Source organism: Panthera onca, chromosome C1 (assembly GCF_046562875.1).
Source record: "Panthera onca isolate mPanOnc1 chromosome C1, mPanOnc1 haplotype 2, whole genome shotgun sequence".
Lineage (NCBI taxonomy): Eukaryota > Metazoa > Chordata > Mammalia > Carnivora > Felidae > Panthera > Panthera onca.
In genome coordinates this window covers 34,494,934-34,979,366 of record NC_138346.1, presented here as the reverse complement: position 1 = coordinate 34,979,366, position 484,433 = coordinate 34,494,934, and the positions used below count along the sequence as shown (strand labels likewise).

The 484,433-nt window shown below is 38.4% G+C and overlaps 8 protein-coding genes, 1 long non-coding RNA gene and 2 pseudogenes across 42 annotated transcripts; 7 read left to right on the top strand and 4 right to left on the bottom strand.

Annotated features, from left to right (window-relative positions):
* Window positions 1-6,033: 6,033 nt before the first annotated feature.
* Window positions 6,034-96,976, bottom strand: HYCC2 (hyccin PI4KA lipid kinase complex subunit 2). Of its 8 annotated transcripts, XM_078451028.1 has the most exons (15): window positions 96,634-96,650; window positions 95,830-95,863; window positions 75,240-75,278; window positions 66,107-66,206; window positions 52,831-52,914; window positions 51,533-51,634; window positions 46,922-47,101; window positions 43,683-43,763; window positions 41,661-41,776; window positions 31,723-31,818; window positions 27,389-27,505; window positions 22,756-22,843; window positions 18,837-18,996; window positions 17,917-18,084; window positions 6,034-13,718 (listed from the first exon to the last, which is right to left on the bottom strand). In XM_078451028.1, exons 5-15 carry the CDS (start codon window positions 52,879-52,881, stop codon window positions 13,117-13,119), a joined length of 1,761 nt encoding a protein of 586 aa, XP_078307154.1. In that variant the 5' UTR covers window positions 52,882-52,914; window positions 66,107-66,206; window positions 75,240-75,278; window positions 95,830-95,863; window positions 96,634-96,650; the 3' UTR covers window positions 6,034-13,116. The 8 variants fall into 8 exon arrangements, with proteins under 8 accessions (XP_078307154.1, XP_078307153.1, XP_060478888.1 ...); XM_078451027.1 differs by lacking the exons at window positions 75,240-75,278; window positions 96,634-96,650 and adding an exon at window positions 96,868-96,976; XM_060622905.2 differs by lacking the exon at window positions 75,240-75,278 and having other exon boundaries at window positions 96,634-96,709.
* Window positions 52,967-53,492, top strand: LOC132671048 (small ribosomal subunit protein eS27-like pseudogene; annotated as a pseudogene).
* NDUFB3 (NADH:ubiquinone oxidoreductase subunit B3) lies at window positions 96,885-105,566 on the top strand. Of its 3 annotated transcripts, none has more exons than XM_060622920.2 (3): window positions 96,885-96,999; window positions 103,233-103,374; window positions 105,278-105,566. In XM_060622920.2, the coding sequence occupies exons 1-3, from the start codon at window positions 96,978-96,980 to the stop codon at window positions 105,432-105,434; spliced, it is 321 nt and encodes a 106-aa protein (XP_060478903.1). In that variant the 5' UTR covers window positions 96,885-96,977; the 3' UTR covers window positions 105,435-105,566. The 3 variants fall into 3 exon arrangements, with proteins under 3 accessions (XP_060478903.1, XP_060478905.1, XP_060478904.1); XM_060622922.1 differs by having other exon boundaries at window positions 96,997-97,086; XM_060622921.2 differs by lacking the exon at window positions 96,885-96,999 and adding an exon at window positions 97,093-97,249.
* Window positions 105,567-114,218: 8,652 nt separating this feature from the next.
* Window positions 114,219-206,625, top strand: CFLAR (CASP8 and FADD like apoptosis regulator). Of its 13 annotated transcripts, none has more exons than XM_060622924.3 (11): window positions 114,219-114,326; window positions 114,529-114,662; window positions 164,807-165,220; window positions 167,467-167,572; window positions 169,248-169,383; window positions 170,226-170,311; window positions 174,838-174,895; window positions 178,109-178,158; window positions 178,892-178,970; window positions 192,628-193,138; window positions 195,381-198,009. In XM_060622924.3, exons 3-11 carry the CDS (start codon window positions 164,859-164,861, stop codon window positions 195,517-195,519), a joined length of 1,527 nt encoding a protein of 508 aa, XP_060478907.1. In that variant the 5' UTR covers window positions 114,219-114,326; window positions 114,529-114,662; window positions 164,807-164,858; the 3' UTR covers window positions 195,520-198,009. The 13 variants fall into 13 exon arrangements, 12 of the variants coding, with proteins under 12 accessions (XP_060478907.1, XP_060478916.1, XP_060478917.1 ...); XR_009607246.3 differs by lacking the exons at window positions 114,219-114,326; window positions 114,529-114,662 and adding exons at window positions 146,584-146,732; window positions 206,514-206,625 and having other exon boundaries at window positions 195,381-195,584; XM_060622923.3 differs by lacking the exons at window positions 114,219-114,326; window positions 114,529-114,662 and adding an exon at window positions 146,584-146,732.
* An 18,046-nt stretch (window positions 206,626-224,671) lies between these two features.
* Window positions 224,672-256,955, top strand: CASP10 (caspase 10). Its single transcript, XM_060622937.3, has 8 exons — window positions 224,672-224,726; window positions 226,168-226,521; window positions 228,321-228,414; window positions 233,968-234,103; window positions 237,606-237,715; window positions 247,132-247,240; window positions 248,632-249,130; window positions 252,278-256,955. The coding sequence occupies exons 2-8, from the start codon at window positions 226,175-226,177 to the stop codon at window positions 252,429-252,431; spliced, it is 1,449 nt and encodes a 482-aa protein (XP_060478920.1). The 5' UTR covers window positions 224,672-224,726; window positions 226,168-226,174; the 3' UTR covers window positions 252,432-256,955.
* CASP8 (caspase 8) lies at window positions 252,439-331,562 on the top strand. 5 transcript variants are annotated; one of them, XM_078451022.2, is made up of 10 exons: window positions 301,462-301,605; window positions 303,123-303,195; window positions 311,687-312,025; window positions 316,458-316,563; window positions 317,374-317,512; window positions 317,621-317,665; window positions 318,063-318,127; window positions 319,861-320,002; window positions 323,808-324,309; window positions 325,441-331,562. In XM_078451022.2, exons 3-10 carry the CDS (start codon window positions 311,721-311,723, stop codon window positions 325,574-325,576), a joined length of 1,440 nt encoding a protein of 479 aa, XP_078307148.1. In that variant the 5' UTR covers window positions 301,462-301,605; window positions 303,123-303,195; window positions 311,687-311,720; the 3' UTR covers window positions 325,577-331,562. The 5 variants fall into 5 exon arrangements, with proteins under 5 accessions (XP_078307151.1, XP_078307148.1, XP_078307147.1 ...); XM_078451021.2 differs by having other exon boundaries at window positions 303,123-303,242; XM_078451025.2 differs by lacking the exons at window positions 301,462-301,605; window positions 303,123-303,195 and adding an exon at window positions 252,439-252,520.
* LOC132671762 (small ribosomal subunit protein eS27-like pseudogene) lies at window positions 284,629-284,984 on the bottom strand (annotated as a pseudogene).
* FLACC1 (flagellum associated containing coiled-coil domains 1) lies at window positions 327,173-369,828 on the bottom strand. 3 transcript variants are annotated; one of them, XM_060622941.3, is made up of 16 exons: window positions 369,067-369,828; window positions 364,718-364,852; window positions 361,324-361,462; window positions 360,471-360,545; window positions 348,910-348,958; window positions 347,267-347,400; window positions 345,940-346,033; window positions 344,199-344,260; window positions 342,585-342,682; window positions 341,228-341,280; window positions 339,484-339,583; window positions 337,605-337,708; window positions 334,666-334,728; window positions 331,452-331,541; window positions 331,211-331,320; window positions 327,173-329,263 (listed from the first exon to the last, which is right to left on the bottom strand). In XM_060622941.3, exons 3-16 carry the CDS (start codon window positions 361,434-361,436, stop codon window positions 329,146-329,148), a joined length of 1,263 nt encoding a protein of 420 aa, XP_060478924.2. In that variant the 5' UTR covers window positions 361,437-361,462; window positions 364,718-364,852; window positions 369,067-369,828; the 3' UTR covers window positions 327,173-329,145. The 3 variants fall into 3 exon arrangements, with proteins under 3 accessions (XP_060478924.2, XP_060478923.2, XP_060478926.2); XM_060622940.3 differs by lacking the exon at window positions 364,718-364,852 and having other exon boundaries at window positions 369,067-369,598; XM_060622943.3 differs by lacking the exons at window positions 345,940-346,033; window positions 347,267-347,400; window positions 364,718-364,852 and having other exon boundaries at window positions 369,067-369,590.
* LOC132671764 (uncharacterized) lies at window positions 347,344-358,186 on the top strand. The gene is made up of 3 exons (XR_009607247.3): window positions 347,344-347,419; window positions 350,141-350,375; window positions 356,185-358,186. It is a non-coding gene; the product is annotated as an uncharacterized LOC132671764 (long non-coding RNA).
* Window positions 369,829-381,844: 12,016 nt separating the features above from the next.
* On the bottom strand, window positions 381,845-446,948 carry TRAK2 (trafficking kinesin protein 2). 6 transcript variants are annotated; one of them, XM_060622946.3, is made up of 18 exons: window positions 446,726-446,948; window positions 445,590-445,702; window positions 421,843-422,002; window positions 417,974-418,263; window positions 413,335-413,529; window positions 405,838-405,914; window positions 403,985-404,101; window positions 402,751-402,960; window positions 401,801-401,879; window positions 400,203-400,333; window positions 399,448-399,522; window positions 398,524-398,661; window positions 395,921-396,000; window positions 395,174-395,377; window positions 392,959-393,260; window positions 391,357-391,605; window positions 389,362-389,467; window positions 381,845-385,847 (listed from the first exon to the last, which is right to left on the bottom strand). In XM_060622946.3, exons 4-18 carry the CDS (start codon window positions 418,062-418,064, stop codon window positions 385,169-385,171), a joined length of 2,733 nt encoding a protein of 910 aa, XP_060478929.3. In that variant the 5' UTR covers window positions 418,065-418,263; window positions 421,843-422,002; window positions 445,590-445,702; window positions 446,726-446,948; the 3' UTR covers window positions 381,845-385,168. The 6 variants fall into 6 exon arrangements, with proteins under 6 accessions (XP_060478929.3, XP_060478927.3, XP_060478928.3 ...); XM_060622944.3 differs by lacking the exon at window positions 421,843-422,002; XM_060622945.3 differs by lacking the exons at window positions 421,843-422,002; window positions 445,590-445,702.
* Window positions 446,949-447,154: 206 nt separating this feature from the next.
* On the top strand, window positions 447,155-482,243 carry STRADB (STE20 related adaptor beta). Of its 2 annotated transcripts, none has more exons than XM_078451017.2 (12): window positions 447,155-447,349; window positions 450,364-450,461; window positions 454,779-454,859; window positions 470,497-470,596; window positions 474,444-474,565; window positions 476,893-477,001; window positions 478,034-478,157; window positions 479,341-479,512; window positions 479,809-479,913; window positions 480,060-480,304; window positions 480,921-480,963; window positions 481,439-482,243. In XM_078451017.2, exons 2-12 carry the CDS (start codon window positions 450,450-450,452, stop codon window positions 481,571-481,573), a joined length of 1,248 nt encoding a protein of 415 aa, XP_078307143.1. In that variant the 5' UTR covers window positions 447,155-447,349; window positions 450,364-450,449; the 3' UTR covers window positions 481,574-482,243. The 2 variants fall into 2 exon arrangements, with proteins under 2 accessions (XP_078307143.1, XP_078307144.1); XM_078451018.2 differs by lacking the exon at window positions 447,155-447,349 and adding an exon at window positions 448,319-448,819.
* Window positions 482,244-484,433: the final 2,190 nt, after the last annotated feature.

Sequence of the window (484,433 nt, the reverse complement as noted above, 5' to 3'; positions counted from 1 at the left end):
AAAAACACTACAGAATACCCTGCATACTAGATAACGATATACTATTGAGACAAACACGATCTCTGCTGTCACAGTAAATACTATAGGAGAAGATAATGAAGGGACAATGAGAAAAATGCTACCATATGAGAAGTTAAATGTTTATTGAATCACGTGGCGGAAGTATCTAAAGGACAGAAGTCCGGAACAATTTCCTTGGAGGAAGAGATGTTTAGACTGAGGGTTAAGTAGTTTTAGGCCAGGGAAAGAGGAGGGGCAAAATTTTCCAGCTAGAAAGCCCAAGTCAATATAGCAGGTACCTAAAGGGTAAGAGGCAAGCACCAAAGTTGGGTTTGTTGTTTTGCGCGCTAGTTTGGCTCTTGGTACACTAGTCAGAGTTGTACTGAAAGATCACTGGATAAGGAGTAAGAGTGGGAGCAGAAAGAAGGGATGGAGTCATACCTTTTGGAAGCTGTTTAAGAAATCCATGTGAGAAAGAAATGATGGTAGCCTGGATACCTTAATATTCCATTTTGGTCGGCAAAGTTTAAGAAAACAAAGGATAAAGGCAATTTTCTCTATATTGGAAATTATATGGGGAAGGGTGAGTAGGGAGAAGAGAAAAGAACATAGCTGACAATTAATGAAATGATTGAAAAATTCATAAAAATATGAGGAATACTAAGTAGACATTCAATGTTCTAATATGTTCTTTATGTTTCTATGATGTAAACTCTCTTCCATCTCTTCTTCAAATCTACACTAAAGTCTAGACTCAGAGGCCTTGGTTTGAGTGGTGGGTTTTGATTGTTTTTGTGGTGTATTTGTGGAAAAGAGGGAAGGAGCTGAGTGTCCTTCATTTCTCTCAGTCTTTTTCTTTGAATAGTTCAGTTTGTTCAGTTAACTTTGAGCACCTACCTATACCAGGGACACAGTGCCCAGATATGTCCCTTACCATTAAGGAACTTAAGATTCTTATTGGGTAGAAAGAATCAGGTAATTTCAATGCAATAATGTGTAAGTGCAAGGATAGAATTTGCTGAGAACTACCAGGACAACTACCACTTAGCTTAGGTAAACAGAGGAAAAGTAGCAGAGGAAAGGCCTATCCAACTACAGATGATAGAGAATCAGGATGGAAAAGGGATTTCAGGAGGAGCGTATGCTATTAAAAAATGGGTGTGGTAGGGGCGTTTAGGTAGTGCAGTCGGTTAAGCGTCTGACTCTTGGTTTCAACTCAGGTCATGATCTCACAGTTTGTGAGTTCGAGCCCCACACTGGGGTCTGCACTGACAGCACAAAGCCTGCTTGGGATTCTCTCTCCCTCTCTCTCTGCCCTTCCCCCACTCGCACTGTCTCTCTCTCAAAAATAAACTTAAAAAAATGGGTGTCGTAGTACAAAGCAGTTTGGTGTTAAACCTTAAGTAAAAGTATGAATGATAGGAGATGGAGTGGGAGAAATCTCAGGCTAAAGAACAGAATTTATCCTCTATGATGGAACCATTGAATAACTGTAACCAGGGGACTGATAGGTGTTTTTTATTAATCACTAATGAAGTTAAATTTGAGAGGGGCAGGGGACTAGTTAAGAGGTTATCAAAGCAGTCTAGATATGAAGATGAACACAGAAGTTTGAACTGTAGTAGTAAAACTGGAAAGGAAAGAATGAATTTGAAAAAAAAAAAAAAAAAGGCAAAGTCAGCAGGATTTGGAAACTGGATATAGAAGTGAGGGAGAAGGAAGACATAATTCCCAGGTTTCTGGCATTGTTGCCTGGGTATTAGTTCCCAGTGTGCTGTGCAAGATTACAGGTAAGAGGGAAAGAGTTTAGCTTGAGGCATCTTGACTGTGAAACTACTTTGAAAGACGGATATCCAATTATCCTGCAAACAGGGGATATAAGAGTTTGAAAATCGGTCAAGAGATCAAGAGAGAGATCTAGGGGTCATCAGTGTATAGATTAGAGCCAAAGGGAGAAAAAAAGAATTGCCTTAGGATGCTGAGTAAAATAAATGAAGTGAGATACCTCATCTGAGACAGGCAGCATGGTGATGAGGATAGCTGTAGATAGAATTGTTCTTTGAAGTGGTGGCCTCCATTTGAAGAAGAGTTGAGGCTCCTGAGAAAGTGGTACTTCAAAGTGATGAAGCTTTGGAACATAAATTGAAGGGCATGAAAAAGTGGGCAGGCCCAAGAAGTACAAGAACCTCAAAGTGTCAGGGGCTTAAGGTTAGGGCCAATGAAATTGTATTCATGCCTATAGCGTCCAGTGGTCTGAGTAAAGGAAGAGGAAAGGCAGAGTGTCGCATTGATGAGTCTACACACACACACACACACACACACACACACACACACACAGTGGATTAATCTCTTAAATTGGCATTTACTGTTTTATATATTTCTCTAGGAAAAAAAAATCTTGAGTCAGTGGTTCTGGGTGAAAGAAGGAAAGCTTAGCTATGAATGCCAAAGATTGTTATAGGATTAAAGAGAGTTTTCAATGTTAATTGCACATGAGAATTACCTGGGAAGCTGTTAAAATTACTAATGCTAGATCCCAATCCCAGAGAGTCTGAATGTGGCCTGGTAATCAAAATTTAAGAAAAATTTTCCCCAGATGATTTTAACATGCAGCTGGTGTTGAGAACCACTGAGTTAGGGAGTATGAAAATTTTTATCATATGAAATGATCTAGATGCTATGCATTAAACACACACTTTCTAAGGGTATAATAGGACTAGAGTGTCAGTGACAGATGCCTCAGCACATAATTTCTACCCAGTTTTTAAATTATTTTTAACGTTTATTTTTGAGAGACAGAGACAGAGCGTGAGTGGGGTGGGACAGAGAGAGAGGTAGACACGGAATCTGAAGCAGGCTCCAGGCTCTGAGCTGTCAGCACAGAGCCTGATGCAGGGCTCAAACCCACAAACCATGAGATCATGACCTCAGCTGAAGTTGGACACTTAACTGACTGAGCCACTTACTCAACTTTAAAAAAAATTTTTTTAAACGTTTATTTATTATTGAGAGACAGAGAGAGGCAAAGCGTGAGCATGGGACGGACAGAGAGGAGGAGACACAGAATCTGAAGCAGGCTCCAGGCTCCGAGCGGTCAGCACAGAGCCCGATGCGGGGCTCAAACTCACAAACTGAGAGATCATGACATGAGCCAAGTCGGATGCTCAACTGACTGAGCCACCCAGGCGCCTCTCAAGACTTTTTTTTTTTTTTTTTAAGATATCAGTTTGATTTCAGTCCTGCTCAGGAGAAAGTCATTACTTCTATCTGAACATCTAGGAATAAAAAAATTCTCACTAGGAATACAGTAGTGAGATCCTATTTTGTCTCCAGGATTTTTTTAATTTTTAAAAATTAAAAAAAAATTTTTTTTAATGTTTATTTTTGAGAGAGAGCATGAGGAGGGAAGGGGCGGGGCAGAGAGAGAGGGAGACCCAGAATCTGAAGCAGGCTCCAGGCTCTGAGTTGGCAACACAAAGCCCAACCTGGGGCTTGAACCCACAAACCATGAAATCATGACCTGGGCCCAAGTGGGATGCTCAACCAACTGAGCCACCCAAGCACCCCTATCTCCAAGATTTTTTTACACCAGGGATGATAAAACCCTCATAAAGCACAAATTAGTAATGAAAGATTTGGCAGATTAATCCTTAAAAAATATGCACATAATTATTCAGACTCTGGGAAATGAGTTTTAGAAGTTTTACAGTGTACATAACATAGAGTTTTATAATGTGCATAAAGCCATTATTTATAAGTTTTTTATAAGTATCTATAGAATTTAAAATTCTGATTATTTTCTTTGAGGAAATGGGGATATTTCCCACTGAGTGTTGATTGGAGAGAATAAAAAATATTTTTGAAAAAAAAATTTTTTGAATTGTGTTTAAATTATACAATGACTCAGATTTTAAGTTTGTATTGGTCAGCATAACCTGGCCAGAAAAAAATGTTTTCATTCCTATGCATTAAACATTGTTCCCTAAGTGCCAAAAGTGACTGGTCCTTCAAATGAGTTTTAGAAGCAGTCAGTCCCACCCGTTTCTGATATAACATCTTGAGGAAAACCAGAGTTGTTATTACGGATTATATTGATCCTATTTGGATGAGGACCCAGGGGCCAGATTTAGAGCTTTAGAAACTCTAAACATAAAACTTTATTTGTACCCTTTCTGATGGTGTTTAAAACATTAAATCCTAAAATAATTGTAAGTCAGCCCAAAAAAGTTCTAATTTCTTCCTAAGCTACCTGGCAGGTTTTTTTGTTGTTGTTGTTTTGTTTTGTTTTTTTTTTGCAGGGGAGGGATGAGGATAAAAACAGATAAAATATTTCTTAAGTTTTTTGAGAGCTTCCTCTGCTTCCTTATACTCTAAGTCAGCTTTTCTCAACTTAGGCCCCTCACACAAACCACACAAAGACTATTTTCTCCTCTCTAGAATGGTACACAATTATGGATGGTACATAATTGGAACCACACATAGGAGAGAATTTATAATTATGTATGCCTAGGGTTTTAGGGCTTGATTCTTTCCTGGACTTAGTTTGCCTATTAGTAATCTAGCTCTACTAAGATCCAATCTCCCCCTCGCCTCCCCCCCCCCCCCCCCGCTTAGGGGTCTTGACTTTGTGGGGGATAGGACAAGTATACTAATAACTGAGAATAATCAATACTGTATGAAGCAGCATCTTATGTTAAGTGCACAAGTCCATGAGCCTGAGTGTCTAGTTCAATTCCAGCTGTACCACTTACTAGCTCTGTGACCTTGGACAGATGAACGTTCCTTTTCTTACAAAAGGAGAATAACAGTACTTATCAGACACTGTTGTATTATTGAATTTTTAAAGTTGTTAAAGTCGTTAGAATGGTGCTTGGGATGTCCTAGAGCCCAATGAATGTTGTTATTGTTTAATTCACGTGGGAAGGATCTCTGGAATGTAAATTATTGTGATGTGGACCACAGTTGTATATGTATTAGGGCAGTGTTGCTGCTATCTTGTTAATATTCACTATTTTATTACAGTAACTTAGTTTTTCCCTTTGTATTTTCTCTGTATTTTCTAAAGTTTTCAACATGAGCAAATATGACATTTTTAATAAAAGGAAAAAATTGAAACTGTCAAACTGGTGAATCTCACCCACCCTAACTACTGCAGATGCAGAATCAAGGCAAAAACAACAAACCAGACTTTGTGAGTTGCCTTAAACCATTCTCTTCTGAAACTGATCATCTATATCAGCAAATTTGAATTAAGGCATAATAAAGTATTTTTAAAAAGTATTTTATATTGCTTGGATCTGAAGTAAAAGAATAAAGCCTTGGTCCATAAGCAAGGAACAGTAGCTATGAGGAAAGAGGGGGTTGGAAAAAAAGGTCCAAGACTTTTCTAGAAAATGCATATATAAAAAAAGGAAAAGAGGGCCTGGAGCTCAGCTCTTCATTCAACCCATGTTCCAAGAGAAGGCTAAAGTGTATCTTTAGAAAACACAATGTGGGAAAGACCAAAAAGTTGAGTGACTAGAAAACTAATTACTGGTAAGTGTACAGGGAAACAGGCACTTTCATACCTTGCTGAAGAGAATGTAAATGACTGTAGTAATGCTGGATCTTCTTTATAAGGACCTTAGGAGAAAATTTTCAGTTTTTTCATCTCAGTTCTAGAAACAATTGTGCTTTACCTAAGAAACTGATTTGTCTTATCTTAAGGATCTCTAAAATTCATATAATTAATCTCTCTTTACATTGGCTGTTTTAAAGTTCAGATAGATAAATTTGTATCTCAACAATAACATAAATATACGGCATGTATTTTATGTATTAAGTTCATTCCTGCCTTCATGTTATTTATTTTATGGTGCTGTATGTAACTTTACTTATTGCTTTAGTTTTATAAACTGCCTTAATAGTGTGTCATATAAATAAAAAGTTCAGACATACATGAATAAAATGGCATGCTTTGAAAAAAATACAATGAAGGACCATTTTAGGGTATAAAATTTAGGTAAGATATAAAATTAACTCAGGGGAATCCAGTCAAAAGCCAAATAAAGCTGTATTTTTATACTGTACAAAAGAAAATTTACAGTCTTAATGTAACTAGATACATCTAGGGGAAAATTACACATCTCTCAAGAAACACAATATTTAACATCTTAGATATGTTTCTGCATTGCAGACTGATAATGAATTTTATACATCTTTATTTACAATAACTTAAAATATTTTTTCATCTCTGGCAGATATTTACAAGGTCAACAGTGACTATGTTTCACATTTCAACAATCAACAGCATTAACCAATTCAGTAAGACAGTTAAGATAATGGCTTACATGCACCAATAAATGATTTTAAATGTGCGTTTTTTTTCTTCAGCTCTAAAAAATGAAAGTTTTCACTAGTCCTAGGTTGAAAGGACATCAGTCAATAGAAATCATATTTTCTTCATGCCTATCCTATTTAAATTTTCACCGGCACGAGTCTCTGAATACTTGGGAAATTTATACCAAGCTGTAGGTTGATGCTGGTTTAAAAAAAAACAAGAAGAGCTGATCTATACATTCCATATCATTTTATGAAGCAAACATGTGGGATATCTCCTGTTTACTTGTCCATTGTGACAGAGACCAGACTATATATTACTAGAATAAAACTCTTGAGAAATTGTAGCTCAGGAGAGCTCAGGAGACAAAACAGTGCGAAAATAATTTTTGCACCATAAAAACGGTTTATCTTAACCAGTTAAAATGAATGTAAAGTCAGCATAATTTTTAGAATGAGAATCAAAAAGATTCACTGGAAAGCAGTTAAGCTTATTACAAATATTTACTTATCCATTTTTTTCATAGACTTTAATAACCTGTATACCCAACGTGGGGCTTGAACTTACAACCTTGAGATCAAGAGTCACATGCTCGACTGAGCCAACCAGGCACCCCACAAATATTTTAAAACAATACATGGAGCATTGAACTTATCTCTCAATTCATTGTGGATGATAAAGCTTAAAAAAAAAATCCAAAACCTACATTAGGAATTATTGGAAAGCCAATCTTCTGTTTCCAAGATAGCCTACCAATACGTTACTTTTAAACTACCACCTGATATGAAAAAAAAACACATATATAGGATCTGTTTGCAACATTAGTTAATATATAATTACATTTTGTGTCCCGCCCCCCCGAAAATCATTACTTAATAGTTTAAATCCATTAGTTCTTATTGGTCCATGCATTTAAAAAATGAGTATTTTAGCTTTTATTAATGATGTTTTCTGCAAAGAAAAAAAAAAAAAACACCCAGAGTGATCATGTACATAAATTATGTAAAAACATACCATTTTGGCCAGTATCATACTTACTGGAAATAACTGCCATTACCCATTTTAAAAGATGCATTTCCATAACTCCCCCCTCAATTTTATTTTTAAAAAGCCATCATATCATACAATATACCAATTTTAGGAATTTCAATACTGATGAGCAGAATCCTTAAATTTAAGGAGACATGAAAATGTGCCATAATGAATAATATTTGGACTTCTTAACTGGTACTTTTGCTGGAAGTGTAAAACGTTGACATAAGAAAGCCTGAAATGGAATCTTGTAGGTACTGTATACCTATGTTGCAGATCAAAGAATCATTTAGTATTTATTTCCCCCAGGGCTAGAGAGTAATCCTTTATGTTAAAGGGGCCTCATTCCTTAACAGTTAGGTACTTTAAAAAAATTATATTTGGTTGATACATTTTCTTTGGTAAATTTTGTAATCAATGAAGAATTTCCTCTGATACAATTAACACTGAGCTGTTGACACATAAATACAGCAAACCAGTTTGATACCAATTCTGCAGTTGGGGATGGATGGTCCAATTAAGTTCCTTTCTCTTTGAAAATAAAAGAATTTCCTTATTGAGCCTACCTCCAGATACACAAAGACTCATATATACTGTAAGCTATACTTAATTCTGATTTTTGTAAAATCTATATTGAGCCTAGTATCATAAAATCAGTCATCTGAATGTGCCTTAATTTGTAAACATTTTCTCAAAATCCAAAGTAAAACATAGAACCTACATTTCTGTACTGTGCTGCCAGTTATTTCACATCAATTCCAGCTTTCGGCTAACTTCTATTCTGAACTGTTTGCTCTCGTGTATATTACTCATGTGACTAATAGTTAAGAGTACAAAAATACTGAAGCAATTGAAGTTACCAAAAGTTTATGATTGTGTGGTCAGGTTTAGAAGGAATGTGTCTATGGAATAGGGAAAGGCTGGGTGATGAGGACTCCTCTAATTCTAATGGCAGGATCACCATACAAATTTCTGGCAATGCCAAAAACCTAATATAATTTAAGTGCACATTGGTTGACTTTATGAATATTATTTCCTATGTATATTCAGTGCCAATATGATATACCCATTAGGTACACAATGCAGGTAATACTAAAATTTATGCCTTATATTATCAACATGACCACCCTGGAAATGGAAAATTGTACCAATCTGGTGACTCATGATTTATTAGCACTGTTTACAATTTCACACTGCATTCTATCTTATAATCTGGCAAATATTCTAATTTTTGAGAATTTAAGTTTTCAATCATTTCTAGTTGGTTTTCAAATAACTTGTTTCTAGAAAGCACTTTAAAAAAATTAAAGTATTACAAATAAGTGTCTCAACCGACTTAGTGGTTTGAAACATGACAATAATCATTCAACTTGAAAGGTAAAAAGTCTTATATTCAGACTGTTTAACATAGCCATAGTATAGAAAAGTTGCTCTAAAATTCTTACAGATTTTTTGACCACTGGCATGACCTATTAAACATTTTTAACCTGAAAAACAAATACATAACTGAAATACTGATTTAAAAAAAACCAAAAACTTAGTTTGTAATCCAAGATTAGAAATGGAGAGCTCTTCCTTGCCAGTGTTTATATAAATAGCATACTACCCCCTAAAGACAGATACTAGTTTTTTAAATTTATAAATGAACATGCAGAGAATTAAATGAGACAACTGATTGTTATTAACTAAAGTATTCAAAAATGGACCCATACAAACCTCACAAAGTGAGGTAGCAGAAACACCCCACTTCATTAAAATATTCACAAAAATAGTGCAAACAAAAAAATCTGAAAAGTTATTCTCAGTATTCCAGTGTCTAATAAATAGTTTAATTTAAAGCTACTAAGTGGAATTTGAGAATATACATTGGAAATATTGAGCTTATATAGCTGAGACTACTGCATTTAAGACATTTTATATGGTATATACATTTTAAATGACATTATGGTCACCATTCCATTATGGAATCATAAACTTCACACTATAAACCTTTTTCAATTACATAAGGAAATATTGCTTGTATCTATTCTAAAGCACATGTAAGGTTCTATTTTCTCAACATTAGAAATTAATGGAATGAAATTTATTTAATCTTTTCTTTGCAATACTCCATTGTGCAATACAATTAATTTGCCACGTAGGTGACTGTGAAAGCTGGCTGGCTGATTCAAAAGTTATTTTAAAATAGCTAGAAACACTGATCAAAGCCATTTCTTTGGGTTTATTTTTGCATTTAAATAAATCCCCAGAAATATAATCAACTATAAAATGGCAGCATACAACTGGCATGGGGCAGAAAATAGTAAGGCATAAATTAGAATTAAAAAAATGTATCTATCCTTACATCTGTGGTATAGATACCTACATTTCCAACACTTCCCATCTAGGTTTATTACTCTGCATATTTTCTGGATTTCATACTTTTCTTAATGTGCTACATTCACTAACTACTAGACCAGAAATATAAAGAAACTGCAAAAATGGAGACAGTTACATACCACGTTTACCATAGTAGGAGTACAGGGAGGCAGTGGGTGTTAATATGCATTTGATGGGAGACAGGAGTTATATTCTGGCTCTGCTTCTTAGTTATGTGAACTTAATCATGTCACAACCGTTTTGAGTCTCAGTTTCCTGAGGATGATATTTGGGGAGCTGGGCTACTAGCTAGATATTTCTAGGGTCTCGTCTAGCACAAAAATTCTGACTATAATAAACAGGCACAGAAGAGTAACTGGGAGCATAAGAGTGGTGGTAGGGGTCAGTACTTCAAACTATAACCATTTTCCCCCTTCCAGCTTCTCTAACCTGACACAGATGGCATCAATCAGATTGTTTTATTATAGAAAACAAGTATTTTCTCTGTAATGAGCTTTTCCATAGAGAGAAGGACTTTTTCTTATGAAAGGTAAGAAGTATAAAACAACAGGCTGTTAAATAATAAAGTATGCATATTGCTGGTATATATTTGTAACAGCTGTTGTATATCTGAAAACTATTTTGAATTAAATGCCAATAAATAATGCAAATGAATATAAAAAATCTCTTAGAAAATTTGACTTATGGTTTATTAAAACTCATTCCATTTTATTATATCTTGCACAGGAAATCTGTTCTAAGACCCTGAATGCACAGTTTGAACTAAATGAAATGTTTCTTCATTAAAGCCAAATCACATAACTTAAAAGAATGGAAAAAATGTTACAGGGTCATGAAACATTAATGGGTATATATACATACAAAATACGCATGTATATACATACAGATAAATGAATTCTTAGAAGTTGAAAGTTTTTCAAAACCAACTTTTCAAGTATAAGATTTTTAACAAAATAAAAGCGAGATTTATATGTATTACAGCTTTTGCTGTAATTTGGTATTGTTTTGTGTGTGTGTGTGTGTGTGTGTGTGTGTGTGTGTGTGCGCGCGCCCGCGCGCGCACATGCGCTTTAACCAAACCATGCTAGATTTAGATGCCAACATCTGTACAACTTGTTGAAATCAAAACAACCCATCAGCCTCCTAAATCAACCGCTGATGGCCAAGATCTTACCCCTTGGTAAGAGCAATGCTCTTTTCCTTTCATACCTGAAACTTTGCTTTCCTCAGTATGTTACAGATCTTTACACCTCATTTTTTTTGGCTGCTTTCAAACTCACTTATCTGACATCCCTTAAATTAAAAAAGAGGGACATCTAAAATATGTCTTTGTGATACACACACACACACACACACACTCACTCACACACACATCAATACATTTCTATTTATAAACTTTTAACTTTATCCCAGACTTTGGCAATGTTGTAGTAGTAGTATTGGTTGTGTTAGTTCAGTTCAGGTTCTAGGTTTCCATTTTCATATGAGCTGAAAAATGTTACAGACCACCAAATTCAAACAAGCATCTCATCGTTCTTATAAAGATTCTAACAAAGTCCCCTATAAAACAAAACAAACCCTCTTAAAATAAGAAGAGGAGAGGGGAGATTTTCAGATGTGGAAAAAAACAAGAGGCATTTTTCCGATTATTTTATCAAAATCTACTGTAATTTTAATTGGTAGAGATAAAAATTTAAACTTTGTTAATTAAATACTTGCTTTCTATAAATTCAGTATATTTTTCTTTCACAATAAAATAAAAATGTCTAAATGTATAAAGCACTAATAGCTCTGATGTATTTTGTGGAAGGATAATGTATATCAGTTCAAGTCACAATACACTGATTTTTAAAAAGCCAATATATTCTCTTCTTTTTCAATCAAGCATTAGAGCCTGAGACCGAAAAGAACTTATACTGAAATCTTACCCAACCAAATCAGAACTAAAAAAAATTTTTTTTCACTAATAATGTTTTTTGTAGCCTCTTAGCACAATTACCAAAATGATACTTACATACATTCAACATCTAGCTTACTGGCATGATTTCCAAGTTTTATAAAAATGAGAAACTTTTGCAGATATATGATCAGAAGGTACACAAATTGCATTACACTAAACACAAAGGCAGTGTGGTCCTTGTCGGAGAAATCAAGTCAGTACCCCCTGGTAGAAATGTTCTATAAAAATGTGTCACGTTGAAGCATCAGTGTTTTCAGCCAATTATCTATCCCTGATGTATTTCCTTAAAGTATATGATCTATCAGGACTTCAGGTTTCTTAATCCAAAATATCTGACTGAATTTAGGTACATCTAGAAAGCAGCTGAAAGGGCTTCTCCAATAGTCTGACATCACAGAAAGCAAGTTGAGAAATCCCTCTCTTTACCTGAAGACGTACTTGTTCTACTTCAGTCATCATCAGCTCACAAAGGAAAAGAAAAAAACCTATCAAAACTTCCCCTCGCACACACAGTCCCACACGAGCTAAACAAAAACCACCCCCTCCCCCTCCCCCAACAAACCCCAGCACCAAAGTGTCAATCATTCCTGGGAAATAGAACATGCCCCTTGGATTCTCTGATTTCTTAGTTGTTCAAACTTTAAGGACAGAAATGACCTATGTCCTTGTGGGGAGGAGGGAAGACATGTTAATAATGACTATAGAGCCATTGAGAAAGTGCATTATCAATTAAACAAACAATTTTGAGCCCTGCCCTCCAAAGGAGGGGGCCCTAACTTGATTTAAATGCCTCAGTAACTGAACATTGTGTCCTGGAGATAAAGGAGATGGGGGGAAAAAGAGCCACCCACATTTTAATGAAAAAGTGCAGCAGTCTACCACCTTTCCCCATGCTTCTCAAGAAAATGATTGCACAGACTCAGAGAAGTCCAAAGTCATAGCAGAATCTCTGAGGCACTCCTGGTTAAAAGAGAAAAAAATATGATCCAGTAATCTCCACAGTTCTATAAATTATGAGAACAAACCCGTTTTGTTTTTTTAAACAAAAGCCAAAGAATCAATTCATAGGGATCATATACACCATTTCCTCTAACGTATCCTCAGTCTCACAGTGCTGAAATGGGACCGATCAGCCTACGATGGATTGCACATCACCCACAGAGAAAGGAAGGTATGGAAGATGCATACATTTTATACTGCTTCACAAACACATTTACAAGGAATAAGGTGAAGAGAAGATAATAGGAAGGAGGAAAAAAGAAAACCTTATTGCTGTTTCCATACAAAATACAGTATGAAGATACCTAAACTAAATCAAATCTGATTACGATGACCAATTTTTTCACAATGTGGGATGAAGTGTCTTCATGTACAATGAAATGTTCAGTTTAAAAGGTAAGCAAAAAGATGAGAGAGGATGTCAGAACTACACCTGGGATATTAGCTGCATATTGAAACTTGGGGATCGAGACTGCTTGGTTAAGGGAGCTCCTGGGCTAAGGAGCTCTTTACCTTCTCCAGCTTGACCTAGCCGGTCTTCCTGTAGACTGATAGTTGAGTATCGATTAACATTGTTAGCTGCTAGATTAGTAACTCCCTCAGTGCCAACCCCAATGCTGGTACTTGCTTGACTGCCATTTACATAGTCAAATGATTTACTTGAGGAAGCACTGGCTGTCCGGATTAGACTTAAACTATTGGCTTTTGGCACCACCTGGCCAGCAGGCAGGCTCAGGTGTTTCTTCATCGGTGTCAGCTCGATTGAATCTACACTAAGATCAGTTGGTTGCTGTACATACTGCCTGCGAATGACTGAATCTCGAGGGCTCTCACTGGATTTGATGACAGAAGCTGTTTCTTTATCCTTAGCTGAACGCCCAGCTGCTACTTTCCTTAAGCTTCCCCTCTGAGAAGAGGAGGATGGTTTGGTCCCAAATGGCTGACTGCTGAGGGAGGCCCCTGATGAAAAGCCTTCATCTGCATCATTTAGGTTTACCGACTCTTCTCCTCCATTTACACCCTCAGCACCTAAAAAACAAATCAGACAGACTCAGCAATAGCTAAGTTAAAAAAGAAGGAATTGTGAATAAAAACTCAACTGACCTTATCTCTTGGGTAATGTTTGCTATAGGTTGGCAATGACCCTGTTATCAAATCAACACTTACCCTAAATAATTTAGGGGAAGAAATCTTAATCTGCACAGAATTCTAATATGCTATCCATTGTGTTTATTCAGTTTGAATTAGTCCAGCTTTTGTAAGACTATCCACAAACAAACTTAGTATCTCAGTATTTAGGCATATAAAACAACTTCAGGTGAAATACATTTTGTTACTAATCTTTATAATACACCCTTGTCAATTTGAGGTGATGATATCTATCTGGTTTAAAAAAATCAAAAGGTTTTCCTCATATCTTCCTTAACCCACCATAAAACAGACCATTCAAGAGTCACCCTTCTAATTTCAGTCACCCAGAATAATGTCAAACTCATTATTCCTACAGGCAAACCCTTTTTAAAAAGGGCAGTAAGATTTTACATTTACTCAACAGCTAAGTGCTTCTACATGGCTTTAAAGCTTTTAACATGGAACTAGTAGATTTTCTAACTCTAAAAAACTGTATATTGTTTCCAGTAACATCGTAATTATATTTTGTCTTATGGGCATATCTACTCACTGGTTTCCATATTTTCTTGACAAATTAATGTGAAGGAAATATTTGATTATCAGTAACTAGCAGAGATAGCTATAAGGATTTTTACTTTCTATAGTATGTACATCTGTAATAATTTAGATTTTTAGTCTTGAGATGTATTATTGTTATAATCATAAGATAATGTGTATCCCATTATGTTTCGTGCAGAAACTGCAGTTAACAAAAGAATCCTTACCTTGGGATTTTGTTAGAAGGGAAGAAGCGTATCTAATGTATTTAATTTGGGTTTTCCAGAAAGCCCAATTCTCTTACTGAAAGTATGATCAACAATCTCTTAACGGATAGCAGTTTGCTACATCATTACATATGTTTGCCAGACTGCAAGAAAGGTTTAATCTGAATCCACATATAGATATAAATATTACAGTTAAGGTATTAGGAAAAAATTCTAAACAAATATTACTTTGAGATATAGGTTATCTAAGTAAAATACACATAAAATATTTAAACACAATCTTTATTTAACATAGTACCTGGAAAAATAAAAAATAGTTTCTTAAATATATTTTCTTATATGGATTAGTTATTTCCTTCCTTCAAAAGAAGAACAAAATAGACTATCCTTAAAGCAGAAGGCATGTTGTTATTATATCCAGCAGTTTAATAATTAACCATCATGCAAAGCCATATGAAAATGCAGCTGACACCACTTCTCTCAACCCCTTCTTCAAAAGAGTATATAACGTACCTCAAAATGAAACTTTATATTATATTCACATGGTATCATATTAACAATTTACTTACAGTTAGTATAAAGAAATCCAAAATACCCAAGAAAAGGTATTTACTGGTTCACAATTGATATCAGTAACATAAAACTGTAGTGAACAAAAATGTATCATCAGATATATATCTATTTATACTGAGGAAAGGAGACTGAGAGACTTAGTGGTAGCATCTAAATTTTGCCTCATGCAGATCTGATGCCCAAGCAATATGGCCATAAAAGAGATGATGATAACATAAAAGCCAGCATGCAAGAGAATCTACAGATATTGCATATACCAAGAAATGCTGTTCCAATACAATTGAATACTAATATACTTTAATTATAGGCATTGTCCTCAGTTTAGTAAGAATTTTAAATCCAACTTTAATTTTTTATTAATGTTTACTTGTTTTTGAGAGAGATAGAGCACAAGCAGGGCAGGGGCAGAGAGAGGGGGACAGAGGATCCAAAGTGGGCTGTGCGCTGACAGCAGAGAGCTCAATGTGGGAATGGAACTCACAAACTGTGAGATCATGACCTAAGCCAAAGTTGGATGCTGAACCGACTAAGCCACCCAGGCGCCCCTAAATCCAACTTTAAAAGTCACAAATAAAATGTTACTTGACAATCAGGGTAAGGGAAGGCGATGGGTTTATAGTCTCCCTTCAATTTCAATACATAACAAATATAATTTTAATTGTAAAATGATTTAAAACCATCATACTAGAAAATTCTTTTAAAAGGCCAAATATTGATGTTAATACAAAAGCTCCAGCAGACTTCAGAATTACCAACACTTTACATAGGTTTTAGTAATTTCCTTCCTTCTATTTAAAAAACCTCAAGGAATAAAAAGGCAGTTATGTCTCACAACTTTTTTTCCTTTCTATTTTTTTCCCTGGATGATGATATAACTCTACTCATGATCTGCAGGGAAGATAACCAAAAAGGATCTTTAATGAAATTTTCCATTCATGTCTGCCTTTTCTTATAAATTTAGCTCCTTCCGAAATTGATGTAAAGATATAATTAATCTAGATTAAAAGGCAAAATAATTTTTGAGAAATTTCAAACACATTGAAGGAACTTATTCCTCTTTCCTTGTGGCAATACCCCACTCTCACAAACTGAAATTTTACCAGTGATAGTAAATATTAAAAGAGGCCATTTTAAAAGAACTACTATTTCGGTTCCTTTTTCAAAGTATATGACTTTTCATGAACTGGAAGAAATGTTCCAACCTAATCCCACACTCTCTAGAATTTCATCAAGCATTAATTAACATAGTACTACATTTAGCACAAATAATCAACATTCTAAGAATGGTAGTATATATATCAAGTGGCTCATTTAGTCATCAGGAATGTTGAGAAACAGGCTGTTGTTCAATTTAGGCCTACTATGGGTTCAACATCAATTCATATACTTATTTTTATGCCTTTTTGACTATCTCAGGGATAACAAAGAGATACAGAGAAACTGAAAAGGGAAGGCTGCATCTTTCACAGGATCTCTGTGAAACAGCACCAACTTTTTGGGGTCCTTAGATCATGCACATGCAACACTGTTAAATGAAGTCAGGTCAATGTGGGCAAATGGGCAAGGGAACAGAGGACAGATTTAAATTCTTACTGAGCATGCTCAAACGCTAATGCACCAAAGAGCAAGAGACTTCCCTAAGGTGGAAGGTAACTGCTCCATATATGTTTGGTCTTAAGTAAAAATATATAACTTATTTTAAAACTATTTGCTATATTTTATTAATTAGTGTTAAGGTTCCAGAGTAGCAACACATTAAATAATGAAAAACTTAGGCTACAGTTCCCTCTTTCACAAAGCCAACTCCTATGAGCATCACATGACGGCAAATAAATAGTTTCCTATTGGAGAAAAGTGTTCTTTTACAGATGGTGGTGGTGGTGGTGGTGGTGGTGGTGGTGGTGGTGGTGGTGGGTGGTGGTGGGTGGTGGTGATGGTGGTGGTGGTGGTGGTGGTGGTGGTGGTGGTGGTGGTGGTGGTGGTGATTTGGGGGTAAAAATAAATTCTCATTTTGAGATACCGACATTGTGGAAACAAGATCTACCAGGACACCTGAACTCTAAATAACACATTTCAATTCTGTTTGGAAGCTATGTAAGACAACCGTCAATATTTACAATAAATGATAAAATGCAGTGTCCACCAGGATAGCACATTTATAGAGGAAAGAGGCCAGTAGTTTACTAGTTAGACCCAGGTGACTTGACCCACAGACTGTAAAAAGTGATCAATACTGGTTTACTCTATCAAAGAGATAAGAAATTCTTGTTAACTGACCAACCTGGACTTAGAGATAAATAGGCCAGCTCCACTTTAGTCCAATTTCCCAAAGATAATGTATGAATGTTTTAAAACTCTCTTCATATATTAAGGAATAAATTATTATATATAAGAAATCAATTCATATTGTCATGTCCATTGGGTGCATTTTTCCTTTCCCAATGTTAGAATAAACATGCTCAGTAATAAAAAAATCCCAAGCATTTTGGAGATAGGCCTCTGCCTTGTTAGTAGCCATGCCAAGCTGTTCTTTGATTACACAGAATGCAGATTCCAGGCCAGCACAAATGGTAACTAAAGATTGTACCTGACCTGGTGCTAGGCATATGGGGAGGTGTGCTTTGCAAGGAGGAGCTAATACACCCTGGGATAGTGGAAACACACACTAGAATGGAAAGATGTTCTGCTTGGGGATAGAGAGCCAGGATCCTTCTCCAGCAACTGCCTCACTGACTTCTGCCTCCTCATCTCTGTCCTACCCTCTGTTGTGGCTGCTGCTGAGTTGGGCTCCGGTGAGCCGTGCTCAGGGGTCCTGCGCACCAGCACCTCCCCCTCTTGCACACGTTTGATCCCTAGGTCAGTGGAGCCGTGTTGGACCGGGGAGCCAGGAATACTCGAGTCAGCCTCGTTTGAGAAGTCAAAGCCATCTGGGATTCAACATATAAAATTTTAGTGCTTTTGTGCTGTTCTATTCTTTTCTGAGCATTTTGCCCCAGGCAGATAAGAGAATGTATATATGGATATGATAAAAACACAAACGCTATTTATATAGTTACATGTGTGTGCACAGCATGCACACACATAAGGAGGCAGATGAACAATATGAGGTTTGCAAATGAATAGGACAGGAAAATAGGGATCATTAAAATGGCAATTAATATCTCTTAGGCAAGACAGCTGGACCATTTAAGTACCATATGCCTATGAAATACTGCTGGATTCAGCACTTACAAAACAAGGAAAAGCAAAGATAAAAATCTAAAATACAATAACCAACTCTCTATAGATAGCTTGTATTTCACCATTGGTTTGGTCAGTTACACAATTTTCTCCCACAATGCTCATACATGCACCTTTTTTCCCATTATAACAGGTTTAAAGAAACTTCTTTCCAATTGTTATTACTAGTTCAAAAATAAGACAAAAATTAACTTGATCTTATTTTCTGTTTTAATGTTCATAGAGCAGTCTAATAACATCTTTCTACATTATAAAAAATATATATCTATATCAAAATAAATTCAGGGACTTAAACTGCGTTTCCAGCGCTATACTAAAAAATAAAACAATTTTACTTTAATTATATACAGTACTATAATATCATGTGTTAACCTAGTCTATAAAAACAGTGATAAATTTGCTAGAATCCATGAATGGGCTACAGGAATTTTCTACTCACCTTCTCTTCTCCATCTATGACGACGGATTGAAGCTGTTGTAATCGCAGTCCGAGAAATCCTCGGCACTGTTGGAGTGACTTCCACTTTAAGTACTTTCTGGCCTTCTTGTGAAGAATCAGGAGCATCAAATGGTAATGAGTTTTTCATGGCATTGGCAACCTAAAATGATAATATAAAGCCTATGTATATTTACACTCAATATATAATTTATGATTATTTTTTACTTCATGTTTCCATAATTTTATTATGTTTCCATAATTTTTTAAAATTTATTTTATTTAGGGGTGCCTGGGTGGCTCAGTCGGTTGAGTGTTCAACTTTGACTCAGGTCATGATCTCACAGTTCGTGAGTTCGAGCCCCACATCGGACTCTGTGCTGACAGCTCAGAGCCTGGAGCCTGCTTCAGATTCTGTGTCCTCTTCTCTCTCCGCCCCACCCCTGCTTGTGCTCTGTCTCTCTCTGTCTTTCAAAAATTAATAAAATTTATTTTATTTAAAAAATGTTTTTAAGTAGGCTCCATGCCCAGCGTGGAGCTCAATGCAGGGCTTGAACTCAATAACCCTGAGATTAAGACATTAGCTGAGATCTAGAGTTGGAAACTTAACCAACTGAGCCACACAGGCACCCCTCTATAATTTTTTGAGTATGTATTTTAAACTGGTACTATAAAATATAAAAGTACAATATGTCAAAAGAGTTTGTACCTCCATTGTTCTGTATTGTTTTAGGGAAGCTTTTAAAATGAGAATTTATTTTTAAAAATGTGAGTCATACACTCCACAGACTCCTTAAAGTTGTTCACTTGCAAAGAGAAAAGGCATTCCAAAGAAAGAAAATTGTTTAACATTTGAACCCTGATAAAGAAAATTTAGAGTAGGTTTTTGATTATTCAGATGATAAATAACATGAAAAATTTAATCTCTGATAAAAAAAATTAGCCTTTTCTCCACTCTGTTTCCATAAGGAGAAATTTTGCCTAAACATGGCTGGCATTTTGTTTCACCACTGTGTGTGTGTGTGTGTGTGTGTGTGTGTGTGTGTGTGTGAGAGAGAGAGAGAGAGAGAGAGAGAGAGACAGACAGACAGAGAGAGAGAGAGAGACAGAGAGACAGAGAGAGACAGAGAGGGATAGGGACAAAGGAGCGAAAGCAAGTGCAAGCAAGAGGAGGGGCAGAGAGAGAGGAGACAGAGAATGACAGCGCGGAGCCTGACACACGTGGCTTGAACCCACGAACCACTGTAACATCATGCCCTGAGCCAAAATCAAGAGTCAGGTGATTAACCAAATGAGCCCCCAGGCTGCCCCAACTGGTGCATGTTTCTTAACTGGGAAGTACTAATTTAGCAAAGATCTTGAGCTAGAAAATTGTTTTTCTCCCTTCCTCTATACTTGGAAAGGACAAGTAAAATGCAGTCTCCTGGACAAGTGTGCCAGTTCTGCCAATTCAAACTTCTCCAGGAGGCTATTCCAACATCCAGACTGAGGGGTGGGGAGTTAAGTCTTTAAATTTAGCTTTTATCAGGAATAAAGATGAGGCTTGTTTCTCTGCCAACTATTTTACCTATCATCTGGCTCTAAATTTTAATAGAGAAAAGGAGTGCTGTTTGTTGGGTCCCTCAAAGGTCCCCCACAACAAAGGATTGCTCTAAGATTAGAGATTACTAATCTCTTTACTTATATTGCCTTGGAAATGCCACCTCTACTTAATTTATAAGACTGCTACAAGGAGAAAAGTATGAATTTAAAGAGTATCACAAATGCAGGGTATTATTATTATGAAGTAATTATTTTATCTTCTTATCCATTTATTTTAATGTGACCCTTAGGATAAAATTAGGCATGTTGACCTGAGAGAAAAAAAAGAAATTCAAATAGTAAATAATTATTATAAATGCTACCTCAATAAATTTATATTTGTATTAAGATATTAAAAAATGGTACAAAGAAAACAGCTTTAGAAATTGTGCTCTTGGGGCACCTGGGTGGCTCAGTCGGTTAAGCGTCCGACTTTGGTTTAGGTCATGATCTGTGAGTCAATCCCCGCGTCAGGCTCTGTGCTGACAGCTCAGAGCCTGGAGCCAGTTTCAGATTCTGTGTTTCCCTCTCTCTCTGACCCTACCCCGCTCGTGCTCTGTCTCTCTTGCTCTCAAAAATAAATAAAACATAAAAAAAAATTTTTAATTGTGCTCTTAAAGTGTTACAAGTAAAAAACCACAAATAATACTTTTTAAAAAAATTTTTTTAACATTTATTTTATTTTTGAGAGACAGAGAGAGAGCATGAGCATGGGAGAAGCAGAGAGAGAGGAAGATACAGAATCCCAAGCAGGCTTCAGGCCCTGAGCTGTCAGCACAGACGCAGGGCTCAAACTCATGAACCACAAGACGATGACCTGAGCCAAAGTCGGACGCTTAACTGACTGAGCCACCAAGGCGCCTCCACAAGTAATATTCTTAAAATACCAACATAATACTACAAAAAGCCCAGAAAACACAGAAATTTGCAAAGAAAAACCATCCACAGTTGAATCACCTGATGACCATTAGATCTGTATGTTGCCTCTGTCCTGTCTAGATTTAAAAAATAGTTGTACACTGCTTGACTGACCACTTACACAAGCTAGCATTTTCTTTAGCATAAATCTTTGAATATAAAATTTTTTTTTCAGTGTTTATTTTTGAGAGAGGGGAAACAGCACGAGCAGGGGAGGGGCAGAGAGAGAGGGAGACAGAAAATCCCAAGCAGGCTCTGTGCTATCAGTGCAAAGCCCGATGCTGGGCTCGAACCTATGAAATGTGAGATCAAGACCTGAGCCAAAGTCGGATGCTCAACCGACTGAGCCACCCAGGTGCCCCTTGCATATATAAAAACTTAATCATACTCTGCTGTGAAACATCTTTTTTAATTAAGAATTTTTTAAGTTTATTTAATTTGAAAGAGAGAGCAAGCATGCACACACATGTACATGTACAAGCAGGGAGTGGCAGAGAGACAGAGAACCCCAAGCAGCCTCCGCATTTTCAGCACAGAGTCCAAAGCAGGGCTCGATCTCACAACCATGAGATCATGACCTGAGCCGAAATCAAGAATCAGACGCTTATTAACCGACTGAGCCACCCAGGTGTCCCAAAACATTTATTGTTTTGATTCCTCTGAGATTAAAAATAACACTAATGTTTGGATATTATACATTTTATAATACATTAAAAAAATTCAAAGTAGTTCTGGGATGTTTTGCTAGATATGAGGTAGTGGGTTAAAGAAAACACACATGACTGAACTACTTCTATAAAGGGAGGTTCGGAATTGCGTTATACTGCTACTGGTAAAGGAAAGAATGCCTTCCTTACTCCACTACTACATGTTCGCATTTGCTTTTTGATCGACCATTTACCTTTTGGAAATATATTTATTTTGTGGGAGAGTATGAAATCTTTTTATAGAGAACAAAATACTAATTGGCTTTCTTGTCATGCTTGTTGAGAATCTTTTTCTCAGTTTGTACAATACATATTAACTTTGTTTTTAAAAAACTGGTGGTTTAGAATTTAGATGCTTATGTGGTCAAAAACTAAAACAAAACCCAACCTATTTTGAGTGACTTGTCCCATCTCTTAAGCTTAGAAAATCCTTCCAATTCTAGAAATTTTAGTATTTCTAACCTTTTCCTCTTTCTTTTCTTAAAGGATTTCAAAACATTTGATTCTTAATTTATCTGAACTTTATTTTGATATGTGGTAGAAGAGGATCCAAATAAATTTTGTTTTCTCTACAAAAGTTAACCAAATGTTACAGAATAAACCTTTTCCCCTCTATGATTTAGATTGCCTCATATCTTATATAGTGAATATCTTTATTCACTAGTGCCCCTTTCAGGCATAGGTATGTTTAATAAAAAGTAAATATAATAACTTACCAATAGTGGTTGAGAAAAAAGTTCTAGCTGAGCTCTATAAATGATGTCATCAAGGACTTCTTGGCCAAGGTCCCACTGCCCATTATACCTGTGGAGAAGCAGATTGTTTACTATCTTTAGCAAATATCTCTAATCTTCAACAACATTTTTATTGTTCCAAGTCCTACTATTGTGGTTCTAAAACAAGTTTTCACATTAACATTTGTATCATCTCATTTCCAAACTGTCTTACTTTTGGTTACAAGTACAAAATGAAGATTTTTGAAATCCAATGTTTATCTACTAATGTTTAAAATAGTTTACAGATGTCTTTTCACATAATTGGCTTTTATCATGTGTTGATATTTAGGGTAATCTACTGAAATGCATTTATGAAAACTTAGGTTATGAACTATGTAGATAGACATAGTTTTCCAGAAAGAAAGCCTGACCTACTTCCAGACTCTAATTTAATGACTAGTTATATTTTGGCTATTTAAAAAGTAATAAAAGGACTACTATGAACAATTATACACCAACAAACTGGACAACCTAGAAGAAGGATAAATTCCTAAAAACACACAGACTACAAGGACTGAATCACGAAGAAACAGAAAATTTGAACAGACCAATTACTGGTAAGGAAATCGAAGCACTAATCAAAACCCTGCTAACAAACAGAAGTCCAGGACCAGGTGGCTTCACAGGTGAATTCTACCAAACATTTAAAGAAACATTAATACCAATTCTTCTCAAACTCTTCTGAACAACAGGAGAGAATACTTCCATATTCATTTTAGAAGGCCAGCATCACTCTGATACCAAAACCAGACAAGAACACTACCTGAAAAGAAAATTACAGGCCAATATCCCTGATGAACATAGATGAACAAAAAAATTCTCAACAAAATATTAGCAAACCAAATTCAACAATATATTAAAAGGATCATATATCATGATCAAGTGGGATTCATCCCTTGGTGCAAATATGGCTCAAAATCTGCAATTCAATCAATATGATATACCATATTAACAAAATGAAGGATAAAAATCATATGATCATTTCAATAGGTGCAAAAAAAACCCATTTGACAAAATTCAACATCCATTCATGATAAAAACTCAACAACGTGAGTGTACAGGGGACACACCTTGACAATAACAAAAGGCATATATGACAAGCCTACAGCTAACATCATACTCAATGGTGAAAAACTCAAAGCTTTTTCTCTAAGATCAGGAACAAGACAAGGATCCTACTCTTGCCACTTTTATTCAACATAGTACTAGAAATTCTAGCCATAGCAATTGGGCAAGAAAAAGAAATTAAAGGATCCAAAATCAGAAAAGAGTAAAACTGTCTCTATTTGCAGATAACATGGTATTTATAGAAAACTCTAACAATGTCACTAAAAACATTATTAGAATAAGTAAATTCAATAAAGTTGTAGGATACAAAAATCAGTATTTAAAATCTGTTGCACTTATATTCACTAATAATGGACTATCAGAACGTGAAATTGAGAAAAAATTCCATTTATAATTGCATTAAAATAGTACCTAGGAATAAATTTAACAAGAAAATTAAAGACCTATATACTGTACACTTAAATTTTTATATAAGACACAGATGAAATAGAAACACACAAATGGAAAGATATTGTATGCTCATGGATTAGAAGAATATTGTTAAAATGTCCATACAATCCAAAGCAATCTACAGATTCAGGGTAATCCCCATCAAAACTTCAATGATATTTTTCACAGAAATAGAAATAATCCTAAAATTTGTATGGAAACACAAAAAGACCCCGAATAGCCAAAACAATCTTGAAAAAAAAAAAGACCACAGCTGGAGGCATCACACTTCCTGATTTCTTTTTTTTTTTTTTCTGTTTATCTTTTTTATTTTTATTTATTTTTTTCCCAATATATGAAATTTATTGTCAAATTGGTTTTCATACAATACCCAGTGCTCATCCCAAAAGGTGCCCTCAATACCCATCCCCCACCCTCCCCTCCCTCCCACCCCCCATCAACCCTCAGTTTTTAACAGTCTCTTATGCTTTGGCTCTCTCCCACTCTAACCTCTTTTTTTTTTTTTTTTTCCTTCCCCTCCCCCATGGGTTTCTGTTAAGTTTCTCAGGATCCACATAAGAGTGAAACCATATGGTATCTGTCTTTCTCTGTATGGCTTATTTCACTTAGCATCACACTCTCCAGTTCCATCCACGTTGCTACAAAAGGCCATATTTCATTCTTTCTCATTGCCACGTAGTATTCCATTGTGTATATAAACCACAATTTCTTTACCCATTCATCAGTTGATGGACATTTAGGCTCTTTCCATAATTTGGCTATTGTTGAGAGTGCTGCTATAAACATTGGGGTACAAGTGCCCCTATGCATCAGTACTCCTGTATCCCTTGGGTAAATTCCTAGCAGTGCTATTGCTGGGTCATAGGGTAGGTCTATTTTTAATTTTCTGAGGAACCTCCACACTGTTTTCCAGAGTGGCTGCACCAGTTTGCATTCCCACCAACAGTGCAAGAGGGTTCCCGTTTCTCCACATCCTCTCCAGCATCTATAGTCTGCTGATTTGTTCATTTTGCCCACTCTGACTGGCGTGAGGTGATATCTGAGTGTGGTTTTGATTTGTATTTCCCTGATGAGGAGCGACGTTGAGCATCTTTTCATGTGCCTGTTGGCCATCCGGATGTCTTCTTTAGAGAAATGTCTATTCATGTTTTCTGCCCATTTCTTCACTGGGTTATTTGTTTTTCGGGTGTGGAGTTTGGTGAGCTCTTTATAGATTTTGGATACTAGCCCTTTGTCCGATATGTCATTTGCAAATATCTTTTCCCATTCCGTTGGTTGCCTTTTAGTTTTGTTGGTTGTTTCCTTTGCTACACACTTCCTGATTTCTAACTAGACTGCAAAACTACAGTAATTAAAACAGTGTGGGTACTGGCATATATAACATACATAGATCAATGGAAACAGAAGAGAGCCACGAAATAAACTCGGGCATGTGTTGTCAATTAATTTATAACAAAGAGCCAAGATTATACAACAGGGAAAGGAAAGTCTCTTCAATAAATGGTGTTGGCAAAACTGGGCAATGACATGCAAAACAATGAAACTGGACCCCCATCTTACATCAACACAAAAATCAAATCAAAATGGATTAAAACCTAAATGTGAGACCTGAAACCATAAAAACTCCTAGAAGAAAACATAGGCAGCAATTTCTTTGACATCTGCCTTGGCAACATTTTTTTTTTATTTATATATGTCCTCATAGGCAAGGGAGACAAAAGCAAAAATAAACTATTGAAACTACACCAAAATAAAAAGCTTTTGCAAAGGAAACCACCAAGAAAATGAAAAGGCAATCTACTAAATGGGAAAAGGTATTTGCAATGATATATCCAATAATGGGTTAATATCCAAAATATATAAAGAACTTAACAATTCACCATTAAAAAAAACAAATAATCTGGTTAAAAAATGGGCAGAGGAAGCAGTCAGTTAAGCATCTGACTTCAGCTCCGGTCATGATCTTGCAGTCTGTGAGTTCAAGCCCCATGTCGGGCTCTGTGCTGACAGCTAAGTGCCTGGAACCTGCCTGCTTTGGATTCTTTGTCTCCCTCTCTCTCCACCCACCCCCCATTCATGCTTTGTCCCTCCCTCTATGAAAAATGAATAAACCTTAAAAAAAAAAATTTTTTTTTAAATGGGCAGAGGACCTGAATAGATATTTTTCCAAAGAACACATACAGATGGCCAACAGGTACATGAAAAGTACTTAACATCACCAATCATCAGGGAAATGCAAACCAAAACCATTAGATATCACCTTGTACCTGCAAGAATGGCTATTACCAAAAAGACAATATTGAAGTAAGTGTTGCCAAGGATGTGGAGAGAGGAAATCCTGTGCATTATTGATAAAATGTAAACTGGTGCAGCAACAGTATGGCAATCAGTATGGAGGTTCATCAAAAAATTAAAAATAAAACTACCATATGATCTAGCAATTCCACTTCTGGTACATATCTAAAGGAAACAAAATCACTGAACTCGAAAAGACATCTCCACTCCCATTCACTGCAGCATTATTTACAAAAGCAAGACATGGAAACAATCTAGTGTTCACTGACAGATGAGTGGGTAAAGAAAATAGAAAATATGGTGTACACACACTCACACATGGGGTGGGGGCAACAAATATTATTCAACCATAAAAAAGCAAAAAAATCCTGCTATTTGCAACAACATGGACAGATCTTGAGGGCAAATCTGTAACTAGGTGTAGTGACGGATGTTAACTAAACTTACTGAGGTAATCATTTCACAATATAAAATATATTGAATCATTGGGTTGTGCATCTAAAATTAATAAAATCTTATATTTAAATTGCATCTCAATTAAAAATTGTCTTTGATCATTATTATTAATCATTGTTATTTAAATAACAAGTGTACAATTCATTTTTAAAAAGTACTATAAGGAATTCATATTAGAAAGAGAAGATAATGGGTCCTTCATGGAATAAGAGTCAGTGTTGTGCAACTGATAAGGACAAAAGAGAAATATTAAGCTTCCAAACATTAGGAACAATTCACTGAGTTTTATAGTCTATCTACTTACATGGCATAATAAACCCCTGTGAGGAGTTGCACCATGAATTCGGGATCCAATACTATTCGACCACAGAGTTCTTTCCAGTGTTTTTCATGTTGCCGTGGAAACCCACTCACACAAACCCTAGGAAAAGATGGAATTTGCCATGTATGATTGATTTCCTGATTCATTAAACATTTTTCCTTCCATAAATTCACTTATTCAATTATTCATCCCTCTTGTATTTACTGAGTACCTGCTATGTGCCAGTCACTGTCCTGGGCCTAGGCATACAGTTATGAATAGACAAAAAGACAAAAATAAAATCTTTACCCTCATGAAGCATACATTCTAGAGAACCTTCTCAATAAAAGCAACAAGTTTTCTCAAATAGCTAACTATCTCTGTCGTCCTTCTCCTTCTTTACAAAACAAATGTATAATTCTTACATGTCCCAAATTGTATCAGGATGAATTAGTGGGAGATACAGAAATTTCAAAACAAATTAAGGGACATTTCAAAATACTGATGTTTGTGAGGGCTTTTTATTTTCTTTTATTTTTACGTAGTCTCTACACCCAACATGGGGCTAGAACTCACAACCCTGAGATCAAGAGTCACACACTGTACCCACTAAGTCAGCCAGGTGCTCTATGAGGCCATTTTTTAATTAAAGTGCCATAAATAAGCTTCTGTCTTCATCTCATTAAGAAATGCTTCCAGAAAAGTTATGCTGAATAATTATCAAAGTTGTAATGTACTTGTATTATTTTAATCAATTAGTTTGTTAGAATAATTGTAATGGTGAGTCCAGAAGAAATTTTTCAGTATTTAGTGCATTACAGTCTCGGGAAATTTTTTTTAAATCTCAATTTACACATATATTTTTGTAGCAGAGATATACAATTAAGAGATCAATTAAAGACTTGTAAGCATAGGGATGCCTGGCTGGCTCAGCTGGTGGAGCATGTGACTCTTGATCTTAAGTGTTCTGAGTTCAAACCCCATGCTGGGTGTGGAGCCTGCTTGAAAAAAAAAAAGTACAAAACAAAACCTACAATGGTTAAATTAAAAACAAAAAGACTTGTAAACATAGTATGGCATTATATTAGTATAAAATTATGTGGGCAAAGTAGTAGGGAAGATCAATTTCAAGGAGGAAAAGAAATAATATTAGATTATTAAAAGCTTGTTCATCTATTCCTCAAATGGATTATGGTGGGTATTTACATTATAAACATTTAAAATACTGACCTAACAATTATTTGGTTTATTTTGTGAATATGTACATGCCAGAAATCATACCATTTGCAACTATTTAAGATAAAATGAAAAATTTTAATGTTAACTTAAGACGTGTGACAGCTACACAGGGTGTCAAAATTTTTTAGGGGATATATGAACAAAAGTGTGAGGACCACTAAATTCTGCCATCATTTTTGCTCTTAAGAAACTCTGTTAATAAAGTGCCACAAAAATTACAGATTTGGCAGAATTGTTTTCATGAATCAATGACAGTCGCTTATAAATATTTTAAAAAATGTTTTTTTAATGTTTATTTATTTTTGAGAGAGAGAGAGACAGAGAGACAGAGCATGAGTGGGGGAGAGGAAGACAGAGAGGGAGACACAGGATCCAAAGCAGGCTCCAGGCTCTGAGCTGTCAGCACAGAGCCCGACGTGAGGCTCCAGCCCACAAACCACAAAATCATGACCAGAGCCAAAGTCAGATGCTTAACCAACTGAGCCACATAGGCACCCCTATAAATAAATTTATCTGTAGATAGGCAATAAGTACTTAAACAGTATACTCTCTTGATAACAGTATCTAGGTTAGAGACAAGAATTTTGTTAGTCATTAATCATATTACAGGCAACTGAAAATAATACAGCTATTTTAAGAGAATCTATAAAATCAAACTTGTAGCTAATTAGATTGACTTTTCCCCAATTAGCAAAACAATTTTGTTGTAAATAGGACCACACTCTCTTCCCACTAACACAACAGTATGAACTTGAGCAAAACATTTGGGAGTGGACAGTCTCTTGTAGGGCCATGAATCCCTGTATGATCCCTCCCTTCCTGGTATTCACACCCTATATATCACCTACTATTGAGTGTGGGTGGGATCTGTGATTTGCTTCCAACCAATAGGATATGGCAAAGGTGATGGGATTTCTGTGACTACATGTACGTGATTATTTTATATAACAAGGCTGCAGTGCAGGTCTCGCTGGAGTCTCTCTCCGCTTTGAAGAAGCAAGCTACCGTTTTGTAGGCTGCCTATGTAGAGAAGACTACGTGGCAAAGAACTAGGCTGGCCTTTAGCAGTCAGCCAACAAGAAGCTGAAGCCCTCAGTCCTACAACTATAAGAACAGAATTCTGCCAATAAAAGTGTACAATACCTCAGTTGAGCCTCAGATAAAACTGTAACTTCCAGTGACATATTAAACACAGCTTCCTAAGACCCTAAGCAGAGGACCCAGCTAATGCATGCCTAGACTCCTGACTTACAGAAACTGTGAAATAATAAATGTGTGCTATTTTAGCTGTTACGTTCATAGTACATGGCAATTTGTTACGAGGCAATAGAAAACTAATAGAGTAAAACCTTGGATTGCGAGTAACATGTTCTGCAAGTGTTCCACAAGACAAGCAAACATTTCTAATAAAATCTTAACTTGATAAATGAGTGATGTCTTGCAATACGAGTAGTATGTGATACCAGATGTCACATGATCACAACTGAGCCAAGGGTTCTTCTCTCTCTCTTGCTGTGGAATCGTGGGCAGGTGACTGTCTTGATGCTCAGATGCTTGGTCTCAGGCTGCAGTGTTTGGCAGAAATTAGTGATTTTTCAGAACGCTGGAAGGTGCCCACAACTGGCACTAGTGTGTTTTTTGTCACTTCAAAACACCTGTGGACAGTCCTTTGCTTTTCCACACAAGAGTAAGCTTACGAATGCTTTGCTTCCTTCTAGGTCAGGCCGTCTACAGATATAGACCCTCTCCTCTGCTGCCCTATTGCCAGTTACATTAAATACAGTATATGACAAGAGTTTATTAATACTGTACTATAGTCAACATGTATACAACACAACATGTATACAATGGGCCCCATGCAGAAAAAGATTCCACTGAGTCAATAGACAGCAGCGATTCCATTAGTGATAGTGAAAGTCATCCTCTCCTCTCTCGTCTCACGCACACCAGCCACAAAGGTTTTCAAAGGTAAGTGCAGGTTAATTTACTTTTCTTTATATTTTGTATTTTCTTTATTATTTTGTATTATATTACAGTACTGTAATCACTTTTATCTGAATATTTTTGGGTTGTGGAATGAATCATCTGAGTTTTCATTATTTCTCATGGGGAAATTTGCTTTGATATGCAAGTGCTTTGGATTATAAGCATGTTTCTGGAATGAATTATGCTCCCAAACCAAGGTTTTACTGTACAGCATTTAACCTTTTTCAGGGGACTCAGTTTCCTCAAGTAAAAATCAGTTGGACAGAGACATACCTGGGTGGCTCAGTTGGCTGAGTGTCTGACTTCAGCTCAGGTCATGATCTCACGGTTTGTGGGTTCAGGCCCCACATGAGGCTCTGTGCTGACAGCTCAGAGCCTGGAGGCTACCTTGGATTCTGCGTCTCCCTCCCCTATTCTCTGCCCTACCCTATTCTCTGCCCCTCCCCTATTCACGTTCTCTCAAAAATAAATAAACATTTTTTAAAAATTTAAAAAATCAGTTGGATAGAATGAACTCAGAGTTCTTTTTATAACTGAAATTCTGTGACTCAAAAGGTACTCTGACTCCAAACTAACTTATATTAAATTTTTTTTCTATACTGGACATTTAAATTTCAGCTCAGCTGAACTCAAATTATTAGAAATTCTGAATTAGTGAAGACTGGAACACACAAATACGAATGAGACATATAAATGATTAATGCTATTGCTAATTTTATTCAAAGCACAGTTATTGTGAAATATATAAATGAAAAACTTCACATTCCTTCAGACTTTCTCCACATATAGGACTATTTATTCAAAGCTCTCAAAGGGATTTATAAAACTGGGCATCCAGGCAGTGATTAGGTGTATTACTAAGCCAAACTAAATTTAAGACATCTTGGCTTGACTTGATGTTCAGCTAGAAACTACTTCTTTAATGCTAAAATACTTTTAAGAAGTCATGATACGTGAGGGATGATAAGAATTCCTACAGGAATGTAAGCTCCTTGAGTTTTGTTTACTGCTATATTACCAAAAATTAGAACAGCACCTATTACAGAAAATGCGCTCAATAAATATTTGTCAAATAAATGAATATGAAGGCTAATGATAATTATTCTTCTCACCTGGAGCCCATCCGACAAAGAGACTGGTAAGATGAAGCAGGCATATACACAATAGCAGAATTATAACACAACATGAGAAAACTCAGGACTTCAAACCTAGAAAAAATAAACAAAGGAAAAGGATTACAAACAATTATTTCTACCAGAGACTACAGTAAGTCATTTCTTTGGTGGGTGTATATAACAAGAATGTGTTAATATTGACCGTCATGATTTTTCAATCAGATTGCTGTGATATCCTCTTCAATGATTTCCCTGTTTTCATCTTCCTTATTAATTGCTACCATCTATATTTTCCTCCTCCAAAAATAAGCCATCATGCTTAAACAGATGACTCCCCTATTACATTAACCCACTGTTCCTATTGACTGCATGATAAAATCCAAACCAATCATGACTTAAAAGGCCTTTAAAATCCACCCTTAAAACCTCTCTCTCCAACCTTACTTCCCTCCACTGCTTACCTCATATACCACACTACATCAATGTTCTTACCACTCCATGAATACATCATAACTTTTTGTAACTCCTTGCTTTTATAGAGGCTACTCTTTCTTACTAGAACATACTTTTTCACTTGGGTAATTACTGCTTAAGTTTCAAATGTTGGTTCATATTTTTACCTTAGATATAAAGCCATTCTTAATTCTCCCAGCTAAAGGAAACAGTTCCCTTTGTTTTGTAGCTCTAATACAGCACAGTGAATCTTAATTGCTGGTGTTTACCTACGTAGTACCTATTTACTAATAAGCAACTTTAGTTTACTCATTTAGTTTATCATTCCTAGGTCTAGCATCCAACATTGTCTAATATGTTATAATTGCTCAAAAACGTTTATTTTAAATTTATAAAAAATTTTATTGAATGAATAAATATTTCTTAATTTTTAAAGTCTCTAAGAAAGTGGCTCCTTAATCTGGATGCACACTACTGTTATTTAAGGACATTCTGGAATGATATATTCTGGTGCCTCAACCCAGACTGACCCAATTAGAATCTATGAGGGCATGGTCCAAGAAAGTTGTACTTCTAAAAAGCTTCTTATAGGTGGTAAAGAGTATGTAAAAACTCTTTGTACTATTTTTGAGACATTTTCTGTAAAAAAAAAAAAAAAAAAAAAAGTGAAATTATTTCAAAAGAAAAAGTTAAAAACTGAGTTGAAAGTCTGACTTGGAAGCAGTCTTATCTTCAGATTCCTTCTCCATCTCAATACTGTTAGGTTTATTGAAGACTTACTTTTTTAAAGGATTACAGAAAATTCTATGTGGGCGCCACATGGGTGGTTCAGTGGGTTAAGCATCTCACTCTTGATTTCAGCTCAAGTCATGACCTCACGGGTGGGATTGAGCCCTGCATCGGGCTCTATGCTGACAGTGCAGAGCCTGCTTGGGATTCTCTTTCTCCCTCTCTCTCTCTCAAAATAAATAAATAAACTTAAAAAAAAAAAAAAGAAAAGAAAAGAAAAAAAGAAGAGAAGGAAGGAAAAGAAAGAAAGAAAGAAAGAAAGAAAGAAAGAAAGAAAGAAAGAAAAAGAAATTTCTACCTGGGAACCACCAAGCAATTAATAATTGTGGTTTGGAGTGGGCATTGGAGTGGGGCAGATACCATACTGAAAAAAGGAAAATAAAATATTTCATACTGGATACTGAAACCTCAAGTTCTCCTTCCTTCCTTGGTCACTAGAATGCTAGCAACCAGCCCTCTAGTGAAGAGACTGAAAGAGTTTCTCTAGGGAATTAGACCATTCTAAGAGGAAAGACATAGAGGTATATAGACTTGGGAAGTTATCCAACTAAATGGCTCAGTGAAGTTCACAGTCAACTAGCCCTATTCACAAAGTCAGAGCTGCTCATTTTTTATTTCCTTTCCTTAGTCTTCCATAGTATAAGGAGTGGGGAGGATTACCAGACATCTGAAGAACTCCACTAACATGAAATGAAATCAAAATAAAGAAATACAAAAAGGATAGGGGCATAATTTGGAGGAAACATAGAATATACAAGGAGAAAAAAAAAAAACTTTGAATAAATACATTATCATTAATATTCCCCCAAATTAAGAGAAGATGTTGTTTCTAGGAAAAATTAAGGATCTCTTTAAAAAGACTACTTAGAAAACTAACTGCAGAAATTAAGAACTCAAGAAAAAGACTGGTGGATGAAGTTGAGGAAATATCACAGAAAGTAAAGCTAAAGGAAAAAGATATGGCAGATGGCAGGGAAAAGAGGACCATTCCAATAGTTCCAACATCCAAATAATAAAACCACCATTAGAAAGTAAAAGACCAAATAAATAAAAGAAAAACAATAAAAGGCCAGAAAAAATGGAGAAGCCAAACTAATTAACAAAAATAATTCAAGAAAATTTTCCAGTCTAAATAAAGGACATGAGTTTCCAAATCAAAAAGGTCCACCCAGTGCTCAGCACAATGGAGGGAATAAACCTACACCAAGAAATATCATAGTGGAATTTCAGAATACTAGGAAAAAAGAATGAGGATATAGGTACAGTAAACAGATCCACAAAGGAAAAAGACAAAGGGAATTCCCAGAATTAGGGTGAAGGGAGGAAAAAAGTCTCTTCCAACAAATGGTGTTGGGAAAACTGGACAAACATGCAAAAGAATGAACCTGAACCACTTTCTTACATCATACACAAAAATAAACTCAAAATGGATGAAAGACCTAAATGGGCATAGGAAACCATCAAAATCCTAGAGGAGAACACAGGCAGCAACCTCTTTGACCTCGGCCACAGCAACTTCTTACTAGATACGTCGCCAAAGGCAACGGAAACAAAAGCAAACATACACTATTGAGAATTCAACAAGATAAAAAGTTTCTGCCCAGCAGAGGAAACAATCAATAAAACTAAAAGGCAACCTTCGCAATGGAAAAGATATTTTCAAATGACATATCTGATAAAGGGTTAGTATGTAAAATCAATAAAGAACTTATCAAATTCAACACCCAAAAAACAAATAATCCACTGAAGAAATGAATAGACAGAGTTTATGAATAGACACTTTTCCAAAGACATCCATCCAGATGGCTAACAGATACGTGAAAAGATGCTCAATATCACTCATCATCAAGGGAAATAGAAATCAAAATCACAACAAGGTATCAACTCACACCTGTCAGAAGGGCTAAAATTAACAACACAAGAAACAACAGGTGTTGGTGAGGATGCAGAGTAAGGGAACCCTCTTGCACTGTTGGTGGGAATGCAAACTTGCGCAGCCACTCAGGAGAACAGTATAAGGGTTCCTCAAAAAACTAAAAACAGAACTACCCTGTGATCCAGCAATTGCACTATTAGGTATTTACCCAAACGATACAAAAATGCAGATTCAAAGGGGTACATGCACCCTCATGTTTATAGCAACATTATCAACAATAGTCCAACTATGGAGAAAGCCTAAATGTCCACTGACTAATGAATGGCTAAGAAGATGTGGTATACATATATATAATTGAATATTAACTCAGCCATCAAAAAGAATGGAATTTTGCCATTTGCAACCATGTGGATGGAGCTAAGCAAAATAAGTAAATCAGAGAAAGAAAAATACCATATGATTTCACTCCTATACGGAATCTAAGAAATAAAACAGATAAACACATGGGAAGGGGAGGGGGAGAGAGAAGAGAGGAAAACAAACCACAAGAGACTCTTTTTTTTTTTTTAATATTTATTTTTGAGAGAGACAGAGACAGGATGCAAGTGGGTTAGGGGCAGAGAGAGAGGGAGACACAGAATCTGAAGCAGGCTCCAGGCTCCGAGCTGTCAGCACAGAACCTGACGCGGGGCTCCAACTCATGAGCTGTGAGATCATGACCTGAGCCGAAGTTGGATGCTCAACCAACTGAGCCACCCAGACGCCCCCACAAGAGATTCTTGGTGACAAAGAACAAACTGAGGGTTGATGGAGGGAGGTGGGTGGGAGATGGGCTAGATGGGTGATGGGTATTAAAAAGGGAACTTGTGATGAGCAGTGTTATATGTAAGTGATGAATCACTGAATTCTACTCCAGAAATCAATATTGTACTGTATGTTAACTAAAATTAAAAAAAAAAAAAAAAAAAGAGTGAAGGGAGATCCCAAGATAATAAATGTATACCAGGCAGAGAGGGCAACACAGCCCAGATTAAAGTAAGTGAAAGGCTCCAGGAACCCCTTTCGTAGGAAAATGAAATTGGGAGAATAATTGATATGAATGAAAATTTAAAAGGAGATTTAGACAACTGATAGAGAATTTATAGGAGCTGAATTATAAAGCAGATAATAAAGAAAAAAAGGACAATTATGAACTCCAAGTAAAACAAAAAGGTACACAGGAAAGGAAAAGTAATTAATTACAAACCTCAGTCATACAAAGCAAGGAAGCTTAAAATGAACCGTGGTCACTGATAATAATAAATTTGAAAAATGAGTTCCCCACAGTTAAACAGAACTATATCAAGAGGACAGGAGGAAGAGAGAGAAAATGAGCTAAATCTTTATCTTTCATAGAGATAGTTGTTAGATAATATCCCAAACTCAAAAACTAAGAAGCAGCAAGTTACTTAAAGAGTAAATATTAAGAAAGTCAGTTAAAAGCAAGATTTCTCAAGCTTTGCACCACTGGCATTTTGGGCTAGATAAGCGTTTGTTGTGGGAGGCTGGCCCAAGCATCACAGGATAGTTGAGCAGCAACATCTACACATCAGATGCCTACAGCAGCCCTCCCTCCTACCTAGCTGTGACAATCAAACAAATATCCAGGTATTACCGTATGTTTGCTGGGAGGCAGAAATGCTCTGGTTGAGAACCACTGGTTAAAAGTTGTTATAATACCTCGGAAAGGAGAAGTGGAAGAGGGGGTAGGGAGGAACTGGAGACTGTAGTTTTTCTTCATAAACTGTATAGAGTGAATGCATGTTTAAATATGAAAAAAATACGTATCTGCATGTGTATATGTGAGTATTCTTGATATAGTAGACTGTACAAAAACTAAATAACAAAAAACTAAAACTACAGCAAAAAACAAAGAAACAGTAGCACAAGTGAGATAACAGATTTCATAACCACTTCAATGGCTACACTTCAAGAGATGGATGCTTGCTTGTGGGAATGTAAAATGGTACACTTACTCTAGAAAACATCATGAGAGTTTCTTAAAAAGTTAAGCATTAAATTATCATATGACCTAACCATCTGCTCTTAGGTATATACCCAAAAGAAATGAAAATGTATGTTCATATAAAAACTTATAAACAAATGTTCATAGCAGTATTATTCAGAAATAGCCCCAAAGTGGAAATAACCCAAATGTCCATCAACTGATGAATGGATAAATAAAATGTATATCTAAATGATGGAAAATTATGCAGTTACACAAAGGAAGGTAGTACTAAATACACAATACCACATAAATGAATCTTAAAAACATGCTACAAAGTCAGACACAAAAGGCCACATATTGCATAATTCCATTTACACTAAATGTCTAGAATAGACAGAAATCTACAGATAGAAAAGTAAGTTTTGTGGTGGCCAGGGAATGGAGGGAAGGAAAGAGGAATTTCTTTTTGGTGTGATAAAAATGTCCTGGAATTATTAATTTATTTCTTTTTAAATATTTTATTATTTATTTTTGAGAGAGAGACAAAGCATGAGCAGGGGAGGGGCAGAGAGAGAGGGAGACACAGAATCCAAAGCAGGCTCCAGGCTCTGAGGTATCAGCACAGAGCCTGACGTGGGGCTCGAACTCACAAACTGTGAGATAATGACCTAAGCCGAAGTCGGATGCCCAACAGACTGAGCCACCCAGGTGCCCCAAAATGTCCTGGAATTAAACAGTGTTAGCAGTTGCACAATCTTGTAAATGTACTAAAAATCAATGAATTGTACACTTTAAAGGGGGTGAATTTAATGTATATGAAGTATACCTCAATTAAAAATAATGTAAAAATTAATAATTAACTGAAAATGTGCAAGGTGTAAAACAGTGCAGTTTTCTCAATATTTAAAAAACTCTTTCAAATCACTAGGGGAAAAAATATCCAGTTCAATATGAAAAATGGAGACAGGACATGAATAGGCATTTCATAAGTCAGGAAAAATAATTGATGAATATATTAAAAGTGTTTACGCCCAGTCATAATTAAGGGAATGACAAATAAAACAATGTAACATCAATTTTTAATGATCAATTGGCAAAGATTAAAAATTTTTTAAATGCCCACTATTGGGGGTCAGTATGAGGAAATAGGCCTTCTCAAACTACTGGTAGGATATTGCTGGTGTAGTTGTTCAGGGGGAGGGTAATTTGGAAATACCTACTCAAAGTGAAAAAGGAGACAATCTTTAGCTTAGCAATTTCACCACTAGGAATTTATCTTACAGATAACTTTGGTGCTCCTATGCACCAAATATATATATATATATACAAAAACAAAACAAAACTAGGTTCCCTGCAATATTGTTTACAGTAGCAAAAAAGTAAAACAACCTAAATTTTAGTCAATGTAAGACTGGCTAAAAAACTGACAGGGTATGTACATATGTGTGTATGTATGTATGTGTGTGTGTGTGTGTATGTATATATGTATGTGTATATATATATGTGTGTGTGTATATATATATATATATGAATGTATATACATATATATATATATAATGAAATACTAAGTAGTCATTAAAAAAGAATATGGAGATCTCTATATGCTGTTATAGAAGTCTAAGATTTATTCCCCCCTGCCCCCAACCTTTTTTTAAAGTAGGCTCCATGCACAGCACGGAGCCCAATTCAGGGCTTGAACTCACGACCCTGAGATCAAGACCTGAGCTGAGATCAAGAGTTGAACACTTAACCGACTTAGCTACCCAGGCACCCCTAAGATTTATTCTTATGGAAAAAAGTTGCAGAACAATATGTATAATGGAGCCCAGTGTGTATGGGCCTGCATGTGTTTAAAGTTGAATATATGCTTTTGCATGCATTAAAATATTCTGAAAGGACACACAACAAAATGACTAACATTTTAACTACTGAGGGTAGAAATGGAGGTAAGAGGGAAGAGGACACATACTACTCTCTTTGTATTCCCATTTATTCTCATCTATTTATATTCTCTTCTATTTAAAATTTACCACAAGTATATAATGTTATACTTTTAAAAATTAGAGTTAGAAAACAAAAAAGGAACCAGGTAACCAGATGATTTTAATGCAAATCAATCTGCAGACTACACTATGAACCACTCTTTTAATGTAAATTTAATATTGTGAAATTATTTAAGTAAACCAATATAACTAGAAAAAAAAAATTAAGCTGTTACTTTAAGTTGGGATAAAGCCTTCCCCAAGTGTTATACAGCACTCTGCTGGCTAATAAAGGATGATCACTAAAGCTGAATTCCAAAACAATGTGTTAGGATGCAAGGAAAGCCAACGCATTTTCTATCATATATGTAATATTGGAAAGACCCAAAGGAAGAACCAGAATTCCAGACTGAAGCACCAATCAGAGGTAAATGACTGTGGAAATTTGTCTAATTTTACATTCCTTCCATAACTCAAATGTTATAACCAACAAGAGTACTATTTTACTAGAAACATAAAATATTATACAACAAATGACAGTATGACTAACATTCACTATGTGCCAGGCACATGTGGTAAGCATGACAGGCACTATGCCAAGCATCAGCTCACTTATTCCTCACAACAATCATGTATGTTAATATGAGGTTAAGGATGTGGAAAGCAGTGGGTAGGATAATGTTGGTAAGACTACATACTTCTTCAGAACATGGTGGTATAACTATACTTCTTTTTTCCCCACATTACTTCAACTTTTCTTTTTCTACCTAAAGCATTGGTCTAGGAGCAGGGCTGCAAGTGCAGGTGCCAGAAGCAGAGGATTTCTAAGCAAGAAACTATAACTGTATCTTCAAAATTCCCAAGAGCCTGATGGGGTGGGTTGTGCCATCATCTCATCTGGCAAAACTGGGCTGACACTGAGTACAGATGTATCACCTAGTGTCAAGAGCCCACTAGGTCTGTACCTAGGTACATCTACCTATAGGGATGGGAGTGGACTGAGGGGAGGCACACGCTAGGCTAATATTGCTGCCAGCAATCTGGACCAGCACAGTGGCCAAACTTAACATCCCTTCTAAAGTAGAAAAGTTTGGGTACAAATGGAGACAGGTCAGAGTGTTTAGTTGAGATAAAGGAATTAATAAATGGATTATGCAATGAGAGAAATTCAATATTACACTGCCACCATGAGAGGTTAAAAGCAAGAGACGACACTGTCTCTTGGTACATCAGATTCTTGAAACGGTGAAACCATATGTTGGTGAGACCACTCCTGATTTTAGAACCTGATAAAGTCAAACAGAAGCCTGCAAATCTAAGTGGCATTGTTCTGGGAGACATCTTGGTAATATATGAGGATGAACTGCAGTAATAGTTAACTAAGACTCTAGTAATATGCCAGTATCTCTGCCTCTTACTTTTCAGGTCACACCTACTGTCATTCTGTGATATGGTGTAACACTGGCATGGTTGGTAAGGTTATAATACTAATATTGATGTATTGGTAAATTGAGTTAAAGCCTCTTTAGGATGAATGTAAAAAATGACTGGCCTGAGGGAAAAACTGGACTTAGCTAATCATCAACTAATTTCTATGATCAATATTTCTGCTCAAGTTTATCATAAGGTACAAATAGCAGCAGATAGAGTAGAGCAGGATAGAAAATATTCAAACTGGTACAAAAATATGAGTATGTATGTAGTGGCTTTACAGAATAAATCAGTTGTTTCTTCAAATCTATCCCTAATTTATACTGGCTTCTCAAATGTTGGGCTTATTCATAATGATCGCATTGCTATGTGTCTGTCCTATAAATGTGTCTGTCATATTTATGCCCAGATAAACATGATTGTTTTTGTTTAAAAGACTTGGCCGATGGCCAAGGCATAGTCTGTATAGTAAAGAATTTGGCCTTGCCCAAAGAAGTCTAGCCTCCCCGCTAGGAAGCAACCTATGTCATACCTGACAGGAGTGTTTTTGTTTAAGGTGGGGACTGGCCACACTAGAAACAACAACCACCATGTGATTTAGGGTGGGGCTTTGGGTCACACAGCCTCAACCAACCTTGAGGCGGAGATCAACCATGTGAGCAAATAAATCTAATGAGTCATATCTACAATAATGGAGCCCAGTGAAAAGTCTGGACATTGAACTTGACTCTATCCTGTCACACATTGATGCTGGGAGAGGAGGAATGCATCCTTTTTTTTTTTTCTTTTTAGGAGGAAGCATCTTGACTCCATGGATGAGGACAATAGAAACTTTGCATTTGGAACCCTCCTGATTCTATTTTATGCATCTTTCCCTTTGGCTGATTTTCATCTGTTTCCTTTTCTTGTAATAAACCTTAACTGTGAATAAAACAGCTTTCATTCAGTGAGCTCTGAGTCCTTCTAGTGAGTTATCAAACCTAAGAGAGGTTATGGGAACCCTCCCAAACTTGCAGTTAGTGTCAGAAGTAAGGGAAGTCTTGGGGACTATGCATTCAGTTTGCCTAACTTCAGGAAGGTAGGTACTCTATTAACCCATTCTGCATTGAAGAAAGCAAGGTATAGAGAATAAATAGACTGCGTGAGAGGGAGACCTTTTAACATATAGTGCTAGAACACAAACCTTGGTTTGGCTGACTTTATGCCCACACTTTTAGTTTTTATTTTGCTTTACACAAGATGACTACACACAGTACCATGCATTAGATGGATAGGTATTTCACTACTATAATGTATTTCACTAGTATGACATTTTAAACCTTTTGCTTCTTCTCTCACCAAACTTGAACCAAAGTAATTAGAGTTAACTATTAAGCATAAATTAATAATTATTACTATCTACAGTTTTGACCATTACCGGTTTTGTGCAGTGAATGTTTCCCTCTGAGGATGAAGATCACTATAAACAACCCTGATGAGATCATGCTGACACAATGCCCCTTCTGTCAAAGCCATGGATCCAATTGTTGAGGGCTACAAAAATAAGGTAAAGTATGAGACTGTGTCTTTAAAATGAAGTAAAAATCTGTATCATATAAGGACATTTAGCTTTGTTTTAGCAGAAGGCAGTTTAAGACCATTTCTCTTATTTAAAACCTTTTGCATTTTTCAATTGCATACATTCTACAGCTCTTTTTGGAAATTATATATAATACATAAAACTAAAAATATACTGCTTTGTTTTTGGAAGATTATGGAATGAATCTACATTTAGAACACAGAATAAGAAAAGTTGCCAGAGGGGTGCCTGGAGCTCAGTCAGTTAAGTGCCTGACTCTGCTCATGCTCGCCCTCTCGCTCGCTCTCTCTCTCCCAAAAGAAAAAAAAAAGTTGCTGGAAAGACTAAAGGTTATAAAAACATCAATTTTATTTTTAAAATTAAAAAAATTTTTTTTCAGATTCATCAATTTTAATTTATTTGTATTCCAGAACACAAAGCAGGCTTGAGACTTCACTGTACATTTAAATTCTGCAGTTTGTCTAATTTCAGGTAGGTAGATACTTTCACTAATCCCATTCTACAATGAAGAAAACAAGGTGCATGGGTTAAATAGGTGATGAGGATCAAGGAGTACACTTGTCATGATGAGCACTAGATGAAGTAATGGAATTGTTGAAATCACTATAGTGTATACCTGAAACTAATATAACACTATATGTTAACTGTAATTAAAATAAAAACTTAAAGGTACAGAGAGTTATAAACAATATTTAAGACTATAATCAAATGTCTCTTTACTAGTGACACGATTGATTAGATGTTCCTAAAGTTAGAAGCATCCATTCATAAATGTTTCACTATCCTCTATTTTATTTTGTAACATGATACACAGAACTTAATTAAAATCTAATTAAGATTATATTCTCAGAAATATTTTATGCTAAAACAAGTCTTGGCTAAATAAGAGGCATTCTATTTCCAATACACAATGAAGTCCCACGGGAATTAATTAAGAAAATAAATAGCAGCATGGAGTTGTGAAACAAGAGGATACTGTTTACTGATAAGAAAATGGAAAATAATTTTTGGACTACTGGTAAAGTTTCTTTAAGTGCTTTCCTTATAACTTTATACACCAAAGGCCACTATAGACCTGAAGCTTGATTCATAGAATATATCCTTAAATAAAGCAGGCAGAAGGATTTCAGCTTAACAGCAGCCTTCTACCTATTATGATTATCAGGGTTCTCACATTGTTCAAATAAATATAAGCAAAACTCAAAAGTGTGCTGTTAATGAATAGACACAGTGCATCAGTTATAGACTCCTTTAAATGGAAATAATTGGTATTAATATCCTTTTAAGTAGACAGTTTCCTAAAAAATAATAAAAAAATCAATCTAACACAGATTTCTAATGAATATGGAAGACTTCAAAAAATTAAAGAATATTTTTAAAAATTCATAAAAGACTAATAAAAAAGTGAAAATGATAGTGGTATAAGAATGAAAAAGAAATAAATAAGAACTAGAGGAAATTTTCCATTAATTACTTTCTGCCTCTCTTGATAACAGCATAGCTTTACACCACTAACAGGCACCTACTGTTAAGAAGTAAATCAATAAAGATGTGTTAGTGTTTATCTCTGGTGAAAAATTGACTTTGATCTCTTATTCAATATAATTTTTTATAAAAATTTTTTTCATGTTTATTTTGAGAGGAAGAGAAAGTGTGAGCGGGAGAGGGGCAGAGAGGAGAGAGAGAATCCCCAGCAGGCTCTGTGCAGTGCAGAGCCTAACGAGGGGCTCTATCTCACAGACCATGAGATCATGATCTGAGCAAAAATCAAGAGTTGGACACTTAACTGACTGAGCCATCCAGGCACCCCATCTTACTCAGAGTAATTTTAAATAATTCTACCTTTCCAATCTTACTTACCTCATGGTATATTGAAGGCTTGGATAAGGAAGGGATAGTAAAAGACAGAACTTTATTGTTTCCATCTTTATCAGCAATTTCCTATAGTTAAAAAATACATACAAAGATAAATAATCACAGGGCTATAAGAAAAAAATTCTTAATTTACCAATATATCATTGACAACTGAGGAAGAGTTTTAGAAATAGCAATATACAAAAAATATTACTATCCTAGTGTATCTTTTCTAACCTATTAGCAAATTACACAGTTTAGTAGTTGAGTTACCCTCTGAGAGATATGCAGCACAATACTGCAACTAAATCAAATGCAATGTGACAGCAAAGACATAAAGCAGGCACACAAATCATCTTTCATGTTAAATTTACAGATAGGACAGGGAGATTATAAGCAATTAGATCTGAGTCAAACAGATTATATGTTTTAGCCAAGAAATACTTATTAAATAAGAAAAAACACATTATTCTAACACAGAATGAATCCTGACTAAAAAAACCTGTTACAATTATTCAGCAAAAGACTAATGACCCAATTTAAGCTACATATTAACATAATGAATATTAGTCCAAGTGATTAAAAATAGATTCATATTTAAGTAATTTTTACTGAATTGCAAGAAAATTGTTTTCTTTTAAAAGCACTTTATCTTTCAATGAAAAGGACAATGGTGTCCTTCATTTCTAGTCTCTGGTACCTCTGGTGGTCTACAGGTATCAACAAAAATCTGCCTATAGACACTAGCATATAGAGGGGTGAAATGCTCCTCCATTACCACTCCTTTCCTCTACTGCCTCATTTGGTCTATGTTTCTTTTACATATCAATTAATTTTAATTAATTAATTTTACATATTAATCCACATTAATATATTCATAATTAGCATAAAATCCAGAGAGAGAAGGCTGCCCCCTTAGTAGACCTAGAAGAAAGGTCGGAGACAGACTGAGAGTTACACAGCACAAATGGAAGAAACAACAACAATAACTATCATCAACAAAACAAAAACCCAAAAGAACTTCTCTGTAGGGCTCATTTCTGAGTTTAATATGTCACAGGAGAGTACCAATTATATGTGAACATTGGCCTTACCTCTAATTTTGGCAGGAAAATGGGTTTAAAAATTCCTTGGAGAGATCATTTAACTATTTTGTAGTCAAACTAGTTATTACCACATTCAGGCCAGTATGCCTCAGAGAAAGTCTACGGTAAGACGGATGGACCTAATTTAAGTTAGGCAATACGAGTTTAATTTTTATTCCTAAATTTCAAATTAAGCCAAATAACTTTTATTTATATTTGTGTGTTCTTGAAGAAGGATGTTCTACAGTTTGTTTAAGCTGAGGGCAATATAAAACTCCCTCTGAGGCTATGTGAAACAAGAGAGAAGTTCTCGAGAGGGAAAGTGAAAAAAAGAAAATAAATATATAAAAGAAACCCTAGGTGGTAAGAAAAATTGAGAGCCACAGAGAAGAAAGAACACAGACAGTAAATGAATTAGAAGAAGACAGAAGCATGGGTTACATTCTGATATATAACTGACCATTTACTTTGTAAGTACACTATTTTTAAGATGCTAAAAGATAATTAAACCATAGCACCAATAAGCACTGTTAAGAACTTGTCAGCATCCTGCTTAAAAATACTTTGCTTCATTTGTCCCACTACTGAATTTTATTACGTTAAAAAAATGAGTAAAAAGATAGCTTAATTTTCAACATAATTGAAAATACCAAATTCAATTATTTTTTTTTAATTTTTTTTTAACGTTTATTTATTTTTGAGACAGAGAGAGACAAAGCATGAGCGGGGGAGGGGCAGAGAGAGAGGGAGACACAGAATCGGAAGCAGGCTCCAGGCTCTGAGCCATCAGCCCTGAGCCCGACGCGGGGCTCGAACTCACGGACCACGAGATCGTGACCTGAGCTGAAGTCGGATGCTCAACCGACTGAGCCACCCAGGCGCCCCACCAAATTCAATTATTAAATCAACATACATCTACTAAGTGCCTGTGCTAAGTACTAGAGGAGAGAGTAATATATGAAACAAATTTCCTGCTTTAAAAGAAAAAACAATCAGGCAAGTTGGCAAATTAGAGAATTTTATACCTAGACCAGCTTTTCATATAAAAAAACCTCTCCCTTAATACTACTTGATACTGCTACTACTATTAATGACATTTATTAAACACTTCAGGTAGTATGTGGATTCTCCTAATTGTTTTTTTGTTTTTAAGATTTTATTTTTAAGCAATCTCTAAACCCAATGTGGGGCTCAAACTCACAACCCCAAGATCAAGAGTTGTATGCTCTACCAACTGAAACAGCCAGGCACGCCTCTCCTAATTGTTTTTAATCCTGTTAACAATGTTTTATTTTTGTTTTACAGATGAAGCAACTGAAGTCAAGATATTAAGTAACCTGACCAAATTTAAAACAGCAAACAAATGGCAGGGCCTAGTTTTAAATAAAATACAAATGATTCCAAAGGCCATACTCCTTTCTTCAGATATATGTTCCAGGGATAGAAATGTTTTCTAATGATCTTTTAAGGGATAATACTTTGAGGGTTGAACATTGGTATAGAAAAATATTTATTTACAGTGAAACTCAATGTTTTGTGAGGTACTTTACCCTTGTTGGGATGACCACTGGGTGTTATATGTAAGTGATGAATCACTAAAGCCTACTCCTGATATCATTATTACACTATATATTAACTAACTTGGATTTAAATTTGAAAAATTAATATGGAAAAAAAAATTTATTATGTGGAGTGCTTGTTTACAATGAATACTAAATACAAAGGATATCTTCAAAGAGCAGGAATTTCAATACCAAAGTCCTAACTGGACACTGTGGGGAAAAAAACCCCAGAATAATGTTTAAGATACTTAAGAATTTCTTAGAAGAATTTCTAACAATACAGTGTCAAGTATATATTTTATCAAATGATTATTCAAAATAAATTTCAAAAATTTTAAATGGAGCACATTCATAAACATTGGTCAAATAAAGTAATTTAAAGATAAGTCACAAAATATTAACAATGCTATCAATTATAATATTTTCACCTATTTTATAAAATGCATTATTGGCAATTACTTATTAAGCCTCTCATAAATTCAAATAAATTACTCAGTAGACCTTTCAATTTATTTTTTTAATAAATATTCTTTAAGTATTACTTCAGAAAATTTTTACAAAATACTTAAAGTTTCCCAAACTATCTTTTTCAACTTACCAAATTGTAAATTCCTAACAGAAGTGCTTCAATGCAACCATTACTCTGTCTGTCTCGGCTAACTGTAAGCCGTAAATAAACCCACATTAATTCCGGCAAGAACTGCAGTGTGAACCTCTTAAGTCGAACTTCAGAGCTACGATAGAGCTCAAACAGCTGGTGGCAGACAGGCTCCAGAAGCTAAAAGGAAAATAAAGTACATTAGCTATTTCTATTCATTTGCTGTAACTGTGTTTTTTTTAAAGCACATATACTTGTGTAATATTTAAAAAATAAATTTTCAGTATTAATTTTTGCATATTTTGAATCAATGTGTCCCAAACCTTAATCTCTACTTATGCACAGAGACTATATATTAAACTGACCAATTTACTAACTATAAGTATTTTGTGCCCATATAATATCAACTTATTTTTCAATACACTGATCCGTTAAATTTGTTAGATAATTATTTAACCAATGTACTACATTTATATTAAGTTTCCTTTTCTATTATTATCAGCCCTTACTATCCTCCACTTTAAAAAGTTTCTATTGAAAGAAAATAACTTCAAATGCTCTTGTTGGAAATAAACTTTAAATCTCAACTTAGATTATGATTTAAATAAAATTATATACTACTCAGTAGACAAAGGGATTTTGCAATATATAATAATTGGATATCCAAAATGTTAGCTAATATTTTACATACATACAAGTAAAACAAATGAATTACTTTTATGTTTTAAGACTGACCTAAATTCTACTAATTATATTTAAAGATTTTGAAAATATAGGAATAGCTTTTTTAGTGTTAAATTTTTCATATGATATCACACAATAGGACTTATGAAGATCTTTTTCACCTTGAAAACTAAAGAAAATGAGCAGGTTAAATAAATCTCTCCCTTTTTCCTAATCATGTACTGCCAATCTAAAACGGTTTTGTTCAAATAACTATAGACTACACAAAACTGGGTATGATTTTAAAATGCAAATAACACATTGACAAGAAACTATAAAAAATGTCTAAATTAAAATTTAATACTAGCTTTAAAATGAATCATTCAGTATTTATATGCTACCTTCTTTTCTGAATGATTAAATAATGCATATACATTTGGAAATCTGTTTGAATGAAGTTATATAGGTCTGTAATAACCTAACCGTCTAGAATAAGTCACTACTTTCAAGATTGCAAATCAAAAATCAACAAACCCAATGTTAACTGTACAGTTAATATATTTAGATGAGCTAAGCTTAGCTCTTAGGGAATGACTTTAAAGCTAAAAAAGTTCACACACATGTACACCCTCGTGTCTAGTAACTACTAGGCCCATTATGTGAAATCACTGTCATAATATTTACAATCTTCAAAAAATTTCAATTCTCCCCTTAAACAGAAGTCTAGACTAGTCAGACAATTTGCTCAAAGTCACAGAAGTTAGTGGTGGAGGAAGACACTTAAAATTCAGGTCTTCGAACACCAAGTTGATGCTTCCACTATCCCACATTTCTTATACTAGAATGAAGGTTGAGAGTAGGAGGTGAGGATTATTTAACTACAAATAGTATATTCCGTGTAGTGTCAATAATGAAGTAATAAATTTCTGAAAATAGTCAACTGCTGGTATCTTTTTAAAGTACTGACAAAAAAGCTCTTTTGGGGAATTAAAGATTGCTGCTCTCATAAGTGTATTTATTAAAAATATATATCTATGTTTTAAATCTATTTTTCTCTTTAGTCAAAGACTCCAGAATTGCTGTCTCTCAATTTTATTTGCCATGGTACAATTATGATTCGTTTCTGTTATAAAGACCTTAACTTCCCTTCCTCAGTAGCAAGAACCACAATGGCATGTAAAAGACTACATTTTAACTAAGCATAGCAAAGAAATACAGAGTTGTCAAAATTTTTACTCTGCTTTTTTTAAAAATGGGGAGGAGGAGGAGTTTGGTCAGAAATCAATGATGAAGGAATGAGGAGGGATAACTGCAGGAGCAATCTTTGAGGTGGCCAGAGAAGATGTGATCCAGGCCTAAGTACAAGAGACACTTTGATACCACCTGAGACACTTCATCCACTGAACAGCAGAAAAGGCAAAAGAATGTAGGTGGAAAAGCTGGTAGAGTGGTAGATAGGAAGGGGAAAATATGAGAGTTCCCAATTATCTTCTTCTTTTTTAAGGACACAGAAAGCAAGCTGGAGATGAGGAAAAGGAGGGTAAGAGTATGAGGAAAGAGAAGGTGTAAAATGCAGTGGGACAGTGTACCAAGAAAGTAAAGCAAGAATGCAAGGCAGTATTATGTGACCTTGAGCCTTTTAGTCCTGCATTTAAAGTGGAGAAAGTCAACAAAACTGTGTTCTGCAAGTATGTTCTGCTGCTCAGGTACAGGCCTGAAGAAGATGGATGGCTGGATTTTTTCCAGTGTTGAGATTTTCCCCCAAAGAAAAAGAACTAATGAATGGAATGAGAAGCAAAGGAGCTAAGAATGTTTGCAAGGAAATGACCTATGAAAATTTAGCTGGGTAAAGAGAGAAGTGAGCCATGTGAAGGAAGAAGGAAAGGGAATCAAATCATGAAAAAGTGATAGGGTTAACATAACGATTAGATGGAGGTCTTCCTGAAGGGGAAGAACTGCAAGAGTGACTAGAGGATCTGGAACAAAGGCAATGAGGAAAATTAAGCAATATGTTTGGTGTGGAAACCTCTAGAACAAAGGAAATGAGGAAAATTAAGCAATAAGTTTGGTGTAGAGAATAAAATTTCAGCTGCAGTACAGGTTGGCCATGATATGTAATACTAAACTAGGAAATACACTTTCTTAAGAACTTTTAAGGTCTTTAAAGCAAAACTGTAAGATCACCATAAGCTTCAATTAATATTATATGTGGCATGTGACGATTTTCTGAAATAATTTCCTGTTAACTAAGTAAAACAGTTACGTTTCAGAATACAATAAAATCAGGACTAAAAGGGGCCTCCTTCTATAACTGAAATCCAGAATTAGTTTGAGATTCTATAGAGCTCTACATTCTGCTTTTCTGAAATATGACCACATGGTTAGAACCTTATAACCTGACAGGAGAAAAGATGGAAAGACAGCTCTCCTCTGGCAACTGGTTGATTATAATGACTACTGTTGAGCTTTTATCTCTCAAGCTGTAATTTTCCAATTCTACCCATGATAAGGTCTCATACATTATTATGAAGTATTACAATATAAAGTAATGTGAATAAGTTTTTTTAATGTCAGAGCTTCTAAAGTATAAAAAAGGAAACCAATCCTTTTTATATACTTGTGAGTGTTAATGAAAATGATAGCATTTTAGAATCTCATTTTGTGTTTCACTATTCTTCTAATCAATATTTACTAAGTGTTCATTATGTACATGATAATATAGTAGATTCTAGGGAAGTAACAAATACAGACTATATGACCACTGCTCATGAAGAGCTTACAATGTAAAGAGAAAGCATAAAACAAATTTTAATAAGCAAAGCTTAAATGTTAAGACAGTGCAAAACAAGGGGTAGGAAATAACACACATTCATTATTCAAACAGAATTTTGAAAACTCCTAACCAAAAAGGATATGAATATATATACATTACTACACCTAAAGTTATAAAACATAAATACACAGCAAGAGAAAAAGAAGCAAATGAATCCTGCAATTGCTGCTATAAATAGCAACAGATGCAAGCCTAACTGAGAGCCAATCCAAGTTTAGGAGATAGTAAAGAAAGAGGTCAATAAAGCAAGCTTTTAGTGGTAGGACAAAAATTAAGATGCACTTTAAATTAAGCTGCTGGTTAGGAGATGATTACCTGAACTTCTTCAAACTCACTCCAGTACACAGCAGAGGCACTCTTGGAGGCTGTATCTGGGAAGATAAGAAGCTACTTTCCTGTGTGTTCCTTTCATTTTCATTTTAAAGCATACATGAATCCAGTGGTGATAAAACTATATGTCATACTATTGTGTTAATGGAAAGATAATGTGTGTATTTTGCATAAATTAACATATAGATTCAACAGCTGAATTTTGTTTTCCTTCTTCTATCACAAAGCTGAATAACAGGAAACTCTTACTCTAAGTTTACTGATCTTAACTATTTAGGCTAAATAGTGCTTTCTCCAATCATTTTCAAGCTAAATTTACTAGCAGCATCATTTCATGTTACCAGTTTGAGTTCACTGATCAGAGTAATACATACACTTCCACACTGTCAATAAAATAACAGCAAACATACTTAAAATTAAAAAAAGCTGAATCAGTGTAAGGCTAACATTTGGATTCTAGAAAAGGAAACATCCCAAACAGAAACAGAGAAAAGTTTCAAATAAATAAGTAATCTATTGAGATGATGGTCACTCAGATCAAGACTCAAAACATACAGTCCTCAACAGGAACAAATCTGTCAAAACATTTAAAAATATAAAGAGGGAAGGGAAAGGGAAAGGGAAAGCCAAAGCAACTATCAGAATGAAAAACAGTAGAAAGTTTTCCAGTTCCATAAGAAGGATTTTAAAAAAGAGGAGGGAAAACTACAAAACTTACATATGTGTTTCAGTACACATATTTCACTTTACTATGTTGAAATTATTTTTCTTATAAGCTTTCCTACCTCATTATTCGAATCTTGAATAACTTTATAGAGGGCTGGGACCAGTGTTTTTTTCCGGTGTAAAGTTGCTGCATAATTGGTGATCTGAGTGTCAGGTAACGCCTAAAAGAAACATCAAAGGAAATCAAAAGCAAACTTAATATTTGGGAAGTCAGGAAATATATTTTACCTCAGTTTCTCTTGAAAAGATTTATGATAGAGTCAATTAAGAAAAGTAAAGATAATTAATACAAGAAATATCATTAGAGTTAATAAGACAAATTGTTAGGATGTTATAGTGTACAGTTCTTCTAACTAGTCAACCATGAAAAATTATTAGAAATCACATGTACCAAGATTTGCTGAAAAGGGTCACTTTAAACTAACCTACTCTAGGGGTGCTTGGGTGGCTCAGTCAGTTAAGCATCCGACTTCAGCTCAGATCATGATCTCACAGTCTGGGAGTTCGAGCCCCACGTCGGGCTCTGTGCTGACAGCTCAGAGACTGAAGCCTGCTTTGGATTCTGTGTCTCCTTCTCTCTCTGCCCCTCCCCTACTCATGCTCTGTCTCTCTCTGTCTCAAAAATAAATAAAAACACTAAAACAACAACAACAACAATAAAAAAACTAACCTAGTCTAAAAAAAAAATAAGTATAGAATACACACACACACACACACACACACACACACACACACACATAATAAGTTTTATTTATTTTGGGGGAGGGAAAGAGGGCAGGGAGAGGGGGAGAGAGAATCCCGAGCAGGCTCTGCGCCCTCAGTGCAGAGCCTGATGTGGGGCTCAAACTCACAAACTGTGAGATCATGACCTGAGCTGAAATAAAGAGTTGGATGCTTAACCGACTGAACCACACAGGCGCCCCTAGAATATATTTTTATTCTTGCGTTTTATACTTATGAAACATTTATTTCTATTAGTGTTCAGAAGTTATATAGTTTTAAATAAAATCAATGAATGATTTTTAATTACAGGAAATAAAAATATAAGACACAAATCCTATGTCTGTGCCTTATTAAAGCTTGGAAGCTTCCCCTTTTTTATTAAATATATTTAAAAATGGATATATCCCCTCATCAATCCTAACAACTATTTTTATTTTTCCATATTACCTTCTAGCCATTATTCACCTTAGTGCCTTTTTAAAGAGTTACAATTACAGAAACACATTATTTCATATTTTGCCATTTCCACTTCATATCATAACATTTGTTTCGGTTTCTCCAGAGCACATATTCACTGTTTGAATTATGGACATATAGAATCATATGATACATTCCTATCACCAATCCAATTTACCTTGAATTCTGATAACCATTCTTCCACAACACCACGTTCAGATCCCAGCATCTTCTTCTAACTTCTAGTCCTTTTTTTTTATCTCTGAAAGAAAAAAAGCACCAAACTTGAAGATGGCATCATGTACTTAAAGAAACTACCAAAGGTAAAGGATGTGCACCTTTCACTAACAGAAAAACTAACCTTGTATATATTTTAGATAAGAAGGCTTACTTCTAGACTAGAGCTCAATTAAAACAAAACTTATTTTTAAGAAATAAATTCTATTTTCAGGGATATATTTGAAACTTCTTTTCCTAATACTTTTATATTTTCCCCAAGAAATATATTTCAAAGTGGCAAAAACAAGTTTATACTTTCTCACAAGAACATGCCCCTTGTGAAGGACCTCCTCCACCTGTCCTGGAAGAGAAGAGGAAGTACAAGAAGAAACACCTGGTGCAGAGCCCCAACTCCTACTTCATGGACGTGAAGTGCCCAGGATGCTACAAAATCAACACCATCTTTAGCCATGCACAAATGGTTGTTTTGTGTGTTGGCTGTTCCACTGTCCTCTGCCAGCCTACAGGAGGAAAAGCAAGGCTTATAGAAGGATGCTCCTTCAGACAGAAGCCCTTAAAGCACCCAGACTCAAGATGAGTAAGAAACTATTCCAATAAACAGATTTGGGATAAAACAAAACCAAAACCAAAAAACAAGTTTACTGAGTAAAATCAAACTGCACATTACCCAAGACAAATGAATAGTCTATGCTTAGAGCTTCTGCCAAATATACAATTGGAATTAAGTTACATTTCATACAACAAACCATGTGACAGATTATAAATGACAAATATAGAAAAGCTAGAAATCAAGGGTCATATATTCAGCACACTGATTATAAATGTTTATACAAATAAGGGCTTTAAAGAAGGTAGATTTATATTTTTTCTATAATGGAAAAATATCCAAGTAGAAAAAGCAAGTTGTACAATTATGTGAACTATAATTCCATTAAAAAACTAAATAAAATGTGAAAAAAGCCTGGACGAATATATCCACTAAACTTTTAAGTGTTTACCTCTGAGGTAAGGAATACTGAGGATATTCTAATTATGTGTAACTCTTGAGTTACAGAAAAAAATTAAAACAGCCTATATTATTTTTAAAGTGAGAAAGACAATGAAAAGGTCTTGGATTTTAATTTAATTTAAAGGCTCAAAAAGTAAGAGCTAGGGGCACCTCGGTGGCTTAGTAGGTTAAGCGTCCAACTTCGGGAGAGGTCATGATCTCACAGTTTGTTAGTTCAAGCCCTGCATAGGGCTCTTTGCTGTCTGCCCAGAGCCTGCTTTGGATCTTCTGTCTCTGCCTCTCTGCCCCTTCCCTGCTCACACTCTGTCTCTCTTTCAAAAATAAATAAGCACTGAAAAAAAGAAAAAAGTTAAGAACTGGAAAAAATAAAGAACTTCTCTGAGGGGAGAATAATGTCTTCAAAGCAACTGAAATAAGTTTCTTTTTTTTTTTTTTAACGTTTATTTATTTTTGAGACAGAGAGAGACAAAGCATGAACGGGAGAGGGTCAGAGAGAGGGAGACACAGAATCTGAAACAGGCTCCAGGCTCTGAGCTGTCAGCACAGAGCCCGACGCGGGGCTCGAACTCACGGACCGCGAGATCATGACCTGAGCCGAAGTTGGCCGCTTAACCGACTGAGCCACCCAGGCGCCCCTGAAATAAGTTTCTTTATTAAAAGATAGTATTTCCTAAAAGTGTGTCAAATTTCACACTAAATTTGTCCCTGTAAAAAGGAATCAGATTTTCTAATTCTCCCCCTTCAATTCCAAAAGGACTTTTTAATGTCTCTCTATAATGCACTATATCAAGTACGATGTAAGGAAGGAGTATGAAGAGGAGTAAGACATTCCCCTTATTTTCAAATAGCAAATGCTGTTAAGATAGACTGATGAATTTAGTCAAATAAATTTCTAGAGAAAAAAGATAGTAGGAAAACCTAACAGATTAAAAAAATCAATAACCAACATATGAATCTTTCTTGGACTCCGATTCAAACAATTAAAAAGTGTATGATACAACTGGAGAAAGCAGAACACGACTGGTTATTTGATGATATAAAATTAAGGAATTATCATAGGTTATTTTTATATTTGATAACTATTATAGTTAGGTTGGGTTTTTTTTGTTTTTTGTTTTAATACTGCTTGTTTCTTAAAGTTACATACTGAAATATTTACTGGTGAAATGTGTCAGAGACTTGCTTTAAAATAATCAGGGCAGGGGCACCTGGGTGGCTCAGTCAGTTGATTGCCCAACTCTTGATTTCAGCTCAGTCATGGTCCCAGGGTCGTGGGATTGAGCGCCACATCAGGCTCGGTGCTGAGTATGGAGTCCACTTGGGATCTTTCTCTCTCCCTCTGCCCCTCTCCCCCTGCTTGCGCTAGCACTCTCTCTCTCTCTCTCTCAAAAATAAAAATAAATAAATAAATAGTCAATCAATCAATCAATCAGGACAGGAGCAGGAGCAGTCAAAGAAGGAAAACTAATTAGGTATAGATGAAATATGACTGGCTATGAATTAATAACCATTCAAGCTGAATAACTGGTATATATGTTTTATTACACTAATGTCATTACTTTATTATAAGTTTGAAATGTTCCATAATAAAATTTCAGAAAAAAAGGATTAATAAACACTACATAAAAAGATAAACACAATACCCATACATACACAATTCTGCAAATAATTTCTGGGAGTTCAGATCAACTAAAGCTCATTAATAGACATGGACACTCAAGTTACAAACTCTTGCTGAAGAAATAAGACTCTTAAAACATAACTTCACAGGGGAGCCTGGGTGGCTCAGTCGGCTAAGCATCCGACTCTTGGTTTCAGCTCAGGTCATGATCGCCAGTCTGTGAGCTTGAGCCTCACAGTGGGATCTGTGCTGCTTGGAACTCTTGGTCTCTCGCTCTCTGTCCGTCCCCCATTTTTGCTGCCCCCCCTCCTCGCTTGCTCTTTCTCAAAATAAATAAAAATTACACTATCAACAATAGCCAAAGTATGGAAAGAGCCCAAATGTCCATCGATGGATGAATGGATAAAGAAGATGTGGTGTATATATATAATGGAGTATTACTCGACAATCAAAAAGAATGAAATCTTGCCATTTGCAACTACATGGATGGAACTGGAGGGTATTTTGCTAAGTGAAATTAGTCAGAGAAAGACAAAAATCATACGACTTCACTCATATGAGGACTTTAAGAGACAAAACAGATGAACATAAAGGAAGGGGAACAAAATAATATAAAAACAGGGAGGGGGACAAAACCGAAGAGACTCATAAATATGGAAAACAAAATGAGGGTTACTGGAGGGGTTGTAGGAGAGGGATGGGCTAAATGGGTAAGGGGCACTAAGGAATCTACTCCTGAAATCATCATTGCACTATAAGCTAATTTGGATGTAAATTAAAAAAAATAAAAAACTAAAATAAATGAGGTCTAAAATAATTAATTTAAAAAAAAACCTTCATAAAATATAGCACAGCCATACATCCAAATGACAATGGCCTTCAAAGAAGTAATTTTGTGAGGTTCCCACATTTATTATGATGATTGTTCAAATCAATGTCAGAATTCCCTTTTTTCCTTTTAAACAACAGTTAAATGGTACTACCTTTTGAAACCTCGTTCTTCACCTAAAAATGGATTCCATGACAGGGCTATGATTAATGTACCTCTGACTCTACATAAATTATACCTCAATAAAAAATGTTTATGAACAATTGTCTAAATACCCTAAGGTAGTTGCCTCTGAAAGCTGCTCAGAACTCCAGGAGACGACTTTAAAGCAAAGGCAGGATTTAGTCAGAAATTCATTGATCCATTCCATAAGTATTTCTTAAACACAAATGACAGCCATTATGCTAGGAGCTGGTAAGACAATGATAAAACCAGATGGAAAGTCACTATAATGAAGCATTTATCTAGTACAGAAAACTAAATGCATTTTTGCAAAGAGATGAAGAATAAGAAGTCATGACACACAAAAGCATAATAAAAGGAACCTAACATTGATGAGGGAATCAAAGAAGACTTCTCTAAGGCAACAGTTAAGGTGAGATAACAAAGATCAGTAGAATTAAAGAATTAGGAAAAGAGCATTCTCGAAAGAGGGAACAGCCTATATAATGGCCCTGTGGCAAGAAGAAAACACAGGAAATCTGAAAGAAGATCCAAGTGACCAAAAAGCAAGGGACAAACGTTGAGGGTGTAGAAAGGTAGGCATGGCCCAGATGGTATAAATAGGAATTTACAGTCTGCCTTAAGCGTAGAAAGTGACTAAGGATTTTAGGCAGATGTATTATAAGATTCAAGGTTTGAAAAGCTCACCTGGCTACAATGCAGAGAGAGGACTGTATCCTTTTCACATCTAGCTACAAATTTCCCAATAGTATGAAGACTAAAGAAATTTCAGTCTTGCCACAGCATTTGCTCTGAGAATTCCTACCAAGTCTCTGGAAACTAAAATACCTGAACAGCTACTGAGAATAAAAATGTTTTGGGGGAGCCTGGGTGGCTCAGTCAGTTGAGTGACCAACTTCAGCTCAGGCCATGATCTCATGGTTTGTGAGTTCGAGCCCCACGTCGGGCTCTGTGCTGACAGGTCAGAGCCTGGAGCCTGCTTCTGATTCTGTGTCTCCCTCTCTCTCTGCCCCTCCCCCACTCATGCTCTGTCTCTCTCTGTCTCAGAAATAAATAAACATTAAAAAAAAATTTTAAAGAAATGTTTTTGACTTACAAAGTACCTGAAAAATAAGTAAGCTAGGTTACATTTTTTTTTTTTTTTTTAAATAGGCTTCACGCCCAGCCTGGAGCCCAACACAGGGCTTGAGCTCACAATCCTGAAATCAAGACCTGAACTGAGATTAAGTCAGACGCTTAACCAACTGAGCCACCCAGGTGGCCCAGGTTACATTTTTATTAAGCTTCAAATAAAGTATATTAAAACAAAACCTACATTAGTTTCTTAGGAAATAATTTAAGTATAAATTCTAACATCTTCATCTCCCTTTAGTATTTCCTTTCCTCAAGTCTCTTATGAAGATATAAACAAAAGGGGCTGCTTTGTTAATATAATTTATAGCATCTTCTTCCTACCACTTTATCATTTCTAATGAGCTCAATGGAGCACAAGATTAAGAAGAAAAACAGAATTTTACATCCTCTTTGAAGAGTACTCCAGAAAAGAAGGTAAATACTTCTGATATATTTATTACCACGTAAGGAAGAAAAGCATAATTTCATTGTAGTGGTGACACCAAGGACTGATTTCCAATAAACAAATTGTAACTTAAAAAAACTCCTGTATCTCTATTGCCGGATTCCAACTGATTTTAATTTTTTATTTCCTGGAAAATTAAAAAGCGATTTCTGCCCTGCATATCAACTGCTATCTTTATAATTTTACAAATATATTTAGCTACAAATATGAATTAATGGTTGATAGTCAATTATTAAATAATGTTCAAATATTATAAATAGTATATGTATGTAAAAAAAAAAAAAAAAAAAAGGAAATCCCAACTATCCCACCCATGAAGATTAAACAGAGTCAACCATCTGGTATTTATTTTTCTTTCAAATATATATTTATGTATATGCATGTTTATATATAAGTGCATGTATATAGTTTATAGTCACATGTTCATCAGATGTAGTTTTCTACAATATGCTTTTTTCAGTTGCTAAAAATACAGAAGACCTATAGATCTCATTCTTTTTAACAGCCATAGAGCAATTAAGCCCAAAACTTACCATTTAATAGTTTACTGATAAACACATAGGTTGTTTTCAATTTTCCTATATTACAAAAAAAAAAAAAAAATGCTGCAATGAACATCTTCATACTTATTTATGTATTTTCTGTTCTTTTCTGTAGTATCACTTGTAAAAACTGGATTTGAAATTTTAAGGTCACAGGATATAAATATTATTGATAGTATATCCAAATATAAACTCTCAAAACCATACTCCATCTTTTTTTTTTAATGTTTATTTTTGAGAAAGAGAGAGAAAGAGACAGGGCTCAAGGAGGAGAAGGGCAGAGAGAGGGAGATACAGAATCCAAAGCAGGTTCCAGGCTCTGAGCTGTCAGAGCAGAGCCCAATGCAGGGCTCGAACTCACATATTGTGAGATCATGACCTGAGCCAAAGTCAGACGTTTAACCAACTGAACCACCCAGGTGCCCCCAATCATGTATTTTTAAAGCACATGACTGTCACATGTACAGAATAATTTCTCCCTACTCTACTTATAAAGCTAATACCTCAGCATGAAAATATCTAAATAAATCTAAATATAAAGGCTTTAACTGTCCTGCATTTATTAATATGATATACATGACTTTTAAAACTAAGATAATAAAAATTAGTATCAACATTCATACCTATTGCCAAAACATTAAAGATTTTATACACAAAATGCTGTGATGTATAAGATACCACGATATATGTTATTATATTTTAAAAATTGCTCTGCTTGTTTAGTTAAGTGTGAATCTTCTAAAATTAGAAATGACATTTATAGTTTAAACAATCTGGAAGTTACTTTAGAATGTGATATGAGATTAAGATCTAACAAATGTTTTTCTCCTGACAGCTCTAAATTGTTCTAATATATTTTATGTCCAGTTTTTCCTCAGTTACTTGAAATGCTATTTTTGTCACATACAAAAAGTCTTACATACATTTGGAACTATTTCTGAGCTACTTTCCCATTAATTTTGCACCAGGACTATAATGTTTTAATTACTGTAGCTTAGTAAAAAATATTCCAAGTCCCTTCTTGTATAGAGATTCTTTTTCCTAAAAATGTGTTTATTATTGCCTGCTTCCTTCTTCCACAGGAATATTAGAATTATATTGATAAGTTTCTTTCCTACACTCCATTCTCATAGGAGTTTACAAATTAATTCCAAATCACATCTCCACAACATTGAGTTAACCCATACAGAAGCATGGCATTGCTCTTTATTAAAAATCCTCTTCTATACATCTTAATATAAATTTTATTTTTTCTTCATGTAGGTCAACACATTTCCAATTAAGTTGATTCCTGTATGGTTTATATTATCTTGTGACGCTGGTTCTTTTTCATTATTATTTTTTTAAGTTTATTTATTTAGAGAGAGCTAGGGATGGGCAGAGAGAGAGAGAGAGAGAGAGAGAGAGAGAGAGAATCCCAAGCAGTCTCTGCAATGTCAGCGCAGAACCCAATGCAGGGCTCAATCCTAAAAACCATGAGATTGCGATCTGCACCGAAATCAAGACTTGGATCCTTGACTGACTGAGTCACCCAGCAGCCCCTTCACTGTGTTTTCTAACTAGCTATTGTTACACAAAAATAAACTTTAAAAAGTCAAAATGAGCAACTTAAAAAAATTTTTTTTAATGTTTATTCATTTTTGAGAGGCAGAGAGAGACACGGCATGAGCCGGGAAGGGGCAGAGAGAGAGGGAGACACAGAATCTGAAGCAGCCTCCAGGCTCTGAGTTGTCAACACAGATCCTGATATGGGGCTCAAAACCACGAACCTTGAGATCATAACCTGAGCTGAAGTCAGACACTCAACCGACTGACCACTCAGGTGCCCCCAAAATGAAGAAGTTTTTAACATAAATATTTAAAATATAAAAATGGTTTAAATCCAGGTTTTATGTTTTAGGAAAAATTTATAAACTAGTAAGTTATGTTTTTGCTAACTACAAGGGATTAGAAGATTTTTTAAATGTATGCTACTGCTTTATAGAAAAGGGCAAGGACAAGCAACTAAAATTAATATTTTTTTCCAATTCTCTACAAAGAACATCAACTGCTTTTAAAATAAAAAAGAAACCCAAATATTATTTTCAAAAAAATCCCACAAATCTTTTTATCTGTATATATTGCATCAGAATCCCTATTTGATATAGAGCCTGGAATACTTATTTTAAAAAGCTCCCCAAGTAATCCTTCAGAAAAAAAAAGAGAAAGTCTCACATTCAGGTTAAATTCATTATTTTAAATTCCTATCTAATCTCTTCTATAACAACAAATTTGTTTATCAAATCACTTTAGTTTCTACCAATACTATTTTTTTTTTCTACCAATACTATTTTTAAAATGACTGCAAGGTAATACTTTTTTTCTTTAACATTTTTTTTTTCTTAGTGTTTATTTATTTTTGAGACAGAGAGAGACAGAGCATGAATGGGGGAGGGGCAGAGAGCGAGGGAGACATAGAATAAGAAGCAGGCTCCAGGCTCTGAGCTGTCAGCACAGAACCCGACATGGGGCTTGAACTCACGAACCCGCAAAATCATGACCTGAGCCAAAGTCGGACGCCTAACCCATTGAGCCACCCAAGAGTCCACGTAATACTTTTAAATACAGAAATACAGTGGTGTTAATAATTAAAACCAAAAACCACCACATTTCTTCAACTCTACAATACTACTAATTTTAAGACTGTAATTTGTTCAGTAACAAATTTAAGTAGAAAATAAGAAACAAACCTTTATTAAAATGAAAAAATGTTTAACTAAAGGACAAAAACATAAGCTTATCCATATAATCACATATGACTTTTTAAATTATCCTTTATGCTGGGGTGCCTGGGTGGCTCAGTCGGTTGAGCATCTGACTTCGGCTCAGGTCATGATCTCTTAGTTGATGAGTTCGAGCCCTGCATCAGGCTCTGTGCTGACAGCTCAGAGTCTGGACCCGGCTTCAGATTCTGTGTCTCCCTCTCTCTCTGCCCCTCCCCTGCTCATTCTCTGTCTCAAAAATAAATAAACATTAAAAAAAAATTTTAATTATGCTTTATGCTTCTGGACATCTTTGTTCTACTAGCCATAAGGCACACTCTCCCAGCCCTCTCTTTATGTCTGGATTAGACTCAGTTCAAATGTCACTTCCTCAGAGAAGCTCCCTCTACTTAAATTGGCTCCCCAAGTTCCTCTTCCTTCCATCCCCTATCATTCTGTCCGTTTCCTTCATAGCAGTTAGCAAAATCATAATTATCTTATTTGTTTACTTATTATTGTCTGTCTTTCCCACTAGAATCCGTACTTCACAGAGACGTGTGAGGCACATAACAGGTACTCAAACATCTATTGATTTAGTTACTTATCTCATGAACTCAATTATTTAGCACCTGCAGTAATGACAGTTTTATTTTTGGCCATAATAAAACCTGAGATTTCTGCCTGCTTTTTCCATGTGATTAAGCTTAATAATTTTATTTTTCCAAATTAAATATGGTTGGAAGTTGATAGCTTCTTTAAAAAGCACCCAGAAACGTTTGACAGGTAGATATTCTCCCAAATGCATCAAACAGGAATATCAACCTTGTCCAGGTTTGAAATTAGAGACCGAGGGATCTGGCAAATTTTCTCTGAATTAATTGGCACATGTCAGGCAATCTTCGGCTGAGACCATTATTCATTGCAAAGCTATATTATACTGTGATATTTTATAGACATTTTAAGCAACAATTTACAGATGGAAACTCAATTAAAAACGTAACACAAAAATAACAAACATTAAAAAAATTTTTAATAAAAAAATTTAACTCAATATGGTGCTACTAGTATTAATTGAAATGATAAATGAATAAATGAATTCACAAAGCCAAATTCTCAAAATACCAAATAAGGATGACTGTTGCTATTTCACAATTTACTTGCCTGGTAGCTGAAGTTTATTCAGTCAAGACACATCCTGATTTCAAAAATGTTAAAATGTAAAGAAAATTATCTTAAAAGTAAGGAAAAAGTAGGGGCGCCTGGGTGGCTCAGTCAAATGTCTGACTTCGGCTCAGGTCATGATCTCGCGGTTCATGGGTTCAAGCCCCGCTTTGGGCTCTGTGCTGACAGCATAGAGCCTGGGGCCTGCTTTAGATTCTGTGTCTCCCTCTCTCTCTCTGCCCCTTCCCCGCTCATGCTCTTTCTCTCTCTTTCTCAAAAATAAGTAAACATTAAAACAAATTTAAAAAAAAAAAAAAGAAAAAGTAAATTACTAGTGAGCCTATCAAGTATGAACATTGTATCAGTTGTTTTCTATAATTTATCTGATTAATAAAGCAGTAGAATCTAGTGGGTTAGAGCAGCAAATCAACTTTTTGCCTCAGAACCCCCTTTCACTCCTACATTTAAAAAGTTTATTAACTCATTTAAAAAAATAAGCCCATTACATGTTAACACAGTGGGGTTTTTTTGACATGTTTTAAAGTGAAATTTTATTTTTCCCGAACAAAAGCAAATTTGGTGAGAAGAGTAGTATTTGTTGTTTTACTTTTTTTTTTTTTTTTTTGCAAATCTCATAATTACTTCTGCATTCAATCTGTTGCTGAAAAACTTCACTGTGTATTCATCAGAGAATGACAATGAAGGCAGCAAATACTGTCTTAGTATTAATATAAAAAACAATTTTGACCTCACAAACCCACTTAAGGGATTACCAGGACCCACTCTGAGCATGGACTCTGGAGCCAGATTGTCTAAGTTTAAGGGTACTCACTTGCTACAGTTACCCCCTTACTAGCTATACTTAAACCCTCTGTGCCTCATTTCTCTGGTTTCAAAAAGAAGGATAACAGCAGCACAGTACTTATTTCATATAATTATTGTGTACTTAGAACAGTTCTTATCAGGGCACCTGGTGGCTTGATCTCATGGTTCATGAGTTTGAGCTCCACTTTGGGCTCTGCACTAACAGTGTGGAGCCTGCTTGGGATTTCCTCTCTCTCCCCTCTCTTATCCCCTCCTTCACTTGCTCTCTATCTCTCAGAATAAATAAAGATAAACTTAAAAAAAAAAAGAATAATTCTTATCACAAGTAAACACTATAAATGTTTGCTACAAGTATTATATACTTAATTTTCCTGACACTATATATGGTACTATAAAATAATCTCTGTTATTCCCAATAGATAAGAAAATTAATGTGTAAATTAGGTCAAATGACCCACACAAGGTAACACAGTTGAACTGGTAAAACTAGGATTTTAACTTAATGCCTATTCCAAAACCTACGGTTGAAAAATGTACCTTGTCCCCTTTCTTGTAGCTCATACTACTCCCCACAGCTTTCTATGTCCTGGCCATACTCTTAAGTTTTTCTATAACTTCATGCACCCCTTCACCCCAGGGATTCTTTCCAGACTAGAATGCTGTCTTACTACTGCTATACAAATAGCTGCCTTCTTCCAATCCTGTTAGTCTCAGCAAGCCTTTCTTGACCACTTCATCTAAATAGCATCCCTTTCTCCCTACTCTACTACTTTCCATTCCAACAAATATGGTTCATTTCCTTCCTAGAGCTTTGGATTTTATACCTGGCTTCTTAGATCTTATTATCGATCTTCCCTATAAGATTATTAAGTTATATGAAAACGGTCCCTTTCTGTTTTGGTCACATTTGGGTATTCACTATATACTCAAAGCTAACAAACATACTATGGTATCTGGACTTAATGGTAGGTACTTATGTGTATTTGTTGAATCAATGAACCACACTGCTTATATGACCTTGGACAAATCAATTAAATCTTTTGGGCTTTAGTTTTACTTACTATATCTAAAATCCTAAAAATATTCAAGTACCTTCATTTGAAAAACAGAATAGTGCTGGTTACAGAGAAATTTTGTAATATGGATTTCCTAACTATTCTCAGTACCTTAGTATCTGGAGGTAGCTGTGAACGTAGTTATAAATGTACTAAAAGTTTCCCTTTTATTTAACCAGACAATGTATAATTCTGTAGATTTTTTTCCACTGTATATTATACCCATTCCATTATCTGGTATATAGAAAGCATATTTAAAAGCAAAAATCAAGGGATGCCTGCCTGGCTCAGTAGGTAGAGCAGGAGACTCTTGATCTCGAGACCATGAGTTCAAGCCCCACGTGGGGTCTAGAGATTACTTAAAAAAAATTAAAGTCTTAAAAGCAAAAATCAAGCTGATATTCCAGCATGCAGCTCAATTTGGGCCCATACTGCCTTACTTTCAGACTATCTAACAAAGTAAAAAGACATCACAGGAAACAATTATCTTTTTGATGGCCATGGTAATGGCAACCTTTATTAGCAAGCCCTGAATACAACATAATGAACAAAATAAGAAACTGCTGGAACATGATCTGAAGGTCAATAACTACTTGCCAGGAAGCAAACTCACTATACTGATCCAAGTACAATAAGCTTTCCATGGCCTACACAGGCAGAAATTGTGTCTTAGCTGACAGCATATCTTTTTTGGAAATTGTCAATTTATAAAGAATCAGATTATAAGAGGCAGTACAGCCTAATGGTTAGAGTATGGGGGTCTGGTTCTAGACTGCCTGAGTTCAAATTCCAGTTCCATGACCTACCAGCTATGCATCTGTGGAAAAATTACTCCAAATTAATTTATGGCCTCAAATTCCTCATTTATAAATGGGAGATAATGTAAGTACCTATGTCAAAGTTTTTTTTTGTTTTTTTAAGATTAAATAAGTTAACACATCAGTGAGAAAAACTAATTATGGTAACTGCTCTCTGGGGTTTACTGGATAAACAAAGCTATACAATTATCAGGGAAACATATGAAATCATAAAAAATGGTTTTTGCTACTGCAAATTTTCAAACTAGGCCAACAACTATAACAATATTTCAAGGTATAAATCTGAAATTTGAGTACTCAAGATGTGCATTTATTGTAAATATCAACTTCTCTAAAAAAAACCCTAAAGCTGCACCATTCAATATAGTAGCCACTAGCTACATATAGCTATTTAAAATAAAATAAAATAAAATAAAATAAAATAAAACAAAATAAAATTTAAAGACTCAATTCCTTAGTTGCACTAGCTACATTTCAAGTGCTCAGTAGCTACATGCAGCCATACTGGAGAACACAGATAAAGAACACAGACATCATCACAGAAATTCTATTGGACAGCACTGATCTCAATGTAGTTACATAATACAATTATGATGAGTAAATTCAATTATTCAGTAACTGTAAAGATTTAGGCAACAAGAAGGTTAAAAGACACAACTACTAAAAATTATTAAAAAGTATTTCAAAAGTAAAACTCAAAGGCAGTAATTAAGATGTGATTATTTCAAGTCTCTTAGGTAAAATTGCTAAATAAATAGAAGCTACCCACCAAAGATGACCAAAAATTCCAACATGTCTAATTGTATGGAAAAATTCTTTAACTTTTAAGAACTTAAATTTCATAATTTTACCTCTGTTTTAAGATCAGTTTTCTAAAGGAGGAGGTGGCATAGGAATGCGGCAGAATTCAAGTGTGGAATTCATTTGTTGAGACTTCAATATTTTCCAGCTCTATAAAAATAAAAATTAAAAAACTGAAATATTAAGATAATATTCTCATGAAATAAAAAACAATTTTGATAAAACATTTATAATACAATTTATCTATTTTTAAAAATAATTAGGGATTAAAAAGCTTTCTATAATGACCAGCATACACTTGTATACCATCATTAAACCAAATTTAAAAAATAGCAGGGGCGCCTGAGTGTCTCAGTCGGTTAAGCACCCGACTTCGGCTCAGGTCATGATCTCGCGGTCCGTGAGTTCGAGCCCCGTGTCGGGCTCTGTGCTGACAGCTCAGAGCCTGGAGCCTGTTTTGGATTCTGTGTCTCCCTCTCTCTGACCCTCCCCCATTCATGCTCTGTCTCTCTCTGTCTCCAAAATAAATAAACGTTAAAAAAAAATTTTTTTTTTTTAAATAGCAGATTTAGAGAAATGAAGTTTGAATTTTAGTTTCAAATTTCCCATTAATTACCTGTAAGACCTTGAGGAGCTGACTTAAATATTAGGGAGTTTCACTTGAATAATCTACAAAATTCAGTCCTTTTCAGTCAAAAATTCCATTAATCCAACTTTTGGAACACATTACAGTGATATCTCTCTCTCTCTCTCTCTCTCTCTCTCTCACACACACACACACACACACACACACACACACACAATCATTAAAATTTCAATATGCAGTGTAACATCAACCTTAAATAATAAGTATCAATGGCTATATCATCATTTTGGATGAGTTTCACAGAACCGAAAATTTTATCATTTTTAAAAAGAACACAGGAAATGCTATTACTTGAACTTTTGGTACAAAAACATATTAAAAATTATTTTGATCAGTGAGAAAACTTTTCAAATTGCTAAAAGTATACTTTCCTCTGAAAGTAGAAGCTATTTTTAAGTAGCTGCTGACCACATTATACTCTACCACTTTGATTCAAAATCGTATCACAACTTTAAAATCTAAAACACCAAAAAAACTTAACATTTTAAAATATGTTCATTAACAAAATATGATTTAAAAAATACAAATAAGAGCACAATAAAATTCTCTTGGAGTAAAGTTATATGATCATTGCAAAGTCTCTGATGTTTCTCAAACTAAAGATGTGTCAGAGCCTCCCAATCCAACCATAGCAGCTGACTTTTTATCTCTTATGTATTGACTATCATGTAAGATTTTCATTTCATGAGTTCTGCAGTGGGTGAAAAACCTTGAAGAGGACTAAGAGAAAACCTCTGGAAAGATACGCAAGAAATGGTCATACTTTGGGAAGGGTCATTTGATGTCAAGGAAACTCTTTGTACCTTGGGAATTTTGAGCCACCAAGACAATTGCCAGATTTTGAAGCAGTATAAGCAGGCTGACTTGAGAGCTATACTGGGAATCTCTGTAGAGATGACTCTCCAACAATCTTTCAGGGTTAAGGATACAGGTACTCACTAGGTTCTCAATTTAAGGGGCAAAAACAAACAAACAAACAAACAAACAAACAAACAAACCAACAAGGCGACGGATAGGAAACCTGAGGTTTATTAAACTTTAGCACAGCTTTAGAACAATTCAACTCCTGGGTGCCTGGGTGGCTTGGTCGGTTGAGTGTCTGACTTCGGCTCGTCGGCTCTGTGCTGACAGCTCAGAGCCTGGAGCCTGTTTCAGATTCTGTGTCTCCCTCTCTCTCTGCCCCTCCCCTGTTGATGCTCTGTCTCTCTCTGTCTCAAAAATAAATAAACGTTAAAAAAAAAAATTTAGAACAATTCAACTCTGATAGGTAAATTGAAGTAATAAGCCCTTCAGCCACTTGAGCAACAGAAAAAAAAAAAAGGGTGGGGGACCCTGTCAGGGAGGTAACAGTTTGAAGCCTCTATGGTTCTTTCATATACAAGGTCTAGCACACAATCAAAAATTACTAAATATACTAAGTGACAAAAACATGACCAATAATTAAGAGAAAACTAGATCCACAGATGATCCAACAATAAAGTTCACACACAAGGACAACTATTTAAAATAATTGTGGGGGTGCCTGGGTGGCTTAGTCAGTTGAGCATCTGGCTCTTGGTTTTGGCTCAGGTCATGATCTCCTGGTTCATGGATTCAGGCTCATGTTGGGCTCCATGATGACAGTACAGAGTCTGCTTGGGATTCTCTCTCTCTCTCTGCCCCTTCCCCTCTCGCGCGTGCTCTCTCTCTCTCTCAAAATAAATAAACTTAAAAAAGGTAGTGTTATAGCAAAATACTATTAAAGAATAAAATAATTCTGAATAAGGTACTAGAGCAAAAAATCGACAAAACTGATGAGGTGGAAAATTTCACCAATGAATTAGGATATAAAAAAAATGTAAATTCTAAAACTGAAAAATACAATATATATGAAATTAATAACTCAATATATTAGTTTTATAGTAAACTGGACACAGCAGACCATAGGATTAGAAGGTAAGTCAGTAAAAAATACCAAACTATAACATGAGAAAGAAAGTAGGAAAGAAGAAAGAAGACTAGAAGAGAGGGGAAAAGTTGGAGGAAAGGCTTAAGATAAATGGAAGATATGCTCAAAATGTCAATATACATACAATCAAGGTTCCAGACAAGAGCAGAAACAGATATAAGCAATATTCAAAGAATAACAGTTTTACAAAACTGATGAAAGAAATCAATTCAGGGATTCAAGACACTTTGCCAACTCCAAGCAGAATATACTCAAAGAACACCATACCCAGGAAATCATCATCAAACTATAAAAGGAATGAGTGAAAAAAGAAAAAATTCATATAAAAAGCATAGAAAAAAATTCAGCTAACCTTCAAAGAAACAGTAAGATTGACAGCAAATTTCTCAACAGAAACAAAAGAAACCAGTATATAACAGAATGATAGTTAAAAGGACAAAAGAAAATAACTGCCAATCTAGAATATAGTAAATATCCTTTACATAACCAGCAAAAATATCCTTTAAAAATTAAGGTAGAGGCACCTAGGTGGCTCAGTCAGTTAAAGCATCCGACTTTGGCTCAGGTCATGATCTCGCAGTTTCATGAGTTCAAGCCCCCTGACTGGCCTCTGTGCTGACAGTATGGAACTTGCTTGGGATTCTCTGTCTTCCTCTCTCTCTGCTCCTCCCCCACTCATGCTGTCTCTGTCTCTCTCAAAATAAATATATAAACTTAAAAAAAAAATCAAGCATGATGCTTGTTTTAAAAACTAAGGTGGAGGAGGAACACCTGGGTGGTCAGTTGGGTTAAGCATTCGAGTCTTGGTTTCAGCTCAGATCATGAGCTCTCGGTTCATGTGTTCGATGGAGCCCCATGTTGGGTTCTGGGCTGACAATTCAGAGCCTGCTTGGGGTTTTTTTTGTCCCTTTCCCTCTCTCTCTGCCTGCCCCTCCCCGGTACACACGCACATGCACATGGACTCTCTCTCAAAATAAACAAACATTAAAAAAAAAAAAAAAACTTTAAAGTATTAAGGTGGAGGAGAGGACTCTGGGAAGATGATAGAGTTAAGAGCACCAGGAGTCTAACAGCATCTAGACAACAATCATACCTGCAGAATCTGCTTTGGAACTCTGAAGTCTACTGAATGCTTAAAACTTCCATGGAAAGACCTGTGGTTTTTATTTTAATTGTGATTAATTTTGGTCAATTTCAGCTCTCAGCACAGCAATAGCTACCCATCCCCCACCCTGAGCCACATAGCAAGGAGCAAAGCACATGTTTCTATAGCAGCTTGCAGGAGCCAGGATGGGAAAATAGGACTCTGTCCAACAAATATCAAATATTTGTGCTCTGATTGCTGACTGCTGCTTCTGAACATGGAGGTACAGAAAAAGAGCTGGGCAACCATTGTTGTCCCATCTCCCTTCATTGTTGTAAGCCTCACTCCTCCCACTAAAGTGACTTCCAGGGGACTTAATTGCCTGTTCCCATATTCCAACCCCACCTCCATTTTTCTCTTTTTCCCCTTTTGGGAGCCAGACATTGGAGACCAAGACAAAAACAACTGCATATGAAGGGAAAAATAGAAAGTGATCATGCATGCCCAGAATGTGCACAGAAAAGACATTAAGTTTACATCTTAGGCTGACCCTTGGCACGGAGATAGCTTATAACAAACAACAAAATAAAAACAAAAACAAGGTGGGAGGGACAAAAAAGGATGGAAAACCCTAAGGAAGGACAAAAATCTGATTTCCAGAGTTTCACATTGTTATATTAAGATGTCTAGCATTCAACAACAACAACAAAAACCACATAAGGTATGTGAAGAAACAGGGAAGAGTAGCCCATTCAAAGAAAAACTGTTCCTGAAGAAGACCTGATGGCAGATATATTAGACAAAGGCTTTAAAACAACTGTCTTAAAGGTATTTAAGGAACTAAGGAATATGTGGAGAAAGTTAAGAAAATGAGATATGAATAAAATGGAAATATAAAGAGACAGAAAAACTAAAACAAAACCAAAAAAAATTCTGCAGCTGAAAAATACAATAACCGAAACGAAAATTTCACTTCTGGGATACACAGGCACATGTGAGTAGGCAGAAGAAAGAAAGTAAACCTCAAGATAGGACAATGAAAATTATCCTGTCTGAAAAACACAAAAAGACTGAAGAAAATAAACAGAGGTCAAAGGGACCTATCTACCAACAAGTAGATCAAGATATGCATTGTGTAAGTCCTATAAGGAGAAGAGAGGGAAAGAGGTAGAGAAAATATTTATGTATGTATGTATGTATGTATGTATGTATTCATTCATTCATTGTTTAAAAAAACTTTTAATTTGAGAGAGAGAGAACAGGAACAAGGGAGAGGAGAGAGGAGGGAGAGAGAGATGGAGGGGGAGAGGAGAGGATAGGGAGAGGAGGGGGGCGGGGAGAGAATCTTAAGCAGGACCAATGTGGGGCTCAATCCCATGACCCTGGGATTGTGACCTCAGCCAAAATCAAGAGTTAGATGCTCAACTGACTGAGCCACCCAGGCACCCCAGTAAAGAAAATATTTAAAGAAATAATGGCTGAAAACATCCCAAATTTGATGAAAGACATGAATATAAACATCCAGGAAGTCCAGTGAACTCCAAGTAAGAGGAACTCAAAGAGACCCACACTGAGACACATTATAATCAAGCTGTTGAAAGACAAAGAGGATCTTGAAAACAGTAAGACAGAAGTGAGCTCAGATACAAAGGAACCCTCAATAAGACTATAAGCAGATTTCTCATAAGAAATTTTAAAGCCCAGAAGCAGTGGGCTGATATATTCTAACTGCTAAAAGAAAAAAAACTGGCAACCAAGAATCCTACATCTGACAAAACTATTCTTCAAAAGTGAGACAAGAAATAAGACATTCCCAGATTAAAAAAAAAAAAAAAAAAAAAAAAAAGCTAAGGGAGAGTTCACTACCACTAGACATGTCTTACAAGAGATGCTCAAGGGAATCCTACAAAATGAAATAAAAAGACACTAGACAATAAACTCAAAGCTGTGTGAAGGAATAAAAATCTCAGCAAAGGCAAATACATGGGCCATTGTAAGTTAATATTATTGTAACAATGATTTATAACCATTTTCTAAAAATGTTTATTTACTTATTTTTGAGAGAGACAGAGACAGAGACAGAGACAGAGATAGAGGGAGACACAGAATCCAAAACAGGCTCCAGGCTCTGAGCTGTCAGTACAGAGCCGATGTGGGGCTCGAACTCACAAACTGTGAGATCATGACCTGAGCTGAAGTTGGATGTTTAACCAACTGAGACATGCAGGTGTCCCTATAACCATTTTTTTACACGATTTAGGAGACTAATACATTAAAAAGAACTAACTATTGGTCTAAAAGCTAGTATTATTGTAACCGGCATATAGTCCACATTTTGTTTTCTACATAACTTAAACTAATACATTTATTTATTTGCAAACACTTCTTAATTTGTAAAAGATGTTTAGGAGGAAAGCTGCATCTGCTCAAGGTACGGGTTTTACATGACTATTTTGTTTAGGTCCCATGCACTTAAGAGGCACTGAGGTTAATTTAATTATGACTGTCCCATGCTGAGTATCATAAAAAGGCTGTCACGACTGCACAGTGAGGTAATGTATAGTTACCAACCTTGACATTTATTTTGCTGTCAACTGGATCAAGACAAATGCTTTTAAAAGCATTATTTATGTTTTGGAGCATACAATGTACAAAGATGCAATCAACAACTGAAAGGGGTGGGAAGGGATCTGTAAAGAAGTAGAGATTTATTATGTTATTGAAGTTAAATTAGTGCAAATTCAAATTACAGTGTTATAACTTTAGGATATTAAATTCAATCTCCACAGTAACCACATATACACACAAAAACAGCTATAGAATATACACAAAAGGAAATGAGAAATAAATTTAAACATTTCACTAAAACAATCAACTAAATGCAAAAGCAATGCAGAAATATGGAACAAAAAAAGATAAAATATGTAGAAAACAAATAGCAAAACTACAGAATTGTTTATCAGTAATTACTATAAATGTGAATGGATTAAACTCTTCAAAAGAGTTTGGCAAAACAGATAAAAAGACATGATCCAAATATATGCTATCTATAAGAGACTCACTTGAAATCCAAAGACACAGAGACTAAAAGAATGGAAAAAGATAGTCCATGCAAATGGTAACTTAAAAGAGATTAAAGATGGCTATACTAATATCTGAAAAATAAACTTTAATTCAAAAAAGAGACAAAGGACATTATATGTAATAAAAGGTTCAATACAGCAAGAAGACGTAACAATTATAAACATTTATGCACCTAATGACAGACCATCAAAATATCTGAAGCAAAACTGACAGAACTGAAGGGAGAAACAGTTTTATAACATTTGGAGACTTCAATACCCCATCACAATAATGGATAGAACAAGCAGACAAAAGGAAATTAGAGAAACAGAGGATGTAAACAGCACAATAATCCAACCAGATCTAACACACATATACAGAACACTCTACCCAACAAAAGCTGATATAGTCTTCAAGTACAACTGGGCCACTTTCCAACATAGATCATATGTTAGGACACAAATTAAATATCAACAGATATCACACATAGTGTCTTCTGGGATCATAACAGGAGTAAGTCAGAAGTGAACAGAAGAAAAATGGGAATATCCATAAAATTGTAAAAATTAAACAAAAGATTTTACAATAACCAAAAGGCCAAAGAAGAAATCACAAAATAAATTACAAAATACTTAAGAGACAAAGGAAAGTAAACACATAATATACCAAAACTTATGAGATGTAGCAATAGTGATGCTAAGGAGGAAATTTAGAATTATAAATGCTTATATTAAAAAACAAAAAAAGCTCTCAAATCAAAACAACCTAACTTTACAACTTAAAGAACTAGAAAAGGGGGCACCTGAGTAGCTCAGTAGGTTGAGCATCAGACATAAGATTGAGCCCGTTGAGCTTATACCACGGAGCCTTGCTTAGGACTTTCCCCCTCTCTCTCTGCTCCTCCCCCACACGTGCATGCGTGCAAGTTCGGGCTCCCTCTGTCTCCAATAAATAAGAAAACTTAAAAAAAGAAAGAAAGAAACTAGAAAAAGGAGGAAAAAATAAGCCCAAAGCTAGCAGAAGGATGAAAATAACAAAAATTGGGGTGCATGGGTGGCTCAGTTGGTTAAGCGTCTGACTTCAGGTCAGGTCAGGATTTCACAGTTTGTGGATTCGAGCCCTGTGTCAGGCTCTGTGCTGACAGCTTAGACCCTGGAGCCTGCTTTGGATTCTCTCTCTCTCTCTCTCTCTCTCTCTCTCTCTCTCTTTCACTCTCTCTCTCTCTCTCTCTCTCTCAAAAATGAATAAACATTTTAAAAAATTAACATCTTAAATAAATAAATAAAAATCCATTGATGATAGAAGTCTGAGTTTACTTAAAAAAAAGAAAATAAAGATTAACAGAGATAAATGAAATAAAGAACAGAAAAACAATAGAGAAAAGCAATAAAACCAAAAGTTGGTCCTTTGAAAAGATTAAGAAAATTGACAAGGTTTAGTGAGATGGACTAAGAAAAAAAGAGAGAACACAAAATACTAAAATTGGAAATGAAAAGGGGAAGATTACTACTGATTCTATAGAAATAAAAAGAGTTATAGGAGAATTCTATGAAATATTGTACACCAACAAATTGGAGAACCAAATTTCTGGGAATAAAAAAACTACCAGGTCTAAATCATGAGAAACAGAAAATATGAATAGATCTATAACTAGTAAAGTGATTTAATCAGCAGTTAAATATCTTCTGATAAAGAAAAGCCCTGGACCTGATGGCTTCACTGATGAATTCCACCAAACATTTAAAGAACTAATACCAATCCTCCCAAACTTCTGAAAAAACAGAAGCGGGAATACTTCATAATTCATTCTATGAGGCCAATATTACCCTGATACCAAAGCCAGACAAAGACACAACAAAACAAGAGATCCGTAGATCTTTTATAAACATCAATGCAAAAATCCTCAACAAAATACTTGCAAACAGAATTCAGCAGCATATTAAAAGGATTATATACTATAACCAAGTAGAACTTTTTTCCTGGAATGCAAGGATGAGTCAAACATAAAAAAATGTAATATGCCCAATTACTAGAATGAAGGGAAAATGCCACATGATAATCTCAATTCATGCAAGAAAATCATTAACAAAATTCAACACCTTTTTCAATAAAAAATGTAAAAAAAAAAAAATAGAAACTATCCTAACATAATCAAGGCCGTACATGAAAATCCCAGAAAACATCATACACAAGGTTGAAAGACTGAAAGTTTTTTCTCTAAGATCAGGAACAAGGCAAAGATGTCTGTTTTCACCACTTTTATTCAACATAGTACTGGAAGTTCTAGCCAGGGTAAATATACAAGAAAAAGAAATAAGAGGCATCCAAATTGGAAAGGAAAAAGCAAAAACCATGTTTGTATATATAATGTATAAAACCCTAAAGACTCCACCAAAAGAACTATAAACATATCTAAAAGTAGCAGAATCAAAGTTAACTCACAAATATCAGTTGCATTTCTGTACACTAAGAATGGACAATCTGAAAAGGAAAAATTCTATTTACTAAAAAATTCTATTACAATAGTATCCAGAGGAATAAAATACTTATAAATTAACTTAACCAATGAGGCTAAAGACTTGTACAATGAAAGCTACAAGACATTGGTTAAAGAAACTAAAAACATAAATAAAGGAAAACTCATCCCATGGTCATGGAAGGCTTAATATTGTTAAGACGTCAATACCGTTGACTCCTGAGCTACATGGATTTGAAATGCACAGGTCTACTTCCATACAGATTTTGTGGATAAATACTGTAAAATGTATTTTCTATTCCTTGTTTTCTCAAAATTTTCTTTTCTCTAGCTTACTTTACTATAATACAGTATATAATACCTATAATGTACAAAATCTATGTTAATCAACTATATTATTGGTAAGGCTCCTGGTCAACAGGAGACTATTAGCAAAGTTTTGGGGAATTCACAAGTTATACACAAATTTTTGAATGTGCAGGGTGTCAGTGCCCCAACTCCAAATTGTCAATTGTATATCTATATCTGTCTGTATCTATATCTATATCATATCTATATCTATATCCATATCCATATGTGTATCTATACCTATCTATCTATCTACCTCATGTTCTTTATCCATGCATCCATTGACAAGTAGGTTGTTTCCATATCTTGGTATTATAAATAAAGTTGTAATGAACATGGGGGTGCAGGTATCTTTTTAGGTTCTTGTTGTGTTTTCTTTGGATAAGTACCCAGAAGTAGAATTGTTGGATCATATGGTAGTTCAATTTTTTTATTTTTTGAGGAAACTCCATACCTGTTTCCATAGTGGTTGTGCCAATTTACATTCCCACCAACAGTGCAGAGAGTTCCCTTTTCTCCAAATCCTTGCCAACACTTGTTACTTCTTATCTTTCTGATAACAGCCAAACAGGTGTGAGAATACCTCACTGTAGTTTTGATTTGCATTGCCCTGATAACTAGTGAAGGTGGGCATCTTTGCATGTACCCACTGGCTGTCTGTAAGTAAGTCTTCTTTGGGAAAATGTCTATTCAGATCCTCTGCCCCAAAAGACAGTCTTTTAAATAAAAGATGCTAGGTCAACTGGATATCACATCACTATGGAAAATAATGTACCATGATCTCTAAACTTACACAATTCACAAAATTACGTCCCAAGTAGAACACAGATCTAAATGTATACGAAGTATACGAAACAAAACAAACAAACAAAAAACCATAGCAAACCATCTTTGTGTCTTTGAAGCAGCCAAACTAGCAATTAAAAAAGGCACTATAACAACAATGAAAAATACATTAATTGTACTGTATTAAATCTGTCATGAAAAGACAGAATGAGTGACAAGTCAAGCCAAAGGCTAGAAAAAGATATCAGCAATACATATGCCCAATACCTAGGGACAGGTCTATGACTGTTTGGGGGTAAGGGTTGGGGCAAGAAAACTGTGAGTTCCTAAACAAAAGGCAAGCCTAAGACTGAGGTTAGACTAGGATGAGAGACAATATACTTACCCTCAGTCATGATCCTCGTAATGAGGGAAAAAAGAAAAGTGAAGAGAGAAAGGCTATTTCTAGAGAAGACAGTGATAGGAACTTAATTTACTCTCTTGCCTGACATAATCAAAAGGTGGGGAGGATTATAAACATCATTTTTCAAGGCACTGGGCACACATAATGAAGAACAATGAAGTTGTCCATTTTCCTTCCTTGGAAGAGTTTCCAGGCTGCATTGTAAGGAAGGAAAAAGCCAGGTGGAACCTGGCTGACTTCCTGAGTTAAGGAAGTAGAGCTGAGAGTCCAGGCTGATCAAGGTATTAGAGTTTGTAGGATAGAGTAAGGAAAGAGCAGCACAGAGAAAGAACTCTAGCTATCTGTAGAAGGTTCTCTTCTCGTAGTCAGATGAGAATTGATCGGCACATAAGTGTGTGAGCCAGGAAAAGGGAAGAAGTCAGGGAAAGAAACGCCTAAAGAATTAGAAGTAGCAATGCCCAGAATTCATGCAGAGCCAGCAATAGAACCTACTCTCACCAACCAGGTTGAAAATCAGGTAAAGTACATGAGAGTCCTTTGTAAATAATGGAGAATAATTAGCTTTTTACTGAACAAAGCTCTAGTAGTGCTTAATAAATCTTATTATCAAAACCTGGAAGAATCACTGTTTGCCAATACTTATAGCAATACAAAAATATCCAGAACACCCCAAGGTAAAACTCACAGTCTCAAACATCCAATAAAAAAAAACTACCAAGAATGCAAAGAATCAGAAAAACGAGATCCAAAATGAAGAGAAAAACTGATCAAAACTCACCCAAAATTAAGTAATGTTACAATAAGCAAAAACTTTAAAACAATAAATATTCAAACCATTAAGTAGAGTCATAGATTTTTTTTAAAAGGCCTAACTCAAAGTTCTAAAAATAAAAGCCATAACAAGGTAAAAATTACACTGAATAGGGAAAAATGGCACAGTAGACATTGCAGAAAAAAAAAAATTAGTGAACTTGAAGACACAGCAACAGAAACTAGTCAAAATGAAACAGAGAGAAAAGAGAATTAAAGCACTAGTGAGCTGTGGGACAATTTTCAAGCAGCCTACAATACTTGTAACTGGATTCCCCAAAGGAGAAAAGAGAGAAGAAAAGGGATTAAAAAAACTTATTTTTGAAAGGAGCAATGATGAAAAAATTTTCTAAATTTTTCTAAATTGGATAAAAACTATTAACCTACAGTTCCAAGAAGTTCAATGAAACCCAAGACAAGACATATGAAGAAAACCACACCAAAGCACATTATAATTAAATTGCTCAAAACTAGTGATAAAGAGAACATCTTAAAACAACTGAAGGGGGGAAAGAGACACATGCACAGAGACTCAAAGATAAGCATGACAGAAAAGATGCAAGACAGAAGACAATGAAGCATTATCTTTAAAATACCAAAAGAAAAAAAAAATCTGTCAACCAAGAATTCTATAAACCAAAAATATCTCTCAAAAACAAAGGCAAAAAAAAAAAAACTTTTTCAGTCTTATAAAAGCACTATGCCCTTTGCACTAAGAAATGCACTATGAAAAGCACTATGCCTAAGCACTAAGAAATGCCCTTTGAAGAGAAGGAAAGAAAACCAGATAGAAATAGGGATTTATACAAAGGATTGAAGAATATCATAAATGGCAATTACAAAGATAAATACGTGATTGTTTTCTCATTAATTTCTTATTGTTATTTTCTACAGATATTAAGAAAAAATAAAAGAATCCTTATAAACTTTATGCCAATACACTGAACAACTTAGTTGACATGGACAAATTTCTTGCAAGAAACATATCACCAAAACTCACTGAAGAAAGAGATAATATGAATACTCCTGTATCCATTTTAAAAATAGAATTTGCAGTTAAAAAAATCTCCCTATCACCCAAATGTGAAAGACCAGCGCCCTCTGTGTTACAGGTGGATGGGCATGGCTGAAAGTTGAGGGGGAAGTATGAATACTGAAGAAAACCCTCTAAGAACTAAGTCCACACCTTAACACAAACCAATACCAACATACCATCAGAAAACTTTGAAGCACTGAAGGTAATGACGGTAGCAACAGACCCAAACCCAGCTCAACTCCTGAGCAGGTTGACTAAACCTACCCACACACACTAATGACCATATAGAAAAGTGCTCATTTTGGGGCCATAAATACAAGTTAACTGTCTCTACTATTCTACACAAAGTATCTGGAATTCAAGAAAAAATTTCAAGACACAAAAACAACCACTTATATTCAAGATAGAAAGCAATCAACAGGACCAGGCTAAGAAATAACCCACAGTTTAGAACTACCAGACAGGCACTCCAGCATGACTAGAATATATTAAGGGGTCTATTAAAAAGTTGGACAATATGCATGAGTAGATAGGTAATTACAATAGAGTAATGGGAACTGTAAGAAAAAATCAAATGGAAATGGTAGGGGGAGAAAAAACCAACAACAATGATTCAAAGATAAAGAATTCCTTTTCCAGGCTTATCAGGAGATTCCAATACAGTTTAGGAAGGAATTAATAAACTTAAAAATAAGTCCAAAAAATTATTAAACATGAAACACAAAAAGAAATAACAGTAAAGAAAAATTTACAGGTCATCCAAGAACTGTGGGACAGTATCAAATTGCCTAACATAGTTTTATTTGAAGTCCCAGAAAGAGAAAAGAGAGAATAGGATAAAAGAAACATGAGGGAATATGGCTGGGAATTTTCTAAAATACAATGAAAAACATCAAACCACAGATCCAAGAAGCTCAGAGAATCCTAAGCAGGATGAATATCCTCCCATCAAAACAAATGGTTTTGATATTCACCACCTAGATACATTATAATAAAACTTCTAAAAACTAAAGATGAGGGGTTGTGAGAGAATCAATGTGGTGTTTGCAAGGGAGAGGATTTCAATCCATTTCCACACATCTTAATCCTTAAGCCAAAATACGAAAGTTTTTAGAAGTTCCTGGAGAACTATACTGGAGAGTACTTTTTGGAAAGGTTACTGAAATGCCATGTGTCTCATCCTTCCCCAAGGAGTAGATACCAATAGTATTACCTCTTGAACCCATGTCCAAAAAGAAGGAACTTCAGGGCTATTACTCAGAGATCTTGACGTATATGACCAGCAGCTTGAAGAATACGTTAGACTGGTGTGATTCACATTTAAGAAACCTAAAGGGCAAGAGATGGGCTAGCTAATGACTCCAGGATGTCAGAGTGAAAAAGGCTTATTGATATGTTGGAATGAGCACTTCGATACTGTGTCAGTGAAGATCATGCAAATGCTCACTATGGATCAGAGATGCATCACATGGAAGAGAGAGAGAACACTGTCAGAGACACTGACCACAGAAAGAAGCTGGAGGTTCCTTTGAATACACAGGAGCCAAGAAAAGAGTAAGCAAGCATCAACTGAAGAAGAGATATATTTGCTTCCCACAAGGAAGCTACAGGACAGAGAACTCTAGCAATCAGGAAGAATTTCTGAATTATCAACAAAATTACTTATATAAGAAGTGTGGATCCTGCTTGGGATTCTCTCTCCCTCTCTCTCTGCCTCTCCCCCCTCTCAAAATAAACAAACATTTAAAAAAAATGGAAAAGCCATGTGGAAAAAAAGCAGTAAATAGAACTATCCTTGAGGAAGCTCAAATGTTAGACTTACTAAACAAAAACTTTAAATCACTTCTTTCAAATACGTTCAAAGACAAAAGAACCACATGTAAAGAACTAAATGAGAATAAGAGAATGATATCTCTCAAATTAGAGAATATAGAGATAAGTTTTTGAAGTACCAGAAATTTGGAGTTGAAAAGTATAATAGCTGAAATAAATAACCCTCGAGAGAGGCACATCATATTTGAGCTTGCAGAAGGAAGAATCAGTAAACTTGAAGATAAATCAATTGGGATTATCTAGTTTGAGGAACATAATGAAAAAAGAATGGAGAAAAACGAACAGAGTCTTAGACTTGTGGGATAGCATTAAACATATCAACATGAGCACAAGGGGACCCAAATGGAGGAGAAAGAAAGGCGAAAATAGTATTTAAAGAATTAATGGCCCACGATTTCCCAAATTTAATGAAGAGCATTATCTACACATCCAAGAATCTCAACAAACTCCAGCTTGGATGAACTCAAGAATATTCATACCTAGACACACAATAAATGGCTGAAAACCATTTAAGTATGTGATGTGTAACTTGAATGCATCGTTGAAGATCTTAAAAAAAATTTTTTTTTAATCTTTATTTTTGAGAGACAGAGACAGAGTGCAAGCGGGGGAGTAACAGAGAGAGGAGACACAGGATCTGAAGCAGGCTCCAGGCTCTGAGCCGTCAGCACAGAGCCTGACGCAGGGCTGGAACTCATGATCCGTGAGTTCACGACCTGAGCCAAAGTCGGACGCTCAACTGACTGAGCCACCCAGGTGCCCCACCCCCATTTTTAAAAATGTTTATTTATTTTTGAGAGAGAGATAGAGCACAAGCAGGGGCAGAGAGAGAGGGAGACACAGAATCTGAAGCAGGCTTTAGGCTCTGAGCTGTCAGCACAGAGCCCGACGCATGGCTCAAACCCACAAACTGAGATCATGACCTGAGTCGAAGTCGGATGCTTAACTGACTGAGCCACCCAGGTGCCCCAATGATTTTTTAGATTATATCTTACTGAATGGCTCCAGGAAACAACTTCAAATTTCATGAAAAGAGATGTTTTTCTTGAGATTAATTAAATGAGATCTGGTCTCAAAAATGAGAGGCAAAAGTGCACAGAATATAGCAGAGAAAGAATATGAAAACTGAAATTGATAACTATATTCTGGGGGTTATTTGGGCAAAGCATTATCAAGATAACGTACAGGTAACTACTCTATTCACCTCAAACCTCTTTCCCAGGCTCATTACTTTTCCACTCCCAGAAAACGGCAAGTAACTTATTCCAAAGGAGAATGAACAAATCATTAAATCCTTCAGAAAAATACAGTTTGATGTAATTTCATCACCTAGGAATTTTCCCTGTTTTTCTATTGACTTCTCAACTATAGCAGCTTGGGAATATGTCCCTTTTTAATTAATAGAGAAAATTTTAAACATATGCATAAGTAGGGAAATTAGCATAATGAACCCCCAGGTAGCCATTATTGAGCTTCAATAATTATGAAGTCATGGCCAATCTTTTTTCATTACACTCCCCCAGTGTCTCCTCCACTTATTTTGAAGCAAATTCAGGCTATCATTTTAACTGTAAATATTTTAGTATATATTGCTAAAAGATAAGAGCTTTTTAAAACACATAACCACAATATCATAACATCTAAGAAATTTTAAATTCCTAAATGTAATCAAATATCCGGTTGGTATTCAAATTTACAATTATGTCAATTTTTTGAAACACTGAATCAGTATCCAAATGAAGTTTACATACCAGGATTGGATAATGTGTCTCTTAAATCTCTTTTAAGCTATAGGGGTGTGTGTATCTTGTAATTTATCTGTTGAAGAAACAGTTATTTATCATCTTCCACATGCCTGGATTTTGCTGATTGTACCCTAATAATATAATATATTCCTCTATCTTCTGTAGTTCTTATAAAATTGTGGTTGGATATAGCAGTTTGGCCAGAGTAGATTCATTTTTGCTGGGGGAAGACTGTTGATGCTGTGTTCTCTTGCCTAAAGGTTCATAATGTCTGATTGTCATGTTCTGTGATGTTAGCAGCTGTTGGTGATTAACGCTTAGGGATCTTTAGGGGTTACCCAATGGTTATAATTACCTAATCCTATTATTCTTTCTTCATTTAATTAGAATATTTCTATAAAGAGAAACTTCTCTTTATCTAGTATTTGGTTACTTTGTAGTAGCATTTTTCTAAGATAAGATAAATGCTTAACTTTTTTCCCTTTAGTTACCAGTTTCCAAAATGAGTTGGTTAACTAGCATCATCTACTGGTAGCTAATTAGTTTTGCTTTAAATATCATTATAAACTCATGGGCTCAATATACTGGATATGTTTCAACCCACAATAGTTATTATTCTAATACTCAAATTGTTCCATCTTTGCCCTGTGGAAGCTTTTTCATGCTTGGCTCCTGTGAACACATCAGTTAACTCAGCAAGCCTGGGTTGGTCAAACACTGCACATTCTCAAGAAGGGCCGGTTTTTGTGGCCACTGGCTAGATTATTACTTTCCTAGGGCTGCCATAACAAATTACCACAAACTACATGGCTTAAAACAGTAGAAATTTATTGTCTCCCAATCCTGATGGAGGCCAGAAATGTAAAACCAAGATGTGGCAGGGCCATACTTCCTCTGAAATGGGGAGAATCTTTTCTTGCCTTTTCAGGTTCTGGAGTTGCCAGCAATCCTTGGTTTTTCTTGGCTTGTAGATATAGCACTCCAACCACTGCCTCTGTTGTCACATGGCTATCTTCTTACTGTGTCTGTGTCTCTTTTCTTATAAGGACACCAGTCATACTAGATTAAAGGTCAACCCTCCTTCAGTATTACTTCATCTTAACTGATTACATTTGCAATGACCCTATTTCCAAATAAGGTCAAATACTGAGGTAATGGGGGTTAGGACTTCAACATAACTTTTTGATCGATAGGACTCAACCTGTAACAGCTGGCTCCTGGAAAATGAACTCTTGAAATGCACTGATTAAAAAAATAAAAAGTTCTGGGGTGCCTGGGTGGCTCAGTCGGTTGAGTGTCTGACTTTGGCTCAGGCCATGATCTCATGGTTTGTGAGTTCAAGCCCCACGTCGGGCTCTGTGCTGACAGCATAGAGCCTGGAGCCTGCTTTGAATTCTGTGTCTCCCTCTCTCACTGCTCCTCCCCCGCTCATGCTCTCTCTCTCTCTCTCCTTCAAAAATAAAAAAAAAATTAAAAAAAGTTCTGATAAAAGTGTTTTGCATGCTTGGAGTTTTGAATCCAACTGTACTGGTTTGTCTAGGTAGTTTGTACAAACAAACGTGATTATGGTAAAATCAACTTTCCTTTAGGAGATCTGAAACTTCAGTAACTATAGCCTGTATGATTGACCCCCCAATAAAAACCCTGAACATCTAGGCTCAAGATATCTTCCCTAGTAGATAACATGCTGCACATGTTGTCACAACTCATTACTGGATGGATTAGCACATCCTGTTCAACTCCAATGGGAGGACTCTTGCAAGCTTGCACCTGGTATCCTCCAGATTTCACCTTATGTGCCTTTTGTTTTGCTGATTTTTATCACTGAACTGTAATAAAGTATAACTGAATAGAATGACTTGTGAGTCATTCTAACAAATCATGAAATTTGGGAGTGGTCATAGGAACCCCAACACTGCTCCAAAGCCCTTTTGACATAAACCTAGTAAATGATGATAGTCTTCTAACTTCCTAAAGGGACAAGAAGTTCCAGGGTGATCAAACATTTCTCCAAGGAATCCTGGCTCCTTTCAATGGGAAATAATAACTCAAAGACTGTATTCTGTATGCTAAAGATGGGCATACCTTGGGGTACCTGGGTGGCTCACTTGGTTAAGCATCTGACTTTGGCTCAGGTCATGATCTCATGGTTTGTGGGTTCGAGCCCTGCATCAAGCTCTGCGCTGACAGCTCACAGCCTGGATCCTACTTCAGATTCTGTGTCTCCCTCTCTCTCTGCCCCTTCTGCACTCATTCTCTCTCTCTCAAAAATAAATAAAACATTACAAAAAAATTTAAGGATGGGCATACCTTAAATACAACTTATTCCAGGAAATTACACTGAATTTTAGAATAAACTTTCAAATGCCAAATAAATGTTTAAAGTAGTTGGTATTTAAAGACTCAAGGAAGGCAGAAGTATCTGGATTTGATGACATTCTTACCTCTAAACAATTCTCTTCCTTACCTAGTTAACTGACAAAGTTCAGGAAAAGCTCTTCTGAAGGCAAAAAATATTTGAGTTAATCATTTTAAACTATAATCCAGAACTACAATCAGTAAAAAGCAAAAACAGAAAATTGGATAAAGGGGAATAGAGCAGGGGCAGGCATCTAAGTGCCTAAATATTTCTTCCTTTCTAATCATGACCAATATTCCTTTTTGAATAGTACTAGAAAACAGATGTACTGTTTCTAATTTTAATTACAATTAAAGGTATACAAAGGAGGTTATCCTTAAAATTTTTTTAATGTTTATTTGTTTATTTTGAGACAGATGGAGAATGTAAGCAGGGGAGGGGCAGAGAGAGGGAGAGAGAATCCCAAGCAGCCTCCCCAGTGTCAGTGCAGAGGCTGACATGGGGCTCAAAACCATGAACCTTGATATCATGACCTGAGCCAAAACCAAGAGTCGGACACTTAACTGACTGAGCCACCCAGGCACCCCACTTATCTTTACAATATATATTTAAAAATCAAGAAAACAGCTAGTCCTATCTGTCACTCTTCTTTTCTTTATAGTATTATGCTTTTTGTTTTTTTAATAAACTCCTTCCCTATGCTAAAGTTAAAAACATAGCCAATCTATATTTTCTCCATAAGGATTTTGTATTACCAGTATTATTTTTTTTAGCTCATACTTATATAGAATTCATTATATGCCAGGCACTATTCTAAGCATTTTTATTTTAAGATTTTGTTTTATATCTTATTTTAAGAGAAAGAGAGGGGGAGAGGGGCAGAGGGAGAGAGAGAGAGAGAGAGAGAAAGAGAGAAAGAGAGAGAGAGAGAGAGAGAGAGAGAAAGAAAGAGAGAGAGAGAGAGAGAGAGAGAGAGAATCTCAAGCAGGCTCCATGGTCGGCACAGAGCCTGATGCAGGGCACGACCCCACAACCCTGGGATCATGACCTGAGCTGAAACCAAGAGTAGACTGAGCCACCCAGATGCGCCCAAATTTTATTTTTAAGTAATTTCTACACCCAACATGAGGCTCAAACTCACAACCCCAAGATCAAGAGTCACATGCCCTGCCAACTGAACCAGTTAGGCATCCCTTAAGCATTTAAAAAAATTCATCTACTATTTATAAAAACCCTATGTGGTCAGTGCTGTTCTTATCACCATCTCATAGATGAAGAAGCAGTCACTGACAGGTTACATCACTTGGTCACAAGGTCACATGGCTAGTAAGTGGTAAAGCCATGTCTCATCAATCTAGACTACAAGAACTTTGAACACCTCACCAACCCACAGGATTTCACTTGTTCATTACACTGAGAACATCGTGCTTATTTTACCTGGTAAGATACCTTGCAAAAATACAGGCATGCCAGAGAGTGGAAGAATCACACAAAAATTTAGGAACCTGAGACCTTGATGAAGTCCCTAGAGGTGTAGTACTAGAGTATGCCAAGATATTCTCTTCAAAATGAAGGACAGGCTGCCATGGATCAGCCCACCACCACCACTTAGAAAGAAACATGGTCCTATATGGACCTCTTTAAAGTCTGGAAACAAAATAAACCATATTTTAAAGTGCTGTTTTGCCCCATTTCCTGAATAGCCCATAAAGCTGCCAGTTTTAAATGGGGTCCAGGACAGAAAAGGCAGTGTAGCAGGCCAGTGTGGCAGTGCAAGATACTTTGTTATTTGGATAGTAAGATCTAGCAAACTCAGTGGCATTTGAAGTATCGGTGGTGGATGATAAAGCAGCTGTATAAAGTTACCAGTAGGCTTTGATAAGATAATCACACTACAACTAGAGCCCCACACAGAGCAGGGTTTTTCAACCTCAGCACAATTAGCACGTTGGTCACTCCTAATGCTGCAAGGAGCTGTCTTGTACATGGTAGGATGTTTAGCAGTATCCCTGGCCTCTCCCCACTAGATACCAGTAGCACTCCCCTCCAAATTATGATAAACAAAATGTCTTCAAACATTGCCAAATATCCCCTAGGAAGCAATACTGCCCCGGGTTGAGAATCACTGCTTTAGAATAAAGCTATGTCCTCTGCTGTAGATGATTATGCTACTTTTGAGAAACAGCTCCTTGCTTGGTTTTTGGGTCCTGCTTAAAGAATGACCATGGGGCACAAGTGACCATGTGACCTGATCTACCCTTAAGAACTGGGTGTTCTAACCCACCAGTTGAATGTACTAGTAGCAATCCATCATTGAGTGGAAGTGATACTGTATCAGACAGCTATTCCTAACCTTCAGTGCACAAGATGATAGTTCTCTACCTTATTTAAGTCAAATGTGACCTCATGACTTGCTTTGAACAACAAGCAGAAATGACTCCTCTGGAAGCATTTAATTGCCAATATGCACTCTCCAACGTGTTCTTCCCTTGCCACTATGATTACAGAGCAGAAATAAATATAAAGATGCAATGGTGATCTATCATATAGATAATAGCTGACCTATAGTCACCCAGGCTCGCAGAATTTTACATGAGAATAAACAAATCTTTTTTTTTTTTTTAAATTTCAAGCCATTATTTGAAGACTGGTTATTACCACTACATAAGAAGCTGATCCTGACTTTAAAAAAAAAAAGAAAGAAAAAAAAAAAAAAAGAAACTGATCCTATGACTACAAAAGGTTATATATACGATGAGGTTAGCACAGGCCCCCAAAGCACAAATAAGCCTTAAAAACAAATGGCTCAAACACCCATGGCATACACTTCACTAAATCTATGAACCTGCAGAGTTCCCTATGATAAAAAAAGAAAGAAGTCAGGCCTGGTTTAAACATGGTTCCATATGACATTGGCATTACCCCTAACAGAGGTGGCCTTGAAACATAGCAGAAAAGGGAAATCCTCCCAGGAGGCAGATATACAAGTAGTTGTATCACAAGGTGGTTGTTCCCTATGCCTGAAGAGAGAGATGACCAGAGGTACATATCTAAGGTTTGGCTACATGGGCTCTGTCATCAGTACTTGCTCAATATGCTCATGAACAAAATGGCCTTGTCAGCAGGAATAGAAATTACCTTGGCTCAACACAGATGCCCCTCACCAATGTTCACCTGCAACTCCATGACATGCCAGGCTACCTTACACTTCCATGTATTTACTGGCTACCCTCCTCCTCTCTTGAATGCCTTTCAACTACCCTCTAGCATAACCACCTTACTCTTTCAAGACTCAGATCAGCAGTCACTTCCTCTTTATTCTTTTTTTTTAATTCCTAATGTTTATTTATTTTTGAGAGAGAGTGAGAATGAGTGGGGGAAGCGGCAGAGAGAGAGGGAGACACAGAATCAGAAACAGGCTCCAGGCTCTGAGCCGTCAGCACAGACAGAGCCTAATGTGGGCCTGAACTCACGAACCCGTGAGATTATGACCTGAGCCAACTGCTCAACCGACTGAGCCACTAAGGCGCCCCAGTCACTTCTTTAAAGTCCTTCTTAGCATACAACCCTGTATCCATTCAGAGCCCCTTCTTTCCCCCTCACTCACAAATCCTCAATCTAGAGTCCACAGACTGCCAGGAATCTGTAAACAAAACTCATAAACTTTGACAGGAAAAGAATTATATCATTCTTTTTATTAATCTCTACCTAACTTTTATCATTTCATTTGATTATAAATGTAGGCAAAACAAAAACAAAACAAAAAAAATCCATAGTATTTCCTGTGTCTTGGTCACCAACAGATATCACAGGTAGTTTCATATCAAATTACAGTTATTGCAGACATCAAAATATCATTTATACTCATCATTACTTCATGCCATGTTTTTCTGGTTAAAGAGCTTCTGCTCTACACTGGGGGGAAAAAAGCTATTTGCAACAACAGTCTCTCTTCTTAAAAGCACACAAAACATCAAGAGTGATTCTTTTAGGACCTCTTTCTCTAGCCTTTAGGGAAGGGAAACGGCCTTCAATCCTTCTTCTTAGGAAGCAGAGAACAACTGATTTCTTCCCATTAATATTGCTCTTTGAAAGGAGTCATCTCTCCCTCTCCATCTTAAGGCTCTTGGAAATTGATATGGTACATAGAATGACGGTGGTAACTAGTCCTAATAGCACACAGTACTTAATACTTTCCATTCCCAGAAACCTGTATACAAGTTTATTAGTCCTATTATTAAACTCTTGGCTTCTCTAGGACAGGGAACATTCCTCAGCTGTGTTTGTATTTCCAGTTCTAACAAGGCCAGAGCACAGTTAGTACTTAATTCACGTCTAGTGGATGGATGACTTGACAGCAACAAATGGGCAGTCAGCAGCAGAATCAGCAGAGAAGACAGGAAGCAAATATGGCAGAGACTATTAGTTCCCACCCAATATAGATGCCTACCCCTATCCCCATTGATTTGGTCTACATGTTCAGCTAAAAGCCATTTCAGAACCTCACTTACAGCCAAATGACTAAGTTCTGGTAAATGAGATCAGAAGAAATAGTGTGTGGGTAATTCTAGAAAGATTTCTTTCTTTTTTTTTTTTTCAATATTTATTTTGGGGAGAGAAAGCATGAGTGGGGGGGGAGGCAGAGACAGAGGGAGAGAGAGAATCTGAAGCAGGCTCCATGCTGTCAGCACAGAGCCCAATGTGACCTGAGCCAAAGTCGGATGCTCAACTGACTGAGCCACTCAGATACCCCTAGAAAGATTTCTTAGAAGATGAGAAGTGTGCCCCCTTTGTTCTCCGCCTTTCTTTCTTCAAGTTTCTGATTTTTTTCCACAAGACAAAGAGATGAACTACTATCCCGTTTAAGCAATGGTTATTTCTTGTTTCTAGCAGCCAAACACAATTGCTTACTGATAAGGTAAAAAAGAGACTCCAAGCAACAAATCTGTGATCTAAGATGCCAACAGCCATCTTAGCTATGCTTCAATTTAATGATGATAAAACATAAAATATTTCCACTGAAATAGGCGGTAGAGTAGGAAGGAAGACTAAACAAAGAGCCTGTAGTCTGCAAAGGTACAGCACTATTATAGTTCAGCTGGAGGGGTGTTTATAGTAGTGTGATACAGTGACAAGATTTCATAATACTGTACTATAACTTCTTGCCAACATTTGGAAGTTATGTTCTAGAACAGTACTGTGGCTTATAAAACTGTGACTGGCAAGACCAAATTATATGAAAATAAGAAGTTAGAAAAAATAAACATTTTGATGAAAGATGTTAAATCAGCTGTTTAAAAGCTGTTTGAATAGGGGTGCCTGGGTGGCTCAGTCAGTTAAGCATCCGACTTTGGCTCAGGTCATGATCTCACAGTTGGTGAATTCAAGCCCCACATCATGCTCTCTGCTGTCAGTGCGGAGCCTGCTTTGGATCCTATCTCCCTCCTCTGTCTGCCCCCCCTCTGTTGGTTTTCTCCTTCTCTCACTCTCTCAAAATAAACAAACTTTAAAAGACAATAATAAGGGGCGCCTGGGTGGCTCAGTCGGTTAAGCATCTGACTTCGGCTCAGGTCATGATCTCACGGTCCGTGAGTTCGAGCCCCGCATTGGGCTGTGTGCTGACAGCTCAGAGCCTGGAGCCTCTTTCAGATTCTGTGTCTCCCTCTCTCTCTGACCCTCCCCTGTTCATGCTCTGTCTCTCTCTGTCTCAAAAATAAATAAACATTAAAAAAAATTTTTTTTTAATTAAAAAAAAAGACAATAATAAAAGCTGTTCGTATAAAAAAAAATATCAGTGACCTTTCTACAGATTAACCTCCTTCAAGTTCCCAAGCAATGCTGTTGTTGTAAGCAATAAGGTTGATTTCCTCACATATTATGCAAACTATTCTATTTCACAAAGATTTTGAACCTGCCTTACCTGGATTGCCATTTAACATCTTTTGTACTTGTATTTTTATTTTTACTTGTTAAGTCTCAGCAAAATTTTTCACAGTTCTTAGCAAATATATCATTTTGGGGGAGTGTTTTTTATCCTTACATTAAGAAAATGGAAAATAATCTGATCTCTCTGTAGATTACTGTTAATAGACTGAATATGTCTCCCCAAAATTCATATAATGAAATAATAACCCCTAATGTAACAGTATCAGAAGGTGGGGCCTTTGGGAAGTGATTAAGTCATGAAGGTAGAGCCCTCATAAGTGGGATAAATACACTTATACAAGAGAGCCCAGACAGCTCTCTCCCACTTTTGCCATGTGATAACACAATAAGAGGACAGCCATTTCTGAACCAGGAAGTGTGCTGTCAGTAGAAACACAACTTGCTGGTACATTGACCTTGTACTTCCCAGCTTCCAGAATTGGGAGAAATAAATGTTTGTTGTTTAGGCCACCTAGTTTATGGTATTTGGTTATAGCAGCTCAAACTGACTGTGACAGAGGTCTTCTTCTATTTCTCCATTCCCCTGAATTTAGGCTAGCCTGGTGAGTTGCTTTTGGAAGGAACATTATGAAAGTTGTGAGGCCTAAGCCCCAAAGAGGGCTTGCAGCCCTGCAGCTTCCACCTTCACTTTTTTAGAATGCTGCCCTGAAAATGCCATGTAAGGATGCCAGACTAGCCTACTAGAGAATGAGAAGCCATACTGAGAAGACTGAAGGACTTTAATGGACAGCCAGCACCAAGTGCAAACATGCGAGTGAGGACACCTTGGACCTTCCAACTTAGTCAATTCTTCAGGCAGTTTCAACTACATGAGAGTCCAGTGAAACCAACAGAGGTACTGCTCAGTAAACCTACAGAATGATGAAAAATTATCAATCTCTTTGCCCTCAGTCATTAGGTTTTGGCATAGTGTGTTAGGCACCAATATAAAAACAAAACTTTAAAGTAACAATACTTAAAATAGTACCTTAAAGATGAGAAAAATCACTCAAGATTTTTGTTTTTATCTTTAATTCACCGATTGTAGTATTCTGAAGGTCATGCTGACTCCAATGCTTCATTCCACTATGATTTAAAAAAAATAAAATTATGGTGCCTGGACGGCTCAGTCTGTTAAGCATCCAACTTCGGCTCAGGTCATGATCTTGTGGTTCACAAGTTCGAGCCCCACGTCAGACTATGCTGACAGCTCAGAGCCTGAAGCCTGCTTCAGATTCTGTCTCCCCCTCTCTCTCTGCCCCTCCCCCGCTCATGCTCGATCTCTCAAAAATAAATAAACATTAAAAAAAATGAAATTAATGTATGAAAGTGCAACAGGGAACCATTAAAGGACTATGCATGTGGTAAGTAATATGTGATAGGCACTTCAGAAAGAGTACTCTGGTTGCACTGTAGAATGGACTGGAGCGAGAAAAGACTGAAGCCAGGGTGACCCATAAGACTGTTGGAATAGTCCTAGTGAAAGAGGTGAGAGGCCTGAACTATCATTACTGCTGCTGCTACTACTATTATATTTATTGTGTATTTATGATGCACCAAGTACTGTAATAAGAAACTTACTTATATTTTCTCATTTAATCTTTGTAATTACCCTTCAAAATTTTTTTATTTTGAAATAGACTCACAGGAAGTTCCCAAAATATGTGCCAGGAGGTCCCAGGTACCCTTGGTCTACTTTCCCCCAATGGTAACATCTTGCATAACTATGATAAAATATCAAGACCAGGAAATTCACATTGGTACAGTCTACAGAGGTTATTCAGGTTATCACCAGTTATATAAGCACTCATTTGTGTGTGTATAGTTTTGTACAATTTTATAACATATGTATATTTGTGTAACGACTGCCACAATCAAGATACAGAACTGTTCTATCAAGAGGCTCCCCTCTCCCTGGTTCCTAACCCCTGGTAATGATTAATCTGCCCTTCATCACTACAATTTTGTTATTTAAAGAACATTATATACATGGAATCATACAGTATGTAACCTTTTGAGAGTGGCTTTTTTCACTTGAGAGTCTTCCAGGATGTTGTATGTATCAGTAGCTCGTTCTTTTTTATTGCTCGCTCTAGTGGTCCATGGTATAAATGTGCCAGTTTGTGTAACCATTCACTTGTTGAAGAACATTTGAATTGTTTCCAGTTTGGAGCTATTTGTAATAAAGTTGCTATGAACATTTATGTACAGGTTTTGTATGAATATAAGTTTCAATTTCTCTGGAATAAATGCCTAAGAATGCAATTGGACAGTTGTACAACTCTGTTTTTAAACAAAGAAATTGAGGCTACAAATGTAGATCTCAAATTCTAATCTAGATAGTACACCTCTAAGTCCTAACACTTCATACTTTTTTTAAAGGTTATAGAAATTGAGAGAAGTAAATGGGATTTAAAAAGTAATAAGAAGGTAGAGTCTACAGAACCTAACATTATTGACATGAGGGGTATATGAATAAAAAGTGTCAAAGATAATACAAGGTTCCAGCTTTACCACATAGATGATAAAAGAATAAAACATGAATTCACTTTTAGACATACTTTATTTGAGGGACCTGCAGGTCATTCTCATCTAGAATGCAATTAGGTTTATAGGATAGGAACCAGAAATCAAGAAAAAGCTCTGGATTAAGGACTCAGATTTAAGAATCATCACATTTAGATGCTAACTGAGCAAACAAAATCAAAAGAACAAGGTACAGAATGACAAGAGATCTGACCACAGAACTCTGAACAGAAACATTCACTCCTAGTGTTTTTCCACAAACAATAAAGCAGTAGGTACTATGATAGACTGCAAATTCATATTAACTTTAGATTTTACAATTATCAAGTAGAAAGAACCACAGTATACTCTCCACTCCCATTTTCATTTAGACAGAAGTAACTACAAAAGGAATACATTCTGATTAAAAAGCTTTATTACTACTGTTTAATACCATAATGGTAGATAAATGTCATTTTGCATTTGTCCAATGTACAATACCAAGACTGAACCCTAATGTAAGGTATGGACTTTGGTCCAATTCTAGTTTGGTTCTAAAACTAGATAGCTTTCAGAGACATTAAAAGAACAAGACATGACTAAATATCTGTGCAAATCAGCACAGGTCTGAATCGTGGAAGAAATTAGCTTGGTTTATGGAAAGCAGCTAACTGCCAAGTAAAAACTAATCCAAATCAAAACATTCAACACAATTTTTATTTCTGGAAATTTTAGCTCCTGGCTAGAAAATCTACCCCAAATATGACATTAAATGGTGAAATTTTATTGAGCTATAAAAATATTGGTTGATTTGGCAGCCCTTTCTTTTCAAGTGAAAACTACTATTGCTATTTTACACAAGTATGAGAGCCGTGAATTAGATGAATAATTCTAAAGTGGAAGCCAGTGATGAACCATATCATCTAGGAGGGTCTTTTTTTCTTCAAAATATATCTACCTCCCTTCATATTCCCCCTATTTGAAGCGAAGTGGAGGTGATATAATGGATATGTGCGTATGATTTTTTTTTTTTTTTAGCTCCTAGATTATTCTGATACATATGTAACTCGCCACCTTCATGGAGAATTTCTGAATTAGGTCCAACTCCATTTTTAAACACTGTATCAACAGCAGGCAAAGGACCAGAGCTACAAAGAGAAAAGAGCTCAGTAGAAGGCTCAGCAGGTAAGGGCTGTACTCACGCCAGTTGTAAGCCACCTTCAGAGCTTTCTATGCCTGCTCCCTCCAGAATTCATTATGTTACATTTCAGACAATGACAAATACTCCGGTCATCATCCTGAGAAAGCACATAGTCTACTAGCAGGATAAAAATATAAAAAGAAGCTATTTTAAACATGAGAAAAACTAAGAAGCCACAAAAAATGAAAGACAGAAATTCTTCCGTTCTTGCATTAAAAGAACAACAACAAAGTACTTTTTTGTGTGCAGCTAGTAACTTGTTTGGAGACTTTCTGTCCACATTTTATTATTTTAGTGTTTTATTATGTAGCATTGGTTTTTCTATTATAAAGCTCAGTCAAGCTGAAAATCTTAATCATTATAGAACTTAATAAAACACTATTAAATGCCAGAACTGTGAATTAAAAACATTCAAACAAACCCAAATCCATATTGCATATCAAGATGGCTTAACAGTTGGGTTAAAAAAGCTTTGAAGGTCTATTTTAGAGCAAAAAATGTTATTTCTTTACACCCAGTGTTTCAAATTCCTTATAAACAGCTCCAATACTGAAATGTGTCAGAAAACTGGGCTTCTAATGATGTGGAAATAATAAGCCAATTATTATTATATTCTAATTCTGACTAGTGTTTTTTAAATCACTTGGTAATTTCCTACCCAATGTTCAACTCTGTTGCATTCTACAATGACACCTACTGGCCATTCAACATCAGCCATTAGTTCTCTAAGACAGCTCTAGCAGGCTGGTTACATAAGAAGAAGAAACACATACATACACACAAAAACACACAGACACGCACACCATCCTGCAAAAAAGCAGAGATTTGTTCACAGGTACTCACACTACAGAAATGCACCCAAAATAGAAGCAGAAGTATTCTTTATGACTGAGATAGAATTACTCTTGCAAAAAGGTAAAAAGACAATGAGTGAAACACCAAGTATCCAAATTTTTATCTGAAGGACTGATAAATATCTCAGTACTCTAAACATTTCAGAACAAACTCCAATGATCCACCTCTCTTTACCAAATGATATTCAGAGAAAAAAAGCAAGTCTTTTAATTTAGGTTCTGGGATATACTAATATAAATTATCATTAATACAAAAAGGAAAATTATACACTTGCTCATACTACATTAGTCTTTATCTTCTCAACTATAGGCTACATTTCAATCAGCTTAAATTTTAGCAATTTATAATGCTTCTTTTAAAACACCTCTCCAGTGGGCTATAAAATCAAATTTTATAGCAAAATGTAGCTCGACCTTTGGTAACACCTACGGAATGGAATTCCTATTTTATTCTACATTCCACTGTGCAAACAATTATAAAAACTCAAAAAATGTTAATTTACAGTTAATTATGTCTGTAAATACATTTTACTTCACTAGGAAAGGTTCAAAGAGCATACTTATTAAACCTAAGAAACAATTCATAACTAGTTCATCAGACTTAAAAAGCAAATTACTTAAAAGATGACTTCCCCGCCCTACCTCCTTCAAACCACCACCTTATTTTCATAGTCCCTAACATTCACAATTCGGGGGGGGGGGGCGGAAATCTAGCAACTAATTTTCTAGTCATTTTCCAACTCGCACTTACCTCCTACTATAGATTTTTGCGGCTCTCCACTTTCCTGAAGATTAAAAAAAAAAAAAAGTATTTGTAATCAACCTTGACCCTCAAAACAAATAAATTCATGAACTATACAAACACGAACCTAGTCCGCTCGTCTCAAACTAACATTATCTCTCAATCCAAATCCGTATTTGGGATAAGCTCTTCCTGATTACTCTATCCTTCATGCTTCTTCACCTACAGAGACTGCCAAGGTAGAAACCACTCAAACCAACGAAAAAAACTATTCTGACACATCAATAGGTTGCAAGACCTCTTCCAAGAGCGACAACCTAGTTATTTGGGTAAATGATAGCCAACGATTACATAATGTATAGCTATAAACAGTTTGAAGGATCTGACCGCCAGTAAATGTTTCTTCTCCACACACCCTTCCCACCCCGGGAAATGGCCATAAGAAGCAATTCCTAGGATTTCTCTCAGGTGCCTGCAATGCCGCGTCCTTTTCTCTCTTGGAGCTTCATGCAAGAAAGTGGTCCAGCCCTCATGATATCGTCTTGCTTCTGCCTCTCTCCTCTCTCTGCCAGCGCCACCGCAGCCCCCCACGCCCTAGGCCCCCTTGTCGCCCCGCAAGGTTCAGCCTCCACCCGCCTCAGCTGCCTTCTCCTCACGACCCTCCCAAGCTACCTTGTCTACGCGAGGTTCCGGAACCACCAACACTCCAGCTGCCCCCTCCCCAGACCCCCCTCGTCAGTTCCTGCAGCCGAGAGAAGAAAAACCGTCCTGACCTGGCACTCTGCGTCCCCCAAAGACAGCGCCGCCGCCTACCTGTCACCCCGCTGCCTCCGGCTTCTTACCGCCACCGCCTCCCGCAGCAGCCTGCCAACTGCAGCGCAACAACCAGCCTTCCCATTGGGTGAATCCGCGCTCAACAACTGCCTCACTTATTGGCTGGAGTATGTCTGCGGTCCTCCCCTCTGTGCAGTGTCTAAGGATTCCGGTCTCCAAGCAAGGAAAACATCACTCTTTCCCTGCCATTCTGTCCTCTACAATTACTCTTACCTCAGTCAGACCACTGATGCACAGGTGTGCGGAAAAAAATGTCGGCTTCCAGCATTCTCCATGTACCCTCCACTGAGTCCAGGAATCCGTGACCCAGTGCGGAACGTTAAATGGCCTCTCTGCTTTCCTGCGGTAAGTCACTCAGGCGACAATTTCCGTTTCCGCTTGGCTCCGGCTGGAGGGTTAATTGAGTGTCGTGAGAGGTCAGATTGCTGTCAGGTAAATTAGAGTTGGTGGGAGACTTCTTGATCAGGAATAAGAGTGAGACTGTATTCTGGGGATTGTACAAAAGGGAGAGACTAAACGGGGAAAGAGCCTGAGAGTATGTACCTCGAGGGAAGAAGATCGAAGAACTAGCAAGAGAGAACAATGAAGTCCTGGGGTAATTAGGGGTAGTTTGTAGAAGAAAGTGGTGAGAGTTACTGTGCTTATACTTTTTTCCTCCTTTCCCACCCGCAAACCCCCGCCGCATGTTTTCTGGTTTACCTTTGAACTGAATAAAATCAGAACAGCCTCAAATCTAGAAATTGTAAAATAAGAATAATTGGAATATCTGCCTCACAACAAGCATGTATGGTTTTAGGCAAGGCTTTTTTTCTGGTGTGAATGTTTATGCAGAAAGCAGTGTACGAAAATCACATTCAGTTTTATAGAGTGGTTACTATTTTTAAATTACACATAAGTAGGCGCAGGGACTGGAGAGGACACTAAAAGTTCACTTGTCTTTTATTTTCTAATGTTCTTATTCACAAGTTTAAAAATGAGGGGTAGTTGGGATATGTACTTGAAAGTCGTTGGAAAACCATAAAATTACATGTACTGTAAGTGGCATTATCCTCATTTTTTAAATTGTTTTTTAAGCTTTCGTTTTTTAATGTTTATTTATTTTAGAGAGAGCATGAGTGGAGTAGGGGCAGAGAGAGAGAGAAAGAGTAGGAGACACAGAATCCGAAGCAGGTTCCAGGCTGTGAGCTGTCAGCACAGAGCCCGATGGGGGTCTCAAACTCAGGAGCTGTGAGATCATGACCTGAGCTGAATGAAGCTGGATGCTCAACCAACTGAGCCACCCAGGCGCCCCTATTATCCTCTTATTTCATAGTCAGGGAAAATATGCCAGGCCAGGTTAGTGGAGGTTGGTCACCAAATTACAGGTTCACTCCAAACACAAGAAGATAGCTTTTTTAAAATTTCATGATCACATGTTCTTTCTTTGTAGCACTAATGACCTTGCTGGATTTTTTTGTCTGAACGGTTCTGAAACTGAAATAATTATCCGTTGTTGAGTCCTTGGCATAATTTGTTATTTTATCTAATTTTAGTTTTTATTGTGAAGTTTACATAACAGAAGGGTGTATAAAACATAAATACATTTAAATAATTATAATTAAGCAAACCCTGTGTAACCACCCTTCAGGTTAGAAAATAAAGCATTGCCAATAACTTAGAACTTGCATTTTCAGCAGAGGTGATTGCCCTTCAAGGAGGTGAAAGTTTGTTCTTGGAGGAGAGGTGAAAAAAAATCTTAAAGACAAAACAAATAACAAAGACTACAATGGTTTGTGGCCCTCCAAAGAGCCATGGTATGTAAGCAGATATACAGTATATCTGTGGTATTAAAATTTCATTGGAGGGGGAGGAATGAAAACATCATAAGGGAAAAAAAATATCCAAAAATGCTCCTTTGGGGTGCAAGAATTAAAAACTAGATTGAAAAACACTGCCTTAGAAGCTCCCTGTCTGAGCTTCTATGATTCTATCTCCTTCACCAAGATGTACTACTGTCCTGACTTGTCATAAACATTCACTTTTTTTACTTTACTTTTTTTTTTTTTACTTTAATTTTTCCATCTATGATGCATTTCTAAAAAATGAATTGTTTGGCTTTTCAATTTATATAAATGGGATCAAAGTGTATTTATCTTTTTTTTTACTCTCCCTTCTTTATTTGTGAGATTTGTTCATACTTTTGCATGTAGTTTTTCATTAGGTATTCTGTAATGTGTCTATTCCATAATTCATTAATGTGGGATGTTAGGGTCATTTACAGTTTGGGGCTAGCCACATAAACAATGTGGCTAAAAAGATTTTTATAAAATACATATATTGTTAAAAATATATGTATATTTCTATTGTTACATATAAAAAAACATGAGTTTTTTTAATAACAGTGCTATCCAAATATAAGGCAAGAGCTCATATAATTTACAGTTTTCTAGTAACCATATTAAAAAGGTAAAAAGAAACAATTAATTATATATTTTATCTAACCCAGTATATTCAAATATTATTTTAGGATGTAATCAGTATTAAAAGTTATTAATGAAATATTTTACATTTTCTTTATACCATCTCAAAACCAATGTATTTTACACTTGCAGAATATTTTTGTTTTGTAAGTTTTCATAAATATAAACACTTGATCCAGTGTTTATATTTTGTAAAGTTTACAGTTGAAAAAACAGATTTGTTCACCTGAATTGTTCCAAACACACTTTAAAAATTTTTCAGTAACTGTGGCATCTGGGTTGCTCTGTTGGTTGAGCCATCGGCTTTGGCTCAGATCATGATCTCACGGTGCATGCATTTGAGCCCTGCATCAGGCCTGCTGCTGTCAGCACAGAACCTGCTTCGGATTGTCTGTCCCCCCCCTTCTCTGCCCCTTCCCCCTTGCACACTTTCTCTCAAAAATAAATAAACCTTAAAAACAAATTTTGTAGGGCACCTGGGTAGCTCCGGCAGTTAAGTATGTGTCTGACTTGAGCTCAGATCATGATCTTGTGGTTTGTGGGTTCGAGCCCTGTGTTGGGTTCTGTGCTGACAGCTCAGAGCTTGGAGCCTGCTTCAGATTCTGTCTCTCTCTCTCTCTCTCTCTCTCTCTCTCTGCCCCGCTCATTCTCCTCTCTCTCTCTCAAAAATAGTAAGTAAACATAAAAAAAAATTTCCAATAACTGACTTGAGGATCCGATTTTAAATTTAAATTAAAATGACATAAAAATTCTAGCCACACTTTAAGTCCTAGTGGCTATGATACTGAATAGTACAGGTCTAGACCTTAAGGTATTCAGATGCTCAACATTTCTAGGTCAGGCCAGTTTTTCACAATGGTTGTGCTAAGTCACATTTTTACCACCTGGGTACGAAAGTGGAAAGCACATCACAATGTGTTTTCCTCAAATCTCACAATCTTGCAAGGTAGGTTTTATGCTCATGTTATATGAGGAAACAAGTTCAGAGAGATTAAATGATAGGCCCAGGAGTTTATAGCTATTAATGGTGCATCCAGGACTTGATGTCAGATCTATATAGCACTAAAGTCTGCACTTAAGTAGAATTCTGAACTTCCTTCAAGTGATCAGGATATCATTGTTTGATTTATGACTATTGGAAGTGGAAATAATTTTTTTTCCTGTGTTTGTATTCTTTTTTTTAATTATATTTTTTATTTTTTTTAATTTACATCCAAATTAGTTAGCATATAGTGAAACAATGATTTCAGGAGTAGATTCCTTGGTGCCCCTTACCCATTTAGCCCATCCCCCCTCCCACACCCCTCCAGCAACCCTCAGTTTGTTCTCCATATTTATGAGTCTTTTCTGTTTTGTCCCCCTCCCTGTTTTTATATTATTTTTGTTTCCTTTCCCGTATGTTCATCTGTTTTGTCTCTTAAAGTCCTCATATGAGTGAAGTCATTTCTTTCTCTGACTAATTTCACTTAGCATAATACCCTCCAGTTCCATCCACATAGCTGCAAATGGCAAGATTTCATTCTTTCTGATTATCGAGTAATACTCCATTGTATGAATATAAGTGGAAATAATTTTTAAAAGAAAACAAAAGTTTCCCTAGAAATTGTGTTCAACTTTTTGAAAAGTCATTGAAATATTCGATTTAGTAAGGGACTCTTTCTGAAATATTTTAATGAGGTAAAAGAGAAAACATATTGAATTTATTAAAAGAAATTAGGAGAAATGAGTGTATGTATACTTTCATGTTTTCTTTCAAAGATTTATCTCCCACATTACTTAGTATTTTGAACATAGTAATATTGTAACTTTGAAATAGCCTTCATGCATGGTAATGCTTCCATTTTCATTTTCCCAGGTCAAGCTATTTTATCAAAAAATGTTGTTTTGTGTTCTTTTCCAAGTATATCGATGGTCAATTAGAGTTAATATTCTAGAATTGATACTTGCCAAAATGAGGGTTTGTCTTGTAATCTCTTTAAAGATTTTTGAATGAAACATTAAACAAAAAAAGTTTTTTAAAACATGGTTTGAAGAAGCCAAGACATCATTCTAATTAAATACTTCTAAAATTATTTCTTTTATAATAATGTATTGAATCTCAAAAGTTAGCCTGAAATCTGAAACTGTAATTTTTTTCCCTTTATATTATTGAATCCACCAAATAATAATAATAAGGAAATAATGGATCAGATGTTTTCACTTGAAATTGTGAATGTTGTTCTAGCTTGTGTTTGGTAGCTTGGTTTTTATTCTTTTTTAAGTGTAAAAATCATCAAAATAATGTTTTGTGATTATCTTAATATGTCTAAATATAAAGGGTTGGTTAATTTGTCAGAATTACTATGTATAATTCCCACCCTCCCCCATATTCTGAGAACTATTGTTTAATGGTATGAGCATTTCACATAATGTGTCTTTAGTATACACTATGTAATAATTACCTCTGTCTTCTAAAATGCAGTGTAAGAGCCCTGCCTTATTATTGGGCCTGTTCATAGTTATAAATGCAGAAATAATGGTAGTGATTATTTGGTTTGGTTTTATTTCTGGAGAGTGGTGATTATAGAATTGCTACTGGTAACCTTAAAGAAAAGGGGGTATTAATTCATACCCCCTTAATTTGAAATTCATAACAATTTAACTGGGGACTGACCTGAAGTTTATTTTTACATTATCTATAACAATAACACTAGTGGGTGGGGCTCCTGCCTGGCTCAGTCAGTAGAGCATGTGACTCTTGATCTGGGGGTGTCAAGCCCCACCTTGAGTGTAGAGATTATAAATAAATAAACAAACAAAAAACACTAGTAAATTTGGTCTTTATTATAACCATTACAGGCATATTTTATTTAAGGAGCCTTTGGAGTCCTAAGGTCTCCATTGATCTAATTCAGTAGTCAGCGAACCAAAGCCTGCTGGGCAAATCCAGCCCATTGCCTGTTTGTGTACTGCCCGTGAGCTAAGACTGGTTTTTACAGATGAACGTTTGGAATGAATTTGATAACTAAGGAACACTAACTTTATGCCCCAGTTAAGCAAAATACTATCCCTAAAAAAAGGGAATTTAATTTTTTTCATCAGACCTGTTTTACAAAAAATTGTACTCAGTTATTCTTATATTTTGAAAAAAAAATTTTCTCTCATTATGTAACTACTTACAAAACACCCTTTTTAAAAAATGTTTATTTATTTATTGTTTGAGAGAGAGAGAGAGAGCAAGCCAGGGAGGAGCAAAGAGAGACAGGGAGAGAGAAATTCTAAGCAGACTCTGCACTGAAGGTGGGGCTCCAGCTCACAAACAGATCATGACTTGAGCTGAAACCAAGATTCAGACGCTTAACTGACTGAGCCACCCAGGCGCCCCACCTACAAAATATCCTTGATTTTACCTTTTGTTTCACAAAGGCCAAGATATTTACTATCTGGCTCTTTACAGAAAAAGTGCATATGATCTTAAATACTTAAACACAGTAACACTGCATTTTAAAAGAATCATCTAAACAAAGCAGGTAACAAAACAGTATGTACAACATTGTCGCTATGCATATTTACACATTATAAAAGGACTAGAAAGAAGGAACAGTATTATTGCTTGGAAGTTAGGGGCAAGGGCTGTGAAACCAAACTGCAAGGTTCAAAACCAGTTGGACCATTTACGACTTTTGTTACCTTCAGAAAGTTGCCTTATTGGAGCTTCGTTGTCTCCATCTGTAAAATGGTGACAGTTACTGGAATTTAAGTTCAAAGAGTTGTTTTAGGAGTAATGGAGTTAATACATGTTAAAGCACTTTGGTGCTCCTGGCAGAGAGCACAATAAATGTTTGCTGTTCTTAAAATGAAAGGAACAAAAGTAAATGGGTATCTCTGAATGGTGGGAATATTGACTTTTTCTTTTTAAAATTTGTACATGTGTATTTCCTAAGTGAACGTAAACTAGTTATGTAATAAGATGCTGTTTGTAAAACCTATTAACTCAGAATTTTCAAATATTTATTTGACTCTTCTTTTAAAATATTAACAAATGTTTAGGTATTTTATATCTACAATCTGCATAGTAAACTTGGGTGCTTGATATCTACCATCTGCATATTTCTCTTTTATGTTAATCTTATTGTTTAGACATGGCCCATGGACATGGACATGAACATGGTCATGGTAAACTAAAACTTCCAGATTATAAACAATGGAAGATAGAAGGGACACCATTAGAAACTGTCCAGGAGAAGCTGGCTGCACGAGGGCTAAGGGATCCATGGGGCCGGTAAGAATAATTAAATAATTCAGATAGAATTTATTCTAGAGGATCAGTATCTAAGTTCCTTTTCTTTCTTTTTTTTTAATTGTTTTAGCTATTCTAGGTTCTTTGTATTTACATTTAAATTTTAAAACGAGCTTTTCAGTTTCTACTAAGGCTGCTTGAATTTTAATTGAGATCACATTAACTCATAGCTCAATTAGGGATAATTGATGTCTTAACAAGTTGAATCACTATATAGTATACCTGAAACTAATACTACACTGTCTGTTAACTAACTGGAATTTAAATAAAAACTAAAAAAAAGAAACTTGGTGTCTTAACACTATTGAGTCTTGTAGTCTATGGACAGTTTAGATTCTGTTTAATTTTCTCAGCAGTGTTTTATTTTATATACAAGTCTTATGTAGATTTTGTTAATTTTATCTTGAATTCCATATTTTTCTGCTATTGTAAATGGTATTGTTAAACATAAATTTTCAATTTTCTTTGCTAATATGTGGAAACACAATTGAGTTTTATAGATTGACTTTGTATCTTGTTACTTTGCTAAATTCACATTTTTCTTCTAACAGATTTTTTTTACAGATTTCTTAGAATTTACTTAATGATCCTTTTGTCTAAAATCAGTGTTACTTCCTCCTTTTCAATTTGTAAACTTTTTATTTCTTGTATTATTACTCTGGCTAACACTGCTAGTATAATGTTGAATAAAAGTGGTGTAAGCAGACATCCTTGCCTTGTTGCTAATTGGGGGAAAGCATTCAGTCTTTCACCACTAAATATATTAGTTGGAGGGTGGTCATAGATGCCCTTCATCAAGTTGTGGAGTTCTCTTTAGTGGTAAATGCTTTTTCTGCAGCTACTGAGATGCTCACATTGTTTTTTTGTTCTGTTAATATGATGAATTACTCTTATTGATTTTAAAATCTCAAACCAAATCTTGCATTCCTGAACTATAAACCTTTCATCATGATGTTAGTATCCTTTCATATATTACTGGATTCAGTTTTCCAAAATTCTGTGGAGAATATTTGCATCTATGTTCATGATGGATATTATTCTATAGTTTTCTTCTGATATCTTTGTCTGGTTTTGGTATCTGAATTAGATGTGATTAGCTGTCATGTATTCTAGTAAGTCAGATTTTTTAGAGTTTAAGTGTATTTTGTTTTTTATAACATGATTTTTTCCACTTACTCATCCCTATCTGTGAGAGACTTTTTTTCACTAGAGGTCTTTGACTTCTGTTTACTTCTCTGTTCAGGATACTCTGAAGAATGATTGCCAGGGCAGGAAGTCAGTCTTCTAAAGCTCAGTCTGCTATGACAGGGAAAAGCTGTGAGCCTCTGGAATAGTAATAATAATGTTGAGTGTTACATACCCTCTGTGCCAGAATATATCATACTTTACCCTGTTTAATCTTTATAATAACACTATAAGGTAGATAGTAATCATCATTGAGTAAAAGTGGAAGCGAGCCCTGACAGGTTAAGTAACTTGTGCAGCCTAAGAGGCTGTGAAGAATCTAAGTGGCAGAGCAAAGTTTAATACCCAAGTTTCTAACTTCTCTTTATATGATGCTGTAATGACTGTTGTGGGCAAAGCCACACAGCTGACCGGTAATGAATAGGCTGAAGTGAGTCTTACATTTGGGAATTCTATAAAATCCTGATTATTAATGGCTGTGAAGTGTGAAATCATCAAGTCTTTTTTCTTCTGTTTTATATGTGAAACGTGGGCATATAGACCTAATTATCTTATGTCACAAAAGACTCCTATTGTGATCCACTTAGATTATCTTATATAGGGTTGCATTTAAGTCTGTTAGATGAAAATTAAGTCTGTTTTACTCAGTGAATGTACATAAGTTATGTGTGATTATAATTTTCCCTTTTTTTTCCTCTAGCAATGAAGCTTGGAGATACATGGGTGGCTTTGCAAACAATGTTTCCTTTGTTGGTGCATTATTAAAAGGATTCAAATGGGGATTTGCTGCATTTGTGGTAGCTGTAGGGGCTGAATATTACCTGGAGTCCCAGAAAAAAGAGAAGAAGCATCATTGAAGATAATACCTGAAAGTATCTTAAAGGCTTCTTAACTCTCCTATAAAAATAAGATTTCTTCAATGTACCCTACTCATCTGTGTGTTTTTCCCTAAAAATACTATTAAGATTTAATAAAGTATGAATACATTTGCTGGTCTTTTTTGTCATTAAAAAAAAAAATGTCTTGCGGCATGTGGGTGGCTCAGTTGGTAGAGCATGGGACTCTAGATCTTGGGGTCATGGGTTCAAGCCCCACATTTGGTGTAGAGATTATTTAAAGTCTCAAGCCATATCAGATTTGGTTTGAAATATGTGGGGGATTGAGTACCAGCAGTTGTGCATTCTGCACAATCAGAACACTAGCATATATCTGACCAAATGGATATGTTTTAACAGGTTTTGTTTTCTGTTTTTTCAGGTTTTTTTAGTCGTTATAATGTTTGCCATCTAACTACTTTTAAGTGTGCAGTCTGTAGTACTAAATACATTCAAAATGTGTAACCATAACCACCATCCATCCCCATAACTTTTCGTCTTTTAAAATGAAAGTCTACACCTATTAAATAAGTCCCCATTTCCCCATCTCCCAACTATTGGTAACCACTGTTCCACTTTCTGTCTCTATAATTTTGACTACTCAAAAGTACCTCCTAAATGGAACCATAAAGTATTTGTCCCTTTGTAACTGGCTTATTTCACTTAGCATAATGTCCTCAAGTTTCATCCATATTGTAGCATGGGTCAGAATTTCCTTTCTTATTAAATCTGAATAGTATTCTATTGTATGTGTATGCTAAATTTTGCTTATCCATTCAACCATTGATGGACACATGGTTTGCTTCTACATTTTATCTATTGTGAATAATGCTACTATGAACATGAGTGCACTCCAGTATGTTTTTAGATGGGAATTGGCCTTGCTGTTTTTACCATCCTCCGCAGGTGGTATAGATTATACTATAAAACAATTTACAGCCCAGTTCTGGTTGACATATCCATGTACTGTGTTCATTTTTCTTTATTGTGATGTTATCTACTCTTGCCTTAGTTCTCATTATCCTCATGATGTGAAAAGTTTGACATTTTTCCCCTGTATTTCTAACAATAAACCACATTTTTCCTACATTGAATTTTTAAATTTTAATTAAATTTCTAAGTAAAGTTGAGACTTAAAACTGAGCTTGTTGAAGAGAGGTAATATTTTTTCTTGAATAACAAAGTTAATATAAAACTCCAGGATATTTTTTTTCCTTTGTTAATTTCTTCTTTATAAACCTAAACTTGAGAAATCAGTAAATACATGAGGTAAGAATTCCCAATAAGCTGATAGTAGTAAATGGAATGTGGTTAAATGAAATAATAAAAAAAGACTGCAAAAGATAAGGAAAGTGTTTAAAAAGGAACAAAGAACAAGAGGAAAAATAAAAATAGCAAGATGGTAGATTTAAACTTAATCATATGAATAATTACATTAAATGTAAGTGGTCTAAAATTGAAACTCTAAAACTTTCCAATTAAAACACAGGTTGTTAGGGGCACCTGACTGCCTCAGTTGGTGGAGCATATGACTCTTGATCTTGGGGGTGTGAGTTTGAGCCCCACATTGGGTGTAGAGATTAAAATGGGTACCCTCTGTCTCGCTCTCGCTCTCTCTCAAAAATAAATAAACATAAAAAGACAAAACTATCAAAGCTCACTTAAGAAGTAGGTAACCTGGGGTGCCTGGCTTGCTCAATCAATATAGTGTGTGACTCTTGATCTCAGGGTCATAAGTTCAAGCCCCACGTTGGGTGTAGAACTTACTTTAAAAAAAAAAAAAAAAAAGTAGATACCCTGAATAGCTATGAGTAAACTCATTTGCTGGGTTAGGTGCAGAAAAGATGGAAAGTGCAGTGCTTGACACATTTATGATAGAGAAAAACAATAATTTTTTTCTCCTATTTTTGAGTTTTTCTTATCTATCACAATTTTTTCTGGAAGCAAGGAGTGAAGTTTTCCTTACATTCTATTACTTTGAAAACTATTGCTTTAATTCCTTGGGAGCTGCAAAGCACACAAATCACTGTCATCTTAGCTACTGCCATTGCTTGGACTAGAACCAGTTAAATGTGATACTCATTCTTAAAATGTATGATCAAAGGACAATTGGAAATAATGTTAATTAAGTATTAGCCTCATAAATAAGCACTGTAGATGATTATATGTAAAAGTATTATTAGCCCCATTTTGTATGTAAGGCAAGTCCATAGTAAAGTAACAAAGCCTATGATGGCACAGCTAGTAAGTTCCAGAGTTAAATTTTCAACCCAGGTCTGACTCCATAGTAACCACTATATTACATTAGCTATCATGTTGGTATGTGATAAGTACTATAAGATGCCATAGAATTATTCTTTTGGATCTTTTCTCAGAACTATCTAATTATGCTTGAAGTAAACTGTAAGGATTTTTAAAAATCTAAATTATGGCATGTAATATTTAATGAAAAACAACAAATAGTGAATATAGTAATTTTTCTGTATTCCTGTACTTTGTTTTGCTTTTAAAGTTTATTTAATTTAGAGAGCTAGAGAGAGAACACACACGTGCACATGGGGCAGAGAGATAGGGAGACAGAGAATCCCAGGCAGACTCTGTGCTGTCAGACTGTCAGCATGGAGCCTGACACGGGGGCTCAACGTGAGACTCAAGTTGGGGCTCATGGTTGGGAACCATGAGATCATGACGTGAGTTGAAATCAAGGGTCAGATGCTCAACTGACAGAGCCACCCAGGTGCCCCTGTATCCCTGTACTTTGAAGGAAACTCTATTTTGATACACCTAATGAAAGAGGTTCACACATTTTTAAAAAAGTAACATGAGAGAGCACTTCAGGGGACAAGGTGGTATAGAGAATATATGTAAAGACAAAAACATGGAAAGAATAGGAACTTAACCGTGTGAGTGGTTAATATGATAGAAGAAAAAATTCGAAGAAAATGAAAAAGGAAAAGAAGGGTTTGCAGGATATTGGCATGATGGAAGCAGTAGAAACAAGCAGAACTTAGTGTTCAATATATATTTACAGCCATGGGGTGTATTTACAGTCATCCACTTGCTGCTTCCATCAAATGTAGATTTTAATGATACTGTGGAAATGAAGATGCTATGTATTGGGTTTTAAAGGAAATGCAGTCTGATATTAATGTAAATTTGTTTAACTTCATAGAGAGAGGACATTGGCAAGGCCTGCTTAATTAGGAGCTAGAGAGAAGTATTCCGGTAAAAATAATTTCAGTGCTATCCTTGATTCTTCTCCTTTTCTTCCCTATTTCTGATATTTACCATTTTTCTTTTAAAAAGTTGGTTATCAGATTATAGATTCATTTTCTAACATGATGGTCCCCCAAATGGAATATACATAACTCAGGGAATGTGCAAGACCATCTACTGGGGAGAGAAGAGAAAACATTTAAGCTTACATACGTATTTTTTTCTTTTTTTTTTTTTTAAAGGTATATGCAGCTTTATGTTTATTGCAGCATCATTTAAGCTTACATATATTTTTTTCATATTTAATAAAAATGAATTCAATTTTACTAATGTTTATTGTACAGATTGACAGTGGGATTTCCTCTCATTTTGTGGATTCCAAGTGGAATCCAATGTTCCATTGTTCCAAGCTAACATGCAGTGTAGACACTGTGCCCTTGGTTTCAGGAGTAGATTCCCATGATTCATCACTTACATACAATACCCAGCGCTCATCCAACAAGTGCCCTCCTCAATGCCCATCACCCATTTTCTCCTCCTCCCTCACCCCCCCTTTCAACCCTCAGGTTGTTCTCTGTATTTAACAGTCTCTTATGATTTGCTTCCTTCTCTGTTTGAAACTATTTTCCCCCTTCTCTTCCCCTATGGTCTGTTAAGTCTCTCAAATTCCACATATGAGTGAAAACATATGATATCTGTCTTCCTCTGACTGACTTATTTCACTTAGCTTAATTCTCTCCAGTTCTATCCATGTTGCTGCAAATGGCAAGATTTCATTCTTATTCATCGCCAAGTAGTATTCCATTGTATATACATACCACATCTTTATCCATTCATCAGTTGCTGGACATTAGGACTTTTCCCATAATTTGGTAATTGTTGATAGCGCTGCTATAAACACTGAGGTACATGTGCCCCTATGAATCAGCATTCCTGTATCCTTTGGATAAATTCCTAGTAGTGCTATTGCTGGGTCATAGGGTAATTCTATTTTTAATTTTTTTGAGGAACCTCTACACTGTTTCTGCACCAGTTTGCATTCTCACCAACAGTGCAAGAGGGTTCTTGTTTCTTCACATCCTCACCAACATCTGTTGTTGCTACTCTAGCTGGTGTGAGGTGGTATCTCAATGTGGTTTTGATTTGTATTTCCCTGATGATGACTGATCTTTTCATGTGTCTGTTGGCCATCGGGATGTCTTCTTTGGAAAAGTGTCTATCCATGTCTTCTGCCCATTTCTTCACTGGATTATTTGTTTTTTGGGTGTTGACTTTGATATTTTCTGTATAGATTTTGGATACTAACGCTTTATCTGATATGTCATTTGCAAATTCTTCTCTCATTCCATTGGTTACCTTTTAGTTTTGTTGATTGTTTCCTTTTCTGTGCAGAAGCTTTTTATCTTGATGAGGTCCCAATAGTTCATTTTTGCTTTTATTTTCCCTGCCTTTGTAGATGTGTTGAGTAAGAAGTTGCTGCAGCTGAGGTCAAAGAGGTTGTTGCCTATTTTCTACTCTAGGGTTTTGATGGTTTCCTGTCTCATATTTAGGTCTTTCATCTATTTTGAGTTTATTTTTGTGTATGGTGTAAGAAGGTGGTCCAGTTTCATTCTTCTTTACGTTGCTGTCTAGTTCTCCCAGCACCACTTGCTAAAGAGACTGGTTTTTTTCCGTTGGATACTCTTTCCTGCTTTGTCAAAGATTAGTTGGCCATACATTTGTGGGTCCATTTCTGGATTCTCTATTCTATTCCATCAGTCTGTGTATCTGTTGTTGTGCCAATACCACACTGCCTTGATGATTATAGTTTCATAGTAGAGGTTAAAGTCCAGGATTGTGATGCCTTCTGCCTTGTTTTTCTTTTTCAACATTACTTTGGCTATTCAGGGTCTTTAGTGGCTCCATACAAATTTTAGGATTGTTTGTTCCAGCTCTGAGAAGAATGCCAGTGCAATTTTGATTAGGATTGCATTGAATATTTAGATTGCATTGGGTAGTATTGACATTTTAACAATATTTGTTCTTCCAATCCATGAGCATGGAATGTTTTTTTCCATTTCTTTTTGTCTTCGTCAATTCCTTTCATAAGTCAGGATAGAAGGAACATACTGCAACGTCATAAAAGCCGTGTATGAAAGGCCCACAGCTAATATCATCCTCACTGGGGAAAAACTGAGAGCTTTTCCCCTGAGATCAGGAACATGACAGGGATGTCCACTCTCACCATTGTTTTTTTTTAATTTTTTTTTTTTAACGTTTATTTATTTTTGAGACAGAGAGAGAGCATGAACGGGGGAGGAGCAGAGAAAGAGGGAGACACAGAATCGGAAGCAGGCTCCAGGCTCTGGGCCATCAGCCCAGAGCCCGACGCGGGGCTCGAACTCACGGACCACGAGATTGTGACCTGAGCTGAAGTCAGACGCTTAACCAACTGAGCCACCCAGGCGCCCCTCTCACCATTGTTTTTAACATAGTGTTGGAAGTCCTAGCCTCAGCAATCACAAAACAAAATGAAATAAAAGGAATCCAAATTGGCAAAGAAGCAGTCGAACTTACACTTTTTGCAGATGACATACATGATAGTCTACATGGAAAACCTGAGAGACTCCACCAAAAAGCTGCTAGAACTGATATATGAATTCAGCAAAGTCACAGGATATAAAATCAGTGTATAGAAATCGGTTGCATTTCTATACACCAATAATGAAGCAATAGAAAGAGAAATCAAGAAAACGATCCCATTTACAATTGCACCAAGAACCATAAAATACCTAGGAACAAACCTCACCAAAGATGTAAAAGATCTGTATGCTGAAAAGTAAATAAGCTGTCTTAAAGGGGAAGTGGGAGTTCTACCCTTCAAAGCAGACAATAAAGGAACTTTTCAGCAAATTGTTACAGACTGTACTTTGTATGTGCTTGGCTTGTGGAATTTGTTATCAATTAATTAGTTTTAACTAAACTAATCTTCAAGAAGTAGCTAAGTGGCTTAGAAAGATTTTCACAAAGACATTGCTGATTGAAGCTAATACCAATAATGCAAAAACAAGCAAACAAAAAGAAAATAACAGAGCTATGAACCCTGTCAGCATCATTACTAGGTGAATACAATGATCTAGTCATGAAAAAAGTCAACCAAAAAAAAAAAAAATCAAGAAGACCAAAATATGAACTTGGACCCACTATCAGTACAATGAACCCTGCCCTAAGAGCACATTGATCTGAAAAAGAGAGAGACAGAGAGAGAGAGAGAGAGAGAGAGAGAGAGAGAGAAGGAGGCAAACCATAAAAGACTCTTAACTCTAGAGAACAAAATGAGGGTTGCTGGAGGGGACGTGAGTGGGGAGTGGGCTAATATTACACTATATGTTAACTAAGTAAAATTTAAATAAAAACTTGAAACATAAAAAAAAGGAAAACAGAGTACATTGATCTGCTATATTAACTCATGATAGCATGTAGTCATCATGATAAGCAAATATTTTGAAATATGTTTAATCTTTGTCTTACCTTTAACTTCCATGTTTGTGTATTTTTTTAATATTTATGATATTTTTGACAGAGAGAGAGAAAGCGTGCTTGAGAGTGAGTAGGAGAGGGGCATAGAAGGGGGGGGAAAGAGAATCTGAAGCAGGTTCTGCTCTGATGGCAGGGAGCCTGACATGGGGATCCAACTCATGAACCATGAGATCACTACCTGAGTCTGACACCCAACTGAACCACACAGGCACCCCTGTTTGTGTATGTTGAATGCACATAGATGATAATATTTACATATTACATATAAAATGCTAAGACAAAGATTGGAATTTAATGTGATTTCTCCTCATAAGAGTGTTGTTATTAAAAAATAGCATTCAGGGGCTCCTGGGTGGTTCAGTAGGTTGAGCATCTGACTTTGGCTGAGGTCATGATTTTATGGTTCATGGGGTTGAGCCTCTGTGCTGACAGCTCAGAGTGTGGAGCCTGCTTTGGATTCTGTGTCTCCTTCTGCTCCTCCCCCAATCATGCTCTGTCTCTTTATCTCTCAGAAAATAAACAATAAGGAAAATTGTTTTAATAGCATTCAAAAAACTCACTAAAATTTTTAAAGCATTTTTTTCAATTTATAGTTTATAACATAAAACCCAGGTAGTATACAACAAAAATTAAATGTTATTCATGGTACCTGTCATTCAGTTGGCAACAGGAGTTTCAAAATTTGATATAATCCTTGTGGGTCCTCAAAATCCCCAAAGTTGCCAGGTATTCAAATTCAAATGCTATGCTAATAAGAGTGGAATCCTCAGTGAGTTCTGGTTTACCTCCAACAACAATTTGTGAGGTAGTGGGGAGAGGGTTTGGAAATTTGTTTGTGTTTTGGGTTTTTTGGCTTCAAAAAGATTTTTGTGAAAAAAAATAAATAATTAAAAAAAAAGATTTTTGTGGGATGCTTGGGTGGCTCAGGTAGTTAAGTGTATGACTCTTGGTTTTGGCTCAGGTCATGATCTCCCGGTTCATGGGTTCCAGCCCCGCATGGGGATTGGATTCTCTCTCTTCCTCTCTCTCTACCCCTCCCCTCTCTGCTCTCTCTCTCTCAAAATTTATAGATAAACATAAAAACAATTTTTTGTTGTTTTAGGTTGGAAAATCAGCTTCAGAAACTAAAAGACTAGAACACCTAATGGAAATTGCATTTACTTGCCAATGACTCTATCAGAAAGGATCTACTTCAAAGAGAAGTTTTACCTTAATTTTATATATTATGTTATATATAAAAGTACATATTAATATTTTGTTATGTTGTATTATATTATTAAATATTATAAATATTATACATATAATAAACTATATTCAAAATGCAAACTCAGATAAAGATTAAATTGGTAAATGCGATATATTGTCTTAGATTGAATTATCTTTCATACACATAATTTAAAACATAGCTTTATAGCTATTTTTTAAAAAGACAAAAACCCTTGTCTTAAGTCTGTGTATTTTTCTGTTTAATTTCACATGCAAAAAAAAAAAAAAAAATGAAGTAACTTTTGAAATGTGGCCTCAAATTACAAAACTGAAAAGAATTTTGGTCATTGCTAAAGTCTTATGTTTCTGGGAATCTATTACAAAATAAGAACACTATGTACACTTAAAAAGTAAATCAGAAAAAAAAAAAAGTAAATCAGGTTTTGTGCCATTTGGAAAAGTCATACATTTTCATTCTGTGTTTTAAAGCTAAAAGAGTACTTTTTTTTTTTTTTTTAAAGAAACTCTATCCCCAACATAGGGTTCCAACAACCCTAAGATCAAGAGTTCATGCTCTACCGACTGAGCCAGCCAGGCACTCTAAGAATTAGTTTTAATAATGTTCCAAACAATGCTCTTCAAAGCAAGTTATAGTTAAAAAGAAATATTTTGTCTGGAGGCTTGTAGTGCCTGGCTGGCTAAGAATTAAGAGAGGAATGTTTGCAGCCTGGGAAACGGCTGGTTGAGAAGCAGCAAAGCAGACCAGGAAAACCGGGTCTCCTTTGAAATGTCAAGGCTGAAAACAGCCAGACCTTGCTTGTGGATCAGCATGTTTTCTTTCCCACTCTGTAAATGCTTAATCTAAAATAGTAAAACAATTCCCTTCCTCTGACTATACACTGCCCCCTCACGTTCGGCTCGGCTCACCAGCCTGTAAGTCACTACCCTGATTGTACTTATCGCCCGATAATTTGTGATTATGCTTTGCTCCTGCTTTGAAACTACACGTTCCTTTCCCCTGCACCCTTTAAGAAGTACTAATAAGATTGTCAATAAAAACCGGAGACTGAGCTTTGCTTGGGACCATGGCCACTAGAACGATTGGTCTCCTCATTTTCTCCTTTCACGGATTCAGGAGTCTGGAGTAATGTCATTCGTCGCCCCAGGGTTTACTGGTCAAATCCAGCATTTGGTGACCCCGACCAGGTTCGTGGCAGCGACGATTTGACGGCGGAACCCTTGAAGAAGGCAAACTGAAACTACTGCGCAGTAAGTCATCCAAGCGTGCTTAGGTTATCTGATTTCCAGGGCATTGTTGGGGCTTGGGTTTCTTAAGATGGAACAGAACTCTGCTGAACAAAAACATTACATCAAAGTTCTCTGACAGCTGTTAAAAGCTAGCAGAGCAACGGTTACTGAGGCTCAACTTCAGAGCCTTTTAAAAAGTGTTACTGAAAACAATCCTTGGTTTCCTGATAGAGGAACTCTAGACCTTGAAGTAAGGGAGAGAGTTGGTAAAAATTTTAAAAGATGTCATGAACAAGGTAATCTTCCCTTTACGATGTGGGGAGTAATTAGAGCAGCCTTAGTCCCTTTACATACTGAACAATCTACTGATCCTACAATTGCTTTCTCTAAGGAAGCTCCTCCTAAAGTTCCTATGGACGGGGACAATCTCCCACCTCCTCCTATTTGATTGGGAGCCATACCGCACCCCACCACCCCCACCCTTGTCCACTACTAACAATGCAAACATTCCTTTCTTAAATCTTAACTAGCCAGGCTTTATGAGCCTCCACAATTTTGCTTTTGGATTTTTACCAATTAGAGTATTTGTAAATTAATTAAATCTCATTATAAATAAAGCATTTAGTACCATATGTTCCACCTATGCTAATTTTAATTACTCAGTTCCCAAACTGAATTTGGAAATAATAAGAGCATTAAACCTACATTTTCCTGCTGAGTTGGTAATAAGCCAAACATCCTTCTAAATTTAGTTATTTAAAATGTTAACTAATAGAATTTAAATTAAAATTTAGGGGAAAAATTAAATTAGTCAGACATTTTTACCTTATTGTAAAAGAGCAAAGAGATTGGAAAAAAATTTGCACTATACATGTTTTAAAAACTTTTATATTTGTTTTATTTATTTAAGTAATCTCTATACCCACCGTGGGGCTTGAACTCACAACTCAGAGATCAAGTGTACACATCTCCAACTGAGCTAGCTAGGTGCCCCTGCATTATACATTTAAATGAATACAACAATTAAGTGAATGTTGTGTGGTTATAGCTATTCTTGTGCTGTATGTATGATATATTTTATTTCATTTATTCTCTTGCTACAAAATTTCCATGGGAAATACTGACTATTCAGGAACATAGTACTGAAGGCCAACTTTGTGGTTCATAATAACCATAGCAATAACTGTCCTAAAAATAAAGAATGCCTGTGTCAGTGCAGGTGGCATCATTTTACTGAGAAAGAATCAGGTTCACAGGTGGTGGTAGCATCTGGACCTGGGAATCCCATGTCATAGTAACATAATACTAAAGCATGAGGGTTTAACACAGATATACAGTCTTAGAATTATATCTTATATGCAGACCAGACTTTCTAATGAAACATATAATTAAAACTGAAACTGTATCTGTAGATGCTAGATAAGTTCTAACAAGGAAACATGTCACAATTCATATATTTACAATACAGGGATTAAACTCAAGGTATTAATTCCTTAATTCATTATCTGTAAATGCTTCCTTATATTTGATTTGGGTTAATCAGCAATTATAAGTCTAATCTATCAATTTCTACATTTATAAGAAAATGAATGAAATCTTTTATAGCCTAAACCCTGTACATACTTTTATTATAGCACTTATAATGCATCATAATTATTCATTTCCATGTCCGACTCCCTTATTAAACTATGGCCTCCTTGAAGACAGGGACTATACCTATGTGATAGGTGTTTAGGAAGTGTCTGTTGAATGAATAAACTCATTAGATGTCTAAAAATATAAGTGAGGTGACAGAAATGATTTGTCACAGATAAACACTTCATTTATGAATCTATAAATGTTTAGGGAATGAAGAATTGGGGAGACTCCTATATTTTCCAATGTCTAAGAGGCTTCCAGGATTCCAACTGCCTATCAGAAAACTGACCTTATTTACAAAAAAGTTGTGACGGTGACCTGGGCATGTATTCTGGGATTGGATGGCCCTTCCCCAAACCCATGGCAAGGATATTAGAACTGAGTTAGGCCTAAGCTTTTTGACACATGCTGTATAACCTTTTCTTATTTGTTGAGTTGGTGATACAAATACCATCAGAGGTTGTGACCAATTTCTGCTGAATGCAACCAATTATTCTATGGCCATTGCACACAATAAACATTACTCCTTCAACACATTGGTCATTTGTTTTGTTTTGTCAAAATTACAAGGAAAAGAACTCCTGAGTGCAAATAATGGGGCATTCTTGCCCAACCTTTCTCCAAGATCCAAGTCAAGGAGGTCCATGGAGTTGCAACACCAAAAGAGGCAGACATTTCAGTTTCTTTTCTTTGTATTCTATTCATTCACTTAAATATTTAGTGAATTATTTAATTACTTAAGTACACACGCGCACACACACACACACACACACACACCACATCTTCTTTAACCATTTACCTGCTAATGGACACTTAGTTTGTTTCCACATCTTGGCTATTGTAAATAACGCTGCAATGAACATGGGGGTGCAGATATCTTTTCAAGTTGTGTTTTCATTTTCTTTGGATAAATACAAGGAGAATTGCTGGATTATATGGTAGTTCTACTTGTAGTTTTTTGAGGAAATCTCCATACTGTTTTCCATAGTGGCTGCACCAATTTATATTCCCACCAACAGTGTAAATGGGTTCCCTTTTCTCCACACCTCACCAACACTTATTACCTTTAGTCTTTTTGATAATAGTCTGACAGATATGAGGTGACATATCATTGTGGTTTTTATTTGCATTTCCCTGATGATTTAGCAATGTTGGGCATCTTTTCATGTACCTATATGTTTTCTTTAAAAAATGTCTATTTGGGGCGCCTGGGTGGCTCAGTCGGTTAAGCGTCCGACTTCGGCTCAGGTCACGATCTCGTAGTCCGTGAGTTCGAGCCCCGCGTCGGGCTCTGTGCTGACTGCTCAGAGCCTGGAGCCTGTTTCAGATTCTGTTTCCCTCTCTCTCTGAGCCTCCCCCGTTCATGCTCTGTCTCTGTCTCAAAAATAAATAAACGTTAAAAAAAAAATTTTTTTTTAAATGTCTATTCATCAATTTTGCTTTTTAAATGAAGAGTATAAATTCTCATTGAAACTTCTTTTTTTTTTGATGGAAAGAGAGAGAGAGAGAGAGAGAGAGTAAGCTGGGGAGGGGCAGTGTGAGAGGGAGAGAGAGAGAATCGTAAGCAGGCTCCACACCCAGCACAGAGCCCCACACGGCGCTTGGTCTTAACGATCATGAGATCATGACCTGAGTTGAAATCAAGAGTCAGGACACTTAGGGGCACCTGGGTGGCTCAGTAAATTGAGCATCTGACTTCAGCTCAAGTCATAATCTTGTGGTTCATGGGTTCGAACCCCACATGGGGCTTTGTACTGACAGCTCAGAGCTTGCAGCCCACTTCAGATTCTGTGTCACCCTCTCTCTCTGCCCCTCCCCCACTTGCGCTCTGTCTCTCTCTCAAAAATAAACATTAAAAAAATTAAAAAAAAATTAGTCGGGACATTTAACCAAATGAGCCATCCAGGCACCCATTTAAACTTCTTATACATAGTTTTATCTATTCGCTAAGCCACAAATCACATAGGTTTAGCTGCAGTGCCATAAGAGTTCCAAAGCTCACCATCTAGCAACTTGTTGCAGCCCCAGGCTATAGTCTATATTCTCTGATTTCCCACATTCCTTTTCACTCCTTGTCTTACTGGAACCAAATGTCTACCAAAATAAAAATAAAGTTGTGTTCCAGAACTTCTTTTATCTTAGCCTTCTTTGGGACTACTAAAGCTGCACTACCCATTCTGGTTTATTTTAGGGTTATACATATAAGCCACATATGACTCTATATACATACTTAAGCATTGTTTATATAGCAGAAGCATGACCAAGTGTTTTTAACAAAGAGCAATATGATCAGAAATCCATGTATCTAGGTTAATTTTTTAATGACAGCTATTAAAGCAAACAATCCAACAAAAATTAGTTTTTGCAGTAATACAGAAGATGTCCAAAAATACTTTATTGAACTTTATTTATATAAAGCATCTTATAGAGTTAGCATTTGTGTCAATAGCACTAGTAATTATTGCTTAATTTTGATTGAGGCAGTAAGAATATGAACTATTTCTCATAAAGCATAGTTGATGTGAAGGCACATTTCAATTAAGGCTCCAGATTTAATAACAAATATGATTGAAATTCTCAGCTTTCAACTTGATAAAACTTTCATAATACCCAGATAGATGCCAACATTACCTAGAGTTTGGCCACATAGTCAGAAAGTTTAAATTATATTTGGAAAAATTAAAAAGAATTTTTTAATGTTTATTTATTTTTGAGAGAGAGAGAGGGCATGTGTGAACAAGGAAGGGGCAGAGAGAAAGGGAGACAGAGAATCCAAAGCAGGCTCCATGCTGTCAGCACAGAGCCCGATGTGGGGCTTGAACTTATGAACCGTGAGATCATGACCTGAGCCAAAACTGAGAGTTGGGCGCATAACCAACTGAGCCACCCAGGTGCCCCAGAAATTTTTTTCAATTGAGATATAATTGATATACAACATCATATTTATTTTAAGTGTATAATATAATTATTTAATATATGTATATATTGCAAAATGATTACCAGAAAAATTTTGTTAACATCCATTACCTTACACAGTTTTTTTTCTTGTGATGAGAAATTTTAAGATATGTTTTTTCAAATTTCCTGGAAAATTTTCATTTTCCTGATAGGAATGGTGGTTAGCCTATCTGGTCCTGAGGGGCAGAGGACATTTACCAAATCAGGTCTGGAAGAGTGTTGAAAGCCAAAGCCAAAAAATCCTGTCCAAATGAATTGTGCAAGTTAAAAGGATGTGAGCATAGATTAAAATTCAAGGGGACCACCAATCCAGGCAGGCAAAGAAAATAAATGGAAGAATTCTGAGCAGTAAAATGGAAGCTGTCTAGATGAAAGCTGGTGACAGCTGGTATTATCTGAGGCTGGATCTCACATTTTAGGGCCGATCTGATTCATTTAAGGTCTAGAATGGAGGAGACACTAAATTTCATATTCTGGCAATGTTCTAGAAATATTATGTCGTTAGCTCAGTCAGGTCCTGTCCTAAGGGAAAGTTATGGGACAAATTGACAGGTTAGTCATATCCACAGGCATCTCACTGGTTGTAAGAAATTTATCATGTTATTTTGTGTAGTTTTATCATATTTCTTGTAGTTGGGATTCATTGATTCTATTAATTGATGGCTGTCCTCATTATGGGTTGTATTTTCCTGGTTCTTTGCATTTTTGTAATTTTTAAATTAAATGTCAGGCATTGTGAACTTTACCTTGTTGGGTGCTAGATATTTTTGTATTCTTATAAGTAAATTTGAGCTTTGTCCTGAGATGCAAATTATTTATAAATAGTTGAATCTTTTTCAGTCTTGCTCTTAAGTTATATGAATCTAGAGTAGCTTTGAGTGTAGGGCTGATTTTCCTCCACTACTCAGTGATCCATGAATTATAAGATTTTCCACTGTCTGGTGCAAACTTGAATCATTCTTGGCCCTGGATGAACTTTGAGAATTGTTTCCTCTGCTTCTTTTGGGTAGTTTCCCCCCACACTTGGATGGTTTCTTCCCTCATGCACACTGATTAATAGTTAGCTGGATATTTAAGGGGGACCCCGTGAAGATCCTTAGAGCTGTCTCTCTGTTCATTACTCTCACCTCTGATACTATGCTCTGCAAACTCTAGCCACTTAGCCTCCTAGGACTGTGTCTCCTCAATTTAAGGAGATGACTAGGTGTTACCTGAGTTCTCTGTCCCTGTGCCACAACCTGGAAAATCTTTCCAGGCAGGAATCTAGGAGAATCATAGGGCTCACCTCTCTCAAAGATCACTGTCCTGCACTGTTTGATGTTCAATGTCTGAAAACTGTTGTTTCATATATTTTGTTGATCTGGTTTTTAAGTTGTTTCACACAAGGGGGTACTGTAGGCCTTGTTACTACATCTTGCCAAAGAAGAATTTATAAAGTGAACAGAACCACCAGTGGTTGTTATGAACTGCATCTGAACTTCTCCCCATCTTAAGATTTACAAGATATTATATTTGCAAAGAATAAGGCAGTCTCAGAAACATTATTCATCCATTCAACAAACATTTGAACACTATGATAGAGATGGCTAACAGTCTACCAAAATTCACTGTCTTTCCATATTATAGACTTGTCCTTGGGAAGTGGCTGCCAGCTCAGGGACAAGGGTTTTCCAGACACCCCTACCCTCTACCCATACACATACACATATTGCTTCTCAGTATGGCCATATGTTTAGTTTTCACTAATGGAATGTATGTGAAAATGAGATGTGTCATTTCTATGACAGGATTTTAAGAAGCAGGTATGCCTTCTTCACACTCTTTCCCCTTCTGCTGACTGAATGCTGAGGATAACAAATCCCTTGGGAATGATGAAGCCAAAACATGAAGCGTTTCATTCCCTGAAATCACTGTTAGCTGCCTGCCAGGAATACCTGCATTGTTTAGGTAGGTGATGACAAAAGAAATTTCTATTATATTAAACTACTACTATTTTTGGGCTACTTTGTTAACACAGTGAGTGTTACCCAGCTAATACAGGGACCTACTATGAGCCAAGCACTGTACTAAGTGCTGGATGTACAGTGAGAAACAAGAGTCTTGGTCCCTGGTTCATGGATCTTAAAGGTTAGTCACAAAGGATGATAATAAATAAGAAAAGAAATAAATATATACAGTGACACCCTGCAAAACACCTCACTGGTTCCTGTCTTCCCAGTAGAATGTATCTTGCTTTTTAATATCCAAACTTCAGAAGAATATATTTTTCCCTTGATACGGTGTTTTGTGACTAATGTTTGTGTAGGAAATGTTTATATTTATATTCTCCCCCAAACTCAATACAACATTTTAAAACAAAATGATGTGTATGAAATATCTTGTATTGCATTCCAAATACAATTGGTAGAATATCAGAATCTCATACAGATATTTTCCCAACTTTTAATTTTCAAATATTTCAAGTCTGAAAAACAGAAAAGTTTAAAGAATACACACACGTGCACATGCGCGCGTGCGCGCGCACACACACACACACACACACACACACACACACTTCATCTAGAGTCCCCAGTGGTAACATTAGCCACATTTGTTATTTCTGTCTTTCTAAACCTTCAGACACATGGGCGTCTGTGCACACACACACACTTTGCTAACCCATTTGAAAGTAACTTGCAGGCACAATACTTTATCCCTAAATTCTTCAGTATTTATCTCCTATGAACAAGAACATTTTCCTACATGATTGTAATACCACCATCACACCCAAGAAATTTAATGGAAATATATTATATCATCTAATATACAGCCTATGTTAAAATCCCTCCATTTATTTGTCTGTAGCTGATTATTACTAACTTATTTATTATCTCTATATCTCCACAATAATTCTTCTGCCTCCTGTCCCCCAATATTTATAAATCCTCTCCAAAACTAAACCAATCCTAACTTGATCCACAGACTCAGTGCAATTTCAAGCAAAATCCCAGCAAATTACTTTATGGATATTGACAAGCTGATTCTAAAGTTCATATGGAGAGGCAAAAGACCCAGAATAGCCAACATAATATTGAAGAAGAACAGAGTTGGGGGACTGATGTTATGACTCCAAGACTTACTATAAAGCCACAGTAATCAATATAATATGGTATTGGCAATAGACAAATAGATCAGCATAACAGAATGGAGGGCACAGAAATAGACCCTCATAAATATAGTCAACTGATTTTTGACAAAGGACCAAGCATAATGCAATAGAGCAAAGACAGTCTCTTCAACAGATGGTGCTGGAACAATTGGACATACATATGCAAAAAAAATTTAATCTAAACACAGATTTTACACCGTTCACAAAATTAACTCAAGATGGACCAGGGACTTAAATTTAAAATGCAAAATTATAAAACTCCTAGAAGATAACATCAGATAAAACCTAAGCACACCTGGGTTTGGCAATCATTTTTAGATATGAGACCACAGGCACAATTTATGAAATAAATAAATGATAAGATGAACTTCATTTAAATGAAAAGTTTCTGCTCTGTGACAGACAATATCAAGAGAGAAGTCACAGACTGTGAGAAAATATTTGCAAAGATATATCTGATAAAGGACTGTTATATACAAAATAGAAAAAGAGGGACGACTGGGTGGCTCATTCAGTTAAGTGTCTGATTTAGGCTCAGGTCATGATCTTGCCATTCCCAGTTTGAGCCCCATGTCAGGCTCTGAGCTATCAGCACAGGAGTCTGCTTCAGATTCTGTGTGTGTGTCTCTCTCTGCCCCTCTCCTGCTCATTCTCTGTCTCTCTGTCTCTCTCTCTCAAAAATGAATAAATGTTAAAAAAATTTTAAAAATTCAAAATATAAAAAGAAATCTTAAAACTCAATAAGAAAACAATCTCATTTAAAAATGGGTGTGGTCCTGAGAGGGGTGGGGCCAAGATGGCAGAGCAGCATGGAAGTTCTCAGTTTCCCTCCTTCCTGAAATGCAGCTAGATTGGTACCAAACCATTGTGCACACCTAGGAAATTGATCTGAGGATTAACACAATAATCTACATAACCTGAGCTGCAGAACTCAGCAGGTACATGGTGTGAAGAAGTGAGCTGGGGGAGAGAGAAGCTGTGGAGGGTAGGGAGCTGTTTTTGCAGAGAGAGGACAGAGAAAGGGGGAAGAATGCAGCACAATGGGAGAATACAGGGAAAGCACTCCCCCTGAAAGTAGCTGGAGGTAAAGAGAAAAAGGGGAAACCCTTACAAGGGACTGAACAAGAAATCTGCTCCCCAAAAACATTGACAGGGAGAAAGGAGAGGGTTTCAATACCATTAAGATTCTATAAACATGGGAGTGCAGAGTTAGAAATTCCAGAGCTCACTACCTGGCAGTGCTCCGGTGGGGAGGAAGGGAGAATCCCCAGGAGCAGGCAGTGAGGACCGACGGGTCTGTAGATCACACGGGGAGAAGTTGTTTCCCTGACTGGAGGGCATTTGGTAGAGGCCATACAGCTTCCCCACAAACAAAGGTCCCAGCGGACATGGGGAACAGCCCATGTCTCAGGACCCCAGAGAACAGCCATGTTTGTTGGTATTGGAACAAAGATGCCAGAGTGAGGTGAAACCTGGTGCCATCTGTGTGTTGTGAATTGCCATAATCTCTGAACCTCTGCCACTACACAATTGCATGAACATTCTCTGGGGCAAGCCAGCACCTGGCCATTGCTCAACAAGACCCTGCCTCAGAGGGTTGGACTGGATCCAAGCCACAGGGTTCTCAGAAGTGAGGGGTTTGGAAACACAGCCCCATCTGAGATAAAATTCAGGATGGAGGTGCTGCCTGACAGGTGGACATGGACAGTGAAGAAGTAGGGAGTAGATGGAAGCCTGAGACAAAGGAGAGGTGCATGATTGCAGGCCGGTGAGAGCACAGAGTTCCTGTGACAGAAATAGGAAGCTGGGTGATGCCATTTTCAGCTATCCCACTCAGGTGCATAAACATGCACGCTCACCACACTGATCCACTCCAGTAAGCTAAGCAATGCCACCCAGTGGAGAATAGAGCTGTTACACAAAGCCCCACCCAAATGCACCTTCCAAGTGCATGCTGTAGAGGACGACCACAAGTCTCTCCTGTACAGAGTATAGAGTGCTTCATAGTTTCAGTTATAGGGAAAACAGGATGTAACTCAGTTTTCAGTCTGTTTTCAGTCTGTTTGCTGGTTCATCTATTTGTCATTTTGCTTTGTTTTGTTTTGTTTGCTTTTGTTTACATTGTTTTGTTTTTCTCTTTTTCTCTTTTCTTTTCCTTTTCTTGGATACAGAAAGAGAAAAATTTATTTTTATTTTCCTGTAAAAATTTTTAAAAAATTCTTTTTACTATATTTTTTATTTTGTGTAAAATTTTAAAATTCTTTTTCAGTTTCTTCATTTCATTTTATTCTATTGTATACATTTTTTAAAGTCTTTTTTAAATTTTTAAACTTTTTCTCACTTTTTTCCTTTTTTTTTCTTTCCCTTTTTTCTCTATCCTATTAAGCTTCCTTCAACAACCAGACCAAAACACACCTAGGATCTAGTTTTCTTTATTTGATTTTTTATGTTGTTTTAGGCTTTACTTTTTTTAATGTTTGTTTATTTTTGAGAGAGAGAGAGAGAGACAGAGTGCAAACAGGAGGGGCAGAGAGAGAGGAAGACACAGAATCTGAAGCAGGGCTGCTTTGGTGGTCACAAACTCCTTTAGGTTTTGTTTATCTGGGAAACTCTTTATCTCTCCTTCTGTTTTGAATGACAGCCTTGCTGGATAAAGAATTCTTGGCTGCATATTTTTCCAATTCAGCTCATTGAATATATTCTGCCACTCCTTTTTCTGTGCACAGATAATGATGCGAGGCTTGAACCCACAAACTGTGAGATCATGACTTGAGCCAAAGTCAGATGATTAACTGACTGAGCCATCCAGGTGCCCCTATTTTATTTTATTATTTTATTTTATTTTATTTTATTTTATTTTATTTTATTTTATTTTATTTTATTATTTTTTTATTAGTTATTTTTCTTCCTCCAAAATGACAAAATGAAGGAATTCACCCCAAAAGAAAGAACAGGAAGAATTGACAGCCAGGGGCTTAATCAACGCAGATATAAGCAAGATGTCTGAAATAAAATTTAGAATCACGATAATAAGAATGCTAGATGGGGTTGAAAAAAGCATAGAGTACCTTTCTATGGAGATAAAAGAAGTAAAATCGGGTCAGGATGAAATTAAAAGCGCTATAACCAAGATGCAATCTTGAATGGATGCAACAGGGGCAATGATGGACGAAGCAGAGCAGTGAATCAGTGATATAGAAGACAAAATTATGGAGAATAATGAAGCAGAAAAAAGAGGGAAACTAAGGAGAAAGAGCATGATACAAGAATTAGAGAAGAACTCAGTGACTTATTAGAAAGGAATAACATCCGAATTATAGGAGTCCTGGAAGATAAAGAGAGAGGAAAAGGGGTAGAAGATTTTATGAGCAAGTAATAGCAGAAAACTTTCCTAATCTGGGGAAAAACAGACATCAAAATCCAAGTAGCACAGAGAACTCCCATTAGATTCAACAGAAACTGACACTCAACAAGGCATATCGTAGTCAAATTCATCAAATACACAGACAAGGAAAGAATTATGAAAGCAGCAAGGGAAAAGAGTCCTTAACCTATAGGGGAAGAGAGATCAGGTTTGCAGTAGACCTATCCACAGAAACTAGGCAGGCCAGAAAGGAGTGGCAGGATATATTCAATGTGCTGAATCAGAAAAAATATGCAGCCAAGAATTCTTTATCCAGCAAGGCTGTCATTCAAAATAGAAGGAGAGTTAAAGAGTTTCCCAGAAAAACAAAAACTAAAGGAGTTCATGACCACTAAACCAGCCTGGCAAGAAATTTTAAGGGGGACTCTCTCAGGGGAGAAAAGATGAAACAAAATAAAATAGACCAGAAGCAAACAAGACTAGAAAGGACTAGAGAACACCACCAGAAACTCCAACACTACAGGCAACACAATGACACGAAATTCATATCTTTCAGTGCTCTCTCTAAATGTCAATGGACTAAACCCTCCAATCAAAACACATAGGGTAACAGAATGGATAAGAAAACAAACATTTATCTGCTGTTTACAAGAGACCCATTTAGGACCTAAAGTCACCTTCAGATTGAAAATAAGGGGATGGAGAACCATCTATCATGCTAATGGTCACCAAAAGAAAGCTGGAGTAGCCATACTCATATCAGACAAACTAGATTTTAAAGTAAAGACTGTAATAAGAGATGAAGAAGGGCATTACATCATAATAATGGGTCTATACACCAAGAAGACCTAACAGTGGTAAACATTTATGCCCCCAGTGTGAAACACTCAAATATATAAATCGATTAATCACAAACAGAAAGAAACTCATTGATAATAATGCCATGATAGTAGAGGACTTCAACAACCCACTTATAGCTATGGACAGATCATCTAAGCAGAAAATCAATAGGGAAACAATGGCTTTGAAATGACACACTGGACTGGATGGACTTAACAGCTATATTCAGAACATTTCATCTGAAAGCAGCAGAATACACATTCTTCTCGAGTGCACATAGAACATTCTCCAGAATAGATCACATACTGGGACACAAATCAGCCCTCAACAAGTACAAAAAGATTGAGATCATACCACACATATTTTCAGACCATAAGGCTATGAAACTCAAAATCAACCACAAGAAAAATTTGGAAAGACCATGAATACTTGGAGATTAAAGAACATCTTACTAAGAATGAATGGGTTAACCAAGAAATTGAAGAGGAAATTAAAAAATACATGGAAGTCAATAAAAATGATAACACCACAGCCCCAAAACTCTGGTATGCAACAAAGGCAGTCATAAGAGGAAAGTATACAGCAATCAGGCCTTCCTAAAGAAGGAAGAAAGGTCTCAGATACACAACCTATCCTGACACCTTAAAGAGCTGGGAGGTAAAAAACAGCAAATAAAGCCCCAAACCAGCAGACGATGGGAAATAATAAAGATTAGAGCAGAAATCAATGATATAAAAAAAAAAAACAACAAAAAAACCAAAAACCAAAACACAATAGAACAGATCAATGAAACCAGGAGATGGTTCTTTGAAAGAATTAACAAAATTGATAACCCCCTAGCCAGACTGATCAAAAAGAAAAAGGAAAGGACCCAAATAAATAAAATCAAGAACGAAAGAGGAGAGATCACAACCAACACAGCAGAAATAAAAACAGTAATAAGAGAATATTATGAGCAGTTATATACCAATAAATTGGGCAACCTGGAGGAAATGAACAAATTCCTAGAAACATATAAACTACTAAAACTGAAACAGAAAAAAATAGGAAACTTGAACAGACCCATAACCAGTAAAGAAATTGAATTAGTAATAAAAAAAATCTCCCCAAAAACAAGAGTACAGGGCCGGATGGCTTTCCAGGGGAATTCTACCAGAAATTTAAAGAAGAGTTAACACCTAATCTTTTGAAGTAGTTCCATAAAATATAAATAGAAGGAAAACTTCCAAACTCATTCTACAAGGCCAGCATTACCTTGTTCCAAAGCCAGACAGAGACCCTCATAAAAAGGAGAACTACAGACCAATTTCCCTGATGAATATGGATGCAAACATTCTCAACTAGAAAACTGGATCCAACAATACATTAAATGAATTATTCACCATGATCAAGTGGGATTTATACCTGGGATGCAGAGCTGGTTCAATATCCGCAAATGTGATACATCACATTAATAAAAGAATAAGAATCACATGATCCTCTCAATAGATTCAGAGAAAGCATTTGACAAAATACAGCATCCTTCCTTGATAAAAACCCTCAAGAAAGTAGGGATAGAAAGACCATACCCCAAGATCATAAAAGCCACATACAAAGGACCCACCGGTAATATCCTCAATGGGGAAAAACTGAGAGCTTTCCCCTAAGGTCAGGATCACAACAAGGATGTCCACTCTTACCACTGTTACTTAATGTAGTATTGGAAATCTTAGCCTCAGCAATCAGAAAACACAAAGAAATAATAGGCATCCAAATCAGCAAGGAGGAAGTCAAACTTTCAGTCTTTGCAGATGACATGATACTCTATGTAGAAAACCCATGAAATTCCACCAAAAAACTGCTAGATACATGAATCCATGATACATGGATTCCACAAAGTTGCAGGATATAAAAATCAATGCACAGAAATCAGTTGCATTTCTATTCACCAATGATGAAGTGGCAGAAAGAGAAATCAAAGAATCAATCACATTTACAATTGCACCAAAATACCTAGGAATAAACCTAACCAAAGACATGAAAAATCTATACACTGAAAATTATAGAAAGAAATTGAATAAGACACAAAAAAATGGGAAAATGTTCCATGTCCATGGATTGGAAGAGCAAATATTATTAAAATTTCGATACTACTCAAAGCAATCTACATATTCAAAGCAATCCCTATCAAAATAACACCAACATTATTCACAGAGCTAGAACAAACAATCCTAAAATTTCTATGGAACCAGAAAAGACCCCGAATAGGCAAAGCAATCCTGAAGAAGGAAACCAAGCCTGGAGGCATCACAATACCAGACTTCAAGATCTATTACAAAGCTGTAGTCATCAAGACAGTATGGGACTGGCACAAAAACAGACACACAGATCAATGGAACAGAAAAGAAAGCCCAGAGATGGACTCACAAATGTATAGCCAACTAATCTTTGACAAAGCAGGAAAGAATATCCAATGGAATAAAGACAGTCTCTTCAGCAAGTGGTGCTGGGAGAACTGGACAGCGACATGCAGAAGAATGAACCATACACAAAAATAAACTCAAAATGGATGAAAGACCTCAATGTAAGACAGGAAGCCATCAGAATCCTTGAGGAAAAAGCAGGCAAAAACCTCTTTGATCTTGGCTGCAGCAATTTCTTACTCAACATGTCTCTGGAGGCAAGGGAAACAAAAGCAAAAATGAACTATTGGGACCTCATCAAGATAAAATATTCTGGGGGCGCCTGGGTGGCGCAGTCGGTTAAGCATCCAACTTCAGCCAGGTCACGATCTCGCGGTCCGTGAGTTCGAGCCCCGCGTCAGGCTCTGGGCTGATGGCTCGGAGTCTGGAGCCTGTTTCCGATTCTGTGTCTCCCTCTCTCTCTGCCCCTCCCCCGTTCATGCTCTGTCTCTCTCTGTCCCAAAAATAAATAAAAAACGTTGAAAAAAAAAATTAAAAAAAAAAAGATAAAATATTCTGCATGGTGAAGGAAATAATCAGCAAAACTAAAAGGCAACCAACAGAATGGGAGAAGATATTTGCAAATGATATATCAGATAAAGAGTTAGTATCCAAAATCTATAAAGAACTTAACAAACTCAACACCCAAAAATCAAATAATCCAGTGAAGAAATGGGCAGAAGACATGAATAGACACTTTTCCAAAGAAGACATCCAGATAGCTAACAGACATGTAGAAAAATGCTCAACATCTCTCATCATTAGGGAAAAACAAATCAAAACCATAATGAGATACCACTTCACACCTGTCAGAATGGCTAAAATAACAACTCAGGCAACAATAGATGTTGGCGAGGATGCAGAGAAAGAGGAACCCTTTTGCACTGCTGGTGAGAATGCAAACTGCTGCAGCCACTCTGGAAAAAAATGTGGAGGTTCCTCAAAAACTTAAAAATAGAACTACACCATGACCCAGCAATTGCACTACTAGGTATTTATCCAGAGGATACCGGTGTGTTTTGAAAGGGCACATGGACCCCAATGTTTATAGCAGTGTTATTGACAATAGCCAAGGTATGGAAAGAGCCCAAATGTCCATCAACTGATGAATGGATAAAGAATGGAATATTACTTGGTGATCAAGAATGAAATCTTGGCATTTGCAATAACGTGGATGGAACTAGAGTGTATTATGTTAAGTGAAATTAGTCAGAGAAAGACAAATATCAAATGACTTCACTCATAGGTGGAATTTAAAATACAAAACTGATGTACATAAGGGAAGGGAAGTAAAAATAATATAAAAACAGGGAGGGAGACAAAACATAAGAGACTCTTAAATACAGAGAACTAAACTGAGGGTTGCTGGAGATGTTTTGGGTGGGGGGATGGGCTAAATGGGGAAGAGGCATGAAGGAGGACCCTTGCTGGGATGAGCACTGGGTGTTATATGTAGGTGATGAATCACTGGATTCTACTCCTTAAATCATTATTGCACTACATGCTAACTGAGTTGGATGTAATTATAAAAAACTAAATTTTAAAAAAATGGGCCAAAGACCTTCATGGACATCTCACCGAAGAAGACATACAGATGGCAAATAAGTATATGAAAAGATGTTCCACAACATATGTCATCAGGGAAATGCAAATTAAAATAACAATGAGATATCACTACACTCTCTTTACACCAAATGTTGGCAAGGATGTGGAGCAACAGAAACTCTCATACATTGCTGATGGGAATACAAAATATCAGCACTTTGGGAAAAGTTTGGTAGTTTCTTGTTGGAGAACAAGAAGCTGGAGGCACCATAAGAATGTCCTGAAGGAAAGGGACAGAGCAGCAAGAAACTGAAAGCAGTTTCATTCCCAGGATGGAAGGCTGCCCAGACTGCTCGTTCTCTCCAGAAGGACATCATACAGGTGCTAGGCCTGGGGATAAGAATGTTTTTTTCTGGTGCCAGATGTACTCATGACCCAGTATGGAATACACTGCAGGTGCATGACTTGTCAAAATGCCATATACTATGTTGTATGTGCTTGCTGTCATCAGACAGTTTGCAAAAATAAAAGAGGATTGAGCCAGGGGACCGATGGCTTCGGCTCCTGGAGAGTCTTAGCCCCCTGCTTTCTAATTCTCTCGTCACTGCACCTTTAGGACCTGTCTCTCTATAGTTTCTTATAAAACCAAGCATACTCTTGCCATACAATCCATAAATCCTTCTTCTTGGTATTTACTCAAAGGAGTTGAAAATTTACATCCACATGAAAACCTGCACATAGATGTCTAAACAGCTTTATTCATAATTGCTAAAACTTGGAAGCAACAAAGTGTTCTTCAGTAGACATATGGGTAAATAAACTGTGGTCATGAAAAGACATGGAGGAACCTTAAATGCATATTACTAAATTAAGGAACCCCATCTGAAAAGGCTACATATGATTCCAACTCTCTGACATTCTAGAAAAGACAAAACTATAGAGACAATAAAATGATCAGTAGTAGCAGTATCTCTATATGGAGTGGGAGTGAGGGGCATTCTATTCTCAATATAGCTACTTCTAGTTAACACTAGTCAACAGGTCTCTCTGATAGGGCTCTAGAGTTGGACTCCCTGCTTTTGAACCCAAGCTCTTCCAATTATTACCTACATGACTTTAACCTCTGGTTACTTAATTATTCTGCCTCTATAACCCTCAGTTTTTTTCAGTAATAAAATGAGGATAATGGTTCTGCAGAGAATAACATGAATTGATCTGTATAAACAGCATATTAATATTCCCATGATAAAATAGTAGCTACCATGTACTGCATGCCTATTTTCAAATGGTAGCTCCCCTTGTCAAAATATCTTTGCAGGCTCTAGGAGGGGATATGTGCGTGATAGCTTCTCCACTGGAGTCTGCCCTGAGCCATGGGGAAACAGCCCTATTTCTAAATTCAGTGTTACGTACTAAAGCAGTATGTACTCTTCAATGTCTGACTTCTTGCCATTAGCACAATGATTTCTTTCCTAACATTTTATTTTTAATGTTCAGTCAAAAAGAAAGGAAAACCAGAGTGTCTGAACATTTGCTTTGTGTTGCAAAAGGGCTCCTTGCTGTGGGGCAACAGCATGGAAATAGGTCATCTCAAGTAAGGAACAGCAGCAGTATGACTCGGAAATGCCACATCTGTGTCAGCGTCTCCCTCCAGGCCTGGGACATCACTGAACCAGTTGGTGGCATTAGGCTCTGATTATTTTTCTCTCCTCTGACTTTGACTCTCTCTGTCATACTCTGTACTCAACACATTTCCTTTAGTGCTTCATGAAGGCAGATGACAGATAGAACTCTAACAGACCATAAGAGAAATCAGATGGACAAGGAAACTAAAGAAATACAGTAGAGGGATGTGTGATCACTAAAACAAAAGATAATTGAATCCTGGCTGACAAAAAGAAGGGGGTCAAGGACAGAGTCAATATTTAAGGGGCAAACAAAGCAAAGGAACTCTATCTATAAAGAGACTGAGATGGAATGACCAGAAATGTGGGAGGTTCATCTGGAGAGAGTGGGCTCCTTTAAGCAAAGGAAGAAAGGGTTTCAATAAGTGGGGAAGGGGGCAGGTCAAATATGTCCAACTAAGATGAGGTATGCCTGTTGGATTAGGAAACTTCAACAATCTTTTCCCTCTCCACTTTGGAAGCTCTGGCAGCCAGGCCTTTCCTTTGCAGGTGAGAGGTTAAAAAATTCCTCTTGCTAAATCTGAACAATCTAAAGGAAAAATATGAAAATACTGACAATGGAAGTTCCCCAAGGAAATAGCACAACCAGATTATCCAGTGAGATGATCAGAATGGATTAGACCCATTTAGAAGCTCAGAGCTTCCCATCCACTTTTGTTTGCTTGTTTGTTTTACTTATTTATTTTTAAAATTTTATTATTTATTTTTATTAAAGTGTTTTATTTATTTTTGAGAGACAGAGAGAGTAAAAGCAGGAGTGGGGGAAGGGCAGAAAGAGGGGGAGACACAGAATCCAAAGTAGGCCCCAGGCTCTGAGCTGTCAGCACAGAGCCCAACACAGGGCTTGAACCAAGGAACTGTGAAATCATGATCTGAGTCGAAGTTGGAAGCTTAACCGAATGAGCCACCGAAGTGCCCCAAAAGTTTATTTACTTTTGAGAGAGAGCATACAAGTGTGCGTGCACACATACACACACATGGAAGGGGCAGAGAGAGAGGGGGGGGGAAAGAGAGAATCCCAAGCAGGCTCAGCACTATCCATGCACAGCCCAACAAGGGGCTCGATCTCAGGAACCATGATACCATGACCTGAGCTGAAATCAAGAGTCAGTTACTTAAATGACTGAGCCACCCAGGTGCCCCTGCCTGTTTGTTTTAAAATCAACTTTATCAACGTGTAGTTTACATAAATAAATACATTTATTTAAGGTGTACAGTTTAATGACTTTTGACAAATATATACTCCCATGTAACTACCATCCAATCAGTGTACAGAATATTTCCATCACCCCAGGATTTTTCTTATCCCCCTTTATAATCAACACTTTCAGGCAAACACTGATTTACTTTCTGTCACTAGAGATTTGTTTTTTTCTGTTCTAGAATGTCATATAAATAGTATATATATACTATATAGTACTTTATGTACTGTAAAAGAAATCATACTTGTACGTTTTGTGTGTCTGGATTCTTTCACTCAGCACAATATTTTCTTCCCAAACCTTTCGTTTAAAAAATGTTCAATCATTTTACAGTAAACACCCATATACCTACTACTAGATTATACTACAATTGACTCTTGAACAATGCGGGGGATTAGAGGTACCAATCACCCATGCAGTCAGAAATCTGCATAAATTTTGACTCATCAAAAACTTAACTACTAATAGTTAAGTTTTTGACTCATCAAAAACTTAACTACCGTTGACCAGAAGCCTTACCAATAACATAAACTGTTGATTTCTTTCAATAAAGTAAGCTAAAGAAAATGTTATGAAGAAAATCATAGGGAAAAGAAAATACATTTATAGTAGTATGCTAAAAAAACCTGCATATGTGAACCTTCACAGTTCAAAGGTCAAATGTTTTAGGTTCTACTATACTTGTTTTAACACATTCTTTTGTTCATTTTTTAATCCATCTTATTTTTTGATGTATTTTAATTTTTAATTTTTTTATTTTTTCAGTATATGAAATTTATTGTCAAATTGGTTTCCATACAACACCCAGTGCTCATCCCAAAAGGTGCCCTCCTCAATACCCATCACCCACCCTCCCCTCCCTCCCACCCCCCATCAACCCTCAGTTTGTTCTCAGTTTTTAACAGTCTCTTATGCTTTGGCTCTCTCCCACTCTAACCTCTTTTTTTTTTTTTTCCTTCCCCTCCCCCATGGGTTTCTGTTAAGTTTCTCAGGATCCATATAAGAGTGGAAACATATGGTATCTGTCTTTCTCTGTATGGCTTATTTCACTTAGCATCACACTCTCCAGTTCCATCCACGTTGCTACAAAGGGCCATATTTCGTTCTTTCTCATTGCCACGTAGTACTCCATTGTGTATATAAACCACAATTTCTTTATCCATTCATCAGTTGATGGACATTTAGGCTCTTTCCAAAATTTGGCTATTGTTGAGAGTGCTGCTATAAACATTGGGTTACAAGTGCCCCTATGCATCAGTACTCCTGTATCCCTTGGGTAAATTCCTAGCAGCGCTATTGCTGGGTCATAGGGTAGGTCTACTTTTAATTTTCTGAGGAACCTCCACACTGTTTTCCAGAGTGGCTGCACCAGTTTGCATTCCCACCAACAGTGCAAGAGGGTTCCCGTTTCTCCACATCCTCTCCATCATCTATAGTCTCCTGATTTCTTCATTTTGGCCACTCTGACTGGCGTGAGGTGATATCTGAGTGTGGTTTTGATTTGTATTTCCCTGATAAGGAGCGACGTTGAACATCTTTTCATGTGCCTGTTGGCCATCCGGATGTCTTCTTTAGAGAAGTGTCTATTCATGTTTTCTGCCCATTTATTCACTGGGTTATTTGTTTTTCGGGTGTGGAGTTTGGTGAGCTCTTTATAGATTTTGGATACTAGCCCTTTGTCTGATATGTCATTTGCAAATATCTTTTCCCATTCCATTGGTTGCCTTTTAGTTTTGTTTGTTGTTTCCTTTGCTGTGCAGAAGCTTTTTATCTTCATAAGGTCCCAGTAATTCATTTTTGCTTTTAATTCCCTTGCCTTTGGGGATGTGTTGAGTAAGAGATTGCTACGGCTGAGGTCAGAGAGGTCTTTTCCTGCTTTCTCCTCTAGGGTTTTGATGGTTTCCTGTCTCACATTCAGGTCCTTTATCCATTTTGAGTTTATTTTTGTGAATGGTGTCAGAAAGTGGTCTTTCTGACAGGTTTCAACCTTCTGCATGTTGCTGTCCAGTTCTCCCAGCACCATTTGTTAAAGAGACTCTCTTTTTTCCATTGAATGTTCTTTCCTGATTTGTCAAAGATGAGTTGGCCATATGTTTGTGGGTCTAGTTCTGGGGTTTCTATTCTATTCCATTGGTCTATGTGTCTGTTTTTGTGCCAATACCATGCTGTCTTGATGATTACAGCTTTGTAGTAGAGGCTAAAGTCTGGGATTGTGATGCCTCCTGCTTTGGTCTTCTTCAAAATTACTTTGGCTATTCGGGGCCTTTTGTGTTTCCATATGAATTTTAGAATTGCTTGTTCTAGCTTCGAGAAGAATGCTGGTGCAATTTTGATTGGGATTGCATTGAATGTGTAGATAGCTTTGGGTAGTATTGACATTTTGACAATATTTATTCTTCCAATCCATGAGCAGGGAATGTCTTTCCATTTCTTTATATCTTCTTCAATTACCTGCATAAGCTTTCTATAGTTTTCAGCATACAGATCTTTTACATCTTTGGTTAGATTTATTCCTAGGTATTTTATGCTTCTTGGTGCAATTGTGAATGGGATCAGTTTCTTTATTTGTCTTTCTGTTGCTTCATTGTTAGTGTATAAGAATGCAACTGATTTCTGTACATTGATTTTGTATCCTGCAACTTTGCTAAATTCATGTATCAGTTCTAGCAGACTTTTTGTGGAGTCTATCGGATTTTCCATGTATAATATCATGTCATCTGCAAAAAGCGAAAGCTTGACTTCATCTTTACCAATTTGGATGCCTTTGATTTCCTTTTGTTGTCTGATGGCTGACACTAGAACTTCCAACACTATGTTAAACAACAGCGGTGAGAGTGGGCATCCCTGTCGTGTTCCTGATCTCAGGGGAAAAGCTCTCAATTTTTCCCCATTGAGGATGATGTTAGCTGTGGGCTTTTCATAAATGGCCTTTATGATGTTTAAGTATGTTCCTTCTATCCCGACTTGCTCAAGGGTTTTTATTAAGAAAGGGTGCTGGATTTTGTCAAAGGCCTTTTCTGCATCGATTGACAGGATCCTATGGTTCTTATCTTTTCTTTTATTAATGTGATGTATCACGTTGATTGATTTGCGAATGTTGAACCAGCCCTGCATCCCAGGAATGAATCCCACTTGATCACGGTGAATAATTCTTTTTATATGCTGTTGAATTCGATTTGCTAGTGTCTTATTGAGAATTTTTGCATCCATATTCATCAGGGATATTGGCCTGTAGTTCTCTTTTTTTACTGGGTCTCTGTCTGGTTTAGGAATCAAAGTAATGCTGGCTTCATAGAATGAGTCTGGAAGTTTTCCTTCCCTTTCTATTTCTTGGAATAGCTTGAGAAGGATAGGTATTATCTCTGCTTTAAACGTCTGGTAGAACTCCCCTGGGAAGCCATCTGGTCCTGGACTCTTATTGGTAGGGAGATTTTTGATAACCGATTCAATTTATTCGCTGGTTATGGGTCTGTTCAAGCTTTCTATTTCCTCCTGATTGAGTTTTGGAAGAGTGTGGGTGTTTAGGAATTTGTCCATTTCTTCCAGGTTGTCCAATTTGTTGGCATATAATTTTTCATAGTATTCCCTGATAATTGTTTGTATCTCCGAGGGATTGGTTGTAATAATTCCATTTTCATTCATGATTTTATCTATTTGGGTCATCTCCCTTTTCTTTTTGAGAAGCCTGGCTAGAGGTTTGTCAACTTTGTTTATTTTTTCAAAAAACCAGCTCTTGGTTTCGTTGATCTGCTCTACAGTTTTTTTAGATTCTATATTGTTTATTTCTGCTCTGACCTTTATTTCTCTTCTTCTGCTGGGTTTGGGGTGTCTTTGCTGTTCTGCTTCTATTTCCTTTAGGTGTGCTGTTAGATTTTGTATTTGGGATTTTTCTTGTTTCTTGAGATAGGCCTGGATTGCAATGTATTTTCCTCTCAGGACTGCCTTCGCTGTGTCCCAAAGCATTTGGATTGTTGTATTTTCATTTTCGTTTGTTTCCATATATTTTTTAATTTCTTCTCTAATTGCCTGGTTGACCCACTCATTCGTTAGTAGGGTGTTCTTTAACCTCCATGCTTTTGGAGGTTTTCCAGACTTTTTCCTGTGGTTGATTTCAAGCTTCATGGCATTGTGGTCTGAAAGTATGCATGGTATAATTTCAATTCTTGTATACTTATGAAGGGCTGTTTTGTGACCCAGTATATGATCTGTCTTGGAGAATGTTCCATGTGCACTCGAGAAGAAAGTATATTCTGAAGCTTTGGGATGCAGAGTTCTAAATATTATCTGTCAAGTCCATCTGATCCAATGTGTCATTCAGGGCCCTTGTTTCTTTATTGACCGTGTGTCTAGATGATCTATCCATTTCTGTAAGTGGAGTGTTAAATTCCCTTGCAATGACCACATTCTTATCAATAAGGTTGCTTATGTTTTGAGTAATTGTTTTATATATCTGGGGGCTCTGGTATTCGGCGCATAGACATTTATAATTGTTAGCTCTTCCTGATGGATAGACCCTGTGATTATTATATAATGCCCTTCTTCATCTCTTGTTACAGCCTTTAATTTAAAGTCTACTTTGTCTGATATAAGTATGGCTACTCCAGCTTTCTTTTGGCTTCCAGTAGCATAAATAGTTCTCCATCCCCTCACTCTCAATCTAAAGGTGTCCTCAGGTCTAAAATGAGTCTCTTGTAGACAGCAAATAGATGGGTCTTGTTTTTTTATCCATTCTGATACCCTATGTCTTTTGGTTGGCGCATTTAATCCATTTACATTCAGTGTTATTATAGAAAGATACAGGTTTAGAGTAATTGTGATGTCTGTATGTTTTATGCTTGTAGCGATGTCTCTGGTACTTTGTCTCACAGGATCCCCCTTAGGATCTCTTGTAGGGCTGGTTTAGTGGTGACAAATTCCTTCAGTTTTTGTTTGTTTGGGAAGACCTTTATCTCTCCTTCTATTCTAAATGACAGACTTGCTGGATAAAGGATTCTCGGCTGCATATTTTTTCTGTTCAATACATTGAAGATCTCGTGCCAATCCTTTCTGGCCTGCCAAGTTTCAAAAGAGAGATCAGTCACGAGTCTTATAGGTCTCCCTTTATATGTTAGGGCACGTTTATCCCTTGCTGCTTTCAGAATTTTCTCTTTATCCTTGTATTTTGCCAGTTTGACTATGATATGTCGTGCAGAAGATCGATTCAAGTTACGTCTGAAGGGAGTTCTCTCTGCCTCTTGGATTTCAATGCCTTTTTCCTTCCCCAGTTCAGGGAAGTTCTCAGCTATGGTTTCTTCAAGTACACCTTCAGCACCTTTCCCTCTCTCTTCCTCCTCTGGGATACCAATTATGCGTATATTATTTCTTTTTAGCGTGTCACTTAGTTCTCTAATTTTCCCCTCATACTCCTGGATTTTTTTATCTCTCTTTTTCTCAGCTTCCTCTTTTTCCATAACTTTATCTTCTAGTTCACCTATTCTCTCCTCTGCCTCTTCAATCTGAGCCGTCGGTTCCATTTTGTTTTGCATTTCATTTAAAGCGTTTTTCAGCTCCTCCTGACTGTTCCTTAGTCCCTTGATCTCTGTAGCAAGAGATTCTCTGCTGTCCTCTATACTGTTTTCAAGCCCAGCGATTAATTTTATGACTATTATTCTAAATTCACTTTCTGTTATATTATTTAAATCCTTTTTGATCAGTTCATTAGCTGTTGTTATTTCCTGGAGATTCTTCTGAGGGGAATTCTTCCGTTTGGTCATTTTGGATAGTCCCTGGAGTGGTGAGGACCTACAGGGCACTTCCCCTGTGCTGTGGCATATAACTGGAGTTGGTGGGCGGAGCTGCAGTCAGACCTGATGTCTGCCCCCAGCCCACTGCTGGGGCCACAGTCAGACTGGTGTGTGCCTTCTCTTCCCCTCTCCTAGGGGCGGGATTCACTGTGGGGTGGCGTGGCCTGTCTGGGCTACTTACACACTGCCAGGCTTGTGGAGCTGGGGATCTGGCGTATTAACTGGGGTGGGTAGGCAAGGTGCACGGGGGCAGGAGGGGCAGGCTTAGCTCGCTTCTCCTTAGGTGATCCACTTCAGGAGGGGCCCTGTGGCAGCGGGAGGGAGTGAGACCCGCTGCTGGAGGGGTGGCTCCGCAGAAGCACCACGTTGGGTGTTTGCACGGAGCAAGCAAGTTCCCTGGCAGGAACTGGTTCCCTTTGGGATTTTGGCTGGGGGATGGGCGGGGGAGATGGCGCTGGCGAGCGCCTTTGTTCCCCGCCAAACTGAGCTCTGTCATCCCGGGGCTCAGCAACTCTCCCTCCCTTTGTCCTCCAGCCTTCCCGCTTTTCTAGCAGAGCTGTTAACTTATGACCTCCCAGATGCTAAGCAAGTCCCGCTTGCTGTCTGAACACACTTCGACCGACCCCTCCGCTTTTGCGAGCCAGACTTGGGGTCTCTGCTTGGCCGGCGGGCAGCCCCTCCGCCCCGGCTCCCTCCCGCCAGTCCGTGGAGCGCGCACTGCCTCTCCGCCCTTCCTACCCTCTTCCGTGGGCCTCTTGTCTGCGCTTGGCTCCAGAGACTCTGTTCTGCTAGTTTCTGGTGGTTTTCTGGGTTAGTTACGCAGGTGTAGGTGGAGTCTAAGTGATCAGCAGGATGCGCGGTGAGCCCAGCGTCCTCCTAAGCCGCCATCTTCCCCTCACGGACTTGTTTTTGATGTATTTTAAAGACATCAGTACGTTTCCCCTAAATAATTTAGCTTGCATATCAGGCATAATTATCCATGTTGTTGCATGAATCTTTGGCTTATTTCTTTTTACTGCTGAGTAGTATTTCCATTGCATGGATATACTGCCATGGTTTATCCATTTGTCTATTGATGGAATTTTAAGTTGTTCCCAATTTGGGGTTATTATAAGTAAAGCTGTTGTGAATGTTCATATACAAGTCTTTGTACAGATACATGCTTTTATTTATCTTGAATAAGTACTTAAGAGTACTTTTGTGAGGTCATATGATAAGTATACTTTACAATAAGTAGCCAAACTGTTTTCCAAGTGGTACCATTTTACATTTCTGCTAGCATTAAAGTTGAAGTTGTTCCATATTCTCGCTGATACTTTGTATTGTCAGTTCTTTTGATTTTAGCCATTCCAGTAGGCTTTTAATTTGCATTTCCCTAATAATTATTGGTATCAAGTATCATTTCATGTACTTATTGGCAATTGTTTTGTAAAGTGTCTATTCAAATCTTTGGCGTATTTTTTTAAATTTTTTTTATTAAAAAAATTTTTTTTAAACATTTTATTTATTTTTGAGACAGTGAGAGACAGAGCATGAACAGGGGAGGGTCAGAGAGAGGGAGACACAGAATCTGAAAACAGGCTCCAGGCTCTGAGCTGTCAGCACAGAGCCCGATGTGGGGCTCAAACTCACGGACCGAGAGATCATGACCTGAGCCGAAGTCGGCTGCTTAACCGACTGAGCCACCCAGGCGCCCCTCTTTGGCGTATTTTTAAAATGGGTTATTTGTTTTGTTATTATTGTTCATATATTCAAGTTTTATGTCCATTGTGAGACATGTATTGGAAATATTTTCCCCTGGTCTATGGTTTTTCCATACTTTTATTTTCAATCTATTTGTATCTTTGTATTTTAAAAAATTTTTATTTATTTTGAGAGAAAGAGAGAGTGAACAGGGGAGGGGAAGAGAGAGAGAGACAAAGAATCTCAAGCAGGAACTGCACTGTCAGCAGGGAGCCCGATGCAGGGCTCAATCCCACCAACCACGAGACAGTTATAGCTTGAGCATAGATTTTTTTCAATACAGTCTAACAAGCTTTCCTTTTGATTAGGTTATTTGAGCCTTTCCATTACATATATATATGTATATATATGTATACATATACATACATATTGTGTGTATTTACATACATATGCATACACATTACATATGTATATGTGTATGTATATATATATATATATATATATATATATATATATATATAATTGTTTATTTTCAGAGAGAGAGAGAAAGAGAGTGTGAGCAGGAGAAGGACAGAGAGGGAGAGAGAGAATCCCAAGTGGGCTCTGCACTGTCAGCGCAGAGCCCAACGAGGGGCTCAAACTCATAAACCTGCATCAAAATCAAGAATCGGATGCTTAACCCATTGAACCACCTAGGTGCCCCCTTTTCCATTTAATATTATTATTTACACAGTTGGATTTGCATGTGCCATTTTACTTTTACTTTTTGTTTTCTATATGTCTCATGCCTTTTCTGTCCCTTTATATCTCTTTTACTGCTTCCTTTTGCATTAAGCGTATATTTTTTAATGTAGTATCTTAATTTCTTTAATGATTTTTCAACATATTTTTTAAAGTTATTTTTTAGTGATTTCTCTATGGTTTACCATTTACATCTTAACTTACCAGAGGCAGCTGGGATTTATACTAGCTAGTTCCAATGAAATATAGAAATCTTGCTCCTACATAGCTCTATTCCCTCTTTCCTCCCTTTGTGGTATTTTGTTATATATCACATCAATTAATGTTATACATTCAAAAATACATTGGTACAATTATTACTTTACCATCTGTAGTCATTTCCTTACCCCAGTATAGCTTTGCTCCTACCCACCTCCTTTGTGCTATTATTGGCAAATATATTTCACATATATTAATTTCTCTGTTATAGGCACGATGATCCATTACATTACTTTACACAATTGCTTTTTAAACCAATTAAGAGGAAGAGAAGAAATTTTAATTTATACTATTTTCTATATTTTCATTTTTTTGTTTTTAATTGAATTATAGTTGACATACAATATTTGTTTCAGGTGTACAACATAATGAGTTGACAATTACATTATGAAATGCTCACCATAAGTATATTTACCTTTTGTCACCATACAAAGTTATTGCAATAATTTTCCTTATGCTGTACTTAGTCCAGACTTATTTCTTTTATAACTGGAAGTTTGTACTCCTTAATCCTCTTCCCTTATTTTTCCTATCAACCCACCCACTCCCCTCCTCTGGCAGTCACCAGTTTGTTTTCTGTATTTATGAGTCTGTTTCTATTTTTTTGTTTGCTCATTTGTTATGTGTGTTAGTGTTTTAGATTCCACATATAAGTGAAATCAAATCATTTGTCTTTGTCTGACTTATTTCAGCATAATACCCTCTAGATCCATCTATGTTGTCACAAATGTTAAGATTTCATTCTTTTTTTTATGACTAATATTCTATTGTGTGTATATATATATATATATATATATATGTATACATATATGTATAAACATCTTTTTCCATTCATATATTGGTGGACACTTAAGTTGACTATTGTAAATAATGCTGCAGTAAATATAGGGGTGCATATATTTTCTTGAATTAGTGTTTTCATTTTCTTTAATACCCAGTAGTGGAATTACTGGATATTATGGTATTTCTATTTTTAATTTCTGAGGAACCTCCATACTGTTTTTATTTATACTGCCTTTTTATAATTTTGTAACTACTTTTTTTGGTGCTCTTTGTTTTTTGTGTGTGAGTATTTGAATTACTGTCTGGAGTTATTTGCTTTTAGCCTAAAGAACTTCCTTTAGTAATTCTTGAAAGGCAGGTGTGCTAGCACAATTTTTTTGTTTTTGTTTGAGTATTTCACCTTATTTCCCCAATCTTATTTTCATAAGGTTGTTTTGCTGGATATAGGATTCTTAGTTGAGAGTTTTTTTTCTTTCAGCACTTTGAATATGTTTTCTCATTGCCTTTAGCCTTTATTTAGTTTTTGGTGAGAAGTCAACTATTAACCTTACTGGTATATACTTGTAAGCAAGAGTTGTTATTCCTTTGTTGCTTTCAGGGTTTATTCCTTGTCTTTGACTTTCAGCATTGTTACTGTAATATATCTGCTTGTAGAGCTCTTTGCATTTATCTTATTTGGAATTTTTGGAGCTTCCTGGATGTGTAGGTTACAGTTTTTGAATACATTTGGGAAGCTTTTAGCTCTTATTTCTTTGTATATTTTTTCTGCTTCTTTTCATTCTCTTCTTCTGGTATTCCCATTATGCATGCGTTTGGTGTGCTCCATGGTGTTGCTCATTTCTCTGAGGCTCTCTTCATTTCTCTCTGTTCTTTGGCTTGTATAATCTCCATTTCTTAGTTAGCTTATTCTTTCTTCTGCCAGTTCAAATCTACTGTTGAGCCCATAATAAAGTTATTTCCACTCCAGAGTTTCTATTTGGTTCATTTCTATAATTTCTGAGTTATGTCCCTGCTCTAGGGGCTGAATATCTCTTTATTGGTATTCTTTCTTTGATATGACATTATCATACTGATGAAGGAGTGTGGGCCAAGCTGAGGGCAAAATACAGGCTAACAGCACGCTTCTTTCCCACCCACCCCTCCCCACCCCAGGTGGGATATGTGTGACATAATATGTAATATGTGGCTTAATGATGTGTGATATGTGGCTTATGGCCCCCTGATATATATCTGAAGGGTCTCATGACTGAGGTTTTATTAAATGGTAATAAATGGTTGCCTAGCAACATTTAGCCCCTCTAGCAAGGTCCTGGAAACCTTGCTCCCAAAATACCTTAGAGACTTACTCTATCCCTGACCCCCTCCCAACCTGAGGGTATATAATGAGTTACCCATCATGACCCCTGTGCCGCTCTTCTGCCCACGGGTCCTGTTCCCATGCTTTAATAAAATCACGTTTTTGCACCAAAAATGTCTTCAAGAATTCTTTCTTGGCCATTGGCTCCGGACCACTGCATGCATCACCCCCAAACTTCATCAGTACCTTTCTTCTTTGATCCTGCTTTTCTTTAGCTCTGGGAAAATATTTATAATGGCTACTTTGAATTTTTTTCTGATAAATCTGACATCAAGTTGCTCTCACAGGCAGTTTTTATTGCCTATTTTTCCAGTGTATGAGTCATACCTTCCTGTTTCCTTGCATACTTCCTTGTTTTTTCTTTGGAAACTGGGCATTTATTACAAGTACCAACTCTGGGTGCTTATTTTTCCTCCCTCGTCCTCCTCACTTTGTTATTATTATTTGCTTGTTTATTTGTTTAGTGACTGGCTGGATTATTTTAGTAAAGTTTACTCCCCCCCTCTTAAATTTCTGATGTTTTTATCCTAGTATTATGGTAATTTGGCTACAGCTCTCTTTGTCTTATTTCCTGACCACACCCAGCTGTTAAACTTCAACAGTTCACTGCCTGATTGCTCTATTATTTTCAATGCTGTCCTGAGACATAAATTTCTCTATAAATGGATCCAATCAACTTCTGGGTCCTTTGAAGCAATATTTTATGAGGTCAGTGTTATTATCTGTTCTCACCCAAGGAGGGCTTCCCTCAACTGTCTTTATCTTTGGTTCTCTCTGGCAAACTAGCCAATTTACAATTTAGCCCATATCTTGAATCTCCTCACAATTGCCTAACACTAAAACCCCCAGGTTTTTGAGAGCACAGCTTGGCTTACATTTCTCCATGTTTTTGGCACATGAAATCACTTCCTTTGGGAAGAGATTTAAGCTATGTGTTTCATGGACTGCCCCCCCCCCCCCCCCCTTCAATTAGAAAGCCAGGGCTTTGGGGAAGAGGAAGAACAGTGGCAAACTGAGTCACATCTCTGCTCTTAGGGGCTGAACTCTAGGTAGAGGAGGGGGTAGTAGCCCGAGGTCCTCTGGCTTATCTCTCTGGTCCCAACTACCACTTCTGAGGTGAGGGTGATTAGGTCCCTAGTATTCGCAGCACTCCAGCCCAAGGTAGATCCTCTATTCCATGAGTGGACTGGATGGGAGAAAAGATCCTCCATCTCTCAACCACACCTACCCAGGATTTAGCTTTAGCGTCAGGTACTATGGCCTGGTGAGAATTGCTGACATTCTGCTCCACCCCCTGGAATTATGGGGAGAGGAGAACCTGTGTTCTTGATTGCAGCAGAGTGGGGTCTCTGCTGAGTAGAGAGGGTGAAGCGGTCCTGGTTGAAATACTACAGATTCTCACTCGCCTTTCTTATCACATTTTCATGGATTTTCTTGAATAGATATTTTTTTCATTTGCTGTTTTTCTCTTAGGACTATTTCCAAGGGTTTAAGTGATTATTTGTTGTTCGCTTGTTTTAAAATAATTTTCATCAGTATCACTGGGGAGTGGGTCATCTGAGCTCCTCATGCTATCAGGCCAGTAGTTAATCTCTTGGTGCTGTTATTCTTGCAACTTTCCTATAAGCTTAAATTGATTTCAAGAAAAGTTAAGAAATAAAAAAAAGACACAGAAGAAAGTGGTTTTGAGGAATAAACATTAAAATATAAAGTGCTTTTGCACTTGCGATTATTCATTCCCGTGCATTGGTATCCAAACACTAGCAGTGTTTGCTTGCTCTTAATGACAACTAGAACTACCTTAAACAAACACCCTGGGTTCATAGCATATCCAGATATTGAGGAAGAAGACAATTTTACTTTACCTTTCAACGTTCTTTTGTCTGGTCTAAGAATTAAATTGGCATATGACAGATTAACAGACTACAAAATTTAATTACCTACCTATCAGGCAGTCAGGCAAGTGAGGCTTCTGTGTCATTCAGAGATAAGGAGAAGGGAGGGGTCAGGGGCCTGGGACCTCAAAGGGAAGGAAGACAATTCACAGGAAGATGAAAGAGAGTAAATGTTCGGTAAACAAATGTTTGCTGGGCCAGACGGAAACAATGGGACAGAGAGAGGAATTTTAACAGACTTTGCTAAATTCTTCCCTGTCTAAAACACCTAGTTCATATTATACTATAGTTAACTATGTTGATAGGTCCCTTCCTAGAGCACATCCAAATTCGTCTACACAGTTAGAGGGAGGGTCAAAGGTTCTTTCCGAGTTTGTTTCTTGAAAATAATCACCAGAACAATCCACATGCCAAAGACACATTTTGGGGTGATATATTTTTTTCTCCCCTGCTCAGTAATAGAGGGTAGTAACAGCTGGTTGACTGTGGCACAGGAGTGTTTTAATTCAAAAGGACTCAGGGACTGGTGAGTGGGGGGGCAGAGGGGGGTCTCTGGGTTTAACACAGTGAACGTCAGGCCATCAAGCTTTCTTAGCGGCTTTTCCTGGGTGAGCAAGGCCAATGGAGGCGTGACTGGGCAGGAAGGCGCCACGTCCGCTTCCAGGCTTAGGCTTTCAGTTTCCTTTCTCCATCTTGCCTACGATTTTCTGCGTCAGTGTCAGCGAAGCCTGACAGGGCAGCCTAAGAAGAGCCCCGCGGTGTGCAGGACGGTAAGTGCCCAGGGCTTGCTCTCCCCGCTCCCCACCCTCCCCAGGTCCAAGACTCGAGGCTGGTGGGGGCAGCGGGGGGCCTCCCCAGCCGCCCCTCCCGCCCCTCCCGCCCCTAGCAGCTACTCGCGGACTAGCTCTTCCCGGAACTGGTCTGGGGCGGGAGAAGCCAGGCAGGGGTTACGGGAAGAGGGGGCCTTCTGGCAGGTGACTCAGTCCTGTGGGGTCCTTACCTCCCGTTGGACTGGCAGGCGCCCTCCCGGGGCGGCTGGGGGCGGTGGCAGGGGGCGGTGGCAGCGGGACAAACCGCCTAACAAACCCGCTCCCTCGCCCTCCCCCACCCCACTTCTCAGCAGGGCCGCGGGTGGCTGCCAGGGTCCCGGGTGCTGTCCCGAGAGCCCCTACCTCCAGCCCACGTAACCCTTGCCTAACACTGAAGCTCCAGAGGACGAGTAAACGTTGCTTAAAATTGAGAGTTGCTCAATTCCTGGGGTAAACTGTTCAAAAGACTTGGCTTTTTTTCTTTCGAAAAGTTGATGAGAAAGAAGACTTTTCCTGCAGCAGTATGTATGTGTCTCCGCCGGAGTAGCTGGTCTGGCAGGAATTTTTACTTTCTCCCCATAGCCTGGTGAAGTAGGTCAGGACTGTTGTTTTTCACAGCAGTGCAATATGTATTTTGGCAAATTGCAAGGAAACTTTGCGAAAGTTTGGAATGATTGGTAAGATTTTGGTAAAGCCTTAGCTTAAACTTGTTCTCCGCTCCCCGCCTCCCCCCAAAGAACTGGGAGACGTTGAGTTCAAGATGTTATTTCTTGACTGTGTCCTGATTGGGACAGAAGGACATGTTCTTTCTAAACATTAACAGTGGAATGCAATAGAACAGAGGCCACTGAAGTACGTTTTTGGTTCAAGGGAACAGGAAATGAGTAAGGGCGTAGGTTAGTAAGGACGCTAAATTGCCTCGAATTATTTTCATTTGTTGACACTTGAAATTTTTTACGCAATGAGACTGTAGTGCCAATAGAGAGAATATGTCAAGCATTTGGACACCGACAGACCTGGGTAATCTAAAATTTAAACTGGGCTCTGGTGGGCTTGACCTACTTTAGTTAAGATATTTCAGATAAGAGGAACAGAATTTTTGGTATTTTCCCTCTGGTGGTGCCCCTAAATAATCTTACGATAAAGTTCATTAGGAAAAAACTTGGCTTAACTCCAAAATTAAAAAGAAAAGACTCAAATTTGGAAAGGAATTTTGAATGTTTGCCATACAGAAGTTTTCCCTTTTCATGTTACCTTGTGTTTTACTTACAGCTTCTGGGATGAAGGTCCTGATTAAAATGGCCTTTTCTAACGACTTTATGTTTTAGATTTCTGTTTGTTACTGACCTTGGTACTTCTCTTTAACACTATATTACTTACTAGCTTGCACCTGCTTTAAGAAGGAGACTGAATCCGCCTGCAGGTGTGAAGTGCACCTTGCCCTCCTGGAAATGGGCGTGGGTGGGTGGGAGTGTAGTAAAGGGCAGTTTTTTCAGGGTAGCAGGGGGCCTAGCGCAAATTGAAACGGAAGCAGATTTCGTCTCTGGGGCGCCCGCGAGTCAGACCTTCACTCTCAGTGGGGAGGTGGGGCGTAGCCGCAGCACCCACCCACTGGGTCTCCCCCAGCAGCACGTTAATTCCCCGGAGCGCCACGTGGGCCCTTTGCTTACACAACGGAGAGTTTCGGGACAGCAGCGCATGTGCTCTCGTGGAGTTTCTTAGGTGTGGGGGGCTGAGGGTTCTCGAGCCTTAAGTCTCTTGTGGGCGGCCTGGAAGAGGCGCACAGGGGCTCAGCTGGAAGAGGCTCGCGGAAAGCCCAATGGGGAGTGCACCTGTTGATGCGTGCAACGCTCTCCTCCAGTTCCCGGAGTACTCCCGACGCGGTTTCCCCTAACGGCAGGTCCCGCACTGGTGGGTCCCCTTCCCGCCTGAGATCCAGCGGGAAGAGCCGGCCTACCCGGGCGTGAGTAGAATTAAGAATCCTGTCCGTCTCTCCTCTCTCGACCTGCGCCCCCTTGCGGGAGTCGCCCTGGGCTCCGGGGCTGTAACTGTCCCGGATCCTGGCAGAAAAGGATTGAGCCCCTCTTGGCCCTTCCGGCCGGTTCTGGAGCCTCCTGGGGATTCATCTTACAGCAGTAGAAGTCACGAGGCGTGTCACTTTTTTAAATCTGAGGAATGGACTCCGTTTGGTTATTTCTTCTTTTGTAGGGCCGCAAAAGTTAATTAAAGTCGTGTTTTTGGACTCAACTGACTCCTTTCCTTTGATTCAGTGTAATCCTACAAACATTTATTGAGCTCCTATGGGCCAGGCTGAGTTCTGGGTGCTGGGGACATAGAGACGGAACTGAACTTGGTTCCTTCCCCCAGAAGCTCTCAGAGTGGTTGGGGGAGACGGAGCAGTTATCCACACGGGTAACTTGGGCTTAAGGGGCCTGGAGGGGGGCCACTGACAGGGGAGGAATGGGAGGAAGATGGTGGGGCCAGTTGGAGAAGTAATGACAGGTAACAGAGGGCAACATGTACTCAACGCTCATTCCTGTTTTCCGTATTATGCATCATTGAGGTAAGAAACACTATTTCTCCTTTATGTTCAGCTTCTGTCACCTCCTCTCCCAAGACTTCATAACCCACCCACGAATGTTCCCTTCCTCTACATTTTCATACACTCTGTGGCTGTCTTTACACTTACCATGAATTGCACTTAACACTCTGTATCCTAATACTTTTCTTTAAAAACTTTTCAGTTAAGTTGTATTATAATTTTCTGTGTTAAAATTCATGCAGAGTAAATAGAGAAAGCTCTCAGGAGTCTGTTCCCTAAGATAACCAAAGGTTGCAGTTTAGTGTCTTTTTCAGACATTTACACACTCAAATACAGCCTTTTAAGTGTTTTTAAATATATAATTTTTTGCTCTTTTGTTTTCTTATTTTGTATGATGCTGTTCAACTGCATTTCAGAACTGTTTTTTTTTTTTTTCTTTTCTATTAACATCTCTATTTTTCTCAGATGTAATTTCACTCTCCTCTGGCATCAGTGTTTCTAATGATTTTTTCCCCCCTGATGACCACCTTTCTTGTTTCTGAGAATATGTGTATCCACAATTTACATTTAATTCATCTGCTTGCTCATATGCCCCCAGTGTTTTTTCTCCCTCAATTCTGGGTTTAGAGAAGTAATTTCTTCTTTGACTCCATGTACATTTGAATGAATGAATGATGAATATGTATATATTTTAATATTTTCTTTCCAGATAAAACTGCTTTTTTCTCTGATGGTCTCTGCTTTTTGCCATATTGTCTTTATTTGGCCATTTAAGTTTTTGTGCAAAACAAACAGCTTTCTCATTGTTTTTTTCTTATTCTATATATTGGGTTGTCATCTTTGGTGATTCAGTACTTGTGAAAGATGTGATATAATGTTCATGTATATATTCAAGATGGTTTGTGTCTTCTACATGGAACCTTTCTACTGGAGAAATTAACCCATTTTATTTACATTAATATCTATATGCTTCAGTTTTTCAATATAATTGAAAAATCCTCTTGTAGTTCCGTGCTCCAAGGTTTAAAATGTTCCCCAGGGTAATGGTTTCCTTTTATCATCTGATAAGCTTCCTTATCTACTTGTCAAGTTCTTGAGTTGTTGTTTTTGTTTTTTTTTTTTTAAACTTCTTTCAGATCTTCACTTTAGCTTACTATATTTTGTTTGTTTGGTTTTGGTTTTGGACTTGAAACTTTCAAAAAGTATAGTTTTTAAAATCAGTGATATTTGTTTTAAAGAATAAACACATGAAAATCTTGCGTGGATACTATCTGGTGAATGAATCAAATTCCTTGCAAGAATTGAATAAAATAAATAATAAGTTAATTATTCCCTACATTCAGCATTTACTGAGCACCTGCATTTACTGAGTCTATCTTTTTCACCTGGGTTGTCAACAGGAATGCCACGGAAAGTAGAAAGAGGAACCAGGTAGGAAATAAGAAGCTGGAAACAGGTACCAGAGATAATGATGGGGCTGAAGCAAATGAGGAATTTTAGTTTTCTTCTTCACTTTTCTTCATTTTCCAGATTTTCCTATAGCATCCAAGTAGTGCTTTTTATAATTAAAAGAAAGAATCCTATAAAAATAAGTTTAAGAGCTTTGTATCTCCTGTATTATGCACAACTTGTGATTTTGAACACGACTGTTTCCTGATGGGCTAACCTTGTCCCTTTAGCTACTAAGAATCTGTTGTATAAACTGAGAAAATATACCTATTAGGTTGAATTTGTTTAAGTTTATTTATTTATTTTGAGACAGAGAGTGCAAGCAAGGGAGGAGCAGAGAGAGGGAGCGAAAGAGAGAATCCCAATGTGGGGCTGAAGCTCCCAAACCATAAGATGGGTTCTTGGAGCGCCTAGGTGGCTCAGTTGGTTAAGCATCTGACTTCAGCTCAGGTCAGGATCTCATGGTGTGTGAGTTCGAGCCCTGCATCGGAGTCTGTGCTGACAGCTCGGAGCCTGGAACCTTCTTTGGATTTTCTGTCTCTCTGTCTCTCTCTCTCTTTCTCTCTGCCCCTCCCCAGTTTGTGTGCTCTCTCTCTCTCTCTCTCAAAAATACATAAATTAAAAAAAAAAAAAGATTTGGACTCTCGACCAACTGAGGCACCCCAGGCACCCCTAGGTTGAATTTTTAATTCAAGCTAGTCTTGTATAGATGGGCCTCAGAGAATATTTGCTAAACATTTTATTTTACTGTAGCATAACTGATACCTTGGTTGTTTCTTGACCCCCTTTTGAGTCCTTTGATGAAAACCTTGAGAAGAGGGAATGTGTATCTTCCTGATAGCAGTTGTATGGTGATAAAGAAGACACCAAACAGCCATATGATAGTGTGAGGCATTTACTACATTCATCAATTTACTCTGAGGCTTCAATTTCCTCAACAACAGCAACAGCAACAAAAACCAACAGGCAAAACTGAGTTTAAGCAGGATTCCAAATTTTAATGATTCAGCAAAGTCTGAGTTCAGAGACCAGATCTTAGTTCCAAGTAGTGCAAAGAAGGGCTGTGACCTAGCCTTAATTCTTTGTACGTATCTGAGCCATACAAGGTATTAGTAATTTTTTAAAAGTTTATTTATTTTGAGAGAGACAGAGACAGTGTAAGTGGGGGAGGGGCAGAGAGAGAGAGGAGAGAGAGAGAGAATCCCAAGCAGGCTCCGTGCTGTCAGTGCAGAGCCCAACGTGGGGCCCCAACCCATGAAGCCATGAGACCAAGAGTTGGACACTTAGCTGACTGAGGCACCCAGGTGCCCCAAAGTATTAGTAATTTTGTTGATGTCCTATTTGAGGAAAGAATTCTTTAAATTTAGGCATCTTTGAGTCCATCCTTTGAGAATTATACCACACACAGAGGACCTGCCTAGAGACTTGGCAAAAATGAAAATCCTGACACATAAATCTTAGGGTTTTAGAAATTGTGATAAATGCAAAAGGTAAAATTTTAGCTAAAGGTACAGGGAGATGTACCTTTTGTTAACACATCTTGGCTAGAGATGTTGTATTCCGCCTGTTTAAGGTGAGGTCCTGCCAGGTCCTAGGAAGCCCTGCATAGGGGCTCACCCAGCCTCTTACAAATCACACTTAAGCCACTGTTACTTAACCAATAGCATTGTTACCCCTTATATTTGCAAAAGCTACCTTTCACAATCTGTTTCCTGGATCTAACAGCCAGGTTCCAAGTATGATATCTGCTCCAACACCAGCTCCCATCTTGCTTCATTGTACATTGTGAAAGGATGAGTAAGCTTTACACATGTTCAGGCCTGCTGGAGCTGTGTAATGATGACCAGTCTGTTTTTGGCAGGCCTGGCCAGGGCTCACCACAGCCTAATGAAGGTGAATGAGAACCTACCAATCCTCAAGGACCTCACCACATATGACAGGTACCCAACTAGAATAAGATAAATGCCAGACGAAAGTAAAAACAGTGCTACGATGGGGCGCCTGGGTGGCTCAGTCGGTTAAGCGCCTGACTTCGGTTCAGGTCATGATCTCACAGTTAGTGAGTTCTGGCCCTGCGTCAGGCTCTGTGCTGACCGCTCAGAGCCTGGAGCCTGCTTTGGATTCTGTGTCTCCTTCCCTCCCTGTTCCTCTCCTGCTTGTGCTCTCTCTCTCAAAAATAAAGACTATAAATAAATAAATAAATAATAAATAAATAAATAAAACAGTGCTACTAAGCAGCAGGAGATGACTTGATTTGGGGATCAAGACAAGCTTATGGAAGTGAAGTCTTGAAAGGTGGGGTAGAATTTCAACAGGTAGAGACTGGGAAGAGGGGAGGAGCTTTCCAAATGGAGGCAAATGCTTGAGCAAAGAGGTTGGGACAGAAAAGCACTGGCCAGAGAACATGGAGATATCTATTTGCAGTGAGTTTAATTACAGGTTGGGCAGAACTCTTAGGTATTCTTGGGGAGATACTCTTAGGTGCTTGGGCTATGTAGGAGAAGTTTGCCCTTGTGGAAATTTAACTTTGGTTAAGATGGAGTGGGCCATTGCAGTAAAAGGATTTGCTTTTATTGCCCCTGGTGATTCTGTTTATGTTTTTGTGTCTGATTAGATGATTTATAATCTCCTTCTATCTAGATCCTTTCTTATTCTGTGGTTCTTTAATTCTCTCATTTTCTGCAGCTTCTATGCAACTGTTATAAAACAGGGAGGTGATTGGTGGTAATGTTATGTTGGCGTTTGTGGGAGCTTCCCTGAGAGTCATGGGCCTGAACTTCATTAAAGAACTTCATAAAAATATCTTCTAGGGGAGCACCTGGCTGGCTCAGTCTGTCGAATATGCAACTTTTGATCTTAGGATTGTGGGTTCAAGCCCCATGTTGGGTGTGGAGCCTACTTAAAAAAAGAAAAAAAAGTTTTTAACATGAAATTTATTGTCAGATTGGTTTCCATACAACACCCAGTGCTCACACCAATAGGTGCCCTCCTCAATGCCCATGACCCACCCTCCTCTCCCTCCCACCCCCCATCAACCCTCAGTTTATTCTCAGTTTTTAAGAGTCTCTTATGGTTTGGCTCTCTCCCTTTCTAAGAAAAAATGTTTTAAAAAAATCTTCTAATTTTATGTCTTTTTATAATTGAGATTATCTATTGTTTGTGGGAAATTTGCTATAATTGAAGCACATGGCTTGTGAAGCCAAATCATGTTTTAATATATAATTTTAGCTACTAATGCATAATAGTGGTCAGTAACATCTCAACTTGGAGTGTTTATGGCTCAGCTTCAGTATATGGTCATCTAGACTATGTTTGAGTATGTATCTGTAGCATTCCAGAAATCAGGAACCACATAATGATCTGTTATTTATAGACCTCATTTTAAATATCTCTGTGGGGGGGGGGGAGGTTGTGCAAAATGGCATTTCATGTGCTCTCTGAGGTTTAAAATGCCTCAGGTGGAGGAGGAAAGAGGGTTCATTATATTAGCTGCTTGAATTGTTACACAAACTTCCCACCTCTACAGATTCTGTACACAAACGGGAGGAAGGGGGGTTCTGTTAGGTTCTAGAACTCCCATTAGATGGCTACTTCTCTTTTGCCCAGGATCATGTAACCCCTTCTCCTTGATCCTTTCAGAATCCTCTGGGTGACTCTCTCGGGGACTTTATGTTCATATCTCAGTGGGGATTTCCAGACACATGAAAGTTCCAGCTTTGCATGCTGCTTTCTGCAGCTGGCAAAGCTGGCTTTTCTCCATCACTGTTCAGTTTTGTGGTGTTTCAGGGAAATTACATTTGCTTTCATACTGTGACCATGTTTGTTTGTTTGTTTTCATGCCATGCTATGACCTTGCTTCAGATACAGAAGCACTACAAAGAATGGAATATTCAGTATGTCTTTGGACAGGTCGAGGTATAATGGGAACCAGTTATGCTGGTGGCTGTGCTGCTGATTACAGAGAATGTTTTGTGCTTTAGATACCAGATAGTTTGGAGGCAAAACTGACATCCTGTGAGAAAGATTGAGAAGCCTGACTTAAGTTAACCACACTTTACTGTCGCCTATTGGGACTAATGCTGGATACCAAGGAGGTATGTTCATAGTACTGTGATAATACAAAAAAGTTACTGGCTAAGTCTGTGTGTGCTTTTCCCAGGAAAGCTTTACACAGTAGGAGATGCTTCAGCTGGCCCTGAAAACTGAGAAGGGTTTTGTTTTGTTTTGTTTTTGCTAGACATGTAAGTAGAAGAGGTAGTCCAAGCAAAGGCATAGAGGCATGGGAAAGAACTCTGTGTTGAAGTTAGGTTGAAGCCAAATGTGCAAAGTCTGTGTTAATAAGAGATGAAGGCAGATGCTGGACTACAAGGAGCCTTGAATGCAAAGAAAATTGGAACCTGCAATGGGAGATGAGGAATCATTGGAAGGTTTAAAACAGGAAAATGACTTAGTTCAAGCATGAATGTTATAAAGTTCATTCTGAAAGGAGATCAATTTGGAGGGGTTGAGACCATAGGCAGGGAGAACAGAAAGACCAGGGGAAAAGTCTGGGTGAGAGATAGTTGCTAAAAGATAGTTGCTAGGAGAAGTTGCTGAAAGAGGGTACTGAGGAGTCAGAGAAGGTTAGGGAGGTATTGCATAAGCTATAGTGGTCTGAGGTGAGCCAAAGAAGACTTTCCAGGAGGGATTAATCGGCAGCATCAGACGGAGTAGTGTGCCCAGGTAAAAGAGGGCTTCCAAGTGACTTTGGATGTAGCTACTAGGACGTCACCAAGTTCCCTGCTTAATGGGAAGTAGACCACTGTCAGCAGGACTGGAATACTAGAGTGAGCCAAGTAAGACACTTACTTCAGGCACAACGTTTAAGAGGGTGCTCACAAACTCAGCAATCAAGATAAATAATCTTGAGGTGCCTGTGTGGCTCAGTCAGTTAAGCGTCCGACTTCAGCTCAGGTCATGATCTCACGGTCTGTGAGTTCAAGCCCCGCACCGGGCTCTGTGCTGACAGCTCAGAGCCTGGAGCCTCTTTCGGATTCTGTGTCTCCCTCTCTCTCTGACCCTCCCCCGTTCATGCTCTGTCTCTCTCTGTCTCAAAAATAAATAAATGTTAAAAAAATTAAAAAAAAGATAAATCTTGAAGTGTAATATTTTGAAAAAAATTGACATTAATGCAAAAAAGTCACAATGAACAAAATATCAGAATTTAAAATAGAGACAGCGTCAGTATTACTGATTTTTCTTTTGCCTCAGGTTCCAGTATGGCTTGGCACAGAGTGTCATTATGTAAGGGATATGGTGGGAGGGAGGATGCAGATAAGGGGCATACTAAGGAGTGAATTGAAGTTGTGGGAGTTGAAGCACTGAGTGCAGACTCTTCCTTCATAAGGTTCCATTAATGTGAAGGGAAATAAAGTGAAAGGGTGGTTGGCCTTGGGATCTCAGGCTTAAGGTCTTTTTTGTTTTATTTCTTTTTTTAATATTGGAGAGACTTGAACATGTTTATAAGCTGGAGGTAGAGAGAGGTTGATGAAAGAGTGTTTGTAGGGGCTCACAGAGACAGAGGGCATGGGGGGTACGGGGTGGATGGCCCTGGCAAGGTGAAGGGCAGCAGGTGATGGCCCCACAATGGGAAGGTGGAAGGTTGTGGAAACTTATTCCTGATAAATGGCAAGGTCAACTGATGAGGGATGGCACTAGTAGGTGGTGAAAGTTAGAGCTGTTAGGCAGCTGTGGAGATGGAGCTGACCAAGGTCCTGTAAAAGTAGTTGCTGAGTGACAGTAAGGACCAGGTCAGGTTGAAAGCCACAAGGGTTTGGTGTGATCTTTCCCTCTCTCCTTGGCATGACTTGCTACTCTAAATGTATGAGTGGAGGAGGCTTACCATCCAAAGATGGGATGCTGGGGTGGCCAACTATCCTGGTTTTCCCAGGACTGAGGAGTTTCCTGATGATACAGACAGGACTTTTAGTGCTAAAACTGGAAAGTTCTGGCAAATCAGGACGAGTCATATACCGAAGAGCTGGTGGTCAGGAGGCAAAAGGGCAAGATAATTGCAGGTATTGGTCAGAGAGAGTTAGCATGTGCTCTAGGATCAGTCCAGGGAGAAAAGGAAGTGAGGCCATTACCTGGTAGCAACTTGTGAAGACTCCAGTTATTCACTGATTCATTCAGCAAATACTAATTGAGTGCCTACTATGAGTCAGGCACTGGGGTCCTTGCCCAGGATTTAACCACAAAGAAGATAAAAATGTCCTCATATATTATCCTTCTGTGGTGGCTAAGGTCAGTTGGTGCTCAGGACCCATTCCCATCTCTGCCTAGAGGATGGAACATTACAAACTGCATTTCCTAGACTCCTTTACAACTGGGATGTAAACTAAGTTCTTCCAACTAGGTGCATTCAGGCAAGATTTGTAAACAGAAGCGAGGTAAAGCCTAACAGCTGGCTGCTCTTGTTAGTTTCTCTGTTGGCAAGCATGGTGGTGGTGAGGTAGGGATTTGGGCAGCAGCAGTTACCATGTCTACTCACCAGATTTAGAGGTGTTGGAAGCAGGTGGTGTGGTCGGCTGCTTTCTGATTTCTGGGTCACTCCCATGCAGGTGAGCCCAGCACTCCCAGGGACAGCCTCCTGATTCCCCACTGCCCTGGCTGAACCAAGATCTTTCTGGGTATAGAGGAGGTTTTTTCAGAAGCCCAGGCGAGAGCCATTTCCTCCAGCCCTTACGACAGTTTTGGAAGCACCTGTATTACATGTATTTCTACTGAAAATACCTGGAGTGTTTTTTGTTTCTAGAACCTGATACCACCCCTTCTATTAGTCAGTGTTGTGGATTTTAACTCTGGTGACATCAGCTTTGTTTAGTTTTTTTAAATGGCAACGGTCCCATGACCTCCATGTGAGAAATGAAACTGGAACCGCTCTTGTTGCTTTGGTTGTGAAGATTGGGGACAGTTTGAAGCACTGTGGAGACTTTGTGTAGGTGTGGAAAAGAAGAATTAAACTAGAATTTGCCAGTAAAGGGAGAAAAAGAAAAGGGGGATTTCTTACAAATTTTAGAAAACATACCCAGATGCCAGTTTTGTCTGGCTAGAGAAGGTGAACTGCTTAAAACAGTAGCGTGAAACCAAACTGACAGAATATTAACCGATCAGGAGGACTGGGTATTTGAAAACAAGAAAGAAAAAGAGTTGGATTTGGATCCCCCCTTTGTCTCTCAGCAGCTGCAAGTGAACATCTAAGGAGGTGAGTGGAGTGCTGAGCTAGGCAGCTCAGGCAGTGGTAGTTGCGGTGGGGGTGGGGGGGGCTGGCAAGTGGTGAGCACTGTCCTTACATGGAACTTTAAAGAACTCATTCGAACTGCCACCCACTCCCAACCCCCTCTTCTCCATCTTTGAACCATGCTAAATAAAATCTGACCTGTTCTTTTGGAGGATAACTTTGGGATGCCTCCAGGCTTTCTTGTTCTAATATTTATCTATATATACACCACGGAAGCTCTAAAAGCATTTTGAATGCTGTGAGTTGGTTTCTATACAGTATGCTTTGCTTCTCCCTTTCCTCCTCCCCTACACCTGTATTTTCTTTATACAGTGCTTGTGAACTAGTAAAGGCTGGGTGTGGAAGAGAAAAAACTAATTTTTTACTTTGAAAATGTGTAGGGTTTCCCTTTGGCTTATTATAGTTTTCTAATTTTGTTGTACTGTGGTCAGAGAATGTGGTTTGAGGCACATTTATTTTGATATCTGTATACCTATTTCTCTGCTTATAAAGTAAAACGTTACAAATTCAGTCATTTCCCCTGTACATTTTTAGCTAGTCACATTCTGTTCATCCTGTAATGGAAACTACTTTTCTGAATTCAGTATTTATTATTACTATGTATGTTTTAATATTTTCACTACACACACACACATACACACATTGCTAAACAATATATGGTATTATTTTTAACAGTTAGGATCTTAATGTGAATTAATCATATGGTATGTATGCTTTAGCAACTTGCTTTTTGCTTCAGCAAAAATATTTGTTGTGTTGTTTTGTGTTTTGTTTGTGAGATTCATGTAGTTCTGGTTCATTCCTTTTCCAGGCTGTATAGTGTGTATACCTGTCTGAGAGTTTTTAAGGGATATTTACTTAGAAATTAAATTTTCATGTCATAGAGTAATGTATATTTTTTATCTTTACCAAATATTGTCAAATTGTTCTTCAAAGTGGCTGTACTAATTTGTGATTCTTCTAGTAATGTTGGCAATTTTATATTTCTGTGACAATTGGTAACAGATACTAGCATTTAACTGATGGGAAGTAATATCTCATTGTAGCTTAAATTTGCATTTTGCTGACCACTATTATGGCTCAAGCATCTTCTCATATGGTTAGTGGCTATTTGGTTTTTTCTTCTGGGAAGTGCCTATTGCCTATTTTCCCTTTGGGTTGCTTGTCTTATACTTATTGATTTGCAGGATTTCTTTCTTTCTTTCTTTCTTTTTTAATTTTTTTTTCTTTTTTAAAATTTACATCCAAATTAGTTAGCATATAGTGAAACAATGATTTCAGGAGTAGATTCCTTAATGCCCCTTACCCATTTAGCCCATCCTCCCTCCCTCTTTCTTTCTTTTCTTTCTTTCTTTCTTTCTTTCTTTCTTTCTTTCTTTCTCAAAGATTTTAATTTTAAGTAATCTCTGTACCCATTGTGGGGCTTGAACCAACAACCCCGAGATCAAGAGCCACATGCTCTACTACTGACTGAGGCAGCTAAGTGCCCCTGTGGAAATGCTTTCTATATTCTGGATACTAATTCTTTGTTAATTAAATATGATGCATTTGCCTTCTCTGTGCTTTATCATTTTTTAATCTTTTTCATTTTTAAAAGGATGTGTACTTTTTATGTCTTATAAAATCCTTTTGTAATCAGAGGTTATAGATTTTCATTTAGAATTTTATATCCAGGACTTGAGTACATGTGGAATTGACTTGTAAATGATATGAGGACAGGATCTCAATTTCCCCCTATATGTATTGAATAACCAGTTATCCCAGCCCCATTTCTGGATATGAATGTCCTTTCTCTATTGATTTTCAGGACCACCTCAGTCATCTGTGTATGGATTGATTTCTGAGTCCTCACCTGTGTATTGGTTGCTTTAGTATATATCCCCTGTACCATATTACATTTGTATAAAACCTTGATATCTGGTAAGGCAACTTCTAACTGGTTGTTCTTAAAACTTATATTGGCTATTTTTAGACTTTCTCCTCCTTAACATACATTTAAAATCAGCTTGCCACAGTCCATGGAAATTTTTTTAAAAATTTTATTTGACTTATATTGTATTTATAAATTCGTTTGAGTGTCTATGATAGCCAGTTTTTTTTCAATTATCTAATGTAGAGTTTCTCAATCTTAGCACTATTGGTATTTGCGGTTGGATAATTCCTTTTTGTGGGGAATGTACATCCGGGGATGTTGAGCAGCATCCCTGGCCTCTGTTTTCTACAGCCAGTAGCACCACCTGGTAATGATGACGAAAATGTCTCAAGACATTGTCAAATGTCCCCCGAGGGACAAAATTGCCACTGATTCAGAACCATTCATTTAGCCTATTATACTGCAGAAAATTTCCTCATTTTTTGGGAATTATTTTCATACTTATTTAAATTCTTTCAGATGTAGGTTCTTCAGATGTGAATTTTATTTGTGTTGTCTACTGTCATGGTGATTTTTATTTTTGTACATGGTAATTTTTAAGCATGAACTTGCCTCTAGCATAATGGATGTCTCATATGCCCTGGGTTGTGAAGGTAGCTTTATGGGATGGTTTTGAGTTTGCCTCTGAAGATCTTATAGGCTTCCTTAGTCTGAGAGAACTTTTTATGTTAATTTCTTGGTTTGGGCTTAAAAGAAACCCCAACAAAGTAGTGATTATCTGGACCCTAGCCCTAGGTCTCCCTTCCATGCTCCCCTTTCTCAAGTGCCTGTCACCTTTAGCTACACTTAACTGCCTGTTAACTGTTAAGTGTTTAGCTACACTTAACCCTAACATATACACACTGGCATTTTGCTGAGTGTTGGCTTGACTCAGCATGAGATCTGTAGTTTTCCTTTTGATATTTTTTCTGAATATGCCAGATGCTACCACTGAGTAATTTGGATTTTGCTGCCAAACTTTACCTCCATTAGTACAGAGGGAAGACAGCATGCCAGTTCGCTTGCTGGGTGTGTGTGACTGGCAGAAAACAGTCCTGGTATAATGGTTGGATGGAACAAACTGAGCAGATAATATTTTTAAAAGCGATTATCTAATTTTGTTAACAATTTACAAAATTATTACATCATTGATAACTATGAACTCCAAAAGTTGGCTACTGTTTTTAAAAACAGGGAATTGTAATACAAATCAAAACCACACTCAGATATCACCTCACGCCAGTCAGAGTGGCCAAAATGAACAAATCAGGAGACTACAGATGCTGGAGAGGATGTGGAGAAACGGGAACCCTCTTGCACTGTTGGTGGGAATGCAAACTGGTGCAGCCACTCTGGAAAACAGTGTGGAGGTTCCTCAGAAAATTAAAAGTAGACCTACCCTATGACCCAGCAATAGCGCTGCTAGGAATTGACCCAAGGGATACAGGAGTACTGATGCATAGGGGCACTTGTACCCCAATGTTTATAGCAGCACTCTCAACAATAGCCAAATTTTGGAAAGAGCCTAAATGTCCATCAACTGATGAATGGATAAAGAAATTGTGGTTTATATACACAATGGAGTACTACGTGGCAATGAGAAAGAATGAAATATGGCCCTTTGAGGCAACGTGGATGGAACTGGAGAGTGTGATGCTAAGTGAAATAAGCCATACAGAGAAAGACAGATACCATATGTTTTCACTCTTATGTGGATCCTGAGAAACTTAACAGAAACCCATGGGGGAGGGGAAGGAAAAAAAAAAAAAAAAAGAGGTTAGAGTGGGAGAGAGCCAAAGCATAAGAGACTCTTAAAAACTGAGAACAAACTGAGGGTTGGTGGGGGGTGGGAGGGAGGGGAGGGTGGGTGATGGGTATTGAGGAGGGCACCTTTTGGGATGAGCACTGGGTGTTGTATGGAAACCAATTTGACAATAAATTTCATATATTGAAAAAAAATAAAAATAAAATAAAAATAAAAACAGGGAATTGTACATTTGATTTCTAGAGTTCTCTTTGGCTTTTTTTTTTTTTTCCAGATATGTCTTGTGAATTTGGATAACATCTCATTTGTTCCTCTTGTGTTTAATGACCTCATCCTTATTTTATATTTTCTAGTGTGTACGAATATTTTATAGGTTAAAATATAACAACTACTAACAAAATTGTGACTTTTAGTCAATAGAAAAAGAAGTACTTGACTACCTTTCATGGAAACTAGAAGTTATGTTAAAGTATTGTTAGCCCCTGAATAAAGTATAGATTTAGGGTCTCTGAAACACATAAAATTGTTATTAAGCTTTCAGATTAAAAAAAGTAAAGTAGGGGTGCCTGGATAGCTCAGTTGGTTAAGCATCTGACTCTTGATTTTGGCTTACGTCATGATTCCAGGGTTGTGCAATCTAGCCTTGTGTTGGGCTCTGCAATGAGCATGGAGCCTGCTTTGGATTCTCTCTCTTTCCCTCCTTCTGTACCTCTCCCCCACTCTCTCTCTCTCTCTCTAAAAAAATTTTAAAAAAAGTCTGAGGGGCGCCTGGGTGGCTCAGTCGGTTAAGCGTCCGACTTCAGCTCAGGTCACAATCTCGCGGTCCATGAGTTCAAGCCCTGCATCGGGCTCTGTGCTGACTGCTCAGAGCCTGGAGCCTGTTTCAGATTCTGTGTCTCCCTCTCTCTCTGGCCCTCCCCCGTTCGTGCTCTGTCTCTCTTTGTCTCAAAAATAAGTGAACGTTAAAAAAAAAAGTCTGAGTGCCAGCTTTTCCACTTTCATTGAGCAATCGTTTAGTAAATTCTATTTCCTCAGTCATTCACAATGGCTAGATTTAAGTGAAGTTTTGATGAATGAGTATGAGATTGGCATAGACATAAGAATACCTATTAGCAAGTATGCATTAAGTAAAATGTCTATTTTTATTAAGAACTCACCTGTTTAGCCTGGTTGTGGGAAGCCCAGTGTGAAAGATATAAATGGTCTACTTTAAAACAAAATATTTTAGATTTTTGAAAAATAAAACGAAAATTAAAGTAAATTTGATTTTGTTACTTTCAGACACTAAAGAACTTATCAATATTTTCATTGATGGGGGACTCTGGATCTCTAGGAAAGTTATGCTTACTCTAAGAAGGTATTTTGTCTTTGACAGCAAGAACAAAAAAATGTCCCATATATCATTTTTTGCTTTGACTGCCAGAAAACTCAGGGACGAATTCACAGTCTACTAAAAACTGTTTAGGCCTTTCTGGTCTGCATATTTGCTTTGTATTCTCTATCCTTCCACCCCAGCTCAACTTTCTAAACTAATATTTTTTAACCTAATTCCCCCTGCCTTGTTCTCATATAAAATATTTCTTGTACTTAGTGTTGTTATTATAAGATGCTTTAAATCTATTATGGACTGAAATTGTACATAAATAAATAAAATACCTTCAGTGTTATTTTCACTAAATATAGCTCGATAAATAACATAAAAATGCAAGTGGGGCACCTGGGTGGGTCACTCAGTTGAGCATCCTACTCTTGATTTCAGCTCAGGTCATGATCCCAGGGTCGTGGGTTTAAGCCTCATGTGGGGCTGTGTGCTGAACATGGAGCCTGCTTAAGGTTCTTTCTCTCTCTCTCTCTCTCTCTCTCACTCTCTCTCTCCCTCCCCCTCCCTCTCCCTCCCTCCCTCCCTCCCTCCCCCCTTTCCCCTTCTCCCCCTCCCTCTCCTTCTGCCACTCTCTCCCACTTGCACTATCTGTCTCTCTCCTAAAGAAAAAAGAAAAAAGAAAAAGAAAAAAATATAAATATACTTGTACACAAATACATAGTAATAGTTAGCAACTTATAGTTGGGTTGTATTTCCAATTATTTTTTTAATGTTCTCTGATAGAAATAGACAAGATACTCTTTCAGAACACAAGAGTTTATTTAACATAAAATATAGCTGTGAAACTTTAGAATAGACAGTGACTGCCATTTGCACCTTAGACTTTGAAAGAGAATAGGTTGAGTTTCAATGGAAAAAAATTAAGAAGTCATCCATGGCATGACCTCCCGTTGCTCCCACCCAAGTCCAGCCCTGGGACCAAGATTTTTCTCCAGATTTTCTGTTCTACTTCCTTCCTTCCACTGATACCGTCAGGAACTCTTGTGACAATTGCTGACCTGAGTAATGTGTTGAGAGTAAGGGGCCTCTGGCACTTCCATGGGCTCAGGGTCTGAAGCAGTGATCAAAGCTTGACAAGGCCTTTGTTCAGATAAAGTGGGAGGTCCTATGAGTATTCATGATGAAGTTGTGAAAATGACCTGAGACTTTGGGAGGATGCCAGGGAGGGTTTCTACTTATAGGTGTAAATGAGGGATTTTATAGTAGGAGACAACTGGGAAAAATGGGTGGAGTAGTTCTGACACCCTGCCAAAGGTCTCTTATCAAGACCCATGTTTGTTTAAACTTACCTGGTTGGGGTCACTGAAAGTGGGAGTTAACCCTGTGACACCAGTTTTTCCGGTCCAGTTAGCTTCTTCATCATTGGGCTTTTTCTTCTTCCTCCCACCAAGGTTATTCATATGCCATTTCGTCATTTATGATTTTCTTCTTACTGTATTTTACATTCTTACAAATTCTGATAAGGCCTGTGGGATTTTTGGGAGATAATTTGTTTCTGGTTTCATTTCCTTTAAAATGTAGGTTACCTTCTTTGTGTGTCTTGATTTTTCAATCAGTTGCTTTGTCTACTGAAGATCACTTTCTATAGGGTTAACAATACAAGTTTAATCTTCTAAGTTAGACCAAGAAAGGAAGAACCTATACCATGAATGTTAGGCATAAGTTATTTTGATAAGAGGATTTAAAAAGATTCCCTTTTAATCACAGAACTCCTCCATTGGAAAGGGGATTTTGAAAGAAATGAAGAAAACCATCAGAAATGATGTCAGCAGCCTCATGGCCTTTTGTTGACTGGAGTGGAGTTTTATTATTGCATTTCCTTGGAAAGACACTGCGCAGGATGTCTGCTGAAGTCATCTATCAGGTTGAAGAGGCACTTGATGAAGACGAGAAGGAAACGATTCTTTTTTTGTGCCGGGACATTGCTGCAGATGTTGTTCCCCTTAATGTCAGGGACCTTCTGGATATTTTAAGTGAGAGAGGAAAGCTGTCTGCCATGGGCTTGGCTGAGCTACTGTACAGAGTGAGGCGGTTTGACTTGCTCAAGCGGATTTTGAAGATGGACAAAAGGGCGGTGGAGACGCACCTGCTCAGGCACCCTCAGCTTGTTTCAGACTATAGGTAATTCATTATCTATTCCCAAGGCTGGACCTGGTGGGAGGGAGTGAGGTGGTCTGGACTTATGAACAATAGACATGAAGACAGTAAAAAAAAGCAAACACATTACTTTCTGTGCCCACAGATTCGACTGCCTTATGATGTTACTTCATTCCTTTGAAGTCTTTGAATTCTTAGAACATGTTCACTTAAAGTAACTGGGTAGAAGATCATAAAGAAAGTGGAAGGGCTGGGTAGTATGTGTTTGCCGAATGGATAGAATGAGAGAGATAAGAACAACTAAGAACTAGTAATTCTTGCCATCCTCTATCTGTGGGATCTGTTGTGGTCTGTGATGTCAGACTGGCAAATTCCGGTACTGAGAAAGGAAATAACAAGTCTGACAGTGATTTTCCTGACCTTTGTAGAACTCTGTGTTCCCTCCTGAGTCCCCACTGGTCTTTCCCCTGCTAAGGAGCTTATGAAGTGGACTCCCTTTCTGTGAGTTTCTTTGGGGTCCTTGCCCCTAGAGGCTTGGTAGGGCAGGGGTGCTGAATGAACATTTCATCAATTAAACAGCCATAGGCCCCCTCCAGTTCAGAGAGGGATGGTCACTGGAGTCCCCTTTAGTTGAGACCATCTGAGTTTTTCCTTCCTCCTGTTAACAAACTACTCTCTTGGAGACTGAGAGGAGCACACAAACCATAAGAAAGGCTGCATTTCTGCAGAAAGGAAGATAACTTGTGACCTTAAATTAATGGTTCCTTTTTCTTCAGACCACCAGCCTTTAAGTTATATCAATGGTGTATATTTGGAGAATATGTGTATTATTGAGAACTGTATTAAAGAGAGTTGAAAGCAGCTCTGCCCTTGAAAAGTGTCAGAGACCTGAGGTCTGGAGGCCTGTTTCAAGTCCCAGAAATACCAGTTATAGGCCACCTAGGCTGAGCCAGCCACTAACACCAGTTGGGACTTTGTTTTCTTACTTGTAAAGCTAAAAATAATAATACCTGATTTCCCAAGTTTGTTGGTGAAGATCAATTATGATAATTTAGTATGTGAAGTACTTTTAAAACTGTGAATCCCTCTACAATCGCAAGAGTTTATTATTGGGGTGCCTGAGTGGCTCAGTTGGTTAAGCATCCAACTCTTAGTCTTAGCTCAGGTCTTGATCTCAGGGTCATAAGTTCAAGCCCCATGATGGCTTCCATGCTGGGCATGGAGCCTACTTAAAAACAAACACACAAACAAGTGAAAGAGTTTATTTTTATTGTTGTTGTTCTTGATCATCTTCTACCTCTTCAACCATCATAAAATGTCAATATGTTCTTAAAACTTTTTCAGAGGTGCTGGGTTTCAGTGAATAAGTTGGGGCACTCTCTATTTCCTGTCTCCTTGCTAATGTGAATGTAGGTAGTTCCAGAGGGTGGAAAGGGTGGGTAGAGGGAGGGGATGCTAAATTCACTGATTCATCTGTTCAGTGGGCTTTTTATGGGGGGGCGGTCTATATATGCTAGGTGTATAGTAAGCATTAGAACAAAATGAAAGAAGCATCTTCTGTCCTCAAGAATTTGAGAGCCTAATTGGGAAAACAGCCCTCTAAAGCAGAGATGACAATGTCAAGGCAATAATGCCAACCACAGGGTGTCCTGAGAGCCCAGGTAAACTGTGATGGTGGCTCCAACTGGAGCAGAGGTGACTGAGTCAGGTGAGGCTTTGTAGACAAAAATATCTATGGTCATAATCCCCAGGATCTAGATGCCTTTTACCCTTTGAGTTTAGGAGTGGGCCACGATATCCCAGGTATAAGCTTGCTTTAGAAGCTTGTGATTCAAAGTGTAGGCCCTGGATCTGCAGCATCCTCATCACCTGGAGGCTTGTAAGATGGGGAAGACAGGATGACTTCAAATTCTATTTCTATCTTTCATCTTAGTCATATATGTTCTTCGCTTATTTCATCATAACATCTGGGGGAACTAGGGGATTCTTTAGGGAAGTTTTTATTCTCTGAGTTGTTTGTAGATCAGTTAGTTGGAAAGAGAGGTACTATCTCTTATTGAAAGTAGGAGAAAGGATGAATTTCCTTTTTGAATTCCCTTAAGATCTCTTCCTAGGGTGGTCTAGGCTTTCTGTTTTATGGGGGTGCACATCCAAATGGGGGCCTGAATTAGTCTTTTAAGCAATTATTGGCATAGCAGAAGCATAGGCTTTTGGTGTTTTCATTAGGATTAGTATCTGAATTTACTTAAAAAAATCTTGTTTGGTTGCAGGGTGTTGATGACAGAGATTGGTGAAGATTTGGACAAATCTGATGTGTCCTCATTAATTTTCCTCATGAGGGATCATATGGGCCGAAGCAAGGTAGCCAAGGATAAGGTGAGTATTCTTTTTCTTGGTTCATGTTTCCAAGGGCATATCAGAAGGAGAGGGTTGCTCTGTAGTGTGTGGGAAGAGGGAAGTGGGCACTTGAATATGGAGACCCAAGCTGGGAGTGAAGGTAGGAAGTGAGAAAAGTAAATCTTTTTACTTCAAATTCACTTTCATCTTGCTCTCCCATGGCCATCTATTTTCCCTCAACTAGCTTGAGATCAGTGTGGAGTCATTAGGCTGCATGTGGAGGTTGGGAGGGAGAAGGTACTTATGACTTGTGTATCCAGGGAATGGCAAAATTAGAGATTTGGGATTGGAAACTAGGTAGGAAACAAGATCTCAGGGATATTGGAATTGCTGGAAAAGTATTTAAATTGTCTGACCTTATGTGGTACTGCTGGCCTAAGGACGGGCCAGGAAAAACTCCGGTCTCTAGAATATGAAAATATGTTCTTAAAGGACCTGTCTTTAAGGACTCTGGTAAATTGTTGCTTGAGAATTTTCTCATGTTCCATAATAATTGTAGTTTTGTTTCTGAAATCTATAAATATAGGGTGACTGTATGCCCCCACCATCAAATGCGTCAAATGGGAAGGAAAAGGAAAAAATAGAACTTCTTTTTGGTATCCTCAAGTCAACTTATTGCCAATCACTTATATCAATTTCATGATGATTATTATTAAAAATAAATAAATATAGCACCTCAGTAACTAAATGTTAGAGGAAATAAAACCCAAAGCAATGCCTATTTCTGAAATATAGTTCTTTCATAATCTCTGTGGTCTAGGGCAAGTAAGTAGCAATATACCCTAACTTTTTAATTTTGCCTCATACTCCCAGAGTCAGAATGAGTTGGAATGTCTAGCAGTGATTAAGATATTTTAGAAATTTCTGGGGTGCCTGGGTGGCACAGTCAGTAAAGCGTCCGACTTTGGCTCAGGTCATGATCTCATGCTTGTGGGATCTCACTGGGTTCTGTGCTGACAGCTCAGAGCCTGGAGCCTGCTTCAGATTCTGTGTCTCCCTTTCTCTCTGCTCCTCCCCCACTAGCTCTCAGTCTGTCTCTCTAAAAAATAAATAAACATTGAAAAAATTTTACATATTTTAGGAACTTCAAAACTGCATCATGGGGATTTTTCTTTCCCCCAGCTATCTTCTCTCTTCCCTTTTTAGGAAAGCCATTAGAGTTTTTCAGTATAATACCAGAGTAGCCTTTTGGAACAGAATGAACTCAGGCAGATTTTATTTTTAGGCCTGCTCTCCCACAGTACTTTTTTGTTGTTGTTGTTTTTGTTAAGTAGGCTCCATGCCCAATGTGGAGCTTGATCCCATAACCCTGAGATCAAGAGTTGTGTGCTTTACTGACTGAGCCAGCCAGGTGCCTCATCTCACAGTACTTCTTGATGACGTAAAATGACTCACGTGTCCCCAACCTAGGTACAGGTTGTCCGCCAAAAGACTTACCACCACCTCTTTCTCTGTAAAATCCAGGAGTGTAATTTGCTTCTGGCCCTGGAGGGACTATGAAACAGAGAGGTCTGGTTTAAGATCACTGCAGATCATGGAATGGGTTCTTCTTCTCACATTTGCTTGCTGTTACAAATCACACAGCTTGGGGTTTGCATTTAGGGCTTAACAGTTCACCTTACTGAAATTTGTTTCTTCTTGGTGGCTCTCTTAGAGTTTCCTAGATCTTGTGATTGAATTGGAGAAGCTAAATCTGATTGCTCCAGATCGATTGGATTTATTAGAAAAATGCTTAAAGAACATCCACAGAATAGACCTGAAGACAAAAGTCCAGAAATACAAGCAGTCTGGTAAGTAGAATTTTGGCCTCTCAGTGGCCCAAGGAAAGTACCCTGGGCATACTAGGTTTGATTGGTAAAGATTCATTTGTTGGATGGGTGGAGGGAACAGAACCTGAGTGTCCACAGCCCCCACTAGCCTGTGGCTCGAGGTCACATCCCCTCTAACTTTCATATCTCAGATCTGCTGACTTTATCACCCACACCCATGATCACAGAGTCTCAGCTCTCTGCAAAATGCTGCTGAGAAGTTCCTAACATCCTGGCCTTCATGAAATAGTCTGCACCCCCATTTTCTGCATAGGTTGGCAGCACAGTGGACACTCAGAGCTTTTGAGGATATGCCAGGCCCTGCTGCACTGCTCCAATGTTTGGCCTGACCACTATCCAATTCTGGGTCTCATCCTGTCACTGGGATCCCATAACTGCCCTGCATGTGTCCTGAGTTTCCAAAACCCCATGGAAAAGGGTGCATTTGCCCCCTTCTTAAAGGTGACCAGTCTCACATTGGCCTTCTTCCTCATGCCACCCTCCCCCATTGTCTTTTAGATTCAGGCTCAGCATGGACTCTGTTGCTCTGTTAGCAGTCCACTGCCACCATAGAGTTACAGCCTAATGGGGATAGCTGAGACCCAATGATCTACAGGTCACCCCATGACCAACAAAAAAATCAAGGATGGGTGTAGCATTTTTAGCACATTCTTAATGATAGTGGGAGATATTTTGACCTTAGTAGGGTGGTTAGAAAGTTTAGGATATTTTGAAAGATGATTGACCCTGAACTGAGCCATTGTTGAATATGCATTTGATAGTAACTTATAAATCTTAACTCCATACCTCTCTCCTGCTTATAGCTCAAGGAGGTGAAACAAGTTATATAAGTGCACTCCAGGCATCTCTCCCAAATTTGAGTCTTAAGGATCCTTCATATAACTTAAGGGTGAGTCTGGAGCACATGTATGGAATTCCAGCATGAAACAGTTTCAGAACTTTGATAAAAATACAGACATTTGCACAGCATGGACTTCATTTAATATCTGAAAAAATGTGATAGTCATGTGCATTTGTTTTTGAAATATGTGTAACTTCTTATGGTCACAAAATTGGCATGTGTTCATTGAGATAATTTGGAAAATATAGAGAAATATAAAAGAAGAGCAATAAATCACTTCTATCCTACCATCTAAAGGTATGTTGGCAAATTTCCTTCTAGTCTTTTTTCTATGCATGTTTGTGTATCTACATATCCAATTGAACATTTTTTTTCATAGTTAATTTGTTCTTTAGAAAATTTAGGTGTTTTTGTTTTTGTTTTTGTTTTTGTTTTGAGAGAAAGAGTGCACATACATGGGGTAGGGGCAGAGAGAGAGGGAGACAGAAAATCCCAAGCAGGCTCCTTGCTGTCACTGCAGAGCTGGATGCAGGACTTGATCTCACAAACTGTGAGATCATGACCTGAGCCGAAATCAAGAATTGGACACTTCGCTGACTGAGCCACCCAGGCGTCCCTAGAAGATTTAGCTTTTTAAATATAAATAGATAGTGCATCCTCATGGACAAAAATTTCAAAATATACTAAAAGAATTTTTTAAAGTATGTTTTCTCTTACTCCACTTCCTTTCCCCAGAGGCAGCTGTTGTTAACCATTTTTTTCTATACACATTCAGAGACAGTCTATATACATACCATATCTCATTTTTGGTTTTTCCTTTCTGTGCAAATGGTAGAACACTATGCCCATTGAGCTGAGAATTCTTGGAAATTGTTCCATATGAATCATATGTGACAACCTCTATTTTGTCATTGCTTTTAATGGGTGCATATGGTTCTACTTTCTGGAACTTTAATATCTGAAAAAATGTGATAGTCATGTGGATTTGTTTTTGAAATATGTGTAACTTCTTATGGTCACAAAATTGGCATGTGTTCATTGAGATAATTTGGAAAATATAGAGAAATATAAAAGAAGAGCAATAAATCACTTCTATCCTACGATTAATCCTGGGTGTATTACAATGTGTATAGCCCTTTCTTGTGTGTATTTAGATTGTTTCCAGTCTTTTTTTTTAATACAGTGATTCAAAATAAATATACTTGTATTTACCTCTCTGTGCATTTGCTTGTTATTGGGCGTATTTAATGATTTCAACAAAAGTGTTTTTGTTATTGAGTGATATTATTGAGTAATTGAGTTGTGACCCTAAATATCACATAGTCACTTCTGGTTGTTGTTTTAGTAAATGGTGCAAGGTATTATCAGAATTCTTCTTGGCTAATTTTTTATCTTGAAGAGTTAATCCTAGTATATGTGGAATTTGTAGTCAGGCCTCAGGCCACAGTGCAATTTCATGATTAAATTATAAACACTTTAAAAGCATCTGAAGAAAACATTAACTACCCTGTAATATAGTTTCATGAAAAATGTGAGATGTGAGGATATCTCTGAGCAATAGAATTTCAGAGCTAAAATGGGTATTAAGGATTATACTGTTCACCCCCCCTCATTGAACAAATAAGGAAATTTAGGCCTAAAGTGCATTAAGTGATTGCCCACCTCTACCTATCACCAGAACTGGGCCCAGTCCATGTTCCTTCCTCTGTGACATGGCATATTTAATAAACTATATACCAGTCATGACATAGCTTAAATATATCTGTCACTTTTTTTCAAGAATAAAATATACTTTCTTTTGTCCTTCTGAATCTCTATGATACCAAATTATGAAACCAAATTGATTTAGGATTCACATCCAGGTTTTCTGAGTATTCTCTGCTATTGTATATCTAATATAAATTATACTGTCACTCTTAGTTAAAACCTTGCCATATTTTTACTATTGTCTTTCTATTTTGTTGATGAGAATAACTGTATTTAGTGTATATGTAAATAGACATTTGATTTTCTGTCATTTAATTTTCTGTATATCTGTGACCCTGATCATTCATTTAGTAAACAGACCCTGTGGCATATGGATTCAGCATATTTCTCATAAAATTAGGAGGTGAATACCTGGATGTTAACTCATACAAGAGTGCAAAGTGCTTTAAAAATCATAGTGACACTAAATGACACATGATACCAACATTTTATAGAATAAAAAAGTTGTGTCACTCTGCAATATGATGCTTTTTAAATCCAGCTTTGTTTTGATGTTGTATCTCCTTAATAGCTATGTAAATGTGAATGCACATCCATGTGGGGTTCCAAATTCTATGTAGTATTGTAGTATTATCAGCTTCTGGCTAAGTCTCTTATTATTAGTGATAAAAGCAACTTACATGTTTTTCTTTAATTTAGACACACAGACTTAGCTACAGACACAGCTTAATGAATAGTATACTTCTCTCTTTTGGCTAGGATAGCTTCAGAGGAGAACTGTCATTTGAAAGCTGAACCTATCAGATGGTTGGGAGTATGTGGTATATGTACCTTACAAAGGACCTGTCATCTGAGAAGAGAAAGGGTCGGTTCAATCTTTCATTCTCTGATTAATTTCATTCTAGCCCTCAGAATTGGTAGTTGATTTTTTTTTTTTTTTGGTAGCTGACTTTTAAGAACCAAGCCCATATGTGACTTCTGTGTAGCTAAGCATTATAGAAACACAGTAACTAGACATTTATTAAGCTCTTCCATAAGCTAGCACTGTGCTAAATGCTTGTGTACATTTAGTCTTCACAAAAATGTATAAGGTGGCTATTGCTATTATCCTCATTTGAAGATAAAGAAACAGACATAGAGGTAAAATAACTTGCTCAAGCTTACATAGCTAGTAAGTGACAGAATCAGGATTCATAGCCAGGTTTGTCTGGGCTAGAACTCCCACTATTTTTTTTTTTTTTTTTTTTTTTTTTTTTTTTGAGTATCGTTGCCACAAAATGTTACATTAGTTTCAGGTATACAGCATAGTGATTTGACAAGTTTATACATTATGTTATGTTGTTATGTTTACCACAAGTGTAGCTATCTTCTGTCACCATACAAGCTAATATCATTGATTATATTTCTTAGGCTGTGACTTATTCACTCCATAACTGGAAGCCGTCACCCATTTGGCCCATCCTCCCACCCCTCTCTCCTCTGGCAACCATCAGTTTGTCCTATTTATAGGTCTGATTCTGCTTTTTGTTTGTTTATTCATATTTTTAAAATTTTTTAATTTATTTTTATTTTAGAGAGAGAGTGTGAGCGGGGGAGAGGAGCAGAGGGAGAGAGAGAAAGAGACTCTTAAGCAGGCTCCACACTGAGTGCAGAGCCTGATGTGGGGCTTGATTCCATGATTCTGGGATCATGACCTGAGCTGAAATCAAGAGTTGGATGCTCAATTGACTGAGCCACCCAGGTGTCCCCATATATATATTTTTTAAGATTCCACATATGAGTGGTATTTGTCTTTCTCAGTCTGACTTACTCCACTTAGCATGATACCTTCTACGTCAATCCATGTTGTTACAAATGGCACAATCTCATCCTTTTTTGTGCCTGTGTAATATTCCATTTTATACATATACCGTATCTTTTTTATCCATATCTGTTCTTTATCAATACATACTTAGGTTGCTTCTATATCTTGGCTTTTTAAAATAATGCTGTAGTAAACATAGGGGTACATATATCTTTTTGAATTAATATTTTCGTATTCTTTGGGTAAATACCCAGTAGTGGAACTACCAGAATATGTAGTATTTCTATTTTTCATTTTTTGAGGAACCTCCTCCATACTGTTTTCCACAGTGGCTGAACAAATATACATTCCCACCAAGAGTGCATGAGGGTTCCTTTTTCTCCACATCCTCACCAGTACTTTAGAACTCTCATTCTTTCTTTCTTTCTTTTTTTTTTTTTAAGTTTTTAAAACTTATTTTTGACAGAGAGAGTGAGTGTGAGCTGGGGAGGGGCAGAGAGAGAGGGAGATACAGAATCTGAAGCAGGCTCCAGGCTCTGAGCTGTCAGCACAGAGCCCGACGCGGGGCTCGAGCTCACAAACTGTGAGATTCATGACCTGGGCTGAAGTTGGATGCTTAACCGACTGAGCCCCCCAGGCACCCCTAGAACTCTCATCCTTAACCATAACGTACATTGCCTCTGTGTTAAAAGATCAGGTAGAATGTCAATCTGATGTTCCAACAGCTTGTTCTAACTTGCAGCTATTATAGCAACTCTACAATACCGTAACATCTGACTTCATTGAGCTGTTTTGGAATATTCTAATAAGCTAATTTAGCATATTTACATGTTCATTGTATTTTTACTTTTTAAAAAGAAGAGTTGCCTTGTTCTTTGGCTATAGAAATGGGACTTACGGAGTTAACCGCTCTTGCTATTCTCCTTTAGATAATTTAACTGTGAATGTGATACTTTAATTTTTTTCCTGGGTAAGAATTCTCTTGAGATATTTAAAGAGGTGTGATATAAAGTGCCTCTGAAAAAACTAACAGGGGGTATGACCTTATTCTTTATATTTGAAGCTCCAGAATGGGAGAAGTAATGAACAAAGACTCAATGTGGGACAACCTGATACTCAGAGTAAGGCCAATTTTTCTTTCTTTCTTTTTTTGTAATGTTTATTCACTTTTGAGAGCGAGGGAGAGCGGGTATGTGAGCAGGGGAGGGTGAGAGAGAGACACACACAGAATCCGAAGCAGGCTCCAGGCTCTGAGCTGTCAGCACAGAGCCTGATGCTGGGCTGAAACCCCCAAGCCGTGAGATCATGACCTGAGCTGAAGTCGGATGCTTAACTGACTGAGCCACCCAGGTGCCCCTACATTCATTCTTTATAAATGCTTGATAATTCAAGTACAAATCATTGCATTTTTGGAGTTTCCCATTTCCTTTATCTACCTATTCTGATTAAGTTCTCAAAATAAATAGCAGTTAAGTTCTTAAAATGTAGTCATTGGCATTTCTAATTATGTAATGAATTAGCTTATTTGAACTTAAATACCTCTTACTCAGTTTCATCATCTTGGCGATGTTTTTAAGAAGTTTCAGGTTTTATACCTGAAATGGAACTATGATCAGGCTATGTGAAACATTAATCTAGCCATGATAATAAATTGAGTTAAATTGAATATCTAGCAGCAGGAAGAAGAAAGGTTACTAGGATCTTGTTTTATAGCTTATTTAATACATCTAGATACTCTACAGATGACATCTCTATACTCCTAAAAAGAAGGAAAAAATACAATTAAAAACTAGGCATTTCAACCCATACGATTTCTCTCTTCTCTCTTAAAACATCAGCACTTGATCCTATAACATCATTTAAAAAATGAATTTCTTTTGCTTGTCTTGAGTCCTCCTTCAAGTGAAGGCTGAGACTTGGTCTCACACTGCATTGTAGATGATTGTGTTTCAGAACTCAAGGAGGCAGGGGATTGATAGGCAGGTAAGGAGGGCTCAGTCTTCCCTGAGGGGCTTGGAGTTTGTCCTGGGTGCAGTGCTGAGAGCCGATGGAAGCCTTCTTTATGTGGCAGGCCCCTTGCCAAAATCTTAGACTCAGCCTACATGCTGTCTGCCTGCACCTAGAAACTGAGAAGGATTTCTCCCAGATTAGCCAGATGGCATAGCTCATGCCTGTCATTCCTCACCTAGTATTCTGCTCTCCAGCAAAAGCTATTGAGAAGTGAATTTATTCCTGAAGTGACAGCATGTTTCTCAAAACATTGACGAGGTGGTGAGAATTTGCATTTTGAAAGCTGTTTAAAAGGAAAATAGGAGAGCTGGCAGATTTGGATAGGAATGAAGAACAATCAGTCTTCTTTCCACAGCACACCCTGACGGCAGGTTTATCCTTCACTGTAGTTATACAGGAGAGATAAGTGAGGCACCTAACACCTCTGGTGATTCTTAGGAGAGCTAGGTACCTGCTTTCACCTGGATGCTTTATTTGCTAATAAAAGGAAAAGTCTTCATATTAATTTTGACTTCCAAATAGATTTCAATTGGATGATGATGATGATCACTGTAATTTATTAAGCTCTTATTAAATGCCTTAATCTGAGATAAGCATATTAAAATAAGTTATTTTGTGTTTTTTATTCTGTTAATCCATGATTGCTTAAATGCAAAATGATAAAGAGAAATTTCCTTTTAATCCCAAGTATCAGATAACCACTGTTAATATTTGATTTATATACCGCTGGACTGTTATTTTTAAGCATATCTATGTGTAAGCATATGCACACAAATACATATATTTAAGTATGTTGGATTAATAATATTCATGTTGTAAAATAATCCATTTCACTTACTATGTCTTATGTATCTTTTCATGTCAAATACAAAAATATCTTTCTTATCCTTTTTAACATGTATAGTATCCATTATATGTATCATGATTAATTTAGCCAGTTTCATTTTTAAGTATTTTTCTAGTTTGAGGCCATTATAAAATTTTTTTTTTACTGTTTATTTATTTTTGGAAGGAAGAGAGAGAGACAGAGTGTGAGTAGGAGAGGGGCAGAGAGAGAGGGAGACACAGAATCTGAAGCAGGCTCCAGGCTCTGAGCTGTCAGCACAAAGCCCAACACAGGGCTCGAACTCATGAACTGCAAGATCATGACCTGAGCTGAAGTCAGATGCTTAACCAACTAAGCCACCCAGGTGCCCCAGTTTGAGGTCATTATAAACAGTTATGCAGTACATATTTTTGCATACTTGCTCTATTATTTCCTTAGGATAAACTTCTAGAAGCAAAATGTTGTTTTAAAGGATATCACCAGTTGTTCTTTAAAAAGATTGTTTTCTTTTTAAGATTTTATTTTGTTTTAAGTATTCTCTACACCTGACGTGGGGCTTGAACTTACAACCCTGAGATCAAGAGTCACACACTCCACTGACTGAGCCAACCAGATGCCCCTTAAAACACTGTTTCAACTTACACACTTGAAAGGCCTCATTTCCCTCAAACCTTAAAAATACTGGCATTTTCTTTGCTTGTCTTTGACATTCTCATTTTTGCAACAATCTTCTAAGGTAGATGTTGGTTTGTTCACCTTAGGGATTTAAAACCAAAACAAAAGAGCCTGAGACTTCAGCAGTAAACTTGCCTAAGATCACAGAACTCATCAGTGATGGTGCTAGGGTTTGAGCTAGCCCTTTACGGCTTCAAAACTGGTGGTTTCTCCACCTCTCTGGGCTAATAAAGTCATTTTTACCTAATGATATTGACTTTAGGCTCATCTACATTTGCTAGCCTCACTGTCCTTATCTTGCAACTGCCATTTTATTTTATGATCTCTCAATATCACTGGACTAAGAAAACATGGCCATCTGTTGTACAAGTGGCTAATACAAGTACATTTTCCCTTCTCTGCAGTCTCTAAGGCTCTCCCCCTCTAGGCCTTATCCACCTTGTCCACATGGAAAAAAGCTATTGATATTGCTAGGTGGTGAGGTTATTGGATTCTCCCTATCAGTTTAAAAATTCATCAGTCACCTGGTCCTCACCTGGAGAAAGACAAGGGAGAGCCTTTTTTCCCCCTTTGCTATTTAAGCAGTTTTTCTATATAACCCCTGCCTGGCATGCAGACTTGTGTTTTCTTATCAGTTAGGTTCTTCAGTGTGAGGCTGAAACCTTGGGGCCAAGTAGAGCTGAGGAAAGAGGACACAGTAAGGGGAAGAAAATAGGGGAAGAGGACAGCTGAGATATAAAGAAACCCAGTCAGCATGGGAGTGTGCTTAGTTCTCCTTCAGCTTTGTAAATGGTTTCTCTCTCTCACCCCCCCACCCCCCCAGGAGAATCAGTGAAGACATCCATTCAGGAATCAGGAACATCTCTACCTCAGGTATGGAATAAATGATCTAATTTGGTATTGTATTGTTTGCACAGTATCTGTGGGGAACACTGGCTTCTTTAAAATATCTATTAAGAATTCTCTGTGACAAGAATAGGATGCTGACAGTGTGAGAGTGCCTTTTTCTTGAGAGATCTCCTAAGGGGGAACCTTGGATAGAGCAAAGAAGTTGTTGTGGAAGTGGATTGCGTTAGTGAACTTTGGAATGCAGGAAAATTCCAAAGTAGCACTTCTCTTCCCAGCTGAGTGATTGGTGAATATATAAGTAAGCAATGACACTGAACCTTGACTTGCTCTGGCTTTTTTTTTTTTTTTTAAAGGCTGAAACCTTTTCACCATAAGGAGGCAATAGAAAGCTTCCTTTTTTACTGGTTTGGAAAGATATCACTTGTGTAACCTTAGGTTACTGTGGAAACAGATCCATCCTTTCAGCTTTAAATTGTCTTTATCCTGTGGCTCTAAGACGTGTGTAAAGGGACTGTGATTTTCATTAAAATTAAATAAAAACTGAAACAGCTCGTCTTAAACATATTACCCAAATAGAGGAAAAATATGAAATTAATGGGAAATGTCAGCTGTGGTGACTTCAGGCTGTATCTATTGAATGGCTCACCTGGCAACAGGAAGTTTGAGGAAATCCAAAAGAAAATATGGTTTATGGGTGGGACCTATAGGAAGCAGAGCAATGTCTAGCGTTTTCAACAATTGCTGTTTTCCTTTCCAGCACATACAAGAGAGATATAGGATGCAGAGCAAGCCCCTGGGAATCTGCCTGATAATTGACTGCATTGGCAATGATACAGGTAGGTATGCATGCTGCAGATTAACTGATACCCCACAGTGAGGTCATGGCCCAGAAAAGCTGTATTCATCAGTGATCATCACAAGCTGTTATAACAAACCACTGCCAAAATCTGTGGTTTCACATAGCAAGGGAAACTTTCTCACTCATGGCACAGCCTAGTATGAATTGGGCTGGAGCCAGCTTTGTTCCATGTGTCATTCAGTGGCTTCATCATCTGAAGCCTTGGGGTTTTCCACAGGATCCTCTGTATCTGGCTGGTGGATTGTGGGAAATCAAATAGCTATGTTCTGGTTAAGGAGATTATAGGGAATGCATTATACTACTTTCTGGCCCTGCTGAAAACAGCTGACCAGTATCTAATTAATGCATGTTTAGGGATTGGGTCCTGCCTGTGCTTGTGAATTCCTTAGACCATGTTATCTATGGAATATCTTATCTTGTTCTCCACCCTGCTTTCAGCATCTGCTCTTTTGTAGTCTTAGGAGCACCTTGTTTTTTTGCATGCTTTCTATATGTTCTCACTGGCAGTAGCCGCTGACATATTGCACAATGTTTTCCCTATAATGTAGGCCCAATAAATACAGGAACTTGAGAGCAGCTCGGGGAAACTTCTCTTAGCCTCCCTTTCACCTGTCTTGACTTGTGGCGTCTTGAGTAATCCTTTCTGCCGTCCTTGGCTTTGCTGGACAAAACTGAAAGCTGAACCCACAATTGGTGACCCCGATGTGATGAGCTGAACCCACAACTGGGGACCCTGACATGATCCCACAGTGGATGAATGAAATTCATGGACGATCTCACAAGAGATTTTAGGGGCCAGTCCTGAGAAAGTGAAATGCATCATTTCCGTCCACATTCCATTGGTCAAATGCACTCATGTGGCCCCACTTAACTGCAGTGGATAAGGAACTCAGTCTGGCTGCATGCCAGGAGGAAACTGGAAGGAGACCTGGGGAGCACAGAGCATTGTCTCTGGCACAAAGGTGTAATTGGTGAAAGTTGGTGAGCTTCAGTCTGGCTTTTTCATGCTGGGTGCTGTGGCAGAGAGGAGGCTGGGGATCCAGAGTGGGGTTTAAAATGGAAGGCTTGCTGGCTTCAGTGTTAGCAGATACCCCATCATTTCATATAGATAGACTATGAAAGCTCTTCTGGGGGACACTAAAAATGTCATAATGTGTGTTCACTTAGAGGCAGTGTGTCACTTGATTCTGGCACCCGGTACTTTGGTTGTTGGCCTGAGTCTGTACTACTTGTGTGTTCCTTGTTGTTCAATCTGAATTGATTCTCTTGCTCAATTGTTGCTGGATGTCTTACTCAAACTGAATCAATCACTGGTGATGCATCAAAGAATGTAAGAAGAATCTCATTGCGAAACAATGTGCTTAATTATTTACCTCTTCCTTAGTTGATCATTACATTCCCACAGTTTTCCTGCTTTTCAAAATTCTTAGAATGAGTCAGATCTGTCTTTCAGGCTCACTTAAATGTTACCAGGGTGAGTTTTACAGAAAGAGACTCTAAGAGAAGGTCAAATAATCAAATATTAGGTTGAATTTCCCAGAATTTTAAGATACCATCTCATTTTCTCATGTTCTATTTTTGGTTTAATGTGAGAAATACCATCTCCTCAGCTATAGATGCGTGTCCTTTCCTTTTTAGCCACTAGTATCCATATAAGAATGAGAAAATATTTTCTCAATGAGTAACTTCCTGCTTTAAGAGTAATCATCTTCTACTTTCTATTATAGTCAGTTCTGTTTCATTCATTGGCAGAACGTGCCCAGCTGCACGATGTATGTTTGTTGTATGAAGATAATCATAAAGCTATCACCTGCTATGAATTTGTGGCTAAAACCCAGTGTATATTTGCTTCCCTTGCTGAGTTATGGGCCTCTTGTGGGCAGGGACTGAATGTATATTTATGTTTTCCTGCGTTATAGGAGCATGGTCAGAGTTGGGCCCTGGAATATGACTGCATGGGTTTGAATCATGGCTCTGCCATGTCCTAAATTATAACCTTGGGCAATTTTCCTAGACTCTCCATGCCTCAGTTTCCCTTCTATAAAATGGATTAATAACAGGACTTCTCTCTTGGGGAAGTTGGGAGAAGTGAGTGAGTTCATACTTGTCAAGAGCTTAGAGCAGTGCCTGGCACCCTGTGAGCATATACAAAATGCTAGCTAACCTTATTTTTTCATTTTGTTTGTTTCATTTTTGTTGCAAACCACTAAGCTAGAACTTTCTGTGGCTTTGTACATGGAGTCTAAGCCCAGACAAATGAGGAAACAGAGGACTGGGGGTCTGACACCTGCACTGGGGCTCAGGGACGAGTGGGGCAGGTTCCCATAGGCTGGGGCTAACTGGAATGGAGGGGAAATACCCAGGTGGGCAGTCCACTCCCACTAGTTATCAGTATGAATGGGCTTGACAGAGACAGAGAGTCTGAGTACAAAGGTTGGGGCCAGGGAGGGTAGGGGGTGGCAAGACTATAGGAGAGAAAGATGGGAGTGAGGATAGCATTGGAGGTGGCTCCTGGGACAGTATCTCTGGCCTGAGGCATGTGCAGGTATTGACATAGGTGTGTTTGAACATTTGCTCCCTTGACTCAAGCTCTCCCTGCTTCTGGGGACAAAGCAAATAACTGATCTTGAGGCTACTAATACAAGCCCCTGGTGGCCGGGTGGCCAGTTGATAGTTAAGAAACAGGGCACTTTTACTCCCATTGTGTGGTGGCTTTTATCATCCGAAGGGTCCTGAATCCATTTATATGCCAGCACCAGCAGAGACTCAGAATAGCAGGAGAGTATCAATTGACTTGAAGTGGAAGGCAGTCTCCTCTCTCACACCCTCTCTCTAGGGCTCCAGCTCCTCATTTTCCAATTCTCTCCTGGCACTTGTTCACTGAGGCCTGTAGGCCTGAAATCCTGCTTCAGTTGACAGTAATCCTAAATCCACGCAGCACACTTCATTTCTTCACCTCCATCTTGACAGCATGGGAGGGGGGTGCTTCATCTGGAGAGATTAGGTGGGGTTTCCTTTGTCTCTTGCCTAGTTAACTTAATCATTTGGTTAATGTTGATTATTTGGGAAGAGTGCAGGAGTCTGGGAATAGACATTATTGCCAATTGAAACAAGGGCTCTGAGAGAAACTAACAGTGATACTGTGAGACTAACAGGGGTGGTGATGATGAGAGTGTAAAGTTTATTAAAAATCTGCTCTGTGCCAGGTATTTTGCTAATTCTCACTCAATCTTCATAAATAATACTGTAAGATGGGTACTATTATCCCCATTTTCAAGGTGAGCAAACAGAACACAGTGAACTGCCTTCCTTAACTCCCTAGTAAATGATAGAGCTGACATTTGAAAGCTTTACTCCAAAGCCTCTGATTTTAGCTACTTTGTTATAATGTAAGTTTCGTGAGGGTGGGGAGCTTGTCCATCTCTTTTGCTATGTGTCTGATATCTGGAACAGTGCCTGGCACATAGGAGCTCAATAAATATTTGTTGGCTAGATGAATGGAGGAATAAGGTCTGTTAGCTTCTGTGTTTCTAAAACCATTCCTTTGTAGCTGTAGAATTTAGTAGACTCTGCCCTGTCTTCCGAAAAAAAAAAAAAAAATCAGACTTTTATCCAAAGAGTATGCATGTCTTCTAAACATCTATAGGTTTATTTTTCCTTTATCCCATAAATGTTTATTGAGCACTTTGTGCAAAACACCATGCTTGGCCCTGCGTGAGACAAAGATGGAGTCCGGTGTTAGATCGGTCAGTCCAGTGTCAACATTGTTTAACAAGGATAAAGTTATTTTTTGGTGGCTTGTCCTTGAGAAGGAACCTGATAGAGGTCAATTATCTCTTCTTGAAGAGAAAGCTAGGCCTCTGCTAGGTCCTGATTCTCAGTGCCCTGATGTAGCACCAGAATTCTGATCTTGTTGGGAATGGAGAGTTGAATGTCTCAAAATGCAGACGGATGGATCTGAGCTTTGACTTAAAGCTCTGGCTGGCTTTTAGGCTCCTGAATGGAAGGTGGTGTTTGCAGATTTTAAGAGGAAGGGTTTATTCCTCTGTCTTCTCCTTTGCTCTCTCTGAAAATCTTTATAAATCTTGTGTAAGTAAACTTCCTCTTCAAACAGAGCAACAGGAGTCATGAAAGCCAGACGTTAATAGTGGAAACGCTTTGTAGGTGGTGTTGATTTGAGCTTTGCTGTCCTTGGGGTTGCCCAGTCCCCTTACCCCCTTTGCCCTCAATGGAATGAGTAACAACTCAGATCAGTAGCATTTTCCTGTACTAACAAATGTAGGAACATCTCAGCAAGGGGAAGTGGAGCAGTCACTGTGACCTCTGCTTCTGAGCTATGAAGGCAAGTGGTAAATGGCAGTGGAGACGGCTCAGAGGGAGCAGCCACCACATGCTGCCTGCCAGCTTGAGTGCCAAGGAAGTGGGGCTTCCCCTCCTTGCTATCATGGGATTAATATATTATTAAAGATAGCCTCCTCCTAGAGGCAAGAGACCAGGAAGTCTGTGGTGGCGTCCTTTTTCTTCTGGACATTCTTACCTCTGAGAGCAGAGGTAAGCAGACCTTCATTTGGAAACCTAGTATCACAAATAAAATTCCCCTTTAAACCTAGGATATAAATAAGAATTATAGGTCCACAATCCCTTATTGGAGACCTTTGTATTTCAGGATTTGGAAGATCCAAGAGTTTAGAAAGATGACAAAGTATAGATGCTGTAATTCATAGAACACTCCAGGGGGGTCCAGGGAAGTACCCCATAATTGTATACGTTAGTATTTCTACAGCAAAATGAATGGATATTCACACTAAGGGGAATAAAGACTCTCAATAGCCTCTCATCAGTTCGGGAAAGGTTTTGCCACAAAATGAATCAGGGAAAAGAACTGAAGGTTTTCAGAGCTTTTGGGGCTTTGGCATTGTGGATAAGGAGTTGCAAATACGTGGAAGAGTAGAGTACTTTGAGGCTGCCTGAGGTACCACAGAAGCTTCTTTGACATGCAATACACAGGCTTATTATTGATATTGTTTTCTGCTACGAAAAGCTAGTCCAGAAGGAATTACTAGTAATCATTTGTACTTAAAAAGAAGACATTTAACAAGTAGTTTATAATTTTGAGTGAATATAGATTGTCCAGCGAAACCCCTTGATTGGTCTATGGAAACAAATGGAAAGTCAGATTTATCCAAGGCTGCCTCTGCCACTCACTTCCTCACTCACTCACTCATTCTGTCTTTGTTCGTCATCATCCCCTATCTGGGGGACCTCCTATTTCACTTGTTCTTCCAGCTTAAATTGTACTTTTACCACAATCTCATCTCCAGGTGTCTCAGACTGCACCGACAGTCCCTTCTCTGACCGTGTGTTTTACCTAAAATCCCACTGTACATGTGACATGTCAACCATTGTTTTGTGCATATTTATAAGCTTTGCTTCCCCAACTAGATTATAGGCTTCTTGAAGAACAGGTGCTTCATCTGTATTTCACAATGTATTTCTGCCACATAGGCAAGAGGAACTGTGTAAAACATGACTTTTGGGGTCAAAAGAATTTGAGAAATGGTGAATAATTTGTTCCTCCTTTGGGGATTTGCATATTGGCCTTAAAGTCTCTGAGCAGTCCTCCTGTAAAGAAACTTATTTAAGTCTTAACCAATGTTGCATCTCACATTTGTAGTTGATCTCAGAACTCCCCTTCTCACTAAGAATAGCCTGCCCAACTTGTATTCCATTTGTGAGTAATTAGAACTGGGCTGGGATGCCTGGGTGGCTCAGTCGGTTAAGAGTCCGACTTCGGCTCAGGTCATGAACTCGCGGTTTGTGAGTTCAAGCCCCACATCAGGCTCTGTGCTGACAGCTCGGAGCCTGGAGCCTGCTTCGGATTCTGTGTCTCCCTCTCTCTCTGCCCCTCCCCTGCTCATGCTCTGTCTCTCTCTGTCTCTCAAAAATAAATAAATGTTAAAAAGAAATTAAGAAAAGAAAGAACTGGGCTTATTCAAGGTGCTCACTACATAATGGTAAATAGACTGATGAAGGAAGTGCTCCCTCTTTCTTAGTTATTCCATACGTTTATTTAATGGACTTCTTTTCATAGGTTGTGTCAAGATTAATGTGAACTCATTTTGTTTTATATATTTTTAATATTTTGTCTTATAGTATATATTTTTAAGATTTTATTTTTAAGTAATCTCTACACCCCAGATGGGGCTTAAATTCATGGCCCTAGATTAAGAGTTGCATGTGCTACCAACTGAACCAGCCAGGTGCCCAATGTGAACTCGTTTTTGATGAAAACAAATTATAAATGAATGGGGTCATGACTTTCGACTGTATTTCATTTTTTGAATTTTATCTCAATAGCCCCCAAACATGTGAGTGGTGCTGACCCCTACCCTTGTCTGCTCACCATTTGGGGCAGTTGATTTCTCAAGAACAGTGGAAGTGTTACAGATACAGGGTTGGGTCAGTACTGGGGTTTCCAGGGTGGGTGGAAGGAGAAGTGGGACTTCTGCCGTCACTAAGGTTGTATTTCCCAAACTCAGCACCCAAGTTTTTCTTCCCCTATTTGAGGGACATGACAAGGCAGCTACTGTGAAAAATGGGACTAACCCAGTAGGTGGAGGAGCCAGAACTTAAACTCACATCTTGTGATTCCAAGACTGCTTCCTCTTTCCCTGTTCCCATGCAGCTGCCTGCTCACTGCTATGTGACAGCCACTGCTCTAGCCAGAGCCTACAGGGAGCTCAGAAAAAGGAAAGAGATCTAAGGCACGGGACAGCCCTTGCTCTGTCCCTGACCCCTGCACACCAGCATGGAAAAAGAGACTATGGCTTTCTTTCTTTCTTTTTTTTTTTTTTTATTATGACATTTATTGTCAAATTGGTTTCCTTATAACACCCAGTGCTCATCCCAACAGGTGCCCTCCTCTATACCCATCACCCACTTTCCCCTCCCTCCCACCCCCCATCAACCCTCAGTTTATTCTCAGTTTTTAAGAGTCTCTTATGGTTTGGCTCTCTCCGTCTCTAACTTTTTTTTTTTTTTCCTTCCCCTCCCCCATGGTCTTCTGTTAAGTCTCTCAGGATCCATCTATATAAGAGTGAAAACATATGGTATCTGTCTTTCTCTGTATGGCTTATTTCACTTAGCATCACACTCTCCAGTTCCATCCATGTCGCTACAAAAGGCCATATTTCATTCTTTCTCATTGCCACATAGTATTCCATTGTGTATATAAACCACAATTTCTTTATCCATTCATCAGTTGATGAACATTTAGGCTCTTTCCATCATTTGGCTATTGTTGAAAGTGCTGCTATAAACATTGGAGTACAAGTGCCCCTATGCATCAGGACTCCTGTATCCCTTGGGTAAATTCCTAGCAGTGTTATTGGTGGGTCATAGGGTAGATCTATTTTAAATTTTTTGAGGAACCTCCACACTGTTTTCCAGAGCAGCTGCACCAGTTTGCATTCCCACCAACAGTGCAAGAGGGTTCCCGTTTCTCCACATCCTCTCCAGCATCTATGAGACTATGGCTTTCTTTCAAGGACTTTGATAAGGGGGGAAATCTTTACAGTGAAGATTGGGTTTTGAGGGAAGTGAGTCAGTCTAAGTAAACAAGAGCTTTGAGTCTGGTTTTCCCTGTTTGCTTCTGCCCCCTGGAGGAAAGAATACTCCATGACCTGTGAGTCCTCAATAGACGACTGGAATAAAACAGTAGTCATGGAACTGGGTTCCTAGTCTGGATTCTCACATTGTTCAGTCCTGTGTTCCAACCTGAGCGCAGTACTGGGTATGGAAAGCTTGCCTACATCTGCTGAGGTGAAGGCCAGGGGGCAGTGCTGGTGGACTTTTTCTACCACAGTGAGATCCTGTGGGGATGAGTGAGCTATTTCATAGGTTATCGGCAACCTGTGTATCATGTTCTTCATTTCCACCACAATATTTATTTATCATAGGGTTTTAAGGAGATTAGCACCTCCCTTATATCTCTCCATTATAGTTTTGTTTTTTTTACCCTTATCTGTGGGCCAGACATACAAGTACATAGCCTAACTACATCTTTAATTAATGGTTATTATGATTTCCTGACTTACCTGGTGAATTATTTATCAAATAATGTATTATTATCAAATAATAATCACTCCAAATTTAGTGGCTTAAAACAACAATATTCATTTATTTATATATCTCTCACAGTTTTTGTGGAGCAGGAGTTTAGGGGTAGCTTAGCTGGGTTGCTCGGGCCCAGAGTCTCTTGGTAGATGGTGGTCAGATTTCAGCTGGGGTCATCCCAAGGCTTGATTGGGATTGGAGAATCCTCTCAGGTGGCTCCCTCATGTGGCTGGGAAGTTGGTGCAGCCCTTATTTCTTCATGTGGGCTTCTGCACGGAACTGCTTGAGTGTTCTAATGACAGGTTAGTTGGCTTCCTCCAGAGTGAGCTGTTCAAAAGAGGGAAAGAGCCAGGTAGAAATTGCATTTTTTTATGATCTAGGTTTGGAAGTCATATAGTATCCCTTCAGCCACAGTCATTAGAAATAAGTTACCAAGTGTGGCCCACATTCAAGGGGAGGGTAATTACACTCTTTTTAAGGAAGGAGTGTCAAAAAATTTGTGGACACATTTAAAACTGCCATATCTGGTAGATGTGGGGCCACAATTAAACCCAGCTCTCCTGAGTGGAAAGTTCCACTAGACCCAATGTGAACATATCCAGGTACTGCCCACAGGCTGGGTGAATTACACTCAGAGCACCCAAGCCAGCTTTTATTTGCCCGGTGGCTAGTTATTCCAGTTTTTTGTTTACTCAAGGTTTCTTTTCCTACCTTTCTCTCCCTATTTCCTGCTGAGAAGCCAGAAGACAAAATGTGATAGCTAACTTTCACTTTTGTAGTTTATTAGTGTTGGTAAAATTTGCAGGGCAAGAAGGTTGAAACTATTGGTTGAAGCTGTGAGTCTCTGAATTATTTGTGACTATTCAGACTTCATATTGTTCCCATTTAGTGTAGAGAGTTGAGAATTTGTGGAGAACTGTTATGTGGTGATTTCAGGGGAATGACTTACATCCCCTTTCTGTGATGCCTACACTGGTATGAGATGGGGGCTTTTTGTTCCTTGGTAGAAGTTTTATCTGTTCTAATTACTGTTATGTTGTTTGGTTTGGGGTGAATGCAGTGGTAGACTTCTGGAAGACCACACCCCAGGGGACGAAGAGAGGTGGGTACACAGTCATGAGACATGGAAAGAAATCCCAAAAAGTTGGCTAAGAGTAAAGGTAACTATCTGAATTGGGAGACGTCTGTTTAGCTTAGGGCAGAACAGTTTTTCTGCTCTGCAGATGAACTAAGAAGTGGAGGCATCCTTCAGACAAGGAACAGAAACTTAATGGGTGGCTCAAAAGGATGTGGCATTTCTTAATGAGGAAGAGAAAGATGTCTCTCTTCGCTGTTAGAAAGATATAAAAAATCAAGAGACTGTATTTATTTTTCTGATGAGGGCAAACTGAGCAGATGGGAAAGAAATGGACTGGGGATGATTTCTACAGTTCCAAGGCTATGGAAACTTCAAAAAGATGGATAAAATATATATATATTTTAAAGGTAATAGGAACTCATTTCTCTTGAGCACCAGGAGCTTTATATGTATTACCTCATTTAATCCTCATAGCATGCTCACAGGATAGGTATCATCACTTCCATTTAAAGCTAAGGAGACCCACTTCTTTAAGGTCATGCTACCATCATGTGGTAAGGTCAGTGTTAGAAGGCAGCCTTGTCTGACATAAAGTCTGACTTTTCCACTGCCTTACACTGCTTCTTCAGGCAAAGTCAATCCAGGATTCCCGGAAACTGGGAGAAGAATCTTTTCTTTTTTAATATGAAATTTATTGTCAAATTGGTTTCCATACAATACTCAGTGCTCATCCCAACAGGTGCCCACCTCACTACCCATCCCCACTTTCCGCTCCCTACCACCCCCCATCAACCCTCAGTTTATTCTCAGTTTTTAAGAGTCTCTTATGGTTTGGCTCCCTCCCTCTCTAACTTTTTTTTCCTTCCCCTCCCCCATGGTCTTCTGTTAAGTCTCTCAGGATCCATCTATATAAGAGTGAAAACATATGGTATCTGTCTTTCTCTGTATGGCTTATTTCGCTTAGCATCACACTCTCCAGTTCCATCCATGTTACTACAAAAGGCCATATTTCATTCTTTCTCATTGCCACATAGTATTCCATTGTGTATATAAACCACAATTTCTTTGTCCATTTCAGTTGATGAACATTTAGGCTCTTTCCATCATTTGGCTATTGTTGAAAGTGCTGCTATAAACATTGGAGTACAAGTGCCCCTATGCATCAGGACTCCTGTATCCCTTGGGTAAATTCCTAGCAGTGTTATTGGTGGGTCATAGGGTAGATCTATTTTAAATTTTTTGAGGAACCTCCACACTGTTTTCCAGAGCAGCTGCACCAGTTTGCATTCCCACCAACAATGCAAGAGGGTTCCCGTTTCTCCACATCCTCTCCAGCATCTATAGTCTCCTGATTTGTTCATTTTAGCCACTCTGACTGACATGAGGTGGTATCTGAGTGTGGTTTTGATTTGTATTTCCCTTATGAGGAGCGACGTTGAGCATCTTTTCATGTGCCTGTTGGCCATCTGGATGTCTTCTTTAGAGAAGTGTCTATTCATGTTTTGTGCCCAATTCTTCACTGGATTATTTGTTTTTGGGGTGTGGAGTTTGGTGAGTTCTTTATAGGTTTTGGATACTAGCCCTTTGTCCGATATGTCATTTGCAAATATCTTTTCCCATTCTGTTGGTTGCCTTTTAGTTTTGTTGATTGTTTCCTTTGCAGTGCAGAAACTTTTTATCTTGATGAGGTCCCAATAGTTCATTTTTGCTTTTAATTCCCTTGCCTTTGGAGATGTGTCAAGTAAGAAATTGCTGCGGCTGAGGTCAGAGAGGTCTTTTCCTGCTTTCTCCTCTAGGGTTTTGATGGTTTCCTGTCTCACATTCAGATCCTTTATCCATTTTGAGTTTATTTTTGTGAATGGTGTGAGAAAGTGGTCTAGTTTCAACCTTCTGCATGTTGCTGTCCAGTTCTCCCAGCACCATTTGTTAAAGAGACTGTCTTTTTTCCATTGGATGTTCTTTCCTGCTTTGTTAAAGATTAGTTGGACATACTTTTGTGGGTCCAATTCTGGAGTCTCTATTCTATTCCATTGGTCTTCGTGTCTGTTTTTGTGCCAATACCATGCTGTCTTAATGATTATAGCTTTGTAGTAGAGGCTAAAGTCTGGGATTGTGATGCCTCCTGCTTTGGTCTTCTTCTTCAAAATTACTTTGGCTATTCAGGGCCTTTTGTGGTTCCATACAAATTTTAGGAGCGCTTGTTCTAGCTTCAAGAAAAATGTTGGTACAATTTTGATTGGGATTGCATTGAATGTGTAGATTGCTTTGGGTAGAATTGACATTTTAACAATATTTATTCTTCCAATCCATGAGGATGGAATGTTTTTCCATTTCTTTGTATCTTCTTCAATTTCCTTCATAAGCTTTCTATAGTTTTCAGCATACAGGTCTTTTACATCTTTGGTTAGATTTATTCCTAGGTATTTTATGCTTCTTGGTGCAATTGTGAATGGGATCAGTTTCTTTATTTGTCTTTCTGTTGCTTCATTATTAGTGTATAAGAATGTAATTGATTTCTGTACATTGATTTTGTATCCTGCGACTTTGCTGAATTCATGTATCAGTTCTAGCAGACTTTTTGTGGAGTCTGTCGGGTTTTCCATGTACAGTATTATGTCATCTGCAAAAAGTGAAAGCTTGACTTCATCTTTGCCAATTTTGATGCCTTTGATTTCCTTTTGTTGTCTGATTGCTGATGCTAGAACTTTCAACACGATAGTAAACAACAGCGGTGAGAGAGGACATCCCTGTCATGTTCCTGATCTCAGGGGGAAAGCTCTCAGTTTTTCCCCATTGAAGATGATATTAGCTGTGGGCTTTTCATAAATGGCTTTTATGCTGTTTAAGTATGTTCCTTCTATCCCGACTTTCTTCAGGGTTTTTATTTAGAAAGGATGCTGAATTTTGTCAAATGCTTTTTCTGTGTCGATTGACAGGATCACATGGTTCTTATCTTTTTCTTATTAATGTGATGTATCATGTTGATTGATTTGCGAATGTTGAACCAGCCCTGCAGCCCAGGAATGAATCCCACTTGATCATGGTGAATAATTCTTTTTATATGCTGTTGAATTCGATTTGCTAGTATCTTGTTGAGAATTTTTGCATCCATAGTCATCAGGTATATTGGCCTGTAGTTCTCTTTTTTTACTGGGTCTCTGTATGGTTTAGGAATCAAAGTAATGCTGGCTTCATAGAATGAGTCTGGAAGTTTTCCTTCCCTTTCTATTTTTTGGAACAGCTTGAGAAGGATAGGTATTATCTCTGCTTTAAATGTCTGGTAGAATTCCCCTGGGAAGCCATCTGGTCCTGGACTCTTATTTTTTGGGAGATTTTTGATAACTGATTCAATTTCTTCACTGGTTATGGGTCTGTTCAAGTTTTCTATTTCTTCCTGTTTGAGTTTTGGAAGTGTGTGGTTGCTTAGGAATTTGTCCATTTCTTCCAGCTTGTCCAGTTTGTTGGTATATAATTTTTAAATAATATTCCCTGATAATTGCTTGTATTTCTGAGGGATTGGTTGTAATAATTCCATTTTCATTCATTATTTTGTCTATTTGGGTCATCTCCCTTTTCTTTTTGAGAAGCCTGGCTAGAGGTTTATCAATTTTGTTTATTTTTAAAAAAAAACCAGCTCTTTGTTTCATTGATCTGCTCTACAGTTTTTTTTTAGAATCTATATTGTTTATTTCTGCTCTGATCTTTATTATTTCTCTTCTTCTGCTGGGTTTGGGGTGTCTTTGCTGTTCTGCTTCTATTTCCTTTAGGTGTGCTGTTAGATTTTGTATTTGGGATTCTTCTTGTTTCTTGAGATTGGGAGAAGAATCTTTGAGGGCACTGAAGGGAATCTTGGCTAAGGACTCCCACTGCTCAGTTAGAGGTTACACTGGGAGGCAGGTCTAAGAGGAACTGGGGAGTCTGGAAATGGTCACAACTTAGATGTAGTTGTGGGCCTCTGTATCAGCCCACAGCCCACGGGAAGGTGGGAACTCGTGTCTCGTGCCATCATTTTTGATCTAGATTTGGGTCTGTGCTCTGCAAATGCATCCATTCCTACACACTTGGGTGTTATTTTAAGAAAGAGCCTTTTGAAAAATCCCCAACTTTGTTTTGAAGAGAAAAAGTTTTGTACCCCGCCTTGGTTGCATCAGACTAGAAGTGGGCCCAGTCTGTGCCTGTGACCAGATGTGATAGTAGCTTCAGGCAGGGGACAGATCATAATAGGGGACAGATTGTAAGTGAGAATCGGGGACATGAATGTCACGTGTTTCAGGTTGATTCTCTCCTGACCCATGCTCAGGTCCTTCACAACCTCAAAATATGGCTTAAGAGCAGAAATGGAGAAGTAGCGGAGATCAGACTGTGCTTAGGACTGCTACCCAGTACCTCTTAAACTTTTCTAACCTTAGTGTTGTTTTCCATGTGTGTTTATTTTATCCAGAGTTTCTTCGGGACACTTTTACTTCCTTGGGCTATGAAGTCCAGTATTTTTTGTACCTGCGTGTGGACAGTATAATCCAGATTCTTCGCCAAGTTGCCTGCATGCCCCAACACCAAGACTATGACAGCTTTGTGTGTGTCCTGGTGAGCCGAGGTGGCTCCCACAGCGTGTTTGGCGTGGATCAGACACAGCCAGGGTTCCCTTTGGATCAGATCAGGAGGATGTTCATGGGAGATGCATGCCCTTCTCTCTTAGGGAAGCCAAAGCTCTTTTTTATTCAGAACTATGTGGTGTCAGAGGGCCAACTGGACAGCAGCAGCTTCCTGGAGGTGGATGGGCCAGCAGTGAACAATGTGGAGTCCAAGGCCAGGCAGCCTGTGCCCTGTACCATCCACCGAGAAGCTGACTTCCTCTGGAGCCTGTGCACAGCAGACGTTTCCCTGTTGGAACGGTCCTCCAGCTCACCATCGTTGTACCTGAAGTGCCTTTCCCAGAAACTGTGGCAAGAAAGGTGAGCCACTCAGGCCATGGCCCATGCCCAGACCACTTGTTTGTTTTCTTGCTGCCAAGATGGAGAGGTGGAGATTACCATTGTGCCATATTTGATGCCCTTCTCTTCAGGGAGAAAAGGATTTTTCATTCCTTGTTGGGGTTGCCTTGGGAAGGATTCACATTTTATGACCTGCCTTTGTGCTTCAGGAGGTCACTTGTTAGTCAGCTTGTAGTTTGGATATTGTTCTTCAAAATAAATAAATTTTTAATTTTTTTTAAATTACAAAAGCAGTACATACTCCTTATTTAAAAAAAAAAACAATGAAATATAAATGCTTAAAGCAGAACATAACCAATAGTTATAATCCTGCTTATTAAAACCAATCTCTGTTAGCCAAATCTTGGTGTATTGTCTTCCAGATCTTTTTCAATACCCACACAATCGTATATAAATATGTTTTTTAAACCAAAATGAAATCGCTATCTGCTATTACTTTGTAACCTGCTTCTACTTGGTGTAACACTATATCACATACAGTTTTACATGTCACTAGTTACATTTCTAAGCATCATTTTAAACTTTAAAAAAATATTTATTTTTGAGAGAGAGACAGAGAGAGAGAGAGAGAGAGAGAGAGAGCACGAGCAGGGGAGGGACAGAGAGAGAGGGAGACGCAGAATCTGAAGCAGGTTCCAGGCTCTGAGCTGTCAGAACAGAGCCCGACACAGGGCTTGAAGTCACAAACCATGAGATCATGACCTGAGCCGAAGTCAGACACTTAACTGAGTCACCCAGGTGCCCCTGTAAGCATCATTTTAATGTCTGTGGAACCATCTACAATATGATTATGGCATAAGTTACTTGACCAATTTTCAGGCGTTGGAAGGTGTTTCGCTTTCATAAAAAAAAGTTTTCGATATCTTTGTAGTTCAGTGTTTGTGCTTATATTTACTGTTTTCTTGAGGAAAATACCCAGAAGAAGAATTACTATGTCCAATAACATTTATTTATTTATTTATTTATTTATTAAAAAAAATTTTTTTTAACGTTTATTTATTTTTGAGACAGAGAGAGACAGAGCATGAACGGGGGAGGGTCAGAGAGAGGGAGACACAGAATCTGAAACAGGCTCCAGGCTCTGAGCTGTCAGCACAGAGCCCGACGCGGGGCTTGAACTCACGGACCACGAGATCATGACCTGAGCCGAAGTCGGCCGCTTAACCTACTGAGCCACCCAGGCGCCCCTATTTATTTATTTTTAACGTTTATTTATTTTTGAGACAGAGAGAGATAGAGCATGAACAGGGGAGGGTCAGAGAGAGAGGGAGACACAGAATCTGAAACAGGCTCCAGGCTCTGAGCTGTCAGCACAGAGCCCGACGTGGGGCTCGAACCCACGAACTGTGAGATTGTGACCTGAGCTGAAGTCGGACGCTTAGCCAACTGAGCCACCCAGGCACCCCAACAACATGCATTTTTAAAGGTTTGGATGCATTTTATCAGATTGTCATCTCGGACAGTTAAACCTGCTTTGCATGAGAGCGCCCATGTCCCCGAGCTCTGCCCGACACTGCATTTTTTTTTATTTCCCCATTTTGACAGTTTGATAGGTGAAAAATGGTACCTGACTCTTCAGGTTTGCAAGTCTTTGTTACACAGACGTTTCTGATGTTTATTGGCAAGAATACTTTTCTAAGGGAGACCTTGGTGATCTGGTTTTCATTTAAGCTGAATGAAGCCCCACTATACTTCCATGTAAGATTAACAGTCCTTTTTCAGCTGTTCCCTCCTTACAGTTTAGAATCATGTTCCTGAGCCATGTGTGAAATGCATTCTGTTGTATCTCTGGGGACCTCAGGAATACATCTCATCGCCTGTGACTCCCCAGCCCCCTCAGTAGTGGCTCAGCAGCAAGGAGTAGGCGGTAGTAGGGATGACTCAGCCTTCCAAGGTAGACACTTCATGGACCAGCAGTATCCATGGTCTTTTACATCTGTCCTCCATTTGCATAGATGGTCCAGCTAGGTTATCATCTGACTGGAGTGTCCCCAGAATATGACTCGGTTGCCTCTTGGGTGAGGGTCATTGGGCCAGAGTGTTGCAGGCTGGTCTGGATCACTCACTAAGCAGCTTGTAGAGCATTTAGAAAGGAACAATTTCAAGCACTTTCACATCTGTTGCCTCATTTCACCCAAATGACAATCTGTCTCCTCTTTGATATTTGCATGGCATTAATTTTTGCCTTTCTCATTCCCTCCAGAAGACGCCCACTCTTGGAACTCCACATTGAACTCAACAGCAGTGTGTATGATTGGAACAGCAAAGTGTGTGCTAAGGAGAGGTACTACGTCTGGCTGCAGCACACTCTGAGAAAGAAACTCATCCTCTCTTGCAAATGAAAAGCCAAAAGACTTTCTTAGCTCTGCAGTCTCCATCACTAGCCCCAAGTAGTTTTCAAGCAAATGTATGTGTCACGTGGGTAAGATGGGGTCCTGTTATGGCAGAAATGACCGTCTGTGAGGAATGTTATCAGGAAGGGGTGTTTGAGCTAAAGCTTCTGGGTTGAAGGTTTTGGCCTCTGTTGCTGAAAGCTTGTCAAAACAGTGTTAGAAAGGAAATAGCTTTGAAACTTTATTATTATTTTTTTTAATGTTTATTTATATTTGAGAGAGAGAGAGAGAGACAGTGTGTGAATGGGGGAGGGGTACAGAGAAACAGAGACAGAATCTGAAGCAGGCTCTAGGCTCTGAGCTGTCACCACAGAGCCTGATGCAGTGCTCGAACTCACACGCCGTGAGAGAGATCATGACCTGAGCTGAAGTTGAATGCTTAACCAACTGAGCCACCCAGGCACCCTGGCTTTGAAACTTTAAAAAGCAAGTACTGGTTGAATTGGGTGACTCATGATTGTGTTGCCTTCCCTCGTGCAATCAAGTAAACCGGAGCCATGGAGATAAGGTTGCAGTAACACAGTTAATTAGCCTGTGTGTATCCATGCTCCAAGAAGAAAAGTAAAATAAAAAACCAAAACAATGAGGGACACCTGGATGGCTCAATTGGTTGAGCATCCAACTCTTGATTTTGGCCCAGGTCATGATCCAGGGTTGTGGGATCAAGCCCTGCAACACGCGCTGAGCGTGGAGCCTTCTTAAGATTCTCTCTTTCTAAAAAAAAAAATAAATTAATTAAAAAAAAAAAAAAGATTCTCTCTTTCTGACGGGCGCCTTGTTGGCTCAGTCGGTTAAGTATCCGACTTCTGCTCAGGTCATGGTCTCACTGTTCATGGGTTTGAGCCCTGTGTCAGGCTCTGTGCTAACAGTTCAGAGCCTGGAGCCTCCTTCAGATTCTGTGTCTCCCTCTTTCTCTGCCCATCCCACGTTCATGCTCTGTCTCTCAAAAATGAATAAATGTTAAAAAAAAAAAAAAGATTCTCTCTTTCTGAGTATCCAATGGAAAAAAGACAGTGTCTTTAGCAAACGGTGCTGGGAGAACTGGACAGCAATATGCAGAAGAATGAAGATGGACCACTTTCTTACACCATACACAAAAATAAATTCAAAATGGATGAAAGACCTAAATGTGACGCAGGAAACCATCAAAATTCTAGAGGAGAAAACAGCCAACAACCTCTATGACCTCGGCCCCAGCAACTTCTTACACAACACGTCTCTGAAGGCAAGGGAAATAAAGGCAAAAATGAACAATTGGGACCTCATCATGATAAAAAGCTTCTACACAGCAAAGGAAACAACAAAACTAAAAGGCAGCCAATGGAATGGGAGAAGATATTTGCAAATGACATATCAGAGAAAGGGCTAGTATCCAAAATATAAAAAGAACTTAACAAACTCAGCACCCAAAAAACAAATATTCCAGTGAAGAAATGGGCAGAAGACATGAATAGATATTTTTCCAAAGAAGACATCCAGATGTCTAACAGATACATGAAGAGATGCTCAAAATCACTCATCATCAGGGAAATACAAATCAAAACCACATTGAGATACCATCTCACACAGGTCAGAGTGGCTAAAATTAGTATCAACAGATGTTGGCGAGGATGTAGAGAAAGGGGAGCCCTCTTGTACTGTCGGTGGGAATGCAAACTGGTGCAGCCACTCTGGAAAACAGTGTGGAGTTTCCTCAAAAAATTAAAAATAGAATTACCCTACGACCCAACAATAGTACTACTAGGAATTTATCCAAAGGATACGGGAGTGCTGTTTCATAGGGACACATGTACCCCAATGTTTATAGCAACAGTATCAACAATAGCCAAATTATGGAAAGAGCCCAAATGTCCCTCAACTGATGAATGGATAAGGAAGATGTGGATGGATGGATATATGGATAATGGAATTATGTGTAATGGAATACTACTTGGTGATGAAAAAAATGAAATCTTGCCATTTGCAGCAGCATGGAGGAAACTGGAGGGTATTATGCTAAGTGAAATAAGTCAGTCAGAGAAAGTCAGATATGTGATTTCACTCATATGTGGAATTTGAGAAACTTAACAGAAGACCATAGGGGAAGGGAAGGAAAAATAAGTTACAAACAGAGAGGGGTGCAAACCATAAGAGACTCTTAAATACAGAGAACAAACTGAAAGTTGAAGGGGGTAGGAAGTTGAGAGGGCAGGGAAAATGGGAGATGGGCATTGAGGACAGATCTTGTTGGGATGAGCACTGGCTGTTGTATGTTCTTACATTAGATTAGGAATCTAATCTTGAATACACTGTATGTTAGCTAACTTGACAATAAATTATTAAAATAAAAAAATTAAAATAAAATAATTCTCCAAAAAAAAAAAGATTCTCTCTTTCTCTCCCTCTCCCCTCTCTCCTGCTTATGTACTCTCTCTCTCTCTCTCTCTCTCACTCTCTTTCTCTCTGTCAAACAAAAACAAAAACAATGAAACGTAACAAACACTTACAATCTTACCTACCACATACAACCACAGTTAATTTGCAAATTTATTTTCTGTGTACAAGATTCGGATGTTAAGTCAGGGGGACTGTCTTTCTCTGTTCAGGCTACTATGACAAAGTGCCAGAGACTGGGTGGCTTAAAGAAACACTTATTTCTTGCAGTTCTAGAGACTGGGAAGTCCAAGATCAAGGTGCTGACACATCTGGTGTCTGGTGAGAACCTGCTTCTGTGTCTGCTAATGACCATCTTCTCATGGTGCCCTCACATGTCAAAGAGCAGAGACAGGAAGCAAACTGTCTGTGATAGCTCTGCCTTCATGACCTAGTCACCCCAAACACCCTGCCTCCTAATATCATCACACTGAGGCTTAGGGTTTCAAGCTATGAATTTGGTGAGGGACACAAACATTCAGACAATAGCAGTGACTTTATAATTTGAGATTACTTGTCTGTCTAGAACTCAAGTGACACTTTACAGCAAATAATTTTCTCTCGCAGATTTGATGACATGACCTAAAAAGAGATCATTATTTAAAAATATCATTTAAGGGGTGCCTGGGTGGCTTAGTCAGTTAAGTGTTTGACTTCGGCTCAGGTCATGATTTTGCGGTTCATGAGTTTGAGCCCCACCTTGGGCTCTGTGCTGACAGCTCACAGCCTGGAGTCTGCTTCAGATTCTGTGTCTCCCTCTCTCTCTGCCCTTCCCCTATGCATTCTCTCTCTCTCTCTCTCTCAAAAATAAACATTAAAAAATTTAAAATATTTAAAGTATTTATTTATTTATTTATTTTTAAGTTTATTTATTCTGAGAGAGAGAGAGAGAGAGAGAGAGAGAGAGAGAGAGAGAGAGCGAGAGAGCGCAAAAGCTGGGGAGGGTAAGAGAGAGAGGGAGACAAAGAGAATCCCAAGCAGGTTCCACACTGTCAGAGAGGGAGCCCACACAGGGCTCGAACTCATGAAATGTGAGATCATGACCTGAGCTGAAATCAAGAGTCAGATGCTTAACCAACTGAGCTACACAGGCACCCCTCATTTAAAATTAAAAAAATATATATATTTATTTTTATATTTTTTGACTTGGTTTTAAATGGTGTGTATTTCTTATGTGCATATTTGTGTGTGTTTTGCTGTGACCAATCAGCAAGACTGAAAAGCATGAAAGGAGTATTCAGACCATTCATAAGCAGTTATTTTTGCTTTTTGTTTTAATGAGTGTGGGACACCTGAGGATATTTTTGAATGTAACATTGTTGAGGGGCACCTGCAAGAATAATGTATATGCCTGTCCTCATGAACCAGAACCTTGTGTTAATTATTACAGAAAGAAACCGGGAGAGATCTTAGAGACCTGACAGCTTTGGCATCCTTTTCTGTTCCATCCAGACCAGGTCATAAGCATTTTCCATTTATTCTGTTTCTTATCTTATGCTGGAATAGCACATGTTTTTTACCTTTTTTTCCTCTTTACTTTTGAGGTGGGATCATCCCCACTCTTGCAAGTAACTTGCCTCAAAATACCATGTATAGGATCTTTGGCTCACAAAAAAATTGCAGACCAAACCCAGAAACAAAGTATTTATTTATATTGCTTTTTAGTTTTATGCATTTTTGTATATTATTAAGATAACTTGCATTTGCAATAACAGAGATGGACTTTGAATACATTAGGCAAGCGAAATAAATCAGACACAAAAAGAAAAATACTGTATAATTTTACATATGTGTGGAATCTTGAAAACAAAAAACAAACAAAGGACTCATAGAAAAAGACATCACACTTGTGGTTACCAGAGGTAACCACAGAGGTTGGGGGAGAGGGAATTGGAAGAAGGTAGTCAAAAGGTACAAACTTCCAGCTATGAGATAAGTAAGTACTAGGGATGTAATGTACAACAGTGGCTAATACTGCTGTACGATATACGGGACAGTTGTTAAGAAATTAAATCCCAAGAGTCCTCATCACGAAGAAAAAAATTTTCCTTTGTCCTTTCCTTTCTTTTCTTTTTATTGCATCTATATAAGAAGATGGATGTTAGTTAAATTGATCATGGTAATCATTTCATAGTATATGTAAATCAAACCATCACACTGTATGCCTTAAAATTTAGACAGTGATGTATGTTAATTATTTCTCAATAAAACTAGAAAAAACATTTGAAAAGGACAATAAATCTAAATGAATTTAAAAGGTAACCTATAAATGAAAACTTGATACATTTAATGAATTAAATTTCTGTATATAAATATGATGGTAAACTTAAGCATTCATTCAACTGAAACCACAAGTCTAATACATTAGATTTTCTTAAATGTTTTAAACACACTAAAAAATAGACAATTTACAATGATTACAAAATGGATCAGTACATTCGGTTACAAAAGTATGTGTATGATGTACTTAGGCTTATTTCTTCATTGTGTTTACATTCCTTTTTTTTTTTTTTTTTTACCTTTCAAATTTTCTAAGATTATGGCAAAAATGGATAGTCTATGATTCAGGACTTGAAGTTTAAGATTTAGTGTGCCATTCAGGGTGTTTTACCTGAGTCTGTCATCCAATTGGATTAGCTGTTTTTATAGTTAGACTTTATTCATTGGTTGAGATTTACCAATTGCTGGAATTATTGACTTTGGCATCAGATATGTTTTGATTTTTTGTAACCTCGTTTCTTCGATGTATTCTTGTTATAGTCTAATTTCTATTTCTATTTTAAAATAAAAAGTAGTAATATGATATCTTGTATTCTATTGAGGACTGAATTTTGAAAATCTTTCACATTAACGTGAACCTTCTTGATTAACTATTTTATCATTCAAAATGATAGTAAGTAACGGATGCAAGATGCAAGTAATGGAAGACGTAACTCACAACAAAAATACCAGTTTTGTTTGTTTGTTTGTTTATGCTTGTTAAGCATAGGGTCCAGAGGTAGGGGTATAGATGCTGGCTTGGTTAAGTCACTGATCGAATGATGTCATCAAGGATTTGGTGCTTTCTATCTTTCCGCTCTGTACTTTCTTTGTTTTGGCTTTTATTTTCAGAATTGTCATCTAATGACTACAAGATGGCCACAGGTCCAAGTATCACACCCAAATGACAGAAAGGAAAACACCTCTTCTTTGTGTTCCTTCTTAAGATCAAAGGAAAATTTCCCTAGAAGCCTTCCTCCCCAAGTGTTTCTTTTCCGTATTTCTCATTGGCTAGAATTGAATGACATGCCCATTCTTAAACCAGCATTTGGCAGAGGGAATAGGATCACCATGGTTGGTTTATACCAGCCCAGCTTCAGTCTCCTGGGCTGGAGAGGGGTTCAGCTCCTCTGAGGCACATGGTGTCCAAAATTAAAAAGTGGGGCATGGAATGACCCTGTGGATAGCCAACCATAATGCATACCAAAAGAATGAGAACATCCATTTTATGATCAAAAAAACTGAGGCACACAGCTTTTAAGTGACTTGTTCCCAAATCTCAGGAAAAAAAAAAATCAGTGATAGTGCTAGATCTAGAATGTCGACCATCAGCCTATCATCTAGTGTTCTTTAGAAATTAAACAAACATTGGAAATGTGTAGCATCATTTCAGAGAAGGCATCATACTCCTCTCTGCTGTTTATGAGAGTCATTATTTTACCTTTCCAGCCTCTATCCTCTCCCCACAGATAGGTGGCATGGCCACATATCTCCCCTTATCCCACCTTCCTGGCATGGTGAAAATATAGAGCTTGGCAAATCAGCATCTTTTCTTTCCTTCTCTTTCCCTTCCCTCTTTTTAAACAATACTTAATTAAATTATACTCTGTTGTCTGTTTACTTTTATCACTTTTCTTTTCTTTCTTTCTTTTTTTTTTGTATTACGTTATTCTTAATATAACCAATCCCTAGGCTCCAAAGAGAAGAGTGTTAAGTGTTTGCTTAGGTGTTTTGCTCACTGGCAAGTAGTTTGGGGTGGAGTAAAGAGGGATTATGATTTCAGGCCTAGGCTGACGAAATGGGAGGAATAATGCCTTGCCTTCCCTTGTTTACTTAAATGAAAGAGCTTTTATGAGCATACCCATTGGGGGAGCTTGTCTTTCCCCTCCCAGACAAACCCTTTATAGGTACATACAGGGCAGATCCAGCCATGGGAAATATTCAGTCATCAGGGAGGATGTCTAGTCATGGGGGAGGGGAGATGTCCAGCCATGACTTTCAATGCCCAGCCCAGTCATGGGGGATAGAATACACAATCATAGATGGAAATTTCCAGCTGTTGGTAATTGCTAGGATGTTCTGACATGGATGGAGATGTCTAGCCACGGGGATATATCTATATGTTGGCAGAATGTCTAGCCATTGGTGGGGATGTCTAGCTATGGATGGAAACATTCAGCCATAATTAGGATGTTCAGTCATGGATGGGGTGTCCAGTAATGGAAAGAAGTCCAACCATGGGTTGATGCATAGCTATGACTGGAGATTCCAGCCATGAATAAAGGTGTCTGTCAGAAGCTCAGCTAAGCTGGAAATAGTTGAGCTGACAGGTGTCAGTGTAGATTTCCTGGCTGTCACCTTGAAGCCCTTAGGGGAAGAGGAAGACAGGAGAGTGCTTGGGGCCACTTGAGCCTGATACGGCGCCCTCCCAATAAAGGAGATTTTGTAACTGCTTTGGTGATGCCATGTGAACATTACTATTATCATTATACCACCCTGTGGGGAAGTTATTTTGGAAATATTGAACCAAACCTTGTAAAGTTTGTAGGATTTTGAGGTGGAGAGGAGAATATGCTGTAGGTGAGGAGACAACGCAAGTGAAGAGACAGGGGAAATGCAAGACATGTTTTAGAAAATTTGAGTGTAACTTTTACCTGGCATAGAGAGAATGTGAGCAATGGTGAGTGGTAAGCTAGGAGGTGCCTATTGTTAGAGCGTGGAGAGCCTTCAAGGCCCTCATCTTGGTCCACTAGTTTCCATGGAAGTTATTTTTCTCACTTGAATAGTAGAGTCTATGACTTCTCCTTTGATACTTTTTCATATGAGTATTTGATTACTAGATGCATTTCTTATTCTTTTTGAGTATGGTTTTTAGTGAAATATTTTAGACATGCTAAAAGAGAGTTATATTAGATAACAATATAATGAATACCCATGGTACCTACCACCTAGCTTAAATAAAATGTTCTAAAATATATGTGAAGATTCTTAAGATATTACTTTAAGTAATAATCCTAAATATAAAAGAGATAAATGCAATAAAATGTTTCAAACCTTATAATAGCCCCAAACTGAGAATTAGCCAAGTGTTCAGTAATAAGGGTATGCTTATGATGATAGGTCCACTGGTTGATACTTTATGTAACCATTAAAATTATCTTTGTAAATAATAAGAGCTTACATCAAACTGTTATTATCTCTTTTTAAAAGAATTTTTTAAATGTTTATTAATTTTTGAGAGAGAGAGAGAGAGACAGAGTGCAAGCAGGGGGAGAGGCAGAGAAAGAGGGAGACACAGAATCTGAAGCAGGCTTCAGGCTCTGAGCTGTCAGCATAGAGCTGACTTGGGGCTCAAAACCACAAACCGTGAGATCATGATCTGAGCCGAAGTCGGACACTTAACCGCCTGAGCCACCAAGGCGCCCCTATTATTAGCTCTTTACACAAATAGATAATTACACAAATAGATAAACACAAATAAACGAATTATCTCATTTAATCCTCAAAACAGCTGTATGAGGTAGGTATTATTGTTCTCATTATTTTTTCTTCCCATCCTATAGATAAGGAAAATGAGCAAAGTGATGTTAAGTAGCTTATCCGTGATCACCCCATACTAGGATATAAACTCAAGCCATGAAGAGAGCTACTTTGGGGCCCAAATGCTTAACCAGTTCACAATATGGCTTTGACAGAATATCATAATGAGAAAAATGCTCATATATTCATGTTACCCGGAAAAGAGTACAAAATAGTATGTTTATGTTAACTATGCTTAAAATAAAACAGAAAATACCTCCCATAGGAAAACAAAGGGCCAGAAAGAAATAGTTACAAAGTGGCGTATGGATGACAGAACTGTGGCTGATATTATCTCTTCTTTCTGTTTTCCAAATTCTCATCTCCATCTGTCTATATATTTGAGAATATTGACTTTGCCCTAGAGCCTAGGTGGTTCCTTTCAACTTTCAAGTAGTTGATTCTTCATCACTAACAAAACTACCCTCTCTTCTTACTTTTATCCTTATTTCTCTGTCTCATCTCTAGCCCCTCTTTTCAGAAGCAGAACTCCTGGTCTCAGGGCTGCTTTTCTGAGCCATTGGTTAGGAAGACTGACTAGTAAACCCCTAGTTGACCAATACTTCTATCCCTGTTGTTTCTCCCAACCTTAACCCTGTTCTATGCCATTCCCCAACCTCTTCAATCCTCTTCCATGAATAGGCCATAGTGGGAGTCACTTGACACCTTTATCTGCAGTGTTTGATATGAGAATCTCTTCTTCTCCTCTGAGATTTTAGAAGCAAGTTTTCAGGATTAAGGATGTTATTTATACCATCAAGAGGTCAGAATTTGAGGTCAGCCTTGTCAATTTGGCTGTGGACAGACCCCGCTTGCTGTCCTCATATATTCATTTTCTTTTTCCCTCGTAATAGAAGCCTTGATTTGGAACTGGGCACAAAGCCTCACAGAATATAGTCTACTTGTCCAAGCTTCAATTTGTAGCTAGATGTGGTCATGTGTTTAGGTCCTGGCCAATAAGATGTTAGCATCAGAATCATTTGGCAGTTGCTGAGAACTTCCCTTAAAAGACAGTTGTTTTTTCAGTATGATACTGGCACAAATCAATGAAACAGAATAAAGGGCCCAGAAATAAACCTATGATTATATGGTCAATTAGTTTAAGACAAAGGAGGTGAGACTATGCAAAGGGAAAAAGACAATTTCCTCTACAGATAGTATTGGGAAAACCGGACAGCTACATGCAAAAGAATGAAACTGAACTACTTTACCATACACAAAAACAAAGTTAAAGTGGATTAAGGACCTAAATGTGAGACCTGAAACTATAAAAATCCTTGAAGAGAAAACAGGCAGTAATTTCTCTGACATCAGCTGTAGCAACATTTTTCTAGACATGCCTTCTGAGACAAGGGAAACAAAAGCAAAAATAAACTATTGGGACTACATCAAAACAAAAAGCTTCTGCACAGTGAAGGAAACAATTAACAAAACTAAAAGGCTACCTGAAGAATGGGAGAAGATATTTGCAAATAACATATCCAATAAATGGTTAGTATCCAAAATATATAAAGAACTTACACAACTCAACAGCTAAACACAATCTGATTAAAAATGAGCTGACATTTCTCCAAAGATGACATACAGAGGGCCAACAGATATATGAAAAGATGCTCAACATCACGGATCATCAGGGAAATGCAAATCAAAACCACAATGAGATATCACCTCATACCTATCAGAATGGCTGAAATAAAAAAGAGAAGAAATAACAAATGTTGAAGAGGATGTAGAGAAAAAGGAACCTTTTCTGTTCCTTCATTCCCATCATGTACTGTTGATGGGAATGCAAACTGGTGCAGCTGCTGTGGAAAACAGTATGGAGGTTCTTCAAAAAATTAAAAATAGAATTATCATATGATCTAGTAATTCCACTACTAGGTATTTACCTAAAGATTACAAGAACACTAATTCAAAAAGATATATGCACCCCCATGTTCATTGCAGCATTATTTACAATAGCTAAATTACGGAAGCAATCCAAGTGTTGAGTGACAAATGAATGGATAAAGAAGATGTGGTATATAAACAATGGAATATTTATTACTCATTCATAAAGAGAATGAAATATTGCCATTTGCAACAGCATAGATTGATTTAGAGAGTATAATGCTAAATGAAATAAGTCAGAGAAAGACAAATACCATCTGATTTCACTCATATGTGGAATTTAAGAAACAAAACAAACCAAGAAAAAAAAGAGACAACTCAAAAAACAGACTCTTTAAAAACTTTTTTAAAACGTTTATTTATTTTTGAGAGACAGAGAGAGACAGAGAAAAAGGGAGACACAGAATCCAAAGCAGGCTCCAGGCTCTGAGCTGTCAGCACAGAGTCCGACACAGGGCTTGAACTCAGAAACTGCGAGATCACGACCTGAGCTGAAGTCAGACGCTTAACTGACTGAGCCACCCAGGCACCCCCCGCCCCCCCAAAACAGACTCTTAAATATAGAAAACAAACTGATGGTTACCAGTGGGGAGGGAAGTGAGGGGAAGGGTGAAATAGGTGAAGGGAATTAAGAGTATACTTATGATGAACACTGAGTAATATATAGAATTACTGAATCACTATATTGTACGCCTGAAACCAATGTAACTCTGTATGTTAACTATATTGGAATTAGAAATTTAAGAAAGGCAGTTATTTTTTGCCCTTCACCTTTTTATCCCTTCTTCCATCTTGCTGACTAGGATGTGGATGTGATGGCTGGAGCCTTAACTTCCATATGGAACTATGAGGATAATGGCCACACTATAGGGACAGCTGAGTGGTGAGCAGAAAGGAGCCTTCTTGGATGAGGACAGAATCACTATACCAGCTGTAGACTACCTACCTCTGGACTTTCATGTGAGAGAAAAAATGTGGGGTTTATATTTATATTTTTTAAACCTAACACAGTCCAACTGATGCATTATCATTTGATTAAAATGTTTAGGATATTATAAGTTTAAAAGAAAAATTTATCTGGATGATTATTTTAATTTTCTAATTATTTTTTAATGTTTATTTATTTTTGAGAAAGAGAGTGTGGGTGGGGAGGGGGCAGAAAAAGAGAGGGGCAGGGGATCCAAAGCAGGCTCCGTGCTGACAGAAGAGAGCCTGATGTAGGGCTCGAACTCATGAACCGTGAGATCATGACCTGAGCCGAAGTTGGACGCTTAACTGACTGAGCCACCCAGGAGTCCCTCTAATTATTGTTTAAAAATATATGTGCACTTAAAATATGAGCTACCTACATGTTTAACACCCAGCTTGGTTGCTTCCAAGTTTTGGCATTGTGAATAAAGGTGCTATAAACATTTTTATGCTGATTTTTGTGTGGACATAAATGTTCAACTCATTTGGGTAAATACCTAGGAGAACAATTGTTGAAGTGTATGGTAAGCCTATGTTCAACTTTGGAAGAAATGTAAGACTGTATTTCAAGTGGCTATATATACCATTTTGCAGAGTTCCTGTATCTCCACATTCTTGCCAGTATTTGGTGGCATTAATGTTTTGGATTTTAGCCATTTTAATAGATGTATAATGATAACACGTATTAATTTATGATTACCTAATGGCACGATGGTGAGTACCTTTTTATATCCTTATTTAAAATATGTATATCTTCTTTGTTGAGATGTCTGTTCAAATCTTTTGCCCATTTTTTATTAAAAAATTTTTTTAATGTTTATTTTTGAGACAGAGAGAGAGGCAGAGACAGAGCATGAGCGGGGGAGGGGCAGAGAGAGAGGGAGACACAGAATCCGAAGCAGGCTCCAGGCTCTGAGCTGTCAGCACAGAACCTGATGTGGGGCTCGAACTCACTATCTGTGAGATCGTGACCTGAGCCAAAGTCAGACACTCAACTGACTGAGCCACCCAGGTGCCCCTCTTTTGCCTATTTTTAAAAGTTTTTATTTATTTTGAGAGAGAGAGAGAGCTAGAGAGTATGTGTGGGGTAGGGGCAGAGAGAGAGGGAGAAAGAGAATCCCAGGCAGGTTCCACACTGTCAGTGCACACAGCCTGATGTGGGGCTCAAACACCTGAACCATGAGATCATGACCTGAGCCCAAGTCAGATGCTTAACTGATGTACAGAGGCACCCCTCTTTTGCCCATTTTTAAACTGAGTTGTTTGGTTTTTTTACTGGTCAGTTTTAAGAGTTTTTTGTATATTTCGGATAGAAGTCCTTTATCAGATATGTTTTACAAATATTTTCTCTCAGTCTGTGGTAGAAGTTTTTAATTTTAATGCAGTTCAATTAATCCATTCCCCCCACCCCGCCCGGATTGTGCTTTTGTGCTCTAAGAAATCATCAGTAAACTCAAGATCACCTAAATATTCTCCTCTGTTATTAGCCAGAAGTTGTAGTTTTGCATTTTATATTTAAGTTTATGATCATTTTGAGTTACTTTTTGTGAAAGGTACAAGGTCTGTGTCTATATTCTTTTTTTCTGTATGTCCAGTTGTTCTGGCACTATTTGTTGCATTCCATTGATTTTTCTGTCTGTTCTTTTACTAATATGACACTGTTTTGATCCTTAAGCTTTATATTGAGTCTCGCAATACCTAACGTTGGTAGCATACTGGGAGTTTTAAATAAATGCAGTTGTATTATTTGTTTCATTTTATGCAAAGCACATATTGTAACTTCAAAAAATTAACTAAAATGGGGCGCCTGGGTCGCTGAGTCGGTTAAGTATCCAACTTCGGCTCAGGTCATGATCTCACGGTTCATGAGTTCAAGCCCTGCATTGGGCTCTGTGCTGACATCTTCGAACCTGAGGCCTGCTTCAGATTCTGTCTCTCTTTCTCTTTCTCTTTCTCTCTTTCTGCCCCTCCCCTGCTCGTGCGCTCTCTCTCTCTCTCTCAAAAGTAAATAAACATTAAAAAAATGAAAATGAAAATAAAATAAAAATTATGTATTGTAAAAGGTCCAGTTTCTTTAATACATAAACACATTTGATGCATTTATTTTAAACATAAATGGCATAATTGTTTTTAATAAATGTTTTTATTTATTTCTGAAAGAGAGAGAGAACGAGCAGGGTAGAGGCAGAGAGAGAGGGAGCCACAGGATCCGAAGCAGGCTCCAGACTCTGCACTGTCAGCACAGAATCTGACGTGGGGCTTGAACTCAGAAACTGCAATATCATGACCTGAGCTGAAGTTGGACGCTTAACCCACCGAGCTACCAGGCACCCCCATAAATGGCATAATATTTAACACTGTTCTTTCTTTTCATTCAAGCAGTCATGTCTATATATGTTTTGTATCATATTTAAGTTATTCACTATTTTATTTTTCACTATTTAAATGATGATACAAGAAACATCTTTTCTTCCTTATTTGGTAAGGACTTCCTGCCCAAAACCTGGGATTTGCATCCTCTTCTTAGTGCTTCCTTTGGCATAGGTCAGTCTTCTGTCAAGACTGAATGTTATTTCTTTTTTTTTTTAATTTATTTTTTATTTATTTATTTTTTAATATATGAAATTTACTGTCAAATTGGTTTCCATACAACACCCAGTGCTCATCCCAAAAGGTGCCCTCCTCAATACCCACCCCCCACCCTCCCCTCCCTCCCACCCCCCATCAACTCAGTTTGTTCTCAGTTTTTAACAGTCTCTTATGCTTTGGCTCTCTCCCACTCTAACCTCTTTTTTTTTTTTTTCCCTTCCCCTCCCCCATGGGTTTCTGTTACGTTTCTCAGGATCCACATAAGAGTGAAACCATATGGTATCTGTCTTTCTCTGTATGGCTTATTTCACTTAGCATCACACTCTCCAGTTCCATCCACGACTGAACGTTATTTCAACTGTCTTGTATCATTAATCTCTCTTTCTGTCTTTGAACCTTTGGTCTAAAAACAAGTTCTGACTCCTCCATCAAATAAAGCCTGTCTCCCTTAAAAAAAATGTTTATTCGTTTATTTTGAGTGAGAAAAAGAGAGATAGAGAGCAAGCAAGGGAGGGGCAGAAAGAGAGAATCCCAAGCAGGCTCCTCACTGTCAGTTTGGAGCCCAACTCCAGGCTCAATCCCACAAACTGTGAAATCATGACCTGAGCCAAAATCAAGAGTTGGACCCTTAACTAACTGAGCCACCCCAGCGCCCCATGCCCCTCTCTTTCAAGCTACTGTCTTAGGTATGTTTTAGACTATACCCTCTCCTCTTCTACCCATTTACTCCATACTTCCCTGATATCTGGATTTCACCTTAATCATTCTGCCACATCTATAAGATCCAAGAGCAACATTGAGCTTACTTACCAAACTTGTAGTCCTTAGATTCTATGGGGTCATTGTCCCCTTCCTACTTCCCCACTGTATTTCACCCTAGAAGTTCTGTCAAGCACAGACTTCTGACCAAGTCTTCTTTGTATCTTTCTCCTCCAGATCCATAAATGTGGATATTCACAAGGATCACTCCTTTGTTTCTCTTTTTATATGTTCTCTTTTAACAATCTTGTAACTTCAGTTACTACTCCTGTGCTGCTAACAAGTTGGATATTTCTAGTGCAGACTCTTCAAGTTCAAATCTTGCCCTGCAGCTTCCTGGCCAGTGTTTCCACTTCATTTCCTTTTCGCGCCTCAAACTCAATATATTCCAAATATTAAAAACAAAAACAAAAACACCTCCATTCCAAATCTGCTTTTCTGCCTGTGTCTTCAATTTCAGTTAACAGCACCTCCAGAATATCATTTTCACTCTGACCCACCCTCTCCTATGTTTCTTCATCCAGCTAGTTTCCAAATTAGTTGGTTCTGTACCTATAATGCCTTTTCCATCTATCTCTATTATTACATTTCTTCTGCCTCCATCATTTCTCCACTGAACTATGATCATAGCTTTCTCACTGATCCTGCCACCACCCTCTTAATTCTATGATAACTTTATACATAGAACCTGAAGAATCTCCCTAATTGCAGCTCTGTCACTTTCCTTAGAAACCTTTAAGATTCTCTATTGTTTACACCGTAAGGGTGTGGCTGGAGAGTGGGGAGCAGGGAAGGCTGCTGTTGTAAGTCCTAGAGTCTAAAGACCCAGAAAACCAAGAGTATTTTAATGTCCAAAGGTAGAAGAAGTTGACCATCCTAGTTCAAAAAGAGAGAAAATTTGCCCCTCCTCCTTTTTATTGGACCAATCCTTAATGGATTGGAGGTTGCCCACCCACATTGATGAGGGCAGATTTTCTTTACTCAGTCTACAGATTTAAATACTAACCCTTCCAGAAACATCCTTACAGACATACCCAGAAATAATGTTTAATGGCTATCTAGGCATCCTTTAACTGTCAAATTGACACCATACAATTAACAATCACAAGGTAGTTTGTGACATATGATTGTGACATATTCCAGACATCCCTTTCTTTTTTCATTGAGATATAATTCACATTTTATAAAATTCATCCTTTTGAACTATACAAGTCACTGGTTTTTAGTATATTCATAGTTGTGCACATGCACAATCTAATTTCAAAACATTTTCATCTACCTTAAAAGAATTTGCATACCTGGTAGCCATCATTTCCTATTTTCCCCTTCACTCCAGCCCCTGAGCAAACACTAATCCACTTTATATTTCTACATATTTGTCCATTCTGGATATTTCCTATGAACAAATCATTCAGTATGTTTCCTTTTGTATATGACTTATTCTACGTAGCGTGTTTTCAAGGTTCATCCACATTGAAGAATACATTAGTACTTCATTTCATTTAATGGCTAAATAATATTCCATTGAATTGACAGAGCACATTTTGTTTATCTATTCATCAACTGATGGAAATTTGGATTGTTTCCATGTTTTTGGCCTTTATGAATGATGCTGCAATGAGTATTCATGTGTAAGTTTTTGTGTGGATTCATGCTTTTAGTTCTCTTGGGTATATACATGGGAATGGACTTACTGGATCATATAGTAAGTATATGTTCAACTTTTTGAGGACTGCTAAACTGTTTTAGTAAAGTGGCTGCACCACTTTACATTCCCACCAGCAATGTCCCAATTTCTCCACATCCTTGCCAACACTTGTTATTGTCTATTTTTCCTTCCTTCCTTCCTTCCTTCCTTCCTTCCTTCCTTCCTTCCTCTCCTTCTCTTTCTTTTTTTATTCCTTTTTTCTTTCTTTCTTTCTTTCTTTCTTTCTTTCTTTCTTCTCTTTCTCTTTATTATATATGAAGTGATACCTCATTGTAGTTTTGATTACATTGCCTAATAACTAATTCTGTTGAAGATCTTTTCATGTGCATATTGGCCATTTGTATATGTTCTCTGTAGAAACATCTATTCATATCCTTTCTCATTTTTTTAAAATTTTATTTTTTATTTTTTAAAGTTTACATCCAAATGAGTTAGCATATAGTGAAACAGTGATTTCAGGAGTAGATTCCTTAATGCCCCTTACCCATTTAGCCCATCCCCCTCCCACAACCCCTCCAGAAACCCTCAGTTTGTTCTCCATATTTATGAGTCTCTTGTGTTTTGTCCCCCTCTCTGTATTTATATTATTTTTGTTTCCCTTCCCTTATGTTCATCTGTTTTGTCTCTTAAAGTCCTCATATGAGTGAAGTCATATGATTTTTGTCTTTCTCTGACTGACTTCACTTAGCATAATACTCTCCAGTTCCATCCACATAGTTGCAAATGGCAAGATTTCATTCTTTTTGATTGCCAAGTAATACTCCATTGTGTGTGTGTGTGTGTGTGTGTGTGTGTGTGTGTGTGTGTATATATATATATATATATATACCACTTCTTCTTTATCTATTCATCTGTCGATGGACATTTGGGCTCTTTCCATACTTTGGCTATTGTCCATAGCGCTGCTATAAACATGGGAGCGTATATATCCTTTCAACACAGCACACCTGTATCCCATGGATAAATGCCTAGTAGTGCAATTGCTGGTTCGTAGGGTAGTTCTATTATTAGTTTTTTGAGGAACCTCCATACTGTTTTCCAGAGTGGCTGCACAAGCTTGCATTGCCACCAACAATGCAAAAGAGATCCTCTTTGTCCACATCCTCGCCAACATCTGTTATTGCCTGAGTTGTTCATGTTAGTCATTCTGACAGGTGTAAGGTGGTATATCTCATTGTGGTTTTGATTTGTATTTCCCTGAGGAGGAGTGATGTTGAGCATTTTTTCATGTGTCGGTTGGCCATCTGGATGTCTTCCTTGGAGAAGTGTCTATTCATGCCTTTTGCCCATTTCTTCACTGGATTATTTGTTTTTTGGGTGTTGAGTTTGATAAGTTCTTTGTAGATTTTGGATACTAACCCTTTATCTGATATATCATTTGCAAATATCTTCTCCTATTCTGTCCGTTGCCTTTTAGTTTTGCTGATTATTTCCTTCGCTGTGTAAAAGCTTTTTATTTTGATGAGGTCCCAATAGTTCATTTTTGCTTTGGTTTCCCTTGCCTCTGGAGATGTATTGAGTAAGAAGTTGCTACGGCCACGGTCAAAGAGGTTTTTGCTTGCTTTCTCCTCGAGGATTTTGATGGCTTCCTGTCTTACATTGAGGTCTTTCATCCATTTTGAGTTTATTTTTGTGTATGGTGTAAGAAAGTGGTCCAGGTTCATTCTTCTGCATGTCGCTGTCCAGTTTTCCCAGCACCACTTGCTGAAGAGACTCTCTTTATTCCATTGGATATTCTTTCCTGTTTTGTCAAAGATTAGTTGGCCATACTTTTGTGGGTCCATTTCTGGGTTCTCTATTCTGTTCCATTGACCTGAGTGTCTGTTCTTGTGCCAGTATCATACTGTCTTGATGATTATAACTTTGTAGTATAGCTTGAAGTCTGGGATTGTGATGCCTCCTGCTTTGGTTTTCTTTTTCAAGATCGCTTTGGCTATTCAGGGTCTTTTCTGGTTCCATACAAATTTTAGGATTATTTGTTCTAGCTCTGTGAAGAATGCTGATGTTACTTTGATAGGGATCGCATTGAATATGTAGATTGCTTTGGGTAGTATCGACATTTTAACAATATTTGTTCTTCCTATCCAGGAACGTAGAATCTTTTTCCATTTCTTTGTGTCTTCTTCAATTTCTTTCATCAGCTTTCTATAGTTTTCAGTGTATAGATTTTTCACCTCTGTGGTTAGATTTATTCCTAGGTATTTTATGGTTTTTGGTGCAACTGTAAACGGGATCAATTCCTTGATTTCTCTTTCTGTTGCTTCATTGTTGGTGTATAGGAATGCAACCGATTTCTGTGCATTGATTTTATATCCTGCCACTTTGCTGAATTCATGGATCAGTTCTAGCAGTTTTTTGGTGGAATCTTTTGGATTTTCCACATAGAGTATCATGCCATCTGCAAAGAGTGAAAGTTTGACCTCCTCCTGGCTGATCTGGATGCCTTTTATTTCTTTGTGTTGTCTGATTGCAGAGGCTAAGACTTCTAATACTTTGTTGAATAACAGTGGTGAGAGTGGACATCCCTGTCTTGTTCCTGACCTTAGGGGAAAAGCTCTCAGTTTTTCCCCATTGAAGATGATATTAGCGTTGGGTCGTTCATATATGGCTTTTATCATCTCGAAGTATGCTCCTTCTATCCCTACTTTCTTGAAGGTTTTTATCAAGAAAGGATGCTGTATTTTGTCAAATGTTTTCTCTGCATCTATTGAGAGGATCATATGGTTCTTGTCCTTTCTCTTATTGATGTGATGAATCACATTAATTGTTTTGTGGATATTGAACCAGCCTTGCATCCCAGGTATAAATCCCACTTGATCATGGTGAATAATTTTTTTTAAGGTATTGTTGGATCCAGTTGACTAATATCTTGTTGAGGATTTTTGTATCCGTGTTCATCAGGGAAATTGGTCTATAGTTCTCCTTTTTAGTGGGGTCTCTGGTTTTGGAATCAAGGTAATGCTGGCTTCATAGAAAGAGTTTGGAAGTTTCCCTTCCGTTTCTATTTTTTGGAATAGTTTCAAGAGAATAGGTGTTAACTCTTTCTTAAATGTTTGATAGAGTTCTTCTGGGAAGCCATCTGGCCCTGGACTCTTGTTTTTGGGGGAGATTTTTGATTACTAATTCGATTTCCTTACTGGTTATGGGTCTGTTCAAATTTTCCATTTCTTCCTGTTTCAGTTTTGGTAGTGTATGTGTTTCTGGGAATTTGTTGATATCTTCCAGATTGCCCATTTTATTGGCATATAATTGCTCATAATATTCTCTTATTATTGTTTTTATTTCTGCTGTGTTGGTTGTGATCTTTCCTCTTTCATTCTTGGTTTTATTTTCGGGTCCTTTCCTTTTTCTTCTTGATCAAACTGGCTAGTGGTTTATCAATTTTGTTAATTCTTTCAAAGAACCAGCTTCTGGTTTCATTGATCTGTTCTACTGTTTTTTGTTTTTTGTTTTTTGTTTTTTTTTTTTTTTTGGTTTCGATAGCATTAATTTCTGCTCTAATCTTTATTATTTCCTGTCTTCTTCTGGTTTTGGGTTTTATTTGCTGTTCTTTTCCCAACTCATTAAAGCATAAGGTTAGGTTGTGTATCTGAGATCTTTCTTCCTTCTTTAGGAAGGCCTGGATTGCTATATACTTTCCTCTTATGACTGCCTTTGCTGTGTCCCAGAGGTTTTGGGTTGTGGTGCTATCATTTTCATTGACTTCCATATACTTTTTAACTTCCTCTTTAACTGCTTGTTTAGCCCATTCATTCTTTAGTAGGATGTTCTTCAGTCTCCAAGTATTTGTTACCTTTCCAAATTTTTTCTTGTGGTTGATTTTGAGTTTCATAGCATTGTGGTCTGAAAATATGCATGGTATGATGTCGATCTTTTTGTACTTACTTAGGGCTGATTTGTGTCCCAGTATATGGTCTATTCTGGAGAATGTTCCATGTGCACTGGAGAAGAATGTATACTCTGCTGCTTTAGGATGAAATGTTCTGAATATATCTGTTAAGTCCATCTGGTCCAATCTGTCATTCAAAGCCCTTGTTTCCTTGTTGATTTTTTGATTAGATGATCTGTTCTTTGCTGTGAGTGGGGTGTTGAAGTCTCCTACTATTATGGTAACTTGATGAGTTTCTTTATGTTTATGATTAATTGATTTATATATTTGGGTGTTTTCACATTTGGCACATAAATGTTTACAATTGTTAGGTCTTCTTGGTCTATAGACCCCTTGATTATGATGTAATACCCTTCTGCATCTCTTGATACAGTCTTTATTTAACGTCTAAATTGTCTGATATAAGTATGGCTACTCCAGCTTTCTTTTGTTGACCATTAGCGTGATAGATGGTTCTCTATCCCCTTATTTTCAATCTGAAAGTGTCTTTAGCTCTAAAGTGAGTCTCTTGTAAACAACATATAGATGGATCCTGTTTTCTTATCCATTCTGTTACTCTGTCTTTTGATTGGAGCATTGAGTCCATTGACGTTTAGAGTGACACTGAAAGATATGAATTTATTGCCATTATGTTGCTTGTAGAGTTGGAGTTTCTGGTGGTGTTCTCTTGTCCTTTCTAATCTTGTTGCTTTTGCTATTTATTTATTTATTTATTTATTTATTCATTCATCTTTTCTCCCCTCAGAGAATCCTCCTTAAAATTTCTTGCAGGGCTGGTTTAGCGGTCACAAACTCCTTTAATTTCTGTTTGTCTGGGGAACTTTTTACCTCTCCTTCTAGTTTTAATGATAGCCTTGCTGGATAAAGAATTCTTGGCTGCATATTTTTCTGATTCAGCACATTGAATATATCCTGCCACTCCTTTCTGGCCTGCCAAGTTTCTGTGGATAGGTCTGCTGCAAACTGATCTGTCTTCCCTTGTAGTTAAGGACTTTTTTCCTTTGCTGCTTTCATGATTCTCTCCTTGCCTGAGTATTTTGGGAATTTGACTATGATATGCCTTGTTGATGGTTGGTTTTTATTGAATCTAGTGGGAGTCCTCTGTGCTTCCTGGATTTCGATGTCTGTGTCTTTCCCCAGGTTAGGGAAGTTTTCCACTATGATTTGCTCACATAACCCTTTTACCCCCATTTCTCTGTCTTCCTCTTCTAGGATCCCTATGATTCTGATGTTGTTCCTTTTTTAATGAGTCACTGGTTTCTCAAATTCTTAAATCGTGCTCTTTTGCCTTAATCTCCCTCTTTTTTTATGCTTCGTTATGCTCTATAAGTTTGTCCTCTATATGGCTGATTCTCTGTTCTGCCTCGTCCATCCTTGCTGCCGCTGCATCCATCCATGATTGCAGCTCAGTTATAGCATTTTTAATTTCATTCTGGCTATTTTTTACTTGTTTTATCTCTGCAGAAAGGGATTCTAATCTATTTTTGACTCCAGCTAGTATTGTTATTATCATGATTCTGAATTCTGGTTCAGACATCCTGCTTGTATCTGTGTTGGTTAAATCCCTGGCTGTCATTTCTTCATGCTCTTTCTTTTGGGGTGACTTCTTTTGTTTCGTCATTTTGAAGGGAGAAAAGGAATTAATGAGGTAGAAAAATTGAAATTAAAAAAATTAAAATTAAAAAAATATTAAAATTAAAACTTAAAACACACACACACACACAAATAGAATAGACGATTCTAGATCCTAGGCATGTTTTGGTCTGGATGTTGAAAGTGGTTTGACAGATTAGAGAAAAAAAGGGGGGGAGAAAAAAAAAGGAAATCGTTTGAGAATTTGAAAAAATGAGTACATTGAAGTAGACTAAAATGAGATGATGGGGGTAAAATAGAATTTGAAAAAATATACACAAAAGGAAAGAATATAGTAGAAAAAAATTTAAAGAAAAATATTTTTAATAAAAATTAAAAGTAAATATGAATTTTTTCATTTTCTGTATTTAAGAAAAAAGAAAAGAAATGAAAAAGAGAAAAAAGAGAAAAAAGAAAAAGAGAAAAAGAGAAAAAGAGAAAAGAAAAAAAAGAAATCATTTGAAAATTTGAAAAAGTGAATACACTGTAGTAGAATAAAATAAAATGATGGGAGTAAGATAGAATTTGAACGAATTTACATAAAAGCAAAAAACATAGTATACAAAATTAAATAAATATATTTTTAAAAGAAATTGAATGTAAAAATGAAGTTTTTCTCTTTCTGCATTCAAGAAAATGAAAAGAAATGAGAAAGAGAAAAAAGAGAAAGAAAAAAAGGAAATTGTTTGAAAATTTGAAAAGGTGAGTACACTGAAGTAGACCAATATAAAATGATGGAAGTAAAGTAGAATTTGAAAAAAATTACACAAAAGTAAAAAATATAGTAATAAAAATTGAAGACAGACATTTTTAATAAAAATTGAAAATAAAAATGAATTTTTTCTCTTTCTGTATTCAAGAAAAAGAGAAGAATTGTAAAAGAAGAAAATGAAAAAGAAAAAAAAGATTAAAAAAGAAAAAAAATTGAATAGATGAACCTGCTAACAGATTGAAGTAGGACTGAAATTGCCTCATTTTCCCCTACAGGTCAGTCTATGTAGCTCTTTATAGTCCATAAATTAAGCCGGGCGGTGAGGCTTGTGTTCTTGAAGAGCAATGTTGGCCCAGTTGGGTGGGGCTCAGTGTAACAGCTCTGCTCTCCACTAGATGGTGCTGCTAGCCTACTGGGGTGGATTGTTGCGGTGCTCGTAGGTGCGTATGCACATTTGCGGGAGCAGTGAAAATGGTGCCACCCAGCTACCCAGTCTGTTCTCCTGGATCAGCAATTGCACACCGGTCCTCTGTCTTTAGCTCTCGTCCACTCCCGCTTTTTCACTCTCTGTGACCAGGCCTGAGGCAGTACTGCTCTCCCAAGTTTTGTGTCAGATGTGGCTGTTTTCCCCGGCCCCTTACTTCCGAAGGACTGTGGCTTTGACCCGTTCCGCCCCTCTGTGGGAGGGTCTCACCGAGCAATGGCTGAATGAGCAATGGCCAAATGTTGGCTGCACCCAGGAACGCCTGCTGGGCCATGCTGTTGCCGGTGCTCTGAGACTGTGGCCAGGTGCCAGCCTGCCCCCAAAAAAGTTCGTGAGACAGTGTAGCAGCAGCATTTCAGGGATTATGGAAAATCACAACACAATCTGGTACCAGGCTTCACCCTCAACGACCTTGTCCCAGCACCAGCAAATGTGGCTGCCTTCCAGGGTCTGCTGGGACCAGGTGGCTTCAATAGTCTCTACCAAATGCCCCCCAGCAGTGGAACTGCTTTTCCCTGTGTGGCCTGAGAACCTCCCAGACCCCACTCTGTTCCTGGGGATTCGCCCTTCCCACCAGAGCATCGTCAGGTATCAAGCTGCAGAGTTGCAGCCTTTGCGCTCCCCTTGTTTACAGTCTTAATGGAATTTAAACCCTCTCCTTTCTCCTTTCTCCCTTTTTAGTTTAGTCCTGTGGCTGTTTCCAGTTTTCCACTTTCTCTCCAGCTACTTTTGGGGAGGGGTGCTTTTCCCATATGCTCCCCCCCTCCCCAGTCTCCATCCTCCCTCTGCCTGCAAAAGGGGTTCCCTACCTTTAGTGGCTTCTTGCTCCCCAAGTTCAGCTCTCTGTGCCACGTACCCGCTGAATTCTGTGGTTCAGGTTGTGCAGATTGTTGTGTTAATCCTCCAATCAGTTTTCTAGGTGTGTAGGATGGTTTAGTGTTGGTCTGGCTGTATTTCATGGACGCAAGACACACAAAAAGCTTCCACGCTGTTCCGCCATCTTGGCTCCTCCAAATCCTTTCCCATTTTTAATTGATTATCTTTTTACTGTTCTGGTATAAGTATTGCTTATATATTCTGGATACTAGTCTCTTATCAGATAGAAGATTTGCAAATAGTTTCTTCCATTCTGGGGATTGTCTTTTCACTTTCTAAATAGGGTCTCTTCTAGTACAAAATTTGTATATTTTGATGATGTCTAATTGATGTATTTTTTCTTTTGTTGCTTAAAAGTTTTGGCATTATATGTCCAAAACTATTGCCATTAGGCAAGGTCATGAAGAGTTACTCTTATATTTTCTTGTAAGAGTTTTATGATTTTAGTTCTTACATTTAGGTCTCTGACCCATTTTGAGTTATCTTTTGATTCTTTTTTTTTTAGCAGCATTAAAAATATTTTACTCTTTTAACCACATCCACCTAGTTCCCTAGCGAATCCAATGTTAACCTGTTAAAATCTTTTAGTAAACATCATTATCTTGTGGAACTTTGAGGTTTTTGTCACCTCAGAATTACTGAGCTTCTTGTCCCAAGCTCACTTAATTTTTTTTTGAGGGGGAGGGGCAGAGAGAGACTCTCAAGGAGGCTCCATGATAAATGCTGAGCCTGATGCAGGGCTCTATCCCACGGCCCTGCGATCATGACCTGACCTGAAATCAAGAGTCAGATGCTCAACTGACTGAGCCACCCAGGCACCGCCCCCCTGCCCCCAGCTCACTTAAAAGTAAGATGGACTGGGGTAGGGTGAATTTAAAGATTAGCTTACTAATTCTACATTTGGGTTCATCCAAAGAAAATAATTTTAAAATGTTTTAAATAATTTAATTTAATTTATTTTAAATAATAAAAAATGTGCCAAGATTTGTCTGTAAGTATCTTCTTTTTTTAATGTTAATTAATTTATTTTTTGGGGGGGAGAGGCAGAGAAGGGAGAGACAGAGTCTCAAGCAGGGTCCACACTGTGAACGCAGAGCCTGACACGGGGCTCCATTGCATGGAACTGCAAGATCCTGACCTGAGCGGAGCTCAAGAGTCTGATGCTTAACGGACTGAGTCACCCAGGCACCCCTCTATAAGTATCTTCTATGCAGCATTGTTCACAATAGCAAAAACTTGGAAACAAATTGGATGTCTGATAATTAGAAATTGGTTAAATACATATGGAACATCCACGGAAGGGAATATCATGTAGCCACTATACATCATGTTTTCAAAGATTATGTAATGATATGGGAAAAAATGTGTGTTATTAAGTGAAAAAAGAAAATTATACAGCATAATTAAATTTTTGGTAAATAATATACACATAAAAATGTGAAAGAATATATACTAAAATTTTAAGGTAGTTATAGACTACAAGTTACTGCATGTTTCTCCATTTTCCAGCTTTTCTACATTAAATACTGGAAGTTAACCTCTCTTTTTTAATTACCACTTTTGTAATAAGAAAAGGGACATATTAATACAGGTCAGTCTGTAATATAGTGAATCCAAAATGGGCCACATTTTACTTGTCTCCTGCCAGTTCACTAGTTAGAGATCTCTGCTGGGATCCTTGCCAGAGAAAGTCTTCTACTTTGGTACTTGGCTTCACCATGCTCCCATGAATAAAATTGTTTCTGGCAAGGTCTGGAGTGTGTGGATAAGGTGTGGAGGTCCTGGAAGTTTGGGATGGGATGGCTAATCAAAATAACCTGCTACCTCAGAACCAGGGTTGAAGTGCAAATTTTAGGGCACAGAGCTCTTCTCCAGTTCATACACCTACCTTCCCCATCACCTGTGTCCATTTTTTAGTTCAGGAGTCTTTACACTTATAAAGTTTCCTTTTATAAATTTTGAGGGTGGAAAACCTGGACCAAAGCCTGGTTGTAAAGAAAAACCTTCTATTGCCACCACCAGCCACTCTCAAGGCAGAACTAAAAAGAAATAATCCAGTATTTCCTCTTTGTCACCAGGGTAGTAGCAGACTCCCATCGCTATAAAAGGCTATGTAGGTTTTGACTAGCTCTTCATGTAGACCCAGCTGACTGCAACCAATCAGGAAAGATGCTGTAAGAAATGTTTATTCTTTCCACTACTATCAACTTGCCATCAGCACGCCCTCAGTAACTGTGTTCCAAATTGGAAGAAGTATGAAATATTCAATACAAATGACATGGCACACGGTCTTACCTCTGTAAACTTGGTTTGAGTGTAAACTTTGGTTGAGTACTAGGATAAAAGTTTAAGTTTTACTTCATTTGTCTCTATTCTACTTCTACTTTCCAGGCTTAGCTCAATACCTCCTCCTCCAAGGCATCTTCATCAGGATCCATCCTTTGTTCCTTGGGGCTTTTGTGGCATTTAGGTGAAGCCCCGTGGCAGCGTCACCATGCCCTGCCCAATGTTTACAGACATTATGTCACATGGAGTTACAGGCGGCAGTAGCCTTGGGATCAACAGCTTTGGGATGATAGCAAGATACTTAGCATCTCTGAACTTTGATTTCATCATCTACTGAATGGACTAATAATCTTGACTTTATACAGTTAATCAGAAAAGAAGAGGTGAAGAAATGGTAGTAGTCATAATTATTTGAAGGCAGACATTGCATTGTATTCACTTTCTTCCTAACTGTGCCCAGTTCAGTGCTTTGCACTTAGGAAGAGGTTACTAAATATTTGATATTGTTGAACAAAAGTTGAAACGGCTTATGTACTTTATTGTGTCATACACAATCATTTCCTCAAGCCACATTCAGGTTTTTCACACTTGCTTCCAGTTTTCACACTTGCAGAGCAATTTAATCTCTCTTTCCCCCTCCCTCCTTCTCCCCTCTCTTTTCTTTCCTTCCTTCCTTCTTTTCTTACATCCTTCCTTCCTTCCTTCCTTCCTTCCTTCCTTCCTCTAGACTTCAAGTTATAGGCTTATTTTATTTTTTTTAAGTTTATTTATTTATTTTGAGGGGGGGAGAGGCAGAGAGAGGGAGAGCAAGAGAATCCCAAAAAGCTCCACACTGCCAGTGTGGAGCCAACTCGGGGTTCCAAACCACAAACCGTGAGATCATGACCTGAGCCAAAACCAAGAGTCTGCCACTTAACCGACTGAACTACCCAGGCACCCCTCAAGTTGTAAGCTTTTTAAAAATTGAACTACAGGGGTGCCTGGGTGGCTCAGTCGGTTGAGCGCCGACTTCGGCTCAGGTCACGATCTCGCGGTCCGTGAGTTTGAGCCCCGCATGGGGCCCCTGTGCTGACAGCTCAGAGCCTGGAGCCTGTTTCAATTCTGTGTCTCCCTCTCTCTGACCCTCCCCCATTCATGCTCTGTCTCTCTCTGTCTCAAAAATAAATAAAAACATTAAAAAAAATTTTTAAAAATTGAACTACAATTGACATAGAATATCCTGTTAGTTTCAAGTATACCTAATAGTGATTCTATATTTTTATACATTATGAAATGATCCCCATGTTAAGTATAGTTACCATCTGTCACCACACAGAGTGGTTACAAAATTACTGACTATATTTCCTATGCTCTATGTTACATTCCCATCACTTACTTATTTTATAATTGAAAGTTTCTACCTCTTAATCTCCTTCACGTATTTTGGTTGCCCCCCAAACCTCACTCTAGTAACCAACAGTTTCCTGTATCTATGAGTCTGTTACTGTTTTGTTTGTTTGTTCATTTGTTTTGTTTTTTAGATTCTGCATGTAAGTAAAATCACATGGTATTTGTCTTTCTCTGATTGGCTTCTTTCACTTAGCATAATACACTCGAGGTCTATCCACGTTGCAAATGGCAAGATTTCATTCATTTTTATAGTTGAGTAATAGGGCTCGTCTTTCTTAAACACAGAAATTCTCTGGATGACGCCAAGGATATGAGAATGGCACTTTAATATATTTGTTAATAAAGCATCATAAATCTTACTTCTTTTTCAGAGATAAAATACTTTTCTAAGATTCTGTGCTTCTTCCCAGAGCTCTGCACGTTTGAATTAGTTGAATTATAGTATAGTGAATTAGAGTCAGGTTTGCTGGTTTAAATTATGGCTTTCCCACTAGTTCACTGTGTCAAATTACTTAACCTTTCTGTGTCTTAGTTTTCGCACCTTAAAAGAGCGTTCATACTAGTAGTATTTATCTTAGAGACTTGAGATGATTGAATGAAAAATAGTACCTGGCACATGGTAGTTGCCATATAAGTATTAGGTATTGTTTTTATTCTTAGAAATAATGTCTCCAAAGTCTCTTTCCTGCTGCATTGAATGTGCTATGAGGCCAAAGATTTCATCGACTTTGTCTGCTGTTAATTGAGTTCCCTGAAAATACCTCCAAATGGGCTTATAGTCTAGCTCTCCCTCTTTTTTTGTCTTAATAATGTTTTTATTTGCACATGCAATTTTTTGAGAAAGAGTTAATATGGCTGACCACCCTTTCTTGAGCTTTTTGGGTTTTATTTTAAAGGTTAAATGAGTTTGGGGGAGGAGATGGTGAGGAAAATATTCCTCCTTCCTTCCTTCTTTCCTTCCTTTTCTTTCTTTCTTTCTTTCTTTCTTTCTTTCTTTCTTTCTCCTTCCATCCTTCCCTCCTTCCTCTCTCCTCCTCCTTCCCTGCTTCCTCTTTCTCTCTCTTTTCTTTTTTACCTTTCTTTCTTTCTTTCTTTCTTTCTTTCTTTCTTTCTCCTTCCATCCTTCCCTCCTTCCTCTCTCCTCCTCCTTCCCTGCTTCCTCTTTCTCTCTCTTTTCTTTTTTACTTTTCTTTCTTTCTTTCTTTCTTTCTTTCTTTCTTTCTTTCTTTCTTTCTTTTTCTGTTTCCCTCCTTCTCTCATCTCCTCTCCTTCTCTCCTTTTCCAATTCTCTCTCTTTCTTTTTTGATTCTCCAATCTTAGTGATCCAAGGGAAAGGCTAAAAACACTTAGTGCCTTCCAAGAATTCATTTGCAGCAGTCTTTGGTTTAACCTGGGAAAATCCCTAGCTGTCCGGCAGGAAAGTTGTAACTCTTGCCTTTAGGAGGCGCTGTTTGTCAGAGTTATCCTAAACCTGGAAAAGGGAGGGGGAGAGGCCGTCAAGGGAGCTATGACGTGAGCAGGAAGTTAATTATCAAGTTACCCGAACCGGGACATCCAGTTTTCACTTGCATAGGCAGAAAGTCTTGAGTTCTCTTCCCGCGCAAATGGGAGCTTCCCTGGAACGTGGATTACACAGAGAATTTTAATTTCTTAAAAACTTGTTTTCAGGCAATTTCCCCCGGAACCATTTACCTCCAGAGGACAAGCGGAATTTGATCTGAAGGTATGTGATTAGCACCTTTCCCCTGCTGAGGTCTTACACGCTAGCCTTGTTCCTTCCTTCAGTTTTAGAAACTTGCAAAAGCTCTCGTTGTCAGCAATGGCACTGTTTCTGCCGGGATTTATTAGCCATGCCAGGGAAAATGAAGGTTTAAAAAGTCCCAGGAAAGCTCCAACACAGACTTTTACTGGCAGAAATATGCTAGTCCACAAATGGAGACAAAGCCTGTTAGACTCACTAAAGTTATAGATTGGAATCTTCGGGAAACTGCAAGGCAAACGTATGCTACCTTGGAATAGGAAGACATCTCCAAAAAGCCATTCATTTGGTTTCTGGTATCACAGGCTGCTTCCAGAAGGAAAGACCCCATGGATGATCACATTAAAAATAACATTTTCTATTTTCTTGCTCTCTCTTTCTAAAAATAAGCTCTATGCCCAATGTGGGGTTTGTTCTCACAGCCCTTAGATGAAGAGTTGCATGCTCTTCTGACTGAGCCAGACAGGCACCTCTCTGTTTTCTTTTTCTAACAACAAAAGTAATGTGTGTTTGTTGCAGAAAATCTGAGAAACTCAGAGAGGAGCCTGGAAGAAAAGTTATTTGTAATTATACCACCTAGGTATAACCATTTTTTGTTATCGATATTGTGTTTTGTTATGTTCTTCCTTTAGAAAGTGGTTTCTTGTTTCTAAATAGCTCAGTTTCGAAAAGAGAGTATATACCTTGAGGTCTTATAGTACGAATTATATTACACTGAAAAATTTTATCACTTCATTGCTCCTTTGATTCGAATGGAATTTGGTATAGAAAATACCATATGAACTTTATGAACTAATCCGGTAGAAATATTGATTTAGATTATTTGTGACTTCCTTCACTGATCTGAGCAACTCTTGTTTAAAACCACCCTTTGGAGTCTAGGATTATGGCTTCTCTTTTTTGTGAGATACAAACCTGTCCCATTATGGTTAGCAGTGTTACCTCATCCTTAAATTGGTAGACACTTATGAAATATAAAACCCGAGACTGCTTTATTTCTAAAATGAAAGGCATAAATCTGAGCACTATTTCTGCCATTTGGTGGAAGTGAATTAAGAGCTCTAACAGGGAGAAATTGTGCTTTGTCATTCTCCCTTTTGACTAGCGCCCACCAGGGGCATTTTGATTTGGGAGAAAGAAAAGTAGGTTGAGTTCCAAAAAGAGCTCCTTCCAGACCTCCAGAAGGGTTAACATAGAAGTGCTGTGGTTGAAGGTTGGTTTTTTTTGTTTTTTGTTTTTTGGGTTTTTTTTTTTTGCCTATTGGTTTTTGAAATAATTTCACAGGAATTTTTATTTTTCAGCACTTCCAGGAAATTCTAATGCCTGACATGGAGGAGGCTGGGGAAGTGGGGTTCTGTGGATCCTTTTTCTCTTATGTGCTGCCCCACCTCTCTGTCTCTTTCAGGCTGGCCATGACATCTCAAGGTCAAAGTTTGAGGTTCCGTTCAGATGATAATTGTCAAGTGAACTTCCGTGAGAAGCTTCTGATTATTGATTCAAACCTGGAGGCCCAAGATGTGGAGGGCTTGAAGTTTCTCTGCCGAGACTGGATCTCCCACAAGAAGCTGGAGAAGTCCAGCTCAGCCTCGGATATTTTTGGTCATCTGTTGGCAGGGGAGCTGCTGAGTGAGGAAGACCCCTTCTTCCTAGCAGAACTCCTCTATATACTCAAACAGAATTCGCTGCTGCGGTACCTCCGCCAAAGCAGAGAGCAAGTGGAGAGTTTGCTGCCCACCCGAAGGAGGGTCTCTCTGTTCAGGTGAGGAGGGGTCTGTGATCAAGACAGGGGGGTTTTTCCATCTAGCTAGTGTTCATTCGGGCCACTGGGCTTTGAAAGGAGGTTGGGATTAAGATCTTTTTCTTATCTACCTCCTTGGATGCTTCCAAACCAGGAGATCTCTCAGCTTCCAGCACTAATGAGATGAAAAGTTGGGAGGTCAGCAAAGCTCTGGGCCTGGTAGTGGCTTCCCTTGGTTTGCTTCTCACCGCCAAATGAAGCCTGCCTCAGCATAGCAGGGCCCGCGCTTTCCTTTTACCCTCTGTACTCCCAGACAGCCCTTCCTCCTGTGAGTCATTGCGGGGATTTGAAAGGAGATAATGCATGCGTGGGGCCGAGTAAGCAAAATGAAAAGGGGGATGTGTCTCTGAGGTAGGGAAGGACACCATTTATGCCATGTCCGGTTTTAAATGTTCATACCCTTTTGTATGAAACCCAGAAGGGTAAAATATAGACGTTTTACACAAGGGGTGAAATATAGGGATTAGGTCTATAATGGGTCAGACCTTAGATAACACTATTTTTTTTATTTAATTAAATTTTTTAATTGAGATATAATTGACCTATAACATTGTAATAGTTTTAGGTGTACCACATAATGATGGGATATATTTATATATTGTGAAATGATCACCACAGTAAGTTTGACATCCATCACCACACATAGTTACAAAGTTTTTTTGCTTGTGGTGAGAACTTTTAGAATCTTCTTTTTTAGCAACTTTTAAATATGTAACACAGTACAGTGACCCTTGAACAATGTGGGGGTTAAGGTGCTGATCCCCACACAGCCAAAAATCCAGCAAAACTTTTGAGTCCCCTCCAATTTCACTACTACTGTTGACCAGAAACCCCATAGATAACATAAACAGTTAACACATATTGTGTATGTCACATGTATTATATATTGCATTCTTAAAATAGAATAAGCTAGAGTAAAGGAAATGTTATTAAGAAAATCATAAGGAAGAGTAAATACATCTATAGTACTGTACTGTATTTATCCAAGTTCAAGTGGACCCATGCAGTTAAAACCTGTGTTGTTCAAGGGTCACCTGTGTTGTTTAACTGTAGTCACCATGTTGTACAATACATCACCAGGACTTAGTCAATACGGTTTTTAATTGTCCACTGACGTATCTACATTAGAGAACTTCCCAAGGAAGAGTTGAAGTGTTATTTTATGGCTGGGGTGACTAGAATCCTTCAGGTCTCCCTCCTTGAAGTGGCTCCCAGAATCTGAGCTATACTTGAGTCAGTGAGGGAATTCTGGAAGTCATTATTTCCACTCCGCTGGTTAAGATCTCTGGCATACAGAGGTGTTAGTGTGTGAATGGAATGTTCAGCTTTTCTGGTGGTCAGTTACATGACTCTCCAGAAGCTGGGATAGTTTCCTTTTTTTTCAACAGTGGACTTTCTATAGAATGGTATCAAGTCCTCTCTGACGAGGGCCTATAAAGTAAGCCTGAATTCCTAGAATGCGGTCAGGAGATGGGAAGGCATGCCAACATTGAGTTTTACATCTTCCTAGTGGGATGGAAAGTAGCACTGGACTTGGAATCAGAAGGACTGCCTCTACTGCTTATTATGTTATCTTTATGTAATAGGCCACTTAAAGCTTAGAGTTTTAGTTTTGAATCTATACACTGGGATTTGAAATTATCTGCTCACAGGGTGTGATCATTCAAATGAGAGAAAATGTATATAAAAAAGCACTCAATTTACTGTGCTGTCCTTTGCAAGTGTGAGGCTTTACTTGTCTCTCTGGATGTATGTCTTAGAAACCTGCTGTACGAACTGTCAGAGGGAATCGGCTCAGAGAACTTAAAGGACATGGTCTTCCTTATGAGGGAATCGATTCCCAAAATCCAGATGGTAAGTGGGTCATAAAGAGTGGGGTATTTGTGAGCACTGCCTTTTAAAAAAAATGTTTATTTATTTTTGAGAGAGAGAGAGAGAGATTGTGAATAGGAGAAGGTCAGAGAGAGAGAGAGGAAGACTGAGAATCCCAAGCAGGTTCCATGCTGTCAGCACAGAGCCTGAGTTGGGGATTGAACTCAACAAACTTTGAGATCATGGCCTGAGCCAAAATCAAAAGTCAGACGCTTTCCTGACAGACCCATCCATGTGCCCCTGTGAGCACTGCCTTAATCAGTGTTGGGAATATGCTGGAAAGGGTCTTCAAGAAGGGTTTATATTTGTAGGAGATGATACCATACAGTGCTTAGGAACATTGACTTTGGTGTTGGATGGGCCTGGATTCTAGTCCTGGTTCTGTGACTAATGCCTCGATGTGGGGCAAGTGATTGAACCTTTCTGAGTCTCCATTTTCTCATGTGTCATATTGTAGACAATTACACTACTTCCTTCCAGGACTGTTGGGAGAATTGGATGAAATAATGTGGGTAAAACTTTAGGGGCCTGTATTTGGCACATAGTAATCAGGTAGTAAATTGTTAACTTCTATTGGCACCCACTGTGTTTTACCATATAGAAATGTGTCGGGCACAGTAAGGAAATGAGGAGGTGGGTGGGTGGGGTAGGTCAAATGAGGACTATGTAAGGAATTCATTAAATATATTTCCTGGTGTTAGACCTGTAGACCCGAACAGGTTCATTTTGTTTAGGCTACAGTTTTTTAAGATCTTTTTTTTCCCTCTTTCATACCCCTCAGGGATTTTACCCTCTGTGTCTTTTGATTAGTCACTTATGGAGGCTTCCTCCTGTCTTCTAAAAGTTGGGTGTGGGTTCCTTGGAGTTGGTGACCAAGTCTTACTCATTGTTATAGCTCCGGAACCTTGTAGAATCTGTTACAAAATGGTGCTCTGAATGAAAGCATGAATGAATGGGATGATACAATCTTTCCCTTCTCTTTCTGAGAAAATGGCCTGGACCCTTGCTTTTATGTGATTTTATGATGAATGACTGGAGAGATTAGCAGGACGAACTAAGCCACCCTAATGGGGTTGTGCAAAGATACACTAATAACATTCTTATACTTGTTGCCCCTTGTCACAATCTACTAATTTTTTCCCTTAGATACTCTCTGGAAGTTCTGATATCTTTCTTTCTTTCTTTTTTTTTTTTTTTTTACACTTTTTTCTTTTATCTTTTTATTCTTAAAAAAAACCCCAACAAAACACAAGTGTAGAAAAATGAATAAAATACACATACAGACTAAAGAATTGTTATAAGGCTAATCCTCTTGAAACCACTACCCAGGTCAAGAATTTGAATTTTGCCAGCTGTTCTAGAAACCCCTCCACTTGTCCCATTCCAATCACAGCCCCTTACTTACCACCCGCTAGAAGAAACCACTGTTTTGGCTTTTATGGTAACAATGTTCTTATGTGTCTTTACGACTTTATCATTTACCTGTGCATCCCTAGATGTCAAGTTTAGTCTTGGCCAGTTTATTTCTTTTGAGTGTCTTTTAATCTGTAGGTTAAACCATCTTCCCCCCAATCCCTTTCTTTTTCTTAAAATGTGTCTGTTGAAGAACCCCAGGACACCTGGCCAGTAGAATTTCCCTCAGTCTGAGTTTTGCTGATTGCGTGTGCTTGGTACAGTTCAATGTGCTCCTCTTTCCCCTGTGTTTCCTGCAAATCGGCAGCTGGATTCAGAGTGTGAATGTCTCCACATTGATTTCCTGTAGTTTGAAAGTGCTCCAGATTATTCTGATAATATTTTCTCCTAGCTTGGAACATCCTCTTGTGATTTCTCTAGTGTCTGGGTTTATAAATAAAATGAACCCACTCTCTGTGGTTACACTTCTCTCTGCGTCATGGACAGAAGTCCATACTCCCCACAGCAGGATGAGGGATGAGGAGATGGGCAGGAATCCCTGATATGCTCCACACCAAGCCGTGATTTTCTACTAGGAAAAACTGGGGGATGTATTTCTTCCTGTACTTCCTCATGGGTCTTAGACCTTAGCTTGCAGCCATCTGTGGTTGGTTGCCAGAAGTATTCCAAACATTTTGCCCCCTGCTAAATTAGCTTTTAAGTCATTTAAGGCCCATGGTCAGGCAGCCAAATGATTTTATGCTTTTCTCATTCAGTACAGGAGTAAAGGGAGAAATCACTGTATTTCGCTGTGGCATAGAACTATGGAAATACCCGGTCAGATTCAGGAAAAGCACACTTCCTTCTTGGGTTCCAAATGATCTCAGCTTTATTTCGAAGGAGATCTATTTTGTCATGTGAGAATTGTGGGTGAGTTATATACCTGAGATAATCCAGGTTGATCTCAACTGGACTTTGAGATCAGGCTAGCCTTCTGAAGTATGTAAAGGACAGTCTCTAAGCAGCTAGATGAGTTTCTATATGGGGGCTTAATAAGACTCCATTATCTGCAGTTGCAATTGCAAAGACTTTTGTTACTGAAATAAATTATTTAGCAGCTGGGTGGGGAGGGCCTGAACTTCCCTCAGTCAAAAAGGAAATGTTCTAAATTCACACAGTCTCTCCAGAGTTAGAGAAATGACCTTTGTAGGGTGTTCTAGGGCTCCTTTTTGATAACTTTCTACAGGTTCATAGCAGAATAGCTGTCTTTACACATGCTGAAAGACTCAAACAACAGTCCGGAAATCCGTTCTCAGAGTAGCAATCAACTTAGGACGTTGGATGTAAAGGAAACCACACCCAAATCTACTAGCTTAGCAAAGGAGCACAACAAAAGAGGTTTCAGACACTTCCTGCTAGTATTAACCAGAGTGGTGTTCTTAAAGTACAGACTCCATTTAAATTGCGTGGTGTGTGTGTGTGTGTGTGTGTGCGCGTATAGAAGGTGTCATTTACCAAACATCCAATGAACTTTCCACGAAGTTATAATGAATTTCTATCATTGCTTCTGGAATCGTGTCTTAGTCCCTTTTCTTCACCCTTAGTAGGATGCTGTCAAAAATGGGGTTTCGGGGTGCCTGTGTGGCTCAGTCGGTTAAGCATCCAACTTCAGCTTGGGTCATGATCTCACAGTTCATGAGTTTAAGTCCACATTGGGCTCCAAACTGATGTTGCGGAGCCTGCATGGGATTCCCTCTCCCTCTCTCTCTGCCCCTTCTGTGCTCTCTCTCTCTTAAAAAGAGGTAAACTTAAAAAAAAAGAAAGTTTAAAAAAATGGGGTTTCTGTTTTGAGGTTCAGAGAGAGCTCATCTGCCTGTGACCTACCACAGACCCTTGTGTGGTAGATTCCCTCTGACCCCTTTGCCCAGCTGATCAGCTCTGGATGAATCTTCCTGCACATGCTCCTCTCTCCTGCTTTATTCCTGGGCCAAGCTATTGGTGTGCTAGGGCTGCACGTGGGGGCACACACACTTCTTTTATTTATTTATTTGTTTTTGAGAGAGAGGGTGCAAGTGAGCAAGGGGCAGAGAGGGAGAGAGAGATAATCCCAAGCAGGCTCCACACTGTCAGTGCAGAGCCTGGTATAGGGCTCGAACTCATGAACTGTGAGATTATGACCTGAACTGAAATCAAGAGTCAGATGCTTAACTGACTGAGCCACCCAGGAGCCCTGTCTCTGGAATGTCTTAAAAAATTATAATCTCTCTTTGATCAGATGAGAACAGAAATCAAGTAATCAATTCTGTTCTTTTCCTTGGTTGTTGACATCTTGAGTGCCTTATTTGAAAACACACACACACATACACACACACTCAGTAACCCTTCCTCATCCTTCTGTTATTGCTCTTTCTCCCTCCCTCCCTCTACTGCCAAGCTTCTTTAAAGAATAGTTTGTATGCGCTCTTTCTCCACTAAGTCAACTCTGGGTCACATATCAATGCATTTCAATATGACTTCAACTTCATCACTCCAATGAAACTGCTCGTACTGAAGCCAACATGAACCTCCTCATAACCAGATTTGTAGTTTCACATCACTTTTCCCATGTGGTTTTCTTTGCCTGGAATGTCCTTTTCCACGCTGGCAGTGAAGACATAGTCATCCTTCAAGAATCCCCTCCCAGTGGTGCCTGGGTGGCTCAGTCATTTAAGCATCTGACTTTGGCTCAGGTCCTGATCTCACAGTTTGTGAGTTTGAGCCCCGCATTGGGCTCTGAGCTGAGAGCTCAGTGCCTGGAGCCTGCTTCAGATTCTGTGTCTCCCCTTCTCTCTGCCCCTTCCCTGCTCATGCTCTATCTCTCTCTCTCAAAAATAAACATAAAAAAAAATAAATGAAAAAAAAGAGTTCTCTCCCATGTGCAGCTTTTGTGAAGCCTGCTATGTGGAATAGACGAATGATGAATAAATGAGTGATACCACCATTTTAAGTCATCTTTTTCACCCATTCCCAATTGATCTGCACAACTCACCAAATTCTATTTCAGAACTGTTTCTCAGGTCCAGTACCTCTTGCCAATATTTTCTCTCTAATCCACTTCCTTCTCCAACCTATTTCAAAACTTCTGCTAAAAATAAATGTATTCATGTTACTGTCCTCCTTAAAAACTACTTCTGCCACTCCTTGACGCGTGGGACACTTGGCCCAAACTCCTCATATACTGTATGTTCCTGCGTGGTCTGATACCAGCCCGCAGTTCTAGCCATGATCTAGCTCTCGCTCAGTGTTTGCACTCAAGCTTCCTTCTCAGTGTTCCTGAACACACTGTCCCTTTTTAACCGTTCAACTGTTCCATATATCTGGAGACTTCTCCCAGTTCCCACTCTGCTGATGCTTCATGTATGCAGTGGGATAGTGTCCAGAGGTTCCTTTCTAAGCAGCTATTCTTTTCTGTGGGTTCTAATGTAATTTTGTCCCTGTATATTTTTTCATAACCAGCTTAATACATTGAGAAGCCTTATTTACTGAAAAGAATATGATACCTTCCACCCCACATGTATTTCAATATTAAAATAATACTAGCTGATTTGTGTTTTTTTCCCAGCAGTATTTAAGAAATTTTTTTTTTCTTTTCAAATACCAAATATTTGCCTCTTGTTTCTTTGGTGCTTCTGTTTTGCTGCTGCCCTAATCTAATTATATCATTTACAGCTGTAAGTGACAGGCAGTCTAGTTCAATGGTTAGTTAATAAGAGAGACTTTGACATCAGACTGCCAGGTACAGATACCAGCTCTGCCACTTATTGGCTCTGTGACCTTGGACAAGTGATTGAACCTCAGTTATTTCATCTTTAAAATGTGGATTATAATAGGATCTAGCCTCATTGGCTTGTTTTTGAGGTTAATGTACAGCAAGCACTGCCTGGTATGTAGTGAGTTACATATATTTGGTATTTGGTATTAATATAGATTGTATATTTTACTTGGTAATCCACCTTCCCCCATACGATTGAACCCCTCAGGGGCAAACACTCTGCCTTATTCATCATTGCAAAATCTAGTTACTAGAGGCCATGCAGGTAATGTTTAAAGAATGAATGGATCCTCAGAGGGCAAGTAAATGTGACTCCATTGATTCTCTTGCAGACCTCTCTAAGTTTCCTGGCATATCTGGAGAAACAAGCTCTAATAGATGAAGATAATCTGATGTTACTGGAGGATCTCTGCAGAAAAGTTGTACCTAACCTTATGAGAAAGATAGAAAAATATAAGAGAGAGAAAGGTAACTAGCTTACTTACACTTGCTTCTTTGCACAAGACCATGGGAATTCTTAAACTAACTGGTCATTAATGATGTTTACTCATCACTCTGATGATATTGTCTTAGAAAAGCCAGAACTCTCTCCCCATCTGCTCATTTAAGACATATTTATTGAATGCGAACTCTGTACTAGGCAGAGTTTTAGAAGTTGGAGACACAGTAGTGTATACAGCAAAGCTTCTGCTGTCTTGGATCTTATATTCTAATGAAGAAAAGGTTTAGGTAAATGTCTTTTTCTCATTCATCCGTGGGGCGAGAGTAGAGAAAATAATTTTGAATGAAATAACAAAAAAGAAGGAGGCAGAATAGCATAAGGATGAAGAATGAGGTCTATGGAGTCAGATTGCCAGGACTCCACTTATTAATGATTCAGTGGTTCTTTTATTAGCCTTTCTGTGTTTCACTTTCCCCATCTGTAAACTGGGGATAATAATACTATCTACCTCATGAGTGTTTTGAGAACTGAATGAAGTAATTCCTGTAAAATGCATGTCTGGCATAGCGTAAAACATGTTGCTATGAATATGTTTGTCAGAAAGTCATGAAAACGTTCATATTCTCAGAAATTACTAACAGAGAAGAATTTTATTTCCTTGTTTTTTTCTTTAATCCTGTCTTGTAAAGGTTGTATTGCTGTCGTATTATATGGAGGTAATAGCACAGCGTGGAAGTCAAAGCTGGTTGGTAAATATTTGTGTTTTTCCAGGTCTGTTTCTCCAGTGTTAAACAAGAGCTGAAATAAAAATGCATGAGTAGCTTTAATGCCACACCCATATTTTAGTTCAGTGAGTTAATCTGGTGTGCAAATGTCTTTGGTTGAAAACGAAACTAGCTAAAAGGAAACTTCTAAGAATTCTGTAAATACGCAATGAGTTGAGAGACAAAATATACTGTTGTTAAATTGATAAAATCTCAAACAATAATAAGGCAATGAATAAATGTATAATTTAAGTAAAAGTTATGAAAAATAAAAATGATTCTTCTAACCAAAGTTATCAAGTGAGAAATAAAAAGCAGAGAGTTGATATAAAAAATACATTTGGAATCATTACTGAATTCTGAATGCAGAGATTTTTTTAAAATTACATTGCCATTTTCCTGTAGCTAGTACCCCACACAAAATGAGCAGGGTAGGTGGTCAAATTATTTTGGATATTTGAACTCTGGAGAAAGCACTCTAGTGTTTATGTAGTAAATGCCTCAGTGAATCTTGAACCCTGAGCTTTATATCAGAAGAAGAATTCTAATTTTGACTTTTCTTTTCTACAACCTACCTGCTGTGTGATCTCTTTTGGGTGTCAAAATAAAAAAAAAAGTTTTCCTCTACTATTATCACACCAACACTTCTGGAACACTTCTGACCTAGATGGGTAGGATTTTTTTATACCAACCAATTCTCTAATTCTCTGTAGACACCAACTTGGTGTCCTATGATTTAATTCAATTCTGACACTAACCAGAGTTAGTACACACCTTAACTAAATTAGGCTAAAGGCTCAGTGCCCTAAGACTGCCCCCTATTTCTGATGCCAGTCACAAGTTAGCGAGTCCCCAGAATACTCACGGCTTGTATCCAACTTGGCTACAAACTGATGGTTCCCATGAGCCCCTCCTCAGGTTCAGTAATTGGCTAGAAAAGCTCACAGAACTCAGGAAAACAGTTTACTAGATTACTTATATATTATAAAAATATTTGACTCAGGAACAGCCAAGTGTAGGAGGAAACGGATAGGGCAAGGTATGGGGGAAGGGAGATAAAGCTTCCAGGCCCTCTCCAGGCAACTCACTCTCTTAGCATCTCCACGTATTTGCCAACCTGGAAGCTCTCCAAGCTCCTTCAGTTAGAGATTTTTATGGAGGCTTCATATGTAGGCATGGTTGATTGAATCATTGGCCGTTATGATTTATTCAACCTCTAGGCCTTCTCCCTTTCTCAGAGGTCTGAGTGTGGGGTTGAAAGTTCTAACCCTTTGACTACTGGCAAGTAGCCCCCCTCTAGAGGCTGTCCAGGAGCCCCCAATCACCAGTCATCTTATTAGCATCTTATAGCAAAAGATGCTTAGCACTTCAGAGATTCCAAGGGTTTTAGGAGCTGCGTGCCAGGAAAAGGAGGGCAGAGACCAAATACATATTTATTATTATATCATAAATATCAATTAATATTTCAGTGTTGACTTTCTGTAGCCCTAAGAGTTTGGGCTTAATTCTGCCATTTAGGATTAAGGACTAAAGGACTGAAAAAATAGTAGGTATGCAGATTTTAGACTTTTCTGTAAATGAATGTGATCCAAAGGCAAAGTCCACTTTTTAAAAATGTTTATTCATTTTTTGAGAGAGAGAGAGAGAGAGAGAGAGAGCGTGAGTGGGGGAGGGGCAGAGAGAGAGAGAGGGAGAAACAGAATCTGAAGCAGGCTTCATCCTCTGAGCTGTCAGCACAGAGCCCAATGCAGGGCTTGAACTCATGAACACGAGATCATGACCTGGCCAAAATCGGACATTGAACTGACTGAGCTACCCAGACGCCCACGTCAAAGTCCATTGTATCTGATTAGAACACAAGCTCTATTTAAGGACTGCCTGGATACTTTTCTAAGTTTTCTTGAGTCTTGGTGTTTGCTTTAGTATTTTAAATTTCTTATTAAAAGTAATGTATCATAATTATAATAAAATTAAATAAAAATTCAAATAATGACAATAGAGTTTATCGACTGCTGGCCAGTCCCCAGACCTAATCACTGGAGTATATTTTTGTAGCCTTTCTTCTATATGGAGACAGTTTGTGAGTGTGTGTGTGTGTGTGTGTGTGTGTAGATAGATAAATACATATATATTTAAATAAAATCATGCTAATCATATATAACTTTCTTTATTCCCACCTAATATAGCTGATATTTTCCTATGAACATAATACAGACATAGCTCATTCTTAGTAATGGTTCCATAGAAATAACTTTATATACATAACATGTTTATTATTAAAAAAACCCCATATTTATTTAATTACCACTTTTGAGTGTTTTTTCTTGATTTTTTTCTTTTCCTCCCTTCCTTTTTTTCTTCTTTATCTTTTTTACTATGGTCTTAGTTCTGCTTTTATTTTTTGAGGTAATGCCTTTGTTATCTCTTGGCCATTATCTGACACATTAAGTACCATACATTCTGAAATAGTATTTAGTACAGTATATGGTAATTTTAAGGAACTAGTAACATTATAAAAAGAATAAAAACACAAACATAATAAGAAATGAAATATAATAATACAAGGAATGAAAATACAATGATAAAGAAAAACAATTTATAAATTCACATTTTTTTTCCTAGGTATATATGTAGGCCTCTTTAAGTAAATGGCACTACAAATCTACAGGTCCCTATAAAATAATATCTTGTGATGATTGGTTACCTTGGATTACTACTAGTCAGAAGATGATTTTTGTTTTACTGTCTGTGATTCTATTTCCAGCCTCCCAGGTAGTGACACCTCCTGTTGACCAGGAAACTGAGTCATTGCATAAAGGAGAGGAAGAACTATTTTCTCGTTCAGATGTTAACCAATTCTTTGGAGCCTTACAGGTAGGTTCAATGATGTGTTGGCAAATGTTTAATGACCAGCTCTACTCTCCACCCTCAATTCCCTATTCCAAAAAGAAAGAACAAAAAAGAGAGAGAGGAGAGAGACTCTGATTTGTAGTGTTTGGGGTAAGTGTTCCCATTATGGCTGATTTCAGGTTATTGCAGAATTTCTGAAAATCTGACAAATGGCTCTCACTAGCTGGTTTGAGTTGACTCCAGTACACCACTGGATTGCTTTGAAATGGATTGTTTTATCTGTGCAATTTGATCAAGGCCAGCTTCCTGAATGTACAGCCTGTGCAGTCCCACATTGCCCATGCTTTTCTAATGCTCAGCTGTCACTGTTTTAAAATTCTTAATAATGAGAGCTCCTGGGTGGCTCAGTCATTTGAGCATCTGACTCTTGATTCCAGCTCAGGTCATGATCCCAGAGTCTTGGGATAGAAGCCCCATATCGGGCTCCTTGCTGAGCGTGGAGCCTGCTTGGGATTCTCTCTCTCTCTCTCTCTCTCTCTCTCTCTCCTTCTCTCTTTGCCCCTCACGTCTGCTCTCTCTTTCCATAAAATAAAAAAAAAATTTAAACAGTTCTTTATGTATGAACAAAGGGCCTCACATTTTATCTTGCATGGAGCCCTACAAATTATGTAGCCTGTCCTTTCCAGAGAACAAGAACTGGGTTCCTTTAGTGCCCAGCAATAGAAGGGTGGATAGAGGGAAAACATTGGGAAATTTGCAATCTGTTTCATTTTCTTTTTTTTTCCTTTTTTCTCCTCCTCCTCCTCTTTCTCCTCCTCCCCTTCCTCCCTCCCCTCCTCCTCCTCCTCCTCCTTCTTCTTCTTTTTCTTCTTCTTCTTCTTCTTCGTGCTGAAACCTAGGAGCAGTGTATTTCTTATGACATGATCATGATCCTTGGAAGACACATATGACATTCTTCCCTGGAATTAATGTTTCTTACCAGCTGACTTGGGCAGTTTTATTTTGCTAACATCTATCAGTATCAATGCAGTTATCTTGGCCTTGGAACTTTTTTTAATTGTGATAAAAGACAACATAAAATTTACTATCTTCATCATTTTTAAGTGTACAGTTCAGTTCTGTTAAGTACATTTATATTGTTGTATAACCAATCTCCAGAACTCTTTTTATCTTGCAAAACTCAAACTCAATATCTATTAAACAGTAACTCCCCATTCCTCCCTCCCACCAGCCCCTGGCAAACACCATTCTACTTTCTATCTTTGTGAATTTGACTACTCTAGGTACCTCATATAAGTGGATTCATATAGTATTTGTTTTTTGTGACTGGCTTATTTCACTTTATATAATGTCCTCAAGGTTCAACCATGTCAGAATTTTCTTCCTTTTGAAAGCTGAATAATATTTCATTGTGTGTATGTACCATATTTTGTTTATCCATTCATAAATGAATGCACATATGTTTGATGGACATATGGATTGCGTCCACCTTTTGGCTATTGTGAATTAATACTGCTATGAACATGGGTATACAAATATCTCTTTGAAATCATGGTTTCAGTTCCTGTATTTACCCAGAAGATCATGCTTTCAGTTCTGGGTATTTACCCAGAAGGGGAAATGCTGGATCATATGGTAATTCTGTATTTCATTTATTGAGGAACCTTCCTACTGTTTTCCATGACAGCTGTATCATTTTTCATTTCCACCAATAAAGCATAAGGGTTCCAATTTTTCCACAACCTTGCTAACACTTTTTATTTTCTCGTTTTTTGATAGTAGTCATCCTAATGGGTATGAGGTGGTATCTCATTGTAGTTTTGATTTTCATTTCCCTAATGATTACTGATGTTGAGCATCTTTACATGTGCTTGTTAGCGATTTGTGTTATCCTTCTTGGAGAAATGTCTATTCAAGTCCTTTTGCCCATTTTTTAATTGGATTGTTTGTGGAAGTTTTATTTTTTATTCTTAAAAATTCATTCATAGCTTCTTTACTACTTTCATGGTTTCATATTTTTACAGTTACAATTTTTTATTTTTAAATTTGGAAATAATTTCAATCTTATGGAAAAGTTGACAGAATGCGAGTAATACTAAGAACACTGTGTACTATTTTACCAGATTCACTTACCTGTTGTTGACTTTTACACCATTTGTGTTAGCCTTTGCTTTCTTTCTCTGTCTTTATCTACCTACCTATTTACCTATATATCATCTATCTATTTAAACACACATAATTTTTTTCCAAACTTTTTGAGAGTAGCTTGCACACATCATGACTCTTTACCCCTGAATATTTACTATGTATTTCCTAAGAATAAGGATATTCTTTTAAAACTATAGTACAGTTATTGATGCCAGTAAAGTTTACTTAATACAATACTTTCACCAAATTGAAGTTCCACATTTCAGTTTTTTCTGTTGATCAAATAATATCCTTTACAGTTTTTTCCCCCTCCAACACATAATTTATCTGGGATCATTATTGTATTTAGGTGTCATGTGTCTGTAGTCTCCCTTAATCTTGAACAACTTTTCTTTATGACATTGACATTTTTGAAGAATATTGTCACCCTCACTACCACCTTTTATTAAAAAAATAGAATTGTCCTCATTTTTGGTGTGCGTTGTATTGCCTGTGATTTGTTTCAAGCTTAAATATTCTGGCAGGAATATTACCTAAATGATGTACTCTTCTCAGGGCATCACACCTGGAAGCAGTGGTGTCCGTCTGCTCCCTATTTGTGATGGTAATTTTGATTGTTTGGTCAAGGTGTTGTCTGATTTCTTCACTATACAGTTAATTTTGTATAGTTACTATTTCTCCCCTGCAACTAGTAAGCAAGTGGTAGAGAGACATTTTGAGACTTTACAAATATCCCACTCTGCATCAAGAATTTCCCCTAGATTTAGTATCCATTAATGATCCTAGTGTGATTCAATTTTTATTATGTTGGTTGAAAAGCAATGATTTTCAAACTCCAGTATTTTCTCTACCTTTATAAGTCAGCACTCAGCATTCTGCTATATGCGAGAGCCCTCTTTTCTTCTCTAAAAGTTTTTTTGCCCGCTAAACTTAATCCTTCTCTGCACCTACTTTTTCAACTAATTTTGTGTGTGCTCAGATACTTCTGTGCATGTAGAAAATACACACACACACACACACACACACACACACACACACACGACTTTGCTCTTTGCCTCTTAGAAATTCAGTAGTTTCTAAGGGGAGTAGCTCAGCCTTGGCATGTAGAGCGCTGCTATTTTGCTGACCTCAGAGGATTCTGGCTATGGCCAGATAAAGATGGGAGGAGTTGTCGTGGTGCTGAGAGTATAGGAGGCTTTGGGAGGGAGCACCTCATATTACATGCCTTCTCCTAGACTTTCAGGGTCAGAAGGTGTCTTAAAAGTTACTTATGCAAGAAACCATCAGAATCCTAGAGGAGAACACAGGCAGCAACCTCTCTGGCCTTGGCTGTAGCAACTTCTTACTAGACATGTCTCCAGAGGCAAGGAAAACAGAAGCAAAAGTGAACTCTTTGGCTTCGTCAAGATAAAATGCTTCTGTACAGTGAAGGAAACAATCAACAGAACTGAAAGGCAACCTATGGAATGGGAGAAGATATTTGCAAAAGACATATTGGATAAGTTCTATGAAGAACTTATAAAACTCAGTACCCCAAAAATAAATAATCCAGTTAAGAAATGAACAGAAGACGTTAACAGACATTTCTCCAAAGAAGACAAGCAAATGGCTAACAGACACAAGAAAAGATGCTAACATCACTGATCATCAGGGAAATACAAATCAAAACCATGATGAGATACCACTTCACACTTACCAGAATGGCTAAAATGAACAACTCAGGAAACAATAGTTGTTGGCAAAGATGCAAAGAAAGGGGAACCCTCTTACACTGTTGGTGGGAATGCGAACGGGTGCAGCAATTCTGGAAAACAGTATGGAGGTTCCTCAAAGTTAAAAATAGAATTATCTTACAACCCAGCAATTGCACTACTGGGTATTTATCTGGAGAACACAAAAATACTGATTCAAAGGGGTACCTGCACCCCAATATTTATAGCACCACTATCAGCAATAGCCAAACTATGGCAAGAACCCATATGTTCATCAACTGATGAATTTCTAAAGAAGATGTGATACACACATACCAAAAAGAATGAAATCTTGCCATTTGCAATGATGTGGATGGAGCTAGAGTATATTATGCTAAGGGAAATAAGTCAGAGAAGGAAAAATACTCTATGATTTCACTTATGTTTGGAGTTTAAGAAATAAAAAAACAGATGAACATAGGGGAGGGGAAGGAAAAATAAGATAAAAACAGAGAGGGAGGCAAACCATAAGAGACTCTTAAATACAGAGAACAAACTGAGGACTACTGGAGGGGGTGGGTAGGGGGATGGGCTAAATGGGTGATGGGGATTAAGGAGAGCACTTGTTGTAATGAGCACTGGGGGTTAGATGTAGTGATGAATCACTAAATTCTACTCCTGAAACTAATACTACACTATATGCTAACAAACTTGAATTTAAATAAAATCTTGGAAGAAAAAATAAAAAAATAAAATAAAGTTTGAGTATTTGGGATGTTAAAAAAAAGTTATCTAGGCAATCCTGGCCCTGGATAAAATGAAAGTTGGTAAATCATATCATGTTTCATTAGCACCTTAGAGGTTTTCTTACATAAAAGAGCACTACCAACCATTGCATTTAATGAGAAGAAACTGTATTTCAAGTAACACCCCTAATTATTTAAATTGATTTACATTAAAAACCAAATCAATATATTTGAATGTGGAATATGATTTCTTAATGCTTTTCTGTTATCTTAATGCTTTCTGTTATTCTGCATTTTCTCTTCATGCTCTTCTGTTGAAGAGATGTAATATCAGCTTCTTTTTAAGGACTTATTGGACCCTTATTATTTGAAAACAGTGGAAAGAAGACTGAGCATGTCCAGGCAGTGGGTCAGTTATCTATTCGTTCATTCATTCCTTCCTTCCTTCATTCATTCATTCCTCTCTGACACAGAGTTTGGGAGGGTGTCAACAGAAGATGCAGCATTTTCAGAGAAAGAGCAGGCTGACGTTAAAGCTTATTTCTAGTCCCTGTTCTGGCTGATTTTATCAGCACAAGGAAGGAGACAAATTAAGGAAACCTGGGTCCTGGGGATGCTGGGCAGAGCCTGCTGCTGTATCTGTGTTGCCCTTAATTCCAGAAAATTCACTCAACTGCTTTCAAAACCAGCTGGATAAACCCAGAAAACAGCCTGCTTGGTCCTTGGATGTCGCTGAGAGAAATTAGCATTTTGCAGGAAGGAAAATACGGCTTGCAAAAAGAAAGGCCGGAAGTGTTTTAGAGAGTGAAACTAAAGTTCTTTTTTTCATTTGTTCATCAAAGTTGGGAAATTCTGGTATTGTGCAGCCTGGGAGTGAGGCTGTGTGGCTTTGGTCTGGCTTGAAGATAAGTCCCTCTCTTGCAGCCGGAAGCTTGGTGGGCTCCAGCAGGGAGGCACCTCCAGGAACTTGGGGATGACTTGCCGGTCACCTCAAACAGGTCTGGTGCTGCGCCCCATGTGGCCAAGTGGCAGTGTTAACCCCTCCCCAGAACCCCTTTGAGACTTTCTGCTGCAGGCTGAGGGCAAGGGGTTTGGGAGTGGAGTGAATGTGGTAGAGCATGCACAAAAGGTGAGGACCCTAGGCTATGTTTCAGTCTTACATTTAATAATATAAAATGTTTCTGTAGGCCCAAAGTAAAAACTGTCAAGAGAGTATACTCAGAGGAGGCTCCATTGCATTCTTGCCCCTCTTCCCTTTCCTCCGTAGATTACCTTTTTTTATTAGTTTATTTTCTATTTATCCTGTTGTTACTTTTGAAAAAAACCCAGCCATCTGTCCCCTTTATTATAAATGAGGTGCCCCATTAAAATACTGTTTTTCGCTTGACTTCCTTCATGTAACGGGATCTCCTGTACAGAAATTATCTTCTGCATCCTGCTCCACAGCTCTTTCGCCCACTTCCTAGTGGTGGACATTAGAGTTATTTCTGGTCTTTCGTTATTTCAAATAATGCTGCAATGAATAAATATCTTTGTGCATATGTCATATTGTATTTTTGCCACTGTGTCTTTGTGAGCCTCCTCCTCTGAAAGGAGAGAGATGATTCTCTTTTTTGTCACTTGCTGCTGAACTTGCTGGGGATTAAGTGTCTGTTCTTTGCATCAAGTCCAGCTTTTTGACCCTCATCCTAACTGTGTGGATTTCCTGCATTTCATTCATTTCCTGTTTCCTCAACAGAGGGTTTCTGGGCAAGATCAGCCCATGAGGAATTATGGTAGATGTTTCTAATACACTTTATATAACTTGGATCAGTATGGCAGGAATAGAAACATATGACAGTTACCAAGCAATTTGAGATGTTTTGAGGGAGAAAGGTAACAAATTAGTGGAGAATTCATTTCTTATCTCATTTCAGGCATGGATTCTACCAGGCTTTTCTGTGGGAGAATGGAGAGAAATGGGTGGTTTGTACTCTGAAACCCTTGCACCACAGCATCTGGGGAATGCTGGCATCTGCTCTCCCTCTACCCTTCAGAATTAGATCACCCTCTGTAAGGAGGGAAGGAACACTTGGTAGGGCTGAAACCCACAGGCCAGCATGACAGAGCAGAATGTTGACTCTGGGAACATCTGGTGTAGTGTGGCTCCAGATACTGCTTGTATTTTTCAGAGTGAGAGATGACAGAGGGAGGGACTTGGCAATGATGTATTTAGTGCCTTGGATCTTTGCCCCAAAATCATAACCTTAGGAAAATATTACAGAATCTGCTACAGAGCTAAACGGCTTATGAACACGCTTTTGGTGTAGTCTCCCTGTGATATGTAAAGTTTATCAGAAGCGATTCCTTTTTTTTTTTTTTTTTTCTGGAAATTTAAACTTCAGAGTCCAAACACTTCACATTCCCAGGAATCTCTGCTTTCTGCCTAAGCAGGAAAGTGCGTGATACAATGTTGATTAGAGTTACCATTACTGAGCACTTGTTATGTGCCAGGCAGGCACTGTCCTAAGAGCTTTCTAGGGCTTATCTCATTGAATCCTCCAATCCAGAGGTAGGTACTGCTGTTATTCTCACTTAATGACAAGGAAGTGGAGACTCAATGAATGGATATAGTACTTCCTAAATGGACCCACTAGTGAAGCTGGGATCTGAACCCAGGAGTCTGACTCCAGAGCTCACCCTCTGAAGACCTGGCTCTAACACAGTGTGGCTTCAGGCGCTCAGGCGATTGCTTCATTTCTTTGAAAAATAAGGGAGTTTCTTTCAGTTTTGCAATTCTGTGGTTTGGAAGTTTGAACATGGCTTTCTTGCAGTATTACCTTCTCCCAAGGTGAGGAGGAATTTATAGGTGCTGTGTACAGCTGAAGTTTGGCCCCTTTTGGCTGTGTTCTATGGTCTGGGGATGCTGGATTCTCTAACACAGTGTGGCTTCAGGCGCTCAGGCGATTGCTTCATTTCTTTGAAAAATAAGGGAGTTTCTTTCAGTTTTGCAATTCTGTGGTTTGGAAGTTTGAACATGGCTTTCTTGCAGTATTACCTTCTCCCAAGGTGAGGAGGAATTTATAGGTGCTGTGTACAGCTGAAGTTTGGCCCCTTTTGGCTGTGTTCTATGGTCTGGGGATGCTGGATTCACTCAGCCTGAGCTGTGCACCCAGGAGTGACCCTTAACTATAGTTAATAACTAACTCAAGCCTTAGAGACAAGGGCAGAGCTTGCTGGATTCTACTGAAAACTTGCTGGATGTGGGAGAAGAAAAGTTTCAAGTTTCATTTTCCTGTATTGCTACGTGACAACGCATCACTGGCTTCATCTGTGGTGGATTCATATTTAGAGGAACCAAGAAATTTGCAGGAACACTTCAGAGGAATGCGATCTTTAGCCGATGCCAAAGACATGGCTAAATGAATTCTGGGCTGTGGTCTGATTTTTGCCCTACCCAGACTGGGTTCTCTGGGCTTTCTGTTTTTCCCCCTCCTCTTCCTGGTGTCCGTCCAGCCTGTCTATATCCAGTAACAGATAGATACTGTCTCAACCCAGCCAAGCTTTCTGCCAGAAATACTTTAGCTGATTCACGTGATCTTGACTCTTAACCCATCCTCTGTAAGGAAATCTAAATGTTTGGGGAAAGATATTTGAAGAATCTGAGAACTTCTCTTTCAAGGCGACAGAGAAACCCTGGTCTCCATAGAGATCTTGGGAGCATCTGTTGAGACTTTAACTTCTGAAACCAGCACAAAGGTCTTCTCCAGCTAGGGTCCATCCCTTAATGACTTTGAGGGCTCAGAGATGTTTGTTTCTGTCATTGTTCTTGTTTCTGTCTCTGTGATTATCCCACCTTTTTCTGAAACAATCAGAAGTGTGTTCACCTTTGCCTATGGAGGCAATGCTGTTGCCATTACAGCCACACACAGCCTTTGAATTATTTCCAGGTAGGGGAGTTTCTTTTCTATTGACTGAAGCCACTTCTTTTCTGCTTGGATCAAAGATATGCCATGTTTTTAGGAGATCACTTCAGCCACACACAGGTCCCACTGGAGCCAACTCAGCTCACTTGTAATTACATGCTAAACAGGTTGTAAACACAATAACCTTCAGAAATAATGGCACGTATTTTAAAATTCTCACTGTGATCTCTACAAAAGAGACTTTTCTGTTTTCAGGGGAGTCAGATCACTCCAGAATCTTACCATCTGAAAAAGAAATAAACATTTGATATCTTTATTGTCTTGTTAGATCCTTACTTATGCTTCCTTCACTTTGCTAATCCAAAAGGGAAGATGTGGGGTGCCTGGGTGGCTCAGTCAATTGAGAGTCTGACTCTTGATTTTGGCTCAGGTCATGATCCCAGGGTTGTGACATCGAGCCCTGCGTTGGGTTCTGTGCTGAGCGTGGAGCCCACTTGAGATTCTCTCTCTTTCTTTCTCTCTCTCTCTCTCCCTCCCTCCTTCTGCCCCTCTACCTGGCTTATGAGATTCTCTGTCTTTCTCTCTCTTCCTCCCTCCCTCTGCCCCTCTACCTGGCTTGTGCTAGCTCTCTCTCTCTAAAAAAACACAGAAACAAAAAAGAAAACAGAAAGGAAGATGCTTTTGCATAAGCTCTTGATTTGCTGAAGTTAAATTACATATTCTGTTATTTAACACTGCTAATTGACATTCTGCAGTCAAACCAAATGAAGTCTGAATTTTAATCAATACCTGGCATTTCACCTTGGACTTAATTGAGTAATTCTAGACCAGGACCATAGCCTTGAGAACTCTCAGCCTTTGGTACTGATAAATGAAGTGATTGGTTAGAAACATTAAACCCTTAAAATGAGGATTCCCTAATAAGTCATTCTATTTCTTCTTCTTTCAAGGAAGCAGCTGTGTACAGAATGGATCGGAAGCACAGAGGCCACTGTGTTGTTGTTAATAACCACAGCTTTACCTCACTCTCAGATCGACCAGGGACTCATAGAGATGCTGGTAAGAAAGTCTGAATAGTCTATAAGATGCAAGTTGGGGATCTTAAAATCATTTTTTTTTTTAGTTTTCATATTTTCTTTCTGTAATTTTTTATCTTCCATTTATTTTATTTTTTTTAGTGTTTATTTATTTTTGAGACAGATAGAGACAGAGCATGAACGGGGGAGGGGCAGAGAGAGAGGGAGACACAGAATCGGAAGCAGGCTCCAGGCTCTGAGCCATCAGCCCAGAGCCCGATGCAGGGCTCAAACTCACGGACCGCAAGACTGTGACCTGAGCTGAAGTCGGATGCTTAACCAACTGAGCCACCCAGGTGCCCCTATCTTCCATTTAAATGTAAGGATGATATGGGGCACCTGGATGACTCAGTTGGTTAAGCATCTGACTACAGCTCAGGTCATGATCTCAGGGTTTGTGGGTTGGAGTCCTGTATCTGGCTCTGTGCTGACAGCTCAGAGCCTGGAGCCTTCCTGGATTCTGTGTCTCCCTCTCTCGCTGCCACTCCCCCACTCATGCTCTGTCTCTCTATCCCTCTCTCTCTCTGTCTCAAAAATAAATAAACATTAAAAAAATTTAAATGTAAGGATAATATAAATGTTCTAAGCCTCTTGTATATCCCAGGTGTCTTAGCCTACCTGGGCTGCTGTAATGAAATACTATAAACTAGATGGCTTATAAATGACACACATTTATTTCTAACAGTTCTGGAGGCTGGGAAGTCCAAGATCAAGGCTCTGACATTTTGATGCCTGGTGAAAGCCCGCTTCCTAGGTGGCAGTCTTTGTGCTGTGTCCTCACATGGCAGAAGAACTTTCTGGAGTCTCTTTTTTTTTCTGGGGTCTCTTTATGGGCTCTCCCCTCATGACCTAATCACCTCCCAAAGGCCCCACTTCCTCATACCCTCACCTCGGGGGTTAGGATTTCAACATATGAATTTTAGGGGGACACAAACATGAAGACCATAGCACTTGGGGTATTACCAATCTGCTGAAAGAGCAAAAGGAGTCCCTGACCATGTACAGCTCTGTGGGTTGGGGGAAAGTATGGTGCATCAGCAACAAAAAAACTGGGTTTGAGCTGTGGCTCCACCACAAACTAGTTTGTGACTGTGGGTGAGTCCTGGGCCTTGGCTTCCTCATCTGTTAAGTAGGATGAAACTGTGGCCTCTGCTGACTCTCAGGACCATTGTGATAGTGCTGTGGGTACTATAAGAAGGTAGGTAAATAATAAAATTTTATTGTTATGAAAGTAAAATAAAAACCCAAGCTTCAGGCTACTTGCTGTGCAAGTTTTATAACTATTAACATTGTTCCACCCCTTAATTTTGTTTCATTTTACTCTATCTCATTTTATTATTTCCCCTTTCTTTCCTTTTTTTTTTTTTTTAACAGAGTGCTTGGAGCGTGTGTTTCAGTGGCTGGGGTTCAGCGTACATATATATAATAATGTGACCAAAGGACGTCTAGATGAGGTTCTGAAGGAATATAAGAGTCATCCAGGCCATGCTGATGGAGATTGCTTTGTGTTCTGTGTTCTGACCCATGGGAAATTTGGAGCTGTCTACTCCTCAGATGAGGCCCTTGTTCCCATTCGGGAGATCATGTCTCATTTCACAGCCCAGCAGTGCCCTGGCCTGGCTCATAAACCCAAACTCTTTTTTATCCAGGCCTGTCAGGGTGAAGAGATACAACCTTCTGTATCCATTGAAGCAGATGCTATAAATTCCGAGCATTCACCTCCTACTCCTTCCCTTCTGGCCAGTGTTCCCAGTGATGCAGATTTCCTTCTTGGCCTGGCCACTGTCCCTGGCTATGTATCCTTTCGGCATGTAGAGGAAGGCAGCTGGTATATTCAGTCTCTGTATAATAATCTGAAGAACTTGGTCCCAAGGTGAGATGTTTGAGTTGTACTATATACCTACCGGTTTGTCCATCCATCTATCTACCTACCTGTTCGTCTGTCTCTTCACATACCCATCTGTGCATCTGTCTGTCCATCCATCCATCAGTCTACTCATCCATCTGTCCCATCTATCTATCCATCCATTCATCCGTCATCCATCTACCCATTCATCCAAACATCTGTCCATCCATCCAAACATTTATCCATCCAATAAACCTATGTTGAGCGCTAGCATATAACTGGAAAGGAAGATACAGAATTGAAAAAAAACAAAACAGTCCCTGCCTTCGAGTTGCTCACAGTCTAGAGAGATAGAAAGAATAGATGGGGGAAGAGCATTCCCTGTGGCAAATACACATTATACAGCATAGGTGTTATGGAAACACATAGAACTAGTACCTCACCCAGATTTGAAGGATCAGGGAAAGCTTCTAGAGATGACAAATAGATGTTAGGTAAATAATTGAGATGAAAGAAATGCTGGGCAGAAGGAAACAGTATAAATAAAGGTAAGAGGACCTTTTATTTGTTCCTTCATTTATTTATCAGTCACTCATGTTTACTGAGTGCCTATGTATTGCCTTTGGCATTATACGTTTGATCTCCTGCCACTGCTCTGACAACTTTCCATCTGTATCTACCACGTGCTCCTTACCTGGTACCCTGGAAATGGGTCTTCATTGCAGTTCTGCCCTGTACCCCATTCTATGTTCTTTATAGCTCTGGGCAGCTTCAGCTATACCCTGGAGGCCGCTTGACCTCCATGAAAATGTCTCCAAAGTTGCCATCTCTGGTCCATTAATCTCTGAGTTTTTGGAGAGCAGAGTTATTTCATTCAACTTTATGTCCTTAGCACTTGACACAGTAGCTGATATATTGTTGAGCTTGATAAATATTTGCTGGACCAATGAGTGACTGAGTGAATCTCATTCTTAGGGTCGGTCCAATACATTTCTTGCAGCCTACCAGACATCCCACCTCCTTGTTGCCCTTGGAGCTCATATTCAGTATGCATAGTCCTCAGTTCATCTTCCAGCCCTTTCTATCTGTCTTCTTCTCCTGAATTCACATTTTAAGGAATGGTCAAAGTGTTCTGGGAATTCGAAACTAGGAATTCAGGATTGGAACCTTGAGTCAACCTTAGCTTTTCCATCTTCTTCATTAATCCCTCCATCCCCACCATAGCCATCAAAAACCAATGTCCTATGACTTTGAGGACAAGGCAGATTTATCAAGGACTTACTGTGTGCGTACTGTCCTGGGTACCGAGCTAGGGGCTAAGGGTAAGTTATGAACAAGGGAGACAGAATGTCTTCTCCATGGAGCTTATAGACCAGTGGGTAAGTGAAGGTAAGAAGGTAAATATTTAAATTAATAAGATAATTTCAGGAAGTGATACCTGCTGTGAAGAAAGCAAACAAGATATTATAGAGAATGGGGCAGGGAGCTACCTGAGAAGGCTTCTTGGTAGAGGTGATATTTCAAGTGAGACTGAGTGGTGATGAGTCAACCACAGGATGATCCAGAGGCAGAGAGAACAGCTGGTGTGAGACAGGGTGTAAGAACTAAGAACCAGGCAGGGCCTGCTGTCCCTTGAACATAGCAATGATGATGAGGATAAGTAGTGGCAATATTAATAATAATAAAAATGATGGTCAGTGGAATATTATAGCCAGTTTTCTATGTGCTTTACACAAATTTACTTCATTTACTTCTCATGGCAGTCCCTAAAATGGGTATTCTTATGGTCCTTATTTTAGAGCTGAGAAAACAGAGGCATATTTAGTGTGAAATAAGTGACCGTGCCTAAGACCACACGGGTCCACGAGTGATGGAACCATGCTTCAAACCTGAGTTCTATTTCCAGAGCCTTGCTTTTTTTTTTCCCCCAGTGGTATGAATTGCCCATCCTTGGAACATTTTGGTAAATGTTAAATATCCTGCAAGCCCAGGCTCACAAGCTACCTCCTGTATGGAATCCAGGAAGTGCTCTTTTTCGTCTGAACTTGCAGTGGAACTTTGTCCACTTTTCATATAGTATTGATCACATTCTGCCTTATAGTATGCATTTTGTGTATATACCATATTTGGTACATGCTTCATGTCTGCATTTGAAGTGCCTAGAAATTTGTGTCATGTTTATCTTTGTATCCTCCTCAAACCAAGAATAGAGAGGGCATTATTAATAGTAGGGTCCCTTGGGGCACCTGGGTGGCTCAATCGGTTAAGCGTCCAACTCTTGACTTCAGCTCAGGTCATGATCTCATGGTTTGTGGGTTTGGGCCCTGTGTCAGGGTTTCTGTGCTGAGAGGGCAGAGCCTGCTTGGGATTCTCTCTTTCTATTCCTAACTTGTGCACATGTGCACTCTCTCTCAAACTTAAAAAAAAATAGTAGAGTCCTTCTCTATCTTTATCACCTACCTATCTATTCTATCTATCTATATCTATCTATCTATCTATCTATCTATCTATCTATCTATCATCTATCTATCATCTGTCTGTGTGTCTGTCTATATCTATCCACCAGCTTGGAGGAGAAACATGGAAAAATAATTATGTGCAACCTTCCTTTGTGGACCAACGACCTTAAAATGTAAGTTGTGGAGCACCCGTCTGGCTCAGTCAGAAAAGTGTGACACTCTTAATCTCAGGGTCAGGTTCAAGCCCCATGTTGGGTGTAGATTGCTTAAAAGAAAAAAGAGGGCCACCTGGCTGGCTCAATCGGTTAAGCATCCGACTCTTGGTTTTGGCTCAGGTCATGATCTCATGGTTTGTGGGTATGAGCCCTACACCAGGCTCCACATTCTCAGCACAGGGTCTGCTTCGGATTCTGTCTCTCAATTTCTTTCCCACCACACCCTCCCCAAGATAAATAATAAACTAAAAAAAGTTAAAATGCAAGATGTGTCTATTATAGTGTTCTCAAACATTAAATGTAATATTGAAAACTTTTTTATAATTTAGCATTTCTTTTTTTAATTTCAAAATAAGAATTTCTTTATATTTGACAGGATTCCAGTTAGAATTTTGCCCTGTTAGACTAGGAAGAAGCCACATGTTTTAGGGTTTCTTTGTATGACCTGGTATGTGATTTCTGTCTCCTGATTGAAAATATTTTTTCTTATCTGCCTGCAGACATGAAGATATTTTATCCATCCTCACTGCTGTCAACAATGATGTGAGTCAACAAGCAAACAAAGAAGGAACAAAGAGACAGATGCCCCAACCTGCTTATACACTACGGAAAAAACTAGTATTCCCTGTGCCACAGGAAAAACTTTTATTGTAGTAGAGAGTTCTCAATGACTCTTTGACTTGAAAGGAACCTTTGGTCATCTCTTCCAATCTCCCACCCACCATAGGAATCATTGATAGATGGTGAGCCTGTCATTCCAATAATAGGAAATGCCCTATTTTCTGATTCAACAAATTCTTTAAAAAAAACCTTTTTTTTTTTGACAAGTCTAATTGTTAGAACACTTTCTTTATTGAAGCCTTGGGTTGTAGTCTTGGCATTAGTTTTGTGCCCTGAGAAAAAGCAATTGGCCTTGGTTTGTGTATCTGTGAGGTAAAAGGTAGTACCAGATACATTTTAAGATTCCTTTGAGCTCTAAAGAACCACTATTCTTAACCTCAACTGAGCTTTGATTTCCTCTCTGTATGACCACCCCTTGTGAACATTCTGTGTCCCTTCTGCGTGGCCTTGTTTTGGACATTGGATAATGATGAGATCCCACATGGTTCATTGACCCTTTCTCTGCTCTCCACTTCCTAAGGCTTCTCATCTCCACATCTGCTGGGGTGAAATTTTTGTCTATATGATGCCCATTTCCAGCTTTAGTATAACGAAGGTGTTCCCACAGGAACTCTTTATCTTGGGTTGGGAACAGGTTTGGCTCTAGGAAGATGATAGTTCAGTATGAAGAGAGACAACTCAGCCACTCTGGGACCAGAGTGAGGTTACAGCCTGAGGTTAAATTCTGTGTCGATCAGAACTTTTCAGGTGCTGATGACAGAACACCCACATCACACCAACCAAAGCAAAGAAAGGAATTTATTGCCTCATTCATCTGAAAACACACAATTGGGTAGTGCTGGCTTCAGGTGAAGCTTGAATCAGGACTCAGTCTGCACTATAGCGTCTCTCTCTTGGCCAGAGCTTCTTTTGGTGGCTGCACTGTGCTGACTAAAGCCAACAGCCCCTGCCTTGTCTCCAACATGCTCTGTTTCTCTGGCCCAAAGAATTGAGGAGAGAGACAGCCTTAGGGATGAAGCTATTCACAGAAGTTGTTGTTCTCTCCTTAGAGAGTTGTCTGGCTGTGCCTTGGTCGGGGGTGTGGTTCTGTATGGAAGCCTTGCTACTTTTTACATTAAGGTTTTGAATATCTTTATGTATGTAAACTTTTTTTTTCAATTTCAAGAGGAATTTTTCTTTTTTATTTTCTAAGGGAGGGAGATTGAAAGTCCTGTACCTAAGGCCTCTATTTATTGATGAAGAGGTTGAGGCCCAAGGAGGCAGAGTGATTTGCTACAGTCCCCCAGCCAGTTATTGTTTACAGGGTTTTATTTCCCACTTGAGTGAACTGGAATGTCATGGGACATAACAGGGCTTTTTAGGAACATTTCCTTGGATATGTAGACACCCATGAAAGATATCCAGGAATGAAGAAGAATAACTCTCAGTGATGCCTGATTTTGTAATTATTAATGTGTAAGTCCAATGATCTTCCAGAACCTTTGTATATACAAGTCAAAGCGAACAGCTGGTGATTACAGTCCTTCCCCAGTTGAATATACACAGCTTTTGGCCACTTCATAGTCCTTCTCTGCAAGTGAAAGATGGTGTGGTACAAAGCAAAGAGCAAAGAATCTGGAGATAGAAGCCTTTGGTTTCTGTTTTGCCTTGTGACTTTCTGGCTCTGAGACACTAAGTCAAGCTAGTTTTCGAGCCTTATCTATAAAGTAGAGAAAAATTACCTATTTAAGATAAGGATAGGTTAATATATAAATCCATTTAAATCTAGTTGTTGTGAGGTATATACAAGACCTTTACGAAGCAGATACCTCTGGCAGTCACCTAACGGAAATAGAGTTTGAGTTCTTTTGTGTCTAATTCCAGCTGAATTTTAGCCACAAATCAATACTAATACCCACCGATGTCCTCTTAGGGAAATGTTGGTTTTCCCCTGACTGATTCACAATGTCCCCGGCAGCAGCAGGCTAGCTCTTGGCTCTGAATCCAGCTGGACAAAACACTGCTAATGAACTCTCCTTCCTCAGCAACATTTGGGGTTTTATGTATAAGTCCTGGTCCTGTGGTCTATTTTGTATTTTTGTTTTGCTGGAACTTAGTGGTTGTGCAAGGTTAAGTTCTAGGATCAGGAAACTTTCCCATGAATTTTCTTTTCAGAGTTCTCCAGCAGGCACTTTAGGGGTCACTAGACATTTATGACTATAAGTCACACGCCTATGCAGACAGTAGGAGTACAATCATCCTTCAGTCATTTCTCCTAAATGGAGCATCTACACACTTTTCCCTTGTCTGTGTGTGTGTGTGTGTGTGTGTGTGTGTGTGTGCGCCCACGTGTGTGATAATTTAGAGTGGAGCACAGCAAGTGATTTGGTCACAGCTGTTCAGCAGAGACTACCGCCATTGTCTGTGCAGACATTTATGAAAGAAATGTGCAGACCCAGTGAGGTTTCTGTATATTTTGCCTAGTTTTGCTCAACCTACAAGAGCTGTAGTTAGATTTTTTTCTTTGTTTTCTATTTTTTTCTCAAAAGTTGGGCTTATACCAAACAAAATGAAGGACGTGGAAAATTTTAATAGAATATTATACAAATGTTAGTTATTTAATAATGATACTCTTGGAGTTGATTATTATTACAGATATTAGTCACCACAGCATCCTACTGGCCTCTGCTACAAGGTCTCACCATGGCAGTGGGCAGTTGTGATATCACCAGGGTTTCCCTTAGCCAGTGCTCAGGTAATTCAAACATACAAGCAGCTGGTACAATATGGTTACTGACCAATCAAAACACATTGACCAGTATGTATAACACTATGGTGAATGCTGCTGAATAGCAGCCCCTTATCAATCAATGATCAAGTCTCCACTGAGGTAGACCAAATTAGAAGTTTACTTCATTTTGTAGATAACTTTTGTGCCATATTTGATTCACAAAATCTTCTAGGTCAGATACTTTATGAGTGATTTAGTGAAGTTGTTCTCAACCTTGGAATTCTTGGGTCCTTAGATGTTTGTGGAGTTATTCTCAGGGTCTATGAGTTCTCCACCTTCACTTTGAAATGTTGTAATTCCTTTTTGGTGATAATCTTAAAAATTAATAGAGATGCATCCTGGCTCTTCTGCATAATCATATTTGAGCAACTTTTGTGCTCACATCCTGGTGCCCATAGAAAGTGATGAACTTTGCATTGAGCTTTTTAATGTAGCATGGATTGGGGTCCATGGCCAGAGGTCCTCAGATTTACTGTCAGGCACCAGTGGTTAATCTATTTGAAACCTGCTCCAGTTCATCCTCTTAAGCCATGATAGACTCCTAGACCATCATCCCTCAACCACTGCTTAACTCTCAACAGAGAGAACTCACACTACACACAAAGCCATGGACTGGGGAGCTTGGAAGGACCCTAGAGAACCCATGGTCCAGCCTTCAGGGTGTAAAAAGGCTTACTAAAGTCTTACAGCTGTTAGTGGAACATTTGCAATCCTGTGTATTTCCTGATTTGCAATCTTGCTGCCTGGTTTTACTTTTGGACAGCTTTCATTGTTCTTTTCCCTGTGGTGACTTGAATCTACCTGCTTAGAACATACTTAAATCCATTGCCTCTCATTCTAAACTCTGGAGCCATACCAAAGACATGTAACTCTCTTCTGGTGAAGTACATGTTTCATGTGACAAGTTATTTAGCTTTCTTTCTGGTAGGATCTGGCTCTCCTCAGAAGTCTGCAGGGGCACCTGGGTGACTCAGTCGGTTGAGCGTCTGACTCTTGATTTCAACTCAGGTCATGATCCCAGGGTTGTGGAATCCAGCCCCTCATTGGGCTCTGCACTGAGCGTGGAGCCTACTTGAGATTCTCTCTGTCTCTGTCTCTGTCTCTGTCTCTCTCTCTCCCCCTTTCCCCTGCTCGCATTAAAATTAAAAAGGGAAAAAAAAAGTCTGCAGTTTGCTTTTAAGGATGTGAATATCACATTTGTATCTTTGAACAGTAGCTGAATTCCTAAAAATAGAAAGCTCTTAAAAAAGTACTAGGGGAAATTCTTTGTTTAAAGAAAGACTGATTTGCTAATACAAAGAAGCATTTTATAACATAACTTTAGCATATATGAATTTTTAAAAGAGGATTTTTCTATTAAAATTTTTAAATTGTATTAATTTTTACTTTTTAAATCTATTTTTGAATAGGTATTATCTTTACATTGTTCAACGATAAGAAAATACAAAGAGGTATTCAAGATAAGTGTTGCCTGCATTTCTGTCCACTAAATGCCCAGTCCTCCCACCTTTGCATCCCAGAGATAATTTCAGGATTTCTTAATGCAAATGCAAATATAGCAAGTACAAATATATATGTATTTTAAAGTAGGCTTTTTTTGAAACAGAGTACGTACACTGTGAAACTCATATCTGTCATTTGGTCTCATTTTAAATGATTCTGTTAGATGCTTGGAAGTACTGGTACAACTCTAGAACGGGAATAACTTTATGAGCTTTGTGGACTGGGTACTTGTACATAGTAGTAATTGACTCACCAATAAAATAAAGGGATTTTTTTCCTTTTTATCTTTGTGTAATATCTTTGATTTTACCTGATAGCTTTTTTTCTGCTTATATAGTAATATACGCACATTGTGGAATATTTGGGAAATAGAATAACACACAAAGAAAAAGAGTTAATTCATTTATAATTCCATTTTGGCATTCACTTTCCCATTTTTTCACTCTGCATTTGCCCCTGAGCTTCCCAACCACCTTTACATCAGCTTAACCACAATATCCTCCTAGTCATGCATCCAGTAAACTCTGTCTTTGCCAATATTTCCACCCAAGTCTCAATTGCAAACACTTCTCTCTATGACAGCCACCTCCTACCATTCCATCTCATTTTCTCTAGGCCCCTGCCTCCCAACAGTCTGCAGTGCCACTGGGGCCTCTGGTTAGTCCATTGACCCTATCTGCCATCTTTCCAATGCCAACACCACCCTTGACTTCTTCCCTCCTTCTTTACCTAGCTGGAGTCCACATGTCATCATTGAACTCACTCTCTTGCACCCACCCTCGATACCCTTGCCTTTCCCTTGGTCCTAATCACAGGGCAGAATCTAAACTGTGGTTAATCACACATGCCTGCTTACTGCAGGTTTGTACTAGAATTCCTGGTTGTGGTGGTTTGGCTCAGTCGGTTAAGCATCTTGGTTTCAGCTCCAATCATAATCTCACAGTTTGTGGGTTTGAACCCTGCATCAGGCTCTGTGCTAGCAGTGTGGAGCCTGCTTGGGATTTCTCCCTTTCTCTCTGCCCCTCTCCTGCTCTCTCTCTCTGTCTCTCTCATATTAAATATATAAAAGCTTAATACACACACACACACACACACACACACACACACACACACAATGTTGCAGACTTGTCTCATTCAAAACCAATGACCACAAACCTCAAGCAGGCTTTTAGTGATTCTCAGGAATCCTGTAACATTTCCCTCGTTATGTCACCCTTTGCTTTCTCAGCCGGTGTTACACCTTCTTTTGTCTTTTCAGACCTCTATCATCCTCCATTCTCCTCACTTTCATTTGATAGTCTCACTTCACTAAGGGAGGTAATCAGAAAAGATTTCCACCATCCACCACCGAGTCCCCTGGTCCACCTGCACCCTAACCCTATTGGCTGCTTTCTCTCCTGTCAACAATGGGTGCACCTTCCTGTCTGTGCTTCTCCCAAGAGTCAGTGCCTCCTCTTGGGCAGGGATTAGCTCATCCTGCTCACTCGAGGACACCACTCTCATAGCCCTTCCTCCCTCTCCTGCTTGATTAACTGTCCCCTCTCTCCCAGATCATTCCCCTGAGCACAAAAACATGCTGTAATTTCTCTTCCTTCCAAAACAGAACTGAAACACCTAAATGTGGATCTTCTGTCACGTGCTCAGAATCAGACCCTGAGTGTATGCAAGTGATTTGTTCAGGAATCGCTCTCCAGAGAATCCTGCTGGGGGTGGGAGGTGGGACAGAGAAGGGGAGAAGGCAGGCCAGGCCACACATTTTATCTCAGTGTGGCCAGGACGGAGCACTTTAAAGTGAAAATTATGCCTCAGAGTTCCCCACCCAACGGGAAGCAAGAGAACTGGTTTTGCATCCTCCCTTAATCCTTAGTCCCTCCATCCTCTGCTAAGAGCTGCCCCTGGTGGGAGAACTTAAACATCCAAGCACTTCCTGTGGTCTGAGGGCATAGTCTCCTCACACAAGGTGTGAGTCTTTAGAAGCAAAAACCCCTACAATCTGGCAAGCCAGCTAAACTGGCTGGAAGGTGGGGATGGGGGGTGGTGGTAGGCAGAGGGGGATTAAAATGATTCAGAAAAGACCTACCTTCACCCCTCTCCCATCCTAAGCCTGATCCAACATTTGCAGGGCCCAGGCAACAGTAAATCTAAGACCCGTAACCCATACGTAGAAATGTAAATACCGACAAACTGTTCTATTCTCCTGTTGCTGAGGATTTATCATTTTTATGGTGTGCAGGGTGTCTGCCTCTGGCACAGCCTGTGCCTTTCTCTCCCCATTCCTAGCTCCTTCTAGCTTACCTGAAGCCCTAATGTATGCAAAGCAACATGAAAAATGTCACATACAGTCGGATCAGTGTACCTTTAAGCTCAGGGTTTTGTGAAAGAATTTTCTGTGATCTCAAGCTAAAAGGTTGGAGCTGTATCTTAGATAACCCACTTTTTTATTTACTACCTCCCTGTAAATCTATTATTTGTAAATTTGTCTAAGCAGAAACTCCCTTTCTCCTCTTAACAATTTAAAATAAACATCAAAAACAACACTGAAAGGGGCGCCTGGTGGCTCGGTAGGTTAAGCGTCCAACTTCAGCTCAGGTCATGATCTCACAGTCCGTGAGTTCAAGCCCCACATCGCGCTCTGTGCTGGCAGCTCAGAGCCTGGAGCCTGCTTCCGATTCTGTGTCTCCCTCTCTCTCTGCCCCTCCCCTGCTCATGCTCTGTCTCTCTCTGTCTCAAAAATAAATAAAAACATTAAAAAAATAAAAAAAACAATATTGAAAAACTAAAATATTAGCCACAAACTGGGAAATGTTATGTGCCACATATACAACTGATGAGGGATATATAAATATATATAAATGTATATAAAATATATATTCTACAATTCTATAAAATAATTAAACAGTCCAGTTAGATGGGCAAAATATATGAAATGAAAAAGGAAAAGAAAAAAACCCCTATCTGTAGCAAGTATGGGTGAGGATATGGAGCAAAGGGAATTCTATTAACACTGCTTAGAGAAATGTAAATGGACACAATCACTTTAGAGAACACTTTGACAATATCTGTAAACGTTGAATATGTCCATACACTGTGAGCGAGCATTTCCATTTCTGGGTCTAGGCCCCAAAAGAAATCTTGCACATGCACCAGGAGACGTGGAGGAGAACTTTCAGAGCATTATTGCTTGTAAGAAGGGGGAAAAAAAAGGTCAGAAACAAATATGGCAATTTCGATTGGTTCAGTCATATATGCTACAACACCATGCTTTCCGGAACAGGGTAATGGTGAATGGGAACATTGTGAATGTACTAAATGCCACAGAACTATTCACTTTATTTTTTATTTTTTTTCTTGTTTCTCGTTTTTATTTTTTTAAATATAACTTATTGTCAAATTGGCTAACACTTTAAATTGTTAAGATGGTAAATGAAATTAAAAGTCTATTAAAAAAGAAAGAAATGTTGAGCAAATAAGTGAATATATGCAATATGGTGTAATTTATGCAATGTTAAAAACCCAAGGTGCCTCTGGATGGCTCAGTCGGTTGAGTTTCTGACTCTTGATTTCAACTCAGGTCTTGATCCCAGGGTCATGGGATCAAGCCATGTGTTGGGCTCTGCACTGACCATGGAGCCTACTTGGGATTCTCTCTCCCTCTGCCTCTGCCCCTCCCTTACTTATGGATTCTCTCTCTCTCTCACGCTCTCTGTCTCAAGAAAACAAAAACAAAAAACAAATACCACCCACATAACAGTTCTGTATGTTGCTTGTGCACTCATTTCCATGTTGTACAAATATAACAATCTACATGGGGTGATCAACAAATTTTAGAATGGAGGTTACCTGGGGTGGGGCTGGGATTTGGAGAAAGAGGGAGGAATGATGCAGGGGTTCATTCTGCCATCCAGTTGGATGCTGGATCTGTGGGTATTCTCTTTTTTCTAAAATCTTTTTGCATGTCAATGCTGATTAATGTAATTTGGTCACCAGACAGGGTGATTTCTCAGCCTGCTGCACTGTGAATATTGGCCAGGTAAGGTACACAGGATGGTTTTGCCCTCTTGGTTGGGGAAGACTAAGTTTCTTAGTCTGTACCTGTCAGTATTTTTGGTGGTGGTGATTTCTGTGGTGGTGATATAACCAGTGTTGCCAAGACAGGGAGAAGGGGCAATGACTCACTTTTTATTGCCCTGAGCCATTGTTCTGTGTTTCTAGTCTGGAACAGGAAGCAAGCCTGAAGACGAGAGCCCTCTTGTGATGCCTCTGAGCTCCCCAAACCTGTTCTCATAAATCAGGTTCAAATGCAGACTCAACTTTCCTCATCTGTGACCACCACTTGCACACCACTGCTGCTGACAGTTTTCCATTCCCAGAATGCACAATCAGAAGCCCCGTACTGCATCTGATCATCCTACATTTCAGCTTATTTTGCCACTTGCAAGCATCCTCGCCCCTCTACTCATGTCGTCTTGGATCTCCAGCTCTCGCCACCCTGCAAGGAGACAGTGAGCCAGTTTTGGCTAGATGCTTCTTGCTATGGCCAAATTAGCAACGTTAGCCTTTGGTTCTAGTCACTTGCTGATGCCGAAAATGATGACTCTGTGAGAGTGACAGAGAGGTGTTACTGTGCCCATTTTATGGATCAGAAAATCAAGGCTCAGAGAAGCTAAATAATAAACAAGGTCATACTGCTAGAAATTGGGAAGAACCAGACTTGAACTCTATCTGGCTGACCTCCAAGTACAGGGACATGTCCTTCCTGTCTTTACCATGCTGCTCTTGTGAAAATATTTTCTAAGAGACAGAGGGCAGGCTTATACAGAGCAGTTAGCACCCCATCTTGGGTCTTGGAGATGGGAACCTGGCCTCTCTGCTGGAGGTATCAACCTGAAATATCAAGGAGAAGACAATTTTATCAACAGTTTCAGCCCTGTAAGAAATGGGCTTGGCCTAAGTTAAATATTGTGATAAAATATTAAAACAGGAAGTTCTATTACTTATAAGAAAGATGGTTCATTCTGCCAGTAATCGAAACCACTGCTGTTTGTGGAAGTTTGGCAAGTCCAACTTCCTCAGGTCCCTGAAACTGAACCCTTAGGTCTGGGACCTCTATATGTGACAAATCTACTCAGCCAGGCTTCCCCCTTTTTGCTCTGTGTTCACTAGGAGGTTATAATTTCTAGGAAGGACAATGAAGCAAATTCAGTGGCAGGCAGAGAATACATGGGGGCCTGAACAGACAGATCTTAACAACTTCCTTTCCTAGGTTTGCCTTTGCTCAGACACCTCACAGGGCAGTGATTGATAGTCTTTTCCAGAGTCTTGCTCCTCTATCCACCCACCAGCTGCGTTATCTCCTAGAGCAAGACTTAAACCCAGCTGCTTTCCAGCACCATCCTTCCATTTTCGAGCCATGGGGTTTAGAATTCTGAACTCATCACTCTTACCTCTTATTGCTCACACTTTTGTTTCATGTGTCTATGTGTCTATCTCATTTCATCTTTTAAAAATTCCTTTATTTATTTGGGAATATAATATAAGCAGCTGGTAAAACATTTAAACAGTACAGAAGGAGACATAGGGAAAAGTAAATTTCACACTGATCCCCACCCCCAAGTCCCCAGTTCTTCCACAGAGATAATTATTGTTTCTTCTTTTTGTTATTTATTTAAGTCATCTCTACACCCAACGTGGGTCTTGAGCTCACGACCCCAAGACCAAGAGTTGTATGCTCTTTCTACTGAGCCAGCCAGGTGCCCCCAGAGGTAATTATTGTTTCCAATATTTTGAATATCCCTTCAGAGATATGTTATTCTTATATAAACATATATATATATCTGTGTCTTTCTCTGATTTTCCCCTTCCCAAATGCTGGCAGACCATTCTGCACTTGGGTTTTTTAATTGAACATATCTCAGAGCTTATCCTGTATCAGAACATCTAGGTCTCCCTGATCTTCTTTATGGCTGCCAATATTCCATTATATGCATGTGTCACCAGTGATCCAACTAGCCCCCCACTGATGGGCATTTAGGGATTGCAGGGTTCATATGGGTAGAAACCAGATCTTACCCATCCTTTGTTTCCTTTGTTTCAATCTAAAACAGTGCTCTGCCAGAATTGTTTAGAAATTAAAAGACAAATACAAACCACAAACACATTCGTTCATGAAAATTGGGGAAAGGCTCTTATTTATTCTCAGCTCTGAGCTTTATATATGCTGCTTTGCTGAAGTAAGAATGTGCTAGTTCTCATGCAGCTTTCTCATCAGCCACAGGTACTCAGCTCTACCAGGTATCAAGTGGTTAGAAAACTTATGGATGCAAAAATGTCCCTGCCTTCTAGGAAATTATAATCTGGTTGGAGACAGAAGAAAGGTGTTTGTTGGCAAAAACAAAATAATCAAGAAAGGATGGATAAATTTTAAAAATGGTGTTAGGACAATTGGTTCTCTATCTGCAAGAAATTAAAGTTAGATTCCTATCTCAGACCATGCACACATACACAAAAACTCCAAAAATATAAATGTTAAAACAAAACTATAAAGGCATTAAAAGAAATATAGGAAATGAACGACCAGAGAAAGTCTCCCTAAGCAACACGTAGAAGCCAGAAGTCACAAAGAAAAAGCCAGGTGCATTTGTCCACATAAAAATGTAAATTTTCTGTGTAATTGAAGACACAAAAAATGCATTAAAAGACAGGCAATGACGTTTGGGAAGATGAAAAGATGCCCATTATATCTTGTTAACTAAACAGAAAGTAAGCTGTAAACCATATATATATACTTATATAAATTGATATATTCAGTCAGAGTGCAGTCAGAGGTGGAAACCACACCTGTCCTTCAAAATGGAAAATTTAATAGGAAGAATTATTCACTAGTAAAAGAAAATTACTGAAAGTAAAATGCCTTTAGGGCTGAGGGAGGTACCCATGGAAGGAAGAGATTTGGAAGACTCCTCCCCACCCCACAAATGTTGGTACCAGTTGAAGAAGCTGTGACTGTGCCCACTGAAGGTAGAGAAGTTCACGGGAGTGTCATAGGCTCACCTGCAGTCTGCAAGTGGAGGCTGGTGAGCAGGAGGCTTCCTGTGGGCATGCTGACAAAGTTCCTGGAGTGTGAGCACCACTAGGTCTCCTGCAAGCTGCTGGCAGCCTGCCGTAGAAGCAGGAAGAAAAGCCCGCTGAACTAGGAAGAGAAGCCCTTCCTCTGCTTGGCCTTGTGCTGTCTCTCCAGTGTCCTCTAGGATCAAAACCTAAAATTGTGCCAGCTGGTGGAGGAGCCATTTTCATAGGATGTAGCTACAGTGTCATCAAGCAGGCAGTAGGAGAGTGGATTTGGTGCTCAGAGGCAGTACATGGATTGATACAAGATGGCATATATGATATATGTGCACATTCACACTTATTACGTGTTTACTCAGTACACCAGGAGGTGTTGTAATTCTTTTACATGTATTAACTCATTTGATTTTCACACTGAGTCTCCAACTCTTCAAAAGAGTTATTAATATCTGTATTCTATGAATGAGGAAATCGAAGCACGCAGCTCTTAAGTAACTTGCCCAAGGTCACACAACTAGTAAGTGGCAGAGCAAGAATCATAATGGCTTTATAAGCATAAAAATAGACGGAAAGAATCAAAATAACAGTGTTACCTCTCAAGACAGGATTAAAGAGGTCATGGAAGTGGATTTTATTTATTTATTTAATTTTTTTTTAACGTTTATTTATTTTTGAGACAGAGAGAGACAGAGCATGAACAGGTGAGGAGCAAAGAGAGAGGGAGACACAGAATCTGAAACAGGCTCCAGACTCTGAGCTGTCAGCACAGAGCCCGACACGGGGCTCGAACTCACGGACCGTGAGATCATGACATGAGCTGAAGTCGGACGCTTAACCGACCAAGCCACCCAGGCGCCCCTATTTATTTATTTTTAACAGTGCTTCAATAAATACAGTAATAAACTGTTTTTTATTTCGTTTTTGTATATGCGGGAGGGCTCCTTTGGGGAGGGGGTTATTTTCCAAAGAAACTGAAATAACTGAAAAATGACAACTGTCTGTGCCAGGCGGTAAGAATCAAGTGTTCCATGGGCACCAGGTGAGAACTCTCAGCAGGAGGAAGTCATATCTGGAGGGTGTGTCAGGGGCCTGAGGGAAGGTTTAGAAGAGGGTGAGTCACACAGTCCCTGAGGTTGGTTTCTGGCTCACGTTGTGTCAGGTCTGATCAGTGGCTGGTTACCTACCCTGAGCCGCCTGCCCTCCTCTGTCTCAACAGCTTCCAAGAAAAGGTGGCTAGTGGCTGCCTGAGGGATGCAGGTGGGGGAGGGGGAATTAGCACGTGGGCAGCACCTTCTCTCTGTGAGATAACACATGCAAGCACCACAGATACTGCTTTGTTCAGCCCTCCAAAGCACCCTCATCAAGCAAGTCATTATTATTGCCATTTCCCATACGGAAAACCAAGGCTGAGTGAAGCAAAGGAAGGTATCTGGATCTCAGCAAGAGGAGGAGCTAGGGTTTGAATCCAGATCTGTCCGATTCCAAAGTCCAAGCTCAGCCTACCACACCCATCTGCTTTCCAGATGGTGAAAGATTAGGTCACTTTCCCTAAAGGCCTACTTCAGGAACGCTTAACCAACTGAGCCACCCAGGCGCCCCTTGTGGCTCATCAGCAACTTTAGATCCTTCCCTGAGATAAAGGGGTGCAGGTCAAAGTGTCAGTAGAGGGAGAGCTGAGCGGGGGTGCTGACACTGGTTTTCAACTCATGGTCATCTCTCCTTCCTTTTAGGAGTGGCCCCTGGGCTACATCTATTTTCAGACTGTGAGGCTGGGTCTGGACAGCCTAAGCATAGTTGGCACTTGAATTTTGGGAACACTGAGGTGAGCCTGGAATTTCCAAGATGGGCACAAGAGAAGTGATGAGCACTGGTGCCCAATGGGCTGGCTTTAAGTTTTTTTGTTTTTTGTTTGTTTTTATTTATTTTTGAGACAGAGAGTGACAGAGCATGAATGGGGGAGGGTCAGAGAGAGGGAGACACAGAATCTGAAACAGGCTCCAGGCTCTGAGCTCTCAGCACAGAGCCCAACGCGGGGCTCGAACTCACGGACAGCGAGATCGTGACCTGAGCCTAAGTCAGCTGCTCAACCGACTGAGCCACCCAGGCGCCCCCCAATGGGCTGGCTTTAAAAGTGTGTCAGTTGGGACCTACCCACCCTCTCTTTCATTATTAGTCCACTATTTTTACCTGCAGTCTGGGTATGCATGGAGGCAGCAGTATAGATACCTGTGCTAACGAGCTAATGCAATGTTCCCTTATAGCATGGGGCCCACTGGCAATACTGGGCAGTGCATGGTCATTATGCACTAAACAACAGAGGATCATATAGTGAAAAGTTATTCTCTTTATACTTCTCTAACATCAGGGCAAAAAATCCACTGTCAACGCTAATATATCTTTAATACATCTCAAAACATGCTAACTTCCCGTTTTGACAAAAGAGACATCTTCTTTAGTCATTCATCAGTTGATGGATATTTGGGCTTTTCCCATAGTTTGGCTATTGTTGATAATGCTACTATAAACACTGGGGTCCAGGTACCCCTTCAAATCTGTATTTTTGTATCCTTTAGGTAAATACCTAGTAGTGCAATTGCTGGATTATAGGGTAGTTCCATTTTTAACTTTTTGAGGAACCTTCATACTGTTCTCCAGAGTGGCTGCACCAGTTTGCATTCCCACCAACAGTGCAAGAGGGTTTCCCTTTCTTGGCATCCTCGCCAACACCTGTTGTTTCTTGTGCTGTTAACTTTAGCCATTTTGACAGAATGAGGTGGATCTCATCATGGTTTGATTTGTATTTTCATAATAATAAGTGATGTTGAGAATCTTTTCATGTGTCTGTTAGCCATCTGGATGTCTTCTTTGGAAAAATGACTATTCATGTCTTCTGTCCATTTCTTCAGTGGATTATTTGTATTTTGGGTGTTGAGTTTAAGTTCTTTATGGATTTTAGATACTAACCCTTTATCGGATATGTCATTTGAGAATAGCTTCTCCCATTGCGAAGGTTGCCTTTAAGTTGTGTTATTTCCTTCACTGTGCAGAAGCTTATTATCTTGAAGTCCCAACCATTCATGTTTGCTTTTGTTTCCTTTGCCTCCAGAGACATGTCTAGTAAGAAGTTGCTATGGCTGAGGTCAAAGAGGTTGCTCCCTGTGTTCTCCTCTAGAATTTTGATGGTTTCCTGTCTCACATTTAGGTCCTTCATCCAGTTTGAACTTATTTTTGTGTATGGTGTAAGAAAGTGGTTCAGTTTCATTCTTCTGCATGTTGCTGTCCAATTTTCCCACCACCATTTGTTGAAGAGACTCTTTTTTCCATTGGATATTCTTTCCTGCTTTGTCAAAGATTATTTGGCCATATAGTTGTGGGTCCATTTCTGGGTTCTCTATTCTGTTCCATTGATCTATGTATCTGTTTTTGTGCCAGTATCATACTGTGTTGATGACTACAGCTTTGTAATATAGCCTAATGTCCAGAATTGTGAAGCCTCCAGCCTTGCTATTCTTTTTCAAGATTGCTTTGGCTATTCAGGGTCTTTTCTGGTGCCATACACATTTTAGTATTGTTTGTTCTAGCTCTGAAAAATGTTGGTGGTAATTTGATTGGGATTGCCTTAAATGTGTAGATTGCTTTGGGTAGTATAGACATTTAACAATGTTTGTTCTTCCAATCCATGAGCATAGAATGCTTATCCATTTCTTTGTGTCCTCTTTAATTTCTTTCATAGGGGTTGTATAGTTTTCAGAGTATATAGATCTTTTACTTCCTTGATTAGGTTTATTCCTGAGTATCTTATGGTTTTTGATGCAATTGTAAATGGGATTGATTCATTGATTTCTCTTTCTACTGCTTCGTTATTGGTATATAGAAATGCAATAGATTTTTGTATTTTGATTTTATGTCCTGTGACTTTGCTGAATTTATGTATTAGTTTTGGTGGAGTCTTTCAGGTTTTCTTTTTCTTTTTCTTTTTCTTTCCTTTCCTTTTCTTTTCTTTTTTCCTTTTTCTTTTTCTTTTTTTTCTTTTTTTTTTTTTGAGGGAAGAGGGTGTAAGTGTGCAAAGGGCAGACACAGAGTGGGAGAGAGAGAGAGAATCCCGTGAGGGGCGAAGAAAGAGGGAGGGAGGGAGAGAGACAGAGAGAGAGAGAGAGAGAGAGAAGTGGGGCTCACCCAAAGGTGGGCTTGTGCTCACCCAAAGCAAGGCTCATGCTCACTCTTTCGAGTTTTCTACATAGAGTATCATGTTGTCTGCAAATAGTGAAAGTTTGACTTCTTCCTTTCTGATTTCAATGCCTTTTATTTTTTCTTGTTGTCTAATTAGTGAGGCTAAGACTTCGAGTACTATGTTAAATAATAATGATGAGAATGGACATCCTTGTCTTCTTCCTGACTGTAGGGGAAAGGCTATTAGTTTTTCCCCATTAAGGATGATATTAGCTGTGGATCTTATGTATATGGCCTTTATGATGTTGAGGTATGTTCCCTCTATCCCTACTTTGTTGAGGGTTTATATCAAGAATGGAGGCTGTATTTTGTCAAATGCTTTTTCTGCCTCTATTGAGAGGATCACATGGTTTCTATCCTTTCTTTTCTTTTTTTTAATTTAAATTTATTTTTTATTTTTTAAAATTTACATCCAAATTAGTATATAGTGAAGCAATGATTTCAGTAGATTCCTTAATGCCCCTTACCCATTTAGCCCATCCCCCTCCCACAACCCCTCCAGAAACCCTCAGTTTGTTCTCCATATTTATGAGTCTCTTGTGTTTTGTCCCCCTCTCTGTATTTATATTATTTTTGTTTCCCTTCCCTTATGTTCATCTGTTTTGTCTCTTAAAGTCCTCATATGAGTGAAGTCATATGATTTTTGTCTTTCTCTGACTGACTAATTTCACTTAGCATAATACCCTCCAGTTCCATCCATGTGGTTGCAAATGGCAAGATTTCATTCTTTTTGATTGCTGGGCAATACTCCATTGTATATATACACCACTTCTTCTTTATCCATTCATCCGTCGATGGACATTTGGGCTCTTTCCATACTTTGGCTATTGTAGATAGTGCTGCTATAAACATGGGGATGCATGTGTCCCTTTGAAACAACACACCTGTATCCCTTGGATAAATGCCTAGTAGTGCAATTCCTGGGTTGCAAGGTAGTTCTATTTTCAGTTTTTTGAGGAACCTTCATACTGTTTTCCAGACTGGCTACAGCAGCTTGAATTCCCACCAACAATGCAAAAGAGATCCTTTTTCTCTGCACCCTTGCCAACATCTGTTGTTGCCTGAGCTGTTAATGTTAGCCATTCTGACAGGTGTAAGGTGGTATCTCATTGTGGTTTTGATTTGTATTTCCCTGACGAGGAGTGATGTTGAGCATTTTTTCATGTGTCAGTTGGCCATCTGGATGTCTTCTTTGGAGAAGTGTCTATTCATGTCTTTTGCCCATTTCTTCACTGGATTATTTATTTTTTGGGTGTTGAGTTTGATAAGTTCTTTGTAGATTTTGGATACTAACCCTTTATCTGATATGTCATTTGCAAATATCTTCTCCCATTCTGTTGGTTGCCTTTTAGTTTTGCTGACTGTTTCCTTCTCTGTGCAGAAGATTTTTATTTTGATGAGGTGCCAGTAGTTCATTTTTGCTTTGGTTTCCCTTCTCTCTGGAGACGTGTTGAGTAAGAAATTGCTACAGGCAAGATCAAAGAGGTTTTTACCTGCTTTCTCTTCGAGGATTTTGATGGCTTCCTGTCTTACATTGAGGTCTTTCATCCATTTTGAGTTTATTTTTGTGTATGGTGTAAGAAAGTGGTCCAGGTTCATTCTTCTGCATGTCGCTGTCCAGTTTTCCCAGCACCACTTGCTGAAGAGACTCTCTTTATTCCATTGGATATTCTTTCCTGTTTTGTCAAAGATTAGTTGGCCATACGTTTGTGGGTCCATTTCTGGGTTCTCTATTCTGTTCCATTGACCTGAGTGTCTGTTCTTGTGCCAGTATCATACTGTCTTGATGATTATAACTTTGTAGTATAGCTTGAAGTCTGGGATTGTGATGCCTCCTGCTTTGGTTTTCTTTTTCAAGATCGCTTTGGCTATTCAGGGTCTTTTCTGGTTCCATACAAATTTTAGGATTATTTGTTCTAGCTCTGTGAAGAATGCTGGTGTTACTTTGATAGGGATCGCATTGAATATGTAGATTGCTTTGGGTAGTATCGACATTTTAACAATATTTGTTCTTCCTATCCAGGAACGTAGAATCTTTTTCCATTTCTTTGTGTCTTCTTCAATTTCTTTCATCAGCTTTCTATAGTTTTCAGTGTATAGATTTTTCACCTCTGTGGTTAGATTTATTCCTAGGTATTTTATGGTTTTTGGTGCAACTGTAAACGGGATCAATTCCTTGATTTCTCTTTCTGTCGCTTCATTGTTGATGTATAGGAATGCAACCGATTTCTGTGCATTGATTTTATATCCTGCCACTTTGCTGAATTCATGGATCAGTTCTAGCAGTTTTTTGGTGGAATCTTTTGGATTTTCCATATAGAGTATCATGCCATCTGCAAAGAGTGAAAGTTTGACCTCCTCCTGGCTGATTTGGATGCCTTTTATTTCTTTGTGTTGTCTGATTGCAGAGGCTAAGACTTCCAATACTATGTTGAATAACAGTGGCGAGAGTGGACATCCCTGTCTTGTTCCTGACCTTAGGGGGAAAGCTCTCAGTTTTTCCCCATTGAGGATGATATTAGCGTTGGGTCATTCATATATGGCTTTCATCATCTCGAGGTATGCTCCTTTTATCCCTACTTTCTTGAGGGTTTTTTATCAAGAAACGATGCTGTATTTTGTCAAATGCCTTCTCTGCATCTATTGAAAGGATCATATGGTTCTTGTCCTTTCTTTTATTAATGTGATGAATCATGTTAATTGTTTTACAGATACTGAACCAGCCCTGCATCCCAGGTATAAATCCTACTTGGTCGTGGTGAATAATTTTTTTAATATATTGTTGATCTGGTTGGCTAATATCTTGTTGAGGATTTTTGTGTCCATGTTCATCAGGGAAATTGGTCTATAGTTCTCCTTTTTAGTGGGGTCTCTGTCTAGTTTTGGAATCAAGGTAATGCTGGCTTCATAGAAAGAGTTTGGAAGTTTTCCTTCCATTTCTATTTTTTGGAATAGTTTCAAGAGAATAGGTGTTCACTATTCCTTAAATATTTGATAGAATTCCCCTGGGAAGCCATCTGGCCCTGGACTCTTGTTTTTTGGCATATTTTTGATTACTAATTCAATTTCCTTACTGGTTATGGGTCTGTTCAAATTTTCCCATTTCTTCCTGTTTCAGTTTTGGTAGTGTATGTGTTTCTGGTAATTTGTCGATATCTTCCAGATTGCCCATTTTATTGGCATATAATTGCTCATAATATTCTCTTATTATTGTTTTTATTTCTGTTGTGTTGGTTGTGATTTCTTCTCTTTCATTCTTGATCTTACTTATTTGGGTCCTTTCCTTTTTCTTCTTGATCAAACTGGCTAGTGGTTTATCAATTTTGTTAATTCTTTCAAAGAATCAGCTTCTGGTTTCATTGATTTGTTCTACTGTTTTTTTGGTTTCGATAGCATTGATTTGTGCTCTAATCTTTATTATTTCCTGTCTTCTTCTTGTTTTGGGTTTTATTTGCTGTTCTTTTCCCAGCTCATTAAGGCATACGGTTAGGTTGTGTATCTGAGATCTTTCTTCCTTCTTTAGGAAGGCCTGGATTGCTATATACTTTCCTCTTATGATCGCCTTTGCGGTGTCCCAGAGGTTTTGGGTTGTGGTGCTATCATTTTCATTGACTTCCATATACTTTTTAATTTCCCCTTTAACTGCTTGTTTAGCCCATTCATTCTTTAGTAGGATGTTCTTCAGTCTCCAAGTATTTGTTACCTTTCCAAAATTTTTCTTGTGGTTGATTTTGAGTTTCATAGCGTTGTGGTCTGAAAATATGCACGGTATGATCTTGATCTTTTTGTACTTACTTAGGGCTGATTTGTGTCCCAGTATATGGTCTATTCTGGAGAACGTTCCATGTGCACTGGAGAAGAATGTATACTCTGCTGCTTTAGGATGAAATGTTCTGAATATATCTGTTAAGTCCATCCGGTCTGATGTGTCATTCAAAGCCCTTGTTTTCTTGTTGATTTTTTGATTAGATGATCTGTCCATTGCTGTGAGTGGGGTGTTGAAGTCTCTTACTATTATGGTATTACTATGGATAAGTTTCTTTATGTTTGTGATTAATTGATTTATATATTTGGGTGTTTTCACATTTGGCACATAAATGTTTACAATTGTTAGGTCTTCTTGGTGGATAGACCCTTTAATTATGATATAATACCCTTCTGCATCTCTTGATACAGTCTTTATTTTAAAGTCTAGATTTGAAGTCTGATACAAGTATGGCTACTCCGGCTTTCTTTGTTGACCATTAGCATGATAGATGGTTCTCCATCCCCTTAATTTCCATCTGAAGGTGTCTTTAGGTCTAATGTGGGTCTCTTGTAAACAGCGTATAGATGGATCTTGTTTTCTTATCCATTCTGTTACCCAATGTCTTTTGATTGGAGCATTGAGTCCATTGACATTTAGAGTGACTACTAAAAGATAGGAATTTATTGCCATTATGTTGCTTGTAGAGTTGGAGTTTCTGGTGGTGTTCTCTGGTCCTTTCTAATCTTTGTTGCTTTTGCTATTTATTTATTTATTTATTTATTATCTTTTCTCCCCTCAGAGAATCCCCCTTAAAATTTCTTGCAGGGCTGGTTTAGTAATCACAAAGTCCTTTAATTTTGTTTGTCTGGGAAACTTTTCATCTTTCCTTCTAGTTTGAATGATAGCCTTACTGGATAAAGAATTCTTGGCTGCATATTTTTTCTTATTCAGCACATTGAATATATCCTGCCACTCTTTTCTGGCCTGCCAAGTTTCTGTGGATAGGTCTGCTGCAAACCTGATCTGTCTTCCCTTGTAGTTAAGGACTTTTTTCCTTTGCTGCTTTCATGATTCTCTCCTTACCTGAGTGTTTTGGGAATTTGACTATGATATGCCTTGTTGATGGTTGGTGTTTGTTGAATCCCATTGGGGTCCTCTGTGCTTCCTGGATTTTGATGTCTGTGTCTTTCCCCAGGTTAGGGAAGTTTTCCACTATGATTTGCTCACATAACCCTTTTGCCCCTATTTCTCTGCCTTCCTCTTCTGGGACCCCTATGATTATGATGTTGTTGCCTTTTTAATGAGTCACTGATTTCTCTAATTTTTAAATCGTGCTCTTTTGCCTTAATCCCCCTCTTTTTTTATGCTTTGTTATTCTCCATAAATTTGTCCTCTATATCACTGATTCTCTGTTCTGCCTCATCCATCCTTGCTGCCACGGCATCCATTTGAGATTGCAGCTCAGTTATAGCATTTTTTATTTCATCCCGACTAGCTTTTACTTCTTTTATCTGCGCAGAAAGGGATTCTAATCTATTTTCGACTCCAGCTAGTATTCTTATTATCTTGATTCTAAATTCTGGTTCAGACATTTTGATTGTATCTGTTTTGGTTAAGTCCCTGGCTGTTGTTTCTTCTGCTCTTTCTTTTGGGGTAAATTCCTTTGTTTCATCATTTTGAAGGGAGAAAAGGAATTAATGAGGTAAAAAAATTACAATTAAAAATATTAAAATTTAAAAATTAAATACACACACACAGACACACACACAAAATCGAATAAATGATGCTAGATCTTAGGTGTCTTTTGGTCTGGGTGTTGAAAGGGGCTTGATAGATTAGAGAAAAAAGTGTAAAGAAGAAAACAAGGAAATATTTTGAAAATTTGATAAAATGAATACACTGAAGTACACTAAAATGAAATTATGAAAGTAAAAAAGAATTTGAAAAAACTTACACAAAATTAAAAAATATAGTACAAAAAATTAAAGAAAAAATTTTTAATAAGGATTCAAAATAAAAATGAATTTTTTCTCTTTCTGTTCACGAAAAAGAAAAGAAATAAAAAAGAAAAAATGAAAAAGGAAACAGAAAGAAAGAAAATTGAATAGATGGACCGGTGAACATACTGAAATATGACTGAAATTACTTTGTTTTCCCCTAGAAGTCAAACTATGAAGCGCTTTATAGTCCATAAACTAAGCAGGCGGAGAGACTTGTGTTCCTGAAGAGCGAGGTTGGCCCAATTGGGCAGGGCTTAGTGTAACGGCTCTGTTCTCCACTAGATGGCGCTGCTTGGCTTACTGGGTGGATTGTTGTGGCGCTTGTAGGTCCATACGCGCATGCGCAGGAGCAGTGAAAATGGCATCACCCAGGTATGGAGTCTCTAGTATCAGAACTCTGTTCTCCCTGATCAGCAATCATGCACCTGTCCTTTGTCTTCAGCTTCTGTCCACTCCCCGCTTTTACACAGTCCGTGACCAAGTCCCAGGCAGCACCTCCATCCTGAGTTTTGTCTCAGATATGGCTGTTTTTCCTGACCCCTTACCTCTGAGGGACTGTGGCTTTGACCTGTTCTGCCCCTCTGCAGGAGGGTCTCACAGAGCAATGGCTGGGTGCCGGCTGCACCCAGGAATGTTTGTGGGACCACGTTGCTGCCAATGCCCAGAGACTGCCGCTGGGTGCCAGCCTGTCCCAGAAAAAGTTCGGGAGACAGTGTAGCAGCAGCGTTTCAGGGATTATGGAAAATTACAACCCACATCTGGCACCAGGCTTCACCCTTAATGACCTTGTTCCAGCACCAGCAAATATGGTTGTTCTCCCAGGTCCACTGGGGCCTTGCTTTTGGGGGACCCACACAGACTTTACCAAGTATCCTCCTAGCAGGGGAACCGCCTCTCCCCGTGTGGCCTGAAGAACTCTGGACTCCACTCTGCTCCTGGGGATCACCCTTCCCACCAGAGCACCACCAGGTATTGAGCTGTGGAGTTTCAGTCTCTGCCTTCTCACTGTTTATAGTCTTTATGGAATTTAAACCATCTCCTTTCTCCCTTTTTAGTTCAGTCCCTGCAGCTGTTTCCACTTTTCCACTTTCTCTCCAGCTGCTTTTGCGGTGGGAGGGGGGGGGAGCTTTTCCCATATTCCACCCCCCCCCGCCCCCGTCTCCATCCTCTCTCTGCATGCAAAAGCGGCTCCCTGCCCTCCGTGGCTGCTCTGTTCCCCAGTTCACCTCTCCGCACTGTATACCTGCTGAATTCTGTGGTTCAGGTTGTGCAGATTGTTGTGTTAATCCTCAGATCACTTTTCTAGGTGTGCAGGATGGTTTAGTGTTGGTCTGGCTGTATTTCATGGACGTGAGATGCACAAAAAACTTCTATGCTGTTCTGCCATCTTGGCTCCTTCCCCCTCAGCTAGTATCTTTATAATTGTAGTTTTAAATTCTAGTTCAGACATCTTATTTATGTATTTAAAATTTTTTTTTAAATGTTTATTCATTTTTGGGAGAGAGAAAAAGAGTGCAAGTGAGGGAGGGGCAGAGAGAGAGGGAGACACAGAATCCAAAGCAGGCTCCAGGCTCTGAGCTGTCACCATAGACAGCTCAAATTGACAGAACCACGAGATCACGACTTGAGCTGACGTGGGACATTTAACCAACTGAGCCACCCAGGCACTCCTTACTTATGAATGTATTGATTAAAGCTCTGGCCATACTTCATTCTGTTCTTTCTTTTGGGGTGAATTCCTCCATCTTGTCATTTGTCAAGAGAAAGAAAAAAAAAGGAAGCTAGGCCCTAGGTGTGTTTTTGTCTGCTTGTTAAAAGAAACTAGATCAAATATATATAATTTAAAAAATATTAAAAATAAATAAATTTTTAAAAATTGCTTTTTCTGCATCCCAAGAGGGAAAAAAAGAAACACAAAAGAAGCTACATCCTATTTACCCTAGAGCTGAAGCTGTGTAGCACTCTATGATCAATAGAGTTGGTGTGTGCAAGAGGTTTGTGGTGGTCTTCTGGAGGTGAGGTCTGCTGTGCTGATTCTTGGGTGGACTTGCCCTAATGGAGATGAACCTGTAGGGTGCATGGGGGTGGGCAGAGCTTGGTGTAAGTGGCTCCAGCTTCCACTTGGTGGCACTGTTTTGCTCACAAAGTCTGTCAGTGCTGATGAGCGTGGTGAAAATTGTGTTGTCCTGCTCTCTCCTCCTGGAGTAGGGAGCTTGCACCTGCAACTCTTCAGGAAGCCCAGGCAGAAGAGCATATAATCACCTCTCTTGTGTCCCCAGCATCTGCCAGATCCCTGCCTTCACCCTTCTGCATCTCAGTTCTGTCTGCCAAGTTGCACAGTACTCCTGTGTTTTGTCTCAGGCATGTGACTAGGTTTCAAAAGTCCAAATTTTAGAGATTTGCGCAACACAGAGCCGAGCAGATCCTCTGGGGGAGCGACTTGCTGTACTGTGGCTGGTTTTGGCTTGTCCCAGAAATTGGTTGTGTGACTGCACAGAGCTTTAGAGTTTATGGTAAAGCACTGCAGAATGCTGGCACCAAGGCTCGCTGCCCCCAGCCAACATCCCCATTCCTATGTTAGTGACTGAGGCAGCTCATTGGTGCCCACTGGGTCTTTTGCTCCCAGAGAGGCCATTTTACATCTCCCAAATGCAGCCCAAGCAGGGAAACTGCTTCTCCCGGTACAACCTAGGGGATCCTCAGACCATGCTGCCTGATCCTGGGTCTCCCTCAGCTCTTCTTCCCCAATGGAGCATTGCTAAGACCACCAGGTGTAACTCTGGTGATGGTGCAGACCTCCAAAACTTCAGGGTTTGTACTCCGCTGTTCATAAAAACTTGCAGTATCCAACCCTTCTCCTTCTCCCAGTCAGTGGTTTTGGGGAAGAGTTTTTCTTGTGCAATTCCCTGTATGCACTTTCACTCTTTCTCTCTCTCTCTTTCCCTCTTGCTCCTCTCTCTGTGATTAGGGCTCCCTCCACATTGCAGTATCCACTGCTCTTCTCTCCCCCAAATCAACTCTCCACATCTCCTACCTTCCACAATGTGGCAGTTTTTTCACCTCTAGTTGTGCATTGTCCTCATATTGATTTCTTGAGTGTTCAAAATGATTTGATATTTATCTGTGTTTGAAGGATGAGGTAAACCTAGGGTCTCTGTATTCCTCTGCCATCTTAATTCTTCTCCATGTTGGTTTTTTTTTTAAATGTAAAGTTTTCTTTTCTTTACTTTTTTCTTTCTTTTCCTTTCCTTTCCTTTCCTTTCCTTTCCTTGTCTTCTTTCTTTCTTTCTTTCTTAAGTGGGCTTCACCCCCAATGTGGCTCTTGAAGTCATGACCCTGAGATCGAGAGTCACGTGCTCTACCGACTGAGCCAGTCAGGTGTCCCTAAAAGTAAACTTTTCATTGAAATATTACATAAATACTGAAGATGCACAAGAGTCATAAATGTATAGTTTAAATCATTTTGATTTTTAAGCGTATTTTTTTTCACTTTCTTTTCTTCTCCAAATCTAGAGTTCACTTTTTCCACCAAGTACATTGTTCCCTGTTTTAGTTTGGGGACAAATTAATATCAGAGACTGAGATTATCTTTGCCAATAGTTTATTTAACACAGGTTCACTATGGGAATTTCACAAGCCAATAATAGCATACAGGATAATATCTCTTAATAAGCCAATAAAGAAATAACATACTCCAAATTAATGATGGTTTAGTCACATTATTGCTTCAGGCAAGGGAGATGAAAGGGAGAGACTTCAAATGTAGTTGAGGTGTACCTTTATTCAAGTTGGTACTAGGGAGGGACAGAGTAGCCAACTGAAAGCTGACATCTACCTGCCATGGCAAAGGTAAAAGTCCCTATTGGTAGAACATGTTCCTAGGGAACATTGGCATTGGTATTGGTGGATAAGATCACTGCTTGGTTTTCACCACTGCTGGTAAGAGTTGCCTTTATTGCAGCAGGAACTAATGCCCCAAGGTCTTTGAAGCACTTTTTATTTATTTATTTATTTATTTATTTATTTATATTTTTTATTTTTTTATTATATGAAATTTATTGTCAAATTAGTTTCCATACAACACCCAGTGAAGCACTTTTTAGATTAGCAGAATCACCTTGCCCAGAATGAACCATCTCAGTCCTCACAAACTCTCAGTATTTAAAGTTTAAATGTCCTCTTGCCATAGTTGCTTCCTCAAATGTTTTAGTCCCCAGAAACACTCCTCAGGAGCTGAGTTACTGAGTGCTCAGTACCACAGATAAGATAAGATAAGGATATCCTGATACAGCTTACTTCAGTTTTATTTTTTTTGTCTTTGCCATAAATAAATGGATTTGAAATCATATCAAACCAATCCACAACATCCCCTAAGAAAGTATGCTAGTTGGTAAAGTCTTTAGCTTATTCGTGCATCAGTGGGTGGTTCTGTCATCTGGCTTCATCCTGGCTTAGAAAGACAGAAGTTAGAGTTGAAAATAATACTCTTTGGTTCTGTGCCAAAGCCACCTGTGGGCCAGCTCTTTTTGATGATGAAGCAACAGCGTTAGATGTCAAGCATGACAAGAGTTAAAAGGTTAGCCTGGGAACAATGGAAAGAGGCATTTTGCATTTTCATTGAACAACTTTGGGAGCAGCCTGTGGGGTCCTGAATAAACATGTAAGAAGAACTTGGACAATAAAGATCTAGGCTGGAGTTGTCAGAGCTGGCTTCCTGGAGGAAGTGGATAGTGTTGTCTGGATTCACACTTTATTTTTCTTTTCTTTTCTTTTTCTTTTTCTTTTCTTTTCTAAGATGTTATTTAAATTCTAGTTAACATACAAGTGCAATATTGGTTTCAGGGGTAGAATTCAGTGATTCATCACTTACGTGCAACACCTAGTGCTCATCATAGCAAGTGCCTTCCTTAATGCCTATCACCCATCCTGCCCATCCTCCACCCACCTCTCTCCATCAATTCTGTTTGTTCTCTATCTTTAAGAGTGTCTTATGGTTTGTTTCACCTCTCTTTCTTTTTCCCCCTCCCATATGTTCAACTGTTTTGTTTCTTAAATTCCACATATGAGTGAAATCATACGGTGTTTGTCTTTTTCTGCTTGACTTATTTCACTTAGCATAATACACTCCAGCTCCATCCACATCATTGCAAATAGCAAGATTTCATGCTTTTTTATGGCTGAGTAATATTTCAGTGTGTGTGTGTGTATCACATCTTTTTTGAGAGAGAGAGAGAGGGAGAATGGGAGAGAGGCAGAGGGAGAGAGAGAGAGACAGGGAGAGAGAGAAAGAGAAAGACAATCCCAAGCAGGCCTTACACCCAGCGTGGAGTCTGACATGGGGCTTGATCCCATGACCATAAGATCATGACCCGAGCTGAAATCAAGAGTTGGACACTCAACTGATTGAGCCACCCAGATGCCCCCATATCTTCTTTTTCCATTCATCGGTTGATGGACATTTGGGCTCTCTCCAAAGTCTGGCTATTGATAATGCTGCTATGAACATTGGGATGCATGTACTCTTTTGTGGATTCACACTTTGGAGTATCGGATGGAGAGTGTTCCAAGATGGGACAACAAATAACAGGGGGGCAAAAATGAGAAAGGAGGGTGGAATAGCATGATATTATCAAGGACCCAATGCTGAGCTGGACTTGAGATACTGTAAAAAAGAGCCTTGAGAGGGCTTGTGGTGTCTTTTGGGAAAAGCAGAGAACTTGTTCTGTTTGAAAAAGGCCCCTTGAATGTGTGGACTATCACTTAAGTATCCAAAGGTTATTTATGAGGTAATTTCAGGGAATAGTCACTCCCATTCCCACACAGGGGCACTTGAACTTTTATTCTCTTTTCTCTTCTGAAATGCATTTCTCCTCAACTATTAGGTGTCTTCATCTAATTTCTTTATTTTGTTGCCTGATTTGCTTTTCACTTTTTGGTTAATAACACACCTTTTTTAGGAGTTCATAGATTCCCATCAGCTTACTTTTCTATGATGTTTCCTCCTTGAATCTCTGGTATCTTGGGCTGATTGTGCTTTGGTCTTATTTGCTTTCCCTTAGTGATCAGATGTTTCTGTTTTCCTTCCATCCTGGCTTGGCAATTTTCACCCTTTTTAAGCAAGAGAATCCTCCCAGTTCAAATGTCACCAGTAATGGGCAGTGGCAGTCATTGCCCCATTGTCTGTGAGCTTACTCTTATGAAGCTCCCACTGCAGCAAGAATTGTGAAGCTTTTGACATTTCCCTGGTGGCTTCAGATAGAATCTGGTACAGCATTTGCCTATTGATAATTGAACCCAAACACATGAAACTGGGCTTTCTTCTGCTTTTCTTTCCAATACCAGCTAGCCCCTACTCTCAGAGCAGTGGGGAGACTTTTGATCCCTTTTAGTCTATTTACTTGTCTCTCTTGCCTTCCTGAGAAGTGAGTCTATAAATTTTTGCATAGATATTCCTGAGGTCCCCATATTACTGAAGCCAGGTCTGTTTCTAGCATGTGGGAGGTAAGGCTTAGACCTGCAATGTTTCATAAGCCAAACAGACCCATTCCCACTATATAAAGAATTCATATACCTAACAAAGCCAATACTTCACATTCATTTAATAAGGGACAAAATAGATGAACAGTCAATTTATATAAAAGAAAATTTCTGTTGTTGAAGCAATTACAGGATATAGAAAAAGAAATTTTTTCCAACTCATTTTGCAAGGCTCAATTAGCCCTAAATCTACAACCACCATGTAAGCAACTTTTTAGGAAACTTAGATAAGAAAATCCTATAATCAACACCAAAATTTTTTTCCTTGATAATTTAATACCCCTTCCTGATTAAAAAAATACTAGGGAGCTTAAGTTGAAAAGAAGAATCTCTAACTTGATAAAAATAATTGTCAGATCCAGATGGCCAACAGACACATGAAAAGATGCTCAACATCATTCATCATCAGGGAAATGCAAAAGAAAATGACAATGAGATATCACCCCACACCTGTCAGAATGGCTAAAATAAAAAACACAAGAAATAACAAGTGTTGGTGAAGATGTGGGAAATAAAGAACCCTCTTGCACTATTGCTGGGAATGCAAACTGGTACAGCCAATTTGGAAAACAGTATGGAAGTTCCTCAAAAAGTTAAAAATAGAACTACCTTATGATCCAGTAATTGTACTACTGGGTGTTTATCCAAAAGATACAAAAACATTAATTCAAAGGGATACATGCATCTCAATGTTTATAGCAACATTATTTACAATAGCTAAATTATGGAAGGAGCCCAAGTGTCCATTGATTGATTAGTGGCTAAAGAAGATGTGGCATATATATATATATATATACACAATAGACTATTAGTCAGCCATCAAAAAGAATGAAATATTGCCATTTGCAATGACATGGATAGAGCTAGAGAGTATTATGCTAAACAAAATAAGAGAAAGACAAATACCATATGATTTCACTCATATGTGGAATTTAAGAAACAAAAAAAAATGAGCAAAGGAAAAAAGAGAGAGAGAGAGACAAACCAAGAAACAGATTCATAACTATAGAGAACAAACTGATGGTTACCAGAGGGGAGGGAGGTGAGTGGATGGGTTAAATAGGAGATGGGGATTAAGGAATGTACTTGTCATGATGAGCACTGGGTGATGTATGGAATTGTTGAATCAGCATATTGTATAACTGAAACTAACATAACACTGTCAACTATACTGGCATTAACATTAAAAAAAATAACTGTCAGAAACCTAAGTAAAAAATCATACTAGGAAAACTTTGTAGGCATTCTCATTAAACTCAAGAACATGATAAAGTTTTCCACACTGTTCTGGAGGACCTTGACAATTTAATGATCTAGACAACTTAACAAGTTAATTTAGCATGTATATCCAGTGTAGGGAGGGCAGCTTACCTGTGCTCTTGAAGAGGAAAAGCCTTTGTAATTGCATATGGCCAGGCCTGAAAGATCACACATAGGATTTTGGCCTCAACTCTATCTTTTGATTTTTTACAGCCCAAGGAATAAACATATACTATCCCATCATGGGCCTGAATGAGTCAGATTTTGAGGGACTGTGTTAAGAACCAGGTAATTAGTCTGAGGTCAGAATCAATACCACTCAAAGGAGGATGATTGCACTTGCCTAGAGGATTAAATGTAATCATGAACCTCGATCATTGCCAAGCTAGGAAAAGATGTCCCATATTCCATTTGGGCTTACTGTAGAGATCCTGGAGATTTTTTTTCCTAAGGCTGGTGATGGATTGTTCTATTCTGCCAGTCTCATTGATCCAGGTACAACACAAAGTGCCAGCAGTTGCACAGATCTCATCTTGGCTGGCTATAAGGAGTCAAGGGCTATGTAGTTATCCAACACTACTTGGGCCAAGGAACTGAGACTGATCTGTTGTGCTTTGAAAGCTGAAGTAGTGCTGTTGATGACCTCAGGTGGTACCTGACCCTTTCTGATTGAAGGACTCTGACAGTAGAAATAATCACCTGGAGTTGGTAATGCCTCCTGGTAAATCTCCTGAGTAACCAGAGTCTGCCTGGTTTTGGAGTTCCCATCCTAGTTGGTGTAGTATGATATGTCTAGCCTGGGTTGGGGGGAGGCTGTTTTGACTATTTATAAGTTTCTTATTATGAAATGCATGCTTCATTGCTAGGAGGAAGGCAGATGAAGGCCTGATATTCACTAAAGAAATAACATTCCAAAGGGGTGCACAAAGTGCTGTGAGTGGGCAGAGTCCTTGAATGGAATTGAAAATTCTGTGTAAGTTGGGGCAAGTGTAGGGGAGAAGGCCTTCACTACTGAGGTCAAAAATAGTCCCAGTGGTGGATCCCAGGTCTCTTTGCCAAGATGTTCCTAATGTCCCATTTCTGACAAGTTGACACCTAGGGAGGCATTTTGAGCTTTCAGTGTCAGATTCAATCGCAGCAATACTTTGGGTTCAGAGTAATATGGTAGGAGTACCTGACGTAACAGAAAGGTCCATATTTAGAGAAATGTCCATTTGTAGTATTTAGCAGCATAGCAGTCAGATGCTTATCTATGTGGTCAGGTGGTGGGTGACACATCCAGCAATTTGTCAAATGTAGGGCAGGGAAAACTTCCTGGGATGAGCGTGGCAATAAATTTGGTGATGTGGAAGTCACACAAGCTACTCTGTGGCAGAGGAGAGAGGTTAGATTTTCATCTCTCACTTCTGCATAACCAAGCTCATAGGTCCAAAGGGGCTCACATCCTATCAGTTGGAGGGACTTCTCACTGACTATGAAGCAGGCAGTCTGTTCTGTACCATGAGCAAAGATGACACCATTTACCCATCCCCCAAATGAATCCCAAATCTTCTGGTTTGGATCCTCTTGTGACTCAACAAAAATTTCTATTCTATATACAATACTCATCCCATGGGGCTACTGGGGGCAAAGTGGCAGGGCCAACTTAAGGAAAATGTTGGGTTAAAAATGATAGGTTAATGGCGATTCTCTTCAAAGACCTTGTAGACAAAGACCCATGCTTTGTACCCTGGAGGGTAAATGAAGAAGGGGCTACTGACTCCCACTCCTTGTTTAATTTCTTGTATAACTGAAACTAACCAAATTCCCATCTATGTGAGTCTTCAGAAAGGGGTTGAAGGGAATAGAAGGACCTTGCACTGTTCCTCACAGAGACCAAAAGTGTAAAATTAGAGGAAAGGGCTAAACAGTCTGATCAAACATATGGTGCAAATAACAAGTGCCCTTTTAGGAAATTGCTGCCCTGAGGCCCAGACTTCTCCCCTGCTCACCCCTCACCATAGTACAGCCTGGGGTTATCTTACCCCCTCCTACCAGCTGCTTAAGCCTGTCCTTTAATTGTCCATTAAAATGCTCAATCAGCCCTGTCACTTGGAGATGATATGGGGGCATGGAAGCTCCATTATATGCCACATGATATGTGGCTTTGGGCTGTTATTAGATTCAGTGTGCTCAGGAAACCTGAGGAAGAAATAAATGTGGGCTTGTAGGTCCTGGATAGTGTGGCTTGAGTCAATGGAATACATGGGAATGTCTAGGCCAAATCCAGAGAGTATCAACTGCAGTCAGGATCCAGCAAAACCCTCTGGATGAGATGAGAGGTTCAATATGATTTACCTGCAACATCTGACCCATTGGCTCAGGAATGTGTCTCTGGGCAGGGTTTTTTGCCTTGTCTGTGATATGGCAGTCAGGACAGCTTTTCTATGCAGTTTCAAAGTCTTCTGAAGACAGTCCATGTGTGTAGTCTTAGTCTAGTGTGAATTCCCATGGGCCACCCTCTCATGGATCCAGAATCCACAACATCTGCTTGTTCTGAGGTAAAGGACATTTTAGTGTCTGTGTTTAGTTGACAAGCATGGTTTGCCCATGCTTGGTTTATGTTTCTCCTTGTCGGGTTAGGAGGTGCTCTGGTGAACATCTATGTGGGTAACAAAAAGCATATTAAGAGCAAATTGATCTTTATCCAAATGTTTTGTTTCTACAATGGGGCTTATTTTATATACTAGTTTGAGGCTTGCCAGTGGCCTGAACAAATAGCCAGGCTGTTAGCACAGCCCATAAATCAATGAAATATAGTAGGACTCTTTCACCGAAGAGGACTAGAGAGCCATCCATACTGCATGAGGCTCTTCCCATTGTGCTGAACATTCCTTCTGCACTTGCAAAGGGACAAAGCCTTTCAGGTTGGAAGTCAGGTGCACTGTCTTCTAGCCAGAGAGAAGCTAACTGTAAAGGACCATCAGTGAACTAAGTCCATGCAGTTCTGAGAGGTTGGTTTTTTTTTTCCCCATAATTAAAACTTTATTGAAAAGCTGACACCAAAATAGGAGATGACTATTGTATACCTTACAAAATTAAACGTAATTACATTATCTTGGTAGATTAACTGGAGTTATTGAACTGATAAGGCTTTCTGCAATATAACACAAATTCAAGAGGTTGTGTGATCATTAGTGTTGCTTTCTTCTAAATGAACACCCTTCTGTGAGTCTGGCCTTTCCTTCCATTGGTTGGCACAACACTGTTGAACAGCCTACACAAAGAACCACCATCTGAGCATGGCTTAAAACCATGGTAATCTTGTAGCAACCTGGGCATTTTACATCCATAAAATAGGAATTTGAGCTTTGAACTAGCTGTTTCTTTTTATATTTTTTCTTTTCCTCTTCCAAGGACGGGTGGAGTAAATCTCTAGCCAAAGTCATGTTGATCCTTTCGCCACCCCAGCCAGTGCCGATCTCTAAGGCGACACCCCTCCTGAGAGGTCTTTATATCTGGGCCAGTGGCTCCTCTACCAATATGCCTGGTGGGCAGAGGGGGATTCTTGAGACCATTTTATGTAGTTGTGAGGCCCCAAGTGGCCCCAAGTGGTTTTGTCCACACATGTACATACAATTTCTACTTTACTATGGATGATCCTGAGCCACCCATACCCAGCAGTTTGAGACCTCTGCTCAGACTCACAACATGATTTGGATTTCTGGTCTTAAGATTATTTCACAGATATGGATCATATACTTAGTATCCACCAATATCCAACAATAGGCCAACAATTATCTCTTGAAGGGTGTGTAATTTTTGGCCAAATCCAGGAGCTCATGGGTCCAAAAGCCCAACAAGAGCTTATGACTTGTAGCAGTGTCCTTTTGCTATAGGCTCCAATTCACAAGTGGGGAGGTTGCTGAGATCTGTAACTCAAATGGAATATGTGGTTCTGTGTGGCCCAGATTACACCTGAGAATTTCAGTGGGGTATTAGGACTTTGTATTTATCTGAGTTAATAGCCTAACTGTGTTGCCCCATGAAGGTCAACAGGATGTTCAGTCCTTGCTGTGTGGTGTCCTTGTTTGGGCCCACCAGGAAGAGGCATTAAGAAAGCCTCCAGGTGCAGGGCTTTTTCCAAATCATGGCCTACCAGTTGATGGTAGATAGCTGGGGAGTTTAGGTGGCCTTGTGCAATGACATTAAAGATATGTTGTAACTCATTTCACATGAAGGAAAAATAATCCTGATAATCAGATGGAAGGATGCTGAAAAAGGCATTTGCAATGTCAACTGTCACAAACTAAATTCCCTCAGCCTAGTCAGTAGCCTCTGTAGCAGTCACAATGTCAGGTATCATCAGTGTAAGGGCAGTGCTATGGCATTGAGTCACCTATAATCAATGGTAAGTTTCCAGGCATCCCAAGTTTTACACAAAGACAGAGTATTGAATGAAGAGTCTCACAGAGCACTTTGGCTTCCTTAAGCTCAGGCAGCCAATATTGTTTTGGGGAGACAAGAGCACTGAGTGCTGGTAGTTGGGCAGATTCATGGTCTTCTACATGCCCCAGTAAGATAGATGGCTCTAACAGTAGCAGTTCCTATCCGGATAGAGGGTGAAGATGATTGGGGATACACAGAGACAATACATCAATACCATTAATGTATTTAGTAGTGAAGGTGTAACAATGGAGGTTGGTATGGGATCAAAAGGACCATCCATAGTTGGGCTTGGACCGAGGTCCTGATGGTAGTGGCTTCAGTTCCAAATCCAGAGCACATTGTCTGTTTGGTGGTCAAATTGGTGTCAGGGGTTGGGAGACCATAGTCACCAGTGCATCAGTATCTAAAAGACCCCTGAAGTGAAATTCTTGCCCATTTTCTCATCAAACTAACCTTGCATATGGCCTCTAGTAACCCCTGAGGACAGAAAGACTTCATCTAAGCCCTAATCTTGTTTACTTTTGAAAATGGAGAGGTTTGGGTAAAAGCTTCTGGGACTCTATGATTCATCTAGGTCATCAGGAGGGATAGAATAGTCTGTATTTGTCATAGATTGGTCAGCATGAGATCCTCGTGGTCTGTCAAGCCCCGTATGGCTTGCTGCCTGCTCATAAGTTCCTTGGTGCCTATCCATCAATTTCTTCTTTTGAGACCTACTTATTGAGTAACCCAACTCAGAGATCTCTTAGGGAAGACCCTCACCTGATTGTCCAGATCATTTTTGCCTTTCTTTCTGTTGATCAAGTTGTGCTATTTTGGTAGTAGTTGCTTTTTCCATGCCTGAGAATTTGTCAGTTATGATCTGAATTGTGTCTCAGATCAATTCACCTGACCTCATGAGGAGGTTTAATTGGGTTTGGAAGCCAGCAGGAGAGGCACTAACAAACCCAGAATTCTGAGTATGGTTAACAGTGTTGTCATCTGCTATTCAAAATTCCTCATTGTACATCCAGGGAACCATCAGGATAGGAACCACTGCTTGGGTTTGGAGTGAGGCATGGGCCTCCAGCTGCCACAGCAGCTGCCACAGATGTTGGGCAGGGATCTCCTCTGACACTGCCACTATGGCAAATAAGCTGTCACTGCTGGTGTGTGAATTGGGCTATGTCCCTGCTAGTTTTCTGGTTGGTTGCTCCTTTCTCAGACCTTTGGCCAAACAGAGCAGGTTTTTCTTTTTGCTGTTGTTGTTTCTCTTTATTTTGTTCTATATAAAAAATGTTCACTGATGGTTCTATATTTGTAGCCCTGTCCAGTTCTCAGTCGGGCATATATGGGAGATAAAAGAAAACTTACGGGACAAAGCACAGAGTGTCCTTCTTCAAACCTTGAGACCTCTCCCTAGTCTGCTACTTTTTTTGTACCTCTGAGAGTCATTGTGTAATTGCTGAATTATCCTCAGGGTATTTGGCTACACTTAGAGGGGGAAGAGCAGGGAAGAGTGAATCTATGCAATTGTGTCTCAGAACTCAAAGTTCCTCCTCATTTTAACCAAGAAAAAGTTCAAACTGAATCACATTACAAGGGCTAGGATTTTTTTCTGTGTCCATCTCTGCTTTATACCAGAACAGTATCTGGTTTATAATAAAACCTTCTTCCCCCACATAATAACAAATAATATATATATATATATATATATATATATATATATATATATTTCCCCCACCCAATGAATGAATGTTTTAACTGGAACCTTGGAAGAAAAATAAGACACTGAATGAAAAAAAAAGCATATTGTCACATACTCATTAAATATTTGGACTGCAGGTATTTTATTTTATTTTAGAGAGAGAGAGAGAGAGAGAGTGCACGAGGGGGGGGGCAAGAGAGAGAGAGAGAGAGAGAGAGAGAGAATTAAACAGGCTCCATGCTCTGTGAGAGCCCGACACAGGGCTCGATCCTACAATCCTGGGATCATGACCTGAGCTGAAGTCAGGTGTCAGACACTCAACCTTCTGAGCCACCCAGGTGCCCCTGGACTGAAAGTATTCATAATGATTGCCTAGTCTAACTCCCTAACTCCCTTATTTGGGAATGTAGACATTGGACTGAGAACTGAATTGTGCAACACAGACTCAAGATGGGGTACCTCACTTTCTGGCCTGTGCTCTCTCCACTTTGCATCATGGCCTATTCTGCTGCCATGGCATAGAAAAAAGTGTGTCTCATTTACTTCTTGGGTCCTCACTTTCTTCACATTGATTTGCTGGGTCTGCTCTGGTTGTGGAAATTTCGGAGGATGTGTTCATAGGGTATGCTAGCCAAATGTTCTTTATTTGACTTTCATTATATTTTTGGAGGAGTTTCTTGGCAAGAACACATCCCAGAAAGAAACACCTGCATTTGCCCTCTGGTAAGGTTTATTTAGGATTGTAAGAAGGAACTGATTTATTCTAGAATTTCCTAGGCTGTTAGCCCCTGGGACATCCAGAAGATACTTTTCCTTGAACTGAATATGTATAAATTACACATTGCTCTTGATATCAACTGAGAATCCAGTTGAGTTCTTGTAGTTTTCAGGTTGAAGGTCCTTCCTTCTGGCTCTGTCCTTTGCCCTCAGCTCCACTTTCCCCCAGGGGTTGCTGGATTTCTCAGAATTCCCTTGCACAATAAATTAATGAATAACTGCCTCAATTTTTAAGGTCTAGATACCCTACTTTCTTAGTCATGGTAATTACTTTTCTCTTTTTTCCCACTATTTAAATAATTAACAAGATAAAGACAAATATCCAGAACAATGGGTTCAATTAATTTGTTAGAGTGGCTCACAGAACTTAGGGAAACACCTATTTATGTTTACCAGTTTATTAAAGAATATGATAAAGAATACATATGAACAGCCAGATGAAGAGATATATAGGGTGAGGTCTGGGAGGGTCCCAAGCACAAGAGCTTCTGTCTCCATGACATTGGGATGCATCACCCTCCTGGTGTGGATGTGTTTGCCAGCCTGGAAGTTCCCAGAACCCCACTACTGGGATTTTATGGAGTCTTCCTCATGGCATGATCAATTGTTAACTCCATTTCCAGCCCCTCTCCCCTTTCTGGAGGATGGGCGAGGGGGTGAGACTAAAAACTCCAAGCTTCTAATCATGGCTTGGTCTTTCTGGGGATAAGCCCCCACCCAGCAGCCCACCCAGAGTCACCTCATCAGAACAAAAGATGCTCCTAGTGTTCATAGCACTTAGGGATCTCTAAGGTTTTAGGACCTCTGTGCCAGGAACCGGGCAGAGACCAACATATATGTTTTCTAGTACCTCACAGATGGGGACATGGCTGACTGAGGTGGCTGTGACAATGATCACAAGTGGCAACATTATCAGTTTAGGTTTTCAGCTTGAGTGAATCTGTCCGTTAATAGTCACCTCAAGGAAAGATGCAAATTTTCCCTCAGAAGATCATTTGAAGGTTTTTCACTTTAGAGCTATGGCATCAAATGGGGCTGGGCTGCAGAGGAGATGCCAGCCTGTTTTCTGGTGACTGCCCTGTGTGTAACACCCCTTCCTGTTATCAACGCATCTTGGAGATTGCTCCACATCCTAACATTTCTTCCCCTGTTCGCTGGCCTGCCTTCATGCTGCTGAGCAGACGCTCTTAATTCTTTTTTTTTTTTAAGTGTGTTTATTTATTTACTTATTTAGTGCAAGTGGAGGAGGGGAAGAGAGAGAGGGAGAGAGAATCCCAGGCAGGCTCTGCACTGGCAGTTCAGGGCCCAATGCAAGGGTCGAACTCACGAACCATGAGACCATGACCCACACTGAAGTCAGACTCTTAACTGACTGAGCCACCCAGGTGCCCCTGGAAGCTCTTAATTCTAAAACATCCCAGCCTATCAGGTTTTGCCTCGTGGTCAGTACTTTTAGGTCCTATAAGAGCCTTCGTTTACTTCAGTATCAGGAAGATATTCTCTTAGGGTTTCTTATAAAAGCTTTATTGCTTTCCCTTTCATATTTAGATTTATGATCCATGTGGGTGTGAGTTTTCTGTAGGTAAGAGATAAAGGCTCATTTTATTTTTATACAGCTGGATCTAGTTGATCTGTCATTATTTAATATAAAGATTATCCTTTTTTCAATTTACTGCAGTGTCATCTTTATCCATTAATTAGGGATCATAAATCTGTGAGAACTTTTTTTTTTTAAGTAATAGACTTTTTTTTTAAGGAACAGTTTTAGGTTTATAGAAAAATTGAGCAGAAAGTACAGAGTGTCTATATATCTCCCCCCAGCCTTTCTCTCTCCACACACTTTGCTCTATTACTAACATCTTGTATTAGTGTGGTACATTTGTTTACAAATGATGAACCAATATTGACATATTAATTTTTTTTGATTGTTTAAATTTATTTTTAATGTTTATTTCTGAGAAAGAGAGAGAGAAAGAGCATGAGTGGGGGAGCAGCAGAGAGAGAGGGAGACACAGAATCCAAAGCAGGCTCCAGGCTCTGAGCTAGAGAGTCAGATGCAGGGTTGGAACTCAGAACTGTGAGACCATGACCTGAGCTGAAGTTGGATGCTTAACTGACTGAGTCACCCAGGTGCCCCTATTATTATTATTAACTAATGTCCATACTTTACATTAGGATTTAGTCTTTGCAGTTATTGTGCACTTCTATTGGTTTTGTCAAATACAAAATGTCATGCATCCACTATCACAGTATCATATAGAATAGTTTCACTGCCATAAAAATCCCCTGTGCTCCACCTACTACTCATCCTCCTTTCCTCAAGTTCTGGCAAACACTGATCTTTTTACACCACCCCACCACCCCACCACCCCAAAAACTAGTGTTTATTTTACTGATTGGCCTGAACTCACTGGCCTACCGATAGGAACTGCCTTTATTTTTCTTGTATCACTTTATTTATTTATTTATTTAGAGAGCATGTGAGTGGGGGGAGGGATAGAGAGGGAGAGACAGAATCCCAAGCAGGCCCTGTGCTGCCTGTGCAGAACCCAATGTGGGGCTTGAACCCACGAACTGTGAGATCATGACCTGAGTCAAAGTCAAGAGCTGGATGCTTAACCGACTGAACCACCCAGGCACCCCAATTTATTTATTTATTTTTAATTGAAGTATAGTTGACACACAATGTTACCATCTTCTCTTCTACCATTACTTTCAGTGATGGTATGAGACATCTGTGACAACCCTTACTAAACATTGGGCAGATCCCACAGTTTTTGGTTCTCTTTTGGTTAGAAGAAAGATATTATTTAATAATTATGACCCATTTGCACCTCCTAAAAATTTAGTTCAGATATTCTAAAATTTCCATCTCAACAGAAGTCAAAGGATCTCCATTACCTTTAGCTCAAGGGTGAGTCCTGGCTAGGGGACCTTCAGTAGGGGAAGGGACTTTTTTCTTTGTCATTTCAGTCTCCACCCACTCCATAGTTTCTGGCACCCCCAGAGTGGTGCAGGGGGACAAGGGAAAGAGGCAAAAGTCATTCTACTTAACTGTAGATCTCTCTTGGCAGTTGATATCTACTGTCATAACAGGTATCCAGGTTCTGACACATCACACACAGATGTGTGGGGGAATTCCAACTTTCCACAGTTACAGTGGAGTTTTTGAGTTAATACAGAATCCTGCTCATCACAATCAAGCTCCTAGCCATAGGGATGGTCTCCACAATATCAAGGATCTGGCAACCAGTTATTCTGGGTGGGATCCAACCAGAGATTTTGAGCCAGGCAACTTTTGTCCAATAAGAAAATCCTGAATTGTACCTTATTTCCTTCCTAGCTTCCCTCTGCTGAATAGTGGTAACATCAATAATTTTCTTACCTTCTTCATGTTCCAAGTCAGATGCAGGCAGCACTCTACATGTTCCTACTGCTCCCAAATACCAGGGATTGCAAGTGAGACTCTTTCAAGAACTTCCTAAAGCATTCCACTTCAGTGGGCTTACTGTAATGGTCCTCTGAGCGTCTGTGGTTCATCAAGCCTTCTGTTAGGAAGTACAGTGCAAGTCTTATCTTCTTTCAAGCACCCTGATCAATTTAAGTATCTAATAAAAAATTGAACTTTGCCCCAAAAGAGGGCTGACTTTTGCCTTTGGCCTCTGGGAGGTAATCTCTGTGACTTGGAATGTCCTTTTCTTCCCTGGGGGAGTTGGACTATGCCAGAAAGTTTAAAGATGTGATTTTTGGTGGGGGCTTTGGGTATCAGCTCAATCTCCCAGAAGGACTAGAGAGGCAGGCAGGCTGATCGCCACAGATCCCCAGTAAAGACTCTGGACACCAAGGCTCAGATTAACTTCCCTCAATGGCAGTATCCAGTGCATATTGTCACATTTCATCTCAGAGAGGAGTTAATGTTCTCCATGACTCCATGGGGAGGAGACAACTAAAAAGTCAGCTTTTGGAATCCTTCTGGACTCTGCCCCATCTGTCTCTTCCCTTGGCTAATTTTAATCTGTATCCTTTATAAGATACACACAATCACAACCATGTAATAATACCACAACCATGAATATAACAGCTTTCAATGATCAAACCTGAGGGCATTTTGGGGAACCCCCCTAAAGGTACAATTGCATCAGAAGTGAGGGTGGTTTGTGGACAGTTCCCTAACTCTGTTGTGGTCCCCCCACTCCCCACACCACCAAGCCATTGACTCCACTTTCTGTGGATACTGATTGGATGTTCCATAAATTTAACTCAATTCTGACACTACTTACCTGAAGATAGGGTCAGATCCCACAGGTTAAGGGCTCAGTTCCACAAGACTGCTCCTCCCACCTTCTACTTCAGTTGCCAATAGCAAGTTCAAGTTGTTACCTGTACTTCTGACTGACTGGTTATAAACTGGAGGTTCTCACAATCCCTTCTTTAGGTCCAACTGACTTGTTAGAGGAGCTTACAAAACTCAGAGAAACATTTTACTTACTAGATTGCCAGTTTATTACAGAGGATATTAAAGGAAATAAATGAACACCAAATGAAGAGATACACAAGGTGAGGTCCAGAAGGATCTTAAACACCAGGACTTCTGTGTCCATGGAATTTAGGGCCTGACATATGGATGCATCTTCACTAACCTGGCAGTTCTTCAAACCCCTTCTTTTTCGGGTTTTTATGGAAGCTCCATTATATAGGTATGAATGATTAGATTATTGGCCTTTGGTGATTGATTCAAAATTCAACCTCTCCCTCCTCCCCAGAGGTCAAGAGGTGGGACTCCAACTCCAACTCTGCATTCATGGTTGGTTCCCCTGTCAACCAGCTCCCCCATTCTTAGGGGATTTCCAAAAGTCATCTCATTAACTAAACTCAGTTGTGGTTGAAAGGGGTTTGTTATGAATAACAAGACATCCATTTCACCATTATGGCTCTGAAGCAATTTCAGAACAAATGAAAAAAGACCAAATATTATAACAAAAGAAGCTCTAATAATTGTTATCAGAACTTCCAAATGTTTTGGGTGCTGTGAGCCAGGAAGAGTGAATGAAGACCATACTATATATTTATTATAAATCATAACATCATACTAACTTTACACTAAGTATTTTTCCCCATCTCCCTCCTTACTAGGACACTGTTGACAAATGCAAGTCCTTTCTCTCCCACTGGACCCCCTCTTACCCATGCTTCAGTTGTCCTTTGTTAACCTTAAAAACAAAACTGTTATTTTACCAGCAAAAGATGGGTTTATTCAAGAATAGAGAAGTGCAATCCAGAAAAAGCAAGCTATAACAAAACCATAGGCAAGTCTGCAGAACAAAGGAGAGAAACACTCTTTTATGGAGGAAAGGGGGAAGTTGGGAGGGTCTTTATAAACAAAGAGCCTATTGCAGTAAATTGGGAGTTAGGAGTACAGTGGCTTCTCATTGGTTGAATTGTGACAGTCTCTCATTGACTGGGCTGTTGCTGGGGAAGGAGGAAATCCTTCCTTTCTCCTGCTGTGGTGGTAAAGTAATATCCATGTACAAGATCTTTCTCTACTTGTTGGATTTGCAATTAACAATGTGTAGTAGGGGGTGAGAGCTCTCCCAACCTGCTGACTCCATTCTTTTTTTTTTTTAAGATTCCTAAGTTTCATGAGATTAAAAAAAATTTTTTTTTAACATTTATTCATTTTTTTGAGAAATAGAGCATGAGCAGGGGAGGGGCAGAGAAAGGGGGAGACACAGAATCTGAAGCAGGCTCCAGGCTCTGAGCTGTCAGCACAGAACCGAACTTGGGGCTTGAACCCATGAACCATGAGATCATGAACTGAGCCAAAGCTGAACGCTTAACCTACTGATCCACCCAGGTGCCCCCTGACTCCATTCAGAATGAGGTTCCCTTTTGTTAATTTTCACACCTTCTGCTCTGATTCTCTCTCAAGGAACTTCATCTTCTGCTCCTGTAGACTATGCAGAATGGGATTGAAAATGTCAGAAAAGCAGTGTGGCTGTTTTAAGGGTAACTGCAATTTGTTTTAATAAGGTATGGTAAGACATGCAGATATGGAAATGACTGTCTTGAGGAGAGAGTTTATATTCATGGATCCCAAGAGGAGTGGCACACTATTTGGGTCCACATGGAAAAGCACCAGCTTGGTCAGGAGGCAGAGGGAGTGAGGGGGAAATGCAGGCATATTGTGATTTCTTAGACAAGGAGTGGGTGAGATAGGGTAATCAGGCTTAGGATGAATTTGTTTCCATAATTTCAGTGAGCCCTGGGATATAAGGGGCTGTCCCTAGTCATTTGGTACCTGGCCTAGAGTATTAGGGCAGGGGAATAGTGGCCTGGAGTAAGAGATCTCATAAAAGAGGTGGTTGGGGATATGGACTCCAGATTAATTGATTTGCATATGAAAGACTTGCTCACAGGCAGCTCGTTTGCTCTCTCTAGGAATTAACTAGCTCTGGGAGTGGCAGTCTTTCCAGGATAAGCAAGGCTTCAAAATGTCAAAGCATCAAAAGTACAAAATAAAAGACATGACTAATATGTTGTCTTTTCTTATTACTATGAGGATGTGTTTAGCATATCCTCTATTATTTGGAGATACAACTGTCCTGACTTGTGGATATTTTGCTGAAAGTCTGAACTATCAGGAAAATTTCATTTACTGCCCTTGCACAAAGAAAGAGGAAACAACAGGCCTGGCCATGATACTTTGCATCTCCTCTGATCTGTCCTTGGGGTCTTTCTTGACACTGTAGAGAAGGAAAAACTTTTCCCCTTTACCCCCCTACCTTCTCTGAGTACTTGAAAACTAGACCAATAAAAGACAGATGAAAAAGAGGAAAAACAGTTTATTAATGCATCAGAGCACACCAAGTGGGAGAAATCTCTGTGATGGGTAACTCAAAAAGGTTAAAACTTGGCCTTTTATAGCATCTCAGCACAGAATATTATGTACAGAAGTGATAAGACAAAGGCGAAGGCTTTTAGGCTTCTAAGAGCAGCAAACTGGGAAGGTAACTCTATGGAGAAAACTAAGTTGGTGCCAACTTTCCTTCTTTTTCTTGGTCATAAAAATTCCCTGGGAGAGGGGATTGTGGCCGTCTTCATTTCTCAAAAGTTTCTACTTTTAATCAGATAAGGGATGCTCCAGAAGGCTTCTTTATTCATCTGTTGATTCTCATTTGTCTCTAACGCAAAATAATCCTTACGCCAAACGGGCATATTTTGGGGGGGCGTGTTCTGATCTCCTATATGTTGTGTCAGATGAGAAGTGACTCATTTTCTCAGAAACCAGAAGTTTGTAAAACACTATGGTAAATTACAAAAGAATTAATTTTATAACCTAGCTTCTATGTCTACTCATGACATTTTCTTTTTATTTTCTAACACAGTGAACTGTCACTGGGTGTTTAGCCAATGTTTGTTTAATAATGAGTGAATATGAATGTTACCAACACCTCTAATATGTTATGTAGAATGAATATTATCAGGACTCTTTCATTTAATCTCCTTCTGAATACCTTTAGAGAAAAGAAAAAGTCTAAAAGAAAAAATAACATGCCAAACCCTAGTGGCAGAAGACCCATTTCTAAAATCTAGCCCTTTTGCTCACAAACTGCCACTGATTGTGAGTGAATCAAACAGCCACAGCTCCCAGGGTCAGCCTCAGGGTCAACACGGCATTTTTACTCTTCAGCATTGTTGTTCTAAGAAGCCAAAATGGGCTTCAGAGTTCTTAAGAACTCTGACTTAAATGCATTGTCCCAAGCGGTATTAAACTTTAGCCTAGATGCATAGAGTGGTAATAGAGGATTGAGGTGGTTCATAAAGTACTGATGTGAAGAGAGCTACAAGATGGGTTTAGGTGAAAAAATTGTAGAACACATAAACGTTTATACAAATACGCAAATCATTTGTGCACAAATTAAAGTTAAGGTAAATATATGTTTACTTTTGGTTTTGTATAGAATATCCCAAGAAAGATAAATAAGAACTACATTAACCCTCCTAACACAGCAGTGAGTTATCATTCTGGTTGAATGTCTGTTGAGAGCAGGATTTGGTAGGAACAGACTATGGACTCTGAGCCTGAGACAATACCTCTGGGGGAAGAAAGAGTGTCCTGTGTGGGGGAAGATACCAAACACACACTTTGCCTTCTTGACAGTCTCACCTGGGGCTTGCCTATGCCTGCACAATAGCTGTCCTACTGAGGATGTGTATATTTTTATTATTTTTACTAATAGTTTTGAGGGAAAAAAAATCATTGCCCATTTAGAAAAAATGAATGCTTTGCAGTTGTTACTATTACAGATGTTCTTGAAATCCTTCTATATTGGGAACAAATAAAATGAATGTCCTTTGTGGAAAGTGAGAAATGACTTCTTTTAAAATAGAGAAAATATATATTTTGGAGAACAATTCACCCATCTATTTTAAGAAGCAGTCGCTAGGGCTGTATGTAGATGCAGGAGCTGTGTAGGCCCAGCTCAGTCACTGCATCTTTCTGAGAGCTTCAGTTTCCTAAATGTTTTTGTAACACCTGCTTTGCCTGCCTTGGACCAAAAAATGTGGTTACCGACAAGGATCAAATGAGATAAAGTAAGAAAAATGCCTTAAATTAAAGAAATTTAAATTTAAATTTAAGGAAACTGCATTGTGCCTAAAGAATATATTGTTATGTCATTAAAAGTGGCTCTTGGATTGTGGTGATGGTTGTACAGCTATGTGAATGTACTTAATGCCACTGAACTGTACACTTAAAAATGGTTAGGATGGGGGGCGCCTGGGTGGCTCAGTCAGTTAAGCGTCCGACTTTGGCTCAGGTCATGATCTCGCGGTCTGTGAGTTCGAGCCCCGCGTCGGGCTCTGTGCTGACAGCTCGGAGCCTGGAGCCTGTTTCAGATTCTGTGTCTCCCTCTCTCTGACCCTCCCCTGTTCATGCTCTGTCTCTCTCTGTCTCAAAAATAAATAAACGTTAAAAAAATTAAAAAAAAATGGTTAGGGTGGTAAATTTTATGTTACACATATTTTACCATAATAATTTTTTAAAAATTTTTTAATGTTTATTTTTGAGACAGAGGGAGACAGAGCATGAGTGGGGGAGGGGCAGAGAGAGAGGGAGACACAGAATCTGAAACAGGCTCCAGGATCTGAGCTGTCAACACAGAGCCTGATGCGGGGCTTGAACCCACAAACCGCGAGATCGTGACCTGAGCCGAAGTCGGCCGCTTAACCGACTGAGCCACCCAGGTGCCCCACCATAATAATTTTTTTTAAATGGCTCTTGACATTTGTCTGTAGGGTTTGAGGTGCTCCATTTCTTGGGAAGCAAGACAAGGACCCTCACCTTGTCTAGGCTCAGGCTTTCAAGAAAATATAGAAAAAGTTAGGCTGATGACATAAATATTGGCCCAACATTGACCTCAGTTTCCTCCTTTCTAGATCAGTGGTACGTATTCCTCTCTGCAGTAGTTTCTTTTAGAAAGTAGAGGGGGCAGGTATTGGTAACCAGCAAGTTGCAGAATATACATATTGAAATCAGTGACTATAAACTCTTCCATCTGCCCATGACTGTCTAATCATCTCAATATTGAAACAAAAATCAAAAGACTTAAAATCCCAACAGTTAAAAACTTTTAGATAGCTAGTTTTAGTTTTAGATAGCTCGTTGAAGGGAATGAAATAATGATTGGAATGCAATCTCTTTTCCTTTCTCTTACCACTCCCTAAAAGGAGTCTACGGCCAGAGCCAAGGCTGGCTGCCAGAGCCAAAAAGGGCTAAGAGGTGGGGTGCCTGGGTAGCTCAGTTGGTTAAGCCTCAGACTTCGGCTCAAGTCATGATCTCACAGGTTAGTGGGTTTGGGCCCAGTTGTGCTCTGTGCTGACAGACGGCTCAGAGCCTGGAGCCTGCTTCAGATTCTGTCTCCGTCTCTCTCTGCTCCTCCCCTGGTCGCACTCTGTCTCTCTGTCTCTCAAAAATAAATAAAATGTAAAAAAAAAAAAAAAAAAAAGGCTAAGAGGGGTCCACAAACCAGACCGCCTGGACTGTGGGTCAGTTATATATAACTTTTTAATAAAGAAGCAACAAAAGAATATGCACATTCCAGGGATTTTTGTTTCGTGGTTAGTATTTGTCTTTGACTAATGTCCTCTAGTTCAAGTCCGGATCAATGGCAAGGGTGTGCTTCAGTTACTTGAAAGGAAAGGAGGTTAATCCTTCTAGCCTTTCTTAGGAAGAGTTATAGATCCAAATTTGCTTTTAGCAGATTAGTAGACATGAGTAGGCCTTCAGGTGGGAGCTGAGATTCAGGAAGGTGGAAAGCACTAAGGCAAGCTAGGCTGTCCTTACCCTGCACTGGATGGGGACCAGCTCCCCCAAGCCCTGCTGCAGCTGCAACATTTTCAGGTCTCCCAGCTTCCCTGGGACAAAGGACCATGCACATTACTCATTTTGATACAAATAATCACACACACACACACACACACACACACACACACACACATATCTCAAGACTGAAGTGAGAAACTGGGTAAAGCATGTGACTTAATAATGATCCTTATAGATCACAGTAAGAGTTTAACCATCTTGAGGTTCACATTTCACTTGTTAGTTATTCATCTTTGTTTTTAGCAAAAGCTAAGACTGGGAGACCCTAAGATCAATACTTTACAAATGACAATGAGACCTCTTCAGTCATTCTCAGCATAGCCCCCTGGATATTTCCAGTAACTCATCCATTTCTAAAAGGCGGGGCCTGATTGCAGACAGGGGGTGGGGGGAGGAAGATGAGCCCAAACTCTCAAGTGAGACATTCCTGAGTTTGTGTTCTGGCCCTGGCATTTGTCAGCTGATTGACACAGAATTCTTTCCTTATCTGTACTATATGTCTAATAATTCATACCCATTATACAGATGTTGTGAACTTAAGTAACAATGGTAGGAGATGTTTGTTGACAACTGTTGAACTCTTAAATGCTTGATCTGTTTTATCCCTTGTGATTCTGCTCAGTTAGGAATTCCAAAGCTCGGATCTGAAGATTGGTATATTTTTAAACCTCCCCAGTTAATTCTCAGATCAGTTGAGAACCATGGTTGCGTATTAATATTTAGACAATGATTAACTGCTCAGGGTCTGAGAGATTAACAGACCTCATTCCATCACCCACTAGCTATATGCACTTGGCCAAGTCTCTCAACCCATCCAAGCCTCAGTTTCCTCATCCATAAAATGGGAGCAAAATATAGCATTCACTTTTGAGAATTGTTCAGAAGGTAAAATAAGTTAGGTGACTTATTTTAGGTTAAGTGACTAACCTAAAGTTAGGTGACTATGCCTGGCATGCACAAAATGTTTGATAAATGTTAGCTTGTGCCATTAGGCCAACTCACTTTTCTTAGGTGACTGAGAACTCAAAGACCTTTTGATCTTTGTGCATAAGTGACTCTGTTTTAGTTTAAATTTATTGCTCTTCCATCTACATTGTTCATTTCAAATTCTAAGTGTTAGGGAAGGCAGACTAGTATGTTACAGTGGAAAAATCCTTGTGTTTGGTCCAACAAGATTGAGTTTGAATCTATGTATCCATTTGAGCCTCATGGGAGAACAATCCCCTCCATTGTGGTGAGAATTGGAGATAATTCGTATAAAGGGTACAATATATAGGTATTGCATTATTGCCAGCGTTTTGGTTCTAAAATGCACAAGATTTTGCAAAAAGGAAGAAAGCCCTTAAAAAATTTCAAACAGGAAACAGAGGGTGGGAAGGAGATAGAGGATGAGGAAACCCCTCATGGGGTTTGAAGCTGCGAGTCCTGGGGGACAAATCTCCATGTTACCACCACTCTGGGCTTAGGGATGGAGGAGGCACTGGTTATTACTAAACCTAAGAGCATGGCCAAGGAGCAAATAGTGTTGTTATCCCTACTCAGGACTGGGCCAGACCCACCTGTTTCTTTGTGCAGGATTTCCCATTTCAGCTAGAGGCTGGCTTTGACCCTAGAAGAGCCCCTGCCATATGAACTCATGGGTGGTCTATGGTTTCAGCATTGAGATTGGAGAACAGAGGGACAATTCCTCTCCCTGGACTTCTTGAGAAGGAGAGTGACATTTTACTTGATACAGGCAGTCTTAGACCTATCTTTGGAAATTACAGGCGTTATTAATACTAAATGTAGTCAATGTAAATGCTTCCCAATAAAACATGCCCAACTTCTAGGTGCAGCAGCAGGGAAATTTTTCCCTTCTTCCCTTCTAGGTTCTTTGGCTAGTCTAATAATTAAATTGACACAGATGGATTAACAAGAGAAGAACAAATTTAATTTCATACCTATGGGAGCTCATAGAAATATCAGACTCAAAGAAATGACCAAAGCAGGCAGCTTTTATAACTTGTAGGCAAACAATAAATTTGTGAAAAATTGACAAGAGAAAGAAGTTTGGGATTGGAGTAGTAAATTGGTGAGGAAATAATAAGGTTTGCTTATTCAAACTTCTCAGCTTTAAATTCTCTGTCCCTTGTAAGGATAAGGATACCTTTCTACCTCCTGGTACAGGGAGGGTACCTTTCACATGGCAGATTTATATCCTGCTTTCAGGGGGAAAAGGAGGGTCAAAGAGTCTTTCTTGCATTGATTATTTCTTAAGAAAGTCTAATTAAAAATAATCCATATGCAAAGTAGTATATTTTGGGGTGGCATATTCTGCCCGCCCCCCTCACTAACCAGTTAGTTTAAATGGTGACACATTGTCTCTGTCCCTCTTCTGAATGGCTGGAAATGGGGCATCTGTTCCTTTAAGAAACATTTCTTCTTAGAGTGAGTCATCTCTGTCCTCTTGCTTTAGGAATCAAGTTTATTTTCTAATTCTTTCTGTTGAGGAATTTTCTTTTTGGCTTGCCGAATACCAGATGCGGCTCTTGTCCCTTGTGATTTTTTTCAAGCCTTGCTGAATTTGCTAATAAGTTCTGAATGTCGAGAACAGGAAGTGAATCCCCTGGGGAGGCAGAAAGTGGAGTTATCGAAAGTAAAAGAAAACTTCTTCCTGGAGGTGTTTCCATCCCCACCCCACCCCCATCCCCACCCTGTTTCATGGGAATTTTCTCTGGTTGTGTGGAAAAGCCTTAGGAATTTGTATGAAATTAGGCAGTTCAGGGGTCCTGGCATCGGCACTTGGTGACTGTGATGTCGCTGGGACAGGGTGGAGCAGGTGAGTGCCTGGTACAGAGGTGGCTTCTGAATACCATGTTTCCGGGACTCACTCAGGGGGCAGAGTGGGCACACCTCAGGGTCCTGCCAGGGCCCCAGACCTCTGAGCAGGGTTTCCCTCTGAACCATAGCCTGTGGCCTTGCTACTTTTTATCCCTGAAGGATCTCCAATTCCTCTGCTACATTTCTGTTCTTAGTGTCTCTCCCCCTCTCCCCCAGCCTTGAATACAGATACAATGTCTCTTTCCTGCTGGGTCAGTTTGGAGATTCATTTTTTACCTACTTAATTTGTTTTCTTTTCCATTTGGGCAGAGGGTTGAGTTAATTGTCAGATTCTCCCCTGCCCTGTTCTAGGTATTCTCTTCCCATTCCTCTCCCACCCCACTTCCTACCCTCCCTACTGCCTCCCAAAGGCTGCTCTAAATCTTTTGATAATATCCCTGAATTGATCTATATCTTTGCAAAACATATCATTGTTTTGTGTATATACCCAATTTCTTAACTATGAACTGGAACTAGTACATAAGTTTCCTCATCATTAAATGGGATTCATACTACCTCATGAGGATTCAAGGAAATAATACAAGTTAACTACTTACAACAGTGACTGGTACTACTAAATTCCCAGGAAGTATTAGCAATTATTACTAAGTATTAGTATTATTTAAATTGTATTTTGCTCGTTCTGTTTCTTTTTTTAAAGAGCAGGCACTCTGGGGCACCTGGGTGGCTTAGTCGGTTAAGCATCCGACTTCAGCTTAGGTAATGATCTCACAGTTTGTGGGTTCAAGCCCTGCATCAGGCTCTTTGCTGACAGCTCAGAGCCTGGAGCCTGCTTCAGATTCTGTATCTCCCTCTCTCTCTGTCCCTCCCCCGCTCGCACTCTCTCAAAAATGAATAAATGTTAAAAAAATATTTTTAATTAAAAAAATTAAAAAAATAATAAAATAAAAAGCAAGCAGTCTGACACTTGAAGTTCTAGGTTTTGCCAGGTCCCACTTTCTAACTCCTACATAGTATTACATGATGGATAGTGTTCACAGTCCTATAGAAGGACTACATAAATTGCCCACCAATCCTCGGGCTGATCCAACCGGCAAACCTTGGCCAATATCTGATAGGTACAAAGTGGGTATCATGTTGCTTTATTTTGCATTTCTCGGGTCATTAAAACTTTTGAGCATCACCTTGTACACTTTGGCTGTTTAAGCATCCCTGTCAAGGAACTCCATGTTCATAGCCATTGTCCCTTTATGGGGTTTCTTCTTCTCCTTGATTTGCAGGAAATATTTGTAGGTTATAGATATTGCTACTCCTGTGGCAGGTTCTGGGAACACAGACACGAAAGATATGGTCCCTGCCCTTCTGAAGCTCACAGCCTAGCACAGGGACTGGTCACAAAACAGTGGAACAAATGCTGGGGTGGATGCTCAGAAAGCATCAAGAATCAGGGAATACCTCCTAGGCTATGATTGAGCTACTAATAGGATTTCCTTCTGTTGCTATGTTCTCACTCAGACTTTATGGGCAGAATCAAATGGTAGTGAAGGGCATCGATATTACCACGACAACTTAACCTAGCCCTCTACAGGTGAGAAGGAACTTTCAGATACTTTGTGTAATCCGCTCAGCCCTAAGGTGAGTCTCTGCCTTCTGAAAGCTTATATTCTATTTGGGGAAAGAAAAAAGGAAGGGAAATGTTTGATTTTTTTTCTTCTTTTAACCTCAAAAAACATTTCAACTGACTCACAGCAAAAAGGCTGGGCTAATGTTGTGTTTTGTTCAGTTATATCTCCAGGGCCCAGACTATGGTAAGGACCCCAGAATTCTTCTCTTTGGTAAGGTCATCTGGGCCTTTCAGGTGAAGGGCCTTTGATTCTAGAGTTTTCTAGGCTACTGAGGGTGGGGTCTGGTGGCCTCCTGGCCCATGAAGGTGATCTTTGTATTCTATGTAGATGGGAAACCAGGAGAGTTAGCTGTGGGGGTTAGCAGACCCTCTCAGAGCCATGATGAGGGCTTTGCAGTTATCAGATCTCTCAGAAGTGCTCAACTGATATTTATTGAGTGAAAACATTAAAATCTTCATAATGAACCCTGAAAAATCTGTGAATTCCTGAAATATGGAAAGAAAGGGTTCGTAGTTACCATTCAGTCCAAACTTTCTCATTTTGGAAGGTGGTAATGAGGTCCCAAAGGCAAAATGACCCGTCCAAAATCTCGCAGACAGAGTCAAAGCTCAGGGGGCCAGGTTCCCCACCCAGCCCCCTGTCCCATGTTCCTCTAGGACTCTTTTGAGCTCTGGGAGGAGGTGCTACTCGGAGGCGAGTTGGCCTCAGTCAGCCTATATGACTCAGATATTTCAAAACAGGAAGTAGAGCGAGCTGTGCCTCGTTCTTCCTCAGTTCTTCTGAAGCTCTTTCTTTAGAAACATCAGGAAACAGGGGTCTGTGAAGAAGCTGCTGCCACTTGAGGGTCCCAGGATTCGCTTCTTTGCTAAGGTTGGTTGGGCCTGCAGGGAGAAAAGGCCTTTGATTCTGGAGTTTTCTAGGCTGCAGAGGGTGGGGAAACCGCAAGAATTAGCAAGCAGTCCTTTTGAGACCCACGGTGAGGGCCCTACAGATTCTAGATCTCAAGGCCCCCTCCAGCTTAGGTTCAGTTTTTCTGGAATGATCCAGGTATAACTATACAGGGAACCTCATCCTTAATCAAATTGTGACATAAACAGTGGTAGGGTTGGGACTCTGGAATGAGATCACACCATCTAAATCCGCGTTCTAGCACATACAGTTTTGATTTATAAGGTTCTGATCCGTTCTGTGCCAAAGTGGATTTATTAAGAATTCCTGGTTTTGTGTTTTGGGAGGTTTTTTTTGCCTTAAATTTTTTTTTTATTATTTTAATCTTTAAACATATTATGATTACATGCCTTTTTTGGTTACATTCCTTCACTGGCTTCCATCTGCAAGTAGAATAAAATCTAAATCTTTGCACGGCTTGTCATGGAAGCCCTCAAGTGAGATGTTCAAATCTGAGCTTGCCACCTCTCTTACTAGCTTCTTTCTAAACTTTTTTTTTTTACGATAGTAACATGAAGATGATAATACCAATTTCTTCAGAGGCTTGTAGTACAACGAGTCAAAAAATATTTTTATGTTTATATGCATATGTTATAAGCGCCTGTATATCATAATAAACATTTATATCAAATACTCTGGGGCATAAATTTATCATTAAAAATATTAAAGATACTTATATGTTGTATAATACAAATATACTTACGTGGATTTATTATTTAACAGATATTATATAATCAAAAGTAAAAGAAAACTTCCTGGAGGCCATTCCTTTCTTCTGGCTTATATATATTATTCATGAAAATATTCAAATTTATGTATTTCATGTATGTATATAAATACACTACATATATGCATTTATACACACACACACACACACACACACACGTGAATATAGTTGGAAGGAAACCAAATGTAACCAAAGAGTTATCTAAATGGTGAGTTTCTAAGTAATTTTTCTTTTTCTTTTTATACTTTTTGGTACTTTCTCTAAGGGGTAAGTGTGACTTTTACTATTTTAAGATCAGAAAAATACAATGATAAAAGTTCTTTTAAAAATATTACTATAACAAAGTTTCTAGCTCCTGATCTTATGTGGTAAACCTAGGTCCCATAAAACAAGGACCATCCCCCAGTCCCTGTATCTACCGATCTCAGTGTCTAGAGGTGGCTCCTTGGCCAGTAGTGTAAAATTCTGTTGCAGCTGATTCTTTTCCAGGCACTATGACTAGAGAGATGTATGACCTAAACAAAGACTGAATATTATGCCATAGTGTGTCCTGTAAAACCTTGGCCAGAAAAGAAGCCTCTCCAGCATTTTTCCAATGAACTCTCCATTTTGATGTGATGCAAAAATCATTTAGAAAGCATTGTCTAATTATTGCAAAGATAAGAAAATGCGAAGAGGCAGCTACAGAGGACAGGAGCCAAGGGCCAATCATATTATAATCAACCTCAGGTCATACTGGCCTTGTATTGTATGATTATTATTATTTATATACTGTCAGAAAATGCTATTAAATATGTAACAGACGCCTTAAGAAGGCTTCAGTAGTTAGTACTTCTAGGAAATTATTGTAAGAAAATAATCAGAGTTGTATATGGAGACAGACATTTCAAGATCTTATTCTAAATGTAAGCAGAGGCTGTTATATAAATTATGGCCCAATCATATGATTACGTACTTGACAAATTTTAAAATCCGTGCAGTAGAAGAAAAAATGAAGATATCAAGATGTACTTACAATATTACCATTGGAAATATCCACTTATACCTCAGAAATATGGTATGATAAAATACAAGGGAAAATATAAATACGTAAAATATTTGGTAGGAAAGATAGTAAAATATTAGATAAAATATCGATTATTTCGATATTAAAATATTATTATCTTTGGATGGTGAATTATAGACAGTTTTTATTTTCTTTTTTATCTTTTCCGTATTTTCTAAAATGAATACAATGAGCATTGTTATCAAAAAATTTGTAGAGGGAAGAAAAGAGAGTCTGCTTTCATTTGATTCTTTGGTTCATTTGACTGTGTAAAATGAGATTTTAACAGTGGTTAGACCTGATAAAATTTTTAAGGACATTGGAGCTAATGGTGCTAAACAGGGCTGGACCTAGTTTAGATCCTTTCCAACTTATGAATGAAAATGGGCCTTTAAGAGGTGATTTTAATTTAAATATAAGTCCTTGTAGAATAAGTAATGCATGCACCTAGTAAAATCCAAACTGTAAGCCTTATTTTCTGCCTACCCCTTGGCCTCGTCGTCCACTCCACCCCTGGGCTTCTAGTTCGTCTCCTCTGAGGCAAACCACTGAAGCAGCTTCTTGTGTATTCTATTCAAAGATCTGTGAATACACAAATCCATGCACCACTTGATAATACATTGTATAGATCTTCCCATTCTTTAAAAATATCTGAGTAGAGTTTCATTGAACTTCTGATATTGATAAACAGTTGTTTCTGCCCTTTTGTTCTTTCAAGCAGTACAGACATGAATAGCTTTGTACATGTTTTTAAGTACATGACGTTTAAGCTAATGTAGGAAAAACTCCTAGAAGTTAAATTGTGAAGTCATTTTATATTTTTACCGATATGACCAAATTACCTACCTACCTGTTTTTATTTCTACCATCTCGCAACATTGTGTATTGCAAGTTTTGTACCTCACCAATTTGGCAGTTGAAAAATGGTCTTTTGTAATTTCAACTTGCTTTTTTTTTTTTTTCTTGGTGAATGAGGTTGAATATGTTTTCAAATGTTTGAAAGCCATTGGTTTAAAAAAATAAAGCCACTGGTACTTACTTTTCTCTGAACTCTGTGCTTACGATGCTTATGAACTGTGTGCTTACCTGTTTATGCATTGGATTGGATCTCTTTATCTCTTTTATCTCTTTTTCAAAAAAAAATGGACTTACGGGAGCCTTATTTTAAGAAAGTAGGTCCTTTTTCTACTTTTTTCCCTAAGTGCAAGATTTATTAATTTTTAAATTTTGCTTGGCTTATTTTTGTAGACTATTTTGGTTATTATTTAAGGACATTTATCAACCTTTATTTGTTGGTTTCCAGGTTTTCTGTTGTACTTACAAAGGTTCTTCACCACAGCATGATTATTTTAAAAAATTGTCCTGTATTTCTTTCCTGAGTATTTTAATTTTTGGGTTTGAATCTCTGGTCCATCTGCAGCTTATTTTAATGTAAGGAGTTCAGTTATGGTCCATTTGTTTGTTCTAGAAGCCTGCCCAATTGTTTTAACACCATGTGTTGAAAAAGCCACCTAAACGTGGATAGCCCTTTCTGTAGTATGTTTGGCTTGGCCATTTTTCATTGTTAACTTCTAATTAACACATTAATTTCTAATTTCATTGCTAACTTCTAAAAGAGAATATGGACTGCACTATTTCTGCTCTTTGGAAATCTCACATTAAGATTTTCTTTGTGGACAATCTTCGTGACTATTTGATACGTGTTTGAAAGGACGTGCATTTGCTACTGGGAGGAAATACTGTTACAGTTTGTCATTTGTACCACCTGGATATTCCAGTCTTCTACTTAGTCTATTAGACTTTTTATTTTCTAAGAAAGGTGTGTGTGGAAGTTTCCTTCTCCTTTGGGGGCAAATAAGGTCTCTGAGTTCTCTTAAAGTTCTTTTTTAACGTTCAAGTTCTTCTAATACGTTCTTTTCTTTCAAGAACACACATGTGGTAGTGCCGCTCCTCTCCCTGGTCTCCTTTCCTGGTTAATCTGCCCTTGGCATCCCAGACAGCCTCGTTTCCTGCTCGTCCTTCACTTACTCTCTTACAGTACCTTAAACCCAAGAACACACCCAAGTGTTTTTACAGTAGTTTCATTTTCACAGACACTATCTGCATACATTCTTCATAACGTATTACAGGAAAAGGGCAATTCTCCTTCCTCACGTCTTCACCCCCAAGTCCTAGTTTTCTCCTTCATTTCACAGAAGAAACTTTTGAATTTGGTATGTCTCTTCCCAGAACCTCCTTACCTTTTTCTTTTCTGCTTTTGTATGTGTATCTGTAACCACTGAAAGTGTAATAGTACTGTTTTGAGTATTTTTTAAAAAGTGGATGTATGATTTTTAAACATTTTTTTAATGTTTATTTATTTATTTTGAGAGAGAGGGAGAGAGAGAGAGAGAGAGCGAGGGCTAGCACAAGCACCAGAGAGAGGCAGAGAGAAAGAGGGAGATAGAGAATCCCAAAACGGCTCCATACTCTGAACTGTGAGATCATGACCTGAGCCGAAATCCAGAGTTGTCTGCTTAACCGACTGAGCCGCCCAGGTGCCCTGATGTATGATTTTTTTTTAAATATTGCAATTTCTTTTTCTGTTTTTTTTGTACTGTCATAATAACACATCTTGGATAGCTATTGTTTTTTATTTCAGAAGATGGAGTACATTTTCTTAACTGCTGCATAATATTCTGTAGTATGACCATACCTTGTTTTATTTAGCCATTTCTTTATTGATGGACATTTGGGGTGTTTCCAGTTGTTCAGGGTTACACATTGTGTGGTGGTGACACTCCATGCACATATCCTGTTTAGCACACGTGTGTTTCTATGGAGTGTGGTTTAAGGAATGAGCTTGCTAGTTTGTTCCCTTATATGTCCAGTGAAGTTTGCTGCATTAAAAAAATTTTTTTTAACGTTTTATTTTTTGAGAGAGAGAGACACACACACAGAAAGTGAGCAGGGAGGGGCAGAGAGAGGGAGACACAGAATCCAAAGTAGGCTCCAGGCTCCAAGCTGTCAGCACAGAGCTCAACACGAGGCTTGAACCCATGAACCCTGAGATCATAACCCGAGCTGAAGTTGGACACCCAACTGACCGAGCCACTCAGGTGCCTCTGCTGCATTTCTAACATATGCTGTTAGATGGTGGGTATATATTTAAGATATCTTTTCTAAATAAAATAATTTTCATGATAATTGATTGCTTTTGAAAGATGTAGGCTCTGGAGCCTTTGTGAATCCAGTGCAAAATGTATCTTCCTAAGAGATTTCTAGTTTCCTGAATCAAGAAAACTTGTCTAAACAAGGATGTAAGCCCTGGGGCACCTGAGTGGCTCAGTCCGTTGAGCGTCTGACTTCAGCTCAGGTCATGATCTCACAGTTTGTGGGTTTGAGCCCCGCGTGGGGCTCTGTGCTGACAGCTCCGAACCTGAAGCCTACTAAGGATTCTGTGTCTCCCTCCCTCTCTGCCCCTCCCCCACTCATGCCCTGTCTCTCTCTCAAAAATTAACATTAAAAAATAAGTTATAAACAATAATGTAAGCTCTAGGTTAAAAGGGAGATAAAAGGTTTTGCCCCATAATTCCAATTCTAAGAGTGAGGTAATCAGAATTATGCACAGGATATATAAAAAAGCTTCTCAATACAATATTATTTTTAAGAGTAAAGAAATTGAAAATTCTTTAAAATAAATTTCGAGACATCTGGATGGCCAACAGGCACATGAAAAGATGCTCAACGTCGCTCCTCATCAGGGAAATACAAATCAAAACCACACTCAGATATCACCTCACGCCAGTTAGAGTGGCCAAAATGAAGAAATCAGGAGACTATAGATGCTGGAGAGGATGTGGAGAAACGGGAACCCTCTTGCACTGTTGGTGGGAATGCAAATTGGTGCAGCCACTCTGGAAAACAGTGTGGAGGTTCCTCAAAAAATTAAAGATAGACCTACCCTATGACCCAGCAATAGCACTGCTAGGAATTTACCCAAGGGATACAGGAGTACTGATGCATAGGGGTACTTGTACCCCAATGTTTATAGCAGCACTCTCAACAATAGCCAAATGATGGAAAGAGCCTAAATGTCCATCAACTGATGAATGGATAAAAAATTGTGGTTTATATACACAATGGAGTACTACGTGGCAATGAGAAAGAATGAAATATGGCCCTTTGTAGCAAAGTGGATGGAACTGGAGAGTGTGATGCTAAGTGAAATAAGCCATACAGAGAAAGACAGATACCATATGTTTTCACTGTTATGTGGATCCTGAGAAACTTAACAGAAACCCATGGGGGAGGGGAAGGAAAAAAAAAAATGAGGTTAGAGTGGGAGAGAGCCAAAGCATAAGAGACTGTTAAAAACTGAGAACAAACTGAGGGTTGATGGGGGGGTGGGAGGGAGGGGAGGGTGGGTGATGGGTATTGAGGAGGGCACCTTTTGGGGTGAGCACTGGGTGTTGTATGGAAACCAATTTGACAATAAATTTCATATATTGAAAATAAAATAAAATAAAATAAATTTCGATGTATCTGCATGCAAGAGATCAAGAAATAAATAAAAATATGCCCAAGAAGAATATTTAGGGGCACCTGGGTGACTCAGTTTGTTAAGCATCTGACTTTGGCTCAGCTCAAGATCTCGTGGTTCATGGGTATGGGCCCTGCATCCAGCTCTGCACTGACAGCTCAGAGCCTGGAGCCTGCCTTGGATTCTGTATCTCCCTCTCTCTGTGCCCTGTCCCCTGCTTGTGCTCTCTCTCTGTCAAAAAATAAATAAATAAACATTAAAAAAAAGAATATTTAATGGTTGGGGTAAATGTTTATTCTAAATATTAAGTGGGGGAAAATAGATGTATACACCTAGATATGCAACCTGATTTTAATTTTTATATAAATATTTCTGGGTGTGTGTGGTGTGTGAATTATCATAACTCTGAGCATGTTATAATTCACCGTGTTTTCAATTTTCACACATACAAAAACCACTGATTTAGAAACCGAATTGAAAGGCTGACAGAGTTGACTTGGTTCATTTCCAGTCATGGGTTCTTGATCAGCTGTGGCTGCTGGTCCTGAGGTCTTTGGGGCACAACAGTACATCATGTCTTCCTAGCACTATTATTTCAGTCAGACCTCATCACTTCTCTGGAAGCAGCCCTTCCCATCTATTCTTCACACTTTTATTGTTAGTCCCAGACTGGATGACATTACAGTCTTTTCTTAGTTCCCTGTCACCTCTAGGACAAAGCCTGAGACGTTGCCCCACAGTGTGAGGCCCTTTGTAACAGTCCCTGTTCACAGCTTCATCCCTTTTCCCACCACCCCCACCCTCAAATACTTCATGCTTTACTTTATTGAGCTCCTTGTGCCAGCCTGAATTGACTTGAACATCCTTGCCTCCATCTTTCGCATAAATTACTTCTTGCCAAGAATTGTCCTTTCTTACCTCCTTCCTGAAAGTGTCTTCCCTTTAGGAAGCCTTTCCCCTGGGCTGAGTTGGGGCTCTTTCCTCTGTATTCCTACTGTACCCTGGTCACAGCTCTCTGACCATTGGCTAATTTGTATATCTACTTTACAAAGTAGTGAGCTACTTGAGAACAGAAACTTGTCCCTGTGTTTTGTTTTTTGCTTTTTTGTTTTTTGCCTTCTGTCCACAGTAGAATATCTGGTGTGTGGTAGAAATAATAGTTTTGATGAAGGTTTCTTCCTCATCTGAATGTACTATTGTATTTTGTCCTAGGCTGCAATTAACATTCTCCTGACACTTGACCAACATGGATTTCAGTAAATGTCTGTATAATATTGGGGAACAGCTGGGCAGTGATGAGCTGGCCTCCCTCAAATTCCTGAGCCTGGACTACATCCCACAAAAGAAGCAAGAACCCATCAAAGATGCCTTGATGTTATTCCAGAGACTCCAGGAAAAGAGAATGTTGGAGGAAAGCAACCTGTCCTTCTTGAAGGAGCTGCTTTTCCGAATTAATAGACTGGACCTGCTGTTCAACTACCTGAACACCAGCAAGGAAGCAATGGAGCAGGAGCTTCAGATACCAGGCAGAGCCCAGATCCCTCCCTACAGGTGGGGAGAACCTTCACAATTCAGACACTGGGAGGTGTGGGTGCAGTGGACATATCTTTGTGGGCAGGGCTGATGGCAGGTGTCTGTGTGGTATGACTTTGGAAGTTCCTTGAAGATGTCCCACCAGGGTCAGATTAAGACATTTAGAGACCCTATATATAATTCAGGAAAAAAAGTTAAACCATAAAATAAAAACACTTTTGTTTCCAAAGTGAAATATTACCTATAGGTATGCTGAAATTAAAACAGACATCTTCTGAATGTTGTCTCTCTCTGTTCTGTCTCTTCTTTTGTTGCCTCTGCTCTGCCTCTGTCCATAGCATGTGCTTACTTTGCCTATTATTGGATAAAGCATCACTACTTCTTACATGAAATCCCCCTCCTGCCTGCTTGTGGATGACTATGGATATTCTCAGTGGGGTGTTAGGCTTTTATTCCACACTGAAAGACTTGTATCACAAAGTTCTCCAATGAGGGGTGTATGCTGCCATTCTGGACAGGTCAGGCTGGACCCCACAAAAACTGGCCCCTGTGTGCTTAGCTTCTGCCAGGAGAACAGCTGTGACTTTGGTCGTCTGTCCTGCCAAATGCCTCACAGCTAGGCCTCTCCCCACCTGTGGGAGAGTGGGTACCCAGGGTTGATAACAAGCCATGTTCTGTTACCTCTTGATGAGTTGGTAACAGACTTTTAAAATAGAAACACATTACCAACTTTTCTATTTCAATATCCCCTTTGTAAAGTTCTTTTTAGCTTTCCTTCTGGAAACTTCTACTCAAGCCTTAGCTGTGGCCCATTTCTCAGTCTGTTCTTTCTTGTCATTAACAATGACATGTGTGACAGTAAGTCCTCACAGCCAGGGCTGAAAGCCACTATCTTCTACTGGCCTGTCTATTTATGAACACCCTGGTCCTTAATCTCAGAGATCTGAGATTCTGGCATGTTCCTTATCATACGTTTCTCTACTTGAAGCTTGAGCATTTTGAAAGAGAGATATTCTGGGTATACTAGTTTCCTAGGGATGCTGTAACAAACTACCACAGACTGAGTGCCTTAGTGCAGTAGAGACATTTATACACTCATAGTTCTGGGTGTTAAAAGTTTGAAGTCAATGTGTCAACAGGCTTGGATCCTTTCAGAGCTCTAGGGAGAATCTGTTTCATGTTTCTTTCTCCCCTAGCTTCTGGCACTGGCAGGCAATCCTTGGTGTTCCTTGTCTTTTAGATGGATCGCTCTAAGCTCTGTCTCCTTTCTGTGCCTGTTTGTTGGAATTTCCCTCTTCTTGTAAAGACACCAGTCATTGGGTTAGGGCATACCCTAATTTAGTGTGACCTCATCTTAACAAGATTACATCAGCAAAGACCCTTTTTCCAAATAAAGTTGCATTCCCACATCCAGGATGGACATGAATTTAGGAGAAGCATTGGGGGAGGACATTATTTAATACTGGATAACTTTGGCTTAATGGAATTGTGACATCTCTATAACAATTTTTTCCATTAAGGCACAAATTAGTCCTAAAAACAACAACCCTAGAATGAGGAAAGCTAGAGAGTCTCATCTTAGGCCCACCATCTTGGTCTTCTGAAAGTTGCACTCCTTCTGCCACATAAGCAAAGTTGAAGCGTATTATCAATGCCGCACAATGAGCTGTAACTCTGTTGGAGGGCTAAGAGTCCCTACAAGGGAGGATCTATCTGTTAAACTCTTTAACATGTTAGCTTGGGAACAAAAGGTCAGCACAAGTTCTACAGTTAATCATTGTTGGATGTTAGCCAGGAAATAAAAAGTATGCTAGTGTGGCCACTTTCCACTTATAAGAAAGCCCTAGACATTTTTATTTTCAAATTATAATTGCTATCTATAAAATAAGTATCTTATGAACTACCCAGATTTGTTTCTAGACGGTGATGGAAGCTAGTAAGTTTTAGTAATGAGGAAAGTAAAAGGGAAAATACTTTGTAATAAAGTTAAAAGGGACAGTAGCTTTTGATTGGACCTAATCTCAGCCAAACTTGGAAAGCTTTGGAGAAATACTTCTAGGGTAGAATCCATGAGAGGGAGGATGAAGCAGATGATAATACTGAGTAACTTCCAGTTCCACACTAAATTTATTTTCAGAATTTTCATTTTCTTTTTTTTTAATTTTTTTTAACCTTTATTTTTGAGACAGAGAGAGACAGAGCATGAACGGGGGAGGGTCAGAGAGAGGGAGACACAGAATCTGAAACAGGCTCCAGGCTCTGAGCTGTCAGCACAGAGCCTGATGCGAGGCTCGAACTCACGGACTGCGAGATCACCACCTGAGCCGAAGTCGGACGCTAACCGACTGAGCCACCCAGGCGCCCCAGAATTTTCATTTTCTAATTTGAAGTTAGCATGTTTTTGTGTTAACGTTATTTTCCTTTACACCATAATAGTGAAAGGTTTTCTGAATTATTAAACATTCCTTTGTTCGTTCAGTAAACATATCCTGAGAACCTATCATGGATTAAGAAATAATAATGCCTGGGGCACCTGGGTGACTCAGTTGGTTGAGCCTTTGACTCTTGATTTCAGCTTGGGTCCTGATCTCACTGTTGGTGGTGTGGAGCCCTGCAATGGGCTCCGCCCTGACAGCACAGAGACTGGTTGGGATTTTCTCTCTCTCCCTCTTTCTTTGCCCCTCCCTGGCTCTCTCTCTCTCTCTCTCTCTCTCTCTCTCTCGCTGTCTTCCAAAATAAATAAACTTAAAAAAAGAAAAAAGAAACAATAAGGGTGTCTGGGTGCCTCAATCATTTGAGCGTCCAACTTCAGCTCAGGCCATGATCCCACCATACATGAGTTCAAGCCCCAAGTCAGGCTCTGTGCTGACAGCTCAGAGCTTGAAAACTGCTTCAGATTCTGTGTGTGTGTGTGTGTGTGTGTGTCTCTCTCTGCCCCTCCCCCATTCACACTCGGTCTCTCAAGAATGAATAAATGTTAAAAAAAAGTTAAAAAAAAAATAATGCCTATTATGTATTGAATACTTAGTATGTTGCCAAAGATTGGTTTAAGCACTTCAGATAAATATAGTCACGTCATTCTCAATATATCCCAGTGGTATATAGAATTATCTACAAGTTTATAGGTGAGGGAAAAAGTACACAACATGTCTATAGTCACACAGCTCTGAGATGGTGGAACCAAGCTTCCAATACCTCAGTAGTCTGGGGCCTCTGCACTTACTGTACCTCATGACTCACTGGGCTTATGGAAACAAAAAGGACATGGACTCTGCTCTCAGGGGACTCAGAGAGCTTCATAAACAATTATAACATTGTGTGTAAACCTTCTGCTGTGGCAAAGGCACAGTGGGTTGAATGCAGCTCTGAAGACACTCAGATGGTCCCTGAGCTGTTAGTGGATGAGTGGTTGGCTGTCTGCAGATGGACAAGGGAATGTGGGTGTGGGGAGCAACGCATAAGGGGTGAGGAGCAGGGCAGCCAGGTGTGTTTAAAGAGGAGATGAGGGTGGGTGGTGAGGAGCGGCCTGAGAAGCTGAAGGGTAGGCTGGGCTTCATAAAGGTCCGTATTCCAGAACCATGTGTTTCCCCTTCGTATGGGAGAGCACTGGCAAGTTTTAATTAAGGAAGTGACGATCCAGTTTGCATTAAAAAAAAATTTTTTTTTAATGTTTATTTATTTTTGAGACAGAGAGAGACAGAGCATGAATGGGGGAGGGTCAGAGAGAGGGAGACACAGAATCTGAAACAGGCTCCAGGCTCTGAGCTGTCAGCACAGAGCCTGATGCGGGACTCAAACTCACGGACCGCGAGATCATGACCTGAGCCGAAGTCAGCTGCTTAACCGAGTGAGCCACCCAGGCGCCCCATCCAGTTTGCATTTTGAAAAGCATAATTTCCTAAGTAAAAACTTTTTTCTACTGAAACAAACTCTTGATTTTATAGTGAGGGACCAAGGAAAAACACACTTCACTTAACTGAAATGAACTGAATGACAAAATTAGTGTAACTTTAAATTATGTTAAGGGGAGAATAGTTGGGCATGAGTCAATAGCCTTCTGTGCCATCACAGCAGCCTCTTTGCAAGAACTCCACTCATAAATTATGTCATTAGCTATCTTTGTTTTAAGGGGAAGTGAACAGAATCAAGTCTCCACTGTGACTCCTTTTATCAAATTGGAAATTATTTATGAAAACATTTCTTTGATGTCTGTTTGTTTGTGTATATATGGATGTATGTATGTATTTAAAGAGCCCATGCACAAGCCGAGAAGAGGCAGAGAGAGAAGAGAGAGAATCCCAAGCAGGCTCTGTGCTGTCAGTGCAGACCCCCATATGGGGCTCGAACTCACGAACCGTGAGATCATGACCTGAGCCAAAATCAAGAGCTGAATGCTTAACTTACTGACCCTAAGAAACCATTTCTAAAGTGTCTCCATTTTCCACCACAGGGTCATGCTTTTTCAGATTTCAGAAGATGTAAACAAATTGGAATTGAGGTCGTTTAAGTTTCTTTTGAGCCAGGAGATCTCCAGATGTAAAGTGGATGATGATATGGTAAGACCGGTGTTTCACCAAGATTTGGTCCTGAGGTTGAGTCAGCCAGTGAGAACTGCTGAGACTGGAGAGAGGGCTAGTCTAGTAAAAACAACTTGGACTCTCACTTTTCAACTGGGGGAGAAGAAAATAGTTGTCAGGCAGCAGTGTTGTAGATAGGATTCCTTTGTATACTGGGAAATGCTTCTCACATTAATTATCAGGAGCATGACAGAATCAGGAGCTACAGAGGAAGATTGATTGTGGAGGTACAGCCTGGTGTGGGACCTTACAGAGCCAGGAAAGACAGTGGTGAGCTGGAGACACCTTCCCACTTGTGTAGTCTCTGAAATCAACTGGGATCTGGAACTCTATGCGTGTGTATGCATGTGTGCGTGTGTGTGAACGCGGGACTGGAGGTGAATCAGGTACCAGAGGCAGTGTTGGGACAGAGACAGTCCCCAGGGCTGTCACCATGGAGACCAGGGTACTGTGTCTTAGCCATGCATCTCAGGCTGTTTCACAGACTTCACACAAAGGTGCCCACAGGTAGTTTCAGCATAGGGCTTGGGGCCTAGGGCCCAGGGCCTGGATGCCATCTGATGTCATTTCTCTATCTTCTCACTTCTATCTGATCCAGAAAACACAGAATTGCTTTTCTAGTGCTATATGGGTTTCATAAGACCAGGCAGGATGTCCTCTCAGGAGGGTCAGCTTGGGAAGATAGGGTGGGCCCTCTGTTTGGAGAGAATGGAATTAAAAAAAGAAAATCTAATCTAAAAGCCAGTATGTATCAATCCAGTCTTCCAACTTCATTTCTTTTCCTTTTAGAACTTGCTTGATATTTTCATAGAGATGGAAAAGAGGGTCATCCTAGGGGAAAGAAATTTGGACACTCTGAAAAGAATCTGTGACCAAATCAACAAGAGCCTGCTGAAGAAAATCACTGATTATGAAGAATTAAGCAGAGGTAGAAATAACTTGACAGCTGTGAATTAGCAAAATGTATTCTTCAATTGGCAAGTCCCTCTATGTCACGATTGTTTCTAATCAAATATGTGTTTATTTTTTAATTCAGAGGGAAGAATGAGCCTTCAAAGAAGTCCAGATGAATTGTCAAATGGTAATATTGGAAATACAGTTTTAAGACTTACTTAATTTACTATCTGACACCCTTATTGCCTCCTTTCCACACCTTTCTACCACATCTACATCTTAATGGTCTTGCTCTCCTAGTATCAAGAAGTAGGCTCAGTGCCTGCTTGTCACCTCTACACATTGAAAAACATAAAAAAAGTTGTCAAAAGACATAGACCTTGCAGCCCCAGTGTGGCAAGTTTGAAATAGATGAAGAGTTAGTCAGTAAAAAGATTTTTACTTATTCTGTGGACTGCAAGGATATTACATTCAAGGCAGTCTGTGAATTTTCATTTTAAAGGGGACCTTACGATGTCCTGGGTGCTTTGTGTTTCTTTACCAAAGTATCGTCCCTGCCATGTCTCATTCTCCGTTGCTTGTAGGGGAGGAATCCCTGGCAATGATGGCATTATCGGACTCTCTAGAAGAACAGGACAGTGAGTCACAGGTATGGAGAAATCCCGGTTCCTTTTTTCTCTTCACATTGCAGATTCTAGTTCTTATATTCCTTAGCTTTTAAGCTTCTTAGATAAACTACTAAGGGGCAGACACTTGTGGGAAATTTTGAGAACTATAGAAAATTTTCACAAAAGGACAAATTTTAAAATGTTATTTTTTAAGTTTTAATGTTAAAAAGTGTTGAAATTTTATTTCAAAACCAAAGACAAAGGCATTGGAATAGTTGGTGGGCAGAGCAAGTGAGAACCCTCCTATGCAATTCTTTCAGCAGCTGCCTCAGCCCGAGTGGGAGAAAGCTTTGGGGGGAAAAGTCTAGCAGGACTGGGAAAAGCAAGCTTTTCTTTTAGCTTGATATTTCAAAAACTGTTTCTAGTTAGTGATTTAGGTGTAAGCAGCAAATGCTCATGATCTTGCCGGCTCTATATTTTTGTCTCAAGGAGCCAGTGCATGAATTGCCTTTCTAGACATAATTGCTTCGATTTATTAACCTTCAAAAACTCACCAGCTACATTCTGTTTCATTAGCCTGTTCCCTACTTTCTTTGGCGGGAAGCAAAGGAAACCCTGAAGGTTATCAGTCTAGTGGGAGACTTGAAAGTAAGCTGAGAGAGACCAGTTAAAAGTGGGCTCCTGAGCAGATTACCAGATCTAAGTCTGAAAATCAAAGAGTAACCAAAGTCATGTGGCACTTTGCAAATAGCAAAGTGCTCTGTAAGTGTGGTCCCTATTGAACTGCTAAACGTATTAAGTGCAAGAGAGCTCTGGTAACTTGCACAAAGTCTTAAGGTTATTAAGTAGTAGAGCCAGGAACTTGAGCCCTTAGTGTGGAGCCCTTTTCTCTACCTCGAGGAGCTGCATAGATTTCCCAATACGTGCTGAATATCTCAGCACTGAGACAGCCCTGGGAGAGTCAGAACACAGGGCCATCTCTGACTGATGCTGTCAGTTACTAGAATCTGGATCCTGTAACCTGCAGCATAGCCAAGACCTGCCTGACTAGTGCATCTCTCTCCTCCAATCACTGTGGTCCTGAGAGCCAAACTAAGTCATCGGCTTTCAAAATCCAGGAACCACACTATGTCATGTGTGAAGGGCAGACCCTCAACTGTTAGCCCAGAAACACAGATGAGTTGAATGGCTAGCCAAGGGAATCACAAAGTGACAGACAGGCAACCCAAAGACAGCATTAGGATGTTCATTCATTCATCAACTCCTGACAGAGCTTTCACAAATTAATAAATTCTAGGGTGGGAGGGAGGGGAAAGTGGGTGATGTGCATTGAGGAAGGCACCTGTTGGGATGAGCGCTGGGTGTTGTATGGAAACCAATTTGACAATAAATTTCACATTAAAAAATTTAATAAGTTCTAGTTCCTGGTGCAGATGTTAGCCACCTTGAGCATAAACTAAAACAAATAATGAAAATATGCTCTGATGACAACCATATTAATATATGTGCAAAGTGCTCAGGAGGCCCAAGTACTGGGACACTGATTTTACACACTAACTGTGGGGCAGAAGTCTGGGGAATCATGTGTCCGGAGAACAGGTGGAAACCAGTTCACCAGAGAAACAATGTCAAGTTGGGGTAGGGACATTGTAAGTACACTTGGGTCCCAGTTTGGCTAAGGGGACAGACTGGCTTCTTACTAGGGAGTCATCTGTTCAATTCTCAAGTGTTTGACCCACAGAGTCAGCTCCTGGGTTGGATTTTTGTTTTCCAGACATCGGACAAAGTTTACCGAATGAAAAGCAAACCTCGCGGATATTGTTTGATCTTTAACAATTATGATTTTAGCAGAGCACGGAAGGATGTGCCCAAACTTCAGAACATTAAGGATAGGAATGGAACAAACTTCGATGCAGGTACAGTAGGACCCTGAAAAGAAATGAAATATTTCTAATGCCTATGTTTTTATCAAAAGGAAAGAACAATGCCTATGTTTTTATCAAAAGGAAAGTACCAACAGGGCCACATGTTTCAGAAAAAAAAAATAGATATATTTCCTGGTGGAAGTGAAGAACATTCTTATGTATTCGTTAGTTTTCTGCGTTTGGTTTTTAATTTCTTAATTTCATTTTTTGAAGTGTTTATTTATTTTTGAGAGAGAGAGAGACAGAGAGAGCATGAGCAGGGGAGAGAGGGGAGTACAGAGGATCTGAAGCAGGCTCTGTGCTGACAGCCGAGAGAGCCCGATGTGGGGCTCGAACTCACAAACCATGAGATCATGACCTGAGCCGAAGTTGGATGTTCAACTGACTAAGCCACCCAGGTGACCCTGCTTTTGTTTTTTTTAAATTAATTTTTAATCAAAGTAATGTATCTAGGGTAAAATATTGAGTCTTAATAAAAGACTAATAATAAAAAGCAACAACAAGCTTTGCTTTTTTTTTTTTTTTTTTTTAATTTTTTTTTCAACTTTTTTTAATTTATTTTTGGGGCAGAGAGAGACAGAGCATGAACGGGGGAGGGGCAGAGAGAGAGGGAGACACAGAATCGGAAACAGGCTCCAGGCTCCGAGCCATCAGCCTAGAGCCTGACGCGGGGCTCGAACTCACGGACCGCGAGATCGTGACCTGGCTGAAGTCGGACGCTTAACCGACTGCGCCACCCAGGCGCCCCAACAAGCTTTGCTTTTAATTCAACTAAACTAATACTGCTTCTGTAGAATGTATTAATTATTAGGTGTAAACATTGCTTTGGGATCAAGACCATATATAGGAGTTGCATTTATAGGGGCATCTGGGTGGTTCATTTGGTCAAGCGTCCAACTTTTGGTTTCTGGTCAGGTTGTGATCTCGCAGTTTTGTGGGTTTGAGCCCCGCATCAGGCTGTGCACAACAGTGCAGAGCCTGCTTCGGATTCTCTTTCTCTCTCCCTCTCTCTCTGCCACTCCCCTACTCATGCTGTCTCTTTTAGCTTGATATTTCAAAAACTGTTTCTAGTTAGTGATTTAGGTGTAAGCAGCAAATGCTCATGATCTTGCTGGCTCTATATTTTTGTCTCAAGGAGCCAGTGCATGAATTGCCTTTCTAGACATAATTGCTTCGATTTATTAACCTTCAAAGACTCATCAGCTACATTGTTTCATTAGCCTGTTCCCTACTCTCTTTGGCGGGAAGCAAAGGAAACCCTGAAGGTTATCAGTCTAGTTAGCTGTTAACTGTTAGCTGTCTCTGTCTCTCTCAAAATCATAAACTTAAAAAAAAATTTAGGGGCGCCTGGGTGGCTCAGTTGGTTAAGCATCTGACTTTGGCTCAGGTCATGATCTTATAGTTCATGACTTTTAGTCTGCATCGGGCTCTATGCTGACAGCTCAGAGCCTGGAGCCTGCTTCAGAGTCTGTGTCTCCCTCTCTCTCTGCTCCTCCCCTGCTCGTGCTCTTTCTCAAAAACAAACATTAAAAAAAAAATTAAAAATATTTTTAGAAGTTGCATTTATAAAAGTTGGGCTATAAGCGTAGATGAAATTGTCAGTCTTTAATAGAAATGGTCTTTTCAAATATTAAACTAGCCAGAAATTCTTTTGCTCAGCCTATTTAGGATAAGATTGAGAACTTATAGGTTAAATGAAAAAAAAATTGGCAGCATGTGAAAATAGAAATGGTTACTACTAAAAGTGATAATAGAAACAATCCAACCCAACAACTGTATTTTTGAAAATGCCCTTAGCAGGGCCCTTAGTGTGGCTCAACTGGTTGACGTTATGAGTCATAATGTCAGGTAATGATATATATTTTTTTAACTGAATAAAGTTTGGAAAATTAATGTAGGTTGATTTTAATCATAAAGATTCTGCTAATGGTCTCTGTTAACAGTTGTTTATTCAAGCAAATCTGTTCTAAGATTTCAAAAGCCACAGAGCTGAAGCCCACTGACTGTATCACTCATCATCATATACCTTGGTAGTGGAGAAACAGGCCTTTGATTTTCATTAATTTTGTTAAAACACGTTTATTAAAATAATATTTGATTGTATTTCTGGGTTTTTGGTCAAAGGGTAGGTATAAATTTGCAGATCTCTAGGATGAAAAAGTCTAGAGACCTAATGTATGACATAATGACTATAGTTAATAAGACTGTATTGAATACTAGTATTTCAGGTGAACTCATCACACACACACTCACACACAGTAATTAAGTATGTGAGGAGATATGTTATCAGCTTGACTGTGGTAATAACTTCATGCTGTACACCTTAAATATATATAATTTTTAGTTTTAAAAAAAGAATCAAGCAGCCTGAAAACGTTGACTTTTACTAGATCTTAGAGCACTAGGGGGAAAAATAATGTTATGCATATAGAAAACAAAGCAATGAAAAAATAATGCAATTACTAATTCCAGGAAAGAAAAAATTTAATAAGAAAAGCATAATTAAGGTATATTTTCATCTTACTATTGATTCAACTAAAAGTTGTAAACAACTGGGGCACCTGGGTGGCTCAGTCAGTTAAGCGTCTGACTTCAGCTCAGGTCCTGATATTGTGGTCTGCAGTCCATGGGTTCGAGCCCCATGTCAGGTTCTGTGCTGACCCTCAGAGCCTGCTTCGGATTCTGTGTCTCCCTCTCTCTGCCCCTTCCCCACTACTCTCTCTCTCTCTCTCTCTCTCTGTCAAAATAATAAATAAACATCAAAAATTTTAAAAGTTGTAAACAACTGAATAAGAGTTCATATGCTCATCCTGTGGGGTGCCTGGCTGGCTCAGTTGGTTGAGTGGACTCGATTTTGGCTTCAGTCATGATCTCATGGTTAGTGAGTTTGAGCACTGACAGTGCAGAACCTGCTTGGGATTCTCTCTCGCTTTCTCTGCCCCTTCTCTGCATGTGCATGCACTCTCTTAAATAAACTTAAAAAAATGCTCATCTTCCATAATAGGAACTCAATACATAAGTTACATAAGGCTAAAATTTATAAAATAGTAAATAGCAAAGTGCCCAAATTCGTTACAAGATGGAGGCTAATACCAAAAAAAAAAAAGTAGTTAAAAGTTGAAAGTGGTTGCATTCATGGAACATGATTGGGTAAAAGGGAGAAGTAGAAAAGGGATAGCTTTTTTGTAATAGGACTTTCAGTTCTACTTGACTTTTGAAAGGTTCATATCTTGCATTTTGGTAAACAATTTTTGAGAGTGCTTGAGATAAAATAAATATGGATCTTTTATTAAAAAGTGTTTTGGGGTGCTCCTGTGTGGCTCAATTGGTTGAGCATCTGACTCTTGATTTTGGCTCAGGTTATGATCCCAAAGTCATGGGATTGGGCCCTGATTAAATTCTCTTTCTCTCTCAAAAAAAATAAACATTTTAAAAAGTAAAATAAATTAAAAAATTTTAAAAATGTTTTTGCTTTTTGTTCTATGTAAGTAATACATTATTATTTAGATTGGTTTGGTACTAAGCCTATATAATAGCTTACCCATCTTATAGCCTAGTTGAGAAAAGACAAAAGGCCAACAATAGCACTCTCCCCTTTCTCATTTGCCTCAGGACTAGAAATGTTTTCTGCTAAGGGCAATAAATATTAGAAAACTATGGAATTCAGCCAGGTGATATAAATGGCCTTGCTCTTCAGTTCTGTTTCACATTCTTTATCTGATCAATGTTCTCTCTATTGGGCTGTGGTCTGGGAATTACTGTGGTGTAATATGACTTTTCTTATTTCACTTTTCAGAAGCTTTGAGTAAGACCTTTAGTGAGCTTCATTTTGAGATTGTGAATTTCAAAGACTCTACAGCAAAGACAATCTGTGAAGTTCTGAAATCCTACCAAAGAATGGACCATAATAACAAAGATTGCTTCATCTGCTGTATCCTCTCCCATGGAGACAAAGGCATTATTTATGGCTCTGATGGGCAGGAAGCCCCCATCTATGAGCTGACTTCTTACTTCACTGGTTCAAAGTGCCCTTCCCTTGCAGGCAAGCCCAAAATCTTTTTTATTCAGGCTTGTCAAGGGGATAACTACCAGAGAGGTATAGCTGTTGAGACTGACTCTGAACAGAAGGAAGACTACTTAGAAATGGACTCATCATTTCAGAAGAGATATATCCCAGATGAGGCTGATTTTCTGCTGGGGATGGCCACTGTGAACAACTGTGTTTCCTACCGAAACCCTACGGAGGGGACCTGGTATATCCAGTCACTTTGCCAGAGCCTAAGAGAAAGATGTCCTAGGTAATTTTTGCTTGCTCTGCCTTTCATTCATTTCTAAATTTCTAGCTATCAATTACATAGTTGTACTTTCCAGGTCAGTTGCAAAATGGGAGAGGGGGCAAGTGTTAATATCTTCAGTTCACAGATGGAAAAAAACTGAGGTACTTACTGCAGAGTTTCTTTTATCTAGCATCTGAAATGATAGGGTATCATAGAGCAGGGAATGATGGTAAAGTCAGCTCAGCTTTGTTTTTAGGTAGAACATGACTGAGCCAACTTAACTGGTTTTGGGAGTCTTCCAAGAAGGTACAATAACCCATTTCAATTTTTAACATCCTCCAACTCTGTCAGAGTTGTATAATAGCTAACCAACCTTAAACCCTCTTGGTGTGTTGTGGGAGATAAGTACCAAAGAGTAGAAACCCTTTATATTCCCACTAATTTGGCTTAATTTGAAGCCACAAAATGTGGGAAAATATTCTTCTTTCATTTATTATACCCTAAATGATGGTTTTGTAGTCACAGTCCACACAAATGCACATGCAATGGGTGAATAGCAAGAAATCTTCTAGCTCTATATCTCACCATGCTTTAAGTGTATGAAGAGTGGGAATTTCCCATGGTAGACAAAGGAGTGAATCATAACATCAACACCATGTTTTTCTTTTGTAACCTTGACTACGAATGAGCAGGTTGCCCAGCTAACCTGAGAAGAGAGGCTGGTGAGAAAGGGGTGGGGCAGCTGTAGGAGACATTGGGTTTTCCCTTGCCCCAAAGTGATCATTAGATGATCACAGAAGCAATGTTGATCTGAGGCAGAGGATGTTTGGGGGGCACTGAAGCAATTATGGTGGCAAGTGACATAGTACATAGAAGAGTAAGGAACAAACAGATCAGGAGGGAAAGAACTCAAATCTGATGTTGACACCGAGGTTTCTGATGGTCAGTAGAGATCTTGAGTAAACCAAAGATAAGTTATTAAGCTCTGAGGCAACTCCTTTACCTGGAAAGCTTTGATACAAATCAGTTTAGCAACTTATGATTTCCAATGCCTGATGTTTTGAGGGAAAGAACTGTCCCTGAGTACAGCAGATGAGAAGGGTTTGCCAGTGTTGTTTCCCCACAGATGGTCACAATGTTGTTGTTTTTCAGGGGCGAAGATATCCTCACCATCCTTACTGAGGTGAACTTTGAAGTGAGCAATAAGGATGACAAGAAAAACATGGGGAAACAAATGCCACAACCTACTTTCACACTGAGGAAAAAACTCTTCTTCCCTCTTAATTGATGCTGTTTAGTTGCATAACACTATGCTTAATTTATTTGTTAGTAAAATGCTGCTATCAGCTTATTTTTTTTTTTCTTTTGGATGGCAGGAAGGGGAGAGAATGGAAGTCAGGACAACTTAATTCCTATGCAAATTCAAGCCTAAATCTCTGGCTTTGCAATAATAGCTACTGGAGATTGATAGCCACAGGCATGGTTTTAATTTTATTTTTGATTCAATGAAAAAGTTCCTAAAAAACTTACAGTAGATAAAAAATACAATAAGCATAAATGAAATGTAACATCATAAAGTTCAAAAGCAGTGGCAGAATGTTCTTTGTACATCTCTCATCTGCTTTCAACCTAGAATCATTTTTCTAAATGTTTGTGAGAGACACAGAGCATGAGTGTGGGGGTGAGGGTGGGCAGAGAGAGAGACACACACACAGAATCTGAAGCAGGCTCCAGGCTCTGAGCTGTCAGCCCAGAGCCCCACACAGGGCTTGAACTCATGAACTGTGAGGTGATGACCGGGCCAAAGTTGGGCACTTAGCCGGCAGAGCCACCCAGGCACCTCTCAACCTAGAGTCATTGATTCCCTTCAAATTGTTAAGCATTAAATAAATAAAAAATAAAATAAAATAAAAGGATGTTATTCCAAAGCTTTAACCTGGGACACAGAGTTAATGGTGGTGCAGAGATTTCATAAGGCATAAGAAGACTGGAAGTGGAGAAAGCAATTTCCCACTTGAGGACTCAGAATTAAGTGAATGTTGTTCAAGTATTGGGAGAGGATGTTAAGAAAACCATAATTCTCCTCCTTTCCGTGAAAGAACTAATTCCTCATTCTTGGTTCCTATGAGAATTTGTCAGGCTTACATTCCTGCTAACTGGATGCGATTCTATGGGGCAGAATGTGAGGTACAACTGTAAAAGGTGTCATTAAAAAGGAGACAGTAGGCCCCAAATGGAGTCCCTTGTGCTAAACTTCATGTCAGCAAATTAAGACTTAATACCTAACCAAAATGCAATTCCCCAGGAATATAATCTTTAGTCAGTCAACATGGAATCACCTGATTAGCACTGGTGAAATAATCCTCCTGATTAACTCTTTCCATTCCCCTTAGGAAAGTGACCTAATTCAATTTGATCTTTAAATTTACTCAGTTGAATTTCTGTTGTTTAACAGTATGCAGGGGGATGCCAGTGACCTCCTCTCAAAGGTCACTGAGGGAGATTTTGTGATCTGACCTAGCTAAGAAAACAAACAAACAAAAACCTACCTCGTGTGTAATGCTCCCACATCCAACCTGAGCTCTTCTGGCATGTGTGCTGGGCAATCTCAGAAACATGTGAGCCTCCTCTCCTGAGTTATGAGGAAACCCTGATTTCAGACACCATGACTCTGTCTAGATTTAGGTTATACGAAACTGAGGAATGATTTTCCTTGTTCTTATTATTTATAAGTACAATTAACCTCACTTTGAAGGAACTGATGTTAATGGCATATGAATTTTATTTTTTGTACTTCCAGTCTCTCCCTTTCCAAGCCATCCTCTACACTAATTTATAAGTTTTTAAAAAAATTTTTTTAATGTTTATTCATTTTTTGATAGAAACAGAGTGTGAATGGGGGAGGGGAAGAGAGAGAGGGAGACATAGAATCCCTAGCAGGCTTCAGGCTCTGAACTGACAGCACAGAACCTGATGCAGGCTCGAACTCACGGACCTTGAGATCATGACCTGAGCTGAAGTCGGACGCTTAACCGACTGAGCCACCCTGGCGCCCCTGTAAGTTTTTTTAAATATAAATTTGAAGATGTAATTTCTTATGTTAAAAGCTTTTTTACCAATTGATTTGCTTTTGTTCTAACAATATTGTGTCCCTTTCATGTATTTGCATTTGCTCTTTCTTTATGTGTTAATTCTACATCTTTATAAACTTAAAAAAAAACTGTTTCTTTAAAGAATGTTTTTTGAATAGTATTTCTTTTCAATAATGTTTTTAACATTATAAAATAGAATTTTAACTTACTGTTGGTTGGAGATTGTTTTGTTCATTTTGTTTTTGTTTTTTGTCATTGACCTCTCACAGGTGGAAAATATTTGGATCATAGATATGTTTTACTTTAGTTCCCCAGTGTTGGCTCATACAGTTGTAAATTTTAAAAATTTATTGCCCATCTTTTCATGTGTCTGTTGGCCATCTGGATGTTTTCTTTGGAAAAGTGTCTATTTATGCCTTCTGCTCATTTCTTCACTGGATTCTTTGTTTTTCAGGTGTTGAGTTTGGTAAGTTCTTTATAGATTTTGGGTCTGAGTGGCTAAAATTAACAACTCAGAAATAACAGATGTTGGTGAGGATGTGAAGAAAAGCCCTCTTGCACTGCTGGTGGGAATGCAAACTGGTGCAGCTGCTCTGGAAAACAGTGTGGAGGTTCCTCAAAAAATTAAAAATAGAATTACCCTACAACCCAGCAATAGCACTACTAGGAATTTATCTAAAAGATACAGGAGTGCTGATGCATAGGGGCACTCGTACCCCAATGTTTATAGCAGTGTTTTCAACAATAGCCAAATTATGCAAAGAGCCCTTATGTCCATCAACTGATGAAAGGATAAAGAAGATGTGGTTTATATATACAATGGAATACTACTTGGCAATGAGAAAGAATGAAATCCTGCCATTTGCAGCAATGTGGATAGAACTGGAGGGTATTATGCTAAGTGAAATAAGTCAGAGAAAGACAGATATCATATGTTTTCACTCATATGTGGAACTTAAGAAAGTTAACAGAAGACCAGGGGGGAAGGGAAGGAGAAAAATAGTTTCAAATAGAGAGGGAGGCAAACCATAAGAGATTCTTAAATACAGAGAACAAACTGAGGGTTGATGGGGATTGGCGGGGGGGGGGGGGGGGGGGCGGGGAGAGGGGAAAATGGGTGATGGGCATTGAGGAGGGCACTTGTTGGGATGAGCACTGGTGTTGTATGTAAGCGATGAATCATGGGAATCTACCCCCAAAACCAGTTGCCTGCCCTGTGGGGATTTGAATTCTGATGATTGTTTAGAGAAGGTGGCAAGGATCATCAGACACTTTTTCCAAAATCATAGTATAGGGAACACGATTGAGAAGTGGAGCAGTGGGGACACATGTAAGAGAGAAAGGATTTTTGGAATTGAATCAACAAATTACATTTTTGCTAGGTAAATGCCCCAGGGGGACAAAAGGTGTATTTCAAAATATAGTCAACATTTAATAGGAACAAGTTCTTCGGATCAGTGTTTTCATAATGAAATGTGTAAATGTGGAAGAGAAAATAGTATAATACCCAGAGAAAGTTTAGATCCAGGTATAGGGAACATCACTTTACAATGAAGAGTCTTGAAAGCCTGTATAACTGAGATGAGAATTCAAACATTCCCAACCACTTAGAAGAAAGGAAATTTTGAAAAGGCAAAAGTAGAACCCAGGCAGCCCAAGAACTAAACTCATAATATACATTTCTCAAGAAACTCTCACGGAAGTTGTCTAAGCCTATGGAGATGGTGTTCCTAACATCTTTTGTATTGGAGAACAACTTTTCTGCTCATAGTTCTTGTTTTTCATTGCTATCATCTAAATTATCAGAATCATTCTCATACATAGAGAGAAACCTCCCAGATCGTTCCTTATAAATTTCTTCATTCTTCACAATTATTTTTTGCCTATAGAGAAAAAGAACATGTATCACTATAGACTCAAGGATAGAAGGGGATGTAGGATATCTGAGGGGAGAGAAATGTGGTTTCATTCCTTCACTGGGGGCAGCTGCACACATTACTTATAGGTTATTTTTTAATGTTTATTTATTTTGAGAGAGAGAGTCCCAAGCAGGCTCCATGTTGTCAGAACAGAGCCTGAAGTGGGGCTTGATCCCATGAACCATGAGATGATGACCTGAACTGAAATCGAGTCAGACGCTCAACCAACCGAGCCACCAAGGCACCCCATACTTGCAGTGGTTTTGAATTTAATGAGAAATGATATTTAGGTTACCAAATTCTTGAATGAGGAATATTCTGCTGAGGGGAAACAGAGTATGCCATCCCAATATACCTTGCATATTGATTACTTGAGTTAAAGTTACTTAAGCAACAGCCAGTGCAAGAAAGGCATTCTGACCCTCTTTGTTCCCCTGAAAGTAGGAAATAGATTTTTCATATGAATATACCTTCCCTATACCAGAAGGTAAAGAGATATCCCTATCAGCAGAAATAGGGAATTTAAAGCTAAGAAGTCAGTATAAAAAAAACCTGGGTGGCTTAGTTGGTTGAGTGTCTGACTTGGGCTCAGGTCATGATCTTGCGGTTTGTGAGTTCAAGGCTCACATTGGGCTTACTGCTGTCAGCACAGAGCCCATTTCAGATCCTCTCTTCCCCTCCCCTGCCTGTGCTCTCTCTAAAAAATAAATAAACCATTAAAAAAAAAAGCCCCAACAACTCTGTTACTTACTTACTAATTTAGTACCCCAACCCCAAACTTCTTTGTCAATTCTTTACAAATTTATTGTTACTTTGTCTAAAAGGTATAACTGCCTGATTTGTTCACTTCTTTGAGTCTCATATTTTACTGAGCTCCTATACATACAAAATTAAATTTGTTTTTTCCTGTTAATCTGTTTTATGCCAATTTAACTATTAGATCAAAGAACCTAGACAAGAAGGGATAAGTTTTACTACCAAATCAATACAATGAATAACTTCCCTTTATTGAAGTATCCACCAAAAATTTATCCCAATGATTTAAAATGCATTTCCAGTTAACAGTATTATTTCTGACCTCAAGTTGACTTCCACAGGGGCTAAACGCAGCTGTATCTAAGTGTAAACCACTGACACCTAAACCCATAACCCCTCAGGAGACATGGTAAAAACTCAGAACTCAGATGGGTTGTTACAACAGCTTCCAATCGTTCATTCATTAAATATTTATTAAATATCTCTTAAAGATTCCAACTGTATGACATTCTGGAAAAGGCAAAACTACAGAGACTGTGAAAAGATCAGTAATTTCCAGGAGTTGGGAGGGGAAGCAAAAAATGAATAGGTGGAGGGCAGAGGACTTTAGGGATTTAAAATTTATTCACAGAACTGAATAAACTCAAAGACCCTCAGATAGGGGCATCTGGGTGGCTTAGTCAGTTGAGTGTCTGACTTTGGCTCACACCATGATCTCGCAGTTCACGAGTTGGAGCCCTGCATTGGGTACTGTCGGTGTGGAGCCTGCTACAGATCCTCTGCTTCTCTCTCTCTCTCTCTCTCTCTCTCTCTCTCCTCCCCTGCTTACTCTCTCTGTCTCTCTCAAAATAAATTAATTAATTAAAAAATAAAGATCCACAGGTAAATTTCATGTGCTGTTTTGAATAAAAACTAAGATGTAATAAGGGAGAGGAGTCTAGACACATGCCCAGCACCACTTCAGATGAACTGTCTGTCCTTAGCAGGTGACTTCTGTGGCCAGGCTTTGAATGACTATTTCCCTCCTGGAAGTGCCTGTGCCTTGACTTTATTAAGAAATACCTGGGTTCATCTTCATATCTATTCCTCACCCAAACTCCCTTCCACTTTCTAAAGATAACTCAGCCATGTCTTTTTGAGCAGCATCATGCACACCTTAGATGAATATTTTCTTCTGTCAGAAGCTGTATGGTGTATTTAAACTTTTCTTCAGTCTCGGCAAGCTTGGTCTGGAGTGTTTTCTCCAGATTTCCCACTGTAGCTTTCTGAAAGACATGTAAATTTTAATTGCTCTCTTTCCCAAGCCAGAGTCATCCAGAGCAAAGCTAGATGGCAGAACCGTACAGAGACCTGGATTCCTCTGCACAACCCTATCCCCACTCCAGCCAGGACTCACCTCTCTCTGGAGTTCCATCTGGGTTTGGTAGAGGGATGTGTTAAGTGATTCTAAGATAACAGATTGTGCCTTCAACTCTTCCTCCATGACCTGTTTAAGAAGACAACAATGTCTATCTATTCTCTTCTGCAGGGTGCCTGCAGAATATGAAACGTCAACTTTAGCTACTCCTTCTCCTTCACTGTTCAGTCACTGTGCCCTCTTACTTCTATCTCTTTTATGTCTTGCCCATCTATATCCTCATATGCAGACTCACTATCACTGTCCCAGAGCCAGCCCTCACCAGAGCTCCCGTGGTTGTCACAATAGCCACCAATCATTCATTTATTAAACAAATATTTATCAAATATCTACTCCAGATTCCAACTATATGACATTGGGGAAAATGCAAAACTATAGAGACAGTAAAAAGATCAGTTGTTGCCAGGGATTGGGAAGGGAAGCAGGGATAAATAGGTGGAGGACAGAGGAGTTTTAGGTAAAGAAAATATTCTGTATGATATTGCAGTGGTGGGTACATGGCATGATGCATTTGATAAAACCTATAGAATGCATAACACAAAGAGTGAGCCCTAATGTAAACTATGGACTTTAATTAAAAATGATGTATCAATATTGGTTCATCAGCTGTAACAAATGTACCTCACTAATGCAAGATGTTAATAATAGAGTATATTGTATGTTTGTGTTGGGGGAGGATATGGGCACTCTCTGCACTTTAATTTTTCAGTAAACCTAACATTGCTCTAAAAAATAGCCTTTAAGAAAAGTTGGTTTGAGAGAGAGAGAGAGCACACTAGTAGGGAAAAGGGGCAAAAGAGACAGAATCTTAAGCAGGTGCTATACTCAACACAGAGGTCATGACCTGAGCAGAAATCAAGAGTCAGATGCTCAACTGACTGATCTACCCAGGCACTCCTTAAAAATAGTCTTTTAATTAGGAAAAACACCTACTATTATAGGCACTAGGAATATTATGATGAATAAGAAAAATATAATTTCCACTCTTATGGAGATACACCCTAGTGAAGGGGATGAAAAAAATTAAATAAAAGTCAATAAAATAATTACAATAATAAATTAAAAACAAACCAAGGATGAAGATAGAACATGCAGTGTTAGTGTGGGGAAGGGATAAATCTACTACATTAGATAAATGCTGAAGAGACAATAAAAATGATCCAGATGGCTCTGTGCTTTCAGATGTCAGCCTCATTTAACTCCTACATGTCTTCAGAGCTCTTCCATGGAATAAGCATCTTCTCAAGATGTATAAACTAGAGAGGTACCATCTCTCACTGTATTTGCATTGTACAAAGCACTGTACTAGGTCATTTAGCATTCTTTTGTTTGCTTATTCATTCAAAAAAAATCAGCTGGTATTTACTAAATGTCTGTGATGTGCCAGGTACTGTTCTAGAAACTGGAGATTAGTGGTAGAAAAAAACAGACAAAAATCTCTGCTTTCATTCATTGAGTTTATCAGGTTAGACAGTTATAAATCTGTATAGAGGAGTGCCTGGGTGGCTCAGTCAGTTGAGCATCCAACTCTTGATTTCAGCTCGGGTCTTGATCTCATAGTTTGGAGAGCCCCTCATCAGGCTCTGTACTGAGTATGAAACCTGCTTAAGATTCTCTCTCTTCTTTCTGCCCCTCTCCCCTACTCATGTGCTTGCTCTCTCTCTTAAAATAAATAAATAAATAAATGTAAAAAATCTGTATAGAAAAATAAAACAAGGAAATGGAAGTGTTGGGGAGGGTGTTAAGCCTTTAAATAGAGTGGCCCTTCAGAAACGGCATTTGAACAAAACCAGAAAGAGGTAAGGAAGTTAGTTGTGTGGATATTTAGGAAAGAGCTTCCCAAGAAGAGTGAATGTCAAGTGCAAAGACCCCAAGTAAAGGATCCTTGACTGTTAAAAATACAGCAAGGAGTCCAGTGCCATTGCAGTTGTGTAATGAAGGGGAAGAAATAGAAGGAGATAAGGTTAGGGGAAAGAATCATGAGCACAGAGCAGGTAGAATAATCCCCAGCCTCAACACAGGACTGGGAATAGTTACATTCCCACCAACCAGAGTACACAGAGTATTGGGTAGACTACTCAGAAGGGTATTATCTCTGTAGGGGGGAAAATTAGCCTTAAACTAAAGACTGCTTTAACTTAACTGCATCCCAGAACAAAGTCCAACAATATTTAAAGAAATACAAAAATATTCAGCACCCAACAAGGTAGTTTGCAATCCACCTTTTTGGTTTGTTTGTTTTGATTACGCTTATGCTCAAGGTGGGGGTTGAACTCACAACCCAGAGATCAAGAGTCGCATGCTCTATGGACTGAGCCAGCCAGGCACCCCCTGCACCCAACAAGGTAAACTTCACAATGGCAGGCGTCCAAAAAAAAAAAAAATTACCAGGCATGCAAACAAGTGAGAAAATATGACCACAAATGAGGAGCAAAATCAATTAACAGAACCAGAAAGGAATGATAGAATTAGTAGACAAGCTCATTAAAGCAGCTATTACAATGCACTGGGTTTTCCTTGCTCCAAAGCCTATCCGTCTACCATGCAGAACATTGAGGCTTGTTGACCCAACAATGCTGAAGCCTTGCCTAAGCTCTAAGATATAATTCCATGATTTTATAATGGCTAGTCTTTTCCCAAACATGTCCATTCTGGATCCTAGTATAAGAAGAATCAGAAGGCAGTTCATGGGTTTGAACAGTTTCCCTTCAGGTATCTCCCACATGGAAGTGTCATAATTTGTCCCAGAAGAACAGAATTCTTTGAGGAAGCTGTTGGGGTTGAGGCACATTTGGAATATCAAGGAGAGGCTTGGAATTAGAGTTGCCAGGGTCAGTATTGTACTTTTTAGAGCTTAAGGGAAGAATTTGGTATTTTACAAATCAAGACTCTTTTGTGGTTTGAGCCTTACTAGAAATGGAATGCATTTGACACTGAAGATCACACAGCATATTGCTCATATATTTGCTCAAATTGCTCTAAAAAGACACAAAGGCTCTGTTTTATAAATGACTTTGTATTATAGTTATAAAGTTCTATTTGACTTGTTGAATCCAGCAAACTCAGCTTTGGGTCTTCCTTTTGTTTTATTTTGTTTTGGAAAATTATAATAGATTCTATTTTATTGAGGGTATATAATTTTACTGGTGCATTTGTAAGATGCTAATTCCACAAGAAAAATGAAAGAGCTTACCTGTTTGGTCTTTCTCAGCTCCTCTAATTGCAAGGTGTCCTTTTCATGTTGTTTCAGTAGCTCCTAAAAACAATTTTATTCGGAAAAGGTCAGCACTGGGGTTTCTGGCACTTCTTTCAGAGACTTGAGAAAGCCAGAATAGGATTCCAGAATGTAGTATTCACCAAAGTTTAGATATTGGTGTAATGAAGCACACATTTAATTTGTTGAAGGTAAATTTTGAAAATCTTAACTTATGTGCAATATATATATATATATATATATATATGTTTAAATATATAATATATATAAATATATAATATATAAATATATATAAATAAATATATAATATATAAATATAATATATAAATATATATAAATATATAAAATATACATATAAAAAATATAAATATATAATATATACATATATAATATATAAATATATAATATATAAATATATATATACATTTTTTAAAACTCAAGTTAGTTAATATACAGTGTAGTCTTGGCTTCAGCAGTAGAACCCAGTGATCAATCTCTTACATAGAACACCCAGTGCTCATCCCAACAAGTGCCCTCCTTAATGCCCATCCCCCATTTAACCCATCCCCACACCTATGTCCCCTCCAGCAACCCTCAATTTGTTCTCTGTATTTAAGAGTCTCTTATGGTTTGCCTCCCTCTCTGTTTTTTATCTTATTTTTCTTTCCCTTCCCCTATGTACACCATACACACACAAAAAATCAAAATGGATGAAAGACTTAAATGTGAGCAGGAAACCATCAAAATCCTACAGGAGAAAGCAGGCAGCACCCTTTTTGACCTCAGCTGCAGCAACTTCTTATGTGACATGTCTCCAGAGGCAAGGGAAATAAAAGCAAAAATGAACTATTGGGATCTCATCAAGATAAAAAGCTTCTGCACAGCAAAGGAAACAATCAACAAAACCAAAAAGGCAACCGATGGAATGGGAGAAGATGTTTGTAAATGACATATCGGATAAAGGGTTAGTATCCAAAATCTATAAAGAACTCACCAAACTCAACACTCAAAAAAACAAGTAACCCAGTGAAGATCACAATTTCAGACTTTAAGCTACATTACAAAACTGTAATCATTAAGACAATATGGTATTGGCACAAAAACAGACACATAGATCAATGGAAAATAATAGAAAACCCAGAAATAGACCCACAAATATATGGCCATCTAATCTTTGACAAAGCAGGAAAGAGCATCCAATGGAAAAAAGACACATCTTCTTTATCCATTCATCTGTCAATGGACATTTGTGCTCTTTCCATACTTTGGCTGTTGTTGATAGCATTGCTATAAACATTAGGGTTCATGTGCCCCTTCAAAACAATGCTTTTGCTAAGTGGAAACTATGCTTCATGAGAGAGACAGAGAGAGTACCATTTACAGATTCATAGTCAGCATCATTGGAGAAAAAATAGAAGAGAGGAAAGGATGCATGCAGATGATCAACTCTCTCCCCACTAGAGGAATTGTTACTTCTTATTCAGATGTCTGAGCTCTCTATACCCCAGAAGAACTGGACACACTGCACAGCATGTCCCACACCCACATTACTGTTTTGCTCAGTTATAGTGAATGTCAGAAATGGGCTTTTATTGGTGAAATCAGTGGTTTTTTAATTAGCATGATAGTTGGAAATGGACTCTTAAAAATGGAATATTGAAGGTAGATACTATTTAAAAATTTTTTTTACATTTTTATTTATTTTTGAGAGACAGAGACAGAGCACAGTGGGGGAGGGGCAGAGAGAGAATGAGACACAGAATCCGAAGCAGGCTGCAGGCTCTGAGCTGTCAGCACAGAGCCCGATGCGGGGCTCGAACTCACAAACTGTGAGATTGTGACCTGAGCCAAAGTCAGACACTTAACCGACTGAGCCACCCAGGCACCCTGAAGGTAGATACTATTTTAGAGACACTGTCCACTTTGCAGGAAAAAAGTATAGGAATCTAACAAAGCCTACAGCCTACACACTCAGGAATGGTGTCTAAGGTTTGATCCCTAAATGGTCCTGTGTCTGCTTAGGAGGAGCTCCAGCTGCCAGATGCTGACTACAGTGGTTACAGAATCCTACCTCTGTACTACCCTTGCATACACCTCTGATGAGTCTTTCATATACCTAAAAGTTCAGAGAGCTGGTGGTATAACCACTCGGGGCCTGCTTACTAGTAATGCATGTTTATTTAGTAAATGTCTGTATGTCTGAGACCTGTTTTCACTATGATCTGGCATCAGTATCAAGGTTGTAGGGGAGTGATTAACAAGAGTAGCTACATTTTAACCCCTCTAACTTTTGTTTTTCTTTCAATGTTTATTTATTTTTGAGAGACAGAGACAGAGAGTGAGTGGGGGAGGGGCAGAGAGAGAGGGAGAAACAGAATCCAAAGCAGGCTCCAGGCTCTGAGCTGTCAGCACACAGCCCAACTTGGGGCTCAAACTCACAAACCGTGAGATCATGACCTGAGCCTAAGTCAGATGCTTAACCGACTGAGCCACTCAGGCGCCCTTACCCCCTCTAACTTTTAGGTAGATCCTCTTAATTACTAAGAGCTATACATGACCAACTTGCTTAGTTTAGTTTGCTACACTGCCCTTTCTCTTCAGCTACAGTCAAGAATGAGGAGGACATTCAGAGACTGGGAAAATTTGGCAAAATAGGGAATTTCACGTTTTGTATGTGTTTAGCATTCTATTATTTCCCACTAATTTCAGTTTTCATTCCACAGTGACCCTGTGGTAAGACCATGTAGATAAAGGACAGCAAGACTGCCAGTCTACTTGCATATATTTCCAAGGAAGCTGGGAAAGGAAGAATATGCCCATAAAGGCAAAATTGTGCCTAATTACAGAGGCACACCTAGGAACCGGATGTCCCACCTAGGCTTCATGCTCAACCACTCATGTGCTTTGGGCTAAGTTACCTCCTTCTCTCGATTGAAGTTCTCAAAGACGGTACTGTAGGAGTCATTTATTTTCTTCTTTTCTTCTTCTGACTCTAACTTAAACTTTTTTGTCATATTATGTTCTGGGGGTGAGAAGAAATTACGTATATGAGTAAATGTGGGGAAAGCACATGCAGAGAGAAACTGAGAATATCTGAAGGTAATAAAAATTCCAGACTGGGTCAAACTCAAGTTCCTTTCAGCCTGTCATTCAGCCTCTGATGCTCACCTAGAAATGCTTGGGAATCAGGTGAACATGGTGGCAGTTTCCAGTGATATCAGCCATATGGTTTTACTCCTAATGTCTCTGATTTTTGTGTGTGTGTAGTTTGTTTTAGATCTGTTGCTTATTATTTTGTCCATTCCCTCTGCTGAAGTAAATACGTTTTCTTGGATATTCTTACCTTAAAATATAGCTCTTGACTAATGTGACTTTTCCAGCAACAAAATTTATTCTGTACTTAACCCTGGGGTAGAGGTAGGCTTAAACTGTTTCTGGTGCAGGAGAACTTGCCAACCGAGCCCCAAAACCAAAGAGGAGAAAGGAGGGGTGAGGGGCTGACACAGATTTCTTCTTCAGCTTCATGGTGCTGGGAATTATAGGGAGGCAACCCCTAGGCTCATCCTGTGAATAAGCTGGGAATGATAGGAAGCTACCTATCAGCTCTAGAGGGCTGAGCTACACTATGCACAGCTGAAGTCTGCTCTTTCAAAATTGGGTGTAACATCTTAACTTAGATTTTGACAACATGGGATGAGTGTGGTATGGGTGGCCAGAAGTCTGGAAGAAGACCTGGGTTATGTTACACCAGGCTTCTGAGTAAAGCCTCAGATAGGTGCAGCTCCTCATTCCTTTCCTCACCCTTAGTTCCAGGGTCTTCATGCTGCCTTCCTGCAGTCAAGAGTCCCCACCAGGGTGGGAATAGCCTTGAGGATTAACTTACCCAGGGAGTTTCTGCATTTAAATGAGTAATTTGTTGAAAACAACCAAGTCTGATATGAACTGGGGTGAGGTAGGATGTGGTATAGGTTTGTAGAGGCTCCACTCCTACCTCAACCAGTCCTCTAGGTCAGGGAGCAAAGTCTCCATAAATTCCTTTCTTCTTTTTCCACTTAGGAAGATGCTTGCTGGGGGTAGGAGGCTCATCCATAACACACTTTTTTTTAAAGTGGGCTCTACTCCCAGTGTGGAGTCCAACATGGGGCTTGAACTCACAACCCTGAGATCAAGACCTGAGCTGAGATCAAGGGTCGGACACTTAACTGACTGAACCATCCAGGGCCTCCATAAAACACTTTCTATGATCCAAACTCTGTGCTAGGTGTTGGAAATACTAAAAATATATAGTAATATATAAATGTATCAAATCAACATGTTGTACTCTTTAAACATATGCAGTGTTATATGTCAATTGTACCTGAAAAATGGAGATCCTCTGGGGGGGATATGGGAATACAGAGGCTCTCAGTATGATTGTGTTGTCACTCTCCCAACAAGTGAATATTTGAAACTCTAATTCCAGAACATTTTTCTGGAAATTCGGGGTCACTTGTATCCAGGTAACAAGTCAATGCTCCTACAGATGTCCCAGAGCTTGTTCCAGACCATGATGGCTAAACTTGGAATTGGAGAGCTTTGGAAGGTACGGGCTTATACCCTCAAATAGCTGAGTTTTATAAAAGACTCCATCCTTGTTGTCACTTGTTGAAAACTCCATGTACTCTTGATTCAGGAATCCAGCCCTCTGGCCATCACCTTTAGTGAATCTAAGGCTGATGTTCTCAAGCTAAGACCAAACTTAATGGCAGGTTTTTTTTTGGTACACGTGCCATCAAAAAGAGAAGTTCTTGTACTCACTTTGCTGTAGCAGGATCTTTTCCCGCTCCAACTTCTCATCCTTCTCCCATTCTGCCTTCTTCTTCAACCACTTATCTTCCATTTCATCATAAATGCTGTCCTGCAGAGGTACAAAGGCACTATGAAAAGAATCCTGGAAAAGACTGCACACTGGCTCCAGGCACAGCATTGGGCCCTTTAAAGCTTCCCTCACTAGAATGCTTGCTGGGAGTCCCTCTGTGGGTGGTTGGTGGGAGTGAATTCTAGCCCAGCCCATCCAAGGGCCTGTAGAACCCTAAAGTCAAAGGCAAGTTCTGCATGGTGTTTGTCCCACTGAAACTGGGTTTCCTTTGAAGACAGGTAGGACTCCCCTGCTGCAGATTCACATGTCAGCTCCCTCTGAATCATGAATCACTTATCAACAGCTCATGAAGAAACAAGGGAAATGCCTAGTAGTTAATTTGAACACTTAGAAAACAATGGTATGTTTTTCAGACAGTGTCTATTTTTAACTCAGCAAATCTAACTTCCTTTGTGGGTGAGGTTAAATAAGCCTAACCTGATGCCAATCCTGTTGGTTCGTTCAGACTTCATGGGGGTGGGACTCCAGGAGGAGGAAGGCCTAGGACCTGGATGCTGCTAGTAACGTCTCAGTACCCTGACCTCCTTTTTTCCCCCAGGTTAGCAGCATAACTCACACTGGGGCCAGACATCAGAGCTCATTTGTAATTGTTTATGGCCATTTAGATAAAGGTTCTCGTTTATCATTTTCAAGACTGGTGGGCAGCTCAGTTTCCATAGAGGTCAAACTCTCTGGAGAGGTACAGACTGAAGCAAACGTAAGGGGAAGCTTACCCACACATCAGTCTGATGCTTCTCCTAGGCTTTGCTCTAAGATGTTTTCCCTCACTGTATCAAGATACATCTTGAAAAACAAGTTTTAGATACAAGCTCAAAACTGAAACTGTGGATGGCAAATAGAATTTCAGAGGTGGTGCTGGTGCTTGACTTGGTTTCCTCCTTTAAGAGGGTGGTCAACTGTCTTTGTTTGAGACTGAGTTGTGTCCCAGGACCCTGAACTTTTGATGCTAAAACCTGGAAAGTCCTGCGCAAACACAACTAGCTGCTCACCAATAGGATGGGGGTTTGCTGCCTCAGCCTGTTCATTCCTCATCTCCTACTCTCTCATCCCACTAAGAAGAAATCATGGCCTGTTTCCCCAGGCCTCCCTCAAATTAGCTGATTCAATGAATGAGTTACATTCTGAGATGGCTAGAGCATCCCATGCCCAGCTGGTGGGGGTGCAGTGAGAGAGTCTTTTTTGGACGGCAATTTGGCCAAATGTATCAAAGGACTTTAAAATGTTTATCCCTTTTGGCCCTGCACTCTACTAAAATCAAAGATGTTACAAAGTACAAATGCTAACAGCAGATTGTCTTGCGGTGGTAATTCTCTTTTGTTGCTGTTGTAGTTGGTTTTTGTATTTCCATTTTTTAGAAACCATGAGCAGGTATTACTTTTGTAATTACAAACATATTTGTCAGTGGGCTTCTTTAGGGACTGGGTGACTGATTCACACATGGAAGCCACCACAGTCTGAAGGTCACTCTTCTCCCTGGGTGTACTTAGTGCCACCTAGAACCAAGGATGCTGGGAATCTGAGGAAATTATTTTCTGGGCAAGTGCTGTAGATTCAGCCTGATGTCATCAGCCAGGAATGAGCCTTGCCTCTTACTTTCATAATCCAAGGAGCTCTGAATCTCACCTGATACATATGAAACATATTCTTCAAATACTTATACTCCTTTCCCATTTCATCTGGACAAAAGGAAAACAACAGGGTCATCATTATTCCTCCGAAATGAATGTTTTCACACTCAAGTGTGAGCTCTCCTGTACTCTTCCTCCATCTCCAACTCATCCTCTAGGTGTTAAAACCATGTTGCACCTCAAGAATAACCCTGGAGGCTTAGTAGAAATCTAGACGCCTGTCTTCTCCTACCCCCCACCTCCACCCAGCCAAACCCACTGAATTCAGGTCTCAGAGGAGAGAGGCCTAGTGTCTGTGGATAATATGTTTCTCAAGTGATTCTGATGCATACCAAATGTGAGAACTAATCCCTGGGGGTACACCTACATCTGTGGGGAAAAGAGGAGCAAAACCTTGTAGTATGCGCCTGCTTCCCTCTTTTTAAAGCAGTTTTATTTATTTTTTAATGTTTACTTTTGAAAGAGAGAGAGACAGAGTGCAAGCAGGGTGAGGGGGCAGAGAGAGAGGGAGATAAAGGATCCAAATCAGGCTCCGTGCTGTCAGTACAGAGCCCGATGTGGGGCTCAAACCCACGAACTGTGAGATCATGACCTGAGCCAAAGTTGGACGTTTAACCACCTAGGTGCCCCTGCTTCTCTCTTTTTAAAGTGATGTTTCTAGTGTACACTGATTTTGAAAATGATACATGTTTTCTTTAGAAAATTGGAAAATCAGCAAGCTATAAATACCCTCTTTTTAAAAAGTAAGGCAAAATAAAGGGAGAAGATTATAGAATTTCTCCTTCTCCCTATGGAGATTAGTCTATAATCTCAGAATTCTGAAGGATACACATTTTGGCCTTCCTGAGGACAGTGTAAATAATGGGATAAATGGCCAACACAACTCTTATGCATTATAAGGCCATATAAATCATAGTGTGCTATTATAATATAATGAAACACCACCATTTTACAGATGACGTAACTTGCTGGATTACAATAATATTATATTTGTAGAGTTAAAAATATATTTTAAGAAGGTGCTTTCACATTCTTATCTCTCTGATAAAGGCAGGTATTATAGTCCTCAATTCTTAGACAGAATAAATGAGACTCAAGGAGATTAAGGACTTGCTCAGATCCTAACACTTGGTTGCAGGCCAGTCTATCACCTGGGCATAGGAGGGACACTGATGACATGGTTTCCCTCTTTTCAGTTCCATTCTCAGTCACTCCCTGTCTCTGAGCTTTAGGAGGACATCTGGAGAGCATAGTCCCAGCCCATCCATGACCAAGGGAGTTCTTTGGTCTTAGACCCCCATGGTCAGCCTCTCACCCTTCCCCACGGTCATTCTCCCCAGTCCAGACCATACCTAGTTTTTCTTGGGCAGCCAGCTTCTCTGCCTTCAGTGTGGCTTTGTAGTTGTTCTCCAACTGACTGAGCTCTGCTGCGTGAGCCTCTTTGAGCTCTCTGTGTGACCCCGGGAGAAGGCCACAATCAGTGAAAACAAGTCCAGAGCTGAGCTGTTACACTCAGTTGATCCCACCTTTCCCCATCACACAGGCAGTTGTGGGCAGCCTGCAGGGCCTTCACTTCCTGACTCATTCTCCTGGCATCCACCCAGAAGAAGGTGAGAAGACCCATTTTTACCAACTATTATTTTGAATGGAGCTGGTGGAGACCATAGACTCCTGTGCTAATAGCACAGTATTTGTTTATGGCTGTCTTGGGAAACTGTAGGCTGTATTAGCATCCAGGATAATTTTAGAGCCCAGGGTCTCTTCAGCCTCCATTCCAGGGGGCAGAAGCTGGCAGTGTTCAAGATGAATGTCAAAAAGAAAGGTCATATGAGCTGTCAAGCCAAGAGAAGACATGGAGGAACATTAAATGCATAATAGTAAGTGACCAAAGTCAATACATAAAGCCTACACACTATATGATTCCAACTATATGATATTCTGGAAAATGCACAGCTATGGAGACAGTAAAAAGATCAATGTTTGCCAGAGGTTAGTGGGGAGGGAGGGATGAATGAGCAGAGCACAGAGGATTTTTCAGGGCGGTGAAACTACTCTGTATGATACAATAATGGTGGACACATGTCATTATACATTTGTCAAAACCCATAGGATGTACAACACCAAGAGTGAACCCTAATGTAAACTATGCACTTCGGGTGATGGTAATTTATCAATGTAGATTCATCAATTGTAACAAATGCATCACAATGGTGCAGGAGTTAATGATTACTTGGGGTGAGCAGGTGTGGGGTCAGGCTGTCTGTACTTTATGCTCTATTTTACTATGAACCTAAAACCGCTCTAAAAATAATGAAAGCTATTATATAACAAATATGTTACTTATTTATTATAATTTTTTGGAAGCAAGTCTATGACTCAGTGAGGTATATTTCTCTCTGCTGGGACTTCTGAGGCTGCTCTGGTGCCCAGCAGGTAGCCTGGAAGGAGGTTTTGAAGGTTTCCTCACCCACATAGGCAACACACTTCCTTTTACTTCCCCTTGGCTTGTCTTTGTGGCTCTGGCTCCTGCTCCTCCCATACCTTCTTCCCATTCTGCCCAGGTCACGGGACTAGCCAGGAGAGTAGAAATGACAGGACAAAAATGAGGAAGAGAAAGAGGGGGGAGGAAGTGAAGAGGCAGGGGAAATAGGAGGAGGCTGGGCTGAGAACAATAGTTGTCTGTCACAGAAATCTCATAGAGAATGAAAACTGGCTCTCCTCAGCAATCAACAGAAAGGGAGATTATACTTGAAACAAAGTAATTGGATCAGAAAGTGCAAAACTAGGAATTACCTTCTCTGTGCTACATTTTGGTGGCTTCACATCAAACCATCTTGCCCATTTCCCCAATCCCCACCTACCCAACTCCATTTGGCACTATCTGAAATCCCAGTGAAACGAAATCTTGCAAGGAAGCAAGAGTCTTAGGGCCTTCAGCACACAGGAGCTTGTGCTAGAAAGCTTACCTGTTTTTGTTTTCGAAGTTCTGCTGCATCTCAGCACAGCGGAGAGCCATTTCATCCGAGAGCTGGGAGCAACATGGCATTAACGATGTAGCATCAAGGATCCCACTCCCACTGCAGTCTGCAATTTCTGAGAAGCCTTCACGTTCATAGGGTGTGCTCTACTCCCCACACTCTCTTCTTTGTGTTCTCCAATCCCAGAGAGCACATCACTACTCAGGGAATGGAGCAATCCTTGCCTTGGTCTATTGCTGTTTGGTATGTAATCAGTTCATAATGTTGGTGCACAGAAACCATCTCTTTCACTAACTGGTTTTATAGGCAGGTCTGGTCTTTTTGCTGGACAGCAATCTCTAAGATCTTGGTCTTTGGATTTCTTTGATACATAATTCAATTAAGTTATCATCTATTGAGCAAAGAGCTTGCCCTGGAAGAGCCAAAGAGGCCCAAGATTCAAACTCCACACTTTCAATGAACTTAAAATCTGGTGTTAATAAAGCCTCTTTGTCAGAAAGGTATGTTACCACAGGCAAAATTTGCTCATTTCCAGGTGACCTTCCATTTTAACCATCAGATTCTCTGGTTAGTGTCTCAGGAGGAAAGGACACTTCCAGAACAGTCAGCACCCACTGCAAACTGAGACAAAAGGGTTCAGGGCTCTCCCTGTCCCTCTCTGTCTACACACTGGCAGCCAGAACTACAGCCTTCCACAGGGTCACACAACAATTTGGGATGTTCACAGGTGGGAGAATTTTAAGTATCACAGTATGAGGTCCCTGCACGAAAATAATCTCTAAATAGGTCTTTAGCAGGGCCAATGATTCAGTGAGTGAAAATGTGCATTTTGCAACAATAATCCACCATTGATGACTGATCTCATAGAACTTATTTAACTTCCTGAGCCTTAATTTCCTATCTGTAGAAGCAGACCTGGCAGGGTTTTCAGATAAATATAGTAATGAACCAACAGTAGGGGAGGTCTCAGTGTGAGTCACAAGCCAGGTCACTGTAGGATTCAGACACACCTGGGGCATGTCAGAGGGTGAGGGGTGGGACTGGTGGGAAGTCGACCTTCACAAGTGGGTTTCAATAACAACAGGCAAGCGGGGTGTGGGGGAGGCTGTTTCTGAGCATTGCTCTGGTTTATCACTCCAGCCCAGGCCAGCAGGCACCCCTGCTTGAGGTGGGGAAGAAGAGACTATGATAAAGCAGATGGTAAAATCTAAAGGAGTCGTCACCAAAATCCCCAGGAAACACAGAGTGCAGACTGATCTCAGCAAATTCTGAAGTGGGCTTTGGCAATTTTAACAGCAACAGGAAGTGGGTACTGAAGGGTTCTGGGTAGCTTTTGAACCACACTGAGTGCATTAACCACACTATTGCCATTAGGAAGAGACTCGGCACCCTCTGAAGTTTAACTCTCCACAGTAAGCCTGACGTGAGATGGCTGGCACCCCTTGGTGTGGTGAGTTCAGTAGCAATGTACACACTGCAGGCACATAAAGAACTCCTGGAAATTGACTTAGGCTTTGAGGAAAGATTTAAGTTCTTGCAGTTATGGATAAGGATGGAGTCAGAGAAATCCTACTGTGTAGCCACAGTCCTATCTTCAGAGCTGTCACCTAGACAACATGGCTCCCGCGAGTAAAGCACTTGGCATCTTGCCTGGAACATAGCAGGTGATCTGAAAAAACCGGTATTTCCCCTACCCATAGAGATGTCAGCTAACTCAAGGATCACTCACCAATTTCTGGGCAGACTGATGGTCTCTGTTCATTTGCTCAATGATCACTGTCAATTCTGAGATCTGCTCTTGCAGGTCAGTAATGATATCAGTCCTATGGGACAAGGAATCCTTCTATCATCCACAGAGCTTCCATTCTGTGCCAGTCAGGCACCTCCCTGTACGTGACTATCTCTGGCTTGGTGAGAGTCAGGCCATGTTCTGCATCTGCTCCATCATTATGGGGGTCATGGGAGGGGTGGAAGAGTAGTCTGGGAGAAGGAATTAGGCAGCAGGGTGGTTGAGCCTCAGATCAGACCTTTTGGGTAAGCTAGCCTGCAGTGGGGGGTGTGAGTAGGTGGAGGAGTGGATTGGTTACCTGTTGAATAGAAGGGGAAGAGGAATATGTCAGAGATCTATCAGGGTTTGACCTTGATTCAGTAATGACAGTTGAAATGGAGGAGGAAAAATTCAGAGGATTAGGAAATGGGAAGGTGGGAGATGGATTGATGCTGACAGTGAATCATAGGCAAGGAATGGCCCAGACACAGGAAAAAGAGGGGACTTCAGAGCATGGCTTGCAGAATAGATAACAATTTTCTGTGTTTCTGGGTTTGGAGCCTCCATGATGTCCATAAGTTATTTAGCTCTATTTGGTTGAGCTGGAGTAGACAGGGTGGCAGGTAGTGACGTGTGCAGTGCAACAGAGATGGTGTTCCATTCAACAAGGTGAGGGAACAAGAGAGAGGATGTAGGAGGAGACAGGGAGAGAGAGACATGAATGAGAGATCTAGGAAGTAGAATGGATAAGATGTGGGAGCTGACTTTATATGGCATCGGAGGATAGAGTGGGTAGGGCCTGAATGACAGAGAGGATGCACTGTGCTCAACTGGGGTAGACTCAGCCAGAATCTTCCATGCTATGCCTCCCAGAGGCATGAACTGAGTGACATCTTTGGGCAAAATGAGAAAGAGATGCATACTCAGCTCGCCAAAAACCCTGACTTTACTCTTACTTTATACCCCCAAATTCAGACTATTTTATGAATATTTCATCTGTTCATCACCTCTAAGAATAATTGCTTTCCTTTAGTACAAATTATACTATACCCAGTCACTTTTCAGGTCAGCTGCCTGACCTGTCCTTTGTCCTGTTTCAAATGGGATCAGGGCAGAGAGATGGGTGTGGAGAGGAGCAGCACAGGGATGAGGAGTGAAGTGACATTATAGCACCTTCAGAACAGAGACCCTGTGCATTGGGCATAGAAGTTAGGAGCTTCTCCTTGAGGCCAGGCCAAGCCCAATAGGGATAGCTCTGAGGAGCTGGATATAGGTCCAAGGGCATTACCTGGAAATCTGGACTCTGTCCATGATCTCTGATTGCGACCGCTTTCTCTTATCAAACATTTCATCTCCCAAGGTGATGGAAATCTGCTCCCTATTTCGAATGAGGTGATAACCAGGTGACACGTTTATCACTTCCTGGGCATCAAGGTGGAAGGTAAGATAATATTGCAGACTTGGAGTGCAGAGATTCGTCCAAATCTTCCACTAGAGTGCTACTCACATCTTAGACACAGAGACATGAGGTGGGATCCCAGAGCCCAAGTCCCTCCTGTGCATTCCCCAGTTACCACTCACCCTCATACTCCAGCCCAGATTTCTCTCCTGAGATCTGGTCTCAAGACAAATGGTTCCTGGATGTTCCCAAAGACCTCTCAAGCTCAACCCTAAATGCTGACACTTCACTCGGCACTCAGCCCCAAGCCCTGCACCTCATCTGCATTCTCCACACGGCCAGAAGCCAGAAGGCAGTCAGACACCATGGAAATTGCTAAGTTCTGGGAATTAGACAGGCCTGAGTTCAAATGCTGGCTCTGCCACCAACTATAGTTATTCAATATCTGTGTGCCTCAGTTTCCTCATTAGAAAATTAGGATAACTCTTCCTCAAAGGGCTTTTATGGGGAAAGCCAAAATAACAGAAGAAAGTGTCTATCTAGCACGGTTATGAAAACAAACACATCTATTTTAGTCAGTTCTTCCTCTATTCCCCACTAGATCCAAGTCAGAAATCTGGCAGGGCTACCAGCCTGCATAGACCAGGATAAGATTGTGCCTTCTAGAGTTGTGTAGGACACCCCTAAGGCAACACAAGTCCTGTCATTGTTATTGCCTAATTGTACCCCAGCTTCGTCTTCTCCTCCCCACACTCCTGCCCCTGGAACAGCCTAAGGCCATCCTCCTCTTTCTCTTCGGCTTTGGCCATACCTGCCCAGCTGGCCTCCCTGCCTTCATTCTGGCTCCCCTAAAGTTCATCATCCTCTCTGTCTGGAGGGCAATAACATTTTTGTTTTTTTTTCCTGACTGTTATGGAAATGCATGATCCTTGTTTAAGGGGAAAAAAAGAAAATAGATAAAAATCCCATAGTAAAAAGCACCAGTATTATCCCATCAGACAATGTTTTTTCTAGAATGTAAATCTTACCTGGTACTGTGCCTGTGTCAGACCCATGAAGGTTCCCAGACACCAGAATGATTAGGCCCAAACTCCTAGGCAGCTATTGAGATCTTCCTGGGTTTAGTTCCCATCTCTTTCTCCAGTGTGGTCCTGGCCCAGCTCCCTTCCTCTGTTGTCCCTGCCCTAGCATTTGTGGGTTCCCCAGTGTGACAGTGGGGGGTTTCTGGCACATGGGCATGAGCTGTACCCTAGCCTGGACTGGTGGTCAGTGTCTGGTTTCCTTGGCACAGTCTTCTTGCCATGCACAAGGCAGTAGAGAGTGGCAATTACATGCCCTCTCTGAGGTCTGGCTCAGCTGAGTTAAAGTCCTTTTTCTGCCACTTACCAGTTACGCTATGTGCAACGATAGCCCCTCCTCATAGGATCATTGCAAAGATCCAATGAGGTACATACATGTAAAAGGCCTGTGCTTGCACAAAGTAGGCACTCAGTAAATGTTAGTCCCGCTGCCCCCTTCATGTTTTTACTCACATAAGGTGGTTTATTGCTCTCCTCTTGTTTTCCTAAATGGAGTTTCCCTCTGCAAGAGAAAGACGTGCTCAGAAAGCAACCAGGGAGCAAAGAGAAGTTCAAAGCTTAGAAGCTGCTCCCTGATCCCCATTGCTCATCTGTAAAAAGTGACATTACCGGGATGATCTCTGAGGCCCCTTTCAGCTCTGAAATATTCTACTCAGGAACTAAGGAATGTTCAATGGTCCCGAGATCATTGGTATACAGATTGTGATAAAAAGGCAGGAAGTAAAAAAGTGGGGAGTTGACTATCATGCCTATTAGAACCACTCCTAAAATAAGGGTCAAGAGACTTGGCCTGAGAATCCAAAGGGCTCTCCTATGGTGCATAATCTCAAATGAACACACTAGTGACATTTACGTTGTCTGCACAAAATCCTTTCTTATTTGCACCAGAAATTAGTGATATGGGACCTGAAATGGTCAGTATCATAAATTCAGGATAAGTAAATGGTTAATCTTGGTCACAATTAGTTGTTGTTTTCAGGTGTAGAAATGTGAACATATCAGGTATCCAAATATCAAGCATATTTGTAAGGGACCTCACCTGGAAAGTTGAAAGATTGGAATAAGAGTAACCAGTTTCTGATGTGCTGACAACAAGACTAGTTAGGCTTAGGTATATGAAGCTAGGGCATTTTCCCTCTGCTTCAGCAAACACTCACACCCATATACATACAATCAGGCCAACTGCTGTGAAGAGAAACAACCAAAACTGATCTAGGAGTTCCATTTTCCCTATGATCAAAATAACCACAATATCTTTAGGGGTGGTGGAGTGGTTACCAGGGTGAGACTGTTCCAAAGTCAGCTGGGTATGGGCGTGTGGGGTTGAGAGGATTTTTCTTGGTGGAGGCAGTTCTACCTTGGCTAATAAAGTCTGGTTTTGATCCCACATCTCCCACCCCCCAAATGAGGCCTCCAGAGAGGCACTGAAGACTCCCTTGAGAAAACTAGCCCAAGGATTTGGCTACTGTAGATACTATTATTTTAACTGGTGAAAACATGACTCCGTGTGTTAAAAAACAGACATGAGTGCACCGTATACTTTGATAATACAATGGGACTCATATGTAATTGAAAAGATTTAAAACCACTTAAAATACAACTCAGTTCATAGCAACCATATGCTCCCATTCATAAACCAGGAACTCTTTACAATGCTAATTTTGTTTACTTTCTCTGAATTTAGGAAAGCCTTGGGGTGGCGGTGGTGGGGAAATCACTGAGTAGCCTGGATCTCTTTAAAAAGCTGGCCATGGAGACAGAGAGGAAGATGGAGGCATAGGAGGACGCTGGGCTCACCGTGCGTCCTGCTGATCACTTAGATTCCACCTACACCTGCCTAAATAACCCAGAAAACCGCCAGAGGATTAGCAGAACGGAGTCTCCAGAGCCAAGCGCAGATGAGAGGCCCACGGAAGAGGGTAGGAAGGGTGGTGAGGCGGTGCGCTCCACGGACTGGCGGGAGGGAGCCGGGGCGGAGGGGCGGCCAGCCGGACAAGCAGAGCCCCCAAGTCTGGCTTGCAAAAGCAGAGGGGCCGGATGGAGTGTGTTCCAACAGCAAGCGGGACTTAGCATCTGGGAGGTCATAAGTTAACAGCTCTGCTCGGAAAGCGGGAAGGCTGGAGGACAACGGGAGGGAGAGTTGCTGAGCCCCCGGAGGACAGAGCTCAGTTTGGCAGGGAACAAAGGCGCTCGCCAGCGCCATCTCCCTCACCCATCCCCCAGCCAAAATCCCAAAGGGAATTACTTCCTGCCAGGGAACTTGCTTGCTCCCCGCAAACACCCAACGTGGTGCTTCTGTGGAGCCACCCCTCCGGCAGCGGGTCTGACTCCCTCCCACTGCCACAGGGCCCCTCCTGAAGTGGATCACCTAAGGAGAAGCTAGCTAAGCCTTCCCCTCCTGCCCCCGTGCACCTTGCCTACCCACCCCAGCTAATACACCAGATCCCCAGCACCACAAGCCTGGCAGTGTGCAAGTAGCCCAGACGGGCCACGCCACCCCACAGTGAATCCTGCCCCTAGGAGAGGGGAAGAGAAGGCACACACCAGTCAGACTGTGGCCCCAGCAGTGGGCTGGGGGCAGACATCAGGTCTGACTGCGGCCCCACCCACCAACTCCAGTTATACACCACAGCACAGGGGAAGTGCCCTGCAGGTCCCCACCACTCCAGGGACTATCCAAAATGACCAAACGGAAGAATTCCCCTCAAAAGAATCTCCAGGAAATAACAACAGCTAATGAACTGATCAAAAAGGATTTAAATAATATAACAGAAAGTGAATTTAGAATAATAGTCATAAAATTAATCGCTGGGCTTGAAAATAGTATAGAGGACAGCAGAGAATCTCTTGCTACAGAGATCAAGGGACTAAGGAATAGTCAGGAGGAGCTGAAAAACTCTTTAAACGAGATGCAAAATAAAATGGAAACGTCCACGGCTCGGATTGAAGAGGCAGAGGAGAGAATAGGTGAACTAGAAGATAAAATTATGGAAAAAGAGGAAGCTGAGAAAAAGAAGGATAAAAAAATCCAGGAGTATGAGGGGAAAATTAGAGAACTAAGTGATACACTAAAAAGAAATAATATACGCATAATTGGTATCCCAGAGGAGGAAGAGAGAGGGAAAGGTGCTGAAGGTGTACTTGAAGAAATCAGAGCTGAGAACTTCCCTGAACGGGGGAAGGAAAAAGGCACTGAAATCCAAGAGGCACAGAGAACCCCCTTCAGACATAACTTGAATCGATCTTCTGCACGACATATCATAGTGAAACTGGCAAAATACAAGGATAAAGAGAAAATTCTGAAAGCAGCAAGGGATAAACGTGCCCTAACTTATAAAGGGAGACCTATAAGACTTGTGACTGATCTCTCTTTTGAAACTTGGCAGGCCAGAAAGTCATGGTAGGAGATCTTCAATGTGATGACCAGAAAAAATATGCAGCCGAGAATCCTTTATCCAGCAAGTCTGTCATTTAGAATAGAAGGAGAGATAAAGGTCTTCCCAAACAAACAAAAACTGAAGGAACTCATCACCACTAAACCAGCCCTACAAGAGATCCTAAGGGGAATCCTGTGAGACAAAGTACCAGAGACATCGCTACAAGCATAAAACATACAGACATCACAATGACTCTAAACCCGTATCTTTCTATAATAACACTGAATGTAAATGGACTAAATGTACCAACCAAAAGACATAGGGTATCAGAATGGATAAAAAAACAAGACCCATCTATTTGCTGTCTACAAGAGACTCATTTTAGACCTAAGGACACCTTTAGATTGAGAGTGAGGGGATGGAGAACTATTTATCATGCTACTGGAAGCCAAAAGAAAGCTGGAGTAGCCATACTTATATCAGACAAACTAGACTTTAAATTAAAGGCTGTAACAAGAGATGAAGAAGGGCATTATATAATAATTACAGGGTCTATCCATCAGGAAGAGCTAACAGTTATAAATGTCTATGTGCCGAATATGGGAGCCCCCAAATATATAAAACAATTACTCATAAACATAAGCAACCTTATTGATAAGAATGTGGTCATTGCAGGGGACTTTAACATCCCACTTACAGAAATGGATAGATCATCTAGACACAGGATCAATAAAGAAACAAGGGCCCTGAATGATACATGGGATCAGATGGACTTGACAGATATATTTAGAACTCTGCATCCCAAAGCAACAGAATATACTTTCTTCTCGAGTGCACATGGAACATTCTCCAAGATAGATCATATACTGGGTCACAAAACAGCCCTTCATAAGTATACAAGGATTGAAATTATACCATGCATACTTTCAGACCACAATGCTATGAAGCTTGAAATCAACCACAGGAAAAAGTCTGGAAAACCTTCAAAAGCATGGAGGTTAAAGAACACCCTACTAAAGAATGAGTGGGTCAACCAGGCAATTAGAGAAGAAATTAAAAAATATATGGAAACAAACGAAAATGAAAATACAACAATCCAAATGCTTTGGGACACAGCGAAGGCAGTCCTGAGAGGAAAATACATTGCAATCCAGGCCTATCTCAAGAAATAAGAAAAATCCCAAATACAAAATCTAACAGCACACCTAAAGGAAATAGAAGCAGAACAGCAAAGGTAGCCTAAACCCAGCAGAAGAAGAGAAATAATAAAGATCAGAGCAGAAATAAACAATATAGAATCTAAAAAAACTGTAGAGCAGATCAACGAAACCAAGAGTTGGTTTTTTGAAAAAATAAACAAAGTTGACAAACCTCTAGCCAGGCTTCTCAAAAAGAAAAGGGAGATGACCCAAATAGATAAAATCATGAATGAAAATGGAATTATTACAACCAATCCCTCGGAGATACAAACAATTATCAGGGAATACTATGAAAAATTATATGCCAACAAATTGGACAACCTGGAAGAAATGGACAAATTCCTAAACACCCACACTCTTCCAAAACTCGATCAGGAGGAAATAGAAAGCTTGAACAGACCCATAACCAGCAAAGAAATTGAATCGGTTATCAAAAATCTCCCAACAAATGAGAGTCCAGGACCAGATGGCTTCCCAGGGGAGTTCTACCAGACATTTAAAGCAGAGATAATACCTATCCTTCTCAAGCTGTTCCAAAAAATAGAAAGGGAAGGAAAACTTCCAGACTCATTCTATGAAGCCAGCATTACTTTGATTCCCAAGCCAGACAGAGACCCAGTAAAAAAAGAGAACTACAGGCCAATATCCATGATGAATATGGATGCAAAAATTCTCAATAAGATACTAGCAAATCGAATTCAACAGCATATAAGAAGAATTATTCACCATGATCAAGTGGGATTCATTCCTGGGCTGCAGGGCTGGTTCAACATTCACAAATCAATCAACGTGATACATCACATTAATAAAAGAAAAGATAAGAACCATATGATCCTGTCAATCGATGCAGAAAAGGCCTTTGACAAAATCCAGCACCCTTTCTTAATAAAAACCCTTGAGAAAGTCGGGATAGAAGGAACGTACTTAAAGATCATAAAAGCCATTTATGAAAAGCCCAGAGCTAACATCATCCTCAATGGGGAAAAACTGAGAGCTTTTTCCCTGAGATCAGGAACACGACAGGGATGCCCACTCTCACCGCTGTTGTTTAACATAGGGTTGGAAGTTCTAGCATCAGCCATCAGACAACAAAAGGAAATCAAAGGCATCAAAATTGGCAAAGATGAAGTCAAGCTTTCACTTTTTGCAGATGACATGATATTATACATGGAAAATCCGATAGACTCCACCAAAAGTCTGCTAGAACTGACACATGAATTTAGCAAAGTTGCAGGATACAAAATCAATGTACAGAAATCAGTTGCATTCTTATACACTAATAATGAAGCAACAGAAAGACAAATAAAGAAACTGATCCCATTCACAATTGCACCAAGAGGCATAAAACACCTAGGGATAAATCTAACCAAAGATGTAAAAGATCTGTATGCTGAAAACTATAGAAAACTTATGAAGGTAATTGAAGAAGACATAAAGAAATGGAAAGACATTCCCTGCTCATGGATTGGAAGAATAACTATTGTCAAAATGTCAATACTACCCAAAGCTATCTATACATTCAATGCAATCCCAATCAAAATTGCACCAGCATTCTTCTCGAAACTAGAACAAGCAATCCTAAAATTCATATGGAACCACAAAAGGCCCCGAATAGCCAAAGTAATTTTGAAGAAGAAGACCAAAGCAGGAGGCATCACAATCCCAGACTTTAGCCTCTACCACAAAGCTGTCATCATCAAGACAGCATGGTATTGGCACAAAAACAGACACATAGACCAATGGAATAGAATAGAAACCCCAGAACTAGACCCACAAACGTATGGCCAACTCATCTTTGACAAAGCAGGAAAGAACATCCAATGGAAAAAAGACAGTCTCTTTAACAAATGGTGCTGGGAGAACTGGACAGCAACATGCAGAAGGTTGAAACTAGACCACTTTCTCACACCATTCACAAAAATAAACTCAAAATGGATAAAGGACCTGAATGTGAGACAGGAAACCATCAAAACCCTAGAGGAGAAAGCAGGAAAAGACCTCTCTGACCTCAGTCGTAGCAATCTCTTACTTGACACATCCCCAAAGGCAAGGGAATTAAAAGCAAAAATGAAGTACTGGGACCTTATGAAGATAAAAAGCTTCTGCACAGCAAAGGAAACAACCAACAAAACTAAAAGGCAATCAACAGAATGGGAAAAGATATTTGCAAATGACATATCGGACAAAGGGCTAGTATCCAAAATCTATAAAGAGCTCACCAAACTCCACACCCGAAAAACAAATAACCCAGTGAAGAAATGGGCAGAAAACGTGAATAGACACTTCTCTAAAGAAGACATCCGGATGGCCAGCATGCACATGAAAAGATGCTCAACGTCGCTCCTTATCAGGGAAATACAAGTCAAAACCACACTCAGATATCACCTCACGCCAGTCAGAGTGGCCAAAATGAACAAATCAGGAGACTATAGATGCTGGAGAGGATGTGGAGAAATGGGAACCCTCTTGCACTGTTGGTGGGAATGCAAATTGGTGCAGCCACTCTGGGAAACAGTGTGGAGGTTCCTCAGAAAATTAAAAATAGACCTACCCTATGACCCAGCAATAGCACTGCTAGGAATTTACCCAAGGGATACAGGAGTACTGATGCATAGGGGCACTTGTACCCCAATGTTTATAGAAGCACTCTCAACAATAGCCAAATGATGGAAAGAGCCTATATGTCCATCAACTGATGAATCGATAAAGAAATTGTGGTTTATATACACAATGGAGTACTACAGGGCAATGAGAAAGAATGAAATATGGCCCTTTGTAGCAACGTGGATGGAACTGGAGAGTGTAATACTAAGTGAAATAAGCCATACAGAGAAAGACAGATACCATATGGTTTCACTCTTATGTGGATCCTGAGAAACTTAACAGAAACCCATGGGGGAGGGGAAGGAAAAAAAAAAAGAGGTAGAGTGGGAGAGAGCCAAACCATGAGAGACTCTTAAAAACTGAGAACAAACTGAGGGTTGATGGGGGGTGGGAGGGAGGGGAGGGTGGGTGATGGGTATTGAGGAGGACACCTTTTGGGATGAGCACTGGGTGTTGTATGGAAACCATTTTGACAATAAATTTCATATATTGAAAAAAAAAAAAGCTGGCCATGGATTTAAGCTTATGTCTTTTTTTGTTCTTCGTAGATCTCCTTGAGCAAACGGAGACCTTCCACAGTACTGCATTCACCTCTGAACTGCTCCAAGGGTCAGAGTGCAGCTCCCCTGGGTACTAATTTTGTTGGAATTGTATTTCTCTCTCTGAAAAGTAAAAGGTATGGTTGATCCAGGATGATTCTCCTTGACTCTTTTTTCCCTTGTCAACCTACTCAGATTACTCTGATTACACTAACCAAAGTTTGATACTTCATTGACGTCAGTCAAAGCACTTCACATTTTCTCATTTAATGAATTCAATGAGTGGTTAATGGATGCAAACCACAGTGCTCCATACTAAGAGAAATGGAATGAGATGTGATGCTTTTTATTTGAGAAAAATAGAGGCACATAAATACTGAAATTAGAAGAAGAAAAAGTTAAGTGCTACAAAGAATTGCAGATAAAGCAATTTGCCAACCGTGTCTCCCAGGAGTTGAGAGCACTGGGCCTACTGCCATTTTTCAAGGCTTCTGAGAAATTAAAAAAAAAAAAGTTACCCAAACATGGCTAAAATAGTTATGTTGTAGTTCATATTTAAGAATTAAGACTTTCGAAATAACAAAAAGTACATTGTATGTTTGCAAAAGAATAAGAGGATTCACAAAAAGGATGTAATTCACAGAGGCCGTATGTTTGTGACTGGAGGCCCAAGTTAACAGTTGGCTGGTGAACAGATTCTTCACGTCCCCATTTGTGGGTCGTATCAGTATCTACCCGATACCCTTCCTGATGGTGAGGCCATCCCAGCTGCTCCGTTTCCCAGCCTCAGTCAGTGCTGACTCAATAGGACATAGAGACTGGGTGATGTGGAGTCCCAGTAGGGTCTCACTGGAAAGTTATAAATACAATGAACAGGTCTTTGAATTGTAGGGGTCCCAGGTGGCTCAGTAGGTTGAGCCTCCGACTTTGGCTCAGGTCATGATTTCATGGTTCGTGAGTTCAAGCCCTGCATCAGGCTGTGTGCTAACAGCTCAGAGCCTGGAGCCTAATTCAGATTCTGTCTCTGTTTGTCTCTCTCTCTCTGACCCTTTCCTGCTAGCGCTTTCTCAAAAATAAATAAACATTAAAAAAAATAAAAATAAAAAAAATAATAAAAGTACCCACAAAGTGTTCCTCACCATATTGCAAAAGACTAGGACAGTGTTAGCAGGGGCTAATTGTCGGGCAGAGGGAAGCTGTGGTGTGAGTGATGTTGCTCCCAATAAGAGGTACTGGGAGACTGAGACCTTGAGCTTGACCATTAATATGGGTCAGATAAGACCCACAGGTGTGATCATGCCAGCAGTGTGCTGTCATACAGAAGGCAGGCACTAAGGAACTGTTTCACCTACACAGCCATTCAACAGATCCCTTGTTATGAATGGATCCCACTCCAATCAGGCTTTATCACCACTACCATTGACACAATGCTCTTCATGTCACTGATGACCCACAGGCCACTTAAACTCAACAGTATTTCTCAGCCCTCATCTAATTACTTATCAGCAGTGGTTGACACAGATAATCAGAATCCTCCTTCTTGGAACATTTTTGTCATTTTCCTTCCAGGATACCAGGTAGATGATTTGTCATCTACCTCACTGACCACTCCCTGTCAATCTCCTTTTCGGGGTTTCTCCAACCTCTCAACATTGGAGTGCTCTGGGTCTCTGTTCTCCTGCCTCTTCCTACCTCTGGCTCTACTCCCTGTCTTGGAGATCTCATCTGATCTGAGGGCTCTAAGTATCATGTATATGCCAACGACTGTCAAATGTATATCTGCAGCCCAGAGCTGTCTCTCAGACCCACTTATCCAACTGCTTACTTGACATTGCCACTTGATAGTAAGAAGCATCTTGGACTTCCTATGCTCAGCTCCTGAGAAATGTGTACCTCCCCCCACAGTCTGCCCCAATCGCAGAAAATGGAAATTCCATCCTTCCTGTTGCTCAGCTCCAAATCTTGAAGCCATCCTTGACCCCTCTTTTGTTTTGTTCTCATACTTAACACCCAACCCATTAGCAGATCCTACCGGTTTCTACCTTCAGAATATATCCCAAATGGGACCACTCCTCACCACCTCTGCTATTTCTACCAGGTCAAAGCACCATCTTCTCTTGCTTGGGTCCTTACTATTACATCTTAACTAGACTCTGCTTCTACCCTTGGTCACTGTAGTCCATTCTCAATGCAGTAGCCAGATTCATCCTTTTGGAGTGTCAGGTGGCTCAGTTGGTTAAGCATCTGACTCTTGATTTTGGCTCAGGTCATGATCTCACAGTTTGTGGGATTGAGCCCAGCACAGGGCTCTGTGCTGACAGCGTGAAACCTACTTGGGTTCTCTCTCTCTTCTTTCTCTGTCCCTCCCCTGCTCATGCTCTCTCTCTCTCTCAAAATAAGTAAATAAACATTAAAAAATTAAAAAAAAAAAGATTAGTCATTTCCAAATGCAGTTGGATCATGTCACTCTTCTCAGAACCCTCTGATGGCTTCCAATCTCTTATGGGCTAAATTATGTCCCCCCAACATTTATATGTTGAAGCCCTAACTCCCAGTACCTCAGAATGTGACAGTATTGAAGACAGAGCCTTATAGGGGGATTAAGTTAAAATGAGGCCATTATAGTGGGCACTAATCCAACCTTACTAGTGTCCTTATAAGAGAGAGAGGACACACAGAGAGACACCAGGGATGTGCATACACAAAGAAAAGACCATGTGAAGGAGCAGAAAGTAGGTGGCCATCTGCAAGCCAGGGAGAGTCCTGAGAGGAAACCAACACTGTGGGCACCTTGGTCTTGAATTTTAGTCTCTAGAACTGTGAGAAAATAAATTTCTGTTGCTTAAGCCACAGCGTCTGTGTTTTTTTCTGTTTTTTTTTTTTTGTTGTTGTTGTTTGTTTGTTTGTTTTGTTATGGCAGCCCTATAGGCTGTCTCTTTCAAAGTAAAAGCCAAAGTCCTTATACTGGTAGCAAGCTTTACTGTATGAGTTTCCTATTGCTGCTGTAACGAATTACTACAAGCTCAGTGGCTTAACACAAAACCAACTCATTATCTTACAGTTCTAGAGGTCAAAGTCTGAAATGGGTCTCACTGAGCTAAAAAATTAAGGTGTTGGCAGGGTGATATTTCTCCTGGAGGCTCCACAGGAATATCTGTTTTCTTGACTTTCCTGCTCCTAGAAGCTTCCTGTGTTTGTAGCGGCATTTTTTTCTCCATCAAAGCCAACAACTGTATCACTCAGCTTCAATTGTCACATCTCTTCTTTCATGAATAAAGACCTTTGTGATTACACTGGGCCCATCCAATAATTCAGGATGATCTGTCCATATCAACGTCCCCTGATTAGCAAGCATAATTCTATCTACAACCTTAATTCCCCCTTGATGAGTAATAGAACAGAATCATAGTTTCCAGAGATTAGGATGTATCTTTGGGGGGCCATTATTCTGCCAACTACATTCATCATCTCTGCTACTTCTCTGACCTCACCTCTCCCCATTCTCTGCTCACATCCTCCACTCCTGCCACGTGGGCCTCTTTGCTTTCCTGGAAAAGACCAAATGTGCCAAGCAGGTTCCCACTCAGGGGGAATTTGTATTTGCTGTTCCTTCTGCCAGGAGTGCTAGTCTCAGATATCAGCAGGCTCCTGCTGTCCCCTTTACATAAGGATTTTCCCTGAAATACCCATAGAAAATAACAACCCTGCCTTCACTATCCCCTCCTCCCTTTGCCTGTGTTATATTCTACATAGCACTGGGATGCACTGGGATGTATTAACTTCTTTATGGTCATTTCCCCCCTAGAATGTAAGCTCTAGGAGCAGGGACTCTTCTGTGTTCACTGCTGTCTCCTGGCACCTGAAATAATGCCAAACAAATAGTAGGGGCTCAATAAATATTTTCCAAATAAGTTGAATACAAAGATACATGCACATGCCTAAACTAAGTTATACTTCTAAGCTTAATATGGATAAAAATTTAATTTATGAATAAAAATAGAGCTGCCATCTACCAAAAAACTTAGACATAGAACAGTAATCAGTAAAAAGGTAAGCCACCACCATAAATGCCTGGGAGTTTCCCCAAGGCTCTTTGCCTATGACATGCATCATGTATTGTTCCCTTTTAGGGCAGGAAATAGTGGCTGTCAGGGGCAGCCCTAATTGAGAACTTATTTGTTGTGACTTTGAAAGTGGGTGCAGAGCACCACACAATTTGCATGCAGGATCTGAGGTTTGGGGGAAATCATTGTAGGTTCTGGTAATTCCTTCCCCATGAACATAAAAATACTTACTTTGGGGCAACAACAGGTTTTGCTGTGGGTTGGACACAATTTTGTTTTTTTGCAGCTGAAGGAAGAGGAGTTAGCCTGAAAGTGCAAAATAATAACAAAAAAGAGAAAATTAGAAATTCAGAAACCTGTTTTAGCATTCCCAGATTAGGTAGATGCCCATCATGACCCCAAAATGGGAATACATGCTCTGACTGCTGAAATCTTTAAAGCCAGGAAGGTCTTGGGGAGTCTCTAGAAGAAGACTTGAGAAGGTTCATTTCCCAGGGGACCCTGGGTTGGCAGCTTGTCCCCCAGAGCCCAAAGCTCTTTTTCTCCCGAGGGGGGCTATCAGGTCCTCTCTTTGGAAGCTGACCTTTCCCTGCTGCACAAACTCTGAGATATTCTCATTTATTTTTATTATTCATTCACTTCTTTTATTCTTTCTTTCTTTCTTTCTTTCTTTCTTTCTTTCTTTCTTTCTTTCTTTCGAGAGAGGTGCAGGAAGGGGCAGAGAGAGATGGAGAGACAGAGAATTCCAAGCAGGCTCCATACTGTCAGCACAGAGTCTGATGTGGGGCTCAAACCCACAAACTGTGAGATCATGACCTGAGCCAAAATCAAGAGTTGGATGCTTAAACAAGTGAGCCACCCAGGCACCCCTGAGACTTCCTCATTTAAAATGACACTGAGTCTAAGCAGGACTGGCAAGAGCAATGTGCTGCCAACAGGCTGGCTGGGAAAGCTGCGTAAAGCTAGGCTTTCTGGCCTTCTTGGGATTTTGTTGCCTAGTTGACTATTTGGATATATTGAAGAGAAAGAAGGCTGCAAATGGAATTCAAGGGCCCATGTTCTACTCCATCCATATAATCCTTACTTGGGCTTCCCTGTGGAGGTCTTGCTTGGTGGCTGAGGGGTCTTGATTAGCTTCCGTGGTCCCAAGTTCCAAGGGTCCCAGCAGGTACAGTAGATGAGAGGGTTGGGGTACATGGCAGGAGCTGCTAGATCAGGAGGTCCTGGTTGAAGTGGGAAAGTAACATCAGAGAGTTACACCATTCAGAGTCAAAGCAATGATACTTAAGAGACAAATTAGGAAGGACCCAGCAAAAGCCCAAAGCACACATGGTAAATTCTGGGAGCTGTTGATCTGGTGCAGGGTCTTGACTATAGAATAACATCTCACTCCTTGGCACCCAGTGGACTTGACTTGAAAGCGATTTAAAATTTGTCACCACTGAGTGCGTACTGTGATCCAAGCACACAATAAGTGATCAATTATTGTTGTCTCAATTTTACAGATGAGGATACTGAGGTTCAGAAAGATCACAGGGGTAGCAAAAATCTCCTAGGCCCTTCTTCCATCAGGCCACATTAGCTCTCACTGAAATGAGGAGAAATCCCTACAGTAGATCTTGCACAGAACTTCCTGGAAAATTAACTCTGTTACTCAAATTACAGTGCAAGTGAATGTCTCAATTTCATCCCTGTTCACCTGCCCGAATTATAGATCAAAATCCTTCCTTCTTAGCTCCATGAAAACAAAACCAAAAAATCCCTATTACAAAGGTCTGCGTGAAAGACAACAACTATCGGATAAACGTGGAAACTTGACCACATTTGTTTCTTTATTTTCCAGAACCCCACAAAAATGATAGTACAGGATTGTGAGATAGTGGAAAAAATATATTGGTCTCTGCCCCCAGTTCCTGACACAGGGCTCCTGAAAACCTTGTGAATCCCTAAGTGATAAGAGCACTAGGAACATCTGCTGTTCTAATGAGGCAACTGTGGGTGGGCTCTGGGATGGAGGCTGGTCACCAGAAAAACCAAGACATGTTTAAAAACTTGGAGATATCAGCCTCAGCCCCTGTCCCTATCTTCCCAGGAGGGGAGAGGGGCTGGAAATGGAGTTAATAACTGATCATACCATGAGGAAGCCTCCATAAAACTCCCAGCAGTATGGGATTCAGTGAATTTGGGGTTGGCAAAGACATCCACACTCAGGGGGATGACACACCCTGACTCCATGAGGACAGAAGCTCCTATGCTCAGGACCCTCCTAGACCTCACCATATGTATTGCTTCATCTGGCTGCTCATCTGTATCCTTTATCATATCTTTTAATAAACTGGTAAATGCAAGTAACTGTTTTCCTGAGTTCTGTGAGCTGTTCTGGTAAGTTAATTAACCCAAGGAAGGGTCACAGAAACCTCTGATTTCTAGCTTATGGGTCAGACACACAGATGACAACCTGAATTTGCGATTGGCATCTCTGGTGGGGGTGGTGAGTGCAGTCAGGTGGGACTGAGTACTTACCTGTGGTATCTGGTGCTATCTCCAGGTAGAGGGGGTCAGAATTGAGGTAAATTGTAGGATACCCAGTTGGTGTTACAGAGAATTGCTTGGTGGGGGGAAAGCCCACACACATCTGGTGTCACAAGTGCTATGGGTATGGTAGTCATGAGAGAGCAAAGGAGACACACAGGAGGAAGGACTGGCTTTTTTCCTAATTCAAGGATTAAAAGAGGTTTAATTTGACAAGAACAGGGAGAGTGGGAAAGGAGATGGAATTGCACAAGGGCTGTCCATGCAAGTTTGACACACTAACTCCCCCTATCAGCACACCATAGGAAGATGCGGCCTACACACCTGCAAAATGGGTATGAACCAGAAGGGGCCAATTCCCACAGTGAAGGCCCCCAAAGACTCAGGACATGGAACTGATGGATTACTGGACAACACTGACAGACCTCTGGCAGATCTGTTGGAGCACGTAGTAGGCAGATAATGCACCCTCCCCCCAGACATGTCCATGCCCCCATCCCTGGAACCTATAAATATGTGCAATAAGAGGACTTGCAGCTGTGATTAAGTTAATGGTTTTGAGAAGGGAGATGATCCCAGATTATCTATGTGGGCCCAAGGTAATCATAAACCTTATAAGAGGGAGGGTAAGAGTCAGAGAAGAGAATATGATGGTGGAAAAGGAGGTAGGAGTGGTCGTGGAAAGGCCACAAGCCAAGGAATGTGAGCACCTCTAGAAGCCGGAAAAGGCAAGGAAATGATTCTCTACTAGAGCCTCCAGAAGGAACCAAGTCTTGCCAACACCTTGATTTTATCCCAGTAAGAGCTATTTCAGACATCTGACTTCAGAACTAGTAAGAGAATAAATTGCTATTGTTTTAAGCCACTAAATTTGTTACAGAGCAGTTGTAATAGGAAACAGAGCAATTGAGGTGATATTACTAATAGAAACATAGAAACCTGGGGTGCCTGGGTGGCTCAGTCAGTTAAGTGTTCAACTCTTGATTTCAGCTCAGGTCATGATCTCACAGTTTGTGAGATGGAGCCTGGAGTCAGGCTCTGCACTCAGCATGGAGCCTGCTTGGGATTCTCTGTCTCCCACTCTCTCTGCCCCTCCCCTGCTCATGTTCTCACCCGCTCTCTCAAAATAAATAAATGAACACTAAAAAAAAAGAAAGAAACGTAGAAGCCTAAGAAAATAAAAATTATATAATGACTCCGGGTTAAAAAATATTATGTGAGAAAGTAAACATAGTTATAGTAAGGTACACTCTCATATATATTAATATAAACACTTGATAATTACTTTTAAAAAAGTTAATTGTGACTAAATTGGAAGAGCAGAGGAGGGAATGGAGGAAGGATATATAAGTGCTAAAACCTCATCTACCACACCTGGAAGTCAACAATGTCTAAAGCTGAAAAATTAACAAATGGGGTGAAGGCAATTATTCAGACATTAAATTCCAAAAGAAATAGTTACAAGAGCTGAAAATAGTTGCCACTAAGGAGCATGCTGAAGAGTAGAACTGAGAAGTGAGGGGCAGGGGGGTGGTGGTAGAAACTCTAACTTTTCATTAATAAACTTGGAACACAATTTAAATTTTAAATGTTATCAGTGGATTATTTGATAAAAAATAAAAACCAATGACAAAAAATGTTAGGAGAACCAAGAGACCAATGGAAGGATTACAATGACAGCAGAGTTCACTCAAATTTCCAAGTCAGTGACTGGTTTCCAATAGTATACTAGAATAAATTTGGTTAAGAATCAACTGAAAAATGAAACAAATGTTTTTCTGTAACATGACTGATACTTGAGAAACCCGGTTATATGGCCTAATGATTTTAGAGCTAAAGGGAATCATAACTTGAGTCCATTTTACAGATGAGGAAATTGAAACTCAAAGAGGTGAAGTGATTCCTGGGCCACCTGTAAATGCTCATTTAACAACAAAAATACTTACAGACGCTTGCTGTGAGCACTGTGCTAGATGCTGGGGAATATGGAACACTTGCACTGTGCCCTTAGGGAACTTGTGGTCAGGAGGGTAGCCATCAGAAAGGGAGCTGAGTTGGGAATGTAAGCTGGTGCAGCCACTCTGGAAAACAGTATGGAGGTTCCTCAAAAAACGAAAAACAGAACTCCCCTATGACCCAGCAATTGCACTACTAGGCATTTATCCAATGGATACAGGTGTGCTGTTTTGAAGGGACACATGCACCCCCATGTTTATAGCAGCACTATCAACAATAGCCAAAGTATGGAAAGAGCCCAAATGTCCATTGAGGGATGAATAGATAAAGAAGATGTGGTATATATATGCAATGGAATATTACTCGGCAATCAAAAAGAATGAAATCTTGCCATTTGCAACTACGTGGATGGAACTGGAGGGTATTACACTAAGTGAAATTAGTCAGTCAGAGAAAGACAAAAATCGTATGACTTCACTCAACAGATGAACATAAGGGAAGGGAAACAAAAATAATATAAAAACAGGGAGGGGGACAAAACATAAGAGTCTCATAAATATGGAGAACAAACTGAGGGTTACTGGAGGGGTTGTGGGAGGGGAAGTGGGCTAAATGGGTAAGGGGGACTAAGGTATCTACTCCTGAAATCATCGTTGCACTATATGCTAACTAATTTGGGTGTAAATTAAAAAAAAAATAAATAAAACAAGTTAAAAAAAAAAAAAAGAAAGGGAGCTGAGTGAGCTGTGCAGAGACTCCGCCTTGGAAGAAAGACAGGATGTGCAGGTGGAGGCAGGTACAGGATGGACTGGGTCCTGGTGCCTGGTGGCATTAAGGTCAGGGCTAGAAAGGAGGCCTCCTAGAAAGGAGGCCAAGAGACTGGGTAAAGAGCGAAGGCCTAAAGACCAGATGACAAGGCTACCATATGTCACTGTCTGCATTCTGCTGTGCATGGGGACCTAGTCAGGAGATCTCAGGGAGACAGGGTCAGGGAAGCAGTTGGGGTGGAGCGCCCTAGCCAAGAAGATGATGCCACAGGGGCTAGGATTCAGGGGAGAGTCTGAAAGGAGGATGCAGTGAGAGCAAGAGGTGTTTTGGACCTTGTATCTGCTTTCTGCGAGGACAGGGGCCAATCGTGAACTTGGAGGACTTAGCGGGAGTTCCTGGCACAGGAAGTGAGAGTCTGAGGAGGCCAGCTCCCAGCAACTGCCTTCTTTATTCAATTTCTTTCCTGCCCAACCGGACTGTATGGTTCTTGAAGGGCAGGACTCCACTATGTCATTCTCTGTGTCCCCATGGAGCCTGGCAAAGTGACTTGTCCACAATGGGTACTTGATAAATATTTGTTGCCTAATAAAGTGAGTGGCTGTAACCACAGGGACCGAGTCAACAAGGAGAAAGGAGATCCACAGATAAACTGCAAAAATGTAACCACTGTTACAATGTTATGGATAATATCAAAAATTAGAATTAAAAAACAAAATGATTGGTAAATTATTGAAGAGTAATGGAGTTTTACACAGATTTTAACTGATTAAAGCCCGTGAGAACGTGAAGAAATGCTTAAGAACAAAGATATTAAGTGGTATATATGCAATGGATACAATTACAAGTATGTACCTATATGTACAAAAGCTAGAAAATAATAAAAAGTGAAAATTGGGCTAGAATATCAGGATTATGTTTTTTTTCTCCCTTCCCAATTTTGTTAATTTGTTTTTTATTTTAAAGTTTATTCATTTTGAGAGAGAGAGAGAGAGAGAGAGAGAGCAAATGGGGGAAGGAAAGAGGGAGAGAAAGAATTCCAAACAGGCTCCGACATGGGGCTCAAATTCACAAACCGTGAGATCCTGACCTGAGCCAAAATCAAGAGTTGGATGCTTAACCAACTGAGCCACCCAAGCGCCCCCCTCAACATCCTTTACTAAAATTTTCCTTGTGTTTTTGAGTCAGGTGGGCCTGATTTTGCATAACAGCTCCTCTGCTCCACTGCTTGTGGGACCTCAAGACATTTACTTTTACTTTTCTGAGTCTCAGTCTCATTTGCAAAATGGGGACATGGAAGTTCATGCCTCACTGGGCTGTCATGCACAAGAAATGAGGCCATGTCAGAAAAGCTCTTAGCACACTGCCTTGTACACATTAGGTTCTCAAAACCTGGTAACTGAGTTTAGGAATATTATAAACCCTAGTGATTTTTTGTATACTGAAGCTTTTATCCCTAATATTTGGAGATAATAGTTTATTTGTGTGTGTGTGTTAAATTGAAATGGGCTTACTGTAAAGAAAATAATAATACAGGAAAGCCTAAGGGAGCAAAAATTATCTGAAGTACTAACACCCAGAGATGACCATTGAAAATATTTTGGTTAATAACTTCTAAAATTCTCTCTAAAGAAACAGACTTAAATAATGGGAAAAACTATACATGCATTCTATATATGCATGAACTTCTTTTAATGTCAATAACTGTAGAGATATCTTTTTTTATAGATTTAAAAAAATGTTTATTTTTGTGTGTGAGAGAGAGAAAGCAGGGGAGGGAGAGAGAGCAAAAAAAAAAAAAAAAAAAAAAAAAAGAGAGAATCTCAAGCAGGCTCCACACTGCCAGCACAGAGCCTGGTGGGGAGCTTGAACTCACAAACTGTGAGATCATGACCTGAACCAAAACCAAGAGTTGGACTCTTAACTGATTGAGTCACACAGGCACCCTGACATATTGTCATTTTTTTAAACTGAAGTTTACTGTGGAGAAATTTTTTAAATGCACAAAAGTAGAGAAAACAGTATAATGAACTTACCCATCACCCATCATAAATTAGCAATTTATGGCTAATCTTACTCATCTATACTCAGCCCATTCCTCTAATAACATTATTTTTAAACAAATTTAAAACAAATCCATAATTCAAATTATACTTAAGGCAAATCTATAAAACAAGTCTAAGATGTATTTCTATATCATTATGGTTGTGTGAATTTCTATCCTACAAACATATCCATTTATATTTTTAGCCAGGTTTGTATTGATGAACATTTGGGTATTGCCTTTTTTTTTTTCTATTGTAAACAATGCCTTGGTGTATATTCTTTTGCTTTTAAAAAGTACAGGCCTCTCCTTCCAAACACTTATAGGGATAAATATTCGAAATATTTAACAACTAGTATAGACATGGCTATTGAACAGTCAAAAAAGGCATGGCTACAGGGCTGGAACAGGGTCCTGCAGGACTCCACTCCTACCCTTGTGCCAGGCATTAACCTTTAGTTGCCTAATCATGAGGAGGTCTGGGGGTACCAGAGGAGGAGCTGGAGCAACCAAGGTGGCAAGGAGGACATTTGAATGGCTTGGAAAATGTATATAGTCGATCCTTGAATAAAAACAGTTTGAACTGTGCAGGTCCACTTACATGCTGATTTTTTTCAATAAATATATTGGAAAATCTTTTGGAGATTTGTGACAATTTGAAAAAACTTGCAGCTGAACCATGTAGCCTAGGATACCGAAACAAATTAAGAGAAAGGTATTAAAGTGAGACTACAGTATATAATACATATAAGATAAAAATATATCTTAATTGACCGTATGTTATGGGTAAAGCTTCTGGTCAACAGTAGGCTGTTAGTAATGTTTTTGAGGAATCAAAAGTTATACCAGGATTTTTGACTGCATGGGGGGTCAGTGCCCCTATCCCCTGGCGTTGTTCAAGGCTCAACTGTATATATAACCAGTATGGCAGTATTTTAATATTTCAATGACTACATACAAGCTAAACATCAGCCCTCTACTTCCAGTACTCTCCCACGAGGAAACCACTGTTAACAGGCTTTTTTGAGGCGTATACTTGCAGAAAAGTTCTATGAATATGAATATATATGTACATACATATATTATACATAAAATCTCAAAAAATTTTTACATAAACCAGAGGTATACTTTACATACTACACCATGTATTTGCTCTTTTTACATAACAGGATATCTAGTAGCTATTTCTGTATCAGCATACATAGGTCTACTGTATCCACAAGTGGCTTGATGTTGCATTGTAAGGCTTTAAGACTATAGAGGGGTGTGTGTGCGTGTGTGTGTGTGTGTGTGTGTGTGTGTGTGTGTGTATCTATGCAGGCACACCCATGTGTGATGTAGGATTCTTTCTCCCTATTCTTTTCCTTTCCTGTATTTCTCCTTGATGATTTTACCTAAGGCTCAGGGGACTGAATGTGTCAATTGGTGACACTGTAGTCACCAGTGAGCCAGCTGAGCTTTCAGAAAGGTCACTGGTTAGTGCTAATAACCAGACACAGAAAGTACATAAAACTTTTCCAAAGAGCTTACCTGGAACTTCTCAAAGATTTGTTTCTCCCATGTGGTCCTTTTCCAAGTCAAGAGTCTTAAAGACATCACAATTTTATAGAGAAACTGTTTCTCATCGCCATAAAATTAGCATTCATTTTAGATGAAATCCAGAAGTTCCAGAACTTGAGACTTTGGTTGTTCCAAGTGATTGAAATGCCAAAACAAAATCCACAGTACGTGTAGGGCAGAGAGACAGACTTGCAGTGAATTCAGTCAAAGGCTTTTACAAAGGCTGAATGGGCGTCAGCACAAATTTTCCTTCTAAAGACAGTCCGGTTTGAATCTTTCAGTATTGCCATGAAAGTCAAACTAGAGGAGAAAGTCAACCTTTCATTCAGACTCTCTTGACTTGGGCCTTGAGTTGTGAGATTTGGTTGGGAGATGGCAGGTGAAGGTTTGTTTCTTTTATTGCTATGGAAACAGAATGGCAGCACCTCATTGGCTCAAGCACTCAGCTCTTAAAAAGAAGGCTGGAGAAGCAGCCAGCTAACAAATTCTCTAAGACACAAGACAAAATATGCTTCAGATATACTTTCAGAGGGGGGCACCTGGGTGGCTCCGTCAGTTAAGCGTCTGACTCAGGCTCAGGTCATGATCTCGCGGTTTGTGAGTTCAAGCCCCATGTCGGGATATATGCTGACAGCTCAGAGCGTGGAGCCTGCTTCAGATTCTGTGTCTCACCTTCTCTCTGCCCCTTCCATGCTCATGCTCTGTCCCTCTCTGTTTCTCAATAAACGTTAAAAAAAGAAAAAAAAAAGTAGGACGCTTAACCTATTAAAAAAAAAAAGATATACTTTCAGAGGAAATAGAATTAAACTGCACTCCTAAACTTAATTGGCCTATGGCAGTAGTTGCTAGACAGGAGGAGGATTTTATGTTCTTCTGTCATTTGCTTACAGAAACCTAAAACTCTGAAGTAGGCAGTTTCTTCTTTGAATTTCAGGCTTTGAAATCTGTGAAAGTATAAATCCCCTAGGGCAGGAATCCTTTTCAGTTGCCAAGGAGTTCGAAATGTTTTCCCCCTAAGTTTTCCTAAGCAGAAAAGCTGCTTTTTCTCATTATAAGAAAGAAATATGCCTGCTTATGATAGACCAGGGGCTTTCACTTTTATTCTACTGCAATTCACTATAAGAAATATATTTTACATTTTACGATAAAAAGTTGCATGAAATAGTACCTTTATTACATGCTATTCTCATCTATTTTTTTCTTCAATTTAAAATGAAAGCTCATTATAAATCCATTTGATTGATTTCATGATCCACTGTTAGGTCACAACCCATAGTTTACAAAACATTGTTATACATTCATCCATTCATTTGACTTCACATTTATTATCTACTGTGTGCCAGGTACTGTTGTAAGGTGTGGGGATATATTCAGTTTGTGTGCCCACAGAGCTTAGAGACTAATGGGAAAGCAGATAATAGATTCAATAAAAGCACAATGAAACTTAAGGGCCTCACCAGATGCAGTGGAAGTGTATAGCAGGGACTTCTAATGAGTCAGACAACAATTTTAGTCACAGAAGGGATTTGATTAGTGTTGCATATTAGAAAGATCAATTTGACTGCAATGTTGAGAAACAATTGGAGAGGCCAAGTCAGGAGGCAGGGAAACCAGTTAGGAGTCTGTGGCAGTGGTCAAATGAGAACAATGGTGGCCTTGGCTGAGGGAGCTGCAGTAGGGATGGAGGAGGGAGGACACAGTAAGACTTGGTGATTGATCAAATGTCACAGGAAAAAGGAGGAGGCAGTAATGGTTCATGCATTTCTAGCTCAAGCAATTGAGTAGATGGCAGTGCCAGTTTATTGAGATGAGAAAGTCTCGGGGATAAACAGGCTCAAGGGAACAGATCATGACTTTGGGCTTGGATATGTTGAGTTTGAGGTGCCAGGGAGAAACTCAAGTGGTGATGTCCATTACAGAGTTTGTTCCATGATTTGGGAGTTCAAAAGAAGAGTCTGGGCCAGAAACACTTTAGGAGTCTTCGGGGTAGATTTAAAGGAAAGGGATGGATGAGATCACATAGGTAAAGGGTGTAAGAAGAGAATAGGTTCTAGAACAGAGCCCTGAGAAATATCACCAACACTTACGACAGTATTTCTTAAAGCTATGTTATAGTTCAAATGTGTATAACCATCATTTGAATGAAAGAAAAAGTTTCATTAGTTTCATGAAACATGAAGTGTGTAAGTAGTGCTACCAAATTGATGCATACTCAGCAATGTCATTGGAGAATTGGGCATTTTTCATCTTTCTGTCATGCCAATCTCAGTGTGTCAAGCACCATGGGCAGACTAGATGGAGACAAACTTCAAAAACAAAGAGGGAGGGAAAGAAGTTACAAAGAAAACAATGAGTAGATTTGACTCATCTGGTCAAATCCATCTCCATCTAGAGACTGGATATTACTTCAAGTCTGTTTGTGTGAAATTTTATATTCAAATGCTTTCCTACAATAAAAAAAAAAAAAGCAGGATTTGGGTCTTGTGTAGAGAGTGGCTAACAGCAAAGATACAAAGGAAGCAGGCACAGAAGGAAGTCACTTGACTAGGCCAAGGCTTAGCACTAATTACCACTACTTTAGGATTTTTGTTTCCTCCTTTCTTCTCTTTAGACATGAGTACAATTTTGTCAGATTCAAAATAGCAGAAGGGAAGGAAATGAAGGCTTTTAGGGACTAAGTGTTAAGTGCTCTTTTCTTTGACTGAATTTAGGGAAACTGTGGCATTGCAAAAAAAGCTCTTTCCAAAGACCCAGGAAGGGGACTGATGCTAACAACATTCTCAGTAACTTTCCCCAAGCAATGCTCCTTATTATTTGGAATGGAGGTGTAGGATGCCAGAATATCAACAGTATAAGAAAGTAGAGGTTGAATAAATGAATGAGAGAAACTGTGACTTAAGAATCCAAGTATATCATCAAAATTAGCTTGCACACTGGGTTGGGAAATGGGCCTTGCGTGATGCTGTAGCCCTAATGAAGTGACAAAAGTGGTCAGCCAGTGTGTACTTAGAGGCTTGCCATTTGGGTAGCCCTGTTTGTGGCTTTCTGAGAATACTCCCAGTGTGGAAAAGTCAGTGTTCTTTTAGGAAGCTTATCATTATCTCCAAGTTGCTCAATTTCCTTTGATCATTTCTTGTCTATCAAGATCTCATTTTGGGGTGCTAAGTTCCACTGACTCATTCAGCTTTTTCCAAGTGGCCCCTCACCAGGGAGCCACAGGAATTATATCAGCACCTGCAGTGCCACTCTCACATCTAGAAAGAGGGGCCACCGCCCTGAGCCCTGGGCTTTAGAGAGTTCTGCATATCACAGGTATACCCAAAAACCTGAGTTTATTAAAGAACACATAGGCACTTGATCTGCAGCTCAGCGCTGGAACAGCAGGACCCACAACCCAAACATCTGTTGTTCTCATCAGTAACATCATTCAGGATCCAGGGAAATGCTTCTCCACACCTCTTGTCCTTTCTCTTCCAAACAAAAGATGACTGTGTCAAAATGCTATTTGTCTTTCTTTGTCTGCCTTATTTCCCTTAGCATAATACCCTCTAGGTCCATCTATGTTGTCCTAAATGGTAAGATTTCATTCTTTTTTTTTTTTTAATGGCTAATATTTCATTGCATTCTTTACCCTTTCATCTATGGATGGACACTTGGGTTGCTTCCATATCTTGGCAATTGTAAACAAAGCTGCAATAAGCATAGGATGCATATATATTTTCAAATTGGTGTTTTCATTTTCTTTGGGTAGGTACTCAGTAGAATTACTGGATCATATGGCATTTCTAATTTGTTGAGGAGCCTCTATACTGTTTTCCACAATGGCTGCACCAATTTATACTCCAACCCACAAGACATGAGGGTTCCCTTTACTCCACATCCTTGCCAACACTTACTTCTTTTTTATAACAGTCGTTCTGACAGGTGTGAGGTGATATCTCATTGTGATTTTGACTTTCATTTCCCTAATGACCAGTGAGGCTGACAATCTTTTCAGAGAAAGGCAAATACTATATGATTTCACTTATATGTGGAATCTAAAAAACAAAAGAAACATACAAAAACAGAAACAGACTCATAAATACAGAAAACAAGCTGGTGGTTGCCAGAGGGGTGGGGATGTGGAATGGGTGAAATAGAGGAAGGGGATTAAGAGGTACAAACTTCTAGATATAAAATAATCATGGAGATATAAAGTACAGTATAGGGCATATAGCCATTAATATTGTGATAACTTTGTATGGTGACAGATGGTGACTACACTTCTGGTGAGCATTGTATAATGTATAGGATTGTCAGATCCCTGTGCTATATGCCTAAAACTAATATAATACTGTATGTCAACTACACTTTGATAATAAAAAATTTTTTTAAATGCTAGGAAAGTTTCTGGTTTATGCTGTTGCTAAGGTCAGAGACAGACACTGCTTTGGAATTCAGGAGGGATGAGGGCAGTAGTAGTGAGGTGAGAGGAAAGGTAAATTGTAGAAAGTTCTCAGCAGGGATGCATAGATTCATGCATAATGAAATACTATTTTCCAGTGGTGCTGAGCACCCATTTTTCACTTCTTTTAATGTTTTAATGTATAATTCCACAGGTACTTATTTATTAAAGCAATACTTGGAAGACTTGCATGTTGTGACTGAAGAATATTTTACAATATGAAGTCTGATTACCTTAAAATGTATGTATATGTATGTATAGGCCTAGATATAACACAAAAAAGGTAGGGTGCTAATTCTTCACATTATTGTGTGGAATTGTGTGGATCTAGAGATTCCCTTGAAAGATGGTGAAATAGCTTTTTAAGTGGTAGCGAATTACCTAACATTATTTTGTAAAACTTCCTGGCCCTTTGTTGTAATGCTTAAATGTAATGCAAAAATCTTACTTTTAAACAACTTTGTGATTTTTCTAAGAAGGCAAGAAAAATAAATTTTATGGAATACTCTTTAAATTATTTGACTTTTGTATTTTTCTCTAATCTCACATTACATTTGGTGTGCTTTACTTACATTTTCTTAAAGAATAAAACTCTTCATGCCTGCCAGCAGCTGTATTTTGTCATATTTGCCAAAAATGCACAGCAACATTTGTTCCTTTGAAAATTCTATGGCATTTGGGGCCTTATTTTATAAAAACTAATGAAAAACAAAACTCACTACTAGCATAACTCCAACTTAATATAGTAAAAACAGAGATGGAAGTCAACAGAACACCCTCAATTGTTGCCCTCATCGGAAGGTTTTGGGACTTAAACGCATCTACTGCTCATCATTTGTGAAAGAAAACACAATTAAAGATATTGGGAGGGATGCCTGGGTGGCTTAGTTGGCTAAGCGACCAACTTTTGATGTCAGCTAAGGTCATGATCTCACAGTTCATGGGATCAAGCCCCATGTTAGGCTCTGTGCTGACAGCGTGGACCCTGCTTGGGATTCTCTCTCTCTCCTCTCTCTCTCTCTGCCTCTCCCCTGCTCACTCTCTCTCTCTCTCAAAATAAATAAACTTAAATAAAAAAGATGCTGGGGATATCACTAAATTTCATATCAAAGAAAAACAAACAGAAAAAATGTATCAAGGAATTAGAGATTCATACTTCATTTACTTATCATAAAATGCTCAGAATTCTAAATGGATATAAAATGCATTTTTCAAAAAAAAAAAAAACCCCAACAATTAAATTGTGATAGAGAAAAGAGAACATTAAAGAACTTTTCTATCAGAGTCCAACAATTTTCAAATTTAGTTTTTTGGAAATAGCTTTTCTTTTTTCTCTTTTCTTCTTCTCTTTTTTAAAGTAGACTCCACACCCAGTGCAGGTCTTGAACTCACAACCCTGAGATCAAGACCTGAGATTGAGTCAAATGGTCCACCGATGGAGCCACCCAGGTGCCTTTTTTCTTCCTTCTTTCCTTCCTTCCTTTCCTTTTTCTTTTTTCCTTTCTTCTTTCTTTCTTTCTTTCTTTCTTTCTTTCTTCAAGAGATAGAAGTTTATTGAATATACTGCAAAGGAGTGTTGGGCACGACATCAAAGGAGAGACTGTCTGCAGTGAGGCAGTGGTGAGGAGTCACAGTTATAGGGTGAAGTGAGGGAGTATGGGAACATACGGAATTTTCCCTTTTTTTTGCTAATCTCAGGGACCAGCACCTGGTAATCGATCAGTTAGGGCCTATGGCTATTTCAAGGTGGGATGCTTAATGAGACTCTTTGCATTCAGCTTGGTGATTGCTGTGAGCCCTTTTGCCTTGCTCAAGCTGTTCCTAAAAGGGGCCTCTGTATTCCTCCCTGATAGACTGACAATAACAAATCTTTGGCATTTGGGTGGTCTTATCTTTAGTGGCTTCTTTCTGCTAAATGAGGGGCACCGAGATGTCTCTACCTATGGGTCAACATTGGTGAGTTGGGAATTTATATGTAGGAATTATGAAAGGCAGAGGCAGCTGAATCCAAGGTAGACAACATACATGAATTTCTGAGTAGAAAGGGTCATTTGTTGGCTTAAAGTTAAGGCAGTGAAGGAATCTTGGCACCAGGTGGAGAGACATCAGAAAAAACAATGAAATAAGATTATTATTATTATGAGAAAGGAAGCCTGAATAAAAGGCCTTTGATAGTTGACCAAAATATTCCTCCAGTCCAGGAGTTTAACCAATTAAAGAAGAGACAGATTGATCTTTTAAAGTGCCACTTTGAGTATTCATGTCTTCTAGTAATCCTGTCACATTAATGTGGTAATCTGGAGCAGCATAACATTCTGTTTTAATAAGGCAGAATAATAGAAATAATAGGATAATAGAATAGAGGGATAGTAGATTCTTCCATGAGATACAGTCAGGATATCAAGGGCCATTTGGTTTTGGAGGGCTACCTTTTGAATTTATTGGTGACGGCATGTTGGGCTTAGTTAAATGTGGCTGCCGTATGTTTGGCTAAAGCCTCTTTTTGCAATTTTATATCAATAGAGGCAGCTCTTGGGACAAATAAGGCTAAGGGAGCCCTCTTTATTTGATGTCTAACCTTAACAATATCCCAATTATGAGGAATCACTGGCAAGTGGGAGAAGACCTGTCTGGGGGTATGGGCATCCCCAAGTACATCATCCAATCCAATCACAAGGGAAGTGGGGCCATCAATTATTTCCATAAGTCCATATTTAACCCCATGGAGTGGAGTCCATTCTGGCTCTTAAGGAGCATTTTTGTCATCCCAGACATACAGAATTTGTTAAGGTGATGGTTGGGTTAAACAATTCTTAGGGAGTCCATCCCATTTTCCAGTTCAAATAACCATATGCCCATTATTCTGTTATTATCCCCACAGAATAACAAGCATGAAGACTGTCTATACATGAGCTATTGTGACACCTTCTCTGAAGTTTATCTCAAGTTGTCTAGCTTAGGTAAACAACAAACATTTAAAGACAATTAGAACTAGAATTCAACATCTGCAGAAGTGTGTTATTAAAATATAATTTCTCTCTAAATTCACACTTATTTCTAGAAGTAGTCAAATCAAGACTAATTCATTTAAGAAACAAGTCCAATTTTAATGAACTTGGCCTAATTATTTACATAAGCTCAGCAAGAACAGAGATTGATCATATAGACCTTTTTAAAATTTGCTTTGCTGGAACTTTTCTATTTTTCTTTTTTAAAAAAAAATGTTTATTTATTTAGAGAGACAGAGAGTATACACGTCAGCAGGGTAAGGGTAGAAAGAGACAGAGAGAGAGAATCCCAAGCAGGCTCTGTGCTGTCAGCACAGAGCTGGACGTGGGGTTTCGATCTCACGAGCCATGAGATCAAGACCTGAGCTAGAATCAAGAGTTGATTGCTTAACCAACTGAGCCACCCAAGTGCCCCTGCTGGAACTTTTCATAAGGAATCTTGAGATTCAACTTTTAATGCACTTTTTTTTTCACTATTTTTCAAAATTTATTTTTTAAATTTACATCCAACTTAGCATATAATGCAACAATTTCAGGAGTAGATTCCTTAATGTCCCTTACCCATTTAGCCTATCCCCCCTCCCACAACCCCTCCAGTAACCCTGTTTGTTGTCCATATTTAAGAGTCTCTTGTTTTGTCTCCCTCCCTGTTTTTATATTATTTTTGCTTCCCTTTCCTTATGTTCATCTGTTCTGTGTCTTAAAGTCCTCATATGAGTTAAGTCATATATTTGTCATTCTCTGACTAATTTTGCTTAGCATAATACCCTCCAATTCCATCCACGTAGTTGCAAATGGCAAGATTTCATTCTTTCTGATTGCCGAGTAATACTCCATTGTATATATATATACGACTTCTTCTTTATCCATTCATCCATTGATGGACATTTGGGCTCTTTCCATATTTTGGCTATTGTTGATAGTGCTGCTATAAACATTGGGGTGCATGTGCCCCTTTGAAACAGCATACCTGTATCCCTTGGATAAATACCTAGTAGTGCAATTGCTGGGTTGTAGGGTAGTTCGTTTCAGTTTTTTGAGGAACGTCCATACCGTTTTCCAGAGGGGCTGCACCAGCTTGCATTCCCACCAACAATGCAAAAGGGATCCTCTTTCTCCTTATCCTCACCAACATCTGTTGTGGCCTGAGTTGTTAATGTTAGCCATTCTGACAGGTGTGAGGTAGTATCTCATTGTGGTTTTGATTTGTATTTCCCTGATGAGGAGTGATGTTGAGCATTTTTTCATGTGTCGGTTGGCCATCTGGATGTCTTCCTTGGAGAAGTGTCTATTCATGTCTTTTACCCATTCCTTCACTGGATTATTTTTTTGGGGGGGTGTTGAGTTTGATAAGTTCTTTATAGATTTTGGATACTCACCCTTTATCTGTTATGTTGTTTGCAAATATCTTCTCCCATTCTATTGGTTGCCTTATAGTTTTGCTGATTTGAACTTTTAATACACTCTTGAAGCCAGAAGCCAAGCCAAATACTTGCCATCAGACATGCCTGCAATACCTGTAGATTTGGGCAAATTCCTCTTCTTGAGATCCCCAAAATATCCTGAGGCTCCTGCCCTTGCCAGGAAGTGATGTTTCTTACTTACTTGATAAGGCTGCTGAGAACTCTGGAAGCAAGGTATCAGGCCAACATTCCCATGGGACTCTACTGGCTTCATAAAGTCAACCTTAATTCCTTATAGCAGTCTGGTTATATCTGAGTCTATGCATGTCTCTTGCAAATATGACATTCCAGTGAAAGCCTTGGTAATATAACCAGTGTTTCCAATGGTGTCTTGTTGCAAGGAGAATAGACTCTCATTGAACTTATGCAACTAATTATAATTGCCATGGAACAAAGAATACTAAGAGTTTCTGAATTTCAGAGGGTTCAGGTAGGGAGAAGAGTTAAATGTTTCGATTTGTCCTTAAAGGACTACTTTATCACATTTCTGTAAGTCATAGATATTTTAAGAGAAAACTTTCTCAATCTGGAAGAGAACTAGCAATGCTTCAAACAAAAATCACAAAAACTATAATCTTCCATAATTCGTTCAGTCCCATGTTATTAATTCTAGTTATTTGGATGCAGCTTTTTTTGTTAGTTCTGGAAATTCTTACCCAGTTCAGTTTTACAATCTTAAAGATATCAAATACCTGTACTTGTCCCCTGCAAAAGTCCTTTTCATGAATTTCTTTACAGAAAAAACTCATTTTGCAAGAGCATCAGAACAATAACTATAAATGACAAAAAAAAAAAAAAAAAACCCTTAGAAATGGACATGGTTAAAGATCTGAGAGTTCATTATAATGTAACTGACAAGGAAATCCAGTTATTTCTGTGGCACAGAACATTTCAATACTTCAAGTAATGACCTTATGAGAGAACATATTAAAACTTTAGGGATTTTATGTAGTTTCTAAGACAGTTATAGCATTTACCCATACAATACAACCTAAGGCTTAACATCATTTATTTGACAGTGCTTCCCAAGTAACTTAACATACCAAATAAACAAGCCTAATTAGTAAAAAACAAAAACAAAATAAACCCACTTCATTTACAACTTAAACCTATGGGAAGTTTATTAAAACCCTTAGAAAGTTTTAAAGCACATACCAAACAGAATTATAGATCATTAAAGAACTGATAAAGATACAACATAAAAACTTTGGTTTTCTGGGCAGCTAAAGAAAAGAAAAAAACAACTTTGTTTCATTTTCTTATCAAGAGCAGACCAACAATCTGAGGAAACTTTGTCTTCTAACAGAAAAGGAGAATTTTAATCGCATACCAGTGTACTTTTAAAACCTATTCATTTCAACCTTAGTTTGTCCTGACCACACATAAAATTCTTTTCTAGAGCTTTGACGTCACAGATCTTCTACAACTTTTTTGCATTCAGATTTTTGTTCTAAGTCTTTTCTCTCCAAACAAGTAGTCTCATTTTAGGACAAAATTACCTTCTTTTTCCCCTAAACAAAAACGTGTTCTCATTCCTTATACCTTTCTTACACGTCTCCTACTTTCCTACACAGAGTTGCTTTCCTTATCATTTCCATTAGTCTTAATTACATACAGCAGAATTCTAACTCTTAGAACTTTAGTCTCCAGTGATAATTAAATAGTAACCAGTTGTGAACTATTACATTAGAATTCTTTAGGCTGGCAAATTTATAAATATATTTCATGATTTTTAGGAACATGCATTTTTCATAGTACAATCTTTCTTTTTTTAAAAGTTTATTTTTATTTATTTTGAGAGAGAGAGATGGAGAGCAAGCATGGGGGAGGAGTCAGAGAGAGAGAAAGAGAGAGAGAGAGAGAGAGAGAGAGAGAGAGAGAGAATATGAATGAATCCTAAGCAGGTTCCATGCCACCAGTGCAGAGCCCAATGTGGGGCTCAAACTCATGAACCTTGAGATCATGATCTGAGCTGAAGAGTTGGATGCTTAACCAACTGAGTCACTCAGGTGCCCCCATAGAACTTTCAGTAAGAAACAAAACATGTTTTCCAACAGACCCAAATATCTTTAGTTTCTCTGTAAGAAGAAATCAAAAGCAGATAAACCTATATTTAATAACCATTGCTTTAGTATTTTACCTTATTTGGAAAAGACTTAGATATCCAATGAATTCAATTCAACTTATCATTTAACTTAGCATACCTCAAAGTTTCAGGTTTGATAGCCTTCCACAGGGTCAGATGGCCATGAAACCAAGCAAGACACATTCTACAGTTATTGAAGAGATTGGGATTTGGGGACAATGCCATGAAGTCTTGAATACATGGGACTTTTGGCCATTTGGAGGAATTCCAGCAAAAGAGGTCAAGCTGGAAAGTAGTATTATATGAAAGGATGCCATGAACAGGTCATACCTTTTGATCTGGGAGTTTTTATTAAGGCCAGGAAATATTACATTAAAAAAGATGAGACATTTTTCTCAGGATTTGGGTGTCAAATTTATTCCAGTTCTTAAGAATATAGCCCAAGGGTGAGTCCAAAGGGATAGAGGGGGGTTTGTCTCACAGTCAAAAAGACTGACTGTTGATTCCCAAAGGGGTGCTCCACCACAGGGAATGGAGCTCCAATTCGTGGTCACGATTTCAGTTAGGGCATCCCAATGAACTGAAAAAGGACTGGACCTTAAATGGGGCAACCAACTCTACTGGGGTGTTCCACCAAGGAGAGGGTTGCAGCAAGTGGCAACAGCAATCCCTGCTGGGGTGTCCCTGTAACAGAGAAAGCTGGACATGAGGTGGCCAGTCAGGGTCAGAAAAAAGGAGAGGGAAGGACTCACCATTCAGATGCACAGGAATATGTTTTGCTATAGATCAAGATGGCAGCTGGATCTGTGGGAACAAAAAAGGGAGGGGGGAATTCCAAAATAAGCAAGTTGGGAATAGAGACCTAAGAAGAGACAGAGTTGGGGGAGAAGAAAGGGGTCCATTGCCCTCACAGGCACCAGCAGTCTGACTTGTTCATCCTCACACCTTTAGACCATACCGGAGAGTTGCCCTGGCCAGAGATCTTCAGTTGTCTGAGGAGTACTAGGGTTAGACGACCAAAGGGCTAAAAAGAGAAAGGAGAGGGAGGGAAGGGTCCTTATGAAGGACAAGAGGGAAAATCCATCACTCTTTTGGGCAAGGACAGTCCAGTGGGCTCCCCGTGGGTCTTCTGATCCTCACTGAGGAGTAACCTCTGCCAGAGGTTGTCAGTTTCCCAAGGGGTACTAGAATTGGTCCACTGAGGAGGGAAAGTCCCGAGGATTCCTAAGGAATCCAGTAAGAGTCCTGGGCCAGCAGAGGCTCACCAAATATGGGGTGCTACAATTGGGTGGGGCCAGTGGCATGGGCAGTGAAAGCATTCACCCAAGGCAGAACAAAAGAGAAAGAAGTTAACTGAATACACCACAAGGGAGCACAGGCAGGACAGCAAAGGAGAGACTGTCTGCTGGAAACAGTTTCTAAATAGCTAAGAGTATCAACAGTAAATTGTGGACTATAGGAAAAGAATTGCTTTGGTCTTTTTCAAATTAAAGATCTGCAATGATGTTTTGTTGCTGTTACTTTGCTAAGGAAACAATATGGCATATATAACACTCCCTTTATTCTTTTTAAACATATCTCAGAAAATAAGACCTGTTTACTACATATGACTTATAATTGGTTTGTCTTGTATTGCTTTGGCAAACAGAGGTTGTCTTCTGTACCAAAACCAACATAATGGAAAGGAAAGCCTCAATGCAGGATAATCTGTGAAGAGCACTGGGACAAAAACACCGAAAGACAAAAATTTAAGAAGATATTCATGTTTATTATCTGATTTACATTTGACAAAGCAAAGGTAGGTGCACAAAGAGCTGTTTGACAAAGTCAAGCCCTAGATATCAAACAATAGAATTTCCCTGGCTGCCCCAGAGGGCACTTCCAACACCACTCCTGGGCAGCTGTGCTCCACAATGCAACCACTCAGCTGTAGACACTGTGGTGTTGCACTTGGGACTGCAGGCCTGTGGGCATCTGACATCAAAGGGGTGGGCCATTAACCACTTGAGAGCTCTAGTTCCAGATATCAAAAGTCAATATTAGTAACCAAGTATCAGAACGGTCAAAAAAAAAAAAAAAAAAATAGCAGACTTTGAATGAATACTGTACAAAATACACCTTTTATAGAGAATAGGCTCTTGTTGTGAGCTGCCTCTTATTTCCTCCCTTTGCCAAAGTCTGTTCATTCGTGTCAAATCAAGAACACAGAGTATAAAACTTAAAAAAAAAACCAACAGCTACTTTAACGATGGTCATGAAGTTCTCCCTAAGACCAACGCCTAAGGCTATTACGTAAGATTTGAGATCATCATAATTCAGGGAAACTTTTCATTCTGAGCCCATGAAGGTATCCCTCCTATAGAGAGTAGGATACTTAGAAATACCTGAGGTATAATCACTGAGAATCTTCCTAAAGGAGAAAAAAAAGATTGGAGTTTCTTATATTGGCATAAAAGTACATACACAGTTGATACAGAAAAACTAAAATGTGAACAGTACTCAAGTGTAACAGATAAAGTGAGGAGAAACTTACTACAAGGCTCCAGGTCTTCTTCCTATAATTTGCACACTTTTGTTAGAATAGAGATTCTCAGGCTGTACCAAAAATGATTTTAGATGGAATCTTTAAAAACAGTAAAACCCAATTTCAAAACATTCATTTTTAGAGACAAGCATGCGCCAGTATACAAATCATTATGTTTCTGGTGAAACAGTAACATCAATCTAGTTTTCAAAAACTGAAACTTCAATTAGATGTGCTTATTTGGCTGTGAATATGCCCTCACCCTGCCTCCAAAATGATCATTTTAGCATCAGTTATTAAAAAAGTATACTAATTATACAGAACACTCCAAAATCTAGCTTAGTTTACAGCTATTTATATAGTATACATAAATCTGATAATTTCATAACTTTGTACTACTCTCTGGCTGTACATTTACCCATTTCCCGATGTTTCTTGGAAACTGGCAACAGCAAGATTATTTTCTTAGAGAATAAATAAAAAGCTTTAAGACTTTGCTAAAATAAGCACCCCAGAGTTTATTTTATGAAGTAGAACTCAAATACTATTTTTTAGAAGTGAATTGGAATATTCTGGAAATTTAAACATCTTTAAACATGGAATTCTTCTGGTTAATGCCTACCACATTCAGGGACACTTATGTTCACTTATGGGAGACCTGCTAGAATCCTTTCTGAACATGTTAATGTAAGGTCTGCTGATCTCAGCATGACTGACAAAAGCGGAGAGAAGGTGGAGAGGGCACTTTCACTTTCTGTTTTTAAGAAATTTAGAAAAGTTTTATTAAGCTTCTAAAAAGTATGGTAAACTCACACATTCTTACATGTGGGTTTTTCTACCCTTTTGAACACACAGCTCTTTATGTAGGAGAGGCACCACAAGAGGAGAAAGGAAGGATCCTCTGCAGGCATGAGAATAGGTGTATCGATGGGAATCAGAGCAAGACTCTCATCAAGAATGCTTCACAAAACTGCCTTCCGGTTAAGTCAGAAGTAAGGAGCAAAACATTTGCAAATTAACCACCAAAAAGATCACGTAATATGCCTCCCATTTTTAATAACAAAATAATTAGCCTCCACCCTCATCTCTTCTCTATCATGCCTTTCATATAATGTTTTTTTGTTTTTTTTTTTCTGAACTGTACTGCCTAGAGAAAGCCATGTCATGATGAGGAATAGGCCTTGATTAGCGACAGTTTGTAAAACAGATCTGTTTCTTCCCAATTCACAGCCTTGTGTCACACTGATGAATGCTGAAACCGAATTCCCGAGTTTCACTTTGCCATTTCATAGAATCTGTACCAAAAAGAAAAAAAAAAAGAAAAAAAAAGATTCCCAGAAAAAAAGCAAAAACTTTGACTTCCCCATTAAAAAGTTCATTCTCTAATTCTACAGATACCAAGAAAAAGACGATGTATTTTAATTTTACAATTAAAAAAAACCACAATCTCAAAGCAAGCACCTGGGTTTTACTTCAGCTTATAATAATTTAATATGCCTGAGAAATTTTGTGCAAATACATGTCATCTTTAATGAAAAATATGCATAGCACTTTGGAAAAAGTTTAGTTGCAACTAACTTTACTTACAAAAAAACGTACAGGCATAAATACACAACATTCCCTAATTCCTATTGATTGCACTTCTGGTTTAACCCCTTCCAGTCTCCAAGGAAATTTGAAAGCCATGTAATTATGTTCATATTTCTTGGCCACTGTACTTATCTAAATAAAATATTTTGAAAACAAGTTTCCTTGGTTCCAACTCACCCATATTTTCCTTCTTAAAGGACATCCTTATCCCCCAATTCATGTTGTTTTTTGGGAGGTGTTGTATAAAAATACAAATTTAAAAATGAATTTTTATTAATCACAAATACAAAAGGAATTTGGGTGGTTTGGGCTCCCAGTGGCTCAAAGGCTTGAAAACGGAAAGCAAAAAGAGAGTCTCCACTATTCTGATTTTATGAAAAAGATAAAATTCCTTGCTTGCTAATGCTGTGTACATACCATTTGATGGATATGTAATTTATCCAGACATTAACAGGGTAAAACATAAAAGCATCTTCCTTGTCTCAGTAACAGACAGGGCTTACCTCAACAACCCTGCAGTACAGCTTTTTATAGGCAATGGTCAAGGCTGCTCCCTTTTTCTTCCCATCTCCTAACCTGGGTTCTTCCTGCTTTTGTTTACTAGGAATAAATGTTCTGGCAAGTTTAGTATCTCTGGCATATTTCGGTATTACTGAATTTATTGTCTAGTCACTTTTTATTTTCAAGATAGGAACATTCAACTGAAGGAGTATATTAAACCTTTCTTCCTTTTCTGCCTCCAAACACTCATGACTCATTCATCTATACTTGCAATTTATTAGACCTCATTCATTAGGGGCTCATCTCAATTTTGTTTCCATTCTTCCACTTCCCCTTTCCACATTCACAATCCATCTGCAACATTCCTTGTCTCTCAGTCAGACCAGACTACATGTATCAGTGCAAATCTATCCTTCATGTGCTAATTTGTTTAAGAGATCAGTTAATTGCTGAACTTCAGTCTTCCTTCAGGACATCCATTTTTGGTGAGGATGTGCATACAGGCGTGCCAAAGCTACCCATCATGACTGGAAGACTCTGATTCCTCCTCAGTCCACTCAATAAATTGCTACCTGAATTTAAATAAATAGCAGAGTCTGGTCTTTGAAGACCAATTTCTGCCTCTTGGCTTCTTCCATTTTCCTGTGCATTAGGGGTTTTGATTACTCTGGCTATCCCCAGTCTCTTTAGCCTGTCCACTAAGTTCATCTTCAACTGGCCAACATCAGGAGGGTTCCGGGAAGGTCTCAAACCATACATCTCCTGGAGGAATGTTTCAGCTGGTCGGGAGGCCAAAAAATTTTCAGAGAGATGCACTCGAGGCTCAAAGGGTAAAGGAGAAGGGCAGGGTGAGTGAGATGGTGAATTTGGTGGTGTGGAAGGAATAGCCAGGGATTTAGGGACAGGCTGGAAGAGGGCGTTCTCTGAAATTGGGCTGTGATACACTTTAGCAGAAATGCCTCGTTGCTGTAGAAGTTTGGCCAAGCTCATGGTGCTGCTGAATGTTATAGTAGAATCTCGTCTGTTGGTAATAGATTCACCAATGCTGAGTCTATAGGACATAGCAGGAGAATTCACCGCTGTGTTTGATGAACTGCTACCAGCACTTCCACAGGATAATGAAGGGAACCCAGAACTTTGAAAAGAAAAAAAAAAAGAAAGAAAGAAAGAGAGAGAAAGAAAAGAGAGGTTTAAAAATAAAAGTAATTTCTAAACAGTATTTAAAGTAATCACATTAGTTATCCACAGTAAATATAGAGGCACAGGCAATGTATCAATAACTAAACTCTGTGGAAAGATCTGAAGAGTAAGACTTTTGATGTTACTTCAATGACTGGTTAATTATTTGTAATTTGTAACAATGAAACATACTTCTTTTCATAGGTTATGAAAAAGTTTACTGTACTCTAACTTTATTCTTAAATTTTAACTCAAAATATATATTTTTGGGAATATGACTAAATTTTATGATAGAAATAAAAGAAATTAGGGGCACCTGGGTGGCTCAGTCAGTTAAGTGTCTGACTTGGCTCAGGTCATGATCTCACGGTTCGTGGGTCTGAGCCCTGCGTCAGGCTCTGTGCTGACAGCTCAGAGCCTGGAGCCTGCTTCGGATTCTGTGCCACCCTCTCTCTCTGCTCCTCCCCTACTTACTCTCTCTCTCAAATAAATAAACATTAAAAAAAAGTTTAAAAAAAAGAAATAAAAGAAATTAAAATATTAGTCATTCATTGGTTGATGAACATTTGGGCTCTTTCCATAATTTGCCTATTGTTGAAAGCACTGTTATAAACATTGGGGTACATGTGCCCTTATGAATCAGCACTCCTGTATCCTTTGGATAAATTCCTAGTTGTGCTATTGCTGGGTCGTAGGGTGATTCTATTTTTAATTTTTTGAGGAACCTCCACACTGTTTTCCAGAGTGGCTGCACCATTTTGCATTCCCACCAGCAGTGCAAGAGGGTTCCTGTTTCTCCACATCCTCACCAGCATCTGTTGTTTCCTGAGTTGTTAATTTTAGCCACTCTAACCAATGTGAGGTGGTATCTCAATGTGGTTTTGATTTGTATTTCCCTGATGAGCATCTTTTCATGTGTGTGTTAGCTAATTGACAATAAATTATATTTAAAAAAATAATTCATAGAATTCACCTGTGAAGCTGAAAATAAAATAAAATAAAATTGAAAGCAAAAAAACTTTAAAATATTAAAGGAAGTAAATTTCAGAAATTTTTACTACTATATACATTCTATAAAGTGAAAGACACCAGAGACAACAATCCATAAGTAAATAATTCTCCAACCTTTTAGAAAATATAATCTTTTATATTAAACCTAAGACACTCTTCTAAAGAGAAATTTATTTCCTTTTAATCTTTCAATTTTATATTACTAAGAACTAATAAAAGTTGAAATGATTAAACTTCCATTTTTGGGGCACCTGGGTGGCTTAGTCGGTTAAGCGTCTGGCTTCAGCTCAAGTCATGATCTCACGGTTCATGAGTTCTAGCCCATGTTGGGCTTTGTGCTAACAGCTCGGAGCCTGGGGCCTGCTTCAGATTCTGTGTCTCTCTGCCCCTCCCCTGCTCATGCTCTGGCTCTCTCTCTCAAAAATAAATAAACTTTAAAAAAATATTTTTTTAAATGTCCATTTTCAAGAATGTTAATTCCAAACAAAAGTAGTATAAGGATACCCATGGAACAAATACTTCTTAACCTTGACTTAGAACATACGTTTCTTGGAAAATAAAAATAATTAAAAGCTTTAACAACTATTAGAAACTTTCTTATTTTATGTTTTGTTAGGAAGAAAAAAACTAAGAAATCATGTACTCGAGGAAATGGTGATAGAATGGAGAAGTGACTTCTGTAGACAATTTTCCTCCCTTAAGCAAATGTTACCAGTATTTAATAGACAAACTTTCACTTAACATAAAATACTCAGTATATCAAGATAACAAAATTCTAATGATTATGAACAAAATTATTAAAATTCATAATTTATTACTGAACTTTCTAAAGTACCAACTACTATAAAAGAAATAAACTAAAAACATATTTGGCTTCTTGATTAAACAAGTCCAACTAAGAATCTCTAATCCGATGCCATCTACAGACTATTCCTAGTTTCCCACCTCCCTGTCCCTATTTTACTGTAGAACTGCCAGTCCTTTCCCAAACTGTACACTTCATATGATGGTATCAACTTGTATTGAGAGTCTTCCCAGGAACCAATTCTATAAACTTGTTATCTTGTTGACTATAAGAACAAAGTAGAAAAATTGCACATAAGCCTGTTCATTACAGACTTATACTGAGATTTTTATTGGATGAAAGCCAAATGCTTTGCGAAATAATTGATTTGCTCTTACATACCTTGTAAATCATAATCTTATTTCCCTCTACAATGGCAGCTAGAAAGTTAAGACTCAGATACATGGTTCACACTAGCAAGTATATAAGACTTTATGTTACAACTTGTATACTAATTTTATTCTATCCATTTTATATCCTTACCTTTGATTCCTCTTTGCTTCATTTTTCTCCTCTACTTCTAGTTAACATTATCCCTGCAATGTTCTCTATACCTTTGAAAACTACCTTCAATTCTTTTGGGAATTGGTGGGCCAGAAATAGCAGCAATATGGCTGAATAAGATCCCTCAATTATGTGTTAGAATATTCATGTTCTAGCCTATGTAGTAAATAATTTGGCCTTGCCCAAAGGGTTCTGGCTTTTGTCCCCAAGCTTCTGGAAAGTAATCTATGCCATGTCTGATAGAAGTGTCTTTGCCCAGGATGAAAGCTGGCCACACTAGATCTTGGGGTGAGCCTGGCCACACCCAATAGTTTCAGGGAGGGGACTAGCCATGCCAGAGAGAACAACCATGTGGTTTAAGGTGGGGACTTTAGGTCACTGGATCTGGAAGTGAGCTCAATGGGTAATCAATCAATGGGTAATCAATCAATCAACCAATAGACTATGCACTAAAGCCTCAATAAAAAATTTGGACACTGAGGCTTGGGTAAGCTTCCCTAGTTGGCAATATTCTGCATGTACTATCACACATCGATGCTAGAAAGTAATAAATCCTAAGGACAAGGGAAACTTTTCATGTGGAACCCTCCCAGACTCTGACCTATTATATCTCTTCTTTTGGCTAATTTTAACCTATATCCATTCCCAGTAATAAATAGCAGCCATGGACATCATGTTTTCAGAAAGTTCTGTGAGTCCTTCTAGCAAATTATAAAACCCGAGAATGGTTCTGGGAACCCTGTGAACTTGCAAGTGGTGTCAGAAGTGAGGGGAGTCTTGTGCTGAGGACTAGTCCCTCAAATCTTAGAGCTTGGCTTACTCTGGGCTGCAGTTGGGTCATTTACTACCTCTCCGACTTGGACCAGTTACCTAGACTTTCTCTGTCTCAGTTTTTCACTTACACAATACATACTCACTTGCCCTGCCACTTTGAAGAGTTACAATGATCAAAGGAGAAGATACAATGTGAAAATATCCTAAAGACAAATGATCATAGAACATTAATTAAAAATCTGGGATTTACATGAAAGTAATTTTAAAGGTAAATTCATGAAAACAAAGTTTTCAAAAGGAAAGAAATTTTAGGCCCCAAATTGCCCAGACCCCTTACCTGGGGGTAACCTGAGTGATATCAGAAGGATGCAATATCCTACAGGTAGTGAAGGTGAATGTCGAGTTTGTGCATGACAGACACTTTCCTGGGTTTGAAGTTGCAACTGAAGTAGAGATTTTTGTGGAATCAAACAAAATTGAAAGACTAGGTTAATAATGTATGACGTTCATCACTATTAATAATATAGCATTAATCAAGGGTATTTTGTACAAAAACCACTAAATTTGGAAATGAAATATACATAAATATTGTATTAGTATCACCTGGCTAGTACATAGTTGAATCCTTCAATACTTTAAAACTGTAATTTAAAGGGATTAAAAATAGCTTGGAAATAAGAAAAAAACACATTCTGAAAAAGTACATTAACTCCCCCACCCCCAACATCCCAAACAAGATCTAGTCAGTTCAATCTTTCTAGTCAAACTACTCCAGCAGTTCTCAAAGTGTGGTTTGCAGATCCTTACGGGAATCCACAGGTCAAAACTACTTTCATAGCAATCCTAAGATGCTATTTGCCTTTTTGACTGGGTTGGCATTTGCATGGTTGGTACAAAAGCAATGGTGAGCAAATGTGCTGGCACCTTAGCACAAATCAAGGCAATGGCACCAAGCTATGTGAATATTTTTCACTGTTGTTCACCCACCATAGCAAAAAAAAAAAAAAAAAAAAAAAAAAAAGCAGCCAGATTCACACAAGAACGTCTTTGATGAAGCAGTAAAAACTACTTATTAAATCTTGACCCTTGTATCTTAAATTCTGTGTGATTAAATGGGAAGTTAGTATTAAGCACTCTGCTGCATACCAAGATACAATGGTCATCTAGAGGAAAAAGCACATGGGCAATTGAGTTGAAATTTTCTCATGGAACACCATTTTTAACTGAAAGAACAACTAACAAACTAGTTATTCAGACTTGGCTATCTGGCAGAAATTTTCTTGGAAATGAAGGTAGCGAGCCTGTCTCTTCAATAAATAAAAATGGCTTATAGGATTTGCTGTCACTTGCACTTTCAAGTGAAAATTCAAGTTTTGCAGAATTTATATCCACCCCTGGGAGCTTTAAAGCTTCATAATAGTAAAAGACTTATCTGATGACATAGGTGGTGATAGTAATGTAATTTTAATATATTATATAATGAAATAGGTTAACATTTAGAGATGTGCATAACTCAGAGAACCAATATTTTCCAAATGACTAGTGCATGAAGTTATAAAATCATGCATGGATAAAAGATGCATTCAAAGTGTAGGATAGACCAACAGACTTTAATGTAACAAAGTATGATAGGTTTTTGGATTCCATATTGCTACAAAGAAACTGCTACTTATCAAGTTTTGGTGTAATATCAAAAAAATATTCACAAATACCTGAAGGGGTTATTAAAATACTCTTTCCTTTCATACCTACACCTCTGTGTGAGCCTGCATTTTCTTTATATTCTTCAAGCAAAGCAACATACTATAATAGACTGAATGTAGAAGCTGTATGAAAATCCAGATATCTTCTTTCAAGCCATAAATTAGAGGCTTACAAAATTGTAAAACAAAACCTTCTCACTATGTAAAGGAAACAGCTATTTTTCATAAAACATACTATTTGTGTTAGCATGTAATTATTATTTTTAAATGAGTTAATAAATATTTTTATAATTTCTCAGTTTTGATTTCTAACATGGTAAATATCAATAGATACAACTCACAAAGACAAACTCTCTGGAATTCTCAATTTTTTTTAAGGATGTAAAGAGATCCTGAGCTCAAAAGGTTTATGAACCACTGACTGAATTGATCTTTCTCTCTACCCAATCTACTTATGCAGGCTGGTTAAGAAGTAGAATGAGAAGGGCCACTATTGCTATAGATTTTTATTTTCTTATGTTAAAGACTGAGTACATTCCAGTTAGATTTAAATCAAGGTAGTCACGTGACCATACTGTTAAGTCAGAATGCAAAATTATTGGACTACATTCACCCAGCACTATTCTTACCTGTAACTGGACCACTAGCTGAAGTAATGGGTGGAAGGAAGATTCCTGTTACTGGCTTGGATATTGAAGGGTTCTGTTCCACTTGAAAAGTGATACCTTCCTCTTCATCCTCTTCTAAATCTGAGAGGTGATAGATGGCATCCTTGGGCAACTGGGTAAAGCCTTTAGTGATGACACCTGGTCGTGGGTCAAGAATGGTTCCTAAATTTGGTTGAGCAAGCTGCTGCCAGTGGTGCAAAGTTTGTGATCCTGAACGTGCAAGACCAACAAACAAACAAACAAACAAACAAACAAAACAACAAGGCATGTTTTAAATTTCCCAACAAGTATTCAATCTTGACACAGAAGCTAAAATTATAATGTGTGAAATATTAAGGCTAACAATAAAACTACTTATTCAGTCTTAATGTTTTGGTAAAATTTGTATGAAGTTCTCTGTGGAAGACTGACAAGATGCTAAAGGTATGAACAATAATCTTTCAATTTCAAAAGTTAACTTTAAAAAGGACACCTAAAGCAGGGGTGAAAAAGTCAAGGCAGCACCCTTGATAGGAACTAGGATGCTGAGGTAGTGATGAGAAATAAGATATGCACCTCAGAGGTGGGGCTGTATTTTCCCAGGTGAACAAAAATCAATACTTTCTTGGCTTGAAACTACGCTTATGAACTTTGAAGTCAAAAGTCAGGCTCCTAATTAAAAGACACCTGAATTTCAGTGTTTTGTTTTATTTTTTGTATTCTTCCCCATCCTGCTCATAACTCTCCTTTCTCCAGGCTCTTCAGGCAGAGTAGGAAAGTGAAGGAGATGCTAAAAGGAAGATATATCCCTATGGTTCTTATCTATGAACTCTGGCAAATGACCACCCCAAGCACCTGCACAAGATGCAATGTCTAATTATGTTACTACAGACATTTCATCCTAAGGGGGCAACTCTGACAAATACCTGAATTGATCATTAATGAATAAAACTAACTTATAGAACCTTTGAGTTTGAGGGTTCCTTATAGATTACCAACTCAAAATTTTGTCTAATGCAGACTCTTTTATGATAATAACAGAATCATTTGAAGGTAATCAATATTCCATAAAACAAATTTACTTTGAATTCAAATTCTATTTTAGGAGAGAACAAAAACTGAAAAGAAATTAGCAAAAACTGGAAAAACAAAACCATCCAACCCAGACACACACATCTCTAAGTAAATGACACTTCCTGGGTAAGGAACTCTTTTTTTGAATAGAAAGGTAGAGATAAAGTATTACACCTATATTATTTTCATTTATTTATTATATCCCATTTGTTTTACCATGAAAACTGCCGTCAATGATATTTCTTAGCTAAGGACAAAAGAAAAGACTGCTCTTTCTCCATCACGTTTATATTAAAAAAATACTGATGGCTGATGATGGGAGAATGCAGATCTCTGCACACACTTTTTCCACAAAGTACTATAATACACTGTCACACAAATGAGGTTTAGGGATAATAAAAGTATCTCCTGTACATAGTCCTCTTATAATTACAATACAAAGTTTAATTCCAGGAAAAGGAAAGGCCAATAACCAACAGGGCTTACAAATGGCCCTTATTGATTTATTACCTTCAAGTGGCTTGACAATTTGTAATTTCTCAGGCATAAAACCTCGAAGGCAACTGGCACTGCTGAGGTCTGTGATCTCTGACTGGTCGGTGTACAGAGAGGCAAGGCTCTCTGTGGGGGTGCCACAGCCACTAACCCCTTCTTTCTTCTGGTCAGCCAGAACCTGGATCTTCCGTTCCCATTCTTCAGCAAAGAACTGCTTCTCACTTAAGTAGTTCTGTCGCCGCAGACTAAGGCGATGCAGTGCTGTAGCCAAATCACTATCTTCAGAGGGTCCTGGTTGACCCAGCTTCTGAATGTTCCTGTGGGAAAATCATTCACTGACTAGATCTGTAAGGGTAAGGTTGAGAAGCACAACCTAGACTTCTCTTTTCTACAATAGTGAATGTTTAAGAAACTGATTAAATTCAAAGCATTTTTTTCTTAGATATCAAAGTGTTTTTTCTTAGGTGTCAATAATACAGAAATAATAACAATAAACCAAAATCACTAATACTACAGGTCATTTTTTATGGATCATTTCAAGCAACTTCAGATAAATAAAAACATACTGGTTATTATGTGGTGTTTACTAATTTTTCTATTTCACTTAAAATTTTTTTGGGTACAATTAACATACAATGTTACAGTAGTTTCAGGTGTATAATATATTGATTTGAGAACTATAAACATTACTCAATGCTCACCATAAGTATAGTCACTTAACTTATAAAACTACGGATATGACTATATAAATTCAGTTCAGGTAGCCAGAAAAATAAACATTATCACATTGCATTGAATCTATAAAACCATTGATTGCAAGAGGTATCATTATTTTATGTACTACTAAGAAAGAAAAAATGCAACCCATTAAACTATGACATGCCATTAACTGCAAAACAAACAATTTCAAAATATAAAATGTGAAAAAATTTGCTTTAGGCCATGTAATCCTCCACGAATATTGTAGAACATTTAAAAAACCCCCAAGATTTGTAAATACTATATTTTCATAGTTCTGTAAACACATTTGTTCCTTTTCCATATTTTTGAAATCGGAGGTATCTAACAATTGATATCAAAAGAAAGAGTAGCAAGCCAAACTGTAGTTGCTCCTGGCTACTCTATGTGAATTCACAGAGATCTGATTGTTGATCTCTTCCTAAGATAACTATGATCAACGACACAGTATTGACATACAAAGCTACTGTAGGTACAAACTGAAATACAATAGAAAACCCAGGATGAGAAATCTTTCTTTATTTCTTTCTTTTGAAACACAAATATTTTTATTTTTGAACCAAAGTGTATCCATGGACCAAATCTGTAGTTTACAGAAATGTGACCCTACAACAGTGTGATGTGACCAATACCTTCATGTGGAGTGACCCTGGGCAACCTACATAGTGAGTTGAGCCTCACTTCCCTCAACTGTAAATTAAAAAGGTATAGTACCTACACTAAAGGGTTGTTGACAGTATTAAATAAGATTTAGCTCCTAGTCCACAATGAGGATTCAATAATGGTAAAAACACCACCACTACCACCACCACCACTACTACTACTGATAGCAGCTAATACTTGTTGGGTATTTGGTATGTCCTAGGATAGATTTCTGCATTAGGAAGATTTCTCTCAGGTACAAAAAACCTATCTTTCGAAAGCCTTCAGGTGACTTTCCAGTAATGCTGTTTAATTTCTAGTTATTTATAATTCAATAAGATGAATTAATGAAAGCTGCAAAAAGTCTAAGCTTAAACAAATAGGAAGTTAAGAGCAACCTACTTTTCCTCAATAGGTATTCAAGATTTTTGTTTATCCTAAAGGCACCAAAGCAGTTGAGATTATGAGCATGGGTTATGAGAAAGTGTCACTGATGCTATGCATAAACTGCCAATGACCAAACAGATTCAAAAAAATCTGACTTAGAACATGAAGATTTAGATTCAAACTTTGCCACACTGAAGAAGAAAGTAGTAAACAATTTTACACTTCAATGCAACTTCTGTTTTGAATATACTTAATTAAATGTAGCCTTTTTACTCCAAAAACTTTTAGGAAGTCAATGATCTGTCTTACAAATAATGCTATTGGGCATCATTACTGAATGAAAACTGACAGTTCCAGAAATTCCTTGGAATAGCACAGAACAATGCTGGAATATAAGTATGGGCATCTGGTATGTCAATGCCATAAGAAATACACGATAACTGCCATGATCTATATTTCTTACTCTGAAACCTCTTCTGAGTTGCCCCCCTGGTTCAGGAGGGTTTTGTCCTCTGTTTGTTGCAAACCAGACTCAAAAGGTTTTGCTGTCATGATGACACTTGAACGGTTGGACCCTGGAATGGGCAGCAGAGCTGGGAATGGGATAGAGCGGCCCCGTGTGTCATTGGCAACCTTGACAGTATCAAACACCCGTTTCTGTTGGGCTCTGTCAAAAAAGAAGTAGTATTCATTATTGCCACTGTCTACCACTGGAGTGCTTTAGAAAAGAGACACGTGTGTACAATTCATTGAAAATAAAACTACCCCGACTAGCCTCTAAATTTTAAGAGAAATTATTGGAAAATAAGCTTCAGAACAAGAGAACACTCTCACAAATGTGAGCACTATTGAGCCTTGGGGCTCAATTGGTTAAATGTCTGACTCTTCATTTCAGCTCAGGTCATGATCTCATGTTCGTGAGATTGATCCCCACATCGGACTCTGCACTGGCAGTACAAAGCCTGCTTGGGATTCTCTCTCCCTCTCTCTCTCTCTCTCTCTCTGCCTCTCCCCTGCTTGCCTGCTCTCTCTCTAATAAATAAACATTTAAAAAATATGTAAAAAAACCCCAAATGTCAGCACTATGAGAAAAAAACTGAATACTAAGCAGATTTACAACTGAATTCTCAAAATACCTATCACTTTGGATTGTGGCTTCTTTTTAATTCCATCCCAGTGCCTGGGTAACAATACATGTGATTGTACTTACTTTTGTTTGAAGAGAGAAGATTCCTCATCCAAACTCAACTTTTTACGCATGGTCCCCTCAATCTCAGCTGCCAGGGATTCCTAAGAAAAAGAGTGTGAGATTCCTATACTGATTATGTAAGAAGACGGTTAGGAGAAATGGGTTATCCTTACATGAATTAACAGAGTCTCCAGGGTCCAATACTTTTGGTGTTACAATAAAAGAAAACACAAGAAAATAGGCACAGGCCAAAATGCAAAAAAAAAAGAGAGGCACTTTGGAAATGTAACTTTTAAACAAGAACCAACTTCTTTTTCATGATATCTTTTTACAGGCGAGCAGTGGGAAAAACCAATATGATAAACAAAATATATTACCTACGTAGACACAAAAAACCAAAAGATCTGAACGGCTATAAACCGAGATGCCAATAATAATTCTCTGGAAGTCAGGATTTGACAGTATTTCACAATTTCTTTTTGCTTCTCTGTAATCTCTAACTTTTCTATAATAAACATGTATGGCTTTTATAATGTAGAAAAATCATTAAGGAAAAATAAGCAAGTTTTCCTTTTCCCTGGTCAGAAATGAGGATTCAACTAGCATGAGTGCCATGCTCGGTGAGGCTGGGCTGACAATGGCTAGAATTGGAGATACTGGTGTGAACTCATGTTTTTAAATACATGTAGACAGATGAACATAAATATGTATTGGAACATAGATATGGATGTGTTTCAGTGGGTGTATGCATGAACATACATATATTTTCTAGCTCTATCTGCTGAGAGGGACTAGAAGTAATGATACTCTAGTGGCAATGGACACACAGGACCCAGATCTTGAATTCTAAATATCATTCCTCATTAAAACTAACCAGACCTCCTTGGAGAAATGGTTGACTCCAGGACTGGGACAGGAAAAGGGCAAGATGAACTTAAAGGAGATCACGCTGGCCATATCTGTGACAATTTAAGTATCAAAATAAAAATTAGTAATAATGGACTGTAATCCATTGACTAAAATAGGAAGAGTCCATACGAACATAACTAAATGAACAAATGAATAAATAAATGAGACAGAAAGGTTCTGACAAAAAAATGTTGATTAATAAATGTTGAAAAAATGATGGAATTAGAAAATCACCATTTGGCAATCGTCTTAGTAAAAACTGAGTCAGATATGAACCATCCCTAGGTGTTAAAATTAGCAGATAAAAGTTTGCTGAGAAAAACAGGATATTTAAATAGGTCTTAAAGTATCTTCCCACAAAATAGTAACTTTGATCACTTGGCTAAGGTAGCATCTGCCAATTTTCATCATTGTAAAGTTAATTAGCAACACTAATTTAATTAGTTATCAATTAACATTAACTTTAGAATAGAAAAAGTTGGCAGATACTACCTTAACTTAGTAAAGTTAATTTAACATCATCAGTAATGGGATAAATAGACAACATGAGCCTCCTATTACAGTGTACTGAGAAGAACATGGCATTATTTCTGCCAAAAATAAATTGCCTGAATCTAATCATGAGGAAACATTAGACAAACCCAAACTGAGGACATTCTACAAAGGTAATGAAAGGCATGTAAAACAGGCCTTTTGAAACAACCAAATGCAACATATCCTTCAAAGGATATTGTTGGGACAACTGGTAAAATTTAAACTTAGGGCTCTGTGGATGAGATGATAGTATTGTATATCAATGACAGTTTTCTGACTTCGACGGCTGTAGCATAGTTATATAGGAGTGTCCTTGTTTATGGTAGATACACACTGAAGTATTAGGAGTTAATAGGGTGTCTCTGTAACTTACTGTTAAATGGTCCAGAAAAAATATAACAGAATGATATGGCAAATGTAGTAAAATGTTAAAAATTGGGGAATCTAGATGAATGATATATGAGAGTTTTTGTACTATTTTTGTAATATTAGTCTAAGTTTAAAATTATTTCAAAATAAAAAGTTAAAAACCAAAGTCTTGTTCCCATATTCTTCAAAAAATTACTATAATTTATAGTTTCAGTTTTTTAAAATATTTCACAGAATTGCTTATAAGTATTTACAAACTAGGCTGTTAAAATAATTCTTTGAACCAATATTATAAATTCTGGCATAAACTCACAAGTTTTCATTAATCTCTTTAATTCAAATAATACTATATATTGATGAATTAAACAAACATGAATCCTGCCCTCATGGGGCTTACACTCTAACTAGCATGAAATATACCAAGAGACTTAAGATCTGTTGAAATAGGTTTTAGATGTTCAGAGTACTATTTGAATAAGTGGCATGTGGTGGGCCTAGGGTAAGGATGACCCAAGTTTAAGTAGCTCTATGGTACACAGACCTAAACCTAATTTCCTTAGGGTTCATCTCATATATTATAATAAACCCGGAAGGTCATCTATTAGAAGAAAGGCTACCATAAGTAAGAGTATTAAGGTAGATGTAAACATACAAATTAAAGCCTAAATGAATAAATGACTTCCAGAAACAAGGACAAACCATGTTCTCTCTTCTCAAGATACTTTATACCACCAGAAACCACATCACTCTCAGGACAATCTAATCTTAAAAAGTTTCCTTAAATATGTAACATCTTTCCCAGAAAAACTCACCCCAGAAAAAGCTCCATATGACTGTGAAAAGTAAAGATGAGCAGCAGGGCCAGATCTACTACGAAGTTCCTTTATTTCCTCTTGGGACTCATGTAACATTCCCAGACACTCCATATTCCTGTCTTGTAACTCATGCAGCTGAAAAAAAGGATGGTAATTAGTGTACTTCATTTCATTCTCAAAATGACAACAGGAAAATAAACCCCATTGGGATAAGTATTAATTTTATCCAGAGGGCTAGATAACCTCATGAAACAATTTCAATACAAAGACTCCAAAACAAACTAAGCAAGGAGAGTGTATACATATATATTTCAAGTCACCAGAATTAGGGATGTCTTGGCCAGAATTATACATAAATATGATTTCTGAAAAATCTGAAATGTAAAAGAGTACACGATTTTCAGAGTATTTCTTCAAGTGTGGTGTGTGGACTGGATCATGTAGATTCTAGACCCTTATTCTAAACCTACTCAATTGGAAACTTTTGGGGCTGCTGCCTGGGAGTCTCTATTTAGGACTCATTCTGCCAGGTGATTCTTAACGTATGCCAGGGAACCACCAAATTGTATCTAATACATAGAATTTTTATTTGGATTGAAAGCAAAAGATTTTTGGTGTTTCTTCTGACATATTTGCAAAAACACTTATTAGAAATTATTTTAAAAACTGTTGGGTTAAGGTAAACTGGTAAAAGGGTCACATATTCCTACAGAATCTTACATCTGTTAATCAAGAAAGATGTCATGTTATTAGTTTTAGGGACAGAATTTTTAAATTGCTTTACTTCTTAGATCTCATAATTTAATCTCTTGCTATTTAAAATCCAGTAATTACCTTTAATCATTCTTACTCATTAAGATGAAACAAACTCTTCATTCTTCTCCCCACCATATTACACAAGATAAAGGAAGATTTGATTACCTCCATTGTCAGTTGTCTTTGGGCATCTTTGGAAGCTTGTAGGTGAAGTCTCAGTTCCTCCTTCTCAATCACATGCTAACAACATTTTAAAAGAGACAAGTGAAGCCTTTCCATATAAAGTACAGGCCACTCTCTTTTTTTTAAAGACATCTTTTTTTTTTTTTTTTTTAAACATTTATTTATTATTGAGACAGCAAGAGACAGACCATGAGCAGGGGAGGGGCAGAGGGAGAGGGAGACACAGAATCTGAAGTAAGCTCCACACTCTGAGCTGTCAGCACAGAGCCTGACGTGGGGCTCGAACTCACGAACCGCGAGATCACAACCTGAGATGACGTCGGACGCTTAACCGACTGAGCTACCCAGGCGCCCCTTTTAAAGACATCTTAAGAGTGTCTGTCAGGGGTATGGTCTAGAGACCTATAAAAAGCTAACCCTTCAAAAGCCAAATGAGAGCAATAAAATGGGCAGAATACAAAATCTATTAAGGTATTCAGAGGACAATGATCATTTGTCAATAATTCACATCACAACTTTCTAAGGAAAATCTAACCCCACCTGGCCACGAGAAATAGTAAGTTGAAAGTAGTTATTCATATTTCACGACACAGAAAGACTAGAACAGTAATCAGACTAAGGCACTGTAAAGGGGTAGGGAGTGTGTTTATTTTGCTTAATGTATCTAGCACTTAGCAGAGTGCACGGTATGAGGCCAATGCTTAACAAACATCTGTTGAATGAATGAATGAACCTACTTCTTTAACTTTATGCTGAAGATCGACAATTTGAGACAAGAGAGAGGAGATCTCTTCTTGGTACCGAATCAGTTCATCACTCTTCCCAGATAATTCTTCAGTCATTCTGGACATTTGAGCATTTGTTTCACCTGGGAAACAAAACAAAAACTTAAAAATTAATATAAATGTAGGGTAGGTGTTGGCAAACTATGGCTTGTAGGCTAAATCCTACTTTGTAACAAACACTGGACAATACTATGAATGGATTTTTCTTTAACATTAATTTAAAAAATAAACCCAGATAACCAAGTAGAGGAAAATAAAGGTCCTTCTGAAATAGGCTAATACTGAGACCTGAATAGGAGGCAATGAAGCTAAAAGAGGTGACTTGTAAAGGCAAGCAAGCTAAAAGTTTTGCCTCAATCTTTTTCTTTATGAGGGACAAGAAGGCTGAAAAGAGATAGGTGAATTATATATGTTTGCAAGTACCAAAGCATAATCTCATTTATGTCTTTCAGAACTCTTCAGGGACATCAATAAAATCTCATAAACAAAATTAAACTTAACAAATTTAACAAAGGAACATTCCAAATGCAACAGTCACAATCTGTTAAAGCTATGGAGATGTTTCTGTACAAGGGAGACTTTCTGCGATACCTAGCAAACTACGTAAAGCCTCTGAAAATCCTTCTAGCCTAGCATTCTGACAGGCACATGAAATAGAACCTTTAGAATTCCATGCAGGAAGGAAATTTTGCATATAAACATTCTGACATCAAACTCAAGTGGCAAAACTATTTCTCAGTGTTATATACAACTATTTTAAAATTGACAGAAGCTCTATAACAGTTCAAAGGATACTATAAGGAGGCAGGAGATTGGGATCTAAGCTCTTGGGAAAGTCATTTCCTTTTTGTTTTTTAAAGTATAAAATGTGAATAATGGAAGTGCTGATGGAGAAGATTCAACTGAAATTCTTTGTGGTTCTCAAAAATTCTGTTACTCTAAGGTATTACATTCTGACACCAACAGCCCAGATGAATTGGTATCATGTATCATATCTTCTCTTTCAACATAAAATGTTATAGATTTACAGAGAAATTATGTATCTTTCTCTAGTAAAGCCTACCTTTTTCTGATTTATTTTTAAAAATTATTTTAATTAATAATACATCAAACCAAAATATGTTCCTTCATAGACACATAGTTGGCACTTGATAAATACTCATTGAAGGTAAAGTTTTAGGCCATCATTTAAGCCCTGGCTCTCCCACTTACAAGTTTTCTAACTTTGGCAAATCATATTCTTTATAGGACTATTTCCCCATTGACAAAATAAAAGCTTTGGCTATTTTCACTCTACCATGCTATAACTGATAGAAATATAGGCCTTTCTTTAACAGTGATGGCAATGTGAAATAAAACTATTTCTTAAAAGTACATATGGTATTTTGCTTAGAGTTGTGGGCTCAACATGATATTCCAAGACTGTCAGTAATTATTTAAAATTGTTTCTTGAGATGCCTCTACTGAAATCATTGATTTAACTTCTGAGTTGGTGAAATGCCATCAAAGAATTGCCCAAAAACTATGAAAGAAAACGCATTAATACATACGAAGTTCTTTAACACAGTCATTGACAAGTTGTTGTTCCTTCTCTTCATAGGTAATAGTTTCTGTCTTTATGTGACAAGCCTTCAAGAAAGAAAAAAATCAGTGTGTGATAATATCTTCCAATACTTTACAGTATTAACTTAAGAAACCTTTAATTCTCATCTGAATAAAAGTTCACCAGCTGAAAAGGAAAAATAAAACCCAAAAAGCTTTATCTAAAATAAAGATATGGGGTGGGGGGGCACCTGGGTGGCTCAGTCAGTTAAGTGTCAGACTCTTGATTTCGGCTCAGGTCATGATCTCACAATCGTGAGACTGAGCCCCGTGTTGGGGTCTGCACTGAGAATGGAGCCTGCTTGAGATTCTCTCTCTCTCTCTCTCTCTCTCTCTGTCTCTCTTCCTTACTGTCCCTTCCCCACTCATGTGTGCTCTCTCTTCCTCTCTCTAAAATAAAAAAATAAAAATAAAGATATGGGACAGGATATGACAAACATCTCCCCCTCATTCCTCTCAGGATCTTTGCACATGCCTACTCATTCTCTCTGATGCCTCCCCTCCACCATACTTTTCTGCTTGGCTAATCCCTAGTTTCAGCTAAAATGTCATTTAAGTAGGACTTCGATTCTCCCCCATTACACAAGTTCAGGAAACCCTGTAATCTTCCAACATAGTTCTTATCACAGTTATAATTATTTAGTTATTTGTGTAAACTACCTAACATATATATTCTGTGCTGTGGCTTTCTCTATTTCATCTATCAGTTTGCTATTATCCAGCTGTCAATGAATGGGATCTAAGTGACAATGAAAGGCAAATACACACGCCTTTGCTATCACTTCCTAATTGGAATGTCAATAACAAATCCTTAGTTATGCCATATTTTACCTCAATACATGGACCTAAATCTTACAGCCTTTAAGGTACAGGAAAGTGGGAATTCGGGTGAATGTACCTTGGATCGAAGAACCATATTCTCCTCTTCCAGTTCCTTGAGTTTTTCTTGTAGCATGTCCAACTGCAACAAACCTTGAGATAAGCTAAAGGACTCATTGAGCCGAAGAGGTGTAGAACAGCTGGAATCAGTTTCACTCTCTTCAGAGGCAATAGAGACAATTCGAAGTAATTCATCTTTCTTGGACAGCTCATGCTGCAGTTGATTAACCTGCACATCAAAAGGCTTGATTTACAAGATGTTCTTTATTTTGCATTATTTACATGTAATATAGCTTTTAATTCATGGAGCAATTGTTTCTCACCATAAAATAAAATTATAAAATCAGCTGCTAGATTTTATTGACTAAGGTAACAAGTGCTAAAAAGAGAATAACGAACCTCAGATACTTCCTAAGATATGTTAGAGCATTAACTCCACAAAGACACCTTTTTCTGTACTAGGTGAAAAGCCAATTTTTATATTCTATATAAATAGGAATGTAGGAGGAAATTTTCACATAAGATAATGATATATTCACAGTTAAAAACAAAACTGAAGAGGCTTTCAAGTGTCAGAATAGACCCCTCCTTCAAATTCTCATCCTAAAGACTTACACTTTAAAGCTTTTAAGTATAAATCTGCGTGACTTCTAGAAATAGTTCTAGAAACTATTTTTAACACAAAGGCTCAAATGTTATTAAACATAATGGCATTTATAAAATATTAATGAAACCAGATAGTAACAAATTAAAGGAAATTTGAAAAGTAACCATTCAAGTTAATAATAAATTGGTTCTCACTAAAAAATATTTACTGCATGAAATAAATATACTTTCAAAATTTCCTTTTCTTCTTGTTTGGGTTTCTGAATAAAGATGCTTCATTTGGGTATCTATTATTTAGGGTTATTTTTTCAAAATAAATTTAAGATAAGATCACACAGAAAGTCTACACAAAGGGATGAGGAAAAAGTGTTAGAATCTTAGCAGGGTGACACATGTATGATAGGTACTGAACACAGTACCTACCATATTTTTTTTATACTGACTAAGGCAGAGTCACTTGAGCACTTCTCTGTACAATAACATTTAATTTCTCTACTGGTTAGTTCAATGGCTGACAACAAAGTTAACATATACTGGTGTTATTTATCTACCTATTGTTATCACTTCAGGGACACCCAGAAAAATAAACTTTTCTATTGTCCAGTAACTAATTATTTCATGCTATAAATACTTGATCAAAGACTTACTTGATCAAAGGCTTGTCCCAGTTGCTCCTCCAGAGCTTCATTCTGCTCAGACAAGACATGGTTCCGTTTTAAGAGAGCTTGTCCAATTCGAGCAGCTAGTTCCAGATCACGATCCCTCTGTTAAAATACCAATACATCTTTTGAGTACAAAAAAAATTTAAATGGCAGTTTAGAAATTCTGCAATTTTGTTCACTCACAAGGAATGTCCCAGAAAGCATCAAGATTCATTTTAATGTCCAGATACCACAAATAAACACAGGGCTTGACACACATATAGTGTTTAATACACACTGGTCAAATGGATGACGGCCATAGTAATAAATGCAAGAGGGCATTTTTCTTCTTGATATCAAGTGAGATTTATTTTATTTTTTAGAGAGAGCAAGCAGGGGAGAGGGGAAGAGGGAGAGAGAGAATCCCAAGCAGATTCCACACCCAGTAGGGAGCCCAATGTGGGGTTTGATCCCACGACCCTGGGATCATGACCTGAACTGAAATCAAGAGTTAGATGCTCAACTGACTGAACCCCCCAGGCACCCCTAAATCAAGTGAGATTTACTGATCACCCTATTAATTACTCAAGAAACGCAACCTTTAAATTTATAATTTTGGGGAATTAAAAAATCAACAGTCTTTAGAAAATGAGGATAGGGCCTGGCACACAGTGAAAGCCCAACAAATATTTGTTGAGCATTTGTCTATTAAACATGGTAATGATACAGTACATATGTTGAAAAAAGTTCCAATCATGGGAAAGCTTCTATGCATTCAGAGCCAGAGGCTTAGAGGAAAGCATAATCAAGAGCCCTACTGTCAAACTGTTGCAAGAATGATAATGTGAGATAAAAGAGGGGATAGCAGACTAGAAATTTTGAGGTTACAGGTTCTGCTAAAACATAAAGAAGGGAGTCTAAAGAAGTTGGTGGTAATGATGCAGGGAGGCCTATAGAATAGCCAAGCAAACCAAGAGTTACTTGTCCTAAGCAGATGGTGATACTTAGCAAGGGTATAGGAATCCCATCTATGTGTTGGTGGTGAGGACTGTATCCTGTAGGATGAAAACTGTCAATATACATCTAGCTACCTTATATACGAGCATGGGTTCCACTTACATTAATCACTGTATACAGATAGAATTAAGCCTCTATCCTTTTGCTCTATAATACATGAAAAGAGGTAGATGAATTATCTCCAAATTTTCAAGGCCCAATGTATTTCATTTTCAATATAGGCTAAATGGCATACACAAAATCATTCTAGGGAGCTGGGGGGGAGAGGGGAGAAGGGTACTTTAAAGAGAAAGACAGTTTCAAGACCAACTGAAGTTGCAGTATAAGGAGATACCTCTAAGAACACCATTTGGAAGAGATACACTATATATTAAAAATGTCATGGACGAAGTGAGCTCAAATAATAGTCCAAACTGAAAGTAAAAAAGGGAAGATGATGCAAACTGCTGGTATTGATTTGCAATGGAGCTGCTTCTTGAATGGGCTGCTCTGCTCCAGGGTAACAGCAGGAATTTATTAAAATAACAAAAAACAAAAAACAAACAAAAAAAACAAAACACCATCAACTTTTTTTTTTTTTTTTTGATAGCTTTTCTAGAATAAGAAAGCCAGCATCATTATAATAGCAAGAACAAAAATTAAACCCTCTGCAACATCATAACAATAAACTTTAGGAACCATTCTACTTTGGAATGCCAGCTGTTCCATCTGTAACAACCTTATACAAAACAACCCAGAACAAAGACATCCTCCTTTTTCATTTGATGTGCAAACTTGATAGATGTTAAATGATCTTCAAGTTTTAGCTTTTTGTACTGGAGAAAGAAAAGATATATTCTTACCTCTGCCAGGAGGTGTGTAACCATGTCGATGTCATTGTAAGTTTTGGTCATCTGCTCCACCCTGTCTGTGCCTAGAACTGAGACAGTTTAAAACAACTGTTTATAGGATTTAGAAACAACAGAGAATTTTAAATATTCATAATAGTTGAAAGATCACAACGACCACCACCACCACACCAGGCCTTTACAAAAGTGTCATTCAGGAGATTAAAAATATATGTGAAAATAGAAAATAGACACTCAGAAAACAGACCAATTATTACAAACAAAATATATATCATACAATGAATTAAAAAAGTATCAAATGATCATCAGGCAACCACTTCCTATCTCTTCCTCCCTCAATAAGATTAGAACTTTGGTCCACTCACATTAGGGACTGTGGCCCTGAAGAATGGATTAAATCACCAATTATTTTATACCCTAATCTAAATTAAAGTTCCTGAGGGGTGACTTAGTGAGGGGTTATGCTATTACAAATGAATTTAATTAGAATTCTGATGTGATTATCTTCAATATCTATGATCATCTATCATGTGAGCTAAAATCAATAAACAAGGAATAGGACTTGTAGGACTTTTTATAGTTCTGTTATGAGGCATAATCCTTTTTAGTTTAATTAATGATAATCTCTATCATATCTAGGCCTTTGCTATAAGATAAACTGTATAATACACTATTACTTGCATAATTTAAGTCCAGTAATTCTGCATTAAATTCAGGAACTGTCGATACATTGCATATTATAGCTCCAAAGAGAATGACAAATATGACCCCAATGATTCCACAGTCACAATAAGCAATACCTTTAAAAAAAACTATTTTTTTAAATGTATATTTTATTCTTGAGAGAGACAGAGCACAAGCAGGAGAGGGGCAAAGAGAAAGGGAGACACAGAATCTGGAGCAGGCTTCAGGCTCTGAGCTGTCAGCACAGAGCCCAATGCGAGGCTCGAACCCACAAACTGTGAGATCGTGACCTGAGCCGAAGTCGGATGGTTAACTGAGCCACCCAGGCACCCCAATAAGCGATACTTTTTTAAGCTAATGATGCTTAATAATAATAAAAAGAGATCTTATAATAAAAGAGAGATCTTCTCATTCTGGAGTGCATTACATGAAACAGATCTGTGTTTGATTTAGACTGATTTTACAATTAGTTTGCCTTGAAGTGTGAAAAAATAAGAGGCTTTAAAGAAGAAGTGCTGAATTTATGGATCTGAGTGAACTTGAATAAGTCACTTAACTCTTCCAAAATTCATATTCTGTATTTATAATATAGAGGTAATAACACTCATCTCACAAGGTCACTAGGAGAATGAAATACGATAATGTAATGAGCAGTATTAAAATACTATTAAGTGTTATACTACTGTTTACAGTTACTGCTCTTAAACACATCTGGTATGTGTGAAATAGCCTTGATTTAAAATTTTCTGTAAATAATGCACTGTATTGGCAGCAGATGCTATGATTTAAGTCACTTGTAGTTCCTTAGTCCATCTTAACCTTGAGGTTGCCCAAAAGACACCATTAGACATGTTTTACTTTTATTTTAGCTTTTTATTTTTCTTCCTGGCAAAACTGCTTAAAATGAATCTGAGAACTACCTAGAGCTTAATTATTAATGACAGTTTTATTCTTAGGTAAAAGTAAAACAAAGTGCTAGATTGATAGTGATATGAGATAGAAAACTAAAAAGATCTGGATAGAAACATTTTCACCCCACAAGGATTTATATTTACAAGCAGAAAAACTGGCTCTGTAATTTAACCACTGGGATACGGGAACAGGCCCACGGAATCTTCATAATTTACTTACAGTGTGAGGTCTCCTCTACTTCTGGCCTCAATAATAAGCTAAGGGAAAAAAATCAAACCATATCTATGCTCTAAATTATTAACAGAAAACTAGCCAATGATTGCAAACCCAAATGTAATCCAGGGTGATAGGTCTATCTCTAGACTCTAATTTAATTGATTTAGAGGAGCCCCACAGCACACACAGTAAGTAAAAGATGCCCAGGTGTTCTGATGTGGAGTTAGCAATAAAAACTACCAATTCAGGAGTAACACTCCAAGCAAGAACTAGGAATCCTAGAGACTCAGTTAAAAAAGTTTTTATAAAACTAATTTAAACAATATATGACATAGTTTATGTTATATGATTGACCAGAGTTGAAGATAAAGTGGTAATTTTATTCTGAAGTAAAACCAGTAAGTTAAGGATGTAATAAAGAGCTATGAGCTACAAGTCACACATGAAGAACAGGAAGAGAAAACGAAGGACACATAATACAGAAAAGAAATGTATAGAATAAAACATATTTTACTGAGGAGAAACTAATAATAGTGAGGATAATAATGGGGTGATAACAACTCCCATCTCACAAGGTCATAAGAAAAAAATTGGGTCTGCTCATTCTCAGTAATGGGCTCTGCACCATGCTGCTGTTTCTACCACAGTCCTACCAAGATCAGAAGGCCTTTATCTGATGAAATACTGAGTATCCATCTGTGAATGCAAGTTACAAAACAACACAGATCCCAATTTTGTTTTTAAATCGTGAGCATATCTTATACACATTGATATAGAAGACAGGCTGGAAGGATACACATTAGTGGTTATCTCTGGGTAGGGATTATGGTTGATCTCTTGTTTTCTTTCTTTTGCTAATTTTCCAAGAAGATAAATGTTATCTTTGCAATAAAAAAATAGCAGCTCTTATTCAGAGGTTTCAAAAAGCAAAAATGAATTTTCAAATGCCTAAATATTTATTATGGCGATGAAGTTAGATAATACAACCAGGATTCTACAATTTTTGTTTTATTTTTATTTTTTTGGATTTTTAAAAAGTTTTTATTTATTCATTTTTGAGAGAGAGAGAGAGAGTGAGCGCGCAAGCAGGGGAGGGGCAGAGACAGAGGGAGACAGAGGATCCGAAGTGGGCTCTGCACCACTGCACAGACAGCAGAGAGCCAGATGCAGGACTCAAACTCACGAACCATGAGATCATGACATGAACCAAAGGCAGACGCTTAGCTGACTGAGCCACCCAGGCGCCCCGCCAATTTTTGTTTTATGTGAAACAGTCTATATACACTACCGAGTCCCAAAGGCTGGGCCACCTCAATTACACAGAGCAGCTCAACTGATGTCAGTCACAAAGCATACAGAAACACAATGAATTCCTCTCTGCGGCCTTATCAGTTTTGTCTTGTCTTCTTTAACACAGTACTCCTGGTAGCTATGCCACTTGGGAAGATTCCAAAAGTAGGGCAAAGCTCTTAAGTTTACTCTTGGCATTTAGGCAATGCAACTAAATGTTTCCAAAGTGATAGACTAAATCTTCACTGCAATTCTTCGACTGAAAATGCAGAGCCAAGATGACTGATTTTATTATAATCAATCCTATTAAATCTTATTTTCCCTTCAGTTCTCAGCTGTTAAAATGAAAATGTTATGTGGTACAAAAATTAGCAATGTTCCTTTTTTCCAGACATGAAATTCCTAACTCTCTCTAAAAAAAATTATACATTAGTGGGGATGATAAACGTTTTTACTGAACAGTCTTGCAACTTGGTTTTATAAAAGTTAATTAACATTCAACATTTTTGGTATAATATTTGGAGAATTTAACATTCCTGAAAAAAATACTGGAGGGGGAATATACATAAGTCCTTTACCAATCCTTACTTTAAGTTCTAATTCTGCATAATTTCACATCAACCACCCAATCTCACATTTTTCAGGATGAGAAGGGCCAATGTTAATCTATTTCGATATCTCTGTAATTTATATGAGATGGTGCTTGATATTTCTGTCAATGTTCCTTTTCAAGGTCTAAAGTTTTTACCACAATTACTGAAATTCAAAAAGACTCCTAGGGGTCCCTTGGTGGCTCAGTCAGTTGAGCATCCGACTCTTGATTTCGGCTCAGGTCATGATCCGAGTGTTGTGGGATTGAGCCCTGCATTAGGCTCCGTGCTGAACGTAGAGCCTGCTTGGGATTCTCTCTCTCTGCCCCTCTACCCTTTTCCTCTGTTCATGTTCTCTCTCTCCCATAAGTAACTAACTAACTAACTAACTAACTAACTAGACTTCTAATCTCTCCAACCCTCTCACAGCAAAAACCCTAAAACAAAACAACAAAAAGCAAAAATGAAATACACACCTCCCACATGGCATAGTAAAAGCTGCAGAGCTCCTGATAAGTACAGACAGGTCTTACAGTTTTAACCCCAAATAAACAACTGCTGCTCTTGGTGTATACTACAGATAATATTTCTGCAATACAAAAAACTGCCTTCAAAAGAACTGAGGACAAAAAGAAGGCATCTGATGATATGTACCACCTACGACAGCCTTTCTCAACAGGGTTCCAGGTGAGAATTAAGCCCTACTGATAATGATTTGAGTGAGACAATTTTCTCAATTCTTCCATGGATAATACTCGATGTCTTGAGGCATATGAGTTAATTATTTTGTGGAACTGGTTGAGAGTAAATATAAATCTGCTAACTTCCATTATCTGACTTATGGTTAATGCTTCCTGAACATTATCAGTTATATTTCATTTCCTGACAGTATAGTCGTTTTTTTTTAAGTTCTGTACTTTATTTTTTTTTAAGTTTTATTTATTTAAGTAATCTCTACAGCCCAAATGGGGCTCGAACTCATGACCCTGAGATCAAGAGTCTCATGCTCCTCCAACTGAGCTAGCTAGGCGCCCCAGATTAATAATTTTTGAGGGCAGACCTTGAGGAAAAGTATAACTTTCCAGCCAGAAGTAATTATTTCTACAACCTTCTTTCTCTACAAAATTGTACAACCTCCCTAATTCCTTAAATCCTCCAATTAACATCACTGTGAAATGGCCACATAGCTTTGGTTGACAATGCTTTATACTGGTGGCTCTCAAATCTGCGTGTGCATCAGCACTACCAGGACTTTTAAAACACAGACTGCCATGCCCAGTCCTAGAATTTCTGGTTCTGTAGATATGGGGTAGGAGCCCAAGAATTTGCATTTCTAACAAGTTCCCAAGTGATGTTGATCTCTTAAATAAAACTTATAAAGCTAATCATTTCCGCCAACCCTTTTTCTTACACATTAGAAAGTGGTACAGGTGATCCCTTATTCCCAAATAAAAAATACTCTGAAAAGCAGATCAGGTTTCTATTTTTAGCCTTAACATGAACAAATGGTACTTTCTGTTATGATGTGCTCTGACTTCACTGCTTGCTCCACAGCTCACTCTGGGTCTCTCTCTTAATAAAGTTAAGAAAATCCTGAAACGACCTGTTCTGCATGCAAAATATTCTGTATCTTAAACTTTATATATGGCAGGGAGTAGGATGGAATCATTTCTTGGACCCACCCATTGCTCCCAAGTGTTCTATTTTAAAAGTAAACAATCTCTTCCTGGTTTGGTGGGGGCTTCAGAGAACAACCAGTATCCTTTCATCCACGTGAGGTAGGCTCACAACCCCAAATCCTGCCCATGTTTCCCTCTGAATTTATTTTTCTTCTCACAGCTCTTTCAATTTCTTTGTGTTACGGAAGTTTCTCTGCCTGGGCCACCTCTTTTTTATTAGTTGTTAAAATTCATTTTAATGAACACAAGTATCTACTGGCATGTGAGGGAAGTATGGATTAGAAGGGGCTGGAGTAGCACCAAGGAGCTAAACCCTAGGATGGCCTGTCAGGGTACATAACAATTATTCAGAGCCATGGATCTTGATATCTTAAAGGGACAGAAAACTGCTAGAAAGGGTCAGAGAATGTTTTATATCTTGCTTTTTAAAACATTGGTCAATTTGCTAAATGAAGTAAATCATTTATCTTTTATATTCATAACATACAAATTCATAATGAAGTTTATTTATATTTGAACGAACTATTAACCCAAAGAATTGATACTTTTAAAATAACAGTGAAATTACAGTACAGAGATAAAGTATTAGTGGACCAATTATAATCATAGCTTATTTGCTTCATGACCTTAAGTATATCATATAGTCCAATTTTCAAATTGCTGAAGTGAAAATAGTACATTTAGAATAAGGGAATCTGTACCATCCTATTAATCTCGAGTTTTAAACTGCTCCCTTGAATACTATGGTTTGCTTTGTATAAAGTCCTGAAAACCCAAGTATTTTAGAATTTGATTATCATTTATTTTCCAAAATTTATTTTTATTTAACATTCTCTCTAAAAGTAACTCCGTTAAATCGTGATTTAAGACAGCTTTCTAGCTACAGTTCCATCCTCTTGTGGCATATATGACAAAGAAAAAGTAAACAAAGGGGCACTTTCTGTGCCACTTTATCAAAATAGTGACAAAAACTAAATTTATCCTGATGAAATTCCAGTTTGAAATTTTCTCACAAATCTAAAAATGTATGGAACAAAGAGAAATGGAAATAAAAAATAAGTACTTTTCAGAAATTCGCAAACAACTTCTCAAACTTGAAAGTTAAGAAAACCTTAAGAACTTTAATAGTCAGCTACTTATAAGAATTGTTGAGGAAGAAATAGTTTTGAGTTTCTTGATATTCCATTTCAAGTTTAAACAATGTTTATAATTTTTTTCCTGAGTGGTACGTAACCTGGTTCTAGGAAAACTACTAAAAGCAAGTTAATGATTACTATAAAAATGATTACTAAAAAAATTATTATGAAAAATGAGCATTTCACAACAATCATTAAAAACACTGAAGCACTCACTGGGAAAATGTGTAGGAACTGATGCAATGTCATATGTAACTCAAATGAAAACAATTTTATCAATTTATATCAATATAATTTATCAATTATATCAATGTTGAACTTATAGACTTTTCTTATATATCCAACAGCTACTATGCATATATTTTTATAGTGAATGAATAAAAAAAAGTCAGCTCAACCTGAAAGCAGATGTTTGGAATGAAGTCAAAAGCAAAAAGGTCTTCATACTTTAATTATTAAAACTACTTATGTATCCAAAAACTATGCTTCTTAATGACTGACACAGTTTCTATGACTGTGTTTAACAGGAAATATAAAGTCAAAAAGCTGATGGCTCAGTATATCAAACTACTGATATAATAAATGCTTTGAGATATAAAGGAATTTTAAAATTTTAAATTAAAATTTCAACTACTTTTTTTAAGTTCCTTTTTCTACTCAGTCTGAGAACAGTATCAAATAAAAGAAAGAAGAAATGGAAATATCTGAGTATGCCTGCAACCACAGACACTCAGAGTTGTAAAGAATGACAAACCTACATTCAGACATAACACAGAATCATCTCTTTGTGTTGTTAAATCAGTTTGAGTTCAAGTAGGTACACAATGAACAATGGCTAGGAATGCTTTTAAATGCTTTTTAAATGCTTTTAAATGACTTTTTAAATGCTTTTAAATGACTTTTAAAACTTTTTAAAAGTCAACACCAAGATACTTATCATCTTTATTTCAATGGACAAAGTCTAAAAGGCTAAAAAATACTCACTCATATAATGGAAAGTCTCTTCAGCAAGGACTGGAGAGAGGGCATCAGATGCATGCTGCTGCTGGTGTGGGGACCGAGTCCAGTCTTCATTTTCATATAGAAATAGAGAGTCCACTCTTAGCTTATACTGGGGTAGCTGTTCTTCTAGCAGACTTACCAGCTCAACTTCAGGGAGATCCTCATTGGAGCAGACATCTAAAGAGGAGATTCCATGTAAATGAATCCAAAATATTCCAATTTACTAGTTATAGAGAAAATATCAGTGAAATTAGTTTCCAAAAGTAGGATAACCACAGAAACACTAGTCGGGATAATTTCTCCAATGATTTTTACTAATATATGCTGGTACTATATAGTTGGTCATTCTCTAGCTTTTTTTAATATGAAAACTTCTATAGCAAAAATAATACCATGAATTTTAATTATAGTCTATTTAAAAATATACTGCCTGGGTTGCTGGAGGGGAGCTGGGTAGGGGGATGGGCATTAGTGAGGGTACTTGTAATGAGCACTGAGTGTTACATGTAAGTGATGAATCACTGGGTTCTACTCCTGAAACCTCTACTACATTGTATGTTAACTAACTTAAATTTAAATAGATCAATTAAAAAAAAACCCAGACAGTTCAAGAAAGATACATATATATATATTGCTTGGTGAATATAACTATGTTTTTAAAATTTTAAATGAGTTTGGACACATTTCATATTTCCTCCTTATCAGTCTATTTAGTGTTGCTTAAAAGAGATCTGACCTCAAATAAATTATATACTTGGGAGAAAAAGGCAACACAAAACAACCACCAGAAAATAGCTAGTTCAAAAGGAATAAAATGACATGTTCTTTAATAACAGAATTTAAACTCTGTGGGAGTATTCTTTAAACTTTAGAAAAACTATATTTCAGTATATTCTCACAGCAGTTAGACATAAAAAATAAACATTTATTGGCTAAATGTTAACCAGTAATATTAACATTTCAGCAGTGTTCTAGCACTAGTACTGGAATAAGTACTTTACCATTTTTATTTTAAAGATGTACTACATTTGAAGTCCTGAATACCTTTCACATCACTACTCTCTCACCCACACACCTCTAGCTACTTCCTGCATATACATCTCTGAACACACTTGGCTTCTCTGCCTTTATTCTGTGTTTGCTCCTGGCTTCCTGTTCCAAATACGGCCCATCATTTAACACTTGCCAAATTTAGCAGTTTACCAAAAAAGTAAACTCATCCCTTTTAACATGCTTAAAATAGAGAAAACACAGGATGTCATATCAACCCTCACACTTTATAAAGAGATCTGATATTTCCTTTGTGGGTAGTATAAAGAAATATATTCTAACTCTGGCAAAAAACAACAAAGTTCGTTTTAAGAAAACATCTTAAAAGAGTAAATTTCTACAACTTGACCTTAACAATAACAGTTTAATAAATCAAATATGAGGAAGTTAACAATATCACATACCCCATTCACATACCCCTCTTTACCCAGGACAAGCAGTGACTTCATAATCACAAAGATGAGATATATTATCACATAGATGAGGTACATTTAACTTTAAATATGGTTCTAAAGAAGCTCTCAACCCTTAGCATATCTCTTTAAAAGCCTTAAAAATACAACCAAATTTTATTACTACAAATTCCATGCGATTATCCAATTTTTTCCTGCCATAAATATATCACATACAGATAGTGTAATACTCACAGGAAGAGAAGTTGACTATAAATACATGCAGACCTAAAAACGGCTTGTAGGCAATTCAGGGGTATAATGGAAATGAAGAACAAAATTTAGCATTCATTAATAGAGCCATTATTTCCTAGAAATTGTCTTTTAATATGTACTAATGAAATTCTAATGAATTATTTATGAATTCTAATTATTATTGAATTCTAATGAAAATTTAAGGTTACCAATTCCCTACTTGCAAGACGTAATTTTAAAAATGAGTACACATGGGTCACCTGGGTGGCTCAGTCAGTTAAGCATCCGACTCGATTTTAGCTCAGGTCAAGATCCCACGGTCATGTGACTGAACCCCACATGGGGCTCCATGCTGAGCATGGAGCTTAAGATTCTCTTTCTCTCTGTGTCCCTCTCCCCTCCCCTCTAAAATAAAATGAGTATACAATCAAGGTTTAGTAGGCTAAATATCCTTGACTAGCTCCCCCTATTTGCTTCTGTGTTTCTAATAATGTGCTATTTACTACTCTCCTGCTTATCCTCTTTTCTTTTTCTGATTTAACATACAGTGTTAGTCTTGGCTTCAGGAGTAGATTCCAGTGATTCATCACATATAACACCCGAGCTCATCCCAATAAGTGCCCTCCTTAATGCCCATCATCCATTTTCCCTACCCTCATAAACCCTCAGTTTGTTTGCTGTATTTAAGAGTCTCTTAAGGTTTGCCTCCCTCTCAGTTTTTATTTTCTTTTTCCTACCCTTCCCCTATGATCATCTGTTAAGTTTCTCAAATTCCACATATGAGTGAAATCATGTGATATCTTTCTCTGATTATCCAGTCTTAACAATTCCCTTGCTAACATTTTATCTTTCAAATGTCCCTTCCATATGCCCAATTTTTTGTAGCCACATTGTGCTATTGTCCATATCAAGGACTCCTCTTGTTCCTCTTGAAGAGCCTCAAAACTGGTTTGCTCGCATACACTCAAATTTTCATCTACATCTTCATATCTACATTGTGTCACTCTCCTACACAAGGCGAAAAGAGGTCAGAATTTCATCTAGCCATTGTAGAAAACCCTTATGAACAGGTGGGATAATCAGTAAAGATCTTAGGCCATACCTACTGGTAGTAGGATTAAATTAATGCTAGAACAAAGCATATTACAGTATGATCTAAAGTGTGATCTAGAGACCCACATAACAAAGATTAAAAACAAGCCTCAACAAACCACAAGAGACTCTTAAATACAGAGGACAAATTAAGGGTGGATGGGGGGGTGGGGGAGAGGGAAAATGGGTGATGGGCATGGTGGAGGGCACTTGTTGGGATGAGCACTGGGTGTTGTATGTAAGTGATTTGACAATAAATTATATTCATAAAAAAAAAAAAAAAAAAAGGCCAGGTCTCAAAAGGATCAACTTTATCAGCATGTAACTTTAAGGACATGCCAGAACAAATTTTAACACTCTTCCAAGGAAGACAACAAAATCTAAACACCTAACAATGTAACATTCAAAATATTCAGTATTTGGTCAAAAATTACTAGATATGCAAAGAATAAGCAAACTGTAATCCATTACCAGTTGGAAAATGAATCAATAGAAATAGGCTCAGTAATGACAAAGATGATAAAAATAGTAAACAACAATTTAAAAACAGCAATTATTAATATGCTCAAAGATTTAAATTTTTTTTTAAGGTCTATTCATTTTTCAGAGACAGACAGAGCATGGGCTGGGGAGGGGCAGAAAGAGAGGGAGACCTAGAATCCGAAACAGGCTCCAGGCTCTGGCTGTCAGCACAGAGCCTGACGCGGGGCCTGAACTCACGGACGGAGAGATCATGAGCTGAGCTGAAGTCGGACGCTCAACCAACTGAGCCACCCAGGCGCCCCTAATATGCTCAAAGATTTAAAAGGAAAACATAAACCTGATGAAAAGAAACAGAAGTTATATCGATCTTTATAAAACCCGAGTAGAACTAGAGTACAATGTCTAAATTGAAAAACTCACTGGGTAACATTAACAGATTAGACATTCCCCAAATGAAAAGGACAGAGGTAGACTTGAAGGCATAGTAATGGAAACAATCGAAAATGAAGCATTAAGAAAAAAAAAAAAACTGGGGGGAAAATGAACAGATCATCAGTGATTTGTGTCACAGTATCAAGCAGTCTAACATACATGCAATTGGAGTTACAGAAGAGGGGAGATATCACAATAAAACTGAATAAAAATTTGAAAAAAACTTTGGGTTTGGATGGACTTCAGAATTTTTTGGAGTTTTAGAAAGGTAGTGCTAAGCATCTACTATACGATATATAACATCACCAACTGGTTTTGTAGCAGCACCCCATATTTAAATACATTAATACACATTCAGCAAGCAAATATTCACGCTAAGTGAGATAAATCTAGAAACAGCTACACAAGTCAAGCTTTGTGGACCAATGAATTTAAGAACCAAAGTCTAGAAAAAACTTTGAGTATTCAGAGTTGTTTTGATTTGGTCTTACAGATAAGGGCTTATGGGCCCATACCCATGTTTGAATAACCTTTATGTCCTGAGAGCTTCTTAAGTGCCTAAATGTTGTCACGTGCTTGCAAGGTATATAAATGCAAGCAACTCTTTCCTTGTAGGGATAGGAAGATATGAATAGAAAGGCAAGATGGGAAGAGAGTAAGTATGATGCAGTTCCTTCTGACCAGGGCTCACATGGTACAGAAGAATCCAACACAGATGACACAGAAGACACAAGGCAGATTTTGATAATTCAGTAAGGGCCTAGGAGAAGGAAATATTAATTCAGTGGATCTCTCAGGAGATCAGGCTGGAAAGCGAAGCCAGGGTTCCATCATGGTAGATCTTATATACTAGACTGAGGCATCTGCATTTTATCCTGTAAGGAACAGCACTTCAATATTTATTAAACTGGACTCACCAGTGATACTCTCTGAGTCTCTGTGATTGCTATTCATGAGGTTTTCTTCACCTGTTGGTGATGTAAAAATGGCATTCTGTGATTGACTCATGCAGGATCCTTTCTTGCTTTGGTTGATAAGGACAGCTTTGGTGTGAATCAGAGTAAAGGAAATCCATCAAGCCATTCAAAAATGAAATGGATCTGGTCGCATAGATATTTTCTTTTAAACAGATTTTTTCTGATGAGTCAAATGACATCTGCAGCAATGAGTGCTCTCATGTGATTATCATACTCTGGCGAGTCATGACCTAAAACAAAGAACACATCAAATGACTTTAGAATTCAGCATGCTCTTTAATAACAGTTCAATTACCTGGAATCTGTGTCATTAAAAATGTTTTCCTAGTGATACATACAACATGGATAAACATCAAAATAATTATGCCAGATGAAAGTCAGACAAAAACAAAATATATTGTTTATGATTTCATTAACAGAAAATTCTAAAAATGTGAGCCTATCTATAGCAACAGAAAACAGATCGGTGGCTGCCTGGGGTTGGGGGACAGATTTCCAAGGGCAGGAGAAAAGTTTTGGGGATGATGAATATGTTCATTATTGTGACATTTGGTGTTGGTTTCACAATTATATACACATGCCAAAAGTTATCAAATTATTCACCTGAAATATGTGCAATCTAATAATAAATTATAATAACGTTTAAAAAATTTAATGATACTCAACTGTTTAAAATAATACTAATACTACTACTAATAATAATTATAATTATTTTTGTGAAGTCTATAGCATATGTAGAAGTAAAATGTATTATAGTATTACAGGCCAGGAGGAGAAAAATGAAAATATACTGTTATAAGGCTTTTATATTGTACGTGAAATGGTAAAACATTATTGAAGGTAATCTGTGATAAGTTAAAGCTATATACTATAAACCTGAAAATAACCAATAAAATAACTCAAGAATTACAGATAATAAACCAACAAAAGAGATGAAGTGGAATAATATAAAATAGTTTCTCAACTCTGGCACTACTGGTATCTGGGGATAATGCTTTGTCATGTGCATTGCAGGATGTTTAGCAGTATGCCAGCAGAATTCTCTCCCCAGACCTTCTCTCAGTTGTAACAACCAAAAATGTCTGCAAACATTGCCAAATGTCCCCTGGTAGGCAAAAACATTCCCAGTTGAGAACCAATAATATAAAATATGCTCAACCTCACTATAACTAAAATAAATAAAAATGTAAACATTTTTCACCCATTAGATAAGCAAACATTAAGTTTTATTATATTCATTGTTGGAGAGGGCATGGAAAAAGCAGCACTCATACTGTTGATAAAAGTGCAAACTGGTACAAACTTTTAGAAAGGCTATTTGGCAATGTATACCAAACTTTTAAGTGCACATACACTACAATTCAACAATTCTACCACTATGAATTTATAATGTGGTTATATTCACAAAGTGTGTCAAGACGTAGGCACAAGAATGCACATGTGGTTATTTTTTTAAAAGCATATGCACACAAATGGAAAGAAAATATCCATAAAGAAATGGTTAAGGGGCACCTGGGTGGCTCAGTAAGTTAAGCATCCAAGTCTTGATTTTGGCTCAGGTCATGATCTCACGGTTTGTGAGTTCAAGCCCCGCATTGAGCTCTGCACTGACAGCTCAGATCTGGCCTGCTTGAGATTCTCTCTCTCCTTCTGCCCCTCCCCGCTCTCTCTCTGTCTCTCTCAAAAATAAATAAATAAATAAATAAATATTAAAAAAAATTTTTAAGTCCAATAAAAAAGAAGTGGTTTAATAAAGATACATACCAAGGAATGCAATGCATTAAACATATGTGTGTACTTGAAAAAAACAACTGTTATCAGTTAGGGAAACTATTTAATACTGATTATAAGCCTAGCTTTCTATCAAAAGACAGTCTCTACTAAATAGTCTCTACTTAGCAACTTGCAGCTTCTATTTATGGCTAATTCATTCTCATGCATACCATTTACAGGCATTGTAAACAAGAGTCACAACAGGAACAAAATAAAGGCATTAAAAGAAACTGAAAAATGGTCATTGAGGTAGATACAGAAGCGTTCTCAGTAAATGCTAGGCAAAAGAGTTTCAATGATGAAATAGGCAACAGAATTAAACATTACAGAAAAGGCAAAGGGGAAATTTGGTTTAAAAAGAGGGTGCTGAGACCATGGAATCAATGTTAACCTTCTAGAAACCAGTTCAGCCACAAAGTTAGGCCCAGAGCCAGGCTGCTAGGAGTCAGGAAGTGAGGTAGTAAGAATGGAGTTTACTGAGTACAGACCAAGATTTCCAACACCCAGACTTTAAGGTTTACATGGACCAGTAAAATTTGGAAAACTTCTGTGATTATTGGCATAGGGTTGCCTTTTTTTTGAAGAATACATTGTGTAAGGAAAAAAAGACATAATGGAATAAACAACTCCTTCCCAAAAAAGGAGTTATAATTTTTTGTTGACATAATAAAAATTTAATTTTTCTATTTGAATTCAGAAAATTTTAATAAATACAAATTTAAAAATTCTATACTAAAAGGCAACCTACAGAATGGGTGAAGATATTTGCAAAGAACATATCTAATAAAGGATTAGTATCCAAAATATACAAAGAACTTATACAATTCAACACCCAAAATACAAAAAATCCAATAAAAAAATGGGCAGAAGACATGAATAGACATTTTTTCAAAGAAGACACACAGATGGCTAACAGACACATGAAAAGATGCTCAACATCACTCATCATCAGGGAAATACAAATCAAAACTACAATGAGATATCACCTCACACTTATCAGAATGGCTAAAATATAAAACACAAAAAACAACACGTGTTGGCGAGGATGTGGAGAAAAATGAACACTTGTGCACCGTTAGTGGGAATGCAAACTGGTGCAGCCAGTATGGAAAACAATATGGATTCTCCTCAAAAAATTAAAATTAGAACTACACTATGATTTAGCAACTACTAGGTATCTACCCAAAGAATACAAAAAGACTAATTCAAATGGATACATGCTTCCTGATGTTTACAGCAACATTATTTATAATAGCCAAATTACGGTAACAGCCTGTGTCCATCAACTGATGAATGGATAAAGAAGATGCGGTATGTACACACACACACACACACACACACACACACACACACACACAGGAATATTACTCAGCCATAAAAAAGAATGAAATCTTGCCATTTGCAACATGGATGGAACTACAAAGTATTATGCTAAGTGAAATAAGTCAGAGAAAGACAAATACCGTATGGTTTCATTCATATGTGGAATTTAATAAACAAAACAAACGAGCAAAGGAAAAAAGGGAGAGACAAACCAAGAAACAGACTCTTAACTACAGAGAACAAACTGATGGTTACCAGACTGGAGGTGGGTGGGGGGGATGTGTTAAATAGGTAATGGGAGTAAGGAGTACACTAGTGATGAGCATTGGGTGTTTTATGGAAATGCTGAATCCCTATATTATACACCTGAAACTAATAGTACACTGTATGTTAACTGGAATATAAATAAAAACTTAATTCCCACCAACAGTGTAAAAGTGTTTCCTTTTCTCCGCATCCTCGCCAACATCTATTGTTTCCAGATTTGTTCATTTTAGCTATTCTGACAGGTGTGAGATGGTACTTCATTGTGGTTTTGATTGGTATTTCCCTGATGATGAGTGATGTTGAGCATCTTTTAATGTGTCTGTTAGCCATCTGGATGTCTTCTTTGGAAAAATGTCTATTCATGTCTTCTGGCCATTTCTTCACTGGATTATTTGTTTTCTGGGTGTTGAGTTTGGATAAGTTCTTTATAGATTTTAGATACTAACCCTTTATCTGATATGTCATTTGCAAATATCCTCTCCCAGTCCATTGGTTGCCTTTTAGTTTTGTTGTTTCCTTCGCTGTGCAGAAGCTTTTTATCTTGATGAGGTCCCAATAGCTCATTTTTTGCTTTTGTTTCCCTTGTCTCCAACAGGTGCAGTCACTCTGGAGAACAGTATGAAGGTTCCCCCAAAAGTTAAAAATATAACTACCTTACGACCCAGCAATTGCACTACTAGGTTATTTATACAAAGGATACAAAAATGATGATTTGAAGGGGCACATGCACCCTAATGTTTATAGCAGTGCTATCCCCAAAGCCAAATTATGTAAAGAGCCCAAATGTCCATTGACTGATGAATGGATAAAGAAAATATGGTTGGGGTACCTGGGTGGCTCAGTCAGTCAAGCCTCTGACTTCAACTCAGGTCATGACTCGTGGTCTGTGAGTTTGAGCCTCGCATCAGGCTCTGTGTTGACAGCTCAGAGCCTGGAGCCTGCTTCAGATTCTGTGTCTCCCTCTCTCTCTCTCTACCCACCCCCTCACTTGTGCTCTCTCTCTCCCTCAAAAACAAGTAAACATTAAAAAATTTTTTAAAGAAGATGTGGTATACATATATAATGGAATATTATTCAGTGATCAAAAAGAATGAAGTCTTGCCACTTGCAACAACATGGATGGAACTGGAGGCAATTATGATAAGTGAAAGAAGTCAGAGAATGACAAATATCAGAAGATCACTCATATGTGGAATTTAAGAAACACAACAGATGAACATAGGGGAAAGGAAGCACAAATAAGATAAAAACAGAGAGGGAGGCAAACCATAATAGACTCTTAAATATAGAGAATGAACCGAGGGTTGCTGAAGGGGAGGTGGGCAGGGGGATGGGCCGAAGGGGTGAAGGGCATTAAGGAGGACACTTGTTGGGATGAGCACTGAGTGTTACATGAAAGTCATGAATCAATGGGTTCTACTCCTGAAACCAATACTACACTGTACGTTAACTAACTTGACTTAAAAAAATCAAAAACAAAAAAATAAAAAAACTTAAGACAGCAATCTGCAGTGGCCAGTGCAAAATGAAGTAAAATTCAAAAGTATTTCTTTAGGTATTTTGATTTCAACTCCAGCTGTCAAAAATTCATTTTCATATGCAAGATCAGTCTATTGTATGCAATTGAATTCTTCCCCATGTACCTTATTGTCCAAATTGCCATTCCTAAATCAATCACCACAAAGGAAAAGGAATGAAAATTGGATCAAACCAATAAAGAATTTGCCCACTCCCATACCCTGAAACTGGGAGGAAGAAGAAAGCAAACTCTGAAATATATGACCATCAGGTATTTGAACAAAATCTTAATTAGGGGTTCTGCCAACAAAGAAGTGGGGGAGGGGATAATGATTCGTCAGTAGGCAAACAAAAACTTTCTTAAGTCTTTATGTTACATATAATCTTTACCAAGGTCTTTTAAATTATAATACTCCAGAGACCCAAATTTATAGATTATTAACCCGGCAATGTATTTTTAAAAATAGAATGGTAATGCAAATATAAGAATAAGCATGCTAGTGTATAATAGGCTATCTAGTGCAGGGTAAGCAAACTATTGCCTGAAAGATGAATTTGGCCTGCCCCTGAGATAAGAATAGTTTTTACATTTTTGGGACGCCTGGGTGGCTCAGTTGATTGGGCGACCGACTTCGGCTCAGGTCATGATCTCACAGTTTGTGAGTTTGAGCCCCATGTCGGGCTCTGTGCTGACAGCTCAGAGCCTGGAGCCTACTTCGGATTCTGTGTCTCCCCCTCTCTCTACCCCTCCCCTGCTCACACTCTGTGTCTGTCTCTCAATAATAAATAAACCTTAAAAAAATTTTTTTTAAAGAATAGTTTTTGCATTTTTAAATAGTTGAAAAAAAATCAAAGTTAAAATGATTCAAAATGTGTGACAATTATATGTAATTCAAATTTCAGTGTCATAAATGAAGTTTTACTGGAACACAGCCACACTCATTTATTGATAAGTGATTGGGCTTTCATGCCTCAGTGGGAGAGCTTAGTAATTGTGACAGAGACCTTATAAGTCACCCTTTACAGAAAAAGTTTGCCAACTCCCAATCTAGTAGTAAAATAATTCAGGTATTAAATAATCATCTGTCTAAATCAATGATTTCCTAGATCAACTTCTTAAACAGGGTTCCACCCTACATTTAGATACTTATAATTAGATCACTACTTCCTGAAGAATTTCAGTAAAGAATAGGCTTTTATTTCCTACACTTACAAGTGTATTTAAAGTTATTTCAATATATAAGAAAGCATTTTTTAAAAAGTAGTAAGTTATAAATTTGCATGTGAAGAAAGAAGTAGAGAGGAAAGGAAGATAAAAAAGGAAGAAAGAGAGGGAGCAGGAGGGAGATGAAAAAGGAGAGAATAGAAGCCAAGTGCCTCTCATACTGGGCCAAATTGGTTTTTAAACAGAACTATGGTTCTTAAACATATTTTAATCAAAGACCATTGTGAAAATCTAATGATAACCTTGGGACCTTCTGCCTGCCACTCTTACCTACTAGGTGGTTTACTCTTATTATAGCATTCTTACTTTTTCTGTTTTTTATATTTACATGTATCACATAGAAACACAGTCACAAAAAAACTGTGTATAAAGTTCAACTATGGACTCCAGATCTTTGCTCTGGAGGATTGCTTTTTAATTAGTTTTGGAGGTGGTGTTAATTGTTTAGCCTTAACTCTTCTATATAAGAATAAAGAATACCAAGTTGAATACAGAACTAAGTCCATCTTCAGAGTCGTGCAGGAAGAATCTAGACTTCCAGGGCAATCCAGGAACCTGCCTAACCAGAAGACTGTGTACCAGGTCAGAGATGATCTGGAAATGATATGTTCTTTCCGATGACTCTTTAGAGCTAAGTAAATAAACCCTTTGGATGTGCCCTAGTCTAGATCTGAGTGCCTCAGTAGGATTAGTTTGGAGTAGCAATGCTGAGCATAAAACAATGTATGCACCTTGGCATCAGACAAACCTGAATTTTTATCTTATTTACTGGTCTTCTGACCCTGAGCACATTATTCAACAGTTCCTCATTGTCAAGATGGGAGTAATAATTTACTCTTTATAGGGAGGGTCAGGTATGAGAACTACATAAAAAATAGAAATTCCTAGTTTGGTACCTGACATACAGTAGACACTAAAATGCTCATTCCCTTCAGCTTCCCCTTTTGTTTGGGCCTAAAGAAAAGATGATGTCTTCTGCCTAGTATTTCTTAAATTTCTGGCTCAACAGCCAACTCTGAGCTCAGAATAGCTACCCTGTTTAGACTACTCTATAGTCTAACGATTGAATAATCTTCATATATAAAGAGAAAAGGACTGAGCAATAAAGTGACGGGTGCCTTATAAAGCAGGACAACTGAAGAAGATTTTTACGGAAGTTCATTCCTTCAAGGATTCTGGGGAAGAGATGTTACAATAAAAGTCTTAACTATAACTAGTACCTTTATTCATAGCATAGAAGCTATATTGGTTTCCTACTGCTGCTGCAACAAATTACCAAAAATTTAGTGGCTTGAAACGACACCAGTTTGTTATCTTACAGTTCTGGACATCAAAGGATGAAGTGGTTTCAATGGGCCAAAACCAAGGTATTGGAAGGTCTGTGCTTCTTCTGAGGGCTCTAGGGAAGAATCCATTTCCTTGTCTTTTCTAGCTTCTAAGTCTGCATTCCTTGGCTCAGGAATGCAGGAAGGTGGCTCTCCACCTTCAGAGCCAGTAGTAGCAAAGCATCTTCAAATCTCTCTGCTTCTACTGCTACAAAACCTTCATCAAATCACTCTCTACCTCCCTTGTATAAATATGGACACCTATGATTACATTTAGGACCCAACTAGAAAATCCAGGATAACCTCCCCATCTCAAAATCTTTAATTTAGTCCCTTCTGCAAAATCCCTTATGCCATATAAGGTAATATTCACAGGTTCCAGAGTATTAGGATCTGGGTCTCTTTGACAGCCATTATCCAGCCTACTGACAGTGGTTAAGAACATGGATTCTGGACCTAGGCTGCTTATATTTGAACACCAGTTCCACCACTTACTAGTTGTACGACCTTGGACAAATTACTTCATCTCATTTTTTTCATCTAAAAATGAACCTAATAACAGGCTCTATTTATTTGGTGGCTATGGGGATTAAGTGAGTTAGGAGAGGATAGTATTAACACCCACCTCAGAGAATCGGTTGGGGGAATTACACAAGTTAATACATGTAATAGAACAATGCTTTAGAATAGAGTAAATTCTATGCAAATATTAGTTACTATTTCTATCATTACTAAATGGTATTACTTTAGTATCATTAATAATATTATTGTTATTGTGCCTTACACAAAGTTGGGAACAATGTAAACTGTACTTGTGACACTTTATGGCATTTTTCTCTTAACATAAGAAATCCCATTTACTGCCTGCCCTCTAACAAGTGATGTCAGTTTAGTGACATTTATCATTTTCCTTTCTAAGAAAGACTGCAGAATCAGAGTTCTAAATGTAGTAGAAACTGCTGGCAAACTCTGGCAAGCACAAACAACACATTTTCAGTGCCCTTCCTCGTTCGTACAACATATTCTTAGTATCTCCTTGAGCACCAACTATTTTTTATGCTCCATTTTTATTCACTCTTTTCAGGAACAACTTCAATGCTTTTCTCTGATCAACCAAACATGCATTATTTAACAAGAATCCAACCTTTATAAATCATGCACATCTAGGAGAAAATAAAGTAAAATAGCCAAGTGACTTACTTAAACAAGAATACGACTTAAGAAGAACAACCAAAACATGTCATTGATAGAGATATTATTGGAAGAACACATCATGGCTAATGACTTAGTTTAGCCTAGCCATGGAAACTAAATGGTCAACAGTCTGTGCCTAAATATAGGTTCTGTGCCTTAAAAAAAATCTTGCTACTTCCTTAAAACAGGATATGCTGGTCAAAATAGGCTTACAGAAAAGACTAAAACAATTCAGAGAAACCTCATCTCAACAAAAGCACAGAGCCTACAATTAAAGTAAACAAAAGATTTAACAAACACATAGGGGCTATTGGGTGGCTTAGTCAGTTAAGCATCCGACTCTTGAATTTGGCTCAGGTCATGATCTCAGGAACTGTGATATCAAGCCCTAAATCAGGCTCCATGCTGACAGTGAGGAGCCTGCATGGGATTCTTTCTCTCCCTTTCTCTCTGCTCCTTCCCACCCTCAAACTAAACATTAAAAAAAAAAAAAAAAAAGATTTAACAAATACTTAAATTAGAAATACACTTTAAAACTTTACTATACAAATAATACTTTGGGGATTAATTTAGAGTACATGTTGTCTGCTTATCTGCATGGAGAAATGGGAAGAGTGCCAATCACCATCAGCAGGAGCTCTTTTAGGCAGCAACAACCCTAATCCGGTCTAAAGATAACCTGTATAATTTAAAAAATAAAATAAATTTACTACATTTATACATTAAATAGATTTTTGATGCAGATATGCACTAATTTTAATGTTGTCCAGCTACATCAAAGGTAAGATTTACCAAAAAACCCATTAATTTTAAAACCTGGTATTAAACCACAAAAAAGACAGTATGATTGCTTTAGTATAACAGTTGAAAAAAGGGGTGGGGTGTCACCACCACAATCCAACCTGAAGAGTGAGTAGCAGACCTCACAAAGGCAGAGACCACACGTCAACATCACGTCTAGCTGGACTGATGTGCCCCAGTATATTACAATCGGCTATATTCAGCATAGCTATTCTACCAGCAGTTGTAAAGTTCACCCTCAGGAAACCGGAATTGTGCCCAGCAAATATTTTGTATCCCCCCTTTTTTGGTATCATCTCTTTTTTTTTGTATCCCCCCCCCCTTTTTAGAGATCTTTCTTAGATTTAAAGATCAGTAGGATTTTCAGAATATGAAATATACAGAGGCAGCTCTACTTACAAACAGGTTGGATTCCAAAGGCTGTTAAATCCATTGGTTTAAAGTCCAAAACCATGAGTGAGATTCAGGTTTATGGGCTCTGCATTCCTTTCTACCTGATATGATACATTTTGGGCATTTTTAAAAAACTTCTGTTTTGTTTACAATAAATATTTGCTGAGGCAGACAAACCCCCGCCACAATCTCTACCAACAGCAGAAGGGAGGGAACTTCTGGCAGCTAAGGAATCCGCACCAGAGCTTCACCTGCAGATAAGGAAAAACCCATGGTGCCATCTGTGGTTTCTGATAAGTTTCCACAGAAGCACTTGCATTCACCATGCTTAGCCTTTAAATTCTTAAATTCCTAACTTTAAATGAATTAATCTTTGAATAAATAACTAAAAAGGCATCCCACTTTAACAATCATCCTCTGCCAAAACAATTTCTAATTTTTTTTAATGTTTATTTTTAAAAGAGAGAGAGAGAGAGAGAGAGAGAGACAGAGCATGAGCAGGGGAGGGGCAGAGAGAGAGGGAGACACAGAATCCAAAACACACAAATCCAAAAGGGTTTGCAAATCTGAGCTGTCAGCACAGAGCCCGATGCAGGGCTTGAACCCACAAACCATGAGGTCATGACCTGAGCTGAAGTCAGATGCTTAACTGACTGAGCCACCCAGGCACCCCATTTCAAAAAAAAAAAATTTTTTTTTAATGCAAAACCATTTCAAACATTCACATTTCTTCATCTTTTGCTGTCAATAGCACAGGTCCATCTTTTTTCATGGAATTGTCTTTCAGAATCATTCTTATTGTCTAATCATATGTTTAATATGTGTAATTTTTGCACTTTCAATTTTTTTTACACCATTTCTACTTTTGTGTCCATCAATCTACCACTAGCACTGCTTTTAGGGACAAAATGGAGTTTGTATCTACTTTTGAGATACCTCAAAAGTATCTATATAAAACAAACATGCTAAAAATAACAATAATGGCTGAGTTGAAATGACCATCTGTTGGTGATCAGCAGAACTGAATCTGCTCTGGGGCATACTCTGTCTCTAGCCAGAAAGTTCTTGAATTATACATTTTAAACAGAGGAGTTTGTGTCTAAAAAATGTAGAAGAAAGTAAATCTACCATGCAAGAACAGGGTTTTCTGTCCTGTACATTTAGACATGTAATTTGAGATGTTACTCATGCTTGGCATTTCATTTCAAGCCAAATATTAAAGGTCTGAAGGAAACTTGAGCCTGATATCTTGTTTGCAAAAGATAATGAATTTACATTCTTTGAAGTAAGCTAGCCCAAACTACTGAAGTGGAAAGGAATACTATTTCTCTGTACTTTCCTCAACAAATAGTGAATAGTGAATAATGAATAGTGAATGGGTAACTGCTCATAAGTATCTGTGATTCATCAAGGTCTTTAAATCACTAAGAGCTAAAACCACCACAGCAACACTGAAGGTTTCCTAGACAAGGAACCACTTGTGAGTCAATGATCAATTTTACAGAAGAGCAGCCACACTATACAACTGTGGTTGCACACTGCATACTTTACCTTTTATAAAGTTAGGCAAATGATCCAAAAGCAAAAAAATAGTAGGGGCTTTTTCAAGAAAGCAAGGTCTAGTCATTATCAGAGCCATTTTGTTTCATATTTCACATCTATATCCTCATCCTCATAGCTAATCACAATAGCTCATCAAAGTACAATGACAGTCATCAAAATATGAAACCAATCATGAGGAAAATGTTAAATCATGCTTCCAAACATACTCTTTAACAAGTCATAAAAACAGGATTTAAAAGAAAGCATTAAAAGATAATATTTTATGATGCTTAAATAATTAAAGTTTACCCATCTGGAAAATTCACACATCCAATGTGTTGGAGTACCAACTATAGCATCTAATAAATGTTATTGCTATCGTCAGATATTATTTTCAAATTCTGAGAAGTATAATATTAAACATGTTAGTACACGTGTTTCCCTTTCCTAATTGGCCTTAGGATGAATTACATACGTTAGTATTCAAAAGTTAAACAGCACCTTTATATTTGTAACGGACTATGAAATAACATATACTACATAACCCATTTATTTTTATAGATTCTTATTAAAACTGAATCTATACTTAGATAACTTAATTCCTCTATGCCTCAGTTTCCTCATTTATAAAACTGGGACAATAACAGTACCTATCTTATTGAGTTGTTATGTGGATTAAATGAGTTAATATTTATTAAAGCATATGTTAACAAACTTGGGTTTGCAAGCATAATTGGTTCCAGAAACATGCTTGTAATCCAAAGCACTCAAAAATCAAAGTGAATTTCAAGAACCATTGGTTCAGTTGTGATCATGTGATGTTCAGCATCACATACTTCTCATATTGCAAGACATTGCTTGTTTATCAAGTTAAAATTTATTAGAAATGTTTGCTAGTCTTATGGAACATTAGTAGAACAAGTTACTCACAATCCAATGTTATATTGTACTTGATACACACTAAGAATTATTTATATGTTAAATATAATTTAGAAGTTAAATTGATGGGGAGGTAGAATTATAAAATACAAACAATACCATTTCATGATACCTGGTCATCTGGATGTAGAAGATATAGAATTCAGATCAATTCCTACCCTTCTACATTGTTGACAGCTCTATTCTCAAAAAGTACATGCTCTTATAAAAAGCATGGCTATATATCTCACCTGGAACTGCCACCTAGCAAAACTTCAGGAGTTCTAACAATTACTCTTACCTAAGGTAATCCTTTCTTGTTACTAACTACTAGTGTTAGGGAAACTCTTATAAAAATTTCCCTGAATAAAATGCTCATGGTGGGAATGCACGGTGGGAGTACAGCCATTCAAAGAAACCAACAGAAACTATGTAGTCAAATTAAATACATACATACTCTACCATCCAGCAATTTTGTTCCTGGTAATTACCTGCCTCAAAGAAATTCTCATACCAGCCTATAAAGAGACACATACAAGATTGTCTTCCATTTTGCTGTTAGTGAAAGTAAGGCGAAGGCCTACTCCATGGACAATACATAGGTAAAATATGGGCGATACACACATGGAGCAACATAGCACTAGAAATATAGTGCCGAGTGAATAAAGCAAGCCCGGGGTGCCTGGGTTGCTCAGTCCATTAAGCGACCAACTCTTGGTTTCAGCTCAGGTCATAATCTCATGGTTCGTGAGATTGAGCCCCACATTGGGCTCTGTACTGACAATGCAGAGCCTGCTTTGGATTCTCTCTCCCTCTCTCTCTGCCCCTCTCCTGCTTGCATTCTCTCTCTAAAATATAAATTACATTTAAAAAAAAAAAAGCAAGAAACAAAATTAGAGATATACCATAATGACATTTACACAATAAATTAATTTTTTCTGCATTAAACTTATAAACACATTAAAATGCTTGCCTGTGGGTTAGAAAGTGAGGGAAACTTGGAGCAAGGTAGGAGATAAAAGGGAAAAAATTTAAAACCCAAGGAAGCCCTACTGTTCTTTCAGAAGGCAGACTACTTCTCATATAATTATAATCATGTCTCTTCAAACTCTATCTGAAATCCTATGTCCTTTCAAGAGAGCACTATTTTCTCTGTCTGATCTGGCAAAGAGCTACACAATGTTAGACAATATATCCAATTCCAATATTGCAAAAGCTTCTTCAAGACAGGGTTTTCTTATAATTTCTAAGGTGTGGAGACTGAATTTAGTATGAATTAGTTAAATATTTAAAAGTTTGGGACCCCTGGGTGGCTCCATTGGTTAAGTGTCTGACTCACAATTTCAGCTCAGGTCATGATCTCGTGGTTCATGGGATTGGGCCCTGCATCAGGCTCTGCACTGACAGTGTAGAGCCTGCTTGGGATTCTCTCTCTCTCTCTGCCCCTCCCCTGTTCGCGCGCTCTCTCTCTCTCTCTCTCTCAAAAATAAACTTATATTTAAAAAAATAATTATTTAAAAGTTTGATAAATGGAGAAAATAAGATTTACTAAAAGGGTTATTATTATCACATTACACCTAATAAGGTACACATTTCATCATCTTACCATATGATAGCAGAGCTCCTCTTAGGAAACAAATGGCTTTTGTTTGGGAAAAATACATGGAAAAGCCACTTGTGGAAGGTGAGGCCTTGCAACATCAAAAGAAAGGCTAAGATGCTCTACATAAGATTAGGGAAATAACTGTTTTTTCTTCCTCTGGAGAGGGAGACAGAAGCCAGATGGCAGTAGCTCAGAGGCCACAAGAACACCAGGAATTTGCAGATATCTTAGGGAGGGTTTTGCTTCCCCATAACATGAAATTGAAGGTTCAAGACAACTATTTAGCTTTTAAAGGGTCTGTCTGGACACTCAGCTGACATTTGGGTTATAGATACATTAAAATATTTGTTCACAACACAAGAAACAACAGGGGTTTGCAAGGGTGAGGAGAAAAGGGAAACCTCTTACACTCCTGGTGGGAATCTAAACTGGTGCAGCTACTCTGGTGAACAGTATGGAGGGTCCTCAAAAAGTTAAAAATAGAACTACCCTAGGATCCAGCAATTACATTAGGTATTTACCCAAAGGATACAAAAATACAGATTCAAAGGGGTACATGAACCCTGATGTTTACAGCAGCATAATCAACAATGGCCAAGCTATGGAGAGAGCTCAAATGTCCATCGAATGATGAATGGCTAAAGAAGAGGTGGGGTGTGTGTGTGTGTGTGTGTGTGTGTGTATAATGGAACATTACTCAAACATCAAAAAAATGAAACCTTGCCATTTGCAACAATGTGGATGGAGCTAGAGTGTATTATGCTATAGTCAGAGAGGCAAATACCATAATTTTATTCATGTGTGGAATTTAAGAAACAAAACAGATGAACATATGGGAGGGGAGATAAAAAGAGAGAGGGAAACAAACCATGAGAGACTCTTAAAGACAGAGAACAAACTGAAGGTTGATGGAGCAGGGTGGGTAGGGTATGGCAAGATGGGTGATGGATATTAAGGAAGACACTTGGTATGATGAGCACTGGGTGTTGTATGTAAGTGATGAATCACTGAATTTTACTCCTGAAACCAATATTGTACTGCATGTTAGCTAACTAGAATTTAAATAAAAATTTGAAAAAGAAAAAAAGGAAATACATGTTCCTGAAATAAACTTTTATAGCCCCCAAAATAATAAATAAAATAAAATAAAATAAATAAAATAAAATAAAATAAATAAAATAAAATATTTATTTACAAGAGCAGTTGGTGTCAAGAATTTATATTCTGGGATTTTAATAAAATCATCATACCTATAATATTTTAAAGTCTTTTTTTAACAGAAATTTGTGTCCTTTTGATTCAAATCATGATTCAAATCATGATTTTTGATTCAAAAATGAGTAATGCAGAGTAAATGGCATAGAATTTGGGATTTCTGTTCTCTTAACCAAAAATGGGGGAAACACCTCGAGCAGAGACATTTTATACAACAGGTTCCAGATTCCATTGGTACTATACCACAAAAGTATATATACTATATTTCTAGAACCAAATACATCCTTACCCAACAAATCAGAAAGTATTTTCTTTCAATGTTGATTGGCAATATTTAAGCTATAGATTAAATCAAGAGATATCATCACCTGAAAACCTACAAACAGTTCACAGAAGATTAAGAAATGAACTGAACAGATGTAATCATGCTGGCAGACTTAAGAGTATTATTGTATAATCTGCTCTTCAGGACTTATCTTCAAAAAAAAATAGCTAAGAAGACCCCTTAAACACCACTTTAGCATAGCAGTAAGGTAAATACAAATTTTAAAAACAGAATTAATTCAATAAGAGGTAGAAACCTGTGTCTTCATTTCTGTCTCCTCTAACAATCAAATGTAAACTTGCTCTTGGTGACTTAAGATGATCCTAAATCCTTCAGTTATTTTAAACTTATAATAAGGTAGCCGTTTCCAAAAGATGCCAAAAGAAAAAACTGTAGGTACTACAGTTCTTCAGATCAACAAAGTAATCAGTGGCACCAGGACATGCAATCTTATATGACCAGGAACAGGGTGTAACTTAAAATGGGAGTGGTCAGAACAGAATATTATAAACATATTTATAAACATATATATTTCTAGAATGATTTCTAGAATTCGACATATCTAAGACATATAACTTTTTCAGTAATGTAATTCTGCTAAGCAAGGAGATGTTCAAGTTACATTGTGGTTTAGATATTAGTCATTGTTTTCCAAACCAGTTGCCACAATTAACTCCAGGACTTCAAAATAAGGTTATCTTTTGAGGGAGAACTGACACGCAATGGATGACTCTGGTTTGCCAATGAAGTTCAGGTAAATTTTTTGAGCTATGGCTATTATCTGCCACTCAGGAGACAATGAGATTCTGAGCCTGACAGGCACAGTAAGTAGGCAGCTGAGAAAATTTCAGAACCGTCTTTCGCTACATGCCTTACTAATAGCTAGTAGCCCCTGTTCTTTAGGATTTTATCAAGCCCCTCTCCTTTCTCTCCTAAGGAATCTCATCTACTTCAAAGGCCTTAATTTCTAACTCTATTATAATTACTTCCCAAGTCTCTATCTTTAGCCCAAATTGGCATAGGACTTTAAACCACAACTCTAAACATCAACTTGTAATCAATACCATAAATTCATCACATTCCAAAATGAACTTATATCCTTCTCCCATGAAACCTGTTTTTTCCTGCTTTACTAATTAGTTAATATTATCAGTTTAACTGACCAGCAGAGCCAAAAATCTAAGAGTCATCTTTCTTCTTTTCAATTCCTTCTTTTCATGTAGTCACCTGTTCCTGTCTACTTATTCTCCAAGCCTGTTGCCATGGCCTTAGTTCAAGCCCTTCTCTCTCTCTGGCTACTGCAATAGCTTCCCACCTGGTCCTCCAGCCTCAGCCCCTTCTACTGTGAGCTAGTGTGGCCTACTGCTACTCAGCCCACCCCTCCCCATTCCCTAAGCAGATTGTTCCGTATGCTTCAGATGTCCTCCATGTCTAAAAGCACACAAAAACACAAAACTTGTGTTAACGTGGCTTCTCCTACAAATTTTCCTATAAGAGAAAAATACAGTTTGTAAACCAAAACATACAGTTCACTTGATAGTTCTACTGTACATTAATGGCAGACATTCTGGCTTGTTTATTCTTCTTGAGTGAGTTTGCTTAGTGTGTCTTTTCCTCCAGATCTATCAACTCAGAGTACACTGAGAAAACTTCAGTTTCTAGACTTGAACAATTGAATAGGAGACATCACTGCCCTGTGAGACTTTTCCTGAGCAGATACTATCTTCTTTTGACAGTGAAAACAAACCAACTTCTATGTTAAATTCATGAATTTGCTGTAGAAAATAACAAGTGAAACTAGCACTATAAAAGTTTTCTAAGATCAGCTGATAATATTAAACAATTGATAATAAAGACACAAGAACCTCTGTGTTTCAAATGAGAAACACATGATAAAGAAATATATTCTCAATTTTGATCCACATTCAGTCTTTCCTAATAATAATAGATAATACTGATGGAGTACTTACTATGTGCTAAGCATTGGAATAAAGGCTTTATGCACATGATCCCTTTTAATCCTCAGAACCCCAAGATGTGAACATTATTATTGTCACCATTTCATAAGCAAGAAAACTGAAGCTTAGAGGTTAATTAACTTGCCCAAGCTAGGATAATGTCAGAATCAAACCCAAGACTATGTTTTCCAAAGCTGGGTCATCCAAACTCTTGAGCTCTACTATCAAGAGACTGGGAGTGTGGGGGACAGTGAGCCTGTGTAGTTTGAGAAATTCTCCTTTTCCACTCCACTAAAATTAGTGGAATATAGACCAAAATAAATCCTTATTCCAATAAATTAAGTCTACCTATATCTTGATATCTTGCATATGCCAGGCATTCAATAAATATTTATTGAAATGAATGAATCAATCTCTAGTCAAGTTATATCCTTGCCTTCTGTAGTAGGGGCAAAAATGAAACTACATGAGAAACCTAAGACTGTCAGAGCATTTGAAAACTGAGAGCTTTCTTAGTACAATTTACAAAGTCTATAAAGGTTTCTCATGAGTTTCAGTAAGAGATGTTAGCTATGGACAGGACTCTATCAATTAAGCCCACCAGTTACAGTGAAGTTGCAAAGTCCCTAGAGATGAGTTTGACAACACTGTGGCAAAACCCACAAAACCTTTAATAATGACCCTCTCCCCAAGCTTTCTTATTTTAAACATTGGTAGTAAAATATTTTTCCCCTAAAGTTAAGGCATGGTAATGAGAAAGTCCAACTGCTATGGGAGTGGGGGAAAAAAGTCCTTAGAACAGACTAAAAAGAATTTGATGACTCAGGGTCATTACTATGTCTAGCAATCACTATATTATAATATAATGACTACAGCTGTACCCTCCAGGATTATAAGCTTTTAAAAAGCTCTTTCTTCCTACAATAAATCGTCAGAAAATGCTAATTTTTTGGAGATTGTAAGTCCACTTCTCATTTTCTTCTCCCCCTCACTGTGAGGCTATTACACTTTGCCATTGCAGGGTGCCTCTCTGCTTTCTAACTGGCTGTTGGCTGAGAAACCAGACAACCAGGTTATCAGAGAACCTAGAAGGTGTCTCCTTGAGACTGAACCCTAGGATCTGTTTTTCTGCCCTTGGCTAGCTCCTCAATTACCTCTTTCTTTCATCCCTCCAGCACTGGGATTTAGTTGGCTTGTTTCTCTTCCTTCAGCACTATTGTCAAGTGCTTTTCTCATCTTGGTGTCCTTTTTTTCTTTTCTATAGGCTGGCTATGAATACACTCTGTCCCTTCTTTATTGAACCCCAAGAAAAATATAGGTTCTTCTCTCTTTTGTGAGAATTTTACTGTTAATTGCTATTGAGAAATACATAGTGGATTACAAACATGGAAAAAATGGTTTAAGAATTCTTAAAATTTTTCATGATTATTTTACTTTTTTTTTAAAAATTTTTTCTAATGTTTTTATTTATTTTTGAGACGAGAGAAACAGAGCATGAGTAGGGAAGGAGCAGAGAGAGAGGGAGACACAGAATCCAAAGCAGGCTGAGCTGTCAGCACAGAGCCCGATGCGGGGCTTGAACTCACGGACTGTGAGATCATGACCTGAGCCAAAGTTGGATGTCCAACCGACTGAGCCACCCAGGTGCCCCAATTATTATTCTACTCTTTAATCAGTATTTATTGACTGCTCTTCTTGGATGTTACCAGACTATGTGCTCACTACCTTCCTCACTATAACACTGTGAGCTTTTTGAATGACGGTATTTTATTTTTGTATGCCCCAAAGCTAAAAGCAACAGACCCATAATAGGCTCACAATACATACCTAGCTATAAGCTTAAAGATTAAAAATGTCAACACACTGAATTACAGAAGTAATTTAGCAAATAAAACTGATTAATACATTTCAGTCCAATGTCAATTAAATGAACTGCCTTGAAAAATTAAGCAAAGATTGAACATTTGAAAGAAAACACTGTATTTGCTTTATGAAAAACTCTATATGAGGGGTGCTTGGGTGGCTCAGTAGGTTAAGAGACTATTGATTTCAGCTCAGATCATGATCTCAGTGTCATGTGATTGAGCCCCTGCTTCAGCTCCACACTGGGCTTGGAGCCTGCTTAAGATGTTCTCTCTCCCTCTTCCTCTGCCACTCCCCCTACTCCTCGCTCTCTCAAAAACAAAACAAGACAAAACAAAACAACAACAAAAAACACCTCTATATAAGAGTTTGCTGTTAAAAGGGTGATTTATCATTTTTATAGCAACAATGCAGTACCCACTTTTCTTGTAATAACGAAAAAGAACTAGTTGTCAGTTTCAAGGGAAGCTAAAATGGAATCTTTGGCTTCTTGCTTAGATTTATTATGTTTTCCACTAATAACATTTGCAGCTGTTTATGGATACATTTAAAATAAGCCCCACATCAAATGAAAATGATCAAATATCTTCTTAAACGTACATCTGCTAATCTAAGTCTTGTTTGTAGTCTTGAATTTGTGACTAAAAATAAAACAAAGGAAGTTAGTGGTTTAGCCTAGTACTAGCTAAAGAGCTAAAAATGATTGAAAAGAAAAAATTTTTAAGTTGTTATGTGCTTTAGAAACAGTAGTACCATCTCAGAGACAGTTTAGTTGGTTTCTAGTCTCCATCTCTTCTTTTCTTCCTTCAGACAGAGAATGCTCTTTCTTAACCAACAAACTTGTCTTTGTTTTGATTTATATCACTGGCCTGAATAACCTCAAAGCACCAGACACAACATGCCTAGACTGAAAGCAGTAAGAGTAGAAAGCAGAGCTTTGGCACTTGGGACACCAAACATGCATTTACTTAAGTGATGAATTTTTGAGAAGTCCATTTTCTAAGTTGACATGCATTTTAAATATAAAGAAGTAGTTAAGTTCTCCTGGAAAAGTCACAAAACCACGTGGAATGGGGCTGCTGTAAATTTAGTCATCAACCATGGATCTCACATCACAGGCATGCCCTCCATTATCCTCTTAAATGTCCTTTTCTGAGACAGCTCCATACCACATCTTTGACATTCATCTCTGAACCCGTCTGTTCTCCATCCTTCTTACTTTTATTCCTGCCACCAATAAATCTATATCATCTATAGCTAGATTTCTCTCCAAACTCTGAGAATTAAACACAAGCATAACCTCAATCATCCACTTGCACACTTGTTAATCAGAGTATAAATTAGCAATTCTCTTAGAAGAACTGGGTGGCTGGAAGACAGAAGTGGGAGAGAAACTTACTTTACAATTACCTTACAATTTGTCTACCATATGTATATGCTCACCCAGGTATAAAATATTGAAACATATGTTACTTAAAAGTCTCTACTCCTGCCTTCTCTAAACTTTGCTCCACTAGTTATCCCTATTCAATAGCAACCTCCTCCTTGGTCAATTATCATGCTCAAAACCTTCCACTTTGTTCAAAACCTTTAAAAAAAAAAACAGATAAAATTTAAAATTTAAAATTTCTCTTCTTCAAGACTCTGGGTTCCCCTCTAGCTACTGCTCTCTGTTCTCAGTCAAGTTTCTTCAAAGAGTATTTACTCTCTTCCTTTTATTCACACCTCAACCCCACTATAATCTGATTTTTCCTGAAACTGCATTCTCTTCAGTTACCAATAGGCTCTGTTTACCCATCCAGTCATGATTTCTTAGTTATCTTAGTATCTCTTGTTCAATAGTGTTGACCACTCCCTAAACTTTCCTATGACTTTCCTGAAGTCTACATCTTAAAATGAATGCACTTTCTCAAATCCCTTCATTGGATCACCCAGCTCCCTCCCCTTGATCCTTAAATGCTGGTGTTCCCCAAAGTTCCAAATGTGACTGCATTCTTTATTGCTGCTCTTGTTCATTTACCTTTGTGCAAACCAACCACTACCTCTGCAGTGTTAATAACTCCAAATCTGGCTCTTCAGACGAGACTTCCTCAGCTCCACTCAAATTTCTCACAGGCTGATTATATTCCCTTGAATTGATCCACTGAACAGTAGTAGATGCCTTCTTTCTCTCATCTTCCACATCCAACCCATTACCAAATCCTATACAGTCTAATACCAATATATGCCTCAAATTTGCCCACTTTTCTTCATCCCCTCTTCTGTTATCCTAATTCTACCCATCATTAGCTCTTAGTCTATGAACCAGCCTCTTATAACAGGACTCCATGCTCAACTTCTTGCTCTTTGTCTCTGTAAGGCAACAAGAAAAATGTGTTAAAAACTAAACTCCTTTGGGGTGCCTGGGTGGCTCAGTCAGTTAAGCATCTGACTGTAGCCCAGGTCATGATCTCATGGCTTGTGGGTTCGAGCCCTGTGCTGACAGCTCAGAGCCTGGACCTTGCTTTGGATTCTGTCTCTGTCTGTCTCAAATATAAATAAACATTAAAATAAAAAAAAAAAAAAAACCCACCCTAAACTCCTTTAAAAAAAAAAACAAAACCTAGGATAAGATCCATACATCAAATCACAGTCTACAGGGTCTGGCCTAGTCTGGCCCCCTGACTACTTCTCTTCACTCATCTTGCACCACTCTCCTTGCTTATACTCAGCCACAGAGACACAACCTTGTCATTTTTTTTTTTTTTTTTAATTTCCTCATCACATTCTCTCCTATCTCTGGGCCTTTGTAACTGTTCACTGTACCTGTAATACCCTTTCCTCTTATTGTTTATATGGTAACTACTTCTCACTCTTCCAGAAAAATCATCCTCAGGGAGAAGTTGCCAGTCTACCTCATCTAAAGTAGCCAGCCTCCCCTGCCATCTTTATTTTCTAATTCAGCATCTAATTTGTTTCTTTCACAACATATATTACAATTTACTTTCAGGAAGTAGTCTTCCAGGAAGGAAGGGGGAGGAGCTATCTTCTCCCTTTCTTCTCTCTTGATGATCAGAATGATTAGTAGATAATGGTAGGAGCTTAAGCAACTCAATACTAATTTGTAGTTGAAATGAACTATTAACTGAACTAGTGGGTGAATTCTTTCACCATGAACACACATATCAATTTTTTTGTTACACACATAGTGTAACACTCTTAAATTAGACCCTTAACTATTCCTTCCTTATTGTCAGAAAGCTTTCTAAAGAGAAAGAACTTGAAGTTTGGCAAACGCTAATGGATATAGACATGGATAAGCTTCAAAGACCTCAATGATCCTTACAACATGAATTAGTTCCACTTCTATACCACGAGTTAACTTTGTATGCTCATTTTCTAGCACAAATAAATCATAATCCAGGGTGTTTAAACAGGATATCCCAAGGTTATATGAATCAGTAACAAAGCCAGGAACATTACATATTAAGAAGCTAGTTATAGAAGAAATTTCAGTAAAATGACCCAAACTAACAACTGGTCAATCAGCTGCTTATTGGACAGTTTTCAACAAATGCCTCTTGAATTAAACTAAAAGACAAGAGAAAAAAAGTGGTATATGACAGCCTCTGACCTAAGGGAGTTTAAAGATCTAAAGAAATCTAAGATCTATCAGGGAGAGCTCTAATGAGCTCCATGATCTAGATTAAATCTAAGATTTCATGATCTAAGATAGCTAAGAAAAGAAGATAACACCACCAGATAATAAATATCTAATGAGTTTTAGAACAGAACTGTTCTACATATGAATCAGTGGGGGGAAAGCTCTTTTTGGCTGAAGTGATCTGGTTTCACACAGGAGTAAGATTTAAGTAGGTTCCTCAAAGATGGAAGGATTTGAACGGTGAGAAGGGGAGTGTCCAGTGGGTAAAAGACAAAGAAAAAAAAAGAAGAAGAAGCCCCAAAGCAAACAGAAGACGGAGCCAGTTGGGCAGCAGTGTATAGACCAATTTAAGTAAGACTGATTATGGGGAAAGTACTTGGAACCTTAAATTTGGCAAGTTCAGATTAAGAAGTCTGAACTTGATCCTATAAGGAACAAGTTTCTAAATGAAAGTGACGACTGAGGGGTGCTTGGTTGGCTCAGTCGGTACAGCATGCAACTCTTGATCTCAGAGTTGTGATTTTGAGCTCCATGCTGGGTGTAGAGATTACCGAAAAATAAAATCTTAAAAAAAAAAAAATGACATTTAAGAAATCTGGAATCAGAATACAGAATAAATTTCAAGGATAGAAAAATTTGAGATAAAAATCATTTTAAATGTTATCAAATTATGCCTGGATTATTGTAATAAAGGCATAAATGAGGTGAATGGGAACAGTAAGAGGGATTTGTGAGACACTGAAGACAGGATTTAACTTATGAGTTGGGACTAGATGAGCTTTATCCTCTCCTAAAAAATAATTACATCTAGCATATACCTCAATCATTTGACTTCAAACCTCACAATTTTCATTGCCCCTCATTCCCTAAGAGCTCTCCTTCCCAGGCAGTTGGTGTCCCCCCAACCCCCAGACTGGATTCTCCACCAACATAATATAGCCCAGACAAAACAAAGGATTCTCTTTACCAGCTCCCTAGACACACCAAGAAACCCTCAATCCTGTAACTTTGTTCATGCAATTTCTTCTACCTTTAATATCTCTTCTCCTTCTACATATTCAAAGTCTAGCCATTCTTCATACCCCAGTTCAAATGCCACTTTTTCCCAGTGCCAGTTTTCCCAGAAGCCTCAACTTGAAATAAGATTACTTCTGAATACTCTCCACTTTTCTCTAAAACATTTTAACCATATAATTATTCCTTATCTCCTCTGATAAACTATATACTTCCTACAGCACACATAACCCAATTTATTTTTTTTATTACTCCCTCCTTTCATAGGTACTTGAAGATCTTGATAAATAACATATGGTAACATGTAGTATAATGGCTAGGAGCACAGACTGTGAAGACAGGCTGAGTTTGATTCTAACACTTGCTATGTGATGATGGGTAAGTTACTCTTTTGTGCTTCAATATCTTTACGTATAAAACGGAGATAATAATGGTAGATATTTTATAAGGTCATCAGAGGAGTTGGCTTAAAACAGTGTAAGCCCCATAAAACTGTCTATTAAATGCAGTGGGCAAATACTGAACATTCTGTGGTATAAAGCTTTATATATTTACGGAAAGCAAAATGTCAAAAGTAAAGCTTTTTACTTTTTAATCTCTAGATTTTTTACTTTTTTTTTACTTTTTAATCTCTAGCTTTTTACTTTTTAAATCTCTAGATACAAATTCTTCCTAAATCCTCCCATGTTTGCCCTAAGGGTTAGCTGTGGCCTTTAAAATCTTCCTTAACAATAGTTCTGCTTTAGTTTGACACTTCAATACTGCAAGAAAATATTTAGTTCAGCTTCCACCTAATTGATCTCCTTGCTTCCAGTCTTATCCTCCTTAATCCATCCTCCACAAAGTTCAGAGTAGTCTTTCTAAAATGCAGATCTAATGTTTTTCCTCTGCTACAAACCCTCTCCATTCCATCCTCCTTAGGATAAAGTTCAGCTCCTTAGCATTTCATACAAAATCGTCTTAATATGGCCCCAGCCTAATCTCCAGCTTCATCTCTCAACACTTCTTACCATGAAATCTAATCACCTGGCACACCTCAAAGGCTTTTTGTATGTCATTCCTTTTGCTAGAACATCCCTGCAGTAGTTTGCTATGACTGCCATAACAAAATACCATAGACCGGGTAGCTTAAATGAGAGAAATTTATTTCCTCACAGTTCTGGAGGCTAGAAGTCGAATATCAAAGTATTGGCAGGCTTGCTTTCTCCTGACACTTGCAGATGCCTGCCTTGTGAATGTGTTCTCATATAATTTTTTTTCCTCTGTGTACACATCCTTGGTGTCTCTTTTTGTTTCCAAAGTTCTTCTTATAGACACCAGTCAGAATGAATATGACCCACCCTAAAGGCTCCATTTAACTCAATCACCTCCTTAAAGGCCCTATCTCCAAATACAGTCACATTCTGAGGTTTTGGAGGTTAAGACTTTAACATATAAATTTTGGTGGGGCACCATTCAGCCCACAACAACCCCTTCTCCTTTTCTTTGTCCAGGCTTATTCCCATTTGTTTTTCCAAGACTGGCCCAAGCCTTCCCACCCCAGGTAGATTTCACTCCCTTTCTCTCTGTTCCTATAGGACCTCTGCATGTTGCCTTCTGTATACTGCTATCCTATTAATACACTATCACAATTGTGTCTTTCCCTCTTCAGACTGTGTTTATTAAGAGCAGGGGCTAAATCCCTAGCACAGTGTCTGGCCCACTGAAGATATTTAATAAAGATTAGATTATTGAGAGAAAGTAGAAGAAAGAATAAGGACTTTGAAGAAAGGCAAGAGTGGGTTCAAATCTCAACTGAACCATTTATTCTTATATCTTTGGGCAAGTCACTAAATGCTGAACTTACATTCTATCTAAGGTAGTTGTACAGATAAATGATCTAATTGTAATAAAAACACCCAGTTGTGGGGTTGGTTCACAGAAGGTGCTCAGTAAATGTTAAAGATTTCTGAGCATGCCTGGGTTTGATATCCAGTTCTATCACTTAGTAGATGAATGGCCTTGGGTATGTTAACTTATCCTCTGCTTCAATTGCCTATCTACAAGAACACCGCATAATGCTATTGTGAGGATAATATAGGTAAAATGTTGACCGATATCTAACACACAGTATTATAAAAATGTTTCCTATTATTACATGAGCACTGCAGATCTGAAAAAACATGACTGGAAACCATGAATAATTTAGTCCCTTCATTCACTAAGTCATTTTAAATGTATTATTTTAATGCCTCAGATTTCTTAACTCAAGAGGATGGTAACTAAAGAGGGTAGAAAACTGGTACAGATGATATAAAGAGCTCAAAATAATAAAAAAAAATACATATTACTATCTGTTTCATTTCTTATATTGATGTTTAACATTTTCGGTATTGATGTGAAATTTTTAGGAAACTAGTTTTTCTATTCTTTGTGGCTACTGATGTTAACGATGATTTTCAGTACAGAATAACGCTCTGGCTCATATTTTCAATTGTAGAATCACTAAGCCTTTGAACTGGAAAAAACCTCTGAGATGAAAATCCAGTCTTATCATGCCTTACACAAGTAAACTGCGCTAGATTTGGAATGTGCTTTTAGGGTCTTAATGAACACCTCTTCGGGGGACAGGAATGGTAAACAGAGAGAACACTTTGTTCAAAACTAGTAAAGCAGGGGTTCAGAACCTATTCTAGATATTCCAGGTATGTAAGGAACCAGTATTAGGAAATAATGCTGGAAAATAGTTTTTAATCATCCAACCTTTAAGGCGAGTAATTTCTGAAGTAGGTACAACTTACCTGACCTGTAACTTTGAAGCAAGGCAGATTCAGGTTTGAATCTTCGCTTGTTACATAAGCAAAATCTTTGAGCCTCAGAGTAGCACAATAAGGTTATTATAGATTAAGTGAGTGAATGTATGTAGAACTTATGACTGGTGTGCCTGGCTGATTGAAAGGACAGCTGACTCAAACACAGGTTTTAACTGCAAGGGTCCACTTATATACAGATTTTTTTTTTTTAATACAGCACAGTAAATGTATTTTCTTTTCCTTGTGATTTTTAAAAACATTTTCTTTTTGCTTTTTAATGTTTATATTTGAGAGAGAGAGAGAGAGGGAGTGCAAGCGCGCAGGCGGAGGAGGGGCAGAGAGAGGGAGACACGGAATCTGAAGCAGGCTCCAGGTTCTGAGCTGTCAGCACAGAACCCAACTCGGGGTCTAACCCACTAACCATGAGAGCATGACTTGAGCCGGATGCTCAACCAACTGGGCAACCCAGGCGCCCCAACATTTTCCTTTATCTAGCTTACTTTATTGTAAGAATACAGCATGTAGGGGCGCCTGGGTGGCTCAGTCAGTTGGGCGTCCGACTTCGGCTCAGGTCATGATCTCACAGTCTGTGAGTTCGAGCCCCATATCGAGCTCTGTGCTGATGGCTCAGAGCCTGGAGCCTGCTTCAGATTCTGTGTCTCCCTCTCTCTCTGCCCCTTCCCTGCTCATGCTCTGTCTCTCTCTGTCTCAAAAATAAATAAAAACATTAAGAAAAAAAATTAAAAAAAAAAAAGAATACAGCATGTAATACATATAACACAAAACATGCTAATCAACTGTTTATGTTATGTTCTGGTCAACAGGCTGTTAGTAATTAGGTTTTCGGGGAGTCAAAAGTTATACCTGGATTTCTGACTGTGCAGGGGATAGGCACTCCTATCCTCCATGTTGTTCAAGGGTCAACTATACTCAAATGTTTGTTCTTTTTTATGGCTCCTTCAACAATGAATAAAAATCTGTAAAAAAAAAACAACAACACTGTCTTTCATACATGTGATTGCTGAATGTCTGAGACTTGTTGAACATTAATTTTAAAAATAGAAAGCTGGAAAAACTGCTGAGATGATAAAGTGTCTTTATCCCTGCCCTTTCTCACCACCAAATGTCCTTCACAATTTGTTCTGTTTGTTCTGAGGTGTCACGTCAAGGCTATTAACAGGCTATTTGGAGATCACTGTAACTCAGACTTCCAATTCTATGGCAAAGATTTGAAGGTCAGGACAATTTTTGCTGAAATATCTATTTTTTAAAAAAAACTGGAAGAGTCCATATCATTTTATTCCTATGATCCATTCTAGCTTGGTGAATTTCCAGTGAAAAGTTACTGCTTTTTTTTTTCCCCCTCGGCTCAGAAACTGCAGGTTTTAATAAAAGGTTCGTGGGCAGTTAACTGAGATCACCATTATTATTATGACCCAGAACTCTTTTAACTGTTTAGATTATGCTGGTACTAAAACGACATCTGCCAATATCTATTATCGATGCTTGAAACTAAAGCTAACCATTTCTTTTCAAAGATATGTGGTATCTGGCTCAAAATCAATCTGAAGAAAAGCCCAAATCAACACAGAAAAGAGCTCTTTGCAATATCGTCTCCTTTCGCTCACATCACAGATGGTGACCGAGGCTTAAGGTTTAACGTCCAGGCACTAAAGCCGCTCATCACTCAGGGATGGGGCTCCAGCTGGATGCTCTCCGACAGAGAATGATAGATGCTGCCAATCCTCAAGAGGTGCAGCTGGGGTGAACCCAGAGACCAGAGCCCAGCGCCCATCACTTCGCACCCACACTTAGGAAACAAACCACTTCCCACCGCGGGGCGGGGACCCGGCGAAGACCCAGGCCTCCGATATCCAGCCTCCTGTTCTGTCCGCGCGTGACCTCAGAGGACCGAGAGGAGCTCGGGGCTGGGAGGCTCCTGCGTTTTCAGGGGAAGTTGGCAAGGGCAAGTTCGAGTCATGCGCGGGAATGTTACTTACAGGAATGCCCCGACGTCCTCCGTCCTCCGTCCTCCGCCGGCGCTCCCTCAGGGAAAGGATCTAAACCGGTAGCAGCCTGAGAGCTGCAGCCGAAGCGGCCGCCGCTGCCAGTAACCGCCCGGGCGTGGCAGAGACAGGCGAGCGACTTCACAACATCATCACTCGGCGACTTCGGTTTTGCAGCGACGCCCGGGTCCCTAACTGCCCCACACAATTGGGGAAGAGCGAAGGAGACCCATTCTCCCAGCAGCCTCCACGGCCCCAGCGCACGACCTGTCGGGAATTGTGGTTTCGTGTCCGCCAGCCCTGCACCCTTCCAAGTTGTTGCGCTGCGGCCCCGCCCTCAAGCTACAAGACCCCGCCCCCTGGCTGCCCAGCCCTGGGGCGGGAGGCGGGGCCGCGACCCTGGGGCGAGTCCAGTCCGGGCGGACTGCCGGGGACTGGGGCAGAGTTCCAGGCCCGCAGCCCCAGTCCGGGTCGCGCCGCCTTGCTGCGCCCCGCCGCCCGCGCTGGGAGCGGGTCTTGTGCGCTCGCCGTGCCCCTCGGCCAGCTGGGCTCCCGGGGCCAGCAGGCCTCGCACCGCTGGCCGCCTGAGGAGAATCGCTGGTTGTGGTCGCCGCCAGGGTAATAAGGGGAGGCTGGGCCGGGGAGGGGAGGCTGTAAGGCCCGGTCGGGGACGTGAGGGAGCGCGGCTTGGTCGGCGCACGCCTTGGGAAGCCGGAGGCTAGAACTCGCCGCCCCGCTTCGAATCGAAGCCCGGGCAGCCGGCGGAGCCGTGGCAGGATCCGGCTTGCGCGAGCGGCCCCTGAGCCCCCGGCCGCCCGCTGGCGGAGGCACCTGCGTGCGGGGTAGGCGGTGCTTGCCGGATTTGGCCGCGCCAGGTGCGCAGTGCGCGAGCTGCGCGAAGTGCACTCTTCCAACCTCCGCCTCCGCCCCCGCCTCTCACCTTTGGCCGCGCTCAGGAGCCTGGAGGAGTTTCCAAAGTGTAGATACCCTTTGGCCCGGGTTTGTGCACCACCTTCTACGAGTTCTCTGTCAAGATCCCCAAAGCAGGACTCGGAAGGAACCTCTTGGAAAATTAAATGCTCAAGCTTCGTTTGGGTCTCAGAATTTAAATCCAACGTTGTATTTTTCCCTCGTCGGTTTGTTGTGTCAAATACCTTTTTCCTCAAAACTTGGTCAGGATTTGTGACACAGCGTCTCCCTGGTACAGAGTCTGTCTGGCGCACAGTAGGCGCTCAGTAAATATTTTTTGAAAGCATGAGTCACGATACTAAGTTTGGAAAATTTTACGGAGTTGTGTGTGCGTCGCTATAATTTTTAGGATTTTATGGGTTCTCAAGATCCCTCTGGAAATTACAGTAATTTTAAGGCTCAGAGTTAAATCTGTTTTTTTTTTTTTTTTTTTTTTGCATCCCCTGTAACAATGGCCTCTGTTGGATGCCTAAATTAACTCAAAATCCAAGTTCTGTAAATAAATGTGACCTATGATTCTAACAGAAATTGTTAACCTTTGATATGAAAGCCTTCAAATGATTTTATAATGGAGCAGGTTTAAATTACTTATAAAATGTTCCCCTGATTAGCTTGTTAGATACAAATGCAAAGGACCACATTGATGTACTTGTAATACATTTGGAAATACAGGTCTCAAATATTTCTTTAAGAAGGATTTATATTCATATCTAGTGAAAGAGCATGCAGGGGAAAATTATGACAGCAAATCTATTCCCCACTCCCCTTTACTAGGTGCAGCTGCTGCCTTGACCTCAAAATGTCTTGTAAAATTATCTCTTAATCGTCTGCATATCTAAAGCAGAAGCCAGTGAGATTAAACCACCCCAAAGGGCAACTCCTTTAGTACTAACTGTTCTCTTAGATTGTGTCAGTTTCTTCTGTGTTTTTCTGAAATATAGATAATGTAATGGATTTAAAGGTTTTTTTTATTATTTAGAACTTACTGACATGAAGTGGAAAAAGCAAGAAACAGAATCCTGATAACCAGAAAATTCAGTTAATCACGACATCCTTAATCTTCCTGCTAGTGGGAATGTAAACTGCAAGTGGTCAGGACCTTGTCTGCCCTGATCACTAGTGAGTGTCCCCGGTGCCTGACCCATGGCAGCCATTCATTAAACACTTGTGGAATGAATACTTGTCTACAGTGTAATGACTTCCTACATGTGTATGGTTTCTTCATTTATTTGGATGTTTCCTTAGAGTTGATTACTAGAAGTGAGAATTTTATTGGATCAAAAGGTATGAGTATTATCATGGTTATTGAAACATTGCCAACTTGCTTTGCAAATAAGCCTTTTTGAACCACCACCAGTAATATTTGATTGTACTTTTTGGAGCATCCATTCAAGCTCTTATATTGGTAGTGTTTGGTAGTTAGGAGCCCTTTCAGTCATTTGATCTCCATCACCCTGGAAATTGGGCAGGGTAGATACTGCTTTCCCCCTTTTGTAATACAGCAAATGCCACTGCCTTAAATTGATGATAATGAGTGGCAGGTGACAAAATAATCCTACCCTTTCAGGTTTTTCTTCCTCCTGTTCTCTGCTTTTGGTTTGTAGTGAATATCCTGAATAAATTCATATCTTTCCTTAGCAATTAAATTGGATACTGCTCCACTATATCTATTGTTTATAAAATCTTATTTTTTTTTTTAATTTTGTTCAGATAGTTGCAGATACCCTGAGTAAACTTGGGGACTTTATTGAAATGAAGTAACGAACCATGATTTAGAAAAAAGAGGTGATATTAGTTAGGTGTAAAGAACACCTAGCACTAGGAAGTTTAGAACATTGCCGCCCTTTCTATTCGGAAAAATCTGGAAAGTTTTGGTGGTTTCTTTAAAGCTCCTTGAATCCAAAGAAGTTACTATTTTAAACTTCTGAATCTGTTGTAGAGTCTTCATGAACTATTGAGATTAATACTCTACTAAAGAAAGTGGACAGGAATTATTTGTGTAATAATCTGCATATCATATCTGTCAAATTCCAGGAAAAATAGAATTGAAAACTAAGAATCATAAGGTAAAAATATTCAACCTAAAGAAAATATTATTTTTACCTGAAAATTGAAATTTCTTTTTTAAAGACATGGCAATGAAAAAATGTTACTGATTCGTAGTGTATTACTAATCCACATCCTTTCCCAAATTTGGTTGTCATAGACCCCAAATGATTTAATAGGTAATTAATCCAATCAGGAAGCTTTGGAACTGTCAACATTTACTTTTAAGTGGAACCATTGGAAATTCTTGGGGTGTATTTGTAAGTGGCACCATTTATGTCAAATGTGGGTCCAACATTGACTTTCCATATTGCTTTCACATTTGCTTCGGGTTCTTAAACAAAAAAGTAGTACAGAAAAGATAGGGAAGGAGAGATGCAGGTATATTGGTCAATGGAAATATTCAGAATTTCCCTTCAACTTCACTCTGCCTTTCTGTTGTGATGTCAGATCCCAAATAGTGTTCTGTAAACAGAAATGCTCTTTAAAGACACTTTTCAGGAATGTCTGTAGTCCTTGTGTCAAAGAATAGCTGCCTTTCATGTGGGATTACAACAACTAGTTCTTAAGGATCTTTCATGTACATCTAAATTATTTTGCTTTTGTTTTTATAATAGGATATCTCTTCACCTTGAAGATAAAGCAAAAATCTTTTTCTGAAATAGATGGATTTTTGTCACTTCCTGTGAACTAAAACGATTCAATGTCTCTTTTGGTAAGTTTGTATTAATGTAGCTCTAATTTTGTGCTATCAGAGTAGTTAGATGCACAGCCATAACAGAAGGCATGTTCTAATGGGATATTGGATATTATTATGCCCTGAGATGTTATTTTGACCAGAATGGCTTCTGGTCTTAAGAAATGAGTTAAATTCCCATTGAGTTTTTGTTGCTAATACTTTGCTTATATATTCATTATTCTTTTCCTTTGTCTCATACCCATTTTTCTCATGTACTTTTTTACTGTACTTTGCTTATACTTTACTAATACTTTGCTTATATACTTTGCTAATATATTATTCTTTTCCTTTGTCTCATACCCACTTTTTTCATGTACTTTTTTACTGTACTTAGATATGCCTCTCCCATCCACTTAGCTATGCCTTATCCTTTAAATATTTCAAAAATCCCTTTTATAAATTTCCATTAGACCAAAGGCAAGCAAAATAGTAATTAAAATAAGCCTCTTAACAAGACAAAAAAAACCATTTGGATCAATGTATGTGATGTATATAGATTCCAACTTGTTTTTGTTTATAGTAGATCCATGGTATCTAGATTGAAAACCAAGAATCATAAGGTAAAAAATATTCAACCTACAGAAAATATTATTTGGATTATTTGGATTAGTTTTAGGTCTTTCATCACGTCTTATATAGAACATAATACAGTATTTGATTATATTAAAGCAGTGATCTTTTTAAAAAGTGATGGATGCATTTGTATGATTACTTATAGTATATAAATACTTTCATATATTGTATCTCTTTCACTCTTCAAAATTGTGAGTGATTGGCAGGGCAGGTGGTATAATCCTCATTTTGAGTCTGGCCCAAGATTGTATAGAATTAGAGCCAAGGCTCAAACTCATATCTGCTAATCTACTCCATCATTTGCCAAGTCTGAGAGGCAGAACTATGAGGAAATACAGAATGCATTTGTTGAATTTATTGTATGATTTTTTTGTTATATGGAAAATACGAATGCATTTACTTTATTTTTAAAGTTAAGCTTTTCTACTTAACAGGGAACTTTATCTAGGAAGTACATGGGGTTAAATACCTAACCTCATTTTCTAACGCAGGGATTGGCAAAGTTTTTCTGTAAAGGGCCAGATAGTATTTGTATGCTATAAGGTCTCTGTTACAAATTACTTTTCTGTTATAGTGTGAAAGCAGTCATAGGCAATATGTAGATGAATAAAAATGAATGAGTCAGTGTTTCAGTAAAACCTTATTCACTAAAATAGGTGGTGGGTCAGATTGACTTGTAGACCATAGTTTGCAGACCCCTGCTCTAAAGGATTACGTAAGGTTAACAGTTTTATATTGATTTGTAAATTGGATGAGATGTGAAAGGGTATTTGATAGATGAAGATCCTGAGATTTAGAGGGCTGTGTCCCAGGGCTTCTATATTTTGGAATAGGAATATCTTAGTTATTCCATTATTCCATAATTATGGGTTTTGTGAAAACTAATATAATTTAATAATGGGTGGTTTAAATTTGTTCAATTGGTTAATAATTTTACATTTATTCTTCCTGTAATGATGAAATATTTAGAATCCTTTGAATCAAAATATTCATGTTATTTTCCTAAATGAGATATTTGTGCGGCTGAGATAAAGTTGATGTTTTTACTTATGAAGGATTCCTCCCCATTCAAGTTTTACCCTCTGTTTGAGAGCTAAGAAACAGTGTTTTCAAAGGAGCAGCATAATTAAAATATTTTCCTTTAGTTTCTCTTTTAGGTATAACTGCTTTTCACTACTATTATGGTAGTGGGTTAGAAATACATTAAATTTTACATTAAAAATATTTTGGGGCAGCTTCTGGATGGTTTTCAATCATTTTTCCTGCCTAAAAGACCTTAATATGTAGAGTTTTCATGAGCTATTATATTCACTAGCATTCATTTGAGTCAATGTGGATATAAAAAATGTTTTGAAGGATAAGCTATGAGTGGTTTATGATTTTTATAACCTGGGCAGCTAATGAACATGCTAATATTTTTTAGGAGAGGTCAGCAAAAACATTTTGCCTTGTAATGTTGGCTGGTTTTAGCTATTTTCACATTTATAGTGATCATTTTCTTGTGCTGTGAAAATTCTATATAAAGAAAATTAAATGGAGGTCTACCATATTATTTTATAAAATGTTTTCTATATATAAACCAAAAAGACAGATCATGCTCTTATTTTGAAAATAAATTAGGGTCAATATAACTTTTAAAAAAATATGCCCAGTATGTCCTAAATTAGCTTCCATCAAAAAAAAAAGTGACGGAGGTTTTTTAGAGAGACTTTTTTATGTTTGAATATATTTTGATAACTGTGTTAGATGTGCTCTGAAGACTACCTCCAGGTCTGGTGATTTGCTAGAAGGAATTGGAAAACCTGGTCATGTAGTCATACTTATAATTAAGATTTATCACAGCTAAAGGATACCAAGCAAAGTCAGCAAAGGAAAAAGGTACAAGGAGTAAAGTTCAAAGGAAACCAGGCTCAGGCTTCTAGGAATCCTCTCCCAGTGGAGTCACGTAGGATGTGCTTAATTCTCCCAGAGTAATGTCAACATGTGTGAAGTGTTGCCTACCAAGGAAGCTCATTAGAGACTTATTCTCAGGCTTTTTATTGGGGGTTGGTCATGTAGGTACCTTGTGCTAGCAGGTTAACAAAATTCCAGACTTCCAGGGAAAAAAAGCAGATATTCAGCATAAACCATATTGTTTATATGGTTTAAGCACATGATCCGTTCTTATCAAGGAATGGCAGGAACCCTCCTTGTTCCCAGATACTAGCCAAGGATCAACTTTGCAAACAAGCCTTTTCTAAAGATAGCAGTTTTAGGTCTGCTATGTTAACTCTTTTCTTCACAATGGTGTTAATGATTATTGTGAACAATTCAGAGTAAATGTTATAAAATATATGTAAATACCAAATACATTATGTATATGGCCTAACTGGTAATAACTATCTTCAAAAACTTTTATTGTCCATTGTATTCACTCTAGACAATCCAGTAGAAAATTTTTAAAGGAAATGTTTCTATAGTTAAAATTGACATTGTTAGCTCCTGTTCTCCAGGGGCAAATTTTACCTAAGACTGGAGATTTAGATCAAATTATTGTGATAAAATTGATAAGGTATACAAACTTCAGGAATTTGTCTTAAAATAATCAGTAAACTGAGAAAACTGAGAAAATGACTAGTTTGATTAGTGAGAAATTCTGGTGTATTTTAAAAGAAGTTTGATTATTTTTAAGTGACTACGAAGAAAAAAGTAACTGCAAAGTGTTAGGTAGACATGGGAGAGCTTATCTTGAAGACTCATTTGGTATTAGTACTTTACTGTTCATGTACAAATAAATGTTAATGAGATGCTAGAAAATAATTTATTGTAAAGTCTCTTTCATATAATTTGTTTATATTTTTCTTTTGACATATCTTTTCTTCCTAAATAAAATAAGGCCAGCTTTGTGCCACCAACTGATGATAAATCATATAGAGGTGTTACATTTCTTTATTGGCAGGATGTGATGGTAGGACCATGGGTTAAAATAAAAGAAAAGGTAAATTGTGATAATGGAACTAGAACTAAGTCTCCTACTTTTTTTTTTTTTTTTTTTTTTAGAAGGAGAGAGAGCTTGCATGCATGCACAAGCTGGGGAGGAGGAGCAGAGGGAGAGAGAGAATCTTAAGCAGGATTCATGTTCAGCATGGAGCGTGACACAAGGCTCCATCCCATGACCCTGGGATCATGACCTGAACCAAAATCCAGAGTCCAATGGACTCAACCGACCAAGCCACCCAGGCTCTAAGTCTTCTACTTTTAATTTGCTTTCAGTTGAAGTAAGATGTTTATCACCTTGAGAAACAAAATTGGTTTCAAATACATTACTTGTATAGTTTAATGTGGATAAACATGGTACTTACATTTAAGAAAGAATCTGAGGATTAAAATAAAATTGATTATAATGAGTATAGCAGTATAACCTTTAGCTAAATGCTCAAAACTGCAAAGATGATGAAAGGGTTAAAAATTAATAGCAGCAGTAAAAATGAATTGATATTATGACCCCCAGAGGTAGCACTAAGTAAAATTATAACTTGTCTTCTGCATACCCAGCTGCTTTCCCATCTCTCCCATACTGAGGACCTCCATGGTATAGATCTTGACTTCAATTCCAGGTTCTTGCATGCTGCCCTTTGTCTCTGCTCCTCGCCCTAGTCATCAGACCTTTATATTCACATGTCACCCCTGTTGATCTTATGACTTATTTTTCACTTATTTAATGCATTTCTAAATTTCCAGGATTGTTTCTGCACTTCACGAACACAAGTTGAATCACTCAGACCTGAAAAACAGTCTGAGACCAGTATCCATCAACACTTGGTAAGAAAATAGTTAAGTACAATTAATATTCCTCCTTTGCTTTCTGTAATATCATATTACAGAATGTAATTCCTGTTTTCCAATTCTCTTTTTCTTCACGGTATCTTTTACTGTTTCTTCTTCCTCTACTTCTGTTATTCTCCAGAAGTCTGCAGTCGGCCTCTTCCCTAAATAGGCTCCCCCTAAGCAGTCTCACCTATTCATAGGCTTCAGTTGCTACCTCAGATTTTTCTTCAGGTCACCAAGGGACTCTGGCATCAAGCAGGGCTGGTGATTCTCAAATTTTTACCTAAACCCCACACTCTTTCCTGGCCACTAGATGTGTCTATAGAATGCCTCCAATTAGACTTTTCATAGGCATTCTCTATGCAGTTTGAGTAAACCCTTAGAATATCAAACTTCTCTGATGCATTGGATTTCTTTCTTTGGCTAATGAAAACCTTTCTACTAAGTCGCCCTAACTAGAAACTGAGGTTATCCTGACACTTACCTCTTCCTCACATCTAGTTATACAGGCAGTCTCTTCTGTCTGTCTCTGAAATGCCCTTGAGTCCATCTCCTCCTTCACCTCATCACTGCTACTACCTGAATCTCATCGTCTCTTACCTGGACAGTTGCAGGTAGATGCATTGCCCCTAGTTTTCTAGATAAACCTCCTCTCACACTCAGATCAGTATTCAACACTGTGACCAGTAAGGGGCCTGCTTGTATGTGTCACTTTACAACTTTAAAACTTTCATTGGTTTCCTGAAACCTATGGGATAAAGCCTAAACTTTTTAGCATGGTTTAAGGACTCTTAATGGTGTGGAATATATCTAATTTTTGAGTTTCATTTCTTGCTACTGAATCTTAGTGCATACTCTTTTTTTCTGATTGAAATACTTTCCTTTTTTTTCCTCCAAAATTCCTCCTCATTTGTGCAGGTGGACGCAAGTATCACATCTTTGAAGCCTATCCTCTTGTACTTTTTATTCCATTATGCTTCTACAAACCTTAGACATTCCCAGAAAATGATATTTATTACATTGTCTCACAATGATTGATATATATGTCTAAGTATAACATGATTCCCATAAAACAGGCATCCTGTCTTTTTCCTCTGTATCTCCCCAGGGCAATGCCTGATATATTAAATAATATTTTTAAAAACATGCTTGGGAATAAATATTTCTCTGGGGTCCTTTCCTCCTTAATCCTTACTTTATTCTGCAGTTCTTACTATAAAATGGAACGGGCCTTGCAAATGCCATGTTTCCTACAAAATCAAGCTATCCCAGTTATTCTTATTTATATATGTATCTTGATCCTATTTCAGTTCTCTTCATTTTCCTCATTTCACTTTTTAGTCACTAATATTCTAAAGTCTTTTAGTCTGCCTTTTTATAAAATAGGATATAGTATCCAATCCTAATTTTCATTTAAGTATTATCCTTCAGATTGAGTAGTGTTCAGAGTGCAGTGTCTGCTGTTATCCCCTTGCTGTTACCAAGAGAGAGGTCTTACACTCAGGATATTTCCACAGGTGCTACTGCCCTTTTTCTTTTTTTCTTTTTTTTTTTTTTTTTTTGGCCTGGTGCTATAATACGTATTACATAAAATTTATCATCTTAGCTATTTGTAAGTGTATAGTTCAGTGGTATCAAATACATTCATAGTGTTGCACAGCCATTGCCACCATCCATCTCTATAACTCTTTTAATCTTATAAAATTGAAACTGTGTATCCATTAAACAATAACTCCCAATTTCCCCTCTCCCCAGCTCCCGTCAACCACCATTCTGCTTTGTTTCTATGATTTTTGACTACACTGAGTACCTAATATAAGTGGAATCATACTGTATTTGCCTTTTTGTGACTGAATTATATTTCATTTAATGTCCTCAAGGTTCATTTGTGTTGCAACAAATTGTAGAATTTCCTTATTTTTTAAGGCTGAAAATGTTGCATTGTGTGTATATACTACATTTTGCTTATCCACTCATTTGTTGATGGACACTTGGGTTGCTTTCACTTTGTGGCTATTGTGAATAATGCTGCTATGAACACGGATATGCAGATATCTCTTTAAGACCCTAATTTCAGTTCTGTTTGGTATATACCCGGAAGTGGAACTACTGCATCATACATATGGTATTCCATTTTAATTTGGAATTTAATTTGGAAACCATACTGTTTTCATCGCTGGTTCTACCATTTTACATTCTCACCAACAGTGCATAAGAGTTCCAATTTCTTTACATTCTAACCAACACCTCTTTATTTTCTGTTTCTTGATAGTAGCCAATGTAATGGGTGTGAGGTGGTATCTCATAGTTTTGATTTACATTTCCCTAATGATTAGTGATGTTGAGCACCTTTTCATCTTATTGGCCACATGTGTGTCTTCTGTGAAGAAATCTCTATTCAAGTCCTCTGCCCTTTTTTAAATTGGGTTGTTTGCTTTTTTGTTGTTGAATTTTAGGAGTTCTATATATATTCTGGATATTAACACCTTAAAAGATGTTTACAAATGTTTTCTCCCACACTATGGGTTGCCTTTTAACTTTGTTGATGTATGTTTTTTGATGCACAGAATTTAAAAATTTACACAAAGTCCGCTCGGTCTGCTTTTCTTTTTTTACTTAAACCTTATATCTTTGCTCTCATATCCAAGGAATCATCTCCAAATCCAGTGTCATAAAGCTTTTGTCCTATGTCTTCTAAGAGTTTTATTGTTTTAGGTATTAAATTTAAGTCCTTGATTGATTTTGAGTTAATTTTTGTGTATGGTGTTAGATAAGGGTCCAACTTCATTCTTCTGCATGTGGATATACACTTTTTCTAGCCGATTTGCTGAAAATACCATCCTTGCTTTATTGAATGGTGTTGGCAACCCTTGCCGAATGCCATTTGACCATAGATGTGAGGGATTATTTCTGGGCTCTCTATTTCTTCCATTGGCTTATAGTTCTGTCTTTATCTCAGTACCATGCTGTTTTGGTTACTATTGCTTTATAATAAGTTTCAAAATCAGGAAGAGTTGGTCCTCCGATTTTATTCTTCTTTTCAAGATTATTTGAATCATTCAGGGTCCCTGAAGTTTTAATAATATTAAATCTTCCAGTCAATGAACATGAAATGTGTTCCCATTTATTTATTTATGTCTTCCTTAATTTCTTTTAGCAATGTTTTGTAGTTTTCATTGTACAACTTTCACTTCTTGATTAAGTTAATTTTTAAGTATTTTATTGAAATTGATTTCATGATTTCCTTTGCAGATTAGTCATTAAGCAGGTCCTCTGAATTTTTAGGAAGTTACTAAAAAATTTAACATGAACAAGAACCTGCCATGATTTTTTTTTAATTCCAGTGTACTTAAAATACAGTGTTATGTTACTTTTAAGTGTAAAATATAGTGCTCCAGCAATTCTATACGTTACTCAGTGTTCATCATGATAAATGTGCTCTTAATCCCCTTTACCTATTTCACCAGTCCCCTGACCCACCCCCCTCTGGTAAACATGTTTGTTCTCTATATTTGAGAGTTTGGTTTTTTGTTTGTCTCTTTTTTTTCTTTGTTCATTTCTTTTGTTTCTTAAATTCCACATTTCAGTGAAATAATATGGTATTTGTCTTTCTCTGACTGATTTATTTTACTTTGCAGTATACCCTCTAGATCCAACCATGTTGTTAGAAATGACAAGATTTCATTCTTTCTTATGGCTGAATAATATTCTGTGGTGTATATATAGCACATCTTCTTTATCCATTCATCTATTAGTGGACACTTGGGTGTCTTTCATATTTTGTCTATCGTAAATAATGTTGCAGTAAACATAAGGATGCATATACCTTTTTGAATTAGTGTTTTCATATTCTTTGGGTAAATACCCAGTAGTGGCATTACTGGATCATATGGTAATTCTTTTTTTAATTTCTTGAGGAACCTCCATAGTGCTTTCCACAGTGGCTGTACCAGTTTGTATTCCTACCAAGAGTGCAAGGGGTTCCTTTTTCTCCACAACCTTGCTAACACTTGTTTCTTGTGTTTTTGATTTTAGCCATTCTGACAGGTATGAGGTGATATCTCTTAGTGGTTTTAAATTGCAGTTCCCTGATTAGTGCTGTTGAGCATCTTTACATGTGTTTGTTGACCATCTGTATGTCTTCTTTGGAGGAATGACTCTTCCTGTCCTCTGCCCATTTTTAAATAGGATTATTTGTGTTTTGAATGTTGAGTTATATAAATTCTTTATATATTTGGAGATGAACCCTTTGATGGATATATCTTTTGCAAATCTATTTTCCCATTCAGTAGATTGCTTTTTAATTTTGCTGATTGTTACCTTTGCTATGCAGAAGCTTTTTATCTGGATACAGTCTCAGTTTATTTTTGCTTTTGCTTCTCTTGCCTTGGGAGACATATCCAGAAAAATGTTTCTATGGGTTAATATCAGGTAAATACAGTGTTACATTAGTGCACTACCTGTGCACTCTTCTAGGATTTTTACAGTTTCAGGTCTCACATTTAGGTCCTTAATCCATTTTGAATTCATTTTTGTGTATGGTGTAAGAAAGTGGTCCAGTTTCATTATTTTGCATGTAGCTGTCCAATTTTTCCAACACTGTTGAAGAGACTGTATTTATCCCATTGCATATTCTTGCCTCCTTTGTCATAGATTAACTGACTAATCATGAGTTTATTTCTGGGCTCTCTATTCTGTTCCACTGATCTATGTGTCTGTTATTCTACTAGTACCATACTGTTTTAATTACTATAGCTGAGAGTGTGATACTTCCAGTTTTGTTTTTCCTTTTCAAGATTGCTTTAGCTATTTGAGGTCTTTTGTGTTTCCACACAAATTTTAGGGTTATTTGTTCTAGTTCTATGGAAAATGCTGTTAGAATTTTGGTAGTAATTGAATTAAATCTGTAGATTGCTTTTGGTAGTATGGACATTTTAACAGTATTGGTTTTCCCAGTCCATTAGTGTGGAATATCTTTCCATTTTGTCATCTTTAATTTCTTTCATCAGTTTTTTTATAGTTTTCAGAGTACACGTCTTTCACCTCTTTGGTTATTTCTAGATATTTTTTAATGTTTATTTATTTTGAGAGAGCACATACACGTGAGCAGTTGAGAGACAGAGAGAGAGGGAGAGAGAGAATCCCAAGCAGTCTCCATGCTGTCGGCACAGAGCCCGAGTCAGGGCTCTGTTTCACAAACCATGAGATCATGACCTGAGTCGAAACCAAGAGTCTGGTGCTTAACCAACTGAGCCACCCAAGCACCCCTATATATTTTATTATTTTTGGTACAACTGTAAGTGGGATTGTTTTTTAAATTTCTGTTTCTGCTATATCATTTTAGTGTAGAGAAATGCAACAGATTTCTGTCTGTTGATTTTGTGTTCTGTAACCTTCCTGAATTCTTTCATCATTTCTAGTAGTTTTTTGGAGTCTTTAGGGTTTCCTGTATGTAGTATTATGTCATCTGCAAATAGTGAAAGTTTATCTTTTTCCTTACCGATTTGGATGCCTTTTATTTCTTTTTGTTGTCTGATTGTTGTGGCTAGGACTTCCAGTAGTATGTTGAATAAAAGTAATGGAAATGGATATGCTTATCTTGCTCCTGATCTTACAGGAAAAGTTCCCAGTTTGTCACCATTGAGCATGATGTTAGCTGTGGGTTTTTAACATATGGCTTTTACTATGTTGAGATGTGTTTCTCTAAACCTACTTTGTTGAGGGTTTTTATCATTATTGTTGTATTTTGTCAAATGCTTTACTGCATCTGTTGAACTTACATGGTTTTTAATCTTGCTCTTTCTTATTGATGCTATGTATCACATTGATTTGTGAATATTGAACTCCCCTGGCATCCCAGGAATAAATCCCATTTGATTGTACTGAGTGATTTTTTTTAAGGTATTGGTGGATTCTGTTGCTGTTATTTTGTTGAGAATTTTTGCAACTATGTTCATTGGAGATAGTGGTCAGTAGTTCTCTTTTTTTGTGGTGTCTTTATCTGGTTTTGGTATGAGGGTAATGCCGGCCTTATAGAATGAATTTGGAAGTTTTCCTTGCTCTTCTTTTTGTGGAACAGTTTGAGAGGATAGGTATCAACTCTTATTTAAATGTTTGCTAGAATTTGCCTGTGAAGCCGTCTGGCCCTGGACTTTGGTTGAGAGGTTTTTGATTACTGATTCAGTTGCTTTGCTGGTAATCAATCTGTTCAAATTTTCTGTTTCTTCCTGATTTCAATTTTGGTAATTTATTTGTTTCTAGGAATTTATCCATTTCTTCTAGGTTGTTCAATTTGTTGTCATATAGCTTTTCATAATATCCTCCTATAATTGTATTTCTTTGATGTTGGTTGTCATGTCTACTCTCTCATTTGTGATTTTATTATTTTGGACCTTTCTCTTTTCTTTTTGATAAATCTGACTAAAGGTTTATTTTTGTTGACTTTTCAAAGAACCAGCTCCTGGTTTCATTGTTCTATAGTTTTTGTTTCTATATCATTTATTTCTATACTAATCTTTCCTTCCTTCTGTTAGGTTTGGGTTCTTCTTCTTCTTCTTCTTCTTCTTCTTCTTTTTCTTTTAGCTCCTTTAAGGGTAAGGTTACATTATTTCAGAATTATTTTTGCTTCTTGAGGCAGACCTGTATTGCTATAAACTTCCCTCTTAGACCACTGTTGATGTATCCCCAAGATTTTTATGTTTGCATTTTCATTTGTCTCTATATTTTTATTTCCTCCTTGATTTCTTTATTGAAAGAATTCAATAAAGAATTCATTGTTTAGTACCACTCATTGTTTAGTACCATGTTATTTAACCTCCATATATTTGTGTTCTTTCTTATACTTCTTGTTTCATACAATTGTTGTTAGAAAAGGTGCATGATGTGTCTTTGATATTATTGAATTTGTTGACACTTATTTTGTGGCCTATTATGTGATGTCTTCTGGAGAATGTTCCATGTACACTTGAAAAGAATGCATATTCTGCTGTCTGAGAATGGATTGTTCTGAATATATCTGGTAAATCCCTCTGTCCAGCGTGTCAAAGTCATTGTTTCCTTATTTATTTTCTGTTAGATGATCTGTCCACTGATGTTAATGGGGAATTAAAGTCCTCTGTTACTGTATTATTATCGATTAGTTCCTTTATGTTTGTTAATCATTGTTTTATGTATTTGGGTGCTTCCATATGGGTGCATAAATATTTACAATTGTTATATTTTCTTGTTGGAGTATCCCTTATGTTATTATGTAGAATCCTTCTTTGTCCCCTTAGAGTCTTTGTTTTAAAGTCTACTTTGTCTAATACATGTATTGGTACTCTGGCTTTCTTTTGATGGCCATTTGCGTAATAAATGTTTCTCCAACCCCTCACTTTCACTCTGCATGTGACTCTAGGTCTAAAATTCTTCTCTAACAGGCAGCAAGATGGGTCTTGTTTTCTTCTCCCTCCTGACACCCTATATTTTTTGATTGGAATGTTTAGTCCATTTACATTCAAAGTAATTATTGATAGATATAAATTTATTGCTATTTTGTTACTTGTTTTGTGGTTGTTTCTGGAGCTTTCCTCTGATCCTTACTTGTCTTTTTCATGTTTGCTGATTTTCTGTAGTGATATATTAGAAGTCTTTTCTTTATTCTTTGCTTATTTATTTGTGGGGTTTTTTTTAAATGTTTATTTTGGGGGGCACCTTGGTGGCTCAGTCGGTTGGACGTCTGACTTTGGCTCAGGTCATGATCTCATACTTCATGAGTTCAAGCCCCAAGTCTGGTTCTGCATTGACAGCTCAGAGCCTGGAGCCTGCTTCAGATTCTGTGTCTCCCTCTCTCTGTCCCTCCCTCACTCACTCTCTGTCTCTCTCTCCTTCAAAACTAAATAAACATTAAAAAAAATAATATCTAAATAAATGCTTATTTTTGAGAGAGTGAGAGAGAGAGAAGTAGAGATAGGAGGAGAGAGAGAATCCCAAGCAGGCTCCATGTTGTCAATGTGGAGCCCAGCATGGGGCTCAAACCCATGAACCGTTGGACCATAATCTGAGCTGAAATCAAGTCAGATACTCAAGTAACTGAGCCACCCAAATGCCCATACATGTGGTTTTTGATTTATGGTTACCATTAGGTTTGTTTATAACCTCTTCTTCATATAGCATGTATATTAAGTTGCTGGTCATTTAAGTGTGAACCCATTCTTTTCTCCTCTCCTCCCCTCATTTTAGGTATGTGTTATTTTATATTCTGTGTGTGTGTGTGTGTGTGTGTGTGTGTGTGTGAGTTCTTTGATTTTTTTCCAGAGATACGTATTTTTACTTCTTTTGTGTTTCTTACCTTTATACCATCACTTTTGGTCTCCCCTCAACTCCACTCAAAGAGTCCCCTTTAATACTTCTGGCAGGGCTGGTTTAGTAGTCACAAACCCCTTTATTTTTTTCTGGAGGTTGTATTTTACTTTATTTTTTATTTATTTTTTTAATATAATTTATTGTCAAATTGGCTAACATACAGTGTGTACAGTGTGCTCTTGGTTTTAGGGGGTAGATTCCCATGGTTCATCGCTTATATACAACACCCAGTGCTCATCCAAAAAACTGCCTTCCTCAGTGCCCATCACCCATTTTCCCCTCTCCCTCACCTCTCCATCAACCCTCAATTTGTTCTATGTATTTAAGAGTGTCTTATGGTTTGCCTCCCCCCCTTCTGTCTGTAACTATTTTTTTCCCTTCCTGTCCCCCATGGTCTTCTGTTAAGTTTCTCAAATTCCACACATGAGTGAAAATATATATCTATCTTTCTCTGACTGACTTATTTCATTTAGTGTAATACCTTCCAGTTCCATCCACATTGCTGCAAATTGCATGATTTCATTCTTTCTCATTGCCAAATAGTATTATATATATAAACCACGTCTTCTACATCCGGATGGCCAACAGGCACATGAAAAGATGCTCAACATCGCTCCTTATCTGGGAAATACAAATCAAAACCACACTCAGATATCACCTCACGCCAGTCAGAGTGGCCAGAGTCAGTGATGAACAAATCAGGAGACTATAGATGCTGGAGAGGATGTGGAGAAACGGGAACCCTCTTGCACTGTTGGTGGGAATGCAAATTGGTGCAGCCACTCTGGAAAACAGTGTGGAGGATCCTCAAAAAATTAAAAATAGATCTACCCTATGACCCAGCAATAGCACTGCTAGGAATTTACCCAAGGGATACAGGAGTACTGATGCATAGGGGCACTTGTACCCCAATGTTTATAGCAGCACTCTCAACAATAGCCAAATGATGGAAAGAGCCTAAATGTCCATCAACTGATGAATGGATAAAGAAATTGTGGTTTATATACACAATGGAGTACTACATGGCAATGAGAAAGAATGAAATATGGCCCTTTGTAGCAACGTGGATGGAACTGGAGAGTGTGATGCTAAGTGAAATAAGCCATACAGAGAAAGACAGATACCATATGTTTTCACTGTTATGTGGATCCTGAGAAACTTAACAGAAACCCATGGGGGAGGGGAAGGAAAAAAAAAAAAGAGGTTAGAGTGGGAGAGAGCCAAAGCATAAGAGACTGTTAAAAACTGAGAACAAACTGAGGGTTGATGGGGGGTGGGAGGGAGGGGAGGGTGTGTGATGGGTATTGAGGAGGGCACCTTTTGTGATGAGCACTGGGTGTTGTATGGAAACCAATTTGACAATAAATTTCATATATTGAAAAAAAAATAAAATGAAGGGGGGTCTGCAAAAAAAAAAAAAAAAAACAAACCACGTCTTCTTTATCCATCAGTTGATGGACATTTAGGCTCTTTCCATAATTTGGCTCTTTTGAAAGTGCTGCTGTAAACACTGGGGTACATATGCCCCTGTGAATCAGTACTCCTGTATCCTTTGGACAGATCCCAGTAGTGCTCTTACTGGGTTGTAGGGTAGTTGTATTTTTAATTTTTTGAGGAACCTCCACACTGTTTTCCAGAGCGGCTACACCAGTTTGCATTCCCACCAACAGTGCAAGAGGGTGGTTGCGAACCTCTTTAGTCTTTGGGAAACTCTATCTCTCCTTCTGTTGTGAATTATAGCTTTGCTGGATACAGTATTTTTGGCTGCACATTTTTCCCATTTAGCACTTTGAATATATCATGCCACTCCCTTCTGGCCTGAAAAGTTTCTGTTGAAAAATCTCCTGCTAGCCTTATGAGTGTTCCCTTGTAAGTTACTGACTTCCTTTGTCTTGCTGCTTTTAAGATTTTTTTCTTAATCACTGTATTTTGCAAAGTTAATTACAATGTGTTGGTGTTGGCCAACTTTTGTTGATTTCGATGGGAATTCTCTGCTTTCTGGATCTGGATGTCCATTTCCCTTCCCAGATTAGGAAAGTTTTCAGCTATTATTTTTTCAAATAAATTTCATGCCCATTTCTATATCTCCTTCTTCTGGGATTCTTATAATATAAATGTTAGTCCATTTGATGGAGTCACTGAGTTCCCTAAGTCTATTCTCATATTACATAATTCTTTCTCTCTTTTGTTTAGCTTCATTGTTTTCCATTACTTTGTCTTCTGTGTCGTTAATTTGTTTCTCTGCTTCTTCTAGCTTCGTGTTCATTGTGCATCAAGCATGTTTCTAATCTTGATGATTATACTCTTCATCTCTGATGTCTCACTCTTGTATTCCACTCTTTCCTCAAGCCTAGTGAATATCCTTATGAGAGTTGCTTTAAATTTTCCATCAGTCATGTTACTTATATCAGTTTTGCCTAGGTTTCTGGCTGTGGCCTTACCTTGTTCTTTCATTTGGAAAAAATTCCACTGTCATTTTGTCTAAATCTCTGCCTGCTCATGTGTGTTAGAAAAGCAAGTTATGTCTCCTGCTCCTAAAGTAATGGCCATGAACAAGAGGTCACGTAGTGCTGAGGGCCTGCCACTTCAGGAAATGTCTCTAGTATGTGCTTCATGCGCTCTGCTGTTGTGTTCTGGCTGCTCTATTCTTCAAGACAGTCATCTGCAGAGGTTCTCCTTGCCTAGTATGGGCAGTGTTTGGTCTCTGGCCTGAATGTGGCAACTTTTAACTCGGTGTACTCTGGTCTGCTTGTGAAATGATACCTGTCACCACCTCCGCTGGAACTGAGGCCCTGCAAAACTCTCCTGTCTACCCTATGTCTCTTGACTGTAGTGTTAACCCATTTACATTCAAAGTAATTACTGATAAGTATGTACTTTTTGCCATTTTGTTACTTGTTTCACTGTTGATTTTGTGGTTCTCTGGTCTTGTGCTTTTTTTCATGGTTTGATGGCTCTTTTTATATGGTTAGATTATTTTTTGCTTATTTATTATAGGTTTTTGATTTGTGGTTACTGTTAGGTTTATATATAGCAGTCTATATTAAGTTGATGCTCGCTTAAATTTGAATCCTTCCTAAAAGCAGTAAATTTTCACTCTTCTCACCCCTACCTTTTATGTATTTGGTCTTATAATTTGCATCTTTTTTATTTTGTGAGTCCTTTGACTAATTTTTATAGATATAGTTAATTTTACTGCATTTGTGCCTCCTTTTTTTTTTTTTTTTACTCCTGCTTATGGTCTTTCCCTTCCACTGAAAGAATACCCTTTAACATTTCTTGTAATGCTGGTTTAGTGGTGATAAATTCCTTTATCTTTTGTTTGGGAAACTCTTTATCTCTTCTATTCTGAAGAAATAGCCTTCCTGGATAGAGTATTCTTGGTTTCAGTTTTTGTTTTTGTTTTTTTCCTTTAGGACTTGGAATATATCATGCCCCTTGCTTCTGGCTTGAAAAGTTTCTGCTGAAAAATCAGTTGATGGTCTTATGGAGTTTCTCTTTTATGTAACTGTTTTCTTGCTCCTTATAAAATTTTCTTATTATCACTGCCTTTTGCCATTTTAATTATATGTCTTGGTGTGGACCTCCTTGGATTGATTTTGTTGGGGAGCTCTCTGTGCCTGCCTGGATTTCTGTTTCCTTCCCCAGATTTGGGACATTTTCATCTATTATTTCTTCAAATAAATTTTCTGCCCCCTTTTTCTTCTCTTTCTGGGATCCCTGTAATGCAAATGTTATTGGGCTTGATGGTATCACTGAGTTCCCTTAATCTATTCTCATCTTTTTGCTGTTCAGCTTGATTATTTTTTATTACTCTGTCTTATAGGTCACTGATCTGTTCTGCCTTCTCTAGTCTACTGTTTATTCTTTATAGTGTATTTTTAATTTGAATTATTATGTTCTTCATCTCTGTTTGGTTCTTTTTTATATTTTCTATCTCTTTGTTGAGGGTCTCACTGATATCCTCCTCTCTTTTCTCAAGTCGAGTGAGTATCTTTATGGCCATTACTTTAAATTATTTATCAGGCATATAACTTATCCCCGCTTTGTTTAGCTCTTTTGCTGTGACTTTGTCCTGCCTTTTCATTTGGAACATATTTCTCTGTCTTCTCATTTTTTCTAACTCTCTCTCTCTGTGTTAGGAAAGTTAGCTGTGTCTCCTGCTCTTGAAAGTAGTGGCCATCTGAAGAAGAGGTTCTATAGTGCTATGCAGTGCAGTGTCCCCTATTCACTAGAAACAGGTGCTTTAGGGATGTCTCCTATATGTGTTTTGTGCTCCCTCTTGTGGGTAAGCTGTGTTTGCCTTTAGTCCAGTGATCTGCAGTGGTTCTCTTTTCCTGTTGTTGGCAGGTTTTAGTCCTTGTATTTTGAATGGTGAGTTTGAGGATGCCTTGGACTTAAGGTGGGTCAGGGCTATGGTCGTACCAGACTGCAGGGTGCTATCCCGGTGTTGTCCCTTGAGAAGCTTTTGTGGGTGGGTGGGGCCTGCAGTCAGACCAGATGTTTGCCCCCACCCACTGCTAGGGTCAGAATCAGAGTGGTATGTGTGGTTATCTTCCCCTCTCCCTACAGCAGGAGTCACTTTGGAGTGGTACTGGCTACTGTCTGGGCTGCTTGCTCAATGCCATGCCTGTGACACTGCCTTGGATGGACTCCTGCTGAACTCAGGTCTACAGGAGAACATGGGGGTGGGGCACGCTGTTAGTGAGCTCATAGGAGAGTGTTCATGTGGGTGTCCCATGTCTTTAGTTTGGGGGTTGGGGAGAGAAATGGCACCTCCAGCTCTTTTGTTCTTGGGTAAGTCTCCTAAAATTCCTGCCCCTCTAGAACATCTTCAGAAATTAGAAAATAAATCTTTCTATATACCACAGGTGTTTTTCAAACTACTACTTTAGTGCCTTATCTCAGTGTGATTGTTATGCTCTGGCTCTCCCAGAGCTGAGCCTGCTGATTTTGAAATTATCAGGTGTCAAGCTCCACTGATTGACAAAACTCATGAAGTTAAGCCTCTCTGGTTTTCAAAGTCATATAATGTGGGGATTCATTTTCCCAGTGCTGGTCACCCATGCCTGGTGTGGGGTCTGCTTCTCTCCTTTTTTTTATTAAAAATAATTTAACATTTATTTATTTTTGAGAGACACAGAGAGACCAGAGTGCAAGCAGGGGAGGAGCAGAGAGAGAGGGAGACAGAGAATTTGAAGCAGGCTCCAGGCTCTGAGCTGTCAGCCCAGAGCCCAATGCAGGACTGAAACCCATGAATTTCGAGATCATAACCTGAGCTGAAGTTGGATGCTTAACCAACTGAGCCACCCATGTGCCTCTCTCCTTTCTCTGTGCTTGTGGTGTCTTTCCCTCCTGCAGATAGTCTTGTGGGTCAGTTTGGTTCCAGACCATATGTCTGCACGTCCTACCATTTTTTTTTTTTTTTTTTTGATGTGGTCTCTTCTGTACAATTAGCTGTGGAAGGTCCGTTCTGCCAGTCTTTAGGTCATTTTCTGGGTTATTTACACTGATACGGGTTATTTAGCTGTGTCTGTGGGATGAAGTGAGCTTAGGATCTTCCTACTCTTATCATCTTCCCTTGAACACTGACCATGCCATGATTTTTGCTTTCTAATTTTCTAGTCATCAAATCAAAAAGAGAAGTGAGCTTAGTTTAGGATGATTTACTCGTAGTAAACCTATACTGTCTTCTTATGATTACCATGTTGTTTTCTTAAGTGTCTATAATTCATCTATGTAGTAATTTGATTTTAGACTTTACTGGGCAACTGCATCAAGGCTTATCACCCCTTTGTAGTTTTCACGCTTTTTTTGAAAATTGAGTCAATGTTTTACTATTTTCATTCTTCTCAGTTTTACTACATCTGCACACTTAATATCCTAGATGTAATTATGTCTGGCCTGTAGCTTTGAACTTATTTAAAACAGTTTTAGAATTCAGCTACTTATTTATAACACATGTGCCCCTTCTATTTTAAAGAAGTCTATTTCCTTAATCAATGAGATGGAAGCAAAGAAAAGGTTGATTAGCCTGATTTTAGTCCATTATCTGGTAACCTATTGCCATTTTTTTTCAAGCAGTGAACTGTAAGCTTCAGTTTATTCTGTGCTCTAGCCTTCCTGACAGGCTTACAGGTTATTACTTTAAAATTAAGAAAAATTGTTGTATGTTTTTCTATCTCTTATTTGTGTTCTTTAAATCTGAGTTTATTTGAAGGTTACCTGTTACAATGAAATAAAATTGATTTATTTAGATTTTTTCCTTTATTAGGATTAATTCTAATTTTAGTCTTTCACTCCTCTTGAACAGTATTCACCTTTATTCATCTTTAGCTGTGAGCTTATAATTATATTTTTTGTGCTCTTTTAGAAGTTTAGGGAACATGTAGAATCAAGGATGTAAAAAGTGGTCAGTACAATTCCTAACACACAGTAATATCATTTCTAATCCCACATTTCCTTATCTCTATCTTGGAGGCAGTAATAAAATTGTTGCCACCTACCAATGCCTGTAAATCCTTCCAAGTGTCTTTTGGAGTACTGTGTCTTTTGGGAGGTCCTCTTTGCTATCATATGACACGAGTGGTATTGGCCTCTTCTCTCTTCTGTGTGCATGTCATTTTCACTGCCACTGGGATCTGGTGCAAACCTAGAACTCTGACCCTAAAGCACCCCCATGAGACCTCATATTGGTATTCGGGAAGTCTGTACCCTATTCTTTCAACTCTTGGGGTTTATTTTTCTTTCTGATCTCCCTTATGATTTATTCAATCTTGTGAAAAACTTCAGCAATTTTAATAGGCTGCAATGTGGAAATTTTTCCTTGAATTGTTAATACCTCCACTAGCTGAGTCAGGTACCTGTATGTGTAATGGATACAACTGGCAACCACTTGAAGCAAGAGTAAAAGTATAGAATATTCTGGACAGGTCCCTGCATTTCTACTCTTGATGTGTTTATTAGATAACCTCAGGAATTAACAGCCATTTCTAGCAATTCCTAAAAGTGCTTACTGGAAATTGTGCAGGAAACTATTCTTTGCTACCTATAAATCTGCTTTTCCCACCCTGTCCCCCTTTACGTGCTGATGGCTTTTTAACTAACCACTTATTAGCAATTGTAAACTCTTCTTAGATTTTGAAACAGTGTCTTAAGCCACCCTCTAGTGCTTTCCTAATGAGCATTGTGTTTGAAACTAAAATATCAGTATTTTATATTAGGGTAGGGGACTAAAATGGGGAACCAAAAAAGTTTATTTTGTTTTCCTCTTTTTAAAACAATGCAGGTTGATGAGCTACCCTTTTCCCAGTTGCCTTCATCCACTAGAGCCAAGGATGTGATCTGTTCCACCAATGTTTCTCACTATGAACTCCAAGTGGAAATTGGTAATTATCCTGAATTGATCCTTCATTGTTAGAAATGAAATTGATGACACAAAGATTATTTTGTGAGTGGGTCTTTTTCTGTTGTCACCTATGTTAATAAGGCTACATGTTAATTGTGTCAGTCAGATGGATCTATTAATTTTATGTCTTCCCTAAAATAGCAGCCCCAATTTTCAAGATTACTTTCTAGAATTTTTACTTTTTCACTCAAGTATTTTTAGAGAAGGAAGACACTAAGTAATCTAAATATTATTTGTGTCTTTATTGTAGGAATCTTCTGATTTTATGTCTATAATTTATACTCGGTATGAAAAATCATGTAAATCTTTTTAGTGACAGTCTTTTAACCAAGTTTCTTTTGACTTAAAAACTTACCTAGGGTCATCTTAGTGGCTCAGATTTCAGCTCAGGTCATGATCTCACAGTTCATGAGATTGAGCCCCAGGTTGGGCTCCACACTGGGCATGGAGTCTGCTTAAGATTCTCTCTCTCCCCCTCTGCTGATACCCCTACTCTAGTCACACCTGCATGCACTATCTTTCAAAAACAAAACAAGACAAAACAAAAACTTACCTAAAACCCCATTTATAGTAAACACCTTTCTCAGTTAAGTTTGGAACAAGATGAATTATTGTTTATAGCCATATACATGTGAAATTTTTGCGGTGAATATTCAGAAACATGTATTAAACATTGCAAACAGATACTCTGTTAGATGCTAGGGATATAAAACCATGTAAAACACTTGAGGAATCCATATTCTTTCTGGGAAGTTGAACACATAAGATAGCCTTGTTTATGTACTAGAGAGTACTGAAGTAGAGATGTGTTAAGTATTACAGGAACAGAAAAGATGAAACATCTGACCATCCATCTTGACTACTGTGAAAGTCAAGAAAGATCGCAAAAATGAGCTGGATTCTGAAAAATGAGGAAAAGTTTGCTGAATGTTCTAGTCAGGGTTTTTGTTACAAACAACAGAAAACAATCCTGACTAACTTAAGAGAGGAATTTTTTGAACAATATTGCTAACTGACAGAATTATTGGCTAGAGAGATAGACTTGGAAGAAGCTAAGCGAAGCTGCATAACTAGAACCAGAGCCAGGGCCATGGCCTAGGAACAGCCTAGTTAGTGTATTACCTGTTAGAGTACTTATATCCCAGACAGTGGAACCCACTGCAGGAAGTTCTGACTGCCTCTGCTTCTGTTTGTCACTAACTCCATCCTTCAGGTAGCTAAGCATAGGTCATTGATGTTCACATGGCAGGGTCAAGGAAGCCAAGAGCAAATAAGGATCTGACCTTTCCTAAAATAGCACTAGTGGAAAATGCCCCCAAATTAGAATGGACATTCAGATGATGTCAATTCAAAAAAGGTAAAAACAGAATTACTTCAGTAGATGACTGAGGAAGAATGGTTAGAGGGGAACCTAAACAACCCCCCACTTGTTGCCTACAAGAGTAGGCAGTGGTCGGAGACAAATCTAGAAAGGGAGGTTTGGAACACCTGTGAAAGACCTCATATGGTGTATTTACAAGTTCAGACTCTCATCCCTCACAACTTACCCACTTCATTGCTCAAAGCATTTAAGCCACAAGTTTGGAATTTATTCCCTCTGTGCTTGAGATACATTGTGGAACAGTGACAATGGTAATAATACCATCTAACAGGCACTGAGCTGAACATTTCATGTGTAGTTTTTCATGTCAGCCTTTTACCACTCCTATTTGGCTGATGAAGATACTGAGGCTCTGAGAATTCAAGTAGCAATCCTACAACTAGTGATTTTAAAGCAAACCTTTCTGACTGGAGGGTCTAAGGTCTCAGGTGCTGCACGGTAGTACTCTTCTAGTGATAAAATGCTGAGTTCTAGAGGGAAAACTGGCAGCAATTCCAGGCAGCAGTCTGGAAGATGTAGATAGTGATTTACAACTGGAAGTATCATCCATATCACCTGAGTCTTTAAAAATTGCAATGCCTATATCCCATCACAGACCTAACAAATCAAAATTTCTGGTGAATTGGACCTAGGTATAGGCTTTTGAAGTAGATCCCCCAGTAATTTGGGAGCATGTCTTAGTTGAGAATGTAGAACATGATAAGGAAGTCACCACATTTGACCAGCAAAGGAGGACAGGACTTGAACTAAGGCAGTCATGCTGACACTGGAGTGAAAGGGATGAATTTGTGGTTAACTTCATTTCAAAGATAAGTGGCAGAATTTGGTGACTGTGGAAAGAGAGAGGAACTAACATTTATTAGATGCCTATTGATAGGTGCCACTCCAGGTGTTTTATATTTTAAAAACTGATGATACCAAATGCTGTTGAGTATGTCAAGCAGCTATAGCTCTTATAGATTGTTTGTGGGATTAAAAATGGTTCATCCACTTTTAAAACCAGTTTTGCAACTTCTTATAAGGTTAAATACACATGACCCAGCAATCCCACTTGCGAGGATCTGCCAAAGAGAAATGAAAGCATATGTCTACTTAAAGAATGTTTTCGCAGCTTAATAGTCACCAAAAACTGAAAACAACCCAAATATTTATCAACTTATGAGTGGATAAATAGTGACTTGTCCATAGTAATGGATTATTACTCAGCAATGAAAGAAGCTATTAAAACAACATGGAGCAAACTCAAAAGCATTATGCTAAGTAAAAGAAGCTAGACACAAAAGACTGTACTCTTTATGATACCATTTATGTGACAGAAATGACATCAGTGGTGTAGGAATTGCTGATTGTATCCTGTTGTTTGAATTTGTCATAATTTGTTTATCAGGTCACAATTTTAGCCATTATAACAGATATGTAATGGTGTATCATTGTGGTTTTTTATTTGCATTTCTCTATCTTGAGCATCTTTTCATGTGTTTATTGGACATTCCTATATCTTTTTTTGTGGATTGCCTATTTAATCATCTGAATATTTTTATTTATTTAAGATTTTTTTTAAGTTTATTTTGAGAGAGTGTGTGCTCACGAGGGGGAGGGGACAGAGAGAGAGAGAGAGAGAGAGAGAGAGAATCCCAAGTAGACTCCACTCCACACTGTGAGCACGGAGGCCAACACGGGGCTCGAACCCACAAACCATGAGATTGTGACCTGAGCTGAAATCAAGAGTCAGATGCTTAACCAACTGAGCCACCCAGGCACCTCTGCATATTTGTTGAAATTAAAATACAATTTTTGAAAGAGCAAGCGAGTGAGCACAGAGAAGGGGCAGGTGAAGAGAATCTTAAGCAGGCTCCACACTCAGTGCAGAGCCCGACATAAGGCTCAGTCTCAAGACTGTGAGATCGTAGGGTGCCTGGGTGGCTCAGTCGGTTGAGCATCCAACTTCGGCTCAGGTCACGATCTTGCAGCTCGTGAGTTTGAACCCTGCGTTGGGCTCTGTGCTGACAGCTCGGAGCCTGGAGTCTGCTTTGGATTCTATGTCTCCCTCTCTCTCTGCCCCTAACCCACTCGCATTCTGTCTCCATCTCTCTCAAAAATAAATAAACATTAAAAAAAATTTTTTTTAAAAAGACCGTGAGATCATAACCTGAGCTGAAATCAAGAGTCTGACACTTAACCGAGCCACCCAGACACCCCAAATCTTATGCATATTTTAAAATTTAGTATAAGTTTGTATAGAATTGTAAAAATTCTGTTGGTATAGAGTTGTAAGAATTTTTTATATATACTGGATGTAAGCATAGTTAATACTTTCAGCCAGTGGCTTATCTTTTCGTTTTCTTAACAGTATTTTCTTGAAGAGCAGTTTTAAATTTTGATGTTGTCCAAATTGTCAGTTTTTTTCTTCTTTGGTTACTAACATGAGTTTTACATCTGAATGTAGGAAGAGGATTTGACAACTTGACTTCTATTCATCTTGCCCGGCATACTCCTACAGGAACACTGGTGACTATAAAAATTACAAATCTGGAAAACTGCACTGATGAACGCCTGAAAGCTTTACAGGTAACAAAATGAAAAAAATGATTTATTTAATGTCTATTTGAGGAGATTACATCTGTAAGAATTTTTTTTACCAAATTAATATTTCTTTCTGTTAGAGGAAGTTAGATTTCTTTCTTCTAATGAATATGCAAGTACAGAATTGGAAGGAATACTTGGAATCCAGATCCACAGAAGAACAAATATATTCAAACTTTGGTAATTACTGTAAATTCCTTCAAATGAATATCATATTCAAAATGTTGGTCTGGAGATTTACAATAATCTTAGTCCAATCACAAATAGTCAAATGAGGAAATAGAAAAAACAAAAGCATACAGTTTCCTTTTCATCCAGCTAAGTAAAATTAACTTCTGAATGAATAAATTTTAACAGAATTGCATTTTAGGAATATTATAATACCATTTTCATTGTCACTAATTTTTTTTCAATTTCAAATTAAAAAAATTTTTTCAAATTTATTTGAATTCAAGTTAGTTAACATACAGTGTAGTACTGGTTTCAGGAGTAGAACCCAGTGATTCATCACTTACATATAACATCCAGTGCTCATCCCAATAAGTGCCCTCCTTAAAGCTCATCACCCATTTGGCCCATCTCCACCTACCTCCCCTTCAGCAACCCTCAGTTCTCTATATTTAAGAGTCTCTTATGGTTTGCCTCCCTCTCTGTTTTTATCTTATTTGTCCTTCCCTTCCCCTATGTTCATTTGTTGTGTTTCTTAAATTCCACATATGAATGAAATCATATATTTGTCTTTTTCTGACTGATTTCTTTCACTTATCATAATTCTCTCCAGTTCCATCCACATTGTTGCAAATGACAAGATTTCATTCTTTTTGACTGCCAAGTAGTATTCCATTGTGTGTGTGTGTGTGTACCCAGGCACCTCTGCATATTTATTGAAATTAGAATTTTTGAAAGAGCAAGTGTGTGTGTGTGTGTGTGTGTGTATTTATGTATGTATGTTGTGTATATATACATATAAATGTATATATATATATACACACACACACCACATCTTCTTTATTCATCAGTCAGACATTTGGGCTCTTTCCATAATTTGGCTATTGTTGAAAGCTCTGCTATAAGCATTGAGGTGCATGTGCCCCTTCAAATCAGCATTTTTGTATCCTTTGGATAAATAGTAGTGCAATTGCTGGGTCGTAGGGTAGTTCTATTTTTAGTTTTTTGAGGAACTGCCATACTGTTTTCCAGAGTGGCACTAATTTCAAGTTTTTATTTAAATTCTAGTTAGTTAACTAGGGCGCCTGGGCAGCTCAGTCGGTTAAGCATCTGACTTCAGCTCAGGTCATGATCTCACGGTTTGTGGGTTTGAGCCCCGTTCTGGGCTCTGTGCTGACACCTTGGAGCCTGGAGCCTGCTTCAGATTCTGTGTCTCCCTCTCTCTCTTCCTCTTCCCTGCTCGTGCTCTTTCTCTCAAAAATAAATAAGCATTAAAGAACATAAATTCTAGTTAACATATGGTGTCATATTGGTTTCAGGTGTAGAATTTAGTGGTTCATCACTTATATATAACAGCCAGTGCTCATCACAAGTGTCCTCCTTAATGCCCATTGCCCATTTAGCCCACCCCTCCCCTCCATCAACCCTCAGTTCTCTATAGTTAAGAGTCTCTATAGTTGAGAGTTTGTCTCCCTCTTTTTCTTACCCCTTCCCCTATGTTAATGTGCTTTGTTTCTTTAATTCTACATATGAGTGAAATCATATGGTATTTGTCTTTCACTGACTTATTTCACTTAAAATAATACACTTAAGCTCCATCTATGCTGTGTCACTAATCATTTTTGATATAAAGAGGGAAAGCATTTTTTGATATTGTCCTTATTTTTAAAGTATTTACATGTGCACATGTGTATTGCACAGAAAAAAAGATTGAAAGAAATTATGCTGAAATGTTAACAGTGGTTCTCTCTGAGATTTAGTGTTAGAAGTGATTATCTTCACAGTTTTATGTATTTTTAAATGTTTCTGTTTTAAGAACATAGTATAGATGTTGAGAGTATGACCTCAGAAGTCAGACTGAGATCACATCTCACTTCTATTTCTTTTGTTGATTATATGCTCTCGGACAAGTTTTCTAACTTATTTCTATGTTTCTTATTTCCTATTTCTCTCTTGTAAAATAGGAATGATCATATGACATACTTAATGTCTTGTTGGTGAGATTTAAAGAAATGGCAGCACCAAGAACAATGCTTGGTATCAATAAATTCTGCTGAGTGTTAGCTGCCACCTCTACTGTTATTTTCATCACAAGGCAAAAACAAGTTGTTTTAAATGTCTTGTCTCTTGTGTGTTTATCCTAGAAAGCAGTGATTTTGTCCCACTTTTTCCGGCACCCCAATATTACAACCTACTGGACTGTTTTCACTGTTGGCAGCTGGCTTTGGGTTATTTCTCCATTTATGGCCTATGGTAAGAAAACTTGTCTTACATAAAATAACTCAGAGTTTAGCGTGGAAGCCATACTTATAAGGATGAGTGGGATCTTAGATTTATGATTTACTACTTTTAATTTATAAATCTGGTGGCCAATTCTAGATTTCATGATAAATTCCATATCTGGTTCATGTTGACCTGATGATCAATGAAACTACTACTGCTTCTCCAAGAAGTGTGTGCCTTTGAACAAGCTCTCTCTTCCCTTCAGTTCCCTGCCCTTCTGTCAATGGAGAGCCACTATAAGTCTTTAAGCAGAATGTTTTTTCACCTGTGCACACCATCTCTGTCCCTATTTCTCTCATTGTAAACTTACTTTATTATAGTATAAACATCTGTGTGTGTACCTGTCTCCTTTCACTGTACTTCAGCTTCTTGAGGGCAGGATCATGTATGTATTTTTCATTTTGGTGCTCATACAGTTCCTTGCACGAAGTGTTCAATAATTATATTGCACAAATAAACAAATGGATTCTAGAGCTTTTATTTTTATTTTTTATTTTTTAAAATATAATTTATTGTCAAGTTGGCTAACATACAGTGTATACAGTGTGCTCTTGTTTTTGGGGGTAGATTCCCGTGATTCATCGCTCACATAAAACACCTAGTGCTCATCCCAACAAGTGCCGTCCTCAATGCCCATCACCCATTTTCCCCTCTTCCACCCCCCCATCAACCCTCAGTTCTCTGTATTTAGGAGTTAGAGCTTTGATCTTTAGGATAACTTTGATGAATTGCCTCTGGGTCTAAAAATATATAAATACAGTATTTTTTTAAGTAATACTGAAAATTGCTAATTCTCTTTTCTAATCTCTAGAGTATCATTAGAAAAGTCTTTTTAAAGATTCTTGAAGGAAAACTACCTTTGCATAGGAAAGTAGGTAGACTCTAAAACAGGTGTGTGTGTGTGTGTGTGTGTGTGTGTGTATTTATAGTTGAAAAGAACATTTAAAACATAGCTAGAAGCAAAACCAATGTTCAGTTAAAGATTTCAGGTGTTTCTTTCAGGTTCAGCAAGTCAGCTCTTGAAGACTTACTTTCCTGAAGGAATGAGTGAAACTTTAATAAGAAACATTCTCTTTGGAGCAGTGAGAGGGTTGAGCTATCTGCACCAAAATGGCTGCATTCACAGGTATTTATTTATTTGTATTTTACAGAATGAAATCATTTAAGGAGCTTTTAGGAAGGAGCAGTTGAGTGTTAGGAGAGATAGGAAACTCATAAGTGAAAATTGAGAGAGGAAGGGGCCAGTAGTAGTAAATGCTTATTACATTTTATGGTCACTCACCAAAAATGTTCAGACCACATCCTCTTTGCCAAATGCTGTGCTTAGTGTTCTGGTGGAGAGCCTTTCCTCGTGGAGTATAAACTCTATGTAATGGGATCCTTGTTGTCTCTTTTGTTTTTCTTAAGCATATAAAGAGCTGCTTTATCTGCTTTATAGCTCTATGTCATATTTACAAATTTATGTACAAATTGGAACTAAACCTTTCGTTAATTTCTTAAATATGTTGTAGCACTTTAAGATTATCATACTAAGTATCAATTCTCTTGTTTTTAAACTATAGATGCAGAACTAATTGACTGAACATTAAAAACAATGCTGTTTTAAGATATACTGGGACGTTTTTCTTTTTAAATTATTTTTAAAGTTCGTTTCAGTCTCTTTAAAGCTTGTTTTCTTACTATTCATTTTTAGGAACATTCTGGTTAACTATGAGTTCTAACAGACCGTATTCTAATTAATCAAGGTTTTACTACACTTAACCAGACTCCCTTAGTTTCCAAATTCAGTATTTTACTGAACAAGGCTCTTTTATAATTTATTTGAAAAAAGAAATTTTTATGTTAAGACATATATTTATAAATGATGTTAATACCAGGGGAGGCTGCCTTTTATTGGATAATGCTGCATTTAACTTTATATTCTAACTCTATGCTTCAAATATTACTTGATTTTTTTAGACTTCTCCTTGGGTATTTTACAGCAGTATCCTAAAATAGTGAAATTAGTAATGTGATTCCATTCCAAGTTTGAAAAAAAATATTATCACTTCCAAACATGTAGCTGTCAGTTGTATTTTCCCTTGTTCTAATGCTATATTAAATAGTTGAAAGGATTCCTAATTCCCTGAATATTTTATATGTGTGTATGTATATATGTATATGTGTGTGTATAAGCACACTTACATATAAGCGTGCTGTTTTATAAAGAGTATTTAATTTCCAAGAGAATACATGGATTTGTTCTGACCAGATTTTTATTCTTCATTGGCCAATTTCCTAGTATTTAGGATTGTTTCTTTTTGTTCTAGGAGTATTAAAGCCAGCCATATCCTCATTTCTGGTGATGGCCTAGTGACCCTCTCTGGCCTGTCCCACCTGCATAGTTTGGTTAAGCATGGACAGAGGCATAGGGCTGTGTATGATTTCCCACAGTTCAGCACATCAGTGCAGCCGTGGCTGAGCCCAGAACTACTGAGACAGGTCAGGTGTGGCCTTTGCATTGGGTTGTCTGTGCATCTTGAGTGTCTTCTGAGCTTGACTAAAGGACAATTGTGCCCTTAGATTTGGCTTGGTGAATGGCCTACTGCAAGACTTTTCCTCTTTCTTGTCAAAATTATTGCTAGGGATTTTAAAATGTATATACCATATATTAGGTATATCTTGATTTCTCACCTAATGAGTTTTTTTCATTGTTCAACATCCTTTCTCAAAAAAACACAGATATATAACTTTTTATTTTATTTTCACTAAAGGACTTCAAATTAATTGTTCTACAGGATTTACATGGATATAATGTAAAGTCAGATATTTACAGTGTTGGGATTACAGCATGTGAATTGGCCAGTGGGAAGGTACCTTTCCAGGACATGCATAGGACTCAGGTAAATGCTACTAAAATCCCAAACTAATTTCCCTTCATAAGATCCCTTATATTCTAGATAATTTCTGTTAAAATGTCTGTTAGAATCTTTATTATTGTTTTAACATTTTCCCTGAAAAGGGTGAAAGAAACTTTTCTTTCTTTTAGATGTTGTTACAGAAGCTGAAAGGTCCTCCTTACAGCCCATTGGATGTCAGTATCTTCCCTCAATCAGAATCCAGAATGAAGAATTCCCGATCAGGTGTAGACTCTGGGATTGGAGAAAGTGTACTTGTCTCCAGTGGAACTCAAACAGTAAATAGTGACAGATTGCAAACTCCATCCTCAAAAACTTTCTCTCCTGCCTTCTTTAGCTTGGTACAGCTCTGTTTGCAACAAGATCCTGAGAAAAGGTAATATTGGCCACTTCTAAATAGCATCAAACTTACATGTTTTATTTTTTATAGAAGCTTTTCAAGTCTCTTTTCTCAATCTTTTGATCAAAAAACTATAATCTAGAAAATATCAAAACTAAAAACAAATAGAGGCAATGAGCAAATGGGAATAATACTGAAGTCAGAAGACTTGGGCTCCAATCTCAGCTGTATCATTTCCTAAGTCACCTTGTAAAAATCAGTTCATCTTTCCGGACATTAATTACTGTATTTATGTTAATACATTTTAGAAAGCTCCAAGCAGTACAAAAATGTTGTTTCTGTGTAACAATAGTGTAAATTATTACATAACTATACATTAATGTTAGTACTTTAAGATGTGTCTTATCTTTTTTAGCCCCGTAATGCCTAGCACACTTCCTTATAACTAGTAAGTGCCCCATAAATGTTCTCTCTCAATTCTTTCCATTAGTCAAGGTTAAAGTTAAGAATTGGGCTTCCTGATATTTCTTTTTCTTTTTTTAGTATTGAGTTTTATAGCTCTGAATCTAATTTCTAATACTTTTTTACACCTAAAAATACACAGTCTAATACGACGTTCTATTTTTTTTTATAACATTAAAAAAAATATCAGACCATCTGCAAGCAGTTTATTGTCCCATGTGTTCTTCAAACAGGTAAGCTGATATATCTTCTGTTGTCTAGATATTTTTAGTTACTATTAAAAATTCATTTAATCTTGTTAGCTTAAGGGGACAATTTGGTAACCAAGATTCTTAATAATGACTTTCTTACCAAAGTAAAGTTAAAAATACGAAAACTTTTGTAGTAGTTCAATTATAGGCTTTCTAAAATATTTCCATTTTGCAAAACAAAATGAATAAAAACCAGAATGTCATTAAATGTTACTATACCCTCAGCTTATATTTTGATTAATTTAGAGACAGTTTTTTATACTGGCTAGAAATGATGAAGGGGAAAAATAATTCTGATAAAGATCAGTTTATTTGGTTATTACTTCTTCCTGTTTTCAGATGATCAAAGGCATTATTAGTGAAAATACCTAAAAAATATTTTAAACACTTAACATGACTTTTTAAAAAATCATTTATTGCTGACATATGTACCAATAGCTTTGAGTTTCTTTAACAGATGAAAGAAGAAAGCCAGGACTCAATACTTACACTGTTGCCTCCTAAGCCATCAATAGCACTGTCTCCAGTGTCACGTTGGACTGAGCCGGAATGTGATTTTCCTGATGAAAAAGACTCAAACTGGGAATTCTAGGGCTGCCAAATCCTGTATGTCCTAGATACTTGACACTTTCTCTCTGCTACTTTTCTTCTGTATTGCTAGGTACAAATACTAGAATTATACTTGAAAATACCATTGTTGCACTGGAGAATCTATTGTTTAAAACCACTCTGTTCAAAGAAGCATGAGTTTATATCCTTTTTGGTTAACTCACAGTTCTATTACAACTCCAGAAAAACTTCAGAATTATGAATCTAGTTACATTTAGTGTCCTCTGTTCTCATTTTTTTCCCCAAGCTGTGACTAATTCCTCTTCTTGATCTTTGAATTTAAGTTTTGAGCCATTTAATTTTTTCAGCATTTTGTTGCCCTCAGGGGAATGAGCCCTCAGAGGACAGTGCTTCCAAGTACACTTTTTACTTCCAGATTCTCTAGCCTTTTTGATCAGCTATTGTTAGACCAACAGGCTAGTTTATCCTGGCATCAAAACCCTTTTTTGGTAGAAGGGAAAATGTTTATACTTCCCATATTATTCTGTTAAATATCAAACTGAGCCTCACTCACATTAAATGATAAAGAAGTTGTAATTTGTGCTGTTTTTTTTCATTTTTAAGAGGCTAAAGTGACACTTTTCTACTTATGTAAGTTATAGATCCTAAATTCATGCACCCTGTGGGAGCTCAATAAAGATTTATTAAATTGAGTTTATGGTTTTATTTTTCTTTGTGATTTGACAAAGCTAAAACACAGATTCTAATTTGTGTTGCCAAGGGAAGCCCCTAGATTATTTACATAATGTAAAGAATTGGAGACGACCTCGTATTTATTCAATGAGGCAGAAGATGTTCTGACCCTTTATAGGACTATTCTTGCTGCAGTAGGGGATACAACATTTAAGGGCATAGAGATCTTAATTAATGGTTTTACCTTATTAGCAAAAAAGAGATGTATCTCAAGGAGTATTTGGTACTCCTTGTGGTAAATTGGGACCTACCTTAGTTAATGGATTTTCTTAAAATAATTTTTACTGTAATGCTAAATAAGATTAAGATGATTGTCTTAAGACTAAAGAATTAAAACAATGAGACAAATAATGTAAAAATGAATAGACAATTTGAAACACAAACCTTTTTAGGTTTATTGGCCAGATCACCTCAAGAATGTTTAGGTTACTCCATCAAGTAAGCCATGAAGACCTGCCAAGGTAGAGGAGGGAAAGGAGATGAGTACCAGTTGAGGCCCTGAGATCACCGGTAGTTGTGGGGGCTATAGGTTATTCCACTAACCTCCTCCTGTTTCCTCTAGGTAAGAGAGGCTCACAGGAACTATAGAGGAGGTTCTGAATCTGGGTGGAGAGTTGATGTTAGTGCAAGAGATGGAATCTGGAAGCCCTGAAGCAGTGCCTCTCAGATCTCCTGTGAGTGTATCAGAGTTCTCCAAGAAACAAAAACTAATAGGATATTTATTATAAGGAATTGGTTACACTATCATGGAGACTAACAAGTCCCAAGATCTGCAAGGTGAATGGGCAACCTAGAGACCCAGAAAAATTAATGATGCAGTTCCAGTTCAAAGACTGGTTGGCTGAAGACCCAGGAAGAGCTGATGTTTCAGAGTCCACAGGCAGGAAAAAGCTGATGCCCTGTTTGAAGGCAGTTAGGCAGAAGGAATGATCTCTTATTCAGGGTAGGGTCAGCCTAGTCAACCTTTTTGTTCTGTTCAGGTCTTCAACTGATGAGGCCCACCCACATCAAGAGGGCAATCTTCTTTATTCAGTCTACAGATTTAGATGCCAATTTCATCAAAAAAACTCCCTCACAGAAATACCCAGAGTAGTGTTTGACCAAATAAATGGGCACCCTGTGGCCCAGTCAAATTGACAGATAAAATTAGTCATCATAATAGATATTGATAGCATCACCCTGAGATCACTTGCCTTAAATTTTGCACCATAGACTCCTTGCTGTATTAATTTTCTATCTCTGATATAACAAATTACCACAAACTTAGTGGCATAAAATATTATAAACTTATTATCTTACAGTTCTAGAAGTCAGAAATGTCAAATGGGTTGGCAGGGCTACATTCCTTTTAGGGGCCATAGGGAGAAATCTGCCTTTTCCAACTTCTAGCAACTACCTACCTGCCTGCCTTTGCCTCACGAACCAGCATTATTTGGCTTCTGTTCAGTGATCACCTCTGACTGACCCTTCTGCCTGTCTCTTTTGAGGGCTCTTGTGATTGTATTGGGCCTACTCCGAAAATCCAAGATAATCTCCCCCCATCTCAAGATTCTTAATCACAGCTTCAAAGTCCCTTTTGCCATGTAAGGTAAAATACAGGTTCCTGAGATTAAGATGTTGATATGTTTAGGATGGGGACAGGGGAGTCATCATTCTACCTTGGTGTCTAATGTCTTACATGTCTAATCTCATCTTGGTGTCTGCTTTCTGAAGAACCAAACTAGTACAGTCACCTTAGTTAAAATGCCTTCCTATGATCTTCTATAGTACTTTCCCCAAACAGCACTTACACAACTCTGTATTTGTATATTTATGTCCCCAGTAGACTGTGGACTCCTTGAGAATATGGTCTTATTCACTAGTATATTCCTAGTGTTTAGCCAAGTGTTTGGCATATTGTAGACATTTAATATTTAAGGAATTCTTCCTTGAATAAAGGATAAGAGGGTTTTTTGTTTTTAAAAAAGACTTGAAAAAATTTGAGAGATGTCTATAATTTTGATTTCTATTGAAATTTTTGACTCTTGGTATGTTACAGTATTGCCATTATAAGTTCAATGAGGTAAAGGGATTTCAGTTTCATTTAGTAAATAGTTCCTTTATTACAGGCCAGGTCAGTACTATTGGTCAATTGTCAGCTCTCAAATCCA

Excerpts from the sequence above, each read along its gene's own strand:
- HYCC2 (XM_078451027.1), bottom strand. The coding sequence starts at position 52,881 with ATGCTGGGATCTGAACGTGGTGTTGTGGAAGAATGGTTATCAGAATTC. Across the intron at positions 41,777-43,682 it reads AGCCTTCAATATACCATGAG|CCCTCAACAATTGGATCCAT; the intron begins GTAAGTAAGATT and ends TTATTTTTGTAG. Across the intron at positions 31,819-41,660 it reads ACATTCACTGCACAAAACCG|GTTTGAAGTCCTGAGTTTTC; the intron begins GTAATGGTCAAA and ends TATTTTTTCTAG.
- NDUFB3 (XM_060622920.2), top strand. The coding sequence starts at position 96,978 with ATGGCCTCTCTGCTTTCCTGCG. Across the intron at positions 97,000-103,232 it reads GGCCTCTCTGCTTTCCTGCG|ACATGGCCCATGGACATGGA; the intron begins GTAAGTCACTCA and ends CTTATTGTTTAG. Across the intron at positions 103,375-105,277 it reads CTAAGGGATCCATGGGGCCG|CAATGAAGCTTGGAGATACA; the intron begins GTAAGAATAATT and ends TTTTTCCTCTAG.
- CFLAR (XM_060622924.3), top strand. The coding sequence starts at position 164,859 with ATGATGTCAGCAGCCTCATGGCCTTTTGTTGACTGGAGTGGAGTTTTA. Across the intron at positions 167,573-169,247 it reads GCAAGGTAGCCAAGGATAAG|AGTTTCCTAGATCTTGTGAT; the intron begins GTGAGTATTCTT and ends TGGCTCTCTTAG. Across the intron at positions 178,971-192,627 it reads CTGCATTGGCAATGATACAG|AGTTTCTTCGGGACACTTTT; the intron begins GTAGGTATGCAT and ends TATTTTATCCAG.
- CASP10 (XM_060622937.3), top strand. The coding sequence starts at position 226,175 with ATGACATCTCAAGGTCAAAGTTTGAGGTTCCGTTCAGATGATAATTGT. Across the intron at positions 228,415-233,967 it reads CGATTCCCAAAATCCAGATG|ACCTCTCTAAGTTTCCTGGC; the intron begins GTAAGTGGGTCA and ends ATTCTCTTGCAG. Across the intron at positions 249,131-252,277 it reads CTGAAGAACTTGGTCCCAAG|ACATGAAGATATTTTATCCA; the intron begins GTGAGATGTTTG and ends ATCTGCCTGCAG.
- CASP8 (XM_078451025.2), top strand. The coding sequence starts at position 311,721 with ATGGATTTCAGTAAATGTCTGTATAATATTGGGGAACAGCTGGGCAGT. Across the intron at positions 312,026-316,457 it reads GCCCAGATCCCTCCCTACAG|GGTCATGCTTTTTCAGATTT; the intron begins GTGGGGAGAACC and ends TTTCCACCACAG. Across the intron at positions 317,666-318,062 it reads TCCAGATGAATTGTCAAATG|GGGAGGAATCCCTGGCAATG; the intron begins GTAATATTGGAA and ends CGTTGCTTGTAG.
- FLACC1 (XM_060622941.3), bottom strand. The coding sequence starts at position 361,436 with ATGTACCCCAACCCTCTCATCTACTGTACCTGCTGGGACCCTTGGAAC. Across the intron at positions 344,261-345,939 it reads ATCAGTCTGCCCAGAAATTG|CTCTCGGATGAAATGGCTCT; the intron begins GTGAGTGATCCT and ends TGTTGCTCCCAG. Across the intron at positions 337,709-339,483 it reads AAAGATCCTGCTACAGCAAA|AACATAATATGACAAAAAAG; the intron begins GTGAGTACAAGA and ends TCTCACCCCCAG.
- TRAK2 (XM_060622946.3), bottom strand. The coding sequence starts at position 418,064 with ATGAGTCAATCACAGAATGCCATTTTTACATCACCAACAGGTGAAGAA. Across the intron at positions 405,915-413,334 it reads AGAGACTTTCCATTATATGA|TTCTAGGCACAGACAGGGTG; the intron begins GTGAGTATTTTT and ends AAACTGTCTCAG. Across the intron at positions 393,261-395,173 it reads AACTCAGAAGAGGTTTCAGA|GAACATTCAGAAGCTGGGTC; the intron begins GTAAGAAATATA and ends ATTTTCCCACAG.
- STRADB (XM_078451017.2), top strand. Across the intron at positions 477,002-478,033 it reads TTCTCCATTTATGGCCTATG|GTTCAGCAAGTCAGCTCTTG; the intron begins GTAAGAAAACTT and ends TGTTTCTTTCAG. Across the intron at positions 479,513-479,808 it reads GCCCAGAACTACTGAGACAG|GATTTACATGGATATAATGT; the intron begins GTCAGGTGTGGC and ends ATTGTTCTACAG.